The sequence below is a fragment of the Camelina sativa genome, chromosome 14 (genome assembly GCF_030686135.1).
Source record: "Camelina sativa cultivar CO46 ecotype springtype chromosome 14, ASM3068613v1".
In the NCBI taxonomy this organism is placed as follows: domain Eukaryota; kingdom Viridiplantae; phylum Streptophyta; class Magnoliopsida; order Brassicales; family Brassicaceae; genus Camelina; species Camelina sativa.
In genome coordinates, this window is record NC_141893.1 from 5,252,078 (window position 1) to 5,773,250 (window position 521,173).

Here is a 521,173-nt window from a genome sequence, read left to right on the forward strand (position 1 = left end):
TTACTTTTTGTAAATTGTTTGATAATATTCGGAAAATGGACCCAAGATTTTTAATGTAACCATCAAAGAAGTGATAGTGAAAAGAACAGTTTGCCATATCAAAAACACATGTTATATAATTTCTTCTTTTTAGCTCATACCAAAGAACAGTCTTATCTCAACTCGTAGGTTAAGCAATCTCAGTTTTGATATAGAAGTTTTGATTTCGTTTAAAAACTGTATTGGAAAATCAAATCTAGTTTATATAGTGAAATTTCAGATAAATTCAGCAGCCTGCAAAAACATTAATGAATTTTGATGGATAGTCCTTTAATAGAAAACAGATCGGAGACAACTATTGCACTTGATTGTAGATGGTGACATGTTCAATACACACCACTCAAGGATCTGCGTTGGGCCACTGGCTAATTCAACCAGCCGTTTTAACTGACCACCAGTTTCAACTACACACCGTGTAATCGTTTACAGCTTTGAATCCCTTTCTCCTATTAATCAAACCCTCTTCATAGAGTCTAAATATCCCCAAAGATATAAAGACCATACAAGCCAATAGGAAGAATCGTACGAGCATCACTGGATACTATCACCTAAACTTCAAGAAATCTCTTAATCTTCCATGATTTGATTCAGACAGACTACTTTAAATCCACCAAAGGGATATATACAAACTACACTTATTCCAAGTCCTACACCTATAAATGAATCAAACTTTCTCCAGGTAAGAAGAACACCATTTTCCATTTTCCCCAGCTAAGACAAAGTAGACAAAATCAATGACTCATTCAATCCAGGACACCAAAATTAAAGACATGCAACTGTTCCATGGTTCAATGTAGAAACCCTACACGACATCTTCAGTTTCAGAACTATCAAGTTACAAACTTCAGCCACCATAAGCTATATATACAAACCCCAGTTTTTCATAACTCCCCTATAAAAAAACAGAGGTATCTTCCACGGTTCGATACAGATAAACTCCCTAGACGATATCTTAAGTTTCAGAACTAAAGCTACACACTTTATCCACCATCAGCTACATACAAACCCAAACTTGTTCATAAGTCCTCTTTGAACAAACCAAGAGAATCCTACAACTTCAAACATTCAACTTCCTTCAGATAAGAAGTAAGACGCATCAACAAGAACACTGATAGTCTGATATAAACTCTCTAGACGATACCTTCAGTTTCAGAACAATCAAGGTACGCAGTCTATCCACCATAAACTACATACACACCCCAACTTCTTCATAAGTCGCTATAAACAAACCAAGAGAATCCTACAACTTTAAACGATTTCAACTTCCTCCAGATATGAAGAAGTAAGATGCATAACATTCTGATATGAACTCCCTGGACGGTACCTTCAGTTTCAGAACTATCAAGCTACTCAATTTTATCCACCATAAGCTACATACAAATACAAGCCCAAACTTGTTCATGACTTCCCCTATAAACAAACCAAGAGAATCCAACAACTTCAAACGGATTCAACTTCCTCCAGGTAAGAAAAGAAGTAAGCTCTAACAATAAAGATTTCTGAGATAATATAACCAACACTTTTATTACAGAACAACAAATCCAGCGTTCCAAATCATGAAAATCACATAAATAGCATAACCTAAATTCCTAAGAAACCCTAGAGAGCAAATCAAACCATAACAAGAGCAAGCAGACGAAATTTAAAAAAAGAGCCAAAGCAACCAACATCACGAGACATATTAAAAACAAAGACAACAGACACCAGTTTCTTCTTTGGTTATTATTACCAAATCATATCCTCTCAACCTTATCAGCCTTGACGACAGGATTAGCCTTAGCAATAGCTTCTCTAGCCACTCCTTTGAAATCGAATTCACAGTCATGGCTCTCTGGATATCTATGAGCACCACAGAAAGTGCTCCCACACTTACACTTGAAACCCGTCACGCCCACTTTCTTGTTACAGCTCAAGCATCTCGTCGCCGTCGGTTTCGGCGGATCCACGGGAGCTGCTTCGCCGCTGCTCGTTGACGAACCGGATTCGACAACAACGCCGGGAGTGATCTGTTGCAGTTGGATTTTGGGTTTATTAGGGTTTAGAGATTTCTCGACGGCGGCTTTAGCAGAAGCGGCTTGCTCCTCCTTGGTTAGGATGTCTCTGTAGCATTTGGAACAGAGGTTCATGTTCGATGGACTTCCGAAGAAGCCACAGCCATTGACGCAGAGCTTTGGCTCTGAAGGACAGAAGCTGCTTGTGCCGTCGTTTTGCTCAGAACCCATAATTGAAAAATCTCCCAAATTCTAAAATCGAAATCTTACTGCAATTAAAAAAAAAAAAACACACACACACACACACAGATCGTGAATTGAAGAACAGATGCAGAATTTGGAATTAGGGTTAGGGTTTTTATTTTAATTATAATTGATAGAATCGCCGAGAAAATAAAGGAAGATTGACAAAATCGATAGAATTAGAAAAATGAGAGATTCTTGGCTTGTTACTCACGCGAGAAAAGACTGAAAATTATTTATGACGAAGATACCCATCGGACTCTTTAATAAAGTTGAAGTGCAAATCCGTCATTTTAACACACTCACGACCAGGTCAGCGTGAAAGTCAAAAAGACTATTTTACCCTCACGGCGCAAAAAGAGATAAGTCTTTTTTTAATCTTCACCATCAAAATACTTAAATCGAATGGTTCTAGATATATAGATTAAGGAATCAAACGAAGAACACACAAATCGGAACAGAACAAAACCAATAAAGATAAATTAATAATTACCTAATTCCGACACAAAACTCAGCTGGCGGAGAACAAAGTTTCCGATATCTCTCTAACTCTAATAGCTTTAGTTTCCGACGGCGACAAGTCTCTCTCGTAAAGAAAATATCTCACACAGTATTTTATCACTGAGAATTACCGACAAAGAAGTTTCGTGATATGATCGGAGACCGAGACCGTAACCGAAACCTCTTTAGCTTTTTCGCCAGAGAGAAATAATTTAGACAAAACAGAAACCAGACTTCTTTTGGTTCTTTTGCATTTTGTCTATGTGATCAAAATGATTTATTCCTATGCGGTAAGGCGCACGGGGATATTTTATGCATCGTCTGATAATATTCGTTCGATGAAACGAATCGGGGAGTGATGAAGTTGTTTTACAATCCAACGGTAGTGATTGGAACTTTTTTTTTTGTTTTTTGGTTTAGTGTGATATGATAGTATTAAAAAGTGGATATAAAATGGGTGGGGTTGTCAACTTTTTTTTTTTGGGTGTTTGTGGTTTACGACGATAAAGTTTGTTTTCAGTTCGTGAATATATGATAACCGGTTTATGTGTAACCGGGTTTGGTTTGTGGGGACAGGCTTAGCTCGTTGGACGGTGACGTAACTGTGGATAAAAGAAAGAAAGTGGCGCGTTTGTCCTGACGCGTTTTAGTCAGTCTGTCGCTCTTTTTTTTATTTTGATTGTGAATGTGTTGAGTTCCATGATATGATACTAGGCGCGTACGTACATGATAACGGTAGATTTTATACTACAAAAACACTCGCGTGGACAACAAACTGATTAGGTGATTCACGCAAAGGGTGTTTGCAGTTGCAGACAGTAAAAAACGACTCCAGCTGAGCCTAAACAAACTCGCATTCTTTTTTATTAAAAGCCAAAACTGAACGTGCATTTGGATTTGTAACTTCGGCAAACGACTCTTCTCGTTTTTTTTTCTTCAAACCGATTTTGTATTTTTCAACTCTAGCACACTAGTATAATATGACGGATACGATAATTATGATCTCCATCACCTTCGTTTGTTTTATTATGTTAATTTGTAATATATAGATTATCCATAAGACCATAACCAACCAAATATAGGTTAATCTGTCAATTTCTATATTTGAAATTGACTTATGTTAAGAAACGGCTAAAAAATAAAAAATATCTTACTATATATGATCGTCATTGGTGTTAATTAAGTATTATAATTTCAAAACGTAGCTATCTATATTATTATTACCATACAAAATGTCCACTTACACGAAAAAACTTATAGTTTTGTTATAAAAAGAAAGAAAGGAATCTTATAGTATATTTCAAGGGTTTTGTTCTACCTTTATATTATTTGCTTAGAAGTATCATCGATCTTTTGGTTGCTTTTCATTGTCTTGTTAATTTCCCTCTTTATCTCTCTTCTATGCTGTCGCTTTGAAGCAACTAAATATCAATGATTAGTCGTATAATTGTATAATTTCCTTAAGCATCTCTTATCCAAAACTAGTCATATTTTACATAACTGTAGAAAGTTAGAAAATGGAACATAAATACCCACCGTGTCGGCAAAGCGAATATAAAGCGAAGGGGGGGGGGGGGGGGGGGGGGGAACTCAAGCAACGCAACTCGCTTATACACACATATCGGTGCTTCGTGAGCAACAGCTATTAGCCAATCATATGTCTCCACTTGTCCGGTTTAATAATTTGAAACAAGCCACCACCTAATTATTGGGATATTATTCTTTTTTTTTTAAATATATATAAAAAAAGGTAAGATAATATAAAAAGGAATAATAATAAATGATTCAGATGCTTTCTTCTAAAACCCATTTCGCTTCGCTCTCTCTCCGATCACCACCACCACCACCACCATTTTGATCTAACAGTCTCATTCTCTTCATACTGTAACGAACGAAACCGAAGATATAAAAAACAGAGGCGCATAGCGAATCTGACGGAGAAGCTTTTGTTTTTTTGGGGAAAAAGGGTTCATTTTTTGTTTGTTTGGGAGGGGGCAATCTTCGCTCTCGATCTATATGACGTACAGCAATGGCGTCGATGCGACGGTGCCTGAGCTGAAATTGAGAGTAGAAGATAATGGTGATTATGTTAAATTGAGAGGAGGATCTGATGAAGAAGAAGGATCATCGTCGGAATCAGAATCATCATCTGGATGCTCGATTGGATCCGTTACTTCTGTTTGGTTCTGGGTGAAATTGATCTCCTTGGTCGCTTTTTTGGCTTCTTTGGCTTTTGTTATTATCAAATGGATTGGTCCCTTTTTAATCGAAAAGGTTTGTTTGTTTTTTTTTTTTTTTTTTTTTAATTCGAAGATCTGATTGCTTATATGGTTACATTTGTTTGGAATTAGGGTTTGCGTAAGGAGTCTAGTTTCTTCTGATTGAATTAGGGTTCTTGTGTGTTTTAGATTGAGCACATATATAAGTATAAAGCTTGAAACTTTCGTCCAGTTCTGTGTCTGTGGTTTGCCAATTTGATTATCGTTCATGAGCTCTGTCTGGTGTTTCTCAATCTTCTATGTTTGCTTGTTCCAGACTTAGTTTGACATGTTCTTATCTGTAACATCGTTTGTGATCCTAGAAACATTGTTTAATAATGGGTGGCCTATGGCATTGCAGCTCACCAGCCTTAAGTTCGAATGTAAATAATTTTTATATGGATTTGCAGTATTTTGTGTATGTGTTTCTAAAGGGATCCGTTTTGATGTTTTGTCAATCATGTAATTGTTGAAAATTGTGATGGTCTAATAGAGTTGGTCTCTTATGTTATGTAACGTGAAGTATATCCTCATATGTGTTTGATGTGTTTTGCGTTTTCAGGAACTGATTCCATTTATAAAATGGGTGAGAGGCACTTTCAGCATCCCGGTTCTCGGTCTTCTACTCTTTGCCTCGGTGGCCTTGTTCCCAAGCATTCTTCTTCCCTCTTCTCCTTCCATGTGGATGGCTGGTCTTACATTTGGTTATGGAAAGGGGTTTCTATTGATTTTATCAGCAGCATCAATTGGTGTTACCCTTCCTTTCTTAATCGGACATCTCTTTCTCCACAAGATGCAAGTAAGCATCATCTCAAACAATTGGATCTTGTGCACTCTTTGGCTTGCATACTTATTAAGCTTGTACCATTAGATGATCTGTTTGACCCTTTTCTTGGTCTTTTGTGCAGGAATGGTTGAAGCAATACCCGAAAAAAGCAGCCATACTTAGAGCTGCCGGTGAAGGAACATGGTTTCATCAGTTTCAAGCAGTCACTCTAATCCGTGTCTCTCCATTCCCTTACATGATCTACAACTACTGCGCATTAGCGACTGGAGTTCACTACGGTCCTTACATCTTAGGCTCTCTTGTTGGAATGGTTCCTGAGATCTTTGTCTCAATTTACACGTATGTGCCTCCCTCTCTCTGTCTCCTGTCTCTGTGTTCAGACATGTTTCTGCAGAATCTTAGATCGGTATTCTCTTTTGTTATTTGCAGGGGTATAATGCTAAGAACACTAGCAGTTGCATCGGATGAGAGACACATGCTTTCAGTTGTGGAGATAGTCGTGAATGTTCTCGGCTTCTGTGTAACTGCAAGCGCTACTATAGTCTGCACAATCTATGCAAAGAAGAAGCTAAGTGCAATGCAATCAGAGGAAGTGGAGACATTACAAAATCCAATACTCTAACTCTATTCACCCACTAAGCGCTTCGTTACCGCAACATATCATCTAACACGATCTTGAAATTGATAATATATATATATATATTTGAAAATGAATAATTTATGTTTCTTGTATATGTATATATCAACTGAATTTTGAAAAAAATTTCAATGTATATTTGTTAGATCATCTAATTTTTCTACCTTTCGTTGCATGTGATCCAACTCATGGAAGTAAAGTATGTATTGTTGGGCAGTTGGGCTTATGCAGTAGTACATAGGAGCTTTTTCCTACATAAAGTTGGAAGAAGAACAAAACAGTCAAATACTACTAGTAGGAGTTAATAACGTGAAGAGATTAATTAGATTTCCGACACAAAGCATGATTGGAAATTGAAATAAGACATATTAAAAATGGTTACAAAAAGGCAAAATAATTAACTCTGACAAGTGTACAACGGTAATGATTTTACAGTGCTATTCAATGTCTCATCTTGAAGATTGTGTGTCCTCTATGCATGATGAAATTATCTCTATCAATGAGCTCTCCCTTCAGAGAACTAAATCAAAATCTTCGAAATAATCATGGAGAAAATTGTGGGGGAGAAGGAACAAAAAGATTTAAACAAACAAACACAATAAACATAAAACAGAGAGAACAAAAAAGCCAGAAACAAACAAATGACAGAAAGACGTTTTTACTTTCTTTTTGGTCACTCACTCACGCACCCGTCTCTGTCTCTAATTCTCTTCCCTTTTTTTTTTTTTTTAAACCCATATGTTTCCAAAAGTTTGATTTGAAATTGGACCCTCAACTTATGCATTAGCACCAAACATAACACAAATGAATCCTACTCTAAACCATCAACAAAAGCTATGTAGATTCAGAAGTCATTTACTTTTACTATAACTAGAAAATATATTCATTCCCAATAGTTTCTGATCATTTGAATAGAATACTAAATGCACAATTCTCTGTTGTCTGTTCACGCATTTAATATGTTTGCAATGGGGACCATAACTACTTGTTTTTTCCTTTCTTCTTCTTCTTCTTAAAAAATCGATATTTCTAATAATTTATTTACACAATTCGTGAAAACAATTAGGTAAGGATTGTTTAATAATGGTTGGTGAAGGAGAGAATAAATGCTTTGGTAGAAGTACAGACAAGAAGACACTCTCTATACTCCATTACATACAGTATAAAACGTTTACATACACACATATGTATCGCTCAACATATAGACGATGAACAAAGCAAGGCACGTGCTTCTTCTTCGTTTGGTGGAAGCCAGAGAGTGAGAGAGTGAGATCATTTAATTCTTTCATTAACTTAGTAAGTTACTTTCCAGCCAAGGCACACACACACCCAATACTCTTCTCTATAATTGCAAAGATGAGCTGAGTTCTGAATCTGTGATTCTTTCTTCTTTCGTTTGGTTCACCAGCTGTTCTTGAATCTGTGATTCTTTCTTCTTTTGTCGTTTCTTGAAAGTGTTGACTTTGGTCGGTAGATTTTTTTTTCTAGCCGTTAAGGATGACTAAATTAAATGCAGGAGCAGCTCAAAAGTTCTAAGCTTTAATAGCTCAATCCCAAGAAAAGATCAACCGTATAGCTCAATCACATTTTGGGTTTCATAAATGCAGCTACTTGTTGTTCTTGATTGTGGTGTTATAAGAACGGATCCCAATTTGGAGCTCCTTGGAAGAAAAAGATTGTAAATTAACGAACCGGGTTCGGGTTCGGGTTCGGGTTCAGTTTAATCAAGTCCGATATGAGAAAGGTTAATCTTTTACTGGTTTTGGTAAGTTTCATCTACATTGCAACTTCTCGCTCTGATACAACAATCAGTGAGCGAGACATTTTGCTTCAGTTCAAAGACAGTGTCAGCGACGATCCGTACAACAGCTTGGCTTCTTGGGTCTCTGACGGCGACCTCTGCAATAGCTTCAATGGAGTCACTTGTAACTCAGAAGGTTTCGTGGACAAGATCGTTCTGTGGAACACAAGTCTCGCCGGAACCCTAGCTCCGGGATTGTCGAATCTTAAGTCTGTTCGAGTTCTGACCTTGTTTGGCAACAGGTTTACAGGTAATTTACCGTTGGATTACTCAAAGTTGGAAACTTTGTGGACGATTAATGTTAGTTCCAATGCCTTGTCTGGTCCGATCCCGGAGTTTATTGGTGATTTGTCTAGCTTAAGGTTTCTAGACTTGTCTAAAAATGGTTTCTCCGGAGAGATTCCGGTTTCTCTGTTTAAGTTGTGCGACAAGACCAGATTTGTTTCACTGTCTCATAACAATCTCTCTGGATCAATCCCTGCTTCAATCGTGAACTGTAACAGCCTTGAAGGTTTTGATTTTTCTTACAATCATCTGAAGGGAGTGTTGCCGCCTAGGATTTGTGAAATTCCGGTTCTTGAGTATATCTTAGTGAGAAACAATTTGTTGTCTGGTGATGTCTCTGAGGAGATACCTAAATGTCAGAGATTGCGTCTTGTCGATTTGGGAAGCAATTTGTTCCATGGATTAGCGCCTTTTGAGGTTCTTAGATTCGAGAACATAACTTATGTCAATGTCTCTTTGAATCGGTTTGGTGGGGAGGTTGGAGAGATAGCTGATTGCAGTGAAAGCTTGGAGTTTTTGGATGCTTCATCGAATGAGTTAGCCGGGAGGATACCTACTAGTGTAACAGGTTGCAAAAGTCTCAAACTTTTGGATTTGGAGTCTAACAAGCTGAATGGGAGTATCCCGGGAGGTATTGGGAAGATGGAGAGGCTCTCGGTGATCAGATTAGGTAATAATGTTATAGATGGGGATATACCTAGGGAGTTTGGAAGTTTGGAGTTTCTACAGGTTTTGAATCTGCATAATCTCAAACTCACTGGTGAAATCCCAGAGGATATATCCAATTGCAGAGTACTTCAGGAACTGTAAGTTCTAATTGTTGCTGCTCCATTCTTGTTACTGTGTTTGATATATTGAATCTCACATTGTTGTTGAATGTTTGTTTGTTTGTTGGTGGCAGAGATGTTTCAGGGAATGATTTAGAAGGAGATATCCCTAAGAAGCTATTAAACTTGACAAACTTAAAGATTCTTGATCTGCATCGAAATCATCTCAATGGAAGTATCCCATCTGATCTAGGGAAGCTCTCCAGAATCCAGTTTCTTGATCTTTCGCAGAATTCGCTTTCAGGGTCAATACCATCGTCACTCGGGAATTTGAATACTCTAACGCATTTCAATGTCTCTTATAACAATCTCTCCGGTGTTATCCCTCCTGTTCCAGTGATACAAGCTTTTGGATCTTCTGCTTTTTTGAACAACCCTTTCCTTTGCGGTGATCCACTTGTAACTCCCTGCAATTCACGTGGAGCTGCAGCAAAATCCAGAAATTCTAATGCTCTAAGCATTTCGGTTATCATTGTTATTGTTGCTGCTGCTGTTATCCTCGTTGGTGTCTGCATAGTGCTTGCTTTGAACCTAAGAACTCGTAAAAGGAGAAAAGACGAAGAAATACTTACAGTGGAAACCACTCCTCTGGCGTCTTCAATTGACTCTACAGGTGTGATAATTGGAAAACTTGTTCTTTTCAGCAAGAATTTGCCATCAAAGTATGAAGATTGGGAGGCGGGTACAAAAGCTTTGCTCGACAAGGAAAACATAGTTGGCGTGGGGTCGATTGGATCAGTCTATAGAGCATCTTTCGAAGGAGGGGTTTCCATTGCAGTGAAGAAGCTTGAGACTTTAGGAAGAATCAGAAACCAAGAAGAGTTTGAGCAGGAGATTGGACGGCTTGGAGGTTTGCAACATCCAAATCTGTCTTCTTTTCAAGGTTACTACTTTTCCTCAACAATGCAATTGATCTTCTCTGAATTTGTCCCTAATGGTAGCCTCTACGATAATCTACACGTAAGAATCTTCCCGGGAGCCAGCTCAAGCCATGGGAATACTGATTTAAATTGGCACAGAAGATTTCAGATTGCTTTAGGGACTGCAAAAGCGCTCTCTTTCCTTCACAATGACTGTAAACCAGCAATTCTTCATCTCAATGTTAAGTCCACCAACATTCTTCTAGACGAAAGATATGAAGCAAAGCTATCAGATTATGGATTAGAAAAATTTCTTCCGGTTATGGATAGTTTCGGCTTGACTAAGAAGTTTCACAACGCGGTGGGGTATATTGCTCCAGAACTAGCTCAGCAGAGTTTGAGAGCTAGTGAGAAATGCGATGTGTATAGTTACGGTGTGGTTCTTCTTGAGCTGGTTACAGGTAGAAAACCAGTGGAGTCTTCATCAGGAAACCAAGTCTTGATCTTGAGAGACTATGTGAGGGATTTATTGGAGACTGGTTCGGCTTCTGATTGTTTTGACAGAAGGTTGAGAGACTTTGAAGAGAATGAGCTTATTCAAGTCATGAAGTTAGGACTGATTTGCACGTCAGAGAATCCACTGAAGAGACCGAGTATGGCTGAGGTTGTGCAGGTTCTTGAGTCAATCCGAAATGGATTTGGATCATGATGAAGTTTTTTTTCCTTTTGAGTAAAGATTGCATAGAAAATGTGCAGTGTAGTGTTTAGAGGGGGGAATAATAAGTTCATTCTTTTTGATTTTGGTGATTTTTTGGGATGCACCGGTTTAGATTTATGTTTGTTCAATGAAATTGTTAGTCTGGTTTACTCAGTACCGAACCGAGTCTTGAGGAATGTAGATAAGCACTTTCAATCTTGAGATTTACAAACTTTTCTGATACGGTTCATAACGACAAGCACATCTTTGTCAGACAAATTACTGAAACAGAATCTAAACCATCCTGGTTCAATACAATGACAACAAGACCCTGGTGTTACATTGATCTTACCAATGTTCAAGAACTTGTTCCAAAGCTCAATCTCGCCTTTCTCGCTGTAAGAAGAGATCAATCCTCTCATATCTGCCCAACAAAACAACCCTCCATTGCTTCTCATGCACTCGATTCCTAAACCTTTCAATCCTTTTACAAACTCTGAGTAGATTCTCTGTAGTCTCTGCCTATTGGTTTTAATATACGTTTGAATGAACTCCGGTTTGGAGATTGCGGAAATGAGCAAATGCTGGGATGGTGATGACACGGGTGAGAACGCTGTGAGCTTTCTCGAAGCTGCTAGAACGTTCTCATTGAAGGAGTAAATGGCGCCAGCTCTGAGTCCTGGAAAAGACAAGTCTTTTGAAAGATCGTACACTATGTGAACTCTTTCCTTGTCAAGATTCTCTTCTGTGTCAGCTATTTCAGCTATGCTGACAAACTCTGCTTCTTCTTCATCTCCATGGACCGAACTAGCAAAGATCTCGTTGGAGATTATATGAATGTTTTTCTCCCGGGTGAAGTCTAGAAGAGCGTAGAGATTTTCTCTGGTCAAGAGACTTCCCATGGGATTGGAAGGGTTTGAGATTATGACTCCGCGGATTCTCACACCACGTTTCTTGGCTTGCGAGAAACTCCTATCAAGTGCAGTAACTGATATATTGAAATTGTCAGAACTTCTACAAGGAACGTGTATGATTTCAAGTCCGTTTCGCCATTTAACATCTACATCGAATCTGCAGAAACAGATCAGCTTTTTTAAGCTACAGACTAAGTAAGTATTCCTATACAGCCACAGAGTCTGAAATCGTTACCCGGGAGAACACGGCGTTGGAACAAGGAAAGCGTTTCCAGAATCAGCTAAGCAGAAGGAAAGAATCTCGATAGCTGAAGCTGCACCAGAAGTTAATACTAACTGCGTTGGATCAAAGGTAACAGCATTCTTGGTTGCTTCAGACATGAGCCTTGTCACACCCTGTCCCAATAAAAAAATGAGAAATCCACATTCAATCAATAACAAGAACACATAAGGATCCAAAAGCAGTAGACTTTAATGCAAAAACAAGAACACATTTTGAGCCTCTTCATTTGTATCATAGCTGGGTGTCAATGAAAAGTTGAAAAGAAAATAACCATTTTGAGCTCCATAAGTCCATCAGGAGGCTCATAAGAAGCAATCCCACTTGAACTCAATCCAACTGAAGTTTGAGAAACCCAATCTTTGATAACATCCAAGCTCAACTGTAAAAAGAAGAACACTAAGATTATAAAACATTCATAGAACCAAGCAAATAAAAATCGAAACTTTTGATTTTGTTGACCTTGTTCTGAACTAAACCAAGCTCGATGATGCCATCCGGGTTACCCGACTCATCATACGAATCCTCCTCGACCCGTCTCAGTCCCGGTGAATCCCCACCTTTGAGGATACAATTAGCCCGACCCGAAACGGAAACGTGAGCCCCGGAACTTCTCGGCGAGATAATGACCCGAGAGAGAGACCTAGCCAAGCCATTGAGCTCGGACTGAGACGGACTCGAGGAACCCGAGTTGTTGTTGGTAGAGGAGGCTGAGTTCTGAATAGCCGGGTCGGGTTCGGGTTCTGGATCGTCTGTACGGTTTCGTTTGAGGTAAAACTGGAGAAAGTAGAAGAAAGCACAAGGAATGACAGAGCCCAAGACTAAACCACCATGCCCTTGAACCACTCCTTGTAATGGTACAATCACTCTCATCACGGCTGTTCCTCCTCCTCCGGAAGATGTCTCTGAATCAGGTGTACCGCTCCTCCTGCTCCGGTAGATACCGGTAAGGGTCATTATACCCAATTACTCATGTGAAACGGAGCTTAGATTCAAACCGGGTCGGGGAAACGGATTGTTGTGGCGTTGATTCGTTGCTTGCTTCTAACTTCTAATAAGACTTACATTTTTGAGTCGTTGAGATTTTTTCTGGAGGGCGGAGTAATGTAAATTAGTAAATTACCATGTTACCCTCTTAGTCTTTGTCCTTTCTATTGTTATCCGCAACCACAAGTTACAGTGACCCAAATCGGATAAATACTTTTCTTTTGGAAGAGAAAATCAAATATAAATTATAACTGGGCTGGGCCTATTCTCAGCTCCAACACTTTTGTTATTAAAAAAGCCTCCAAGAACTCTTAAACGGTGCGTTTCTCTTTTAGTTTTTTAAAATCGATACAAATCCAATTTCAACAACACTGAACCGGTTTGATATTGAATCAGACTAACCAAGATAAAAACGCAGCCGTTTTGGCTGTTTTATTTGAGTCGGCCTTTGAATTTTGTTGGATTGAAAATAAGTCGGAATCCACTCGAAGACACGGTGTTGTTTCCTTGTCGTCGCCGCTCAGATTTCGTAAACCGGGACTGACTTATCCTGGCCGCCGATTAGATCTCCGGCGAAAGGTAACGATTCCGGTTGTCCCAATGTGTTCATTTCTGAGAATTCAGAATCTCTCTCTCTCATTATTGTGCAGTTGTTTAAATCAATCAAAAGAGGATGGATCAAGGGAGGCAAGTATTTTCAGTTGATCTCCTAGAGAGATATGCCACGAAGAATCGGGGAATGATTACATGTATGGCTGCTGGGAACGATGTAATTGTTCTGGGAACTAGTAAAGGATGGATTATACGCCATGACTTCGGACTTGGCAATTCCAATGGTATTATTTTTATTTATCTGTTGTTTGCTAATTTCACCGGAATAAGTTTGAGGTGTTGTGAGAGAAATCTGTTTCTTTTTGGATATTTAGATGTTGATCTTTCTGTTGGTCGAGCTGGGGAGCAATCGATTCATAAGGTTTTTGTTGATCCTGGTGGTAGCCATTGCATTGCTACTGTCACTGGTGTTGGTGGAGCTGAAACCTTTTATACTCATGCTAAGTGGCCTAAGCCTCGTGTGCTAAGCCGCTTGAAAGGTTTGGTTGTTAATGCCGTGGCTTGGAATAGACAACAGATTACTGAAGGTTATTATGATGCTTTTCGTGTTATATTATAATGATGAGTCTTTTTTCTCCTGACATGGATCAATATTGATTCTGTTTTTGTATTTCCCTGAATTCAGTTTCTACCAAGGAGATCATTCTGGGCACTCAGGATGGGCAGCTGTTTGAGATGGCCGTGGATGAGAAGGACAAGAGAGAGAAGTACATCAAGTTTTTGTTTGAACTTGAAGAACTTCCCGAGGCCTTCATGGCTTTGCAGGTACTAACATTTAACACTCGAGTTGAAATTATATGTGTTTCCTCCATTGGATTTATTAGTATTATTCCAGTCACTTCTCTTTTATTGAAACAAATGTCTAGATGGAAACGGCCAACATTAGCAGTGGGATGAGGTACTATGTGATGGCTGTAACTCCCACTCGACTCTACTCCTTCACCGGGATTGGAACATTAGAAGTAAGCTTAACTCTCTTCTGTTATGTGATGACTTCTGTGCCCATCTTATGATTTATTTAGGAACATCAATTATCATGATAGTTAGGAAAATCAACTTCTTATCATAATATGAAAATGGTAGCATTAAAAAATTAAGTGGAAGGTCACATTATATTATTGAACAGGATCCAATTTATTTGCCAATGGTTGGGCTTCAAATGTGTTGTTCCTTCTTTCAAATACGCATAAAAATGTTTTTATTCTGTTGATCGTTGTTGCTTTCAAATCTATGATCTCTTGCAAATGTGGCTTAGCTTTTTTTTGCGTGCAAAATTTCTAACTACTAAGTGTTTACTCCAGTCTGTTTTTGCTAGTTATAAAGAACGTGCTGTTCATTTTATGGAACTTCCTGGTGAAATACCAAACAGGCAAGTACTCGATTTTACCTTAGGCTCATTTTGCGTATGTAAGAAATCACAAATTGTAACACTGTTCTCTGAACATATGATATTTATCGTCTTTCAGTGAACTACATTTCTTTATAAAGCAACGAAGAGCAGTGCATTTTGCATGGCTTTCAGGAACAGGAATCTATCATGGTGGCCTAAACTTTGGAGCTCAGCACAGGTAGAAATAGAATGACTGTGCCAATGTCCTTTTGAAATTTTGGGGATTTTCTATTTGTTCCATATTTTTTTGTTAAGTCCTCCTGTAATATAATTGAAATTTGTTGGTAGTTATCCAAATGGTGATGAAAACTTTGTGGAGAACAAAGCACTCTTAGATTACTCAAAATTGAGTGATGGCACTGAAGTAGTCAAGCCTGGTTCGATGGCACTCTCTGAGTATCATTTCTTGCTTCTTATTGGGAATAAGGTTAAGGTGTGTTTGGACAGCATGAAGTTGATACATTCATCGTGCATGTATTTAGTTTGATCTGGCTACATATAAGTGTTTTGTTTCGTAAGTGTGCTTACTTTCTTGTTTCTGCATTGCTTACATGCGGGGGTAGGTTGTGAATCGGATAAGTGAACAAATCATTGAAGAGCTCCAGTTTGATACAACGGCAGATTCAGTTTCGAGGGGCATAATTGGACTTTGTAGTGATGCCTCTGCTGGCCTGTTCTATGCATATGATCAAAACTCGATATTCCAGGTCTGTTTTGTTGTTGGCTTACTCGTTTATAATGATAGTAAAACTGCTTGAGCAGATTTGTCTAATATATTCTGCTTTCATTTCTCATTTTTGGGTTTTGAATAAATACTCTAGGTTTCTGTGATTGACGAAGGCCGAGATATGTGGAAGGTTTACCTAGACTTGAAAGTCTATGCTGCAGCTTTAGCAAACTGTCGTGACCCTCTGCAGAGAGACCAAGTTTATTTAGTTCAGGTGATCCTTGACGTTAATAGGCATTGATATTTATGTCGTACGTGTCATATCTGCAAATTCTTTTATTATCGTATCCTTGCTGTCGCCTGCCTAAAGAAAATTAGCAGAAAGAATCTCTCTTTTGATTATTTGTGGATTGGGCATCTTCTGTTGTAGGCAGAAGCTGCATTCAGCAACAAGGAATATCTGCGAGCAGCATCATTCTACGCCAAAGTAATTTCTAGCTCCTCTCTTGTACTTGGTTCTTACATGATGTAATTCATCCTTGACGTGGTACAATGTTTTCTTCGCAGATCAATTACGTAATATCTTTTGAGGAGGTCACTTTGAAGTTTATTAGTATAAACGAACCGGTAAGCATTTAAGTTAATTATATAACATAAAGAATCTCTAATCATGTGCGTGATGCTCAGGAGAGATATTGTGTTTCACATGTGGGCTTGAAAATTCACTGCCTTCTGTTCCTTGTGTGATTACAGGAAGCTTTGAGAACATTCTTGTTGCGGAAGCTTGATAATCTTTCAAAGGATGATAAATGCCAAATAACCATGATATCAACATGGGCAACTGAGCTATATTTGGACAAGGTTTAGCTTTTGTTGTCTGTGTTCTCACTTCTCGTTAAACATACATTTGGAAAATTGGAAAATTCTTTATGTTTCTCATCTAGTATTCCCTATTCCTCTTCTTTATATCTCCTCTGGTTTGGTTTCTGAGTTTTTGTATCTTGTTTCTCGGTCCCATCTTTCTTGAATGTGAGATTAGATAAATCGGCTGCTTTTGGAAGATGACACTGCTATAGAAAATCGCGACTCAGAGTACCACTCAGTCATTCAAGAATTCCGTGCTTTCATGAGCGACTGCAAGGATGTATTGGATGAGGCAACCACTATGAAACTTCTGGAAAGGTAAATTCCCAAAGTGTCCCAGCCTCCCAGGTGATCTATTAAATTATATCCCTAAGACAGTGAACCCTTGGACCTTTATAGTGATGTGTATTATTTTCTGGAATAAGCTATTCTCTTAAAGACTGTTTTCAGCACATCTCCTAGGATCGCTTGTTTGCAGTATAAGACACCACCTTTCTTCTTCCTTTTTATCTCCTGTAGTTATGGTCGGGTTGAGGAGTTGGTATATTTTGCAAACTTGAAGGAGCAATATGAAATTGTAGTCCACCATTATATTCAGGTGAATGGCGTGATAAATTTTCTTTTCATACTTGATCCATATAGATACAACATCTTACTCAGGCTTGCTCAGTTGACATTATGAGTTTTGTGTTTTATCCATTAGCAAGGGGAAGCAAAGAAAGCATTGGAGGTGCTCCAAAAATCTTCAGTTTCAGATGAGCTTCAGGTCTGTATATATTAGCACTGGGATCTTATGAAATGATGTAGTCTCCCAATCTTTGTTTTGTCCTGTAAACCAGATTTTCCTCATTTTAGTATAAATTTGCGCCGGAGCTAATTATGCTTGACGCGTATGAAACCGTGGAAGCATGGATGGCCAACAAAAACCTTAATCCAAGGAGATTAATTACTGCAATGATGCGCTACTCAAGCGAACCTCATGCAAAGTAATCCCACTTCTCAACTATATGTTTCATTATTTATCTGGACAATAACTCCTCAAATCAAAATGCAGGAATGAGACACATGAAGTCATAAAATATCTTGAGTTTTGCGTCCACCGTTTGCATAACGAGGATCCAGGGATTCACAATTTACTTCTCTCGTTATATGCCAAGCAGGTTTGGTTGGTTTTCGTTGACAAATTTTCTTTCATTTCCTTATAACTTAGACTCATGTAATTAACCGGGAAGTAACATCTAGGGTTACTGTCTCTTTTTTCACTTGTATGACTGTGACAACTGACTCAGGTTTGGTTGGTTCTATTTTTCTTATACATTTAGGAAGATGACAGTGCCCTGCTTCGTTTCCTGCAATGCAAATTTGGGAAAGGACGAGAAAACGGTCCCGAATTTTTCTACGATCCCAAATATGCTTTGCGCCTGTGTCTCAAGGAAAAGAGAACCCGTGCCTGTGTCCATATCTACAGCATGATGTCTATGCATGAAGAGGCAGTAGCCCTTGCTCTTCAGGTAATAATTCCGTTAATATAAAAAATCAACTATCTTCCACTTCTTCCTTCTTCTACGCACGCGCGCGATCTTTAGCTTATGACATATTTTGAAAAAGATGGCTACTGAAAGATTATGAATTCTATAATGTCCATATGTCTCAGAAAGATTGGTTGACCGTTTTAGTCCGAACTTTCTTCTGGTAGTGGTTGAATACAATTTTTTTTTTACAGATTGATCCAGAACTTGCTATGGCTGAGGCTGATAAGGTTGAAGATGATGAAGACTTGAGAAAGAAGCTGTGGCTGATGGTTGCAAAGCATGTTGTCAAGCAGGAAAAGGGAGCTAAAAGGGAAAACATAAGGAAAGCTATTGCTTTTCTCAAGGAAACTGATGGTCTTCTAAAGATAGAAGATATTTTGCCTTTCTTTCCGGACTTTGCCTTAATTGATGACTTCAAGGTTAGTCAACTTTTCCTCTTTTCCAGACACACAAACACTAGTCTTGGACCTAACAAGTTGCTTCTACTCTCTTGTTATCTTCTTCAAAACCCTCTTGCAGGAAGCGATTTGCTCATCTCTTGAGGATTACAACAAGCAAATAGAACAACTGAAAGAGGAGATGAATGATGCCACACGTGGTGCCGATAACATTAGAAATGATATTAGTGCGCTAACTCAAAGATATGCTGTAATCGACCGTGACGAGGAATGTGGGGTAAGATCATCCTAAGAATGAATACCCTTTATCTAGTGTCTATCTATATAAGTTGGAATCAAGTTTCCTGAAGCACCAAAATTACCAGCAGAGCTTATGCTTTTCAATATATTACCAGGTTTGTAAACGTAAAATTTTGATGATGACCGGGGATTTCAGAATGGCCCAGGGATATTCTTCAGCTGGACCATTAGCTCCTTTTTATGTATTTCCTTGTGGGCACTCTTTCCATGCACAATGCCTGATCACACACGTCACAAGCTGTGCACACGAAGAGCAAGTAAGTTTCTAATCATGAGTTCCCTTTGCGTATTAGATACTGGAAATTTAGAGGTATTCAGTTGTTCTGGAGTGTATGCTATGATGAAAGTACCATTGGTACGATTTACTGTACCTGTAGCTTTTTTGGACAAAATTGTACCTGTAGCTTAGTTCTTAATTTTCCATGTTAAAAATTGTGATTCCATTTTTGGATTACTTATCCAAAAATCTGTCTAGGCCGAGCATATACTTGATCTGCAGAAGCAGCTGACATTGCTTGGTAGCGAAACCCGGAGGGATATAAATGGTAGCCGATCTGATGAACCCATAACAAATACAACTACTGCAGACAAGGTAGGGACATTTGTTTCATTTTTCTTTCCGTTTTTCAAAAATCTTTTCTCAACATTTTTCTATGGCTTGACATATTTTCTTTACCGTGAGGCAGCTTCGGTCAGAGCTAGATGATGCTATTGCCAGCGAATGCCCCTTCTGTGGAGAATTAATGATCAACGAGATCACTTTGCCTTTTATCAAACCTGAAGATTCACTACATTCTGCTTCATGGGACCTCCGACCACCGACCAACTTAGCAAACCAGAGGACCATTTCTTTGCCTGTTTGATTCATGTCACCCAGTGATTTCTTTTTTGTGTGATCTCTTCTTCAGCTAGCTTTGGACTGTGAATGTGATTTTGAGTGCTGTATTATTGATGTAATATTATTATTAAACATGCTTCTGGAGATATACATACATTAAGCTGTCACACCTACTTGTGTCTCTACTATCTAAAATGTTTTCATGACTATTTTTTCGATATGAAAGATACTATTGTATTCCATGATTTTGCATCAGTGACGCGATTCTTCCTCGGCTTCAAAATCTTTTTCTGCAGATATTTTCTTGGCCAGAGCCTGCTTGGTCCAGCGCTTCAAGTCATAAGCTCTCTTGAACGGTTTCTTCTCCCTTGTAAGTTTCCTCTTTGTAATGGCAATTGCAAGATCGTTTGGGAACAAAGTTTGCCAGACAAGGGCGTGGAGAAGCGTGGAGACAAACAACATGCAGACCATCGCCGTGGATATGAAGGAAAGAGTGAGTGCTAGAGCCCGGCTGGGGTAACCAGGTACTGCCTCTGCATACTTTATTGTTGCTACTGATGCTGTTGTCATAGGAAAAGTATATGACCACCACGCCACTGAGAACCTGCATACAACTCCTTAGCCACTTAATTGCATCAACACATCTTTGACTGAGAAAATATATAAACCCGAGATTGACTTACTTGAATCCGGTGAAGAAATTGATCCGCGCTACAAGGGAGATGTATAGGAAGAGTGCAATAAAGAAGCAAGTTCTTGAACATCCGTCGAATTGGCCATATATCGTGTTCCAAGCGATACTTGCTGCTGATGGGGCAGCTATGAACATTGAATAAACAGGATGAAGCTCTTTAGGCAGAGCTTCACTTGTGGGAAGTCTCTGATAAAGTGTTACAAACACAACCAAGTAATGTGCAAAACCTACTGCCCATAGAAACTTAGCTACTTCACTCCATCCAACTTTTGAAGCTAAGATGGCCCCGACGAAATTCCCTACAACAGAAAGGTGAGAAGACGGGTTTGCGACTTTGCATAGTCGTCTTTTCCCTCCTGAAAGCCATTGCCCGTAGATCTTTAGCTCGAGGAGGAAATAAGGACCCATGAAAACGCACCAAATTGCGGGATGGAGGTATTGTCGGTTTGATAAGAACACGGGAGGTACACTGATGGCTAGAAACATGCAAACCACCCAAGGAGCGAAGAAGAAGTTGACTCGAACCGGATGAAAGTACTCTCTTTTGACAGCTTCGAAGTAGAAGATGCATTTGAGTATGTAAGTGAAGGACACAGAGACTAAGGCTACCAGTGACAATAGCCATACAACTAAGTTAATCAATGGTGTGATGTGTAAAAAGTTTGTAGCCGGACTTTTCGCTAGGGCAAGCCACAAAACAGCTTGACTGCTAAGTCCCAAACAGATACCGTAGCATCCAATCGGGAACCTTAGAAGAAACGGCCATTGCTCTTCTTTTGGAAGCAGAATATCTTCATTTTCCTGAAAGATAATACAGTTGGAACTAGCTACTGTAGTAAGCTTTGCAGAGAGAAAGATAAAAGGAAGAAAAGTTGTTAGTTGTTACCTTGACTTCATCCAACTCGGGTCCTCTAAGAGCAGCAAAGTATCGTCCTGCAGAAACATTTTCATTTATAGAATAATCTTTGGTCTCACCATCTTCAGTTCTTAAAGAATTCTCAATGTCTCTCTCCCTTATGATAGAAGGCAATAGAGATTTTTGTTTGCTGAGCGTCGATTTGGTCCTAAACATACTGAAATCTGCTTTCCGACCATCTCCACCGTTGATGGTTCCGCCTATTTCAAACCCGCCAAAGCTACGACCACTCCTTGGTAAACTCTTTTTGTCATCTCTTTCTTTAGATTCTCTGTTGAGCACTGAGAAGCCTGTCTCTAGAGAAACCTGTCTGCTGAAACTTTTGTATGGTCTTTGTTTCCCTCGGTTTGGTCCTCTGTAACCAGAGAATCTCTTGTTGTTGTTGTTAATGTTATCTTGCTGTTGCGGTTCTTGCTCTGCTTCTTCTTCAACTTCATTGATGTCGGCGAAATTGGAATGAGCATTTGATTGTTTCATCTCCATTGATCAGGGCAATCTGATGCTTGAAACAGAGGAAAAGATAGTTTCTCTCGTATGCAGAGGAAACATGTTGATGTATATAGAAAGATGCAATGGACCAAGTTTAAAAAGCAACGTATGTGGTTAAGGAGAAGAAATCACGAGAGAGCTTGTTGAATGGTGTGATTTAATGTTTACGTGAGAGACCCAAGGCTTTCCTGGAAAGTTTCTTAGGTTTCTCGTGAAAGTGTTTCGATCCAAATAACTTGGAAAAAGAGAGACCCATGAAAAAACAGATAGGAAAGGTCGTTCCATTAGTCACGAGACTCAAATTGCATTTTGCTTATCTGTTCTTCCTTCTACGAAACAAAATTTGAGTCTTTAGTTGATTCGATTTCCTCTGTTTGCATTTTGTTTTTGAGCAATTCGTAGGATTTAAGTCTCACATCTTTAAAGAACAAAAAAATTTGTATCTTGATCGGATAGACCAAAATCTAAGCTAATCAAACGATTCACGACTACTATGTCAGTTTTGAAGTGGTTAAGTAGATTTTATTCAAACCCAATTCGTTGCCGTAACCAACCCAAAACAACACCTATACACAAGTAACACAACAATATAACATTAGATGTCAAAAAAGTAAATACCATTATCAACAAATAACCACGTTACGTATATGTGTATTTGTCTACAACTCGTACACACACATTTTTAAGTTTATATTCGAGTTATGATTTTTCAGTGGAAAATAAACAAATAAGTAGGCTATGTTTCACAATCGTAATGGTATATATAAATTGTATATGTTTGAAATTTTGGAAAAGGGATAGAAAGAGGGGAGCGCAACCAAACATATGTGAAGAAGCAAGAATAGCATATATTCTTCTTCTTCTTCTTTTTTTAGGAGATTTTTTCCATGAATTTGGTCCCTTGCTGACTTTACTTTTCCCTTAATCCAAACAAAAACCTATGAATCACTGCGACACAAAATAATACAAAAGTGATAATAAATCAAATAATAGCCTCGCATGAATTGGACCAAAAGACAAACTCACATAAGCTGTCATTATCTCTCTCTCTCTCTCTCTTCTTATTTTCTTTTTACACCTTTTTTGAAAAAACAAACTTAAACATAAATTCTTGAAGAAAATGTGGTTTTCCAACCAACACGTTAGATTTTTATACTAGTATATGCAAGCAATTATGAGAATGAGACCACAACAACTTGGATTTGTTTACATCGTATATGAAATGAAGCATGTAATATAACTATTCTATTAATTATATTACCTAAACCTATTAAGTAAGTATTATTGTGTTACCACCTTAAAATGTTAGCTATATTGAAACACACCTTGAAAAGTAAGTCAAATGATAAAACTAATTAACCTACATTAGCTAAAATATCAACATCTTATAAAACCTATTTAATAGTACTGATTACATTTTGGATGTCACGTTTGGTTCAGCTGAATAGAGAGTTTGATTACTCAATTATAGTATAAAATAAAATTTGTGTGTGTATCTAACGTGTTTTGTAACAATGCTAAACTAGTTTTTAGATCAAAATAGTAGGATTGCAAATCATTATAAGAATACAAAATTTATAAAAATAGGTCTCAAGTAAATAATGAGCAAGTTGGCATAAAAAAAGAGCAAGTTGACAAAAAAAGATGGCAAGTTGCTAAAAACAAATGAAAATGAAAAAAATGTGTAAATTTAACTAACGAGATGAAAATGCGATTTCGCCTAACAGAAGAACTCAAATCAGAAGTGGAAAGAAATTTATTATTTTAACTTTTTTTCCCTCACTATGTTTCGATAATTTTGGTAAGACAAACTATAGAACACAGCAGTACAAGAAAAAAAAATTAGAAAAGGAAAAAAAAAAAAAAAAAAGATACAATCTTATTTCCTTTACTTATGCTCCCTACTTTTTCACTTTTGTTATAAGTATATATATATTCCCTCTTTTCTTTTTCTTTTCCATTTCATAGGTTTCACACCCAATTTCAACCATTTACAATTAAATTGATTTTATCCCCCTCTCAAAACGAACCAAACCGGTTCAAAAACAATAGCAGAATTCCAAAGAATCAAGAAAGTAAACCGAAAAAATAAAAAGTAAAAAAATAAAAATTACTTCACCGGTTTAAAATCCAATAATTATCTTTCTGCACTTTTTTTACTTCTGGTTAAGCAATTTGGATCTCTTCCTAGCTTCGCTATAGAGAACCACTCCCATAATCGTGACACCAAATCCGGCAATCCCCATCACCGTCACCGGATTCCTAAATATCAGAACCGAAACTCCGGCAGCCACCGCGGCTTTTCCGTTCCCCAAAACCTGCAATGTGAGTGCACTTGTGTGCTTCGTCACCAAGAAATTCGTCAAATTCACCAAGTATGCAACTGTCGCATTCCCGGCTAGTAAGAAGATGATCAATGGATCCGTCCTGGCCTTTTCGATCAAGACTCTTAATACGTTTCCTTCAATGTATAGTGTAAATGGTAGTAAGATACAAGCCGCCATTGGAGCCATGTATAGCAAAAGATTCATCGAATGCAGCTTCTCTGATTCCGACGTCAGAATTATCCCCTACAAAAGAAACACACAAAAATCCGGCATGACCAAACCGCTAAATAACCGGATTCAAACTCAAATTAAATTCCTTCTAATCAAAGTGAGATCCAATCTAGATTCATACGCAATTCGATCATACCGATCAAAAAACCAGAATTTGAATCTGAATCATGTGTATATATATACGCTATAGATTCGAATTCAGACAGAGACTGAACTAAACCGGACTCAGTTCAGTTTCCAACTCCTTCCAAATTTATTATAATTAAACCTAATTCGGACATAATTAAGAGAGATGTGCTGTGTAATAAAACCGAAATCGGAACGCGGTTTCGGGTTCTAATGGTACTAAACCGGAACATTCACGAAACCAAACCGATTATTTCATTACATGGTTAAGAGTTATTTACCTGGACGACGGATTTGAGAGCTCTGCCGGCGGTGGAAGCAACACAGATGAGGAAACCAAAGAGATGAAAAGAAGGTTCAGAGTTAGAAGCAAGAACGATGCCGGAGACGACGGGGAGAAGAGCTAAGTAAACTTCAGTGGACTCTGTTTTACAGGTAATGAGAAAAGAGAACACGGCGGTGAAGAACGGCGTGGTGGCTCCGATAGCTTGATTGAAAGAAACAGGGATGTAACGCAGCGACGTATTACCGCAGACGACGGAGAGACAAAAGATGGCTGATAAAGATAAGATCTTCAAGAACTGACGGCGAGACAAGATGTGCTGACGTGGAACGATTCCGGCGATGTTGATCACGGCGGAGCTATAAGCGGCGCAGGAGAGCATGTGCGTCATGGTGAGGAAGATAGGGTAACGGAAACCGTAGTAGAAGAGGAGGTACTTGTTTAAGAGGAGGACCCCTATGTTTGAGCCGAACCAGGCGGCGATTATAGCCGCCGTGAGGATTGTCGGAGATACGGTGGGGGAAGAGAGGAAGAAAGGTTTGAGAGGTGATGAAGCTGAGGAGTGTGGAGGTGTTCCGGGGATGTCTACGATGGTTGGTGCGCCTGTTGCGGCGGCGTCGAATCTTGGATTGCTCATCCGCCGCGTTGTCCATGATTGTGCTTCAACCATATTTTTTTGGGTTTAAGGGTAAAATTGGAATAATGAGTTTGTTTTTTTTCTCTTTCTCTATAGAGAGAGAGAGAGAGAGAGAGAGAGAGAGTGAGTGAGTTTTTATCTTTTTCTGGTGAGGTTTGAGATCTGAGAGTGAGAGGAAAGGAGAAGGAAGGAAGAAGAGAGAGAGAGAGATGAATCGGACGGTGGAGATTTAGATTTAGCTGTAAAGGTATAGGGTGATATCAGCCGTTCGATCTTATAGTTGGAGGGAATTTTCTTGTTTTAAAAAAATAAAGAGAAGAAAAAAAAAAACAAATCTAAGGAAAAATTAATTTTAAGATTCGAAGTCTTGTGTTCGGAGTCTAAGCATGAGTCAGAAGTGTCGGTAGTAGGTCCACGTTTGAGATCCAATTCGGAAGCAATCCTCTATGACGCAGCCTAATTACGTAATTACAAAATACAAACCCCTATAGTCACTACTCACACTACTAATTATTAGCCTCTCTTTTCAAGTTTTGTGTATTTTAATAATTGTCTGTTTAATACAATCTTAGCAATTAATTATTGTTGAATATACAGTAGCCTAACGTGTACATTCTAGAACACGCCAAAAATATATTCAACATCAGTAACAAAGATGGAATAGGTCATATCTCACATATATGTATATGGTTCCATCAAAACAAATGGTGTAAAAATTTACTCCATATAGGATTTTCATTGTAACATGTAAAACAAATGCGTCGGTGTTGACAGAATGGGATAAGCATTAACAAAACAATGAAATGACTAAAGTTTCATACTAAGGATGATGTTTCATACAGTTTCTCTTAGATTATATCATTCATCTAAATTATAAGATTTTATATCGTTTTTTTGGTCAACATAGTTATATACTAATATTTGTGTTTAGATTATTTATTTTTCTAGTCGGGTATGTATGTTTAGATTTTTAAACATACATTTTAAATTATTTACATTGACCATAGTACATTTTTAATAAAGGTGATCACAAATACCAAAATCAAATCAGATCTGTCGAGTAATTACGAGATTTTTCTTTTGCATCAGCATTAATCACGCATTCAGTTTATAGTTATACTGTAACAGATATGGCATGTCATGTGCACATGATATCCTCTAAGTTTATCTAATTACTAATACCAGTTATGGTAAAAGAATAAATTATGAAAAAGGATATAATTCCAGAAAAGGGGAATTGGCCAATAGAATGCAATATTCTTCGCAAAATTAAATGCTACTTTCTGCAAATAAAATATTTTCTTTTATCGCATTCTCAAGGTTAAAATCATTATTTGTGATCATGCATGCGATTGCTAATATCCAAGGTAATAATAATTTTGTAAGATAGCTTTAATAATTACATAAATCACTTTTCCTTTTTTCTTAAAACATATGAAAAGGCAAATAACAACTTGCACACGGTGGACTTTACTAAAACATCCTTAATGCGAAAGGAATTATAACTTGGTGGAGAATAAATTTGTGAAGTGCCTTAATAAATTACAAACCGAGAAACTGTTCGTTGACAAAAACAGAAAGAAAAAGAAAAAAAAATTGTCCCACAATGAAAAGGAATCCAAAACCGAAAGATGCAACACATGAATCATGATTTGTTTTTCTTTTTGGTATTATACGATATGTTCTGAAGTTATATACTGTATGTCCAATTTTTAAAAGTGCATGTGCATCTATCATAAAATCATTTTATCGTTATCACATCGGTCCATACCCATTTTCATTTAGCACGTAACTACGTAAGTGTTAAGATCTCAAATTATATGGGTATATACATTACGTACATGTAATTCTAAATAACAATTATCTATAAATTATGTAGACACACATCTACTATATACAAATATCAACTAATTATTATGTAGACATAAATAATCAAGGTAATATAATATTAAATACGAATGTGTGGGATAGGTAAGAGAGCTATCTTTACTTAGAAGGGACCAGTAAACTTTTTCATTTTTCTGTCTGTTGCATTCCTAAAATAACAAAATGTCTTCTTTTTACGATTGCCTTAAGACAAAATCCAATGAATGATGATTACAGCTCGTCACTTTGTAAGAAACCTTAGAATGATGGATGTCTACGTATATTCTTATGATATCAAATCAACTAACTAGCTAATCCTTTTATTTATATAGTAAAAACATGGTAATTAAAAGTACTAAAATACTACAAGCAAGAAAAACTTAAAACTTTTTTAGGTTTTGTGAAAGGAAAAAAAAACATAGTACATGATGATTATCTCTGGCATGTAGGATTATATGATATAAGAGTATAATATTTTTTATAGCACAGCACATGTTCTTGGTTTTCAAAATGCTATGATATAATAATACTTCTTAAGCTTACAAGAATAAATTATGTGGGGCTGATTAATGTAGGAACCATTTGTTACCATGTGCGACCCAATTCTAGTGGGGACAAAAACAGTGGAACTAAAGCTAGTTGCATAGGGCTGTGACAACGAAACATTATCTAAAACATTTGGTCAATATTTTACAAAAGTTACAAAAACAAATCAAATGGCTTCGCCCGGGTTCGAACCGGAGACCTTCAGTGTGTTAGACTGACGTGATAACCAACTACACCACGAAACCTGTTGGGAATGTTTTGATTTACAAATTACTTCCACTTATCATTTCTGGACGAGCTTGACTTAGACTACTGCAATCACTCTCACTCTTTGCTTACATTTCATTACACACCACACAAAGAATTTGGTACGATACAAAAAGAAGATTGGGTTGTTTCAATACAAACCTCAAGTTTTGATACACTAACAAGTGCTCCATAGCTACAACAAAATGTAACTGTATGTCTTATCAATTTGTTAATTGTTATTATACCTTACTGGTCACGAAATCGCTGTTTGTAGCTTCCCATATGACAGTGCCATCACAAGTACAGAGCTTTTTGTAGTTTTCTCCAACTCCTGCACTTCTAGCGATCACTGCGGCGGTCAATCCCGGGCCTGACTTATTATCCTCGGTCTTGTACACCACTACAGCTCGACCAATAAGATCCACAACCTTGAGCTTCTCTTTCTTTCCCGAATAAAAAGCCTCTCCGTTTTTGTCTGCCTCTAGTGTTCCCAGGTCTCCCAATGCCTGACAGAGAAAAACATTTGAGTTTTTTGAGGATTGTGATGATCTTTTCGTGTTTTTAGAGTGAGCTTAACCGACCTCTGTGCCAGTATGATCTTGAAATGGATTGTACAAGTTCCCGGTGCTGGCTGCTCCCTTTGTGAGATCTCCATACTCATTGATAGTCCAGCTGTGGGTTCCGGGAGACAAACCAGTAAAGTTGGCTTCGATTCTTGCAAGTTCCATACTGACCTGAGCAAATCTGACCACCCCGAAAATGTCAGGGCCTTTGAATTCAGCTACTGCAGCTGAGACTAAGAAATCTGCCAAACACATCACCAAGTAAAAGTAACGAATGAGAAAAGATTCATGCATGAAAGACAGGACACATAATAATGGAATAGGTAAATACCCCACACCAGTACTTCTAATGAATCAGAATAGAACAAAGTAGCGGCAGTGTATCAAAGAGTGATTCAAAGGTCAAAACTTTGTCTCAATGTAGATATTCTTGTCTTGTTTAATTTATTTGTGTACTACTAACATCTTCATTATTCTGAGAAACGAGTCATCAATGAAAGACATGACAAGTAATCAAATAGGTAAATACCCCAAACCAATAGTTCTAATGAATCAGAATAGAACAAACTCGCGGCAGTGTATCAAAAAGTGATTCAAAGGTCAAGTCTATGTCCCAATGTAAATTTTCTTTTCTTGTTTACTCCTAACATGTTCAACGAGGTGAGAAAAGATGTCTTCATTATTCTGACAACCAAAAAAAAAGAAAAAAAGCAGAAGAAAGATATCTAACCTTGAGGAACACCTTGTCCAATTAACCGAGCTTTTCGACCTGTTTGCTCCAGAGCTTGTGCCATAGCCTTAACAGGGGAAGATCCAAGTATCCTCACAACTTGGTTGGGTAAATCCACCTCCACGTTTTCAACCCCTTTTTTAAGATCAAATTTCCATGATAAGCAGCAGCAGAGTAAATCACAAACAAACCAGAAGAAGATACATAAAAGCCCTATATATTTACTAACCTTCAATGATTTCTAATTTGTTCTTCACGGCATTAACACAACCATCACATTTCATATCCACCATAAACTCAGTCTGGGAACAACAACAACAACAACATATCAATTAAGACTCACACAACATAAAGCTATCAGTAGCTCAATCCAAAACTAGCTTTAGAAACTGATCAGATGATTTGTATAGGAAAGAGAAAGACTTACAAGGAGCTGAGGCATCATGACTCGATCCTCCTGCAAATCAAAGTCAGCTACTTTAAATACTAAAATCATAGAATTAGGAAAGCTAAAAAAAAATCTAAAATTGGAAAAAGGGTAACTCAAAAGTTTAAAGCTTTTTAACCGAAACCTGAGGGAGATTACGATCAGAAGAAGTGAGAGCAGTCGTCATGGGAGAGCTAAGGAAGCTTCGTGAAAGTCCTAAACAACGTGGAGACGATCGGGAGAGGAATGAGCAATTGAGATATTGAGATTTGGGGTTGGTAGATGAAGAAGAAGAAGATGAGAAAGCGATCGCGATAGGAATCGCAGACGCGGCGGCTACGACGGCTGAAGTCGTTGCCACTGACCTCAGAATTGATGCCATTTTCTTGCTTCTTCAGCTTTTGCGGCTTTTTATTTATTTCTGACCCTTCACTCCAATCTTCAAATTTTATTATAAAAAAAAATTAATCGGTTAATCTAGAACTAACTTTAATAAATAAGCAAGTTATTAATATAATCATTTATAATAAACTTTTATTAAACGTGATGGTAGGTTGGTATAACAAAATTTGTGAACAAGAACAAAAATCAATGTACAGTAATTGTTGTTATTACAAACAGTCAGTGTTAGTACCTTAAACGCAATAATTTTCAAGCGAGTTTTGTTGATACATAAATAAGTGAAGCAAAAAAAAGGCCAATTACATTTTTTAGCCAAAACCAGGAGGGAGTTCAGGATCTTCTTCTTCTTCATTACTACATGCTTCTCCTTTGTTGTTTACTTCTACAACTCCTTGAATCAGCTCTTGCTTTTGTTTACTCGCTGGACTGGTGTTGGGATCAGCTCTTGATTTTGGGACTGGTGTTGAAATCTTATGTTCCACTTCTCTAGAGGATGATCCACCTCCTGGGTTAGATAGTGTAGCGTAGACGGATTGCACTGTTTCTCTGATTTCATTCTTCATCCCATCTTCTGATCTTATTATACCCGATAACCCATCTGAGAGCTGGCTCAGCATCTTGCTCCTAGAAGCAAACAATCCAAATATTTTTGTTAATAATGCTTGTCATAAATATTTACAACAACAAGAATCAAGCTGAATAGCCTTCTTAACTAACCCGACTTCTTTGAATATCGCATCAGAGAATTGCCTAGTATTCATATTTTGAGCACCCGGTCGTTGTAAAGCAGTTGACTCCTTGACAATTGATATCATGTTGTTTCGTAATTCCTCCTGCAATCCAGCTCCCGGTTTTAATAGTCAGAAGTCAGAACACAATGTAAAAACACAGGCAGTCCAGAAGAGCAACGCTGGAGATGTTTATCAAACACTGTTGGCACACACTACCTTCTCTGGCTAAGAAGTAAACGTCACTCTTATCTAAAAGTTCTAACCAAGTTGTGGAATTGACAACGCATATTCGATGGATTAGTATAGAAAAGACTCCTCAAAGATAATGGAGAACACATCAGCTACGAGTAACTTGACAGACCAAATCCTAATAAGTAATACTGACAAAACTGCCGGGAGAATCAGCCGTAGCTGTGATCTAACACACTTATGAGAAAACTATCTCCTCTAGCATCGAATTCAGCTAAGAACTACTTAAAAAGGCATTTTGGAAAACCCTCTCCAAATCATCACTGGTTTGCTTACTTCCACGCCTCTAAAGCAACTTCAGATACACTTGTTACAAAATCAAGATAAATGACCAAACTTTACCTACCTTAAACGACTGTTATTGTAAGGAATCATCCCTACATTAACATAAATCTTCCCTGGGACGAAGCTCAGACATTAATTTGCACACAACTAACCATATCACCAGCAACATCATTACAAAAACAGTGAAAAAAAAAAAAACAAAACAAAAAATTTAATCTTTTGAATAGCTAACTGAGTTAGGTACCTAAAAAACCACTCATGGTCATGGAGGATTGGGCTCTCTCAGTCTATATGAACCAAAAGAGCAAACTTTGCATCGAACTCTTAATTTGAATTCGCTAATACTCAAACTCAAACTAACTCAAGATTCAACGGATAGCTAAAACTGAGGCAAATCGGATTCGAATTTGATGACATAACAGGGTCCTAAAGCCATAAACACTAATTAATTATTTATTATCCATAGATGCAATGCGAAGAAGGGCGGAAAAAAGAGAGAAATTAGGGTTTACGTTATCCTTAAGGCGGCGTATGATCTTGAGGCGGAGACGGTCAAAATCGCCGTCGTCCTTGAGCTTCTCTACAACCTCCTCTTTGGTTATCTTCATCGCCGTCTCTTCTTCCCCCTTCCTCTCGATTTCTTATTTTCCGTATCAACCCGCACATAAATCGATTTTAAAAAAATTATTATAAGTAAAATTATTTATATTTTAAAAACAATATTTGTTTATGTCAAACTCTAACTAAAGTTTTTTATTTATTTATTTAAAATTGCGTTTTTTCGTATAAAAAATATGTTTCATTTATGAAATCTTTAAATGTGTAAGAGAAAATATTAATAAAATATTACTATTTATTGCAACATGTCTTTTGTGTGGTTTAAAAATCAAATTCATATCTCTTATGTTTTATTTTGTAATCATAACAATTTTACATATTTCTTATATAAGCATAACAACATATATTAAATTACTTGATAGCTTAATTAATTAATTTTTTTATATGTTAGTAACAATCGGATTCTAAACTAAATTTCTGAAGATAATCTAATTTATTGATTTAATATTTGTGATTAGGCTATTTAAATCTTTTGAGTTAGTCGGTTTGTTAATATTTTCTATAAATAATGGATTATTACCAAAAAACCATTATGAAAAAATTAATGAAATTTCAAAATCAACGTATTCATGTAAGAATACATTTCACCCAGGAATTAAGTGAACACGGTAAAGAAAATATTTATAAAATATTACAATTTATGAAAATATATATTTTTTGTGTGCTTTAAAAATCAAATTTTTATATTTATGGTTAATCGACTAACTATAACAATTTTTCATAATCTAATAATCACTCATTTTAAATATATTATGATTTTTTTGTATTAAGTTTATTTATAATGATAAGGATTATTGTCTTATTCCTTTTTAATAGCACATAGATTAATGTACAATTAAAACGTATATTCCTATTCGGTTATCAATATTTCTATTTTTTAATGAATAATCACACTAAATATTGAGATTAATTAGTTTACATACTTAGATATATATAAATAATCACACATCATGATATCCCCTAATTTGTTGTCATTTTTATATTTATTTATGAATATATATAAATCTATATTTATTGGAAATTAAGTTTCTTTTAATGAGTTAGAGATGATTCAGGGGTAATATATTTCTTTTTATAATCAATTATAATAACTATTGAAAGCTTGTTATTTAAATTATTATGGTAATAATACTAACATAAAAAATAACATTTTTTATAAGATTTTGTTAATAAGTTATATATTTAATAAGTTATATGTTCTTTATTTTTATTAACTTTATATGTTTTTATAGCCTTCTTAGAATATTTTACTTATATTGATTTTAAGAAATCAATATTTTATATTGATTTCTTAAAAATAATATAACTTTGATTTGTATATTTGTAAGTAAATTTTAGTGAAGTTTTGACTTAAAATAGTATGTAATTATTGAATTAGTTTCAATATGTGATATTGAAATTTGTGTGAGAATTGATGACATATCTAATTATTATTCAGTTAATTTTTTTTTTGAAAATATAATGGCATGTTAATGTAATTAAATATAAAATTTAAGGGTTTTTTGCTAAATGTGTCTCGAGCTCTCTGGCGGCGACACATCAACTTTTTCAAGAGAGTGCTTCTCTATTAATATATAGGGAATATTGAAATTTGTGTGAGAATTGATGACATATCTAATTATTATTCAGTCAATTTTTTTTCTTGAAAATATAATGGCATGTTAATGTAACTAAATAGAAAATTTAAGGGTTTTTTGCTAAATGTGTCTCGAGCTCTCTAGCGGTGACACATCAGCTTTTTCAAGAGAGTGATTTTCTATTAATATATAGGGGATTAAAACGTATATTCCTATTTAGTTATCAATATTTCTATTTTTAATGAATAATCACACTAGATATTGAGATTAATTAGTTTACATACTTAGATATATATATATATATTTATATATATAAAATATATATATATATAAATAATCACACTTCATGATATCCCCTAATTTGTTGTCGTTTTTATATTTATTTATGAATATATATAAATCTATATTTATTGGAAATTAAGTTTCCTTTAATGAGTTAGAGATAATTCAGGGGTAATATATTTCTTTTTATAATCAATTATAATAACTATTGAAAGCTTGTTATTTAAATTATTATGGTAATAATACTAACATAAAAAAAAATAACAGTTTTTATAAGATTTTGTTAATAAGTTATCTATTTAATAAGTTATATTTTCTTTATTTTTATTAACTTTATATGTTTTTATAGCATTCTTAGAATATTTTACTTATATTGATTTTAAGAAATCAATATTTTTATATTGATTTCTTAAAAATTATATAACTTTGACTTTTTTTTGTAAGTAAATTTTAGTGAAGTTTTGACTTAAAATAATATGTAATTATTGAATTAGATTTAATATGTGATATTGAAATTTGTGTTAGAATTGATGACATATCTAATTATTATTCAGTTAATTTTTTTTTTGAAAATATAATGGCATGTTAATGTAATTAAATAGAAAATTTAAAGGTTTTTTTGCTAAATGTATCTCGAGCATTCTGGCGGCGACACATCAGTTTTTTCAAGAGAGTGTTTGTTTATTAATATATATGGGATATTCAGTTAATATATATCTTGGCCTAAATAAAATAAATAATTTTCTTTTTGGGTCAAAATATAATTCTAACCGGTTGAATCAACCAATCGCGTTTGAAATAATTAGCTACTTTACAATTTATATATATATATAATTAGCAATTTGTAGTAGGTACAACAACACTTAGCTTGTAGTAGTTTTTTCATACAAGAACCTGTAGTTTTTTAATTATGATAGTGTGTGTGTGTGTGTGTTAGCACTTGTGTCACCACCATCGTAATTGCCAACATACATGTTCATGGTTATGATGACCTTTTCCAAAATTGCATGCCAACATACATGTTCATCATAATTGCCATATATACATGTTCATGAATTATGATCATAGTAAATGACACACACGATTACGTAAAATATCAAATGGACCATTATCCCTATAAGATGGAAGTATCAGACGTAACCCTGACCCTAGTTACCCAGTATGTAGTCCCTTTATACAATTAAAAGTTTAAAACCCACCAATTATTGCAAAATAATTTCAAGTGTCCGCGTCATCATTCGCAATCAGACTCTATTTTGCCCACTATATGAATATTTTGGAATATAAATATCCTTCTTAATCTCCATTATCGTTGAGAAATTTGTGATTAGCGAATTTCTTAATATCAACCACTTACATTTTTTATACGTGACTTGAAAGCGATCGTTGATTAATGATCAGTTTATATATATATATATATATTTGAGCTAAAGTAACGGACTGTATATATATATTGATGACTCTCATGTAACTCAATATTCGGTGATATTTTCATGTAACGTAATCTTCATTTATCTCTTTGGTAACTCTTTTTGCTAATGCATTTGTATAAACTAGAATAGTGTTGGACATGTAAGACACAACGAAAGTCAAAGATAAGAAAACATAGTCGAAATTTGAGATGAGTTTTGAACGAGAAAATTTGTCTAACGAGTAAGAAAAAATTTGGAATCACGAGAAAATTTGTCTAACGAGTAAAACACTTAGAAGGACTTAATTTGAGTAGGTGATTGTTTTCTTCTATTTGCGATTTCACATTTATCCTTAATTTTGACCGATTATGACCAAAATCCATGTCTAAACCAGACCAGTATATATGCTGCTATAAGTTCCGGTGATTGAAGTATATGTTTTGATGATTAACCAACAACGATCAGTTTTGCTATGCGCTCATTAGACTTTTGGTATATAGTAGGGTCGCTGTCCCCCAAAAAAGAGTACGATCGGTGTTACGAAACTTTTATTTAGACGCCATGCAATCATGTCACAAAAACTAATAAAACATATTGAAATTTTTTTTAGTACTATTTAATTAAAATATTCATTTAACATCTTTTTCCTTTTTTGGACAAAATAAAAAATTAACATTTTTCGCATGAAATTGACACAAACTCTCAAAAAATCAACTGTTTCCTTGATGAAAACAGTAACGCAGTAATAGAAAATAGGAGTCTAGGACTAATATGTTTTCTTACTTTCTAGGCGGCCTAAGAATTAAATAATGTATTTCGGCATCGTTGGTAACCTAGAAAATGACATTGACTTAATAATGATGTAATTAACCATAAAATACTGACTTAATTCGATTACATAATTTTCATCTTGTTTTTCTTTAAGAGTATTTTCTAGATTTTTTATATAGTAAATATCAAAATTGTAAACTTTGATGTTTCTTGGATTTCTATAGGCCATAGTTACAAGAAAGTACTTATTGCAATAAAATAGTGTATGTATTGTTAGGAAGGAGTAACTGGTTGAGTATATATGAAAACTTTTAAATCAGTATTTACAGAACATAGGAGACTAGGAGTAGTACATAAGAAATTAATTGAACTTTTTTTCTTTTTTGACAACAGAAATTATTGAAACTATATTTGGCTCTTTTATTTTGAACATTTACATTTATTGTTAAGCTAAAATTCATTAAAACCATTTTTACTTTATCAGTTCAGGAACTTTTACTGTTGGATGAAACAAAAGATATGCAAGATGCAGCACATTTTAAATGTAAGTTTCCTTGCGTAACCATATTAATTAATAGCCACTAAATGTACAGCTTAAATCGTTTAAAATGATACCTTCCCAAATAAATATAATCTTTTATTAGTATCACTCACTCGATCGTATCTTTCGGAGATTTTAACGTTGTCTTTTTTTTTGGGTTAAAACGTTGTTTTCTTTTGATATCACAAACTTTCTTTTTTCTTCAAATAAGACTATATATATATATGATCATAAGGGATTTTTTTTTCAATAAAAAGAATGATATAAAATGACTAACAGCGCTGCTATGGAAATTCTACACCAACAAACAGCATAGCACCTAAAGTTTCTCTTCTTACCAAAACAAAAAAAAAACTCCCACAACCACCGAAAAAAGGCACCATCGTATGGATTTTGCAAATTCTTCATTGTTCACACTAAATTTTCCTCATGAAAAAGATCTTGATTTCTCTAGTTTGGTCACTTCTTCAAGGCTTATATCATTCCAAGAACCTAATCCGATCATTCATTGTGCTGGGATTCAGAAAGATGGAAGACAAAAGGTCTGTGAGACGACCATAACAAGTGAAATCAGGAAAGGGGTCGATGAGCCGAAGCACAAGATAGCTAAACATAAAGACATTGAGAGACAAAGAAGGCAAGAGGCCGCGTCTCTTTACAAGAGTCTAAGATATTTATTGCCATCTCAATACATCAAGGTAAGCCATTTTCCTAGTCTTACTTATCTTGTTAATTAGATTCCTATACAAACTTTTCTTTAATTTGTTTGAAAGTTTTAAAGATTATATTGCGTGAATAGGGTAAACGTTCTTCCTCAGATCACGTCGAAGAAGCTGTGAATTACATCAAAGACTTACAGAAGAAGATCAAAGAGATCAGTGAGAAAAGAGACCGAACTATTACTCATCGTTCTTCAACAAGCAAATGTTCTATAAGATCATTAGCATCATCCCCATCGTCAACTTGTTCTTGTGTTGGAGACACACACATGGCTGTTGTGGTTAGCCCCTGTTTGATCGGATTAGAGATCGTAGTAAGTAGTTGTTACAGACACGAATTTTTTCTTTCAAGTGTTCTTAAACTTCTGGCTCAAGAGCAATGTCTTAATGTTGTTAGTTGCATCTCAACTAGACAGCCGCAAAGATTCATACACACCATTATTTCTGAGGTAATTTATTTATAATATTCTTTCAGTACTGAATTATGAGGAAAGAGGGTGCAACTATTATTATTAGTAAAATATCTATTTTTAAATATATATATTTAATATTTTAGGGAAATTCTTAAAATTGTGCAGGTGGAGGAAGGAATAGAGGTTTATTTTCCAGAGATTCACGAAAAGATAATGGAGATGGGAAGAAGTTCATATGTATATTTATATTAATTTTTCCTGGATTTTTCGTTTTATAATATATGTATATATAATATGTTTCAATAAAAGAAATTAATAATGTATTGTTAACGAAAATAAAATATATTTTTGCGCATAATTAAACTTATCTTGTCACGTCTTCCTAGAGGTAGTGTATATAGATCATGATTTTTTGCTGAATGTGATACTCATCATGACTACCAACATGCATGGTCACGAATTAAATAGAGATTATGTAACTCCAACTTGATGGTTTTCATGTAACGTAATCTCTATTTAATTTGTTGGCCTTTTCTTTTCTCGTAATTTAGAGAATGCTAAACTTGTAAGTTAACAGTAAAAATCAATTTGAAGAACATAGCCAGAATTTGAGAGAAGTCTAAAAAGATTTTTTTTTTTAAAAGTTAATTCTAGCTAGAGACGAACAAAAACAGAAAAAAAATCCGAAAAATCATTTGGAAAACAAATGAACAATGAGAAATCATTGATTTAATTAGTGATTTCACAGATGTATGTAGATTTTTTCGACCAATTTTTGACTAAATTCCATCCTTTAACCGGATTTGCTTCCTTGACTAATTAATACCAGCCATAATCAGTTTTGCTATGAGCTCATTAATTAGAAATTTGATAAATTTGTTCTCTGTCCCCGGCCAGAAAAGTATGACTGATGTTACGAGTACTTTAGATTCCCATGCCATCATGACTAAAAGAATAACTATTTTTGTCCCACTCTTTGATATATTATTATTAACCATTTAACTTTTCGCATGAAATTGACATAAATCTTAAAACGTCAACTTTTTCCTTGGTGAAAACATTGAATATAGGTCTATGATTAAGTTTTTGTTCGCCGGCCTAAGAATTAAAAATGACAATAGAGGAGCTTTCCATCTCAAAGACACGGACATGGCCGTGTGCCCGTGTCCGTGTGGGTGGTCAAAGAACGCATCATGCAATCTTCTGTAGCTCAAGGTCCTCCGACTTGGCTAAAGGATATCTATTATCAGATGACAGCATGCTACTTCCTGAAGTGGACAAATGCTTCTTGTAGTTAGGGTCAATATATACAGCGTAACATGAGCACAATCATTCAAAAACCATTACCTATGCAATGAGGATGCTATCCGTACAAGCGTTTAAACTCTCCCAGGCACGTTAACCGAACGAAGGATGAGTCCTTTTATCCAGATCTCACCCACCCTTATCCACCAATGAGAACTGGACCTAGGCTTTATCCACCGGGTCTTCCCCCAAGATCAACTGTTTCTTCACTTTTCCATGGCTGATCTCCAAACACCATAAACCAAAATTCAATGCTCTGCTATCTGATATTACCATAATCCCTCTGTTGCATTTACTCATACTTCTGTGCGGCATAGAATCGTTTTCTGCTATTTGAACCCTTTACGTTTAAACCTATTTCCCGCTGTTTTTCTTTCCTCCACACCGTACGGTCTCTACCTTAAACCCTGCATTTTGAACTACCTCTTGTCACCATGGCAAACCGCATATGATATCACTTGAAAGGTAAAGGGCTAGAGGAGAGTTACTCACCTCCTCCACAGAAGAGAATCAAGGCACCAGAGTTAGATACTTCAGATCTAATCCAAGAGAACTCGCTTACCCTGATAGGCCGTCTCACTAACCCGACGGATCAACGAATGTGGGCCATTTTCCCTTTCCTCCTCAACTGCTGGAACCTGAAAGGCAAAGCAGATGGAGCAGATCTGGGTCAGGGTGTTTTCCAGTTCAAATTTGAACTCGAAACTGACCTCCAACAAGATCTGGCCAACAGACCTTACCACTTTGATCAATGGATGGTCATAATACAACGTTGGGAACCCGTGATTTCACCCTATTTCCCCTCAATGATCCCCTTTTGGCTCGAAATCCAAGGCCTTCCAAAGCACTACTGGAAAAAAGAAATGGTTCACTCCATTGGAGAAGCTCTTAGAGAGATTTTGGACTGGGACATCTCCAACTCATCCATCCAACTAAAAGTGCTTGTCAACGGGTTGGAACCTATAACAAAGGAAACGGTCATCGAGTTCCGAGAAGGTAGTGAAGCCATTATCTGCCTAAAGTACAAGAATCTAAACTTACGCCTATCCCATGACAAATTTCAATGTCCGGGACTGAAGGAGACAAGAAAAGAAGTCTCTCTGAAACCAACTCAAAGTCATTCTAGTGACACCCACATCTCAGTCTAAAGGAATTACTACACGCCTCAAGATAATTTCCTGCCACCAAAACAACTTTTCAGAACCCAAAATGTTGATAGAAGTTATCAACCACAACAAAGACGGCCTTCTAGAAAACGACCTTTTGAGTCCGTGGATCACCATAACCAGTTTCACAAAGATGCAAGATTTGGCACACGAGACCAAAGGTTAAACTCCAATAGGCGATCCTCTCCCCGAGCACCCTCGAGATCCCTCTCCAAAATGGGTGGCTCCTCCCTTCACCGTAATAGGAGCCCCAGTTACCATCCCATCTCAAACCGCAACCTACAATAGAGAGAAAAAACACACTCATCAGCTGAACCCCATGGAGAACCCTCTGTCTCATCTAGATCACGAAGACCAACACTAGAAAGAAATATCTCAAGCCCTAATCCACAAACCCCACCTCCGTTGGGAAACTGCTTGAATGAAACCCAACCACTGGCACACACAAACCTGATACCATATGGGATTCTCCCCTCTAGGGAACATGATTTAAACGAACTAAGGGAAGTCAAAATCCAGTATATGGCCTGTCCTGATCCAACAGAGAGTGCTGTTAGACGTATGCGAGTGCTACAAGGAGAATCTGAAAACTTAATGGAGAATACATCAAACTCGATAATGGAAGCAAACCTGGCTAATGCTTCTCTGGTGAGCCATCGGCATGCAAACAGTTCACCACCTCACTCCCCACCTGAGATATCAATGACTATTCCCTCCAACCGCAGCCAAAATCTGGGAGATCCAAGCGAGAGAAGCAGAGGTAGACCACCCACCCAAAAACAACCTGCAAAAGGAAACCAATTGCTTTTGGGAGTTAAAACTCAAAAACGAAACTTCACCCGAGGATCTCCTAGGAAAACCATGGAGCAAAAAGGAGGATCAAAATCAGGTACCCTAAAACCAAATCAGAAAAAACCTACCAGAACCATTTCGGGTCCCTCTTCACCAAAACCGACCTCTCAAATACCAAATCCTGAGAGTAACCCAGGAACCTCACAACCCCATGGAAGTAACACCTCCCACCAACAACCTCAATTAACATCACCACGAGTATCCCTCTTCCCAACGAGTAGGAAGAAGAAGACGGATTTTCAGAATCCGCCGACTCCTCTTCCTTAAGGTTCGTAAGTTGGAACTGTTGTGGGTTGGGGAATCCCACAACAGTCCAGAGACTGAAGGACATCAAAAAACATATTTGTCCTGACCTCATCTTCCTCATGGAGACCAAAAACCAATCTGATATGGTCTTACAAACTCTCCAATGGCTTGATCACCCATCACACCACTTGGTTCCCCCCCCCCCTCTCTCCAGGGGCAGGTGGTTTGGCACTATTCTGGAAACAAAGTTTGGAAGTGGAAATCCTAAGCTCTTGTAATAACCTAATTGATATCAGAATAAAATCAAAAGGAAGGTATTTCTTTGCTACCTTTGTGTATGGAGAGCCGGACAGAACTAAGAGAATTGAAATATGGGAGAAGTTAAAACTACAAACTGCCTCTCGGTCGGAGCCCGGGTTCTTAACGAGAGAGTTCAAAGATATCATTGGTTGTAATGAGAAAGTTGCGGGGCCACCAAGATCAGAACGGTCTTTCTCTGACCTTAGGTCCCTTATGTCTACTTGTGATCTTTATGACCTACAATATACATGCAACTTTTTCTCCTGGAGAGGAAAAAGACACACACACATTGTTAGATGTAGACTTGACAGGGCCATGACAAATAGTGAATGGACTATTGCCTACCCTTCTGGTAGAAGTGAATACCTTCGTTTTGAAGGTTCTGATCACCGGCCGCTGGTTTCATCTTTCGACCCTGTTTGCAAAAGAAGAAAAAGTCTGTTTCGCTATGATAGAAGACTAAGGCACATACCAGAAGTTAGAAGACTTATTTTCAATGCTTGGAATACTTGCCCTGAAGCTTCAGTAGACAAACGTCTCGATCTTTGTAGAGCTGCAATAATAACCTGGTCAAAAGAACAACAAGTAAACAACCAAAAGGTAATCAATGAACTCAGGGAACAACTCGAGGAAGCTATGACTACTGATTCAAGCCCCCAAACCCTCTTGGATGATCTAAACAGACAACTAGCTGACGCTTACCATAAAGAAGAGGAGTTTTGGAAACAACGTAGTCGCAAACTCTGGCTAGCACTCGGAGATAAGAATACCGGTTTTTTTCATGCTGCAACAAAGAGCCGAAACTCTATTAACAGTATTTCTGTCCTCGAGTCAGCATAGGGCAATACAGTCTACGAAGAACATGAAATTGTTAATACCATCTCTTCCTACTACCAGGATCTCTTTACCTCTACTGAAAGACCACGATCTTCTACAGTGAGAGTTGCTTTAACATCGTGTGTGACAGAAGAGATGAATGAAACACTCCTTAAACTGCCCTCCCGTAATGAAATCAAGAATGCGTGTTTTGACATTCACCAGACAAAGCTCTTGGGTCTGATGGCTTCTCAACAAGCTTTTACCAAACAAATTGGGAAACACTCAGTGAAAAGGTAATATCAAAATTCCAAGAATTCTTCATCTCTGGTTCCCTCCCTGCACAGTCAAACCACACACATGTGAGACTAATCCCAAAGATCACTAGCCCGAAGCGAGTAGCAGACTATCGTCCAATAGCCCTATGATCAATACTCTATAAGATCATTGCAAAACTTATCTCCAAACACCTATAACCCATCTTACAAACTTGCATTTCTCAGAATCAATCTGCCTTTGTCCCAGGTAAAGCAATCACAGACAATGTTCTAATCAGACATGAAGCTCTTCACTACCTGAAACAATCTGCTGCACAAGAGAGAGTTTATATGGCAGTTAAAAGTGATATGAGTAAGACTTATGATAGATTAGAGTGGAGTTTCGTAGAGGATGTACTTACCAGAATGGGTTTCCACCCTCATTGGACAAACTTGGTCATGCAGTGTATCACCTCAGTATCCTAATCCTACCTCCTAAATGGACAGGCAGCTGGCATGTTAAAACCAAGTCGTGGAATCAGACAAGGTGACCCGTTATCTCCCTAAATCTTCATTCTCTGTAGTGAAGTCCTCTCTGGTTTGTGTAGCAAAGCCCAAGAACAGGGTAAACTCCCTGGGATCCGTGTTTCAAAAGGAAGTCCACGAGTCAATCAACTTCTGTTCGCTGATGACATTATGTTTTTCTGTAAATCAGACAAAACTAGTGTTAGACATCTGAAAGATATATTGCATAAGTATGAGGAAGCTTCAGGACAAAAGATCAATCACGATAAATCTTCTATTACTTTCTCTTGTAAAACAAAACACGATGTCAAAGTTCGGATGCAACATGAGCTTGGCATCATCAAAATAGGAGGACAAGGAAAGTATCTAGGGCTACAAGAGTTGTTTGGAAGGAAAAAGATGGATTTGTTCAGCATGATTGTAGACATGATAAAGCAACGAGCACTGAGTTGGTCTTCCAGGTTTCTGTCCTCGGTTGGGAAGCTGACCCTGCTCAAATCAGTACTTGGTGCAATGCCCTCTTACACAATGTCGTGCTTTAAACTCCCAACCTCCCTTTGCAGTCGCATCCAATCCGCTCTAACTCGCTTCTGGTGGGATGAGAAGCCTGATAAGAAAAAAGATGTGTTGGATTGCCTGGGACAAAATGACAAAATCCTTTAAAGATGGAGGATTAGGCTTCAGAGACTTACAAAGCTTCAACGATGCCCTCTTGGAAAAGATTAGCTGGCGTATTCTCACTCAACCTTCTTGCCTCCTTGCTGGAGAAGTCCTGTTCCAAACCATGCATCACACGGCTGGAGAAGCATATGCATAGGCAGAGATCTATTGAAGACAAATTTGGGTAAAATAATTGGAACTGGTGAGTCAATACCTGTTTGGGGAACTCCATGGCTCTCCCTAGAACACGCTTTATCCCCTGTTGGTCCACCATCAAAAGAGGATCAACACCTTCGAGTTGTAGATCTACTCTTACCTCAATCGAAGAAATGGAATATCCCACTGATAAATAAAACTCTCCCGCTGTATGAGGACACCATAATCAAACTGAAACCTAGTAAGCGAGGAGGTCCAGACTCTTGGGCATGGCTCCCAACCTTTGATGGAGTTTATTCTGCAAAGTCCGGTTACTATGAAGCCCTGCAAAATAAAAAAAATATCAAACCTCAACACCGCTACCAACAAATCAAGCCCCTAAGAATAACTTCCTGTGGAAAAAGGAGATTTGGAATCTTAAGAGCTCACCAAAATTAAAACTTCTCCTCTGGAAGGCTTCCCAAAACGCCCTCCTTGTTGTCCATAATCTCCAAATTAGACAGATCGACACTGACTCACTTTGCCCACACTGTGGGAGATCAGAAACCGAAGTTCACCTCTTCTTCCAATGCCCTTTTGCTGTAGATGTCTGGAAGCGGGGCCCTTTTAAAGATAAGTTTAACCCTGAATCCACCCTATGCTTCAAAGCTGGTTTAACCGCATCAACAAAGCTCCATTTCCTCCCACCCACGGACTCGTGTTAGGACCTCTCGCACCCTGGCTAATCTGGACACTTTGGACAGCCTGAAACCGCCAAATTTTTGATAAACTCCAACCCCAATCCGAAGAGGTTGTATCTCTAGCTATCCTCCGAGCAAAGGAATGGCAGGAAGCACAACAAGCACAAGCCTCCCGAACCCCACTACAAGACAGATCCCAGCTCTCCCTTCCAAGACCAGTACAACCCCCTCCAAACCAGCTTATCTGTTACACGGATGCCGCCTGGAGAGACAACGGGTTCACGGGATGCGGATGGATCTTCAAAGTCACCACTGGCGCTACCCTCTTACAAGGAGCGTCCACGGCAACCCATATCCGCTCACCCCTGATGGCCGAAGCACTTGCAACTCTCACAGCGCTGGGAGTTGCTGTTGAATCGGGCTTCAATCAAGTTAATTTTGCTTCAGACTCACAGATGCTAGTCAAAGCACTCAACCGGAAGACCTCTCCAAAGGAACTCTGAGGGTTTCTATATGATACCCTTTCTCTATCTTCTCAATTAGATCTTTGTTGTTTCTCCCACATTCTTAGACTAGAAAATCAGCAAGCTGATGAAATCGCGAAAAATGCCTTTAGAAGCCTCTGTATTGTAAACGCTTAATATTCTTATTGAAGTAGTTTTGTTTGCCAAAAAAAAAAAACATGAGCACAATTAAAGATTGTGGAGATTCTAACATCCAAATTTGGTTTGAAACAGGATTTTATTAAATGAGATTTCGTTCTTTAAACTAGTTTTGTAAAACATTTTGTTAAACATAAATTAACATTAGTTTAAAAAAAAAAAAGCCTTAACCTGCACCCTTTACAGATGTAAGGAAAGTGGTAAGAAAAAACTAGACGATGGAGGAGACGATGAATTAAAACCAAACAAGGAAAAAATGCCTAGTAAAATGCTGAAAAAGACATCAAAAGAAACACTGTCGATAGATACAAGAGGAGATGAATATTATTAAAAATAAAGAAAAAGTGGTGGCAAAAACAATGAATAGAAGAAATTGGAAATAATTGTTCGAAAGGTATGTCTTATTTCATTACATTAATATCGTTAACTATTACATTATCATTGAATCTTATTTCATTACAAATGATGAATTTTATTTTTCATGACAAGTGAATCTAACTTCTGGCAACAATGGATGCACGATTCCACAAAAAAAAACATTTTTATGGATAAATTTAGTTTTTTTCTTAAATTTCATCTTACCAACTTAATTAATTTGCTTAATCTTTTTTTTTTTATTGTTATATCTTATACTCCATCTGTCTCACATAAATTGATGTTTTAGATCTGTCTCACATAGATTGATGTTTTAGAGAATATTTTTTTATCTCTAAAATATTGATTTTCTAGATTAAAAACCTAAAATAATCTTTTTACTTTATATTTTATTCCAAGTGGCATAATATTTAGTGGGTTATGTTTTATCTTTCTATCATAAAATATTTATAAAATAGTTTAAAAATAAAAAGCTTAACATTTTCTTAATATGTGTGAAACTATTGAAACATCAATCTATGAGACAGAGGGAGTACATAACACCTTTTAAACATAGGGTTTCTGGTCATTAGCCACCAAATCAGTTATACTAGTATATTTCAATATATAGCATCTTTTAAACATAGGTTCCTACTCTAATTAATAGCCATTAGCCACTAAATGAACAGCTCAGGTTAAAATCTTTTTAAAATAAATTAAATGTTTTATTTCGTAAATAATTGTCGGAGATTTTTTTTTCTTATTATTAATAAGACAAATTCGTCTTGTAATTACATGATAAAAACCATAGCAGAGATTATAAGAAAATCATATACTCCATCTGTTTCACAAAGAGTGTCATTCTATACAGATTTTTTTGTTTCACAAAGAATGTCACTTTATATTTCCAATATAATTTTTTACATCAAATTTCTTATTCTAGACTTAACCCAAAGCTCTTTTTATTAAATTTGAATGATTAATTACTCATTAAATAAGGGCAAATATGTATAATTCAAATTTTTCTTAATTCGTGTGCAATGTGTCAAAATGACACTCTTTGTGAAACAGAGTGAGCATAAATTAAAATTCAGAAAACCCAAATACTCTCTTATCACCAACAAAATTCCCACCACAACTACAAAAGACATCACAATCCTATGGATTTTTCATCTTCTCCATTGTTCACACCTGACGTTGTCTATGTAGAGTATATAAGGAAAGGCTAGATTAGTAATTCTTTAATCCCTAATTACCTCTGTTGTACACACTATATATATTGTAAACATTCTCAATAATATCATTTAAGCCTTCTATTCTATATGGTATCAGAGCTTAAGCGATACCTAAAAACCTAAACCTAAATTTTATTTTTTCACGCGGTTTTTGTTTTCTAGTCTTCTTCTTCTTTCTTATCTTCTTCATTTTTCTCTATTTTCATGGCTTCCGAGACTGTTGCTGTTGTTGCTAACAACAACACTCTCCTTAGTGTCAACATGTCGAATGTCACTAAACTCACGGCGTCTAATTTTCTCATGTGGAGCTGACAAGTTCATGCTCTGCTTAATGGTTATGCTCTTGCGGGATACCTTGATGGATCCAAAGAGGTCCCGTCTCCAACAATTACAAACCATGGTGCTACTGCTGAAAATCCTGACTACTCAATACGGCAAAGACAAGATCAACTTATTTACAATGCGATCTTAGGTGCCATTTCTGTCTCGGTGCAACCCATGCTCTCCACGACGTCAACCTCTGCTGAGATCTTGACGAAACTCTCCGAGACATACGCTAATCCTGGTCGTGGGCACATCCAACAGCTGCGAACTCAGGTCAAGAACTGGAAGAAAGGTACTAAGTCTGTTGATGACTATGTTCAGGGTTTCATCACTCGGTTTGATCAGTTGTCACTTCTTGGCAAACCTTTTGACCATGAGGATCAGATCGACTTCATTGTCGATGGCCTGCCTGAAGAGTACAAACATGCAGTTGATCAGATTCAAGCCCGCAACTCCACTCCCTTCATCTCTGAGGTACATGAAAAGCTTCTGAATTTTGAAATCAAACTTCAGACTTTGGCATCTCACTCCTCCGTTGCACCTCTGGGTTTCAATCTTATAAATGATTTATGGACAAGAAAGGATTCTAGATTATGTTATATTATGAAATGTTTATGTGTTTTTAAAATTCTCTTATCAATTCGTAAATTTTTGGCTCAAATTTTAAATTTTGGGTTTGCATTCCTTCTTAGTTTATGGCCTTTAGTCTTATATAATCTAATGGTGGGATGTTTTTTGTAAGTAATTTGATACTTTCTTACTCATTTATTCTTCATTAGATCTAACCAATTCTTTTTCTATAAAAGTAGAATTCATTCCGTTTTCCATAAAATTAAAATTCTATCCCTAATTACTCTTCTTTTAACACAAATTCTCAGTCATTATTATTTAATTTCAGTCATTAGGTTCCTATGAAGAATTATATTATTTTTATATATCTTTCCAAATTTCAATAGGTATTCTTGAATATTTTTTTTTTTTTGCATGTTATCATGTTTGTTGTTCACATTAATACTAAGAAGAAAAAAATTATGTGAAAATGTTTGACAAATTTATTTATTCATTAGAGTGTTTATATATGTCTTTCCTACTCTCCATGGGCCGGTCCAGCAATCTTGGATGTCATACGACAATGTTTTTTTAAAAACCCTTTGAAAATAAAATTATAAAATAGTAATATAAAAAATTATTTCCATATTGTAGTTCGCTTTGCTTGCTCACATTTTTCTTTGTCTTTTTAATGTTTTCACGTTGATTTAAAAATTTCTACAAAAATAAATATCATATTGCCTAATAACTCATTATTGTTTTAGAACTTTTCGAATATGAAATTTTTTTTATAAGACTTACATATTTGTTTTCCTAAATTGAACTTTACTTTAAATCTCAGTAACAACAAGTTTAATTAACATTAATCTAATGCTCATTCACCAACAATTCAAAATATGAAATAGGTTTTTACATAAACCTAACAAAATTTCATCCGTAAATTGGATATATCTACATGAATAATATACTGTTTTCTTATATAAAACTTGAACTTCTAAATTTTTAATAATAACTGAACTTATAATTTTTTCCCTATATAAAAGACCTAAAAATTTTGGTCTAGAATATGCCCGAGAAAAATTGATGTCCTAATCTTTGGCTTCACTTGCTTGGCCTATGGGTCGGGCCTTGAACCATGTTTTATTTTTACTTCAGATTGTCATGTTTGTTGGTTATGTTAATATTACTACATCATGAAAAAAATGAACTATCATGATTTAATAAGTTGAACATGTTAGGTTTAGTTTTTTTTTTATATTTTAGAATCTCTATTTTTTTTTTCTTTTAGGCATTCATGTGGTTTTCTTTTAGACATTCATGTGGTAAAGCAACTTCTTCTTATTGGATGATGCATATGAGTCTTTCCATTGTAAATTTTGTTTCTTATTAGTCTTCATCTTTAAGAAAAAAAAAATGTATTTTAAACTATTATAAAAAAGGAATATTGTATGTTACTATCATATGCTTAAAAGACCATGTTGTTAAGCTTGTGATGTCTTTTTATCTCATGGTACGATATGAGTTGCAAATTTCTATATTATATCTGATTAATTTGACTTCTATAGTGAGTAGTATATGCTAATTATATATTGGTATCATATATTTTTAGGAATCTTAGTATCGAATAGCGTATTTTCAAAAATACTCATTTTCCTATGTCACTTTTCAATAATATCCTTTCTTGTTGTTCATTTCAAAAATACTCAGTTTCTATGTATAAAATGACTAAATTCTAAATTCTAAACTCCAAATACTAAACCATATCTCATCAAAACTATATTCTAAATGTAAAATAGAGAACCCAGACCTTTAAAAAAATTTTAAAATTAATTTAGCATATTGTAATTTGTGTAAAAGAGGGCAAAAATAAAAATGTTGAAAAAGAGGTTATTTTTGAAAAGGGGTATCTCAAAAAAGTTATTTATAACAATTTCTAATATTATAAGATGTTCCAAAAAAATTTTACATTAAAAAAATAATATTATATGATGAGAAACTCAATCGGTTTCTCACCGGTGCACATGCTCTAATATGTATGAAAAATCTAAAGGAAAAAAACCATAAACATTCTACTATGTAATCAAAAGTTTCTCCATGTGTTGAAATACTCAAATACTATATATAAAAAATGAAAACTCAAGTAACATCAAACAAATGAACCCAAAAAAAATTAATATGATCAGTATCTTTTTAAAATTGCAAAAATAACCATTAGTGAGTAAACAAATAAAAACTAATAATCTCTAAATTATTAAAATTGAACAACAATGTAAGCTAAATCCGTGCGTAGCACGAGATGACTTCTAGTATATATATATGTATAGTGTGGTATTTAATATTTGTTCCAAATGTATGATGCAATCAAAATCTGTCTCACATCTTTTTCCTTTCTATTCTCACATTCATATATATATATATGGCAGCTCTAAAACGTCGTCTAAAATTGATGAATTATCTCAACATACGGGTAAAAACTCAAAAGGATTGATAAATTTTAACGTTTTAATCATAACGTTAAAAGTATTTAAAAGCCAGTGAGATAGCGAAATTGAAACTTTTTTCTATTTGATCACCCAAAGAAAATGAAAGGTCAATATGTAAACTCATAGCTTCGTAGAGACAAACAGTCTATTAGCAAACAGTACGGACGGCGAGAGGGGTTATATAAAGTATATAACTAAATTTATCTATATTTTAATAGATAAAGTTGAATTAACTAAAAGGCAGGAGAAGAATTTCCCACAATACACATACTGTATGAGTAATTAGGGTTATTGGATTTGAAAATCCAAACAAAAATCATGTGTTATTCAATCATTGATTTTAAAATACTTATCAAAATTATGTGTTATTGGTTATATGATTTACAAATACTTTTTAAAATCTCATGTTATTCATTTAATGAATTGTTTTTTTATTTCAAAATCCACATTATGTTTTAAATGGATTTGAAAGTGTAAAATAGAAGAATTCAAATCCAAGAATAAAACATGTTATTTCAAAATCCATGTGTTTTGATTTCTATAATTTACAATTTCACATGGATTTAGAAATCACCTCTCTAATAACAGCTCTAGTCAAATATATTATTCAAAACATTACAATTGGCTAGAAAACCAGAATGTATACAATAATAACTTTGGCTAATATATAAAAATATAAAAAACAAATTTTCACATATTATGTTTGAAACTTCTGTACCCAAAAATTTCAAACTAATTCATGATAACTTGATACATGTATATATTAGATTGTAGAATTTAAACTCAAAACCAATTAGCAATGAGTATAATATAGAAAATTCTATCCGTAAAATTATAGAAAAGTTGGATATATTGTCAATCTAAACATTCAACATCGACCAACCATAATCGAAATTTCCAATACAATCTACCGAATAAATCATTCAAGTAGCTGACCAAATAAATAAAAAATCATTCAAGTATTAAAACATCATAAATGCATATATCTTACACATTTTCTGTTTGCCCATTTCTATTTAATTACGTAAATCGTTGACAAACGACAATACAAAAATGAATGTCTGCTGTTCACTTTAACGTTTTCATTCAAAATACATAGACGCACGTATAAAGATTGGATAGAGTCGGTACACGAACCGCTTATTATAGAACTTGCTCGCACGTCAACTTGTCCTATATAATAAAATTTTGCTCGCTTAAACAACAATTGACTTGTTTTTCTATATTTTATTTAGTATTTTCTATGGCAAAAATTCAATGAAATTAAACAAATCCCAACCAGTACGGACAAAAAGTCTCCAATATAAACGGACAAAAAAGGATAGTGACCCTCACGTAGCCACCACCACTGTCGTTGAAAAATCCCCTCTATATAAGATAGTCTCAAATTCGATTACTTCATCAACAAACAAACAAAACACAAACCCTAATTAAGCAAACCCATCGAACAAATAAAAACCTAAAGATGGGTCCAATCAAAAGTTCTTGGAGTTTGAACAAATTCTTTGCGATAGTTTTTGTCGTTTTCGCCATCTCCGGTGAGTTCGTCGCTGGATACTATCGACCAGGCCCATGGAGATATGCTCACGCCACTTTCTACGGCGACGAGACCGGTAGTGAAACTATGGGTACGTTAACAATTTCACTGCACTTCTCTTGCATATACCATGCATGAAGATGAAGTCTGCCCACCATTTTTGGATATCAACTAATAATTTTATGTATATATGCAGGTGGTGCATGTGGGTACGGAAACCTTTTTAACAGCGGTTACGGTGTGGCCACAGCAGCGCTAAGCACAACGTTGTTCAAAGACGGTTACGGATGCGGCCAATGTTTTCAAATAACGTGTATGAAGTCACCGCATTGTTATTATGGAAACCCATCAACGGTGGTCACAGCCACCAACCTTTGCCCTCCTAATTGGTACCAAGACTCCAACAATGGTGGTTGGTGCAATCCTCCTAGAACCCATTTCGATATGGCTAAACCGGCTTTCATGAAACTCGCTAATTGGAGGGCCGGTATCATCCCAGTTGCATACCGAAGGTATTTATAGTTACGACACTTAGTTAATTAACCTTCGTTATATGTATACTCCAAAACGTTATAACTAATATATGTGATTAATGATGTATACAGAGTGGCATGCCAAAGGAGTGGAGGTATGAGGTTTCAATTCCAAGGCAATGCATATTGGCTTCTCATATTCGTGATGAACGTCGGTGGCGCGGGAGATATCAAGAGCATGGCCGTGAAAGGTAGCCGGACGAATTGGATCAGCATGAGCCACAATTGGGGAGCGTCTTACCAAGCATTTTCGTCTCTCTATGGTCAATCTCTATCTTTCAGGGTCACTTCTTACACCACAGGTCAAACCATCTATGCTTGGAACGTTGCTCCGGCTAACTGGAGCGCCGGTAAGACTTACAAGGCCACCGCCAATTTCCGTTGACGTTGAAAATTACGCTTTTGCTCTTACTAACCCAAACGGGGTTTCTCTCTTATTTTTCTTTTCTTTTTCTTATTGTTATTCCCTTTTTTTTGGGTGGGGTTTTGAGAAGTTCGGTGGCCTTTTGACTTTTGTTGTGAAATTTGTATTGGCCCGGCTTTATGTTATATACATCTGCATGTATATGTATAATGTATCTAATTGTGACATAAATCTTCCTATAAAAAATCGTAAGGAATTGTTGGTCAAAACTTTCATGATCTAGTCATCTAGAGAATTTCGTTATTTGAAAGTTTTATACCAATAAATCGTTTTTCTGTTTTCTTTTTCCCTATTTAACACATAAAAAACGTTGTTTCTTAATATTGGTAATTTCCGTCACCAATCTAATTTAAAGGAATCGTTCTCAAGCCACGTATTGGTTCGAGGTTGTACCAGACAACAATTTAAACCTATGGGGCCAGCTTGTGAACATAAATTAGATAGGGTGGTGAAATCGGATTGAAAATAAGCTATAGCCTAGAGAGATGTACAGATAGTTTTTCCACTTTTGATCCGAACTTCACTTCGAAGAACATGCGAAAGTGATTGTAGCTCCGAGGAGTAATAATGCGCTTGATGCGACCAAGTTGAAAGCAGAGTTCCCGAAGTTGATGTCTATAAAGGAATCTCTAGTCAAGTTGTTGTCTATAAAGGAACAATCACTTCGCCTGTTCTTACCTAACAGGAAGATAGAGATTCAAAAAAAAAAAAAAAGAAGATAGAGATCAAAGTCTAAAAATGAAGAAAGGTTGGGGTCTTGAAACCAGAATTTGGAACAGAGGAGTTTGAAAACTGAGAAATAGGTGTTAATATATTAAATTTTAGGGTTTGAGAGCTTAAAAAATGTTGTGTTTATTTATCGTGAGTTATTGCCTATGATCTCTGCTTGGCTTGTATATATTTGTGTCATTGTGCTCCGTTTTGTACTAATGTTAGTTTTTCTTTTTGCAAATACAGGTGTGATTTAAAAAAAATAAAAAAACTCTTCGATGGCGACGATGGATCTAGGGTTTTAAACCTCCCATGATCTTGTTTCTGTGGCTGGTGGATGTTTGGGGTTTTCTCGGGAATACAAGGGATACGGTTCTATGGTGTGGGCGAAGTTTTGGGTTTGTTTGGGTGATAGAAGCTCAAATCTCTCAGTTGGGGTGACGATATGGATGGTTTGGGAGATTTCGAAAAGGATATGGGTTTCAATCCTGTCATTTGGTTTCCTTTTCGGAGTTTATCCCTGTGTTGGGGATTGCAAATTTGCGGATGTGGGGACAGTGCTGGTGTTTTGAGCAAATCGGCCAAAGATACGGTTTTCAATCGCTTGATTTGTTTTCCTTTCAGGGGTGGACCTTTGCGGATTCTCTCAGATTTTGGTATTTGGGGAAGCGATTTGAGAGGGCTTTGATGGGATTTGGGATCAGTTCTCGCTGGTTATTTGGTTAATTGTTGAGGATACGGATTGGAAAATCGTATCTTATTGGTTAGGGATGGATCCTCTTTCCTTCCTTGGAGGTTTCTTGCAGATTCGGGAGATTGGGCAGATGTTTTTTCCTAATTTAGTTGATCTGGTTTGCTGGCTTTACTGGTATGGCAACTTATATAAAACGGGTTTGGGTGTTGTGGTGGAGAGACATCTTTTGCTTATCTCTCTTTGTTGGCATTTAAATTTGGGTTACTATCTTTGTCTACGATTCGTTGCTGTGCTTTCATTTGGGTAACGATGTCACAAGCGGGGCTTTTGGGGAAGGGTTTGTCTGGTCAGAAGGAGAATGAAGCAAGACCGATGCGCAGAGTTAAGATCTCTTATTTTGACAACTCTGCGCTTATTGCTGGCTATTCGAAGACGATTGTTGGGAGGCGTTTCAAGCCACATATGCAAGACATGAAAGCGTTGTTGATCATGTTTCCGCGCATTTGGCAGGTAGAAGGGAAAGTGGCTGGTGCTGATCTAGGTTATGGTAAATTCCAGTTCGACTTTGATGAGGAAGCGGACATCAATGAGGTTTTGTCAATGGAGCCGTTTCACTTTGATTCCTGGATGGTGTCTATGGTGCGGTGGACTCCAGTGGTGGATCCTTTTTATCCATCATCGCTGAAGTTTTGGGTCAGGGTGTCTGACGTTCCTATCCAGTTTTGGGCAAAGCCCACTTTCCGCGACATTGGATCAGACTTGGGGGTGGTTGAAGCGGTTGATATTGACCATGGTCGGGTGCAGGTTACGATTGATGGTCGTAAGCCTATCTGTTTTGAACTTGATATTGAGTTTTTTGATGGAGAAGTTACAATTGTCAAGCTTGACTATGAGAAACTCAATGGGTGGTGTAAGAAATGTTTTAGTCTGTGTCATGATGAAACTGTCTGCCCAGTAGCTAAAGGTGTGGTTCAAGGTGGTTCGATGGTTAGGGTGGATCAGCCTGACAAAGCTCAATTTATGAGTTATAAGGGTGCGGTCATGGCTGAGGGGAGGAGAAATACGGGTCAGGCTGGGTCGTCTAGAGGCAATAATGGACACCAGTTTGGTGGTTCATGGTCTCAGTCTGAGCATGGCAGGAGAGACTCGTCGCGGCAGAAGGGTTTCTCCAAAGGAGCCTCCAGTTCGGGTACGCAAGACCAGAGAGGGAGGAACGGGGTAGTTCGGGGTCAGCCTCGTCAACGACAGGGTTCTATGTTGCCATTGATTTCGGAGGAGGTAAGGGGGACAGCTTTTTGAGCAAAGAAAGCATCGACAGGTCAGGAAATCACTCTTCCAGGAGTCGGCAATGGCGGCGGTAGCCATGGATCAGGATGCTCAGGTTTCTGGTTCTTTTGAGGAGGGTCAAGTTCTCGTGGAGGAGGGTCAGATTCTTGATGACACAGAAGTTTGTGACAGGTCTGCTGGACCCACTCTTGGGACGGGTGAAGTTGCTGAGGTAATGGGGGGGACCTCCTTTGGCCTCATTTGAAGCGGAGATGGATCAGGATGATCACTCTGTTCTTGGCTCGCAAGATGGAATGGGGGAGGGAACTTTGGTGGAGGAGGATGTTTCCCAGTCTTCAGCAGTTTCGGCACAAGTAGGATTGATTGGAAACTCGGTGGCATCGGACACTTATGGTGCGGTTATGCAGGATCCAGATATTGTTAGTGTGGATAGTAAGGTCGACGAGATTGTTGAAGATGCTGATGGGGAGAAGTTTGGTGAGCCAGGGGATGGTTCTGGTTTGGTGGAGGCATCAAGTGATCAGTCTCTTGAAGAGAACGATGGTGCAAAGACGACAGGTGACAAAGTGTAGGGTGATCAGCAGGCTGCATTGGAACTTCCAAACAATGTGGAGTTAGGAGACAAAGGGAAGAAGGGAAATGGGGCTTTGATGCTTAGAGGGATTTCAACTAAAAAGAGGAACGCTAATATGCTTCTGTCTCCATGAAGACGTCCCCCGCCAAATGGACAGGAGTCTGGCGCAAGCGGTGTTACTCTAAGGACCCAGGAAGGGGTGAAAGGCGGTCATGGTGGAGTTAAGCCACCAAAACCAAATATTAGTAAATGAATATTCTAAGTTGGAATTGTCAACGTCTAGGTAATAAGGCCACCATTGGACATCTCAGAGATTTATGGAAGAATCATAGGCCAAATTTTTTATTTCTTATGGAAACTAAACAATCTTTTTCTTATTTTGAACAATTTGTAGGCCATTTTGGCTATAAAAATTTAAAAACAGTGGAATATGTTGGTTGTAATGGAGGTTTGACTTTATTTTATAATAAATATGATTTTAATGTTTCAATTTTATTGGCAACCAACAGAATAATTGATATAGAAGCGGTACTCAATGGCAAAGTTTTTAATATCACCTTTGTCTATTGAGACCCAGTTCCTAAAAATCGTGATATGGTCTGGGAAAGGTTATTACGGATAAGCACTTTAATATCAACATCTTGGCTTGTTGTCGGAAATTTTAATGAGTTAACAGGAAATCATGAAAAACGAGGGGGTAAACTTAGGCATGCAGCATCTTTCCGTTATTTTAATGGAATGATTCAGGATTGTGGTTTTTTGGAGTTTCCATATCTTGGGGACTACTTGTCATGGAGGGGCTGGCGGGATAAGAAACCGATTCGGTGTCGGTTGGATCGGGCTCTAGGTAATGAAGAGTGGCACGATCAGTTCTCGGATACGGTGACAGAATATTTTCCTATGATCGCCTCGGATCATAAACCTCTGGTGGTTAGTATTGGGGCTAAACGACCGCGTGGGCGTCGGTGTTTTATGTTTGATAGGAGTTGGGTTGGTAAACCGGGTTTAATGGGGGCTATTTCCGCGGGCTGGGGGGCTGATTGCGTTCAGGATTCCCATGGTTTGGTCACCAAAATAGGGAACAGCAGACGCACAATCTCTCAGTGGCGGAAGGCACAAGTTCCTTATGGGAGGGAGACGATAGAGGATCTTAAACGACAGCTGGAGGTGGCTCAGGCGGATGATTTGGTTGGTTCGGAGGTGCTTGCGGACTTAACCTCCAGATTGCGCGAGGTGTACATGGATGAAGAGATTTATTGGTACCTAAAAAGTCGGAAACGGTGGATGCGGGTGGGGGACAAAAATACAAAGTATTTTAATGTGCAAACAAAGCAGCGGAGAGCTCTGAATCGAATCGTTGGTCTGTATGACAGAAATAATGTTTGGTCTACAAAGGATGATGATATTTGCAACACTGTTGTATCTTATTTTGAGGACCTGTTTACTTCGATCTCTCCAGATTCTTTTGAGGAGGCGTTAAGTGAGGTCGATGGGGTAATAACGGAAGAGATCAATGAGCGTTTAACAGCTCCGGTGACGGAGGCGGAGGTTCATAAGGTCTTGTTTATGATGCATCCGGATAAGGCTCCGGGACCGGATGGTATGACCGCTTTGTTTTTTCAGAAGGCTTGGGGGTTATCAAAGCCGACCTTGTATCCATGGTTAATCATTTTTTTGAGTAGGAGTTTTTGATAGGAGTTTAAATCAAACTCACATCTATCTTATTCCAAAGGTGGCAAAGCCGACCCGGATGGCGGAATTACGCCCGATTAGTCTATGTAATGTGGGGTATAAGATCATTTCCAAGATCCTGTGCCAACAGGTTAAAATTGGTGCTACCAAATCTTGTCTCGGAGACTCAGTCTGCTTTTGTGCCAGGTCGACTGATCTCGGATAACATTTTCATTGCTCAAGATATGTTTCATGACCTAAGGACAAACCCGTCTTGTAAGGGGAAGTTTATGGCAATTAAAACAGACATGAGTAAGGCATATGATAGGGTCGAGTGGGGTTTCGTTGATGTTTTGCTACGTAAAATGGGTTTTTCGGACAAATGGGTTTCCTGGATTTTGTTTTGTGTTTCTTTGGTTGAGTACAAGGTCCTGCTGAATTGTCAACCTAATGGTTTGATTGTTCCTAAGCGAGGATTGCGTCAGGGTGATCATTTATCTCCCTATTTGTTTATTCTATGTACAAAAGTCCTCATTATCAATATTCGGAAGGCGGAGAGGGAAAAAAGGATAACAGGGATCAAGGTGGCTACTAAATGTCCGGCAATCACGCATTTATTGTTTGCGGATGATAGTATTTTTTTCTGTAGGGTTAATAAGGATCAATGTGGGGTTATTTTGGACATCTTAAAGCAATATGAGGCGGTCTCAGGGCAACAAATAAATTTTGATAAGTCTTCCATTCAATTTGGACACAAGGTAGATGAGGTCGTTAAGCGTGAGGTGCAGGAGGTGCTGGGTATATCGAAGTTGGGCGGGATTGGTTCGTATTTAGGGATACCGGAGAGTTTGAGAGGGTCTAAGACGAAAGTTTTCTCCTTTGTTCGGGATCGTTTACAGAGCCGTACAAAAGGTTGGACAGCAAAGCAACTGTCCAGAGGAGGGAAAGAGGTTATGATAAAGTCTGTCGCCACTGCGGTACCGACCTTTGTCATGTCCTGTTTCCGACTACCAAAAACAGTCACATCCAAACTAACTAGTGCGGTGGCAAATTTTTGGTGGAGTTCGGGTAGTCTGGGGGGATGCATCGGTTAGCCTGGGAGAAATTATGTGGGAGCAAGCAGTTGGGGGGTTTGAGTTTTAGGAATGTGGATGATTTTAACACTGCCTCATTGGCAAAGCAGTTGTGGCGACTGATCGAGGCACATGAGTCCCTTTTTGCACGGGTTTTTAAGGGCAGGTATTATAGGAACTCAAATCCTATGGATCCTATTCGTTCTTATTCTCCATCCTATGGGTGGCGGAATATTGTTTCAGCTAGATCTTTGGTAAACAAAGGACTTATTATACGGGTTGGCTCTGGTGATTCCATCTCTATATGGACCCATGGATACCAGCTCAATCCCCAAGACCAGCTGTGAGTAAGGGACCTTTTCAGGATCCTTCTTTGAAAATTTCACATCTTATCGATCGCCAAACTAATTCTTGGCGGTTAGATATGCTCCTTGAGCAGTTTCCCCCGGAGGAGGCTGTTTTAATCAGGGCTTTACCTTTCGGTTGTCCTCAGATGGTTGACTCATTGGGTTGGCACTTTACAAAATCTGAAAAGTATTCGGTTAAATCAGGGTATGATACAGAACGTTTGGCAAAATAGAGGTCTCTCGTGCCTCGCTTTGGGCCGGACATTACTCCGCTTCTAGCGGGTTTTTGGCGGGTGGCGTGTCCACCAAAGATAAAGCATTTCATGTGGCAAGTCTTATCCGGGTGTATCTCGGTTTCAGCGAACTTGAGGAGGCAAGGCATTGCTTGTGATTCAGGTTGTGCCCGTTGTGGGGAAGATGAGGAAACGGTAAATCATGCTATTTTCCAGTGTCCGCCAGCTCGACAGGTTTGGGCGTTAGCTCAGGTGCTGGTCGGTCAGGTTTCTTTCCCTACAGCTTTTCTGTATGCAAATGTGGATCATTTTTTGAGTTCTGCTAATCCGGGTGCTCAGGTTGCGGCTTTCCCTTGGATTATGTGGTATATTTGGAAGGCGCGAAATGCTCGTGTATTTGAGAATGTTATAGATAAGCTTGAGGATGTTGTTAGGATAGCGGTAGGAGAGTCTTCCACATGGTTACAGGCTCAGACAGAGGATGAGGTGGAGGAAGTATCGCCGTTTCCTTGCGCCAATAATGATAGAGGGATAGGGCGAGTAGGGTCTCTGCCTACTGTTTTTTCGGATTATAGGTGTTTTGTTGATGGATCGTGGAATATGGGGAACGCTTTCGCGGGTGCAGGTTGGGTGTGTTCAGCCGCTACGGATGGTTTGACTATAAAGGGAGCCACCAATTTCCGTCAGATTCTTTCCTCATTGCATGCAGAAGTAGAAACTTTTGTTTGGGCTTTGCGTTGCATGATTGGACATGATTATCGAGAAGTGGCTTTCTATACAGACTGCTCAGACTTGGTGAAGATGGTGTCTTCCCCTCAAGACTGGCCGGCTTTCAAAACCTATCTCGACGATATAGAGATGGATTTGGAGGGGTTTTCTTCTTTCTCCTTATCTTTTATTCTCAAAAATGCTAATGTCAGTGCGGATTCTTTAGCACGCCAAGCGCGTACATCACTGCAGCATGTTTTGTTTGTAAATTTTTTTCCTTCGCATTGGCTCATATGAGCTGATCTTTTTGTTGATAAAAAAAAATAAAAAAAAAGGTGTGATTTTAATTACACTGAACTGTACCTTTATAATACAGGTGTCAGTATCATAAATAAAAAATATGAACAACGAAGAGGGTACTGGAAAATATATTCGTATGCACGTCAAGTTGGTCCAATAATGAGTATCAAACAGAAAAATTACTAAGAATAACATGTATTATCCATAAAACCATTTATAAGATCTTGGTATTGATGTCCAAAAAAAAGATCTTCAATGCATCTCATTTTTATTTTTAATACAACGTTTCTAACGTTTCCATAAATCCTGATCCGATTCAAAACTCTACTTTTTGGTGAATCTCTCTTTCAAGATCTTCACACCCATATACCTGCATGCGAATAGTCATGGAAAAATCGTTAGCCTTTAGCCAAAAATACAAACATCAACATAATACATATGTGATAGTTTTACCTGCCAAGCATCATAACGGTGGCTTGAGGGTTTGTCCCGGGACAATAACCAACGGTCGACATATCAATGACTCTGAGTCGGTCGATACCAATAACTTTATAATCCCCATCGACTACTTTACCCACAACACATCCTCCATGGTAATGCCAAATAGTTGTAACTGTATGCTGACAAAATTCCTCAGCTGATGGAGGCAACGAGGCTCCAGGACCACTTCTCGGCGGCCTTAGATTGACTGGAGTACTCGCCGTGAGGTTAAGCAAATACTCAAACGGCATATCCGCATACTTATACCTAGAAAATGCCTTAGATTGTACGACCCTCTCTATAGTTTGGATCCCTCGAATGCAACGTTTAAGGTCGTCCGGATGTTGGAAATAGTTGAAAGTTACGACCGGATTATCTTTCGGATTTCGTGTCTTGAGTTCTAAATGACCCGTTGATAGTGGGCCCATTACTTTCTCCAAAAGGAAGCCTCCTTGAAAAGGTTGGGCTGATGATAATTTGGTCATTGAATTTGACTCTAGTAGTGTTGCCCTTGGTGAAAACATTGCGTAGTAGTCTCTAGTAGATGATCCACTAGAACCACCGCCACCTCCGCCAAAATTCTCACCACCGGCGGCTTCCACATATGTTCCTTCGCCGGTAATCCCGACAACCTCGATGAGTGAGACCTCGACCGGGACCGGAGAGGGGATGAACACGGCGTTCATAGGGTTATCGTGCATGCCTTGGCCCACTTGAGGCTGGTCCATCACCACCGTGATATTTTGTGCCTGTAGTTGAGCTGATGGACCAACACCACTTAGCATCAGAAGTTGTGGGCTCCCTAGGGTTCCGGCCGATAGGATGATCTCGTTCAATGCGCCTTCCTTTAGGTAAGCTCGGTGGGCCTGACCGGTCTGGTCTCGGTAAACAACTCCGTTAGCTATTGGCTTGGTGGTACCTTAAACGTGAATAATTGGGAATTGATTGTTAGTTAATCATATGATATAATGTTTTAACAGAATTATGCATTAGAATAAAGTGATAAGAAAGACTTGATTTATGAACAAAAGTAATGGACTAAGAGAATTTACATGAAATATATAGTGAAAAAGAAATAAAGACATTGATTTTGCACAAATGTCAATCAAACCACATCAATTTATTAAGAGAAAAAGTTAGGATGACTTATAAACTTAAACCCATGAAAATGCATTTAGTAGTGTATAATATATCCAACTTCTAACATTGTATGTATTTATTTATTCGGTGATTTTATACTAGAAAAGTAGAAATGTTACATTAAGTACCTCGAGTTCGAAACAAGATCCGGTGGACAGTAGCATGCAAAAGAACGGTAATACCCTTGGGATCGGCGTACTCTAACAAATCGGCGGCGGTGTGTCTATGGCCATTGTGGTCAAAAATAGTACCGCCAAATTTGGTGCCATTGATGTGATCATAAGTGAAACCATTGTTAGGGACAATCCCAGCCTCCAATAAGCCGTCTCTCACGGCGGTTTGCCACGGCCCCATCGGAGGCTGAAAGGCCACTTTAGCTTCTACCCACTGGTACGACTCGTTCGCTAGCGCTCCGTCCCAACCCATGTTCCTAACAACATTTCAATTCGTATTAATTATGTTATACCATCGACGGACCAAAGGCAACAACAATAATAACTAATTTTCCAACAAAAAACAAAAAAAGGAAAAAAAAATAACTACAATCATAAATACTATGTTAAATGAATACAGTTGTATATATCATCTGTTGTCCTACATATATTAATGTATGTCCATATGGATTGATCAAATATTTATTTCCATGATGGAAACTTTTTATATATAGAAAGTGGAAAAACTCGGATACTTTTTTGTTATTCAAAGCACTCGAACTATGATTTTAAATTTCAGTGTGAATCCTTCAATCTCTCTACAGCGAGAGTTGGTAGGGACGATAATTTTATTTTTTTACTATGCATCACAAACTAATTACGCCATTTTTTCAAGAATAATTTAAACTAGACTGTAGACATTCTAACCTATGGTGTAGTGAAAACGGTCGCAAGATATTATGCATTATTTACTTATAATTAACTTATACTAATACTTATAGATAAAGTAGACGAAAAGACTTTCTGAATTAAAAAATTCATCGTAGGTGAAATGTATATTTGTAAATATACGCATGCACGCGTATTAGTATTTCAGATGCACTAACCTAACGTATTTGGTGCCGGCACGTGTGTAGAAGCCGGCGTTGAGAGCGCTTCCGCCACCGAGAACTCGAGCACGTGCGTTAATGACGCCGTCCTCCGATACAAAACGCTGAGATGGTGAGGCCTCAGACAAGTCAGAGAGAGCGGCTCCGAAAGACGAGAGCCTCGTGATATTGGGGTTGTCGTACGGTGCGCCACCGCGTTCGAGCAGTAAAACGCTAGCGTTTTGAGACAGCGTTGCGGCTAGAGGGCACCCGGCGGTCCCACCACCGATGATAATGTAGTCGTAGTACGACGTCTTCGGACTTCCTGTGGCGTTCCGCATGAAGGAGTAGTTTGGAGCTGCGACCAAAAAGGTAAAGCTGTAACACAGTACTATAATATGAATACACAGATACATAAGAAATCTATTTGTAGTATATGAATATGATTACCTTTGTCAGAAGAACAAATTGGAGAATGGATGAAAAGTGAGAGAGCAACAAACAATCTCCATGACCAAAATCTATCCAACATTATTACAAAATTGAAGTTAAACAAAATCTAGAGTATAATTTTCTCACTTTGTATGCGTATATATATGTATATGATAATATATGAGACTTGTGTTTTTTCTAATAAAGGTTTGTGATAAGCTATGGTTGAAATTAATGGTTTCGACCTTTCCACTATTTATATAGCTAGAGGCAATTAAGAGTCCATCTAATTCTGAGGAAATGCAACACCAAGATTCTCTGTTTATTTTCATGGACACGTGTCAAATTGAGAAGCAGATAATAGACCCCCAAAATATGAATAAATAAATGTCATTTAAAGAAAATGCAAATTAGATGCCTGGGAGTATCATGAGAGAAAAAAAAAAAAAACTAAATGGACCGATAAAACTTATAGGGAATGCAATATAGAAATTGGTACACTCAACCTGTCTCTCTTGGACACATGAATAAAGAAATCCGAAAATGGAAATAAAATTAAATTTATGATTATATTTTTAGTGGCCAACGTCCATCAATATTATGTTAAAGACCATGACGTCCATTAATAGACAGTTTGGTTACAGTTAAAATGCACCTACTCTTTCTCTTTGTCATTTGATCGTAATAACTAATAACTAACTAAGCCGAATATGTAGGTGGAAATAATGGACAACAATAGTTTCTCTAATGATTTAAGTATGATAATAGAATGTTATAATCCATACATGATATATAGATTAAAAAAACAATTTTTGAACATAACAACATATTCAAATTCGGATTAGGTAGTAGAACCCGAAACTGATTTAGGTTTAACAATATTCTAGATGAGAAAATTTTATTGAAATATGTTGAAGAAACAATTGTTGCTTAAGAGGATTGCTTGATCAGCGTGTGTTATTAACCCTACTATTTTTTTTTTTTTTGGGGAAAATAACTCTACTATTTATTAGTAGAAATTCTATACATCTTCCGTGTGTTCAATTCAAGATACGATAATTATATGGGCCAAGCTCGATTCAATTATCAAACGAAACGGACTCAAAGCCCATCATACATTATACGATAATTTTCTTATACTCGAACTTCGATTACGTGACATCCAAAAAAATTATAATTTGGAAAATAAAAGAGAAAAAAGAAAAGAAAATGGAGTACAATATGCTTGTACAGCTCATTAACATGAAATACAGATAGAGATCTCTCTGGTTCTCAAAAGCATAGACAAATCGAACTGACTGACTCTAATGATTAAGTTAAGTTACCTAATATAATATTAGTGTTAGGCTCAATAAAAAAATTATACTAGTAAATTAAGTTAGTTTACTCAATCAATTAGTCTTCTATGGTCTCAGACAGCGAAGCAACCAGAAAAGAAAAAAGAAAAAAAAAAAAAAGACAGAAAGAAGTGGAAGACATCTAGGTCCCGCTCCATACGTACAACGTGGCATACTTGAAATGGGTATTGGCTAATATTATTATCGTCACGAGCTATAAAAAGCTTTGTTCGTGTGGCTCTTTCATCTTTTTCGCCGCTGGATAACTTTCCAATAGTTAGGTTTTTTACTTTACATTTTATCTTTACAAATCTTTTCTTGTCCAATCCCGTACTAGGATCATAGCATACCGTTCTGTATTTATATTATTCCCTTATCCGAAACATGGAATAGCATGTTATTATTTGATAGATTTTTTTTTATATATACTAGGTTTGAATTGACGCTAAGCGTGGATTTATTTGATATATTTTGATAAAAATTATATATGATTGATTACGATAATAAAATATTATTTTATAAAAAATTAAAATTAATACTAAAGAAAAAAATTAAATTTCAGATACACAATTTTTTAAAATATAAAAATCAGTTGTGTTATAAAATCAAATCTGATAAAAAAACATAAATTTAACTTGACGTCCAGACTAGGCAAATCAAACTGATGACCTCATATATCCTAAACCATTTTCTTTGATCACCAGAAAAACGAAACAATTTTATAATCATAAATTTAACTCGTTTTCATATTTAATTGATCGCTACCACCTATGTTTTCGTGTTTTTTATTCAATGTTTTCATATTTAATTGATCGCTACCACATATTTAATTTATATTCTTCATATTTTTTCTTGTCATTTTCATTGTCAAATTTTGTGTTAATTGTCATCGTAACTTTTACTGTTTGGTTCTTCGTTATACTCTTTTTCTTCTTCTTCCTCGTCAACTTCTTCACATTCTTCCACTGAAAAACCTTTTTTTAGACTACCACGCAACTTGTTAACCCATCAAACTCCAAGAACAAAATCATTTCTTTTCTCATAAAATTTGTGAAATTCATGATTACCAGCATAGTCAACACATGCACCCAATTATTGACAATTTTATCCATATACTTATTTGGTTTTAGATCCACGCGTTTAGAAACTTCTCAAACCAAAATCTTTACTTGGTTTATAATATTTTAAAAACATAATAAAATATACTAATAATTATTTATTTTATATGAATCATATGATATATAGAAATATGAGTACACTATAAGAACATATTAATTATAAATAAATAATATCAATTATATTATATTATCAAATAATATCAACCATATCATATTATCAAATAACCGTAACCGTATATAACAGTAACCGCTTGAACCGTAACCGTATTTAAACGTAACCGTTTAACCGTTTGTTAAACGGTTCTGGTTAAGGTTACAAAAATTTCTAACTATAACCGATGGTTAATAAACCTTAATCGTGACAACCGTAATGCTGGTCATGCCTATGTATAGCTAATAAAACATGTGTGTTTGTCATCCATCTTTCTTTTTTAAACCTCAAAATTTGACTCAAACATCAAATTAAGGTCTTGCGATGTCAATCCTTCTTCTTTAACCCAAAAATAAAAAATTAATGAAAGAATATCAACTCATCTCTAAAATCATACACAAAAATATGTTTTACAGCTCATAAGAAATAAAAACACAAATGTAGATAAATAAGATAATTTATGTTTTGCATCAATATTTATAATATTTTAATCTTTTAAAAGGTTTCGAAATATAAAATTTGAAGCTTTTAAAAATTTTCAATATTTATAATATTTTAAACTTTTAAAATTTAAAACTTATAATATTAAAAAAACTTTTTAAAAGCTAAGAACTTTTAAACGTTTCAATATTTATAATATTTAAACTTTTAAAATTTTTAAATATTATAATATTTTTTTGAAACTGTTTAAAGTTTTAATTTGATCAAATAAAAAACTAGATCAAACCAAATAAAACTTTTAAACTTGGACGCCTGATAAATCAAGCTTTCCTACTCATTCGTTGTTGGAAGCATATTAATCTTATTTATACTGGTTCTGAACCATTGTCTAAAAAATTTCTAGCGGATGTGAGATATTGTGCTTAGTTCTTTGATTTCCAGAAATTTAAAATTTTCATTTTTCTAAAAAATTCTGTAAATTTTGAAAAATATTAATGAATGACATGTCAAATCATTATAGGTTGTTTAAAATAATTTTTAATATTAAAAATTCTGGAAATTATATAAAATGTTAATAAGTGATATGTCAAATTTCTATTGGTTGTTTAAAATCTTATGTGGATGACGTTAAGAGCTTATAGCTCCAACTTTTTATTAGTATTGATGCTACAAAGTAGAAAGCCACAAAAACAATGGTATAGTGGTAAATGTAATATGCAATATTCTGTTTACAAAATTTAGTTATAACATGTGAATACGTCATCAAAAATGAATATTATAAAAATAGAACTGGATATTTTAAATTCAATATTCGTGGATAAACATGTGGCCGGCCTCTCGCGTCGCGAATGGTCTAACCTTAGAATCGAAAAAGTATGAGGTAATAAGTAGGAATTAGACGAAAAAGCAGTGGTCTGAATTGTAAATTAGAAAAAACTTGTCGTGAAGTAAGTAAACGTGAAACTGGTTCTCCCGGTAACAAGTTGACACGACATTTTAATTTGAAAGAGAAGAGAGAGAGAGAGAGCAAGTAGAGAGAGAGAGAGGAGAGGACTGGGTTTGGTCTCTTCGCTGCAACCTATAGCTGTTCGTTTGCTCTTCGACGTGATTCGATTCTCACTACTCTTTGCCCAAAACCAAAAAGAGGTAAAATTTCCAGAAATTTTCAATCTCTTTATGAGTTTCAGAAAATTAAAAAACTCATCTTTTTGAAGCAGTTGGATTGATTACCTTACAAGTTGAAGCAGTTGGGGGATGAACTTTTATGCTCTTGTTCTTATCTAGATTCCTGCAAGTTTCTTCTTTTACTCTTTTTGTGGCTTAATTTAAGGCTGTCTAGTTGATTAATTCGAGATCCAGATGCATTTCAATAACCTCAATTCGAGGTTTTTGCCTATTTTAGTTGGACTTTTTTTTTGAGCTAGAAATGGAGTTTTGTGCTGTGAGTTAGTCCTTTGCCCTCTGGAAGGTACTTTGATCTATGGGTTTTTTGTTTGAGTTGTTCTCTCAATCTAAACTGGGTGAAAGCAATTGGGTTTCATTTGTGGGAATTCAAAAGCTAGACTTTTTTATTCTTTCAATTTCAGTTGGTGTTACTTTGTAGATCAGTGCTTAAATCTGAGGTTTATGTCTTTTGAAACTTTACAGATCGGAGGATACGAAGGTGAATGCAGCTAACGGTTTCGTCGAAGAGTAGCTTCCCTTGCCAGATTAGGCCTAATTGGGTATTATTATAAGGCGGTAAATTTAGTAAACTGAGATTTTATTGCTAGGTGGAGATTTGGATATATATGGGTATGGACATAGCTGATAAGGAGAATACGAGCCCGCTTTTATTTGAATTCTGCAACTGCTTTAAAGTTGCAAGCCTTACTGAAACCATTCTAAACCCTGTAAACGTTTCCAACTTAAAAGATCGATATGTGCTTGGGGAACAGTTAGGCTGGGGTCAGTTTGGTGTCATAAGAGTATGTTCTGATAAGTTAACTGGAGAGAGGCTTGCTTGCAAGTCTATCTCTAAAGACAGATTGGTTACACAAGACGACATGAAGAGTATCAAACTCGAGATTGCTATAATGGCTAAGTTAGCTGGGCACCCGAACGTGGTGAATCTCAAAGCGGTTTATGAGGAGGAAGATTCTGTGCATCTTGTGATGGAACTATGCGCAGGTGGTGAGCTTTTTCATAAGCTTGAGAAATATGGAAGGTATTCGGAGTTCCGTGCTAGGGTGCTCTTCAAGCATTTGATGCAAGTGGTTAAGTTTTGTCACGATAGCGGTATTGTCCACAGAGATTTGAAACCTGAGAACATTCTTATGGCCACAATGTCTTCTTCATCTCCTATCAAATTGGCTGATTTTGGGCTGGCAACTTATATAAAGCCTGGTAAGATAGAGGAAACACTGTCTTTTTGTAAGTTATCAAATCCAGAAATGGAGATTGTGTATTCTAAGAATATGTTTTTGTATAAGCAGGGGAAAAGTTGAGCGGGACAGTTGGTAGTCCGTTTTACATAGCCCCAGAAGTATTGTCAGGGGGATATAACCAAGCTGCTGATGTATGGAGTGCAGGGGTTATTTTGTACATTCTTCTCAGTGGAGTACCTCCCTTTTGGGGAAAGACTAAGTCAAAGATTTTTGATGCTGTCAGGGCTGCAGATTTGAGATTTTCTGCAGAGCCATGGGATCATATAACTTCATACGCTAAGGATTTGATCCGGGGGATGCTTTGTGTTGATCCTTCCCAAAGGTTATCAGCTGATGAAGTTCTAGGTATGTCATCTTGTCCATCGTTTCTTATAAACTTGAAATGATAATTAATTTCCTTGAATGGTAGTAGTCATGAGAAAGTTATCCATGTTCCTAAACTGGCAAAGACACCAAGATCTTACTTTTTAGTGTTGCCTATACATTTCTGAACTACAGCAGAGTGATAATTTTTGTGCATTTATTTGTAGCTCACTCGTGGATGGAGCAAGTATCTGAATCAGGTCAAGAAAAATATGATCAGGATGTGTTTGGCTGTGAAGGATTGGAGAATGGTGGATGCTCTTTCTCCACACAATGTGTTTCCCGAGAACAAGATTATAGCTTTAGCATGGCACAATTAGAGCAGTCAACAGATAACGACTGTAAATCATCATTCTCGTCTTTCTTACCTGCGGATAACAACACACTGCCAAATTCCGGTTTTGGTGGGTTTTCTTTTGATGGCATACAACCGGAATCAACCTCAGCTGGCTTCTCGTCAACTGGAATCCCCTCCATGCCAAGCTTTAGCTTTTTTAGCTCAGGGCCAGTGACGACACAGAACAATGACATCACTGAAACAGTTGGAAAACTTCGAGGTACATACTTCACTCTTCCTTGCTTAGAAACTAGAATGTTGGGTTTGATGATTGCTATAAGTCATATACTTTCTAAAAATGGCAAAGACATTAACTTCAAACTCACGAATCAATATCTCAGCATTCTCTGTTTCCAAACCAAATCTTTTTCTGTTGACTGTAGTTGAGTTTGTGTTAATATAATCTAATCTTCTTCCTTGGCATTGTTACCGGAAGTCTGGTATTTGAAAGAGCTGATTAAAGAATCTGTGTCCCATTTTTACAGACTCAAGCCCAAAGAGGTCACTGCCGTCACCTGATTCTTCTTCACAACTTGAGAGGCGTGAGGAAGCAGGGGAGAATCAGACGGAAGCAGCAGGAAAGTCAGAGACAAGAAGGGAAAGAGGAAACTGGTCAAGAATGTCAGGACTGCACAGCAAAAGGAACCGGACCATAGGACTAGGAGAGCTAGATCAGTTGGTGGTGGATGTTGCAGTCACAGAGTCTATAATCAGATGGGCATCTTGCACGCATATTCCCACCGCTCCATCCCTCAGATTGTCGCTCGTTTGCTAGAGCAAGAAGAAGAAGAAAGAAGATAACTGTTATCAGTAAAATATTGTACACATCTGATTTTGTTCCTGCAATCTCTTGGTTTTGTAGTAAAACATTTTCATGGAAACTGACCTCAACTGTATAAACCAATTGGAAAATAGAGTGTGATTTTGATTTTTTTAGAAAAGATATGGTCCAATTATATGTCTAATTCGAAAAAAATAAAGGATAAAAGCTGCGTCTGCCGGGAGTCGAACCCGGGTCTATTGCTTGGAAGGCAATTATCCTAACCGTTGGACTACAGACGCTTAACGAACCGTATATTGATATCTAATATGATAAACCTACGTTCTTGCTAATTCGTTTAGTTCCATCATGATCACATCAAAATAAATTGTAGTGAAAAACCCAAACATTTTCTTTGCAATTGTATTTATTGATCAAGTTTCAAATTGAATTTCCGAGTAAGTTTCGAGTTAAAGATTCTAAACTACAAAGAAGTAAAACAAAATCTACTTTCTAATAACACAAAACATATTGAAGATAAAAAATGTGAAACGAACTAAGAAATTAAGTTTTTTAAACATTTCTCTCGTCGTTTATTAGACCAAAGACCGACTCTCTTCATCGTCTTCCTTCTCAAACTTAACCTGTTCCAACTTCTTGGGTGTCTGACTTGAACCCGAAGATTTAGAGTTTGGATTTGGATCTGGAACCATCTTGAGGATAATGCCCATAGAGATGAGTAACAATCCCGAGCCGTGCTGTTCCGTTAAAGGCTTTGTGAATATCAAGTACGAGAGCAACAACGTAACTGCTTTTCTCGCTGTTGTTATCTACTCCCAAGACAAAAAAAAATAAAATAAAATAAAAAAAAAAAATAAAATAATATGGCTTAAGTTTTGTACGATTCAAGATATTGTAGATTTCTTCTTTCAGATCGAATAAAGTTGCACCAATATCTACAAATCAAATAAATTATAGTCCTAAATGCTTTATCGGTTATATACTAAACTGAAATGCAATAGTTAAAATGGTTAAAATAGTTTTACCATAGCAGTTGTGGCTGCGCCAAAGAGCGCAATGAGGCATAAAACAGAGACTTGTCCGATAAATGTTGCCATGGCTTCGAACACCAACACTCCATATATATATGGATGCTATAAAATGTCAATTACAGAAATTAAATATAATTAAAATTTACATTAGTCAGTGGTCAAATAAGAATTAGAGTAAATGGTATCTTAATAATATATAAAGCTTACTTGAGCGCATGAAGTCCAAGCTGTGAAGAGCTCTCCGGTAAGAATCATTGGTGCCAGTAAGAACGGTAAACCAACTACCGTCGAGCAGAACAACATCTCCATCTACCATCAAAGAGAAAGAAAACCCCATTACACGTTATTCCAGAGAGAGGGATATTATACCATAGAAGAAACTGTAAAAAAAAATGAATTACTTGTGTTGTCTCGGGATTCATCGTGAAGATAGCTTCTTGCAAGTTACCAAGAAAGGCGTCCATGATGAGAGCGCCCGAGATCATCATAACCCCAATTATGCTAAAGTCTGGGGATGAATGGGCATCAGCTAATGTGAATAAGATCAAACCAATTACAAGTAGCAAAGCGGATATGTACTCGTGGACTGGGTACTTTCTTCTCAAACCAGGTATAAATGCTCCCATTACCATAACCGGCAAAACCTAGAGAAAGAGGCAAAAATCAAGGTTAGAGAAGTACAATAGGATCCTTTCATTAAGAAAAATGCACATTTCTTGCTAAGTCATACTCCAGAAGAATTAGGAGAGGTTTTTCATATTATTATACACCTTATATGTATTGATACAAATTCAATACCGTTACTAACAATATAATTTGGAGTCTAGGACCACAAATAGAGCTAAGACGAGATTATCATTAACCTATGCAACCAAATTTTTACGTTACCTACTAAACCAGCAATTACCACAACAATGCTCTACATTGAACAAAAATTGATCCCAAAGATTACGTACCAAACCATAATTCCTCGGCTGGACTCTACTAGTGACAGTATTGGACTACACCACTACTTGGTTGAAGTTAATTAATCTTATTTATATAAGATATACCTTAGTGGATTTGAACATGATTTGAGCAGGGTAATTAAGATAAGCCAAGGAGCCTTTGGTGAGGCCATGAGATCCCATAAGAACACCAGATAGTTTCACGTAAGTCTTCCATGGATTTACCATTTGCTTCGTCCTGAAGCCATGCATGTAAATCAGAGCAATATACACCAATCCTTGCGCAAATGTGAAATACCATCCATAACTGCAACGTACAAACAAACGTATAATATATAATTCAATACTTGTATATAATTCAAATATTATATTATTAATATGTTTCAAATAAAATTTGATATATAAAATTACCTGAATTTAAGCCGGTTGTACACATATTCCTGCAAATTTAAGAAAAGCAAAAAAAAAATAAACAGAGCGTATGAAATAAAAGATCCGAAATCTTAGTCAAATAAAAATGTTAACAAATTAGCATCTAATTACTGTTTACAAATATATTAAGCAAAAAACTACAGAATCTCAAGAGGAGGAACAAAAAAGAAGCAGAATCTCGAGAAATTAAATTTTATAGTATATATTTGTATTAATTGTATACAAATCTCAGATTTAATAATAATAATAAAAAAATATTTGCATTCCTAATCTTCACCTTTGTTTTCGGTAAAAGTCTTTTGTTCTAAAGAAATTATTTTTAGAAGAAGAAGACCGGATTCATCTCTTAACCTTGGAATTTTCTCGGCCATAAAAAAAAAACAGAGAAACACACCGCATGCAAAACCGGAATTTCACACAGACTTAATCAAATCAAAGAACAAATACAAAAATTCATGAAAAATCGAAAAAAAATGTTTATGATCCGATCCTAGTACTGATTTGGTATTATCAGAATTATATATAAAAAGATTTAAAATAAAATAAAATAAAAATAAAAAACGAACCTCACAGATGCCATTAACGAGGTAACCAAAGAAAAAACCGGAAGAACAGATGAGAAATTGTTGCCATCTCGGTTTATCAGAAAGAGGAATTCCAAAGAGTGACATCATTTGTTCTTCGCTGTTCTTCATGATCTCGATCTCTCGAACAAAGAGAGAGAGAGAAAGAGAAAAAATCAAAAATCAAACCAAGGAGGAGGAATGTTACATATAGAAAAATTTGATCTCTTTTTGAATATGTAGGATTAGTAAAAAAGTGGAAGAAGAGTCAGTGGATATTGACAAGTAGATGAAGAAAGGTATAAATATCAAACTGAAGAAAGAACAAAACAATTCTCCTTTTGGATATCTATATTTTGTTTTCTCTCTTACTCTCTCTCTATCTAACTTAACGCTCACGATCACTTTTTATCAAAGTACTTCGTATTTAAATATATCACTACTTGGAATTGGAGAGATTAAGGGTCTAATTTGTCTACGCTAAAAAGGGTCTAATTGTCTTTTATTGTTCTATAGCTTATATTTTTGTATTTATCTTATTACTTAGATAACATCATAACAATGTTTACTTATTAGACCCAAAAAAAAAAACTCAATCAAAGTTGTTGGTGAACTGATTAAACAAACTTAGAGAATATTCGAATTTGAGAGTTTGAAAAATAAATCCGTGAAAGTAATTTGGATTTTAGATGATTATTGATGAAACACGCACTTACTTGCGTAAACTTGTTTGAGTTAGAGCGAATGATGAACTGGCAAAATCAGTTCCAAACAGCCACGTGTTTCACGCTTTAGTTCCGCGCCATGCCACGTCAGACTCAGAAATTTTTAATTCTCTACCAATTTATTTTGGCATTTTGACAAATAAATATAAATCTGAAGACCTCGATCAAAAATTCCGTAAAAGCGACCTACCATGAATTATGTTTCAAGATATCGAATTTATTATTTGCAATCGTGACATGCAGAGTATTTCGGGAATTGCAATTCCACAGTAAAAAACTTATTATTGACATTGATAAGTCGTCGAAATTCATAAATACTTCTTTATAGATGATTTTTTAGAATTTTCACCAAAATTAAAAAAAATAACAAATATTGTATTATTATTAACTACTTTTGTTTTATAATCTTTTTAATACTCATTTACTCATATTTTTTTTATATTTGTCATTTAACTGCATATCTATTTTTAATTGTTTATTATAAAAATAAAAACATTAATTAGTTATTTGATTTCAACAATAAAAATGCATTAAATACATTTAAAAAATCATATTTTGTGATATAAGAAAAAATCCTAGAACATTAACCTTTATGATACGGAAAAAATATAATATTTTTAAGTCGTGAAGTATGGATATAATATTCTCAAGTCAAAAACTGTATATAGTAGTATATACCAATGGTGTCAAACTGTCAATCTCTAATAGTCAAAGATTTTTATCTGCTAGTTTAGTAGTTAGTATCCTTGTAAGATTTGATTCCAAGTAGATGATCCTTTTTTTTCTTTGGAAGTTTGCATATCTACTACAACTGTCTATCAAGTTGAATTGCAAATTGGGCTTAGGCTATATGTATACACAGGTTCGTGAAAGCCCAATCGTTTTATAAAATTTATAATGAAGAAAGATCCAAGAATATTACAAAATTAATACCATCAAGGAACCTTCTAAGTTCTAAACTCGACCAAAGGACACTAACGCAAAACCCTTGAACTCTTTACTTACATACACTCTTTTAACTTTAAATGTAACTTGAATTCAGTAGTTGTAACTCCATAGTGACATATCTTCATAACACGTCTCTTCTTCCATGTAAACGTTAGGAGTCATGTCTTCCATATATGACCGTGGTGGTGACATTAACGGCTCCTCCGCGAGCCTCATCATCGTCGTCGACACTTCTTCGCAGTCCCCATATCCATACGAAGAAGAATTCAACTCCTCCGAACCCGAACCAGATCCTGAACCAGAACCCAAATCCACTTCATCTCCTGAAAAGGGTAAAACCGTAATTCCACCGCCGAAGTCCGCCGGCCTAAACATCTCGGCTGCTTCGGCCGCGGCTCTTCTTATGACATCTGGGTGGTTGGACTCAGGCACAGGGAGCCGCCAAGCGGAGTCGGCGAAATTCAAACACACGGATCTCCCGCGCAGGGCCAGAACCGCCACGTCGTGTGCACGAGCAGCCATATCAGCAGTGGGATAAGTACCGAGCCAAATGCGGCGTTGGTGGATAGGCTCTCGGACTTCGCAGACCCATTTGTCGCCGTTCCTCCGACGTATACCTCTGTAAACAGGGTGACGTGTCTCCTTGAACACTCTCCTTCCCGCTCGTTTCTTAGGCCTCATCTCCGCCAGAATAATCTCGTCGTTGTTCATCATAACTCCTAAAAAGTACGAAACAAATTCGCCGGAAAAATGAAACAAAAGAAAAGGAACACTCCGGTTAACTTCAATTACTGTTTTAAAGAAGGGTTAAAAAAAGAAGAAGATATGGATTCGATTTTCTTGTGAGGATTTGGTTACAAAATATTGAAGTTTTGTTCGAGTGAGAAGAGTCTGTTTTTGTTTGTTTTGTTTCTGACTTAGAGCTCTGTTCTTTTTTTGCTGGGAGTGAAGGAAGCAGAGAAGTGTAATATATATAGGATACGGTAGGACATGAGGGGACCTACAAAACTATGCGAAATGAACGCGCGTAACACACACTTTTATGATTTTATTATTATCTTATCCCACGTATGCCACTTATATTAGCTGTTAGCCGTTATTTACCCAAAAGGTTCGTTCTAGATTTATTTATTCTTATTTGTGTTTGTGTGTTTGAGCTTGAACCCATAAAAAAAAAAGTGTTTCTTCTTTTAAACATTGGAAGATCTAATTCGGCACATTTATATTTAACTCTAGCTAGTATTCATCAGTGCTTACGTTGAGGTTTCTTTACCAAATTATGGGAATGGGATTGGTCTGTAATTATTATGATTTCACAAGTAAGAGGGCATGGCTATTATTACTCTATTAGTAGTGAGTGTTAGTTACTAAAATAAACAACGGACAACTTTCCTCTTTCAACATGACACATGTTTTTTTTACCAATAGAGAAAGAAGAAAATATATCATAGTATTGAAAAATGTATCAATCTATATACACTGACTAAGAAATCTCTCACGAGGAAGTCATTTACCATAAAATTGATAAAGTAAATTTAATCACTCATCGCTTAATTTTGTTGGTTATTTTTTTTAAATACAAATCAATAGTATTATCTTTAATATTATTATATATGAATTTATGAGTGGTGGTGAAATACGTTATCGAGATAATCCATTCAACTCAAAATACTACTACGATATAATGCACATTAAACCACGGCTATCCTTTTATTTAACACTTAAAGTGGTTTTAAAAAATACAGACAAAGAACATTCCTGGAATCTTTTGGTCAAACATAATTTTTTGGCTTTGTTGTTTAACTCAAGTATATAGTTAATATTAAATTCGGATAGTTGGGTCCAGCTGAGCTCTCCCATGCTGAGCTTTCGTCTTTCAGGACCAAAATATCCATTTTTAATTAAAAAGATATAAGTATATCTAAGAATTTTATTTCTATATTTGTTTTCGTGGATAAAGAACACGTGACTCATTTCCATATTAAGGATATTAGTTGTGACTAACACGTGGGATTTCCGTGGGAACTGAGTATTTTTGTACTACTATACTAGGAGTAGATTATAGCACATTTAATCCCTTTCTTTTATTTTAACCAACACTTTAAAAGGGATATTAAACTTGTATTTTAGAAAGTTTTAGAGGATTTTTAAAATTATTTGTTATTTAATTAATAATTTTTAATAATTTTTTAAAATTATATGTTATTTAACTTGGAATTTATATAAAATCATTTAAAATAACGTATAATTTCTTGTTATTCAATTAATGATTTACAAAACTTATTTAAAATCTATTGTTATTCAAAATATTACAACTTTTTTAAAAATTGCTACTTAGAATGATTCTATAAAATTTTTGTTTATTTTTTAGTTGAAAAATATGAGTACCAAAATCATATATTATGAGATGGAATTTGTGAGAATTTCTGGTAAAAAAAAAACAATCAACAGCAACCCAACTCAACGCAACCCAACCGACATAATCATATGACCCCGGTGAAGCATCGTCTCTTTCTCTCTCTCAAAACCTTTAACTTCTCCTCTCCGATCCTATGTACAATCCTCCGAATCCTCTCTCTCTCTAGATTAACAGCTGGAGCAAGACCAGATATTGGCAGATCGCCCAAGCTTGTCATAGCAAATCATACACTGAATAGAAGATAGCGACTCTGAGAACACAGCCTCCGTAGCGAGATTAAGAAGAAGGTTCTCTCTCTCTTCCTCCTTAAATTATTATCGATTTTGATTCTCTTGGAAAATGTCACGACGTGAAACCCATTAATTCTCTTTCAATTAATCAATTTTTTACAACATTCCTTGTTTTAGTCAATTCTTCCTAAGATTTTCGGATCAAGACGATTTTGTAAAGAAGAAGAAGAGGAACTAATGATGATCAAGACGACAACAACAACAACAACAACAACAATGGTAAATAATCTCTTCTTTAACCGAATTACGAACATAACAAGAAAACAAAAATCATTCGATTGTTTTTTTTTTTAAATCGAATAATGGAATTTGGATCATTATTCATGCCTTTTGATAGATTTGGAGCGACGAGATGGAATCTCGGAAGAAATCGGTCCTTGACAACACTTCTCCAATGATTTGGAAGACTGCTTCTGGTATAATTTTGATCATCTTTTTTCAATGTGTGGTTAGGAATTATTTGATTTTTTTTACTTATTGGTTATACTTCTGCATTTTTTTCAGATTATACTTCTGCATTTTTTTCAGATTATACTTCTGTGTATAACCACATTTTAGTTTCGAATATGTTGAATTTGATGTGGTATTGAGTGTTCTATTGTCGTTCTTAGTGTGATTTTAGCAACATTGTTCCGGTGTTTAGCAATTAGCATAAGACTAGTGTGATTTAGCAACATTTGAATTTGTCTAGGGTCTTGGTATAGGCATTGGTCGAGTGTTAGAGACTTTGCTCATTGGTCAAGTGTCTTCTATGGTGTAGTTATTTGTGAATTGAGTTAAGAAATAGACAACTGGTTTGAATACTGGTATTGTGTCTATGGATGTTTCTGCAGTATAGTGGAGAGCATAGGGGAAGGCGTAATGAGTTTGAGAAAGGAGATCACACGTGAGAAAGGAGATCATTTTGTTTTTGTACTGCAATTTGACGGTGGATCATGGTTTATGGGCTGTTCTTTTTGAGTATATGGGCTTTTTATGTTGTTTTCTTATTAGGGTTAAATTATTGGTGCATATATATATCTCGATCTGTAGGTTTTCTTCTGCCCTGCACAATTACTATCATCATACTTGAAGTTCATCTCCGTTTCTGTCAAGGTGAGTTTTTCCTACTGAATTACTTTAATTGTTGTATTTCCACGTTTTGCATCATGAAAGATATAAGAGAACATGGTGATAGCTAGTAGATACCATTGAAAGCAATTTGAAAGCTAGTTTAGCTTAGAAACGTATTGACAGCCATTTAATAATAATACTTGTTAAGATCTGGGGTGTAGCATAACTAATATAAATGTCTTTGGTTTTTTTTGTATTGTGTGGCCATAGTACCATGGAAAATTCACAGGTAGTGGAAAAAAATAAAAATCCATATAATTATTGGTTAGAACCTGAAAGCAATATGTTAGTGCAGCTGCTAGTTGATGCAATCAACGATGGTTATGGTGATGCTAGTGGCAAGTTCAGCAAATTAACTGTGGAGACAAGAGTATTAGCAACTCTAAACAAAAATCTTGGTATTAAAAAAACTTATAAGGAGTATACAAATAGGATGAAGGTTTTGAGGGGTAGGTACAACGGCTTGGCAGAACTTTTCCGTTTCAGCTCTGGTTTTGGATGGGATCCTGAAACAAAGAAATTCACAGCTAGAGATAGAAGTATGGGATGACTATTTGAAGGTAAGAAACTTTATAGTATACAGTTTGTGAATATAGTAGTGTTTCTTATGTACCAAAATTACTAAAATGGTTTTTATGTTTTGAATAGGCTCATACAAATAAAAATCATCTGCGTGATGAAACATTTGAAGATTTCGGAGATTTACACCTGATATTTTCAACAAATGTTGCAACTGGCAAAAATGCCATGGGATTAGGTGATGCCATTGATGAAGATACATATCAAGAAGATACATCTGTTCAAGTTGAGGAGAGCCTACGAAGATACATCTGTTCAAGAAGTTTTCGTTCATTAGAGAAAAGAAGAGGAGAAAAGCTACCTCATAGAAAGAAAGCTAGAACTGCTGCACTTAATTCAACCAATGCTTCTAATGAAGTGAACACAGAAATTAGTCACCAGATTTTTGACATGATAAAGAAAAGGTGGGAAAAAGAATCTGAAGAAAAAGAAGCTGAGGATAAGGCTAATAATGTGTGGGAAGCTATCAAAGAAATTCCTGATTTGGAGAAAGATTTGTGTTACGAATCCATGACACTCATTCACAGCTTAGGGATGAAATATGGGTTCGTTAATATGTCGATAGCAGATCGCAAGGGATGGATCATACAAAACCTTCGTAAACCATGAAAAATGGACTGAAAATGGTTTTCTTTTTCGATAATATACTTGTTCGTTTTCATTTTAGTAATACATGATGAGTTTTTCTTTATTCTTTTTATTTATTTAACCCTGGTCTTGGTTATTTCTTTCATTTTACATATAAATCAGATTATAAATCATGTTTTGTGCTACGTACTAGTACTAAAAAATGTATACACGTTTATGCTATGTCAAAATAAGATTATACATGTTTTGTGTATACATGTTGCATATTTTCATGTTAGTTATAAGATTTGTTTTTGCCGGGTAAAATATAGATTTTTAGGACATAGTGGCGGGCAAAAAACATTAGAGGTAGGGTTAATATATATTTGCTGCTCACCCTCATTTGTTTTATTTCCACACACCAGCCGTCAGTTTCTTCTTGTAAGTTCCAAATTTTCTCATTGTTCTATGCTTTTGTATCGTTTTGTTTACGATTATGTGATTATATTATGCTTATCGTTCAGTTATCTCTATATTATGCTTATCGTTCATTTTTTTTTCTCTCTTGATGATTAGGAGCTGTTTGTTATGATTTATAGCTATGTTATTTTTTTGTGTGTAGGATTTTAACAATGGATCGCATTGTTCAGGAAAGTGAAGAGATAGAATCTAGAAGAAAAAGAAAAAGAATGAGAAATTTCAAATTAGATGTTGATATTATGTTATTGGTTTTGTCAGCGAGAACTCGATATTTCGTACCGCAAATACCACGCCAGATTAGAAAATCAGCAACAACACTTGGACATGAGTATATACTGAAGGCGTTGGCTGAAACAAAAGAGCGTGAGCATTTTCGAGAGCTATATCGTATGTACCCAGAAGCATTTCTGAAACTATGCTCTATTCTTAGATTGAAGATGGATTTAACCGACATAACATATGTTTCTGTTGAAGAAATGCTTGCCACATTTTTGTTCATCGTTAGTCAAAATGCGAGGTACGTTGTAGCTGAAGATAGATTCCAGAGATCAAAATTCTCAATAAGTAAGAGCTTTAACACAATTCTAAAGGCATTAAAAGCACTTGCTCCAAGTTTTATGGCTAAGCCTGGATTTGCAATTCCTACAAAAATAATAGACAGCACTCGATTTTATCTTTATTTTAAGGTATGATAATTTTTTTTCTTCTGCTCGTTTCCAAGTATTTCAAAAAATTATATGACTGATATTTTGTTTATATTATTTTTAGGATTGTGTGGGGGCGATTGATAGAACTCATATCCTTGCAATGATACTAGGACAAGACACGGCTAGCTATCGTAATCGAAAAGGACAAATATCACAAAATGTCTTAGCTGCATGTAATTTTGATTTAGAATTTACGTATGTTCTTAGCGGTGGAAAGGTTCAGCTCACGATGCAAAGGTATTACATGATGTTTTAACAAGAAACACAAACAAATTAGTAGTTCCTGAAGGTATGTCTCACTTATATTTGTATAAAACTAAATTGTTATGTTATTTATCTGCAATTTATCTCACCTATAATTTTAAACTCCAGGAAAATTTTACTTAGTTGATTGTGGATTCGCCAATCGACGCATTTTTTTAGCTCCATTCCGAAGTACTCGCTATCATCTGCAAGACTTTAGAGGACAAGGAAAAGACCCTGTAAATCCAAATGAGTTGTTCAACAATCGTCACTCTAGCTTGCGAAATGTAATAGAGAGGATTTTTGGCATCTTCAAGTCAAGATTTCACATCTTCAAATATGCACCATCCTTTCCATATAAGACGCACGTAGAGTTAGTAATTGCTTGTGTTGGTTTACATAATTATCTCCGTAAAGAATGTCGTTCCGATTTGTTTCCTCCAGAAGAAGATGATGTCGAAGAAACTAACGTTGATCAAAGAAATGATGAAGAAGAAGAACAGCTTCATGGTACTCAAGAATAACAAAGAGTGCTCGCTAATACATGGAGAGCAAATATAGCTGCAAGCATGTAGATTGATGCTATGAATATGGGGTCACTATGACTATGCTTTATTTTTAGATTATTTCATTTCCTTTGTTGGGTAATTCTTTTTTCTTTTCTCTGTTTTGGTTCTTGTCTAGAAACGTAAAAGTTTATTTTCTTTTCTTTTCTCTGTTTTGAAAACGACTTGCAACCTAGTGACTCGACAATTGTCTTCCTTGCAGACCAAACAACCATTTCATCGTAGCAGTTCTCCACTGCACATAGACTTCCTTTTCAATCACGTGGCCAACAAACCACCAATATAAATAATGTATTTGGGGCAAATTCTGCTTTATGTAATAGTTATGTTATGGTATAGAGTTTTCTTTTTTTGGTGTTATAAAATATTTTTAAAATCATTCAAAGTTTACTAAAATCTCATAGAATCTAATAGAATCTCATAAAATCACATTTTATTTTCCTTTTTTTTGATAGAACAACTCTAAAACACTATCAAATCTCTTAAAATCTTTCAGAATTCTACAATTTTAAAATCCTACCAAATCCTAAGAATATCAAGTTTAATACCCCCTCTAAGACTACTCTACGGAGGAAAATCAGCTTGTAAATCTATGTATACTTAATCATCTCACTACAAAACATATATATATATATAATTTTATTATATTTTTTTTTTGATAAATAAAATTATGAAAGAAGAAAAAGAAAAAAAATCAAAATTTAGTACTAAACAGAAGATAATAAATTACCACATTGAACGTTCAGTTTAAACAAACAAAAAACATCGACAATGATGTGATGTATATATGGAAATTTATTAAAATCCCTTATATATTAATAGAAAAGCACACTTTTGAAAAAGCTGATGTGTCGTCGCCAGAGAGGTCGAGACATATTTAGCTATTTAGTCTTATTTAGATTTATTATTTACAACTATGTCATTGTGTTTTGAAAAAAAACAAATGTGTCATTTTTAAAAACTTTATCACATAACTTTATTAGTATTAATTAAGTTTAAGCTTTAAATATACTTTATATATTAGAAAAAATAATTTACTGAAATGCATGTGTAACCCACGCGGATCTCACAAATTCAAGCGGGACGAATGCAAAGACATTTTGCGGCTCAATATATTTAAATCCGTTACAGGATGGCTTACCGGACGGGTTTGATCGGGTTAACAATTTTATTTAAACTATCCGGTTCATGTAATTTTAGTTTTCTGTGATTTTTTATCTGATTTGATAGTTCATGATTTTGATAAAAATCTAACGATAACGAACACTAATTCAGTTCACATTCTATCCAGATTTGTCATCATGTCAATCTAAAATTTTTGGTGAAACGATTACTTTTTAAATTTTCATTAACTTGATGAATTCAAACCAATATAAATTTAAATAATATAATAAATAAATATATTTATAAATGTAATAAGTCAAACAAAAATTTCACTCTCCGTGCAACAACACGGGTTATTATCTAGTAATTTATTAACATCCAAGTTTATCACAATTTCGATAATTTTTAAATGAATTCATTTGAGTTGTAAAAGCGTTGATAAGTGACGATGATGTTGACATTTTGAAGGAAAAAAGCGTTGAAATAAAATGTAAGAATTAGAGACAAAGAGACATGTTGGTTGCCCAATAGTTAAGGCTTCATGCTGTCTCGTGAGTGTCAGTTGCGTGTGTTCTTCTTTCATCTTTTATTTTTCTCTTTCGGAACTTAAGAATATGTGAACACATTTAATTAATGTACATTGTACTATTATAGGCAAATTATATGTATATTCCGTGTATTAATAATTTGCCGGAGCTTACTAATTAAACCTCTTTTTTTTTGGACTATAAACCTAGTCTCTATAAAACGATAAACTTTATTTCAGCGACACTAAATTACTACGTCAAGAAATAAGAAACCAATGTGTAAATTTATAGTTCTTATGTTATTCTAAAGTAATCCTTGCCAAAACACCTCTAGTAATTTGAAAGTGAAAAGAAAAAATGTAACTAATGAAATTAACCATTTCACCATTCGTCTCATATAAAGCATTAATTAATCTCTCACTAAGCACTATTAATACGAAAAACTTACCTTCACAAATGTACATTTGCTTCTTTGATTTTCAGTTACTAATACTGCGAAGCAAAAAGAAACAATCTGGATTCCGATCTTCAAGTTTTGAAGAGGAAGCAAGAGAGCACTATCGAGTTTTCAAATATAAAGAAGAAGCTATTAGAGAGTAGTTGGTACATAAGATTGGTTAACTTAAATACAATTGATTTCCGGTTTAGTTTAGATCCGGTTTAGTTTATTTCAACGGATATATCACAGTTTTGTAAAGTTTGTTACGATTGAGAAAATAAGAAAATTATTTCACAAAACTCTCTTTGTTCTGTGATTCTATTATGGTATCAGAGCTTAGTTTCCGCAAAATCTGGTGATTTCACCTTCGATTTCTTTCGATTCCTTCAACTTACACCGATCAATCATCTTCATCTTCTTCGATTGACCTACCGAAGCTTTGATTTGAAGAAAATGGTGCGAAAAGGGGGAAAATTGAAGAGTAGAAGTGTTACGCCAGAATTCGATGGATCCGCAGCCAAGATTACTCGTGAATCGGCGATCTATGAAGAACCTGAGCTTGGATTTGGGAAATCGCAACGTTCTCAGCGATCGGAGGGATACGGAACTCAAGGATCGATGTCGCGCCTATCGGAACCGTCGGATAATCCTTTCAATCTCCAATCCTCCGATCACCCAGGTTTAACGATCGTTGCTCATGTCTTAGATGGATCAAATTACAATAGCTGGTCTATAGCGATGAAGATAAGTTTAGAGGCTAAGAATAAGCTTTGCTTTATCGATGGATCTATGTTGAGACCAAGTGAAAGTGATTTTGATTTCAAGATATGGAGTAGATGTAACAGTATGGTGAAGTCGTGGATCCTAAATGTCGTCAATAAGGAGATTTATGATAACATTCTTTACTATCAAGATGCTGTTGAAATGTGGAATGACTTGTTTACTAGGTTTCGAGTGAACAATCTACCAAGGAAATACCAACTGGAGCAGGCTATGATTACGCTTAAGCAAGGAGACCTTGATCTGTCCACTTACTTTACTAAGAAGAAGACATTGTGGGAACAACTTTGCAACACTAGGTCTCGAACAGTTAAGAAGTGTGATTGTGATCAGGTGAAAGAATTACTTGCAGAAGTGGAGGTCAGTCGAGTGATTCAGTTTCTTATGGGGTTGAATGATAATTTCAACAATATTCGAGGTCAGATCTTAAACATGAAGCCATTGCCGGGGTTGAGTGAAATATATAATATCTTGGATCAGGATGAGAGTCAACGTGTTGTTGGAAACAGAAAACCATTGGTGACTCCTTCTGCTTTTCAGACTCAAACAGTTCAATCAGAACCGAATCAGATCTTGATGGCTCAAGGGAACTTTCAGAAACCGAAATGTTCACATTGCTCTCGTTTGGGACACACAGTGGATAAGTGCTACAAAGTCCATGGTTATCCACCTGGTCATCCAAGGGCTAAGAAGAACACGTTTATGGGAAGTACCAACTTGACAAATGCTGATCAATTTTATGGTGAAAAGGAGAATTGCCATGAAGAGAAAGAAGAAGATATGTCCAAAGATCAGATTCAACACATGATTTCTTATTTGAGCTCTAAACTCCAATCCACTAGTGTCACTGCCTGCCCGGACAAAGCCATAGCTTCAACTTCAAATTCTGTACCAACCATCTCCCAGATGACTGGTACTTTCCTTTCTCTTTATGATCTCACCTATTATGACATGTTAACTTCATCTATACCTCATGAAACTGAGTTGTCTTTTAGAGCTTGGGTCATAGATTCAGGTGCTAGTCATCATGTTACTCATGAGAGGGAGATGTATGTAGAATACCAAGCCTTAGAAAGAACTTATGTTAGACTTCCTAATGGCCAAACAGTTAAAATAGAAGGGACTGGTTACATTCAACTCACAGATGCTTTAGGTCTTTATAATGTGTTATACATTCCTGAATTCAAATTTAATCTGTTGAGTGTAAGTGTTGTTACTAAAACATTGAAGTCTAAAGTGGTTTTTACTTCTGATGATTGTTGCATTCAGGCTCTTACTCAGGAGGTAATGATTGGAAGAGGTAGTCAAGTTGCAAATCTATATGTTTTGAGTCTTGATAAAAAGCTTGTTAATCTGTCGTCTTCAACTTTTCCTGGTAAGTCTGTCTGTTCTATTCAAAAAGTAGATTCTAATATTTGGCATCAAAGATTAGGACATCCTTCTGTTTCTAAAATAGAGTCTCTTTCTGATATTTTGTTGTTACCAAAGAAAACTATAAATAAGAATTCTCATCATTGTCGTATATGTCATCTTTCAAAACAGAAACATTTACCTTTCAAATCTATGAATCACATGCGTAATAAACCTTTTGAATTGCTTCACATAGATACTTGGGGTCCTTTTTCTGTCCCTACAGTAGATGGCTATAGATATTTCCTGACAATTGTTGATGATTATAGTAGAGCTACCTGGTTATATATGCTTAAACAAAAATCTGATGTCTTACATGTTTTTCCTGATTTTATAACAATGGTTGAGACTCAATATAACACTAAGGTTTGTTCTGTTAGATCTGATAATGCTAATGAATTGAAATTTACTGAATTGTATTTGCAAAAAGGAATTAAGTCTTTTCATTCATGTCCTGAAACCCCTGAACAAAATTCAGTTGTAGAACAGAAACATCAGCATCTGTTGAATGTAGCTAGGGCTCTTATGTTTCAGTCTGGTATACCTTTAGAATATTGGGGGGATTGTGTGTTAACTGCAGTTTTCTTAATAAATAGATTACCTTCCCCTGTTATAGACAATAAGACTCCTCTAGAACGCTTAACATCAGAAATTCCAAATTATCATTCTCTTAAGAGCTTTGGTTGTTTATGTTATTGTTCTACTTCTCCTAAGTCTAGAACTAAGTTTGATCCTAGGGCTAGAGCTTGTGTTTTTCTAGGTTATCCTTCAGGTTTTAAGGGCTACAAGCTACTAGACATAGAGACATACTCAGTTTCTGTTTCTCGACATGTCATATTCTATGAGGATATTTTTCCTTTTGCATCATCTACAATCTCAGATGATGCAAAGACTTTCTTTCCTCATTTTTCTCTTCCTGTGCAAATCAATGATGGACAATCGCCTTTAGTGCAACCATCTTCTGATGCTCCTCACAATTCTGATGAGTCATCTTCCATGGTTTCTGTTCCTTCTGAACTTAAACCAACTCGGCAGAGAAAACTGCCTTCCCACTTACAGGACTTTCATTGTTATAATAACAATACTCTTACTAATAGTAATCACAAAAATACTTTCCCTTATCCATTAGCAAATTATATCTCTTATTCTTATCTATCTGAGCCTTTCTATGCCTTCACTAATATCGTCACTAAAGCGAAGATACCGCAAAGATATTCAGAAGCTAGGCTTGATAAGGTGTGGGTTGATGCTTGTGGAAAAGAGATTGGAGCTTTTATAAGGACTGGAACTTGGAGTGTGAGTGATTTACCACATGGTAAAGTTGCTGTAGGTTGAAAATGGATTTTCACAATAAAATACCATGCAAATGGCAGTATTGAAAGATATAAAGCAAGATTGGTGGCTAAAGGGTATACTCAGCAAGAGGGAATTGATTTTAGTGACACTTTTTCACCGGTTGCTAAACTGACAACAGTCAAGATGATTATTTCTCTCGCACCCAAGATGCAATGGTCCTTACACCAATTGGACATTTCAAATGCATTCTTGAATGGTGACCTTGATGAGGAAATTTACATGAAGTTGCCACCAGGTTATGAAGAGATACTAGGAGAAACAGTACCAGCAAATGCAGTGTGTCGATTACATAAGTCAATTTATGGGCTTAAACAGGCATCTCGGCAGTGGTTTCTCAAGTTTAAATCAACTCTAAAGAGTTTTGGTTTTGAAACATGCCATGGAGAACACACTTTGTTTGTGAAAGAAACAGGTGATCAGTTTCTGGTAGTTGTAGTGTATGTGGATGACATATTGATTGCTAGTACTAATGCTGATGCAGCTTGTGCTTTACGGGATCAATTGGGTTCCGTTTTTCAACTGAGAGATCTTGGTACTCCAAAGTTCTTTCTCGGTATTGAAATCGCAAGGAATGATGAAGGGATTACTCTTAGTCAAAGGAAGTATGTGCTCGATTTTCTGGAAGCTACAGGTTTTTCTGATTGTAAACCTTCTCCTATTCCTATGAAACCTGATTTGCAGATGTCTTCAACTGGTTTATCGGAACGGAAAGCTGAAGCTAACCTTGCAAAGTCTACTGTGCAAGCTGATGAAGAAATTTTGGATACAGAGTGTATTGATGCAGTGAAGGTTGTCAATAAACCATTTAAGAAGTTATCTGCAGCTGAGACTGCACTTATTCCAGATAGCAAACAATACAGGAGGCTCATTGGGAAGTTGCAGTATCTGACTATTACTAGACCAGACATCTCTTATGCTGTATCAAAACTGGCTCAATACTCTGCAGCTCCAAGGAAATTTCATCTCACAGCAGTACATAAGATCTTGAGGTATTTGAAGGGTACGATTGGCCAGGGTCTGTTCTATGGGAAAGATCATGATTTTTCTCTTCGAGGTTTCTCAGATGCAGACTGGGGCGGTTGTCCTGATAATGGACGATCTCATACTGGCTATGCTATATTCATTGGTCAATCTTTGGTCTCGTGGAAATCTAAGAAGCAGCAGGTGGTCTCGATGAGTTCTGCTGAGTCAGAGTGCCGTGCGATGAGTATGATCACCAAGGAGTTGTTATGGTTCACATATATATTGAAGGCTTTGAGGGTTCCCTTTCCACTTCCGGCTTATCTATATTGTGATAACACAGCAGCTCTTTACATCGCCAGCAACTCTGTTTACCACGAACGAACAAAACATATTGAGTTCGACTGCCACAAGGTCCGTGAAGCTATTGAAGATGGAATTCTTAAAACAATGTTTGTTCGGACCAACCATCAACTAGCTGATGTTTTGACAAAGGCTCTCCATCCGATTCCTTTTCAAGAGATTATGCGCAAGATGGGAGTCATCAACATCTACTCCTCGCCATCTTGAGGGGGGGTATTAGAGAGTAGTTGGTACATAAGATTGGTTAACTTAAATACAATTGATTTCCAGTTTAGTTTAGATCCGGTTTAGTTTATTTCAACGGATATATCACAGTTTTGTAAAGTTTGTTACGATTGAGAAAATAAGAAAATCATTTCACAAAACTCTCTTTGTTCTGCGATTCTATTAGAAGCAAGAGAACTCTTAACTGTTTCGAACTTCACTGCAAACTAAAGAAACAAAGATAACGAACAACCCTATGAGTTGTCCTTCTTTGGATCTGAAACATGTCCAGGAGGAGGAACTATTCATTATAAACATCAATCAGTTACATTAGAACAGAAACTAAATTGTTCATAGCTAATTACTACTACTCTGTTATGGGTTTAGATGAAACAGAACAAACCAGGGCTTTCTCGTAGGCATTCACGATAGCCTATCCAAAAAGCTTTTGTTCAATCTACCATCCGATAACATATCCATAACCATCTTTATAGTGGACGCATCAGCAGCGAACCCTCCCCTTTTCAAGTCTTCAATGAGTTCAGATAGTATGTTGTATGTCTTAACATCGGCCTTCACTCCTCTAAGAGGTAGACTACTGAATAAATCCCAAGCATCATCTACCTTACTATCATTGCACATCCCGTGAATGATGATGTTATAGATACCAATATCAAGTTCCATCTTACTCTTCTGCATTTTTTCAAAAATTTCCATTGCTTTTTCTAGTTCCCCATTGTCACACAACCCATCCAGCAAAATAGAATAAGTCACGATATTAGGAGGAACACGACGAGAAACCATCGCTTGGAAGAGTTCTTTAGCAACCTCAACTTTTCCCGATTGACAAAACCCTTGGATTAGAGTGCTATAAGTAACTGTATTAGCAACCACTCCTCTCAGGGACATTTTGCGGAACAATTCAAAACCATCATCGACCCGCTCAGCCTTACAATATCCATTTATGAGAATACCGTAAGTCACAATATCAGGATCACACTCTTTGCTAATCATCAGATCCAGCATCTGGTTTGCCTCGTCTAGGCGGTTCTCCTTGCAAAACCCATCTATCAAAGAAGTATATGTAATAGTAGTAGGAGATATACCTCGTCGAATCATCTCCTTGTACAGTTCTTCGGCCTCTAGAAGTTTTCCCTCTTTCACAAAACTATCAATCAAAGAGTTGAATGTGACAACGTTGGGGGCGATTCTCCTTGTGATCATATCCCTGAGCAACTGCGCACCATCATCCCATCTACCATCATTACAAAAGCCTCTAATGAGAGTGGTGTAGGTAATAACATCTGCTTTAAAACCTTTCACTTCCATTTCGTTGAAAAGGTTGAGTGCATCGTCGAGGTTTTCGTCTTTACAAAGACCATCGATGATGATACTGTAATGGACTACATTAAGCTTGATCTTTCTTTCTTCCATCTTTCTGAGCAACTCCATTGCCAAGGCAGTTTTCCCGGACTTGCACATTACATTTAAAACCGGTCCATATGTAACTTCATCGGGTTGACAGCCATTTTCAATCATTCGATCTATCAAAACCACAGCTTCAGACACTTTACCTTTGAGACAAAGTCCATTAACCAGAGTGTTAATGGTAATGAGATCGGGTGTATGTCTCATTTCTACCATTCGATCAACTAACCCCACCGCTTCGGAAACTCGGCCCTCGAGACATAATCCGTTAATCAGAGTTGAAAAAGTGACTGTGTCAGGCTCATACCCAAGTTTCAGGATCTTCCCCAAAACAGAATAAGCGAAACAAACTCTACCACGCCGACAGAAACAATTGATGACAATATTGAGAGAGTACAAGTCATACGCAATCCCAATCAGCTCCATCTGCTTGGAGAGAGCTAGAACGAGATCATACTGCTTTGTTCTGGCAACGGCACTAGACAATCTATTGAAATCAGTGACAGTGGGAAGAGGACGAGACCTAATCATGGATTGAAAGAGATCAACAGCATCCTCTGCCTTGATATCAGCAAGCCCACTTCTCAATCTCTCTTTATAAGAAAGATTCCTATCGCTGAAACCAGAATAGTCTCGTCCGCAACAAGACGAGAAAACATGAGTTCTTGGAGTACCTGCTCTCTCTAGAAGAAGAAGACGACGTGTCTGAACCAATCCCTTCATGACCCAAAACTATAGAATTTGAAAGCTCTTAATAAAAATAAAAATGAGTGTATGTATCAGCTTCTAATTTCATGGAGGAAGCAATGGAATTGGTAAACCTAAAATCTCTCAAAATCAGATGACTGTGTTCGTCGATATGCTTCTATAACCGGCTTAAAGAGACGGTTTATATCAAACCGGTTATCTTTATCCTCCTCTGCTTCCATTCCATTATTTAGTTGTTGACGAAATAAACAATTTGTTTGTTTCGGTACCGGTTGTCTTGTACCGGTACTACTATTTCATGATTAAATCAACATTTGTTTGTTTAATGACCGTTTAATAGTGTTATTATTCTAATTAACGTATCTTATATAATTATATTAATCAGTTCTCTAGACTGTGTCTGCGTTTTGATCACTTCATTGAATTTTAAAAAATAATTGTGGTGAATACTGAAATCTGAAATGGACTCCAACATTATTCGCTAAATGCACAGCTTCTTCTATAATTGTGAGTGCTAAATAAGTAATCAAATTTCTATAATATAACATAATCACTCGTACGCATGATCTACTTATATTAGTCTAGTTAAAAAATATAAATATATACAACTAAAGCAAAGAGTTGACAAATAAATATTCCTTAGAAAGAGTTAGTAACTATTTCACGAAGAGAGTGGTGACTGGTGAGCCATATGCTAAGCTCAAACCAAGCTTGTAATCCTTCTTGTTCTTATGATCCAAATTTGCAGAAAGAAGACACTCGAGTCCCACATATAATTCCTTTCCAAGAAGTGCAGATACAACACCGTTAGAATCAATTTTTCCCTGGACACGAGACTGAAACAAAAGCTCACTATTATTAGAATTTAAACGGATTTACAGAAGACATTGTTTTCCATTCCATTAAAATCTATAAAAATAAATAGCAATATTTACCTGTTTAGAATTGCAGTCATATCCAACACCAGCTTTAACATCTCTTGAAAAGCAATTGTACGCAAAATCAGTGGCGAGTGAAACCTGATTATGAGCAGAAAGATACATATTATTATCTGTCATGATTATTATTATCACATCGAGCGAGCTTAAAGAGAAAATTAAATGCGAACGTCCAATTACCTTCTTTGAAATCTTATGAACATAGGTCATAAATACATTACCAGTGTTAAGAACTGCCCAGATGCAACCTATTAGTAAAGAAAAGTTCTTAATATGATACTTTCTACGTATTGGGGTTGTAAGCTGTCTAATAGAGTGACTTAGAAGAAACATTACCATCTTATCAGTCTCGTACCTACACCGGACTTTTGAGGCACATTGGTGCAAAAGACCTCACCACCCAAAGATAGACAGGGTGTCACACGCCGTATTGAAAACTACTATCAGTAATCAAAAGAACAACTTTTACAGTAAAATATGAACAGTCATTTCTTTTTCTTTTGTACTAATTGTGAGCTAATTGTTATTGACTTGACGTATTATTGGCTGTTGCCATAATCTTTTTATAGACCAAGTACTTAATTTTTTCAGTATTTGTGTATACAAAGAATTTGCAAATACTAATTAAACAATACAGAAACAATTAATAATAGTGGCATTAAATCAAATGAGAAAGAGTTGAGAAAACTTAGAACAGAACTAAGTGTAGCAAATTTATCTGGATATATGTTGCTGCAGTTAGACCATTGTTCCCGAGTTGAAATTGAGCTCTGCAGTTTAGAGCCTATAGAAATGTGAGACAAAAGAAATTAAGTTAAAGAAACTATTCATCAAAACGTTAAATCACAAAGATAGCCAAATCTTCAAACAGAGATAATAAGATTGTAAGAAAACACATTTTGGACAAACGTGACTCATTTCTTAGCTGGAAAAAAGAAGATTGTAAGAAAACACATTTTGTGAAGCGAATATACACCATAGAACGATTAACAGTATCTCTAGTTGCAACTAATGCTCAAGAAGTGATCTGCTGCAACAGTTACCTTTGTACCTGCCCTCACAGTCAACTTATCAGTTACAACCGCTTTCACTCTCGCAGTTAGTGTACCATCAGTAGCAACATCTCCAGTAAGCGACAGCTGAAACAAAAACACTCAGAACAAAAAAAAAAAAAAGAGTTCAATTTAAAACAATCCAATAACACAGTCATTCTTTTGATATCCAAATAGTTTACTACCTTTGTGTTCAAGTAGTAGGCACCAAGTCCATAATATGCTCCTGGCGCCATCGTTGAACTGTTTGACACAAGAATAAACGGGTTTAACGAGAAACACCAAATAAAAAACAAGGAAATATTGTTTGCAAAATATGACTATAAACTTTTCATCAAAAAACGCTGGGGAGTAGTAATGTAAACCACTGAAATTTAAAGACTCTGCACAAAAATAAAAACTGGTTACAAGAAATTGACAAATGACTTTTGTTGACTACCAAGACAAGACAGACTTTGAATCAAATCCGGATTACTAGATAGTTTCTACTTTACCTTGAAACGAAACGGTACAATGCTGCTAATTAAATCTCTAAGACGACAATACAATTTACTCATAAGCCGGACTACTCATTGGATATCTCCAATTTTTCGATTCCAACACACTAATCAAGAAACACATAGATTGAATGAGATATCAGGGGAATTCAATAAGTTACCGTACGTGGAAGCAAAAGAATTAGAATATTTAGTTATTAGAAAGATGAGAAAATCTCGATCGGCAAAAGCCATCTATGATAATGATACACTTAACTGTAAGCTTCGCTAGTGGCCTCGTCATATCCAACAGGACAAGTGGTGAGGTTCGAGTTATCAACTTCTTCATTGGCTTGTTCCGTCGTAGACGGTGGTAAGTGATCAGCAGCCATCGCTTCGCTGCCGTTATTGTCTCGAGTCCGCGTCTTCGAATTTTGTGCTGATTTGCTTTGTTCGGCTTTCACAGGCACCAACCAATCTCTGCTGCACATTACAACCAATTTCACACACCCAAAAAACAAAAAACCAAAAAAGATTTAAGCTTTAATAACTTCCGATTAGGAAATTTCAACAAGGAGTGAAGCAATGGGACCAAAAACCCTGAAATCTTCAGATACGAGAATGCTTGAAGAACCGGTTTAATCCACCCGACCGGATAAAATAAAACTGGATTTCTTTTTTTGTCTTTTTTAATGTTTTTCTTTTCTATCTAATAATAATCTTTGTGTCTATTAAATTATTAAACCGCTTATTCATTAATTATCTTTATTAGTGGTTGGTACAAAAAATAATTTGTTCAGAGTTTTAGGGGGGGAAATGGGTAAATTAAGATTACGTTTCAACAGGTTTAATTATCGACTTTCCTACAATTTAGTTTGGACATTGCTGAACCTAAAAAAGGAAAATTTGTTGTTTACTAGGTTTACTAGGTCCAAACTAAATTAATGTTTGGACATTGCTGAACCTAAAAGAGGAAAATTTTTTGGTTTGACTAGAGTTTACATAGTTAACGAATTTGAATTTTTTGGTAATTCGATCCTTGAAAAGATCGAGGTAAACAATTTACCATAAAATTACATTAAAAACAGAAAAAACAAATTATGATCCTGTATATAAGGGAAGCAAACTAAACTTGGGTTCAGATGTGGGAGAGAAAGTCAGAAAACACTAAACAAGGATATATTGGAAAGTTGACCAATACAGTACTCGTATACTACATATTATCTAAGTTCCTCATAATGATCTATCTTGAAAAGGCATACATGTGGCTAAATCTAGTTATCGACTTTATGTATGTATGAGCATAAAGTAAATAATACAAGCTTTGTTAACGGGATTCGGTTTTTCCTACATTTTCATAACCTAGTCCAAAACAAATTCACTATAACAAGATAGTAATTACGACTGCATATGATACGGGCACTACTATGCCTATCATTCTTTTCTAGATGAATAAACCATCAAAATATCTCTATATCTTATTGATGGGGCAACACCACACATCTTGTGTGCATCTCTTGAGAATACCTTGAAGCGCGCAAGTCTTCATGAAGCGCCCTCTTAGTATTTATATCTATTCTCAACCCCTAAGGTTGGCAACTTTCCTATTATACAACAAATAGGAATTGGGAGATTAACAATTGCACAATCCATATGATTGACAATTTTCCTATTATACAACAAATAGGAATTTCCTATTCTACAACAAATAGGAAAGTTTCTCTCCATGATCCCATCTTGAATCTTCCATTCAAGATGTTCATCCAGCTCAACAACCGCCACTTGGCTTGTCCAAGTCGGCCTTAAGCTTCTGTACTCAAACTCTTCCATTCAGCTTCTTGTACTACTTCCTGTATTAACGTCGGACTAGTACAAGAACTGCTTCAGACGTTTGATACATCCTCAGATATATCTAACTGCAAGGTTCTTGATTCAATACCTTATCTTTTCTGCTTTGTGTTAATCACTGTGTCAGCACGATCACCAAGTACTGCTTAAGCTCTGCTCTACTTAATCATTGTGTCTGCTCTACTTTATCCCCTGTGTTAGTTTTGTCAACTCTCTTTTTCTGAACTATTGCACCACCACTATGGCATCTATAATATATCTCTGTATCTATGTCTCATCCATTACAGCCACTTAGTAAAGATTTCACCACATGTTCTAAACCTTATAAAACTTCATTCAACACAACATGTTCATTCTCTCCCTTGGTGATTGAGTTTTATAATCCATGCACCTATTAGAACTAGTCTGCTCTGCATCTTCAATCTCTCCTCAATCTCTCCCTAGATGATTGACTTTTCAATTCCATGCATCATATAAAACCACTCATCATAATATCTTCAATCTCTCCCTTGATGACTGCATTTTAGAATCCAAGCACACACTCAATGCTTCGTGTTACATCATGTAATAGTCTTGTATGATCAAACATCTTCATTCTCCCCCTTTTTAACTTAATTTGATACTCAAGCACATCCTTTAATCACTAGTAGAACTCCCCCATAATCTTTGCTCTTAGTTCACATCAGACTTTACATTCTCTTCTGCCCCAGCTTGAGTGCAAACTAAGATAAAAACAAACAACATATCATATTCACTCCCATCTGGACTACCTTAGCTCTGCAACTATCCTCTGTTTTAATGATATTTGTGAGCTGATCGTTACATCTTATATCCAAACCAACAACTCTGTTTTTCTCCCCCTTGCTTGAGTGCATCAATGTGTTCGAAACTCCAAACAAATGATATTTGGTTTTGACATCTTGAGAGTTTCTGAGTTTTAAGCTTGACCTTTGTCTATGAATTCTCTGACTTTAACAACTTCATGGTGATTTCCACAAGCTTATAATTGTATCTTCAAAATCTTCAAACATTCAATTTAGAGAATAACACTATTCCTCACCTATGACAAGAGCCATCTTTTCTCAAACAAATCATCTTAATAGCAACCACCACAAAATTGTATTGCCTTTGTACTTCAAATTAATCAGCATCTCCCCCAAAACCTGCAGAAAATATGCTTCATGGAATCCTTTTACTTTACCCAAAAAGTGAGTCAGATCCTTTACCAAAAAACACAACTGAAATTTGTGTTTTTCAGAAGCATCATCAGGAATTAATCCACTCTTTGTCTCCAACTGCAGCTTGTGCCAATATTCACACCACCAAATGAAGGCTTCACACATTCTCTGATTTGACACTTAGAAACATAACCTTCTTCTTGACAGTCCATAAGCTTCATTCCACTTGGTATTCATACCCACCTTTTAAAACTAAAAGTCATAATCTTCAAAGACTGAAGATCCCTGAAACTTCTTTCACATTCACCATACAAAACTTTGCAAAGAAAAACACAATTATAGAAGTCTTCGAATTAACTTCTTTGAACCGCCATTCTTTGACTATGTTTACAAACTCCACATACAATATCAGAAACTAGCTCCACACTTCTAGAATGTCTATGCAAAATTTTCTTTCATTCTGAGTTCATTTGATCGCTCATTTGATGTCTCCACAGAAACTGGTCAAATCTGAAACTTCTAATAGACTGATTCCGGAACAGACTGAAGATCCTTGAATAAAATGCAATTCAACCGTCAAAACTTCAATCCAACCGTTGAATCTCAAGTCCGTACTATCACAAAGCTCCTCACAAAATTTCAGCTTGATCAGATTACTAGACATCCATCAAACGTTGTCTTCAAACAAACATCACGAAACTGTTTTCTTCTTTCTTCTCTAATCTGGGTTGATGATGCAGTTCATATCTCCTCTTCTCTTTCTTCTCCCACATTGCTGCAGCTCTCTCTTTTTATCTCTTCAATCACACAACCTTCCTTATGATCTTTGTTAATAACATATACATTTTTACATGACCAATCGAGATCATCTCTAAAAATATGATCTGCAGACTAGCCTTCAAGAATTTATTCCACAACTTCTTGTCTTGAAGCAACTAATATTCTGCCTGGGAGACATTCTCTAAGAGACCAGTAATCTTCGTAACCTTAATCCCGTAATTTGCAACAGAAACTCCGACATTTGCAGTTAACCTTTTAGAACTGAAGTCATATGCTTGTAATTATCCAATCTACAGCTTGTGGTAACTCAGAAACGACATCACCAGTCACTTGTAGTATGCAGAGTCTCGATTTTTCATTCTCACAAAACTTTTCTCTAACAAGCCCCTGACCAGAACATCCAAATATATTTATGTCGATTTTATTTACTTCCATACCATACCACTTCGATTATGAATCTGGAGAGCCACTATAGCAACACAAGATAACTCCACAAGACTACATATCACCTTTTCCAGCCATAGAACCTTTTATTCGCTAAAACCTCTAGAGCAACATATATCGAAGAACCACAAAAAAAACATGAGAGAGTCCATTTTAAGGAAAACCTTATCTTATTCTTCGGGCTTGCAGGAACGCCATAGAATTGTACTGAAACTTTTTATCATCTGTCTTGATGCAGTCTTGACGCAGACCATAAACGGAGCAGCAAAACAACCCAGAAAATTATCAAACTTGGTGAAAACATCCAAACCAGTCATATGAAGTCACAGGAAGAAACAGATCACGATTTGGGTTTTCGGTTAGCGAGTTATGATCAAATTCGTAAGACAGCTCCGAAACAAAACAGACCTGCGAGTAGCCAACTTTGAGAGCGATTTACCATCAAACCACAAGGAATCAGAAGGTGATCTTTATATCCATGGAAAGATCTTGCTTTAAAGTTTCTAAAACATCTTTCAAAACTCGAATCCGAGGTCTGTAGCCAAGGAAACTGATCTCAGAAAGTAGCAACCCGATATAGAAACTGTTTTTGAAACATGAAATTTTCTCTCTTTTTAACATTCTTCAGTTTCTTCACAACTACCAATGATATCCTTAAGACTATATTCTATAGGCTGTCTTTCTCAATGTCATGAACCATTGTTACCCATATCAAGAACAAAAACTCCCTTTCCCTTTGCTTTGAACAAGAATACGAACAAGCTCTTTATTTTCTTCTCACGAAGCTCTTTCTATGAAGCTCAACTTTCTTCTCCATCCTGGACAAAAGAGAGCACTCTAAGCTTTCCACTTGAATATTCTTCCTCAAAAATAAACCAACTGAAATCTCCGCAACAAGAAACACAAGTTACTCTTCTTTTCCTATTATTCTTAGATCTGAACCCCTGTATTTTCTAAAGCTTCTTTCATGATAATAGAACCACCTTTCTTAAGAGTTTGATGCAATTTTCAACGTCATCTCTGCAGCTCTGCTGAAATCTCCATCATGATGAATGGACGATTGAACCTTCTTTGCGTACTCAGAACCAAAATTGTTCTTGTGCTAACAATTTTCACTTTTGACCTAGCAGCTTTTTCAATTCGAAACCTAATCTGTAAGGAAAAATCTCAATTTGACAACCGAAACAGTCAATACTTTTGATTTCATAAGCTCTTGTGCACAACTTCTCTTCTTTGTGAGCAATCAGTCAATCACGATTCACAAACATACGTTCTCTAGTGACGTCTTTATCCAATACTCTTTCGAATCAGAAACCAAACCATGCTTAGTTACTATTGTAATTTGTAATCAACCCAACGAAAATTTGCCCAGCTTCTAATCTCAAAGCTTAACCAAGTTTTGGAACAGACCCATCACACAGCTTCAACACGAGACCGACAAAGCTCATCTCTTCACCAAGACTAGATTCGCCTCTTTCATCTGACATAGATACTGACCTTCCTAGCTCCTCCTTAGTTTCAAATTTGTACCCAATAATTCCACTAAGGCTTGAGACGGATTCCCGAATTGCTTACTCTATTTCACGAGCAAATTTTCACCTCACAAAATAAAACCTATTCACGTTCTATGCTTGTGCTTCAAAATCGACATCTTGCTTCTTCCTTCAGGGTTTGTGAATTCTTTGAGAGTTAAGACCTTATCCTTATCTTCGTGTCACTAGAATCAGTTGTAACTCCAGCTATTGTTAGTTGCATCAAAGCATATATATCCCATGGTCAAATTAAAAATCAAATCTGAATCAAGCACCCTCTGACTGTATGAGCTTCTCTATTCAACTTCTGATTTCTTCCTCTAACTCATGATGAAATCTTGCTTTACAATTCTGATTGACCACTATTTATCCGGTCCGGTGACATCACTTTGCAAACCCAAGATATATGTCGAAGCTTTGTTCCCAATTGATTCCGATTCTTGGGCTTTGAAACAAACACCAACCAAAAAGATTTCTTTTTCTAACATCTGACATCTCTCGTACTGGAGCTTCTTCACGCATCTTGCTTCATACTTAACGCCTTCGTTCCTCTCTCGTGGTAGCAAGATCGTGCTGTCAATGTTAGTCCCTTGTTTTTAAAAAAAAAATTCACACATGACTTAAATATCACGATTCATAAAACCATACGAAATCCTCTTCATTCAAACTCCTCCTTCTTTTGACTGCAAAAGAAGCGATGATTCTCAATCTTCTTTTGAACTTGATATTTCGTCAACTTTCATCATAGCCCTAAGACACAGTATCTCTCTTTTGCTTCGTTTCTTCAAATTTCACAAAGCATACGCATAAACACGATCTCACTTCTCATTCTTCTTGTCTAGCCACAAATCCAGAATCACACCCAAAACAAGAACATATCTCTATCGAGCACCGCTCTGATACCAATTGAAAACGCATACTTGTGGCTAAATCTAGTTCCAATCGACTTTCTGTATGTATGAGCATAAAGTAAATAACGCAAGCGTTGTTAACGGGGTTCGGTTTTTTCTTACATCCCCGGACCTAGTCCAGAACAAATTCACTAGAACAAGATAGTAATTACAATTGCATATGATACGAGCACTACTATGCCTATCATTCTTTTCTAGATGAATAAACCATCAAAAGATCTCTCTATCTTATTGATGGGGCAACACCACACATCTTGTGTGCATCTCTTGGGAATACCTTGAAGCGCGCAAGTCTTCATGAAGCGCCCTCTTGGTATTTATATCTATTGCCCAACCCCTAAGGTTGGCAAATTTCCTATTATACAATAAATAGGAATTGGGAGATTAACAATTGCACAATCCATATGATTGACAATTTTCCTATTATACAACAAATAGGAATTTCCTATTCTACAACAAATAGGAAAGTTTCTCTCCATGATCCCATCTTGAATCTTCCATTCAAGATGTTCATCCAGCTCAACAACCGCCACTTGGCTTGTCCAAGTCGGCCTTAAGCTTCTGTACTCAAACTCTTCCATTCAGCTTCTTGTACTACTTCCTGTATTAACGTCAGACTAGTACAAGAACTGCTTCAGACGTTTGATACATCCTCAGATATATCTAACTGCAAGGTTCTTGATTCAATACCTTATCTTTTCTGCTTTGTGTTAATCACTGTGTCAGCACGATCACCAAGTACTGCTTAAGCTCTGCTCTACTTAATCATTGTGTCTGCTCTACTTTATCCCCTGTGTTAGTTTTGTCAACTCTCTTTTTCTGAACTATTGCACCACCACTATGGCATCTATAATATATCTCTGTATCTATGTCTCATCCATTACAGCCATAGTAAAGATTTCACCACATGTTCTAAACCTTATAAAACTTCATTCAACACAACATGTTCATATCTCTCGTGACAAAAACTTCGATGATAGTTCATATCAATGCGTCTTTGACATTTGGTTCCAAGAAGCATATCATACTATCGATCATCCACTAGCAAGAAGATCCACCATAACCTCATATGTTGGATCTGAACTATTCCAAGTTCCACCATCTATTTGACATTTTATTTTATGAATGTTTCTCTTTCTCACCAGGATGGCATTTACTACTCGATCTGGGTTTTTAACTTCCTTCCAAGCCAATATTCGTCTAAGCTCACCCTAATTTTTTATTCTCGTTCCGGTGGTTTCGCATTTATAATGTGGCTATATATAGGTTTTGGGGTTTATCTTCTAACTATTTTATGTTTAATCCAATATTTATTATTTTTGTTTCACTGTGATGTTTATAGTTGATTCTTATATAAGAACAATACTGTATATGGAGTTTTCTAAATTTATGTACGCCTTAGTTCAGTAAGTTTCCTCTTACAGTATATCGGAATCGGATATGAGTCTATGTCATCAACTTTGTTTTTGGCGTTCATCGATAAAGTTTTCTTAGTGAATTAATATGAAAACTAACACCAAAAAAAATGAACCTGCTTCGATATGCATTTTCAAGTAATATATGCGTATGCTTCATCTTAAGTATATATGTATGTGTCAATGCTTATGCTTCATATATAGCTTAAATATTAAAGTATATATGTTTAATAGTTTTCAAAAAATATATATATTCTTCACATTGATTATATAGTAACTAAACTAGCTAGTAAAAACAAGATAAATTATCCCCCAAAAAAAAAAAAAAGAGACTAAATATATCTTCTTAAACCCAGCAAAAATTATAAACTAGAGTTTTTATTCTTTCTCACCTATTATTACAAGAATAACCCCAACAAAAGCCAACACACTTTCGACAACCCCAAGTGAGAAAGTGAAAGAGAATAACAACTGTGCCTTAAGAAATTATTAGTGAAATAACCCTTTCATGATTCATCTCATATTTAAACATTAGTCTCTCACTAAGTTTAAACCCTAACTAATTCAATTTATAATCCATCTTTATGTATATACATATATAACACACACAGTCACACACACACACACACACATATATATATATATATGTAAACTGTTTACTTTTCAATTCTATATATATATGGCTGATGGTCACGACTCACGATACAAATCCTACCAAATGGCCCTCCTAACCAAAAACTTCTTCATCTTCTTTGATTAATTTGCCACCTCGCATGTGTGAAAAGTCAAATCCTCTTCGCTACGTGTGAAAACTCTCTTCCCCAATTTAAAACTTACCACACTAGGAATAGTACGAACAATTCAATGTCTGCTTCCGGCTTAGCTAGCCGGAAAAAGGATCCGGTGTACAGAGGAATCCGTTGCCGAAGTGGGAAATGGGTTTCTGAGATTCGTGAGCCGAAGAAAACCACTAGAATCTGGCTTGGGACTTACCCCACGGCAGAGATGGCAGCCGCGGCCTACGATGTAGCTGCTATGGCTCTTAAGGGAAGAGAAGCCGTCTTGAACTTCCCCGAATCCGCCCGGTCATACCCGGTTCCCGTATCAACATCTGCAGCGGATATACGAACCGCTGCGGCCGCTGCAGCGTCAGTGAAGGGATGCACTGAGGAAGGGGAGGTGGAGAAAGAGGCAAAGAAGAAGAAGAGTAGTAGTAATAGTTCGAAGTCGAGGGCGCGTGAATGCCACGTAGACAATGATGCGGGGTCTTCGTCGTGGTGTGGAACAGAGTTTATGGACGAAGACGAAGTCTTGAATATGCCTAATTTGCTGGCTAATATGGCGGAAGGGATGATGCTTGCACCACCGTCGTGGATGGATTCTCGACCGTCCGATGACTCTCCGGAGAATTCAAATGATGAGGACTTGTGGGGCTATTGATCGATCGGTTTGTGTTGTCCACGTATATGTATGTTATCATATTGTTCTTTTGTTGGTTTGTGTTCATTATATTATATATATATATCACTTATATGATATATCAAATCATATGTTTTTAATTAAGGGTGTTTCTTGTATTGTTGAATTAGGGTTTGGTTTATTTTTTTCCTGGAGTTTTAGGGTTATCAATTAGGGCTTGATCAGCCTTCTAGTGATTTTACCCTTAAATTCGCGACTTCATGTGTTGATTTATATCATTACTCTTGTATTATTTACATTTGCAGCATCTGAGTTAAATAGTTCATGTTCTCAAGTTTTTTTTTTGTAATTCTATATATATCTAAGATGCGACTATGATCTAAGAGCCACTCGTTTATACATGAACTACAAAAGTCTTTGACACATATATATATATATCTCTCTCTTCAGTAGAACATTAAAACGGAGTATAAAATTAACGCCGCATTTAAATTTGGCAAAGCTTTCATATTCGTCAATTAAAGATCCAATAATATGAAGAGCAAATATAATGATGATCTTTGTGGAAATTTCTCTTCTTTGATGAGATAGATCAATCATTTTTCATAAACCATATATAATCAATGGTTTTGACTTTCTATATATATTATTCTTTATAAATTAAAGCATTCTTTAATTCTACATATACCACAACATATCTATCTATATTTTTCGTTTCGGCACATGTTCGTTGCTAAGATATATATTCGGAAATCCATCCAGCGATCTATATTCCACTTAGTTCGTCTTGTAGTGAAATTTCATATGAATCAATCGATTGATTGATGCTTATTTACACAGCGATATATGTATTATATTCATCTAGTGTTCCTTTTAAAAAGTTTTGATGTCCTGAGTTTCCTTTTTTGGTTATGTTTTTTGTTATAAAGGTTGTGCCATATATGTATGGACATGAGTGGATTTTTCTTACTTGGTCCCTTTTTTGTCGTTTTCTTTCTTTGTTTCCTTTAGTAAAATAAAGTTCTGTTTATCTCTTTATTTTGTGACACTATCTTGGTAATAAGTGATTATTTTGTATTAAAATCTTTAACTATACTAGACGGTTTACAAAGTGTTAATTTGATTAAAAAAAATATACAAATTAAAAACATATTTGATTATACTTTTATAAAACAACATAACTCTTGGTCAAATTTCTTATCGTAAAATGTTTTTACTTAAACCTATGTTGTTCCTTAACATGAATTAGTGATATTGTTTTGAATTAAAATTCTGATTCAAGATTTAACGTACGCCAAAAGTTGGTGCAAAAGGTTTTAACACATAGTAATTAAAAACGAAAAATTTACCAAATTTTTTACCTGAAACGGACAAAGAGAGGTTAATTAGGAGAGGTGACCATGTGGCTTTTCTTTAATCATATCCGTCACTAAGTTCAATAGAGCTTTAGCTTTACAACTTTTTAATATTCTATCTAAAAATCATAAAATATAGTAGTATTATTATGGAAAATTTAATGGGTTTCTAGTCTTCAGAAATGGTAAAGGTATGGGTCAGACCAAAGAAATTTGCCTTTTGGTTTTGAAACAATCATCAACAATAAATCATTTTCCTCTTTATATTTTTAAAAAGAAATTCAGGAATTAATTATTAAAATCAACTCGGCTTGTCTCTTCCGACTAAACATTTTCACTGTAATTTTTCATACTTTTCATTTCGACATCTCTTTGCCACGTGTCGCTATATCCTCGTAGCTCTTTGACCTAAATCCTTTTTTGGTTTGTTTATAACAAATCCTAAGCTGTCTTTACTACATAAAATATCTGCGATCGTTGTCTTAAGTATGCCATATACAAACTAAAACTTGTATTAAGAAAGAAACAAAAAAAAAAACCAGAAACATTTCTTCAGATGTACCTACAAATTTCATATACGAGATATGGAGATACCTGAAAACAAATAAAGAGTTAAGTTGTGGTTCTCTGTCACCTAGTAATTTTTGTTTTTTGGCGAGTAGACCATGGATTCAGAGATTCACGTGGCTCGATCGTGTTAGTAATATTGGAATGGTGTATAGAAGATGACATTTCAGGACGTAACATTCCACCGCTCGTGTTAGTGCGTTTTCTACATCTATTAATTCACTACCAAATCGTGGATTCCCTATTTGTCCGATAATTGGTTAGTTATATCGGAAAGCTTCAAAGATTTGTAGTACAATTACTATGTTTTTTTTTTACATATTACATATTATTTCTCAATTCGTATGATAGTGAAAGTTATGTCATAAAAGAAATTTAGGTTATCTCTTCGAGTATATGTAATCTAAGTTTTCTTTCGCTATGAGCTCTTCTTGAGTTCTTGTGTATTTTTTTCTTTTGTGTTTCAAAATGCTACACAAAAATGCTGTGTCACTCTAAAGTAAGTAGAGAATATTTGATATCATATAATCGTGAAAATTTGCAGTTAATATTTCCCTAAACTCAAATGTATTTTGATAGTAATAGCAATTACTTCGCATACATATTACGAGTTTACGACATGCACCACTGTTCTCTCTCTCTCTCTCTCTATATATATATATATATAAAGGAGATATTGCTTGGCATTTACATATATTAATTAGTTTGCTTAGCAATTATTTTGTATGTTTTTTTTTTCTTGAACAAATTATTTTGTATGTCTATGAGATCTTCCGTTTACATATAAAAGTTTCTTTCATAAATAAATGAGATCTCCGTTTACATATAATAGTTTTTTAATTTCATACTAAACTATTATTATGCTATCTCGTAACCTAATTACCTAAATGAGATCTTAACATATATGAGATCTTACGTTTAATTATACATAATAGTTTCTTTCATACATGTTAAGATATCACCGTAAAATCAATTAATAGAAACTACTATTATGCTATCTCGTAACGTAATATAAAATATGTATTTTCTATCATTTAGGTAATTATGTCTTTCTCGAGAGGCTGTTTGACAATATATTGTATCAATCAGATAATTTGATCCTGTTATTTATCAAACTGCGCGCATGCATGATATTTTTGGATTCGATCTCAAGACAAAATAATTATTTGAACAATGAATATATCATATATAATATATATATATATATACACGTAATGTTGCAAAACAACTTAGTATTACTATTAATTACGTTATTTGGCAAATTACACTTTTTTGGATCCTTATCAAAACTATTCCAGTATTCATTAACAAAAGAAGACTTAGCCATCAATTTGAATCTTCACTGCAGCCTCTATTACAATTTGAAACTGATTCTACAAATTACTATTAATTAGTATATATAGTAAATTAATGGTTGTGTAATTGGTTTTTGAAATTTTATTTGTTAATGTTTGTTTTCCTTTTACAACCAGCTGTTGATTCATATTGAACAATATAAAGATTGGTTTCGGACAAATCTTTATACTTGATTTGATGAGATAGTGGTCCACTGCAGATTTGTCTCCCTACGTGTTTTGAATGATACCCCTTCCCTCTTTGGTATGTTTACTCACACTCATAATCATTAATCATTATTTTAATCTTACTTAATTCCCATTAATGGCTGTTTGTTATGATCATTATACAATAAGTATAATACTCTCTCTCTTTAGTAGAAATACTTTTTTTTATATAGAAATTTGATATTACACTCTCTTTAGCAGAAATATTCTTTTATATAGAAATTTGATAATTGGAGTTAGTTAATAATTAAATGTGTTTATAGCTTTATTTACAAAAAATATTATATAAATGTGAACTTTTTATAAAATCATGTCAATCGTCTATTGATAGAGATTTTATGAAAAGTTCTAACACCGAGTGGTTTAGAAAATCCGGTTTATTAATGTTGTAATTTGCTTTCGCTTTCTAATTTAGATACAGTATATGCATTGGATAGCGAAATCATAATGAAAATATCAAAATTTGATAATTGTTATAACCACATCGCAAGTCACAATTATTTTTGTTTTTCAAAGCTTGTTCTATAGTACTATTATCCACACTTTGTTCTGTTATAGGTTTATAACAAATCATGTGTTCCTTTTTATGTGTGCAACATCATGTGTTCTAATGTCATCATTCGAAATTTCGAATCATAGCTAGTAAAGGCTAGCTAGTGGTTGATGGGAGAGAAGCACATCAACGTTTGTTGGGGACTTGGTGTGATTTTGTTTCGTCAAGATGCCATCTTTGTACATTTCCTATTTTTTTTTTGTAAAAAAGAAACTATATAATAGTAGTTTCCTTCGTCATTGGGTAAACCCTGAATCGAATCTAAGAGAGTGACTGGACAGCTATCCATGTGGAGAACACTGGACTATAAAGTCCCCACTGTTTTAGAATTGTAGTTAAGCAGTTTATATATTAAAAACATAATCAAGGAAAGTGCATTATACTTGCTGTAGCCTGTAGTTTTGATCAATCATGGCCTTCTACATCATATTCTCAGTTTTCATTTTTTTCGCATCTGTATTCTTCATTATTTCATTTTTTGGCATCAGTTTTCATTTTTTTCGCATATATATATATATATATATATATATATTAATATAGACCAAAGTACGAATTGTTATGAAAGATATTACTAATTACAATATTTTGCAATCCATCATGAATTTTCAGATGTTTACCTGAAGTATTTGTTTAATAATCCTGGTTGGCAACTTGTTAAAAACAACAACTGAAAATACATTTTTGCCGACAAAGTAGAAATATAACGACATTAGTAACATGGAGTTTGGATATAAACACAGTTTCTTTTCCTTTTTCGGGTCAAAAAACACAGTTTCTTTCATGCACTAATTTTAAATCAAATGTTTTGATACTAAATTGTAAAAATATAGATAGAGTTTGCTATTGGAACTTTGGAAGGTCAAAACGATAGTCGATAGATATTGCTCTTACATTCGAATTTCTATTTTCTTATGAGAAAATAAGTATATTTGCTTTGAAGTGTGTGTGTATTTAAACGTTTCAGTCATCCATTATCTATCAACAAGCTAGGAAGCAAAATTAGAGACTAATCTTATCTGTAAATGTGAAAAATAATAATAATATCATATATTCATATGTACATTCAACGATGTGTATTGGAACAAAAAAGTTGGTAGATTAACTTATTGACAACAAAAACTGATTCGAGTAAATCTTTCAACTTTTATAGATTTACATTTTCGAGAAAAAAGAAAAACATCAAACATATTTAAAATGTGTAGTGTAGCCTTTTTTAGATTTTCTTTTAACCGTCTTGTGCTTTTTTCTTTGGGTATCTTTTTGGGGGGAAAAAGCTGCCGTCAATTGAGAAAAAAATTGCGATTTGTTTTGTGGGGTACTTTGATGGAGATACATTAAGTAGTAAACTAGTAATATTCCTAACGTAAAAGAAAAAAAAAACATCAAAACGTAAACAATACTACTTTTTCACATTTGCAATTTACGTTTACATAGTTATGAAGTTATCCTTACTGTATATCCACCAATATCATTAAAAAAAAAAATCGATGATAAAAATAAGAGATAAACAAGAGAACCGGATCGGTTTGTTTCCACTGCTACAGAAGAAGCAGCTGAGAAGCGCGGGAAACATAATTACCGTTAAGAGAAACCGTTTATTCTTCTTTGCGTGGTTTTGGTCTGGAGGGTTTAGCAGGAACAACGTAACTGAGGAGAATCAATACAACAGGTAAGATTGTTCCAATGTAGTATACGCTCCCATAGGCGGTGACTGTTTCGTGCAAGCTTAACACCTGAGAGGAGAGATTGCAATTAACAAACAATAAAGGCGTTTAGAGTGATCCATCAATGGTGACGGGAAGAAATGAATTGGTTAATTACCATGAAACCGACGGCTGAGTAGTTGAGAACCAAAACGGTGTAAAGGAAGTTTATGAACACCATGCCTTTTCTCAGCATTGCCATTTGTGGACTGATGGCTTGTTGCCACCGGTAAATAACTGCAACGAAGAAAAACAGAGTTAGATCATCAAGAAGATAGACGCAATTAGCAAAAGAGAGAAACTGGGAAAACTGTATTTCACCCCGTGAGCCAGCAATCATCAGAGCTGACTGAACAAAGAACATCATATAACCAGGATAGAGTCCCTGCAAATTGCATTGGATTCGCTTAGTTAGTTTCCAGCTTAAGAATTGGAAATATCACGACGAGAATAGATGATGAATAAAGAACTCACATGCCAAACCGCACTGACAGTTTGTGTAGCTAGTAACTGGAAGAAACCTGCTTTCTTCCCATTCTGCACAAGTCTCTCATACACATCTGCATTGTAAACAACATGAATAAGTCGATTGGATATGGATAAGTCACTTACAATGACTTAGTTTCACAGGCCAACCGAAATTGTCTGCCTTTTTATGAATCTTCAAGCATCAGAAAACTACTTACAGTGACGGAGCCAAGTGCTGACTTGTATGTTCCATACAAGTGGAATCTGAACCGCACTCTTAGCTAGTTCAACACCGAGAATGTCTACGTTCTTGGCACGGTCCCATTTAGGCTTTGGTGAAGCATCATTAGTCCAACCACTGAAACCCAAACCAGAGATGATAATTGAAGCCTCTGAAATTGACCAGATGAAGTAATACTTCCAACGGGCAGTGAATCCAGCCATGTATTGGTAACTAAACTTTCTCAAGAATCCCCATTCTTGGTACGCGGGTTCAGTGAACCGAGTTAAGGGGTATTGAGGTACTAAATAGAGATACAGAGCCATGCAGATCGCAGCTTGAAAAATAGCTCTGACTGTAGCTCCGAAAGGAGATGGCTGCTTTCTTTTATCTGAAGTATCCCAAATCTGGAAAACACCACCAATGTTTTACATATTTACAGTCTAGTCTATAAAAATTCACTGTTTTCTTGATAAACACAAAAAGATCACAAGAAGAAGAAGAAGAAGCTTACCCCTTTCCCTTCGGTCCATTCGAGATAATCTTTTGTTTCATAAACGGGACCAGCAAAATGGCTACCGCAACAGAGGCAGTAACCAAAGTACTCAATCAAAGACGGCATCTGAATCAATCTGTTTTTCTTCTGAGCTTCACGAAGACCTTCCTCCTTCAACATCCCATCATTGTAATTCATTGCACACGAGATCACTTTCAGCGTTAACACCATTAACGCTCCTAATACATCCCAAACAAAAAAAAAAGCCAGTTTAAGAAGCTACTAACAATTACTACTCAAGACCAAATTCATCACCTAACTCGTAAAAACAAGAGCATCCAAAGCATAAAGTAAGAAACTTTTATTCAATTTGTTTCAGATACATAAACCCAATTCAAAATTCATCAACAACTTCATCAGATGAGGGGATTAAGAGTTACCAGTAGAGTCGATTCCTCCTTCTTTCCAAGCATCTCCACTCATGTAAAACACATGACTATCACACACAAATCACCAAACTGAATCAGGCTTTTGTTCCAAAATCAAGCATTGTATCATAGCAAATAAGAAAAAGTTGAGATTTTTGAGTAGTACCAGCCAATAAGATAAGCGAAACCGAGGAAGAAAGTGATGATTCCACACTTGGGTCTATAAACCGCCATTGAAGCATAACCGATCGTCATCAGAACAAGGAAGTGGAGGTTGGAGGAGAATCCAAACGAAAGGTAAGAGAGTAAAGCACCTGAAGCTGCAGCGTACAAGTGTTTACCGATTCCACTCGGAACGATTCGCCAAGCGAATGAAACAGGGATCGTGGCCACGAAACAGAGTAGGAAACGGAGTACGGCCACCGATACTCCGATCGAAGCAGCCATGGAACTCATATCCACCAAACCCATGGCTTTTTTTTTATAACTCGAACCGAGTTTCTCCGGGAAGGGGAAGAGAAAGCTCTGATCTCTCTCGCCGCCGAGGCTATATGGATCCGGCCGTGTCGTGTCGTGTGGTTGTTCGCTTCTTTATTAACGAAAGGTATCAAATTCACCAATAATAAACCGGTCGGTACAATTTTAAACCATCGGTTTAATATAAAACCCTAATTTCCTTTTTTTCATCATCTTACAATCTCTCATTAACAGTTCTGTCATCGTCCTCCTTCTTTAGCCGTCGTTGCTTGATTCTACAAGTTCCTCTGTTCAAGTAAGTTTTTTTTTTACTCTGTTTCGGTTTGAAGGCACTAGGAGTATGTTTCTGTGTTATGGGTTGAGTTTGTTTCTTAGGGAATGCTAAAAAAAAGCTGTGTTCTTTATTGATTAGGTTCAGGTTTTGATATGACGGGAGCTGGTAAGTTTGAAGGGAGCTCGAGTAGGATAGTGTTTGAGGACAGTGATGAAGACCTTTCGTGTTCATCTGTGTCTTCTTCAGATGAGGAGGTTAGTAACTTAATAATAAGAGTATTTGTTGATGAAACTTTAGACATTCTTGTTTGTTGATTTTGAATTTTGAATGATGTCTTTGTTTGGTGTTAGGAAGAAGAAACAGAGAAAGAGTTGACATTTGAGGAAATACATAAGTTGCGAGCTGATGGGTCTAAGCCAGTTACCTGGAAACCAAATCAAGTGAAGAAAACGGGTCGTGCTAACAAAAACAGGTACACACATTGTTTCCCTTTGCTCTTGTTTACCTTCTTTGTTGGTTATGTTTTTGTTAATCTTGGGGTTTTTCATTTGTGATTGAAATAGACCAGTGGAGTTGAGTTCTAAAAAACCTGTGAGTCGTTATAGAGAAGTTATTCATGTTCCAAAGAAGGTAATTGTGAAACTTTTGAATCTCTATTTCTCTTTATTTGTTCTCTCTCTCTCAAGTGTTTGATTCTTGTGGGTGTAGAATTGTTGAGTTTTTTTTTTGTTAAAAGAGTTTCTTTGTTTGCATTCAGGAACCTCGTGATCCTCGCTTTGTTTCATTGGGTGGAAGACTTGACCTTGACGGGTATGTTTTCTCTTGTCAACATGAAATTTGTTATAACTTATAATATGCTTCTTGTTCTTGTTTGAGTGAACATATAAGTTCTGTATCTTTTGTAGTTTCAAGAAGCGATACAATTTCTTCTTTGAAGATAAACTTCCTGTAGAAAGAGAGGTATTTTGATTGATTGACTTTCTTAATGCTGAGAGAAGTTCTTGCAATTTCCTACGAAGTTTGGATTTGTCACGAAGGCTTTTTGTTTGATATTTCGGGGGTTCTTAAAACAGGAATTGAAAAAGAAGCTAAAGAAAACAAAGAATCCAGAAGAGGCCAACAAATTGAAGAACGAGTTAACTTATGTTGTGAGTGATCCTTTCTTTGGCTCTCCTGTTATTTAAAAAACTCTCTGATCATTACTTTGTTTCCTCACTTTTTTTTTTGTCTGTTATATATACCTCAGGAGAAAATGTTGAAATATGAACCATCAACAAAGAACAAGGGAGCTGCGATACTAACAGAACACAAAAAGAGAGAACGAGAAGCCGCGAAAGAAGGGAAAAAGCCTTACTATCTCAAGAAATGTATGTCCGGAGTCTTTTTACTCAAAAATGTCCCACGTTTGTGGGTTGAAACATAACAGTTTTGAGTTTATTTATTTATTTTGCCAACAGTTTACTGAATTGTTTTCTCCCTTCTTATACAGCGGAAATCCGAAAGCAAACACTCGTCGAAAAGTACAACAGTCTCAAGGTATGTAAATCAGTTCTTGACTTCACAAAGATTTTTAAGTGTTTGTATAAAAACGGAATCACTGAATCAGTTTTTTTTGTTTTGGGCATAATCCAGGAATCTGGGAAGCTTTCATCGTATCTTGACAAACGGAGGAAGAAGAATGCAACTAAGGATCATAGGTACATTCCCTACCGTCGATCAGAGGAATAGAGAGAGGCAGATTTGCTTTCAGACCGATCACTTACATCAATTCATGACACTTTTGTGGTGGTCTTTGTGATGATTTTATGCTTGAGAATTGAAAGACAAATGCAGTATAACCTTTTGTTTTTTTGAATTGAAAGCCATAATCCAGTACAAAAGGCTACTTAGTTTGCCGAGAGACTCTAGAGCCATCAGAGGGTTCATATACTTTACTCTTCTTACTTATTTTATCAATTGTTTATTTTATTTTTTTCTTTATTTCTTTTTAGTACTACTTTTAAGCATGAACGAACATAACATCCGAGATAAGATAGATTATATATTTGATGGAATCTGTAGATATATTACTATTTTAACATCTATATTAACATTTTTGCTGCAGTTTTGTCAAAGTAGTCTTGAAGTTTGAAAATATTTACAACTAATGTTATTATTATTAAAACATTTTTTAAAAAAGTTGAAAGATAAAATCGAAATATGCATAAATAAGGTATGTGAATTAAATATCCTTCTATCAATCAAGTAAAATGTTCCTAAATTATCTCCACCATCAAGCCTAATTTTCTGCAAAACTAAACAAAATTTTTGTCATTCCAATACAGGAAGATCTATATTCGCTCCAATCAATTATATTCAATTACTTCAATTTTTTTTAGTTTTGTCTAAAATTTTAATGTTATTATCTATATAGCTAATTGATTTTTATAAAAGGTTTAAAATATATTAGTTAATAAACTTTACTAAATTTAATTATTATGGGACGGGTTATGATCAATATTCTTATAAATTTAAAATGTCAATAATCCATCACTACGACAATCGGTTTTATATACTAAAATGTAATAAATTTCTATAGATATTATTTATATAGAAAATATAGGCCTACAGTGTACTGTTAAAAGACGGTCCTCACAATTAAGTCTATCGGGATTATGAATTTTAGCAAGGTACGTCTGCGGTTGGCGGGTTATCCCGAAAACTACAAATATATGATTAAAATATATATATTATATATAAGTAATATTTTTACATAGTTATGTATATATAATACGTGAAATATGTGATAATGTGAGGAAATTTCATGTATACCAATTAAGATATTTACAAAATATCAATATTATAAGTTATTTTAAAATTTCGTTTTTTTCTTTGCCACTAAATTTTTAAAGAGTAATTAATATAAAATTTAGGTCAGGGACATGCTTAGGCATAACTTTAACGACCGCGATCTTAGCGGGTTGACCCGCTGCAGTCCAAGAAAAAAGAAATGTGAACCAACTTGTTTGACACCTCTATATACATGATTACTATAAACAAACAGGTACAACTTAATAATATAAAAGGATATTAATAATATAAATTAATTTATAACAAAAATCAATTATTGTATTGTAAACCGCAGATTAAATCGTAGAATTAACAATCAAAATACAACTATACAATCTTAAACATCAAATAAAACGTATAAAATTAATTAACAATTACAACTTGAAATTTAATGATTTTAGTAAAAGAAATAATCCCGCGGTGTACCGCGGGTTAAAATCTAGTACTGTAATATAATGTTTATGTTTACGCACATACGACATATTGATTCATGTATGTAAAATGAAGAAGTATAAACAAATACGTATGTACTTTTTCAATGTCTAAGATTCTCTAGATTCTAAAATGAAGCTCATATTCAACTTTACATTTTAATTGATTTGTATAAAATTTGTATGTTATTTAATTATGAATTTTAAATTTATTTTATTGAAATTCACTATTATTAAACTGAAAATTTAAAAATCCTTTATATATTAATAGAGATTTTTGGCAAAAAAAGCTGAGGTGTCAGCATTACAGAGCTTATGACACTTTTTCCTTTATTTGTCATCAGCTTTTAAAAATATTTACATTTATTTACTATTGTATTTTTCCAAAAATACAATTTACACCCAAAATTAAATTTTTATATTATCTTTCTAACTCAATTATATCCTTTAGTTATATTTTCATAAAATCTTTAAAATGAATTTAAAAAACCCTTTGTTCATATGATATAATAATATAAGATGATATTATAATAACTCTCACGGGTTAAATTTTAATTATTATACAAAATTTTTAATATATACTACACAGTCGAATTTTAAATATTTCAATTACCCATAAATATAATAGATTTTGTAGTCCCTTATATATTAATAGAGGAACATTTTGGCAAAAAAAACTGAGGTGTCAGCATTATAGATTTCATGACACTCTTTCCTTTATTTGTCATCCGTTTTTAAAAATATTTACATTTATTTAACATTGTATATTTCCAAAAATACAATTTACACCCAATATAATTTTTTTATATTATCTTTCTAACTTATCCTTTAATTATATTTTCATAAAATCTTTAAAATGAATTTTAAGAACCCTTTGTTCATATGATATAATAATATAAGATGATATTATAGTAACTCTCACGGGTTAAATTTTAATTATTATACAAAATTTTTAATATATACTACACAGTCGAATTTTAAATATTTCAATTATCCATAAATATAATAGATTTTTTAAATCCCTTATATATTAATAGAGGAACATTTTGGCAAAAAAAACTGAGGTGTTAGCATTACAGATTTCATGACACTCTTTCCTTTATTTGTCATCCGTTTTTAAAAATATTTACATTTATTTACAATTGTATTGTTCCAAAAATACAATTAACACCCAAAATTAAATGTTTATATTATCTTTCTAACTTAATTATATCCTTTAATTATATTTTCATAAAATCTTTAAAATGAATTTTAAGAACCCTTTGTTCATATGATATAATAATATAAGATTGATATTATAATAACTCTCACGGGTTAAATTTTAATTATTATACAATTTTTTTTATAAATATATACTACATAATCAAATTTTAAATATTTTAATTACCCATAAATATATTAGATTTTGTAAATTACAGTAAAAACATTAAATAATTATTTTATACCGCACATAATGCGGGTTGTTACCTAGTATACTTTAAAATCTACTGTTATTTAAAACAGTTTTTGAATTTGGATTTTAATAAATTTTAAAGATTCTGGAGGCTTTAAAAGAATTTTTTTTAGTTAAAAATACATAAATCCAAATTTCATGGTTTTAGATTGGATTTGAAAGAATTTTACAGAATATTATATTAATTTCTTTAAAATCTATCAAATTTCCTAAATCTCATCAAATTCTCCAAAATCATGGTTTCAAACTTTCAATATACTCCCATTTGTTTCTTAATTTATTTAAACATAACCTTTGATTATTTCAACTAAGAAAAAAAAAATCAATATTCCTTTTTTTTTAATAGTTAATCTATATTATATCTATATGTCAATTACATTAAAGTAGCTAGATTATTTCAGTTTTACATTAATTGCTACAACTATATTATGTCTTATCTTGGTAAAGGTAAATCTAGCTTAATTTGTAAGATGTAAGATTATACTTTTTAATTAAAAATCTTTTTTTTCCCTAGTTAATTTTCTTTCTTTAGAATTAATATATTGCATATTATGTTGTTAGGTTCATGGTTACAGCGAAAACCAAATGATGCATGTACAACTTCCATGAGAATTGGTAGAAGAAATACTCTATCTTGTTCCGTTTCTATATGTAATCCGATTCAGGTGATTTAGGAGGTGTATTCCATCCAACATTTCAAGTGATTTGTCTAATTTAAAATAATAAATCCTATGACAGTCATGGATTAAAGAAGGTCTAATGAAATCAAAGTGATTTGAAAATCCAATGATAATGACAACATTTTAGGATTGAAATATATATTTTCAGTTAAAAATACAGAAATATCATGATTTTAAGTAGATTTTTTTTTTTTTTGGACAAATCATGATTTTAAGTAGAATGGGGAGACTATTACAAGAAATCATAATTTTTTTTCTAAAATCATCAAAATCATATTAAAACTCAACTCATTTAATATATATGATTGAATATGCTTCCTCTAATTACCAACTTATAATTGTCACATAAAATCACAAATATTTTTTTTTCTGATTATGAAAATATTAACTAAAACACATTTACACATTTCCCTATAAATAAACCTTAATTACACAACAAACAATCACAATTAATAAACACTTTCCATCAGCAATATTTCTAATATTTCTGCCCAAAAAAAAAAACACTCTTTGTACTTTCAAAGAAAATGGAGAACAAAAGAATGGCCATGTTAGTGGTGATGATGTTGGTGATGGGAACATGTTGATTGAGACAGAGGCTGTTATGTCTTTTAAAGTATGTTACGGAGGTTGTCTTCTGGCGTGTGGTATTTTAGCACCCAATATCAAAAAACTTTTCTGTCCTTTCATGTGTATCAAGGATTGTAAACGTCGTGCACTCTCTGTTGAGGCGAATCTAAAAGAGATTAACCAGACTGATTATTTCTGCAACATTGGATGTGCTACCGATCGTTGTGGTTCATCCTCCTCAATCGAAGATAAGGGTAAGTTTTTTTATTTTTTTTATTTTTTTCTTTTCTCTCAGTTCTTGTGTAATTTAGGTCTACTTAGTTTTTACGTTATGAGATAAGAAACTCTCGCCTACGATATCATATTTTGTGGAAACTTTAGGAGGCTATATATATGTTGATAATAGTTATTACATATATGTATTATATTATTATATTGAATTAGCTAGTTAAGTTAGAGAGAGACTAATACAAAGTAAATAGTATAACGTGTAATACAGAAAATTTCTAAGTATGTCAAGAAAATCTGAAACCATTATATACTACTAATCCGTCTTTCTTTCTTCACCTTCATCAAACTTTCTTAATTTTTTTTATATATTAGATAAAACATTTTGTATATCACTATAACTATATTAAATGATATATCAACCTAATATTTATATTTCATTTGTTTTCATACTTTTTTCTTATTCGTTGATAATTGCTTTTGTTTATGGAACTGTAAACTTCTACTTAAAATTTTATATATTTATTATAATATTTAAACGCTAATATATATATATATATATATAATAGTAATATTTGTTATATATATTATTGATATATTAAACTATTTTTTTTTGCCTACATCAAAATACATTGGCACGGCAGATCATGTGGAGAAAGTTTCCGTATGCGTGGATTCATGTTCAGAGACTTGCTCCCACAAGAACTAAAAACCGCTTTTGATGTTTCTTCCAATAGTGTCTAAATTAGACCACTAGTATGTATCGAGCAGGCCAATTAATAAAATAAAACCATTCATATCCAAAATAAAGATACTTAAATATTAAAGAAAAGGATGTTTTTAATAATAATAGTAATATTATGTACACTATAACCATATTATTATTAGGCCTCGGAAAAATAACTGGAACCAAAGAAGCAAATCAAACTGACCCGAAAAAATAAAACCAAAACCGACAAAATATCTTAACGGAATCTTAATTTATTTATCCAAAAATTAAAACCAAACCAAATCGAGAATTGAATGAGTATCCTAAATACCCGAAATATAACTATATGTCCATAAAATTAATTATATTAAGATTTATATAAGCTAATTACCTAAAATTACAATTCTGAATTCGAAAATATTAGTTAATTTTAGACCAAAATAAACATAATACTGAAAATAATTAAAATATCCAAAAAAAAAAAGGTTTTGGTCAAAATTTAATCTCTTTTTATTTTATTTATTTTCCAAAATATTCTGAACAGCACCGAACAGATATGTTAAAATATCCACATGAATATTAAATTTATTTACCCAAATTAACCATAAACTTAAAAAATCGACCTGAACCAAACCGAAGAACTGATCGCCCAAAGCTAATTTCATGTATGTATCTCCCATTTTTTTGATATAGAATGCGTGAAATACACGCATCAGAAAAGAAAGTAAAACACATTCGTGTACGTGCAAGTATATGTACACTGTACATACATTGATACATAAACGTATATGTTGATGTATTATACTCAAGTAACTCAACCATCATTATTAGTTGGATCCCCAAATTAACGAGAGGAATTTGGAAATGATATATTTCCACTATGTAGTCATCACAAAGAAATTACAGCCTTATTTGTGGCTCACTGCATATGTATATGTTGACCAATCCACAGAATTACACAACTATATAAACAGGCCATGTTAACACAACAGCATTCACAACTTACAACACAACACTTTCATTAAAAAAAAAAAAATTGTATCATCTAGCTATAGAGACTAAAGAAATGGAGGGCAAACGAGTGACAATGTTGGTGGTAGTGATGGTCATAGGGAACCTTCTGGCTCAAACAGAGGCTATAAAAATCCCATTTCAGGAATGTTATCCAGCTTGTCTTATAGAGTTATAGGGTGCAAAAATGCGTCAAAGTTTCCACAGTATTTAAAGTGTCCATTCACCGATTCACGCGTCTTAAAAACTGTTTTCATAAACCTTCTCCACCGTCTTTCTTCAAAAAATATTGATGATTCTGATTATTTCTGCAAACTCGATTGTGCGCATCTCATCATTGTGTTTTCCTTTCTTCCCTCCAAAATCCGAGTAAGGTTTTTCTTTACGTCGTGTATACCTTTTTTGTATACTCTCTAAGCCATAATGGTGTTCACGAATATTTGTTACATAAGCATAAGCATAATACAATTTTCTGTTTTCTTTTCTTTTCATTTGTCTTATTCTTCAAACCAGTGACCATATATATAGTTGAGATTTGATTTTTTGTTTTGTAATTGACGTTATCTTTAATGGTTTTGGTTGGTGTTTGTGTTATGAACAGATGTGGAAAGAGTATCAGCTTGTGTGTAATCATGCTCAAACCATTTGTTTGTTTCAATTCAGTACTTAAATCTAATTAATGAAGTGTTGTTCAATTCAAGCACTACAATAAAAACGTGCTAGGATACGTTGATTACTCTACGTCACAATCTAAACCGACCTAGAGTAATCAACTGAAATTTTATTAGGCATACTCATTTTTTATGTTTTCTTTTTTGGTGATTTCTTTTTTCATTTATTTATTTATTTGCAATCTTTTTTATTATAACAGCTGGAAAGTTAATTAAAAGTGAAATATGGGATTTTGGAGGGAAAGTTAATTTAAGTTTGGTGTCACATAAAAACAGTTGCCAAACTTACTTAACTGACTCAAATATTTGACAATATAAGTAAATATTAATTGTTAAAATGATGCTAAAATACTTAACGTCATACATTTTTACGACGGTTTTTAAACTGATGTTATTTGGTTTAAATCGGTTTAGTATTAATGTTCAAGCTCAATAACAACAAACATGTTTTTGTAATTGGAAGAGATATTGTTTAGTATTCACAATTGAGGAAATAGAAATAATGTTTTACATATCAAATCTAGTGATATAGAGAAGGAATCGTACTTTTGCCCAAAAAAAAAAAAAAAAAAAAAAGAGAAGCAATCGTACTCAATTAATCTCTGTAGAATATTTGACCAAAATAAAATAAAACTTTAGAATGAAAGAATAATAAATTAGATAAACAAATATAATGTTTTATATATATTTTTTTTAAACAAATATTTTTATAACAGTGAATGTATTGTATATCTTAAAACAAATTTATTTATTGAATTAAGGGAACTAAAAAATCAAAATTATAATCAAATAATAGGAAAAATAGAAAATTAGATAAAAGAACATAATTACCCACAATGTTTTTTTTTATATAGATAATAACCTACCACTGTTTTATAACACTAAAGTTATAGTCTTAATCAGTTGTTGATTGTGATTAATTTTCTTATGGTTTGTTTGGGGTTTTATATATGGGGAAGATCATGTTGAGAAAGTATCATCAGTATAATATGCGTAGATTTACGTTCATAGATCATGTGCTCCCACAACAATTAAACCCCAAACTCGTTTGATATAACTTTAACTTAATGTCTAAATAAAAGATATAATAAACGAGCGATATATAAAAGACTCATTTTCCAAATGAGAAGTTGAGAACTTATTTCTAGCTATAGATGATATATGCTTCGTGTTACGACTTACGAGCAAGCCAATTGATAAAATAGAACTATCTGTTAAAAATAAAGAGACATTAATAATAATAATAATAATAATAATAATAATAATAATAATAATAATAATAATAATAATAATAATAATAATAATAATAATAATAATAATAATAATAATAATAATAATAATATACATTTCCGGATAGCAAATACTTAGAGATGAATCACATTTCCCCAATTCCCCTCCATGACAAAAAATTGAATAAATTTTTATCATTCAAAAATAAGAATGTCTGAAGGTTTTAACCAAAATATGTGTTACGTTAAAAGTTAAAACACAGCATGCATACATGTTTAGCAAACTCGTTACTAAGTCATATTCGTTTCTATCGTGTGTGTAAACACAAACACTCTACATGGGTAAACAATATTTCAGTCCGGACGCCTTTATCCGTATCATCGAGTTTTTGTGGAAAACAATATTTCATGGGACATTTGTAGGCCCATAATTAGTACGCTTTGGTGAAACTTCGATACGTTTAATCTTTTTGTTTTTAACGAATAATATCCGTGTCGGAAAGGGAATGGAAAAAAATATATAGATTTATCCATCAATTGTCGTATCATCAAAATAATTACACCTTGATTTGTTGTTGACTGTAAAAGTGTTTACTTATACGGAAGATTACGTAATCCCTATATATATATATATATATATATATATAAACAGTACCACATAAAAGTAAAAGTAATAAATAAACAATAGCATCAACGTTTTATAACACTCTTGAGAAAAATGGAGAGCAAAAGAGTTGCGACGTTGATGATGAACAACATTATGATAGTGATGGTACTAATGGGATACCTTCTGGTTCAGACGTCAGAGGCTAAGTCTACTAGCCATTTTAAAGTTTGTTACTCAAATTGTCATATGGTGTGTAAATCTCATACGACGTTTCCAAAATCTCTTTTTTGTCCATTCACATGTCTTCTGACTTGTCTTGTTCCTACTCCACCATCACCTTCTCCTTCTTATTATACTACGGGTTTAACAAACAAAATCGATCGTACTGATTACTTCTGCAAACTCGGTTGTGCTACTCACCATTGTGTTTCTCTTTCTTCCCTCCAAAATCCGAGTAAGTTTTCACTTTTTGCATTCACAATTTTTGGTATAAATATAAACATTCTACATTAATCTCATGCATGTAGTCGTTGCTCACTACAAACTTTATATGATGGTTGTATTTATGGTTGTGTTTGTTGTTTGTGATGCGGACAGATGCGGAGAAAGTTGCAACCTGTGTGGATTCATGTTCGGAAAAATGCTCCAAGGAGAATAAAAACTGATATATGTTTTACTTTAATAAAAAGCAAATCATATTATGTATTGATTTTGTATTGACGCGATATTCAAGCCGAATGAGTGTTTTTTATTTTTGCCAGTCAAATAAATATTATTTCTTTCTTTTATTAATTTTTGGGACTTGATAAATAAATCGATAAAACTGTACGTGAACCGAACACAACTATTCACCAGCTGTAATATTTGATCTGAAACTACGACAATTTTTTTGTTTATTTAAATGTTAAGTCTTGATCTATGAACATGTACTACATTAAACCGTGGTCTAAACCTCACAATAGACCCAATAAGTATACAGTTTTAAACCTTTAATAACTACTCTTTAACTGTATATATAATACGGTAATTCACCTATACATGATTAACTTATAGGGAGGTAATTATATGAGAAATGTCAGAAATAATTCTACACAACTTTTAATTTTAAACAAGACGAAAGCGTCAAAAAATATACATAATATTTTCATAACATGCATAGTTATCAACTAATATTATTTTCTACAAGTTTTATCGTTATGCCACCAAACAAGATATGAAATATAACCAAACATGTGTGACTAACAAAAAAGATTTTGAGTACACATGATTTATATAGTTTTTTTTCTGTCAACATTTTTAAATACAATCCGGCCCTGACAATTTAGAGGCACATATAAGATTAGTCTTTGTTCTCTTATTTTGTTTTGAATTTTGGCTGTTTATTCAGAAAATAAAAATAAATCGTTTATAGACAATATTTGGGTTCATCCCGTACCCAGCTGTGTTCAGATTCATGTATTAAGTAAGTATCTACATTAAAAGGCTGTAAGTTTTACGTTAATGCATATTTTTATGCCATTAACGGAACAGTATCAGCTTCAAATGAGAAATGAATTGTGAAAAATATATATTACCCATTATAAATATATATTAATCAAGAGTCTATCTATATAAACAAACAATACCACCACCACAATCACAAGTAACACACTACTTCCTCATCAACTTTTATAATACATTCTCTATATACTAGAAAAAAAAAATGGAGAGCCAAAGAATGGTGATGTTTGTGACAATGATGATAGTGATGGTAATGGGAAACCTTCTGATTGAGGCAGAAGCTCAAGCTCCACCTCCATCTTCTCATCCTTTCAAAACTTGTTACCGTGGTTGTGTTGTGGGTTGTCTCTACCAGAAGACGTTTCCAAATTTTTTGGGGTGTCCATTAACGTGTGTGGGGACCTGTCTTTTCCCCCAAATGCCTTCTCCTCTTTCACATATGGTTTCAACAAACGAAATTGATCATACTGATTACTAGTGCAAACTCGGTTGTGCTGCTCATCACTGTGTTTCCCTTTCTTCCATCCAAAATCCGAGTAAGTTTTTTTTTTTGGTGTATTATCGTAAGATTATGGGTTATTTTTTTTCTTTTTCTTTTTGTTTATTGAAATTTTATAACATAAGATTTATTGTTTTGTTTGTTGTTGTTTATGGCATGAGCAGATGTAGAAAAAGTTGCAGACTGTGTGGATTCATGCTCGAACAAGTGCTCCACCAAGAACTAATAATCCTAGTTTTTTTTATTGTAATAAAGTAACGATCTAAAAAATTGATTTGTATCGTTTAAGTTTGTTGTTTGTATCAATCACGATGAATATTTATGTCACATTAATGCAAGCAAATCGGTTATGATTACATATTAAAAAAAAAAAAAACTCTTTCTTCGTACTGCTTTCTGTTTCTTTTGTGGGCAGAGCCTAAGTTCATAACAACAATCACAACAACAAGAACAAGAACAGCAACAAGTTTTTTTTCCTCAAAACATTCTCTTTCTCCGGCTTTAATTTCTCTCTTTACTGCATCATCATCATCTTTATTATCCCGATCCCAATTTCCACAAGACTGTTTATGGCTTTGCATCCCTCCCCGACGTTTTAACTAAGCATGGAATCGCCTGCATGTGCCTAAGCTCATCTGCTTCATGATATTTCAATGTGTAAAAGATTCAGACTATGTTTATTTATTTAAATGTTAAGTCTTTATCTATGAACATATACTACATCAAACCGTGGTCTAAACCTCACAACAGACCCCAATAAGTATATAGTTTTAAACCTTTAATAACTACTCTTTAACTGTATATATAATACGGTAATGCACCTATACATGATTACTTATAGGGAGGTAACTATATGAGAAATGTCAGAAAATAATTCTACACAATTTTTAATTTTAAACGAGACGATTATATCATATAAATTTATATGTACAAAATGGTTTTTAAAAAAAAAATCGTCAAAAATATACATAAATTTTTCAGAGCATGCATAGAATATTATTTTCAACTAGTTTTATTGCTATGCCACCAAACAAGATATAAAATATAACCAAACATGTGTGACTAACGGAAAATTTTTTTACTACACATGATTTATATAGTTTTTTCTGTCAAATTTTTAAACACAGCCCGGCCCTGACAATTTAGAGGCACATATAAGAATAGTCTTTGTTCTCATATTTGGTTTGAAATTTGGCTGTTTATTAGAAAATAAGAAGAAATTGTTTAGTTGGTTCCAAATAAAACAATTGTGGATCATTACCAAAATAAAATTTGTTTTCTCTATTTGTTCTCGGCTCACAGCTGTACAGATTCATGTAAGTAAAATATCTGCATTAAAAAGGCTGTCAGTTTCATGTTAATGCATATTTTTATGCCATTAACGGAACAATATACTGTATATATCATCTTCAAATCAGAAATGAATTGTAAAAAATATATATTACCCATTATAACTAAGTAAAGCAAATCAAGAGTCCATCTATATAAACAAACAACAACAACACATATTACCACCACCAAGTAACACACTACTTCCTCATCAACTTTTATAATACATGCTCTATATACTAGAAAAGAAAGAAGAAGAAAAACATGGAGAGCCAAAGAATGGTGATGTTTGTGACAATGATGATAGTGATGGTAATGGGAAACCTTCTGATTGAGGCAGAAGCTCAAGCTCCGCCTCCACCTTCTCCTTTCAAAACTTGTTACCGTGGTTGTGTTGTGGGTTGTCTCTACCAGAAGACGTTTCCAAGTTTCTTGGGGTGTCCATTAACGTGTGTGGGGACCTGTATGTTTCCCCAAATGCCTTCTCCTCCTTCACAGATGGTTTCAACAAACGAAATCGATCATACTGATTACTACTGCAGACTCGGTTGTGCTGCTCATCACTGTGTTTCCCCTTCTTCTTTCCAAAATCCGAGTAAGTTTTTTCTTTTTGTATTATCGTAAGATTTTGGGTTTTTTTTTTTCTTTTTTTTTTGTTTATTGACATTTTATCAACATAAGATTTATTATTGTTTGGTTTGTGTTGTTTGTGGCATGAGCAGATGTAGACAAAGTTGCGGACTGTGTGGATTCATGCTCGGACAAGTGCTCCACCAAGAACTAATAATCCTAGTTTTTTATTTTATTTATTGTAATAAAGTAACGAACTAAAAAAATAATATGAACCGTTTAAGTTTGTTGTTTGTATCAATCAAGATGAATATTTATGTCACATTAATGCAAGAAAATCGGTTATGATTATATATATTAAAAAAAAGCTCTTTCTTCCTACTGCTCTCTGTTTCTTTTATGGGCAGAGCCTATGTTTATAATTAAAATACGTTAATCAGAAAACAATATACATATAGGGCACAACAACAACAACAAGAACAAGAACAGCAACATGTTTATTTATTTAAATGTTAAGTCTTTATCTATGAACATGTACTACATCAAACTGTGGTCTAAACCTCACAACAGACCCCAATAAGTATACAATTTTAAACCTTTAATAACTACTCTTTAACTGTATGTATAATACGGTAATGCACCTATACATGATTAACTTATAGGGAGGTATATGAGAAATGTCAGAAAATAATTCTACACAATTTTTAATTTTAAACGAGACGAAATCGTCAAAAATTATACATAAATTTTTCAGAGCATGCATAGTTTATCAACAAATATTATTTTCAACTAGTTTTATCGTTATGCCACCAAACAAGATATGAATTATAACCAAACATGTGTGACTAACAAAAAATATTTTTATTACAAAAAAATTATTAGGGGTTATTGGTTTGAGATTTGAATAGATTTTTAAAGAATTTAAATATTATGTAGAATCTGCTGTTATTAGATCAAGATTTTGTTAAACTCTGTTAAAGTTTAGTGTTATTAGTTTGTGATTTGTAAAAAATTATTTAAAATCTTAACAAATTTGGGTAATTGGATTCAAAATTTTATAAAGACATTAAAAGTTTTGTGTTATTCAATTAAAACGAAAGAATTTAGGATTGTTAATGACTTCAATTACTATGTTATTGGTTCATGATTTTAGACACTTTTTTTACAAAATTAAGCTATGGAAACTATCACAAAAATACATGAATTGTTTAGAGAACTTTACAAGAATTTAGAAAACTAATCAACAAAACTCTCTAGCAATTTTTAACAATCTTTCACTTATGCACTTTTAATGATTTTGTTGAACTCTTCAAAAATCTTCATAAATTAGAATCCAATACCATCCCCTTATATAGTTTTTTTTCTGTCAAATTTTTAAACACAGCCCGAAAATAAGAAGAAATTGTTTATTTGGTTTCAAATAAAACAATTGTGGATCATAACCAAAATAAATACTGTTTACTCTATTTGTTCTCGGCTCACAACAGTACAGATTCATATATGTAAGTAAATATCTGCATTAAAAAGGTTGTAAGTTTCATGTTAATGCATATTTTTATGCCATTAACGGAACAATATATATATCATCTTCAAATCAGAAATAAATTGTAAAAAAATATATATTACCCATTATAACTAAGTAAAGCAAATCAAGAGTCCATCTATATAAACAACCAACAACAACACAGATTACCACCACCAACTTTTATAATACATTCTCTATATACTTGAAAAGAAAGAAGAAGAAAAAGATGGAGTGCCAAAGAATGGTGATGTTTGTGACAATGATGATAGTGATGGTAATGGGAAACCTTCTGACTGAGGCAGAAGCTCAAGCTCCACCTCCACCTTCTCCTTTCAAAACTTGTTACCGTGGTTGTGTTGTGGGTTGTCTCTACCAGAAGACGTTTCCAAGTTTCTTGGGGTGTCCATTAACGTGTGTGGGGACCTGTATTTTTCCCCAAATGCCTTCTCCTCCTTCACAGATGGTTTCAAAAAACGAAATCGATCATATTGATTACTACTGCAAACTCGGTTGTGCTGCTCATCACTGTGTTTCCCTTTCTTCTATCCAAAATCCAAGTAAGTTTTTTTCTTTTTGTATTATCGTAAGATTTTGGGTTTTTTTTTATTATTTTATTGACATTTTATCAACATAAGATTTATTATTGTTTGGTTTGTTGTTGTTTTGGCATGATCAGATGTAGAAAAAGTTGCGGACTGTGTGGATTCATGCTCGGACAAGTGCTCCACCAAGAACTAATAATCCTAGTTTTTTTATTGTAATAAAGTAACGATCTAAAAAATGATATGAACCGTTTAAGTTTTGTTGTTTGTATCAATCACGATGAATATTGGTGGGATCTAAAAAATGATATTTATGTCACATTAACGCATGCAAATCGGTTATGATTACAAAAAAATAAAATAAAAAACTCTTGCTTCGTACTGCTCTCTGTTTCGTTTATGGGCAGAGCCTAAGTTTTAATTAAAATACGTTAATCATACAACAATATACATATATTGTACGTGTTATCAGAATTAATCTTAAAAAATTTCCATCTTGTCTCATATAATCCATGAGTCGATAATGACATTGTACAAGACAACACTGACCTCTTCGTCGTTGTCTTCCTCCAGTATTCTAAGAAACCTTATAGTAGTTCAATAAGACCACTCTTGCAGAATCCGCTGACAATTGTAGATTTAGTAACTGCATTTGGTTGACAACCCACTTCAATCATTTTTTCCAGTAGAAAGTTCACTTGAGGAATCATATTATTGTCAAACAGACCACTAAAGGCAGTTTTATATGCCACTTGACTCTTGTGCTTTGACTTAATACACATTGTCTTGAGTGTCCGGTCTCTGTAAAAGAGTATCCATGGATGTCCTGAAACAAAAGTTGGAATATTAATTCAGTTCACCCTCACAACTAATGGATTCCAGAATAAAGTCAAGATTAAAGTATCAAACATAGACGAACAAAAGATCCAGCAACACCAAACATTAAATGGATTTGATTTTGATCAATTAGTTGTACAGATTCATGGATTTAAGTAAATATATGCATTAAAAAGGCTGAAAGTTTTATTTTAATGCATATTTTTATGCCATTAACGGAACAATATATATATCATCTCAAATGAGAAATGAATTGTAAAAAATATATATTACCCATTATAACTAAGTAAAGCAAATCAAGAGTCCATCTATATAAACAAACAACAACAACACAGATTACCACCACCAAGTAACACACTACTTCCTCATAAACTTTTATAATACATTCTCTATATACTAGAAAAAAAAGATGGAGTGCCAAAGAATGGTGATGTTTGTGACAATGATGATAGTGATGGCAATGGGAAACCTTCTGATTGAGGCAGAAGCTCAAGCTCCACCTCCACCTTCTCATCCTTTCAAAACTTGTTACGGTGGTTGTGTTGTGGGTTGTCTCTACCAGAAGACGTTTCCAAAAATTTTGTGGTGTCCATTAACATGTGTGGGGACCTGTCTTTTTCCCCAAATGTCTTCTCCTCCTTCACAGATGGTTTCAACAAACGAAATCGATCATACTGATTACTACTGCAAACTCGGTTGTGCTGCTCATCACTGTGTTTCCCTTTCTTCTATCCAAAATCCGAGTAAATTTTTCTTTTCTTTTTGTATTATCGTAAAATTTTGGTTTTTTTTTTCTTTTCTTTTTGTTTATTGACATTTTATCAGCATAAGATTTATTCTTGTTTGGTTTGTTGTTGTTTGTGGCATGAGCAGATGTAGAAAAAGTTTCGGACTGTGTGGATTCATGCTCGGACAAATGCTCCACCAAGAACTAATAGTCATTTTTTTTTTAATTGTAATAAAGTAACGATCTAAAAAATGATATGAACCGTTTAAGTTTGTTGTTTGTTTCAATCACGATGAATATTTATGTCACATAAATGCAAGCAAATCGGTTATGATTATATATATTAAAAAAAAACTCTTTCTTCCTACTCCTCTCTGTTTCTTTTATGGGCAGAGCCTAAGTTTATAATTAAAATACGTTAATCAGAAAAAAAATATACATATAGGGCACAACAACAAGAACAAGAACAGCCACAAGTTTGTTTTCCTCAAAACACTCACTTTCTCCGGCTTTAATTTCCCTCTTCACTGAATCATTATCATCTTGATCATCCCGATCTCAATTTCCACAAGACTGTGTATGGCTTTGCATCCCTCCTCGACGTTTTAACTAAGCATGGAATTGCCTGCGATGTGCTTAAGTTCATCTGCTTCATGATACTTCAATGTGTAAAAGATTCAGACTATGTTTATTTATTTAAATGTTAAGTCTTTATCTATGAACATGTACTACATCAAACCGTGGTCTAAACCTCACAACAGACCCCAATAAGTATACAGTTTTAAACCTTTAATAACTACTCTTTAACTGTATATATATAATACGGTATGCACCTATACATGATTAACTTATAGGGAGGTAACTATATGAGAAATGTCAGAAAATAAATTCTACACGATTTTTAATTTTAAACGGGACGATTATATCATATAATTTATATGTACAAAAATGTGTTTTTTAAAAAAATCGTCAAAAAATATACATAAAATTTTCAGTGCATGCATAGTTTATCAACTAATATTATTTTCAACTAGTTTTATCGTTATGCCACCAAACAAGATATGAAATACAACGGAAAAGATTTTTATTACACATGATTTATATAGTTTTTTCTGTCAACATTTTTAAACACAGCCCGGCCCTGAAAATTTAGAGGCACGCACATATAAGATTAGTCTTTGTTCTCATATTTTGTTTTGAATTTTGGCTGTTTATTCAGAAAATAAGAATAAATTGTTTATTTGGTTTCAAAGAAAACAGCTAGGATTTAACCTGCGGTGTACCGCGTGACAATATTTTTAATTTAAACATTTTAAAATTTATATTGTATTTATTTGTTATTTTATTATTGTTTTATTAATTTTAAAAATATAAAATTTTACAGGTATTTGATAAAAGTATTCAAAGTATAGGATTTTTGTAGTGTTTTCAATGTTTTAACCCGTGTGGTATATGTATAGTCTAGTAATACATTTATCTCCTGGTACAAATCTAAAAGTGTTTTAAAAAAAAAACAATTCCACTTAACTCCCTATATCGGATTAATGCCAACCCGTCTCACCAAAATCAAAATAAGTTTTTGCGAAAAAAATAATAATCAAAATAAGTTTTTTCATACAAAAAATAATCAAAAAAATAATCAAAATAATCAAACATACCGTGTAACCATGTCTTTTTTTTTACTGATATGTGGATTTTCATTTCCTGAAATGATAAAAGCAGCAGAGTAAGATTCATTTGAATAATAAAAGAAAATAATAGAAATTATGTTTTTGTGTGATTCTTACAGTGCCAAGATCAGCTCTATAGTTTCCACGGTGCTGCTTGTGTATTGACGCCACAAGTGAAGGACTTTCACTTGCACCCTCCACGTCGTCTTGTAAGGGCGGACATCTCTAAAAAAAACAAATGTTGCAGCCATTTCTCTTTTAGATATGATGTTGTAGGTTTTGGTCGTAGATGTTTTGTTTAGTTTTTGAAGTTGATATTTATATATCTAAATATGTTTGATGAGGAAGGAGTCTTTTATCTATACCAATAAAAGTGAAATTTAATTGTACAGTAAAACCTCTATAAATTAATAAGGTCGGTACTATGAAATTTTATTAATTTATGAAGAGATTTTTTCATTTTCATATTAAAAAATTTCTATTACAAAATAAGATACTTTTGTTATCATTCCCAATTTAAAGAATTTTCTTAATTTATAATCTTAGTTATCGTAATAGGATGAATGTCAATTGTTTAATAGACTATCTAGGTAAAAATGAGAAATGTTAGAAGTTTAGAGTTTAGAAAAAATTGCTACTACTATCTTTCATGGTAATGATGAAGTTGCAGAAGATATTGCGGTACCTTTAAAACCAATTAATAAAGAAGCAATTATCGCATCTATGACTCTTCACAATTTATGGATATGATTTGAAAATACAACAATGAAAAACTTAGAGATGAGCTCCAACAAGAATGCAAATTCAAGAATAGGCAAACAACAATAAAATCATATTTCACTAGATTTTCTTAGATATATATATATATATATATATCAGTTTATATGATTATTAATTTATGATATTGATGAGACCATATTTTTACATAGCATTTCCAAAAAAAATTATTATCTTATCATTTTGTCAAAATGTCTCATTTTTTATACCGGCCAAACTCATGACCGGAAAAATTTATTAATTTATAGCGAGTATTAATTTATGGAGGTTCTACTGTATTCCGTTTTAAGTTGTTTATATTATTACCAAACAATATTCAGTTTCTAAATAAAATATAAACTGAATTAAATGTATGTCTTCTTGCTAAAGTTATATATTTGTGAATATTGGTTTTCAAATCATTCTAAAATTGGGTTTTCGGTTTAGGAAATTTATTAATGTTAATATAATTATGAAGATTGTAAAATTTTATTATGAAAAATCTGTTGTATGTCATTTAAATTTGAGAGATTCTAACATCCATAAAAATAGTTTTGGAGATTTAACGGGTTAAAACTTTAATGGGTAGAGTTGTTTTTGGAAAAATCGAAATGTATAGATTTTGTTAAGATTTTATGGCAATAAATATAACAAATGTTGGTCAATTTAAGAAAATTTAGTATTTGAGTTTCTCTGCAATGTTCTTTATGGAATGTTTTTAGGGGTTAATGTTGTAAATAAACCAAATTAAATAACCAAAACTTCAAGGGCATAACACAAAATGTAGTTCAAAAATAATAATATAGACTAGGATTTAACCCGCGGTACACCGTGAGACAATATTTTTAATTTTAAAATTTTAAAATTTATATTGTATTATTTGTTATTTTATTAATTTTAAAAATATAAAATTTTACACGTATTTGATATAAGTATTCAAAGTATAGATTTTTGTAGTGTTTTCAAGGTTTTAACCCGTGTGGTATATGTATAGTCTAGTAATACATTTATTTCCTGGTACACATCTAAAAGTGTCACCAATCCCACTTTTATTTAACCCGCAATACATCGCAGGACAATATTTGGTTATTTAACCCGCAATACACCGCGGGTTAAATTTGTTACTCAAATGATGTTGTGTCATTAAAACGGAATAGGTCCTACAATCACCAAACATTTATTTAAATGGATTTTGAGATTTTCATGGGATTAATCGTTTAATGCATAGAGTTGTTTTAGGAACAAACAGAATGTATATATATTTTTAACTTTTGTATGGCAATAAACGTTTAAAATTAGGTTGGTTTAAATAGATCCATTAATTGACTTTCTACAAATATTATTTTATGAAAATTTGTAGGGGTTAATAGATGTTGTGAAGATATTTATGACAATGAACGTATCAAATTAGGTCGTTTTAAATAGTTCTATTAATTGAGATTCTACGAAATGTTATTTTACGAAATTGATAGCGGTTAATGTTATAAATAAAACAAACTAATTAAGAAAAACTAAAAGGGTATAACACCAAATGTACTTCAGAAATGTTAATACAGATTGTTGATCATTACCAAAAAAAATAAAAATAAAAATTGTTTTCTCTATTTGTTCTCGGCTCCCAGCTGTATTCAAATTCATGTATTTAAGTAAGTATCTGCATTAAAAAAAGGCTGTAAGTTTTACGTTAATGCATATTTTTATGCCATTAACGGAACAATATCATTTTCAAATGAGAAATGAATAGTAAAAATATATATTACCATTATAACTAAGTAAAGCAAATCAAGAGTGAGAGTCCATCTATATAAACAAACAATAACAACACAGATTACCACCACCACATTCACAAGTAACACACAACTTCCTCATCAACTTTTATAATACATTCTCTATATACTAGAAAAGAAAAAGAAAAAAAAGATGGAGAGCCAAAGAATGGTGATGTTTGTGACAATGATGATAGTGATGGTAATGGGAAACCTTCTGGTTGAGGCAGAAGCTCAAGCTCCACCTCCATCTTCTCATCCTTTTAAAACTTGTTACCGTGGTTGTGTTGTGGGTTGTCTTTACCAGAAGACGTTTCCAAAAATTTTGGAGTGTCCATTAACGTGTGTGGGGACCTGTCTTTTTCCCCAATGGCCTTAACAGATGATTTCAACAAACGAAATCGGTTATACTGATTACTACTGCAAACTCGGTTGTGCTGCTCATCACTGTGTTTCCCTTTCCTCTATCCAAAATCCGAGTAAGATTTCTTTTTCTATTATCGTAAGATTATGTGGAGTTTTTTTGCTCATTTTGTTTAATATCAATATAAGATTTATTGTTTGGTTTTGTTGTTGTTTGGGAATGAGCAGATGTAGACAAAGTTGCAGACTGTGTGGATTCATGCTCGGACAAGTGCTCCACCAAGAACTAATTATCCTAGTTTTTTTTTGTTTTTTATTGTAATAAAGTAACGATCTAAAAAATTGATTTGTATCGTTTAAGTTTGTTGTTTGTAGTCGTGGGCGTTCGGGTATTCGGTTCGGTTCTGGATATATCCATTCGGTTCCGGGTATTTCGGATATATGAGTTTAGGATCCATTCGGTTAATTTACTATTTCGATTCGGGTTCGGTTCGGTATCGGTTATTTTCGGTTCGGTTTCGGATATCCATAATAATATAAATTTTTCTAAAGTTATTAAATTTGAATAAAAATGTGAAAAATTTTTGTCAAAAATATCTAAAAATTTTCTGGTTATTTGAAATATTTTAATTTTTTGGTCTAAATTTATATGATATCGGTTCAGTTCTGGTTTCAGTTTTTTTAGTTTAAATGTTATTGCCTTATTAATTCAAAATGCATTGACTTGTTATGGTTCGACTCGGTGGTGTAGTGGTTGCAACATTCCTTGAATCCCCACAGATATTTGGTTCGAGTCCCTACAATAGCAGTTTTAACATAAATTTAATTTTATTCGGATCTATTCGGATAACCGAATGGATATCGGTTCGATATCCATGGATACTTTAAACTCTACCCATTCGGTTATTTCCCTCTAACCGAACCCGAACCAGAACCGAAATTTCGGTTCGGTTTCGGTTCGGTCCATTCGGTTCGGTTAAACTGCCCAGGACTAGTTGTTTGTATCAATCACGATGAATATTTATGTCACAATGCAAGCAAATTGAAATTAATACAGGAACGCTCAGTTTCTTTAATGGGCCGGGCCTAGATTCTAATTAAAATATCTAATTTATTTTCTCGTTAATGAGAAAAAAAGAACATATATATAAATAATTTTAAATATACGTTGTGAGACAGATAGGGTTTGCAGAGTTCGTCGATTAAGTACACAAAGAAATCAGACACCGATCGGAGTTTGGTGAGGAAGGACTAAGGAGACCCTTAGATCGCCGAGGAAATGGCCCTGCGTAGGAGGCTGTTATCGTGCGCATCTCCGGTTGCACAAGAGAACCATCCCTCTCGCACACTCTGCTCTGCCTTTGGACAACCCCCAAAACAGAACAATCCCTCCAACTTATCTAAATGTACTTTCCTCAAGCTAGACATGGAACCTGAATCCCCCAAACAACCTCAAGGGCACAACAGCAACATCAACAGAAGCAACAAGTTTGGTTTCCTCAAAATATTCACTTTCTCCGGCTTTCCCTCTTCACTGCATCATCATCTTGATCATCCCGATCCCAATTTCCACAAGACTGTGTATGGCTGTGCATCCCTCCTCGAATTTTTAACTAAGCATGGAATCGCCTGCGACGTGCCTAAGCTCATCTGCTTCATGACACTTCAATGTGTAAAAAATTCTGACTTTTTGTTTGTTATTGACTTCTCTGTCAAATTCAAATCATTGCTCACTCCCAATTGCTACAAGGCTTTGTTCGATTCATTGGCTACTACTAGTTTGCTCCCTGGGATGAAACATCTCTACACGGAGATGTTGGATGTGGTTTCACCAGGCGTTCACACTTTTAACACAATGGTTCATGCGTATTCTAGTCATGGGTATATGGTGGAGTCCAATCAGTTTGTGTGTAAGATGATTCAGTCTGGTTTTGCTCCTAATCTTTCCACATTTACGTCTTTGATTATGGGTTACTCTGTCACCAAAGATTTGGAGGCTGCTCTTAGGGTTTTTCATAAGAATATGGTGGAACATGGGTGTGTTCCTGATTCCAAATGCTATGAACACCTCATTTTGGGGCTTTGTTTTACCAAGAAACTAGGATTAGCACAGAGGTTGTTGGATCAGATGCAAAGACAAGGATTAACTCCAACTTGGGCGGTTTTTGATGAGATTGTTATTTGTTGCTGTAAGCTGAAAAAGTATGGGGAAGCTGCACAAGTTGTGGATCATATGATTAGCAGTGGCGGCTACACACCGGAATTGATACATTGCAGAACGTTAATATGCGGGCTTTACGAACAAGGACAGAGAGAGAGAGCGGATGCAGTTTTCCATAAGCTGCTTCAGTGTGGCGAGTACAGCGATGATGACATAGCTTGGACAATCCTCATTGGTGGTTTGCGTTGGAAAAAGGGTCTTGCACAGGAATTTTCTCCACTGTTCCAAGCAATGCTATTAAGTGAGTGTTACTTGAGCCCTCAGACACATTTTATGCTTAATCAGGTGCTTCACAGGAAGGCTCGATGCGCTTGAGTTTTTATATACATCTGCTCTCTGCTTTGGTTTTCTTTTAACTTTAGCAGACATAAGGCCACTTGTGTGCAATAAATTACTCAAGATGGCCAAGAATGGTGTTGTTGCAACTTATGTTTTCAGAAATTTAGGAGTTATGATCGCTATTCCAACCTTGTTGAATGAAAGTTCTGTAGTGGACTTTTCTAAATGTAACCATATTCTTTTCCAAATGAGTGAGGAACTGAAAGAGATTAAAAACTTCAGGTGCAACATAGCCAGTACTTCATACGAGATACAACCAATACTTAGAGCATGTCAAACCTGTAAAAAGCTATGAAACAAGAAACATATGTCAACCAATGAAATCGTGAAGGCATCTGATGATTCAATCCCATTTGCTTTTGCCAAATGAATCCAGAAAACTTTGGCCCAACTTCCCCTGTTTAAACATATTCAAAACCAATCTAAATGTGTTGATTTGTGGGTTAAATCCATCTGCTTTCATGAGCTTGACGAGGGCAGGTACTTCAGCTTCAAATTTAGACTTAAGGCATCCCCGAATCTGTATATTGTATGTATCCTCATTAGGCGCAGGCCCATCCTCCTTCATCTTTTCAGCCAATTTCTTTGCTTCAGACAGGTCTTTATGATTCAACAACCAGTGGATGATGCAATTATACACCTTAACGTCGAGCTTCACTCCTTTTCGCAAGAGGCTACAAAAAAAATCCCATGCTTCATCCTTTCTACTAGCCTTGTACAACCCGTTGATAACCGTGGTATATATGATATCGTTACTCATTTTCATTTTTTCCACAAGCTCAAACATCTCCAAGGCCTGGTCGATTTTGCCAGCAGTGAAAAGACAACCTAACGATACATTGTAGAAAAAAGGATCTCCAGTAATCTCCCTACTCATCTCAATAAATTCGAGGGCTTTATCTGCATCGCCTGCTTTGCAACAACCTTGAATTAAAATAGTGTAAGTGACTAAGTTGGGAGCAAAGTCTCTCTGATGCGACATCTCATGAAACAGTTGCATTGCATCAACTAGTCTTCCTGCCTTGCAATATCCATTTAACAGAGTATTCTAAGTCACCTCAGTTGGGAAACACCCTTTCTTCTCCATCAAATCAAAGAAACTCCTCGCTTTACCTAGGCGTCTTTTCTTACAGTAATAACTGATCAAAGAGGTATAGGTAGAAGCATCCGGAGCTATACCTTTTTCGATCATTTATTTGTAGAGAGCATCAGCTGACAGAAATTGTCCATCTTGTCTCATACAATCCATCAGAATATTATACGTGGTGGCTGTTGGTGTGATCTTCATCTCAAACATTCCCCTCAGCACTATTAAGGCTTCATCCCATCTGCTATGCTGACAATGGCAGCTTATTACAGAGTTGCAAGTAAAAACGTTTGGTTTTATCCCCTTTGTTTCCATTTCATCGAGAAGCTCCCGTGCTTCCTCTAGTTGTTTGTTTTGGCAGAGAGAGTCGATAATGAGACTGTACAAGACAACACTGACCTCTTCGTCGTTGTCTTCGTCTTCCTCCAGTATTCTAAGAAACCTTATAGCAGTTTCAGTAAGACCACTCTTGCAGAATCCGCTGACAATTGCAGATTTAGTAACTGCATTTGGTTGACAACCCTCTTCATCCATTTGATCCAGTAGAACGTCCACTTGAGGAATCATTTTATTGTCAAACAGACCACTAAAGGCAGTGTTATATGCCACAACATTTGGTTTGCAACCCATAGCCTTCATATTCTCAAGAAAAGCTAATGCATCAGAAGATTTTTTCTGAAGAAAAAAAGCCCTGAGCAACGGGGTAAACGTGAACATATCAGGCTTATGGCCAGCTTTCACCATTCTGGCCAATGTAGACAAAGCAAAACGCAAGTGCGAACTCTGGCAGAAACTATTTATCAGAATATTCAGGATGTAGGTATCTTGTTCAATTCCAGCTATTTCCATCTTCTTGCATAGACGGATCACATGATCATACCGCTTCATTCCGGAGACAGCACTCACTAATTGAGTAAAATCCTCCAGTGGAGGGAGCGGACGAAGATCAATCATGCGATCGAACAAACCTAGAGCTTCGCCTAACTGGTGAGGATCAAATCCTCTTCACATCGAACGTCGTACGTCGAACGTCGAACGTCGTACGCAGAAACAAACCGTCGAACGTCGCCGATGAAGCAATTTCAACGCCGTCCTCAACCTCCACATCGCGTGGGCTTGCATCTGTGCAAGAGAAACGACGATCAACGAACGCAAGAATGAAAGATGATGTATCAAGAAACAAGAGACGACGCGCTACTAAGAAAGAAACTGTTTCTATTTCAAAATGTTTTCCAATCGCGTCTTCAGTTGTGTGCATTATATAACAACCGTCTTTTGTTTCCTAATTTAAATCGTAATAAATAATATTTATTTATTTTTCCTACACAATTGTATTGTTAAGTTTTGTTACTCTTTGTTGTAACAATTGGTATTATTTGAGTTGATGTTGTATTCTTCCAAATTTTATGGAAGTACCCAAAATAACACATGATATATTTTTTTATAACAACTCCGATCCAAAACCGGATCAATCATTTGTTTAGCATATATTCACAGGATCTGTACATAGTCATCGTCAGAAATGCAGACGAGGGAAAAAAACGCAGAATCATATGAAATCCAACTACTAGAGAGATATTATGACGTAAGACTCACTAAGATCGTGGAGAACCCGTAGCTTGTGGTGGCTTAGACAAATGGCCATGTACATGTGTGGGTTAAAAAGTTTGAAGCTGTTTTTTTTCTTTCAGAAAGCTCGGCAGAGTGTATTAGTCGTGGTCAAGTTAGAAGAGTGTTGCTGCTCAATGGGGTTATTGGTGGGACTACAGACTCTGCTTCTCTTTGGTTCTGAGATCCTTACGTTGGAGATTGCAACAACAAGCACATCGACCACACCGCTCTCATCTTCTTCCTCCTCTGTGTTGGAGAATGAATCAGTTGGTGAATCAGATGTTGTCTCCTTTTCTCTGTTAGTTCTGTTTACGTCAGTTTTCTTTGTGGGACTGCGATTCTTGAGGCACTGAGGAGATCCTGCTTGACTCTTGTGCTTTGACTTAATACACATGGTCTTGAGTGTCCGGTCTGTGTAAAAGAGTATCCATGGATGCCCTGAAACAAAAGTGGAATATTAAGTCAGTTTACCCTCACTACTAACACATTCCAGAATAAAATCAAGGTTCAAGTATCAAACATAGACGAACATTAAATGGATATTTACGATTAAAGAAGCTGGAATAGGTTAAAAGGCTTACTTAGTATTTCATCCGCTGTGATTCTGGCAGATTCTTCCCTTGTTAGCATTCTCGCCAAGAGATCACGGGCAGGTTTGGATACAGACTCCCACACTCCCGAGTTGAAATCAAGCTTCACGTTTTTTATTGCTTCGAAAATGGCATCCAATGAGTCTCCCTTAAAAGGGAGTACACCAGACAAGAGAGCATATAAGAGGACACCTGCACTCCAAATATCGACCTTCTCTGAATAATTTTCAGAAAGAACTTCAGGTGCAACATAAGCAGGACTTCCTGCCAATCCTGACAGTGTTTGACCTGTACAAACCAATGAACAAACATGTAAGCAAAAATTTGACAGCTCAACTAAGCTACAGAGAAAAGGTCAAACTCTTATCACAAGTACAATATGTCAAACGCTAAGCCATAGAGAAGAGAAGAGGAACCATAACTTGCCAGTAATAACGACATAACGAATAGTTGACTCAAAGTGATAGTAAAGCATGTACAGCTGCTATCAACCTTTGTCATAGACGACTAGCTCTCATCATCTAGTGTATAGTCAAGAAAAGTATACTCATTACCCAGACAATTGCAACTTAACCTACTAGAGAAAAAGACAAACACAGGACAGTCAAGTTAAATTTCATACCGACATATCGGATTTTAGGGATCAATAGATTTTTTTACCACACCAGTATTGTTAGACACTGATGCCATGCGAACTTTATAGCTTAACAGACACTACAAGTCACTAAAACAATGTATAGAAGCATTTAAAATGCATACACAAATTACTAGGGAAACAGTAACGTCTGAGTATAATTTACCTTTAGCAATTCTCATGGCGAGGCCGAAATCAGCCAGCTGTATCTTCCCTGCAGCAGTTAGGAGAATATTCTCTGGTTTGATATCTCTGTGCACAACTCCCATCTCGTGGCAATAACTGATGACTAGCATGAGGTCTTTGAATATATTAGCTGCTCGCTGCTCAGAATACCTGCCCACCTTAACCATCTGATCAATCAAACGTCCCCCTGAACACAGCTCCATGACAAGATGAAAACAGTCCGACTCTTCATAAACAGCATGCAATGTGACAACACGGGGATGACCAGATAAGTGTTGCATAATCTCAACTTCCCGGTGAACAGTCTCCTCCCCCTTCTTGAGAGTCTTACAAGCAAACTCGGTCCCATTCTTCCTAGACTTACAGATCCTGACAGAGCCGAATTTGCCTTTGCCAATATTCCGACCAAAAACATAGTCGTCGTCAATTTTATTCTTCCTACCAGTCTGAGTGGAAACATCAATGCACCCAATCTTCCTCTTCAAACCTCTTCCTGACGAAACCAAAGAAGAGGCACCACAAGGAGGTGCAGTAGCGACACCAGCAATCCGTCTCTTAAAAGAACCAACAACAGACTCGACAGCTTCATCATCATTCTCCTTGCAACGCTTCTTGAGTCTAGCGTAACCCTCTAATGAGAAATGCGACCTGAAGTTGGATGATCGTGAAGCAGTTGAACATAACAGATCCTCTGGTAAATTCTCCCAACCCTCAGTTTCACTACCTTTCCGCTTCTTCCTCATCAAAACCAGCCACAGATATTATAACCAGTATCAAAAATCACTTACATAAGAAAAAAAATAACAGGTCTCCTCCTCCTCCTGCAAAATCAGAACAAGTACAATCAAAACCAAACAACTACAACGCCACAAAGCAACACAAATGTATACATTTACAAAATGTTTACCCCATCCATTGCACATAACTTTACAAGTACAATCTAGAAAGCAACAAAAGAACACAAAAAAAAAAACGCAACTTCAATGACTCAGAAGCCATTACCCGGAATAAAGAAGAAGAAGAAGAATGCTAGATCGAAACAGCAAAACCCAAAACTCAATCCCTTTAATCAAAGGTACAGAAATAGGATCAAACTCAGCTAAATTAGGGTAAGATGACGAAGCCGATCAGAACAGATGGAGAACCTAATGAAGCGAAACGATTGCGAAATTACCGGCGAACAATTGAATCAGAGAGGAGGAATATACTAAGCTTTACAGAGAATCGAAGAATCAAAGATTGTTATAACAGCTTAGCCAAGATCGAAGCGGAGAAACCCTAGAGCAATCTCGATGAAGCCGATATTTGGGGAAACAAAACAACACAAAAAGCTATAAATCCCAAATCAAATAAAATCATGCAGATCTTCGTTTAGAGATGATATAAGTATATAACCAACATACAATTAGAGAGAGATTTGTGTGATATACAACAGTGGTGCTAATATAATCTCCCTAAACCGGTACAATGTCGGTCGTGTGATATAACCGGTTTATCATTAACCTTCTTCTCCTTCTCGATTTTGACCTGTCTCTGTTATTTTGACAAATTATTTTATTTCAGTTTGTTACTTCTATCGGCTTGTTTTTGATATACTATTACAACAAAATAAAGAGGATACATTAGGATCGGATCTGGTTTGATGTGAAGAAAGGATTCGATTTAATAACATAATTTCTCATAATCTTGATTGGCCTTATAGGGCAAGCTTAGCTGACGATTATACTTTCAATACGAGCAGTTTTCAAACATCCACTATATAAAGCATAATTTTATCGGGACCATAAATTTAAAGTAAAATTAAAAGTCCTATCAACTAAGCATCATAGGATTTGATGGTTGCTGGTTTATTCGGGGTGTTGTTTGGGGTCGCGATTCACGGAGGGGATTATTGCTTGGTTGATTCTCTTTGTTGAGTATACGCGATTTTGGAGGCTCCCGTTTTCTTCTTGCGACGGCTCTTCCCTCTTCCTTCTTCAGCAAATTTTTGCATCATTGGATCTCGACTCTTCATTTTTCTCGGTACCTTGTTCGTTTCTACTGTCTTCCACCTTGGATCCCCTGGTTACTCTGATCAGATTGTAGCCGCTTAAGATCTAGTATCATCAGTTGCTTAGGTTATGTAGATTCCTTTTATAGGCTGTAGTTTCCCTTCTTTGGGCTAAGTTTCTCATCTTCGACTATATTTCTTTGTTAGTTAGGGGATTGAGCTTTGGTTAGTGTTTGGTTTAGAACATTTAGAATTAAGGCTTGTCCTAGTTTAATTACTTGTTCTCTGTGGCGTTGAAAGATTCAAGTGGGTGGGTCTAGTTTTTCTTACAGTTACATCCAGGGAAACCCTTGACAAAGCACTTATAGAGAAAGATGCATCTTATGCGGAGAAAGCCAAGTTTCATTCTCTTGTATGGCCATTTGTGTTGAAGACCGTGAATACCAATTGGTATGCGGGAAGTCCCTATGGTCCTTCGAAAGTTCAATCAGTCTCGAGACAAAATGTTTTTGGTTTAAACAATGTATCGGTAAAATCCTTTCCTCTTCTAGTTGTAGGTTATGGAAAGATCATTATGTCTCTGTAATTTTATTCTCATTTTTTATCTTGTAATTTGTAACTTTTCGGAACTCTAATTTCAATTAATATAATCCTTTCAGTGAAAAAAAAAAAATCAACTAAGCATCATAATGTTTTTATCGAAAAAGAGGATCATAATATGAAAATTAACAAAAAAAAAAAAAAAAAAAAAAAACTCCAGCACACCATTCCATAATCGATATTAATCTAGTACCGATACAATCGATATTATTACTCTAACACAAAGGCTGCCGTTAAGACGAGGACAATAGCTACATTTACACCTGTAGTAAATCCAAAGAAAAAATATTCAGTCTTGATCTTCCTAGTCATTTGACCATATTGGTCGCTATCTTGTTGTACGATCATCTCTTGAATTGTTGCCGTCAGATTTTGAACTCTTAACTCCAATTCTGTAATAGATTTTCTTATCTCCACGTTCTCATTGATTCGAACAGCATCATCTTTCGATAAAGCCATGATTCCTGAGCGTAGTTACTCCTCCTGTCTTGAATTATAAGCTTTAAAACTTAGTCTTCAAAAACTGTTAGAAACAAAAGAAATCTAATTCAAACGTATTTATAAAGTACCGAGTAAAACCCTAATAAATTTAAGGACTAATGATCTTGGTGAACAAGCCTATATATATTGATTGAGAAGATACGTAAGAAACTTGAATTTATGTAGAGATAACTAAATGGAAATTTGAATTTATTTGTAGAGAATAACTTCAATAACAAAAACAAAATGTTATTTTATATATATATATATATATATATATTAAAATGAATAGAAATTGGATATATATAGAATAAAATAAATGTCTTAACATATAATGTGTAAATATATGTTAATGACTAGAAATTGGAAAATACAAAACATCTTATTATAGAAAGCAAGCTTGGGGTTTTCAATAAAACATACAATAAAATTAATTCTTATTTTAAGTTACCAGTTCTACAAGAAAAAATAGATAAAGGAAACTATATTAATTCATATAGAGACGGCAATGGGACACGGAGCTTAGAGACCAAAAGAACTTATCGATTAATACCTAATATTCTATATAATTAAATTTATATTAATATTTAGTTAATTTTATTAGAAACGTTAAAATAAAGTAAAATAGAAACCAAATGCAAGTGATAATAGATAAGATCACATATTTATAATTTTAACAATATTATTAATTAATTTAAGAAATACATTGGTTATTGGTTCGGTTCGATATTAAACCGAATCGAAACAAATCATTTGGATTGAGAAGAAACATAACTAAATGGTTGGAGAGTAAGATTGAGTCGGTTTGAGTTTGGAAGATTATGTTTGGTTTGGTTCGATTTGATTTAAATGTCCATCCCTAGACAAGTCAAATACTCATCGTTAGAGCAAGTATAAATTGTAAACATATATCTGATTTTAAAATAATTTTATTAGAAATAAACTATGCAATCCAACTAAGATATATATGCTTTAAATAATTTTTCAAATTGGATGCCACAAGGGAATGATTCTTTTTCTCTCGTTATGGCACGGCTCTGGTTATGAGAGTTTACAACTCTAGTAGAAATATGTTTTTGATAATTTGAGAGTTGAGACATTAAAACTTTTGTCCTTTCTTTCTTTAACAGTGATGAATATCCACGCTCTGCGCGCGGACTTATGGTTTACTGGTTTTTAAACAATTTTGCTACTAATTTATTTTTTTGGTATAGAATTTATCTTTGTTTTTTAAAAATTTGAGAAATCTTGAAAAATATAATTTGACATTGATTTTTTCAATACTTCACATAGGTTTTCTCGTTTTGTAATTGAATTATTAGATACATGCATAAACTATTTTTTGAAAGATTTAAACATTCTACAATTCTTGTTTAAAACTTCAAAAAATACATTTCAAATGAAAAGTTTGATCTAAGGATACATATTTTGTAACAAAAAGTTTTTTGGTTGGAGAAATTTTACATTCAATAAAAAAAACCTAAGTATTTAGATATATTCATACTTAAGCTTCTCAATTAAACGGAACACTAACATTTATTTTTATCAAGAATTGCAGTTTGGCTAACTTTTTGATAGATATAATTAAAATAGACATCTTCTTCATGTTAGCTTTTCAGTTTCTTAAATATAACTCCAGAATTTAGTTTTAAATAAAATTTTCATTTAATTTGTTAGATATATATATATATATATATATATATATATATAACCAACATACAATTAGAGAGATTGTATCACACAAAAAGCTAAATCCCAAATCATGCAGATCTTCGTTAGAGATGATATATATAAGTTAACCAACATACAATTAGAGAGAGATTATGTGATATACAACACTGCTATATATCTGCCTTAACCGGTACATTGTCGGACAAAATATTTCCATCACGTATAATATATGGTTTAAAATTTCACAATTTAGTTGTGATCACTGGACAAGAAGTATCATAAAACCTTCTAATCTAACTAAGGTAGACGGATTGCTCATAGATACCCTTCTGATGTTGGCTTTCAATGAAAGAGAAACTTCTATTGTTGACATGCTTTTATATTATGGACTTGACTTACTTGATGTCCTAAAACAGAACAAATCATAGCAACACAAGAAGATTGATATTTCAATGCTCTCTCATTCCAGTCCAACATGGATTTAAAAAAAAGAAACAAACCACCGATACATTCCCTAATTGGACAAAAATACGAACCTAACAAGAAACAAGACAATCAGGCGGTGAAAACAAAAAAAAATAAAGCTGGCTTGAATTAAAAAAAAAAAACCAAAAAAGCCACATAAAACACTATTTCGGGACTTTTAACACTCATATATAATATCAAACATTCACGAAAGCCTATCCAAAAAGCTTTTGTTCAATCTACCGTCTCAATCAAAGCTATACCGGAATTGGTTTAGCTGAGTTTTAAAGACAAGTCAAATGCTCCTCGTTAGAGAGAAAGGTTGCTCTTGTGAATTTGATTTTCTTGTATCTTAACTGCAAGTGCTCGACTAAAAGAAGAAGATAGAAAACACAATGGACTCCTATGGCTCCTCAACGCAGCCTACAAGAAGGCAAGAAACGGTGTCGCGTGGCATCTTTCTCCCATTCAACTCTTTCTATCCATTCTTCCTCAAGAGTATTCTATGACCAACTCTTTCTAAGATGAAAACATTCTAAGAAAGCATATCCAAAAAGCTTTTCTTTAATCTACCATCCGATAACATGTCGATAACCATCTTTATAGTGGACGCATCAGCAGCGAACCCTCCCCTTTTCATTTCTTCGATGAATTCAGCTGATGTATTTATGTCACTACCTCGGAGATGTGCTCGGATTAGTGTGTTGTATGTACAACCATCTGGCTCATGCTCATCCTCTTCTTCCATTTTTCTAAACAACAGGTCCGCTTCAGACAGTGAGCCTTTCTTACACAGTCCTCCAATCATTATGTTGTATGTCTTAACATCGGGCTTCACTCCTCTAACTGGTAGACTACAGAATAAATCCCAAGCATCATCCACCTTACTAGCATTGCACATCCCGTGAATAATGATGTTATAGATACCTATATCAAGCTTCATCTCACTCTTCTGCATTTTTTCAAAAATTTCCAATGCTTTTTCTATTTCCCCATTGTCACACAATCCATCCAGCAAAATTTTGTAAGTCACAATATTAGGAGGAACACGACGAGAAACCATCGTTTGGAAGAGTTCTTTAGCAACCTCAAGTTTTCCCGATTGACAAAACCCTTGGATTAGAGTGCTATACGTAACTGTATTAGCAACCACCCCTCTCATAGACATTGTGCGGAAAAGTTCAAAACCATCATCGACCCGCTTAGCCTTACAATATCCATTTATTCCTTGTGATCATATCCCTGAGCAACTGCGCACCATCATCCCATCTACCATCATTACAAAAGCCTCTAATGAGAGTGGTGTAGGTAATAACATCTGCTTTAAAACCTTTCACTTCCATTTCGTTGAAAAGGTTGAGTGCATCGTCGAGGTTTTCGTCTTTACAAAGACCATCGATGATGATACTGTAATGGACTACATTAAGCTTGATCTTTCTTTCTTCCATCTTTCTGAGCAACTCCATTGCCAAGGCAGTTTTCCCGGACTTGCACATTACATTTAAAACCGGTCCAAAGGTAACTTCATTGGGTTGACAGCCATTTTCAATCATTCGATCTATCAAAACCACAGTTTCAGACACTTTACCTTTGAGACAAAGTCCATTAACCAGAGTGTTAATGGTAATGAGATCGGGTGTCTGTCTCATTTCCACCATTCGATCAACTAATCCCACGGCTTGGGAGACTCGGCCCTCGAGACATAACCCATTAAGTAGAGTGTTAAACGTGATAGTGCTAGGCTCATACCCAAGTTTCAGGATCTTCCCCAAAACAGAATAAGCGAAACAAACTCTACCACGCCGACAGAAACAATTGATGACAATATTGAGAGAGTACAAGTCATACGCAATCCCAATCAGCTCCATCTGCTTGGAGAGAGCTAGAACGAGATCATACTGCTTTGTTCTGGCAACGGCACTAAACAATCTATTGAAATCAATGACAGTGGGAAGAGGACGAGACCTAATCATGGGTTGAAAGAGATCAACAGCATCCTCTGCCTTGATATCAGCAAGCCCACTTCTCAATCTCTCTCTGTAAGACAGATTCCTATCGCTGAAACCAGAATAGTCTCGTTCGGAGCAATGGTGAAGTGAAGCATTTCTCAGCGTACCTGTCTCCAGGAAGCGAGGCTGAACAAATTTCGAAGCTTTTTTAGAACTCCATCTCCATATCATCATCTCAAGATGAATCGTTGGTTCCTTTTTAAAACTCACTCTGTCTATGAGTGTTGGTTGAATTGGTTGCAAAGCCAAACCCTATAGAGAGAGACGGCAATGGGGACACGGAGCTTAGAGAACCAAAAAAAACTTATCGATTAAACCGGCTCAATCAAAGCTATACCGGAATTGGTTTAGCTGAGTTTTGCGGTCACGGTAAATGAAATGGGTCTTAATGTACTATTGACTTGACACAACGACAAGTCGAATACTCCTCGTTAGAGCAAGGTTGCTTGCTCTTGTGAATTTGATTTTCTTGTATCTTATTGCAAGTGTTCTGAGAATTGTTTAGTGGTTTGAGTGTTGTTTTACCCAAGGTATTGCAAATGTTACCTTGGGTTCCACTCAGATTAATGGCATACTGTGTAAATTAATTGTTGATTTCAAATGTTGCGACTGTAGACTGTAGTACAAATATGTTTTTGATAACTTACTTGAGAGTTGAGACATTAAAACTGAAAGACAATAGAAACACACAATTTTGAGTTTTACTAAATTTTACTAAATCATTACGTCAACCAACAATCAAAAAGAGGAAGATAAGAAACGGTGTCATGTGGCATCTTCCTCCCATTCAACTCTTTCTGTCCATTCTTCCTCAGAGTATTCTATGACCAATTCTTCAGTCTTACTGACGCTTTTAGAATCCAGACATCCAGTGGAAGCTTTCTCAGCTTCGGACAACTGTCTATGAGTATCAGACGTTGAAAACTGGCTCCATATAGCTCGCAGCTTTCTCTTTGAATTAAGAACGCCAAGATAAACTAGGTTTGGAGCGAGCAGGAGCCACGTCAATTCCTTTACACTATCTCACCCGTCTATTACCACACTAGCTAGAGAGGTTTAAGAAACATGATGTCTTCTCTATTTTTATCTCCATCATTCCGCAATTCTCTATCCACATGCTACAGACATTACTTACTTGTAGCTGCCAAAACTAATACTCTTACCGATTCTCCAGGATGCTCCCTAATAGAAATGTGTTGAATACATCTCCCTACTCTGGGATCGTATACCAATTGATGCTCCCCAACCAAACTTGACGAGAAAGTTATGCTTATGAACTCTAAATTATCTAAGAGCTGCAGCTCTTTCATTAGGTTCTTCTTATCTAGCCACACTTGTAGTCTCAAACGCTTAACTCCTGGAGATCTCGTCGGCTCTATGAACCTGCCAACACAATGACACAGAAGAATGTTTCTGAGTTTTAGTGATCAATCAGTTTAAGAACCTGTTTAGTAGATAAAATATTGGCACATATAATAACTAACCTTTGCTAAGCAAAAATATTTTGGTGTTAACCAAGCCAAAAAAAAAAGGCAAATGGAAAAACACCAAACCACTAAGAAAGCATATCTAGAAAGCTTTTGTCCAATTCACCACTCGTTAACATATCAATAACCATCTTAACAGTGGAAGTATCTGCTGCAAACCCACAACTCTTCATTTCTTCAATAAGTTTAGCTGATGCACCTAAGTCACCATCTCGGAGATGTGCCCGGATCAGTGTGTTGTATGTACAATCATCTGGCGCATTCCCATCTTCCTCCATTTTTCTAAGCAAGATGTTTGCTTCAGGCAGTGACCCTTTCTTACATAATCCTGAAATCATCACGGTGTATGTCCTAACATTAGGCTTCAACCCTTTACAAGGTAGGCTACAGAATAAATGCCATGCATCTTCCACTTTTCCACCCTTGCACATCCCCTCAATGATGATTGTATACATAACAATATCAAGATCCATCTTACTCTTTTGCAAATCCTCAAAAATTTCCAACGCCTGTTTAAGCTTCCCATTGTCACACAAACCATCAAGCAAAATACCATATGTCATAACATCAGGACGAACACCGCGTGAAACCATTTCTTGGAAAAGTTCCTCTGCGATCTTTAGTTTCCCGGATTGACAAAACCCTTGGACAAGAATGCTGTAAGTAACCGTATTGGCAACCAAGCCTCTCTTAGAAATCTTGCGGAAGAGTTTCATACCATCTTCAACCCTTTTCACCTTGCAATATCCTTTTATGAGACTTGTAAAAGTCACGATATCAGGACTGCAATTATTCCGAACCATAAGATCCAACATATGCTTAGCCTCGCTAAGGCGGTTCTGCATGCAAAACCCATCTACCAAGGAGTTATAAGTAATAGTATTAGGAGATATGCCTCTTGCGATCATCTCCTTGTGCAATTCGTTAGCCTCCTGAAGCCTCCCTTCTTTGACAAAAACATCAATCAACACATTGAAAGTGATGACATTAGGAGTGATTTTCCTACTCAACATATCCTTCAGCAACTGTGTACCTTCTTTCCATTTACCAGCTTTACAAAGACCACCAACAAGAGAATTATACGTAACAACACTAGATCTGATACCTTTCAGTTCCATTTCATTGAAAAGGTTAATGGCAGCTTCCATGGAACCATCTCTACAAAGACTATCAATGATTGTACTATAAGTAAACACATCAGCCTTAACATTTCTTTCTCCCATCTTTCTGAGCAAATCCAAGGCCAAAGAAGTATCTCCTGATTTACATATTCCATTCACAATTGAATTATAAGTAATCACATCGGGTTGACATCCGTTCTCCACCATCTTATCAACTAAACCCACAGCTTCAGACACTTTACCCTCGAGACAGAGTCCATTGACAAGAGTGTTAAACGTGGTAGTGTCAGGCACATACCCAAGCTTCATAACTTTCCCCAACACAGAATAAGCAAAACAAGATTCACAACACCGGCAGAAGCAATTGATCATAATGTTCAAAGTGTAGATGTTATGTGCAATCCCACTCAATTCCATCTGCTTGCAGAAATCTAAAACGAGACTGAACTGTTTTGTTCTTGCAACGGCGCTAAACAACCTACTGAAATCAACTAGAGTAGGACGAGGACGAGACCCAACCATTTCTTGAAACAGATCAACAGCATCATCTTCCTTAATATCAACAATCCCACTTCTCAATCTCTCTCTGAAACAGACTTTCCTATTGCTAACATCAGAAAAGTCTCGGTCGAAGCTAGATAAGAAGAACCCAGAAAGGCTATAGAGCAAATCAGTTCTAAGAGTACCTGTCTCCAAGAGATGAGGCTGAACCAATCTCAAAGCTTTCAAATTTAAAGCAATCGATCTCCTTCTCATCATCGTTTCTTCAGCTGAGTTTGTTCGTGTTTTTGCTCTGTAGACCTCCACGGAGACGAACGAGCGAGCTTTGGGAGAAGAAAGAAAACCCGGTTCAATAATAATCCTTTATCAATAATCGGTTTTATTTCACACGGTATAAATCAAATACCGGAAGTGCTCTGGTTTTTTGTTTTACTATGTTTTGACTTTTGAGTCCCCTCTTCTGTCACTTCTCTAACAACTAATTTTGATACTTTTAGCTTCCACGTACCTCCTAAATCAAAAATGTTATTTAAGTAAATAAGATCTGACTTTGTTAGCTTTGTAAGAAATTAATCATTCTTAACGTAACTAAACAAAATAAGTTGTAAATACCGTATCATTAGTTAATTTTCATTGCATATTTACATTAATTAATTGCCCTCTCGTGTTAACGACATGTATGTTTCGATTACACATATATATTAACGTCATGGATATTTTCATCCCTTCTATAAGATATTTTACGTTTTTTTTTGGAAATTTAAATTTTATATGCGCTTTTTAGTGTATATTTAAAATTTATCTTGTATATAGAGTACATTTCCTTTCCTCTCTTTGGTCTTCTTGCTTTGCAAGCAAAAAGCTCAAACAAACTTGAAGAAAACCTTCTTTTTAGTTCTTCGTCTCTGCCCCCATGACGATAACGGCGGCGATGGCTGATCTCTTACCATCGCCTACGACGGAACAAGCCGATGAGAAAACTGATCACTCGAGCCGCTTTTGTCCTATAGTATATGACAATGTCGATAAAGAAGCTGACGGTTAAGTATCATAAATAGCTTTTAACGATAGATATTTTTTTTTGTCCCTTGTAATATTATTCTCTTTCTTTAGCTTTCCACTGTACATAACTTATTCAATTACCGAATATGTCAGTCTAATGGTATCTTGATCAGTGAGTTGGAAAACGAAAAATTGATGGAGATATATATATATATAGATATCCGATGAGAGTCTGGCTTCATACATGAGTGCATTGTATTGTCGTGTTAGAGATTTAATTAGCTGTCTTGTGTTGTTTGTATTGGCCAAGTTCGAGCACTTCAGGCTATACTTTTTTGTTTCTAATTGTTTTCCATGAATCGTTTCAAGGTGGTCTAACGAGATTTACTCATACAGTTGAAACTATCTAGTATGATTTAAATTGTTCAGTTAATGTGGATTTGATTCAAAGTCTGTCTGTCTTGGTAGTCAAAAGTCATTTTGTCAATTTGTTGTAACCAGTTCTTTTTTTTGTTTTTCTGTGCAGTTTCTTTAAACCCAAATTATTTCAAGGGTTTTAATTGGAACTACTCCCCAGCCTTTTCTTATAAAAACTTTGATATCAGGTGAGATTATGTTTGTGTTTATACAGTCAGATTTGCAAACAATTATTTTCCATTTCTTTTGGTGTTTATTCTTGTGTCAAACAGTTCATCGATGGGGCCAGAACATTATGCGTTTGATGCTTCCTACAATTTCCAAAAGGTTTTATTTGGGTCGTGTTATTGGATTATTTAATTAACATTACCTTTTTTATTTTTCCTTTCTTTGTGGAAATCAAAAGATAAAATGTATTGATGCAGGTCGTCTTCTTTAAAGGAATTGTTACTCATGATAGTCTAACTGCGAGTGTGATAGCCCCTGTCATGAGCAGTAAGTTGTTAATGGCTTCATTTATTGAGGTAAGTGTTGCAATTAAATTGCAACTAGGGATATTGTGATTATTCGATGGTGTATCTTCTCTTGACAAAATGTGTACGTTTCTTACATTCTTTTCCAGCTGAGAAAGGGACGTTTGTACGAGACACTACACGGCTTTGATTACTTGGTGAGGAACTTATCTCTATTTGAATCTTTGTGATGAATGTTTGATGAACAATTTCTTTTAACTTTTTTCTTGTAATTTGGCTCACATTTCTGTAGGCTCCAAACTATAGAGCTCAAGTTCAACTCTGGAGCACGGGTTTAATTCGAGCAACATATATCAAGGTAAATTTGCTACTCTCAGTTTGTGTTCTAATTAATAAGCTTTTTAATACTTGAATAAAAATTAGCTCACATATACAAAAGAAAAGAAAAAAAATAAGTCATCATATGTTACTAATTTTACTGCAAAATTTGTTTTTTTTTAAATTGTTGTACAGCGTGTGACACCCCGTCTATATTTGGGTGGTCATTTCTCATCTTCGGGTGGTCATTTCTTCTGGACCAGGGTGCCTCAAGAGACGGCTGTAGGCTATGCTGCAAGATACGAGACCGATAAGATGGTAATGCTTGATTGATAGAAATTATTTGGATCATTTTTTATATAATTGAGAACTTTTCTTTATGAACAGGTCGCCTGTGCTAAAGTTGAAAGCAGTGGTGATGTACTTATGACCTACGTTCATAAGATTTCAAAGAAGGTAATGTGACATTCTCATTTAATTATATCTTTAAAGCTAGCTCGATGAGATAATAAGAATCATGACACAAAATGTATCTTTTTGCTCATAATCAGGTTTCACTCGCCACTGATTTTGTGTACAATTGCCTTTCAAGAGATGTTAAAGCTAGTGTTGGCTATGACTGCAATTCTAGAGTGGTAATATTGCTATTTTTTTTTTAGATTTGAAGGGAATTGAAAACAATGTCTTTACTTTATAAATCCGTTTTAATAATTCTAATATTATGAGTTTTTTTTTTTTTTTTTTTTCAGTCTCATGTCCAGGGAAAGATTGACTCTAACGGTGTTGTATCTGCACATCTTCAAAGACAATTAAATGAGGGACTCAGGTGTATTCTATCTGCAACTTTGGATCTTAAGAACATGGCTCACAGGCTTGGTTTGCGCTTAACATATGGTTAAGAACTGCGGAAAAGATGTCACTATACGTGATATGAACGCACGTGTAAATGACTGGAGAAAAGAATTAACTACTATAAATTATTGAATTCACAAGTTATTGAAATTTTGATGTATGTGAGACTTGTGAGAAAGATACATATGAATATGAATGTTATTCGTTTTGACCTCGTATGATTAGTTTGCATTTATTAGAGATTCATGATGAAGTTGCTAATATTGGCGATTTTGAGAGATTTTTTTTTTTTTTAAGAAAACCCCTTTCAAGAATCTAAAAACAAAACGTGGAATCATTATGCATTCATTCATTAGTCAATACTCTCATTCTACTCTGTTGGTGCAAGACATGCTTCTAAATTTCATCTCTTCTTTGCTCAATGATGCATCAACAATAAGCTGCAATTAACAAACAGTCCAAAAAAGACTGAAACATGCAAAATTACACCTTTGAATTAATCATGCAAGATTACACCTTTCTCATTAACCTCTTGTACTTTGTTTCCAGCTCGAGAGAAGGTTAATAAACTTTACCTCTACCAAACAGTGATTGGGACTAGAAAAAATATGATGCAAACATGACTGTGATGCAAACTAAAGTTGTAACAGATTATTTAGTTTCATAACCAGTACACATTTCATTTACAAATAATATAGTTTCGATTACACATATAATAACGTCGTGGATATTTTATTTTCTTCTTACATATTTGACGTTTTTTGAATATTTACCTTTTCTATGCGCTTTTTAGTATAATTTCTCTTCGTACATTTCCTTTTCTCTCTTTGGTAATTAAAAGTCTTGCTTTGCATGCAAAAGCTTAAACAAACTTGAAGAAAACCCTTTAGTTATTCGTTTATACATCGGGACAATAACGGCGGCGGCGATGGCTGATCTCTTACCACCGCCTACGACCGAACAAGCCGATGAGAAAGTTGATAACTCGAACCTCACTTGTTTTGATGGATATGAAGATGACCATATAGAAGCTTTCAGTTAATTTTATAAATAGCTTTGCCGATCGAGATATTTTAAATTTTTCCTTCTAACAATATTACCTTTCTTTAGCTTTCCACTGTACATAACTTATTGAATTCCCCGGATATCTCATCAATCTATGGGTTTCTTGATCAGTATGTGTTGGAAACGAAAAATTGTTGGAGATATCCGATGAGAGTTTGGCTTCATACATGAGTGCATTGTATTGTCGTGTTAGAGATTTAATTAGCTGTCTGGTGTTTTTTTGTATTGGCCAAGTTCGAGCACTTTAGGCTATACTGTTTCGTTTCTAATTGTTTTCCACGAATCATTTCAAGGCGGTCTTACAAGCTTTACATATAGTAGTTGAAACTATCTAGTACTATGATTTAACTTGTTCAATTTGATCCGGAATTTGATTCAAAGTCTGCCTTACTTCTTGGTAGTCAACAAACGTCATTTTGTCGAACTTGTTGTAACCAGATTTTTTTTTTTTTTTTTTTTTAATTCTGTGCAGCTTTACCTTGTTATTTCAAGGGTTTTTATTTGAAATACTCCGCAGCCTTTTTTGATAAGAAGTTGAATATCAGGTGATTGATTAGTTATGTGTAACTTTTACAGTCATTTTTGCTAACAATTATTTTTCCATTTCTTTTGGTGTTTGTTTCTCGTTAACCCTATTTATTCTTGTGTCAAACAGTTCATGGATGGGTCCAGAACATTACATGTTTGATGCTTCCTACTTTGGCCCAAAGGTTTTTATTTGAAATTAAAGAAAACAAAAAAACGTGTTATTGGATTACTTTAATAAAGAAATACCTTTTTCTTTCTTTGTGGGAAATCAAAAGATAAAATGTATTGTTGCAGTTGGCGTTTGTTGGAAATGTTACTACTAGTGGTAGCCTAAGTGCGGGTGTCAAAGCCTTTATAACTGATAAGTTGATTGTGAAGGCAAAGACTGAGGTAAATTAATTAAGTGTTGCAACTAGAGAAAATGCTGTGATTATTCTATGGTGTATCTCTTCTCTTGACAAAATGTGTGTTTTACATTCTATTCAGCTGGAAAATGCACGTTTGTCCATGTCACTAGTCACATTTGAATACCAGGTGAGGAATTTATCTCTATATCTGAAGATTTGTTATCTTTGTGGTGAACATTTGATGAATAATTTTTTTTGTTTGGCTCACATTTCTGTAGGCTCTATACTATAGAGCTCAATTGGAACTTGGGAATTTTGGCCTACTTGCAACATATTTCCAGGTATTTTTTTTTATTTTTTTGTTTAGCAACATATTTCTAGGTAAATTTGCTACTCTCAGTTTGTGTTCTAATAAGCTTTTTAATACGTCAATAACAATTAGCTTACAAATACAAAAAATATACTGTTTGCATTATTTTTACTGAAAAAGTGGTTTTTTTTAATTGTTGCAACTAATTTTTTTCTGTACAGCGTGTGACACCCCGTCTATCTTTGGGTGGTCATGTCTATAATTTCGGTGTGCCTAAACAGTGGGGGTGTGGGTTATACTGCAAGATACGAGACCGATGATAAGATGGTAATGCTTCTACTCAGTCAGCTTATTAGAGATCGCTCATCGATTGAAAATTTGGATCATATTTTATATTGGCGAATTCTTCTTCTACTGTTTATTTTATTGATCATGTTGACAACTTTTCTTTATTAACTAACAGATCGCCTCTGCTTTCGTTGATATCTCGGGTCTTGTATGTATGAACTATGTTCATAACATCTCAAAGAAGGTAATGGCCCATTCGCAGTTAGTTATATCCTTAAGCTCGATGAGATAATAATAATCATGACACATAATATGTATCTTTTTTCTCATAATCAGGTTTCACTCGTTACTGATTTTGAATACGACTGCTTTTCAAGATATGTTGAAGCTAGTGTTGGGTGTGACTGCAATTATGGACAGGTAAATAATATTGCTATTTTTTTTTTTAGATTTGAAGGGAACTGATGAAAACAGTGTCTTTACTTTATAAATCCGTTCTAATATTATGAGCTTTTTGTTTCAGTCTCGAGTCCAGGGAAAGATTGATTCAAACGGTGTTGTATATGCCCATCTTACAAAAAATTAAATATGGGACTCGAGTATCAACTATCTGCCAGTTTGGATCATATTAAAAAGGATTACAAGCTTGGTTTGTGCTTAAATTATGGTTAAGAACTGCAGAAAATATGCGGTTACTAAAGAGGAGGACTACTAGAAACTCTTTTTCTTTCTTTGTGTGTGTTGGATCATTGTTTCCGTTAGATTCAGATATTGAATTGTAACCCAAGATTATTTAGTTTCATAACCAGTATACATATCATTACAGTCTTGCAACTTCAAAACTCAATTAAGTTAACAAAACAAAAGCTCTCTAAAAAAAGAAGCTCTAAAACTACATCTATAGAAAGGCTTAAAGAACTGCATTAAAAACCTGCTTTAACCCTCTCACTAAACCGGATCCGGTTGAAGCATTAAAACCGCTTCAACTGGCTTTTACACGAGCTTGGGTATACGACTACAGAGTCTAGAGATAACCCGCCTTTGGTATGTGTACAATCGATCTGAGTCATCGAAAACTTAATCTTTGTCGATGACTTATTCGATTCCCGGACAACAAAGTCTCCGGCGTGGTAGTGAGTCCAGTTTCCTCGCTCGGTTAACATGCATTGAGATGAGGAATGTTGACCATCTTCTGTCCAGAGTTGAAACCGAACCGGTTTAATGTCCCAACCATGGACTTGTTCGGTGTTACAGACCCGTCGACCAAACCATTTTCCCGACCGGCCTAGTTGAAGCTTAAAGAAGATGCTGTAGGTTCCAACCGGGAATGGGAAATCGATTTCCCCATCAACTTCAAACCACCAGATTTGTTGAAGATAAGCCACAGATGAAAACCTACAAAGAAGCAATAAAAGATGGTTTACTTTAACAATCGCAGAAACACACAGATCACAGCAACAACTCTGACCATAACATCATCTATCATACCAAATCCAATCAAGTTTTGTATTAAGAAACCACATGGCCAACACACAACTTCAAAGGAAAAGGCATACTTTTAAAGAGCTTGTGTTAGGCAATCGAACCAGCATAGTGAGAAAACTAACCGAGATTCATCAGTGGGGATATGACTCCAATATCTACGATCATCAATGCCTGTGATGGACAATCCTTTAGCTGAAATGGATAGACAAACACCACTGGTTCGTTTGTCTATCCACACCTTCTGCAGAATCAATAGAGGTTTCATAAGTACATAGCTTCTGGATCAAACAAGCTGAGCAAATTTGATTTGAGATTATACTACACAAGTGATGCAAATTCAACTAAAAAAACTCGTTTTATGGGAATCCCCAAATGAAAAAGTTTCCATTTTAGGAAAAAAAATCCCAAAAATTATTTGCTTCTGAAAGCCCTAATTTGTAAGAGAAGGTACCTTGGTGCCGTCATCAAATGAGTTAATCCTGGAGAGACAAGTATAAAGGTGTCTCTTTTGCAAATTTTCCGGGAAACCACCAAGGATTTTCTCGAGAAGAACTCTGTAATTCGGAGGAAGCTTCGATTCCCAGACGCAATCAGCCCAAGAAGCGCCGCGGAATGCTCTGTTGAGCTTCGAGAATCTACAGATCTCAACGGGATCCAAATTCTCAACAATCATAGCCACGCAACCCTCTGGCAAATCACCTAAACCAATCTTCAATAGATCCCCATCCCCAAAACAAGACGACGACGACGAAGACGAAGAAGAAGACGAATCCTTGTGAAGACCAGACTGAGCCACACCCATCTAAAACCCTTTCGACGAGATCTAAAAAATAAATCTCAAGTGGGTTTTGTGGAGATGGGGTCTTCTTGAATCTTCAGAAAAAGGAGACTTCGAAATTTCAAGACTTTTCGTCTTTTTCGCACGCGAAAAAGGAAAGGAATCAAAAGTTTTTTTTTTTTTTTACTCTCAAGAACAGAGCAATAATAAAAGATTAAAGAAGAAAGGTTTTGGTTGGTGACAGAGAGAAGACAATATTGGACGGGTGACGCAAAAGACATGTGGATCGTGTAATAAATAAACAAACGATTTTGAGATACTGTTCAATTTTAATTTAAAAGCTGTTTGGATTGGTTTGTTCAAATATACAGTTGGATTGGATGTTTGAATATTGTTTTCTTGTCCGTTACACCTTATTTATTTTTCTTTATTTCATGAGTTGTGTAACTTGTAATAAGAACCATATGAGTTGTAAACTTGTAAGAACCAATTATAATATCCAAATCCTTACCCATTTGAGTTTTTCAGTTATAATTTTCAGTTATACCTAATCCAAAATGTCAACGAGAATCTGTTTTATCCTTTTTGTATAAACATATAGATTGCATTGTCATTTTAATACTAACGTATACACGATCGTTGTGGATATTATTTTTTGTGTACTAAAGGTATTATATTATGATGTATGATACGTAAAACATGTTTGGAATTGTAATTTGATCAGTCGTACCTTATGATTCAAGAGATCCGACCACTTTAATTATATCTTTGTCTCTAACAGTATTTAGTTTCTCTGCATCATTTTGTATTCGACCATCCCATTGGCCATCGTATGATAAAACTTAAAATTTCACAATTGATGTTTACGTTGCAAGTTGAGATATCCAGTTGCTGATAGTGAATATGAGTTGTCAACATGAGTCTTGTGACACAAACAAAAAAAAAGGAAGTGCCCATTATGCTGAGATATTTTGAAGATATTATTTCTTCAACGCTTTGTAAGATTACCTCTCCTAATGCATATACGAAGACTGAAAATATCTAAACATCATTGCGGTACTCTTTTTGTTTGATAAGAAGAACCTTAGATATTTTGTTCCTCCTATCAGATTAATGTCAGATTCAAAAAAATAAAATAAAAATAAATAAATAAATAAACATTTGCTTCTGTCGGTGATGGACGGGGTTACACTCTGCATAACTACAAAACACACCTAATTAGATTCTTGACAGCATTTGGAGAGTTCTAGAAACATTTTGACATACTCACATACATATATTACTCACTTATCAGAGAGAGCATGCTATGATAGGGTCAGAAGAAATTACTTATATGATGATGCAAATATACCTCGAATAATTTTCCCTGTTTATGGGCTGACCTGAAGTTAAGGCCCACTCTTATGGAAAGCGGGCCCAATACTCTATTTTGCCAACATGGAAAACTAGTATCGAACAAAACCAACGAAGACGTTGTTTAAAAGTTTAATCCCAAGTCCCAACAGTATTAAACGGCACCGTCGTCGTATGTTACGACTAGCTCGCCGCCGGAGAATGAAGCGGGAGGGATAGAGAAACGGTTGATGAAAGAAGCAAAGATTACACCATTAATTATTCATTGAGTGACAGACAATAATAAAAACAAGACTTATATGAAAAAAGATATCAAACGGTGGAAACAAGAAAGATTTAAGAAATAGAGATTAAACTCTGAAAATAACAAACAGGATCACCGATGGAGAAATCATGAAAAACAACATCATATGTGTTGGATTGGAGATCAAGTTCCACCAGTGCTTCTCTTCGCTCACGACAGTAAAACAACAACTTCTTCTTCCCATCGAAAAGTGCTAGTGGCAAGAGCACGTGTGTGCATCTACCAAACCATTGAGAAGTTGTAGCCAGATCAATGGAACACATTTTCTGCCATGTCTTATTGGCTGAATCGAATGACCATATCACTTGGTTGGGCCACTTCTTCTCCCAAACGCACAAGCGGTTGTCGAGGTCGCAGATAGCGATATCTAAATCATCAACATTGGCAAAGGGAGCTTTACAGACGACTTGAAAGGCTTCGGTGTGAAGATCAAAGGACAGAATTTTGGGTTCCTCCTCGCACTCGGTGAACCAATGAAGCGAGCCATCTACATAGACAGGGTCGGGGCAACCAAAAATCCGATAAGGAGAAGCGGGAGAAACATACCTCCAAGAGTTGGTGCTAAAGTCGAAAACCTCGCAGGTAGTAGCGTTGTCTCGGCCGATCTCTGAAGAGTTGTACAGCCAAACGGGCTTGTATGTGCCCGTGATTTTGTCTTTACCGAAACCAAGACTAGGGACCACGTAATGAAGGTCGTAGAAACTACGTCCTAAGTCGAACATGAGTTGTTGTAGCTTACAGAGAGGGAGAGGGCGATACCATCTAGTGGTTGGGATGACCACGGGCGATACCATCTAGTGGTTGGGATGACCACAAAACCGGATTCTGTGTGATGGTAGAGACTGATAAAGGTTGATGAGAGAAGAACACCTTAGTGTTTAGGAAATAGTATATTGACTCTCGTAATCATAAGCTTTATGTTACATAGAATTATATAGTACAAGAGTTTCCTAAACTATAATGATTGCAAATATATAATATCTAAATAATAAATATCACAATATCTCATATTAACTAGAGGATCTTCTAGATCCTTCTACACGCCCCCTCAATCTCAAAGTAGTAATGGAGCAAATGTGGAATTAATGGCTTGAGATTGATCTTAGTAGAATGGTAGAGCTCGTGCTTGAGCAACATTATCGAAGCTTGCTTTCCGACGTCTTGGTGGTGACTAAGTCATATCTTAGATAGATCCGGTGAACATAGATATGGTGATGGCTGTAAGCAGATGTGATGTTTTTTTTTTTCAACTGGATTGAAACATAACAAATAAAATTTTGAAGAAGCATCGATGGCTTGAAAACTGGAAAATAAGATGGTTTTTTTTTAAAAAACAAAATTAAAGAAGCACTATGGCTTTGATTCAGAAGCTCATAAAAAGCTTGAATGTTAGAAGCATTTTTGGCTTGAAAATAAAAATTATAAAAGAGAAGCACTTGGCTTAGATTCAGAGGTTTAAGATAATAGATTTGAATAAGAGAAGCTCGATAGCTTAGATTCAGAGGTTCATGATGAACTTGAATGTGGAAGCATTTGGCTTAACAAGAAAATAAAATAAAACGAGTCTGATGGTTAGATCTAAACTCGGGAGCAAACCTGCTCTGATACCATGATAAAGGTTGATGAGAGAAGAACAGCTTAGTGTTTAAGAAATAGTATATTGACTCTCATAATCATAAACTTTATGTTACATAGAAGTACAAGAATTTCCTAAACTATAATGATTACAAATATATAATATCTAAATAATAAATATTACAATATCTCATATTAACTATAGGATCTTCTAGATCCTTCTACAGAGACAAACGAGACCGTCACAGCTATTATAGGGAACCAAGAATTGGGTGTTATCGGCATCCCAAGGAGTAGGGATACTGACCGATGATGATGAACCCAACACCAGTCTACTTAGAGATTCTACAACCGGGTCACGAATATCATCAGGATATAAAGAGACCATGACAACATCTGGATTACCTCTTGATTGCTGTCCATGTGTCAACTGTCTTCGTTGGAAGAATGGAGATTCGATCGTTGATTTCCATTGTTTCGATACAGCCTTGAATCTCATCAGAGAATCCACATCAAGTCTCTCTAGGATAAGCTCTACGCAATCGTGGGGAAGCGATTCCCTCCTCAAGCAGCGTTGCTTTTTCCTTGACATTCTTGTGATTGTTGTTGAGCAGACCGACCCTTGATGATGATAGATGAAAAGGTTTATTTATATAAAAAAAAAACAGGAAAACAGGAAAAAGCAAAACTTTGGAATTTCCTTTTCCTCAAGGAAACAGAGGATCTCTTTATAATTTCCTTTTCCTCAAAGAAACAGAGGATCTCTTTCTCTCCTAGACCTAAACTCTCATATGGCCGACGTCGGAGGAGATATGGCAGAGAAGGAGCTTGAGAAGCCGACTTACGGGTTCTGGATTTGGGCTATGGCTTCCGTGATTCTCCGATTATTCTTCATCTTTTACTTCCCGGAAAACTTCAAATTATCTTCCCGTCCGGAGGTCTCCACCCCTCTCACAAGCGTTCGCCGCCGTATCTCACTCTCTCTCTCTCTCTCATTCAGTCATTCTCTCTCCACGACTCCACCATCTCGAGTTTCGCTTAACAGTTCTCTCTGTTCGGTTTTTTTAATATGTGCAGTTGCTGAAGGTTACTGGTTGAAGCAGTCATCGATGTCACCATACGCAGGTTTTGTGATTGTCTCCTACATATGGGATTTGAAATTCCAACGATTTATGGAAGTTGAATTCGTACTCGTTTTTTTCCTCTGTGCAGGATCAATGTATCATGGCTCTCCATTGCTGCTCTCTGTTCTGGGTCCGCTCACTAGTCAATGGTAGTAACTTTAATCGATTCAAAGTTTAGATTCTTGAGCTGAGTTTCCGAGGGTTCCTGCATTGTATCATTTGTTTTGAGCCAACTTAAAAGTGGTTTTGATTTGGATGATGCAGGATTGAAGGGCAATCGAGTCACCATTTGTGCAGGTAATAATGTTACTACATTGTAGAAGATGTAGATTACGAAATTGTAGAAGTGATCAAGAATTGTAAATTTTGTGTTCTTGATGGAATTAGAGACATTATCCGTTTTTATTCTTGTCTTGATACCAACCAACCAGCTTGGTTTTTGTTTTTGCAGATATACTTAGTGCATTGCTTCTTCGAGCTATTGGTCAGAAGCTTCAAAAGACTTACAGCATGAATTTGAAGCGACTTGGCGTTCTCAGGTCATCAGGGGACAGAGGTAACTAAGTTATTCAGTTATTCAACAAAGTCAGAGTTGTTGTATCTCTTGCTTATTCAAAGTTAAAACAAGATATGAACTACAATGTTTTTGGGAGCCAATGCTCATCTACAGGTCTTATTCCCGGTGTATATTTATATATGGTGTTGAAGTTTGTTAATGTATACAAAAGCATAGTTCTCTTTCATTCTTTCTGATCTCTCACTTTCCTGTTTCTCTCAGGGATCCTCCCTTGTGGAGATATTGCTGCCCTTGTGTACCTGTGGAATCCTTACACAATTCTTTCTTGTGTTGGGTTATCAACTTCTCCAATAGAAAATTTGGCTGTCATTGTATCTCTTTACGGAGCAGTTACTCGTAAGCTATTGTTGGAAACTTGTCTTTATATCTATATCTTGGATAAAGAAACCTGCTTTGATTTATACTAATTTCATCTCTTTGGTTCTTCTTCTCAACAATTGTCTTTTACATTTGTCAGGAAGAGTTCCCCTGGCTGCATTTGGGTTAATCACGGCCACGCATTTGTCTCTTTATCCAGCAAGTTTGGCGATTCCAGTACGCATAACTCTCATTTCCCTTGTCATTTAATTCTGTATCTCAAGTTTTTCCAGGGTACCAGATTCTCATCTCTTGTCTTTCCTTCAGTTGATCTTACTGTTGGGATATGGTTTAGATGCCCATCCTTTAAAAAATTTCCTTCATACAAGAGATCGAGGAGTTGAGACTGGATCAACCTCTGATGTTTCTAAACAAGACAAATTGACTAGAACTACACAACTTCCTTTTTTATGGAGAACAGTCTTGCATTTCGTATTCTGGGTATTAGTGTTGTCGATCTGTGTCTTGGTTTTATGTAGCTTATCACTAAAACAATATGGTGGGCTTGAGGAGATGTTCAAAAGGTACCACCAATTATCTGTGAAATCTCAATTTATGGATCGTAACCTGATTCTACAGGAGCAGAGCTCGATTTCTCTATATGTTAGGTTCTAAGTTATATCATTATTACTATTTCAGTATAAGGATGCTGTAACGTGTTTGTGCCTTGTGTTTCCTGTTGTAGAACATATAGTTTCATTCTGAATATCGAAGATTTGTCACCAAACATTGGTGTCTTTTGGTAAGTCTAAGGTCAAATCTTTGTGGAGCAATTCTTCTAGTTTCTGGTATATCTTCACATATTTATCCACCTTCTATCTCCTTTCTCAGGTACTTCTTCGCAGAAGCCTTTGAGTCTTCTAGAAATTATCTCCTGATAGTTTTCAACTTATATATTTTGCTTACGTCGCTACCACCGTTAGCCTTCCGATTCAAACATCGGCCCTGCTTCCTTGCTTTCGCTTATTTAGTCATGTCCTCGATTATTAAATCTTATCCTTCAGTAAGTATTTTTAGCTAGCTTCACCATGAAACAATATTTGTACCTTTCTTGAAAAGCTTTTCTGTTCATATAATCTTGAATCTTGAATCTTGAATCTATACCTTAATCTCATTACTAGGGTGGAGATGCAGCTTTATACTTGAGTTTATGGGCATTGTTTGTCAATGAATTATCAGGTAATAAAACAAAATCGTCTCTTTTCTTTCAATACGATCTTGAAACACTCGTGAGCTATTCACTTCTAACTAGGCATCTGTCTAAATGTTAGACATGAACAACTTGTTCTTTATATTATGTGGACATATTGGAGTTTCGCTTCTCAGCCCTGTGGTGCACAACATCTGGATATGGAGGGTAAAGCTTTAAACCTCAACTCAATTCAATGACAACAAAAACTTTCTAAGAAAACATTCGGAACCCATTTGATTTTTTGTCTTTACAGGGAACTGGAAATGCAAACTTCTACTACGGGAATGCTATGGGCTACGTGTGCTTTCAGGTTAGAAAAGCCTAAAACTTTGGATTCATCTTTGGATGCAAACTTGTTATTTTTTTGCATTGAAGGGTCTTATACTCTCATCTTAATAGAGTTTGGTTTGTTGTTTACGGGGTCTGGCTGTGTTTTTATTCTTCTTCAGTTTATGTTTGTGGAAGAAAGTGTAAACGCAATGCTCGACCATGACAAGGCGCTGGAAAAAGCTACTGGAAAAATGACTAAGAACTGAGCCATTCTTTTTTCTAATCAGTCTTGTAGCCTCTAACCATAAACTTGTGAAGAAAGTACACTGTGTGTTTCTCTTTGACCATTGTAAATGTTTGGGCTGCCTGTATGTGGCCCCCTGTAAAATGCCCCCCTGTAAAATAGGATTTCAACTCGTGTACCCCTGTACTTTAAACTCGTGTATCTCTGTACTTTAAGGCTCTACCTATTTTTCCCTAGACAACATATATTCTTCCCAAGTCCACTTATATTAATTTATTTCTATCTAATTAACCAAAATTAATTAAGTTGTAATAAATCAACGTTTTGCATTTTTAAATTGATAATTCGCGATTACTGTACTGCGATTGGCTTAATCCGACCAAAAATATTAGACCCGAAAATTGTTTTCTTTACCCATAAAACCAAATCGATTTGGGGAAAAATTGAAATTAGGGTTTATTTTTCTTCTCTTCTCTTCTTCTTCTTCCTCGAGACCAAGAAAATCGAGTTCTTTTTTCTCGATTCAATTTCTTCTTCTTCTTTCTCCGTTTGTTTATTTCACTTTAACTGGAAGTATGAGCCAGTTTTCTTCTTCTAATTCGTCTCATCTGACTTCGGGAACTACTCACAGGGGAGTTCCGAGTAGGTGTTGGTGTGGTAACGAAAGAACAATGTTCACTTTGAAAACAGATGAGAATCCGTATCGGAGATTCTACAGATGCGTGCAGGGCGTGAAGGTAATGTGATTTATGTGTTGGTTTGTTGAATTTATCAAATATTTTGCCAATGGGTTGATGATTGATTCTCCGATCCGGACATGATGTTAGGATAAAAAGGAGAAACACATGTTCTGTTGGGTTGATGATGCTCTTTTAGAGGAGATAAGAATGATTGAAAGCAAACATAAGCAGCTTTTAGAAGATGTCAATGTTCTAAGAAAGATGGTGGTGGACAATGTCGAGGTCCAAAACAAGTTGATGCAGGAGATGAAACAACAGATGAACAAGGAGATGAATGAGATCATTCAGCAAGAGCTAACGGATACAAAGGAGAGTTTGGAAAAGTCGAACATGAAGACAGTTTGCATACTTGTTGTTGTGGCAGCTTCAATCGTATGGTTGTGTGGAAATGTTGTATGATGTCTTTGAGATTTCTGTATTTCTATTGTTATGTTAAGACAATGTCGAGGGTTTGTGTTGTTCGTAATGAAAAGAGAAGCAAAACATGTGTTGTCAATAATGAACCAAAACATAAATCCGAATCGGCTATATTGTTGTTATCATAAGCATGCTCAAAAGAAGACAACACATTCAATTTTTCTCCAAATCGATTTGGTTTTATGGGTAAAGAAAACAATTTTCGGGTTTAATATTTTTGGTCGGGTTAAACCAATCGCGAATTATCAATTTTAAAATGCAAAACATTGATTTATTACAACTTAATTAATTTTGGTTAATTATATAGAAATAAATTAATATAGATGGAATTGAGAAAATATATGTTGTCGAGGGAGAAATAGGTAGAACCTTAAAGTACAGGTACAAGAGTTGAAACCCTATTTTACATGGGGCCTCGTACATGCTGCCCTAAATGTTTCCGATTAGTATGGGTTTAAATTTCATTATATTTTTGTTTTATTGAAAGAGATGAGAGGGCCAAAAAAAAGAACTTTCATTTTGCATATTTTATTTTCACAAGAAAAAAAAATACTCCGTTAGATGCAATGTAATCGGGTAATAAAAGCTGGGTGGACCTTATGACAAGTGCAAAATCACGTGGTTTTGAAGTGCGAACAAAACAAATCAGCACTTTTGGAGTAATGAGAGCATCCATTTTTAATTTAAAAGTTTAAACCAATCTCATAATTATACGGAAATTAACTTCTATTCAAATGAAGATCAAATCGATGTCATGCAACTACATACTACTATACGTATTCGTTAGGTATACGTATGTATGCATAATAATCAATTGATATTGATACCAAAACAAAAGAAGTCAAATGATCCCATTCATGTTTCCCTAGGCCCCTGATTTATGACGAAGTTCTTTGGTCATTGCTTACCGCAATGCCAATTATTTTACTTCGCCCATAATTTTCTTCTCGAGTTGCTAATATTTTTATTCATCAAGAAACACTAACTGATATCGTGAGACTATATTATTATTAAGTGAAATTGTTTTAAAACTCTTACCGTTTGAATATAGGAATCCTTGAATATATGGAATTATCTATACTTTAACAAAATTTGAATAATAGCTAAGCTAAGCTGTTGTGTTCTTTTGAAGTGTATAATACTCATATATATATAGACACATTCCGCGGTAAAGTTTTTCCTTTTTGCTTATAATTTTAATGGAGTTATCTATATGCTAAATATTATAAGAATATCATAGAATCTTCGTTGACTTGTAATTAAGTAACAGCGAAATTGCTTACGAATACAGTACAACCAAATTCACGTTGTATCATTAAACAACTCTCGATTGTCGTTTTTTCGTATTGTTGTTTATCTGAATAACTAATGGAGTAATTAATTAATTTATACAGTAAATTTTATGGTTAGATTATTAAATATAACCGTTTGGCTCGTAGTGCTGCTATGTTTAGAAGTTTAGTTGAGTTGTTTATAAATTATTTTCTCCTAGTTTGGACCATCAGATCAGATCAGACCTGTTGTTGATTTTTTTTAATATAGTAATTAAGTTTTATATATAAGTTAATTAATTGGGCATGCATCGTAAGTATAAAATAACTTTATAATTGTATGGCTTAAAATTTAACCCTAATAAAAATTTGCGGAAACCTGACAAATTCCACTAGACCACTCGTGTTAACGTGGCTTGAAATAAATAAATACAAACGAAGGATTAATATTACGGTGTCTATGTAGTCAAAACAAACTAAAAATGAGAAGTAGAGACCCAATGGTTCGATATGTGGCTCCCCCCACGACACGAATGGCTTTTTACTTTTGTGAAAGGTCAAACCCTACGGGGACAAGCAGACACGTACGACCGAATCTGTCTTTTTTTTTTTTTTTTTGTATTTTCTTTTAACCTAACATGAACTATTTGATTTTAATATTAACAAACATAACATATTTTGCCTTTCTCATTTATTCTACCTTGTTAATTAAATTAACCACATTTACCTGCCATGTATTTGATCAGGACAAGCCTACGAAAATCATCACCGGCAAATCATCACATTTACTTGTCGTAGCCAAGAGCGACGTCTATAATGTTGTGCGCTAAGACCGTTAAGATCTTTTTCCTTGGCATCATGAGAGGTTCAAATATGGTCTACTGAGTCAGCTACGTTCATAATAAAGAAGGTGATAAAATGATTTCTAGTTGAAAAAAAAATGATTTATACACATTCAACTATATCCGAGTGAAAGTAATCATTTTTACTCTTTGTTCGTTCGTTCCTTTGTTTTATATGTTGTGTAGTACGTCTGAAATTAGAACACACTATTGTAGAATATAAAAGGCTTCCCCCATTCATACGGCATAGACAACATTAACGAACTTTCTCCACAATTCTCTCAAATCCTCGTGTAGCTTCAATCATCTTCCATCTTTAAGTCTTTACTTCTATTTATTAAAACGTAACTCTTTATTTCTTGTATATATATGTGGATAGATTTTGTATTTGCTAGATAAGAGTAAGACATGGTATCTAAATGTTAACTAAGTAACTAAGCCTAGCTAGAAAGATTTAAACTCGGTTAGATGTTACCACTCTTCAACAATGGTCTACTTTGTAAACTGTTGATTTGTTGCTTGATTAATCTAAATTAGTGACTAAATGGATAGACAAGCAAAAATATTCAATGAAAATAAAATGTTTCAGTAATGGGAAAGATAACTAGATAAGTAATGACTAATATATATATACTCTTTACGTTTACAAATCCTTTTGGAAGTTATAAAAGTAATTTCATAACAAAATAAATCTGTAAGAAAACTCCTAAATAACAGCAAAAATTACAATTAGAAGGATCATATTTATATTTTCAATACGAAGATATGTATCACGTGGCCAACTTTTTGTGTTCAAAAGCAGCCAATAAGTTCACGCCACGTTATAGAGCAGAACATGTATATGACTCAAGTACGCACTCTGAAGCAAATACAGTCTTACCAAAGAACAGCTCCGACCAATAGAAAATTTCTAGCTCTTTACTTAAATTATTATTATTGGAATTCTTTTATAAAATTCAATCATCAAAATTTTCTTGCCATCAAGTTAAAATATTCTAAATCCCCATACCGTAATCACAAAAACAAAATATACAAAAAGATTGCAAAACGAGCCAATTCGATCGAATCAATTTGCGCGACTAGAGATAATATAATTAATATTATTTCTAATGTGAATATTTTAAATGATGATTGATTTATCTATACAAAAACGAAACGAAGATATTTCCAAACAAAATTAATATTAGGTGTGATGAATTTGTAACTTTTGATAAATTCAAGCACATAATAAAAAAAAAATAGTAGGTGTGATGAATTTGTTATTCAAGCACATAATAAGAAAATTTAAAACAAAACACAATTAATAGCTTATTGAGTTGTCCTTTATCTTGGTACATCCCCCTAGCGAGCACATCTCAATACTATAATGATTCTATTATTTATGTTTACAGTTTTTAATTAGTTTCACTAAAACCCTAACGAGGTTATACTAACTTACAAATTTGGATTTTTTTCCACCCAGTAATTAAGAGACCTGATTATTTCACACAAACACATCAATCCAACCCTAATCCTAAAATGTAATGTTGGATTTTGCTAGCAATGACAATAATGTAATACTCCTGTTTCATTTTGTTTTGTTTTCCCTATAAAAGCAGTTCTATAAGAACGTAGGCTTTGTCTTAATCACCCTAGCCTGTGTATACACAGTAGTTTCTAGCTAGGTCCAAACTTTAAAGTTGTCTTTTTTGACCCAGGATTACTGATGAAGGAACCACTTTTTGTTACCAATTATGTAACACTCAAACTGCTTTTTATCTAATAGAAGGTGAATAATAATAATGGTGAGGTATTTCACAGTAACCTACCTAGTAATTTTGAGTTTTTGTGGGTAGGAAAGTAGAATTGCATGGTTTTGTTGCATAAATCCTGAGCCCGTGGCTCAAAGGCTAAAACACATATTGTCCTGTGTTATTGGTTTAACCTGATGGGTCCCAAGAGCCGTCTGGGGTTATATATGTCTCACACACCTAAAGCCAAAAAAAAGAAGAAGATAATATGATACTATGATTAAACTCTCAGGTTAAAATTCATAATCTGGACAGAGAATTTGCATATGCAGTGGTTACTAAACAAGATCTAAAAGCTGATGTATGTATTATTTTGCAAGATCTTGAGTTTGACCAGTGGAAGATAATAATGATAATGATTAAAAACACATGACAAGCAGATCTAAAGAGGAGATCCTGAGCATGAATGAGAACAAACTGAAATGTACTTTATCTGTTAGTTTATTTGGGCTTCCCTGGTGTCAAAGATTGTATTAGATACTAGAATTTTAGCATAGATATGGGAATGATAGAAGAAGAAACAATTATGAAACTAATAATGCAGAAGCTGTAAACTTATTATTTTTCCCTCACTTTAATAGCAATATGAGTCTCAAATCTTAAGTTACATCAGTTTGTTATATATTATCACTGTTTTTTTTTTTTTTTTAAAGTGACAATGTTATTATTATCATCAGTGGTTACTTTAATCAAAATCTAATGGAGCTGCAAAGAGGAAGAGCTCTCACAAATGATCTCTCCTAAAATGAAGCTGAAAACTTGCCTAATGTTCAGACTTAGTGTTTTAATGCCATATGAGAGATGCAATAAACTAGGAGGTTCGAGGAACCTTCATATTATATTTCCTAAGATTTTTATTTTAATACTTTAAATAAAAAAAGCTGCCCTTTCACACGGATAATGGTTTCTAATTCTAGAAACAGGTTTTGAGTATTTTTTATTTGCTTAAAGCTTTTTAAAATTTTTATTTACATTCTGCAACTACTTTTTGAGAACATGTTATATTATTATCTAATCAGAGTTATGTCTAGAGACTTGCCTTGCCTATTTAAGCACTCATCATAATGGTTGACAAAGATGGGCCAGCACTCAACTTCTCTTTCTCTCTTTCCTCTGCACGTTTTCAGTTTCTGTCTAAAGAACACAAACCCAATAAAGAAGTCAGAGGGAGAAAAAAAAAAGTTTGATTTGTAGTTCCATCAGAGCAGTTTCATCATATATACTCTTCTTTAAATTTGTCTTACTGTGATGTGGGCATTGTTCATTTGGGTTTCTCTGCTTCTCATAAGTATCACACATTGGATATATAGTTGGAAGAACCCTAAATGCAAAGGAAAGCTTCCACCTGGCTCCATGGGTTTCCCATTACTCGGGGAGACTATCCAGTTCTTCAAGCCAAACTCAACTTCAGACATCCCTCCCTTTGTCAAAGAAAGGGTAAAGAAGTAAGTGTCTCTCTTATTCTCTCATTCAAAGCAATGTGATTAATAACTAATGCTTCTAGTGTGTACGCAAAGGTTTTAAAACTCTTGTTCTAATACGTGTAGGTATGGTCCTATTTTCAAGACCAATCTCGTGGGCAGACCAGTTATTGTATCAACAGATGCTGATCTGAGTTATTTTGTGTTTCAACAAGAGGGTCGTTGTTTCCAGAGTTGGTATCCAGACACTTTTACCAACATCTTTGGGAGAAATAATGTTGGTTCACTACATGGGTTCATGTACAAGTACCTTAAAAGCATGGTCTTGACTCTCTTTGGCCATGATGGTCTCAAGAAGATGCTTCCTCAAGTCGAAATAACTGCAAGTAAGAGGTTAGAGCTTTGGTCAAATCAAGATTCAGTAGAACTCAAAGATGCAACCGCAAGCGTAAGTTTAACAAGCACACCTTTTCTGTTTCAGTTATAATCCTTGTTGCTAACATGTTGGTATCACACATTTTATCAGATGATCTTTGATCTCACCGCAAAGAAGTTGATCAGCCATGAACCAGACAAGTCATCAGAGAATCTAAGAGCAAACTTTGTTGCTTTCATTCAAGGATTGATCTCCTTCCCTTTTGACATCCCAGGCACAGCTTATCACAAATGTCTTCAGGTGAATCCATCATTCTCTTCAGTCTTCAACAATTTCTTGCCTCATCACATATTGGTACTAATGTTTTGAAACTGTCTTGTCTTGCAGGGTAGGGAAAAGGCAATGAAAATGTTGAAGAGTATGCTTCAAGAGAGGCGTAAGAACCCGCGGAAGATCCCAAGGGACTTCTTTGATTACGTTATTGAAGAGATTCAGAAAGAAGGGACAATTCTGACTGAGGATATTGCACTGGACTTGATGTTTGTCTTACTATTTGCCAGCTTCGAAACAACATCTCTCGCTTTAACTTTAGCTATCAAGTTTCTTACAGATGACCCTGCAGTCCTAAAGCGTTTAACGGTTAGTCAGAGGATCAACACAGTATATAGATATCTTTACCAAGAAGTGACAAATTTCTGGTTTATAATCAAAAAGCTAAACTGTGTTCATCTTCATGATCAGGAAGAACATGAGACAATTCTGAGAAACCGGAAAGATGCAGACTCAGGACTTACATGGGAAGAATACAAGTCAATGACTTACACATTTCAGGTTGCTTAAGATTTTGATTAAAAGTATGATAATTTCTAAAGTTTCAATACAAAGTTCAGCTGACTAAGTCTTAAGTAAACTCTGTATGCAGTTTATTAACGAAACAGCGAGACTAGCAAATATAGTTCCTGCAATCTTCAGAAAGACGTTGAGAGATATAAAATTCAAAGGTATGATAAAATAAAGTAAAATAACATTCTCAATGATTTAAGTGCCTCTTTTTTTCTTAAATTATTTATCATTAAGACTTTTGTCAATGGTTACAGATTATACCATTCCAGCCGGCTGGGCGGTGATGGTCTGTCCACCAGCTGTACATTTGAATCCAGAAAAGTATAAAGATCCTTTAGTCTTCAATCCATCAAGATGGGAGGTGAGGTCAAACCTTCTAAGTAACTTCTACTCCAAGTAAAACTGGGAAAAAAATAAAAATAATAACAGAACTAATCGAATTTGGATGTGATGCAGGGATCAAAAGCTACCAATGCATCAAAGCACTTCATGGCGTTTGGTGGCGGTATGAGGTTCTGTGTTGGAACCGACTTCACCAAATTGCAGATGGCTGCGTTTCTTCATACCTTGGTAACAAAATACAGGTTTGTAAAAGCTAATCATCTTAATTACACTCTTCTATTGTGTTAGATTCCAATAAGGCTGATTTGATTCTGGCCCCTTGAATTTATCAGGTGGGAAGAGATTAAAGGAGGAGACATACTTCGAACTCCTGGATTACAGTTTCCAAATGGTTACCATGTCAGACTCCATAAAAAAGAGACTTAGAGAATGTTTTTTAAGTAAAACAGAAGTGTTAGGATTTCTAATACGTCGTTATACATTTTCTAAGACTACAAATCATAAGTTAAGATGTGTCTTAGGTTTTAAAAGGCTGAGAATCAGCTACAAAGGTGAATACAACAATTTTGTTACTAGCTTTTGTGTCTTGCTCAGAAACTGTAATGTATAGTTATTGACCACAAAGGCATGTAAAAGAAAACAAGTACTACTGAGATTTATTATTCTCCTTAAGTTCTTGATCAAATCGTATATGTAAATTTCCTAAAGAAGTATTTATAATGAATATTGATACTCTATCCAAACTATAAAAGCTTGCAGAATCTCCTAAGCCTATAAATCTTCAATAGGAAATACACACATCAAAACATTAGGATGAAGATGAAAGTACTAATGTTTGGGATTGTTTCTGTAAAAGTTACCTTGGAACTTTTCTTCGATTGATCGATGAACGACAACACTGTAGTTTCAAGATGAAGATCGCCGCCAGAGGAAGCCCACCAACCCAAAAAACCATATGTTCCCTCTCGGTGATCTGCTGACGTGTCGGCTACTTTTCACCGGTTTATACATGATGATGTCACTAATTTTTATAAACGGGCTAATAAGTTTCGTTCCAAGCCCAACATCTTTCAATTTGAGGAATCAATAAAAACAATCCTTTTCAATTTGTAGTTACACAACCAAATAGGACAATGAATATAGTTAGAAACAGAGTTTGTAACAGTAATGATGAATGAAAGAAATATCATCAACAAGACCATTTGGAAGTAGGATAACAGTCTAGGCGATGGCACCATTTGCAATGTTTGTTCCCATTCTCTCCTTTGAAAAGCATCACAATCCCAACTGTCAAACCCGCTACGACAACTACACCGGCAATAAAGAACAACATGTACTGGCACGGGTTATACTTTGATCTGGCACGGCCACCATACTGCGAAGAGTTGCGTGACTCTTCCCATCCTAACTGAGGCCGGATCAGTAGTACAAACCCAAGTAAAAATCCGGTTAAGAAACCACCAATGTGAGCAAAGTTGTCAACCCAAGGAAGCAATCCTATTGCCAAATTGATTGCTATGATGAACAAGATTGTGAACAAAGCCGCCAGCTGGAAATTTATCAGAAACTCGTCAAGTCAATGCAACAATGATTCATTACAGTTAATGTTTGTATCTTGAAAAAGAACAGGCACATCATATGGTACCTTGTTGGCGTAGATAGTCCAGTTGATGAGAAGCTCTGATAACATTGCTCCCATGAGTCCAAGAAGAGCGCCCGAGGCACCAACTGAGATGCTATTTTGAAGGAAGAGAGCTGAGAGAATGTTTCCGCCAAATCCCGATATCAAGTAGACGAGTCCAATTCTTACTGCAGAGTCATTTTACAAGACATTATGAATATATGAAAAGAACGGAAGAATGAGAGAATCGCGGGTAATAATAGGAAAGACTTACTGAAGCCAAACTGCTGCTCAAGGCGGATACCGAAGAAGATTACATTGAACATATTAGTAAAAAGGTGAAAGACACCAGCGTGGAGCCACATAGATGTGATGAGCCTCCATTTTTCATTGCCTTGCACGACTTTCCTCCATTCCAAAGCTCCCATTTTCTCCAATCTGAAATCATCATATGGTTAGAATCATCACGGATAGGATAAAACATGGAATCACAACAATACCAAAAGTTACAGACCCCATTGCTAAGGCAGCTCATAATCTTAAATCCAACCATGCCCTCAAAGATACTAGGTCGTTTGACCAAAAATCGTGTAGTTTAGACAACAGAGCACAATGCTGTGATGAACTTTATCTTAAGAACAGAGTTTGTTTTGAGCAAAACATGGCATCAACAGAGTAAATGAAGCAATCGTAGATGATACCAATGAGGTTTGTGCATCAGTAAACTCTAATGGGGCAACGAGATCAGTATTCTTTCATAACATTTTGGAAAAAATAGGGATAATATTGAGACCCACAAGTTTGAAATTGAATTTTAAGGTGTCAAATTTGAATATAATGATCAAACAAAAGATAACTATCAAAATACCCACAAGCAAGAACTTGATTTGTAAGGCAGTACAGGATCAGACTGTCAAAACCTTGAAACTTAAGGGACAAACACTGAGACTTCTGGGGCTTTTGTGATTTAAAAAGACCAAAAAGTTCACCAAAATTAGGATTACGAGTTCTTAAAGAAGCTTACGTGGAAGAAGATGGGCCTAAAAGAGGGTTTTCTCTGAGTGGCTGGAACGAGAACCTACGGAGAAACTTGGCCACGCAATCTCCATTTGCACCATTGGTCGTCTTGGGGCAGTCGTTGATGAACATGACAACGATGAAGACGGCGACATTAGCCACGACAATAGTCGGAGTCAGCCAGGACGTCCACTGGGTGTCCCCTCTGTGTTTCCTACCTCTCTCCATATCTCTACTGGACATTCTCTCTCTCTTCTCTCGTCGTATAAAGAACAGCACAACTGGTGTTTACTATAAATAGTAAACACAAAAAATGAAATCAACGGATGAAAGACGATGAATAAATGGAAGAAGAATAGATTGAGACAGGACACATGAAACAGAGCAATCTATTATCAGAGATTCAGGCAGAGAGTTTTTTTAACCTTCAGTTTTCCTCTGTACCTATTGCTGGATTTTGGAGAAACTCAACCGTTGAATCGGTGGGTTTTCCCAACATATGGTGTCAATGGCAGCTCCTTGAAGATATTTTCTTTCCTTTTAACTTTCTGATAAAAATCTCAGACCTGAGAGAGGAAATAAATCAGACGTGAAATCACTTATATTGATTCTGTTATCATCGTAATTTTGTGGGGTATGATTTGTTAATAAATTGATGATGTGATAGACAAAGTCAATAAGGAATACTAATAAACTTACTATAAGTATATAAATTCCTACATATAATGTGCCTGCACTATCCATTTTATTTACCTGACAAAAATAGACAAATCAACAGGAGGAGGAGCATTGACCAATCCAATATATATATATATATATATATATATGTCTCTCACCACAATCAATGGTCAAACTAAAAACTGAATCTTTGATTATATGATGTAAACACCAAAATTCTAAGAAAGCATATCCAAAAAGCTTTTGTTCAATCTACCATCCGATAACATATCGATAACCATCTTTGTAGTGAAAGCATCAGCAGCGTACCCTCCCCTTTTCATTTCTTCAATGAATTCAGCTGATGTATTTATGTCACTACCTCGGAGATGTGCTCGGATTAGTATGTTGTATGTACAACCATCTGGCTCATGCTCATCCTCTTCCATTTTTTTAAACAACAGGTCCGCTTCAGATAGTGAGCCTTTCTTACACAGTCCTCCAATCATTATGTTGTATGTCTTAACATCGGGCTTCACTCCTCTAAGAGGTAGAATACAGAATAAATCCCAAGCATCATCTACCTTACCATCATTGCACATCCCGTGAATGATGATGTTATAGATACCAATATCGAGTTCCATCTTACTCTTCTGGATTTTTTCAAATATTTCCAATGCTTTTTTTACTTCTCCACTGTCCCACAAACCATCCAGCAAAATTTTGTAAGTCACAATATTAGGAGGAACACGACGAGAAACCATCTCCTGGAAGAGTTCTTTGGCGACCTCAAGTTTCCCCGATTGACAAAACCCTTGGATTAGAGTGTTATAAGTAACTGTATCTGCAACCACTCCTCTCAAGGACATTGCACGGAAGAGTTCCAAACCATCATCAACCCGCTCAGCCTTACAATATCCATTTATGAGGATATTAAACGTCACAGTATTAGTATCACACTCTTTGCTAACCATCACGTCCAGCATCTGGTTTGCCTCATCTAGGCGGTTCTCCTTGCAAAACCCATCTATCAAAGAATTGTATGTAATCGTATTAGGAGATATACCTCGTCGAATCATCTCCTTGTGCAGTTCTTGGGCCTCTAGAAGTTTTCCCTCTTTCACAAAACTATCAATCAATACGTTGAATGTGACAACGTTGGGGGTGATTCTCCTTGTGATCATATCCCTCAGCAACTGTGCACCATCATCCCATCTACCATCATTACAGAAGCCTCTGATGAGAGTGTTGTAGGTAATAATATCTGATTTGATCCCTTTCACTTCCATTTCACTAAATAGGTTGAATGCATCGTCGAGGCTCCCGTCTTTGCAGAGGCCATCAATGATGATATTGTATTTGAATGCATCGAGCTTGATATTTCTTCCTTCCATCTTTCTGAGCAACTCAATGGCCAAGGCAGTTTTGCCGGACTTGCACATTACATTTAGAACCGGTCCATAGGTAACTCCATCGGGTTGACAGCCATTTGCAACCATTCGATCTATCAAAACCACAGCTTCAGAGACTTTACCATTGAGACAAAGTCCATTGACCAAAGTGTTAATCGTAATGAGATTGGGTGTATGTCCCATTTCAACCATTCGATCAACTAACCCCACCGCTTGGGAAACTCGGCCCTCGAGACATAATCCGTTTATCAAAGTTGTAAAAGTGATGGTGTTAGGCTCATACCCAAGTTTCAGGATCTTCCCCAAAACAGAATAAGCAAAACCTAGTTTTCGGCGTCGGCAGAAGCAATTGATCATAATACTCAAAGTGTAGATGCTATGTGCAACCCCACTCAACTCCATTTGCTTGCATAGATCTAACACAAGATCATACTGTTTTGTCCTGGCAACAGCACCAAACAATCTACTGAAATCAAAAAGACTAGGACGAGGACGAGACCGAAGCATGTCTTGGAAGAGATTGGCAGCATCATCTGGCTTAATATCTACAAGCCCACTCCTCAGTCTCTCTCTATAAGAGAGATTTCTATCACTGAAACTAGAGAAGTCTCGTTCGCAGCAAAAGAACAGCTCATTCGGGCTATAGAGGAGTAAATCATTTCTCAGAGTACCTGTCTCCGGGAGGCGAGCCTGCAAAAATTTCAAAGCTTTTTTAGAACTCCATCTCCGTATCATCAACATCATCTCAATTCTCAAGCTGATTCGTTCCTTCTCAAGCTTTTAGCACTCTGTGTAATTTACAAAACAAGCGCTCCGCTCAGAGACAACAAAAAAAAAAGTGAAAAAAAAAGAGAGAAGAAGATAGAGAGACTAAACCGGTTCAGTGACCAAACCCTCGTGGGCCGTGGCCCATATATAATACAGTACTCCGCTTAAATTAAAATTTGTCCGATAGTTGACTGGTGACTAGAAGAAGGGACCACATGAAAACTATTAAATGACTTGAGTTTCAAAATTAATAAAAAAAAATATTTTTACCAATCTCTCGTCAAAAAAAGGGAGAGAGAGAGAGACAGATATTATTTCTGTTAATTTCCATAATCTAATCATCCATCATCTTCTTCATCTCTCTCTCTCTCTCTCTCTCTCTCTCATCTCATCTCGTTCTCTCGAAACCCTAACAATCTCAATTTCGTCTTCTCAGATTGATTCCTTCCCTTTTTATGACGTAACGCTACACCAATTTCAACGATTTAGTTTTTTTTTTTTAATCACACAAAAAAAAAAAAAAAAAAAGAGAGAGAGACAATGTCAACGGAGAATAACAGGGGGAATTCGTCATCCCTGCCACCATCATCATCATCCTCCGACGCAATCGATCCAGCACCGTTGCTTTTAAACGGAGAAGATAATGAAGGAAGCAACGGAGGAGGAGGAAGTGGGGGGGAACGGAGATCTGTGAGGAGACAAGGTTTGAGAGAAGCCGCTAGGTTTCTAAGTCGTGCGAGTAGCGGACGTGTTATGAGGGAACCTTCTATGCTCGTGAGGGAGGCTGCGGCTGAGCAGCTAGAGGAGAGACAAAGCGATTGGGCTTATTCGAAGCCTGTGGTGGTTCTTGACATCGTTTGGAACCTGGCTTTTGTTTCCGTTGCCACGGCTGTTTTGGTTATGAGCAGGGACGAGCATCCGATTATGCCGCTTAGGGTTTGGCTTTTGGGTTATGCTTTGCAATGCGTGTTGCATATGGTTTGTGTTTGTTTTGAGTATCGGAGGAGGAATAGGAGGAGAACGATTAGGAATACTCCACGCTCACGCTCTTCTTCTTCTTCTTCTTCCTCCTCTTCGTCTTCTTCTTCCTTGGAGGAAGATGCTTTGGTTTCCAGGAGGAATTCGAATGAGCACGACTTGTCTCTCGGGCACTTGGACAGCGAAAGCAGCAGGTTTGTGCCTAGATCACATGTTTGTTTCCGGCATTTTGATGTGTATTTTGCCTCGAGCTTGTTTAGATTTCAATAACTTGTGAGCTTTGCTGTGGTAGCGTCTTAAAAGCTTAGGCTGTTTGCACTTAAGTTACATATTTGAGCTAGGCAGGTACATATTATAGTGTGGATTCTTATCTAAATGCTTTGCTCTGCACCTTTTATACAAAGCGTCTACCTTTATGATCCTTGATGCGTTACAATCTAACTGAGATTATATGCAACTTGTGATGAAATTGTGATGTTACATACATATAGGACAATGGATTCACTCCTTTCTTATAACACAAATTTAGGAAATCAGACATTGACTCTTGTCCTTGCTACCAGATTTTTTTATTATTCTTTATTTTTTACAACAAAATTAGTAATACCATGTTTTGAGATTCTTATTTCACTTACTGTTTTCCAATGCAGTGTTGCAAAACATCTGGAATCTGCCAATACAATGTTTTCCTTTATATGGTGGATCATTGGATTCTACTGGGTATCTGCTGGTGGCCAAGAGTTGGCACAAGAATCCCCTCGGATTTACTGGTTTGTTCTTTCCTCCCATCTCTATTATTCTTAAGTGTTAGCCTGTTCCGCCACTGAATAGCATTGCTTATGCCAGGTTGTCTATCGTCTTTCTTGGTTTCGATGTGTTCTTTGTTGTCTTCTGTGTTGCGTTGGCTTGCGTTATTGGAATTGCTGTCTGCTGTTGCCTTCCATGCATCATTGCAGTTCTATACGCCGTTGCAGATCAGGTACTTCTCATAACCAATTCATCTTATATCCTAAGCCGCCATGTTGTGCTACTTGTTTTATAACACAACATGATTAATAAATGCAGGAAGGTGCTTCAAAAGAAGACATTGAGCAGCTCACCAAATTCAAGTTTCGCAAAGTAGGTGATGCCAACAAACATACTGGTGATGAAGCCCAAGGAACTACTGAGGGGATAATGACCGAGTGTGGTACAGATTCACCCATTGAACATACTCTTTTGCAAGAGGATGCGGTAAGTATACACTATAACACATTCAACCCTCCTCCTCGAAGAACAAATCCTAACTTAGATAATTATTATGCTTTATGACTCTTATGATTCTGCATTATAGGAATGTTGCATCTGTCTCTCTGCATATGAAGACGGAACAGAACTAAGGGAACTTCCATGTGGCCACCATTTCCACTGCTCCTGCGTAGACAAATGGCTATACATAAACGCGACTTGCCCACTCTGCAAATACAACATCCTCAAGAGTAGCAACTTGGATCGAGAGGAAGTCTAGACGAATACAGCATTACTTGTTCATGACCCACAACATATTTGATCAGGAGACTTGGGGTTAAGGTAGAAAACAAAACCGGTTTGTTTTATAGATATGATGCATTGTTTGTGATATGATATCTATACAAAATTATTATACTTATTTGTTTGTTTTTGTTTTTCGTTTTTTTGATTTGGAAACTAATCAGGTCTGTACATCTGTATCTATCGTGGTTCTCTTGAAACCAATGTTTTGTACTACCTCTTTCTCACTCTACCTCGAATTTGTTAGAGATTTTCTTCATCTTAGATCTTTTTTAGTTATGTATCAATGAAGATTTTGATTGTTAATTTAATGTTTTTCCAGTTTGTTTTTCAACCTTCAAGCTGAAGTTGTATAGCCAGTGAATAACTCTGATACTACCATAGTACCATCACTTCTAGCTCAAACACACCATCCGATTAACTCTTGAAAACTGAAGTTAAACTGTAATAGTAAGCACAATTACATAACAAACCAAATCCGATTAGATTTTAATTTGTGTTTATGTATATTTAAGACAAAATTTGAACAAAGCAAATCAAAATTTTAGCCAGGACCTGAATCTTATAAGGAAACCGAGATTGTTGTACCGGTTTTATCTTCAGACCCGGTTTGTTTTGTCCGGTTTGGTCAAATTAGAGCAGAACCTTTTTATCCAGAAACTGAAGAAGACGCAAGTGTTGTAGTTCAGTTCTCTTCGTATCGTCGTCTCGTCTCATGGAGAGTATTATCAGGTGCCTTTCTTTTTTATCTCCTCATCTATGGCTTTGAGGCGACTATTTGCTTTCCTATTCTCCTATTGCTTTGTCAGCCCTTACTATCTTATCTCTCGTGTTGATATCTATGTTAGCCATTTAGATTCTGGGTTAGAAATTGTGAGTCTCGGTCTTATTTTTAAGAATCTTTTGGACGGAGTGGAGTGGTTTTTTTGTTGTGTAAACTGTCACATGCTGCTAATTTCGCTTGTTAGGTGATGATGCTTTTCATGCCCGCCAAGTGTTCGACGAATTGCCTCATTATTGTATATTTGTATTGTCTGTTGATATCGTTTGGCGTTATGTAAGCTGATTCCTGTTAGATATATATTTCATTTGGTATTCGTATTACTAGATTTGAGAAAATTTCAGTAGTTTTGTCTACTAATTCAACAAAGCTGATGTCTTTTTTACTTCAGCCTTCTCGGTGTATCTGTGAATAGTATGCATGTCTTATTGCTGTCTCATCTGTATTTCACGAATAACTTCATCTGTCTGATGTGAATTCCATGTACTACTTTGCAGGCTGTTCTGAGTAAACCCTGTGATAAAGAGGCTTTCTTTCTTGTTAACAAGGACACACTAGTGACATGGCTGCATCAGCTTCAACCCGTTTCCTTGTTCTGCTCAAAGAGTTTTCAGCCTTCAGAAAGATATCATGGACTTCTGGTGCAACTAATTTCCACCGTCAATCTCGTTTGCTATGCCATGTTGCGAAAGAAGACGGGTCTCTCACTCTTGCAAGCCTTGATTTGGGTAAAAAGCCACGGAAATTTGGGAGAAGTAAGGCGACAAAGCTTGAGGGAAGTTATGTTACTGATATGGGCCAAGGTAAGGTAAGAGCGGTAAAGAACGATAAAATGAAAGTAGTGAGGGAAAAGAAACCAGCTGAGATAGTGTCGCCTTTGTTTTCTGCAAAATCCTTTGAGGAGCTTGGCCTCCCAGATTCATTGTTAGACAGCTTGGAAAGAGAAGGTTTCTCTGTCCCAACAGATGTCCAATCAGCAGCTGTCCCAGCAATTATCAAAGGTCACGATGCAGTGATTCAGTCTTACACAGGATCTGGCAAAACCCTGGCTTATCTACTTCCAATATTATCCGAAATTGGTCCACTAGCAGAAACATCTAGAAGCTCCCAGAGTGAAAGCGAGAAGAGGGCTGAGATTCAGGCGATGATTGTTGCTCCATCAAGAGAACTCGGTATGCAGATAGTTAGAGAGGTGGAGAAACTGCTTGGACCTGTTCACCGAAGAATGGTTCAGCAGTTGGTAGGAGGTGCCAACCGAATGAGGCAAGAAGAGGCCCTTAAGAAAAATAAACCTGCAATTGTTGTTGGCACTCCTGGGAGAATTGCAGAGATAAGCAAATGTGGGAAATTGCACACTCATGGGTGTAGATTCTTGGTGCTAGACGAAGTCGATGAGCTTTTATCGTTTAATTTCCGAGAAGATATCCATCGAATACTAGAACATGTAGGAAAGAGATCTGGGGCTGGTCCTAAAGGGGAAGTCGATGAACGTGCTAACCGGCAGACAATTCTAGTCTCGGCAACAGTGCCATTCTCGGTTATCCGAGCAGCTAAGAGCTGGAGTCACGAGCCGGTTCTTGTCCAAGCCAACAAAGTCACTCCTCTTGATACCGTTCAACCATCTGCACCGGCGATTAGCTTAACTCCCACGACTTCTGAGGCTAATGGCCAGATTCAGACTACTATCCAGAGCTTACCTCCAGCTTTAAAACACTATTACTGCATCTCAAAACATCAACACAAAGTCGACACGTTAAGGAGATGCGTTCACGCTCTTGACGCCCAATCGGTTATAGCCTTCATGAACCACTCGAGGCAGCTCAAAGACGTGGTCTACAAACTAGAAGCTCGTGGTATGAATTCAGCTGAGATGCACGGAGATCTCGGGAAGCTAGGGAGATCAACAGTTCTAAAGAAGTTCAAGAACGGGGAAATTAAGGTACTAGTGACAAATGAGCTCTCTGCTAGGGGTCTTGATGTTGCTGAATGTGACCTGGTGGTGAATCTAGAGCTTCCAACGGATGCGGTTCACTATGCTCATAGAGCTGGGAGAACAGAGAGGCTGGGAAGGAAAGGGACGGTGGTAACAGTGTGTGAGGAATCACAAGTGTTTATAGTGAAGAAGATGGAGAAGCAGCTTGGTTTGCCTTTCTTGTATTGTGAGTTTGTTGATGGAGAGCTTGTTGTCACTGAGGAAGACAAAGCTATTATAAGGTAAAAGATGTAATTCTGCTTTTGTATTATGTAGTTTTCAGATACTTTTATAACTAGTTACAAGTTCAGAATTTTGTCTCTCTCTCTCTTTTTATTTTTAATATCCTATATATATTTGTATCAGTAAGAACATAACGAGTGTTGAAATTTACATTGTGACATAAAAATCTGTTAGGATCCAAGAAAACGTTTGCAACTGTGAGTATGTATCAGCAAATACAGACAGACTTACGTATCAATTGGATTCGGCGAAACAGTTTGATTGAACAATTCTCAGTCCTGCGTTCATTAGTTTCCATTTGATGTCCAAAAAAAATAGTTTCCATATGTTGAAGACTTACTTCTTCAAGTAAACAAATCTTTACACGAATACGATCTCAAACAATACTGTAATATTTCTTTTTTTTTCTTCTGTCGACGATATATAATTTGACAAATTATATTTGCGTGACAGTAAGTAAAATCTCTTCTAAACCAATTCCGGTATAGCTTTGATTGAACCGGGTTTAATCCTTTGTCAACAGATCGTGCGCATTGTCTGTTTGTAGGGTTAGCAAATTACACACAGTGAAAAAGGAACGATTCAGCTTTGGATGATGAAGTTGATGATGATACAGAGATGGAGCTCTACAAAAGCTTCGAAATTTGTTCAGCCTCGCTTCCTGGAGACAGGTACGCTGAGAAATGCTTCACTCCTCCATTGCTCCGAACGAGACTATTCTGGTTTCAGCGATAGGAATCTGTCTTACAGAGAGAGATTGAGAAGTGGGCTTTTAGATATTAAGGAAGAGGATGCTGTTGATCTCTTCCAATCCATGATTAGGTCTCGTCCTCTTCCCACTGTCATTGATTTCAATAGATTGTTTAGTGCCGTTGCCAGAACAAAGCAGTATGATCTCGTTCTAGCTCTCTCCAAGCAGATGGAGCTGATTGGGATTGCGTATGACTTGTACTCTCTCAATATTCTCATCAATTGTTTCTGTCGGCTTGGTAGAGTTTGTTTCGCTTATTCTGTTTTGGGGAAGATCCTGAAACTTGGGTATGAGCCTAGCACTATCACGTTTAACACTCTACTTAATGGGTTATGTCTCGAGGGCCGAGTCTCCCAAGCCGTGGGATTAGTTGATCGAATGGTAGAAATGAGACATACACCCGATCTCATTACCATTAACACTCTGGTTAATGGACTTTGTCTCAATGGTAAAGTGTCTGAAGCTGTGGTTTTGATAGATCGAATGATTGAAAATGGCTGTCAACCCAATGAAGTTACCTTTGGACCGGTTTTAAATGTAATGTGCAAGTCCGGCAAAACTGCCTTGGCCATGGAGTTGCTCAGAAAGATGGAAGAAAGAAAGATCAAGCTCGATGTAGTCCATTACAGTATCATCATCGATGGTCTTTGCAAAGACGAAAACCTCGACGATGCACTCAACCTTTTCAACGAAATGGAAGTGAAAGGTTTTAAAGCAGATGTTATTACCTACACCACTCTCATTAGAGGCTTTTGTAATGATGGTAGATGGGATGATGGTGCGCAGTTGCTCAGGGATATGATCACAAGGAGAATCACCCCCAACGTTGTCACATTCAACTCTTTGATTGATAGTTTTGTGAAAGAGGGAAAACTTCTAGAGGCCGAAGAACTGTACAAGGAGATGATTCGACGAGGTATATCTCCTACTACTATTACATATACTTCTTTGATAGATGGGTTTTGCAAGGAGAACCGCCTAGACGAGGCAAACCAGATGCTGGATCTGATGGTTAGCAAAGAGTGTGATCCTGATATTGTGACTTATAGTAGTCTCATAAATGGATATTGTAAGGCTGAGCGGGTCGATGATGGTTTTGAATTGTTCCGCAAAATGTCCCTGAGAGGAGTGGTTGCAGATACAATTACTTATAGCACTCTAATCCAAGGGTTTTGTCAATCGGGAAAACTTGAGGTTGCTAAAGAACTCTTCCAAACGATGGTTTCTCGTCGTGTTCCTCCTGATATCGTGACTTATTCTATTTTGCTGGATGGGTTGTGTGACAATGGGGAACTAGAAAAAGCAATGGAAATTTTTGAAAAAATGCAGAAAAGTGAGATGAAGCTTGATATTAGTACGTATAGTATCATTATTCACGGGATGTGCAATGCTAGTAAAGTGGATGATGCTTGGGATTTATTCTGTAGACTCCCTCTCAAAGGAATGCAGCTTGATAATAGGGCATACACCATAATGATTTCAGGATTATGTAAGAAAGGGTCACTCTCTGAAGCAAATAAATTGTTTAGAAAAATGGTAGAGGATGGGCATGCGCCAGACGGTTGTACATACAACACTCTAATCCGAGCACATCTCCTAGTTAGTGATGTAATCAAATCAGCTCAACTAATCGAAGAAATGAAGAGGTGCGGGTTCGCTGCTGATGCTTCGACTATAAAGATGGTTATCGATATGTTATCGGATGGTAGATTGGACAAAAAGTTTTTGGATATGCTTTCTTAGAATTTTAGGTGTTCACATCATATAACTGTCTTGGAGCATTGAAAGATTAAGTTGAGGTAGTCTTTTCTAACAATCCAAGAGTTACATATGACAACATTTGATCAGGTTTGTTTGTTTAGGTTATTTGTGAATGATACTTTTGTTTGTTTTGGAAATTCACAAAGGTGCATTCCGGTGTGTGCTTTCAGGTTTTCCCCTATTATTGAACACATTAAATCCAATGATCGGAAATTGGTTTTGAGAAAAATTGAAAATTCATTAGAATCAACTAATGAACCATTTATATCAACTAATGATACATGTGGAAAATAAAGCACAAGTATATCATATGCATGGTAACTTAAAACAAAGAACGAAGTAACCCCATGGATTGTTGTTTGCCAATTCCACTGATCTCTGCACATCTCATCCACTACATACATCCCCCTTTAAAACCAAATTAAATTGTTTACTAACAATCTAACCCCTAAACCAATCATGTTAACGGTGAAAGCGTTGAACTTACTTCCATCCAAGTTCTTTCTCAGCCTTCTCTGTTGAAGCATAAACTGCTGTTGCATCTCCTGACCTTGTCGGACACAGCTTGATCGGAATTTTCTGCAAACGTTTTGGTTTTACCATTTTATTAAAACAAACCATTACAAAAAAAAAAAAAGTTTACCCTTCTGATTTCCATTTAGCTGTTCTTTTTACCTTGCCCGAAGCTTTTTCAAAAGCTGATACCATTTCTAAACGTTCCTTGTCCAGTCCCTAGATTGTAAGCGGTACAGCCTGATATTACAATAACACATCTCTGAGAAGAATTTATCATACCAAACTAAACTCTATTAACAGTTAACTGTGTGAGAGACTTACCAATCTTTGGATCAGCAAATAGCTTCCTGAGTGCAGCGATATGGCCATCTGCCAAATCCATCACATGGATGTAGTCTCTTACCTGTTTCAACTTTCTAAAATGATAATCCATATCTCATCTTGTTTTTAAAGGCATCCAAAACTTCCTTTTCAATATATCATAAGAAAACTGAACAAGAGATTTGGGGTCTGATTTGTAATTACCGCACTACCATCCTTGGTGGGATAGTCATGTCCGTAGACATTGAGTTCAGGTAGACGTCCAACAGCCACTTGTTGAATGTAAGGCATGAGGTTATTGGGGATGCCCTTTGGATCCTCACCAATTCTGCCACTCTCATGTGCTCCCACAGGATTGAAGTACCTCAGCAGAACAATTCTCCATTCTGGTTCCGCCATGTGAATATCTCTAGCTATTTCTTCAAGAAAGAGCTGCACAAAAGAAAGGTTGAACGTTTAACAATTGAGCACTGTTATCTTTGAAAGGCTTAAGAAAGGATACTTGGCTCAGACAAGTTTTGGAAACATTTCAAGGTATCAATCACAATTGAGCCAACTTTTATAAAGAGTTTCCAAAGGTAGTTTGAGGTTAAAAGCTCGATATACCTTAGTACGACCATAAGGATTCATAGCCTTTAATTCAAAGTCTTCCATGCAAGGAATCTTTTCAGGTTGTCCATAAACAGTGGCAGATGAAGAAAACACCATCTGTATATTCCAACGACACATCAATTTGCATCCCCACCAATTTAAAATCCAACAAGAAAGAACTTGAAAACATTTCTGAAGTTTAAGAATCCTGTCTAACCATTTTGCAGTTGTACTTAGCCATGGTCTCATATAGATTGATTGTTCCGAGCAAGTTATTGTCAAAGTAGCGGCGAGGGTTTCCAACACTCTCACCCACAGCTTTAAGACCCGCAAAATGAATCACAGCATCGAATCTGTTACCTCACAAGAAAACGAAATCAAGCCAAGGGTCAGAGATCCAGAGAAGCTATGAACTCTACTATGCACTTGATATTACTTGTAAACTTTGAAGGTAAGAATCAAACATACCTCTGCTTGGAGAAGAGTTTCTCAATGTCCCCTTTGTTTCTTAGATCACCCTGCAACCAACCAACACCAAAATGTTCAGGCTATAGAGATAAGTTAAAGTTCTTCAAGTTTTATTGTGAACCAAACAGAGATGAAAACACGAGAAACTCAGATTCTTTCTTGTTTACGAATTTGGAAAAGAGAAACGAATCCTCTGTTTCAAAACAGAGAAGACAATCTTATAAAGAAACCAATTTCCATATCCAGAGAGCCGAAAAAAACTGGAAGAACAGACCAAGTTATAAACAAAAACAATCACAGAGCAACAATTTCACTTCACGAAACAAACACCTTCATAGCAAACAGAGTAGACGAAGAAACAGTACATACCAGATTGAACTCGAGCTTCTTGGAGAGATCAGGACCAACAAGCTCCCTAACCCTATCGACAGCTTCGATAACAGAATTATCAAGATTATCGATGATAGAAACCTTAAACCCGTCTTTCAAAAGCTGAACAACGGTATGTGTTCCGATGAATCCAGCACCACCGGTAACAAGAATGTTCTGCTCCACAGAAGAACCCATTTCAAAGACTTCCAAAGATTATCAAAGAAACCCACTTGGCAAAATCGATAAAGGACGAAGCGAAAAGAGTTGGGTAAACCCTTTTGGATAAAGGAAGAAAAGAAAAGAGAAGAGAACACCGAACAGAGCAGAGCAAATGAAGATGAAAAGAGAGAGAGAGAGTTGGGTCCTTATTTAATGATATTTTTGTAGCTTTCTTTACAAGTTGATAAGAACGCACGCAAAGCTAAAAAATAGGAAAAGAAAGATGTTTTTGTTGGTTTTCTATAAAAAGGGCAGTGATGATGATGACAACGATGATGATCCTTCTAAGTTTGTGTGTGTAGACGAGAGATATGATAGCTTTTGTATTCCTCGATTTTCAGTTACGCATTGATCGTGAACCTTTTTTTTTGTTTTTGTCTCTTTTCACAGCGGATTTTTTTAATTATTTAAAAAGGAAATAGTAATAAAGATAAGTCCTTTTTTGTTGTAAAATGAATTAACTACCAAATCTACCTATAGGATTATGGCAAAACAGGGAGTAAATTAGTAATTTAGGATAATTTTCTACTGTTTAAGATAAGATAATCTAATTATTCTGTCCTTCTTCGTTAACAATTGTCTAACTAATTACTGATCGATAATGATATAACACGCTAAAAATTGGATAGTAACGTTGTCCAATCAACATTTTTGGTTATTTTTCCTTTGTTAAAGTTGTCCACAACATTTATCTTTAACCATAAATAAGAATGTGACAGAGACAGCAGAGATCTACAGGTAACTTTACGATCAAATTGATGACAGGGATATCTACAACTTAATTATTTTAGGTAACCAATTGGCAATATGGCCATTTGGGTACAGTTGAAGTGTTTCGGTGTTAAGAGTTACCAAATCTACATTTTTTTTAACAAAATATATCTTAATATAGATACTTTTTAGAAAGAAATTCGTAACACGTTAATGCATCAATTTGCAAGTAGGAATGGTAAATTCCTCAAAATTCAAAACACACCATGTAATTTATTTTACAATGATTGACACAAATTGCGGGAAAAATCTCTCTTACGTGAGAAAACATGTGTTGTGTAGATGAGATTTTCGATCCGGATAACATAAGTGAGAACACAAAAACCCCACCTAAGATATGCAAAGCTATTCCACATGGGTTTTGTTAGCATGTCGTTTTTGCTTAAGATCAACGAAACCCGGAACCCATAAGCCTAAACATCAACATAAAGTATACAAGTGTGGTCATTTATTGTGTGCTTAACTGTCAAATTTATCAATCAATCTACCAAACGTTTTCATAATTGAATTTGGTGTGTTACTTCGAGTAATTACTGCAAACATCAAAATTCAAAAGTATTGGTGCCCATCTTTACTGATTAAGTTCAGATACTAAACATCATCTAAACACTTTAACCGGAACAAATGTAAGTAAAGTACTGTTATTCAGATACAGCTAGCAAAAGTAAACAAGTGAGTCGTTATACTTACCTGGTACTGACTCCTATAGCTGTGTTTATTATATAGCCATAGCAAAGGACTACGAAGAGAGTCTTTGAGTGGTACCTTTCGAAACTGTTACAGCCAAGAATAAGATGGATAAGTCTTGAGACGTTATGAAGTTTATATGCAGCCAAGAGTTGTAATCTTACAACTGTTTCTGCAGTCATCATCAGTTGAATTTGGGGGTGAGATAGAACTGGGGATCTTGGAAAAACCTGGTGAGTGTCTCGGCCTTTTCAGAGGAGAGATCTTTGTTTGCTAAAATGTCTTCTTTGGATGCTTTAGCGATTGCTTCGATTGAACCTATAGCTTGGTATAGCTGTAACCAATGGGAACATATGTAAGCACGCAGAATTCATAGTGAAGCGACATGAATCACAAACAAGTTTTAAGTTTGAAATGTATTAATAGTATCAAAACTGCAAGTTTATCACTTGAGCAGCTCATAAGTAAAGACATTACCGTGTTTGCATCATGTTTGTTAATGTTGGGTATTGATGTTACAACTCTGATGAAAATGTCTGTATCCTGCACTGTTCGCTTTCTCTTCACATGAAAGACAAAAGAAAGAAGGAACCTTTTGAGAAGGCCAAACGAAACATTGAAACCGATCTTTAGAGGGAATGATCTTTGACAACCTACCTCAACCTTGAGTTTAGACGCCACCTTCTGCTGCTTACACACTGCAGCTCAAATTTCAATATAATCAAAAAAAAAAACATAGGAGGTTATCCTAACTAACAGTAAACGAAATGAGTCTTACCCCCACGAGAGTGAGCAATCTTAACAATCTTCTCGAATCCCATCTCAGCATCAGTGACTTGTATAAATGCAGGTTTCCCAAACTCCATCTCATATCTATGAAAAGATTTATCGAGCTAAGCAAAATGGAGCGAAGTGAATTAGATGGGTAGAGACCACTCACTCGAAGTAAGATCGCATGAAAGAATCACTCTGCTCTGTAGTTGAAAGTGTGGCAACAACATAAAGTTGCGAAAACTGTCCTTTCAGCCTCTTTACTCTACAAACGGTTTAAGCCAAAGAAATCAGAAGAAAACAAACAGAGAGACATATAGGAGGCAGTAACAGAGAGAGAGCTCATGGACCTGCCGAAGATGGTGGCAACATTGGAACAATCCCACTTTGTCACAAAAACAAAAGCAACAGAAACACCCCCACAGTTGAAGATCAGATCCTATCAATCACAGCAAACAAGAGAATTCTTTAAGCTAATTTTTAGATCCAACACTCCAAAAAAAAAAAATCTAAGCAGAGCGGGGGAGGCACATTACAGGGGAAATGGAGACAAAGTTAAGACGGAAAGAGTTAGAGCGAAGAAACGAAGATACGAAACTGATGAGTGAAGGTTCTTGTTCATCTTTCCACGCCTTGCTCATCATACAAACACCAGCACCATTCCCTGTCATTTTTATAAATCAGAACACCAGAATTGGCAGATATCGTGAATCAAAAATCACGGTAGTAACATGAATTTACGAAACATTAAGACTCATCTATCACCCAAACATGAGGGGATACCTCGCAGTAATCAAAACACACATCACCTACACTAGCGCACTTATCGTATATTAGAAATTCAAGCAGATACAGAGTCTAATCAAAGTTTGATTAAAGTTGATCTGATCCGAATTCGCAAATATTGAAGGAGGCGAGGAGTACTCGTGTTTCTTCTCTCACAAATCAGAACACCATCCATATATTCTATTATACACCAGAATTGGCAGATCTCGTGAATCAATCCAAAAAAATCAAAAATCATAGTAGTAGTAACATGAATTTACGAAACATTAAGACTCATCATCTATCACCCAAACATCAGGGGAAACTGAGCAGATAAAGAGACGAATCAAAGTTTGATTCAAGTTGGATCTGAGCCGAATCGCAAATTTAGAAGGCGATGAGTACTCGTGTCTCCTCTGACACAAATTGACACCTAACAAACCCTAGACTTGGAGAGTCCGGCTCAGGGGAAAGAGTGTACCTAGATTCGCGAGAGATGAAGGAACTTGATGATCTGTTGAGACACTGTAGCTTGATGATCCCGCCGTCGCCATTGACGAAGAACAACCTCAGAGTCAGTCAGAGAGAGAGAGAGAGAGTTTTTGAAAGACGAAAATATTTTTGGCGGACGACCCAAAAAACAAATCGAAAATTTTGAATGTAATTAGAAAAGGGGAAACAATGTAATACCGGGTTTTGTTTTTGTGTCCCACATCGCTCTGACTTTGGTTTATCCTAAACCGGTTCTGAGTTTATATCTAAATTGATGGTTCACAAGTGTGGTATCTGACTTGAGGTTGAAGAAGAGAAAGAGGAAGAAGACACATAGAGGAGAGGTGATTCTAGCTTTTGTGGGGGTAATTGAGTGTTCACGTCATAAAGCTAAGGAATTGTATTACATTAGATAATCAAATAGTATATTGTTGTACACTTAGCAGCAGTAAGCATTTGAGACAAAAAAAAAAAACAAAAAAAAATGGTGGAATCGTTCATTCCATCCTTAATATTTTCTCATTCTACTCTGTTGGTGCAAGACATGATTGTAGATTTCATCTCTTCTTTGCTCAACGATGCTTCAACAATAATCTGCAATTAAACAAAACAGTCCAAAAAAAAAGACTTTTTAATCATCCAACATTCATAAACAACAAACCATTATTGATTATAATCTTTCTTTGTTTGTTTTTACCTCTTGTACTCTATTTCCAGCTCGAGCAAGCAATTTGTATTGGTTCTCAAACATTGGAGCCATGTACACCTACAAAGAGACACAAACGAAAACATAACCATCAGAGATCTTTGATTCCGGACCAAAACATAGAAACTTTACATTTTTACGCTAAGGAAGTCACAACAGTGCTAAAATCTTGTTTTCGTGTTTAGTATATGCATTTAGGCGATTAAACTGTGTACCTGAAACGTTGGAGCAAGACCTGGGCTCAAAAAGAAACGGCTTTTTGAAACTGATTGGATTCCTTCAACCGCTTCCAGCTCTTTGATCAGAGATTCCACATCAGGCCACTGTAGAAGAAAGTTTTCAAAAACCTCATAATAATGGTTTGATCACAAAAGTCACAAAATTTCTTTAATACCTCAGCGTCGAGCTCAGCTGCTTGTAATCTCCCCCCCAACTGATCATTATCACCAACAACTACAGATTCTAAGGCTTCAGTTAGAGGATCAGGCTGCATAAAGATACATCAAACGGGTTTAGATTATATCAAATGAGTTACCAATTGCTACAAGATCAATTTTTGAGAGTCTCACCGTGATTTCTTTTAACGACAAGAAGATACGTTCAAGAGCAAAATCTAGCTGGTGCACTTTCGCTTCCACAATCTGATAACACCAAAAAGGAAACGTTTTGTCAAACAGTTTTATTACCTTAGCAGTATTTATGATAGTTAGCGATATTACCTGACCAATCTTGAAATACGAAGCAGGGTCTAAAGTTGCATCCCACGAAACTTCGGATTGGTGAACCAATGCAGGTACACCTTCTAGCTGTTTCAACCAGACTTTTTAGTTTTACACAACAAACTGTTTTCTGTTCTTGCAGTTCAATTAGCAAGAAGCTACTACAAAGATTTAATAAACTCTGATATATAGTACCTCACAGAAAATACCAAAATAGGTAATTTTCTTGATGCAGCATTTCACAACATCCCCAACACCAAGCTTAGCCATAAGATTTCGTTTTTTCTCAACTTCCTCTTCATTTTCTCTCGGCCTCATCGAAAATATAAGCTTCCTTGTGTTTCGATTAGCCATAACAACATTCACTTTGATTTTCTGCATTGAGTTAAAAATGTTTAGGGAGGAATAACAAGCATTCCCATGTATGATAATAAAAGTTACAAGACTTTTTTTGTCAAACCTGGCCAACAAAAGATGACAGGAACTTCTGCTTTTCTCTGTCGTATACCATAAGAAGATCCTCCAGCTTCATATCAGGAGAAACTTCTCCATTGATCGTTGTAGCGACTTCAGAATCTAAGCTTGAATTAGGAGATGGAGCTTTACTCGTGACATCTTGACCTCCAATTACTCCAAGGTTTTGTCGATACAATGATGGATCTACACCTTTTCTTCTTAACCATGATTCAAATGCGAGAAATTTCCATTTTGCTGCTAGGTTCCGGTAGGGTAAAAATCCGATCAACGATCCATATGAAACCTGTAAAAAGGGTTTGAAGAGAAAAGAATACAAATTAACAAACAAACAAACAAAAAGGAAATGAAACCAGAAATGAGTACAGATCTTACTTACAGCAAAGCCTCTTGTGCTCGAGCTTATTAGCTCAACATCCGCGCGTAATTCTGTCTTAACTAGAGACTCTGCCTTATTCCAATCATTTTCCTATTAAAATCACACAAAACGAGTTGATGATAGGCCTCTTATCTTATGAACGAATAAATAGTAAAAAAGTGTTAGTTCTGAACCTCCAAGGAAGATCTGGTAGGAGGGCCCTTGAGCTCAACAGAAACTTGACGACCTTCATGGTTCACAATTAACGGTTGTCCACTGTTTGAAACTGATGGCTCCGCAGAAGACGGATCTAATCTATAACAAAAGTAACCAGTCAGTCAAAACTGAAAGAAAGGATAATAAAAGCACGATTCCTCAAAAATCAAGATACAAAACCAAAATTAACCTTTGTGGTTTCCCTTGTAAAGAAGCTTCTACGATGGTTTGAGACATTGGTTTCGAAGGAATTCTCACGAGTAGATCACTGTTAATGGTTTTCTCCTCAGAGGATTCCGAGGACATCTCGCTGTTAAGCTGCATTTCTTGATAAAACAACAAACATATGAATCAGCTCCATGTTAGCCTATTTGTAAAAGGTCTTAGTTGATCTATGTACCAGTTGGAATTAAGTTTTTTTCTGTCTCTGATGATTCCAGAGCTCCGCCTCCACTATCTCCAACTTCCTCTTCTACGTTCTCAGGTGCTTCTGGCTCCTGAATTGAGTTGTTTTCAATCTCTGATGATTCAGCAGCTCCGCTACCTCCAACTTCCTCTTCTAAGTTCACAGGCACGGGCCTCGCTTCAGGCTTCTCCAAAAGAGTATAATCTGAATATGTTCCAGCTTCTTGGTCTCCTTCCTTCATAGTTAACCCATCAGAGAGAAGCTTATCTTCAGCATTTTCGTCTCCCATATCCACGCTCACTGGTTCAGGTTTTCTCAACAGAGTCATGTCACTAAACCTCTCATTCTCCCTCTCATTCCTCATTTTGAGAGTCAGATTCGGTTTCAACCGCAACTTAGACTCCTCATCATCATCATCATTATTAACATAAAAGGAACTCGGTTTTCTCAATATAACATTAGGCAACCTCTGCACCTTAGGAGCAGCAACAGCCTGCAGTGGCTTCTTCAGAACAGGGTTTGGCTTCTTCACCAAAGGCTTTTCGAACTTGACTCCGTCTTTAAGAACAGGCTTTACCAATTTCAATCCATCCAGGGAACTAGATTTCTTCTTCTTCTTATCTTTTGACCAATCCAATGGAATCTCTTCAACTTCAGCAATTTTACCCTTGTTCTTGTAGAAAGACTTCTCAACTTCATTGAAAGTAGCCTCTGGATTCACTTTTCTAGCCACTATCTGTATTAAAATTTCACAATTAACACCAAAATAGAAATCCAAAGCCATAAAAATTTTGAATTTCTCATTTCAAATATACTCAAAGAACCGGTTTTTTTTTTTTTTTAATAAAGAATCTCACCTTAGCCAAAGTCAATTTGGGGTCTTCTCCGAGTAAACGTCCGAATTTGAGCTCCATTTGATCCCATTCGTTGAGCTTAGGCTCTTCCCTTTTCGAAGCCGAAACTAAAAACCTCTTCTGTTCAGCTAATAGAGTATCCCGGTCTCTTCTCACTCTAACCCTAGAAGGAAACAAAGGGAAGTTTCCGGCGAAAGAAGAAACAGTTGCGGCGGAAGCGGAAGCGGAAGAGGATAAGGCGAGAACGTCCATTTCCCGATTAAGCCGAAAGATAATAACTTATCTGAGTGAGAATCATGGGTTCGAACAAAAAATCTCGAATTTTCTCGAGTGAGACAGTGGCTCAAGACTCTGGCTTCTCCACTAACGCTCTGTGTGGAGTAATTAATGGTTACAGACAGAGGAGAAGAAATGGCTATGGCGGATGACGAAGATGGAGCTTCGTTTATCAGTTTAGCTTTGCAATTATATTTCGCTTCCTCGTTAAACCAGTGAGGTTATGACACGTGGTTGATGATGGAGCAACTAGAGAAAAATAGCGATTGCGTTTTTACGTTTTCCCGTTCTTTTGTTTTAAAGACGAACTTCACGTCGTTTTTACTCTCCTTGAACGTCAAACCATTTTCTCACACAGAAGGCGTAAATTCCTTTGAAAACTTAGGGCAAAAGCGTTATTTAACTGACACGTGAAAAAATGAAGAAGGACAAGAAAGAAGTAAAAGAGAGGCGTTACGTTCGGCTCGAACAGCGGTTTTACACTATACACTTGTCGCTCTCTATATGATCATCTTGTGGGTGGGTGTGGCATCTATGGACCATGGTTTTTAAGGCTCGTCGGACAGGTTTTGGATTTTTGACGAATATAAAATTCTGATAACGTTTCTAGTTTCACATGTTTTAGTAAGATTCTCAAGAATCCCAATCACATGTAATATCAAAACGGTGTAATTTTTTTTTTTTTGTATTTTGTTTGAAGAGAAACGTCATTTTATCGCTTCGCTTTAGCCGTTTTCTTATAATGGGACCTATTGTGATATACTATATGGATTTCTCTTGCTATCAATTATATAGTTTCGTTATTTGTATATATATTTATATTTTATTCGACTCAATATAAGTAGATCATGCGTACACGTGATGTAGTAAAATTTGATTAGTGTATGTATTGAGCCGAAAAAAGATCATCGAAGAATTGGTTTTATCATGTCACACCTTTGAAAAAGGAATCCATGGAATCCATAAAAACTAGGTTCTACTAATTAGTTATCTATTTATATTATTTCACAAAAAGAAAAAAAAAAGAAAAAAAGAAAAAAAAAACAAAATTAACCAACATTCAACACGAGTACACATCTAGAAAATATCTTTTACGGAAAACATTTAAAATAAATCTGTCTAAAGTTAGTTAATAATATATGTGCCAAAACATGTAACGTAAACGCCCACAGTTTTACCCCCATTTATAAATGTTATAATTTCAACCTCTTCTTCACTTCAACTTACACCTCAACAAACTCCGGATCAAAACACTTGTTTCATAATCATTATAATTAATCCCCTAAAAAACACCCCGCAAAGGTTTTCTTCTACTTCTTCTTGGATCCTTTTATACAAACCAATGGATGTCTTTATATCGGAAGAGTATGTCAACCGCCGGAGAATGGAGAAAAAAGCTGCCTCCGCTTCCGGCAAAAACATGATGTTAGGCTCTGGTTCAAGCAAGAGACCGGATAAGAGAAATAGTAGTAATCCTCGGATGTCGACATCTCGGCCGGATAATGAGTTTCTCGTCACCGGTGGTGCAGGTGTTTATGAGAGTTTTGTGTTCCACTGCTTCTCGCCGTGAAAACCACCAAAGCGTTCGAGATTAAGTGTTCAAAAGCGCATATGCATGGTCAGTTATTAGTTGTAGCTCTTGTATGTCTGGCTTCGGTTTAACAATCTACTTAAATTTAGTATGTTGTTAATTTATAAATTCACAAATCACAACTCTTCGGTAAACATGAAATCTGAATGATGGTGTGATTCACAACTATAGAATAGACAAATTAAAAAAAGGTCAAAGAAAAATTCAAATATTTTTTTATCGACATGATTACTTAAATCATCGTATAAAATAGCAGTATGATAATAATAATAATATAAATTGGTACAAACAAACGTTTAGAACTACAAAATTGTACAATTGCTTGCGCAATGAAAAAAAGTTCAAACCAATAAATAGTAATTATGGAATTAAGGAAAAAGGTTAAAAGGAAAAAACTCTGACCCAGTCGAACAAGCTAATGATGACTGTGGCTATTTCGAATAGAACACTCGGTTGTGTTTGGTCTTACTGGTTTGCATTTATTAAACTGATAAGAACAGATACTACACTTGATCTTAGCCAAAAGGCCGAGAAAGGTATGATTAGAACGATCCCTCGTGAGCTGCTTCTATATCCCTCGTGTGAGAGCGAGCGAATCCAGAACTATCGATGTGGGACTTTGGAAAACAACTCAAATTAAGTGTAATCGAGTATTTAAATTTCCGGCCCAAATTTAATTATTGAGAATTAGCCCAGTTACTGAAGCTAAATATAATCAATCACTCAATACTTGAATACGATATAACTAGGTAACAATTCGCACTATGTGCAGGATAAATCAATTTAAAGAAAATTATTATAAGTAAATTTATCATTCGAAAACTAATATTTGTTTGTGTCAAATGTAACTAAAGTTTTTCATTTATTTATTTAAATCTGCGTTTTTGTGTGTAAAAAATACGTTTCACCCGTGAAATATTTAAATGTGAAAAAAAAATATTGATAAAATGTTACTATTTATTGCAACATGTCTTTTGTGTGGTTTAAAAATCAAATTCATATCTCTTATATTTTATTTTGTAATCATAACAATTTTGCATGTTTCTTATGTAACCATAACAACATATACTAAATTACTCGGTAGTTTAATTAATTAATTCTATTATATGTTAGTAACAATCGGATTCTAAACTAATTTTTTTTGAAGATAATCTAATTTATTGATTACATATTTGTGATTAGACTATTTAAATATTTTGAGTTAGTTGGTTTGTTAATATTTTCTATAAATAACGGATTATTACCAAAAAATCATTATGAAAAAATTAATGAAATTTCAAAATCAATGTATTCGTGTAAGAATACATTTCACCCGTGAATTATGTGAACGTGTTAAAGAAAATATTTATAAAATGTTACAATTTATGGAAATATATATTTTTTGTGTGCATTAAAAATCAAATTTTTATATTTTTGGTTAATCGAATAACTATAACAATTTTTCATAATTTAATAATCACTCATTTTAAATATATTATGATTTTTTCGGTACTAAGTTTATTTATAATGATAAGGTTATTGTCACATTCTTTTTTTATAACACATAGATTAATGTACAATTAAAAAGTATATTCCTATTCTGTTATCAATATTTCTATTTTTTAATGAATAATCACACTAAATGTTGAGATTAATTAGTTTACATACTTAGATATATATATAAATAATTACACATCATGATATCCCCTAATTTATTGTCATTTTTAGATTTATTTATGAATATCTATAAATCTATATTTATTGGGAATTAAGTTTCCTTTAATAAGTTGGAGATAATTCAGGAGTAATATATTTCTTTTTATAATCAATTATAATAACTATTGAAAGCTTGTTATTTAAATTATTATGGTAATAATACTAACATAAAAATAAAAAAATTTATATGATTTTGTTAATAATTTATATGCTTAATAAGTTATATGTTCTTTATTTTTATTAACTTTATATATTTTTATAGCCTTTTTAGAATATTTTACTTATATTGATTTTAAGAAATCAATATTTTATAAAAATATTGATTTTTTAAAAATAATATAACTTTGACTTGTATATTTGTAAGTAAATTTTAGTGAAATTCTGACTTAAAATAGTATGTAATTATTTAATTAGTTTTAATATGTGATATTTAAAATTGTGTGAGAATTGATGACATATCTAATTATTATTCAGTTAATTGTTTTTTTAAATATAATGGTATGTTAATGTAATTAAGTAGAAAATTTAAGGGTTTTTTGTTAAATGTGTCTCGAGCTTTCTGGCGGCGACACATCAGCTTTTTCAAGAGAATACTTCTCTTTTAATATATAAGAGATTGTATAGTTAGATATTCATAACAAAATACAGTACGTGTTAGCTATTGATCTCTATAGAGAAGGGAAGTGTAACAGAGGTTAAATATGTAATAAGGAATGTATAAAACCCTTATGTACATCACTATATATATTGTAATATCTCCTATCAATAGAATCATCCATTTCCTTACATGGTAGCAGAGCAGTAAAATCCTAGACCTAAATTTTTTTTTTTCTCTCTACTCTCTTCCTCTCGCCGCTTTTCTCCTTCTTAGTGTTCTTCTTTGTTTCTCCTTCTCACCATGGCTGAAACTACCTCTGCTACTATCACCACTGCTTCTGCGGATCAACTTCACCATGTTAACATGGCGAACGTTACCAAACTCACTGCATCAAACTTCTTGATGTGGAGTCGCCAGATCCGTGCCTTGCTCGCCGGATACGGTCTTGCCGGTTACCTTGATGGAACGACAGTGGCTCCTGCTCCCACTGTTCTTCGTGAAGGTCACACCATTCCTAATCCTGCGTATGTTCTTTGGCAACGACAGGATCAACTCATTGTTGCGAGTCTCCTTGGTACAATCTTGGTTGAGATTCAGCCCATCCTCTCTAAGGCGTCAACCACCACACAGATCTGGATTCTTCTTACCTCTACCTATGCGAAACCTACATGGGGACACATCAAACAACTCTAGGAACAGATCAAGCAATGGCGTAAAGGTACTCGATCTGTTGATGAGTATGTTCAAGGTCTTGTCTCTCGTTTTGATCAGCTCGCTACGTTGGGAAAACCGTACGAGCATGAGGAACAAATTGAATACTTACTTGCTGGTCTCCCAGAGGACTATAAGCCCATCGTTGATCAAATAGAGGGACGTGACTCCACCCACAATGCCGGCGCCCCATGAGAAGCTCATTAATTTTGAACTGAAGCTTCAGTCACAAGCATCTAATATATCCGTTGCTCCTGTTACTGCTAATGTTGCTTTCAACAAGTCGTATGGCCACTCCAACAATAACAACAACTACCAGTCCCGCAATCCTCGTAACTCCTCTCGTGGCTCTTCATCCTCTTCGTCCCGTGGTGGTCACGGCAAAGGATATCAGGGGCGGTGTCAGTTGTGTGGCGTTTTTGGTCATAGCGCTCGCCGGTGTTCTCAGCTGTCCACGCCTGCTCGTGGTTTTCAGCCTTCGGGTGGTAACTACTCTTCCTTTCCTGGTTCTTACGGTCAGCCTCAAGCCAATGCTGCTAGCATTCCGTCCTACAACCCGGCTAACTGGGTGATGGATAGTGGGGCTACTCATCACCTCACGTCTGACCTCTCTAATCTATCACTCCATCAGCCATACTCCGGTGGGGAAGAGGTCCAAATTGCGGATGGCTCCGGTTTAAAGATCACTCACACGGGTTCAGCTTTACTCCCTACACCATCTCGTTCTCTTGCTTTAAAAGATGTTCTATATGTTCCTGATCTTTGCAAGAATCTAATTTCGGTGTATCGTTTATGTAATGCTCATAAGGTTTTTGTGGAATTCTATCCTGCATATTTTCAGGTGAGGGATCTAAACACGGGGGTCCGATTACTCCAAGGCCGAACTAGGAACAGATTGTATGAGTGGTCGGTTCATCAAGATACCATCAATATCTTCTCCGCCACTATCTCTCCGAAAACTGATCTCTCTTCATGGCATCTTCGACTTGGGCATCCCTCTTTACAAGTTCTCAAAAATCTTGTTTCTAAGTTTTCATTACCTCTTTCTTCTTCCACTCAAAAACAATTATCTTGTTCAGATTGTCTTCTTAATAAGAGTCACAAGCTCCCTTTCTCAATAAACACAATCGTTTCTACACAACCTCTTGAATATGTTTACACCGACGTTTGGTCCTCACCCATTACTTCTACAGAAAATTTCAAATATTACCTTGTCTTAGTCGATCACTTTACAAGATACACATGGCTATACCCTTTAAAACTCAAATCCCAAGTCAAAGATGTCTTCATTGCCTTTAAGGCTTTGGTCGAGAATCGTTTTCAAACGCGGATACGCACCTTATATTCTGATAATGGTGGAGAATTCATTGCATGCGGTCGTTCCTGGCCTTACATGGTATCTCTCATTTCACAACGCCACCTCATACCCCTGAGCTCAATGGTCTCTCGGAGAAGAAACATAGACATATTGTCGAAACCGGCTTATCCATGCTCAGTCATGCCTCTGTTCCTCCAAGTTATTGGCCTTATGCGTTTGCCACGGCCGTGTACTTGATTAACCGTATACCGACGGACGTGCTTGGTGGTGAGTCACCGTATCATAAGCTCTTTCGCACACAACCGAATTATCTCAAACTGAAGGTGTTTGGCTGTCTCTGCTATCCCTGGTTACGCCCGTATCGTCACAACAAACTCAAACCTCGCTCAACTCCATATGTCTTGTTAGGTTACTCTCTAACACAGAGTGCCTATTTATGCTTCGATCTTGTCAATGGCAGAATGTATACGTCTCGTCATGTTCAGTTTGTTGAAACGAGGTTCCCGTTTGCTGAGCTTCGTGTGCAGAACATCGTCACTCAGCCACCGGTTCAGTCCGTTTCTCATCCATATTCGACATCGATACCGGTCGTGCGTCCATCCTCTCCACCACCGTCGGCCTCATCCCCGGGCCTACATAGCATTCTCCATCCTCCGATCCGTCGTCACCGTCAATGGAGGTATCTCCGGCTTCGTCGTCATCACCTTCCTCTGTTTCTTCGGCTCACGAAAATAGAACGAAGCGGGCTCAAGATAGCTTTTTCTCACAGGCCTCACCAGGCCCATCTACCCAATCTGATTCCACAGGCCTGACTCCAAGCCCATCACATTCAGCCGCTCCACAATCGAGTCCATCACGTAACTCGGGGTTCACATCCTCTGACAGCTCATCCTCCGCAGACTCATCCCCGATAATTGCTCCGACTGTGGCTCCGCCACCTTTACTGCCTGCGCAACCGCCACCACATCAAATGCAGACACGGTCACGCAACAATATACGCAAGCCAAATCCCAAATATGGTCTTAGGTGATAACCACGCCGTGTATTCCAACTACGGTGGCCGAAGCTCTTCGTGATCCGAACTGGAGAGCGGCTATGGTTGAGGAAATTAATGCACAGCTCCGGGAGCACTCGTGGGATCTTACTCCTCCATCCTCGTCTCAGAATGTAATAACCTGTAAGTGGATATTTACGCTTAAATATCATCCGGATGGCTCAATTGCTCGGTATAAAGCTAGATTGGTAGCTCGCGGTTTTAATCAGCAATATGGGGTTGATTACTCCGAAACCTTTAGTCCAGTGATTAAATCGACCACAATTCGACTTGTTCTTGAAATTGCTGTGAAGAAAAACTGGGCGATTCATCAAGTCGATGTCAATAATGCGTTTTTACAGGGTAATCTACAGGAGGAGGTTTATGTCTCTCAACCTCCGGGGTTTGTTGATCGTGACCGTCCTCACCATGTTTGTCGGTTACGCAAGGCTCTCTATGGCTTGAGACAAGCGCCGCGAGCTTGGTATCAAGAGTTGCGTAAATTTTTGCTTGAATCTGGGTACAAGACCTCGGTTGGGGATCACAGCTTGTTTGTTTATAGACAAGGTACTTCGTATGTATATGTACTTGTATATGTTGATGATATCATCATCACGGGTCCTCCTCCACTTGTTCGTGCTTTCAACTCTTCTCTTGCTCGTCGTTTCTCCCTCAAAGACCTCGGTCCCTTGAGTTACTTTCTGGGCATTGAAGCCACACGCACTTCGAATGGTCTTCATCTGATGCAACGAAAATACATTACCGATCTGTTACTCAAGACAAAGATGCAAGATGCAAAACCTGTTCCAACGCCTATGTCCTCGTCTTCTCAACTCACTGTTCTCTCTGGTACGCCTCTTGTCGATGCTAAAGAGTATAGAATGGTTGTGGGGAGTTTGCAGTATCTTGCTTTTACACGTCCCGATATTGCCTTCTCTGTTAATCGCATATCCCAATTTATGCACAAACCTACTAATTTGCATTGGCAAGCGGTCAAGAGGGTTCTACGTTATCTAGCTGGTACTAGGTCTCATGGTATATTTCTGCGCCGGGATGCTTCTCTCACAGTTCATGCGTTCTCAGATGCTGATTGGGGGCGTGATAGAGCTACTTATGTATCTACCCACGCTTATATTGTTTACTTTGGTGGAAGCCCTGTCTCGTGGTCATCCAAGAAACAGAGAAGTGTCTCTCGCTCCTCCACTGAAGCCGAGTACAGAGCGGTGGCAAATACTGCGTCTGAACTCAAATGGATTTGCTCACTTCTGACAGAACTGGGAATCGCTCTACCTGTTGCCCCAGTGATATATTGTGATAATATTGGGGCCACCTATCTTTGTGCAAATCCAGTCTTCCATTCTAAGATGAAGCATGTGGGGATCGACTACCATTTTGTTCGAGAAAACATCCAATCCGGTACTCTCAGGGTCGCTCATATCTCCGGCGATGATCAGCTGGCTGATGCACTCACAAAACCACTGCCTCCACCTCGTTTTGTCGACTTGAATTTCAAGATTGGAGTCAAGGAATTGCCTCCATCTTGAGGGGGCGTATAGAGAAGGGAAGTGTAACAGAGGTTAAATATGTAATAAGGAATGTATAAAACCCTTATGTACATCACTATATATATTGTAATATCTCCTATCAATAGAATCATCCATTTCCTTACAATCTCCATGCAGAATTTTAGTTATTTTATAGTTTGAGTAGAAGTAGTTTTGGTATTTCAAAGTCAACTCAAGAGTTAGATTATAGTTTGAGTAGACTGTAGAACGATGACTCCATCCTCGAAACACGAAAATCTTATTATTGAAACCAGTAAAACATATTGCTAAAAGATAGCAAAACACTTTTTATCTCAAAAATATTGGGATAAAATCTAAATTTGGTTGTGTTATTGCAACATGTGTTACCCCAAATTGTATCTTCAATAATGAATTTATCTATAACTTTAAACAACATCGTTTTGATGTGTGTACACTCTCAACATTACGAGTTTAAGTGTTATAAAAAATAACTTACCAAAAAAGTTGAACTGGATTGAATCGAGAAAATCTTACCAATCTAAACTGGATAATTAAACATATCCAGATGGAATTTTTTGTATACATATTTATACCAAACCGATACTAAACCGAAGACTAAAGTAGTATATTCGTAATATCCAAAAACTCAATGAATAACTTGAAACATCCAAAAAATAATAATCATAATATGTAAACATAAGTTCAAAAATATTGGTTTGTTTATATGCGAAATAACCAAAATAATCAAATATTGTTAGTTATATTTATTGAGCCTAAACAATCTGTTTGCCAAAAACTGAACCAAAATTCATTAAAACTAAAAAAATAATTTTAACTTTTGATGGATAATTCGGGGAAATATATTCTATATGAATTAAAAACCCTATAAAAAATTTTGGTTATCAATTTCAATGATCCCAACTGATTTGGACCAAAAAGAAATCCTTTAACGAACAGAACATCCCAAACCGAGTAAAAAACGCGGAATTCCCACACCTTACTAAGACCGAACCGGGGAAAACAAACATTGGTAAGACCGAACCGGAGAAAACCAACATTGGCACAATTACAAAATGTCAAAACCTTTGCAAGACCAAAAGCACAGTTAGGGTCGTCAACTCGTCACCAAAAAACAAAAACCCCTTTATTGAGACAATAACGGCAGCGATGGCTGCTGATCTCTTACCACCGTCTACAACGGCTCATACCCAAGCTTCATGACTTTTCCCTAAACAACTATACTGTATTTGTTAGCCTGCTTTCAACCTAGTATTTCCATCATTCTCTATTAGAGCAATTCCATTGATCAGAGTGTTAAACGTGGTTGTGTCGTCAGGCTCATACCCAAGCTTCATGACTTTTCCCTAAACAACCATACTGTATTTGCACCATTCTTCTATTAGATATTTTACGATTTTTGCTTTTTTTTTTTTTGGATATTTACCTTTTCACTGCGCCTTTTAGTGTATATTTAAACTTTCTCTTCAACATTTCCTTTTCTATCTTTGGTAAAAGCCTTGCGTTGCAAGCAAAAAGCTCAAACAAACTTGAAGAAAACCTTTTAGTTCTCCGTCTCTACCCCCATCACAATAACGGCGGTGATGACGGATCTCTTACCACTTTTGTACTGTAATTAGTATTTGCAAATTCTTTGTATACACAAAAACTGAAAAAATTAAGTACCTGGTCTATAAAAAGATTATGGCAACAGCCAACAATACGTCAAATCAATAACAATTAGCTCACAAATACAAAAGAAAAAGAATAGACTACTGTATTCATAGTTTACTGTAAAAAGTTGTTCTTTTAATTATTGATCGTTATTTTGTAAAAGTTGTTTAGTTATTGATAGTAATTTTTCAATACAGCGTGTGACACCCTGTCTATCTTTGGGTGGTGAGGTCTTTTGCACCAATGTGCCTCAAGAGTCGGGTGTAGGTTATGCTGCAAGATACGAGACTGATAAGATGGTAATGTTTCTTGTAAGTCACTTTATTAGACAGCTTACAAACCCGATACGTAGAAAGTGTCATATTTTATAGGATTTTTTGCCATTTATACAACGTTATTCTTTGTATATAAAAGAAATATATACATGTCGTAGAATTTTGTAATACGTTTTACAATCAAGTTTGTAAAATTTTAATGAATAATATATTAAATCAAAGAGTCCAAACCTAACTATAAAAATTTAAAAGTAATGTTGTATATGAGTGTGAAAATGTTTAGAAGATACGTATAAGTTAAATAGCGTTTTTTTTTAATTACTTAATATGATTGGTTTATATTTTAGAGATTGAGGGTAAAATTACAAAAAATTGGTGAGTTTAAGAGATTATGTTTGGCTGAAAACCTGATGAATTTATTTATCAATCATATTAAGAACTTTTCTTTATTGACAGGTTGCAAAGAAGGTAATGGGCAGATTTCAAAGAAGGTAATGGGACATTCGCATTTAATTTTCTCTTTAAGCTCGATTTGATGTGATAATAATCATGACAGATAATAATATGTATCTTTCTGCTCATAATCAGGTTTCAGTCGCCACTGATTTTGTGTACAATTGCTTTTCAAGAGATGTTGAAGCTAGTATTGGGTATGACTGGAATTCTAAACAGGTAAATATTGCTATTTTCATAGATTTGAAGGGAATTGAAAACAAATGTCTTTGTAAATCCGTTTTAATTATAATGTTATGAGCTTTTGTTTCAGTCTCGTGTCCAGGGAAAGATTGATTCTAACGGTGTTGTATCTGCACTTCTTGGAAAGGAATTATATATGGGACTCGAGTGTCTTCTATCTGCATATTTGGATCATAAGAACAAGGATTACAAGCTTGGTTTGTTGTTAACATATGGTTAAGAACTCGAGTGTCTTATATCCGTTTTTTCCCCTATGTATTCTCTTCTAAAGCAACATTTTTTAATAAAGTTAAGACTACGAATTAGCTCTGCAATAAAGACTTAACAATTATAAAATCTAAATTATTCTTATTCGTAGTAGCTTACACTTACATACCTAAATTAAAGGTTATTAAAAAGGGTTATTTATAATTCTAGCCACTAACAAAAAAAAAACAAAGATAACGCCAAAAATGTTAATTTAGAAAGAAGAGAGAAGAATAATTTCCTAATCACATCAAGATGTTGTGGAGAGAGAAGAGTTGAGGAAACGCTCTCAGGCACTCTTCCCCGTGTAACCTTAAAACTGCATGGAGTTTTCAAAAAACTGGATCTCACCTACCAGACCTAACTAAAAAAGGCAATATCCAATGGATCTTTCGATACACAAGAAATACCCAACGGTTCCTGCCTTCCCTCTGGTCTGAAAGTCCCATTTCCCTTCTCCCCAATCTATGCTCCGACGAACCACTACTCTTACCAGACTGATACTCCCCCAAGCGCTGGTATGGTTCATCGTACTCCCTCTTAGTTTTTTGTATTTGTAACCCTGTCTACTATTTGTAACCCTGTTCAACTCTTCGAAAAATCTCACCCCTGAGTGAGTAACCCTTAAACCCTAACCTGTTTAAATCTATCTTGATTTTATCCCCCTGTAAGCCATGAATAACAAAACCCCTCAGTACCTAAAAGGCAAATCTGTTGCTAGTGGCTATTCCCCTCCACCCTGTAAAAGAATCAGAGCCCCAGAGCTAGACACGAGTAGCCTCATTGAAGATAATGCTCTTACCCTCATAGGAAGACTGACAAACCCCTCGGTTCAAAGACTTTGGTCTCTCTTTTCTTTTCTCTCGAACCGTTGGAACCTGAAAGGTAAAGCTATAGGGTCAGATCTTAGAAAAGGTTGTTTTCAGTTCAGATTTGACTTTGAAGAAGATCTACAAAAGGTACTGGATAACAGACCCTATCACTTTGACCAGTGGATGGTCATTCTCCAAAAGTGGGAACCAATCATCTCCGAAACTTTTCATTCTATGATTCCCTTCTGGGTGGAGATCCAAGGTCTCCCTAAACATTTCTGGCATCCTGCGATGGTAACCACTATTGGTGAGGAACTTGGCGAAATCCAAGAAATAGAAATAACCAACATGACAGCAAGGATGAAGGTCCTCATTGACGGTCTACAACCACTAGTCAAAGAAACCATCATTGAGTTCCCGGAAGGGGGTGAAGCAAGAATCCAACTATCGTACAAAAACCTCAAATCCCACTGTCTATATTGCAACCGTTTAACGCACGAAAAGAAAAATTGTCCTGGCTATATCGCAGAAAAGGAAAGACAAGAAAGGAGCTCAACAGCTCCAGTTGCGATACCTGAAGTGCGAAGAAACTATTCTACACCGAGTGATAATTTCCGTGCTCCCTCTACAAAGGAGAACATATCTGAGAATCGTGGTTTCTCGAGTGCTGCCCCCTCTGACCACAGGAAAACACTCAGCCCGACGAGAAGTAGGAGATCCTCCCAAACATCTCCTAGTGACTACCATTATGGTCACAAGAAACAGGGTGAAAGCTATTCCAGACGATCCTTCTCTTCAAAAGACCATGTTATGGGAAGCAGGAACCCGAGAGAAAGGATACCATCAAACTCTACCTACTCTTCAAGAGACAGATATGCCAAAGTCAATGGAAACCGCCCAAAGGATAACTATCAATGGAGAGAGGTTTCTACACCTAGAAATAATCACATACCTGAGGCGTCTGAGAACTCAAGAACACGACGACCACCCTTGGAAAGAACCATGTCAACCACTGAAGTCACACCACCACCCCCTCCTCCAATCCCTACTACAGATGAGGTCCTGGGCGAGCTTAGAGACGTAACAGTGCAGTATATTAGCTGTGCAGATCCAGTAGAGAGTGCAGCCAGGAAAAGTAGAGTGATCCAAGGGGAAGCCAGGGGTCTAACGGCTGAAACAGCCTCAAAAATCATCGAAGCAGCTCAGCTGGCTAATCATCTCGCTCTGGACCCCCCCCCCACCTCAAACCAAGAAACCCCACTGGAACTGGAAAAAGATTTGCCTCCCCACCCTTCGCTGAAGGCTCCGGAGGCTAACTCTGGGAAAAAGAGAAGAGGTCGACCTCCCCTGCATAAACCACAGAACAAAAGCCCTTTACGTCTCTCAGGTGCGAAGTCCAGTAAAACGAAACAAATGCAATATACAGAACTCACCAAAACGAAGAGGGACAAAATCTTCAGCAAAGCAGACAACCTTCCCTAAGGCTCCTAGTGACTTACCCTCATCAAGTAATGTTGCACCAAAAGGGACCCTAATTCCAGCTATGGTCAGGAAAAGGGTGGATTTTCACAATCCACCTGCTCCTCTTCCTTAAAGATCTTGAGCTAGAACTGTTGTGGGTTGGGGAACCTCATAACAGTCCAGCGCTTAAAGGAGATGTCCTCCAACATCTCTCCTGAAGTCATGTTCCTCATGGAAACAAAGAACCCTGATGAGATAGTGATCAAGTCACTAAAGAGTCTGAATTATCCGAATCATTACCTGGTATCCCCCCATAGCCCTGGTGGAGGTGGTCTAACGTTACTCTGGAAGAAGGAAGTAGAACTTTCAATCATCTCAAGCTGCCAAAACTTCATTGATACACAAATCAAAGCAGAAGGAAAAACTTTCTTCGCTACCTTCCTGTACGGAGAACCTGAAAGGACAAAAAGGAAGATGATATGGGAAAAACTAACGGAGATTGGTATAAGCAGAGAAGAACCTTGGTATCTGACTGGAGATTTTAATGATATTATTGATACCTTGGAAAAGCAAGGAGGCCCAGCTAGACACAAAGGAACTTTCACTGATATCCGAAGTTTCATGTCAACTTGCGACTTATTCGACCTTTGACACTCTGGTAACTTTCTGTCCTGGAGAGGCAAAAGAAATGATCATTTGGTACACTGTCGTTTGGATAGGGCAATGTCCAACAGTTTATGGGCAGAAACGTACCCCTTTAGCCGATGTGAGTATATGAAGTTTGAAGGTTCAGATCACAGGCCCCTCCTCACTCATTTGGATCTCTCAAAGAAAAAGAAGAAGGGTATTTTTAGATACGATAGACGCCTTAAAGAGAATGAGGAAGTAACATCAATAGTTAAAAGAGCTTGGACCTTTGATGAGACTGAGGATGTGGAGGAAAGGATCACCCGGTGTCGTGGGGAGATCATTGCTTGGACAAGAGCAAAACACCTAAGCAGTAAAGAGCAAATAGAACAACTCAAACATCAGCTCGACGAAGCAATGACAAGTCAGAACCATGATCAAACAGTCATATCTTCCATAAACAACAAGCTGTTGAAAGCCTACAAGGAGGAAGAAGATTTCTGGAGACAGCGAAGTCGACAACTCTGGCTGGTCCTGGGAGATAAAAACACGGGTTATTTTCACGCCATCACAAGAGGAAGAACAGTCCAAAACAAATTTTCTGTAATTGAGGATCCAGAGGGAAAACCCATTTATGAAGAAGAAGGCATCCTCAAGGTCATCTCTGAGTATTTCTCGGAGCTATTTTCTTCCCAACAGAGGGAACGTTTGGAGGTAATTAAGGAAGTAATCGTTCCCTGCATCACAGATGAGATTAATCAGAAACTGATAGCAACTCCTTCTCCTGAGGAGATTAAGAAAGCATGTTTCTCCATTCACGCGGATAAGGCACCGGGCCTCGATGGCTTCTCAGCTAGTTTCTTTCAGTCAAATTGGGAAACAGTGGGTCCGAATATAGTTATTGAAGTACAAGCTTTCTTCTCCTCAGCCAACCTGCACCAAAGCATCAATGCAACACATGTACGATTGATACCAAAAATCCAGAGTCCCCAAAAAATGGTTGATTACAGACCTATTGCGCTGTGTACTGTGTTTTACAAGATCATTTCCAAGCTTCTTTCTCGACGCCTCCAACCTGTTCTTCAAGAAGTAGTTTCCGAGAATCAATCAGCCTTCGTCCCCAAGAGAGCAATCACTGACAATGTACTCATCACTCACGAAACACTGCATTACCTTAAAACATCAAAAGCCAAGAAATGTTGCTACATGGCGGTTAAAACTGATATGAGTAAAGCATATGACAAAATAAAATGGGACTTTTTTAAAGGAGTTTTAGAGAGGATGGGTTTTCATGAAAAGTGGGTACAATGGATAATGCAATGCATCACCACCGTTACTTACTCTTTCCTGCTGAATGGGGCAGCTCAAGGATCGGTGACCCCTCAGAGAGGCATCCGCCAGGGTGACCCTCTGTCTCCGTATATCTTCATACTCTGCAGTGAGGTGCTCTCTGGTCTCTGTACAAGAGCACAGGGTGATGGTAGTCTCCTGGGAATAAGAGTGGCTAAGAATAGCCCTAGAGTGAATCACCTTTTGTTCGCAGATGATACAATATTCTTCTGGAGATCGGATAGACAGAGCTGTGAAACACTCCTAAACATCCTCAAGAGATATGAAGCTGCATCCGGACAAAAGATAAACAAAACCAAATCAGCAATCACTTTCTCATCCAAAACCGCAGAATTTATAAAGAAGGAGGCTCAACAAATCCTTGGAATCCAGAGAATAGGAGGGTTGAGAAAATATTTAGGCCTACCTGAGATGTTTGGCAAGAAGAAAAAAGATATGTTTAATCAAATCATCGACAGAATCCGTCAACGCTCACTGAGCTATTCCTCACGGTTTCTTTCCCCAGCAGGAAAAACTGTGATGCTCCAGTCAGTTCTCTCAGCTATGCCTACCTACACGATGTCCTGTTTTTAAATCCCAGTTTCACTGTGTAAAAGAATCCAGTCTGCCCTCACTCGCTTTTGGTGGGACTCATCAACAGAGAAAAAGAGCATGTCATGGATTGCGTGGTCAAAAATGACAAACTCTAAAAGAGATGGAGGTCTGGGTTTTCGGGACATTACCAGTTACAACGTTGCGCTTCTAGCCAAGATAGGCTGGAGAATTCTTAAGAAACCTTTGTGTCTGCTTGCTAGAGTCTTATTGGGAAAATACTGCTCAGACTCCTCATTTCTAGACAGCTCAGTACCTAATTCTGCTTCACACGGATGGCGAGGCATCTGTGCGGGCAGAGATTTACTGAAGACTCAGCTGGGTAAGATAATTGGCTCAGGGACTGATACTATGGTCTGGTCAGACCCATGGATATCTCTCTCCTCACCATTAACACCTATGGGACCACCTACAGAACACACACAGAATATGAAAGTCTCAGAGCTCTTTTGCCCGATCTCCAAAGAGTGGAATTCAGAAAAGATACGTCAAGTATTACCTCTCTATGAGAACGATATCCTGGCTATACGCCCTAGTGTGTTGGAAGCTGAGGATTCCTTGGCCTGGCTTCCCACTAGAGATGGAGAATATAGTGCAAAATCTAGGTACCACGAAGCCTACAAGATGACAAACCATTGTAAACCTGTTAATCAAATCCAAGGCGACTTCAACTGGCAGAAAAACATCTGGAACATTGACTGTCCGCCCAAGATCAAGTTTTTCCTGTGGAAAGTAATGAGGAATGCCTTACCGGTGGGTGCAAATCTACAGGCAAGAGGTATAAATCCGACAGCGGTGTGTCCACATTGCCAGGAGGCTGAGTCGTGTCTTCACCTACTTTTCCACTGCCCTTTTGCACAACAAGTTTGGGAGCAAGCACCCTTTAAGACCACGCTGATGACAGAGCAAATCACAGATATCCGAACAGGTATAGAACTTTTGAATAAAGTTACCTGCCTACCGCCTATTGGAATCGGGAAAGGTTCTCTCTTCCCCTGGATTCTATGGACACTATGGACCTGCAGAAACAAGAGGATATTTGATCAGAAACATGCAACTCCGATGGAGGTCTTAGGTCAAGCTATCGTATCGGCCAAAGAATGGATCTCGGCTCAGAAACCAATCGAAAAGGTGGTTAGCAAACCTACCAGACCAGATCCAACCATCGATACAAGTACAATAAGGTGTTTTTCGGATGCAGCCTGGCATGAAGAGTCAAGACTTGCGGGATTAGGATGGGTTTTCTCCAAACAATTCCCCAGATCCGACATCTCAAGCCGATCAGTGGCTTACAACGTCCACTCACCGTTACTCGCAGAGGCCCTCGCCCTCTTCCAGGCCGTTAAACACGCCATCGATCTGGGATACCAAAACCTTTCTTTTGCTTCAGATTCGCAGCATCTAATCAAAGCACTCAATTCGGAGCCCTACTCCAAGGAACTCCACAGGATTCTCCATGATATCCTAGTTTTATCACTCAATTTCAATGTTTGTGAGTTTAGATTTGTTAACAGAGAGATGAACAAAAAGGCGGATGAGGTAGCTAAATCAGCTTTAATTATCTCAACCGTTGATGTATCAAACGTTATTTAATGAAAAAGCAATTGTTTTTTGACAAAAAAAAAAAAAAGAAAAAAGAGACATCGGTTTGATAAATAAATGAGAAGACTAAAAAAGTATAGTATATTGGCTAGAAAAACATGTCATTAGACATTGGTTTGGTTTAGAAAGAAGTTACCAAATTTGATTACTTAATGTACTTTGGGTGTGATTCGTCATTGTTGGTCGGTTAGACTCGGGTAAAACCATTTTGGCAACAAGTAAAAGTAATATTAGTGGAACCAAAGGATAAATGATAACCGTTTTTAACTGAACCGTCCCATTAAACCGGTTATAGAAGCATATCAAACCGGTTATCAATCATCTGAAGATTTTAGGTTTCCCCAATTCCATTGATTCCTTCTTCCGTTCTTCGTATCGTCTTCGTAGCTTTTGGTGCCATTTATATTTTCCCCTCTTTCAAATTCTTTAATTTGGGTCATGAATGGATTGGTTCAGACACGTCTACTCCGAAGGACAGCAAGTACTTTGAGAACTGCTTTACTCTTGTCTTGTTGCGGACGAGACTATTCTGGTTTCAGCGATAGGAATCTGTCTTATAAAGAGAGATTGAGAAGTGGGCTTGCTGATATCAAGGCAGAGGATGCTGTTGATCTGTTCCAAGACATGATTAGGTCTCGTCCTCTTCCCACTGTCATTGATTTCAGTAGATTGTTTAGTGCCGTTGCCAGAACAAAGCAGTATGATCTCGTTCTAGCTCTCTCCAAGCAGATGGAGCTGATTGGGATTGCGTATGACTTGTACTCTCTCAATATTGTCATCAATTGTTTCTGTCGGCGTGGTAAAGTTTGTTACGCTTATTCTGTTTTGGGGAAGATCGTGAAACTTGGTTATGAGCCTGACACAGTCACTTTTTCAACTCTGATTAACGGATTATGTCTCGAGGGCAGAGTCTCCGAAGCCGTGGGATTAGTTGATCGAATGGTGGAAATGAGACATACACCCGATGTCATTACAATCAGCACTTTGGTCAATGGACTTTGTCTCAATGGTAAAGTGTCTGAGGCTGTGGTTTTGATAGATCGAATGATTGAAAATGGCTGTCAACCCAATGAAGTTACCTTTGGACCGGTTCTAAATGTAATGTGCAAGTCCCGGAAAACTGCCTTGGCCATGGAGTTGCTCAAAAAGATGGAAGAAAGAAAGATCAAGCTTAATGTAGTCCATTACAGTATCATCATCGATGGTCTTTGTAAAGACGAAAACCTTGACGATGCACTCAACCTTTTCAATGAAATGGAGATGAAAGGGATTAAAGCAAATGTTATTACCTACAACACTCTCATTAGAGGCTTCTGTAATGATGGTAGATGGGATGATGGTGCACAGTTGCTGAGGGATATGATCACAAGGAGAATCACCCCCAACGTTGTCACATTCAGTGTTTTGATTGATAGTTTTGTGAAAGAGGGAAAGCTTCTAGAGGCCGAAGAACTGTACGAGGAGATGATTCGACGAGGTATATCTCCTACTACTGTTACATATAGTTCTTTGATAGATGGGTTTTGCAAGGAGAACCGCCTAGACAAGGCAAACCAGATGCTGGACCTGATGGTTAGCAAAGGTTGTGATCCTAATATCGTGACTTATAGTAGTCTCATAAATGGATATTGTAAGGCTGAGCGGGTCGATGATGGTTTTGAATTGTTCCGCAAAATGTCCCTGAGAGGAGTGGTTGCTAATACAGTTACTTATAGCACTCTAATCCATGGGTTTTGTCAATCGGGAAAACTTGAGGTTGCTAAAGAACTCTTCCAAGCGATGGTTTCTCGTCGTGTTCCTCCTGATATCGTGACTTACAAAATTTTGCTGGATGGGTTGTGTGACAATGGGGAACTAGAAAAAGCAATGGAAATTTTTGAAAAAATGCAGAAGAGTAAGATGGAACTTGATATAGGTATCTATAACATCATCATTCACGGGATGTGCAATGATGGTAAGGTAGATGATGCTTGGGATTTATTCTGTAGTTTACCTGTTAGAGGAGTGAAGCCCGATGTTAAGACATACAACATAATGATTGGAGGACTGTGTAAGAAAGGCTCACTGTCTGGAGCGGACATTTTGTTTAGAAAAATGGAAGAGGATGAGCATGCGCCTGATGGTTGTACATACAACACACTAATACGAGCACATCTCCGAGGTAGTGACATAAATACATCAGCTGAACTCATCGAAGAAATGAAGAGGTGCAGGTTCGCTGCTGATGCGTCCACTATAAAGATGGTTATCGACATGTTATCGGATGGTAGATTGGACAAAAAGTTTTTGGATATGCTTTCTTCGAATTTTAGGTGTTAACACCACTACTCTCTCTCTGTCTCTCAGAACATTGAAAGATAAAAGTCCTCCAAGTGGTCTTTTCTAACATAATCCTGGAGTTACATTACATATAGCAGCATTTGATATATACAGTATACACAACATGTTTTCCTCCTTTAAGAAAAGCTGATCGTCCCACACCAAAATACAGAACCATTCTTCTTCTTCTCGTTAAATCTCCGGATATGAGAGGTCTTTTAAAGTCAAAAGGGCTTTTAGTACAAACATTTTCGGCCCAAAGTCCAATAAGAACGTGAGTAGCATGATTTACACGTGACTTTTACTTAATTGAAAAGGTCCCCTCCTTCCTCAAAATATCTCATTTCTTTGGTGTTGTTCCGATAATCCCAAAACTCTCTGAATCGAATTGAGAGAGAAAGAGAAAGAAGAAAAAAAAAACGAAATGAGCTACGAGAAAGTCCCACCGGAATCGTATCCTCCTCCAGGTTTGTTCGATTCGATTCCCTTAGCTTTTTTTTTTTTTTCTTTTCTTCTGATTGTCTGATTTTGATTCGATTCTCAATTCTATTTTTGTGATCGGACGAATTTAGGATACCAATCTCACTATCCACCTCCGGGTTATCCATCGGCACCACCGCCGCCGGGATATCCTTCTCCTCCGTCGCATCACGAAGGATATCCTCCTCCACCTCAGTCTCACGGAGGATATCCGTATCCACCACCGTCTTCGCGTCCTTACGAAGGCGGTTATCAAGGTTACTTCGCCGGAGGTGGTTATCCTCATCATCATCAGGGACCTCTGCCGCCGCAGAACTACGATCACTGCCATCACGATCATCACCATTACCAAGATTCTGACTCTGGTTGCTCCTCTTTCCTCCGTGGCTGGTTCGTTTCTCTCCACTACTAACCTATATTAACTCTCCCCGCCTTTTTAATTACTTTCCAGTATCATTGTTTCCGTTTATACTCGATTCTTTTGTTTGTTTACTCGATTCTTGTTAACTCATTGTGTTGGTTCAAAGCTGTGATTGAGCTTTATGTTGGCTTTGTTTTTTGGATTCATTGATCTGTGTGACACTTTAGGAGCAACGTGTGGGGGTTTAAAGGATCACTGGTTAATGTTGAACCAAGTGTTTTTTTTTTGGTTTCTGGAATTTGGGAATATGTTTTGATCAGAACCAGATTCCCTTTGAGTTGATTTGTGTATGTTAGTTGAATTTTGGACTAACTCTACTAGGAAACTCTCAGACTTTGACTTCCTTTTCATTTTGTTTGGTGGCCATCGATCGGAATTAGTTCCTTAGATTTAGTTCTTCTAAGGAAGGTTCTGATGAGTTTAGAGCTATTCATTCATCACCATTATCTTCTGCAGCTTTTCTTATGCTCACTCTTTTATAAATAGTTACAGAGTTGTGATTCATTTCTCAAGCAGCCTAAATCATGTTGTTACCACTTGCGATTAACTTTTTTTTTGTTTTATTTTTGGCCGGGTTGCAAATTTTAGTCTCGCTGCTCTCTGCTGTTGCTGTGTGTTGGAGGAATGCTGCTTCTGAGAATGCCCGTCTCTGCGGATTGCTCGTCATTTTATATCTCCAATCGAAGACCTATGCCATAACTCTCTATGTCTTCTTATGTACACTACTACTATGTCATGTTTCATTGTCTGTTAATGTTTGACCTCTTTGTTTGAGAGAGTGCGCTCCGATGGATTAGACAAAGTAGAGGTTTCTTGTGAATGTTCTTTGTATTTTTAATGTGATATTTTGGAAAACATAGTTTGCTATTTTACCCAGATTTCACTTCTTTCAAAGGACTGAATTATATGGTATGCAAAATAAAATGCATATCATTATTAGTTATTCCCTCTTTGTTCGTTCAATTCACAAGTAGTTTTATAAAGGCAACCTTACATTGAAGGCAGATCAGAACAACCAAGTAGCAAACTATCAAGTTTTCACAGAAATCAGTTTTTGTCTGAAGAACCTAAAATTGAAGAAAGAGCTAACGAACGATATCAAATGCATGCCCTAAAACAAATACAAACATGTACCATTGAGAAGTCCACGATGGTCCCAGTTGGATGGATTGGAACATGAGAGAGACTAAAAAATTCCTAACATATGGCGGTGCATCTTTTCTCGTCCCAACCACTGTTCGGTAGAGGTAAAGTTTATCAACCTTGTCTCTTTCGTCTTCTTCATTCAGCTCCATCCGATTACTCTCATTCTCATTGAGGTCAAAGTAAGAATGAGAAAGGTGTAATTTATAACGTCTGTTACTATATCTTGCATGATTCAGTCTTTTTTGGACTGTCTGTTAATTGCAGCTTATTGTTGATGCATCATTGAGCAAAGAAGAGATGAAATTTAGAAGCATGTCTTGCACCAACAGAGTAGAATGAGAGTATTGAATAATGAACTGAATGATTCCACGTTTTGTTTTTAGATTCTTGAAAGGGGTTTTCTATTAAAAAAAATCTCTCAAAATCGTCAATTTTTGCAACTTCATCATGAATCTCTAATAAATGCAAACTAATCATACGAAGTCAAAAAGAATTATAACATTCATATTCATATGTATCTTCTCAAAAGTCACACATACGTAAAATTTTCAACAACTTGTGAATTCAATATGTTCTAGTAGTAGTGGTTGATTCTTTTCTCCAGTCATTTACACGTACGTTCATATCACGTATAGTGACATCTTTTCCGCAGTTCTTAACCATATGTTAAGCGCAAACCAAGCCTGTGAGCCATGTTCTTAAGATCCAAACTTGCAGTTAGAAGACACTCGAGTCCCACATTCAATTTTCTTTTAAGATGTGCATATACAACACCGTTAGAATCAATCTTTCCCTGGACACGAGACTGAAACAAAACAAAACCTCATATTACTAATGGAAAATAATTGTTTGCAAATATGACTGTAAAACTTAAACATAATTAATCACCTGATATCAAAGTTTTTATTATAAAAGGCTGTGATAAGGTCCCAATCAGAGTTTACAAGAACATAAGACTTTAACTATTTTTCTTCATATCCATTATCATAATATTGTAGAAGTATTTATACATGTGAAGGGTGGCTATAAATTAGGAGATATACATGAACCAAATATTTAACATAATCTACCCAAAACCTAATAACAATAAGATCACATATGATATTCTCATTGTTTCTACCCTTATCCTAATCGACACCGATTTACTTCGGTTATGTTCTCATCAGGCTAGGGAGTAGTTCAAATTAAAACCCTTAAAATAACCTGGATTTAATATATCTGCACAGAAATAAAAACTGGTTACAACAATAGTTGACAAAATGACGTTTGTTGACTACCAAGAATTAAGACAGACTTTTGAATCAAATCCGGATCAAATTGAACAATTTAAATCATACTAGATAGTTTCTATTGTATGAGTAAATCTCGTGAGCCCACCTTAAAACGATTCATGGAAAAACAATTAGAAACGAAACAGAAACGAAACAGTGTAGCCTAAAGTGCTCGAGCTTGGCCAACCCAAACAACACAAGACAGCTAATTAAATCTCTAACACGACAATAACTCATAAAGCCAGACTCACTGAACAAGTTATGTACAGTGGAAAGCTAAAGAAAGAGAATAATATTACAAGGAACAAAAAAAGAATATCGATCGTTAAAAGCTATTTATAATACTTAACCGTGAGCTTCTTTATCGATATTGTCATATAGTATAGGACAAAAGCGGCTCGAGTAACCATCTTTCTCATCGGCTTGTTTCATCGTAGACGGTGGTAAGAGATCCGCCATCGCCGCCGTTATCGTCATGGGGGTAGAGACGAAGAACTAAAAGGAAGGTTTTCTTCAAGTTTGTTTGAGCTTTTTGCTTGCATTGCAAAGCAAGGCTTTTACCAAAGAGAGAAAAAGGAAATGTAGAAGAGAGTTTAAATATTGTATACACTAAAAGGCGCAGAGAAAAGGTAAAATATCCATGACGTTATTATATGTGTAATCGAAACTTACATGTCATCAATACGAGAGGGCTACAATTAATTAATGTAATGTATGTCGTATTTACAACTTATTTTTTTTTAGTTACACGAAGAGAATGGTACGTTATATAGGTTAATATATTATACAAAGCTAACAAAGTCAGATCTAATAACAATTTGAACTTTATTTAAAAACCCATGAAGCGTTCATAGAAAACAGTTATTGTCTGAAGCAAAGTACACCTAAAATTGGAGAATATGCTAACTAACCAAACATCAAAAGCCTAAACCAAAAAACCATGTCCGGGGTAGGATGGAGTCGGACTAAAGAATCCTAACATATGGCGGTGCATCTTTTCTCGTCCCAACCACTGTTCGGTAGAGGTAAAGTTTATCAACCTTGTCTCTTTCGTCTTCTTCATTCCCCTCCATCCGATTACTCTCATTCTCATTGATGATCTCTACATTGAGCCGTGGCGAATTCTTAGCCACCCTCTTGCAGCCACCGAGTGTTACTTCACAAGACGACATCCAAAGGGATCGCATTGTTTCGTATTTATGCACGTCACCAAGAAGAGCCGCGTTCCCAAATGGACTGTCTCTTATCTCCAGCTTCCTCAGCTTTTTGCATCCGTTCAACACATAAAGCATTCCTTTGTCAGTCTCCCCTGCAAAAGCTATCGAAAGCATCTCGAGCTCTTCTGCATACATACCGATGTAGAGGAAGACTTGGTCGTTTAAAAGACCGGAGACAGAGAGCCGTCTTAGACCCTTGCAAGCTTGTACGATCGCACCAAAGCCTTCGTCTAGTGACTGAGATGTGATGTGGTCAGGTTTGTGTGGCTCGAGAATGCATAGCCTGAACCGGATGAAGTTTGGGCAGTTCTTGGCCACGGTAATGAGCGCTGCGTTTGTCATTTGTTTGCAGAAGTATAGAATCGAATGAAGTTGGGGACAACCTGCGGAGATGGCGACTAGTCCGACTTCAGTCACAGCTGCGTTGTTGTTATCTTCTTCACCATGTAAATCGGAGGGAAAAACTCTCAGCTCTTGCAACTCTTTACATGTGGCAGCCACAACCACAAGTCCTTTGTCGCCAATACTATCCAATATCTGTAGGTACCATAAACCCCATTTGTTGTCAGGTAAGTAAGAGGACAGGGAAAAAAAGAAAGTGAGATCAAAACGTACCCATAACCGTTGAAGTCTTTTGCAAAGCTGAATAAGCTTGATGAGGTGGTTGCCTCGAATCTCAGCTGCATAGCTGAGGTTCAAGGAGATAAGGTTCTGACAAATCGGGTAGAACGCTGGGAGACAGAGTGGAGCAGCCTCTAAAAAGCCCGACAAGCTCCTTAACGAGGAGCACTTCTGAATAGCAGCCATGAGTTTCCTAAAAGATTCTGGATCAGGCTCATTCTCATAAGACCCTACTCCTAAATCCACAAGCTGCGGCGCACAGCTCATTAACCTTGCGAGTGCGTCAAGCGGTACAGCACGGTTTAGCTTCAAGGTCTTGAGGTTTGGTGACCTCGCGACAAGCCTCTCAAGAGCAGCCACATTGGTTTCTCCTTTAAGACAGGCGAAATTCAAAGAGGTAAGAGTAGTGCAGCTGTCTGGAAAACAGTTCAGCCATTGACCTCTATGATCATCGATTTCATTCTCTTGCAAGTCCAGCTCACGAAGATGCCTAACACAAGAAAGACAACACATTTATTATAAACGACTCAAGAAACGCTTGAAATCAAAAAAGGAAGGAGACAAATATTTACCTGCAATTAGAGGCAATGGAAGCTAAGCCGTCAGTAGTAAAACCTTCACAGCTGACAAGAACCAAAGACTTGAAATTTGGAAAAGAACGTGAAAGAAGCTCTAAGCTTTCATCAGTCACAACCATCCGCTTCAACCTAAGCTCCTCAAGTCCAACACGGCTACTAGACAAAGCTTCAATCCAAGGATGCACGAAACCTCCCCATTCATAAGGAACCAAGTTGAAGTCAGCGAAATGAGGCTTCCCTTTGAGAGTCAAAGACTTGAGACACGGGAACCTCCCGATTAATCTCTCCGGGTTGATGGCGTAGCAGTTCCCGATGAACACTTTCTTCCTACAGAACCTCTCGATCTTGTGCCACGATTTGCATACAAGAGATATCGAGTTCCTGTCTCTGTGAGAAGCTATGAAGTTAAAAACATGCTCTATGACCTCTTCCGGGAAATAATTCATTCTTTTCCTCTCTAATTAAACTTCAAGATCAGCTCAGTGAAGCTTCTTCTTTGGTATCAAGAACCTGAGAGATTCAAAATTATTATACAAAACCCAATTTTAAATGAGTACAGAACAGACATCAGATCCTGAAACTAAAATAGAACAGAGAGATTAAAAGATTCAGATCTACGAGAAGAATAAAATGAGAGATAGATCTACGAAAGAAATGGAGCTTACTACTAAGATCGTCGTCGTGACTAAACTCGCCGATGATGATGATTCGATGGAACAAGAAGAAGAAGAAGGAAAAAGAAACTGAAAACGAGGAAAACGTTGAAAAAATAATGAATCTGGATAAAACTGTGTGTGTGGAGTTAGGCTTCAAGTCCAATGATGATGAGATGATCAAAGATTTGGATGAGAGAGAGTAAGAGAGAGAGAGCAAGCAAAAAAAACAGTACAAAACTCTTATGGTAATAAAAAAAAAAACAAAACATAATAAAGCAGAGGAGAAGCTAAACCTAGCTGACCAAAAGAGAAGCTAAACCATGGTTAAGTTTGAGATTTTTGGTGTGCGATGAGGATGATCCGACGGTGGAGAATGGTTCAATGCGACAAAAATGAATCTGAACCGTTGAAGATGTTGTTGTTGTTGCTCACACTCACTCACACCACTGGGTTGGTTGGTTGGTTAATTAATTTATATAACGAGAGCCGAGAGGGCCTTTCGCCAAAGGGAAAGGGTGAACTGTGAAGTGATGTGTCAAGAGCAAAAGAGACTTTATACAATTGCCCCTACTTTTTTCATTCTATTTACCATTACTGCCACGTTGATTTTAATCCTTTTTGATTTATCTTATTATTGTAATTCTCTTTCACGGTTGTTAGAAAGTCTAACGACTAATTTTAAATATATTCGTGAAATTGATATTTGACGTTGATTAATTAGTTAAAGATACATTGTTCCTTTTGGATTCGTTAGAAAGTGTACGACAAATCATCGAATAAATAAGATCCCTAACGTATACAAGTCGTATTTGTACTGCACCAAATAGCAAATACATACGTTTTACTTAATTCCCATTTTAGACTCGTCATTTAGTTAATGTGTGTGATACTACTAGTAATAAACAAAAAAGAAGAGAAAGTAAGGGCTGTCTGAATTTTTGTCGTGGGACGAGCAGGACACCTTTTTGTGGATTTATACGGAATTAGAAGGTCATGAAATTTTACTCTCTTTTTTTTTTTTTTTCTCTTCCATTTTTTTATATCTTTATTCAATATTTTTTTTATACCAAACAAATCCAAAAGCTAATTTGAACTCTTTATCTTTTTCAAAAGAAGATGGTTATGACTTATGACTTATATGAGGTAGGGTTCAATCTCGATAATTTCGTTACTCTGTCTGTTGCAAAAAAAAAACACCAATTATAAAAAGGATAAAACTTTTCTTTCAATTTCAACTGAAACTGAATTTGATTCTAACTTTACTTACATGGTTCATTTAAGACAAAATGCTAACAATCATAAGTTTATTAATTTGTATGTAAATCTATTATCAACAAGGTGAATTAGACAAAAAAAAAAAAAAAAGGGGAAAAGATAGTATTATAAAAGGAGCAAAAAAAGATGGCGTAGGCTTCATAATCAAACTCAATAATAGACCCACTTGCAGATTATTTACATCGAGAGAGGGGAAGAAATGAGAATGAAAGAGAGAGTACACAAACAAAATCATTGTTACTAGTTTAAAGATTTGAGTCATTTCTCTTGCAAAACACTACTAATTTTGAAGAACTTTTTTTATTTATTTATAAAGTTAGTGGTATTAATTATTGGTGAGTACTTAGGAGCATATACAAATCACATACTATCAACTGATTATCTTTTCGAATTTTCCCAATGGCCGACTAAAACTTATGTGGAAACAAGTTTTGCTTTTGTGTCATTCAAATATCTTATCTTAATTTGTTTCTAACTTATCACATGAGGAGTTCTATACAGTACTATAATTATTCGACTTATAGAATCGTGTTTACAATAAGTTAAGATATAGACCATAATCATCTTTCATCTTATGATCTTTGTTAAGAAAATGAAAAAAATTCTTATAATTCAAAATGTTAAGAATCTTGTGTAAAAAAAGGGGATGAGTGATGATTTCACATCTCTTGACCCATCATATGCTACAATGGCTGCCATGTGAAGGCCACCTTTTAGTAATCATCTCTGTTTACACCATCGATACATAATCTTGTTTTCTTACCATTATCTTGATTTTAGTTGACTCGGCCGATAATGCCTGTATTATTGGATTTTACTGTGCAACCAACCACACATCTCATCTCTAAGTTAATGCGGGTAAATTATCTTGGTAAATTATCTTAAAAATTCCAAGAGTTTATTATAATCCCGGAGAATGAATTATATAGAGAGAAGAAAAGTATTTCGAATATGCAAATACATGATTATCTAGTCTCTATCCTTGGTAAAAAGTTTTATGTATTCATCTTCTAGAACTCTTTATCTTCTTTTGTTTTTTCCCAGCTTTTTTTGTTGGTTCATGAGATTCCTTTTCCTTTTATCTTATGAATCCAAAGGCCCAAAAAGCAGAGAGACTCATAATGACGCATGTCTCACTTATTCATAATCTCTCTACATACCAATACCACCATTACACATATCAACCACACACATCCATATCACATCATAATTATCATTACACATATCGATCGATATACATACACATTTCAAGTATATGTATGTATTGTGGATCTCCCAATGTTGAGAGATTCGGAAAGGAACCCTTTTTCAGTTCTCATTGTCACTCCCTGGTGGTCCAGTTTTTCATTTTGCATTAAGAACATAAGAGTTATGATGATATTCTCCTGACAAAAATCTGTTACTCCTATTATTGAACTATAAGAATCTATGCGTCGAATATAAAAGTGGGTAAATACTACTTACGGTTAAACGATAAAAAACCATGTGTGTGATTCCACACTTCAATATAGATTGCTGCCGAGTCAAGCAAACGACTTTGCAAAAATGTTTTCAAAATACACCTCAGAGAAAGGGATCACAAAAACAAGACACTTGACATTATAAGGGTCACAACTCACTATATTTTCTACCCCAAACAGGCAAGCAGCACAGAAGCACATCAAAGAACGACCTCATGAACATAACAATCGAACAATCGTTTCATCCAATAGTTCTATCAGTCTCCTAAATAGAAGTTGAAGACAGAACAATGGGGATGCGAACTGTAAGTTTCCACCTTTACAATCCTCGAGATGAAAAACAACGAACATAGCCAGTAGTGATCTTGATTCTAGTACTCTCATTATCTCTTAAACTAGATTAGCTTAACCCAACTCGGTCTCGTTAACCTTCTAGGAATCTTGATTCTAGTGCTCTCATTATCTCTTAAACTAGTTTAGCTTAACCCAACCCTGTCTCGTTAACCTTCTAGGAATCTTGATTCTAGTACTCTCATTATCTCTTAAACTAGTTTAGCTTAACCCAACCCTGTCTCGTTAACCTTCTAGGACTTAGGTTGCCTTTGCCAAATGAACACAAGAAAATGAACTAGTTGATTCAAACACTTACTCTAAGCTGCATCATTATCTACATCAAGAATGTTCACTGCAATGCATGATGTAACAGATCCTAGAGTCTATCTACAGAGCTTAAACAGGACCTTTACGGATCATCCATGGCCGGCCATTAGTGTAAACCCTTGTTACAGTATCACACATCTCAAAACCCCTTTTGTTGAAACTGACCAAATCAATACCAGTTTTCTCTAATGCCAAGTCACAAGCAGCAATCTTTAAATCTCACACAGAGTCGAGAAAAGATGATAAATTTACACATCAAACGACCAAAGAGGCACAGTGGATGAGATTGCAAGAACACCATAAGATATTACTATATAATAAGCGACATAGGTCCAAGCGTTTGAAAGATTAGATTATAACCAAGAAGAATCACTGAACAGAGACAAACCCCTCTTTAGAATCAAAAGGAACTAAATTTTTGATTTTTCCTTAAAAGACTAACCTTGTTATAAACTAAGGTTTTTTTTAAGCATCACTATCATCACTGCTATCATCATCATCCTCGCCACGGTTAGTGACATCATTGGAGATGTAAACTCCAGGCTGGCTCGATCGTCTCCTAGTCCTGGACGGAAGGATGTTATCCAAATCAACCTCAGCCAAAGGATCATCTGAGAAATCACTTTCGTCATCTTCACCAAATTCTTGGTCATCATCATCACTGTCATCTTCTTCGTCATCACTTGAATCCACTTCAATCAATTTGCCTTTCCCCTTGTCTTCTCTCGAAATCCCTTTACCTTTCCTATCAACCACCTCTTCAACTTCTTCTTCATCTTCTTCCTCGTCGTCTTCCTCTTCATCTCCAACTTGTTGCTCCTCTTCAGCTTCAAGAAGATCGCCGATTACGCCATTCTCAACCTTTTCAGCTGGTTTCTCCGGACAAACCGATGATTCTGCACCAATCGAATCAAGATCCTCGATGCCGCTTCCATTGTTTTCTCCTCCGTCTTTGGACTCAGGGTTAAGCTTTTGAGACTTGTTTGACAAATTATCCTGGTCTTGGCAAAAGAGATCCGATTTCCGCTTCACAGGAAACGAAGAATCCTGCTGGTTCTCAACATCCGCCATAGATGAATTGAAAACTTCTTACTTGAGAGTGTAGGAATCGCGGTTGGTTTGAAGAAGAAGACGACGACGATTCAGAGTTAGGGCTTTTGAGCTTTCCTTATTATATCTACTACAGTCAATTTTGGTGGTAACCCTAGAAAGGAGTTTTTGATAGGGTTCTTTTTTTCTCAATCAACCCCTGATTTTCACTTTTTCTTCTCTCTCTCTCTCTACTTTATTATTTGGACCTCAATACAGTTCGTGGCCCGTTAGCCCATTTGGCCTGTCTTCTCAACAATTTTACCATTATGCTAAAATAACCGCTTAAACAGTCAAAACAATTAAAATTAATCGCAACATGTAATGGTAAATCTGATGATTGATCATAAACTGACTAATAGGATATTGAGCTCGACGGCTACCTGTTATGAGGATGACGACTAGTACTGATGAGTTATATTGCATCACCAATTCACCCATATGGAAGTTCAGCCAGATTAAATCAAATCCGGATCAATTGAACAAATTAAATCATACTATATACACTAGTATTTTATACACTGTATGTAATAAATTTCGTAAGACTACCTTGAAACAATTTCATGGAAAACAATTAGAAGAAACGAAACGAAAATGTTCCCAAAGTTTGCCCAAACTTGGCCAGTACACAATAGTACATACTTTAAGGCTTGTATAGAATAACAACAAAGCTTCTTCATTGATTGATTCGTCCTGTTTTACATAAACCACTGAGCATTACATTACTCTGCAGCGGATGATACTGTTAAACTCAAATTCCTTCGACAACGTGGATTTATAAAATAAATAAATAAATGATTATTAGACGTTGTGCATAAAAATTTAGGACAAAAAAAGCCCGAGTGTGTGTGTGTGGCAGCAGGAGAACGTGCCGGGGGATATTAAACCGACTCAATGCAACAGTCTACCGGTTTGGTTATCTTAGTCAATTGTTTTATAAGAAGGACCGGTTGGTTATATCCAATTTTGACAGGCAGAGAGGATTTGATTGAAGAAGAAGATACAGATCCATCGGAGAAGAAGACAGAGAGGGAGAGAGAGATTGAAGATCAATGACATCGAGGTACTGGGTTGTGTCTCTTCCAGTGAAAGACTCTGCTTCTTCGTTATGGCAACGATTACAGGATCAGATCTCAAAGCATTCCTTTGATACTCCAGTTTATCGGGTACTCTGATTTTGCTCGATTTGGGTCTCTTCGAAATTGATTCATAATTTATATGGCTGTGAGAGAGAGAGAGAGAGAGAGATCTTGTACTATCTTCTCTCGTAGTATTACTTAAGTATTCATCTGATTTCGTATGGGTTTTGTTTTTTGATTTCAATTTCTCGCAGTTTAACATTCCTAATCTTCGTGTTGGAACCTTAGATTCTCTACTCGCCCTTGGCGATGATCTGCTTAAGGTAAAATTCGTCGATTGCATTTTTCTCTGTTGAGAAATTTTTGTGGGTGGTAATGATTATGATCTCTTGTTGTGGTGGTTGTGGTAGTCGAACAGTTTTGTGGAAGGAGTTTCACAAAAGATCAGGAGACAGATCGAAGAATTGGAGAGGATTTCTGGTGTGGAGAGCAACGCTCTTACTGTTGATGGCGTTCCTGTTGATTCTTATCTCACCAGGTTTATTTTGTTTGTTTTTACATTTTACAAACTAGTTTAATTTGCTACTTATTGGTTAGCCTGTGATCGGATTCGGTAAAGAAGGTAACTTTATTTTTATTTTTGTTGATTGGTTTTAAGGTTTGTGTGGGATGAAGCTAAGTACCCAACAATGTCACCCCTGAAGGAGGTTGTCGACAATATTCAGTCTCAGGTTGCAAAGATTGAGGATGATCTCAAGGTATTATTGAAGCTTCAACCTTTAAGAAGAAAGATTAGTCAAATGAGAGTATATTGTTAGAGTTTCCTTACTATCATTGTTGCTTTGCTTTGGTTCAAATCGTGGTCGTGTTAATGAACTCTGATTGCACGTATTACTCAGGTTCGTGTTGCTGAATATAACAATATCCGCGGTCAACTCAATGCTATTAACCGCAAGCAAAGTGGAAGGTAACTTTTTTTGTTTTCCCCTCATACTTATTCTTATAACAAGTTAGAAATTGTGGGTAGTTTTGCGAAAAGAAAAAAAATGGAAATTTGTTTTCTCATCTATCTAAACTTTGCTTGAAACATGTTCTACCACGTGAAAGTGTTAGAATAATACTTAGTAATTTTCAGAATAATGCTATTGATATTTATCGTTATCTCAGCACTTTCAGTATCTTTGTGGCATTGTGGTTGATCTTCCTCCGTCTTGTTTCAGCTTAGCTGTTCGTGACCTCTCAAACTTGGTTAAGCCAGAAGATATTGTTGCCTCAGAACATCTCGTGACTCTCCTTGCAGTTGTTCCAAAGTATTCCCAAAAAGAATGGAAAGACAATTATGAGAAATTTACCGAATATGTGGTAAACTGTTGACTTGTTGGTTTATGGAATAGACCAATGGTAACGCTATTTATTAGTTTGTGGCACAGTGATTTTAATCGATTTATCCTAACTGTTTTCAGGTTCCTAGGTCCTCCAAGTTATTGTTTGAGGATAATGAGTATGCTCTTTACACCGTCGTTCTCTTTACGCGTGTCGCAGATAATTTCAGGACAACTGCTCGTGAGAGAGGATTCCAAGTGAGTATTCTGTTCAAGTTCCTGATCTTACCTCTCGAGTTTTCGTAGAATTGCTAGTAGTAGTGATTTTTCCTACGAACTGATATTATGCATTGTGCAAGTTAAGACATTTGGTTGATTCTCAAAGCTTTTTATTCATAGTATACTGTACACCATCCTCTTTTAGGTCCGTGATTTTGAACATAGCGTTGAAGCACAAGAGACTCGTAAACAAGAGCTAGAAAAGTTGGTGGAGGATCAGGAAAGTCTGAGAAGCTCTCTTTTGCAGTGGTGCTACACCAGTTATGGAGAGGTAACTACACATTTCTCTACATAGCTATAATCTTGTAATATCGATACCCGAATCTGTTTTGATCATCGGTCTATATATGTAGGTTTTCAGCTCCTGGATGCATTTCTGTGCTGTGCGTGTATTCGCTGAGAGTATTATGAGATATGGTTTACCTCCAGCATTCTTGGTAAATTAAGACTCCAAGCTATACTATTCTCGAGAATCCCTAAACCCTTTTAACTCACTGACCAAATTACTTTCTCTTGTGATGAGTTATTTTCCAGGCATGTGTCTTATCTCCGGCTGTGAAAAGTGAAAAGAAAGTACGCCCCATTCTTGAACGCTTGTGTGATTCGACCAACAGGTATGTGAAAAGTCTACCTCTAGCTGTCTTAGGATACATGGAAGCTGTTTAACATTCAACTTTATATTTATCCTGGAAAGAAAATTGTAGCAATAGTTATGACCTTAATGATGAAAGAACTTGCAGAATTTTGTGGAGAAAACCAAGAACCAAAGTAAAATCAAACTTGAATTTGGTTGATGTGAAATCGAAACCTTACTGATTCCGCCCTGCTTACTGCAATCTTGAGGCCAAATGTAGTAATCAGATATAAGTCGCTTAAGTTGGAAAAAGACCAATTGCCTACAAAATCTTTGGGTGGATTCATCTATATTAAGTAGTGTAGTTCGATTTGAGGTTTTTGAGTCTAATAGCATGAAAACATTGCAGTTTATACTGGAAAAGCGAGGAGGATGGAGGAGCCATGGCTGGTTTAGCCGGTGACTCAGAGACACATCCTTATGTCTCCTTCACTATCAACCTTGCATAAAGTTGATGGGAGATGCTTTTGATGCTTCTCCTCGTCTCTGTCTTCATCTGTTATATTTGTTTGTGCTCTATAGATTTCACATTTATTTTTCGTAATATATTTTGACTCTCAAAATAAAGTGGCACGCGTGAGAAGATGTTGCTGTAATTCTATTTGGCCGGAGTCTTTTAGATTCCCGTGAGTTCAGACACTTGTTGAAGACAAACGGCTATACAGTTGTTAAAAGCCTTTTTGTCATTTTGTGAACTGGTTGATTTATTTATTATATATATCACTCTGTTCCGTTTTGTCTTTTTGTTTTGGTCTGAAAGATATTAGTATCGGCTTTTATTGGTATTTTCCTCGAAACGATGTCCGAAGGTTCTCGAGATTACTAATCATATGGTAAAGTGGTAACATTTGTGGCTGAGTGATATGTAAAATGGGCCAACTTTTAGCACCAAACTTGAAAAAAACATTGGTATTTTGTTGTTAATTTAGTTTTTTAATCTCACTTAAAGCTCTTATATATCAATCAGAGTATTCAACAAATTTGCTATTTGTATTTTGGCTTAAACAACTGTGTAACGATTAAAATCGTTTTTGTTCAAAACTATTTATCAGAGTTTACGACGTACTGAGGAAAATTAAATTACACTCGTATAGTTAGAATACACGCTATACTGGGCCTTGGCCCAAATTATTTTTTGATCTATATATATGTAATTGTTTTTTCTTTCTAAAATTCTTAAGTAAATGCATAATTGTATTACTAAATTATCCAATGAAATACTTCTTTTTCTTGTTTTTTGGTCGGGAATAGTTCAGCTTAGATGTCTGGTTGTTTTCTTGGTACACTGAAATTGATCGAATTTGTTTACAATTACCTTTGGTTTTGTATTCAATAGTGTTTTAAACTATAATTCAGGACCAAAAAGGTTTCTATTTACATTTTTGATATATATGTTGCAGTACATTTCTCACTTAATATAATATTCTCTCTTATTGATGATGATCCAAATAATTTTAGTATTAGTTTTGTAGGTTAAATTTACGAATGTCAATAAACATATCATTTAGTGGCTTTCCAAACAATAGTTAAAATATACTAATATAATATTACTTTGTACAAAATCCGCTTTGGAGTTTGTGGTACTCGAATTTTTATTTAATGAAGATAAGGTCCTTATCAAGGATAATTTACCAAAACAGGCATGACATGTGGTTGATCAAAAGAGCAAAAACTATGTATAAATATTATATCACAATGTCCAAAGCTTTTCGATTTTGGATCGGTTTAGAAACCAAATTGCATTTCTAGATCAAATCAGATCTGTTCTGTTTTTTTATTAGGAATTTTTGTGTCTGTTATGAGGGTTTTTTTTTTCAAATTTCAAGTTTGGATTTTTATTTTTATTTTGGTTCGGTTTGGGATCTTTGGTCCATACCGGTTTGATATAACTAGGGTTTTTTCTCCAAAAACTATGTAATGCCCTCCTTTACATCTCCCACTATATTAAATAAGCCAAAACGTAGCGCTGTAAGGTTTGTTGATCGACTAATTTGTTGATCGACTAACAAGGTATGTTGTCTTAGGATATTTTTAAGCCACTTTTATATCAATCAGAGTATATTATTATTCAACACTTGTATATCAATCAGAGTATATTATTCACTTTACACTGATTCGTGAACACTTGTGTGATTCGACTAACAAGTATGTGAAAAGCCTCTGCCTCTAATCGTCTTAGGATATGTTTAAGCTACTTTTATATCAATCAGAGTATATTATTCAACACTTTTATATTAATCATAGTATATTATTCATTTTACTCTTGATACTTTACTCTGATTCTTGAACACTTGTGTGATTCCACTAACAAGTATGTGAAAAGTCTTTGCCTCTAGCCGTCTTAGGATATGTTTAAGCCACTTTCATATCAATAAGAGTATATTATTCAACACTTTGCTATTTGGGATTTTGGCTTTAAACAAACTGCTTTTTCTCTGACTATGCTTTCTTAATGAAAACTTTTTTTCTTCTGTTGTCTAATCGATTAAAGTCCTTTTCTTTACAAAACTATTAATCAGAGACTCTGATTCAGAGTCTGTAACCAGAGCCGGCCAAGAGGCCAAGCATTGGCTTGCGGCCATGCATAATAAATATAACATTTCGGCCGTTATCTACAAAAATTTTCTTTAGACCAGTGGTTTAGTTGTACTAATGTTGGCACCACTTCATAGGTTTGACCCTCATGAGTTGCATTTAGTTTTTTTTTTTTTTTTTTTTTGGCGCCGGCTCTGTCTGCTTAAGGAAAATTACACTCGCATACTTTTTCTCAAAACAAAGTTATGCGTACACATACGTATAACAGTAACGTATGTATTTTGAAGTTCATGAGATGAAGAACAAAAAAAACCAGAAGAAAGAACGATGATAACCAATAAAGATTACACGTAGATTAATAATGCTGAAACCTAGCGAGCATTGATAAGTCAAGGCATACGAAGCTACGGATCCCAACAATGAGCAGAACTAGATTTCTACAATGAATTTGTTTAGTGAGGAAAACAAATTCAAATAAGTAATCTCTTAAGGAATTCGATTTAAGCTTAAAATTAAAAGAGGAATTAGGGTTTTCTCTCAAGAACAAAAAAGAACTAGGTTATTGTATTAATTGCTGGATGATCACAATGATGGAGTTTCCTCCCCTTTTATACTTTCTCTAGTATTACAAAATAATATTCACTTTCCTTCCAGGTCGAACTGAAATAAGGAAAGTTGCTTCTTTACTTCATATTGGCCGCTTGACAAATCGGGAAGTCGGCTATTCTTTGGGCTGGACCGCCTCCTTCCGAACAGACCTGATGTAGCTACTAAAAGAATCCTAACCGGATTCCCGGTTAAGCAATTGAATTATCTTTCTGGTTTAGATCGGTATGTTGGGGGTGCTAAATCCCGCACCAACAAGAACCAATAAAAGATCAGGACGGAGCCTCATTGAGCTGCATGTAATCTTCCCATTAGGTAGGCCTGAGCTTGGACCAGGCGCGTCTGGCTCTGGAACAGGAGAGGTTGTTGTATCGACTAGCCATTCATTGGTCGGAGAAGGGAAAAACGAAGACATATCTGGTGCACTGATATATGGTAAAACAGCGGGAGAAGCTGAGACTGTGGATTCACTGCAAACCAGAGTCCATTGAAGGGACACAAGGATCATGAGAGACGCCGAAACTGCGAAGAAGCTAGAAAACAGAGCCATGGGTGTTTCTTTTTTTTCTTCTGTTCTGCACAAGAAAGATTTGTTGCCAAGTAAATATAAATAAGAGAACAGAGAAGAAGACAGATTCTTTTGTTCCCATGTGTGAGTGTGGGTGCGTGTCTTACTAAGAAACAAAGAATTGCAATGAATATGTTCACGGACCAAAGTATGTTTCACATGCCTATTTTTGGTTTCGTCCTCTTAAGTCATGTGGTTTCGTCCTCTTAAGTATGGGTTAATAAATAGAAAAGCTTTATGGGTTTGAGATTAATCTGAGAGGCACAGTTCTGAAGTAAATGACAATACATCATAGGTGGAGTCTTCAGCTTATGAGGTCGATGATAAGGCAATGTACTTTGCATACATCGAAGATACTAATGATCCAGAAATAAATCTTTCATTTTGAATTGGAAAGTAGATTGGAAGTTCTTGTTAAAAAAAAATATATAGTTGTAATTGATTATATATATGCAAGTAATTGTTTGAAATTTTAACTAAGAGTGGTTGAGAAAGGGATCATGGATTTGCTATTGGATAATTGTTAGGTTTTGTAATAAATTTAGTTAGGAGAAATTAAGCAGAAAACCATAAATGTTGGGTTCTTACTTATTAGATTAATATTGTTTTGTTGACAAAAAGAAAAAGAGATTAATATTGTTCTTTCAATAACAATTTAGTTTGGAGAAATAAATAATTAATAATTGATAAATTTAAAATGTTGACAAAAAAAAGATAAATTTAACATGTAATCGTTGATTTTTTTCAAAAAATATGGTGAAACATGTACGTAAAATTTTAAAATCAGGAGTTGTTAAATTGAGAGTGAATTTTAGGACTCTCTTATATTTTTATTTTTATTAGTTTTTAAACAATCTCATTACATAATCTTAACATTTTACATTTAACATGTCGTCCACTATAAAGATCAGAACTCATTTTATCATATAATTCATTACATTTAACTTGTGGTATGCTATAAAAATGTATATATAGATTTATTAAAAAAAAAGTATTTTTGGTCACTTTTTATATGTTAAATATTTATCATATTTAGTAAAACTATCAAGTTAAGCTTGAACACTAGAATTCATTAATAATCTGTTTTCCCTGATTGAACTTGAAATTACCACATTTTAACAAAAAACCACAAATCTTTGCTTTTTTGTAAGAGGATGGTGTGTTTTTTTTCTTGTCATCTGAAATTTTATTGATAAACTTGGTTTCACACTAAAGTAGATTACAACAGTTTAGAATACAAGACCCAAACAAGGGAAACATATGCCGACGAACTACAAAAATGTCCCAAAAAACATTAGCCCACAAGAGGGAAACATCGTCCCAAAGTAAATGGAACCACATTGCAAACAAAGGATAAAACAAGGAGAGAAAAGAGAAATAAGCTCTATAATGGAATAAAGGCATGAGAGATTCCCACCAAGCTTTCTATAAACCCAAAGTAAGAAGATGGTGTGTTATAAGTGTAGTTTGATTAATAATGGTTATAAACCCGAATTTTGCTAGAAAATGATAATTATGGTTTGCTTATGAAAAATCTTTTTTAATAACGGTATGTTAAATGATTTTTTGAAAAAAAAAATTCGGGATTGACCCATAACCCAAGTTATTATGAATGAGTTAAAGAATAATTGTTATCCTTATTTGGTTATTTGAATAATTACTACAATTAGTTATAAATCTGATTAGACATCATTCATAACATTAATTAGATTTTAACCCGCGGGACAATTTTTTTTAAAATAAGAACATTTTAATTCTTTTGTTTTTTATATTTAGTTTGTTTTGTTTAATTAAATAATAATTTTATTTGGATTGTCAATTATTAGAATAACAATAGGGGGAATAAATACATAAATATGTAATTTATAAGCTATTGTGAGATTAACTCACAATTTACCAATGATTTAATTGTTTTACAAAATTTTAGTTAAATTACCCTCATTTAATATGTCTAATATTTTTATATTAGTGGTATTTACCAAATAATCAAATGAAGATTTAACCCGTGTTTCAAAACCGAATTAATAATATTTAATATTTATACTAATGTTAATTTAAATCGTCATATTAATTCAAATCGTCGTGAAGTGACATTCGTGCAGTGGTAGGAGGTAAGTCCATTTGTAGAAGGCACCATCACACCCGAGATCAAGTCTCGGCTCCTACGATGTATAGTTCCATTAAATGAGTTTCCATAAATTGTTATTTTAGAAAAATAGTTAGGGGTTAATGTTATAAATAAAACAAATTAACTAACCAAAACTTCAAGGGCATAACACAAAATGTACTTCAAAAATAATAATATAGATGTTAGAAATAATTTTTTTAGCGATTTTAAGAATAATTTAGTTATTGCTATTTTGACAAAATTGTAAGGATTAACTATGCAAATATGGATAATTTTAAGAGTAAAACCCAAAATATAATTCAAAAATGTATATATAGATTCGGCTGTGTCATTTAAATTGAAGAGATCCTACAGTCTCTACAGATCTATTATAATAGATTTTAAAAATTTTATGGGATTAAAAATTGAATGCGTTGAGTTGTTTTTGGAACAATCGACATGTATAGATTTTGTCAAGCTTTGTATGACAATAAACATATCAAATAAGGTCAATTTTATTAGTTCCATTAAATGTGTTTCCATGAATTGTTATTTTAGGAAAATAATTAGGGGTTAATGTTATAAATAAAATAAATTAAATAACCAAAATTTCAAAGGTATAACACAAAATGTACTTCAAAAATAATAATGTAGATGAAAATATTAAATTTAGATTAATTTGTAATGGTATTATATTTTTGTAATGATATACGCTTAATGTTGTGTACTTCCGAATAAATATAGAAGTAGGAATCATTAGTTACTTCTCTCTCTCACTAATGTAATAATTAACAACAATATTTATTAGGCAGTTTTTGGTATAGTTTGATCGAGTTGTGTATTGCTTACGGGAAAGAAAACATGGTGGTTCCCTCCCCCCCCCCCCCCCCCCCCCCCCCCCCCCCCCCCAACGAAAAAACATTCCGAAACTGGAAAAAAGAAAAACATTTGGAAAATGGTCCCTCGGAGTCGGACCCCTCTCTCTCACCTCATTTAACAACGTTATTCGTTATCTGCCTTTCTTACCCTTTACTTTTTTTTAATCTCCCTTTTCATACTCTTTTACACATCTACTATATATTAGTACACACATCTACTATATATTAGTACTTTTTGGAATGTAAGCTTTTCTTACATTTTCATAAACCATAATGTAAAGTATCATATAATGTAAAAAAAAATTAAAATTATTGATGGTAATGATCACTAACTCAGTGTATTGTATGTTTTTTCTTTTTTAAAAATGTATATGTTAAAATAGAAAAAAAAAAACAAAAGTCCATTTTTTTTTTGTCATGTCAATGTGATAATAAAGTCTAGTTCTCTTCTACTTTTTTTTTTAATATCAAAAACGTATTATACCTGCAAAGGATTATAACTTTTTTCACATGGAAACATTGATGAGTCTAGTTCTCCTTGTGGGTCTCTCTCATACGCTACTACTACTATGATGTAGCTAATAATGATATATATAGCTAATCTTTACAAGGAAAGCACAATGTATATAGCCATGTTTTAAAATTGCCTTTGGTTTTGTATTCATTAGTGTTTTAAACTTTGATTCAGGTCAAAAAGGTTTTTCTTTACATATTTGATATATCTCTTGCAGTACATTTATCACTAAATCTAATATTCTCTCTTATTGATGATAATTAAATAATTGTGATATTTGTTTTGTAGGTTAAATCTTGATAAATAATACAAGATTAAATCATTACCACAAACCCAAATCCACAGATCCAATAAACCTAAGTGGAAAACTGACAAACCCTCCGACAGTTTATTTTAATTATGAAAAATGAACTAAATCAATAAACGAATAATATTGTCTGTAACATAAATTGTTATCTTGAAAGATATTTTAAAATTATTTTTCATCAAAAGATTTGCACAAAAGCCGTCCGCTTTGGAGTTTGTGGTACTAGAATATTTATATAATGAAGATAATAACATTACCAAAACAATAACATCTTTATTAAGGATAATTTACCAAAATAGGGTATGACATATGGTTGATCGGAGGAAAAACCTCATATATTTGTATAAATATTTTGGATATAGATAGTGAAGGAACTTGAAGAATGAAATGGTAACGTTGATATCGGTTGATATCTATATGTCAACGTGTAAAGAAACAAATTTTACAAATACAACGTCCTCTTCTTCCTTGGTGTTCTTTCTGAATCATATCCTTGTGAGTAATTTTTGAATTTAAAAAAAAAATAAAATCTCTCTCCAAAATATGTTAAAGTAGTCTAGTGATATAATGTTTTTTTTTTTTTTTTTTTTTTTTGTTAAAACGAAGAACAAAATAGATATCGTAAACGGCTCATACATTTTCTATTAAATCTATACTAAAATGACTAATTTGGCGCGTAGCAACCCCACTGCTCAGTCATTTTAAATTGAAAATTAAGGAAAAAATTTTAAAATAGCCAATTTATTTAAAATATACTATTTTCTAAAATACAATTTAGTTTTTCAAGTTTTCTTTGCTATATAACTTTAAATTTGGAGATTATCGAAGTATATCCATACTAATTTTTTTAATCGAATTAATTATTTGACTTTTTTTATATATAAAAAGTATATCCCTTTGAATTATGTATTTTAACTTATATAGTTTTTATTTACATAAATTTTTAAATTTGGTATGCGTTGCAACTTGCAAACATGCTGATTACTAATTTTAATAAACTAACTTTTTATTATAAGACATGTGTCATCTTTTCCTAATATTTTATGGATTAGAATTTACGCAAGCTTATTTTATAATTGGTAAAAACATAGCTTTATCGCCTTTGGTTTTTATCTTTTAGGTCTTTTTCGAAATTTATATTCCTCTTTACAGTTATTGTCTTGGAGATTTCAATATGTAATTTAATCCTTTTTCTAATATAATTTGGCACAATTGTAAAATTGGACCCCTAACTTGAGTCAATTGCAATTTTAGACTCCTCTTTTTTTCTCTCCAACATTTACCACTTTCTCCCTATTAAATTTTTGGGCATTCATTGTATTCACAAAAATGCCATTATTTCTGATTTATTTGAATTTCTTGCAAAAATGTTTAGTACATCCATATCCTCATCTTCTTTTTTATTTACGGTTGTGCCACCGCCATCAATTTTCCAACAACCATGAACAACCAAATTTGAAGCTCTTAAAGCTTCAACAACCTAAATTTGTAAGCTTAAATAACACCCAATGCTATGAGAACTTCATTTTCTTTCATCTCCTCTCCATTTTAATCCAAGAAAATTTGCAAGTGCATTTATCTTGTTATATGTCATGATTCTTGGATAGTGATTAAATTAGTGCTGGGTTTCTTCTGTGGTGACTAAAGACGACGTCCTCGGTGCTTGACAGCGAAACAACCACCGATAAGGTTATTTTCCGTTAGATTTCATGATTTTCCTTGATTTTTTTTGCGAAAGTAGACTTCATTTGTTAGTCTAACTGTCATAATATCATGTAAAGTCTACTCGGTGGTCAATTTTGCAATTAAAAATTTATCGAGTTTCGAGCTCGTAGACTGAAATATCAGTCTCCTTAATTTCATTCGAAAACAAAAAAATATGGTTCAGACTGCATTATAATCTTTCCGTCAGATACTTCATTTGCAGTCTACTAAGGTGTATTTTTGCAATTGACCAAATTCTTGACTTTTTAGTTATGACTGCCGGAGGAAGTCTACTTACGATAATAAACGAGTAGACTTCTATAGTGACTATTTTTGGCATTGGCCAAAATATTTAAGCATTGACCGTAATATTATTGATATTAAAATAATTAGTTGACTGCAAAAGAAGTCTACTAGTAAAAAAATAAGAATGTTGGTCAACCCCAAAAATGACCACGACAAACTGCAAACGAAGTCAACATTCGTGGAGACTTCGTATGTAGTCTACTTAGCAAAAGTCAAACTTGGTCAATTGCAAAACTAACCACAACGAAGTTTACTTTTTCTAGTTGACGGGTAAATGAAATCTACTTGTCAGCTAGAAGTTTACTACCAAGTCAATGGTTTGGTCAATTTCAAAAATAACCAGAGTTGACTGTAATCGAAGTTAACTTGTTGAAACTTCCTAAGAAGTCTACTCTATTCTATGTTTTTAATTGCAAAACTGACCAAAAAATTAACAAAGGAAGACAACAAAAGAAGTCAACTATCCTAGTAGACTTCATATGATGTCTGTTTTATTAAATTGTAATTGCAAAAATAGACCACACAAAATAGACTTCGAGTTAAAGTCTCTGCGTAGAGGCTGGTTGATGTCTACTCGTTTGACATCAACATGAAGTCGGCAAAATTTGTAAACTAATTTATTGCAAATTGGTGAATAATTTTAAGATTTTTTTGTTGTATTCTTTGATATATGTTATGTACTTGCTTCTATATGTTTTTGACATGATTATATATTATACATATGGAGAAATCAAGTTTTTGGTTTTCTTAGGCAGTTAGGTCATTAACTTTGACTTATTTTGGAAGTCAACGTGTTGGAGTTATGTGTGAAGTCTGTATTGATGACAAGAAAAATAATCTCGGTTTTAGAAAACCTATTCTGGTTTATTTGAAACAGTACCAGAAAAATATAAAGAAACCGACTTCTCTGGCAAACTTCTTTACCAACTAACGTCAAATCAATTAAATCATTTTAAACCTTGTAATGATTATGTCGACGATTTCTTTGGCAGATTTCTGCACGGGAAACTGAACCGTCTGCAAATCAATCAAATCAATTTAATATTTGTAATAATTATGCTGAAGACTTATTCGAAAGACTTCTTCAAAGAATGTAGAATTCTATAAGTATGAAATGAAGTGATATAGAAACTTTCTAAGAATTACCCAACCGTGAATGAGTTCAATCTCCAATACTACAATGAAGTGTATTCTTATTAATTGTTACACTAATTTTTATTAAAATTATAAATTTTTAAGATTTTTTTTTTCAATTTTTTTATATCAATCTTGGTTAGTATTTTTTACTAACTATTTTATTATAATGTATTATTATTGGTATGAAAGAATCAAATATTAGATAATAAAGACTTTTGCCGTGAAAGAATCAACCAAACTTTGTCCTTTTTATTACAGACTCTTAAATAACATGATCACCTCCCGTGCTGATATGTGTCTCTTTTAAACACAGATCACACACATGTTCTTTGCTCATTCGCAGACTTATGTTACATTTGTCGTTATGAAAGTTTTTGATTAAGGAAATTTTCTTTCTATATAATTTTTCTTTTTGCAAATATTTTCTTCCTATTATTAAGGCTTTGTCATACAAAATAAACAATACTTCCTTATGTATACGTTTTTTGTGGCCCATAAATACAGGTTTAAAAATATATATTGTTTTCAATTGAAAAATGAAAATAAACAAGCCACATGGTATACTTAAAAACCTAGTAGCTTCCTTCGTCTTCGTTTCTCTGCTTGCAGCCGTCTATGGCAGTTTTTATTCTTTTGGATAAAAGAATTTCTTTGTTTTCTTGGATATTTAGACTCAAAATTCTTTCATCTCATGGAATCAAAATTGAACAATCAACATACAAATATTCAATTCACTTCACAAGTGCTTCGGTCATATTGTTAGACGCTTCCATTTCATTTCTCAGACGTTTCCAGATCGGAATCTTGCGATTCTTTTGAGCTTCCAGATTAACCTTTTCCGGAATCGCGATTCCCCACGCTTCACAAAAGATTGATTATATATACCTATGGATAGATGTAAGGATTGCTGCAACATCATAAATAGGACTCCATTGGTTCTGTAAGATGTCAAGACAAATACTTCCATCTGCATAGACTGAACAAGACAGCCAGGGGAAACAATAAGATCAAGTAACATAGCCAAAGATTAAACCATTAAGCGCAAAGCATAATTACTACAAGGATTGGATCTATATAAGTTCATGTTTCTCTAGTCCTATATGTAAAAGGAATACACTCTAAAATTTTACAAATCATACCTCCATCCCAAGGTGTATCATCTGGACTGCAAAATCCATGAAGCAGATCAGAATCAAGACAAGAAGGGAAATAAAAAAAACAGTAATTAGCACAAAAGGCAAATGTTTAATACCCGAAGATAACAGCGTTCCAGAGCAAGGTGTTATTGTCTTGAGGTAACACAGCACCGGCGGCTACCTTGGTTTTCCCCGTTCTCGCATCAAGGAGCTTCACAAGCAAACTGGTGATGGATGAAGAATTCCTCACCGGGAAACATAGATCAGAACACAAATCAGAGGCAGTCAAATAGCCACACTTTTAACTCCTCTCTCAACTCTCTCGACCTTCAAACCCCAATAAAGAAAAAAAAAATACTCAGATCTGTATAAGAATTAAATCAGAAGAAAAAGATAGGTAAATACTTCGATTCAAGCTCTTGAAGAGCAATAGATTCATTAAAGCTTACTTACACGTTTAAAAGAGCCATCCACCATCGCCAATCACTAAGCAAGACACTAAGTCTAGCCAAATCCTCCGCCGCAAATAAGCCAAAGTCATCCTAGCACTCATCCTCTCTCTTAACCTCCGCCGCTGACCACAAATGTTCTCCGAATTCAAACGGGGATTAGCAGATCCACAACGCGTATTCTTAGGTGAATTGAATCGAGTAATTGAACCTCGGAAGCGAAACGATAAAGGAAAGAAGAACCAGAAACGAGGACCTAAAGAAGATGGAGGCTAGATTTTTTTTTTTCAGGATCGTGTTGTAATGAATTATATCTAGGGTTTTAAGTTTTTATATCATGTTTCTCTTAACAGAATAAACCGAATCCGGTTAGGTTAAAATGAAGAAATCGATACGCATTCGGTTAGGGTCAGCTATCGGTTTAGTTAAATTGTCAGTAAAATTAAAATAATATAATATTAATAGTTGATAGCATTACAAAGTCAACCACCAATAGTCTACAGAGAATTCTACTTAAGCAAACCCTAAATCAAATAATTTTAACCTAATCAACATTTTCTCTCTTAATTTGATTAGTTTATATGTAAATTTATTTTATTTCAATGCAGGAAGTCTATGTGGTTATTATTTGGTCAAACGGTTAACCAAATTATTTTTAAAATTAAAATTTAACCTATAATTAAGGAGTAGACTTACTTTGATATCTACCTTTTAACGTCAATTTGAAATCAACCATAAAGATATCTATTGCAGACTTCCTCGGGTTAAATCTGTCATTTCGGCTTCTGTTTTTTGTTTGGTCGTAAGGGAGTCAACTGTAATTTCAGTATCCTTAGTGGTTATATTTCTTCAAAAACGAATATAAGATCTACAAGCTCATTCAAATGCAAATAAAGATACTAAAAATGCAATTGTCCATATAACTTGGATGGAAAAAAATAAAAATTAGCGGCTATATATACGTGTATTAAAAAAAGGGATACAGAGTAAAGACAATTCATTCGTACGTATCAAAAGAGGAGGAATCAACTATGAAAAAGGAAAAACAAGCCATATTGCATCATCATCGCGAAGAAAGAGAAGAAGAATTTTAAGAAAAGGAATAAACGAGAAGCTAGTGTTTGCATCATCACTCCCAAACGATATTGTAGAGGAAATTTTCTTACGACTTCCGGTGAAAGCCCAAATCCGCCTAAAGTCTCTCTCGAAACAGTGGAGATGGACGATCGAGTCTCGCAGTTTTGAAGAGAGGCACTTGAAGATCGCCAAGCGATCACACTTGGATTACCCCAAGGTCATGGTCATCTCTGAAGAATATCCTTTGAAAGGGAGTAAAGGTAAGCTGCCTCGTCCAGACACAGACATTGGCTTTAGTACAATCTGTTTGGAATCGGCTTCTGTTCTGTCCTCCACTGTTATCACTTTCCCTCAAGGATATCTTCACTGGATATATGCTTCTGAAAGCTGTGATGGACTTTTTTGCATCCATTCCGTCAGAACACTAGCCATATATGTAGTTAATCCGGCCACACGGTGGCTCCGACAACTTCCTCCGGCTAGGTTTCAGATTTCGATGCTCAAATTGAACCCCACTCCAGAAACTTGGACTTTCGTAAAATCAGTCTGTTATATAGCTTTCGTTAAGGCCATTGATTACAAATTGGTGTGGATGTATAATTCAGATGCCTCGAGTCCAAACGAGGAACTTACCACATCCGAGGTTTTTGATTTTAGGGCAAACACTTGGCGGTACTTTACTTGCACTCCAAGATATCGGTTATTCTGTGACCAAGCGCCAACATCTGCAAACGGGTCTATTTATTGGTTCACGGAACCATACTATGGCGAAATCAAAGTAGTAGCTCTCGATATTCACACCGAAAAGTTTCGGGTGCTACCTAAGATTAACCCGGCTATTGCTAGTTCAGATCCTAACCATATCGACATGTGCACTTTGGATAACGATTTGTGCATGTCGAAAAGAGAAGGAGATACGATGATCCAACATATTTGGAGGTTGAAATCATCGGAAGACTCATGGGAGAAGATTTATACCATAGATTTGCTTTCTTGTTCTTCTTCTTTATCTGAGTTCCGCGATGGATTTAATTGGACGCAAAAGGATTTGGTTGAACCATCCACACCGGTGGCGATATGCAAAAACAAGAAGATCCTGCTCTCACATCGCTATGCCCGCAATCTAATCAAATACGATCCCCAAGCAAAATCTCTTTGTTTATTTTTCCAACGTCCTCTGTGTAGAAGATATGTTTCTTATTTTCAGAGTTTGATCACTCATGTGTAAAAACTAAAAAAGCTATGATGCATTTGGAAGCATGTAAAGAAACAAAAAAAACTGATGGAACAAAACGAGCGTTATATTCTGCCAAAATAATAACATTAACACACTATTTTTTACCATAAGTCATACTAATTTGTAATATCATACAATTTCTCAATTTGCAGAAAAGGTTTTCCTTAATCCACACAAATATCACTACTATATCTTTTATTATGATTTAATATTTTAAATAATGAAATGAAAGCTCTTTTTATTTTTATTTTAATAAGTACATATAGGTTTTCTTTTTAAATCCACATAATATAGTATATATTTATAAGTGTACAATGCATGCAGCATATAGCGATGCTTTTTAAATCCAAATAATAACACAATGTTCATTAATTATTCTTTCTATTATTTTCACTGCATAACAGTGTTCAACAAAAATTAAAAAGCTATACTTTTAAATATGAGTTTTTTTAACAAATCTATCAAGTTCAAAAATCTTTTTCATTCCATCTGCCACATTTCATAACTGTTTTTCACAAATACCACATTCACAACATTAAATAACTAAATTGATCTTGACTAACACTTTTCCCTATTTTTTTTAAACTTTAATAATAAATAAAAACCAACACTTCTTTTTTCTCTCTCTCCATCGTTTTACCCCATTTCTATTTCTTCAATTCTTCCATTGCTTATCTCTCCGTTTATCTAAAAACAACGAATCGACAAACACAACAAAACATTTTATCTCTTTTCGTTGTTTTCTAACTGTTTATCCAAAAATCCCAATAAAAAAACTTCAGTTTTCTTCTTTGGTAGCCAAGGATAACTAATGGAGGAAAGCCGATTTAATCTCTGAAAATTCTGTCCAACGTGAGAGCCACCACAATTTTTCTTTTTTTACATATGTAGTTCATCATATAGTGTAAGTATAACATTTTTCATTTTCCATTATCCCATCTTTGGCTCCTAATCGATAACATTTTCTATTTATCCTTGGTTTGTCCTCTTATGATAATCACAAAACCAGCAGTGGTGGCGTCGAGGAGATAAACCTCATCACTTCAATTTTTTTTTTTTTATGATGTCTAATTTTTTATGGACATATTTACGACTTATCCATTGATTTCATAATTGTCTACTAAGATCTTAGTTTGTTGTCCAGATTCAGTTTTTATAAACCTAAAAATTGAAAGATGTCAATAAACAACAAAACCAACTTGTCTACTAAAAAAAATATGTCTACAACCTTAACAAATTGAAACTTGTCCACAAACACCAAAACCAATTTGTCTATTATAAATCCGAAAAACAAAACCAATTTGTATATAAACAACAAAAATTAATATGTCTACAAAAAAATACCTTTTTATAAATTCACTTAAAATAACTTGTCCACAGCCCCAAAAATTAATATGTCTACCATGATCAACAAATAAAACTTGTCTACGGAATAACTTATCTACAGACTCATCTACAGCCCCAAAAATTAATAAGTTTGTCTGTTACCTATTTCTCTTTCTTCTTCAAAATATTTTACGGCTTATTTTTTGGGTCCACTGATTCTTACTTTTGTGCATATTAAATGTCAATTGTCAGTAGTAGACTGTCCCCTCATATTTATAAAAAAAGACAATTAGTTTAATTATTTTCTCATAAACAAGAGAGTATTTACGACTTTTAAATGTCTCTTATGGTACAATAAAAAGTAGTTTTCACTTATGGTAGAATAGAAAAGATTGTAAACAAATGTGGTAATTTTAACTAAAATCCCTTTAAATATACCCCATTCTCGAACAATGAGCCTTTCTTAAAATGCTTGTAACTCCACTAAAGCAGAGCAACATTTTGAGGCAATATATATATGGGAAGCTAAAGGCTGTTAGAAATAATAATAAAACCAAATCTACCTTGTTAGATCAATTCAATACATATGATATCTAAAATTTATATACAACTTACAAACTGGTAAAATATAATGTATCTAAACAAAAAAACAAAAAAAAAATCAATAAATTAATTAATACCAATTTTAAAAATATAAAAAGTTCTAAAACAGAGTAAATCAATGAGAGCATAGATGGAGAGTATAATGTTTGTTAGGGTGTTTACTCTGTTGCATCAAACACCGTTGATTTGTCGTTTACTGGTTAGAACAAAAAATGAAAGTTTAATTATGAAATCAAGTGAATTGAATAGAGAGTACTTTTGGATATGGGGTTAACATTAAAAAAAATTGTGAGAGTCTTTTCGATTTTGAAAAATAGCGTAAGAGCACCTCCATCGGTTAAAATGGTGGGCTGTTTTTAAATATAAAATTAATAAAATTTGCGTAAATATTTGTGTCTTTGAATAGTCAATATTTGTCACGGCAGAAACACTTTAGACATGATGTCTTCAACATTTATCATTAATTTATTTAAAAGAATAATAAATTTTTTAGTGATACTCCGGTTTCAGGATATGTGGCTAAATCAATTCTTTTAAATCTCTTCACATGTCTCTAAAATCGGAATACTGTGTCCACGTGACAATGACTATGTTGACTTTTCAACACTCTACACACATGTGGAATTAATGGTTGTAATTATACATATGATTGGTATAGGGGTTAAAATTTGGTTTTAAGGGCGAAGTATGGAGTGGATGAGAACTGTGGAATTGGGCAAATAACAACCCATTGAGTCACCAGAAGAAGCTTTGAATTTGACTCACTTTTTGGTTTTGAGTTACCATTTCTAATTACTCTCTATGAAAGCATATATATCCAGAAAAGATATGTGTTATCGTAATACCAAGCTAAAATCTAAGAACTGGACATGAAATATACTTATTTGTTAGAAATGGTGTCAGTTTATGAAAAACCTTCCGACATGGTAAAAAAACAGCTAATGTAGTCAAGAGAAGAAAATAAATTTGTAATGTATATAAGGAGGCCGCAAATTAAGACGACTCACAGAAAACAACATAGATAGTTAGATGTTTAGTAAAAAAAGGTCCATTAAAAACAACATTCGATCCATAAAAAAAAATCCAATAACAAACACTACCAAAAATATCCAAAATCTGACAAATCTGCCGGTAAAAACAAACTCTATGGTAGTGTTTAGGTTTTTGAAGCAACAGAGTGATAAAGCAGGAAAAAAACGTATGTTTGTGTTAGAAATGTCAGCCAAATCAACGAGTAAACCCACTCATTATCAAGCATTGAAAGATTTTAAAAGAGACTGAAGTGGCTGGTTTTGGTCTTGTGATTGAAAACATGTGTTAGACAATTTCAACTTTTTATTGCAAAAACGTCATTGTTTCTCAGTAATTCTGCTTTGCTTTTCATTTATGAGTTGATTAAGAACTGCAAATTCATAAGCAAAAACTCTGTTTCTAAAAAGAAGATGTATTCTTTTTATTTTCATTGTTACAACATGTCCAAATATGAGATGGTATGATGATAAAACAAAAGAGAATTCAGATCTCAAATTAAATATGTAACCAAGTTAAAGAGCATGAATTGGGATTGCTATGATCAGATTAGGGGATCATGACTGTTAAGTTGCATCAAAAGTTAACCTCTATAGCTTTGAACTATTGTCAAGGAGAATTCCATTCATTGCGCATATGAAGACTAGAAAGTGATGTTACCAAAATTAATTAAAATTTGTTGTTGTGTGATGTCGTGACTCTCAATAATATTGGGTTTGTACCGTGGGCGATTGAAGATGGGACTCTCGTTAAATACACATATAATGGAACCAAAAATAAAACTTGTCCAATCGGTAAAGATTACAATATATGCTGATTTCTGTGACATCCCGGTTTCAGAGACATGCATAGAGGTTAAAAAGAATTGTTTTGGCCACCTATGTCACCAAAATGCACTTATCTTTTCGGTTAAGGGTCCTGAGAGAACTCAAGAGTTAAGCGTGTTTGAGCTGAAGTAGTATTAGGATGAGTGACCTTCCGGGAAGTGACTATCAGAACTGTGCGAGTGAGGACAAAACACAGGGAAAAATCATGTGGTGATTTGTAGGGATGATAACAAGTCTTTAAAACTTTCCAGACGTAACAAACCGGTTTTCGGATATGGATGGGCTCACTGGCTTAGTGAGAGGACATGAAGTCCATTAAAACAAGATGTATTCTTTTTATTTTCATTGTTACAACATGTCCAAATATGAGATGGTATGATGATAAAACAAAAGAGAATTCAGATCTCAAATTAAATATGTAACCAAGTTAAAGAGCATGAATTGGGATTGCTATCATCAGATTAGGGGATCATGACTGTTAAGTTGCATCAAAAGTTAACCTCTACAGCTTTGAACTATTGTCAAGGAGAATTCCATCATTGCGCATATGAAGACTAGAAAGTGATGTTACCAAAATTAATTAAAATTTGTTGTTGTGTGATGTCGTGACTCTCAATAATATTGGGTTTGTACCGTGAGCGATTGAAGATGGGACTCTCGTTAAATACACATATAATGGAACCAAAAATAAAACTTGTCCAATCGGTAAAGATTACAATATATGCTGATTTCTGTGACATCCCGGTTTCAGAGACATGCATAGAAGTTAAAAAGAATTGTTTTGGCCACCTATGTCACCAAAATGCACTTATCTTTTCGGTTAAGGGTCCTGAGAGAACTCAAGAGTTAAGCGTGTTTGAGCTGAAGTAGTATTAGGATGAGTGACCTTCCGGGAAGTGACTATCAGAACTGTGCGAGTGAGGACAAAACACAGAGAAAAATCATGTGGTGATTTGTAGGGATGATAACAAGTTTTTAAAACTTTCCAGACGTAACAAACCGGTTGTCGGATATGGATGAGTTCACTGGCTTAGTGAGAGGACATGAAGTCCATTAAAAATAAGAGTGGACCCATAGACTAGGATTGGACATGGAACCGACTAAAAAGTGGAGGTCGCGACGTTACAGTTTCTTTCGTGCATGCTTCCAAGCACATCAACATGAGTGCATGAGTGGTTCTTTATTTAAATATGAGTTGCACTCTCCATTAGTCCATTATATTGTTTTTATTTGAAATCAATAACATTTGGAGATAATGATTAGTATAGTAGTAATCAGATGTGCATATAGCTCGTTTTAATTGACTCATGTCGAAAGGAGAAGGAGATATGATGATCCAACATATTTGGAGGTTGAAATCATCAGAAGACTCATGGGAAAATATTTACAGAATCAGATCTCAAAGGCATTCCTTTGATACTCCAATTTACCAAGTAATCTGATTTGGTGTATTCGAATGGATTCATAATTTATATGGCTATGGATTCATAATTTCCACTTTGCAATTAACCGAAAGCAAAGTGGAAAGGTAACTTTTTGTTCTACCACGTGAACGTTGTAGAATAATACTAAAAAGTAATTTCTAGAATAGTGTATTGATCATATTATTATTATCTCAGCATTTTTAGTACATATCTTTTTGTGGCATTGTGGTTGATTATCACCTGAAACCTGCTCTATTATGAACAACACAATAGAGTAGAGTCTCAAAGTTGTGATTGTGTTTGCGTATATATAGTGACTCCATTGAAACATCAAGCTGATTCTAGCTTACAAGATTAAAGAAAGATTCAGGTTACTCCATTTATTATTATTTTTTTTTAAATCAATCAGAGTTTATCATTCAACAATTTACAATTTGGTTTAAACAGATTGTTTCTTCTAACTTCGGTTTCTTAAACTCGTTTTCTTTTCAAAATTATTAGTCAGAGTCAATATGTTACATAAATGTAAAGATAGGCGTACAGATACGTATATAACAGTAACGACGTAATATACATTTTGGATTTCACGAGATTAAGAACAACAAATTAAAAAAGACTCAGAAGCACGAACTATGATACCACTAGGGAACCAAGAAAGATTAACACGTACATTAACTATGCAGAAACCTAACGAGCATTATTGATAAATCAACTCAAGGCATAGCAAAAAGGAAGCTACAGATTCCCACAATGACCAATCAAAAATGTATTACCTAAAGAATTGGAAAGTGATCATTCATTTGAGTTATTAAGATCGCTAATACATCTGATGTGTTGACAAAACCGAATAAGAACCGAGAGCCTAATAGAGACTAAGCTCGAACATGCTCAAGTTCCTAAATCATAATAGTAACAAGAAAGATTAACACGTACATTAACTATGTAGAAACCTAACGAGCATTATTGATAAATCAACTCAAGCCATAGCAAAAAGGAAGCTACAGATTCCCACAATGACAAATTAAAAACGTATTACTTAAAGAATCGGAAAGTGATCATTCATTTGAGTTATTAAGATCGCTAATACATCTGATGTGTTGACAAAACCGAGACCCTAAAAGAGAATAAGCTCGATCATGCTCGAGTTCCTAAATCATAATAGTAACAAGAAACGAAAGGAAGAAGTAGTAAATAGAGAGATAGAAAAGATAAGAGAAAGAACATTAGATGTCCAGTTTCTTGCGTCGCACGTTACTGGGTTTCTTCGTCTTCTCTTCGGATCTTCTTCTTTTCTTCTTATTTGGCTTGTCTCCTCCCTTCGTGCGCTTCCCATCAACATCTAACTCATGTAGTTTCCTCTGGACTTCTGATTCTGGGATACCCAACTGCTCTAAAATCTTCTTGATTTGCGTCGCTCCTCCACAAGTCACAGCCGCGGAAAGAAGCGCGTTAACTTTTGCCATATCCCATACAACCCTCTCCATCTTCACTATGAATAGAGAGTAAAAGCAGCAGAAAGATCGATAAAGATGAGTGATCAGCGAGGAGAGAAGAGAGAGGAAAACAGAGAAACGAAGACGATTAATGAAGGAACAGAGTAAAATTGTAAACGGCTTTTTCCTTTAAACAACAAAATACAATTACTAATTTGACCTTTTAACCCCACTGTTCGTGCCTTTAAAATCAAAATCAAGGAAAAAAAAAATTCAAAATGCCCCAATTTCAAGTTTTTCGAATACAATATAGTTTTTCAAGTTTTCTTTCCTTTTATATAACTTTAAATTTTGAGGTTATCAAAGTATATCCCTACTAATTTTATAATCGAATTATATAACTTATAGTTGTATATATATATATATATATATATAAAGCTTTTTAAATTATGTATTTTAACTTATAGTTATATATATAAATTATATAACTTATAGTTGTATATATATATATATAAAGCCTTTTAAATTATGTATTTTAACTTATAGTTGTATATATATATATTTTACATAAATCTTTAAATTTGGTATGCGTTGCAATCATGCTAATGATTATTAATTCTAATGAACTAACTTTATATAATAAGACAAATGTCATCTTTTCTTGATATATTTTAGATTAGAATTTATGAACTTTTCTAATTGGTAAAAACAAAGCTTTATCGGCTTTGGTTTTTATATTTTAGGTCTTTTTCTAAATTTATATTCCTATTTCCACTTATTGTCTTTGGAGATTTCAATATGTAGTTTAATCCTTTTTCTAATATAACTTGGATGAAAAAAATAGAAGAAGTTAGCGGCTATATATACGTGTATAAAAGGAGATATAGAGTAGAGACAATTCATTCGTATCAAAAGAGAAGGAATCAACTATGAAAAAGGAAAAACAAGCCATTGCATCATCATCGCAAAGAAAGAGAAGAAGAATATTAAGAAGAAACGAGAAGCTAGTGTTTGCATCATCATCTCAAAGAAAAAGTAGAAGAAGAAGAAGAAGAAGAAGAAGAAACGAGAAGGCAGTGTTTGCACCATCATCACTCCCAAACGATGTTGTAGAGGAAATTTTCTTACGACTTCCGGTGAAAGCCCTAATCCGCCTAAAGTCTCTCTCGAAACAGTGGAGATGGACGATCGAGTCTCGCAGTTTTGAAGAGAGACACTTGGAGATCGCCAAGCGTTCACACTTGGATTACCCCAAGGTCATGGTCATCTCTGAAGAATATCCTTTCAAAGGGAGTAAAGGTAAGCTGCCTCGTCCAGACACAGACATCGGCTTTAGTACAATCTGTTTGGAATCGGCTTCTGTTATGTCCTCCACTCTTATCACTTTCCCTCAAGGATTTCTTTACTGGACGTATGCTTCTGAAAGCTGTGATGGACTTTTTTGCATCCATTCCGTCAGAACACTAGCCATATATGTAGTTAATCCGGCCACACGGTGGCTCCGACAACTTCCTCCGGCTAGGTTTCAGACTTCGATGCTCAAATTGAACCCCACTCCAGAAACTTGGAGTGACGTAAAGTCAGTCTGTTATATAGCTTTCGTTAAGGCCATCGATTACAAATTGGTGTGGATGTATAATTCAGATGCTTCGAGTCCAAACGAGGAACTTACCAAATGCGAGGTTTTTGATTTTAGGGCAAACACTTGGCGGTACTTGACTTGCACTACAAGTTATCGGTTATTCTGTGACCAAGCGCCAACATCTGCAAACGGGTCTATTTATTGGTTCACGGAACCATACTATGGCGAAATCAAAGTAGTAGCTCTCGATATTCACACCGAAAAGTTTCGGGTGCTACCTAAGATTAACCCGGCTATTGCTAGTTCAGATCCTAACCATATCGACATGTGCACTTTGGATAACGATTTGTGCATGTCGAAAAGAGAAGGAGATACGATGATCCAACATATTTGGAGGTTGAAATCATCGGAAGACTCATGGGAGAAAATTTATACCATAGATTTGCTTTCTTGTTCTTCTTCTTTATCTGAGTTCCGCGATGGATTTAATTGGACGCAAAAGGATTTGGTTGAACCATCCACACCGGTGGCGATATGCAAAAACAAGAAGATCCTGCTCTCACATCGCTATGCCCGCAATCTAATCAAATACGATCCCCAAGCAAAATCTCTTTGTTTATTTTTCCAACGTCCTCTATGTAGAAGATATGTTTCTTATTTTCAGAGTTTGATCACTCATGTGTAAAATGCTTTGACGTATTTGGAAGCATGTAAAGAAACAAAGCATTAGTGGAACCAAAGGAAAAAAAAAATGGTTATATTATCCGATAGGCATGTTGTTTATTCATAACAAACGATCGCTATTTTGCCAAATTACACACTATTTTGTTACGCATAAGTCATATAAATTTATAAATATTATACAACTTCTCAAATTGCATATAAGTATTTTCGTTAATCACAAAACTCACTATCTCTCTTATTATGATATTCTGTCGTAACTCGTAGTTACATCATTATGATATAAATTTTGCTAATATAAATAAATCTAACCTTTAATTCAATAAAATGATGCTTACTCTAGATGGAAAACTGTATTGACATGCTTAATATAAAAAAAAAGGTATTAAGCATGGGAAACAGCGAGCGTTACAGTTACAGCAGTGTAAAAAATTTGCGGTTATAGGAAAGTCTGTATTTTTTTTAATAATGTGTCGATGTGAAGAAAGATGAGGATTTGGTTGAGCCATCCACACCGGCGGCTTAATATGCAAGATCGAACAAGAAGATCTTGCTCTCACATAGCTATTCCCGCAATCTGATCAAATAAAATCTCTTTGTTTATTTCTAACGTCCTCGATCGCTCCTCTGTGTAGAAGATATATTTCTTATTTTCAGAGTTTGATTTCTTATATATAAAATGCTTTGATGTAGAGAAACAAAAAGAACTGATGGAACAAAACGATCGTTATATTTTGCCAAAATAAGAACATTAACACACTATTTTTTACCATAAGTCATATTAATTTGTAATATATTGTACAATTTCTCAAATTTGCAGAAAAGTATTTTCGTTAATCCACACAAATATTCTGTCGTAACTCGTAAGTAGTTAACTATGATATAAATTTTTAAATAATGAAAACTGTCTTTATTTTTATTTTAATAAGTATGCTGTTTAAATCCAAATAATAACACAATGTTCATTGATTATTCTTTCTATTATTTTCACTGCATAACAGTGTTCAACAAAACTAAAAAAGCTATACTTTTAAAAATAAAAATGCTTGTAACTCCACTAAAGCAGAGCAACATTTTGAGGCAATATATATATATATATATATGGGAAGCTAAAGGCTGTTAGAAATAATAATAAAACCAAATCTACCTTGTTAGATCAATTCAATACATCCGATATCTAAACTTTATATGCAACTTACAAAATAGTAAAATATAATGTATCTAAAAAAAATCAATAAATTAATAGCAATTTTTAAAATATAAAAAGATCTAAAACAAAGTGAATCAATAGAGCTAGATAGAGAGTATAATGGTTGTTTGGGTGTATACTCCGTTGCATCAAACACCGTTGATTTATCGTTTACTGGTTAGACCGAAAAAGAAAGTTTAATTATGAAAGCTAGTGAATTGAAATGAATAGAGACTATTTTTGGGATATGGGGTTAACATTAACAAAATTGTTAGTCTTTTTGATTTTGGAGAATACGTAAGAAATGGCAATGCGAGAGGATGTGATGATACTCTGTGTCCACGTGACACTGACTATGTTGACTTTCAACACTCTATACACACGTGGAATTATGGTTGTAATTATACATATGATTGGTATAGGGGTTAAAATTTGGTTTTAAGGGCGAAGTATGGAGGGTTGTTCAAAAAAAAAAAAAAAAAAAAAAAAAAGAGGGCGAAGTATGGAGTTGATCAGATCAGTGGAATTGGGCAAATAACAACCCATGGGTTACCAGAAGAAGCTTTGAATTTGACTCACATTTTTTTTTTTGAGTTACCATTTCTAATTACTCTCTATGAAAGCATATATATCCAGAAATGACATGTGTTCTCGTAATATCAAGCTAAAATCTAAGGACCGGACAAGAAATGTACTTATGTGTTAGAAATGTTGTCAGCTTATTATGAAAAAGCTTCCGGCATGGTCAAAAAACAGCTAATGAAGTCAAAAGAGTAAAAAAAGTTTGTAATATATATAAGCAGGCGGCAGATAAACGAGATTGATAATATATGGAAGCAGGCCGCAGACGCAAATCCACGTACTCATAAAAAACAAAGGACATAGATGCTCCAGTTAAAACAAGATTAAAACAAAATCCAATAACAAACCCTCCGATAGTATTTAAACAACAGGGTGATAAAGCAGAAAAAAACGTATGTCTATGTTAGAAATGACGCCAGCTTATGAAAAGGCTTCCGACAAAGTAAAAAAATAGCTAATGAAGTCAAAAGGGTAAAAGTTCTTGTAATGGTAAAAAAAACAGCTAATGAATGGTAACTAATGTCAGCCAAATCAACGAGTAAACCCATTCATTATCAAGCACTGAAAGATTTTAAAAGAGTCTAAAGTGGCTGGTTTTGGGCTTGTGATTAAAAACATGTGTTAGACACTTTTGAGTACATAATTTCAACTTTTTTTTTGCAAAAACGTCATTGTTTCTCAATAATTCTGCTTAGCTTTTCATTTATGAGTTGATTTAGAACTGCAAATTCATAAGCAAAAGCTCTGTTTCTAAAAAGAAGATGTGCTTTTTTCATTTTCATTGTTACAACATGTCCAAATATGAGATGGTATGATGATAAAAACAAAAGAGAATCCAGATCTCAAATTAAATATGTAACCAACCTAATATGTAACCAAGTTAAAGAGCATGAATTGGGATCTCTATATCAGATTAGGGGATCATGACTGTTAAGTGGCATCAAAAGTTAACCTCTACAACTTTGAACTATTGTCAAGGAGAATTCCATTCATTGCGCATATAAAGACTAGAGAAACGATGTTACCAAAATCAAAATTTGTTGTGTGTGATGTCAAGGCTCACAGTAATATTTGGTTTGTACCGTGGGCGACTGAAGATGGGACTCTCGTTGAATACAAACATAATGAAACCAAAAATAAAACTTGTCCAATCGGTAAAGATTGCAATATATGCTCTGTTTCTTTCGTGCATGCTACCAAGCACATCAACACGAGTGCATGAGTGGTTCTTTATTTATATATTATTTGCAGTCTCGATTAGTCCATTATATTTTATTTGTTTGAAATCAATAACATTTAGAGAGAATGATTACTTGGGAGGAGACCATATAAAATGCTTTGGTCCTTAGCCTGAAGGGATGTATGGGCCTAGGTCCGGAACCTTTTAATAATTCAAAAGAAAAAAAAAATGATTACTATAGTAGTAATCAAATGTTTTGTGTTTCTAAATAGCCATGCCAATAAGGGCACGACGTGTTATCTGAACAAATCAAAGCAATGCTTTTAGACACGGCAACTTTAATTTATTGCGATACAGAAGGAAGCATCTGTGTGGACAAGGTTCAATGTTGTCAAAGAGTTGAACTATGAAAATAGATGTCGAGTGTTTGATCCAATTGATCAGGTCATGTAGGAACAAGGTTCAAGTCTATTAAAGGATCACTGTTTTTTAATTTATATAGCTTTGAAACATGTGTGTTGGGTACATATTTTCAACCTGTTAGCAAAATGTCTTGAGTTTGGTCTAATATATTTTTATGTCTAAATTAAAATATTTATAAGTAATGTAACCTCATCCTAGTTACATCAAGAAATGCTCTGTTTCTTACATGCTTCCAGAATACATCAAAAGATGTGAGTATGCATTTTATATATTAGAGATCAAACTTTGAATATAAGGAACATGTCTTAACATTTTGCACTGATCAGAATGATTGAAAACTGAACAGACGGATTTTGTTTGTGGATCGTATTCTACTAGATTTTTGGCGTGAAGACATGAGAACAATATCTTCTTGTTATCGCATATCATCACCGGTTTCCAATGAATATAGTTTTGGAATAGAGACTCGGAAGAAGAAGAAGAAAACAAATCTATTGTATAAACCTTCTCCCACATGTCTTCTGATGTTTTCAATCTCCAAATCTCGTTGAGTTTCGTATTGCGCACCTTTGTCATGATGCACAACCTCTTATCCAGAGTGCACATGTAAATTTCCTTAGGACTTGAAGTGGCGATAACCGGATGAATCTTAGGCAACAACCGAAATGTTTCATTATGTATATCAAGAGCTATTACTTTGATTTCGCCATTATATGGTTCTGTGAACCAATAATTCGAACCGTTTACATATTCCGGACCTTGTTGATTACATATCAGATAACTTGGGGTACAAGTCAAGTACCTCGACGAGTTTACCCTAAAATCAAAAACTTCGCACTTGGTAAGTCCCTCGTTTGGACTCGATGCATCCGAATTATACTCATCAGAATTATATAGCCACACTAATTTGTAATCAGTATCCTTCACAATTGCTAGAGTTGGGACTGCTGTCATGAAAGAGAATAGATCGGGATCATACATATCTAGATTGGGTATCAACTTGTGCATTAAAATCTGAATCCTAGCCGGAGGAAGTTGTCTAAACCACCGTGTGGCCGGATTAACTACATGTATAAACTCTGATTTCGAGGAATAGATGCAGAAAAGGCCGTCACAACTTTTAGAAACGTAGAAATGGAAGTAGATAGGATGGGATTTGGGAAGAGTAAACGATAGAAGTGGAGTCGACTCTAAGGAGATGATTGTCCTAAAACAAATCAAACGACGCGCATCTTCTGATAAGCGGTCGGACATGGCGATGACTTTTGAGTGTTCCATGTGGGATCGTTGGGCAACCTTCAAGTGTCTCTCTGCAAAACCGCGAGACTGGATCGTCGATCTCCATTGTTTTGAGAGAGACTTGAGTCGAATTATTGATTTCACAGGAAGTTTCAACAAGATTTCCTCTATGACGTCGTCCATTAGTGATGTTGTTGATAATGCAATTGCTGCCATCGTTGCCTTCTTATAATTCTTCTTTTGATATGAACGAATGTGTGTTATATAGTTAACAAGGAAAGCCATAATTTTAAAAATATATATATAAAAATTAGGCTTTAAATTTGGTTAATTTCAATGTTTTAATGTTATTTCAAAATTTGACATCAAAGATAATGATTTTAAGTTCAAAAAGGACACAAAGTTATATGAATTATGAAATACAAAACTAGACCAGATTTTCTAGTATTAATTACCAGCTTTGGCAGAAAATCTTAGATACCACTTAATGAAAAAGTTAGAAAATATCAGTTAGATAAGCTATAATAATCTAATCAGATCACTATATGTCACGTATATAAAACCTATTATTATCTTCTTCTTGTTCTTTTTTCAGCATCTGTAATGATTAATTAATTATTCTATTTTTATATATCTTTAATATTAATAATCAAATATTAAGGTATTAAATGTTACAATAATCAAGTTGTAGTACGATTCTATATATGTATTTTTCATTATGTTTTACAAAAAGGAACTAAAAATATTATTTGTTTCTAAAACTACTGGAATAAAACTTTTTTTAATGTAAAGACACATACATGTCTACGTACGTTTAATCTCTGTTCAGCTTAGGTACGCGGAGTAAACGAAAAGAATAGTGAAAAATCATAATTCATGAGCAAGGCTCTTCTTAATGTGTTTCCAAGATCTAGAAATATCTGATGGAGGATAATACATTCATGCATGATAATGTTGATGATCCAACAAAAGAGACTCAAATATGTAACCAATTCCATTCTAATTAAATTCAAAATAAATCACAAATCTAGTCAGTAAAGCATAAAATGAGTACTTTCTTTCATGCTTCAAAACGCAAAAAAAGAAGTAGATAGTATTTTGGTTTAAATATGAGAGATCAAACTTGGAGAATAAGGAACCGATCTTAAAATACACAAAAAATGTTTGAAAAATGAGCAGAGACGTTCTGTTTGGGGATTTACCAAATTGCGGGTATATGGATGTGAGAGCAGGATCTTCTTGTTCTTGTATATCGCCACAGGTATGGATGGCTTAACCAAATCCTTTTGGGTCCAATTAAAACCATCGGTTGAACTAAATCCGTCGAGAAAATCGAAATGAGAATAATAAGAAGAAAGCAAATTTATGGTATAAATCTTCTCCCATACGTCTTCCAATGATTTCAACTTCCAAATCTCTTGGATTCTCTTATTCCCTTCTGTTTCATACATGCACAACCTATTATCCAAAGTGCAGATGTCAATATAGCTAGGATCTGAACTAGTAATAAGGCTAGGCTTAGGCAGCAACCGGAATATTTCGGTACGAATATCTAGAGCTATCACTTTGATTTCGGTATTATATGGTTCTGTAAACCAATAAAGTGACCCGTTCACAGATACTGGCTTTTGGTCATGATATATCCGATAACTTGGTGTGCAAGTCAAATATCTCCAAGTATTTGCCTTAAAATCAAAAACCTCGCACTTGGTAACTCTCTCGTCCGGACTCGAAGCATCAGAGTTATACATGTCGGAATTATACAACCACACTAATTTGTAATCATTGACCTTCACGAATGCTAGATGAGAGATTGATTGCACTTGCACGTCTCCAAAAGTATCTAGAGTGGGGTTTAGCTTGTCCATTGAAATCTGAAACCTAGCCGGAGGAAGTTGTCGGAACCAACGTGTTGCCGGATTAACGACATATATCTCTTGTGTGATTGGGGAATGAACGCAGAAAAGTCCATCACAGCTTTCAGAAGCGTATATCGCATCATGGAATCGGAATGCGTGAGGGAAGTTGAAAAGATTAGAGGGTAAGAACCTAACCGCTTCCAAAGAGATGCTCCTAAAACTAATATTCTTTAAGTCTGGATTAGAAGTAATTATCATGACTTTTGCATGATCTACGTGTGATCGCTGAGCGATCTTCAAGTGCATATGTGAGAAAAAGTGAGACTCGATCGTTGATCTCCATTGCTTCGAGAGGGATTTAAGTCTCATTAGGGATTTTACCGGAAGCTTTAAGAAGATTTCCTCAACGACATTGTCTGGTAGTGACGATGGTGATGCAATACAATATTCACTAGCTTCTTGTTTCTTCTCTTTCTTTGTGATGATGATGATACAATCGCTTGCGTTTCTTTTCCCATGACCACAATTTGATACGAAGTGAATGGTTCCGGGCTATATGCTTCTCTTTTTATACACACTTAGACGCAAGTTCTAATCTATAAAGGATTACCCAATTAGGAAAAAGGAAATGTTCATTAATCCCACAATTTTTTAAAATCAAAACAATAATTAAAAAGAAAAAGGAAATTAAAGAAGAAAAGCTACGTACTTCAATTTCGACTAGGAGAGTATACATATTCGATTTTTTATTTATATTATTTTTAATAATGTTTATTTTGATTTCTAAAACAAATTATTTTTATAAAATTTGGATAAACTGAGACTAATTTCACTATTTCAGCAAAAATACAATAAAATAAACCTTGGATATATACCAATTCCTATTAGTTATTCTCACTAGCTAGCCACACACACACAGAACTATACCAATTCGGTTTTCAACTGGCTTCTTCACAAAACACGTCTCAAGATAAGTTTTATAGAATCAATCATGGAATAGTTCTCTTAAGTGGAGAATATAAACTCAATGAGATAAACAGTAATAAGTCAAATACGGAATCAGATCCTTTAGTGTGACTTGCTTGGAAATTGTGTGTGTGGTTCTTCTGCTTTTTTTTAGCACAAAAATGTTAACACAAAAAAATAACATATATAATATTTATATTATTAATATCGGAATTGATTAAATAGAGAGAGATAGGTGATGGTTACAACTTACAACAAAACAATGAATGCTCTCGTTGGTCCAACTCCTCTTTCTTCTCCGCAAAAATAGCAAGAAATTAAACAAACAAAAACGTTTTTTTTTTTTTTTTTTGTGAGCTTGAGATTATCTCTCTCTCTCTTTCTCGTGGATTCGTTAATTCTTGAAACGAAGAAGAAGAAGATGGATTCTTCATGAAAGCTATGATCATCATGTTTCTTCTTAGTAACCACAATTTACAAGAAGAACAGGGTTTTTCAAGAACGTAGCAGACGCATTTCTTTCTCTCTGTTTCTTTCTCAATCCCTTCGTGTCCCTCAGAGATTCATCAATGTCGGTTCTTTCTTCTCGAACCGGACGAGATCGTCAACGTTACGACGACAACAACTTCCGTCTCGTTTCTGGGTACCAAACCAACCGAACCCCAAACATAATAACAAAAAGATCAGTTTTTATTTTTACTATATAATTTGTAAATCTTGAAAATATTCAAGAAACCCTTAGATCACAAAAATCAAAATTATTGTTTGATTATCTAATTCTTCTTCTTACACATTTGTGAACAGATGCATTCCGTATAGGCTGATTAAAGCTGACGAAATTGAACAAGACTCAACTAGTGTTGTTGACTTTGTAAACAAGCTTGAAGTTCTTATGGTTTCATCTCCTAACCGTCATGATCTTGTCTTCCCAAAGGTTCCTTTTCATCTATTTAGTATCTCTCTCTTTACTACTGTCATTTTGCAATTGCCCATATTTGTGTGTATTATTATTATCAGGGAGGATGGGAAGATGATGAGACTGTTCTTGAAGCTGCTTCTCGTGAAGCCATGGAAGAAGCAGGAGTTAAAGGAATACTTCGAGTAAGTTTTCCCCAACTTTCTAAAACAAGACATTGAGAAAGCTACGTTACAGTTGTTTTTTCATTAGATGTAAGCTTTTTGTGTTATATATATATAGGAAGATCCTTTAGGAGTTTGGGAATTTAGAAGCAAAAGTAGCACGGTGGAGGATGAATGTTTAGGTGGTTGCAAAGGATATATGTTTGCATTAGAGGTTATCGAAGAACTCGAGGATTGGCCAGAGCGAGAGAATCGCCAGAGGAAATGGGTACAAAGCTCTATACTCAAATCTCAAATGTACATGTAGTTACTTATTCATGTAAGGAAGTTGAATGTTTTAATGACCTATATGATCTCTTAACTTTGAGATTACTCGAAAATATGCAGTTGAATGTTAAAGAAGCGTTGGAGCTGTGTCGGTATGAGTGGATGCAGAGAGCACTTGAAGAGTTTCTAAGAGTTATGGGAGAAGAAGGAAGATTGAGAACAGAGGAAGACACAGTGCAAGATTCTTCAAAGTTAGACGAGTGTCAAATAGATCCTTGCTACTGTTTTGTAGTTAATTAGTTTCTTTAGCTATTTGGATTCATTGAATTGCTTCTTCTACTACTAATGTAAACAAAATTGAAACATGAGAGAGGCAAAATTGATTTCAGACGCATCTGATATATTTTAAACCTGTCTTGAACTTTGATATCTTTGTCTGTTTTAAGTGATCAAGATAGAAATTGTCTTTATATGAAACTTGGACACCAAATGCAAGAAGACAAAAAGAACACAGAATAGAAATTAACTAATCTCACACAGATCAATGCTTAAGGATTGACTTCAAATCAAATGAATCACCCTTTAATTCCAAATCCCTAAGCTTATATCACATGTTCTCCCATTGAAAGTTTTAGTTAGGCTTCTTGACATTTGTACAGTTTTTTGTCTGAGACTAAAATGGCAATGTCCTTGTCACCACTTGGCTTGGCTCCATACATTATAAAGGCTTGCCTGTTTTCTTTGCTTGGATGTAATGTAATGTAATGACACAAGATGACTAAACCATATAGCTAAAGTGTGGAAAATATAAAGCAAAAGGACAAAAATGGAGAAAATATGAGACACTTTCTTGTTTCTACATGACACGGTTTACGAAGGACAAGACAGACTTTGGAGTTAAAATTTTTAACTCCCAACTAATTCCTTTTAATTTAATGCCCAAAACCAAAAAGGCATCAACCAAGTTCACACACTCTTTTGCTCTTCTTTCTCCGTTTATAGTTTATATAGAGCAGCCTAAAGGACCCTTAAAGAGACTTAGATAGAGAGAAGCATTGATCTCTGAATATTGTGAACATGTTGAAATCAAGAAACAAGAGCAAAAGCAAACAAGAGAAGAAGTCACAAGAAGGGAAGTACCTTGGAGTGAGGAGACGTCCATGGGGAAGGTATGCAGCTGAAATCAGAAACCCTACTACAAAAGAAAGACATTGGCTTGGAACATTTGATACAGCCGAAGAAGCTGCTTTAGCATATGATGTTGCTGCTCGATCCATCAGTGGCTCTTTAGCTAAAACCAACTTCTTCTACACTGAAAACAGCTCTTCACAAACACAACCACAGCAGTTGTCACAGTCATCATCAGACAAAGGTTCTGTTAATCCCACCATTGTGTCTTTGGAACCTGATATGAGTTTGGAATCTTCTAATCTCAGTTTTCTTCAAGATCAGCCACCAGAAAACCACCGTTTTTGTGCTGCTCCTATCACTTCTTGTTTGCAAGAACAACAGTTTTTGGCTAATCTCACTAACAGTTTCCCACATTGTTATGATGATGATCATGTTGGTCAAAGCAAAGAGGTTTCCTTACCTTCTTTTCCCAGTGATATGTCAAGCAGTTTGTTTGGTTACCAGGACAACACCGGTGAACAGGGCGATGCAGAACAGATGAAGATTGGTTCGGTTCTCAGCAATGATTCACATTGCTTTAAGTATGACTACACCGCAACTTATGTTCAGAGTTTTCTCAAAGATGTCAATGAAGATCCTCATCAGATGTTTGGAACCTCTTCTCCTTCTTTTATCTGATTCGAATCGGCTATACCACCGTTCAACCTTTTGCACTGTTGACTCTTTTGCTTGTCTTGTGAGCTGTATAAGCAGTTTCAATACCACAATCCTCCTGTTATGTAACATAACAAGTATTGTATCTTTCTTTATTGTCAAATGCATTCCCAGACCAGAGTTATGAATTAAGCAGAGGATGTAACAAGTTTGAATCAAGTTTATTACTATAAATTCTCAGCTGCGTCTCTGAAAGCAGCATTGACTTCTTCAGCAAAAGTCTTCTTGGAGACCTGCACGACTAAGTCAACCACTGAGACATTTGGAGTTGGCACACGCAATGCGATTCCGTTGAGCTTTCCTTTGAGGTTAGGGAGCACAAGAGCCACGGCTTTGGCTGCTCCTGTTGATGTTGGAACAATGTTCAAAGCTGCTGCTCTTGCTCTCCTTAGATCACGGTGGCTCGCATCTAACAACCTTTGGTCACCAGTGTATGAGTGAGTAGTAGTCATTGTACCCTTTATGATCCCTACCAAGTTTAACACAACACAAAATTGCTCAGCATTTTACAAGACTGCAACATAACAGTTCAACCTTTTACAAGATGCTTACCGAACTTCTGGTCAAGAACCTTGACGAATGGAGCGAGACAGTTTGTAGTACAAGACGCATTGCTGATGATTGTATCTTCATGGCTGTAAAGTTCAGCATTGACATCAACGACATAAGTTGGGATATCACCTTTTCCAGGTGCAGTAATTAGAACCTTCTTGGCTCCAGCCTGAATGTGCTTTCCAGCACCTTCTCTGTCAACAAACACTCCGGTTCCTTCGATGACCAAGTCAATGCCTAGTTCCCTAACAATCATCACCAAATTTTCGATTTAACATTCAATATAGATCTAGCCGTGTTGATGAATTTAAAAGATATGGGAATTGGTTTTATTAACTTACCCCCAGGGGAGATTAGATGGGTTACGATCAGATACAATCTGAATGATCTTTTCATCAACAGAGAGAGCAGCATCTCCAGAAGGTTTGACATCAGCGTCAAAGATTCCAAGAGTTGAGTCGTATTTGAGGAGATGCGATGCTTGTTTGACACCACCAGTGTCGTTAATGACAACAACATCAAGAGGAGAGTCCTTACGACCATGCCAACACCTCAAGAAGTTCCTACCAATCCTACCGAAACCATTGATGGCTACCTTTATCTTGGCCTCGGTCACCCCTTTCCTGTATCCACCATTGCTTCCCATCTACAATACATAAACAAAACAAGACGTACATGATTCACAAAACCACAAAGAAAGACGCAGTCATGGCTGATCATTGCTTGCAGGCTTCTTCAAAGATAGACAGATCTACAATGGTGAAGGCTTTAAACACAAGAAACAGCTCTCGAGTTTACAAGGTATTGCACCATCAGGTATATTACAGAGAAGAGAAGCAGTAGAGAGGAATGGAGAAAGAAAGGAACTCACTGCAGAAGTCTGGAAACTGACGAAAGAAACAAACTCATCGGAAGAAGATTTCTTGGCAAAGGGAAGAGCAGAGGAGTTTCGAAGTCCTGAAAACTCAGAGAAACCCTGAAATGCAAAACATGAGAGTATTAGACGATGATTAAACTTGTCAAGGGCAGAATGCAGATAATGAGGAAGGGAAATGAAATAAAACCTGAAGGGATGTTTGGACACAGAGAAAGTAGCCGAAGCCATAGCTACCGTAGAGAAGCTGCGTATAATGTAGGCATGTAGCAGAAGAGTCAGAAAGTAATGTTGAAGCAGTGAGTGGTAGGTAATATAGAAAAATATAATTGCTGAGTTGGAGGCAAAGAAGATGAGATTCTGGATAGCTTTGTCATACACTTGTATGGTTGTGGTTCGTTCACACGTCTTTGCCTCTCACTTGGGCTTCACAAGTGGATGGGCTTCTCCATCATGTGGTCACATTTGCACAGCATTTGATCAGTGACTCGACATTCCTTCTTAGGACCATTGAAAAGTCAAACGAGATTCTCTGACATCTCTTTGCTGCAGATGAAAATCACAGACACGTTAAGAACGAGTGAATATAAAAATAAAATAAAAAAATTCTTTATATAGTCTGAAGCCTTTTACAAGATTATATACCTTCTTCGTAATCTCAAAGAAAGGTGTGTCACCATTTATATAGTAATACCAGAAACGGATCATTATAACATAATACATAAACTCGGTTTAAGTCACTGCTAATGGATACTCCGAATTATCAGGAGAAAGAAACCAGCCTTGCATCCCTCTCTCCCAAATTTAAGCATTGCGTCGACCGATCACCACTGGATCATATAGTTGAAATGTATAGACTTGACGATCACAACACTGGAACTGAGGTTAATGTTTTTATACTTAACAAAGTACCAAATCTTTAGAAGAACAAACCTTAGTTGAACTTAAGTACTGACGGGTTGTCAACTAAGACCATCTTTGCACAGCTGAGCCATATCATCCAAAATTCTGTTGAGGATTTACCTTCATGAATTTGCCTGAAAGGCTTAGACTTAACAAGTTCTTAAAGGACTGAGAAAAAATACGAGCCTACTTGCAGGTCTATTTTGCGACTTGTTCCCCATTGCGCATTGACTTTATAGAAAGCTAGTCGAAGAGGTGCAATAGGAACTGAGATGTGTCATTAACTCTAGCTGTCCATTACTCTAATCAAATACAAAACTATACCTAGTTAACCTGAATACACACTTCTCAGGGATCAGGCTGTAAAGATTGTGCTAAGAAAGAAAAAGCGATGAAGCAAAGTTCAAGATCAAAGAATCATTCTTACTTATCAATCATACATCAACAAGAGTCCGTTCAAGCTTTGCAATTTGAGGATACCAGCAAGATCAAGCAGATTCATTAATACCATTGATAACAGTCTTTACATCTTGAGGATAGTAAGAAGGGTAACCAGACCCTTATATGATAGAAAATGGGTAACCTAATCTGATAAGAGATGAGAAATTCTTTTAAAAGATCAAACCCTGAGAATTTGCAGCTTGGTGGAGAAAGCAATTGCGACCCAATCAGGTTGAGAAGACGATCACTGCAGCTGCTCAATCTCAGCACCAGCTGTGTAAGCAAGAATAGGGTCAAGACCACCTTCAACAACATGCTGTCCCATGGATGAAATATCCCAAATCAAAGCTTGAAAAATCATCTCCTGCGGTACAAATGTGACAAGAGCTATGAGGCGTCCAAGCAATGGCATTGACACTAGATTGATGTCGTTGAAGCTCCACCACAGGAAGAGCCGGGAAACGAATGTCCAACACCACAACCTTAGCACTGTCCATAATAATAGTAGCCATGTACCTAGGATCCTGCTTGTTCCAACCAAGACGCACCAAAGGAGTATCTGGCTCAGAGCTCTCATAGATAATAGTCGAATGTTCCTTATCACGAAGATCAAACACCCTAACAGAGCCATCAGCTGAGACAGAGGCAAAAACACCAACACCACCCCAAGCAATATCAGACACTTCTTTATCATGTGCAATAAGCTGAGTGTCAACAGCTTCACGCTCAATGTCCCAAATAGTGCAAGTCGTATCAGTACTAGAAGTCCCAATTCGACGCGGCTCAGCCTCGTTCCAGTCAAAGGAAGTAAGAGGACCACAAAACTCACTGTTCTTGTTGCTATTGAGACAAGATTTGAGCTCAACGCGAGAATGATCATCAGCGATTCGCCAAAGACGAAGGAAGTCACTAGAAGTAGCGAGAAGATCAGGTCTTTGACATTCCTTGTCAGGGATGAAGATGGTCTTGGTCGGTGGGTAAGGATGCTCGAAGGAGAGATTAAGATCGGAACGGATCTCGCCATTGGATTCATCGAGCTGCACAATCTCGACTCGGTTCGGGTACTGCTCGAGCAAGCTGGTGATAGCGAGACGATACTTCTTGTCGCGACGAACGCTCCAATTCATTGCGTAGATGTGCCATGGCGCTTCGTATGTGTAGATCTCTGAACGTTTTTGCTGCTCATCGGAACCATCTTGAATCGGATCGCTGCTCTTTCCCATCGTCAAAATCGAGATTCCGACCAGAAACCCTAGAAATCTCCTCCGCTACTTCCGCCTCTATCACTAACACTGATAGAGACAAAAAATGGATAATTCCAATTTTTTTTATTTAATTCATATATTTTGTTAAAAAAACGACACCGTTTTAGGAAGCAGAGTAAATATATAGGAATTATCTCTTTTCTTCACGATCAAGGTTTAGGACAAAAAGAAAACAGAAGCTAACAACAACAAAGACATGTTTAGAATCCTCAAAAATTACAACACAAAAATTGTCTAACGAAGAACAGAACAAAAGATTCAACTGTCGGAGAAGAAAAAAGCTTAAGAAAGAGACAAGATTCTCAATGTTCTATAGAAGAAAACTTAAATTTCTTTTCTTGATAAAAGACCATCTTTATGCCACATTTTTTCCCTCCCTGTATTGATAACGAGACCATCACCAAAAGCTGTCCCACTTTAATCAGAATCTTCATAAACTTCAGTATCCGATAACTCATCAAATGTCCTCATGTCAAGCTGGTAACGCAACAAACCACCAATCCCACCAAATCCTCTGCAAAACTGTGACCCTTCTTGGGATTTGTTTGTCACAAACTCAAGAGTGCAGCCGAAACGTTTGTACTCGTTTGCAAACCATTCGAGCAGAGGCATCTTCTCCTGGACTTCTAGCTCTGCGTTGGTCTCTGAATCATGGAAGTTGCTTGTATCAGACTCTTGATCTTTCCCCAAGTGTTTCACCACCATTTCTCCTGTCGTGCTGTTCTTAAGCTCGTATCTGTTTATGTCCAGATTCTCCCAAACGATCAGGGTTTCGATAGCACCCATTTCTAGAGCCTTTAGAGTATCCTCCACACCGAAAACATACTTCCCGGTATCTTGGCTTATCTCCTCAAAGTACTTTCCAATCAGTTTCTTCTCCTGTATGAACTTCACGTTGGATAGAATCTCAGCAGACAGCTCAATGGCTTGGTTGAAACCGTTCTCACCTCCGTAAGAAACATCGACAACATTCAATATCTTAGCTTGAAGACGAGGATCAAACAGCTCTGACTGACTGAGCTCGGTTTTGAAATCAGCTGAACCAGCAAGGATCAAACCAGAGACATTAGGCTGACTTGTAGCTGGATTGATGTAAAACTGTGTAGCAAGCTCAGCGGTTTTCCTAACATAGTTGTGTCTCTTCTCCATCCTAAGCCTAGCAAAACGAAGCGCAGATTGTCCTCCTCTTCCGTGCTTCTTCGGGAGATCAACAGTAAACTTGTGAAGAACCTCTCTAGTATTCCCACTCAACGTACCAAACAGTGTCCCATTTCCATCCATAACGATGAAGCCAAACTTGTCATCAGACTCAAGAAGCTCGTTCAATGCCTCGGTATGGAACTTATTGTCACAAAGGTACAAGGAAGCGTTAATTGGCCTAAAGGGCTCGAAATCAAAAGTCACTTTCTTCTCTTTACCATCATCATTAACAATGGTTCCGGTGTAGAGAACAAGACCATTAGTAGGAACCCTGTTGTAAAGCTTCAACCTTTGTTGAGCAGAAGTGATGGCAGACAAAACAGACTGACGATTCACACGACTCTTAATGTTTGAAGCAGTTCCGTATTCATCACCAAGCATCTTGGTAACACGAGATACCTGATCACGAGGAGGCATGATAAGAGAGATCATACTCGTTCCATTACCTCTAGCTGACTCAAGTCCCTTGATTAGTTTCTTAATCTTCCAGATCTCAATGTTCGTATCCGATTCTTCTGCCATTTTTTTTGCTTTCTCGAGGTCGAAGATGGAGAAGGAGAAATCAAAAGCAAACCCCAAACTGCACAGAAGAACAAAATTAAAGCAAGTTTGATAAAAAAAAAAAAATGAGTACTTTGAACAACGTGAATATCGGATACAACACTAAGAAATCGAATTGGGGTTTTAACTGAAGTAAAGATCAAAACTTTTCTCAAAACGATTACGACGAACAGATTGAATCGATTAACCAGAGAGATCGGGATCGCAGCAAACGCAAGCAAGCACGTACCTTTTTCTCTCTCCTCCGGCGGCCTCTCTCCTCCCAGAATTATTGATTCGAGTTCGACTAGGGTTTTCCCAGATTCTAACCCCCCAAAACCAATCACGTGAAGCTCACGTGCTAACATTAAGCTAACCGGTTTAAATTTCCGTTTTAAAACCGAGATGAGCTGATGGGCTTTTATCTCAGCTAAAAAAGGCCCAGTTACGTGAAAGGTAAAACCGACGCGCTAGTCTCCTCCATTACTAAGACTGCGTGCCGTTTTCGGTTTGCATCATAAGTTCAATGTAAATGAGTAAAAAATGTTAACCATGGGAATTGGGATATTGGGATGTATATATTAATTATTATTCTTCTCATCAGATGAATCTAAACGAGATGGCTAACGATTCTTTATGAGGTTTTCTTGCCCTCCTGTACATTAGAATCAGAGCATTGCCAGAGAAATGAAGAAGAAGAAGATGCATTGCCCTCATTATTAAGGCAACACAAAATAAAATGAACAAGAAAGAAGAAGATTATAGATTCAAATGATGTTTAGATTCGGATCGTTTCGATGAGAATCAGCAAAATCTCTCACTAATCGCTTCAATGCTCGACCATGTTTCCCTTGCATATGTCCTCCTACTTGACTGTTATTATTTCCAAAATTGCAGCTTTTGTTCTCAAGGTAATCAATCCCTGCGCCCCCAAGAGCTTCTGACCATTCCCTCACTATGCTCTCTGCTTCTCCTTGCTTTAGATACTCACACGGGAGTGCCCAAACCTGAATACAGAAAGAAAAAAAAGTTACCAGACCAAACAAAACAGAGGTGGTGTTCGGTCTTAATGTGGTCACAAGAGAGGTAGAGAAAGAGAGAAACCGCAGAGTTTAGCCATCCTTGAAGAGATTTCCAACACAGCACTCCTTTCCATGAAGTCCTCTCACATAAACTGCAGATTGCAGCTAACTGTTGCAGTATCGTCGAACACTTTTGGACCTATAACAAAAACAGAACCGAAAAGGTGAATCAAAGATCCCAATCCATCAGTGCTTTTGCTTGAACGATTATACTCGAAATATTTACCCTTGACATAGCTGCAACTCCAAGTAGAGCATAGACCAAATTAGACAAAAGTCCCTCTCCGCAGTGAGATACAACCTGGACAGAGACCACGCTGAATGATCCTTCCGATATGCAATTCACAGTTTCGATCATGGATGAAAGCGAAACCTCCAAGAAACCTATCAAATTCAAAAACCATAGTGTAAGCAGTATGCTTACGACCCAAAAGTTCATGCCAATAGTAAACAACTGCAAACTTACCTGACAAGTATGACATTGCAGCTAAAGCAGCGCCTCGGTGCATAGCTGTACAACAAATAGCCGCTTTGTGGAAAGAAATTTCAAGTAGTGTTCCAGAAGTACCCAACAATTCCTGTGTCATCAAAAGAAATAAAATCAAACCTTCACCCCCAAGACTCCTTTTAAAAAGATATGAATTGAAAGTTATATACTTCAATGAGCAAAGAGTGATTGCAAAACCTTATGACAACCGCGGATCAATGCCGATGCGAAATTCACATATGCTTCCACCAAATCGGGTTCTTGGTCGCATATATATGATGAATTGATGCCCATCAATGATGATGCTTGTGTAAATCTCTCAAACGTAGTGATAAACAAGGACCCATATTCCTCCTTATGACAAAATTCTTCGGCGATTACACATGCTGATAAAAAGTTTAGGAAAAGGCATACTTTAGAGAACTGGCTGATCAACTAATTTACCTAGGGTATAGTTTATTTAAGCTAGCCAATAACAGCCATTATTAAAGATTAAAGCTAAGAGATTTTTCTCCTTCACGAAACCCTCACCTGTTCTTATGTAACATTCTTGGCTTTGAAATGACAGAAAGTTTCTCGATAGACAATCCAGTACACTAGGTAGTAGCAGCATAAAGTGCTCACCTGTAAATAATGCAAATATTAAGGTGTTAAAACGTCAGTGAAACCAGCAAATGCAAATGAAATGATTGAAATGGCTTGATTTGGAGCCATAATGGTCCCAAAATCATATGCATAGTGAGACTCTTAGGGTATGAAAGCAAAAAACAATTGGTAGATATTCTGAGAAGTACTAGTATGAAGGACGCCATGGAATAACGAATTGTTCCAGGCTATAAAGGAATGCCAAGATGAATGTAGCGTCATAGAATAGAGAGATGAGAAGTTTGAAACCTGATGACTGGACTGCAACTGAAAGAGCACGACATGCTGCTGCAGCTAAACTACCACTCTCCATGTGTTCAGACCTAAATAGCTTCTCCAAAATGGGCCAGAAAACGGTCAACAAAGAAAGGATTGGACCATCTGCCACTGGGACAGAGGATAGGGACGTCGCAAGGTGACTGAATACAGTTCCAATCCTGAATCATGAAACAAGTGAAGAGCAAATTAATCAATATAATATACTTGCCAAAGTTTTGTACACCATATAAGAAAACTACCAGAGAGTGCAAGCTACTAAAAATCATGGATAATTTGTTCAGAGTTACCAAATCTATCTAACGCAGATGATCAGGAAAATCTATGTAACGTAAAATTGTGACAATCTTTTCATAGATGACTTGAAGTCCCGACACCGCAAACAGGTCACCAAAAACTTCTAGACTACGCCACAAGTAAGCTAGATCGTAAATATAGCAGTCACAGAAGCAGACCTGTAAAGACCTCTTGTCACAGAGCTCAGCATTCGCGTGTAAGTGGCTGGACTCTGTCTACCAGAAGACTCAACGTCTTCATCTACCTAAAACCACAAAGGTATTAGTCCAAATTCTATCTCAGAAGAGCCTCATCTGTCATATCACTGGGGAAGGCATTTGATTACAAAAGCCAGGAAACAATAGAAAATGAAAGAGAAAAGAAAATATAATTTCCCAGAAGCACTTCTATCTACTTCTAGTCACAGTTAAGGTAAAATGTTGAATAGTGGCCTCAGAGATGTGGACAATTAGCTGATTCTTTTTCCATTAATAGAGAGCAAAAACAACGAGCTACTTGTTCAGGAACAAGAAAGATAAGAAGAGCCTTCAAGTATAACTCTTTCTAACTAAACAATATAAACACTTACTAGTTGTGAAAGAACTTCATAACTTGACGAAAGCAATTGAGTTAATAATTTATTTTGTAGTTCTTTGTTAGAAACAGAGCCAAGGATGACAGTGATAGCGGTAATGACTTCTTCCTCATCTTCCAAGGCCAAATTCCACTGCTCCAAACACTAAGAAAAGTAAAAATAAAACAATTCAGGAGACGCAATATAATATCAGTGCAATTTCAGTTTGTTTTAACAGTTAACGGAAGGGTCAGATGATGCTAATACCTCCCCTATCCTCATTAAGATATCCAAATTTGATGTTTCCTGGATTACAGCTGGAGCATCTTCACAAATTTTACGCAGAGCAGAAGCACAAGCATGTGAACAAATAGGTTCAGAAATTCCTCCTGCAAGAAATAATCTAAAAGTAGAAAGACCATTAGGTTATCAGACATATTGATGTTATAAGATAACATACACCTTCTACAAGACTGTAAAAATACCAATCAGAAAACAAAGAAAAAAGAAATAAACAATTTCAAGCTCATCTGACAAATATGTTATTTCACGGTCATTAAAGAAAGTATACTTACAGCAAGGGTCTGGCGTTACTTGGAAAAACAGAGATCCATCTTGAATAAGAGCCAACAACATCTGCTAGTGATCTGTATACCTAAAAGATGATTATTGTCAAATGTTGATTGCATTAACATTACCAGTAAATTGTTAGTAAGCAAGGGTATGAACTGACATACAACACATATAAACCCCTTGAGCTCACTAGATGGCCTAGCGGAGAATGCAGAAACCAATTGCATGATCAGTGAAAAATCAAAAGCCTCTCCCTCTTGCAAGATAATTTCAGAAACCTGAAACAATAGAATCCTTTAGTAAAAGATAGGGATTGACAATAGAAAATGCAACTCCTGAAAACTGCGAAGATTAAAGCTAACATCACCAATCTTTCAAAAAAAAAAAAATAATAACGGATGGATAAATAACAGAGAGACGGGACAATTCACAGTAGAGAACCCATACAATGTGATCCCAACATTCTCTGGGTTGTTCTAAAAACCAGAAACTTAAAATGAAACAATTTGATTTAAAGAAAAGAGGTCAAGGTTGCTCACCGCATTAAGAGCAAACAATTTCGCCTCAACCTCCCTCAAGGGCATCGAAACATTTGAAGAAGGCAGACCACCAAAAAATAACTACAGGTATATTAGCAGGAAAAGGTTAAAAATAATAGAACAAAGAAGCCGTTTCAAAGTGACACAGTCCAAAAAAAAAATTAAAATTTAAGGTAAGATTCCTCTTACACAAACCCACAGCATAATACAAATTAGTTGTGTAGCGAATACTGACTTATATACTGAATTTGAATTGTCAATTGGCACACCTTACTCACAAATGTTGTAGGATGGAGTAGCTGACAAATATCAACCAAGAGCTCAAGCAAATTATTTCTAAAATGCAAAAGGCCATCGGGAAGATCAAGTCCTGGACCCTCATCACTGGAGGTAAACTCATCAACCTGAAGATAGATCGCTAAGGAAGTTTAGAAGCACAAAAAAACGAGCACATGTGCAACAATTCATGGACTTATGAACATTTACGAAATGACAAAGCTAGAATAACAATATTAGGTTGATACAGTGAGTGGAATGTGGTACAAAGAAGAAAGGTAAGACAGAGATGCAAGAAACTGTGAATGACAAGCCTAAAAGTTTCAAAATTGTGAATTGGAATATAGTTTCCACCAAAACCTATTAGTTGACCAAACTTAACCATAAAGAATATAACATTAAGGACAGAATTCTAGGTTAACAGAATCGTACATTATAATTTGTTTTCTTTCAAGGTATTCTGGTTCTACAACTGATATGATAGTGCTTCTAGATATATGAAAACTGAACTAAAGAAAGTTGCCAAGATGTAACCTGAGCGCGGAGAACAAGAGCATCAACTAAAGCTGAGAAAACTGGTAGAAATATATCTTTCACACGATTTCTGTCATTCTGTCTGTTTCCACCTAGGCTAAGTATATATGTTGCAAAAGTTGACCTGCAAATAATAATAAAGTCTGAGAGCAAAGAACAGCCAGCAGAAATCCCTCTGATGAAGATGGCAAAAAAAATATTGTAAAGAAGCTTAATAAGACCAAAATAATACCAAAACTGTACAGTTGAGTCCGCAATCTCCCAGTCTTCACTTGGAAATGACACGCAGCTGGAAATATAATTGATCGACAGTAAACAAGAGTAATGTGGAAAAGATATTAATGCAACCCAAAAGAGAAGTCATGTTTGGAGAAAACATAAATCGAGGAAGAAAAATTTGGGAAACTATGTGAATACATAGACTGTCAAATGATTAAGGCCTTCAATTGTTTCTAACGCCGAATTTTAATGTCCGCGTTTGTATTTTCATGTGAGAAGAAAATTGAATACAAAATAATCAGTTTTATATAAATGCTTTTGAAAAGTGCAAACACAAACCAAGAAGAATCACCCGTTTACAATTAACATAAGGAATTTTGGTTAAAAGGCAAAAATGATGTGAGTTTATATGGAAAAATATACACTATATGTATAAGTAAACACGCACGCAAACAAGCAATGAAGACCTACTATTCACCTCAAAATCGCATCAGTCAGAATAAGCGCTTCAGAACTTGCTTCAACTATCAAACAGGGTGCCTGAAACATATTGCAAACTGACGTGAGCCTCGAGACAAAGCAAAAAAAATAAAGTTAAGTGAAGAGTAATAACGTCACAACAATATATAACACTCATGAGGAGATAAAATGGAACTCAAACTCACAGCTTGCCCGATTTCAGACATCAAGCATGCCAGGCCAGAGACAATTTTCAGATCAGCATTTATAAGAGCTGGTTTTAGAAGTGTATCTCTGAGAAACTGTACTTTGTACAATAAAACCTGAGGAAGATCCTGCAAGAAGAAAACAAGTCAAAGCTAAGAAAATCCAGACACATACACTTTTGCTATTGAACTATAAGATAATATGTAAGCTTTTGCTATTACACTATAAGACAATACATTGATACTAAACCCTATGCAGTATGCAAAGCATTTAACCATTATGTATAAACAAATCATAGCAGAATATACAAAGAAAAAGATGCCAATACAATGTAGTTCAAACATACCTCATGCCGAGTAACAAGTTCAACAAGCACTTCAATGGCGAGATCAAAAGTAGTACCCTATGGAACGCAGATTAATCAAAACACAAGATTGAATAGAAAAGCAGGTTGCAGAAAAGTGACAGTAATTTTAAACTACACCACAAAGAAAAGTCACCTGCAGGGCATTGAATACATAGTTAAGAAGGGGATGTGAAGGCGCTGCGCCTTGTGGAATCTCAGAGAAACATCCAGCACGGACCTAACATAAAGAGGAAAGACATCAACATGAAATCCAGTGAAAACTACAACGCGAGGTCTACATGAAAAAAAAAAAAAAACAACATACCCAACTCAGTAAGCAACGAAGTATTTTACGGTTGTTGTCATGCGGATAATGAGGGGAAGCGAATTGCTTCTCAGACTGCTGGAGTAAGAAATCAAGAACCATGGAAGTATGCGAGAGAAGCTGTTACATAGCGGTTCAAAAAGCGAGGTTGAGTAAAAACAAGGATAAAAAAAACACAAACTTTTGAGTTGAGAAAAGAAAGGGGAGGAAGAAGAAGAGAAGGGAACAACAAACCTCTTGACGAAGATCAGATTGATGAGAGAAATGGCGAGTGTCAGAAATCTCTTCAGGTAAGACGGTGAGAAGCTCAAGCAAGACGACATTACCATCATCCTGAGCCTGAAGAGTCTGGAGTGCGAACATCAACTTATCAAAGGGCTTTGAATAAGGATCCGCGTGAAGAAGAAGCGCCGAGAGAGCTAAACATATCTGCGTCAATAACTGCAATTCCCCCCCCCCCCCAACCACAATTCCAATCGTTTCATTCCCATCGCCGGAGCAAACTACACACAAACAAAAAGAAAGAAGGGTACAATAAATACCTGAGGAACACCGGAGCTGTATCTCTTAGCAGCAAGAAGAAGGGCATTGAGAAGAGCATCTTTAGCAGTTGATTGAAGATTCGACGCTTCGTTCTGAATCTGAAAACCCAAACACACACACATAAAAAGAGAGAGGGAGAGGTTAAAACAAAACAAAAACAAAAAGAAGGGGTTTTTTGAATCTGAGGGATGGAAAAATTTGACCTTTCGACGGAGAATTTGGGCGGCGAAGAATTGGAGGTCGAAAAGAGAAACAATCGGGGAAGTGAGGAGAGAAGTGGAGACATCCCAAGCAGCGGGAGTGAGCTGGAATTGAACAAGCCATTGATTAGCTGCAACTCTGTTGGAAGATTCTGGATCGTGATTCAATACATGAATTGCTTCTGCTACTTTCCTCTGTAACTCCATTCAATTCTTTCTTTTTTGCATTCCACTCTCTCTCTCTCTCGTCTCGTCTCCCTTCTTCCCCTCTTGAGATGACTCTTCGGAATAATTTTTTTTTTTTATGTTTTGAGAAAAAGAAAAATTTAAAAAAAAAAATAATAAAAAAAAAAAAGAAGAAACAATTTAATTCAATACTGCTCTTTTTCTCCCTCGGTTGGATTCGATTCGATATTTCAATTAAAACTAAAAAGAAAAAGCAAATATATATATATATATATTACATTAAATATTTGTTTAAAATTGCTAATCATGTTAATTAATATTTTTTCACAAAATGCAACATTCAGAATCGATGAGATTAATGCTTTCAAGATTAGTTGACTATTAAAGACATAAGTAGGATATTGTATTAGGATTGTAATCCGACAATCCAACCAAGTACTTGTGTACTACAATAGCCAATACTACAGGTATTATTAGAAAGAGTTAGTGTCACAAAACATTAATTAAGTCTAAACTAAACCCAAGCAACATCTACCGTGTTGACAAGTACTTTGCCAAAATTGCCCCATTATATTTTTGAGAACCCTATTGTAGGCTGTTAAAGGCCCATTAGGAACCATTGTATTCCCTAATGGCCCATTCAGTACCCGAACCAAGATTGCCGGTAAGCTAATAATAACAAACAAAAAGCCAATTAAATGCCAGAAGAGAGCAAGTACAAATACATATTGAGACGTGTTACTTACTTCGGAAACCATCATTTCACCAAGCCTATTGACATTATGTCATCCAATTATCATATGGACATGGTCAATTTCTCAGTATTATATGACGAGATTAATGATTATGATGGTATCGAGTTGGATGCATTACACTCTCACATTAATAGACAAACGAAGCTATAAAGGAGTGGGAGAAGGGTCGTCGAGACTCGAGACAAGGACAACTCTTTCTCCAACTAAGCCACTGCTACATTTTTGGAGCTTTCTTTTCTTCTATCAAAGTGTAGTTCAGTCCGCGTAATCTTAATTAAGTCAACGAGAACAATCTCTCGACCTCTTTCTGTGTCCATTCTTGTTTAATTTTCTATTTTTTCTGTTAATCAACGAAAATTTGATTCTGATTCTTTTCCACATAGATGTATTGTTACTATATTTGTTTCATCAAAAAACTTTATAAATTGAACCATGATCAACCTCATCAACATTCCATTAATACAAAAAAAATTGTATATTCAATTTTGTGTATTCCAAATTGTCTAGTACATTGAATTTAAAATATTATATACATACATAGTGTGAACTAAAAAAGTTAAGAAGATTGTATAGGTTATCCAATTCGAAAAGTCTCACAAGCTTCTTTCTGTAGTTATTATCTAACTGTGCAATAATTTTATAAACCAACGAGAATCGGTATTAAATTCTTCAAATGCATAACTAAACCGGCCTTGGGTTGGGGGCTCCATCCGTAGGACAAGGACGACATGTCGTGAAGAAAGTGTCTGAGACTAACGGTCAAGAATTATAAATTCATGTCGAATAAGAATAGTCCACATTCGACTTGGCCAATGGGGATCCATGGTTTGGTTCATGTCTATATCACTTCATTGTCAAGTGTAATACTACTACGAGCTTATAGAATTTTTATTTATTCATTCTTCTGATTCAATCGTGCAGCCAGGTTTTACTTATGATTTTAATAGTTATACAAACTACAATTTTATTGGATAACTTGTTTTTTATACCCTCGAGAGATTCAGATAGTTGATTTAAAAAATAATTTAGACGACTTTTGGAATATGCAGCTGAGAAAGAATAGTAATAATATAGTTGGTCGAAACATCATTAATCATGCAAGATGTAATACTTAAGTCATTTTGATAGAAGTAAACTCTTTTCACCATCGCCAAGTACCGTCCGTACATCCAGGTCAGGAGTTTTTTTTAAAATAAAGAATCCAACAATTTTAATTATAAGTATAGTGTGACATTGTAAACAAAAACCACTCTAATTTCAACAATACTTAATCACTGTAAATTTTTCAGATATTCAGTTTTATAATAGCTACAAAGTTCAAAGGAATTAGTATGTGATTCTGCTTGGTATTTTAGCGGAATACGCAATAAAAACATTAATGTTACAACTTATATGATAGGTTACTAAAAGCTTTTAAAGAAAACTCTTGTCTAAAGAAGAAAGTTAGAATTACAAAAGGTAAGATATAATTTGATTCTGCTTCAAATTTATTAATAATTTCTTACCTGCTTTAGAGAGAAAACAAGATTTTGATGAGGTTTCACTGATGTCATATTTTGTATACAAGGATAAAATGTTGAAATGTCAAAAGAAATTAGAAGGAGGGAATCTATCTCTAAAGTATAGTTTCATAGGATTCCAACGAGGTCCAGAGGTGAAGGAGATGCTAAACAAAAGTCTTCGATCCCAAGATTCCACACATTTGTATTACAAAAGTCCTCAATTTCAGGGACCTACAGAATATTCTTCAAAACTAAAATTAAATTAACGATTCCAAATTGAATTCTCTTAGTCCAAAAAAACGGCTTACTTCTAAAATGTTTTAAAATATTCTTATGGTTTGTGTTCGAACAAGTTTCTAAACTCAAGAAAATAAAACCCACTACTAAGCAAATAATATGTTAAGATCTATAAAAAGTAAAAACATTTTCAAGAGGTTGAGATATAAATATCACCTCCTCCAAAATAAATAAACAAAAACATTTAAGATAACTTGAAATTGAGTGATACGATGAACACTCCAAATCTATCCAAATGACTTAATAGTATTTATGACATATTACAATTGTATACAAACGTCATGTTCATCTGCAGTTGTACACTTAAAGATACTTAATTTGAAATCTGAAGGAATTTTTTTTGTAGACTTTGGGAATTACCTTTACAAAAAAAACTTGATGATAAAAACATAACATAATTTCAACAATTAGAAGACTAAAAGATATTTAAAAAAATTATGTATCCATCAAAATGAATACAATCATCACAAATCTAGTAATAATTTATGAAAATAATAATAAACATAGTATTCCAAAGATATTAACAATTATTATTAAGTTGAAGTGGTAATTGTAGTATATATGTATGTCATTGTTATAAAATTCAATATATCATCCTGAATTTATTTATTTTTCTCTATAATTTTCAAAAACTCACACAATTAATTGAATGTAAAAGAAGACAATCTAAGACGAAATCATATCTAAAATTTTCATTTTTCAAGAAACATTTAACATAAAATGACTATTTACTGATCTCATAAATTTTGTTTTTTCTCTATCAAAATGTCACTATCTACAATAGATAAAATCATAAAAAAACTTAATGTTTAAGTTGGATATTCATTCTTATTTTTGAATATGAAATCTCTTATTTTGAGTTTGATGACTATGCAACTTAAACATTATGTCTTTAACTAGTAGTACACATACTAACATTTTTGAAGAAAAAGTAAATTATGAAATCAATGAAGAGTCATTTTATGTTAAGTTACTCTATAAATAAATATTTTAAATATGATTTTGTCTTAAATTGTCTTTTTATATTCTATCATTTGTGTGAGTTTTAAAAAAAAAATATTAGAAAAAGGTAAAAAATATATATTTACAAGATTATGGTTTTGTAATCCTCCATTTTGGTTTTTTTTTTTGTTTTTTTTTTTAAAAATCATTTCATAGAAGAGATATATAGATAAACAAAGAGTTTAAAGAATCAACAAGTTGAGAAGTTTTGTTCCAAGAAACACACAAAAGAAAAAAGAAAAAAAAGAGTAAGACTTTGCCCAAGTTAATGCTTCGAAGACTTTACCTTTGCCATGGTTAAGGAGCCCAAAAGTTCCAACTGTTCCCCGAGTCTCAAGAATTGACTTCGAGAACTAATATTAATAACAAAAAGTACAGCAACTACTGTATTGAATTCTAATAGTTATTGTAAGATTTCAAGTAATTAGTATACCAAAAATTCTTTTGAAAACTTGAATTTACCACTACTTATGAGTTTTTGATAGTCATATGAACATATATTCAATGACAAAAATAAAATAACTACTACATTATAGTAATTAATTTATTGCATCTTATGCAAATGCAATATTGCATGCATTTGGGGATGCTATGTTTTTAGAAAATAAATGTTATTTAAATTTATTTACTTTTTTATTTTAGTATTTAAATGTAATTTCAGATATATCTAGTTTACCACTATATATATAATTACTTTTTCAGTCGTGTAAAATTTGTCAAAACGACATTGACATTAAAAAGATCATTGTCATTGATTATGAGTTTTTTTTTGTTAGATAGTTATTTATATCTATAAGAGCATCTCCAATGGTCCTCTATCTTTTCTTCTATAATAGAGATCCTCTATAATAGAGGTGAATTTTGCTCTAATCCACATCTATTTTCATCTCTAAAATAGAGATTGCTATTTTTTCCTCTATTTATAGAGGAATTCTATTTTTTTCTACAAAGGGTTCCTCTATAAATAGAGAAACTCTATTTTAAAGATGAGAATAGAAGTGGGTTGGAGTAAAACTCACCTTTATTATAAAAATCTCTATTAGAGGGAAAAAAAATAGAGAAAACAACTGGAGATAGTCGAAGGAGTTTGTAGTCGAACACATGCAAAGAATATTAATTGTCGCAAAATCGATTTGAAACTCTTTTTTGTCGTTTAATGAATTTCTTAACTAGATCTTAATGCCGTAGCTCCAACATTCACAACAACAAAAAAATGGAGTGTTTAACATAGATAAACCTCAAAAGAAAAAAGATCCAAATCTAAAAACCTAAATCCACAACCCAAATATCTAAATTCATAACCCAAAGACCAACTCGAACTTAATATCGTGGCAGTTCACCGTTCACAACCCAAAAACAAAAAATGGAGTGTTTACTGTCTTCTAATTGAAATTAGGGATGGGTCTTTACCAAATCATCCAAATCGATTTGATAATAAATGAGTATAACTCTCCATCTTAAAACTAAAATACACTTTTAACTTGGTTATAATAAAATTTCAACATATAAACAAAAGAAAAATTGGAGAACTAAAAAATTATACTAAATTAAAATTAAAATTAACTCAATACCATACCAAACCATATTTGAGTACTCTTTTGATCATTAGTCGTCCTAAACAATCAAAACCTAAAATTCATTGCATTTGCATAATAAAACCTTACTGATTTAAATATTTTTCTTATGATCAGAAGAATATATCATCCAAAAAATTGATTACATCACACTTCACAAGAACGAACACATCCATGATAAAGTCAGAGCCTTAACACTCTCCTCCTCTATATAAACTCATAACCCTCAAACCTGAGATTCCTCATTCCTTAAACCCTAAACCCAAAATTTTCCCAAAGCTTACGAAAAAATGGAGGTCGAAGGCAAAGGAGGAGAAGCTGGAACCACCACCACTGCAACTCGGAGGTTTGCACTTCCGGTGGACGCCGAGAACAAATCAACAACTTTCCGGCTCTTCTCAGTGGCTAAACCTCACATGAGAGCTTTCCATCTCTCATGGTTTCAGTTCTTCTGCTGCTTCGTCTCCACTTTCGCAGCTCCACCTCTCCTCCCTATCATCCGTGAAAACCTTAACCTCACCGCAACCGACATCGGTAACGCCGGGATAGCCTCTGTCTCCGGCTCTGTTTTCGCACGTATCGTCATGGGCACGGCTTGTGACCTATTCGGTCCACGTCTCGCCTCCGCCGCTTTAACACTCTCCACCGCTCCCGCCGTCTATTTCACCGCCGGGATAAAGTCTCCGATCGGGTTTATCATGGTGAGGTTCTTTGCCGGATTCTCTTTGGCCACTTTCGTCTCGACACAGTTCTGGATGAGCTCTATGTTCTCTGGACCCGTCGTGGGATCGGCTAACGGAATCGCCGCCGGGTGGGGAAACCTCGGAGGTGGAGCGACGCAGCTGATCATGCCTATCGTGTTCTCGTTGATTCGGAGAATGGGAGCCACCAAGTTCACGGCGTGGAGGATCGCTTTCTTCATCCCTGGTCTGTTTCAGACTCTCTCTGCTTTCGCCGTTCTCTTGTTCGGTCAGGTACAAACAAACACACTCTCACCGGTTCGGTTATTTTGCTATTATTCAATTTATCCGGTTTTGATAATTTATTACCGTTTTGTTTGGTATTGTTTAAATTTACTTGGTAGTAAATATTACTTTTGAAATAATATAATTGAAACTATTATAAAACTACCTTTATTATTATTATATGCAGTATGCATAAATGAAACCGTTTTGATTAAATATTTCTCTAAAAAACAATCGGTTTAAAGATACCGGTTTGAATTTATTTCGCTCATATAGTAGTAATGTATGATACGGACCATTACTATTAGTATTATAATATTCTTAATTGTGTACTTGAAATTTTTGAAAAGGATCTTCCTGATGGAGATTACTGGGCGATGCACAAATCTGGAGAGAGGGAGAAAGATGATGTGGGGAAAGTGATCAGTAATGGCATCAGCAACTATAGGGGATGGATAACAGCATTAGCATATGGCTATTGTTTTGGAGTGGAGCTTACGATTGACAACATCATCGCAGAATATTTCTTCGATAGGTTCCATTTAAATCTCCAGACAGCTGGGATTATAGCAGCAAGTTTTGGGCTGGCCAACTTTTTCGCTAGACCTGGAGGAGGAATTTTCTCTGACCTAATGGCGAGACGGTTCGGGATGAGAGGAAGGTTGTGGGCTTGGTGGATTGTGCAAACACTAGGAGGTGTGCTGTGCGCATTTCTTGGCCAAATTCATTCATTGACATGGTCTATAGTTGTTATGCTCATCTTCTCTGTATTCGTCCAAGCCGCTTGTGGACTTACCTTTGGAGTTGTTCCATTTATTTCCCGAAGGTAAAGTGCTCTCTCGTACATTTTTGATCATTTGTATACAGTTTTGGTATTAAATTGTTTGTTTTTTGGTTATGTAGATCTCTTGGGGTGATATCGGGAATGACTGGTGCGGGAGGCAATGTAGGCGCGGTCTTAACTCAGTTGATATTTTTCAAAGGATCAACATACTCGAGAGAAACGGGTATAACTCTAATGGGGATAATGTCAATTGCGTGTTCGTTACCAATATGCTTTATTTACTTTCCACAATGGGGAGGTATGTTTTGTGGACCTTCTTCCAAAAAAGTGACTGAAGAAGACTACTACCTCGCTGAATGGAGCTCTAAAGAGAAGGCTAAAAATTTACATCTCGCAAGCCAGAAATTCGCGGAAACCAGCGTTAGCGAAAGAGGTCGGGCCTCAACTCATCCCCAAACTTGATAAATTCATGGTCTTTTTTTGTTTTGTTTTAATTTATATGTATGCTTTTGTCTTCTTCTCTTTCGTTTTGCTACGTTTTGCCTAAAAGTTTTCAAGAACTACTCATTTTCTTTTATTTTATTTATAAATGTGTGTGTGTTGTGTAAAACACCTGCTGATTACTGCTTTCTTTGTATGGGAAACTTTTATATATGTTTGTTCATCATGAAATGAACCAACGTATTATCATTTGGTATACATAATTTTTCATTTAGTTTTCTTTTTCGCTGATCGTGATGAATAACGATATAAAGCAATACAAACCACTAAATATTTTAAATTATTGATTATGAGTGTTTTGTTAGATAGTTATTCATATAATCATATCTATTGGGATTTTGTAGTGGAAAACATACATAGAATAGTTATTGTCACAAAAATCAATTTCAGACCCTCTTTGTGTCGATTATTACATTTTCTAACTTGATCTTAATGTCGTGGTGTTCTACCGTTCACAACTCAAAAACAAACAAAAGGTGGAGTGTTTAATGTTCCGGAGTCCCAAAGACTCATTCTGACTAAACCTAAAGATGTGTCTTTACCAAATCATCCAATCATCCAATCGATTTGATATTAATTGAGAGAAACTCTCATTCTCAAAACTAGATTACAATTTTAACTTAGTTATTGTTATAACAGATGTGAGCAAGATGATAGAAAACGTAAAGAACACGACACAGATTTAACGTGGTTCACCAATACTTTTTGTTGGCTACCTCCACGGGCAAAGAGACAGATTTTATTATTGGAGAAAGTACAGAGATTTCAGAATACATGGAGGCTAGGTTAATAAAAATATATATAGGAAGATAAAACTCTAGTTAACCCTAATTTAATTGGGCCTAAATTCATGGGTCCAATCCAATTCAAGTCATATCCAACAAATCTCCACCTTGACTTGAATCCTCCAAAACAGACAGATGTAACAGACAGATGTACTAGAGTTCTCCTTTGCTTTATTAGATGTCTGATGCTTCGTCAAGCCGGAATGCTATATCAGATGTCTGATGCTTCGTCAAGCCACAACGCCCCATTGGGACCAGATGCTCCATCAGGAGCCTGATGCATGTTCAGAGGCCTGATGTCCCTCCAGGGACCTGATGCCTTGTCAGAGGTCTGATGTCCCTCCAGGGCCCTGATGCCCCATCAGGGGCCTGATGCCTCATCAGAGGCCTGATCGCCCTCCCGGGCGACTAACAGCTTGAGATATTCAGCAAGTTGAAACAATGTTTAAACTTGCTATGAGGTACCGGTTTAGTGAATATATCAGCAGGGTTGTCATATGTCCCTATTTTCTTCACTTAAATCTGCTTTTCATTTCTCAGGAAATGATATCTCACATCAATATGCTTGGTCCTTTCATGATGGACATGATCCTTGGCTAAACAGATCGCACTCAAACTGTCACAGTACACTGTAGCCTGATCATGATGCAAACCCAGATCGCTTATCAATCCTTTCAGCCATATGCCTTCTTTAGCAGATTCTGTCAACGCCATGTACTCTGTCTCAGTAGTCGATAACGTCACAGTTGGTTGCAGAGTTGCTTTCCAGCTGATCACAGAATTACCCAAGGTAAACACATAACCAGTCATCGATCTTCTGTTATCTACATCTCCTGCATAATCAGAATCAGAATAGCTTGCAACCAGGCTCGGAGCCTCACCTCCATATATGAGGCCAACATCAGTTGTACCCTTCAAGTACCTGAAAATCCTCTTCACAACTAGCCAATGCTCTTTTCCTGGTTGTCCCATGAACTTGCTCACAACGCTGACTGCATGTGCAAGATCTGGCCTTGTACAGACCATTGTATACATCAAACTTCCCACTGCACTAGCATAAGGAACTCGAGACATATACTCCTTTTCCTCTTCAGACTGATGAGCATACATGGTAAAATGAAGATTGACAGCACTCGGAGTGTCAACAGGCTTTGATGATGACATACCAAACTTGTTCAACACTTTCTGAATGTAGCTTTTCTGTGACAAGAAAAGCTTCTTCTGATTTCTGTCTCTGAGGATTTCCATTCCTAGAATCTTCTTTGCTGCGCCAAGATCCTTCATCTCAAACTCTGCACTTAGCAGATCTTTCAATTTCTGTATATCACTCATCTGTTTGGCAGCTATCAGCATGTCGTCTACATAAAATACCAAATAAATGTAAGATCTATCTCCCACCTTGCTGATGTAGACACAACAGTCATATGGATTCCTCATGCAACCCAACTCTATCATATAGCTGTCAAACCTCTTGTACCACTGTCTGGGAGACTGCTTGAGTCCATACAGAGACTTGTTCAACTTACAAACATGATTCTCCTTCCCAGGGACTTGAAAACCGTCTGGTTAGGTCATGTAAATTTCTTCCTCTAGCTCTCCATGAAGAAAAGCCGTCTTGACATCAAGTTGCTCAAGTTCCAAATCATGATGTGCTACAATTGCTAGCAGAGCTCTGACGGAAGTGTGTCTGACCACAGGTGAAAAAATCTCATTGTAGTCCACCCCTTCTCTTTGACTGAAACCCCTAGCAACAACTCGAGCCTTATATTTGACTCCTTCTACTGGTGATATCCCTTCCTTTATCTTGAAGATCCACTTACAAGTAACAATTTTTCTCCCAGGTGGTGGTGTCACAAGATCCCAGGTCTGATTTTTGCTGTGAGATTCCACCTCATCACCCATTGTAGCAAACCATTTCTCTGCCTCAGTCCCTGAAACAACTTCCTGATAAGTGGATGGCTCGTAAGTATCCACTTCTTCTGCAACATGTAAAGCATAACCCGCCATATCCTCAAAACAAGACCCTGTTGTATCCTCAACATGGTATCTTTGAGGTGGTCTAACTCCAACTCTTTTTGTTCGGTTCAGAGCGATACTATATGGTCTATCTTCTGATTCTACAGGTTCTTGCAAAACAGCTTCTGGTTGTATGTCTTGATTCTCTTCGTGTTTCTGCAAATCATCTGTTTGATCCTCTGTCAGCTCTACCTGTTTATCAAAACTACCATTCTCGACTGCAGCTGAAGACTCTGTTGAAATTCTGAGCATAAAACTTTCATCAAAGACCACATTCCTGCTCAAAATCACTCTGTTCTCTGATGGAGACCAAATCCTATATCCCTTGAATCCATCTCCGTAGCCTACAAAAACTCCCTTCCTTGCTCTTGGCTCCAATTTTCCTTCATTAACATGATAATAAACTGTGCAACCAAAAACCTTTAGATTAGAGTAATCAGCAGTTTTACCAGACCAGACCTCTGTAGGTGTCTTGCACTTGATGCCTGTGTGCGGTCCACGGTTGATCAAGTAGCAAGCTGTACTTACTGCTTCAGCCCAAAATCTCTTTTCCAAACCAGCGTTTGAAAGCATACATCTTGCTCTCTCCAACAATGTCTGATTCATCCGTTCGGCAACACCATTTTGTTGTGGTGTATTCCTGACTGTGTGATGTCGGGCAACCCCCTGATCCTTACACAACTGAATGAACTCTGATGAACAAAACTCCAGACCATTGTCCGTCCGCAGCCTCTTGATCTTCTTTCCTGTCTGATTTTCAACCAATGTTTTCCACTCCCTGAAATTCTTGAAAGCTTCACCTTTGTGTTTTAACATGATCACCCAGGTCTTCCTTGAATAATCATCAATCATTGACACAAAGTATCTATGACCTCCCAAGGACTCCACCCGAGCAGGACCCCAACAATCTGAGTGGATGTAATCCAAAGTGCCTTTAGTTATATGAACAGCTTTAGGGAACTTACTACGATGAAGCTTCCCAAGAACACAGTGTTCACAAAACCCTAGGCTCTTGATCTCATGGCCACATAGAAGATCTTCCTTTGATAGAATTTGCATTCCCCTTTCACCCATATGACCAAGCCTCATATGTCATAACTTTGCCATATCCTCCTTGTGAATCTTTGGAGATGCAACATTTGCTAAACCTGCAACTGTGGATCCTTGTAAGATATACAAAGTACCACGCATGTTACCCTTCAGAATCACATTAGAACCCTGATAGACTCTCAGAACTCCGTTCCCACCAGAATACTTGAAACCCTTGCTATCAAGCAAACTCACATATATCAAATTCTTCTCCATCGATGGAACATGTCTGACATCGTTCAATGTGCAGAATCTATCATCATGTGCCCTTATCTTGATTGAACCAATCCCAACAAACTGACTTGAAGAGCTGTTGGCCATCTTGATGCGGTCATTTTCTACCTGAGTTTATGTTGAGAACCATTCTCTCATTGGACACATATGATAGGATGCTCCAGTATCTAGAACCCACACATCAGAGTGATGAGCGTTTCCATCAACAACTAGAGCAAAATCCTGTTCGGACTTCGTATCATTTTCTGCTACAGCAGCAAACCCGAATCGCTTCTTTTTAGGGCAGTCTGTTTTCCAATGCCCTTTCTCCTTACAATAGTTACAAATATCATCTGGCTTAGGACCCCTTGAAAACAACTTTCTGTTTCTGTTATTCTTACTGTATCCATGCCCACTACTGCCACTGGCTAATAACCCAGAGGCTTGATCATCTGTAACTGTATCAGCCGCCTGATGACGCAACATCCTGCTGTGAAGAGCCGATCTGACTTGTTCCAAAGTAACTGTATCTTTGTTCACTATAAACGATTCCACAAAGTTCTCGTATGATAGTGGTAAAGATACCAACAGAAGTAAAGCAACATCTTCATCCTCCACCTTAACATCAATATTACGTAGGTCAAGTAATACTGAGTTCAACTGATCCAAATGATCTTTGAGTGGCGTACCTTCTTGCATCCTCAATGCAAACAGACAACGTTTCAGAAGCAATTTCTTATGCAAAGATTTTGTCATATACAAAATCTTTAACTTATCCCACAGATTGACAGCAGTGGTTTCACCTGAAACCTCAATGATGATCTCATCTTCAAGACACAACAGAATCGTGGAATGTGCCTTCTCTTCAATTTCGGCTACCTCAGCAACATCGCCTTTCTTTTCCTTCGACAAGGGTGCCCAGAGGCCTTGTTGCTTTAACAGAGCTTTCATCTTTATCTGCCAGAGACTGAAACTATTTCCCAGAAAACTTGTTAATCTTTACATTCACTGCACACATCTTCTCACCAGAATAAACACATAGAATTCCCAGAACCTAAATTTGCACAAACTTTCTTCTGCACGGATTTTGCACGATCCTTCTGCACGAATTTTTCACAGACCCAACTTCGGCACTAGATTTGCACGAAGCTTATTAAACCCGAAAAACGCACGAACGCAGAAAACGAAAACTTGTGCACTGACACGAATTTCGTACGGATCTGAAACTGCCCGAGATTTGCACGGATCTGAAACTACACGAAATTCGCACAAAGAACGCAGAAAGAAATAAAAAAAAACTTGTGCTCTGATACCAGTTTGTTATAACAGATGTGAGCAAGATGATAGAAAACGTAAAGAACACGACACAGATTTAACGTGGTTCACCAACACTTTCTGTTGGCTACCTCCACGAGCAAAAAGACAGATTTTATTATTGGAAAAAGTACAGAGATTTCAGAATACATGGAAGCTATGTTAATAAAAGTATATATAGGAAGATAAAACTCTAGTTAACCCTAATCTAATTGGGCCTAAATTCATGGGTCCAATCTAATTCAAGTCATATCCAACAGTTATAATAAAATATGAACATATACACAACAGTTTTGAGAACAACAAAAATATACTAAATTTGAACTAAAATTAACTCAGTTTTTTTATCATAAGTTGTCCTAACAATCAAAACCTAAATTCATTAATTAATTGCATTTACATCTTAAAAATAAAACATCAAAAATTCTTGATTTAAATAATTTGTTTAGGATCGCGTTAGAAAGAAGAATATATTATCCAAAAAAAAATGATTACATCACACTTCACAAGAACGAACACATCCATGATAAAGTCAGAGCCTTAATTACTGCTCTCCTGACCCTCAAACCTGAGATTCCTGTTTCCTTAAACCCTAAACCCAAAAAAATTTAAAGCTTAGGAAAAAAATGGAGGTCGAAGGCACAGGAGGAGAAGCTGGAACCACCACCACCGCAACTCGGAGGTTTGCGTTTCCATCTCTCATGGTGTCAATTCTTCTGCTGCTTCATTTCCACTTTCGCAGCTCCTCCTCAACCGACATCGGTAACGCCGGGATAGCCTCTGTCTCTCCGGTTCTGTTTTCGCATGTATCGTCATGGGCACGGCTTGTGACCTATTCGGTCCACGTCTCTCCTCCATCTCTTTAACACTATCCACCGTGTCTCCGATCGGGTTTATCATGGTGAGATTCTATGCCGGATTCTCTCGACCCGTCGAGGGCGTAGACAATTACATGGTTACTACTTTGGTGTTTTATCGCATTATTAGATATCAATTAAGTTGAAAAATAGATATAAGTTAAAATCAACTTTATATTAGTAATGCAGCATTAAGGACAAACAAAATTTAGCTGAACAAAACAAAAACATAATTACATCCTTCAGCAATTATTTGTTTTTCTAAAGATTTACCATGTAACCTTTCAATTTTTAATTGATCAATATCTTTGATATCTTTGAGATAGACAGAAAAGATAAACTTTGTTTCCAGGGTTACAAGTTTATATGGGCCTATTTCCCATGTCCTCCATCTCTCGTTGGCCTATTATTATTATTATTTTATTTTATTTTTGTAACGAGCCCAGCTTATCATTTACAGTATTTTATTTTTCTAGACTACGAGCTAACTAACTACATTAGAGTTAGAATACCGTCTGAGGAATACAAAGGTGGAATGTGTTTTTGATACACAAAGCCGGCTGGACTAAATCCTCCAGACACTAGCCAATGATAAAACAGAATAACCCTGGCTCAAGGAGAAGCAAGACAGATAAAGGATAGACAAAATCCACAAAAGATGAACCAAAGAACAAAGACGGCTAAATCAAAATTCTACCGATTAATAAAGTCCGAAAGCTCCTTGGAACCAAAATAATCAAAGCCAATCACTTACCAAAACAACTAGCGAAACCTCTGATAACGTCTTCCCATGATGAGTACGTGAACCTAGACTTCTATTCCGGCGAAAAAGAACCAAGACATATAGTATAATCCACCCAACTTACTACTATCTTAGACAATTAGAATAATTTTTTTATTATGTTTCCCAATCTACCACATTGATTGCTTTGCACGTAGAAGCCATATGGAGTTCACGAACCAAAGAATCTAAATGGATAAAGATACACAAATTAGAAGAAATCAACTTGTAATATATTCTTCTAACGATTTCTAAATTTGATTGCATTTGATTTAATTGTATTGGTTCTAGCATAGTCGTGCGATGAAATATCACAAAAGTCGTCCTTTGATTTTCTATGTCGACAGTTATACAATAATAGACACATACACACACTCACAAATAAAATTCGACTGTAAAACACTAAGTCAAAGGATTAACAACTGGTGTAAAGCTGTTTGATAAAAATAAAATTAAAAAAATTCAAGTGTGAAGTTGTCTTTTACCACTCTTCCAAAAACTCCTACATATCCAACCTAGGTCTATATTTTTTAAAATGTACAAATCTATTGACTAGGCTCTGGCGTGATTGATCCATGTGTGCAAAACGATTATGTAAGAAAATATAGACGAATCTAAATTAATATTTAGACCCATAGAGAACTAAAAAATATTAAAACTTTTCCTCGTGTCTATATATTTTAAGTAAAGAAAAAAAAAGAAATTATAAACTTCTATATAAGTCATGAATCATTGATATCTAAAGATCGCAAGATCCTCAATCTTCTCCTTAACTCTAAGCACTCTCTCTATCTCTATCTTTATCTCTCTTGTCGTCGGAGAATGGAGAAAGACAATGACTTAACGGATCCGATCCTGTCGTCAACTGAAGAACTCGACCCGGCAACCCAGAAAGCATTGATGGATTATCTTGGAGTCGGGAGCAGAGCATCTTCTCTTGTCTCCTTCTCCTCTACTGCCGTCGATATCCCTCCAATCTCCAACGTCGGAGACTTTGTCAGAGAGTTTAGAATTGAGTCTAAGAAGCTATGGAAACTAGCAGGCCCTGCCATTTTCACATCGATGAGCCAATACTCTCTCGGAGCTGTCACTCAAGTTTTCGCCGGACATATTAGCACCATCGCTCTAGCCGCCGTCTCCATCGAGAACAGCGTCATCGCTGGCTTCTCCTTCGGTATCATGGTACGCACTACGTTTTTACATTTACATGTCTTCCCTGATCACATTTTTCCCATTTTGTTTTGTATAAAGTATATAAAAAAATCTTTTGCATGTTGAAGAACCAAAAAAATATTGAATTTACTGCAAATATGCTGAAAAAACCTCCAAATATTGTGATATATATACATAGTTACTACAATAAGTTAAAGTTGCGTATTAGTATCCTTATAATTATGTAAAATTTTGTATCTCTTATATATAATTTCGAAGTTTTAAGAATCTACATGCGATATATAAACTTTACGATGAAAATGGTGTCAATCTATATAAAACCCTTAATATCATTTTGTTGTACGTTAGCCGTACTATAAAACTAGTTTAATACGAGAATGCTATATCAGTAATCTGTATGCAAATTTTAAAATTTTCTCACGGTTATTATTTCTAGCTTGGAATGGGAAGTGCGTTGGAAACGCTATGCGGACAAGCGTTTGGAGCAGGGAAAGTATCAATGCTCGGTGTTTACTTACAACGCTCGTGGGTTATTCTAGGTGTAACCGCCCTCTTCCTTTCGCTACTCTATATCTTTGCGGCTCCAATCTTAGCCTTCATAGGCCAAACCGCTGCAATCTCGGCCGCGGCTGGAATTTTCTCCATCTACATGATCCCACAAATCTTCGCCTACGCCGTCAACTTCCCAACCGCAAAGTTTTTGCAATCACAAAGCAAGATCATGGTCATGGCAGCAATCGCCGGTGTGGTTCTCGTTTTCCATAGTTTCTTCACGTGGCTAGTCATGTGTAGGCTCAACTGGGGACTTCCCGGTTTAGCTTTAGTGCTTAACACGTCGTGGTGGTTCATCGTTGTGGCACAACTTGTGTATATCTTTAATGGTACGTGTGGAGAGGCTTGGTCTGGATTTACGTGGGAGGCTTTTCATAATTTGTGGGGGTTTGTCAAACTGTCCTTGGCTTCTGCTGTCATGCTCTGGTGAGTGCAAACCCTTTTTTTTCCGGTTATTTTGGGCCGAGTTGATCCAACCCCATTAATTCATATTTTAATAAACATAAAAATTATTGTACCTTTGTAGTTTGGAGATTTGGTATTTTATGGCACTTGTATTGTTTGCTGGATATTTGAAGAATGCTGAAGTCTCCGTAGCTGCACTCTCCATATGGTAAAACTGGTTATATCTCTTAATTAAGATCTAAACTAATTAATTAAATAATATCTTCACGACATGTAAGGTTTACATGATTTGTTATTTGATTCATTTGTTTAAATTAACATCATAGAGATTCTCTGAATAAGCGTAGTCCTAACGTGCGTAGTAGTCTATATTTGTTGTGTCTCTGTGGCCAAATAGCCGATTTAAATATTTCACACGATTTATAATCGATCTAATGTTGCTAGCGCCTGCACTAATCAAATGATGCACTCACATACGCTAATCAATCACTAAATTAAAATATAGCTAGGAATTACAATAATGCATAAGTAAAATTCAAAATTTTAGTACTTTTCATTGCATATGTGGTCTAATTATTTGTTTGTTCTCTTGATGGTGTGTAAAAATTATGAAGCATGAACATTTTGGGATGGGCAGCTATGGTTTCAATTGGGACAAACGCAGCTGTAAGGTAAATTCTCACGTGCATGCGTCCCACACAACACGTGTGAAGACAAACTTTTTCCAACATCTACATATCTCACACCTGCCTAATAGTGCTTTTTTTTTTTGGTTGGCAGTGTGAGAGTGTCAAATGAGCTAGGAGCTAGCCACCCAAGAACGGCCAAGTTTTCTCTAGTTGTGGCGGTGATATTATCGACAGCGATTGGGATGTTAATAGCAGCCGTCCTACTATTCTTCCGCAACGAGTACCCGGTTTTGTTTGTGGAAGATGAAGTAGTTAGAAATGTAGTTAGAGAACTCACACCAATGCTTGCCTTTTGCATCGTCATCAACAATATTCAACCTGTTTTGTCTGGTAATATTTGTTTTAGTGGACTCCAAAATATTATATGGTTGTACATAAATTTCCAACTACAAAACCGATTAGATATGGGCCATATGGCCATACGTTGTAGTTTGTATCAAGTTTTATCTGACGTGGCATTATGATAAATTTTGATAACGCAGGAGTGGCTGTGGGAGCGGGATGGCAAGCGGTTGTAGCGTATGTGAACATAGCATGCTATTACTTGTTCGGAGTCCCATTTGGTCTATTGTTGGGATTTAAGCTTGAATATGGAGTAATGGTAATGGAAATTCACATCCTTTTTTATTAAAAAAATAAAACACTTTTTAGGGATAGACGAAAGACCGGAGTTTTTGATGTTGTGGAAACCTATATATATTGATCAGGGAATTTGGTGGGGGATGATGACGGGAACTTTTGTTCAATCCGTAGTCTTGACTTGGATGATCTGCAAAACCAATTGGGACAAAGAGGTAAGAAACCAAAACTTTATAAAAGTGAATAAACAGACTTGGATGATCTCGCTCACCAGAGTTGTTGTTCTAATCTATATTTTTACGTAGGCTGCAATGGCAGAGGAAAGGATAAGAGAATGGGGTGGAATACCAGAGAAAGAGAATCTTTTGAGCTAAACAGAATTGTTACTTCAAAATATGTTTAAGGAGATTTAATTGCAATTCACATTTTTGTATCCTAACCTTAAAAAGAAAATTTGGTTCTCTTTTACTAATAAATTGCTTTTAACTTGTTATGTCGTCAAAAAATGACAAATTATTTTGAGAGTTGGAGCCGAGTCTTAATAAAAAAAATCTTAATGAGAATTGTAATCTCTTTACATTCACACACCCCATGCCCAGTTGCCCACATCCAAATCAGTCTTTGTTCAAACCTTCAAACGATCGAAGAGCTAACTAAGAAAATGATCAACTAACTGATCATATAATGATAGCAGATTCAAGTTCAACATTGAGAAGTGAAATCAGATACTGTATTGAGAGCCACACAAACATTAAGGGACATTTATAAAATCATCAATTAGGTTAAAAATTTAAAATAAGAATAGCGTCAAGTAATCAATCTCTAGGGTTTTTTTACGCGGCAAGTAATAACGGGCTTACTATTGGGCCTGAAGAAAGCTCGGACCATTAAAGAGCGAGAAGAATCCGGTTCCCGTTTTTAACCGACCAAAGCCGAAATTAAATTCTACTGGATTTGGTTTATGGTCTGATATTTTAATAGAAATAAAAAGATAATAAAAAATAAAAATCTAGCACAATGAGTGAAATATAGAATAAATTAGCACCGCTAAAACGAACCGAAAAAGTTGAATTAATCGTATGGAAAAAATTTTACGAAGTTAAACTGGATAATTAAACATATCCGGATGGATTTTTTTTTGTATACATATTTAGACCAAACCGATACTAAACCGAAAACTAAAGTAATATAATCGAAATATTCAAAAACTCAATGAATACTTGAAACATCCAAAAATTAATAATCGTAATATGTAAACATAAATTCAAAAATATTAGTTTTGTTTATATGCGAAATAACAAAAAAAATCAAATATTGTTATAGATTTATATTTATTGAACCTAAACAATCTGTTTGCAAAAAGCTGAACCAAAATTCATTAAGACATTCAATGGTTGGTTGGTATGCTCCAGACCAAACTAAAACCGGACTAATCCGCTATTTTTTTACCATTCATACATTTGTTTAATATACTTTGGACCAAATTCAAACCAATAAAACATATGTTAGTATGAAGTAGACATGAAATGACCAATAACTTCATACTAAAATATAATTATCTATCCACATTTTTTTGTCTGCTTTAAAATTGCTCCATAATCTAGCATCGAGTTTAGTATACCAAATTATCAATACGCATTGTTTAGTATGGAGTGTATGGACTAACCATTCAAAACCTAAAACTAAAAATTCAATTTTAACTTTTAATAGATAGTTGAAGGAAAAGTATTCTATATAATTAAAAACTCTATAAATCAATTTCAATTATCCCAACTGATTTGGACCAAAAAGAAATAGAGACCTTTTCTAATACCGTTTTTCAAAAATACCTCCTCTTTCAAATTTTACAAAAAAGTTAAAAATTAACAAATTTTCAGAATTTGTGTGTAAACTTATAAATATATACACAAATTACCTTTATATATGTGTAATGTTTATTATATATTTTATAAATACAGTATAAATACTTTTTAAAAACTGTTTAAAAATCTTTTAAAAATCTTGTAATATATTTTAAAACTTCATAAATATTTAGATCAACTCTAGAGGTATAATCTAAAAGTATTTTGTGAACCATATAAAACTTTATAATTTTTAGATTAAAAAGGATATTTTAAAAAATAAATAAATAAAAAGAGTATTTTTAAAAAGGATACACCAAAAAAAGTATTTGTCGAAAATTCTGAAAAGAAATCCTTTAACGAACTATCTAAAATCGAACAGAACATCCCAAACCGAATAAAAAACGCGGAATTCCCACACCTAACTAAGACCGAACCGGAGTAAACCAACATTGGCACAACTACATAATGTCAAAACTTTGGCAAGACCGAAGCACAATTAAGAGGCTCGTCCCCCAAAAAAAAAAAAAAACCTTTAGTTCTTCGTCCTCCCTCGAGACAATAACGGCAGCGATGGCAAATTTCATACCACCGTCTATGAAGGAACAAGCCGATGAGAAAGTTGATAACATTATGAGAAGGTTGATAACGCGGAACCTCACTTGTCCTGTTGGATATGAATATATCGATATAGAAGCTTACAGTTAAGTATATATATTATCGATCTTTTATTTTCTTCTAATATTCTCTTTCTTTAGCTTTCCACTGTACGGTAACTTATTGAATTCCCCAGATATCTCATCAATCTATGGGTTTCTTGATCAGTAGTAATGTGTTGGAAAACGAAAAATTGTTGGAGATATCCGATGAGATCGTCTCTGGCTTCATACATGAGTGCATTGTATTGTCGTGTTAGAGATATTTAGCAGTCTTGTGTTGTTTTGTATTGGCCAAGTTCGAGCACTTTAGGCTACAAGATTTACTCATACAGTAGAAACTATCTAGTATGGTTAAAATTGTTCAATTTGATCCGGATTTGCATTCAAAAGTCTGTCTTAATTCTTGGTAGTCAACAAAAGTCATTTTGTCAACTATTGTTGTAACCAGTTTTATTTTTGTGCAGATATTTTAAACCGTGATTTCAGTAGTTTACATTTGAACTACTCCCCAGCCTTTTTTGATGGAAAGTTTAATATCAGGTGATTATGTTTTTTGTTTACAGTCATATTTGCAAACAGTTTTTTTCTTTTCCTTGTTTTTATTTGGTGCTTCTCGTTAGGCCCGTTTATTCTTGTGTCAAACAGTTCAACGATGGCGCCAGGAACATATTATGGACTTAGTGCCTACTACTTGAACACAAAGGTAGTAGTAAACTATTTGGATATCAAAAGAATATCTGTGTTATTGGATTAATGTTTAATTGAACTCTCTTTTTTTTGTTCTGAGTGTTTTTGTTGCAGCTGGCACTTACTGGAGGTGTTACTACTGATGGTAGACTAACTGCGACAGTGAAATACTAACTGCGCTATAACTGATAAGTTGACTGTGAGGGCATATACAAATGTAAGTGGTTCAACAGATTGCAGCGCTAGGCGCTCAGGCAACGTCTAAACAGCTGCCTCGACCGCCCATAGATCTCGTTTTAGTTTTCTTTTAACTTCATAAATTTAAAAATTTGTTAGTTTTATCTTCATATACATAGTTATAAACGTTCATATATTATTTGATATGAGTTAAAAAGTCCATTTTTTTTTACGATTTATTATTTTCATATTTCTAAAAGATATTTATATATGTAATTTTTATCTATCAAATAATGTTTTATATTGTAAACGTCTAGCATCTTCCGGACCCTGATTAGGTGTTGTAGGAGCTAGACATGCTTGCTTTAATACCTAGCACTTTCTTAAACATTAGTTGTAACTAGAGATAATGTAGTTATTCAATGGTGTATATTAGCTTGACAAAATGTGTTTTCTTACAATATTCTTTTCCAGCTAATAAATCAGTCACGTTTGTCCATGACAAAAGTCAGCTTAGAATACATGGTGAGGAAATTATCTCTGTTTTAAGATTTGCTATTTTTGTGATGAACAGTTCACATTCCTATCTGTAGGCTCTAAACTACAGAGCTCGATTTAAACTCGGGAGCAATGACCTAACTGCAGCTACATATATCCAGGTAAATTTGCTACTAACAGTTCTGTTCTAAGCTTTTTCAAATCTTTCTAATTTGATTTCTGACATTAGCCACTATTATTAATTGTTTTTGTACTGTAATTAGTATTTGCAAATTCTTTGTATACACAAAAACTGAAAAAATTAAGTACTTGGTCTATAAAAAGATTATGGCAACAGCCAATAATACGTCAAATCAATAACAATTAGCTCACAAATACAAAAGAAAAAGAATAGACTATTCATAGTTTACTGTAAAAAGTTGTTCTTTTAATTATTGATCGTTATTTTGTAAAAGTTGTTTAGTTATTGATAGTAATTTTTCAATACAGCGTGTGACACCCTGTCTATCTTTGGGTGGTGAGGTCTTTTGCACCAATGTGCCTCAAGAGTCGGGTGTAGGTTATGCTGCAAGATACGAGACTGATAAGATGGTAATGTTTCTTCTAAGTCACTTTATTGGACAGCTTACAAACCCGATACGTAGAAAGTGCCATATTTTATACAGTAGGATTTTTTGCCATTTATACAACGTTATTCTTTGTATATAAAAGAAATATATACATGTCGTAGAATTTTGTAATACGTTATACAATCCGTCTTTTTACACTCAAGTTTGTAAAATTTTAATGAATAATATATTAAATCAAAGAGTCCAAACCTAGCTATAAAAATTTAAAAGTAATGTATATGAGTGTGAAAATGTTTAGAAGATACGTATAAGAGTTAAATAGCGTTTTTTTTACAAAGTTTCAGTTCTCAGGATATTCTTAACCATAAGTTATCTCAGGATACGCATTGTATTGTCTACCCATTGTCTCAGGATACGCATTGTATTGTCTACCCATTGTGAATTTTGATCCAAGAAACTGAAACTTTGTTTTGAAAAAAAAACATTCATCTATATTCTGCAAAACTCAATTGAACATAAATGTCAAATACTCGCCGCCCTAAGCTACTATAGGTCTGGTCATTTGAGAACAATATATTATCTTTGCAAAATGGAGCTGCAATTTGTAACTTCCTCTTATCATGCAGAGTCCATAGTACTTGAGTGATTATGAAGCAAGACGGGCACTTTTGTAATACTCTGGAGTTGATTCATTGATCAAGTTAAATGTGTCTGTTGCAATTATATTTCGAGACATGGGTTGTTAAGTTAAAGACTAAAAAGAGAGAGCCTAGTTTATTTGTTTGCTTAAACAATCAACTCCATAGATGATGTCGGGGCCAATTCATACACAAACAAACATAATTTGGCTAAAACATACATTCAATTCCGGTCTATGACATACCGGGTGAAGGATTCTTGAACCAGGGTTGTCTTTTCTTCTCCCAAAGATCGATTTTGCTTTATTTTATTTCAAGTTGCTTTTGGAATATTAGTATCTTTAATTTTTCATAGAAGTGGAGTAGTGTGATCATATTAAATGGCATGACATCTTTAACAATGCATTGCATTGGCATTTAACTGAAATCAAAATGTGCACAAAATTTAAAATATGATGACAATTGGATAATCCATATGAAAAAGTGATTTTACTTAATTCCATTTTTGTACTGAAGCAACGATTTAAGTATAAATATTTCTGAAAATGTGGATGATTAAAAAATAAATAAAAATTTGGATGATTTATGTAGGATTAAAATAAAGGATGAGATATTGGAAGACATTGTGTAAGACAGTAGGAGTAATAATCTCAACATAAAATGCTTTGAGATGTCACAATTGCGTGTTAAATTTGTTAACTCAATTGAAAATTTATCCATAGAAATATCATGTGTATTGTGTAATGAGTTTTTAGCTATTAGTCTTGTTGGAAAAAAGAAACAATAAAAATTTATTAATAGCACTGTACAGTATTATTAAACTATGTAAAACAAAGATATAAATAAAGTGTCCACATGCTCAAACGCATATTGGAATATTAGTATCTTTAATTTTTCATAGAACTGGAGTAGTGTGATCATATTAAATGGCATGACATCTTTAACAATGCATCGGTATTTAACTGAAATCAAAAATTTATGGGCCAAAGCCGAAACCCACTTCGTCGGCTTTTTCCAGGCAGCAGCAGCAGGTTTCTCCACGGCGGCGGCAGCAGCAAGTTTCTCCACGGCGGCGACAGCAGCAGGTTTTTCTCCACGGCGGCGACATGTTTCTGCTCGGCGGCCGAAGGTTGTTTCTTTTCTTCCTTCTTCGGCTCGACAAAGTTGTTTACAAAGTTGTATACTTGTTTCCTAATTAAATTAACTATGTATGTAGCTAGTACGAGGAGAGTTTAGGGAATCTCTTATATATTTATATAATCTCTCTATATCATAATAGATGATTTTTTAGAAAAAAACATTTGTATCACAAAGATTGATTTTACGTAACTTTTTACTAATTAATGTTAAGAAATTGTAATTTTCAAAAATTATTAACTAAGAATTTAAATTTTGATGAATTACTATGGTTGATAATAATTACTATTGGTTGACATTAACTAAGAATTTTCCGTCTTATAAATAAAAAGTATATTTATAGCTAAACATTCAATACTTTTTTAATTTGTGTGAAACTCCTAGAAAATCATCTTTATGATACAGAGGGAATAGTTTGTAGGTGCATATTTGTTTCTAATTAAACTAACTATTGTATATAGTTTAGTAAGTATTAATCATTTTATTAATCAAATCAATCAGTAATATTATCTAAAAATATGCTACTATTACTAACACCTATATAGCCATTAATGATAGCTACATATATATATATATATAGGTTAAAATATAAATAGCGTCAAGTAAAAATCGCTAGGATTTTTTAAGCGAGGGCGCCTTAGGAAAGCTCGGACCTTTGTTAAAAAAAAAAAAAAAAAAAAAAAACTCGGACCATTAAGAATGAGAAGAATCCGAATCCAATTCCGGTTTTTAAACGACTAAACCAAAATTCAATTCTACTGGATTTGGTTTATGGTCTAATATTTTAATAGAAATAAAAAAATCTAATAAATAATAAAAATCTAGCACAATGAGTGAAATATAGAATAAATTAAACACATGGAAATTGTGTTATCCTAGGAAATATGTGTATTCAACAAAAAGAGTAAATCGTTATCTCTATCTGATTTTTTCAATCAACTTTTCTTTTATAAAAATAAATCATTGTGTAATAATCTTTTAAGGTTTTAATTAATTATAATAAATTATATCTTACCAATTTTAATGTTATTAATTCAATTCTTCCTTCACTCTGTTTCACTTATTCAAGTTTTTGTTTCTATCAGACCTTCGATCTCAATAAGCTCTCATCATCAATCTCGTAGAACCATGGATCATGATCTCGAGATCTTCCCTTTACTCTCCTACGTACTCCACCATTCCGATCCCGCTTCACACGCACCACCATCTCAAACGATTCAGCAATCTCTAGCGAATCGTTACCCTCTGCTCACCAATCCTCATGTAATCTCCACGCTGATTGATTCGATTCCCAGTACAATCACGCAGACCCTTTTCGTATTCGGCTCACTCGGTCCACGGCCTGATCCTTCAGCTGTCTCTGTTGCTCGGTCTAAGATCGTTGCGATCCGAGAGAACGATTCGTTGTCTCCGGAGGATGCGGCTAAGGAAGAAGAGGTTTACGCTACGGTTGTCAAGTTGGAGGAAGTTCACGAGGGATACGAGAAGCTTTTGAGGGATTTGGAGGAGGAGCTTAGTAGGGTTTATGGTTCGGCTGTTGAGTCGTTGAACGGTGGGGATGAAGTGAATGAGGAGGTTTTAGCTGTGATTAAGGGAGCTGAAGATGGTGGAGTCGTTGAAAGGATTGATCTTTCTGATCGTCAGCTTAAGCTTATTCCTGATGCTTTAGGGAAGATCGTTGGTTTGGTTTCCCTGGATCTCTCTCGCAATGATCTCAAGGTATTGTCCCCCGAGACTTTGATTCGTTTCTACATGAGTCTTGGTGTGTTTAGTTTCGAAAAAATTGGTCTTTTTGCCATAACTCATTAGAATGATATCGATTAGAGCTTCCATGGTCTCATGAATCTCAATGAATTCTCTGATTCATTGATGTTGTATTCTGTTAGGGGAAAAATCATGTAACTTTCGATGTCTTACGTTTTAGAATTTGGAATGTGACTGGCTTTAGCTTATGAAGCTTCATATATGTGTGAAGCTTAGAACTATTTGGTCGACGATCATATAAAGGATTGCAGATAACTCCTGATTCTGGTGATCCAATTGCTATCTTTAAGCGTTTAGATGTCTGTGAAGCTTTATATTTTTAAGTGATTGATAATCTGATGAAGAGATCTTGGTTGGAGTCATTTTGTTTGCGTTGTCTCTGGACTCTGGTAGTAGCTAAAGCAGTTTTTTTCTTTTTACAGAAAAATTTGGTCTTTTTGCCATAACTCATAAGAATACTCTCGATGAGAGCTTCAATGACTTCATGAATCTAAACTAGTTCTCTGATTGGTAGAGGTTGTGTTCTGTGAAGGGTGAAAATCATGAAACTTTGGAATGTGACTTGCTTTAGTTTATGAATCTTGATGTATCTGTGAAGCTTGATTAGTCATTGGAACTATTTGGTCGATGATCATATAAAGAATTGCAGATAACTCATGATTCTGGTGATCTAATTGCTATCTTTAAGGGCTTAGATGTATGTGAATCTTTTTCTTTAAGTGATTGATAATCTAATGAAGAGATCTTGGTTGGAGTCATTGTGTTTGCGTCGTCTCTGGTAGTAATTAAAGCTGTTTTTTTCTTTTTGCAGCTCCTACCTGATACAATCTCAGGACTCGAGAAGCTAGAGGAGCTAGATTTATCTTCAAACTCACTCAGGTCTCTTCCCGACTCTATCGGGCTATTACTTAACCTGAGGATCTTAAATGTGACGGGGAACAAGCTAACTTCACTCCCTGAAAGCATTGCGCAGTGCAGGTTTTTGTGCTCATACGTTTTGTTCATGTTTTAGCATATTATTATCCAATTCTGAGGAGAGATATGTTCTTGTGATTTTAGGTCATTAGTCGAGTTAGATGCAAGCTTCAACAACTTGACTTCTTTGCCTGCAAACATTGGATACGGATTACTCAATCTCGAGAGGCTATCGATCCAGCTGAACAAAATCCGTTTCTTCCCCAATTCCATATGCGAGATGCGTTCTCTAAGGTATCTAGATGCACACATGAACCAAATCCACGGCCTTCCAGTCGCTATAGGGAGACTCACAAACCTCGAAGTCATGAACTTGAGCAGCAACTTCAGCGACTTGACTGAACTTCCTGACACCATCTCTGATTTAGCTAACCTAAGGGAGCTAGATCTCAGCAACAACCAGATCAGAGTCTTGCCTGACTCGTTTTTCAGGCTAGAGAAGCTGGAGAAACTGAACTTGGACCAGAACCCACTGGAGTTTCCTCCACAAAAGATAGTTAACCAAAGCGTTGGATCGGTTCGAGGGTTCATGAGGAAGAGATGGGAAGAGATGGTCGAGGAAGAGCAACTGAGGAGTGTGATTGAAGCTGAGAAGCAACAAGGAGGAGCAACAGGTTGGCTCTCATGGGGAAGCTCCATTGTTACTAGCCTTTTTTCAGGAGGTACACCACATAGTGGTGCAGCTAAGAAAGACTCGTTTCTGGATCAACAACTCTAAATATTTTACTTTTGGTGTTGGCTTGAGGTTTCTTTGATGACTTCCTCTAGTTTTTGTTTTAACAGAGTCCGTAGAGTGTTGACTTTGGTTTGACTAAATGGGCTCCCCGTAACCCTTTTCAGGCCCAAGTTGAAGTCGTTATTTAATGTGCCTTTCTTATCTTGTGACCCATATATGGAAAAAAAAAAATCTTATAAATTCACTATACAAACTAAACATCTTATTTTCTATTCATTTTGATAAAATAGAATTATTCGTATGCACTGTACGTTTAAAATATTAAATACAGTATATTACAAAGACACTTGTGAGACAAAAGCTGTTGAAGAACATCTAGTTACAGAAAAAAGGAATGATGAATCTTGGGACTAGGGTTTCTACATTAATGAACCAATAATAATAAAGAGACAAATTAGGAGTGATAATTTGTATGTTCTCATTTAATATCTGCCAGTTTCTACTTTCTTGTTTGCTAATGGTTTAATGGGTGTACATTGTATATGCAATACATATGAATCTGACCCTATGATAATAGAGGTAGAGAGATTAGGAGACAAACTGATCAGAACCAAAAAAAAAGTACTGATCTTACTCTCTCTCTCTCTCTCTCACACACACACAGTTTGGCAGATCATTTGCTCCTCTCCTCTCTTTTTTTTTTATTCCTAAACAGCACATCAACTTAAAAACAACCTATCAAACGTAATAGTTGTGGTATAAATGAAGAAACCGTATATTTACATTCAAATTAAACAATTTTTTTTTAAATTAATTATAACAGAACACTTGTATAACAGTACATTTATATAACCAGTTTTACAAAGCCTTTAAAAGTTTACAAAGCCTTTAAAAGTTATTTTTAAAATAATGTGTTGTTTAAAAAGTAAGCTTAAAATTAGCTCCATAATCAATGCGTAAGTTTATATAGACTAGGACCCATCGCTAATGTAGTTACTCTTCAAACAGTTATAAGTTTGGTATATCTTCTCGATTGTCTAAACGAAACGTGCACTTACTATTTAATAACAATGATATTTATAATGTTAACACTAATTGACAAAATGAACTAGTGGTTAAGTTACTTTTCAGACTAAACATCAGTTACTTATCAAGTTCTCAGACGTTAAATAATTAAAAGTGAACCTCCGCCTAAGTTTACGTAAGCCAAATTATGTTGTGTTGTTATAAGTTTATAACTCGTTTTTTAAAGTATTTATTCGCATACTAAGAGAAAATCATGTCAAATCGGGATTGGTTACCCATTTTTTCAACAATTCGAAAGTTTCGTTTTCAATCGGAAATTATACATTTTACTCATCAGAGAGTGTGGATGCATTTAATGATATTTCGCCCAAATTTCTTTATACTAGTATATAATGAGAAGCAAAAAAATACTACTATTGATCAGTTGAGCAATAAAATAAATATAAAAGTTTAGAAAATGCAGATAGTCAAATCAAAGAGTAATAATTATGTAACGCATGGGTGCGCAGGGTCCACATCATAGGGGGCAAAATGATGAGAATGATCTTTTCTGATGTCCCAAAAGGTCACTCACTTTTAACGGGATTTGTTTTCTAACCTATTTTGTATCACATATTTTAAACTCGAAAAAAAAACTATGTAAAATATAGTAGAAGGTTATATAGATGGAACTCAGAATTTGAATTAGAATTCAATATAATGTCGCGAAACGATCGTTATTTTACGAAAAAAATAATTATATATAGTAAATTTAAACTCATTTTAGATATAGTAACATATTAGCATGGATTAATTATTTAATTGTTCTTGGAAGGATCAAGAAAGGTTGAAGATGTAAAGTCCGTTTCTCAAGGAGAAAAATTGATTGATTGAATTTTTGGAGTTTTGATATTTTTGACAATCTCTTTCTTTGTCGTTACAAAATCTCCTTTTTCTCGACCCACCATTTACTCCGCGTAGCTCCTTCAAAAATCTATCAAATCATACTTTTGTGATTAGTTACACTATACTCTTGTCATATTTATACCTAAGTACTTTATAGTTTATACTAATCAAAAAGAACAATTTTTCTTAGCAAATATGTTATGGTGTGCTGTGCCATGCGGTGTAAACATGCAGCAATTATATACTATACTGTATAGAGATTTTTATTTCTATTTCATGTTTACATATTAAATTTTGAATATAACACAATAAGAATACTAGTCCAAATAACAAAGATATATAAGTATTTTTGTTTTTTTTTTGTTTATATTTTAAAATAATTATATATTGATACTAGTAACATGTTTTGTCAAACTTAGTAAATCTAAATCCAAACAGAATAGAAAACCAATCATTTTCCTTAAGAAAACAAGTTTGGTGGAACTTAAGTCATGTGAGATATGTAGATTGAGAATGTTTGATTATAAACAACTGGTTAAGTACGTTTGACTCCAACTAATCTGATTAGGTTGGTATAAAATGATTTTACGTGCCCATCCCAAATTTGCAACTTGCAAAGTATTTTAAGTTGATCTGCTTAGGTATTGAAAGATAAATACATAGAAGAAATTAACTCAGAACACGAGCTATCGTAATAACTGACTTCTTGACATTGGAAATCACAGAGATATTTGCTAAAGGACTGAGCTGGAAACCCAAGGTCTTTAGTTCCCAAAATTTTGAAGAATCTCTCAGTGATCATTTATTTTCCAATTCCAACAAACTCTTTAGTTTTACCGTATACTAGTAGTTAATATGATAGTAATTGTTATGATATTTATTAACTCAACCTACCCCAGAAAAATTTTTATACTCCATCAAGCTTGGATTTTTTTTTTGTATGCAATAGTGCAGTACTGTTTAAGATCTTCCATAGGGGTTTAACATTTCAGCATAATGCAAAAGGTTACTAAATTAAGTTGACATTATGAGTTTATGACTATGCTATATACATTCAAATTTTAATAATATTTCAACGCCTAAATTTAGCAGAGGAAAGAAGAAATTAACATGTTTTTTTCTACGTCATTATTTAAAGATTATATGATTGTTTTCGATGGTGGTAACGTATTGGAAGATTGTATAAACATCGGAAGATTGTATGTAACGTTAAATAATGACAGAAGCAAAAAATAAAAAGCAATCTTCTGAATTCTGATACATGAAATACATATATGTCTCGTACATACGTTTAGACATACCTGTAATGTCCTCTTCGTACAATAATATACACACGTGTCAGATATATACTGAAGTGTTTCTACGCATATCTTGTGTTCCATAATTTATCTCTACCATTACAAAATCATTAATTTTGTTCTCGACATCAACGATAGTACTAAACATTAAACAAAAACACACTTACAAAAGGATTATTCTAATTGGTAGGCTAAGAAATGATGGGTTTTCCCTTTTACTAATCATACAATAATAATGTGAATATGTTTAGCATGTGTGAAAACTTTGTTGGTCGATTGCAAACGTTTTACAAGCAATAATAATGTGGTTTTTATTGCCACTAGCATCATCATACAAAACCACTAATGTTTAGATTCCTTAAAATTAATAGTTTCTGTAACACACATGAAAGAGATAACATATACTCAGATTTGAATGTGGTATCTAGGTTTATAACACAATCGAGTCAAACATCATGTGATCGAGTCAAACATCATGTGAAGGTTAAAAACTAATTAAAGGCAGTAGACCAATTTATCAGTAATTATTCAAATCAAGTTTTAAGTCTCAACTCCAAAGTTTTCATCAAGATATCTACTGGCATTTGTTTAACTTTTAGTTATATGTATATTATCGTCCTACATTGCTAACACTATATGAAAAAAAAAAATGAAAAAAAGAATAACAATTTTATGTACCTATAAATAGATAGAAGAAGCACAATCTCTTTCAAAGTGCCCAACCACCAAAGATTTCACATTTCTCCGCTTAACAAACCCTAGAGACCAAAAATGGAAGAAGCCCTAAGGAACTTCCACGGATCTAACGAAACCGACCCGATTAACCCTTTCACGAGAAACTTCACCAACGCCACATCTTCACCAGTTAACCGCAAGAAGTCTTCAAAGGATACGACAGTCACCGTAGCCGGAGCCGGTAGCAGCACGACGAGGTACCGCGGCGTTCGTCGGAGACCATGGGGAAGATACGCGGCGGAGATACGTGATCCGATTTCCAAGGAAAGACGATGGCTCGGAACATTCGACACGGCGGAACAAGCAGCTTGTGCTTACGACTCCGCGGCTCGTGCCTTTCGTGGAGCTAAGGCTCGTACTAACTTCATTTATCCGACAGCTGTTATTGTTCCTGAGCCAAGATTCTCTTTCTCTTCCAAGAAATCTATGCCGTCCGTCCGTTGTCCTCTTCCGTCTCTACCGTTAGATCACTCTATACATGAGTTTTACGGTGCACCGGCGCCACAACAGAACATAAACACTCAGTCAATCTTCTTACGCGACGCTTCGTGTTCCTCTCGTAAAACCTCGGCGTTTAATAACTCCTTCAACGGCTCATCTTCTTCTCACTCCACACCTAAAACGGCGTCCATTACGTCTTCCGAAAACGAAAACTACGATTCGTTTTTCCCGGAAGAGTCCTCTGATTCTGGTCTATTACAAGAGGTCGTTCAAGAGTTCATGAAGAAAAGCCCCGGCACTCCTCCGCCGCCGCCGCCAACACCACTTCCGGTGAGCAGCCATGACGAGAACTCCGGTGATTTCTCTGGTCTCTTTATCTACTCTGACAACATGTTTCAAGAGACGAAGGAGGCTCCAACGTCGAAACTAGATCTCTACGGGAATTTCCAAGGTAACGACTCCGGTTATTTCGACGGCGTGAGCGCCGCCGTAGACGGTGGCTTAACTTATGGATCGAACGAGTGGGCGTATCAGGAAATGTTGATGTACGGAACTCAGTTAGGCTGTACTTGCCGGAGATCGTGGGGTTAGCTAGAAATATCCATATTCCATAATGATTATGTTTTGTTGAGTTTTGGTGCTTTCTAAATAGTTTAATGTTTCTATCTTTCCCAATGTTGGATATTAACTAAAAAAAAGGTCTTGTACTATTCCGTCTATTCGCTAGTATTATAAATTATGTTATTGCAAAATTATAATCAAGTTTTAGAATTGAACTTTACCTTTATGGGTTTAATTTATTTCCATAAATTATGTTATTGAAAAATTATAATCAAGTTTTAGAATTGAACTTTACCTTTAAGGGTTTAATTTATTTCCATGGCTTTTAAAAGCTTATATCAGCGCCTTCGAATATTTTGATCTTTCAAGTTTATTCTTCTGGTCTTCGTGTGTGTGGAAAAAGTTACTGAGAATACAAGTTTGAAAAGGTCATTTAGTATAAATAATTTTATGTACTCATCAAAAGGAAAATATAGTTAATGTACGTGTAATGATTTAACTACTATCATAACTCATAATCATATGGTAGAATTTTGTTAAGAAGTAATCGTTTGCTTAACCTAAGCGATCTAGCTTATTACTAATTAATAGAACTATGATTCAGAAGGATAGACAAATTCCTATGTTAAGCAATGTTGGCATCGACCCATTTAAAGTGTGAATCTGCAGATGAAAAAGTGATATCCTTACATTTATATGTTTGTAGTCTGAAAAGTGAACTCTCGTTCGTACGAAAGGCAGTGTTTGTCTCTGTCTTCTCCAACTTTTTCGTGCTCTCTTCATTCTATCACCAAAGAAAAAACTAAACACAAGATAATAATAATAAGGGCCCCTAATAATAAAGGTCAAGAACTTTAATACTGACTGACGCCAAAATAATTCAAATGATTTAATTATTACATAATTTTCCCACACGTTTATTAATAAATAATTAAATACTTTAGAATAAACTGTCAATATACTCGATGCAGAAAAAAAAAACTTGAAATATATACAAAATGAGTTTGGTTTATTGTGAATATATGATGAAATGCAATACTTTTTTTGCGGTGTTTTTTTGTGTATTGCGTCGGTGACTCGATCTACGCCACATTTTTATATATGGATGAAAATTAGTAGTATACAACTAAAACAACAAAATGGTACCAAACTAAATGAAGGTACGTTACAAGAATGGTCTCAATATCTTGATTTTGGACACACACACTAACATATGTTACAATTTAATTTTAATGTCTCATATAACTAGACAACTTAGATATTCTTGTTAGGTGCTAACTTTATATATCTCAACGAATTAGAGTGAACTTATACTAGGGCATAGATCATTAAAGGGTGATGGTGAAATTGTCTCAAGATAAAGGCGCAAGGCTAGGGTTAAGACTTAAGATGTATTTGTAGAACACTTAAAGCTAATATTCGGTAGGTGATTGTACATAGATATCATGTATCAGCTATCAAAGTAGGATTGGGAAAATATCCGACATTCGAAATCCAAATCGTTCACGTACCGTAATGATTCTACATTGATTAAAAGCAAGTATGTATGAATCCACCTATTGTATCAGGCTATCAGCTCCACAGCGATAGCATAGAACTATAATAGTTAAACCGCAAAATTTCTCTCCACAACAATTGAAACATGGGTCGCAAAAGACTAGGCCAACTTTGAACTCAGATTTTAGACCCATTATGAGATTCACATCCGAAAACTGGCATTCTTGGACACTTGATTGCTCATTGCTGAATTTACGTCGGCTAATTGCTGTGATATAAATCATTATGTTAATCTTATATAATCTATATGATCCTGGAATACTTAACGGTTGTTTACTAGTAGTTTACTATATACTGTAGTTTGTAAACTCGATGTATGAAAGTGTAGTAACATTTCTTAGCAAAATTAAAATTTACCCTGTTTTCCTTCCTCTTCTTAATTCATACTTAATTTCCCCGACTATACTTAATTATGTGTCATTGAGCGGTGTAAAAAGCCTTTAGATGATCATCATCATTCACATAAGTGGGCTTTGTGAGTTTGTGACTCGTGACGTACCAGCCATTGAAAACCTCTAAATTTATTAGTGGGAGACCTTAAAAAATCAAGTCAACGACGACTAATCAAACACAACGTAACACGTTAACGTATGCAATGCAACTTTAGGGGTCTTATCAACGCATCACTGTTTCCTTTATGTTGAGAAGAAAACGTTAAAAACAAAATCAAATTGCGAAACATGTGAATTATCTCTTCTCTAAAAGCGCCTCAACATTCGTTTTCATATTCCACTCTGTCGAATATTAATACTCATACGTAATATATCAACAACTTGTCACTACAGAAACTGAGGAATCATATTTTTTCTAAACCTTTCATTTTTTTGGGGGGGTCCAAGTAAAAAGAGTTAGATAAGAGATATGAATAAGAGAAGTCAGAAACGATTTCTCAAAATGATCCTATAAGTGAACGACTTTATATAATTGTATAAGTCAATGTATCGCCGACCTATATCACACACAAGTGACGATGATCGACTGGCTTTTGTTTTACAGATTTTATACACAATCATTGAATCATATTGTCTTCATTAACATATTAATAATTCTTCGTTAAAAAGAATTGTTGTTACTACTACACATGAAATGATACCCTCTGTCTACCGGAAAAAGAAAAGATAATTAAATTACATCTAAATCATTAACGAAAGAATCTTTTTTCATTTAACTTTTTTTTAAGGATGTCTAAATGGGCCAAGTAAGCCCAGTTACAAAAAGTGTGAGGAAGAGAGATATTTTTAGAGAGACACGTGTTAAAAGCGTAGTAAATGAAGTTAATTACACGACATACTAATAAACAGAAGAGAAGAGAAGAGAGAGGCGTTGAGTCAGATGTCCGAAGAGGCCTCGTGGTGGGGCCCGAGCAAACCGTTATGCTGCTTTTGTTAAATGACAAAATTAACCTCCAGACAGTCGCGTTTGAAACGGTCATGTTAGAGAAGGGGTTAAATAGGTAAATTCGCGGAATTAAGAATAATTATGAAAGAGGCCCCTCCATTCTCTTTCTTAATCGCGTCGTGCCACCCCATTTCCAGAGAGGACACAGCCTTTTTCATCCCTTCCCTCCTCCCTCCTTCCCCCCCTTTCTCTCTTACTCATTCCTCTTCATCCATTGCCTTCTTTTGCTTTTGAGTTCCTTCTCTGTTTTTTTTTTTTTTTTTGGGAAAGTTTCTATTTTTGTTTTGTTTAACTGTGTCGTCTTCAAGCTGAGATTGGAGAGAGAGACTGAGTGATTTGAATTTGTGATTTTTTTTTTTTTTCTGGGGGGAGAGAGAGAGAAGTGTACAGTTCGTTTTTTTGGTGGTTGGCATTTTGGTGGATCTGAGTTTTGTGGGGGGGGGGGGGATGTGGTGGATGATGGGAGAAGCTGGTGGACATTACTGTTCTAAGAAGACTGATGATATCTGCGGCGGTGTTTGTAGTCAGGTTTGTTTCATTCAATCTCGGATCTGCTTTTCTTGTTTTGTTCTGTTTTCTGTGAGATAACGAAAGAAACTACATTGATGTTTTCAGAAAACGAGATCTTTCACTTCCTTTTTCCTTAGAAAGTTTCAAAATTTGATCTTTTTGAGATCTTAATAAGTCGACCCACTTCTTTGCATTTGATGGTGATGATGGCATCACTCACCAATTCTGTATTTTGAGGAATTTACTTGGATCTGACTATCTGAGTTTAGATTTATATTCGTTCTTGATTATAAATAATTTTTAATTCAGATTTAAACATTTCTTTACTCGTCTATGTGCTCTGCATATTGTTGTTGTTGTGGAATTAATTATGGTTTCTAATGTTTATTATTATCTATCTGGCAGGAACCTGGAAGATTCTTCAGCTTTTCTAGACTTTGTTGTGCTCTTCGTGGTGTTGATATGAGGACATATATCTTTCTTTTAGTGATTGTTCCTACATGTGTACTAGCTGGTTATGTCCACGGTCAGAAGATTTCTTACTTTCTCCGGCCATTGTGGGAATCCCCACCTAAACCTTTTCATGACATTCCTCATTACTACCACGAGAACGCTTCTATGGAGACTCTTTGTAAGCTCCATGGCTGGGGTGTAAGAGAGTACCCTAGACGAGTTTATGATGCGGTTTTGTTCAGTAACGAGCTTGACATCCTCGCTGTTCGTTGGAGAGAGTTGTTTCCTTACATCACTCAGTTTGTTCTCCTCGAGTCAAACACAACATTCACTGGCTTGCCGAAGCCTCTTGTATTTGCTGCACACCGAGACGAGTTCAAGTTCATCGAGTCACGTTTGACTTATGGTACTGTTGGTGGAAGATTCGTCAAAGGGCAGAATCCGTTTTACGAAGAGGCGTATCAGCGTGTAGCTTTAGACCAGCTTCTGAGAATCGCTGGGATTACTGATGATGACTTGTTGTTGATGTCTGATGTTGATGAGATTCCAAGTAGACACACCATAAACCTTTTGAGATGGTGTGATGAGGTCCCTAAGATACTTCATCTGCGGCTCAAGAACTATCTTTATTCTTTTGAGTTCTTAGTTGATAACAAGAGCTGGAGAGCTTCTGTCCATAGATATGAAACGGGTAAAACACGGTATGCTCATTATCGACAGTCTGATGAGATCTTGGCGGATGCAGGATGGCATTGTAGCTTTTGCTTTCGGCGGATCAGTGAGTTTATATTCAAGATGAAAGCTTATAGCCATAATGATAGAGTGAGGTTTGGTCATTTCTTGAATCCTAAGAGAGTTCAAAGAGTTATATGCAAAGGAGCTGATCTTTTCGATATGCTCCCTGAAGAGTATACCTTTAAGGAGATTATAGGGAAAATGGGTCCAATTCCGCATTCTTTCTCAGCTGTTCATCTTCCTTCGTATCTCCTGGAAAATGCAGACAAGTACAGATTCCTCTTGCCAGGAAATTGCATAAGAGAAAGCGAATGATAGATTGAATCTTCACCACATGGAGTCTTACTTCTCGTTCATCTTAAGACCTCTACATTGAGAGAAAACAAAGGCTGGCTTGAATCCTCCTCCGAGGACTAATAACACTTACACAACTGATATATAATCTCTGCAATTTTGTCTGAGGCGTATTGCTGTTGGTGAATGCTGCAGAGTTTTTCATCTGGCACTATGAGAGGATTATTACAAAAGGAAGATTGTTGTATATAGATAGATCTCTTTGTTTCTTCGGGATTCTGATTTCGCATCAGACATGAAAACCTTCATTCTCTGTGACTGTGCATCATCAAACATGAGTTTGTGTTCTTCTGAGTTTCCCTTTTGGGAAGTTTTGCGTCAAGACATTCTTTACTTACCCTTTATGTACATCTCTTTCTCCTTCTCTTGATTTCATTGGGTTTGTTATGTAGACGAGGATTGGTGTTTTGCATGATTTTGTTATTAATAGACTTGTTCTCATGAGTAATGAGTAAAGCTTCTGATGCTTGGATCGAATTCAGATTATTGTTTATAAGGAAGAAGCTTCCAATACATAAACTTAGATAAGGAACATGATCTAGTAATTGTTTTCCAGATTCTGAAACAAATATATGACCCATCACCTATATCATAATTTGAGAAATGGAATAACAACGGTCAAGAACACACAAAAGAAAGAAAAAAAAAAGGAAGGATGAGCTCTAATTGTTCTTTCAAAATTGTTTCCTGTGTATATAGTTGCTTAATCATCATATGAACATTATAGTATGGATTAATCATCATATGAACACTCAAGAACATTTCTAGACTCTACCATGTTGTTTGTTCAATTCTTCACTTGTCTCTCTGTTTGTTTAGTATCTGCTAATGAATCGTTGAGTTTGCTAATTCCTTGAGATACTTCTTCTCGGAACTCGCCATTCGGCTTTGGAACATTGTCCATTCCCGTTTACATCTGTCTCTCACCTTCGCAACAAAACCATATAACCATCATCATCAATTAGTTAAAAAGAAACCGCTAATTCTCTGTTACAAGCTGATGTTTCAAAGTTCTTACCCCTTGCCACCCTGCTTTACCGTCTTGTGCCTCTCCCTGGTAAAAAGAAAACCAAAAAAATATATATGAATCAGTATACGAACTAAACAGAAAACTTGTAATGAACTTGAGAAGGTATTATCTACAACCTGGCTGCCTAAAGAAGGAAGCGATTGATGAATGATCCATTGAGAATCCACAACTCCTATCTTCTCATGTGCAGGCTATTTGTTATATTAGGAAAGTTTTTAGTAGATAACCAAAACACATGTCCAATGTTTTTCACAATGAAGGATGTAAGGAAAATGATAAACCTCAACACATTTACGGAGTGCGAAATCAAGACCCCAACCGTGAACCAAGTCGTTCTGGATCAAATGCCATACGCAACGCCAGGCATCTCTTGAAAAAACTGGAGCCATTATCTCTATAAACCTGTGAAAGTATCAAGTGGAATCAAGATTATTGTATTGACTGAGATGAGATCTATGTTATTGTGATGAACAGTTGAGACTACGTACGCGGCACAGGGAGGCAAGTGAGGATCATTGCATCGACCTGGTTTCTCCTTGGCATCTCTAGTGATTAGATTTTTCAGAAAGAAACGATTAGTTACTTAAAGTTTCCGCCTTCTGCAGTTTGAAATTTGTAAAGTTTCTTACTTGTGAACTTCTCCTTTGGTTTTTCTCTTTGTTATCTCCCATGTAATCTTTTTTTTAGACTCCACTGCAGGCTGCGATATCTCTAGACCGTGTTTCTTTATAAGCCTGATGTACCTGCAGAAGAGAATGAAACACATATTCACATTTGCTGGACTAGGTTCGTGTGGCGATTTAAAAATCTTCCATTAGAAATGAGCAAGAAGACGCACTCTTGTACATCGAAGTTTTCAAGGCCGAGGTCTTCATCCCAGATGAATACATAGTCATAAGGTGCCACGATGTCAGGATGCAGAAACCTTTTAGCATACCACCTTGTGATGATATTCATAACCAGAGAGATTCAATGGTTAAACAAGCTAGCCTCACGAAGATTCCAGTAGTTATAGCAAAGTATAGTTATGTTTACCATTTGGTTTGCTTTGGCACGCTCACGTGTATTGCGCGTGTGGACCATTCGAATTCATCCCATTCTGTGGTTCGTCCATCGTAGTGGAACAGAACAATTGTGAAATCTTCTTCTGAAAACTGCGGAAAAAAAGAAGAAAGACTCTAAGCTTTTTGCAGAAAGATAAGAGAGCGTGCATCAGTTTTTACCTTCTTAACACAAGCATCAACGTTTACTTTCTGACCAAAACCGACAGTAAATGCAATGAGATACTTTGGCTTCACAGGAACATCCTAAAGAAGCAAGACACAAGAACAAACCCACAATCAGACAGTTCAATGCTGTTGAAAAGATGAAAGATTCCCAAGATCAAACAATAAAGGATCAAACCATTATATTACCTCCTCAGGTAATCCCCAAAGTCTGCGTAAGTAGTAATCTGATTCAGATGCAATGATACCAGGAGTCAGCATCTCTGCACCTCGGGGATTAGATGGAACCCAAATCTGCATAGTCCTCATTAAGATTAGTTTACAAGATCTTGTCACTACCGCTAAAATATAAAAGAGAAGGAATTATGCCTTCCACTGCGGTGCATCACTGGAATTATCCCCATGTAACGGACTCCTAGATGACCATGTATGCAAAAGTGTTTCACTTGGTGTTTCTGGTGTCTCATCTTCTACGTAAGCAATATCAACAGAGGGAAGAATGCTAGAGGGAAAATTCAGCTGAAACCACATGAAACAAGATATCAAGCATAGTCTTGAGAGAAAAAATATGAACAAAAAGCTAAAGATAAGAAGCTAGCTCACTTTTGTTAGTGATAATGTAGGGAACGATATCCCCACGAAGAAACCGATAACTATTCCTACGAATGTAGCTATAACGAGTCTCATTCCATCATTAGTCTTTTTACCATTCGAACTGCAAACAAAGGACATGACATACAAATTCATTTGGTTAGTGTGATCAGCTTAAAACATGAATCAAGCAATGAGCTCAGGATATGGGTGAAAACTAACCAGCGACTCGAGTTGTCTGTTCGATTAGCCATGTCCTAAATCCCGTTAAGCTCACCAGAAACAAAAATCATTCAATGGATTCTTCAATCTCTAGAAAATTCTTATCTGCATCACAATAAAAAAGTAAACTTTAGATTCAGATCCAGTCCACAAAACTGAATTCAAGTAGAGAGATTTACAAGTTATGGAGAAGAAGTTATAAAACTAGTGAGCTAGTAATACTAAGCTTGAAGCTAATAAAAAAGAGCAAACAACCTCAAAGACGGAAAATTTTGAGAAAACTCTATGATAATTGCTTCCTAATCAAGACATAAATATCGTTTACACTCCTCAGATCGAAATCTGATGCGATTTTCATTAGCAAATTGTAATCTGTTTCATGGAACGAGACCCAAAAAATCCAAAAGATTGACAACTTAAAAGCAAGATCCATGTCATGAATTGGAGAATTACTTACTAGCAAGTAAACAAAGTAACGAACTTTGAGCTAATTTAAGGGACAAGACACAACCTAAAAGACGACGAATCAGATTCGAACATAAGAAGGGTAATCTCTCCTCGAGTAACAGAAGTAGTAAAATCACGTTACAAACAATAAATGAAGCGAGAGAGAAGCAACAACAACGGAGATAGAAAAAAAAAAAAAAAAGGGTCGAAGTAACGGAGCAAAGATCGTTGGATAACGTAAAAGGATGTAAATTTAAGCAATAAAAGCAATACCCAGAAGAGTGGAACGAATCAAATCTCAATAGAAGCCGAAGCCGTCGTCTTTGAATTTATTTTTTGTTTCTGATGAACTTAACTGAGATATATATATTTTTTTTTGAGGCTGGCGGGTTAAAGAATTGAGTTAATTAAAAGGGGAAAACAAAGCAGAGAGGATGAATCAATAAAAAGAGAAAGTCTTTTTGGATTCAAAAGAACAGCGTAGTTGTGTTTTTGAATTGATCCCCATGTGACGCGACTTAAGGGTAATGTAGGTCAATAGAAAAGTTGACTTTTTTGACTTGGCTTGCGATGACACTAAAGGCATTTTTTTTGGCTTGTGAAGACGCTAAAGCTTTTCCTTGTAAGTCGGTGATTCTTCCACTCCACGTGTGTGAGTGATCAATGAGAGTCTCAGAGATTAGAGTCATGATCTGATAAAAGACTGCGATTCTAATTCTAGGGCTCATGATCCAAAGATGATGATATTGTAACTTTTGTGTTTTCTTTTACAAGTTAGAAAACACAGATGATGAAAAGAAAAACACATTTTGGTTAACATTGACCAACAAATGATACAGTGGTTATCGTCAGTATGCTTCTTATAACTTATAAGTTGAGGGTGAAAAGATCTCGTCGAGGCTCCTTTATGAGAGAGATGTCATTAGCTTTTTACTGGCCGGAAACAAAAACAAATACGCAATTCTATTCATCTAAATGAACTAGTACAACTTCTTGTGATTGAACTTTAAAGTGATATCTAAATAACGGTGAATATAAAATGGCTATGTTCATCAGTAACTAATTCCAAAGGCCTTTCGATTGTATATTATATTGATAAATGACCATTTAAACAAATGGAACAAAAGGACTTCATGGCCCAATGGATAAGGCGCTGGTCTACGAAACCAGAGATTCTGGGTTCGATCCCCAGTGAAGTCGTTCTCTTTTTTTGTTTTTTTTGTTTTTCTCTGTTTATTTCCTCATAATTGATTTCAAACGGATTCTGAAACGATAAGAAAAATATTCTTCTGTAAATCATCAAATGCAATCTTTGCAATAGAACATAATGAATAAGGCAAGACGATAGCCTTATAAGCTGTAATTGGAAGAATCTATGCTTTCTTCGTTTCTGCAATGTTTTTTTAAAAAATTCCGAGTCTTCTTTATAATTCAACATGATCTATGCGCAAAGAAGCCAAAAATGTGAAATATCACTTCAACCAAAATGACACAAATCTCCACAACTTTGAAAAAGAAGATAACAACCAGAAAGTGTTTGTAAATCGAATTTTTAAACAGAGAAGAAGAACAGAACAGAGTCTCTGTCTCCAAAATTGTGAAGACACATCAATTGTCACAAGTCTTGCGCCATGCCGTTTCACGAGCAAAAGACCAAAAGAACAACAAGAACGAGAAACCATTAGGCTTCAATTCCGAAGATGAACCAATGAAAAACAAAAAAACAAAAAAAAACCTCCTAAATTAGGTTTTTTTTCAAAGGAGATGAATGTTTCTTATTAATATTATTGCAGCTTCTCTCTTATCCGTCTTCTTCAAAATCTGGGAATGGTGTGTCAACCAAACTCCAATCTCATCATTCCACGTTCATCTTTCGCTTCCTTCTTTACCATCCTTGCCTTGGTGATGACGATGACCTGCGAAGCCAGAAATCCGAATTGTCAGTTTACTCGCATCTCAAGATCGTGATGCAAGATGCAAAAAGAATCAGTAGGAATGACTCAAGTTTGGATCTTTATACTAAAGTCAGCATCCATACTAGGTTTCTAGACTTTCGGGTGCAATAACAAATCCAGATAAAGTAGTAGGCTTTTGAATGTGGAATACATATTGTAAGTTCGTTGTTTGTAATGGGATTGAAGCAGAGGTTAATAACCTGTCAAAGTTTCTGTTGCTGAAGAATCCACGTTCCTTGCTTCCTTGGAAGTTTCTTCGATCATCTACTTGTCTTGGCCAATTATCACCTGTGCCACGTGATCGAGGTCTTTCCATGGAATCGACATTCCTAGACTCATCAATTGATCCAGCCCGTGAATGAGGTCTATCTGAATAGGAATTTCTGCTTGCACTGGATCCAGGTCTCTCGACTGCTCTTGGCCTGAACCTGACTTTGTCGTCCAACTCACGGATCAGTAAGTCCAGGTCCTTCTCTTTCTCACGTATAAGATCCGGTAGATTATCGTTGTGATTTTCGGCTTCTGGTTGAGATTCCTTGCTCTCAGGTGCGATGGCTGCTTCCTTCTCGGGTTTCTTCCTTAATTCTTCGATCTCTTCCTTCAACATTCTCTCTTCTTCTGTTTCAGGCCTGGAATTATTTGTTTCATAAGACAGATATGAAAGTGAGACAAATAGCTACTTGGCAGATGATGTAGAAAGTCATCAACATTATCAGAGAGACCATGCGTTAAATCAACTGAACTAGACACAAAACTCAGTTGAATGTGAGACCATGCGTTAACAAAACAAAAACTCAAGCTAAGATATGAGATGTCCCAAAAAAAGGCAAGATTTAGCTTACAAGTTACACGCATACAATTCTATAAATTCCCAGAGAGGCTGTACAAACTGAGAGAACAAACACGTGTGAATTGGTCAAAGCAATGGAATGGGTACTACTACACATTCCGTACTTCGCATGAAGTGACTAGGTAATGAATCAAACTTTCGAGAAGAGTCTATCCTGTGTTTAAGAGTGCTTAAAAGGACATATATATTTAACATGCCAATCAGAAGAAAACCTATAGGCTACAACTTAAGAAGTCAAGTCAATTATCTTCCATTTTGAATTTGAAACACTAAGCAGAATTGGCAAAACTATCTATAGTTATTAGTTTGCATACACATTCCCACCCTCTAATGATTCACTAGTTAATATCACTTCAAAAATCAAACTTTCCGGTTCAGTATGCAGAAAAAACGGATTATTTGAGAATTCATATTCAAACCACCGCGGCAACATAGAATTAAAGCAAATCCACATTTCTCAGAAAAAATAAAGAAAATCCAGATGAATAAGGACCTGTCAACCCTGCGATGCTCGAGTTCAGAATCCATCTTGCGCCAATCTTTCCCTTGTTCTTCGAGCAATACTTCCCTAGGCTTTGCATCGCCAAAAGGATTCACCTTTGGTCTCGGTTTCACCACATTCTCCACATTGTTCAGTGCTGTACTCTCAGACCTGTTAGATTGAGCACTTGATGGTCGACTAGATTGTGCGCTAGATGGTCTGCTCGTTTGTCCCTTCTTGGCCTCAATATCTGAGTCAATTTTCTTCCAGTCCAATCCTTTCTCCGCCAAAACTTGCTCTCTTGGTCTAGCTGCGCCAAATGGACTCGGCTTACTAGTCTTCACAGCTGTTTCCGTTTCAGTTTCAGTTTCAGTTTCAGTTTCAGTCACTCCTGTATCAACTTTACGTGGCTCCAAAACAAGACGACGACGCTCCTCCTGAACACCTCCGGAAGGGAGAACTCCTCGTGCCCATCGATCAGGCTCCGGTCCAGAGTCACGGTAACCCGACCCAAATGTAGATGCTTTTGCTTTACCTGCTCCCCAATTATCAACCTCGTCAGCTTTAGAGAAGCCACCTCCTCCACCACCATAACTGCCACCGCTACCACCTCCGCCACCATAACTGCCGCCGCTACCGCCAGCACCAGCGCCACCGAGACCACCATAACGACCACCTTGACGTCCTTGATCAAAGGAAGGAAGCGATTTCTTTCCTTTTCCCCAATCATCATCCTCATCAGCCCTAGACACTTGTGGGAAATCAGAAACCCTAGAATTAGATCCCCTCTGATCATCGTCAAATCCGCCATAAGATCTCCTACCACCACCACCACCACCGCCCCAAGACCCATCAGAATCATCTCGATCTCGTGACATTCTTCCCGGAGGTCCACTAGACCTTCCTCCACCGTAACTAGAGAATCCACCACCGAGACGACCAGGTTGCATTTCATCCTCAGAGCGTTGTCTTGGACCAGTGGGAAGCTGAAGCATCTGTTCCCTCGTCAATCCAGCAGAGCTCGGTGCAGCGTATGGTCCGTTTGTAAACTCCGATAGAGTCATCTTCTTCTTCTTCTTAGAAGACTTAGCAGTGGCAGCCTCTTTCAGACTCGGGAAACTCTGTGAATCCGCCGCCGTAGCTGTAGCTTCAGCAGCTTGCTCTTCATCGGCACGCTCAGCCTCATCGGCCCACGCACCGATTCCACCCCAAGGTTTCGACATCTGTGAATTCAAATCCAAAATCGGAGATAACCACTCAGATCTGGAAAAAGAAACCAAATTGAATCTGTAAACGAGTCCAATTAAAAGTATTCCGAAGCTCCGAGTGAGTAAATCCAAATCACTGCCCAAGAAATCGAATCCAATCTCAGATTCTCTCGCCGTCGCCTAAAAGATGAAATTTTGTATGATAAAAATCGGATTTTTTATTCCTTTTTGAAGGTTTGTTTTTGTTTGTAGGTTTCAGAACGGAGGAGCAATGGACGGAGAAAGAGATATCATTACGCGCATGATTGGAGCGTGTGAATCACGTAGCAATCAGTTTATGAGGAAGTTACTGGCTTGAACGTTGTGCCGTTGTGGTTCACGCGACGTGTAGGCAAGTGACGGTTGACTTGAAGAGGAAACGAACGGTCATGGAGTCATTGTTTTTAGATGAATATTATCAAACGTATCTTTTTTTTTTGCCCCACCAGCTGTGTTTTATGTGGCCATCTTTACAAACATAAGAAAATCTTCTCGCGTTGTTGTCAAATGTGAATCCAATGGCCAACACATTCATGTTTCAGATTTTTGAATTGATTCAAAACATAAACTTAGAAAAGATCTTAAGAGTAATACACATTCGTTGTTTTGCTCTATACATAAAACCTTATAACCCTTGGAAAGCTCAGCAGTGCCCATTCACAGTCTCAAAACAAAATGGCTTTCTCTATTCTTGTCTGAGTTTTCATATCCAAAATGAAGAAAAAAGCATCCAAGTTTCTTCTAGAGAGATGTGTCCTAGTCTTTCTCAAATCTCATTCTGAGATCTTAGATAATTCATTACCGGACCCATAGCACTGCCTCGCAGTGCCTTGTAAGACCATGAGCCTCCACTTGAACTCCCTTTCTTGTTCCAGCCATTATTGGCCTCAGACAATTCTGCTTTCTTTGCACTTAAAGCTTCACTTAATTCCTCCCAGGGATTCACTTTTCCATTTTCTGCAATAGACATAGGTCCAATGAAGTAAAATAAAACGCCTTTCCAGTACCATATAATCCAAGTTTGTTGGAATACTTACCTTTTATAGGGGTCTGCAAATCTTTGCTTGCGCTTAGCTTTTGCTTTGTAGCTGACTGGTCAGGCTCGGGCGGTGCTGACTTGGTGACTTCTGCGGAATCTGATCCCCTTGTTTTGACACTGCGGACATCGAGCAGAGCAGAAAATTCTATCTGCAGAAGTCAAGTCTTTCTTATATTAGAATTGTGATGCTTAGCAAGCAAACTAGATCTGTGTTCTTGTTCATAAGATATGACATGATATAAACCATGAAGCATACCTCCAAGGATCCGTCTTCTTTATAAAGAGATGTATCAGGTTGCATTGAGAAATCATCGTCCTCTTCTGTCTTTTTCTCGATTGGAAATTCTTGAACAGGCATCAACGTCACCTTCTTCGAGTCTGGATCATAATAGCTTATCTTCCCAACCTACCAAGAGAAGTATATTGTAAAGGGAATAGGTTCCTCAAAAAAGAGTTGTTTGACCAATTTGGCTTAAAAGAAAGAGAGTCAGATACTTTACCCGAAAAGAGGAAACCTCAGGCGTCCAAGATGATGTTAGCTCAAGGAGACGGTATGCAATAATATCTCCTTTCTGTAATGTTAACAAACCAAGAGTTGATGAGTTAAAAAATGCTGAATTTATAAATAGCATGCTGGGGGGTAGTAAATGATATAATCAAACCTCTACTGAGCCAGTGTAAGCCACAAGTTGGTCATAATCGATCGGACCCTTTGCAAATGTTTCAGCTTCCGCGGGTTGTGTCTGATAAGGCGTTTCTTCATTGAAATCCTGAGCATATCGTTTGGAAAATCTTGTCTTCTCTGTGCCCCATTTTTGTCCTTTCTTCTTCGCCATGTTTCCATTCCACAAGAAGTTTTCCTAACATCATTTAGTCATGATCATTAAAGATTCACATTTGGGAAAGCTTTAAGGATACAAAGATAAGGGTAAGTCATACCGCAGGAGGTTCATTTTCAACGGGAGCTTCATCTGTTCCAGCTGAAAATTAAGCATATACGGGAAACTGTGAGAAGACTTACAAACGCAAAAAAGATACGCAGAGACAAATTCACATAATAATATTACCGAGCGGCTTGAAGCGAATGTGGCCTGGTCTCACTTCCACAGGAACCACTTCATCCCCAACACCATCACCAAGCTCATCTTGTTGTTGATGTTCAAGAGCTTCAAAGTGATTTTCCTCAGCCACGTGGTGATCTATAGTGATGACTGGTTTTTGGCTAGGTGCTACAACCAACTGCTTCTGTTGAAGCTGCAAATCATGAAACATATAAGAAGATATCAGGGATGAAGAACATGCCGTACATCACTAAAACACATGATAGATACATAAGTCTTATCATTTTAAGTTTTGTAAGTATTTGATGAAGAACCTCTTCCTTTTCTAGTTTTGTCTTCTCTCTCAACCATTGCCGTTTAGCCTTTTTACGCCGAGCACTTCTGCTAGGTGTCTAAAATAAATATAAAGAAGAGTTACATTCCTTATTGCAAAAAAGGACCCATAGGAAGCTAACGGAGTAAGTGACACAAAACCCCAATCCATGCATCGACAAACATCAAGAAGTTTTACATAATACACATTGCTCATTCTAGTTCTTTACGACAATGAAGTCAACTCAAACCTTTTTAGTGTCAGCAGATGGTTGGCACAGATCGTTAGGCTCTTTGCCATCTTCTTGTTGCGATGACCTGCACTCAAAAGTAAGGCAATGGAAATATGACTAGTTAGAGAAAAGTCAGGATGATTAGAGATTCACAATGAGTTTTAACAACGTAAAAGTCAACCTACCTCTTTGAACTGGTAATAGGCTTGGTTTTACTGACATTCTGTTCATCATTTTCAGCTGTCTGTACATCCAATGACCTCTTCTTCTTCGTCTTCTTCACAACATTGCTTACAATAGCTGCGTCTTCTCTTTTCTTGGGAGATTCTTCAGTAGTAGCTAACTTACATTTTTTCCTCCTACATCATCATCAAACATGAATTACAAAAAAAACACATTTAGGTGATTAAGAATCGTTCTAGTAGAGATCCTACTTGGAGCTTAGGCTTTTGCTTGAAGCTTTACGCTTCTTGGAAGTCTTCTTCTCTGGCACAAACTCCTCCGCTATCTCTTCAAGCTCATCTTCCTCAGACTCACTTTCATATCCTCCAGTTTCCTTTTCGAATTCCTCATTAGCAAGAAGCATTTCACCAGGACGAATCTGAGGCCTCTCCACAACCTCAATCGCCTTGTAATCATTCTCCTCACTGTCTTCCCCAACAATCTCCAACAACGATTTTTTCTTCTTCTTAACACTACCAAAAAAATCGAAAATTTTAACACTAACGATACTTGATAGAGCTCTAATGTAAGTAAATGCTTCACAAGGAAAAAAAATCTGAAAAAGAAGAGATTGATGAAACTTACCAAACGATATCTTTATCCTTCAATACACAGCTCGACTCGAACGGTGGCAAAACGAACCCTTCCATCTGAAAGACCAGAAAAAATAAGTGAATGTAAGCATTAATGGCGTCAACATTGACAAATTTGATTTCACTGAAATTAGGGCAAAAAGAAGTAACCGTACAGATAGAGTGAGGCCATGAGGACAAGCTTCAAAGAGGTTGAATGTATGAAAGATATGATCAGAAAACTCTGAAACAGTACGCTGACATTTACGATTCAGAACAACCCAGCTCCGTGTTAGACCTTGTTTCTTCTGATACTTACTCAGAATCCGTCGGTCCTCAAAAACCAGACGAACCCTCAACTTCTCTTCCTCCATCGTAGACGAACTTCAGAGAAAGTAAAAATGTGAAATTTCCCTAAAAGTTTTGAGCTTTCTGAATCCTGCTTAAAGGCTTAAACCCTGTAATGAGCTCGTAAACGGAGAAAGAGGAGAGAAAGAGAAGAAAGAACAAGCCAAAACCTAACTCTCTCGTTCGCAGAGAGGTTTTGTCAAGAGATTATTGGGCCTTCTTTTAAGCCCACTTTAAGAAAGCCTCAGATTAATAATGTTGGAGCCTAAGTCTTCTCGTTGTTTTCCCTCTAGCTTAAAGCTCAGCACCAGCCGTCGTCGCCGATCTGATGTCGCCGCGTTGAAACAAGAAGGGGCGAGCTCTGATATGATCATATGCGTCGAGCTCTGATATGCATCAGACGCTGGGCGCAGTACGCCTTGCATACCGCTCGCGTATCGCCAACCTCGTGAAGTCAGGTATGATCGACAACGCTGTTCAGGTGTTCGATGAAATGCGTCAGTCAAGCTACCGTGTTTTCTCTTCCGATTACAACCGTTTCATCGGGGTTTTGGTCAAAGAGTCTAGATTTGAGCTTGCTGAGGCTATATATTGGGATATGAAGCCAATGGGTTTCTCCCTCATCCCCTTCACTTACTCGAGGTTTATCTCGGGTTTATGTAAAGTTAAAAAATTTGGTCTCATTGACGCCCTTCTGAGGGATATGGAAACCCTTGGATTCATACCAGATATCTGGGCGTTCAACATTTACTTGGATCTGTTGTGTCGAGAGAATAAAGTAGGTTTTGCTGTTCAAACGTTCTTTTGTATGGTTCAGAGAGGTAGGGAACCGGATGTTGTATCTTATACTATACTTATTAATGGGTTATTTAGAGCTGGTAAGGTCACTGATGCTGTTGAGATTTGGAATGAAATGATTCGTAGCGGAGTTAGGCCAGATAATAAAGCATGTGCATCACTTGTTGTTGGGTTATGTCACGCTCGGAAAGTTGATTTGGCTTATGAGATGGTGGCGGAGGAGATCAAGAGTGCAAGAGTTAAGCTTAGTACAGTGGTTTATAATGCGTTGATTAGTGGGTTTTGTAAAGCGGGTAGAATAGAAAAGGCAGAAGCTTTAAAAGCATTTATGAGCAAGATTGAGTGTGAACCGGATCTTGTTACATACAATGTTTTGTTGAATTATTATTATGATAACAATATGTTGAAGAAAGCGGAAGGGGTGATGACTGAGATGGTAAGAAGCGGGATAGAGCTTGATGCTTATAGTTATAACCAGTTGCTTAAGCGGCATTGCAGGGTTAGTCATCCTGATAAATGCTATACCTTCATGGTAAAAGAGATGGAGCCTAGAGGTTTCTGTGATATTGTCTCCTACAGTACTCTGATTGAAACATTCTGTAGGGCGTCAAACACTAGGAAGGCTTACAAGCTCTTTGAGGAGATGAGACAGAAAGGGATAGTAATGAATGTGGTCACGTACACAATTCTTATCAAGGCTTGTCTTAGGGAAGGTAAATCTAGTGTTGCAAAGAAGCTACTGGATCAGATGACAGAGTTAGGTCTGTCGCCAGATCGCATTTTCTACACAACAATCCTGGACCATTTGTGTAAATCCGGAAATATTGACAAGGCTTATGGTGTTTTCAATGACATGGTAAAGCACGGAATTACACCAGATGCGGTTTCATACAACTCCCTTATAAGTGGCCTCTGCAGGTCATGTAGGGTAACGGAAGCTATAAAATTGTTTGAGGATATGGAGAGTAAAGAATGTTGTCCTGACGAGTTAACTTTCAAGTTCATTATTGGAGGACTCATACGGGAAAATAAATTATCTGCAGCCTATAAGGTTTGGGATCAGATGATGGATAAAGGATTCACCCTAGATAGAGATGTGTCCGATACACTCATCAAGGCCAGCTGTTCAATGAGTGCTGATGTTTAGGCATAAAAAAGGGTATACACTTTTGTAATTTTCAACATTATCTTCTCCTGTGCAAAAATGCCATCTTAGTCAACATTAGGCGGAAAGGAGATGCTGATACAGAGCCATTTCAACTCTACTGATGCCTGCGACTGCTTGGAGAGCAATAACCAACTTATCAGGTTTGAACTAATTTTATTCGTTTTACATAAGCAAATGCGTAGTTGAGCTTGCATAGACTAACTAAAGTATTTCTCTTGTATTTTTTTTTATTGGAACCAACTCTTCTCTGCCTTTCCCTGATGCAGCTGACACGCATTAATACTCCAGAAGGATAGATTGTGGAACAAGACTGCCAGCTCTCTTGCAGAAGAGATTAAACAATTTTCTCTTAACTCAGTTTAAACCCATTCCTCAGAAATATTAGACTGAGGACTGAGCATATTGGACTGATAAAAGGATTTACCTATGCTATGCATCAGCACATCAATCTTGCTATTGCTTGGTATGATTTTTGTTTTTGTTTGTTCACCTCTGTTGCTTAGTATGAAAAGCATGAAATTCCTCCTTAAATTGTACCCTTGTAGAACGTTTTTTTTTAAGCAAGCTTGTAGAATTTCACTTCCACTGTCAGGTGCAGGCTCGATTAGTTTCCATGATGAATATATTACAACCAATGAGGTTTTCGATCTTGATATATCAGGAGCATAAGGCACAATCGATGTATTCTGCCTCAACAAGCTGCATCTTAAAGGCTGAAAGCCAAAAGGTTAGCTCAGGCCTCATAATTTATCTCACTAGTTTACTTTAGTTTCGAAATACTTTGTTTTAACACGTGCCAACCTTTCCTTTTTCTTGTGCCTGCATATATTTTTCATAGACTGACTTATTCTATAACAAGATCAAGCTATGTCGGGCCCAATGATGGCAAATTGGCAATTTTATTGTATTTGTGACAGCTTTATTACCCTTTGCTATAATCATCTCATTTACTAAATTTTATGATGTGTACTGATGCAGACAGAACTAAGCCTTTATAGATGCGAGACAAGAAGAGGAAGAAAGACACTCATTACTGAACAGAGCGTCTATTAATCTTTACCATAATTGGGAACCTGTAAGTGTTACCTTGCTTTCTCTCTCTCTCTTTCCAAGAACCCTATTAAATTTCTTGGTACTGTTACAAAAATAAAAGAGGATGAGAAAGAAGAAATGATGTATCTAGTTTTGTTTGCTTGAGTATGAAAAAGATTACTTGCTTCCTTATGTCAGTTTCCTTTAACACAAGAATCCTACTTAAACTTCTCATCAAGTAATCATCTCTTTCACTTAGAAAAGCACTCAAAAATTTCTCTCTTTATTGCTTTCACGGTTACACCTAGCTCTTTTCTTCTTTAGTTGCTACATCAATGTCTCACCACCACTATGAAACCAACCCTCATTTCGCTCAGTTTCCCTTTCAGGATCAACATCCTGGTGGTCCCTCTAGCTCATGGACCGCTCCACACCACGACCAGATCCCACAGACTCACTCAACTGCTCCACCTAGGGTGAAAATAAAGACTCGAGGACGCCACCAGACTGAGCCCCCTGACATAATCCATGAATTGCCATCTTCAAGACCTTTGCCACTGAGACAAGAGGAACCGTTACCACCACGCCATACTCCAAACTCTGCCAGGCCATTGCTATTGAGCCCTGAAGAGCAGCGACCTCAACACCGTGGCTACGGATCTGAACCAAGTCCATGGGGAACAGCTCCAAGAGAACCAAGTCCATGGAGAACAGCTCCAACACGACCAGTGCATCAACCAGGTCCAAAGAGGACCAAACCCATGACATTGCCGGCCACAATATGCTGTGCAATTCTCCTGGTCATCCTGGTTTTCGCCGGTCTCATCCTCCTCATAGTCTACCTGGCCAACCGTCCACGCTCACCGTACTTCGACATCTCAGCAGCAACCCTAAACGCTGCCAATCTCAACATGGGCTACGTTCTGAATGGAGATCTCGCCATTGTGGTAAACTTCACAAACCCGAGTAAGAAAAGCAGTGTGGACTTCAGCTACGTGATGTTCGAGCTCTACTTCTACAACACACTCATAGCGAGAGAACACATCGAGCCATTCATTGTACCAAAGGGGATGTCAATGTTCACGAGCTTCCATCTCGTCAGCAGTCAGGTGTCGATCCAGCAAATTCAGAGCCAGGAGTTGCAGCTGCAGCTCGAAACTGGACCAGTGTTGTTGAACCTGAGAGGAACATTTCACGCTCGCTCGAACCATGGGGCGTTAATGAGATACTCTTATTGGTTGCACACACAATGCAGCATCTCGTTAAATACCCCTCCTACAGGGACTATGCGAGCAAGAAGATGCAATACAAATCGTTAGCGAGTTGCAGCATTCTGAGTTTCTGACAAACTATATTTGCTTCTTTTGTTGATACATTTGATTATACATATAATATACTCAAATAGATAGTTTATTGTATTTTTGTTGTATGTTTTTTCATATTTCCCTGAAACTTTTAGAAATAAACAAAATGGCAAAGAGGGAAAAAGCATTTGATTTTGTATTTTGAATAATAGAATTGACATTTCTGAATTGTATGTAATTTGATTTAATGTTCCAGAGATGAAAATAGGTTAATTAGAAGAAATCCATAACCAATCGTTGTGATTATAATGTTGTAGCTAGCGCTTTAATTATGTAGACATGATCTAATGATCTTATATCACTTTCGTAAAAGTGAATATGTTGGAATAAAGTCTTCAACTTTGTGCATGTTACACGAAAAGAAAAAGGATATGACCCCCTAAAACATCCATTACTGAGAAATATCATAAGAACAAAATTGCAATACTAAATCAACATATGTCAACATTTAACCAAAAACCAAACTATGAATTAAAAACATTGCACCACATGAAACAATTTTCCGAAAAAAGAAAAAAATATATGATAGATTAAATTCGTAATTAAATAATTCTAGTATGATTGTGATGGGCCCATTAACTTGATAGCCCAATATGATTGACAGAGTTATGGCCCATATTTGAGGTTTGCCCGGAGCTCAAGAAACGATCTCTTCTTCCTTTTTAACTCGTCGTCGTCGTCGTTGGTCACTTTAGAGCATTCTTCTTCTTCTCCTCCGTTAACCCTTTGCCTCGATTTGAATACTTTTCTTCAGTAAGGTACGTTTCCGATCCTAATCGAGCTCTAGTATAGTTGATTTGGCTTTGTAAATGAAGATAATGAGGGTTTTGGGTTTTTTTTTACCGACGCGAATATATCTAGTGCTAGATCTGATTTGAAAGTTTTGAGAGAAAAGCTCTTTGATCCACATCTGATTTCGTGTTTATCTCATTCTAGGTTTAGCTTATCTTTTATGAGAACTTGATTTTGTTTTTTTTCAATAATTTTGTGGGTAGGGTTGCAAACATGAAGCTTGATACTAGTGGGTTCGAGACTTCCGTGCCTACGATTGGCTTTGGCTCGAGCAGCGATATGCTTGATGAGCTTTCTTCTGTGCCGTCGTTTGATCTACCCCACACCAAAGAGGTGAGTTTTTTTTTTGTGTGTGTGTGTGATTTGAAGCAGTATGAGTCAATGAATTATTTGATTACGAAACTGGTTTTTGTGTTGGTTTCAGTTTGATGGATTCCAGAAAAAAGCTGTAGATATGTTGAAGCATGCAAAAGGAACAACTACACTCGCTTTTATCTTCAAAGGAGGTGTTATGGTTGCTGCTGATTCTCGGGCTAGCATGGGCGGATATATCTGTATGTTCTCTTCTTTTATCACTTTAGTTTTAGTTTTGTATGCACACACATCCATGCTTTTTAGCTGTGATATTGCCAAAGATTTCCTCAAAAGTATGCATTTTTTTCATTATAACTAACTGTGGTGGAAACACCATTACAATGAAGATTAATTTAGGTTATTGTCGATTTAGTTTTTTTTTTCTGTATTGGCAAACAATTTCTAGTCATCTCTCTATTGGTCAATGATAGTGAACCAATAGAGGAAAGGAAGCATTTGTGTGATTGCTGTTGATGCTCTTATATCGGTTTTCCCTTTTCAGCTTCACAATCTGTGAAGAAGATTATTGAAATCAATCCTTATATGCTCGGTACAATGGCTGGAGGAGCTGCTGACTGCCAATTCTGGCACAGAAATCTTGGAATTAAGGTAACTAGCTCGATATCTCTGCTTCTTCATCTTTTCTGTGTGGCTATCGGGAATCTTGTTACCTTGCTCTGATTGTGATGTATTGATTTCCAAAAGAGACAGATTCATCTGCCTTGTTGAACGTTTAGAATTATAGTTCTGTCTGTATTGAAGAATGATAAAGAGTTCACTTGTCATATGGTGACCCTATGATCATATGAACTTTTTGGATTCTAAGCATGCATTCTCTGTTGGGCATGTGGTGGTTTTAGAACCCTTGTTCTGTGTACTAAACAATTTCTTAACAATAATAAAGTTCAGCTTTCTGTTTTTGCTGTTCTTAGATATCAATTAAAATAGTACTTAAGATTGATGAACTATAAACGCTCTCTAATGTTAAATCCGGGGGGTAAGAGTTGTTGGATGTAAGTTGATATAGTTCCTCTTCATTTGAGTGGGTCTACCTAGTTCTTACTTAAATTTTGGCTTGTGAGTCTCATTGTGTATGTGGATTTTTATCTGTCGGAACTATGGCTGATCTCTTGATTTATTTATTCTATTCAAGTGTCGCCTACATGAGCTGGCAAACAAGAGAAGAATCTCTGTCTCCGGAGCTTCAAAACTTCTTGCAAACATGCTCTATTCATACCGTGGAATGGGACTCTCTGTCGGGACAATGATTGCTGGATGGGACGAAACTGTCAGTAAAGCCAACTTCATATCTTCAACACTGTTATTTTCTTCTCACTCAAACGAATGCTAAATCCTTTTCTTGTATATAGGGTCCTGGACTATACTATGTTGACAACGAAGGTGGACGACTCAAGGGAGACAGGTTTTCCGTCGGTTCTGGTTCACCATACGCTTACGGTGTACTCGACAGTGGGTAAGTCATCGCCCCAACGACATCTTCATAATTTTTGTCCAAATCCCAAAAGCTAAAATCCAATATCTAATTATGTTAAGCCAAGTTACCAGTTCATATTTGTGATTTTGCTTGTATCATTAGGTACAAATATGAAATGTCTGTTGAAGAAGCTTCTGAGTTAGCAAGGAGATCAATCTACCATGCGACATTCCGTGATGGAGCCAGTGGTGGAGTTGCTAGCGGTTAGTAGTCCCAATGCATTTTGTGGTCCAAATGTGATTTCAAACTTTAAAGATTCTGATTCTTATTTAGCTCATAATATTGGTCTCTTCTCATATGATCAGTGTACCACGTCGGTCCTGAAGGATGGACAAAATTATCTGGAGATGATGTTGGGGAGCTACACTATCACTACTATCCCGTGCCACCAGCCATTGCAGAACAAGTCATGGAGGAAGCAACCGCCGAGTAACAAACCTGTTTAGTTTTGTTATGTTCACCCTTTTTCTGTTCAGACGTTATGTGGTAGTATATACTGAGTTATCTCGAACTTAAGCCTTGGATTTCTATTTTAGTGATCTGAAATGTTGCTCGCAAATTATTCTCTATAAGATTCTCTTTTTCTGCAATAACTTGCTTCTCCCTTACTCGTTGTTTCAAACATCAATGTAGGGATTGTGATTGTTGTGCTCAATTTTTAGTGTTTGTTGTTATATTTACCTTAATCGAAAATCATGAGAAGGAGGTTCACTACCAGACTACAATTGTAAGAGGTTCGGATGAAAGGCTGTCATAGAAATGTTTCATTCTCGTGGCGTCAAGACTGAAGTGTTCTGTTTTGGTAGCATTGAGATTGATTGTTGCATGGTGGCTTTTAGAGAGTTCTAAAGGGACAGCTGAGCTTGGACCACATAAATTGCTTCCGCTCTGTCCATTTTTATCATCAACCTAAATTTCCAAATGAAGCTAGGATCCACAAAGATTGTATCTTTGCGCCGACTAAAAAGACAATACTACTCGCATCAATTTCCCAAAGAACAGAGCCACGCTATCAACAATCTTACTAAAACTCCTCCGGAAACTTGCGTATACGTGGAAGAGTCTCGATTGTGGACAATGACATAGTTCTGTACTTCTGTGGTAATGATTTGTGCAATCCTTCTTGGCAAAGAAAAGCCATCAGTTCCGGACTTGTCAATCAGTGGATCTTTGGACCACAAGACGATTATGCTTTTGTCACAATATGTAAGATTTCAAAGAAGAAATGGAAAAATGTTGCAACTTTTGTTAGCAATTCACAACCACTCAACACACGTTATCAACACCTTTCACCTATCTTATAAACAAACATAACTGTTCGACTAACAGATCCAAAGAAGAAAAAAACAGAGGAAGCAAAAAAATGGCGATCTTGCTCTGTTTCTTCTTGGTCACGCTTGTAACACTTGTGTCATCAATCTTTCTTAGAAAGATAAATGTCGCAAAATACAATCTTCCTCCGAGCCCTCCAAGTCTTCCGATCATTGGAAACTTGCACCATATTTCCCGATTGCCTCACAGATTTTACCATAAGCTCTCCATCAAATACGGTCCTGTGATACTTCTTCGTCTCGGGTTTGTCCCAGTTGTTGTGGTGTCTTCGAGTGAAGCAGCTGAAGCAGTTCTCAAAACCCATGACTTGGAATGTTGCAACAGACCAAAGACGCTCGGGACCGGAAGACTCTCCTATGGCTTTACAGACATCACTTTCTCACCGTATGGTGAGTATTGGCGGGAAATGCGAAAAACTCGCGGTTATCGAGCTTTTTAGCCTTAAGAAGGTTCAATCTTATAGGTATATAAGAGAGGAAGAGGTCGATCTCGTGGTGAAGAAAGTGTCGGAATCGGCTTTGAAGCAATCTCCTGTGGATCTAAGCAAAACCTTTTTCTCCCTTACAGCAGCCATAACTTGTAGAGTAGCCTTAGGACAGAACTTCCACGATAGCGGCTTTATCATCAATCAGGACAGGATCGAAGATCTTGTTACCGAGAGTACGACAACGCTAGGAAGCTTTACTTTCTCAGACTTCTTCCCCGGTGGACCTGGAAGATTCTTAGATTCCTTGTTTCGAACGCAAAAGAGGATAAACAAAGTCTCTGAAGAGCTTGATGCTTTTTACCAGCATGTGATTGATGATCACTTGAAGCGACGCAAAAGTTTGGATGCCCCCGGAGACATTGTTGCCTCGTTGTTGGATATGATCGATAAAAATTATTATTTCAAGCTCAGTGTGGGTAATATCAAGGCAGTCCTCATGGTAATGCTCATTTCTTTGGTTCATTCATATATTCAAACGGTGGTTTATATAACTTCTAAGTGTGTATAAATGATTTATGTGATGCACAGAATGTATTTCTCGCGGGGGTAGACACAGGCGCCATAACAATGATTTGGGCGATGACCGAGCTCGTTAGGAACCCTAAAGCGATGAAGAGAGTTCAAGAAAATATCCGAGCCACCCTCGGGGTCAAAAGGGAAAGAATCACTGAAGAAGACGTAGGAAAGGTTGATTACTTGAAGCATGTTATCAAGGAAACATTCAGATTGCACCCACCTGTTCCGTTTTTGGTACCAAGGGAAACAATGTCTCACATCAAGATTCAAGGCTACGACATTCCCCCGAAAACACAAATCCATATCAACGCATGGACGATTGGACGTGACCCCAAGCGTTGGACAGACCCTGAGGATTTCATCCCTGAACGGTTTGAAAATAGTTCTGTAGATTTTAGAGGACAACACTTTGACCTATTACCGTTTGGTTCTGGCCGTAGGATTTGTCCAGCGATGTCATTGGCGATTGCCACCGTGGAGCTAGGACTGATGAAATTGCTTTATTATTTCGATTGGAGTATGCCTGATGGGATGAAAGGTGAAGATATTGATATGGAAGAAATTGGTACTCTCACGGTAGTCAAGAAACTACCTCTTCAACTTGTGCCCCTTCAACGCTATTGATGAGCAGAAGATCAATGCATGACATGGAAAGAGTACGAGCAGAAACCCTATAATTCCGTAGATATTATTTGCGAAATATATGAATTAATGAATGTTTGATGTACAAATATATCAAAAAACAGTAAAGTTTAATAAGGTTTTCTAATCAAAATCAATTGAAATATAGTAGTTCAATTCGTTGTAGGACAATATACAAACAGTAGTTCTGCAGTTATGACATATCTAAAGGCTTATGGCTACTATGGAAATTTCAAGCTACAGAGTAAAAGTCAAGTCTTACCAACATCTACTTTTTATTCTTTCCTAAGTCTACCTACTCGTCTACAACTATGCATACAATTACGTAAATGGCAGAAAATGAAGTAAATGACAATTGTCAGAGTTGTTACTAGAAATCTTATTTAAGTTCACATTAACGAATCATGACTCATAAATTTAACATACATAAAAAAAAAAAAAAAATTAACATACGTTACCGACACGTATATTACTGTGTAGTTTGTATAAATCCGTGAGGTGGATCAAGCACGTAACGTGATTTTGGGGTTAATTTGTTTTATCTTCAGAAATCAGGCGATGACTTGGTCAAATATTTAGTCTCAGCTATTTTTTAATGAAATCTTTTTTTTTTTTGGTTAATGGTTATATCTAATTCTAGTGCAAAACATAAGACTTTAATAGAGAAAAGTTAAATTTGATCTTCTTTTCTACAAAAAGTGAGAACTTACTAAATAAGAGTTATAATCAAAGGAGATAAGAAGATTAAAAATGTGGAAACAAATGATGTCTTAATCTTAAGGCATGTAGAGGTTGGAAAGTAATCAGTGAACCTAGTGGTGAGATGTGTGTGTGGTCCTGATACTGTTGCTGTTGCAGTTCATTTTCACAATGATTATTTTTTTGGCATCATGTTTATTTGAACTTTTGCATTTCTAATTTTCCCTTTCAGTTGTACACTTATACTGATGGTGATGGTCATTATATTGATCACAAATTCACAACACATCATCCACAAATGTCACTTTCAAACAACACTAAGAGACGATTCTCATATCATCGAAACAAACTTGCACGAAATCCTATTCTTGTTATTAATGTTTATGTCTGTTTCTGGATAGTTATAAATAGTATTTTATCCTGCCGACCAAAATACAAAAATATTATTTTAGTTATACTATTTTTACTTTGTAATATCTAATTTGATACATTGTTGAAATATTCAAATTATCTATGGATGTCAGTAATGGTATTATCTTCAACACTCAAAGTCAAAGAATTACCGAAACAAACTTGCACGAAATCCAATTTCAATTTAATTAAAAAAATGTCTGTTTTTTTTAATTGGAGTCAATTTAATGGCCTATTTATAGTACTGTACGTATTACTAGTAATATAGAAACTCAATAATGCAAGGAAATTTGGATCTATGGTATATAACTTTGATTGATACATGGTAGTTGAAATATTTGAATTAAAGATGAATGCCATAATGGTAATATGAAGGTCAACAAACATGTTGCACCATCATCATCAATACCTCTCAAGGAGAAAAATAATTGGATTCGAACAAAATCTACAGTTCCCAAACGACATCAGCCATTGACATTGTTGATTAGTTTATTTAGAAACACTCAAAGACGATTGACAAAAAAAAAAAGAAACACTCAAAGACAAGAAAAAAATGAAATAACGGAATATGCATAAATTTTGACAATCTTTACCAAAACGTCTACTTAACTATGAGATTCGAAGAAAGTTTCTACATCTCAAAAAGAAGAGTTGTAATCACCATAAAATCTAATCAAAATCTATTAAATTTCCAATTTCACATCCTACCTTACAAATCTGAAATTCACATAACTAAAATAACCATATATACTATACACTCGTTGACAAGAAAAATAAAATAATTAAAAAATAAAAGTTATCAGACTGCTTATCCGCTGACAACAAATCGTATTACGACACGTGGGTTTGGGCCCACAAGACTTGATGGTACTTCTGTCAGATTGTTGATTTCAACGAAGATAATTTCCACAAATCTTGTAACTTCTGTTACACCTTCACAACCACTTGATTTGATGAGTTAACGTATCGATCTCTACGTCAATCAATCCATGTCACTCACCATATAAAGAAGAGTCTTCCATGTTCGAAACTTGTATCTCCAAGAAACAGAGCCAAAAATAGAAAGAATCAAAATAAAAAAAAAAACAGAGAAAAATGTCGATCTTGCTCTGTTTCTTCTTAGTTTCACTTCTTACTCTCGTGTCATTGCTCTTTCTGAAACAGACTAAAAACGCAAAATTCAATCTTCCACCGAGCCCTTCAAGTCTTCCCATCATTGGAAACATGCACCATCTCGCAGGATTGCCTCACAGATGTTTTCATAAGCTCTCGCTCAAGTACGGACCCGTGGTACTTCTTCGTCTCGGGTTCGTTCCTGTTGTGGTGATCTCATCGAGCGAAGCAGCTGAAGCAGTTCTCAAAACCCATGACTTGGAATGTTGCAGCCGACCAAAGTCGGTTGGGACCGGAAAACTCTCTTACGGTTTCAAAGACATCACTTTCGCACCATACGGTGAGTATTGGCGAGAAGTGCGAAAACTCGCGGTCATCGAGCTTTTTAGCTCTAAAAAGGTTCAGTCTTTTAGGTACATCAGAGAGGAAGAGGTCGATCTAGTGGTGAAGAAAGTGTCGGAATCGGCTTTGAACCATTCTCCTGTGGATCTAAGCAAAACCTTTTTCTCCCTCACCGCAAGCATCATATGCAGAGTTGCTCTAGGACAGAACTTTCACGAGAGTGGCTTTGTTATCGATCAAGACAGGATCGAAGAACTTGTTAACGAATCAACAGAAGCTCTAGGGACTTTCACGTTCTCTGACTTCTTCCCTGGTGGAGTTGGAAGGTTCGTAGATTGGCTGTTTCAACGACACAAGAGGATCAACAAAGTCTTTAAAGAACTTGATGCTTTTTATCAGCATGTGATTGATGATCACTTGAAGCCAGAAGGGAGGAGGAACAATCAAGATATTGTCACCTTGATCTTGGATATGATGGATAAACAAGAACCCTCAGATTCTTCCAAACTCAATATGGATAATCTCAAGGCAATCCTCATGGTAATAAATCTCAAAATCTTGGTTCTCTTCATATCTCCCATGTTGAAGTACATGTTGATTAATTCAAACTCTGTATCTTCTTTATTATGTAATCTTCAGGATGTATTTCTCGCGGGGATAGACACAAGCGCCGTGACGTTGATTTGGGCGATGGCAGAACTTATTAGAAACCCTAGTGTGATGAAGAAAGCTCAAGAAAATATTCGAACCACCCTTGGTCTCAAAAGGGAAAGAATCACTGAAGAAGATCTAGGCAAAGTTGAGTACCTGAACAACATAATCAAGGAAACATTCAGATTACACCCAGCACTTCCATTTGTGATTCCAAGGGAAACAATGTCTCACATCAAGATCCAAGGCTACGATATTCCCACGAAAACGCAAATCCAGCTTAACGTGTGGACGATTGGACGTGACCCCAAGCGTTGGACCGACCCTGAAGATTTCAACCCTGAAAGGTTTGCAAATAGCTCCGTTGATTTTAGAGGACAGCACTTTGACCTATTACCGTTTGGTTCTGGTCGAAGGATCTGTCCCGGGATGCCAATGGGAATTGCTACCGTGGAACTAGCGCTGATGAATTTGCTTTATTATTTCGATTGGAGTATGCCTGATGGGATGAAAGGTGAAGACATTGATATGGAAGAAGCTGGTAATATCTCCATTGTCAAGAAAATACCTCTTCAACTTGTACCCGTTCAACGTTACTGATGAGCAGCAATGGAAGCTTTGATGACAAAGAAATTGTATGAAGCAGAAGATGTAACATTATTCTTTTTAGATTTTGTTGTGAATTAATATATAAGAAAAAATGTTTGAATAATACATAAATCAAGAATAATATGAAGTTTGTTCATGTGCTTAAACATGTTACGGTCAGTTGAATGTTATAAAATTTGTTAATGAAGTAGCAGATCTGGACCCAATATTTTCGAGTTTTACCAAATTAAACTTTTTAACAGTATTTTGTTAGTTATGTATATCAAGACATTTCATTGATGAATTCTACTAGAGGAACCGGGCACCCTCAGGTATCATCCTCTGTACTATGGTGGAGGTGGCAACTGGCAAGTGATATTGATGACGTGGCGAAAGTGTTTTGACTTTTTGACTCAGTGTGAGCGAAACAAAACTAATCCATACGTGCGCGCGTGTGTCCTAGTCCATATTCTATACTATACGATCTTCATCCATGCATACGTGAAAAATTGAAGCAAATTAAAAGAAAGATTCATGTTTGTAAAATGTCAATCTTCTTCAATGTCCTCCAATCTTCACGAAGAGTATTTGTATGTATTCATGGTTTAGATAATATAAGTAATAAAATAACAAAACATAAACGTAACTCAATTAATCACAAATAAATCATCAACTCATGTTTTGACATAAAATTATAAACTTAACATGTTAAATCAAAACAATATTACCGAGATGATTGTGAAGCATCGTACGTGTTGCACGAAAAGGGTTTCAAGAGAAATAAATGATTCAATGATCTGATCAAATAAAATTACTATGGTTCGAAACAAAGTTAAATTCCAGGACGGGCTATCTCTCAATGTATTCACGTATCTCGAAATAGTGAAAATATCTACTCGGACAGTACAGTGGAAAGTGGATCTCACCTGAATCGCCCCATCTATCCTCCTGAGGAGAAGTTTGGTTTCATACGGCAATTGTCATTACGGACCTATACGAATATACATACTAGTCAATAAAATTATAAACTAATCAATTAAACCATGTGGTGTTCAAAGAAATAAACAATAATAAGCCATGATATCATTTAATAAATTTTATCAAAGCGTCGGTCATGTGGACAATATATTATACAATATATATATATATATATATGTACTAATCAATTAAACTGATGTTCGAAGAAATAAACAATAATAATAACTTAACTAAGCCATGGGATAAATTTATAATCTTAAATCTATATTAATAAAAAGTAGGAGTTATAAGCTCCTAAGACCGTCCACATAGAATTTTAAACAACCAATAAAAATTTGACATATCACTTATTAACATTTTATACAATTTTCAGAATTTTCTATATTAAGAATTGTTTTAAACAACCTATCATGATTTGATATGTCATTCATTAACATTTTTTGAATTTATAAAATTTTTTAGAAAAAAAAAATTTTAAATTTATGGAAATCAAAGAACTAAGCACAATATTTCACATCGGCTATAATTTTTTTAGACAATGGTTCAGAACCAGTATAAATAAGATTAATATGTTTCCAACAACGAATGAGCAGGAAAGCTTGATTTATCAGGCGTCCAAGTTTAAAAGTTTTATTTGGTTTGATCTGGTTTTTTATTTGATCAAACTAAAACTTTAAACAGTTTCAAAAAAATATTATAATATTTAAAATTTTAAAAAGTTTAAATATTATAAATATTAAAACTTTTAAAAGTTCTTAGCTTTTAAAAAGTTTTTAAATATTATAAGTTTTAAATTCTAAAAGTTTCAAATATTATAAATATTGAAAATTTTTAAAAGGTTCAAATTTTATATTTCGAAACCTTTTAAAAGTTTAAAATATTATAAATATTGATGTAAAACATAAATTATCTTATTTATCTATATTTGTGCTTTTTATTTCTTATGAGCTGTAAAACATATTTTTGTGTATGATTTTAGAGATGAGTTGATATTCTTTCATTAACTTTTTTATTTTTGGGTCTAAGGAAGAAGGATTGACATCGCAAAACCTTAATTTGATGTTTGAGTCAAATTTTGAGGTTTAAAGAAGAAAGATGGACGACAAACACACATGTTTTATTAGCTATACATAGACATGATCAGGGTTACGGTTGTCACGGTTAAGGTTTATTAATCATCGGTTATGGTTAGAAATTTTTGTACCTTAACCAGAACCGTTTAACAAACGGTTACGTTTAAATACGGTTACGGTTCAAGCGGTTACTGTTATATACGGTTATTTGATAATATGATACGATTGATATTATTTGATGATATAATTAATTGATATTATTTATTTATAATTAATATGTTCTTATAGTGTACTCATATTTCTATATATCATATGATTTATATTAAATAAATAATTATTAATATATTTTATTATGTTTTTAAAATATTATAAACCAAGTAAGGATTTTGGTTTGAGAAGTTTCTAAACGCGTGGATCTAAAACCTAATAAGTATATGAATAAAATTGTCAATAATTGGGTGCATGTATTGACTATGCTGGTAATCATGAATTTCACAAATTTTATGAGAAAAGAAATGATTTTGTTCTTGGAGTTTGATGGGTTAACAAGTTGTGTGGTAGTCTAAAAAAAGGTTTTTCAGTGGAAGAATGTGAAGAAGTTGACGAGGAAGAAGAAGAAAAAGAGTATAACGAAGAACCAAATGGTAAAAGTTACAATGACAATTAACACAAAATTTGATAATGAAAATGACAAGAAAGAATATGAAAAATAAGAAAACATTGAATAAAAGACACGAAAACATAGGTGGTAGCGATCAATTAAATATGAAAACGAGTTAAATTCATGATTATAAAATTGTTTCGTTTTTCTGGTGGTCAAAGAAAATGGTTTAAGATATGTGAGGTCATCAGTTTGATTTGCCTCACGTGGACGTCAAGTTAAATTTATGATTTTTTTTTCAGATTTGATTTTATAACACAAGTGATTTTTATATTTTAAAAAATTATGTATCTGAAATTTAGTTTTTTTTCCTTAGTACTAATTTTAATTTTTTTTATGAGATAATATTTTATTACCGTAATCAATTATATATAATTTTTATCAAAATATATTAAATAGACCACACGTAGCGTATATTCAAAACCTAGTATTAATAATAATTATAATTTATACTTTAATCTTTATCAAACCCACCGATTTGCTAAACCAACTTAAATCCTTAATCTACCAAACCAAACAAATAAAGCAACAATCAGTGGCAGATCGAGAACTAATTATTATTAACACGGAGCACATATATCTTTTTTTTAACTAATGAGTTATGATTTCTTTTTTATTTTTTTATAAATTTTTTAAAGACCCTAAAAATTCGAAAATATGAAGAATATTTCACTGATTTTATAATATTTGATATATAAATTGAAACAAAAACTGTAATCTACTGAATTCACAAAATGCTTTTATTAATATTTTAGAATATAGACAATCAAATAAAGAAATAAACAACATGCATTTTGATAAATAAGTACAAGAAAGGAAAAAAACGAAATGTAATTGACAACCAATTAAAAAAATGAAATAAGAGTATAAGTATAAGACACACACAAGAAAGAAAAATAAATTATGTGTATACAAAACAAAAAAATAAAACGTGGCAACTATAGAAATAATTAAAAGCAAAATGAATTGAAAATATTGAACACCTCATCCCTAACATGTTCTAGACACCAATAATTATTGATTTTAATAAGCTATATAACAAACAATAGTTATACTAGTAATTTTATTTTATACTAATGAGTATGGAGCACGTGCTCCCACCAACCCTGGATCCGTCCCATGCATGATAAATCTCAATGATAGAGGCATATAGAGTATTTTCCTATTTTTTTTTTTTATAATAGAGAAATTCTATAATAGATGTGAGTTTTACTCCAATGGTTCTTTATTCTCATCTCTAAAATAGAGGACTATTGGAGTAAAACTCACGTCTATTATAAAGTTCCTCTATTATAAAGGTAAAAATAGAGGACTATTGAAGATGCTCTTAGATGATTGAGATTCGTGATGATAATAAAAAAACTAATATTGTATTCGTTTCATATAGTAGAGAATTTTTAAAAAATACTTTTTTTGAGATAATTTTTTTTTAAATATTTTCTATTTTGAATAGTTTCATTTTTAGCCTTTTTTATATAATTATAATATGTTTAATTAATTTTTTAAAAAATTTAGGTTTAGATTTTTTATTTTACATTTAAAATATAGTTTTGAGGAGTTAAAGTTTAATATTTGGAGTTTAGGGCTTATTTTGTTTTAGAGAAATTATAGGATATTTTAGAGAAATTATTTTGTATCATAATAGGATGTTTTAGAGAATTTATTTTAGATTAGTTTAATATTTTATATTATACTGTTTTGTTTATGATTGGTTAAACTTTTTGAAAGTAATATACATATTTAAATTCAAAACATTTTAGAGCATGTACAGTGGGAGTTCTCATCAAGTCTCAACAATAAAAAAAAAAAAAAAGTGGAAGAAAAAAATGAAAATCGATTCTGTTTTGAAAACTTTTGAGAACCGCGTGAGACACTTATTACACACATGTTAATATATGATTGATTTTAAGTTTATTTTTTATTTAAAATTTAAATAATTAACTAAATTAAATTATATTCCTTCTATTCCTGATAGTTTGATGTTTTAATAAATTTTATTTATTCCTAAAAAATTGATGTTTTATTAAAATATTAAATATAAGAGACTATGAAAGTCTTTGTTCATTGTACATGCTCTAATATTTTGAAAGAGAGGAAATACTAGTACTTATCTCAATTAGTGATGGGGAATCAAAAATTAACTATTGGAAACGACATCAGGTAGAGATTTTGGTGTAGATCTCTCTTAGCATTATCCTAACTAACAAACATGTTGTTTCTCTTTCATGATAATTTTCTCGATAGGAACGTCATCGGAAATTGTCGACTAAATTAAATAATGATTATACTATAAATTTGGTTTTATTTTGTTTAATCTTTATGATCGACAATTATAAAAATCATAAAGCAGCAAATAAGATACTACGAAGAAATATATATTGATACATGATATTCTTGTTTAATATCGTGTAAATTTGACCATGTAAACTCTGACCAAACAAACAAAACAATGATTATACTATAAATTTGTTTTGTTTAGTTTAATCTATATATGGTCGACAATTAGAAAAATCATAAAGCTGCAAGTAAATACGACGAAGAGATATGATGGAGATGGACTGATACATGATACTCTAGTTTAATCTGAAATCTGAATCTGAATCGTCATCAACGAAGACCAAATATATATATATATATATAAAAACATTAAATTAATTCAAAACTGTAAGTAAAAATCAACATAGATAATCTAAAAATACTATATTTAAATTTATAAATATAATAACTCATATATATTATAGTATTTTTTTTGTCAACGTATATTAAATTAGTTCAAACGAGCTAATTCAAAAAAAAATTGTTTACAAATTTAGAAGTATGCGATAAAATACATATCGTGCATACTATATACATATTATATTAATTATTTAAAAACAAGTTTTATATTTTTTAAATAATTTTTCTTGTTTTAATTGAAGTATATTTTTCAATTATATACTTACAAAAATACATAATTTATTTTTATGTTTAGTGTAGAATATTTGTAACTTTTTTTTTATGTAAGCATATATCAAAATCTAATTAGAAAAATTATTTATACATGTATTAAAATTAAAATTTCATCGAATAATTGATACATGTTGCGATTATATTAATTAAAAATTTTGATACTTTAAATTTATATAATATTATTATATAATTTAATTATTTTCATATATTGTAAAAATATGATTCTTTTTGTTTTACAATTAGTAATTTGCTATATTAGTTTAGTTTTTAATATAAATTACGAAAAATAATATGTTTTTACTTTTGTTATGTTTATTTTATTGTATGATTTGGTTTCTAATTTATAAATTAAAAAGGAATAATTGTAATTATTTTAATTTTAGTATTTGTATTTATTATATAATTAGGTTTTTTGTATCTGTGGAAATTTGATTGAGCCATACATATATATTTTTATATTTCAAGTTTTCAACACAGCCGGTCAAAGATTCAGTACGTTGAAAAGATCGAGGATTATTATACAACGGGAACCCCCAAACGTTAATTATATATACGCGTTTTGCTGTCACAAATTAAATAAACAAAAATTATTATTGAGGCGCATGTGACATTTTATAGAATAATCTTCAGAGGTTCTATAAAGAACGACTTCAAGGGCCAGCTACAAATCATCACCCATCAGCATCACTTCCAAGTCCAAGAAAAAAAAAAGAAAGTAGAAACATACAAAACCAAGATCATCCAAGAAAAAGAAAAAAATGGAGATCTTGATCTATTTGTCCTGGGCTTTGTTGCTTGCCCTCTTCTCCTTTGTTTTTCTAAAGAAGAAGAATCAACGACTTCCTCCGGGCCCTAGAGGTCTTCCGATCATCGGAATCTTGCACCAATTCACAGGAATCCCTCACAAGTGGTTTCATCAGCTGTCACTCAAACACGGACCCGTGATGTCTCTTCCTCTAGGGTTTACGACAGCTGTTGTGATCTCCTCAAGCGAAGCGGCTGAAGAAGTTCTCAAAACCAAAGATGTCGAGACATGTACTCGGCCACAGATGTTGGGGGCGAGGAGACTCTCGTATAACTTTAAAGACATCACTTTTGCACAGTTCACTGATACTTGGAAAGAGAACCGTAAAGTCTCGATGGTGGAGCTTTTGAACTTCAAGAAGCTTCAAACTTTTAAGTCTTTGAAGGAGGAAGAGATGGATTTCATGGTGAAGAAGATATCCAATTCGGCTTTGGAACAATCTCCCGTGGATATAAACAACATTTCTATGGGCCTCGTCTCCCACATCTTATGTAGATCATCGTTAGGACAGAACTTGCACACGAACAAGTTTTTCGACGAGGAGAAAATCATACAGCTTGTCATGGAAGGCTCCCTAGCCACAGGTGAATTTGGTGTCGCTGATTTCTATCCTGGCAAACTAGGAAACTTTGCAGATTGGTTGCTCCAAAGAAAAAGAGTGATACTAGAGAAAATGTTTAAGGAGCTTGATGATTTTTACCAACATGTGATTGATGATCACTTGAAGTCATTAGATGGACCCAAAGGTACAGATCCTTCTGCCGATATCGTTTCCGGGATGCTGAAATTGGTTGATAAAAATGGAACTCCTGGTTCCAAAAGCAATTTGGATCAAGTCAAAGGAGTACTCATGGTACGTCAAAACTTATACTATATTTCATGCATATCATTCAATAATATTTCTTTTCTCTCTTTTATATATACTATATGTGGGTAAAAAGATGATGTATCCATCTGCAACATTCTTTTTTTGGTGGACTAACCGCATATTTTTTTCTTACAAGTTATATATAATTATATGTGAATCTACTCTAGTATACATGAGTTTAATCTGTGTGTTGATCATATGCATTGCAGAATCTTTTCCTAGGAGGGATAGATACAGTTGCCATAATTCTGATATGGGCAATGACAGAACTCATTAGAAACCCAAGGGCGATGAAGAAAGCACAAGAAGAGATTCGGTCTGTCCTCGGAGAGAAAAGAGAGAAGCTCACGGAAGAAGACCTAGAGAAAGTTGAATACTTGAAGCTCATAGTCAAGGAAACATTCAGATTGCATCCATCAGTTCCAACTATACCTAGAGAATCAATGTCTCCAATAACGATCCAAGGCTATGATATCCCTGCAAAGACGCGGATGTACATCAACGTATGGGCGATTGGACGAGAGGCCAAGGTTTGGAAAAACCCTGATGAATTCATTCCTGAGCGGTTCATGGATAGTGATGTCCATTTCAAGGGACAACACTATGAGTTGTTACCCTTTGGTTCTGGTCGGAGACTCTGTCCCGCGGTTTCATTTGCCAGCAGTACAATAGAATTTGGGCTCTTGAATATGCTTTACTTCTTTGACTGGAGCTTACCCGATGGTGTGGTCGCCGAAGACATTGATATGGGAGATATTGGAAATATCTCCTTTTACAAGAAAGTACCTCTCGTCCTTGTTCCCGTTAAACACCATTAACGAGATCGTCACAAAAATAATTTCAAACAATTTGTCATTTTGTTTGAAATCTTTAATTAAGTATACCGTTGAAGATATTAATGTTTGTTGTATCTTTCACGATTTTTATCAATAATAAAAGTGTTTTTATTTCTTACTATATGAAAGACTCACTTCCTATACAATGTTACAAACAACTCAATCCTCAGTATTTTTATTTATATAAACTGTATATTTCACCCAATAATAAAGAAGAATAATATACTCCTTCTGTTTTATAATATAGGATGGTTAGAGAAGTATTTTTGTTTCATATTATAGGATGTTTCCAACTTTCTATGCAACTTTTAAATTAAATTTATATTTTATATTTTATGTTATGCAGACTTGTTTATGATTGGTTAAATTTTTAAAAAGTAACTATTTCTTAATATACGTGTTTTCACTAAAACATCCTATATTTTGAAACAAGAGAATATATATTTTGTTTTTTGTAGTTTTCTTATTTCTTTATATAGATTGATTGATCATCCGTCTCTTCCACATATGAAGCGACAGCGACATACTGTAAGGCGGACGTTCACGTTCACGTTCACGTTCATCATATTATTCATATGATGATAAACCCAAAAAAATCGCAACCCTATTAATCTTCGTTAGTACGTATTCAATTATTGAAACTCAGTCACAACTTACAATTTGGACCCTTCATAACTCTCAAGTCTCCGCCTTGATAATTACGTAAAATATAAAAATATCATTGTTAAACCCGTGAGCGACAAGACTACAACAACAACACGTAAGAGTTTGGATTATCGACTAACAAACGACCCGTGAGCGCTGAATCAAGGAGTTGGCCATAATGAATATTAAAAGGTGGGCGATTTCGTTTTTGCTTTTTAGAGCATGGGCATTGGTGTAGGACAAATTTTGGTCCCTCAAATATATTAATTTTATTTTCAGAGTTTCTTAAGTTTGGTATAAGCATTGGTGTCCTTAAGTAAAAACATATTAAAGTTTTAATTTAAATAAAAAATATAACATTGACATTAAAAACATAAGAAAATTACAAAGTTACAAAAACTTGAAGAAGAAAAACAAATATCTTGGATTACAAGGACAATCCTCATACAACATTTTCTTGTGTTTCAAGATAGCTTATGAACCAATGAAAGAAAAAAGCTAAACATCAGAGCTTAAACGCCATATGAGGCAACCGTATAAATAAGAATGGACATAACTAAGCAATTTTGTTCAACCTCTGACTAGAATATTTTAAAAATGTTTTAGATGGTCGGATGAGGGTTGAACTTCACTGATTCGAGCCATACTAGCTCCTTAATCTCTTCTTCAGTGGAAACCGGGTCCTCAAAATCGAAACTGAACTGCTTGGAACAAACAGGCTCATGTTAAGGTCGTGAAGAGCTGACAAGTAAGGATGACACAATGCTTCCTCAACTACAAGATAAAGAGCGTGATCAAGCATTAATTAATAATAAGAAATCATCACTCATATGCCAATCTCGGTATGTAACAGATGAACTTATACCAGATCTTTCCTGAAACAGAACATACCTCAGTTATAAGTTTAAACTGATGAACGTAGTCTTTCCCCGGGAATAGAGGCTCCCCTGTCATAATCTCAGCAAATATGCAACCAACAGACCAAACATCAATCGCATATCATTTCCAGAGTTCCTATAGATATAACAGAAGTAACCAATAGCCATATTAACACAAATGATGTCAATAGCTTAGTAAAATAAGTGGGAGCGTCGATGTTTGGAACATACATGAGTTCAGAGAGACCGCATTTCATATCCTTCTCTGCTAAAGTCGCCCTCTCAAGCAATTTCTTGCTCTCCTTTTTCATTAAGTCTGCAGACATGTTCAAATCCTGAACATGCTTCTCAGCTCTCAAGAACTGTGCCTGAAGAAATGATTTTGAAGTTGATCTAAAAACAAGAGAAGGGACACAAACCAGGGCAAGTATAACAACGAACAAATTGGAATAGTAGATACCTCTTCGCTTTGAAATCGGCCTAATGTTTGACGTATGTCAATTCTTCTGCAAAGAAAACAAAACCAGTAGAGGATACAATCGATACATAAAACTTAGCACCATGTCAACACATAAAAACGTCTAATTCGGAGCAAAACCTGTTTTGAATCGAACTCATTTCAAGTAATTAAAGCTTATGAGATATTGAATTCCAAATCCATGCTTTTGTTGCTAATAAGAATCTCGATTCATAAGAAACGTCATGGTGAACAAAAGAGAGAGAGATTTAACAAACCTGTATAGAGCGGAAATGAGAGGTCGAGTTTTCACGGAAGGAACGAGCAGAGCGCATGGCGGAATCCGTCGATTCCTTCACCGTCTGTTGGAGATCACCCACCCATTTCTCCGCTTCTCCCATGGCTTCCCCCACCGAATCAACCACTCCGATCGCTTTATGCTCAATCGCAGCAGAAACAGTTTCATTCGTGATCGCTGGAGCCGAATCTTCGGTAACGCTGGTTGCTTTGGTAACGACGGAGAGAAAAAAAATGACTCGAGACCACGATTTTTTGGGTTCACCCTACCCAAACGACAGCAACCAATAACACGCCGCCACATGTTATGAAGGACAGACGAAAATACGTCCCCTTTAAAGATACGTTTCTTCGTTAATGGGTCATTTTCCATTTATTTTTAAAACAAAAATCGTGGGAGACAGCCCAAAAAGACGCCAATGCACATGGTCTTAGATCTTGTCTCTGACATGGAAACTTAAAACATCTTTACTCCAGAACGTGTAAATGTTGCTCAGAAAAAAAAAAATTTATTACACATTTTTTTTTTGTTTATTTTTAAAAATATGTGCCAATAAATGAACGCCACGTGTCGAGGAACGTTTCTCACAACGTTCTCAAAATACTCTAGCAAGGAGCCTTACTCTTCTTTTTACTTTTATCTCTCATTTTTTTCTTATTTTTTTAATAAGAGTAACTACATGAGTAACACCAGTAATCATGCTCTTATAATAATATTTTGTTAATAAAGTAGCTGATCTGGACCCAACATTTTAGAGTTTTATAAAAACTTTTAAAATTATTTGGTTAGTTACATAATAACAACAGTATAAACAATATATGAACTGTATATATCAAGACGTTTTGTTTCTTCATTGATTATTATATTCAAAAATTTCTTCTCATATTACTAAACTGGCAGTTCGATGAATTTATTAGTGGCGGTGGTAAGTGTTTTGGCTTCTTGAGTCGGTGTGAACGGAACAAGAGAATGTGTGTAAAACTTGGTTTTGAATACTAAAGATCGAAAGGTTCTTTTTGGATTTTTTTTTAACACAACAACTTTCATTAAAAACTTAAAACCTCAAATGAAAAATGTTCTTATAACTTAGAATCAAACGGTTACAAAAAAGGGAAAGATAAAGACTACATGAGTTTTCCAAAGAGATGCACAACTTTGAGGAGTTTGTAAAAGGTGGAAAATCTTTTGGTGTCTTGTAAGATTCAGGAAATTCCTGACCAAAAGGTTCTTTTTGGATTCTTAAAATATCGAATTCACTAAACTTATAGCCATAAAATTATCCAAAAGTAAAATAATGAATTTGATCTTAGCAGTAGTAGTAGTGTATAAACCTGAGATTTTAAAGAGTTGGGTACAAAACCCATTAGGGAATGCCACGTAGAGAGGGATGGGAGGACATAAGACTACTCCTCCATCCCATCCACGTAGAGAACGATGGGACTAATGCTTTGACGTGAAACCAAGCTTACTATATTTTTCTCTCTTTCTTCTTTTCCAAGCTTACTACTTTGGATTATTATCGTCCTAACATTTGCATATAAATGGCAGGAAATGAACTGACAAATGTCAAAGTTTGTTACAAGAAATTTTTGAAAATTCATTCCATATTCTTTTTTACACGTGTATATTAAAATTTAACATGCTAAACAATTAATGATATAAAAGTTTAAATAAAATTGTACTTATATGAAAGCATATAAACAATCCGATAACTAGATGATCTATCTACATGAAAATAGTAGGATACAAAATAAAAACATACGTTATGTAATAGTTAAACTACTTACTATATAGTTATATAGAAATGTAATAATGCAAGGAAATTAGGATCTAATGGTTGACATATTTGAAATATGAATGTCATAATGGTAAGTTGGTAACGTTCCATGACTTGGAATATTGCAGCCGACAAAAGCCGGTTGGACCGAAAAACTCTCTTACGGTTTCAAAGACATCACTTTTCTCACCATACGGTGAGTATTAGCTCTAAAAAGGTTGTCTTTTAGGTACATCAGAGAGGAAGAAAGTGTGGGAGCTTTGGAGCATTCTCCTATCGAATAGCTTAACATATCATACTACAAAAAAACAGGTATGTGGTATCATTTATTTTGTATTTTTGCATTACTTATAAATGATACAAAGGAATTTTACATCACTTATAGAAATGATACTCACATTGTTGATGCAAATAATTAACATCAATTTATTATCAACTGATGCAATTTTTTTTTTTTTTTTTTTTTTTTTGTATCGGTTGTTATAATTGATAGTAATAATGTGTCAATTACCAATAAATTCACCCAAGTTAGATTTTATCATGTGTTTGCATAATAAGAACTTTAAAATTAAGAACAGCAAAGAACGTTTGGGTTTTACTTTGCAAAAAAAATTACATAAAATAAACCTAGAAAAAGTTAAGAAGATTAATAAACATACCAAAAGCATAAGGGAGCATAATCATAGAATCAAAGTCGGAAAAACACTTACTTATGATTAAGGATCTAATTTGTGTTGAAAACTCTAAGAAGAAAAGAGATGGTAGCTCGGATCGATTAGGTTTCATTTTAGATTGATTTGTCGATGGTGGTACAAATTAATATTGATTTTTTTTTTTTTATGTTCACACAGATTTATTAATTCTATAAATATAATATAATTTAGCATCAGTATTTTATTGATGTAAATTTTATATCATTTTAAAAAGTGATTTAACCAAAAATAAATAATTACATCAATTATCTAAATGATATAAAAATATATTTTATATCATTTTTAATAAAGTGATACAATTTAAAAGAAACTGAATCAATTTTAAATAACTGATGTATAATAAGATAATTATAACGTCAATTGACATAATTGTTGTTAATCATATATATTTGCATCACTTGAAAATAAGTAATTTAAAATTACTTCAATTAGTTTTGTGATACAAAATAAATGATACAACATACCTGTTTTTTTGTAGTGATCATACTAAGCCGTGAGATTTTCAAATATATATGTACTATACAATAATACAAGTAACAAAATAACAAAACATAACTCAATATATCACAAATAAATCATCAACTCATGTTTTGACACAAAATTCTAAACTAACGTAATAAATCAAACAATATTACCGAGATGATTGTGAAGTCATCAGTCATGTACGAGTAATTATACGAATATATATATATATATATATAGTACTAATCAATAAAACAATATACTAATCAATTAAACCATGTGGTGTTCAAAGAAATAAACAATAATTAATAAGCCATGCGATGAATTTATAAACTTTATGTTATATATATATATATATATCAAAAATAAATAAATTAATCAATTAAAACCATGTGATGTTCAAAGAAATAAACAATAATAAGCCATGGGATTAGTTTATAAATTTTATCAAAGCATCAGTTATGGTGCGAGTATATATTATACAAAAAATATATATACCGACAGAAAAATATACGATAAGAAATAAACGATAAGCTATGAGATGAATTTATAATCTTTTCAACTTAAACCATTGAACTACCAAGCAGAACTTACAAGGCAACATAAATAATGAAACGATTCTAGCTACCATGCATGATAGATCTCAATGATATAGCATTAGATGATCTTGATTGGTAAAGATAATAATAAAAAAAAGTTAATAATACTTATCTCAATAGACTTTATAGACTATCACTATAGTAATGAGTGATCGGAAATCAAAAACGTAGATTTCTCTTAGCATGTTTTTGCTAACAAACATGTTTCTCGTTCGTGATAATTAGGTAATATCCCGTATAGAGAAGTTATGGTAAAACTAGCTTCTCTTTTTAGTACAATCATCATTATATTTAGTTTCATATGATCCAACAAATAATTATGTATAAAGATCATTGTAATATTTATTTAATTCCAATTTTGTCTTCGCCTCCTCACATACAAAGCTTCCATCAGGTTTTGTACGAGACTCAATAAAAAACTCTGCTCGACTTGGTGTTTTTCCAGTTTTGATTTTCTTCATTAAAGATACATGCATAAATAATATAGAATATCAGTATAAGAAACTAATGTTTTGTCAAAACTAAATTACTCACAATCTCATTTCTTCTCCTTGGAAAGCTCTTCCTTCCACATAAGTGAGGCATGGTATTGTGTTTTTGGCTCTTTGTATTCCTCTCTTGCATTTTCTGAAAGCTCACATATTAGAAGAAAAATAGTTGCATTGGATGTAAAGACATCCAACTACATGTAGATATTTAACATACAAAAACCTATACCTTCCACTTTTCATAAAATCTCGTCCGAACAAATTGACCCCACTGAAGTTCAGGAATATTTTCGGGTCGATTCAGCAATGTTTCATTCAAAGTATCTTTTTGTGTTCTTTCCAAAGCCGACTTTTGACATCCTTGCATCTGCTACCTAGTGCACCCATCACATATTCTTTTCTAATCACAGGATCATCAAATCTGAATTTGGACTGCAACGACAAACCATAAAACTTGCTATCAAACCAATATTTTGGGTTTTCAGTTCAACATCTCTATCTGTTGCTCGGAATTTGAAACCATTGACATTGTAAGCTGTATACTTCACAACCTTTTCAGATGGACCCAAAGTTAAGCATCGTAAATCTGCAGTTATCCCATCTAACTCATCAAGCTCTACTTTCTGTTTGAACCATTTTGCAAAATTAAGATGCATTTCTCGATCAATGTCAATAACACGACTCCTCTTGCTATGGTGAGATGGGTTCCTTAACAACTCATTTTTATACTTCCTGAAATGATAATAATTAGTAAAAATTAGAGAACGTCAATCAGGCATAATGAAAATGAGTTATTATTAAGTGATAGAAACTTACTCGCGTAAGTGATCAAGTAGATGACAATTAACCAATATATGTCGATGTGCTTGCTGTCTTTCCACATGGTTGAGAGTATAAACTTGACCCGCTCCAACAAACCTTCCAAGGCTTGGAAAAATAACTGGAAGTTCTGAATTTGGTCTTATGCTAGTCTCAACTACAGGTCGATCATCAACACGTCCAATCCTTGTAAATCGTGTCTCTATATCATTGAGATACATTGAACAAAATGTTACACATTCATCGGCTAAATATTGTTCACATATAGAACCTTCAGGCTTAGCGCGATTCCGAACATATGATTTGAAGTGTCCTAGAGTCCTGTAGATAGATTAATTAAGTAAATTTCCAGTTGTGTATATAGATACAAACGTATAATGTACATATATATATTACCTCTCAACCGGATACATCCAACGAAATGGAACTGGTCCACCTAATTTTGCTTCTTCTGTGAGATGTACTATTAAATGTACCATCACTGTGAAAAAAGATGGAGGAAAAATCCTCTCCAGACGACATAGAGTCACTACAATACGGTCTTGAAGTTTGTCAAGCTCCTCAATATCAAGGACCTTTGCAGATATATCTCTAGAAAAATGACAAACCTCAATAATGGCTGATGTCACATCTGTTGGCAGTAGTTTCCGGATGGCGACTGACAATAAATCTCTCATTATCACATGACATTTATGGCATTTTAAGCCTACTAGCTTTCGACTTTTAACATCAACACAACTCGATAAGTTAGACGCATAACCATCAGGGAACTTTACATTCTGTAAGACACTTAAAAAGGTGTGTTTTCCATCATTGTCCAGAGTAAAACATGTTGCTTGATACTTCCCATTATCATCAGGCCACAAGTCAGAACGTATACCTAACTCGCGAAGATCTTTTCTAGCACTCAAATTATCCTTTGATTTTTCTTTGTCGTCCAATAATGTATAGCATAAATTATCAAACACATTTTTCTCTATATGTATGACATCCAAATTATGCCTCAACATAATAAATTCCCAATAAGGCAACAAAAAAAAATAAACTCCTCTTCTTCCATTGTTGAGTACTAGATCGTCCAACATGACTTCGATCTTTTTTTCCTCCAACTCCATCTAAACCATGCTTCTTACCAAGAGTAACATTAACTTGTTCTAGTTGAGGAACAATTGTAGAACCTGATAACGTCACTGGTGGTGATCTGGTTTCAATATATCCGTCAAAATTAGTTACATTTTGACGAAAATCATGATCTTGAGGAAGAAAGCGACGATGACCCTGAAAAATTTTTTTTTTGCCATGGCGTAAACGTTGGCCGGTGCCATCAAAATTGCAGCTTGGACAAGCTGATTTCGTATATATATTCCAACCCGACAAATTTCCAAGACCAGAAAAATCACTAATTGTCCACATGATGGCTGCTCGCATGTCAAATTTTTGTTTTGTGGAAGCATCTACTGTTTTAACCCCATCAAACCATAATTCCTTCAATTCTTTGATAAGTGGCTGCAAATAGACATCAATATCATTACCAGGCATTTGCTTTCCAGGGATAACCATAGAGAGGATCATTGATGTCTGCTTCATTGACATCCACGATAGTAAATTATAAGGAAATAATATCATTGTCCATATGTTATAATTATTACTCATTGTACCAAATGGATTAAAACCGTCAGTCGCCAAGCCTAGTCTGACATTTCTTGGATCAGATGCAAATTCTGGATATTTTTGATCAAATGATTTCCAAGCCTCTCCGTCTCTTGGATGTCGAAGCTTGTCATCATTGTTAGATGCAGTTGCGTGCCATCTCATGTGGGTAGCAGTTTTTGATGACATGTATAAGCGTTGTAGTTTCGGCTTTAGAGGAAAATAACGCAAAATTTTTGCAGGAGTTTTTTTTGTTTTCTTCTCTGATCCAGATACTGTACCTTTTGCTGGAGTTTTCTTCTTTTTTTTTCTCTGATCCAGATACCGTACTTAGCCTAACCTTACTCTTGGCAGAAATATTTTGTTTCCAACGAGAAGCTTCACAAACTTTACAAGTCTCCCTTTTTGCATCTGCCTCCCAAAATAACATGCATGAATTTTCTCATAACTCAATCCTAATTTGCAAATAACTCTCTTCATGTCATTAAATGACTTTGGCAACTTAGCATGTGTAAATGCTTCTTTCAGCAAATCAAGCACCAAAGATATGCCCTTGTTACTCATCCCACACATACACTTGATATGGTAAAACTTCAATATAAAAGACAACTTCGTGAATTTTGTGCATTCATCATATAGCTCTTGGGTAAAATCAGCAAGCAACTCATCAAAACTTTCTTCTTTTCCAAAATTTCCACTTGAAGTTGATGGTCTATCAGTGTCCATAGGTTGCTCACAAGATCCAAATGCATTTTCGCCATACATATTAGTATCAATACCAGGAAAAATATCATCCAAGAGATTCAAAGTTGAATCCATTTCAACTTGAGCTAAATCATCAGTAGGTACTCTTGCATTTTCTGTGACAAATATTCCCTCTCCGTGAAACATCCAACTTGTGTAAGAACTTAAAAAACCATAACACATCAAATCACCTTCAATATCTTCTCTTGACTTGAATTTGGCTAGAGAACACCGGTTACATGGACATTTCATCGTGGCTGCAGTTGATTTACTAAATGTAAAATTCAAGAAATTTTTAACCCCTGATATGTAATCTTGAGATAAAGATGGTTTCTTTATCCATGACTTATTCATCAAAACCTGAAAGAACGATTTGAATTATTTGTAAGTTTTAGAAAAATCACAAAACTAACAAACCTTCAAAACCTTTAGAATCTAGAAATAAATCTATGCATGTACATGACACATCCTAAACAAAACCAAATCGATGTATTAACAAAGAAGTAGTATTAGAGTGTTTCACTAAATTTAGAAATCAAGGAATGTGGTCGTGAAGCCGATGACCCATACAGTGCCGGTTATATATATAATCCTTTGCAATCAGCAGATGTATCTTGCAAATTTTTTTAATTAAGTGTTCATCACCCACGTGATTAGGAGGCAAATTCACCCAAGTTAGATTTTATCATGTGTTTGCATAATAAGAACTTTAAAATTAAGAACAGCAAAGAACGTTTGGGTTTTACTTTGCAAAAAAAATTACATAAAATAAACCTAGAAAAAGTTAAGAAGATTAATAAACATACCAAAAGCATAAGGGAGCATAATCATAGAATCAAAGTCGGAAAAACACTTACTTATGATTAAGGATTAATTTGTGTTGAAAACTCTAAGAAGAAAAGAGATGGTAGCTCGGATCGATTAGGTTTCATTTTAGATTGATTTGTCGATGGTGGTACAAATTAATATTGATTTTTTTTTTTTATGTTCACACAGATTTATTAATTCTATAAATATAATATAATTTAGCATCAGTATTTTATTGATGTAAATTTTATATCATTTTAAAAAGTGATTTAACCAAAAATAAATAATTACATCAATTATCTAAATGATATAAAAATATATTTTATATCACTTTTAATAAAGTGATACAATTTAAAAGAAACTGAATCAATTTTAAATAACTGATGTATAATAAGATAATTATAACGTCAATTGACATAATTGTTGTTAATCATATATATTTGCATCACTTGAAAATAAGTAATTTAAAATTACTTCAATTAGTTTTGTGATACAAAATAAATGATACAACATACCTGTTTTTTTGTAGTGATCATACTAAGCCGTGAGATTTTCAAATATATATGTACTATACAATAATACAAGTAACAAAATAACAAAACATAACTCAATATATCACAAATAAATCATCAACTCATGTTTTGACACAAAATTCTAAACTAACGTAATAAATCAAACAATATTACCGAGATGATTGTGAAGTCATCAGTCATGTACGAGTAATTATACGAATATATATATATATATAGTACTAATCAATAAAACAATATACTAATCAATTAAACCATGTGGTGTTCAAAGAAATAAACAATAATTAATAAGCCATGCGATGAATTTATAAACTTTATGTTATATATATATATATATATATATCAAAAATAAATAAATTAATCAATTAAAACCATGTGATGTTCAAAGAAATAAACAATAATAAGCCATGGGATTAGTTTATAAATTTTATCAAAGCATCAGTTATGGTGCGAGTATATATTATACAAAAAATATATATACCGACAGAAAAATATACGATAAGAAATAAACGATAAGCTATGAGATGAATTTATAATCTTTTCAACTTAAACCATTGAACTACCAAGCAGAACTTACAAGGCAACATAAATAATGAAACGATTCTAGCTACCATGCATGATAGATCTCAATGATATAGCATTAGATGATCTTGATTGGTAAAGATAATAATAAAAAAAAGTTAATAATACTTATCTCAATAGACTTTATAGACTATCACTATAGTAATGAGTGATCGGAAATCAAAAACGTAGATTTCTCTTAGCATGTTTTTGCTAACAAACATGTTTCTCGTTCGTGATAATTAGGTAATATCCCGTATAGAGAAGTTATGGTAAAACTAGCTTCTCTTTTTAGTACAATCATCATTATATTTAGTTCCTATGATCCAACAAATAATTATGTATAAAGATCATTGTAATATTTATTTAATTCCAATTTTGTAGTTTAAGAATTTTTGTACATACAGTAGTTATATGTTGGACACCCAGTTTGGAACGACAATCCATAGGCTGCCAATAAGCCAATAATCTTTTAAACAAAATATACAGTATGTTTTATTAAATTATAAAAAATATCATTATAAATTTACCAATAAATTATGTTTTGGGTCCCGACATACTTTTTATATTTCAACACAGCAGGTCAAAAAAGTTGGATTAATTATATGTCGATTGTATTTATAAGCATCTTGTGATATAATCATATAGGTATATCGTATAAATGTTCTAATTATTATATACGCGCGCGTTTTGCAGTCAGAAATTTTAAAAACAAAAAGTATCATTGACGCACATGTCACATTTTATTGGATAATCTTCAAATTCATTCTATAAAGAGCGTCTTCAAGGGCAGCTACTAATCATCAATATCACTTCCAAGTCCAAGAAAAAAAAGTAAGTAGAAGCAAAACTAAGATCCAAAAAAAAGAAAAATGGAGATCTTGATATATTTGTCCTGGGTTTTGTTGCTTACCCTCTTCTCCATTAATCTTTTTATAAAGAAGAAGAAAAACCCTAGTTCTAATCTTCGACTTCCTCCGGGCCCTCGGGGTCTTCCGATCCTCGGAATCTTGCACCGTTCCACAGGAGTGTAGGACCGCGAAAATCCAAATATATTAGATAACGAATATGATGCCTATGTAAAACGATAAAGAAAGAATAGATTCTCGGAAGCGAGATATGATCTCTTTCCTTAACCCAAAGTAGCTCCCGCAGTGTGGCGGATTAGTGAGTACATGGATCCCAGGATACAACCGAGACGAGCCCGAATCACAGCACTTGATTTCGGACTCAAACGAACGTTGGCTCAACGATACACTCTTGATAACACTTACGTTTCTTAGAGAGAGAAAGAGGAGTGAGAGAGAGTTGGACTTTTGCTGTTTTGAGTTTTGTTTCTTCGCAAGTGTATCAAACAATGAACGAGAGAGCTCTGTATTTATATGGAGAGAACGACGAGATGCTCTCCACAAAATCTGGGCTCGTGGACTGAGATATCGGGGAGTTGAGGTGAGCTGAAGACGCGCCCGAGTATCACACGTTAGCGAGATTTCCGGAACGACTAACTCTTCCGTTTGGAGTTGATAAGATTTCAACTCTCGACTTCATTATGCAAAACGACATATCTTGTTGGACCTAAAGGCCCATTAACCAAGACCCAAACTCTAGCTCAGTTTGATATGACACAAAGGCATGTGTGGTTTGCGTAACGGTCACTCATCTCAAGCTAACCACTTCTCATTCATTATAACAACAATTTTGACAAGTAACTACACTATGTTATAATGCTCATTACAACGAATCCAAAGAGTCCTTAAACCGGTCATTCCGATGATGGACATCACCGGAAAATTCACCGGAAAGATGGCTAAAGCTATGTTGTCAAAATTGTAGTTCCAACAATCCCCCACATGAATAGAATTGACTCTAGACATATGAAGACTTAACTAAACTTAATAGACTAAAAGACTAGACGGACTAGACTGACTCGACTTTCAAGAGTGTATGCGAAAAATAATTGTGTCTGAGATAGTAGCATTTTTCAGCTTTGAACTACTCATTGTTAATATTTGTCGGATTTACTGGCCAGGAGGTGAACATGATGTCTTGAACCACCCGGATATTTATGTAAACCGAGACAACAGGTATAACCCAGCTTCTTTTTCTCGAAGAACCAAGTTCTCTATTGTGTTCGTTTTGGCCATGAACATGCTTGGATTTCATGAGTGAAGTTGGAGAATATAGCCTTACATTTTATTCTCCTAGAAACGGCCTGATTTCACACTCACTAGGTGATTCGCCATTAGCGTTTGTTTTAAGAAGTTTTCCTTTAGGAAATGCTCCACTGATATATCAAAGCTTATGGACTTGATCATTAAAAGCATTGCTTAACCTCTAAAGACACAAGAAGTACTGTTTTTCATCTTAGGAACTGGGATATGACTATTAGTCATACAGTACTCCAGATTGATTTTGTTTGATTTAGTTTTCCCTTTGAACCTAATTCTTGGGATCTCCAGTCATTTAGGTGGGGTTTCCATCAAACATCCTCTTAGATTGTAGGCTTTAGACCCATTCCTCTTGATGATTTTACAACTTGATCTCTAGCTAGCCCTTTAGTAAAGGGGTCCGCAAGATTAAAAACTGTATTTATGTAATCTACTGTAATTACACCAGTAGTGATCAAGTTTCTAATGGTCTTATGACGTCTTCTAATATGACGGTTCTTGCCATTGTAGTGAGTATTGTGTGCTCAGGCAATAGCCGATTGGCTATCGCAGTGTACACATAATGCCGGCACAGGTTTTTCCCACATCGGAATATCTTCCAAAAAATTACGAAGCCAGTTTGCTTCTTCTGCGGCTTTATCTAAAGCTATAAACTCCGACTCCATGGTTGATCCAGCCGTTAGAGTCTGTTTCGCAGATTTCCATGATACTGCTGCACCTCCTAGAGTAAAGACATATCCACTTGTGGATTTTGAGTTTTTGGAATCAGCTATCCAATTGGCATCACTGTATCCTTCTAAAACTGCTGGTTCTTTACCATAGTGCAGCCCATAAGTTTTTGTGTATCTTATGTAATTTAATACTCTTCTTATGGCTTGCCAGTGTTTATGACCTGGATTACTGGTGTAGCGACTTAGTACGTTGACTGCATGCGCGAGATCGGGTCGTGTACAATTGGTTAAGTACATAAGACTTCCGATCACCCTAGCATACTCTATCTGTGACACCGCTTCACTCGAGTTTTTGGTCAAGTGAAGTTCATGATCTACAGGAGTTTTTGCTTTTCCTTTTGAGTAGTTTTTAAACCGCTCAAGTATCTTTTCAGCATAATGTGCCTGTGACAGAATAATTCTGTCAGCGGTTCTAGTGATTTTAATCCCTAGAATGACATCCGCTAAACCCATATCTTTTATGTCAAATTGACCATGAAGCATATTTTTTGTTTGTTGGATTATGTTTTTATTGCTACCAATGATGAGCATGTCATCAACGTACAAACATAACAAAACATACCCACTAGGAGTAGTTTTAATGTATATGCACTTATCACATTCATTTATCTTGAAACCATTTGACATCATTACATTGTCAAATTTTTCATGCCATTGTTTTGGAGCTTGTTTAAGTCCATACAACGACTTCACCAGTCTACAGACTTTATTTTCTTGTCCTGGAGCAACAAACCCTTCGGGTTGTTTCATATAAATTTCCTCTTCTAAATCACCATTTAGAAAGGCGGTTTTTACATCCATTTGATGGATTTCCAGGTCTCTTAATGCTGCAATCCCGATTAGCATTCTAATTGATGTTATTCTCGTTACAGGAGAATAGGTGTCAAAGAAATCAAGACCTTCTTTTTGTCAGAATCCTTGCACCACAAGTCTAGCTTTGTACTTATCAATAGAGCCATCAGTTTTTAATTTTGTTCTGAAGATCCATTTACACCCTAGTGGTTTAAACCCTTCAGGTAGGTCAACTATCTCCCATGTATGATTTTGCATAATGGAGTTGATCTCACTATTAACGGCTTCCTTCCATAAAGGAGCGTCGGGTGTAGTCATGGCTTCATTATATGTTCTTGGTTCGTTCTCTGCAAGAAGAACCATCAAGAAATCTTCACCGTAAGTTTTTCCCTGGCGAGCTCGTTTGCTACGTCTTGGTTCTTTTTCTACTTGTTTTACCGAGGCACTGGCCTCATTAGTAGTGGTGATTGCATCTCTCTCTTCCCAAGTACGTTTCAGATTTTGTTTATCCTTACAAGGGAAAATATTTTCAAAGAAAGACGCATTTCTTGATTCCATTATTTTATTAACATGAATATTCGGAATATCTGATTTGTGAACCAGAAACCGATAAGCACTACTGTTGTGTGCATATCCAATAAAAATACAATCAACGGTTTTAGGTCCGATAGTAACCTTCTTTGGAGGTGGCACTGCGACTTTAGCGAGGCACCCCCACACTTTTAGGTATTTGTATGATGGTACATTTCCTTTCCAAAGTTGATAAGGCGTATCGCCGGTTGTTTTGTGCGGTATTTTATTTAGGATGAGGTTTGTGGTAAGTAAAGCTTCCCCCCACAGGTTTTGTGGTAACCCCGATTCCTGCAACATTGCATTCATCATTTCTTTCAGAGTTCGGTTTTTGCGTTATGCAACTCCGTTAGATTCCGGTGAATAGGGAGCAGTAGTTTGATGTATAATACCATTTTCTTGACAAAAGTCATTAAAAGGTCCATCATACTCGCCTCCTCTATCACTTCTTACTACCTTGATAGTATTTGAGAGTTGATTTTCAACTTCGGTTTTATATTCTTTGAATTTCTCCAAGACTTCGTTTTTACTACGTAACAAATAAACGTAGCAATATTTTGTACAATCATCTATGAAAGTAACAAAATACTTTTTACCGCCTCTAGATTGTACGTATTTTAAATCGCACAAATCTGTGTGTATTAATTCTAGAGGTTTGGTTGCTCTTTCAACACGAGGTGATGGTGTTTTTGTGAGTTTCGCTTGAACGCATACTTAACATTTTTCTTTGGTTATTTTGCATTTTGGGATTAGGTTCAAATTAATAAATCTTTGCAAAGATTTATAATTCACATGTCCTAATCGTTCATGCCATAAATTAGAAGACTCAACCAAATAAGCAACTGAATTTTTATTCATGGAATTGTTTGAAACAGAAGTAGAAGCTACATCATTTTTCTTAAGGATTGTTGCAACACACAGCTTAACAAGTCCTCCCTTAACAAAACCTTTGCCAATAAAGACACCATTCTTCCTCAGAGTCATCTGATCGGACGCAAGGTTAGCAGCAAAGCCATGCTTGCTCAATAGGGTCCCAGAGACCAGATTCTTCCTCATGTCTGGAACATGCTTCACGTTGTGGAGCGTGACGGCCATTCCGGAAGTCATCTTCAAGACCACCTTTCCGGTTCCAACGATCTTGGAGTGAGACACATTGCCCATCATCAGATTCTCACCAGACTTGGATTTCTGATAAGTGCTGAACATGTCTCTGTGAATGCAGATGTGGGTAGTGGCTCCAGTGTCGTACCACCACTCCCTTGGGTTCTCATTGTTCATCACCACATTTTCTTCCGTGACGACCGCACACAAGTCTTTTTCAGTCAAATTGGCTTGATTTTTACCCTTGTCTTTGCTGCGATATTCAGCGGTTTTGTGACTTTTCTTGCCACAGTAGCTGCACTTTCCAGCAATTTTAAAAACAAAAAGTATCATTGACGCACATGTCACATTTTATTGGATAATCTTCAAATTCATTCTATAAAGAGCGTCTTCAAGGGCAGCTACTAATCATCAATATCACTTCCAAGTCCAAGAAAAAAAAGTAAGTAGAAACAAAACTAAGATCCAAAAAAAAGAAAAATGGAGATCTTGATATATTTGTCCTGGGTTTTGTTGCTTACCCCCTTCTCCATTAATCTTTTTATAAAGAAGAAGAAAAACCCTAGTTCTAATCTTCGACTTCCTCCGGGCCCTCGGGGTCTTCCGATCCTTGGAATCTTGCACCGTTCCACAGGAGTGTAGGACCGCGAAAATCCAAATATTTTAGATAACGAATATGATGCATATGTAAAACGATAAAGAAAGAATAGATTCTCGGAGGCGAGATATGATCTCTTTCCTTAACCCAAAGTAGCTCCCGCAGTGTGGCGGATTAGTGAGTACATGGATCCCAGGATACAACCGAGACGAGCCCGAATCACAGCACTTGATTTCGGACTCAAACGAACGTTGGCTCAACGATACACTCTTTATAACACTTACGTTTCTTAGAGAGAGAAAGAGGAGTGAGAGAGAGTTGGACTTTTGCTGTTTTGAGTTTTGTTTCTTCGCAAGTGTATCAAACAATGAACGAGAGAGCTCTGTATTTATATGGAGAGAACGACGAGATGCTCTCCACAAAATCTGGGCTCGTGGACTGAGATATCGGGGAGTTGAGGTGAGCTGAAGACGCGCCCGAGTATCACACGTTAGCGAGATTTCCGGAACGACTAACTCTTCCGTTTGGAGTTGATAAGATTTCAACTCTCGACTTCATTATGCAAAACGACATATCTTGTTGGACCTAAAGGCCCATTAACCAAGACCCAAACTCGAGCTCAGTTTGATATGACACAAAGGCATGTGTGGTTTGCGTAACGGTCACTCATCTCAAGCTAACCACTTCTCATTCATTATAACAACGATTTTGACAAGTAACTACACTATGTTATAGTGCTCATTACAAGGAATCCAAAGAATCCTTAAACCGGTTATTCCGATGATGGACATCACCGGAAAATTCACCGGAAAGATGGCTAAAGCTATGTTGTCAAAATTGTAGTTCCAACAAGGAGTCCCTCACAGGTGGTGGTATCAGCTGTCAGCCAAATACGGACCCGTGATGGCTCTTCCTCTAGGGTTTGCGTCAGCTGTTGTGATCTCCTCAAGAGAAGCAGCTGAAGAAGTTCTCAAAACCAATGATCTTGAGACATGTAGTCGACCAAAGGTGATGGCGGCACGTAAACTCTCGTATAACTTGAAAGACATCACTTTTGCACATTACAGTGACTCTTGGAGAGAGAATCGTAAAGTTTCGATGGTGGAGCTTTTGAACTTCAAAAAGCTTCAATCTTTTAAGTTCATAAGAGAGGAAGAGATGGATTTCGTGGTGAAGAAGATATCCAATTCGGCTTTGGAACAATCTCTCGTGGCCGTGGATCTAAGCCAGATTTTTATGTGTCTCGTCGCCAACATCTTATGTAGATCAGCGTTAGGACAGAACTTGCACACGAACAAGTTTTTTGACGAGAAGAAAATCGCAAAGCTTGTTGTACAAGGCTCCCTAGCCACATGTCATTTTGGTTTCTCTGATTTCTTTCCTGGCAAATTAGAAAACTTTGCAGATTGGTTGTTCCAAAGGAAAAAAGGACAACTAAAGAGAACGTTTAAGGAGCTTGATGACTTTTACCAACATGTGATTGATGATCACTTGAAGTCATTAGATGGACCGAAAAGTACAGATCCTTCTGCCGATATCGTTACCGGGATGCTGGATTTGGTTGATAAAAATGGAACTACTGATATGGATCAAGTCAAAGGAGTACTCATGGTACGTAAAACCTTCTATCATGCATCACTCGATAATCTTTATTTTCTCCTTTTTTTGTTTTCGAGTCCTATAAGTCTATAACACTCATGTGAATTATATATATACTGGCTAAAAAGATGATGTATCCATCTCCAACATTAACTGCTTAATTAACTACAACCACATATTTTTTCTTCTAACTATATGTGAATCTACTTTACATGCATGCAGAATATTTTTCTAGGAGGGATAGATACAATTGCCATAATTCTGATATGGGCAATGACAGAACTCATTAGAAACCCAAGAGTGATGAAGAAAGCACAAGAAGAGATTCGAGCTGTCCTCGGAGGGAAAAGAGAAAAGATCACTGAAGAAGACCTAGAGAAAGTTGAATACTTGAAGCTCATAGTCAAGGAAACATTAAGATTGCATCCATCAGTTCCATCTATACCTAGAGAATCAATGTCTCAATTAACGATCCAAGGCTATGATATCCCTGCAAAGACGTGGATGTACATCAACGTATGGGCGATTGGACGAGACCCCAAGATTTGGGAAAACCCTGAAGATTTCATTCCTGAGCGGTTCATTAATAGTGCTTTTAATTTCAAGGGACAAAACTTTGAGTTCTTACCCTTTGGTTCTGGTCGGAGAGCCTGTCCCGCGGTTTCAATGGCCAGCACTACATTAGAATTGTGTCTCTTGAATATGCTTTACTTCTTTGATTGGAATTTACCTAATGGGATGGTCGGCGAAGACATTGATATGGGAGATGTTGGTAATATCTCCTTTTACAAGAAAGAACCTCTCCTCCTTGTTCCCGTTAAACACCACTAACGAGATCGTCAAAAAAATAATTTCAATTAAACATTTGTCATTTTGTTTGAAAGCTTTAATTAAGTACACCTTTGAAGATTGTTTGTTGTATCTTTATCGCTTTTATCAATTAAAAAGTGTTTTAATTTCTTATATAAAAAAAAAGTATTTTACTCATTGTAGAGATAAAAAAGTGTTTCTATTACTTCTTTATTATTGCTATATTACTTTTTATATGAAATAAAACGTGTTTTTATTTCTTCTTTATCATTGCTAGATATCCATTAAGTATGTTTAATATCTTACTGAAAGAGTTTATTATCGGTCCAAGTGAGATCCGTTCGAGATAGAGTTATTATCACCAGGAGGCGTGTTAAAATCTCATATGTGGTCCTTGGTTTGAAGGAGAGATTGTTGGGATACAAACCAAATCACACATCTGATATTTAAATCATTAATATATAAAGAATTAGAGTCAATCTACTAATTGCCAATTGGTTTTTAGTTAGAAGTCCAAAATAAGCTCAAATTTAACACTTACTTTATTAAATTTATTTAAATTTGTAATTATAAAAGAAAATTTTATAAAACCAATGATATAAATGCATGTGTCAAATGGATATCCAAACAAAAATGAGAAACGTTTCTCAAAGAAGGGTTTTCCTAAAGTACTCTCTTAAATTTGTTAATATATTTATTATTTAATTGGGTGAGAACCTCATCACCATCCACTTGATTTTTAGAAACAACTTCAATCCTCAGTATTTTCAAAAAATATAAACTGGATATTCACCCAATAATAAAGAAGAACATATATTAGTTTTTTTGTAGAATTGTAGTGATGGAGGGACGTTCTTAGAAATATCAAAACCCTATTACTCTATTAGAAGAGCCACGTAGAGAATGATCGGGGGGACACAAACTTCTACTTCCCATCCACGTAGAGAACGATGAGGCTAATGCTTTGACGCGAAACCAAGCTTACTATATTTGACCAAAGCTACTACTTTGGATTATTATCATATCTATCATCTTTTTATAAGAGTACATTATACGTGATAGAAATTGTATAAAAAGTGTAACATTGAAATACGAAACCCAGAAAAGAAACAGAGCCACCAAAAATGTCCATCTTCTTAATTTTCCTCTCCCTCTCCCTCGTACTACCCCTTATCTTAATCTTCTTGAAACCTTCGAAATGGAAGCTTCCTCCTGGCCCAAGGAAGCTCCCGATCATCGGAAACTTACACCAACGCCGAGAATTAAACCCCAGGAATCGTCGTGATCTCTACGATAAGTACGGACCAGTGGTGCTCCTCCGATACGGATTCGTCCCCGTGGTGGTGATCTCGTCCAAGGAAGCAGCAGAGGAAGTTGTAAAGATCCACGATCTTGAGTGTTGTAGCCGACCGGAGACAGCCGGGACCAGAAGGATCTCTTACAACTTCAAAGACGTCGGATTCGCACCTTACGGTGAAGACTGGAGAGCGATGAGGAAGCTCTTGGTGATCGAGCTTTTCAGCTCGAAGAAACTTCAATCTTGTAGGTATATCAGAGAGGAAGAGAACGACTTGTGTGTCAAGAAACTCTCTGGTCTTGCTACGACACGATCTCCTGTGAAACTTGACAAAACCCTTTTCACTCTTGTCGGGAATATAGTGTGTAGGATCGGGTTCGGGCTAAATCTCCGTGGGTGTGAGTTCGTCCATGAAGATAGCATAGTTGATCTTGTGGACAAGTCTGAAGCGGTCATAAGGGAGTCTATGTTCTCTGATCTCTTTCGCGGAAGATTCGGTAGGCTCATCGAGTGGATCTCTGGTCAGAACAAGAGATTGAACAATCTTTTCTCGGAACTAGACACTTTCTTTCAAAATATTCTCGATGATCATCTTAATAAGCTTCGAAGAGAGAGCTCTGATATTATTGACGTGATGATCGATATGATGAAGAAGCAAGAAAGAAATGGAGATTCTTTCAAGCTCACCATTGATCATCTCAAAGGGATGATCTCGGTAAATATATAATGTTTCAAGTTCTTATTTAATCTTGCAACATACCATTCGTGACTTAAGTGTTTTGTTTCTATATATGTCAGGATATATTCCTAGCAGGGGTTAGTACAAGTGCTACCACATTGGTATGGGCAATGACTGAGCTGATCAGGAGCCCGAGAGTGATGAAGAAAGTGCAAGACGAGATTCGGACAACGCTTGGGGACAAGAAGGAGAGAATCACAGAAGAAGATCTAAGCCAACTTGACTACTTTAAGCTCATGGTCAAGGAGATATACAGGTTACATCCAGCAGCTCCGTTATTGCTCCCAAGAGAGGCATTGTCTCATATCAAGATCCAAGGATACGATATCCCTCCAAAAACACACATCATTATCAACGCTTATGCGATTGCACGTGATCCAAAACTATGGGAAAATCCAGATGAGTTCAACCCTGATAGGTTTCTCAACTGTTCCATAGATTACAGGGGACTCAACTTTGAGCTTATACCGTTTGGATCTGGTAGGAGAATGTGTCCAGGGATGACGATGGGAAACACACTAGTTGAACTGGGATTGTTGAACTTGCTTTACTTCTTTGATTGGGGATTGCTGGAGAAGGAAGAAGCCATGGAGATCATCACCGGAAATGAAGTTGCTCTTGACCTCGTTCAAGTTCTTCACCATTAAATATATGGTTTAATTTGGCTATGTAATGTTTGTAATACAGTAAGAGTAGTTATGAAATATGTCCATTAGTATACTTTCTCTTGCTTCTCGACAGTTCCGTAGATTACAGAGGACTTAACTTTGAGCTTTTACCGTTTGGCTCTGGTAGAAATGCTTTTAAAATAGAACTGATCATAAGTACCCTTTGACAGTGAAAGAAGAAGAAAATTTCTTGTATTTTGATTTTTCAAAGATTGGTTTGAACAAATGTGATCAGAGACGTTACAACAGTGTAATAAAAATGGAGAAAGGTACAGTATTTCATCTAACCAAATGATACATCAAATCAATAGTAGTTGTCTCTGTAATTATTCCTCTGGTAATATTGATTGTTATTCTGCGGACGATCTAACCCAGCAGTAAACTCCGTCGACAGGAGACTCGCCTTCATAGTTCTTCCTTCTGGTTCCTTGAGATACATTTTGTCATCCAAGTACGCCATTATATCGGCTATGATCAGTTGAAGATCCTTCGTGTCCTTTTTCGCCCTCAATCTCTGCAAGAAATGCTCTCTCACAACATTCACAACTTTCACAAACTGCGATTTGTACCGCTGATGAAGACCAAACCCTGCCGTCTACACACACACACACGAAAACAGATATCATCAGTTATGATTTGAAAACGTTTTTTTCTATTTACAATTGTCAATTGAAATCGGTGCTTTCTAAGGACCTGGAGAAAGGCGTTTAAGGCTGTTGCAGTAACTCTGTTGTTGGCTGAGATTTTGTTAAGGAACCTGGCTAACCAAGCCCATCCATGTTCTATCCCATGAATGTTAGTAGCATTGCCACCTCGAATATCGGTCTGTAATTTATCAGACAAATAAGGAAACTTACATTACAGGACTACAGAAATGGCAATGCATAAGAGATAATTCATAAAAGAGGCAAAAAACCTGGACTAGTGCACCGTAGAGCCTCATTATGGAACTTAGGCGTTCATATGCTTCTGAATCCCAAGCTGTCTGAATTTATTAGAAATGATTATTAAGAAAAGCAAAGGTCACTAACAATTTTTGTCAAAATAATTTTTAAAGAAGGTCAGGTACCTGTGAGTTTACAATATGCTTAGGGACAGTGTAAATGCAAGCTTTGTGGAATTCAGCAAGAAGAATATCCATAGCTTGTGGAAACTGTGGGCATTAATGGTAGATGATATTCAATAACAGTAACAGGAACAAGAATCCACCGTAAAATATTGAAAATCAAAAGCAGATTTTGTACCTGCGACGTGACGTAAACAATGACGTAGCTGCATGCAAATGGGTTTCGGTCAGTGGTGGAGACCATCTGAAAGAATCAGCAAAACAATAATGGCATCCATCTCAGTCAGAAGATAATCCAACATATGAACATATCAAAGAGTTCTTTACCAATTAGACCCAAGCACAACAATTTTTGTCATTTTCAACATGCAACAGTACAATATGTATTTATGAATAGGTGAATGCTTAACTGAGCAGACATAAAAAGTTACCTTCTTCGCAAAAGTTGCAATACTGATGGATACCGGACAACTAGGGTCTTTAAATATTTTGACAATTTCATTGATTTTCGCACTGCAAAAAGCCCAAGCCAGAAATAGTTAAACACAAGGAAGAATTAACCAAACTCCATGAGGGACGCCTAAGCAAGGTTATACCAAATGCTTTAAAGTTGACATTTCACAAGTAAAACAAGATTCCCAGTATAAAATGCTAAAAAAAGATAGGCATATACCACTAGAGGAGAAAAGCAAAGCTGCAATGGAATGTAAAAGATGTTCTTAACCTTGTCAAGGGGAAAAACTGACAGATTACAGGCAGAAACCATGAACCATACCTTACATTATCTTTTACCCCAGTTATTTGCTTTATCACCCTTGCAATATGTTTTTCAAAACTGCTAAAGTCCTACAAATAGTAAAAACACTCATAACTTGTGAGCAAATATGGATGATAATACAGATTAAAACGTAAGAAATGGATAGGTACCTGATTTGAACTTGATTTTAGCGATTGGTTAATTGCTCCTAACTCTTCAAGCTTCTTCAATCTGTGCTTCTCCAATGTCAAAGCACTTTCTGCAGCTTGGATTGATTTACCTTCCACAATTAATAAAAAAGAACAGTACAAGAAATGAGATCACAAATTCACAATCGTCAATATGAGAAAGAGAGAAAAACCACAGAAACGCAGAAGAAATATATGTACTAAAATAGAAGATAACTAACCCCCAGCTTGAGCATTCGATGAAGCTGAACTACCAGCAACACTAAGTCTCTCTATCACAGCCTTCTCTTCTGCAAGTTTTTGTTCGGCAGCTTTGCGATCTGCTTCTTCCTTTTCAGCTACTTCTTTGGCTGCCTTTCTCTCAACTTCTTTCTTTGCTTCTTCAGCTCTGCTTTTTGCTAACACCTAAATATAAACAAAAGAGAAAGAGTTTAAACAAACTGAGTAGCCGAAGGATAACAAACAAATTGTTCAATCAACAAACACATACCTCAGCCTCTACACGAGCTTTTTCTTGACGTGTTCTCTCTTCTTGATGAGCCCTTTCTCTCCTCCTGGCTTCCTCCTCGCTCCTTATTTTTCTTTCTTCTATTTGCGATTTAATTTTATGTTCACGTTGGATTGCAGTCAGATGGGTATCAAGTGCTTCAGCACTAGAAAACAATAACAAGAAAAACTCATTACTTCCCAAAATTTTGAGACATTAGAATAAAGTAAATCACAGCATATGAACTAAATTGACAAGAAAATGTATTCCTGAAACTAGAATGCCAGTATCTTACACTTTACGCTGATATTGAAGATCAAGTTTCCGTTCTACTTCTTTTCGAGTTTCACTGTACTTTTCAACCCGGGCTAATGCAGAGCGAGACGTTTCAACCTCATTCATTATTTCCATTTCAACAACAGTTACTTGATTCCTAATGTCGTCCTGGTATCAAGAGATCCACAATCAATTAGTTAAGTACACCAATCGAAATAAAACATTCAACAATATGTACCTCGTTATCAACAAAAAAACAATTCTACCCACCTTAATTTCGGTTTGGTGGTTGTTATTCACATCATATAGGGCACTCTCAGCCAGACCCATCTTATTCATCATATAGTCAGGTTCATGGTCAAACTCATCATCAGATTCATCACTGTATGAGCAACAAAAAACAACAAATAAAATACATCAAACAACACTGAATACGACTTTCTTAATTTTGAAACAAGCTACCAAGGACGAGTTGGTGGTAGGTGATCACCTCAAGTATATTTCATCACAGGCAAAACGTCTCCCCACTGTACATATTTGACTATAATCTTTGTCTTCTTCTTCTTCTTCTTCTTCTTCTTCACTCTCTTCATCTTCATCATCACTCTCCATCTCATCTTCTGATACATGCATTACAAATCCTCCACCACTCCTTCCCATCCTATTAACACGCCAACGAACATCAGAAACAATCTATACTTCTAAATTATAGCTAAATCAATGAAGACAGATATTTCTAAGTACGTTGTTATCAATCCCAAATCAATGTAGAACTCTAGAATGAACTTAAACATAGATCAAAAGAGAGATAGATATATACCGTGAGGTTGAGTTAGTAATTGGCTGGGGAAACTTTGAAAAGGCATTGAGCTTTTTTTCAACAGACTCAATCTCAGATACTAAGCTATGGAAATTCCAGTTAGGCTCAGGATCAATACTAATCCCATCAACGTTTCTTGGACAACGAGGTTCCACAACAATTCCCCTGCAAAATTGAAAAAAAAATTAAGCAAAAATTCGAAATCAAAATCTCAGTAAAATCACAAAAACTTTGCGAATAATGGGAAATTCGAATGAGCCTAGTAAAGAAGAGAGCTTACATTATTCAAATCTGCGATGCCCTGATTTAAAAACAAAAACAATTACACAATCCGTGAGATTCCTAGATAAACCCTAAACCCCTCTTTCAATACAATACAATACAACAACAAAAGAAGTTGGTTCACTCATAGGATCGCTTGAATTATTATATTCATTGCTTCCACAAGAGATCGTCTCTGGCTTCTTTCTCTCTCTCTCTCTCTCGGAGGAGCGATAAAACCAAACTCATGCCTTACCTTAACTAAACTAAACTATCTGAATTGACGAATCCTCTGCATCGACCGTTCTAAACTTTAACTCGAATGCGAGTTTTTTTATACGCAATTGGGAACGAAGCGTAAAACGAACGCTCCTATGTTTTAGGATTCGATTTTAACCCAAAATTAAAAAAAAAAAAAAAAAACGGAAACTTTAGGATCGGTGAATTGGAAATAACGAACCAAACCCAGACAAGAGAGGATCGCGTCGTTTCTTTCTACTGAACCCCTAGACTTGAAACGACGTCGTCTGGATAATAAGAAGAAAACCGACCGGTTATCTTTAACCGTCGGTTTAAATCAGATCGCTTCAAGAAGTCTGCAATCGTATTAAAAAAATAAAATCGTGTGTTAAGGACAAACACCAAAAAAGGAGTAATTTTTTTTTTTTTTTTTTTTTTTTTTTTGGATGTGTAGGTTAAACACCAAAAAAGGAGTAATTTACTTTTGGATGTGTAGGTTAAACTTGAGCGGGTCGTTTGAGTTGAGTCCAACGCTTTTAAGTCTCTCTTAACTTGTGATTTTGTGAAAAAGTGTAGTGGAATTCTTAATTACGAGGGAGTAATTGTTGTATCTTGGAAACAAAACTTTACATTCAAAGTTATAGTATAAATTTCGACTTTTTTATTTGTACATTTTTTCCCATGACTCTTTTACCTTTTTTTTTTTTTTTGGGTCACATGTTATAAATTATGAATAATAGCTGCAAATAATCTTTTTTTCTTTTCTAGTAGTATTTTATAGTGAAATTAAATACGGTTTATAATTTTTCCTGTAAAGTGAAAAAAAAAACTGAAAAAGATAATATTCGATTATTTGAATTTATAATGAATCGTTGATCTCGTAACTAGAATGGAAGGATTTTAATTACAAACTAGTAGCTAAGTACAATGCTTTTTTGGGTTTTTTTTTGGTTTTACATGAAACAGCTCAGGTGAAATAGTTGTAATACAGCTCAGGTAAATAAATGACATTAAATTATTTATATAAATAAGTAAAGAGATTCAGATAGTTGGTAAAGCATTTGGTTTTTGGGTACGTACACATTAAACGCATATATCAACTACATTAGTTGACAATATAACAAACACTGTTGAAAAAAATGGAAAGTTATCGACTCTCGACAAAGCATTCTAGATTCTAATTGACAAACTTCATACTATAATTCATTATTACATTTTAATCCTGATTTAGTTGTTACACTAATGGTGATCAGTTGACAAAAAATATGTGTAGGCTCATTCGAATTATAGAATCAGAGGAAACTTTAATAGGATAAAATCACAAAAACTTTGCGAATAATGGGAAATTCGAATGAGCCTAGTAAAGAAGAGAGCTTACATTCAAATATAATTTGTCATAAAATTGTTCTTCCTTCATAATTAATGATGAAAATTGATAGAAATCAGAGGAAACTTTAATAGGATAATAGTTTCTTTTATTGTCTTTAGACTTCTATTTATACAATGTCATAACTTGTCTAGCAAATTCGTTACATATTCAATAATGGTAAATTTACTGATTTGACAATAGGAGAATATTACACAAATATTAACTCTCCATTTAATTTGATCTCGTAATCTTCAAGATTTCCTAAAAATCATGCTCATTAAGTGGATGCTAATTTGGCATTATGATCCCGCCTCTTTGGTGCGGTGGTTACCGGTGTCCCCTCAGCCTCTCCTCCCCATCACGCCTGCTTACCAAGTTCTCTAACCTGCATCTTACCAACTTGTTGAAGTCCTTCCATAAAAGCTTGATGAATTGTGGCATTATGACCTCAACTCCAAGGAGTTGTGGTTACCTCAATCTCTTCAAGCAACGCCTACCCTATCTTAAAACTGCAACCATCGATCCAGTTGCTGATAATCAGAGCTTTGCTCGACCCTTTATCAAAGCCCTACTTCGTGTAGACTGTCTCATTCCGGTGAGCTCTCCAGCTTTGGCCATTTCAACGCCGCTTCGTCTTCGACTCAAGACAGTGGTCATCCTTTATTTCAGTGACTTGCTCATTGATGACGCATCGATACTTCTTGATCTCACAGGTTCCGAGTTGCTTTCTAGCTTCTGGTTCATAACTCTCAAACCCCGTTTTATTGACTGCCCTTATCTATCTTTGTATCCTTGTTGTTTTAAGCTATTAGGTTCCCCCTTTTATGCTGCTGTCTAACTCTATCTTTTGTTTGTACTCCCGTTTTTCTTCTAATGGAATGAAAACACACATTTGATCAAAAAAAAAAAGTGGATGCCAATTCGAGTCGAGATATATATTTTTGCAGGCGTGAAAAAGGCTTTTTATGATATATGAGAATATCAGATACGTTAGAGGGGAACTAATATTAAAGTGAGAATAAAAAACATACCTTATTGTTAATGATATATAAATAGTAAAGGAAGAACAATTTTATGACAGAGACATTAATTTACTCCTCAACCCTCTCTCTATCTCTCTATAAATAAGACTATTGTCAATATGATTCTCCAACACACAAACAACTTCATAAAAGAAATGACTACAAAAGAGCCAAAACGCATGTTCTACATTTTCCCATTCTTCTGTTTCTTCTTTTCATTCATTGCACAACAGACCGTCCCAAACATGGCTTATCCCCTCTCCACGAGCTCCCGTTGGATCGTCGACGAGAAAGGTCAACGGATAAAGCTCGTGTGTGCGAACTGGCCATCCCACCTCCAGCCTGTTGTAGCGGAAGGGCTGAGCAAACAACCCGTGGATGCAGTGGCCAAGAAGATAGTGGAAATGGGTTTCAATTGTGTTAGGTTAACTTGGCCGTTGGATTTGATGACTAATGAGACATTGGCTAATAATATCACAGTGAGACAATCTTTTCAAAGCCTTGGTCTTTATGATGATATTGTTGGCTTCCAAACTAACAACCCCTCCATTATTGATCTCTCCCTCATTGAAGCTTACAAGGTACACTCTCTTTTTATAATATCTCTAGTTTCTTGAATCTAAATATTACTAGTACGTTTCATTTATGATTTCTCTTTTGGCCATTATCATTTTGAGGTTTATATTCTTCGTCTTTCTTTTTTTCTAGTTACATTGCCATTTGAATTAGACCAGCAAGAAATTTAGCGGGCTAGAGATTGAATTCTCTCATGCAAATATTGAAAAGACGTTTTCTGAATATATATATTTTTAGGAAGATTATTTTAATATTTAGAACACCTGCAAGATATATCGTACGTATGTATAGACATAGATATTTCAAAAAAAAGAAGTCATATGCATAGACATACACGTGCACGTCAGTACATCCTTTACATGTGTCATGTGAATATATAACAACTTTTCTAATTACACATAAACAAAATTTAATAGTAGTTGTTTAATATATATTAGTATATTTGATCAGTATATATCTAAAGTAGTTATATTTCCATGATATATCGTTCGACTTTACATCTTTCATATGAAACTAAATGAGATGACTACAATATCCTCCACCCAATAGACTAAACATTTATCGTCTGCAAGAAATTACGAAAAATTGGTCTTTCATGTACCTTACGCATGTGAATTATATCTTTATGCGAATAATTATGATTTTAAAAATTTATAATTATTCGTATAAAGTTTTAAACTAGCAAGGCATATAGGTGGTAGGTGGACTTATGTATAAAACTTTTAGGGAAAGATATCTTTGCATTAAAAATGTATCTGTTCAACTAATTTTTAAAGTCCAAAACAATTATTCATTTTTAAAAGAATTGATAGAAAGAACAATGTTTCAAGTTTCGATGTTGCTTATCAAACAACTACACGTATTGAAAATGTAGAAGAACCAATCTGGCTAAAGAACACGTCAACTCTTGAAGGAAAATTTTACATGTACAAAATCCATAATCAATTTTCAGTTGGGGTTTGGTTGGGACTTGTTATAATTTAAATTTTTTTAGTTAAAACAAAATTTCTGAAAAGAGAAAAACATAATATTCCGGTACGGTCTATGCTTGAGATATGTCATTAATCAATTTCTTAATTAAAAATTGTTTGGTAGTGGGTAAATGTGAAGTTAATGTTTAACTCCACAACACATAACACTCGTGGCGTTTGTTTGGCATTTTTCCTTTTCTGCGCAAATAAACTAAGTCTATTTCTCGAGGACTTGTTCTGTCCGTAGTGGTATATATTTTGCATCTGTATAATCGATAATTATTGCATACATGATTGTTTTTGTTTTGCAAATGAACAAGAGTACCACTTGTGAACGATGTCGATATGATTAGACTTTGTTCCTGATTTTCAAGGGATAGATCACATGTCATGAAACTGTTAATAAATCCACGTCATAAACCTAAAACCAGCAATCTTAACCCAAACCGCAATCTTGTAAACGAAAGAAGTGAAATTCAAATGCCAATGATGATATAATCTTTCTTTTCCTTTTTTTGTTCTGCAGATGGTAGTTACTACATTAGGAAACAATAATGTGATGGTGATATTGGACAACCACCTAACCAAACCAGGGTGGTGCTGCGCCAACAATGACGGTAACGGTTTCTTCGGTGACCAGTTCTTCGATCCCACCGTATGGGTTACCGCTTTGAAGAAAATGGCGGGGACATTCGACGGTGTCTCTAATGTCGTTGGCATGAGTCTAAGGAATGAACTTAGAGGGCCTAAACAAAACGTTAACGATTGGTTCAAGTACGGTAACATTTTATTATTTAGTCTATGCGCGTACGTACTATTCTGATTATAAGCTGATTTAATTTTGTATTTAATGCACGTAAGGTATATGCAACAAGGAGCAGAAGCAGTTCATTCAGCAAACAAGAATGTACTTGTGATTCTTTCCGGTCTCAGCTTCGACTCCGATCTCTCCTTTGTTAGGTCTCGACCCGTAAAACTATCATTCACGGGTAAACTCGTCTTCGAGCTCCATTGGTATTCTTTCAGTGATGGAAACTCGTGGGCGACCAATAACCCTAACGATATGTGCGGTCGGGTCCTAAACCGGATAGGAAATGGTGGCGGTTATCTCCTAAACCAAGGCTTTCCGTTGTTCCTCAGTGAATTTGGTATAGATGAAAGAGGAGGAAACACTAATGATGATCGCTATATTGGGTGTTTAACCGGTTGGGCGGCTGAAAATGACCTCGATTGGTCGCTTTGGGCTCTTACTGGAAGCTATTACTTAAGACAAGGTGTGGTTGGGATGATTGAGTATTATGGTGTGTTGGATTCGGATTGGATTAGTGTTCGGAACTCAAGTTTCTTGCAAAAAATATCTCTTCTTCAGTCTCCGCTTCAAGGTGCATGCATATACCACAAAAACTTGTTAAAAGTTCAGTTTTTATATAACATTTATGTTTAATTATTAAATTGATTTGGTTTACTAGGACCGGGCCCTCAAACCGATGCTTACAATCTGGTTTTCCATCCTTTAACCGGACTATGCATGGTACAATCTCTCAATGACAAGGCAATGCTTACTCTTGGACCGTGCAACAGTTCCGAACCATGGAGCTACACTAAACAAGCACTAAGAATCAAAGACCAGCCTTTGTGTTTACAGAGCAACGGACCAAATAACCCGGTTACGATGACTCGAACGAGCTGCTCTACATCCAGTTCGAAATGGCAGAACGTCTCAGCCTCTAGGCTGCACCTATCTTCAACAGCAAGTAACAATACTTCTCTTTGCCTTGACGTAGATGCAACCAACAATAACGTGGTGGCTAATGCTTGCAAGTGTCTGAGCAAAGACAGCTCGTGTGAGCCAATGAGCCAGTGGTTTAAAATCATTAAAGCCACAAGGCCATTAGAGGGATCGAGTTTGCATAAAGAGATGTTGTAAAGCACTTGCCTTACTATAACTAATTAGAAATTTAATTTAGTGAACAAATATTACTTTTAAATTACAATTTTTTTTTACATTATAAAATTGCTTGATTTATCATTTGTTTTAAGTAAGACTAGGTATGGGTATTATGTTAATTAAATTTAATTAATTTAATAATGATAAAGTATGAGAATATTTTTAGAAATATGCCCCTTTCACCTATTCATTTTCAAAAATATCGATTTTTAAATATGCAAAATTATAAAGTTTTATAATCCCAAGATATTTCTAGATAGTAACTACCACTTAGAGACTCGATCCAAATATTTATAAGGTTTTGAAATGTTTTTAAATAGGTATTTATAAATTATATATAAAATTTTACACACACACATATATAGGAAGGTTATGTATATTTTTACATTCTTCCCCAACTTGAGCAGTTCCTTGTCCATGTCGTCGATAGTGTTCCAATTGTCGTATGTAGTCTTGCCGCAATTCATAAGTTGTTTCTCGCTCATACCTTTGACATGTCCGATGACAAACCTAGAATTTTTTTTAGGTTTGGATTCTCTATTTTATATTTAGGATATAGTTTTGAGGGAGTAGTGTTTAGTATTTGGAGTTTTGGGTTTAAAATTTAGTTATATTATATACTAAAAAATGTATTATTGAAAATAGACAAAAAAGAGTATTTTTGCAAAAAGATATAGTAAAAAGGGTATTTGTGCAAATGTCCCTAGTTTTATTTGGTACTTTTGACCATTCGAGCAAAACAAATATATTGTAAATAATTAAAATGAATATTTACTATGATATTCAAAAATTCAGTTGAACAATATCTTTCTTTTTTGGGATCAGATCTATAAGTTTATGGTACAAGTCAATGATACTTTTGTTTGTTTTGGAAATTAACAAAGTGTGCATTCAGTTCTTTGTGTTTATGATAATATTTTGTACACTTTCTTCATGATAATTTCGATGTACAAGGCTCAATATGTGCTTTCAGGTTTTCCCCTATTATCGAACACATTAAATCCATTGATCTGAAATTGGTTTTGAGAAAAAACTGAAAATTCATTAGAATCAACTATATCATGAACCATTTATTCATTGAAGTAAGAGAGACATGTTTGGATACATGTGGAAAATAAAGCACAATTGTATGTTGGATCATAAGAACGAAATATAATGATTAGTATACTATAAAAATGTATTACAATTTTTTTTTGATGTAAGAGAGAATTATGGAAAATTAATTTAATAATTGTATTACAATAGTTTATTTCATTAAAACATTGCATACTTTTATAAATAAAGTAAATATATAAGAAATAATCAAACATCTAGATAAAAATAAAGATGATTTCTTTAGATTGATTATTTTATTGTGCAATGATCAAAATTAATATTTTTTGAATCGGATAATTTTTTTTTTGTATAGTCATCATATGTTTATTATACATTTATAATTTAAAATTTAAAATGATAAGAAAACAAAGAAAGAAAGAAGCAATACAAAAAAACAAATAATTTTTTTATGTATCTGATTCTGTGATTTTTTTTATCTTCACTAAATAATAAATCTTCAGTTAATCTATAGAAAACTACTTGAGGAGTAAATTACGTAACTAAAGAAACGGGGTAAATCCGTAAATAATAAAACTCATGAGGAGTAAAAAACAATTGAACAAAAATTCGTCTTCCAGATCACCACCACCGTCGATGCGGCCGTGGCATAACTTCAATCCAACGCCGATAAAAAGCCAGATCGATCGATGGGTCAACACGCGGCTCGTGAATAGCGTTGTGCTACCGGAAGCAATCGTCGAAAAGACTCTGATGAGTCATTCGCTGTGGTACACACTCTCTCTCAATCCTATCCTTAGAAGTTTTTGTTAATCAGTTGGATTGAATTATCTGAGTTTAGGATTTGTTCTTACATGATCTTGACCAATGCATCTTTCTGTGACAATGCAATGTGTTGTGCTGTTGTGTTAGATATGAGTTTATGGAATGATCTTAAACTCCATTAAGGCTTAGGTGGTAGAAAATGTGAAGATTGTTACATTGTGGTTTTGGATACTAAACATGAAAAAGTCTTTATCTTTTTGCAAACCCTTCTACAGGGGAACATGACTTGAGTACCTTAGTCTTGACTCTTGAATGTGTATCTTCTTCTATTCCAGGGACTTTGGCGAGATGGTTACCTTGAGACCATGCTTCATGTACAAGGTGGTTGTAACTCTGGGGACAACGATATGATCTTTAACAACTTTGATTGAGTATCTCAACAAGACTGAAGCAGCCACTGTCTTCATCTGTAGGTAAGCAAATGTTTTCCCTAAACACAGCCTTGGTCCAGCGTTAAACACAACGTATTTGAATTGGTCATCGCTCACAAAGTTCCCTACTTGGATCCATCTCTCTGGTTTGAATGATTCACAGTCTTTTCCCCAAATGGATTCTGTCCTTCCCATGGCGTAAGTTGCAAAGTAAACCCGTGAACCTTTACGTATGAAAGTCCCATCCGGGAAAACATCGTCTTCAGTGGCTTGTTTCATTTCCATTGGTATTGGAGGGTAAAGTCTCATGGTCTCTGAAAGTGCTGCTTGTAGATATACCATGTCGTTTAGTTCTTTGACCGTGAAGAGACTCTCGTTTTTGCTTGTTTCTTGATGATCCCCTCGTTTTTTCAATATTTCTCTGATCTCACGGATGATTTTGTTTTCAACTTCTGGGTGTTTCTGTATCACCCAGAAGAACCATGTAAGTGCAACTGAACTCGTGTCTCTTCCTGCTAAGATGAAACTTGTGCAGAACTGTCTAAAGAATTTGATAGTGGAAGGATCTTTTTCATCAGTCTTCTTGTGACTTTCTACCTCAATAATCCTTGAGAGGACATCGGATCTGTTACCTAACGTTTTTTCCTCCTTGAGCTTGCAGATACGATCCACAACTATCTTGTCTACAAACTCATGAACAACCTCAACAGCTTTCCTGAGACTTTTCTCATACCCGATGTCGAGGAACCTCAGGGACTTCCATATAAAAGGAGGAATCATGAATCTAAACAGTGTAGATTCCGTTGCTTCTTCAAAAGCTTGAGCGAATGGAACAAGGGGAAGATCAGAATCCAGAGTTCCAGGGTCATCACCTAGACCCGCGATGCAGATGTTGTCAAATGTCAAGCGCAAGAGCACATCTTGGAGGTCGAAAGCCTCTTGTGACTTTGCGAAACTCTCCATCACCTTCAACAGCTTCTCCCTTACCAAGTCTTGTGTTGTCTTAAAGGAATGCTCCACGAACCGGGTTGAATGCATTTCGGTTATGATGATCCGTCGTTGCTCCTTCCAAGACTCAGCATCAGCATTAAAGATACCATCCTCGAGCAGATCAGTGAACCGGTCTTTAAAGAAGGTGCCTTTGGGGAAGTTCTTGAAATTAGTCTTGAGCATGTACTCGACATTCGCAGGGACACAAGTCACAGCTCCAGAAGAGCCACTAAGCCACATTCCGTTATAGAGAAATGTACCTTGGCATTTTGTTAAACACCTTGTGACCCAACTATAGACTTCATTCCTGTGAAAGAAGAACTCTGGAGTGATTCCAAACACTGGCCATATCGTTGGCCCCTCCTTTTTGGTTATCTTCTCACGGAGGCAACAGAAAACAAAGAGTCCCAACAACGCGAGAGAAGCATCGGAAAGACAAAGATGATTATAAACCCTCTCTGTTAAAGACATGGAAGACGTTTGAGACATTGATAGTTAATCTCAGTGAAATATCTCTGTTTTTGTACTTGGGGTCAGATGGAAAGTTATTGTTTGATGTGAAAGTGTAATAAGTAACCTGAAGAGTCAAATAGTATTTGAATAAATATTTATTATCATGCGTTTTCTGTTTTGGCTTAAGAACTCCACTTTTTGTTGCAATCTTCAGGGAGAGACAGTTTAGCTCTGAGGAATTTAGTCAATTTTAATAAAAGATGAAGTTTCTTGTGGGACACGAAATGTTAATGTTCGTACTAACGCAAATTGTATGTTTGGCAAAATGCGCGCAAAGAATGCTATCAAAAATGCAAAACTTGCGTTCATGTCTTTGGTGACACCACCTTATAAATTGTATCAAACTCTGGAAATTGGGACTTATTGCTCTTATACTACAAAATGGGCATGGGCCTCAAATATCTAAATCCAAGTTCTGTTTTTTTTTTGGCAGTTTGGATTTGTATGGAATATGTTGGTGAGATTGTATATACACTGAGTTCTCACTTCCTATGTTAATAATGCTTGGTTTAGCAATTAGCATCATCATCGTTGTGATCAAGAAGTTCCATTTTGTATGTACAGTAGTATATTTCATTATTTTGGATGTTCATAACTGGAAATGGACCGTAACAAGACAGAAATTAATATAAAGAGGCCCAATATTTTGGTTTGTTGAGTTAGAGCTTGTTGAATTGAATCTGTCCATTAGGTTGGAATGATACCTTTTGATAATCATTTAGAGCTGTTCTTATAGGAATGAGACGTCACGTAAGACCTTGGAAGCCAGTGGTTTAAGCCTGAGCACAAGAAGCTGATGTAAAGCAATCTTTCATGTTACTCCATGGATGAATACATTTCTTCAGTCTTGAAATATATCAAATGAGTTATTTGACAGAACATGCAACACACATTGTACAATGTATTGAGATGATTAGTAGTTAACTCCAAAACTGGTATATACTTTTTCATTGAGATTTGTAAAATGTCAAAAAATATTAAACTGTGGTTTTAAGCAATAGAATTGAGTTCCTGTAAGGTATTTTAGTTTACAACTCTTCTACATGGAACATGACTCAAGTCTCGTTTCTTCCAGCGACCTTGGTGTGATTGTCACTTTGAGGCCGTACTTCATGTACAAGTTAGTCGTGACTCTAGGAACAATGGCGTGATCTTGAGAAACCTTGATTGAATACCTCAACAAAACTGAAGCAGCTATCATCTTCATCTGCAGGTAGGCAAATGTTTTCCCTATACAAAGCCTTGGCCCTGCGTTGAACACAACATATTTGAACTGGTCGCCACTGACAAACTTCCCTGCTTGGATCCATCTCTCTGGTCTGAAACTTTCACAATCTTTTCCCCAAATTGATTCCATCCTTCCCATGGCATAGATTGAGAAGTAAACCCTTGAACCTTTTCTTACGAACGTCCCATCAGGTAACACATCATCTTCAATGGCTTGTTTCATTTCCATTGGAATTGGAGGGTAAAGTCTCAGTGTTTCTGAAAGTGCTGCTTGTAGATATACCATGTTGTTTAGTTCTCTGACCGTGAAGAGGCTCTCAGTTTTGCTATTTGGAGAATCCCCTCGCTGTCTCAATATATCTCTGATCTCACTGATGATTTTGTTTTCAACGTCTGGATGTTTCTGTATCACCCAGCAGAACCATGAAAGTGCAACAGAACTTGTATCTCGTCCAGCTAAAATAAAACTTGTACAAAATTGTCTGAAAAATCTGATGGTGGAAGGATCAATCTTGTTTCCCTTTCTATGACTCTCTGTCTGAATGATCCTTGAGAGAACATCAAATCTACTATCTAACGTTTCTTCCTCCTTGAGCTCGCAGATACGATCCACGATCATCTTGTCGACGAACCCATGCACGACCCCAACAGCTTTCCTTAGACTTTTCTCATACCCGATGTCGAGGAACCTCATGGGTTTCCATATAAATGGAGGGATCATTAATCTAAACAGAGTAGACTCTGTTGCTTCTTCAAACGCTTTAGCGAATGGGACTTGAGGGAGATCAGGAGCTAGAGTTTCGGGGTCATCACCTAGACCCGCTATGCAGATGATGTCAAACGTCAAGCGTAGGAACACATCTTGGAGATCGAAAGCTTCTTGTGACTTTGCGAAACTCTCCATCACCTTTAACAGCTTCTTCCTTACTAAATGTTGTGTTGTTTGAAAGGAATACTCCACAAACCGGGTTGAATGCATCTCGGTTATGATGATCCGTCGTTGCTCTTTCCAAGATTCATCGTCAGCATTGAAAATACCATCCTCGAGCAGATCACTGAACCGGTCTTTAAAGAAGGCACCTTTGGGGAAGTTCTTGAAGTTAGTTTTGAGCATGTACTCGACATTTGCAGGGATACAAGTCACAGCTCCGTAAGACCCATCAAACCAAATTCCTCGGTAAAGAAACGTACCTCGGCAGTTTGTCAAACTTTTTGTGACCCAACCGTAGACATCATTCATATGAAAGAAAAACTCTAAAGTAATTCCGAGCACTGGCCATAGCATTGGTCCACGCTTGTTGGTTAACTTCTCACGCAAGCAGCAGAAAATAAAGAGCCCTAACAAGGCAAGAAATAGATCGAAGAGAGAAAGATGATTATAAAGTCGCTCTGTTATAGACATTGTAATTTTTCTCTCAGTGAACTCTCTGTTTTGTTGTTTGTGGTGATGTCATTGTTTCAAGAGTATTTGAGGAAAGATTTGTGATACATAACATGTTTTGATTTTGGAATTACATTTGCTGTCTTCGTGTATAATTGGTGTATTTGAAGAAGATGAAGGTTTCTTGTTTGAGACGGAAACGGAACGTAGTTAGGCTATTGCAAATTGTGTGTTTATTGAGAAAAAAACGTGAAAGAATGAATGATTCCAGAAAAAATGCAAATGTGCCTGTCATGTCTTACGTGAGTATGTCTGACATAAGTGTGTATTATCTTTTTGGCTATTCAGTATTATACTGAAGATACAATGAAACTCTTTAGAATTAGCAAACAAAAGAAATAATTACAACGAATAATTCTGAAAGAGGATTATAGAAGTTTGACAGTAAGCAGAGGTCCAAAAACAGAGAACAAGAGATGTTTAGTTTTAGATATGTTAAAAGAGTAATAAAGAGTCCTATATATATATATTCACTTGTCTGCCTCTTATTAGAATCCCTAGTTGTGAAATAACATCCCACTGATTCAACACAGTCAAAAAGACTAGAGCAAGTGTCAGATATCAACATTTACCACTCTTACAAGTGAAAGACCTATAGATTCAAGTGACAAACATCAAGACCGTAAAAATACATATCTCTTGTAGTGAGTATTAGTGACAAATTCTTGTTATCTTTTAAGTTTTCATGATTTTGTAGGTTTGATACGTTATGTATAACCAAAACTTGTAGCACTCTGCAAACACAATTTATTATCGATTTACATAACCTGACCACAGTGAGCAAGACTCTACTTCACTCCCACATGAAGCCTTAAAAAACAAATCCGTTGACTTTTTTTGTAAATTGACTAAATTCTGTGCTGCATCTCAAATTCAAAACTTGGTCAATAACCGCACAGAACCAAAGAGTATCAAAACCTGAACCGGCCTGGTTCAATAAAAATCTAAACCTAAAGTATAAAATCAAAAGTCTCAATTTTTTTTTTAGGGTTTCATTCTCTCTCCCAAAACCTCCGACAATGGTCGGATCTCTAGGTTTAACGCCGGAATCCTTAAAGGCATCTGGCCGGAGCTCCGAGAATGTCAGCCTTCTTATCCTTCAAGGTAAAATCAAACGTGACCCAGAAGGTTACGAAACGGAGCTCCAGTTGATTTACAAACAGTTCTTAACCTCCGTCGATCTCTTCAAGCAACAAGGAGCTCTCAGTTTCTCCTCTGTTGTTGGCATTGGCTCTGACCCTTCTGTTGCCAAAGAACTCGGCGACCGTGCCATGTTTCTAGCTCACGTTACTCCCTTTTACCCGAAGCAACTCGCGGCGTTTCCAGCTCAGTTGACTGATTTGCTCCGTACTTCGTGCTTGGCAATGCCCTCGGGACTTCGGAACCATGTTGCACAAGCTCTGATTCTTCTAATGAATCGAAAGGTTTGTGCTTTTTAATGTGTAATTTGATTGGAGAGAAGTGTCATTTCTGAGTTTGTTGTGATTGAGTTTCATTTTTGGGTTTTGCTTAAAGTTTAAAACTTTTGAATGGTTTCTTCTCTGTGGGGTGATTAGAGTCTTGTCATCGAGGATTTGCTGGCTTTATTTCTGGATATTCAGACTCTTGGTGACAAAAACCTTCGGACTCTTGCTTTTTCTCATATTGTTCAAACCATTCGTAAAATGAGTGCCACTGATCCCAAGCACAAATCACTTCAGAAGATTGTAATCTCTATGCTTGAGGTAAATAGTTTCTCATTCTCTCTGTTTCATGGCATTGCGTAATGACTTATAGTGCGGTATTTACTAGATGATAGTTAAGCTTGGTGTGTTTTCGTTTGTAGCTAGAAGATGAAGCAAAGGCTAAGAGAGCACTTGCTACTCTTTGTGCGTTACACAAGAAAAAGATCTGGCTTGGTGATAGAAATGAAAGAGTTGCAATTGCAATCTGTGAAGCCTGCTTTCATACTTCACCTAGGTATATCCCTTTTGTCCTAACTCTGGAGCATGTTGATATGGTTTTTTCGTTAGTGGTGGAGTTACTAACTTCTTTTTGTATTTTTCAGGATAATGATTTCCGCCCTTAGATTTCTTCTCGACTATGAGAACATTGACGATGATGACGATAGTGATGCTGAAAGCGATGATGACGAAGAGACAAAGAAAATATCTCAAGTTGTGATTAATCGACAGGCTGTTTACAAGGTAAAACAACATTTCATACTCATGGATATTTTTATCGGAGAATATGAAAGAAGACGCTTACTAGTTGTTGATGAAAGTTTCCACCTTTATTGTTGTCTATATCATCTCAGTTTTCAAACTAAATGAAATTAGGTGATGTTTATATGATATCATGGAGCTTTAGTATTTAGGGAAACTGTTTTGGGTTAGTTTATCTAATATTTTTCCCGTTTGAATGCAAGGCAAACAACAAAGGTACATCCTCTAGCAAGAAGAAAAAGCAAGCAAAACTGCAGCGTGCAGTGAAAAGTATAAAAAGAAAGCAGCGTTCGTCGTCTGAGAACACCACTTCAGCATTTTCACCTCTTAATCATTTAAACGATGCTCAGGTTCACTTCTTAGCTTTTTGTAGTGCAATCACAATGGTATGGAAGTAGCTATGATTGAATGTTTACTTCTTTTACAGAAATTCGCGGAGAAATTGTTTTCCCGTCTTCAGACCATAAAGGGCACTGGTGAACGTGCTGAGGTAATTCTCACTGTTTTCATTATCAAAAATGAAAATCTTATATTTTAAACCGCTTCATCTATTCTAATAGAAACATATATGAGCTAACCAACTTTTGATTAGGTTTCCCGTTCTCTGATAATCTCATTAGATTATTTTTCCCCTATTGAATAATTTGCAGACCAGGTTGATGATGATTAAAGTTATTGCTCGCACAATTGGTCTTCACAAGTTGCATTTACTAAGTTTCTATTCTTTTCTTCAGAACTATGCTATGGTATGATCTGCTTCCTTACCCTCTTCATAATTTCTTCTGCTAACTCAAATTTGATCAATATCAGTTTTCTAAATGCAGCCGCATGTAAAGGACATTACACAAATACTTGCAGCAGCAGTTCAGTCTTGCCACGATGGGGTATAGAAACATTTCCACGTTAAACACATGATTATTTTTCTCATTCTTCAATCCTTCTTCTAATTATATTATTTCGAGCAGGTTCCTTCTAATGCCGTGGAGCCACTGTTCAAGCAAATAGTGAATCAGTTTGTACACGATCGTTCACGTCCTGAGGTGCGATTTCAAGCTTTCTCACATCAAGGAATATAACTAGAAATCTTACTTTATCATTGAAATTTTTCCTTTCCAATTCATTGTTTCACTTTTTTTAACCAGGCTATTGCTGTTGGACTCAATGTGGTACGAGAAATGTGCCTGAGGATTCACGATGTAACTAGTTCTTGGCTCTGTTTCTTGGTCCAATATAAATGTAGTTATCAAGCATCAAACCTGTTTCGTCTGAAGTCTGAACTGTGTTTTTGCTTTTCTTTGTTTTCCTCTTGATCTTCAGTTGATGACGGAAGAATTGCTGCAAGATCTTGCTCTGTATAAAAAGTCCCATGAAAAAGCCATCTCAGCAGCAGCTCGTTCCCTCATAGCATTGTTCAGAGAGGTAGCACAAGCATTTAATTTGCTGGTTTGAACAAAATTATAGGTGTATCCGGTTAATTGAGAATTGCGTTCTGTAATTTCAGATCAATCCTTCGCTTCTGGTTAAAAAAGATCGTGGCCGTCCTGGAGCTACTGTTGTCAAACCTAAACAATATGGAGAGGCTAATGTCTTCAGCAATGTTCCCAATGTTGAATTATTGCAAGAAAGTGATCATGAGAGTGGCTCTGACGATGATCAAGATGATGATGGTGACACGGAGTTGCTAAGCGGCGATGATGTTGAGCAGGAGCTGATACCTGAAGATTGTGGAAGCGAGGACGAAGCTGAAGAAGATGATAGTGATATTGATACCTCAATAGGAGGTGATGAAGACGAAGAGATGAATGATAGTGATGGAGCTGAGACTGATTCGGAAAATGAGGAGATGGAAAGTGAAGACGACGATGGAGACGCTTCTGATTCTTCTGGAGAAGATAGTGGAAACGAAGAGAAAGCAAAGGGGACGAAGAGGAAGATTGTTGATTTTGATGCGAATCTTCTTTCTGCTGATACAAGCCTACGAGCACTCAAGAGATTCGCAGAAGCAAAGAACGAGAAACCATCTTTTGATGAAAGTGATGGCATACTTTCGAATGAAGACTTCCGAAAAATCAAAGAACTTCAGGTATATATGCTCAAAGATATTAGAACCCTTTCCCTTTTTGTATGTTCTCTTTTTGTATGTTCTACATTCTGGTACATACCAAATGTTGTTACTGATGTTGTATGTCGCATACAGGCAAAGAAGGAAGCAAAAATTGCATTGGCTCGAAAAGGATTCAAGGTTCCGGACTCGGATCAGCTAAGTAAGAAGCGAGTTGATCCAGCCAAGCTTGAAGTAAGTTGTTGCTGATAAGAGGCTCCATTTTAGTCACAAAAAATGTTTGGCATACTCGGGTGAGATATTTGATGCTAACTGATTTTTAACTCTTTCAACAGGCTCACATAAGGCATAAGCTAACAAAAGAGCAAAGACTGGAACTAGTTAAAGCTGGAAGGGAGGACCGAGGGAAATACCAAGCCAGGGCTGCCATCAAACAGAAGAAGACTGGAGGATCAAGCAATAAACAGAAGGAACACAGGAAGAATATGCCTCTTGCTGCAATAAGATCAAAGGCTGGGAAATCAAAGCGAACCAAGAAGATGAAGAATAGCCTCAGTGGAAGCCAGTTTAGAGGAAGGAAAGCTTGGAAGTGATCAAATGTACCAAAACTCTTGATTCTTCTGTCTCAATACTGATCACAGTTTTGTTTGGTTCTTTTTGTTGTTGCATAAATTATGTTATGTCCTATGTCTGCAGTTTTGATCTTAAGGTCTCGCCATAAACCGCTGTCGTCTCCTGTCACCGTACGCTTTATATACAGTGGAAGTAACTGTTTCATACATTCCTATTTTTGTTCCTTTTTTACCATGACTTGATTGGTTACTTCTTGGTTTTTACCACTGTTATTCAAATTATCCGTTTTCCAAACATGAAAATCGGAATTCTGAAGGAAAAATTCATTCATTTCCAATAAAAAGTCTCTTTCACATCTACAGACACACACCAACAAAGGTTCCGGCCAAATTTTCACAGAAGCACAATGAGGGAATGGTGAAGATCTTTCATATGTATTAAATTATCAAAACAAAAATAAAATAAAAGACATGGGAGGAATGATGATTAAAGAAAGGTAGATGAAGATGACAGCGTGTTGCGCTGTTGCTGCTTCTTGAAAATGTCAGTGATTCTATCCCATTCTTTCTTCTCTCTTGCTTCCCAGTAACCTCCTAGATACCGATAATTCCCTTCTTCATCCTTTTCAAACCATCTTGGCTTCCATCCTTTCTCCTGCAGCCTCCTTGCCTGCAACACACAAACGGTACACTCTTCTACATTCAGTCCTATGCTACTTACCATGCTCATGCACAATTATGTAATGTATTCAAGATTAACAAATTTTCCTATAAATTTTGTACCTGTCTCTGTAACTGTTCAAGTCTCAGTTTCTCGGCATTTGCTGACTCATATTCACCGTTTTCTAAGTGTCTTTGGTCTGGTCTCAGTCTTGAATCTGTTGGAGGCAACTTGTCTATCATCCCAGGAGTTATCTCATTGAGAGAGATTGCAAAAGGGGAGAGATTGTATCTTGTTTTTGTTGGAGATTTGTCTCTTTCCCACAGTAACACTGCTTCTGTCATTGGGTCATATCCCTTTGGTTTTGTTGTCGGATCTCCCAATACATAGTACATTGCTTCATCCCATTTGCCTATCAGTATAGCTACTTTCTCCCCAGTTCTGTTGTCTTGCACAAACCCATGAACCTGCATTACTAAATTCCATTAAAGGCCGGTTTCATACGGCAGAAAGAGAAAATAAAAAACCATTCTATTCTACTACCTGACGAGGGTTTCGATCTATGACTGACTGCTCCTTGAACTTCAACCGGCAGGAATAATTGCCACCGCCTTTGATCCGCATGGTTCCATAATGATCGCAGTAAAGTTTACCAAGGATGATGTTGTATATGGAAGTCGTAACCTTGCTCCATTGATATATCTCACCATCATCAAATCTTAATGTCAAGACACCCACTGGGTCAAGCTGGATTGACCGCCCCCAAAATTTTCCTTTGATATTTGAGTCTCCCCAGAAATTCCAACCTTGTCCCTCACAATGGCAAGCGACAATCATAGGATGATGACTCACCTGAACAAGAGAATTATATATGTTCAATAGATTAGAAAGATAATCTAATGTAACGTTATTTTTACATTTCATGCATGATATCCCAATACAACTCTTGTAGTAAAAAGAGGCAAATGCGTTGACTTGCCTTCTCAGAGAAGAAACGAAGTCCTTTATCTGGATAATCAGCTTCATAGGTCTCACCAAGTAGAGGATTAAAAGGTTTGCATTGCCTGCCTTCCGTGGATGCATAGCCAGATACAGCAAACGCTGCAATGTTTAGAAGCCTCATCAACTCATTACCCTGAAATAAGTAAAGACTGTTAGCCCCGCAATATAGTGTTATGTGCATTTTGAAATAGGCTAATTGACCTGACCTGCTTCCCCCACTCAAGTGCTCTGTCTATCAAGTATGAGTACTCCAAATCCTCGAAGCACTTTTGCAGAGAAGAGAGTGGTTCATTAAAATATACGGGTAGACAAACTCCAGACAAGTCTTTGCCAATGTTCTCTTTGATGATTGACCATAATCCAACTGGCTTTTCCTTCTCTTTTGGCTCCGGTAAGTTATCCCTTCTTCTGACATATGGATACTGAGGAATCCTAACTGGAACTTGCAAGCGATCAGAAAAGAAGGGGTCTTTATCGTAGATAGATCCATTTCCTTCAGCTTCTCTGCTACGATAAGAAGCACTTCTCAGTGCGTCGGCTGATAGGATATCATTTGTATCAAAGAAAGGTACATCATCTTCATCAGATTCAACATCTGCTCCATCCTGACTTTCATTGTCTGCCTCAGAATCACTAGCAGATACCTCTGACATGACTGAATAGAAATCTGTTGGACAACAATTATGTTAGAACTTAAAATCTGTCTCAACTGAGTCAAGGAAGAACTTAACATCACTGAGAATTCTGATCGTTCAATATATAAATTAAAACATTCAGTTGCACAAATGATATAATGTAACTAACCACTATATCGTCTTCCCTGTCCACAGCAAGAGTCATGCTCTTTTGTTTCATCAACAACCGTAGTTTCTAGCTCTATTTTCTCAGTCTGCAAAATGATTATAAAAAAAAAACGAAATCAATTATTTTACCTGAAGCTGAAAATCTATATACCAAGTGAAGCAGACGACAAACAAGAGGCTGGTAGTGTAATATGATCACAATGTGAAATTGCAGTGATATGATTAAATTAAACCAGACTCTCATCCAAAGAATTGTACAAGTTCGAGATAAATAGGTCCATGTAAAAATGTGTGCATAGGGAAGAACGAAAACATACCTCTAACTGTCTGAGTGTATCCAGTAGTATAATGTGTTTATGTGAGAGAACCTTCAACCGGTTCTGCAACACAGAAACTTCTGAAAGCATAATGGCTTCACAATCTTTTACTATTGCCTCACCAATACCTTCCTGCAGTAACTTTTCACGCAACTTCTCGGTAGAAACAACCGCATCTTCCGAAGGTAGGATGTCACCACTGGGAACTCTAGGAAAAAGATCCTTGGCAACCTGTAAAGCTTCTACCCAAGCTGCTCTATTATCTCTCGATACACATCGTAAATGAAGAGTCTTAGTACCAGTAAATATAGCAAGCCTTTTATCATCAGACTTGCTTGCACGAATTGAAGAAACCTACAAAAAAAAAAGCACTACAAAACTCAACTGCCAGTTTAAGATAATGCAGAGTAATAAAAACTGAAGAAAGGTATGGTGGGGTTATATAAGACCTTCAAATGTACTTCTCCAAATGGTTTACAAGGCCTTGAAGCAGCAGCAGAAGAAGAAGATCCAAGCTTGTTGCTACTGCCACTGCCACAGCTAGCTTTCCTAATGTACCTAACAGATTCCTCACCGATCACCCTAACACCTTTCTCTCTAGAAGGATTCATGACAATCTTATCAGGTCCATGGATCTTATAATAAGACAAAACACCATCCTCTAACTCAAACCATCTAGCTCTCCACCCTTTCCCATAGTTAACCCACTTATACATAATCCCAGCGACTCCAGCTCCAACACCGACGCCATTCCCAAAAAAGAAACCTCCTTTAGAAGTAGAAGAAGAAGCATCTTTGGCCTCGTCGTCTGCTGTTTCAGAAGAGAGTCTCTCAAGCTGATCTTGGCTGATCCAAGAAGCCTGAGTCGAAAACGACGGCTTAGAAGCATGGTTTGTACCCGATTTCGTCGATTCAAACCCTAACTGAGACGACTGATGATGATTCGCGGATGATTTGGCAACCACAGGGTTAGTCCGGTCATCAATCGAAACCGGAGCAATGCAGCAAAGAGGATTCATAGTCTCACAATAATCAAATCAAAAACAACATTGATCTCAACCAAAAAAAAAAAAACAAAAAAATCAGAGATCGAGCTCTACAGTTGAAGAATCGAGATCCGGTGATGCGGATCGATGAATCAATCTAAAGAGTTTCCAACGAGAAAAGAGAGAGAGAGAGAGCAATGAAGAAGGTGAAGACGACGAAGAGAGAGAGAGGTATAACGGAGGTTGTCAGAGAGGGAGGGGGGAGGGGGCTCACAGATCCAATTTAAGGCTGTGGTCAGTAAATATTTTTGTGTTTGTGCAGAGTGTTTTGCAGAGAGTGCAAAGTAGAAGAGAGAAGAGGGAGCATCTCTCTGACTCGTTTAAAAATCATATGAAATTAAAAAAAAAATTAAAATTATTATTAAATTACTATTAATGCTCTGAGTCAACATAATTGGTGTTGTTATCTTTGGACCAATCCTAGTTAAGAGGATAGATTATCTATGCATCAAAAAATTACTATTTGAAACAGCAACAAAATAATAAATTACCAAATGGTACTGTGTTTTTTTCTTTTCTTTTAATATGTTGGTTGGTCTCAGTTACCAAAATATTCGTACTAATGAATGAATATTCAGTGATGTATTTTATAGGAGATGAAAATTGGACAAAAGGAAAAAAAAAGTATTATTTAAGTGTTGTGAAAAATATCTGATATAATTTTTTTTAGATGAATATAGAGAACTGTATCTCTCTCTGTATGCGGGGTTTATCTTAAGTACAATAAAAATAATTCTGATTTTTCTACAGGCATTTAATTGATTTAGAAAGGTTGCTAACGATTCTATAATGTATGGATAAAAAAAATCATATAGAGATCATTAATGAGTTTTTTTTTTAATTGATTGAAATTATTTTATAGAAGAGTTTTTTTCATACCATATAAATCTTTTTGATTTTTCATACCGTAATAAAAGTGGTTTCCAAATTTAGGAAATTTAGATTTTGAGTGTGTTTTATTAATTTTTAACGAAATCCACAAAATCTATTTTCATTAACTTTTTTTGGAGTGTGTATGAGTGTAACCACAATGTAAGTGACAAATGCAGAGCGTACTTAAGTGATTTGGATGTGTGCGCAGTTTGTTGTGGGGGGATAGAAACAATCATTCATGTACTTCGAAACTGTCCAACAATGGTGGGACTTTGGGCACGTATTATCCCGCCTAGCAAACAACGGGGTTTTTTCACTACCTCTTTGTTTGAATGGGTGGCGGAGAATCTGAAACATGGAATTGCGACCAAGGAAGGGGATTGGTCCACGCCCTTTGCCATTGTCGTATGGTGGAGCTGGAAATGACGGTGTTGTGATGTGTTTGGGGATAATATGACGTGTCGAGATCAGGTTCAATTCATTAAGGACCTTGATGTGGAAGTTACTTTGGCAAACTCACGTAATTTTGCTTCGAGGATGCAAGGACGGGGCTTTGAGCTACAAGTTGGTTGGGTGGTTCCAGAGCAAGGTTGGTATAAATTGAATACAGATGGAGCCTCTAAGGGTAATTCGGGCTATGCAGTTGCAGGCGGTGTGTTACGGAATGCTGCGGGCGGGTTCGCAGTTAGCATCGGGTGCTGTACAGCGCAGTTGGCAGAACTATGAGGGGTATACTATGGCTTGTACACGGCCTGGGAAAAGCGCGTCACGTGTTTGGAGGTGGAGGTGGACTCGGAAGTGGTGGTCAAATTTTTATCGACAGGAATAGATGAGTCTCATCCTCTGTCGTTCCTGGTACGTATGTGCCATAGCTTTCTCACAAGGGACTGGATAGTCCGTTTTCATCATGTGTATAGGAAGACTAACCGTTTGGCTGACGGGTTAGCCAACTATGCGCTTACTTTATCGCTTGGTTTTCATGATTTTCCTTTAGTTCTACAGTTTGTTGCTACTTTGTTGAATGAGGATGTTGATGGTCATACATGGCCGAGACTAATCAGGGTGTAATTTGTACTTGTTAAGTTTTAATGGCGATAACCACTCAAGAACTCAACACAAATTAGCTCAACCAACTCACAATCTCAGAATCAAAGAAAAGTCTAAACAGAAATAAGAATGCAAGGACACAAGGAATTGTTTACCCAGTTCGATTCACCGATGTGATGAATCTACGTCTGGAGCTGGATTCAACCCAGCAATTCACTATAATGATTCAAGTGTTTCTCTCAAGCTCAAGAACAGAACTTCTGAGAGATTACAAGATAGAGATAAATCGAGATACGATAGGAGAGAGTAAGAAGGTGTATATATATCAACACAAAAAGATAAGTCCTAATCTTTCTGCAATTCTGATTTCTTCGACACTAAAACCTTTTCTTTCTTGGACTTCCAAAACCGATGCCAAAGAATAACGAACCATCATTTAACCAGCTAACCAAGTCGACATCAAGCTAACCGGTTAAATTGGATCACACCATAACATTCTCCACCTTGATACAATTCTTCTCCTTCATAGTGAACTGCCATACTTGGGTTTAACCTCCATCATTGTAAGCTTTAACACTTACTCCCATTTGATCAGCTTCAGAACATCCAAAGCTGAATTAACTTGTTAATGGGGATACCTTTTGTTAGCATATCCGCAGGATTCACTAAAGTGTGAATCTTGGACACTTCTATTTCACCTTTCTCAATAACGTCACTGAGAAAAGATCTCTTGATTGCCATATGCTTGGTCCTCTCGTGATAAATACTGTTCTTGGACAAGCAAATTGCAGACTGAGAATCACACCAAACTTGTGCCTTTTCCTGCTTCAAACCAAGATCCTCCAACAGATTTTTGATCCATATAGCTTCTTCCTTCACTGCTTCAGTCAAAGCCATATACTCTGCTTCAGTAGATGATTATGCCACAATTTGTTGTAAACTCGATTTCCAACTCACTATATTCCCACCTACCGTGAAAACATATCCACTAGTTGATCGTTTTCTATCCAAATCCCCTCCATGATCTGAATCGCAGTATCCAATCACACTAAAATTCTTCTCTTTAGTGTATACCAAACTTAAATCTTGAGAACCCTTAATGTATATCAATAGCCATTTAACAGCTTCCCAATGCACCGCTCCAGGCATAGGCAAGATCAGGTCGTGTACTAATCATTGAGTACATTACACTCCCAACAACACTCGAGTATGGGGTCTTCTCTATGCCAATACACTCTGTATCATTCCGAACTGCAGACAACTTGAAGTGTGTTCCAATAGGAGTATCTGCAGCCCTGCAATCACTCATATTGAACCTTTTCAAAACCTTCTTCAAATATCCCGACTGAGACAAACACAAAACTCCTTGATCTCTGTCTCTTGTGATTTCTATTCCAAGAATCTTACTAGCAGCTCCCATGTTTTTCATCTCAAACTCTTCACTAAGTCTTTGTTTTAATTTGTTAATCTCTGACATGTTCTTTGCTGCAATCAACATATCATCCACATATAATATAAGATAAACGAAAACATTTTCATTGATCATCTTCACATATACGCATTGATCATATTCACTCCTTATAAACTTCTCTTCCGTCATAAACCTGTCAAATCTTTTGTTCCATTGACGTGGAGCCTGCTTTAAGCCATAGAAAGATTTCTTAAGTAGACAAACCTTGTCTTTTCCATCAGTTGATTCAAAACCCTGTGGTTGCTCCATGTACAACTCTTCCTCCAAATATTCATGTAAGAAAGCTGTTTTAACATCCATTTGTTCTAACTCCAGATCTTGATAACCACCACTGACATTAGTATCCTGATTGAAACATGCTTCACCACAGGAGCAAAGATCTCTTGGTAGTCTATTCCTTCTCTTTGTGGGAATCCTCTTGCAACAAGTCTAGCTTTGTGTCTTTTGGATTCAACACCAGGTATTCCAGGCTTCAGCTTGTATATCCACCTACACCCTATTACCTTCTTGTCTGTGGATCTATCTACTAAAATCCAGGTTCCATTCTTGAGTAATGAATTCATCTCTTCTCCCATAGCACCATTCCACATAATCCAGTCTTTATCCTTTTGAGCATCATGGAGACACTGAGGTTCTTCTTCAGCATTCAAAACCTCATATGCCATCAATGCAAAAGCAAATTGAGTATAATCCTTCAGTTTGACCGGAGCCACTATCTGCCTGCGAGGTCTGTCTCTCGCTAATTGATAGTTTGTCAACCCACTTCTTTCTGGTGACTGATCTTTCTCAGTTTCTTCACCACATTATTCATCAGATTCTTCTCTTACAACTTCAGGTTCAGAGATAACTCCACCTTGCTTAGAACTTCCTTGTTCTTGGATCAATTCTGTAACAACATCAGAATTTGTAGTTGAAGCTTTTGTAACTTCTTGAGCTTTGTCATCTGATTTTCCCTTGAAATCTTTGAACACTATTTCCTCTTGAAACACCATGTTCCTACTAATCACACACTTTTCTTCATCCAACAGCCAAATCTTGTAACCCTTGGTGCATGTAGGATAACCTAAGAAAACGCCTTTTAAAGCTCTTGGCTTCAGTTTTCCTTGATCATGATGAACGTATGCTATCGATCCAAATTTTCTTAAGTGTTTGTAACCCGGTTTTCTGTTCAACCATAGTTCTTCTGGGATATTGTGATCAATAGCCGAGGATGGAGATCTATTGATGATATACACAGTTGTAGCCGCTGCTTCAGCCCAGAAAATTTCATCTAGACCAGACTCATTCAACAAGCATCTAACCTTCTCCATAATGGTCATATTCATCCTTTCTGCTACACCATTTTGTTGTGGTGTATAAGTACATGTCCTATACCTTTCTATCCCGTGAGTTTTGCAATAAGAATCAAACCTTGTATTACAAAACTCTAAACCATTATCTGTCCTCAAACACTTAACTTTCTTATCAACCTAATTCTCTACTAGCTCTTTCCATTCACAAAACTTCCCGAAAGTTTCATCCTTAGTCCTAAGAAAATATATTCATACTTTCCTAGTCTTGTCATCTATGATAGAAAGGAAATATTGTTTACTAGACGTAGATGGAGACACGTTTGATGATCCCCATAAATCCGCATGAACATAGCTCAATGCTTCGGTTGTTCCATGCCTTGCCACATTGAAACTCAGCCTTATTATTCAGTAAACCCTTTCCAGCTAGCACCTTCATATTGTTAATGCTCATGTGTCCCAAACGGCTATGCCACAAAGCTGTTATCTGCTTTGTCTCTACTATATTGTAATTCTCAGACATAACTATTTCACCATCAAGAATGTATAATCCATTCACCAGATTTCCACACAATGCAGTAGTATTATCCTTGAAATACCTAACCTTGCCAGCTCCACCTTCATGTTGATATCCCAACTTATCTAAAGTTCCTGTGTAGATGAGATTCCTTCTCAGATTGGGCACATACTTGAAATTATTTAGAACTTTAATCGATCCTCCATGAGTGTTAACTCTAATGGAACCTTGCCCCTGTGATTCCACTGAATGATCATCACCAAGAAGGATTGTTGTTGATTCTCCTTCTTGAAAACTGCAGAACCAGTCCCTTATGGTCGTCATGTGAGACGTGCACTCAGAATCAAGCACCCACATATCTTTAACCATCTGATCATTGACACTTAATGCTTCAGAAAACACTAGTTTCTCTGTGATGACACCAGCTTCACCCTGATTTTCACTCTCTATCTTCTTCTTTCTAGCAAAACAGTCCTTTTTCAAGTGACCTTCCTTCTTGCAGAACCAGCAGGTAAGTCTTGTTTTAGAATTAGACCTGCTTCTTCCCCTGCCTTGTCCGCCTTGCTGATTATTCCTGATAATTGGTCTTCCTCTTTCATTTCCATACTTTAAGGTATGTTTCAGCTGAGTATAGCTACCAGGTAGACCATTCAAGAACATAATTGACTGTACTTCCTCTGCTACAGAAATCTCCAGACTACCTAGCTCAGCAACAATCTTCAAGAAATCATTCACATTCTCATTAATGGTCTTAGATTCACTCATCCTGAATGAATAAAACTTAAGTTGCACATAGATCCGATTTGGTAAGGACGTCTCCATGTACAACTTGTTCAAGGTCTCCCACATCTCTGCAACACTGGTACAATGATTAATTTTCCTCAGAACAGCATCACCAACATGAGCAATTATAAGATTCATAGCCTGTTCTGACTTCATAACTTTGTCAGGATCAGAAACTTCCTTTGTTAGAGAAGATTTTGTACCTTCTTCACCTTCTACAACTTTCGTTCCTTCACTTTTAGTAAGTGAAACCGTCTTCGTCAGAGAGAAGTCTTTTGTGATTCCTTTTAGCCCAGCTAAACCCAGATGAGCTTGCATCCTAATCTTCCATAACGAGAAATCTGAATTCTCGTTAAAGACTTGGAACGAGGCCTTCGTATTCGAGTTCGTGTTCGCGTCGCTCGCCATCACCAATAGAACCTTTGCTTTGATACCAATCTGTTAAGTTTTAATGGTGATAACCACTCAAGAACTCAACACAAATTAGCTCAACCAACTCACAATCTCAGAATCAAAGAAAAGTCTAAACAGAAATAAGAATGCAAGGACACAAGGAATTGTTTACCCAGTTCGATTCACCGATGTGATGAATCTACGTCTGGAGCTGGATTCAACCCAACAATTCACTATAATGATTCAAGTGTTTCTCTCAAGCTCAAGAACATAACTTCTGAGAGATTAGAAGATAGAGATAAATCGAGATACGATAGGAGAGAGTAAGAAGGTGTATATATATCAACACAAAAAGATAAGTCCTAATCTTTCTGCAATTCCGATTTCTTCGACACTAAAACTTTTTCTTTCTTGGACTTCCAAAACCGATGCCAAAGAATAACGAACCATCATTTAACCAGCTAATTAAGTCGACATCAAGCTAACCGGTTAAATTGGATCACTCTATAACAGTACTTTTCCTTTCTAATAAAGTTGGGGACTTTGCCCCCCTCATTCACCAAAAAAAAATGTAAGCCTATACCTAACTAATCAGAGTTTCCGGATGTTGGAGTGTAACCACATGTGTTTTCTGATGACGAGGAACCATTTTTTTTAAGATCTTGAAGTGAGATTAACAACAACACTTTTTTTTTTTTTTGGCAAACAACAACAACACTTTCAATCTCAAGTTCTCATGGGTTTTGCCGGTCGTTCAAACGTCGTTATCACTTGAGATCTAAGTTTGTTTTCGTCTTTTCTTTGACTACACATCCCTATAAACCAATAGGATTAATGGCACTTTTATTTTATATCGATAACATATGTGTATTAGTATTACCATTACCTCTCATATTTTTCAAGTTCCCAATGAATTCACCTATGAGTAAACCAACCAAAATTTGTAATGAAACAAAATTAGTCCAGATTTACTTTCATCTATGTTTATAACTTATTTGGATCCAAACTACATATATATAGTTCGCTTACATATATACATGTATCAATTTCAATTTCTAGCGTAATTTGTCACCAGCATGGTTAAATTTTATTGAAACTTGTTTGGTTTTTGGATCAAATTTGGTTATTTAGTCGGTTTGGTTCAGTTAAACCAAAAAAATTTAAACAGTGGACCATTTTTGTTTTTATCTATCTGAAAAAAAATCTCAAGACGATTATAATAATTGAAGTACAAATCGACGACGGCGACTTTTTCAATGATCCTGAGGTTCCCCTGAATTTCACAAAGATTCTCTCTTATTTTCCGGGAAAAAAATCAAATTTTTTATTCTTCTCTCCCCCATACTTACATTGCCCTGCCTACGAGAGTGACAATATTACGTGTTAAGCTTGTCGGAAACTCAACTTCCGTTGACGGAAGGAGCCAGAAGCAAGCAAGCTTAGGTTCGATCGGGAAAATAAAAAATCCTAGGGTTTATATTGTTTTTTTTTAAGGGTAGCGATCCCTAATCGATCTTTAATTGGATCCCTGGTCACACACACAGATCCTTCACCGTCTAGTGATAGCTGGTTTAGAGATCGACGGCGTCCTTTCTATCTAATGGATCCGACTTCTCGACCTGCTGTTGTCATCGATAATGGAACTGGGTACGTGTGATTGGTGGTTTTATGCGCTTAACGTGTTTGATGAAATGCTGCATCCAGATCTTCTTCTCTTTCCTAGATTCATTTGTCTGTGTGTGTGTGTGTGTGTGTGTGTATGTTGCAGGTATACTAAAATGGGATTTGCTGGTAATGTAGAGCCATGTTTCATTCTACCAACAGTAGTTGCAGTTAACGAGTCTTTTTTGAATCAATCAAAGAGTTCTTCAAAGGCAACTTGGCAAACACAGCACAACGCTGGTGTTGCTGCGGATCTTGATTTCTATATCGGAGATGAAGCCCTTGCGAAATCGCGGTCTAGTAGTACTCATAACCTTCATTATCCTATTGAGCATGGTCAAGTTGAGGATTGGGATGCTATGGAAAGATATTGGCAGCAGTGTATTTTCAATTATTTGAGATGTGATCCAGAGGATCATTATTTTCTTCTTACTGAGAGTCCTCTTACTCCTCCTGAAAGTAGAGAATACACTGGAGAGATTTTGTTTGAGACTTTTAATGTTCCTGGACTTTACATTGCTGTTAATTCAGTTCTTGCTCTTGCTGCTGGGTACACTACATCAAAGGTATGTCGCACCTTTCTTTTTCTCCCTGAATTTAAGTTGTTTGCTGTGATAAGATGATATGTATTATACTCTATATCGGTTGAGTTACAAAAGTCTGTTGGTGTAACTCCTCTAATATTTAGGCAATTTCTTAGCTTTACGGGATTAAGCAAATATCAAACATGTTCTCTTGTATTTTATTCTCTCTTGTTATGCTCGCCTCTTAATTTGACTTACAGTTCTTCTTAGTGTGAGATGACAGGGGTTGTAGTAGATGTTGGTGATGGGGCAACTCATGTTGTACCTGTTGCAGAAGGTTATGTTATCGGAAGCTGTATCAAGTCAATTCCAATTGCTGGCAAAGATGTCACCCTATTTATTCAGCAACTCATGCGGGTATGCACTCATATCTTAATATAGTCTTGGTCTTCTTTTGTAGCTGATTTTCAATCTTTCTCTGTAATTTTGAAGTACTCAAAGGTACATAAGTGGTTATATGAGTACAAAACAAGTTATGTGATGTATGATAGCTCGTCATCTTTCTTTTTTTTGTGTTAGATGTTGTGGTCATATACTTGGAGAGGCTGTTTATTGGTTTTAAGTAAATGTTTAACGTTCATGGAACTTCGCATTTTAATGTTTACTGTAGGAAAGAGGTGAGAATATACCGCCAGAAGATTCATTCAATGTAGCCCGTAAAGTGAAGGAAATGTACTGCTACACTTGCTCAGACATTGTAAAGGTAATGCTTAGTGGTGTATGTTTAAGTCAGATTTTATATACTCTTTTTAATAATTAATTACTGGCCTGTATGCTGAAAAATTGTTTGACACTGAATTCAGGCAGGAAAAATGATAAAGATCTCTGAACATTCATTTGGTTGCAGGAGTTTAATAAACATGACAAAGAACCAGCAAAGTATATCAAACAATGGAAAGGTGTTAAGCCAAAGACTGGTGCACCATACACTTGTGATGTGGGATATGAACGATTCCTTGGACCCGAGGTTTGTTACCATTTCTCTGTTATAAAACATTGTAAGTTGATAACATGGCCAGAATCAGCGTCCGAAATCCGTTATTGGTGCACTAGAATTTAAGAAATTCTCAGTAAGATGAGTTTGTTGTATGTCAGTGAGCTGTGCATAATTTGTTATATATCAGATATTTTCAGCACTTTGTTCTGATTATTGAACTGTGCTGATATAAGTTATGTTCTCTCAGAAACTAAAATTAGGTAATTACTCTGTCAGATTATGCTAAAAGGAAGTTGACTAGAACTGAATCTTATCTAGTTAGTGTTCAGCCTTCTCCACTGGACCGATTGGAAGCTGATGTCCTCTGTATGAACGAACCATGAAAGAAATTGGAATCAGTGGAACATAATTTCTGTTACGCTTTTGCTATGCTATACTACTCATGAGTAATGTTGTGATATTGTGTTACAGGTATTCTTTAATCCAGAGATATACAGCAATGACTTCACAACTGCGTTACCAGCTGTTATAGACAAATGTATTCAGTCTGCACCAATTGACACACGAAGAGCTCTATATAAGGTCTGAAACACAAGACTGGTCAGAGTTTTAAGATAATTTCCAATCTGCAGTACTGATGAATTTGTGAAATCATTTTCAGAATATAGTGTTGTCCGGAGGCTCAACCATGTTCAAAGATTTCGGAAGAAGGTTACAAAGGGATCTTAAGAAGATTGTTGATGCTCGTGTTCTTGCCAACAATGCTCGTACTGGTGGTGAACTTACGGTAAAGTTTCTTTTGTAAGATGTTCCGGAAAATAGATTTCACTGATATTAAAACCAGTTTACATTTTATAACCGCAGTCTCAACCCGTGGAGGTTAATGTGGTGAGCCATCCTGTCCAGAGGTTTGCAGTTTGGTTTGGAGGTTCAGTGCTTTCATCAACTCCAGAGTTCTTCGCGGTATGTAAACAGCTTCTTCCGATTTAAAATTCCAGAAACGAGCTGTTTTGTTGCCGTTATTGTTGAATTGAAATTGGTTAAAAGAGTAGAAACCACAGGTTTAGAGACCCGCTAGATTCAAGAAAAAGGAAAAAAACTCAGGGCATGAACGATTTGAAACATTCTGTTTTACTTTGTTTTGTTTGGGTGTTGTTGTTGCAGAGTTGCAGAACGAAAGAGGAGTATGAGGAATATGGAGCAAGCATATGCCGTACAAATCCGGTGTTCAAGGGAATGTATTGAAAGCAGCAGATCCTTTGTGAATGTTTTTGGTTGTCTGAAATATTCCATCTTTTCAGTTACTTTAGGATTCATGTGTTCGTACGTACACACAGTGTAAGCTAGAAGTCAATATTTTTCAGACAAATAAAAGAAGAAAGTATTTGGAAGTCGGTTCTGTTTTTTCTTTGTTCTGTTAATGTGAACAAATTTTGTTGACAACAAAAAAAAAGATAATTAAGATTTTTATCCTTTTTATTGTGTGTATTATTTGACAAACAAATCATTTTTCATATGGAAAATATCCAAAATTAAACATTAAAATCACTTTTTTTTTTTGAAATTAACACTCAAAGAAAATCTATTTTAGTTTTTAAATACTAGTACTACTTTTTAACATATTACATCATTACACATTTATTAACCAACCTATAAAAAAAAACACATGTAAAATTAAAAGTTTGTTACGACATACTGTTGACAATTCACGGTGAAGGTTTTCTTCTTCTCATTTGTTTCATCTTCTTCTTCTTCTTCTATCGGATAAGAAAGACAGAACACGAAGGGCGACTCTTCCTCCTCCGATCTCTTTCGTTTAAGCTCTGTTTCTTGACGGTAATACAATTCCGGAGCTCTTCGCAATCTCAACTTCCGTAGACGAAGCAACAAGGAGTCCAAAGTAAGCAAGCGTAGGTTCTTTTTTTCTTCTTCTTTACCTTTCGATCCTCGATTTCACGAGGGCAATTCGATTTCGAGGCTTTCTATGGCTTAATCCATGTTCTTACTATCTCGTTGAACTGTAACTCTCTTCGTAGATCTGTTTATCTCCTTTTTCGATTTTTGTAAGAACCCTAATTGTTATTTTTAGATTTATAAATTTTCCGAAAGGGTTAAAATTTGTGTATCCCCTTCATTGTAAGTCACTCTATGTATGTAACACTTGATCTCTTCTATATATGAAATCTTGTAACATCCAAATTGAGCTAGATCCCAAATTTCAGATCTGTAAGCTAAAGTTTCTGTTTTTTTTTTTTGTTTCTTTTAATTCGGACTTAGACGTAATTGTACACAGACACAAATCTACTTTGATGTTCATCAATTGCTTTGTAAAGAGCCTCTCAGCCGAATTGAATTGGCAGAGTTGTAATTTCTGTGAAAGCATGTATTTTTTTTTATTAAGTTCTTCATGTAAACAAAGCAAGCAAGGGGGGGTGCTATTTAGTAGGATGATGTTTATTTGTAATTTATGTGGAAAGGATGTATTGTTTAAGTTTGTTAATCTTCTTGTATTTTCTGGCCAGTTTGTATTAAATCCAATGACTGAAGACAACGTTGACTATGGAGGTAACCAGAAGATACTACATCAAGGAAGCGGAACTATACCTGCTCTAGCGGATGAAGAACTTATGGGAGACGATGATGAGTACGATGATCTGTATAGCGATGTTAATGTTGGTGAGAGTTTCTACCAAGCTCATAATCCGCCTCAACCACCACCAGCTCAAGTCGGTGGTACAGGTAATGCAAGTCTTCAAGCTCAGAATACTACTAGTGTTGCTGCTGAACCGAGAATGGGGATTTTATCTGGAGGAGGTACTGTTGAAGGGAAGTATCGAAATGATGGAGGGCATAATGGAATAATCAGTGGACCAGACACAAGGTCTGATGTTTATCCACAAGCATCTTCTTTTGGAGCTAAAGGGTTGAATATTGATATGCAATCCAACAACAAAATCGTTCAACAAGGATCAACATCTATTGTGTTAAACAACCATGGATTTTCAGGTAACGCTGTGAATGTGCCTGAGCTGCCTGTGCATAACTCTTATGGTGCTGTTCCTCAAGGTGCTCAGCAGATTCCTGTTAGCCAGATGAGTGTGATTCCGAATGTAATGGTGAACAAAAGCCCTACGCAGTCATTTGTTGTGGACAATGGAAACACCATGCTTTTTGTTGGAGAGTTACACTGGTGGACGACGGATGCAGAGATTGAGAGTATTCTTTCACAGTATGGAAGAGTCAAAGAGATCAAGTTTTTCGATGAGAGAGTTAGTGGCAAATCTAAAGGGTATTGTCAGGTTGAGTTTTATGATTCAGCTGCTGCAGCCGCTTGCAAAGAAGGAATGAATGGTTATATTTTCAACGGTAAAGCATGTGTTGTTGCCTTTGCTTCTCCTGAGACACTGAAGCAGATGGGAGCTAATTTCACTGGGAGGAACCAGGGACAAAACCAAATTCAAAACAGAAGGCCTATGAATGAAGGAATGGGAAGAGGTAATAACAACAACAACAACAACAACATGAATACGCAAAATGGAGATGGTGGAAGAAATTACGGGAGAGGTGGATTTGCGCGTGGTGGCCAAGGAATGGGCAACCGTGGAGGTCCCTGGGGTGGTGCAATGAGAGGTAGAGGGGTGAACAACATGACTAGTGGTTCTAATGCTGGACCGTATGGGCCTGGACTAGCTGGTCCTGCGTTTGGTGGTATGATGCATCCACAGGGTATGATGGGAGCTGGTGGGTTTGATCCAACATTCATGGGTCGGGGTGGTGCTTATGGAGGGTATTCAGGTCTTGCTTACCCTGGGATGCCTCATTCTTATCCTGGTGTTAATGCAATGGGAATGGTTGGGATTGCTCCTCATGTCAATCCCGCCTTCTTTGGCACGGGAATGGGAACAATGGGTAGCTCAGGGATGAATGGAGTTCATGCAGCAGCTATGTGGAGCGAGGCTAATGGAGGTGGTGGTGAAGAGGGTGGTTCTGAATATGGTGGGTATGAAGATGAAACCCAAGAGAAAGAAGAAAAGCCATCACGAGATAAAGAACGGGCCACCACGGAACGTGAGTGGTCTGAGAGCAGTGGTGATAGAAGACACAAGAGCCATCGTGATGAGAAAGATAGTCACCGTGAGTATAAGCAGCAGAGAGACCGTGATTCTGATGAGTTCGATAGAGGACAATCTAGTATGAAATCTCGAAGCAGATCAAGAATGGCAGAAGATGATCATAGGTCCAGGTCAAGAGATGCAGACTATGGGAAGAGGAGACGAGGCGACTGAGAAAGAACCTCATGTTCTCTGTCTCTCTCTTGCTGCATCACCTAACGATGCCATTTTTAAGTTACTCTGCCTACTAAATCTATCTCTTTATATCATCAAATACTCTGATACAATTCTCTACACTTTCTTTACTAATAGTCAGTCTTTGGAGACGAGCATATATTTGTAAGCTATGTTCTGTTTTATTGATGGTTCTTCATTTGTTTATTGTGAATCATTGTTGCTTCAAGCTTGTCGTTTGGTTAAGAGGAAGAAGATGAAAATAGATTCGTTGATTCCCCAAAAAAGGATCTTTATTCTCTTCTGCATTCAAGCTTTCAAGCTTTTTTGTCACAATTCACAATAACAAAGCATGTAAAAGCTGAGTGCTTTTGGCATTTGCATCAAATCATCCAAAAGCCTTAACACAGTTTTACTCTATACAATACATTTAATTTCTAAAAATCTGTACAAAGTTTGTTTGTCCAGACTCTAAAGCAGATTTGAGTACTCGTAATAAACCAAGAAGAGAGCTTCAGGGTAATCCTTGGGAAGGCTATTGATGTAAAGATAGAATCTGAACAAATCTTCCCTTGAAACCGTCCTTGCATCCACCACGTCGTTATCACTAGCAAGCACCCACAAGTCCTCTGAGTTCACTCTCTTCATGCTGCCTCGACAAAACGGGCATGACTGAGACTTCAAGTTCCTGCAGATTTGAGGATCAATAGAGATTTAGTAAATGAAAGTTCCTTCAATGGGGTCAAAAAGGTATTAAAACTAAAAGTGTGTGTGTGTACCAATTGCGGTAGCATTTGATGCACATAGAATGGCAGCAATTGGGCAACACCATCTTGGTACAAGTTTCTAAACAGATGCCGCATTCTTCTTCACGCTCTAACCCGGCACTGCTGAATCGACTACTGCGAGCCTCTTTTGTTATCTTCTTGCTGAGTCTTTTAAGGTCAAACCCAATGTCCGCGGATTGCAACTCATCTAAGTTGCTGTGCAATAGCTGAAGTGATGGTAGTATCACACCTTCAAAAGACAAGGGATTATTAGGTCCAAAGGATGAAGACACAAAAGACTTATTATAGAAACAAACATTCAGTAGCAATTCCATTCTATATGCCTTCAATGTTTCAAAATTGATCTATTTTAAGTAACTGTAAATGAGAAACCTTTTAAAAGACGAGAGCTTATTAGGCCCAAGGATGACGACACAAAAAGACTAATTATATAAACAAACATTCCGCATTCTATATGAATGTCTCAAATTGATCTATTTTAAGTAACTGAAACTGAGAAACCTTTTAAAAGGAACGGCCATCTCCACCAAAAGCTTAAGTCAAAAACATGATCATAAGTGATCAATGGTTAAAGGTTTGCTTACCGTAGAACTCACTAATAGTTGCTTTCCTGCCATGCGTGGTAAGCTTAGGTTGTCCATCAGACTGGACCTATACAAGCAAAAAGATGGCAACAAAATGAAAAACTTTCAAGAGCTTATACTCAGAACATTAAAAAGCCCTAATAAAAGAAGTCAATATGAGATCAAAAAGAAGAGTTTAAAGAACCAACCTTGTAGACAAGAACATGGAAGAGGTTTAAGTAGCGAGGAATAAGACAGGAGGAAGAAAGATCAATCCACCGAAGCAAGATGAGTAATAAAGAAGCAAAGTTACTATGAACCAGTTTCATCTGAAGCCGAACATTGTTCTTCCCCATTGGAATAGCTTCTGCCCTGAAGAGATAATAATAAATAAGCTCAAAGTTTGTCATCAGACACAATTCATCGAACACAACATGTGCAATAACTAGTTTAGGCACCTTGATCCCCAAAAGAAAAGAAAAAAAAGCTTGTAAATTTGCTTAAACTAAACCAACACAACAAGTTCCCATATGTGAAAACTACAAATCTTCCAACATAGCTATTTCAAAAAAAGTCATCGAAGTTTCCTAAAATAAACCCAATTTTGATATAGAAGAGAAGAGATTATACAACACACAAAATTCTGAGCTTAGGGTTTTTTCAAAAGATTTCACCTAACTTTACTCTTACAGCTCTCTCAACTAATCAAACAAATAAAAACAGAAAAAAAAAAAAAAAAGTCTTAAACTTTAGGAGAAACCCAGAAAAAGAGAGACTTACAAAGTATTAGCGTGTTGAACATCAGCTTCCAAAATCTTCAAAGATTCGTAGTACGAAGAAGAAGAAGAAGATGACGACGATGATGAAGCTATTGCCAACTGATTATACATATCTCTCTCTATATCTTTGAAATTACAACAAAAGAGGAATCGATTGAATTCTAATATGAAAATATAAAGGAGAGAAGAAGGAAGAAGAAGATGCTAAAAGTGAGGAGGGATTGGTCTGATTGATCGGAAAAAGGCAAGAACCTAAAAGACAAAGACAGAAGCTTTAATAATAAAAGAGAAACACCGTAAGGAAAAATAAAAAAGAACACAAGTCTCACTTCTTCTTCTTTCTTTCTTTTTGTTTTGTTTGCCTTTTTGATTCTTTGTTTCACGGTTGCTGCTTTATTTATTTATTTATATATTAATCATATGAGTTTTGAAGAAGGAATCATTCGTATTCTTTCTTAATTACATAACTAATTTATGTACTTTATTAAAATTAAAAACTTTGAGTTGAGATGTTTTTTTTTGTATGTGAATGAATTAAAAAAAATAAATAGTCGCTTTCATTAAATTTGTAAAACAGCTTTAGGAATAAATACCTTAAGTGAATATAGACAAATTTTACAAAATCACCAAAGTGGAAGAACGCGTGTGTGTGTGTGTGGTGCTTTGCCTCACTAATAAAACATGTTTTCCCTAAACCAAGAATAAAAAAGTTAAAAACCCAATTGGCTCAATAACAGATCATTAATAAAAAAAGCCTTCCTTAATCTTTTGGAAAAACAAATTAAACTAAAACTAAAAATTGAAGTATTTGTGTAGTACATTTAATTTCACTTTAAATTTTAAAATAATTTGTTTTCATTTTATAATAAGATTTCATTATTAACTTACATTTTGAGATTCACTTTTTTACCGATAAAACTAATTTGATAGAAAAAAAATATTCTCTATATGATGAAGTTATGAACAAATGCAAAAATAAATAAATCGATATTATAGGAAATTAGAAACATAGAGCTGTGTTTTTTTCCGGTAGCTAAAAGAAAGCCAACTAACATATGACAAGTGGACACAAACATAACGAAACTACTCTCGGTGGGACCAGCTTACAACGCTGGTCTATTTCAGATGTATCTACGTTAATCCTTTTTATCAACAACACCACATTAGAGGTTACTGGTTACATTCCATATTTCCATGACCAAGAGACATGTATTAACCATCATCTTGCCTCTCAGGAACGAAGTCGAGAGATAGATAGTATAAAATCTATCGAAACAAAGAAGCCACCAGATGAAAATGTCTTTTTGAGATCGAACTTGAGAAATATCTTAGTTTTAAAAGCTACTGATCCGACGTCAAAAGCCATGCTGTTGGGAGAAATATTTGCCAAACATACATAATTTATCTTGACACTAATCATTATGCAAAGCGGTGGAACCAAATTTTAAACAGAAAACACACACACACACACACAAAAAGCTTGAATGAAACTACTACAAATCAACTAATTAAGAGAAGAGATATCAAATTTTATTGCGTGTCTGATCTTTTGTTTCCTAAAATTTCTCATTTTTCCACAATCTTCAAAGGCGGTGGAGATTGTGTATTTTTTATGAATAATATCAAAAAGTGAATATTGAGGTTGAAGTTTGGTCGAGATCATATATATGAGTCAAGACAATGGTATGCACGAGTCAAGACAATGATATAATTAACCAAACTTAGGAAAATATATATGAGTCAAGACAATGGATCTTGATATAAGTTTCTTACAAATGAAAAATCATACAAATATTATTATTTAATTTGATGAGTTTCTTAAATAGTGTAATAACTCTCTCCAAAGTTTCTAAAACCTCTTATCTAAGAAACTTTAAAACATATTTAAGAAACTCAAACAATTTTTTATTAATAATTTTATTCTCTCTACTCTAAGAAATTTAGATTAAGAAACCTCAATGGAGATGACCCTTATGGAAAAGTGGATTTGATTATTCTTGAGGGATCAAGATATATAAATGATTTATTTAGTTCCATTTATGAATTGTTATTTATTTCCAAGTGTGACGCGATCTTGAGAATTAATTTTAAGAGATTTTTATATATTGTTTGGCTATATTTATTCGATGAACAAGATTTCTGTTTTGAGTTTTGACATACAAAAGACTTTTAGTATTATTCCATTAGAGATTAACAATCCAGAGAAGCGAGTGGAGATGGCTCCATCGTCACAAAGAAAGAGAAGATGAATAATAAGGTTTCCCGTGAAAGCTAATAATCCAACTCAAGTCTCTCTCAAAACAATGGAGATCGACGATCGAGTCTCACAGTTTTGAAGAGCGACACTTGAAGATCGCTAAGCAAGCCTGCGTTGATCATCCCAAGGTCATGATCGTCACCGTAGAAGACCCCATAAGAGGAGTTACCAAGTGCGAGGTTTTTGACTTTAGGGCAAATACTTGGAGGTACTTGGCTTGCATTCCAAGTCATCGGATATATTATATATTACCAAAAGCCAGCATATGCAAACGGGTCGGTTTATTAATTCACTGAACCATATAATGCAAGAATCGAAGTAGTGGCTTTGGATATTCATACCGAAACATTTCGGTTGTTGTCTAAGATTAATCCGACCATATCATCAATTAACGAACATGTGCAGTCTGGATAATCGTCTATGCATGTCAACAAGAAAGCGCCACAAGATGGGACATTAATAGATTTGAATCTTGCAGTCATCATCAACAAATGCATGGGGAAAGACTTATATTATATATAATTGCGATCTTGCTTGTTGTTCATGGTAAGAAAATGGCATTAAATTGAGTTGGACTCTATCGGCAGGGTGTGGCTAGGTGTGGTTCGGCCAGCCACACCGGTTGTAATATACAAGAACAAAAAGCTCCTTTTTTCGCAGCGTTAGTCCGAGGGTCTAGTGGAGTATATATGACCCCCAAACAAAATCTTACTCGTCGTTTCATGAACATTTTGATTTGTTTGATATCTCATGCATATCTAGAAATTTACATACTTCCTTTGAATTTGTTTGGATCAGTTCATCTCTTTTGCGATTCCATATATAGTAATAACAATAAAACAGAAGTAACAATGCAACAGACGATCAATACTTGCTAGCTACCTTAATTGTTTTTGACATCAGAGAATTCCAAACAGAGGCGGCGGCGAGAGATAGGTTTCAGGTCTCACCAGCGGTGACGTAGGAAGTCGGCCCTCTAGACCTCCCCCAAAGCCTCTCAATATTTGTTTTATATTATTTTCGCTCGCAAGTATATATATGTTCTTTTACCAAAAAAAAAAAAAAGAAGTATATATATGTTTGACATGCTTGGCTCAAGGGCTGGCTTTGGGCGGGATGATAAAATTGATCCTCAAATACCTCAAAGCTTATGAAATATGGGGAGAATATGATGTTCAAATACCTCAATGCTTAATGAAATATGGGGAGAATATGTGTTCAAGTTGATTGTTGAGGACCTTAATAAAGCTAATAAACATTACTTTGCTTTAACGTCTCAAATTTCAAGTCTATAATTTGTATATAAAGAAAAAGTGTTTACGTTTTGCTTATATATGGCTCATGTTTTGCTTTTTGACCAAGTTGAATTCCTTTTATCTAATTTTAAAATTTAGAACAAATATAATGTATAGATGGAGATGTAGATCTTTTACTTAATCTTTCACAATTACACAATTCATTAATTATTAAATTTTAACTTGATCTTTCACAATATATATTTTTTTGCGGCAGATCTGTAGTAGTCCAAGATCATCTGATCGTTCCATGTTGATGACATTTTTTTCCTTCTTGTGTTTTCCAAGAAAAAAAGTGTGTGAGGAAGCTAGGGAGAAGAGAGAACGATACGAAATGAAGAAGAAAATGCAATAAATTATGTGATATGAAGACCAACTTCTTAAAAGTTTCACTTTTTCATTTTTTTCATTTTTTTCATTTTTTTCATTTTTGTGAATTTTGTTTGAGTTAAATCTTTTACTTAATCTTTCACAATTACACAATTCATTAATTATTAAATTTTAACTTGATCTTTCACAATATATATTTTTAAGATCAAATGTATCATAAGATATTTGACCTTTGTTGTTATTAGTTTACTTATTGATAATATTAATAGAAATCTAAAAGTATAACGCAAATTTTCTTTATTTGCACCTATGTACCTTTGGACCAAACCTATAATTAAAGAAAATGATAAACCATAAAGTATGCGAGTAATTAAAAATATCAAACGGAACCCCCAAGGCATATACAATCATAAAGTACCAGTCTTCTTCATTCATAAACCATAAACCATATTACAATCCATAATAATTAAGTACCGGTATTCAAATCAAACCATAAAGCCTTCATATACAAACCTTATATATATAATATCATGATCAGTCTAAACTTTTTTTGCCATAAATTAAAGCCTTAATTAAGCAGTAGTTTCTTACCAGGCTTAATGTACGTAGATCATGGAAAGTCGATCGTTCTTCTTAGTCTTCTTATCTTCAATCTACTTTCTTTTGCCCTTAATTCTTCTTCCCCTTTCCGTTTTCATACTTCTCTGGATTGTTGATCTTGTGGGCTTCTCTTTGTACTTCACTTTCGGAAACCTTCATATATTCAGCTATGAGTTTGATTGTTGAGGACCTTAATAAAGCTAATAAACATTACTTTGGTTTAACGTCTCAAATTTCAAGTCTATAATTTGTATATAAAGAAAAAGTGCTTATGTTTTGCTTATATATGGCTCATGTTTTGTTTATATATGGCTCATATTTTGCTTATGTTTTGCTTATATATGGTTCATGTTTTGCTTATATATGGCTCATGTTTTGCTTATGTATGGTTCATGTTTTGCTTTTTGACAAGTTGAATTCATTTATCTAATTTTAAACAGATATAATGTATATAGATAGAGATGTAGATCTTTTACTTAATCTTTCACAATTACACAATTCATTAATTATTAAATTTTAACTTGATCTTTCACAATATATATTTGTTGCCGCTGATCTGTAGTAGTCCAAGATCATCTGATCGTTCCACGTTGACGACATTTTTTTCCTTCTTGTGTAAAGTTTCACCCACACTGATCAAGTTTGGATATTTTTCTGATTACTCAACTTGGGTTCTGCAAGTGATGACACAGAGAATACAACAAGAACAAAAATTAGTAATGATACATGGGTTTTACAGGTCTTCTTCTTCTATTCTCTCTTTTTTTCCATTCTCTTTTTGTTACTCTAATAAAGTTACCACTACGAATAATTAATGTCTCTTGACTTTTATAAAATATTCACACAAAACAATTGAACATGATGTCATGAGACTATGAGAGCAAAACACATTATTACGTTGCGAAAATAATATAACGATAATAGTAACTAATCGTGTAAAAATTATAAAGAGGGACAATACCGACTATCTAACTAAGAGATATTACGATAACTACTACTAATTAGCCCACCATCTCACTGAATATATCATTTCCTAATATAGTGATCAGACCGATCTCCATAAGAGTTCAACTCAACAAGACAAACGTTACTCCCTCTAGAATGACAAGTAAATAAAATCGGAGGGAGTATTTTATTCAAGTAATGAATCAATGTGAACCAATAATGCATATCTGTTGTAAAACATGAATGGTGGATTTCCATAACCGGCTCATACACGGCTCATACACAGCTCATGTACGTCCAAGTCCATAAGGCCCATCGGCCACCTCCTCTTAGTCTAAGTCGGTTTAGTAGTCCTAATGTATTTGGGCTTTGTCCCTTTCTATATATATGTAACATTCGATTGGATTAATAAGAATAAGAAGAGAAAATCTCCTTCGAGTTTCTCTAAGTTTACAACACGTTATCAGCACGAGTTTGCCCTAAACTCCAACTGAGAAAAATCCCTAAACCCTAAAGCCGCCGCCGCACAAAACCCTTGTCCGTTCAAGCTCGGCGATTGGTTCCTGTCCGTGATTAGTTCCTGTTCGGAGATCTGTTCGCGTTCGTGAGCAACCTGTGTTCGTGATTGGTTCTTCTTCTTACCTAGGCCAAGGTTCGTGATCAAGCTAAAAGTAAAACCGAGGTCTTTAGCTCCCGGTTCAATTCCAGTTAATCTCCAAACGGTGGAAGGTAAATAAATCAAACCCCCTTAGAACTTATGAACCGAACCTGATCTATTAAAACTATTGGAACAATAAAATCTGCAATTATACAATCAACAAACCAAAACCTTAAAACCCTAAAACTTTAAATTCGATTCCTATAGGGTTGTATTAGATTGTTTGCAATTAAGCCAATTATGCCATGTTTAAAATCCTGTTGATTGTTTGTATAAAATCGATTGCATGAAACCTTAGATCTAAAACCTAAAAATCGAAAACATTAAACTGTTTGTTCTAGGTTTGAATCCGATTATTAGTAATTGTTTGCTAGAAATCAAAACATTAAAATCAAAGCTTCAAATCGGATTAGTTCTATGTTTTACATAAGACCCTTAAAAAAAAACAAAGCCTAAAATCGGAACACAAATATTAGCATAATTCCCAAATTAATTCGTTGGCCTTATCTAGTATATTTAAGAAATATATTAGACATTATCCTAAAAGACTAGAAAAATTTCCTAAAACCTTTGTCCTAATCCTAAACTAGAAAAAAAAAAGGAAAACTTATATAGGAAAAGAAAAACCTTAGTAAAAGGAAAAACTTAATAAAAGGAAATTCTTGCATGCTAGATCTTATGTTTATCTAAGACTATTTTCAAGCATAATATAGGCCACAAAATTATGTAATAAAACAAGACATTATCCACAGAAATAATCGGCATGTTTCGGTCTTAAATACCGCATGTCCCAAACGAAAATAAATCCATGGTTCGGTCTTAAATACCGCATGGCCTAGATTATAACAAACGGCATGGTTCGGTCTTAAATACTGCATGACCCAAGAATATAACAATCGGCATGGTTCGGTCTCAAATACCGTATAGCCTAAAGATAAAACAATTGGATGTTTCGGTCTCAAATACCGCATGATAATAATCGGGTGCCTGTTTTCTATTTTATAGATGGCAAAGATCAACAATCTCCAATATGCTGCACTTAATGTTTCTGGAGACAACTATCTCCAACGGGCATTGGACACTAAGATCAACCTGAAATCAAAGGACCTATGCGAATGCATGAGGATGATAACGATTGCACTGAAAAGAGTAGGTATAAGGCGATTTTGCTAATCCGCCACCACCTTGCTGAGAGCCTCGGGAACCAGTACCTTACCATAGAAAATCCTCTTGAGCTTTGGACAGAGTTGAAAAACAGATATGGACACAAAAAGACGGTGCTCCTACCAAAGGCTCAATTTGATTGGAAAAACCTAAGGATCCAAGATTTTAAATCAGTGGATGAATATAATTCTGAGCTATTTAAGATAGTCTCAATCTTGAAGTTATGTGGTAAGGAGGTTACTGAGGAAGACTTGCTAGAGAAAACATTCTCAACCTTTCACACCAATAACATACTGCTTCAGCAACAGTATCGTGAAAAGGGTTTCAAAACTTATGCAAGTCTCATCTCTTGTTTGCTGCTTGCTGAGCAAAACAATGAGTTGTTGCTAATGAACAGTGCAATGAGACCTCCTGGTTTGGCCCATTACCTGAAGCCCACAAAGTCAATTTGACTAAGAAAGAGCCCAAAGAACCCACAGAGCCCAAAGAGACTAACTACGTCCATAAAAGCAAGTATCATGGTCGTGGTCGTGGTGGTAGAGGACGTGGTGGTCGTGGCAATTACCAAGGGAACCACTATGATGGTTACGGCCGTGGGAACCGGTCCGACTTCGGTCGTGGCCGTGGTAGAGGCCGCGTAATTTTCAAACCGCAACACAAGCCTAAATTGGTTTGCCACAAGATGTGGTATGGGGAATCATTGGGATAAGACGTGCATGTCACCTAAGCATCTTATTGATCTCTATCAAGAAAGTTTGAAAAGAATCCATAAGCCAATTTGGTTCATCTCGATGGTGAAGGAGATTTCGACCATGAGAATGATGACCAATTGGATTATGACACTTTGGATTGTCTAGGAGAGAATAATTAAAGATTGTTTTGATTTAATTTTTATGTTTTATGACTTTGAATTTTATTGAATTATAATTTTGGTTTAGATTCAATTATTTTATTTTCTTCAATATAAAATTATTTGTTTATGTTTAAAACATAAATTCTTGTCCATTATAGAAATGGCTGAAGATCTCATTTTGAAAAATGTCAATATTAGCACAATTGCGGGTACCATATTTTATTACCTAATGGCACACATCTTGAAATAAGTGATGCATTATATTCACCCAGCTCAAAGAGAAGCTTATTGAGTTTTAAAGACATTCGTTTGAATGGTCTACATGTTGAAACTAAGGGTGAAGGAAACTAAGAGTTCCTACATATTACTGAAATCACCCAAGGATCTAAGAAAATCCTAGAGTCTATATCCGCAGTAGCCACTGGTTTATACCATGCTAAGATTAATATGATAGAGGCTAATTTGGCAATGCATAAAATGTTCAATGAACAATTCACTTTATGGCATAACCGGCTTGGCCATCCGGGTTCTAACATGATGCGTAAGCTGATAATAAACTCTAAAGGGCACACTCTAAAAGAGAGAAGAGTTATTCCTAAGAATCTCACGTGTGTACCATGTGCACAAGGGAAACTCATTATAAGGCCATCACCAGTAAGGGGGAGGTATTGGTTTAGGATTTAGAAAGAATTTTAATGACTTTATGTTCTTGCTGATTGTTAGAATCATAGAAAATTGAAAGTTAAAAATGAAGGATTCTAAGAGATTGTTTAGGAAGATTTTTAAAATCTTGATGATTTGTTTTTTCTAATCTTGTAAAATCTTTCTATTTGATGAAAGAGTTTTCATGACTTTTGTTATGAAGGAAATGATATAAAATCCTAAACCAATAACAGAAAATTTGAATTCATTAACAATCCAAGATTCTTTTGTTTTACTTGAATAACATAAAACTTTTAATGACTTTATAAAACTCTTAATCCAATAACACTAGATTTATCAAGATTTTAGATAACTTTTTACAAATCCACAACCAATAACACCAAATTTTTAAAGAGTTTTTAAAAGTCTTGATTGAATAACAACATATTTTACCTAACTTTTAAAGTCATTAAAATTCTTTCTAAATCCTAAACCAATACCTCCCCCTAAAAGTCACTAAAGAGACTTTAAATTTTCTGCAAAGAATACAAGGAGATATATGTGGACCAATACACCCACCTTGTGGGACGTTTAGATATTTTATGGTTCTTATCGACGCATCGACTAGATGGTCGCATGTTTGTCTATTGTCAACTAGAAACCTTGCGTTTGCTAGATTGCTGGCCCAGATTATACGTCTGCGAGCCCACTTTCCAGATTTTCCACTTAAGACTATATGTCTAGGCAATGATGGTGAATTTACATCCCAAGCGTTTAATGAATATTGTATGTCCATGGGGGTGAGTGTGGAACATCCTGTAGCAAATGTCCATACACAAAATGGATTAGCTGAATCCTTCATTAAACATATCCAATTAATTGCTCGACCATTACTCATGAGGTCGCAGCTTCCTGTGTCGGCTTGGGGACACGCAGTATTACATGCAGCAGAGCTTATACGCATCAGGCCATCTAGTGAGCATAAATATTCACCAACCCAATTATTAACGGGTCATGAGTCAGACATATCCCATCTAAAAACATACGGGTGTGCCGTTTATGTACCGATTGCTCCACCACAGAGAACTAAGATGGGACCTCAAAGGAGGATGGGAATATTTGTTGGATATAATTCTCCCACCATTATTAACTATCTAGAGCCAACTACGGGTGATTTATTTAAGGCTAAATACGCGGATTATCAGTTTGATGAAACCGCCTTTCCTAAATTAGGTGGAGAGACAAACAAGATGGTTAAAGAAATTTCATGGAATCAAACATCTTTAAATTGGCAAGATCCTCGGACTCTAGCATGTGATGCAGAGGTCCTAAAGATTAGACATTTGCAAAAGCTAGCTAATCAATTGCCAGATTCCTTTGCTGACCCTATAAGAGTAATAAAATCGTACATACCAGCTTGTAATGCACCAGTACGTATTGATGTTCAAAAGGAACACAATAATCAAGTTGCTACAGAGTCTAAGGCCCGTTTGAAACGTGGTAGACCAATAGGTTCCAAAGATAAGAACCCTCGGAAATCTAAGAAATGTGCAAATCAAACCGAGGTTAAAGAAATTATAGACATGGCCGCAGCAAATCCTAAGGCACCGAATGAGGTTTGGGACGCCGAACCTCAAGGTCCTGAAGGTATTGATAATAATGAGATCTCAATCAATTATATCATGTCTGGAATTCAATGGAACCAAAAAGATGTTGACATCGATGAAATATTTGCATACAAGGTAGCACTTGAAATAAATGAGGATCATGAACCCACGTCCATATTAGAGTGCACTCAAAGACCAGAATGGTTAAAATGGAAAGAAGCTATCGACGTGGAGTTAAGTTCATTAAATAAAAGGAATGTGTTTGGTCCGATCTTAAGGACACCATTCGATATAAAGCCAGTTGGACATAAGTGGGTCTTTGTAAGAAAGAGAAATGAGAATAATGAAATCGTGAGATATAAGGCACGACTTGTAGCACAATGATTCTCTCAAAGACCCGGAATAGATTATGAGGAGACATACTCCCATGTGATGGATGCAACGACTTTTAGATATTTACTAAGTCTGGCTATAAGAGAAAAACTGGATTTGCGGTTAATGGATGTTGTGACTGCATATCTATATGGTCCACTGGATAATGAAATATATATGAGATTACTAGAGGGTATTGAGCTCAAAGATAAGAGCGGTTCTCGAGAACAATACTGCATAAGACTAAACAAATCCCTTTATGGACTGAAATAAAGTGGGCGTATGTGGTACAATAGATTGAGTGAGTACCTAGCTAAAGAAGGCTATAAGAATGATCCCATCAGTCCATGTATTTTTATAAAGAAGTTTGCAAACAAAGGGTTTGTAATCATAGTAGTATATGTGGATGATTTAAATATCCTAGGAACATCTGGAGAAATCGCCCAAACAGTCGAATATCTGAAGAAAGAATTCGAGATGAAAGACCTAGGCAAGACTAAATTCTGTTTGGGATTGCAGCTTGAGTACATAAATAATGGAATCCTTGTGCATCAAATGGCATATACTGAAAAGGTACTCAAGAGGTTTAATATGGACCAAGCTTATCCATTACCTAGCCCAATGGTTGTGAGAAGTTTAAATTTGGATAATGATCCATTTTTTCCAAGGAAGGACGATGAAGAAATTCTCGGTCCTGAAGTGTCATACCTCAGTGCGATAGGAGCATTAAGCTAGCCACACTAGACCAGACATGTGTTTTGCCGTGAACCTCCTAGCTAGATTTAGCTCTTGTCCAACCCAAAGGCACTGGAACGGTATCAAACATGTATTACGTTACCTACAAGGAACGTTGGATTTTGGTTTATATTATACTAACTATTACAAAGAAGGTTTAGTTGGTTTTGCTGATGCAGGTTATCTATCGGATCCACATAATGCAAGGTTCCAAACTGGTTATGTATTTACACATGGTGGTACAGATATTTTGTGGCGTTCTATGAAGCAAACCATTGCAGCCACATCATCTAATCATGCAAAGATTTTTGGCAATGCATGAAGCCAGTCGTGAATGTGTGTGGTTGAGATCGATGACTCAACATATCAGGACAGATTGTGGCATGGCCGACGATAAGGAACCTACGGTTATATATAAAGACAATACAACCTGCATCGCACAGCTCAAAGAAGGATATATCAAGGGAGATCGGACGAAGCACATTTTACCGAAATTCTTCTTCACACATGAACTACAAAAGGCCGAAGAAGTTCAAGTGGTACAAGTTCCGTCTTGCGACAATTCAGCCGATCTCTTCACCAAGTCATTACCGACATCGACATTCAAGAAGCTCACGCACCAGATTGGGATGCGGAGACTTAAGGACTTTTAGTGATGCTTGGAACAGGGGGAGTAATGCGTGTTGTACTCTTTTTCCTTCACCATGGTTTTGTCCCAATGAGTTTTCCTGGTAAGGTTTTAATGAGGCAGCACCCCCAAGCGCATTACGGAGATCCCTTAGCATTTGCACGATTATGTCATCCAAGGGAGAGTGTTGTAACACACGGATGGTAGATTTCCATAACCGGCCCATACACAGCCCATGTACGTCCAAGCCCATAAGACCCATCGGCCACCTCCTCTTAGTCTAAGTCGGTTTAGCAGTCCTATTGTATTTGGATTTTGTCCCTTCCTATATATATAACATTCGATTGGATTAATAAGAATATGAAGATAAAATCTACTTCGAGTTTGTTTAAGTTTACAACAATGTCCTAAATTTTAACCAATGATTGAAACATCCATGATCCTATATATATTCCACTATGTTAAAAAAATTAACTTTAATAAAATCAAAAGCGAAACTTCCTCTGATTTTCTTATAATAACACATGATGACATGTTGACAACGACGTGCAAAGAGTTCAGGTTTGCAAATAAAAACCCCATACATGTCAATTTCATATTTTTTATTATCTTTTGGAATTTACCTCAAGTCCCCGTAAGCAAAGCAAATTGCAATTACCGTTATATTATTTTTGTTTGCATTTGTTTTGTAAACATTGTGGCGTGCGTAATTATCTATTTTCCCAAAAAATTACAACCCAAGAGTACTGTGTACAACCCGAAGTGTAAATAACAAGTGCTTACCAAAAAAACCCAAGTGTACATGACATGTTAAACTACAACCCTGCCCGTCTTTGGAGCCTCTACTTATTTTAATTATGTTTTTGAAGAAGGAGACCCTCTAATTGGAATGACAAGTTCACCTTGATCGAGAATAAATTTGAAGTCCAGGTCCAGATCGAGAATAGGTGCTCTTGAAAGTTGAAACCTAGACACTCATCCAAACACATTATATATACTATACCACTTCTTATATAACAATTGCTTACAAAACCCAAGTGACATGACATGTTAAACTGATTGCGTGGAATTAAGCATCACTTGTTAGTGTGTATTGACTAATGTCCACTACACATCCAGGATGGTAATTAAACTAAGGAAATTAGTATATATTGTCATTGATTTTGTTTGGAAACAAACTTAAGCTTTTTTACCTGAACTCTTTTTATCCAAAATGCAAATTTTACCCAAAAAGTGATATGGGATTATACTAATTCCGTTCTGACTCGAGTACCATCATTCCTCTGAGTCCCTATCTATTCTCACGCATCTTAGAGCGACTTCTTTCCACATGTGTCTTTCTTTCTTGTAGCCAAGGAGTTAATTAGACTCAAGTAATTGGATTTTTTTCGTGAACGAGGTTATCCTTGATAGTTCCAATACATTTAACAATGATACTTAAGATCACGCTATCAAAAACAATATTGACTCAATCTATCTAACATGTCATCTACTTAATTAGGATTTTTATTGCACTTGTTATTTTTATTTTTTTGTTAAAGTTTTATTGGACTTGTTATAAGACATGTTTGGGGTATATTCATGTCTATGATTTACAAGCACTCACAAAGTTGGGCTTATCTAAACTACAACTTTTACTCTCCATCGAGGTGATTTTGTCAATTCCAACAAGTTGAGGGACTAAAGATGGAGCTAGGGCTTGTAATTTGGGAAAATCACAATTTTGATTAAATTTTTGCATAATGAGTCCTTAAGAAAATGGACAAAAATTAGCCTACTGACAATCATGAGAATTAATGTCCAACTTAATTTTTGCATGTTGATACGATCGAGAGTGACGTGGTAGCCAGACTGCCAGAGAATAAGTATTTCGAAAACTGATGATCCTATTTTGCTCTTTCTCTCTCGTATTTTGTTTTCTTTCTGACTGTCTCTCCAAAAAAACGAACTCAATAGCACTTTTCTCTCCCCATGTCTTACTTAATTCAGGTGGTTAGTACTTATAGTACACTATAATTTTATACACACAAGATATAAAATACCTAAGACGAAAAGAATAGCGCTGATCAATACTTGCCTACTTGCAAATTTGCAATATTCTAATCTATAACTATACATCGAATTTGTTATTTTATTTTGTTGTGTATTGTAAACAAGCATCTCAGTAGTGATCGGCAGTGTAAAATATTACTTTCCTTTTGTTTAGCATGTATATGTAGTATTAGCAAAAGGTGTAGTATCATTTATAGATACAATGAACTTATAAATAGAATAACAAATCGTAATCGACATTTAAAATAACATGTTACGTACAAATAAATATGAGTGTAGCGAACCCTTTAATCTGCCTTTTTTGGCAAGCAATTACAACATGTAAAAAAGAACCCTAACTTTCCCGTGATATTTATATACAAGTACTGAAGTACATATGCACAAACACTGAGAAACTTCTATTTTACCTCTCTTCAGAAAGCGATAAAATTCTTGTTTAGCTGTTCATGAAACCTACCGGACCGCCGTACACTTGCGGCTCTTCTCGCCGTGAAACCAACAGTCGTGGGCCGAATCGATCTCTGTCTAACCATTTCCACAAACTCGGGATCATTAGAATGACCTTCGTACCGAATCCACTGAATCATCTGATGGTATCCCGGGAAGAATCTCATTTGAACTGACTTGAAGACGAAGTAAGGGATCAAAGCGAAGAACATCACGAAGAGAGTGGTGAGCCAGTATGATGGAGCTGGAGCTAGGGCTTCGATGAAGACTTTATAAGCATCTGTGGAGAAGCTAGGAGCCATGGCTCCATAGATCATGAGGAAGATGTACCACAAAGCAACTGAGCCCCATATTACAATGTGTTGGACCCAAGTGAAGTAGCTTATGGCTAAAGCCATTTGGAGATTGACGATCCAGACTAGGCAAGTGTACATTGTCCCGCCGAGGATTTCTCTGCCGACAGTTTTGCCATTAGGGTTGTAGAGTTGGTGCTTTAGAGATTCCTTGCAGAGGAAGAAAATGGCTAGCGCAGTAAAGACTCCGTTGAACATCCATCCGATGATTCTCTTCCAGCTGAAAAGAAGATTATTTACTCCTTCTTGGTATAGCAATGGGAACTGCAAATAAAACGGAAAACGAACTTCACTCAGTGATGTGTATCAGAGGAATTTTTGATTCTGTGTAGGGTTTATGGAGGGTAATGCTTGGATACCTTGTAACAATAGCGAGCTGAGACATCTTGATCGAAAACTCCGAGAGCAATGACTGGGAGAGAAGAGAAGAAGACGTTGAAAAGCGATAAAAACCAGTCGTTATATGCGGGTTGAGCAGAGAAGGATGTGTAGGCTTCGTATAAGAACACTGTGACACCAAAAGTTATATTCTTGTAAAAGAAGTAACAAATCTGCAAGAGCCAAAACAGAACCTAGTTAGAGAAAAATCCAGAGTTTATTTGGAGAATGTTTCTGAGAGAGAAAACTTGTATATATACCATTGATGAGATTCTGCTGTAACACCAGTGACCATGGACGAGCAAGAGTCGCTCTAAGTAACGGAACTGAGCAATGGCTATATCGCTAGACATAACCGCTTGCATTCCTTCAACACCGCTGATTCCAACACCAATATCCGCTTCTTGAAGCATTCCAACATCATTTGCTCCATCTCCAATAGCTAAAGTTGTCTTGCCGGTTCCAGATTTGACCAACCGCGTAACCTGAAAACAAATATCTTCTGTTAATAAATCCTGCAACCGCAATACTAGAGCCAGTAAAAAAAAAACATTTCCGCGGGAAAAGACATTACCAATGCCTTTTGTTTAGGTGATGATCTGCAGCAAATAACGGAGGCACATCCTGTGGCTAAATCAAGAAACTTCTTCTTGAAATCATCTTCAAGGGCATAAGTTAGTGACTTCCCATCAATGATCAACGCAAAGGCCTCTTGAGAGCTCGAGCTGCTTGATGCTGTGAGTAGAGCTTTTCCTTCTTCCATTTGCCTCACCACGCTTTCTCTCGATGCCTACAAACATAGTCGGTGCATATATTAATCTCCTAAGTCCTAAAGTAAAAGATAGTGAAAACATATTACTGTTTGAATTACAAATATAAAAAGTACCTGTTCAATTGCATCTTTCTCTCCAGCTTTCTCCAATGCTTTGATATGTGGTGTCTCAAGATTTATGATGATCTGCTTCATCTCTTGTCTTAGTAAACTACAAGCAAATCTGCAGAGATTCCGGAAAAACATGTAAGAGAAACTATGTAACAAACACACTAAGAACAATGTATAGATTCAGACATAAGAACAAAAAAACAAATCTCTTTATCCCTTCTGTTACTTGTCTTACCCGATATTGATTGCAGTCTCCATTTTGTCTCCGGTTAGAACCCAAATCTTTATCCCTGCTTGAGCTAGCTTGTCGATACAATCCGGAACCTAAAACCACAATCAAGTTAAACCTGTTATAGTCCTCCTACTCGATCCAAATACCAAAACATTTTTAGTCTTAAAAGAGCCATACCCCATTTTGAAGTTTGTCCTCAACAGCAGTAGCACCGAGGAGAATTAAATCACGCTCCATCCGTTCTGTGATTTCATCAATCAAACTCTCACGATCCGCTGTCACAGAGTTCTTAGCTTCATTGAAGTTCTTGCTGAATTCTATATACTCATTCTCATCAACCTCGCGGTATGCAAGTATCAATGTCCTTAGCCCTGCATCTGCATATTCATTCACATGTTCTCGAGTTTTCTCTTCGAAATTACGCCCGTTCTTTGCAAGTCTTTCAAACATTACACTGCACACAAAAACACAAGATTCCACAAAAGTCAACAAAAAAGCCTAAAAATGTATAATAATCTCTCAAGATCATCAGTTAAACAAGCATACTTGTCAGCTCCTTTGGACAGTAACAGAAGCTTCCCATCTTCATCGCGCACAATAACAGACATTCTCTTCCTCGCACTGTTAAACTCAAGAACGTTTAATAACCGATACACCCTGTAAAAAAAACAGAAGAATGTTAGTTTTTTTAACCTCTAGAAACTGTCAAGAAGTCACATTATAAGAAAACAAACCTTTCAACTGTTTTCCCTGATGCAAGATCCAATTCACGGAAAGAAATCCCGTTTTGCGTCCTGCTAAAGAACTCAAACCCGAACTCTCTAGCCGCAACAACAAACGCAGCTTCATCAGGAGACTCAGCTTCGTAAGAGACAGCCCCAGTGGCTTCATCAGTTTCAGGTATAGCCGTGTGACAAACAGCTAACAACCTGAAAAACTTCTGCAAAACCACTGCATCTCGCTGCTTAACCCAATTCCCTTTCATAACCCTCTCATCCTCGAAATTAAACCCTTTGATCTTAGGACCAGACCGGTCCACCACAACATCCAACTCATCACCAACCAAAGTCGAACCATTACTTCTCATAGCCATGGATCTTTCAACTTCAGTTATACCTCGTCCATACGCAGTTCCCGCTATAGAACATTTGATAAACTCCATGGAATTACAAGTCAATGTACCGGTTTTATCAGATAGAATCGTATCAACCATCCCAAGCTCTTCGTTGAGATTAGATGTTCTAGCGTGTGCAGGTTTATCATTCTCCTCGTAGTACATAAGAATGTCATTATTGATGAAAACGCTCTGGAGAACTTTAACGATTTCGATAGAGACGTAAAGCGAAATGGGAATGAAGTTACTGTAGAGCATAACCGCGGTGAAGAAATGGTAAACCGAAGCCATAAAAGCTCTGTCTGGATCAAAGAAGATATCAGCATCGTCTGGTCTTAAGTACCATCTCTCTGTTCTTCCTCCAGACTTGACTCTATCTTCTCTTGTCTCAACACCAAAAACAATCGAACCAACAAAAGACATCAAAAACACAACACCGAACATCACGTAGATGATTTTGTCCATCTTCCTCTCGATCCTGCTTCTCTTCGATGGTGGATCAGTTGAATTCTGAATCACCTGTTTCCAAATTTCCAAACTCAACACAACTCTTAACTGAAAAAATAAAAGTAAAGCAGAGATCTTTAAAGTTTATACCTTTGTGTCATGTCCAGTGAAGACAACAGCACCATAAACATACTCAGTGTTTCTAAGCTTAGAATCACGAAGAAGAAGCTGTTGAATCGACAATGGTAATCTCTGTTGTTCCGAATGTAAAGTTCCAACAAAGGTATAGAGATCTGCATTTGGATCTTCACATCTCACAACACTTTTTAACTCTTTGAAATCTGAATCTTCATGTAAAACAGATGAAGTCGCTTCTAAGCCTTGTTTCACTTTCAGATTGGTTTCTCCGTCAAGGTTCATCGTCTCAACGTAACAAATAGAATCTTCGTAGCTCGACGATAAAAGCAAAAGATCCGCCGGAAAAAACTCGTCTTTATCAACTCTCACTATGTCTCCGACTTTAAGATTCCTCCACTCTTCTTGCCGGAATATTCCATTCCCGTCGTGAACCTTCACTTTCCGGTTATTCACTTCCATATCCTAAAACAGTAAGAAAATCAAAACTTTTAATCAAAAATCAAAACTTTATTATTTGACAAATTTGAAGATTTTGATTACAGACCTGTTTCTTACGACCCCAATCTTCAATAGCTTCTTTAACCATACTAACGGCGATGACGAAGGCGAGAGGTAAGAGAGAACTAACGGGGCTGTAAGGAGAGATAGAAGTCAAGGATAAGGCTCCGATGACAAGGAAGTAGAAATTAGCGACGCGACGGAACTGTTCGAAGAGTGATTTGGGTATGAACGAAGCCGCGGTGTATTTAGTAGACCGGACATAGTTTCCGGCGTAGTTGCGTCGTTCAGCCGCCGGAGAGTTAGGTTCGTTACAGTAAACGACGCGTGAGAAACCAGGTCCTCCAATCTGAGAATGGTCTTCTTGAAAACTAGATTTACGACCTTTGAATGCGTATATATTGCTTAGATGTAATCTTCTTCTCCCACGGCACTTTGTCATACCTTTGGTTTGTTGTTCGTTTCTTCTCAGCTGTGTCTGAAAATTAAAAAAATTTTGGAGAGTGGAGAAAGGAAAAAAGAATGAAAGAATTAAGATTTTTTTTTTTTTGGTAAGAAGAATTTGAAAGAGAAATGTCGAATAATATTTTGATGTGTGATTTTTTTATACATTGGATTTTAGTTTATGGAAAGGAAGAGGAACGAGTGTATTTTTGTTTTTTTGTTTTGTTTATGGAAATAAAAATATATTAAAAACCCAACTTTGAACGACGACTTTCAACGTATTATTTTATTTTATTTGATGGAGTTTTTTATTGTTGAATTTTTTAAAAAATTATATGTTCTTGGTACTTGGTAGAAGGAATTGAGTAATTTTATATTTCAATGGAAAAGGAACTAACAAAAAAAATTAGGTTTGTAAACAATGTATAGTTGGCAAAAATGAAAAAAAGTAAATCAATAACGATTTCAAACTGTAAAAGTCTTGAGAAGAATCAATAATGAATTCAAACTATAGTTGTCGATTTGCTATTTTTGTTTCCTTGTTCAAGAAATTTAGGAACGAATGTGTGTGTGTGAATGAGCCGTCGACGAAGTCGTTAGTCGTTGATGGTTACTAATAAATATTTCTTTTGAAAACTTCTTGGAAAAGAGAAGAGTCAAGAAGAGAGGAAGTGTATACGAAGACTTCCTCGTAATGTTTAATGTTCTAAAGAAGATTAGTGAATTAAATTTTGATGTTTTAATTGATTGATTCTAAATCTTAAACGTAAGAATTAGACTAGTATTAGTATATTGTTGTTTACTAGTATTATCAATCAAACTAAAATAATTGATCTCCAGTGATCCTCGCCAGATAAGAAGCTCGATCTCCTGATTATAAAATATATCTTCTGACACTCTTTCTTTAGCAACACATGTGAAAATTGGCATCCACCTCATAAATCTATTGCCAGTTTGGTATAACGCGGATTAATTTTAACATTTAATCTCAATGAATGATTAAAGTTTGGCTATACAATTTTGTAATCTAGCTCCAGTGTGCCGAACTTGTTAAGCTGCACAACAAATAATATTAGGTTATTTTGCATGTTTTAGATGGTGGTATTTTATGAAACAAATAATATACTATTATCTCCATAGTCTCTCACTTTAATTCTAACTCAAGTAACCGATCATGAACTTAATCATAGTTTAAAAAGAGCTGCTTAATTAACCATAGTTTAACATCATATTATTACGCTATACACAGTTCTTGATTTACATACATGTGATCAGATCTGATACTGTTTTAAAATAATTAATTACATATTACCACGATATGTTCATGCGATTAATATAGTCACACACATCTGCACGGCAAATACGTCTCACCTACTTCTCTCATTATCATATGGCTGCGCGACTATTCAAACACATCATCTCATGAGTGTGAGCAACGGAACATTTAACTAATTTGTAATTTAATAGTAATAATTTGACAATAATGATGCATATAAAGGGACAAAGGGTTTTAATCCTTTTTACATAAAAGATATTTAATTTCAGATAACCTGACAAAGACAAGACAAACAAAATTTCACTTTCACATCAGCCGTCCGTTGCGGTCTAGTGGCCATCTTTTTTAATTATCTTTCAACTCTAACGTGCTAGACTGGTAGTAAATAATTATATTGACCTTCTATGGGCTAGTAATTATATTGGGCTCTAGCTTAGATTTACATAAAACTATTTTTAGGCCCAATAACAACATCGCGGCTGTATTTACCATTTTACCCATTCGATTTTTACTTTTATTACAATTATTTTTGTTTTTTAATCGGGCATAAAGCCGTTGTGTTGTCAGACAGAAGAAAAGAGAGATTTTTGTTTTTTTCAATTTGGGAAATTAGGGTTCCAAATTGTTGTTGTTGTTAGTTTCAATTTCAAACTATGTTCACGCCACAGAAGAAACAGTGGATGTCACCGGCGATGACGACGCCGAGAAGCGAGAAGCACAAAATCGGCGGTGTTACTAACCCAAGGACCGATGATGACCTTGTAATTTCGACTCTTCCGCCGCTTCCGATTGGATCACTCACCGGAGAAGTCGTTTCTCGAGTTCAGGTTGATGATACGACGGATATGGGTGATTGGAGAAGGTTTAGGAAGGTGGGTTTGTTGAATGAGGCTTCGATGGAGGAGAAAGATAGAGAAGCTCTTCTTGAAAAGGTCTCGACGCTCGAAAAAGAGGTAACCTTTTTTTTATGAATCCTTTATTTTGTATGATTTGATATTATTCTGTTGCTGGGTTTGCTTTATTTCTTTTGAGAATCCATAGGACCATAGCTGCAAGTAGAACATTTGGGTTAAAACTGATAATGTAGGTATGTAAATTAGGTTGATATGCTGCTCTCGTGGGGTTTATGAGGCAATTGGTAACCTTTAGCTGTCCGAGAGTTGTAATGAGTGTTTTTTCTCTTTTTTTTTTTTTTTTTTTTATCACTTCTTTATAAATACACAACTATAAAGGCTTCAATCTTTTAGCATTGTTTCTTCTGTGCAGTTATATGGCTACCAGCACAATATGGGGCTTCTTCTCATGGAGAACAAAGAGTGGGCTTCGAAGCATGAACAGCTTAATCAGGCATTCCAAGAAGCTCAAGAAATCCTTAAAAGGGAACAGTCGTCACATCTCTATGCGTTGACGACTGTCGAACAACGTGAAGAAAACTTGAGAAAAGCCTTGAGTCTTGAAAAGCAATGTGTGGAAGAGGTATGATACTTTGGATTTCACATTATGGATTTTTTTTTTTTTTAATGTTTGTTCTTTGTCACATTGATGTCTGGGCGTCCTCTTTTCTGCTTAGCTTCCTTAAAACATTAGACTCTTTGTTCTGAGGTAGTGTGTTACTACATTTGTGTTCTGGATTTCTTAGAGATATATCTATTTTTTTCTGTATTTTTTTTTTTTTTTTTTTTTTTGCAGCTTGAAAAGGCTCTTCGTGAAGTTCAAGAAGAGAATAGCAAGACAAGGCTCACTTCTGAAGCTAAATTAGCTGAAGCAAACGCTCTGGTTGCTAGTGTTAACGGGAGATCTTCAGACGTGGAAAACAAGATTTACTCTGCCGAAAGCAAACTCGCAGAGGCAACTAGAAAGAGCTCCGAGCTGGAAATGAGATTGAAGGAAGTGGAGACTCGTGAAAGTGTTCTGCAACAAGAGCGTGTTTCATTTGCTAAAGAGTAAATAAAAATATTAGATATACTTCTGAAAGGTTCAATTATTTTTGTGAGTCTTACGTTTATGTTATTGTTATTGCACCACAGGCGAGAATCATATGAAGGGACTTTCCACAAGCAAAGAGAGTACCTTCATGAATGGGAGAAAAAGCTTCAACAAAAGGAAGAATCAATGTCTGAGCAAAAAAGAAGCCTGAATCAAAGAGAGGAAAAGATTAATGAAAAAGAAAACAAACTGAAGCTGAAAGAAAAGGAACTTGAAGAATCCAATAAAAAAGTTCATTTGTCTATGTCTAAGTGTAAGGAAAGCGAAGAGGACATAGCTAAACGATTAGAAGAATTGACTACAAAAGAGAATGTGAGTTTATTATAGCTATGTGAAAATGGCTTCTTTAATCTTATGTATTATTCTTTTATGACTTGCTTATGGTTGTGTTTACCCTAGGAAGCTCACATACGCCACAGTGTGCTAGTGAAAAAGGAAAAGGAGTTACAAGCATTTGATGAGAAGCTCATTGCTAGAGAAGGGGTAAGTCTAAGGGTATGCTTTTTATTTTTGTTGAACACTGTTTATGTAGTGGAAATATAAAAGAATAATGAACACAATAATGTGATATCAAGCCTTCTTTCTCTATTTAGTCCATATTTGTAGGAACACTGCATATCTGGTGATGAACAAGTTTGAGTGACGGCTTGTATATAATCTTCTATTAACAATGCACCTATTAAGTTCATGGCTTTGAATAAGAATCATGTAAATAGATTTCATTGTTTCGGAATTTATAATTATTAAAGCTTTGGTTTGGTTTCTTTGAACAGACAGAAATTCAAAAGCTTATTGATGATCAGAAAGAGGCATTGGCTGCTAAGATGCTGGAATTTGAAGTGGAATGTGCGGAAAGAAGAAAATCTCTCGACAAGGAACTCCAAAGGAAGATAGAAGAACTTGAACGAAAGAAAGTTGAAATTGATCACAGTGAGGAGAAGCTCCAGAAAAGGAGTCAAGCAATGAATAAGAAGTTTGACCGAGTCAATGAAAAGGAGATGGACCTCGAAGCAAAGTCAAAAACTATTAAAGAAAAAGAAAAAATCATACAAGCTGAGGAGAAAAAGTTAAGTTTGGAAAAGCAACAGTTGCTTTCTGATAAGGATAGTCTGGAAGACTTACAGAAAGAAACTGAAAAAATCCGATCTGAGATGATGAAAAAGGAGGAATGGATCCAAGAAGAATGCAAAAGTCTTGAAATCAAGAAAGAAGAGAGGGAAGAATACATGAGACTGCAGTCTGAACTCAAGTCCCAGATAGAGAAATGTAGACTCCATGAGGAGTTTCTTTCTAAGGAAGTTGAAAATCGGAAGCAAGAGAAAGAGAGATTTGAAAAGGAGTGGGAAATATTGGATGAAAAGCAAGCAGAATACAGTAAAGAGCAACTAAGAATGTCTGAAGAAAAAGCAAAGTTTGAGAGGTTTCAACAGCTGGAAGGAGAAAGATTGGAAAAAGAAGAGAGTGCTTTGAGGGTACAGATAATGCAGGAATTGGATGATATTAGACTGCAGAGGGAATCATTTGAAGCCAATATGGAATATGAACGCTCAACTTTACATGAAAAAGCCAAACTTGAGCAATCTAAGGTGATTGAGGATCTTGAAATGATGAGAAGGAATCTTGAAATTGAACTTCAGAAAAGGAAAGAACAAGACGAGGAAGATCTACAAACCAGACTGACTGAGTTCGAGGACAAAAGAATGAAAGAGCTTAGTGATATCAATCACCAGAAGCAGGCTTTGAATAGGGAGATGGAAGAAATGGTGTCCAAAAGAAGTGCTCTCCAAAAGGATAGTAAAGAGATTGCAAAGCACGAAAAGAAACTGAAAGAGCAGCAATTAGAGATGCATAATGACATCACTGAACTTAGTACACTCAGCATCAACCTCAAGAAACGTAGGGAAGTGTTTGCCCGTGAAAGATCTCGCTTTCTAGCATTTGTTCAAAAGCTCAAGGTATGTGGGAATTGTGGGCAACTGGCGAATGAGTTTGTACTCTCTGATCTCCAACTACCATATAATGAAGAAGAAGCTATACTACCACCTAATAGAGTCCTGAGTGATCTTCCAGGGAGCTCTGATGCGTCTGACTCTTGTAATATTAAGAAATCTCAAGACGGAGATGCCTCTGGAAGTGGGGGATCTAGAAGGCCCAACATGTCGATACTGCAGAAATGCACTTCAATAATTTTCTCACCAAGTAAAAGAGCTGAACATGGGATTAACACAAGCAAGTCTGACCAGCGTCCATCTTCCTCAGTGGCAGTTAATATGAAAACAAAATGTGAAAAGCCTCCGCCAATTGATCTTCAACCACTTCCATCTAGTAGCTCAATTCCGGAGGAGGATGAGGAATATTCAGACAGTAGAGTACAAGAAATTTCTGAGGGTTCTCAGCTGTCTGAGCTTCAAAGTGCGAGGCACGGACGTGGCAGACCTAGAAAAACCAAAGCTCCTTGGAATCATAAAAGTTCGGTCAAGCATGCAGGCCCTGAAGAATCATTTAAAGATGAATTGAGTGGTCGTGTGTCTGTTACTAGCGAGAAGACAGCAGGTGGAGGTGGAAGGAAAAGACAGCATATTGAGGATACTGCTACGGGTGGACAACGCAAGAGACAACAGACAGTTGGTGTCTTACCACAAACCCCTGGCCAAAGACGCTACAATCTGAGGCGGAACAGGACGTAAGTGTCCTAACATTATGACATTGAGTTTTAAGGCTTTAATATAGCTTCACATGATTTTAATTAGGATATGTCGAGATAGAGAGTAAAGGACCCTTGCATTAGTTTAGCTCGGTAGGTAAAAAAGTATAGTCCAACATCACTATTATATAATATACATGTAGTATAGCCTTTATTATTCACATTGTTGTGTCTTAATTTTCTTCATTGATTGCCTAAAATCTTATGAGTGAACAGTGTAGACCAAGATCCAGCAGATGTTGAAGATAAGGCATTTGGTGGTGAAGATGATGAAGACATTGTTCCCTCTGCGCCATCAAAGGACAATGTGGAAGAAACTTGTGAATCGGTGGTGGAGTCACTTCGAGCTAGAAGATTACAAACTTCAGAAGTTAAGGTGGAGAGAGTTGTGATGGTAAGAAAGACTTCCCTTTTTAAGAGTTTTACAACGTGTGTCTTGCCAAAACTGTTTTGGATGATCAAAACCTTGCCGATAAATTTAGCACAAGAAAAAACAAGTATATGTGCTTAATAATTTGGTTATATCTATGGTAGGTTGAAACATTGGCAGATGTTATTACTGCTGATAACAATGGGGGTGTTTCAGTTGCAAATGCGGAACCAATAGCTAATATCACGATGAGCCATGAAGATGATCAGAACCGGAGAACAGCAAATGAGGAACATGAAGATGGAGATGAAGAAGAAGATGAAGTGCAAGATGATGATGATGAATCACCAAGACCCGGTGAAGGATCCATAAGAAAGAAGCTTTGGACTTTTCTCACTACATAACCATGTCACGTGGATGATCTAGGAGATGTTACTTTCACATTTATTTTTTAAAACCATTTGTAGCTTCGTGGATCCAAAGAAAACCTTTTGGTAGGGGGTGAAGTACTAAAGTTAGAGAATTTAGAAGCAGAGGCGTGTGTTTAAATGATGTACTTCGTATTGACAGAACATAAAAGCCAGAATCCAGAAGGATATTATTGATTACGAATAAATAAATGTCAAAGGATTAGTTTCAGAAAAGCAGAACATTAAAAGAAAAATCTTTGTCAACATTAAATTCAATAACGCTTTGATATGTGTGCTTCTCTGCATGCTCTATTACATATACATACTGTATGTTATATGTATTGAAAGTTCCATATGTGCATGTTATGGGAACAAATGAAACCTTTACTTTATGTGACAAAAGAGGAACATGTAACCAAATTTCTCTTCTTTTACCTTTTAACCATTTGAATTGTAACGAGAAAAGCTATTGATTCCCAACGACCTCTCGCTCTCCTTTCAATAAATAATACTTTCTCCGTTTCATAATATAGGATATTTTAGAGGTTTTTCTTTGTTTCATAATATAAAATTTAAATTACTTTTATATTTTCTTATTATTTATTTTATGCAGTCTTATTTATGATTGGTTTAATTTTTTTAAAATAGTTATTTCTTAATCTGCGTGCTTTCACTCAAAACATCTTATATGTTGAAACGGATGTAGTAACAAGAACCAACTCAAAACCCAAAACCCAAAATCCAAATAGAAAGAGGACAAAATACATCACACGCTCTGTTTCTCATGTTCTTGTTCTCTGTGGGAACAAACAATGTTGTGGCAAACGTTCTTTTACTCTGTTCTCTTACTATCTCTGCTATTCAGGTGTACCGGAGATGAATCATTACCTGAAGTAACTGGCTCTGAAGAAGCTCCAATGGACAAAAGAGAACGAGAAGCCTTGTACTCTGCGATTCAAGGATTTGTTGGTGATTCTTGGAACGGATCTGCTCTCTATCCTGATCCTTGTGGTTGGACTCCAATTCAGGTTTTTTTTTACAATACTATCTTTCCTAAAACCTTTTGTTTAGTTTCTTTACATTCATGTTTTGTAAGGTTAAGTCCTTAATTGTCATAGACTCTTGAAGATAGTGAAGAGCTTGAGCTTATGATGGTGTAGAAATTTTTGAGCTTATGATGTTGTAGAAACTTTTGAGCTTTAGATGTTGTTGAATCAATCAAACTTAACTTCAAAAAAGATTATGAAATGATGTGTAAAGATTTTGTTTTCTAGCTGTCTCAAATAACTCTTCAAAATGCTTTGTCCCCTTTGAAAAATTTCCATAATCGGATAGTGAAGTTTAAAGCTTCAAAGCAACAAAGTGAATCCTATTTTCATGTAACATCTCTTTTTTGGGGTTTCTTTAAATGTTTCAATGGTTGTTACAATTATATGTTCATTGGCCCACCAATCATTCCTTTAATTTGCAGCTAAGTGCTCTTACGAAAATCCAAACATTGACAAAAAAAACAATAAACATTTTTGTTTTGGTTTCAGGGTGTTTCGTGTGACATCTACAATGACTTGTGGTATGTCACAGGTTTAAGTTTAGGGCTTGTTTATGATAACTCACTTGCTTGCTCCTCAAGTCTTCAGATAAGGCCAGAGTTATTTGAGCTCAAGCACTTAAGATCTCTCTCCTTCTTCAACTGCTTTATCTCTCCCATGGTGATAGCTAAAATGGGCTGGATAAACTTTGCATCCAACTTAGAATCACTCGAGTTTCGATCCAATCCCGGTCTCATTGGGAAGTTTCCTGATACAATTGGCAATCTCACAAAGCTGAAGTCTTTGGTGGTTCTCGAAAATAGGTTCAATGGAGAACTACCGGCGAGTCTCTGCAACTTAAAGAGTCTAAAGCGGCTTGTCTTCGCAGGGAACTCATTTGCGGGAATGATACCAAATTGTTTCAGTGGGTTACAAGACCTCTTGATCATGGATTTGAGCCGCAACTCTTTCTCAGGGACATTGCCTTCGTCTGTTGGAGATTTGGTTTCATTGCTCAAGCTTGACCTAAGCAATAACCTCATAGAAGGGAAGTTACCACAAGAACTAGAGCTATTGAAGAATTTGACACTTTTGGATCTGAGGAAGAACAGAATCTCTGGTGGGCTGTCCAATAACATTGAAAATATTCAATCTCTAACGGAGTTGGTTTTATCAAACAATCCAATGGGTGAAGAGGATATGATGGAAACAAAGTGGGAAAAGATGAAAAATTTGGTAGTTTTGGATTTATCAAAAATGGGTTTGAGAGGTGAGATTCCATCTGGTCTTACCAACCTGAAAAGCTTGAGGTTTCTTGGTCTGAACAACAACAATCTAACCGGTTATGTTCCATCAAAGAAGCTTGAGGCTTTATCTTGTCTTGGTGCTTTATACATCGATGGAAACAACTTAACAGGTGAGCTTAGTTTCTCTAGAAAGTTCTATGAGAAGATGGGAACAAGATTCAAAGCTTCAAAGAATCCAAATCTTTGCCAACCATTTGAGATGGTGATCTTAGAATCTCATAAACGTGTACTTCCTCTTGGGGTGAAGCCATGCACTTAGAATAGTAAGGAAGAAGACAACTTTGGCGATTCAACAAATGTGAAACTAGAAAGAGGAGTTGAAGTCATGATTCCTCAAGCTATCTACATTTTTATGTTTATTTTCATTTTGGTAAATATGTAAGAATACTATTTAATCTCATCGAAATTTCTATTATTGTAATGGTATAACGTTATGAATGACGACTTCCCAAAAAAAGTCTTATTGGTAAAAATGGAAAAATTGGCCCATGGAGGTTTCGAACCTGCGACCTTCGCATTATTAGCAGCTCTAACCAACTGAGCTAATGGGCCTTGACGATGAATTAATAAATTTGAAGTTTCATATTTGTGTATGTATTTTTAGAGAAGAAGGATGATGAAACACTATGAAGCTCGTAAACAAAAAAAAGTTTGTAGGAAACTATTTAATACAGTGCTACGGAGTAAAGTACGAGCAAGATGCCAACATATAGACTTAGACTTGACACGAATAATTGCTCTCGCCATGTCTCATAAAGAGACGATCGATCATATATTATATATATAAATAAACGTGAGATAAGATAATCATATGCAGTGTTATGTGAAAGAAGAACACATAATGTGAAGGCACCTGGAAAGAAGCCCAAAATGTTCTAGAATTGTGGACAAAAACAAAGGAACACAACTAAATATGGAAATTTACTAACTAGTTGGTTTGATGGGACGAATAGTGTCTGAATGTTTTTCTTCCAAAGAGATAATGTCAACAAATAAATAAAAAATTCACAGAAACACTTCTCAAACGTTACAAAGAGTCCAATGAAATCAAATAGTTGATTTGTTGTTTGAGACATCGTAGGCCATCTCTTGTTCATTTTTCAATACACCGAACTTTAATAACAGTTTTGATCAACTTGGTGGTGTTTTGGAATTCCATGGAACTATGGATCGGACCAGTCCACTTAATATATTGGTTATAAATCGAAAATACATAAATCCTTGTGTGTGGTAGAGAAAGAGATAGATAACAAATGATCTCGGAAAAAGTTAGAAATCTTTGTTTGTGGATGTAGCAAGGTAGGGAAGAAGTGAGATTTTCACATTTATATCTGAGATAATAGTTTTAAAGAAAATAAATTGAAGTATTAGTATATTACATATGAATAAATACATGCATAATTAAAACACGATATTATTTTAATGTCCTCCTTTTTGGTCTTTAGTTGAATCCGGAAGATCTCAAACATGACTTTTGGTTTTTTTATATATCTTGTCGTATCTCATTTGTCATTTCCATCACAAATGTTTTTTGATAATTATCTATCACAAATTTAATCAAGGAAAAAACGAAACGAGATATTTTGTGTGTGTGTGTGTAACTCATGTTTGACCACCCTAAACCAATCGATGACGATTTAAACCAATTAAAAGGGAATGTTAGGCATAGTGTTAAAAGATACGATTAGCATCGAGTGAGAAGTACAAAAGAAGATAAGTTCCAGAAAAAAAAACAAGTACAAAAGGAAACCATAAGGCTGAAAGGTGAGTGGCTCAATTATTATTACAACTTTATTTATTAGGGCAAAACACACAAAATTCGTAGCCCGAGAAGAAGTGAAAGAGACAAGAGAGAAGAGACCGGTGGTGATGATAGTCACGACGGCGACGATGGTAGGACCGCCGCACGTGGTCTGCCTTAGCCATGTCTCCATTTGACCAGTCAACGTACTTAACTTACTTCTTTAATTATTGGAGTTCTTCAGTACGTTACATATGTAAAGGACTATATTAAATGGTTTACGAAACTGAATAATAATTTTCAAATTGTTCACATGACTCGTTTTCATCTAAATATATATACTTAGGGATGCTAATCAATACTCATGCTACGATGAATCAATATTCCACTTCTGACCGATGGTTTATGAAGTTAACAAATAATTACTTTACATTTCCATGTTACAAATGAAATTTTTGTTTCACTAAGTTAAGGGCTGATTATATTGAAAATTAAGAATTAGACGTGACAGGTCGTCCATCATAATTATTTTAGCACCTAATGATGATATTGATAACGTCAGATTAATAAGAGAGACTAACCAAACTAATAATTTATGAATATTATGTCCCTTGGTTTATATATATAGTTGCTCACAAATTAAATATTACTCCATCGCTCTCGTTACAGGCGTATTTTAAGTAGTTATCTGCTATATTTAGCTAATTAATCTACTATATATATTGTTTATAGATAATTATAACATTTGTATCCATTATGCATAATAGATTTTTTTAATAAACTAAACAGCAATGCATAATAGATCTAAACTGATTACCCTTTATAAGAGATGACAGCATCATTTTAGAATCAATAATCAACACAAATCATAAAAGTTTGAGCCAAATCATGGGACATGTCGAAAATTGTGAGAGTTCCCCCACGAACTAAACGAAAAAGTGGAGTTTTTGTTGTGTCGGAATTAAAATGAATTAAAATTAGCTCATCCCCATGCGTGGGGGCAGCAATAACCAACAATAAACTAACCAAACCTTAATTGTGATTTTGGATATTAAGAAAAAGGGGAAAATGCAAAAAAAATATACGGCTCCATATGTTTTAATTATCATTACGAAAGTATACAAAATAAAATTGTGTGATTCGTGTACCGTAAGATAAAAAAAAAGTAGTATAGTATTGAGGTTGAAAATATAAGGTAACGATTATTTTTACATTAACCGCAAATCATTGAACAAAGCCAAAAGCCATTACAAAATTTTTGTCAACTCTCTCTATATATTATCCAGTCAATATTTACAATCTTGCCCTCTCCTCCACTAATTCATCGAATTCCCCATATTTGCTCCAAAGAACAAGAAGAATTTGCTAAAAGATGGAGAGGGGTCTAATCAGAACCAAGTCAAACTCTCTTAACCGATTCATCCACAATCTCGCGTGGAATCAAACCCGATCCGCCCGGTTAAGCTCCATACATCACAATTCGTCTCTCTCCAACACACGAAAGCTAGCCTGGCCTTTATACATAATGATTGAGGATGAATCTCAAAAAAAATCAATCGTGCCAACAAAGAAGCATGACGACACATCTTCGAATGATGTAAAGCTTAGCTCTTTGTTCTTTAAGAACAGCTCCAAGTCCTTTACTCGACACCCTTCTCTTTGAACCTCCCATGCTTTGACTTGATCCCATCTTCATCTTCAATATATATCGATCGACTTTGGCAAAACAAAAACAAACTTTTTTCTTAGGGCCTGAGAGATATGTTTATGTATAAGGAGAGTTTATAAAAATGAGAATACAAAGAAGAAAAGAGTCTGTTTTTATAGAAGAAGAGAAAGATTGAAATATGACCCTACACACTGCTTTCTCACTACCCAGTTGTGTGTGTTTTTGCGTTATTGCAATTTATTATCATTGAATATATGAATGATTTTTATATGGTCACAATTTCACAAAACGCCCAAACATCGATGCCCTATTTGTCCCCGTTGTTGGTATGTGTCATGGCACACCTGCATATCACGTGGCGGTTTGGATTTCATTTTTTTGGTTGTAATCTCTAATCAATAATTACTTTGCGGATATTTCAAACAGACGAAAATGGCTAGCTAAGTCTCCTTCCATGATTCCATCTTTAGATGTTCAATTGCTTCTAGACTTTTTTTTCCGTTGGGAAAGGTTTTATATTGCTTCTAGATTAGGGTGGTAATTCGAAGATTCAAGAATAGTTTAAAGCAATCTCAAACGAAACAAGGTTTAATTAACAAAGGCTCACAACATATCTGTGTACGTAGTGGGTTTATTAGTGTTGTTATCTTAATCTTTCGGCATCTGATTTCTTATTTATATTCAGAAAATTTTGTCGCTAATTTGTTCTTTTTTTTTTTTTTTTTGAAGTTACACAAGTTAATTAGTAGTACATGACATAAGCAATGCACATATTTGTCGTTATAGAAAATAGATTTTTCTTTTTCTCCGTGCAGATAAAAATGGAGTGGCCGGCTAACCATTCTCTCCTTTTTAATAATGTTAATATTTTCTTTACAAAATGAATGAAATTAAACCCTTCAAGAAAAAAAAAAAAAAAGAATGAAAATTTGGAAAGATTAGAAAAAAATGAATAATAAACTAAAAGAGAAATAAATGAGAATTTTTTATTGTTTTACGATAACAATAATGATAGGAAACAAGTTAACTTTTATCCTGTTACAAAATATTTTCTAACTTATTTTTCGGTGGAATTATAAATGGTTTATTTCGGAACAGAGAAGCTTCTAAAAAGTTACGATAGGTTTGTGCAGCGTGGCTGAGAAGAGTTTACATGAACTGTGGATTTCGTATACTAAAAAATAAAAATCAGTCATGATAGTTTCTAAGAAGCATACTCGTCAAAATACTAAATTATGCCCTCGACTGATCACATCTCATACGATCGATAAATCAAAACTATCAACGAATGAAAAGATAATAATTAGTTGTGACCACAGTCAAATTTTGTGGATGATATGAATAGTTGGGTTTATCAATTCTTTATGTACTTTTTTTTTTGTAAACGTGTTGGATCCACGTCATTGTACTAATCTATTAGACCTTCCACGCACAACTTCAAATTCTGTGGTGTGCTGTGAGGTAAGAATTTATAATTTCTTTAACTTTCTAAATTAAAATATTAACTTTATTACACAAGATATAATTCATGAAAGACTTGTATTATTTGTTTAATATCATGTACATTGCACTACTAAGTTAGTATTATAGTCAAGAATGTTATATTTAAAATTGGATGCATGTAGGTATTTGACTATAATAGGGATCATTAATTAGGTTCTAGAAGACTAGAACTATTCGCAATGCAATTCAGTTTCGTAAACTTGTTATCAAAACAAACTGTCCAACGTTAATGAATTGTGACCTCAACATATTTGTCTTTTCATTTATTTTGACTCTTGTAAAGTGTCCATGCATCGGTTGAGATTCGTTTAGTGAGAAATGTGTCATTAATCAAAGAATGCGTTAGGTGACGATTACTATAATAACTTCCAACTAATTTGGTTTTCGGATGGTGCACGAATTATGAATTAGTATACCAAATTAATGATAGAGCGTATATATACTTTTCTAGCATAATAGTAATATTTTAATTTTCTTTTGTCTCCTAATGAAATAATGATATTTTTGAGTTTTGATGCATTATTAGCTAACTTAAGTAAACTATAACTAAAAAAATGTTGATGGAGGATTATCTTAAGAAAATAATGGTATTGAGAATCGCACACGTACAATTAATAAAACTATATTAACTAAAATTATTCGTTAAACCTGTGTAAGAATCGTAAGAGTATATAAAATGCAAGCGTTATTAATTCCACATGGTAGTACTTAATTAGTAGTAGTGCTAAGAAACTAAGAATAATTAATTTTTTTAGTTCAGGTGGATTTGATTGGAGTGCAAGGCCATGTATGTGTGTAGAGGACTTACTACTACTGAACAAAAATTGAGACAAAGGCTCAAAGATATGATATGCAAGTTTCACAAAATGATGATTATAAGGCATGCAACAGCACAAACAAAATTAAAAAAAACTTGTGGACTTCGTAAGCAAAATAGAAATTAGTCCTGGGCAAATAAACCAAACCGAAATTTCGGTTCCGGTTCGGGTATGGATAGTGGACAATAACCGATTAGATAGTGTTTTAATTATCCATGGATATCGGTTATTAACCGAACCGAACCGATATCCATTCGGTTATCCGAATCAAACCGAACACATACTAAAATTATGTTTTAGCCGAGAATCGAATCTGAGACCTCTACAAACTAGAATGTGCAACATGGCCACTGCGCCACGTTGAAGTTTTAGCTTTGTATTACGTGTTAATTTATATAAGGTAATAAAAAGTAAACTAAAAAACCATATATATTTAAACAAAAATACCAAAATATTTGAAATAAATCAAATATCAGGAAGTTTTTAGATATATTTGTTAAAATATAATCAAATTTTATTTAAATAATATTTTAAAAATTTATATTACCCTATTTCGGATATCCGGAACCGAACCGAAAATAACCAAAACCGAACCGAACCCGAACCGAAATAGTAAATTAATCGAATGGATACTAAACCTCTATATCCAAACTAACCGAAACCGAATGGATATATCCAAAACCGAACCGAATACCCAAACGCCCAGGACTAGATATCACCATTAATGCATTTATTTATCTCAGCAGCTTTATATATATGTCACAAATGATAGTGAATCCAGTTTGGTTATTACATAATGGTAAAAGCCATTTTTTCACAAGACCCTACTACATTGGTTCATGATGAATAATGGATATGATTCAAAGATAAAGAAGATGAAAGTTGTAAACACAAATGTTTGGATGTTTTCTCTTTGTTAAAGGAATATTATCCGTCATAGATTCTATTTTTTCCCTCTTCCCAATTTTCATATCCACTTAAATTTGTCTTAAACTGTAATGTCATCATGATTTTGGTTTGGATATCACATGTCTACAGTATAACGATACAAATTCTTTGGTTTTTCAAGACAATGGATCTTGAAAACGTGTTCAACATTTCATTAACGCACAGTTTTGTTCCCCTTGACAAGAAATTTGTATCAATTAAGCTCAAGCATGTAAGTACAAATTAAAACTCTGTAGGCCTCCTCATCATCCTAACAACATAATTATTGAAATCGCATTGCGCCAATACTGCCATTATTATATTTAAAATTCAAATTCGCCCGACTACTGTAGAGAAGTCAGATCCCACCGACACAAAAAAACACAAATTATTTTTCATATAAAAAAACCCTATAGGGAAAGTGGATGATGCCCTATCAATTTTCTGTCTCATTAGCTTTTACACCATGACCAAATTCGATATTCATATTTCTATTTGGCTTATTAACACAAACTTAACAATGGGTTCATTCAAGTACTGCGTATTTAGACTGACAAGAGAGTAGAAAGGAAAATCATACTTATAAAAAATATGGTGAAAGAAAATCTTTTTAATGTGTAATGGTGCTTATTTAGATAGATTTAAATAGGAGAAAATTATATCATTATTTTAATGTTAAATACTAGAATCAAAATAAGGTAAAACCGTACCTTTAATATTGAATCTATTATATGACATGAATATTGAATCTATTATACTTCTGTTCAATAATTTATAAAATAATTAATCACTGTTTATTTGGACGACAGTATTTGAACTTACACACACAAAATTAACGAACGTAGAAACTTGGGTTTGATTTCATACAATTGGAGAAGCATTGTGTTTTAGACATACAATTGGAGAAGCATTGTGTTTTAGACATACTTGGGTTTCATTTCATGTAATGAATGAATGCCTTAAAAATATTTTCTTCATGATTCGTTTGTGTTTATGTGATTATATGTGTGTTGTCCGACCCAAAGCTAAATTAAGGCCTAATTTTGTAATGTCTGTTAAGCCCATTTATTTAGTAGACACAAGCCCGTTATTATATAATTTCGAATACTTCTGATGTTTGAAACTGACTTTTAAACGAAGATGTTTGACTTGGAAAAAACAAAAAAAACGAAGATGAATCCTTAAAACGAGAATACAAATATTTCTTAATGTAGAGGAAAAAACTTAGTGAACTGTTGAACGCGGACGAAACCATGCGAATCGAGCTTCATATAACATGATATAAGTGTGTTTTTTGAGTATTTTGATTTATTTTCTATCTTGTTTTTGTGTCATTATAAATTTTCTAGGATTTTGGCACGGATGGAGTAAAATAGAGCAATTTGGACATTTTGGAACATTTAACTCGGAGGAAATGAACTTGGAGTCGAAACAGAGTGATGGTGTCGAACGACACTACCTTGGTGTCAGGCGACACTCTGTTTTATCTGACGAGAGAGCAAGAATTGGAAGTTTTACAATTTTGCCCGAAGTTTTCTACAATTGCAACACAAGTCCCTGACGTATTTTAGGACATATAAATAGTATTTTTAGGTTTTGAAAACCCTGAAGTTATTTTCTAGCAAGTTTTATTTTCCTACAACCCTGTGAGATTTTGAGAGTTTTTGGGAGAGAGAGATCTGAATTGCTTTGAGAGAAGAATTCATAAACTCCTTCTTTACTCTTTTAATTTCAATTGCTTATTATTTATAATTATGTTTTGTTCTTCATTGAATATGTCTTAGTAGTTTGCTTGTTAGGTTCAGAGTTTTTTACAGAGATTTTATGAATTATTAGATCTGTTTATTTAGGATTCATTATCTTTCTAGATCTTCATCATAGATTGTTCTTCATATTAATCTTTGATTGACCATCTAGAATTAATAACTTAGGAAAATAAATTGATATGAGAATATAATTGATTTTCCTGATAAAACTTTTTGATGAGCAAAATTACTTCTTGCAAAGAGATTTGATTTAGTAATTTTGTGAACAATCTAAACTTGTTTTTAAACCTAATTTTTAACCTAGAATTTTACAAAGAGATTTGGATTTCTGGTTTTAAATTTAGATAATATTTGCAGTGAGAATTGATTTATTTTACAGAAGAGTTTAGAGTTAGCAATATATTCTTAATTGCTTGAATCCTAATTTATTGATATTTAATATTTTGTAATTTACCGAGAAATTCCCTAGACCTAACTTTTTGATCCATTGAATTTTCACAGCTTTTATTTAATATTTTGTATTGTTTATTTTAATTCAAATTAATTTGTTAAACTTAATTATAAAACTTTATAGACTTGAGTCCTTGTGTAATTCGACTCCTAAATATTATAGTGGCCTCTTAATTTGAAAGAGTAACTCTAGAATTTAGTTTGAGCATATGAGAGCTCTACGTATTAATATTTTTTCTTTGACTTAAGGAAGAAGAAACATGAAGGAACGTAACGTAGTCTTATCGAGAATTGTAGTCTCGTTTAAAAGTAGTTGAATATTTCCATGTATGATACGAGGAATTATCGTCCATGTGAAGATTCTTAAATGCAAGAAGAAAACGAAAAGAAAAACAAAATAAATTTGACGAAATTTGAAATGTTAAAATGGAGTGTACAACTGTACAAGTGGCATATGCAGAAAGGACTTAGCTAGAGAATTAAAAAGAACTCAGATTTTATTTTAATTGGCTCGACCGTGAAGTTCCCGGTACGTACTAGTCGGTACAACTCATTCTTGCGTGTATTTAGGGGTTTATTTATTTATATATATTTTCTTTTCAGTCGAACTACAAGATCTAGTGTGCGTTACAACCGGTACAGTTATTCAAGTCCATATTTATTTTTATTCTTATTTATTTACAGGAAATTGATTTATTATTTATACTGATATGGTAGACTCCTATAAGTCATTACAATCTCTTACAGCATTTAAATTGCTTATATGCAAGGAGTTTTGAACATCGAATCCATAATATTTGATGAAGACCATAATTTTTTTCAAAACACTTATATCGTAGTATGTGGATAGTAAGTTTAAATCCGCAATTGATTACATAATACGTTCTAATTAACAACTGTTATATATCAACAACTTTATTCTTTTTTCTTCTCAATAAGAATTGATTATCTAACTTTTTGTTGGAACTTTACACATGTTAAAAAGCAGATAAACCTATGAGAATTTTCCACCATCTATACACGTATTTATATTTATCCTTACGGACATGCTAAACGTTGCATACATACTTGTATATTAGTGAACTATGATTAAGAATTGATGGAATGGGCATAAAAAGTCAAGAAAAAAATATATATATATATATATATGCAAAGCTGGCAGATAGACTTTGTTGGATTAGAAGGAGAAGACTTTTATAGAGATTGGTGTTATGTGAAAATTAAAGAAGAGCAAGTGGGTACTTTCTTTTTAAGACCCAATGACCCATCCTCTTAATAAGTTGTAGCTAGTTATAAACAAATTAAAATCACATATAAAACATAGCATTTATATTATCTCTATCCAACGTCTGTGCCTTAATCGTACTGATATTTGGTACAAAATAATTAAATAGTTTCAATATGATATGTTATTTAATGAGTGATCCTGAATTCCGAGTGTAATTTGTACATTGATTTTAGTTACATGTACGTACGTACCATTATTAATGTATAGACTGTAAGTTTGTTGTATATGGACTCGTTGAAAGCTTCCACGGATAGAGCAGAGATCCTATGAGAATACTCAAAACTAATCACGATATAAACTCTTACTCCGATTTGTTAAGATTCATGTTAATCCTAGTTGAAACTTAAAACAGTATATATAGAACCAAATTTTTTTTTTTTTAAAGGTAGTATATTAGAATAACGGAATAAAAAACAAATACAAATATATCTAAAATCTACATTGCATAGAGATGTCAATTGGTTTAAAGACCATGAACTGTCTCCATATTCAAATTATATTTACACTTACAATATCTCGGAAACGTTGAAGAGTTTATATATGCATCAAAATTTATAAACTTTCAGCGTAGCAGAGATATTGTAAGTGTAAGTATCGAACCTTTCTTTAAGTTTTTTTTTTTTTGTTTTGAACCTTCTTTGAGTTATTGACTCGTCGTGTTTTGGATGAATTTGTCAACTATTTGTTATATCTATTTATTTCATTACATCTTATAATATTTTCTGATTTATTTATCGTTACTTTTCATGGGTGTATACTGTATACCATACCGCATATAAATACAAAAAACCGCGACTTTGCTTTTGACGTCTCCGACCTCTTCTCTAAGTTTGACTATTCGAAGATTATAAAGGTTAAATTAGCTTGAGGCAGAAAAACAAGGAAAAGTTTGTTTCTTTACTTTGCTCACGACTACTTCCACTGCATATAGTGAATTGCATGCTTAACTTTGCATTAATCAGTTTAAAATCTTTCAGTTACAAACTATTATTAATATACTCAAAAACTCACGTGTACTTCAGTATTAGTTTATTTCAATAATGAGTAGACTAATATAAGGTTTTGGCTCCGACTTATACAATTACGTAACTTATCGAACTGTCATTTATGGAGAAAAACAAATGTCATTTTAACAGCGATTTGTGATGTTGGACTCCGTCAAAGTCACCGGCGGGATCTGTAAACATCATATGGTGTCTTTAAATTGTCGGTCCGTGAATACGTATATAGATGTGTCTAAGCCTATTAGGAAATTATATGCATTATTATATTTGAATAAATCAACATTTGTGTTATGCGTCAACAAGTGATACTGAAAATATAATTGTTGACTTTCCATAATATCCATGCAATAATTAGTTGTGTTGCAAAAAAAAATATATATGAACCTAATTTGACGGTGAAATAGAGTAAAAGTTACTTAATTATTGTACTCCAACTCAAAGTTGAACTTAACTAGTTTTTTTTTTTTTAAGTTGAGCTTAACTATATGCGACAGACAAAAATCTACCAAATAAACCTACAAATTTTTACGTATATTAAGCAACAAATTATAGGATCTAATAATAATAATAATAATTAATATGTTGAGTCGCTGAGCCATTTGACGACCCTTTTTTTTTGGTAATAGTCAACATATTTTTATTTTCTCCTTCGCTTTTGTTGACTTGGTCGCATTTTTTCATGGCTAGCTTTCATGGTTAGTGATTAAGCCACTTTATAAAATATACAATACATTTAACAAAAGAATAATAACTTACCGAATTATGGTTTTGAGAATATTTTTTTTATTGTTACTTTAATAAAATGTATGCTGTGTTGTTATAAAATTATAAGATCTGGCTCAGCGGGTTTATATTGGATAATCTCGCAATCAGAGAGACATGTCCAGTTTAGCTCCTAAGGACAATAATGTATTTCATTGTCTAATTATATCGTCCCAGTTGATATCACCTTCTCAACCAATGGGACGAGTTATGAGCACACAAAGTTTGTAAAACCCCCACAAGTTAGTCAACAAAAGCAACTTCAAGTTAACATGAGAACGAAACTAGCCCGTGAACTTAACTATAGTTATTATTTAAAGGTTAATAAGTGTTCATGTTACTAATAGATTATTGTTTGTTTTCATTGACGTGATTTGGTTTTTGTTGAGTCAATGATTTATATGTTTTTTGTCTTTAACATTTTTAAAAAAAAATTCATCTATTGAAATTAGGGATCAATGCGTGGAAATATATATTATCCAATAATGAAGATTAAAAGTTGCATGTGAACATCATAGATATTGTTATTTGCTGATAACGAACTTTCTTCTACCGTTCTACGCCAATGGTTTTCAACTCCCGCATAATTAAAGCCCAATCACCGTCAGTTGATGTATTAAAATTAGTGGTAGGAGATTGCATTATATGTATAACTTGGTCTTGTTTGGCTCTAATTGACGTGGTTTACGTGTGAACTGAAACAGACAACTTGACCAATCAAAATGCATTATACGCGTTACATCTACGTGGCAAATCCAAGTTTCTATTGCTCAAAAAAAAAAAAAACTTATATATTCTCCTAAAATAAATAAAAATTCGATTGTTCCTTTTTTACTTTAGTATCGTGAAACCAAAAAGACGATAAATTTTTTATCTTTTTCTCCAGACAAAAATAATAAAAAGAATTTCAAAATCTAATTACTATTATAATGATTACATACAATACACCAGGCGCTGCCACGCCTTTTTATTCGATAAGAGAGATCTTTTTCAACTATCCCAAATATCTAATAATTCTAAAATTTTATTTTCTGCATCAACAAAAAATATCTAAATATAATGCGTTTTAGGCCGCCACTTGTGCCCGAGACGTTGAAAAATGAAATTACGGAAAATTACTTGTGGTGCAGCTAAATTCCAAAACCGAATTTATGGGTTTATTTGTCTTAGTTCTATATTGAACGTATTATCGTGGTCATTTTCAGAGTTTTGTTTTTATACTAATGTTGTAAAAAAAAATTGGGCATATCTTTTTTTTATTTTGGTTTTCGTTAAATATTATTCTCGATTAATAAGGCAAAACTAAACCAACTACAATCGTAAGTACAAAATCTACTAATCTTTTTACTTGTAGAGGTGTATATATCTACTAGAGTGGAAATGAATAAGAAAAAAGTTTCTTCAACATACAATTTATCGGGTTTGAATTGGAGGTAGTGTTTTGAGGATAATACTAGCATATATATATGCCACTAAATAACATGTATTGATTTGTTTTGGCAAAATTCACTTATAAACTCCTTTTTTTCCTTTTTGAAAGTATAATGGTCGTCGCTTTGACAATAATCATCATTATCGGTATCTGATTTGCATAACATAGCATAACTTTAATCCATTCTCTAACCGGAGAACTTATCGAGTTATCTCACACGTCAGGAAAGTAAAAAGACAATGAACATAACACACATATTATATTGTATATTTTCCATATGTGTATATTTATACATATACTTACTTCATAAATTATTATCCGTTCATATGACGAGATCGACCCTTATAACTTTATAAGAACGAGAGATTCGATTTTGTCACGAATCATTATCTGTCTGCAATTGTTTTCTTCGCAATATGCGATTATCTTAATAATTTCCATTTTTTATATTTTACTTGTTTAAAAAATATAATTTTAATCCGTGTGTGTGTGGAACTGATGATGACATGAAACTCAGGCCAAAAATTGTAAATGCAACGAAGTTGATGTTTTATAATCAACAAACTTTGGTACCTTCGGTTGTTAGAAATGGAAATGAATCACAATATTATTCACGCACATGTATAATACAATTTCCCTACACAACATCTCTCTAATCTATAACTAACCACGGTTGAGACTTGAGAGTAACGAAAAATTCTTGTAATGTATCACAAGGTCTTGCATATATCGATATGTCCACACAAATATATTGAAACACTGGAATGTCTATATGTGTATCAATAGATTCAATATTGTTATGACATGTCAATTTTGTTCAGTTCCTTATTTCAACGGTGTCGGCCAAATAGTACCTGAACCGGCTGGTTTGAAAACAATGAATTGAACTGAATTATGTGATATATTACGTGGCATGTCGTTGGTAGATAGGTGGATTAAGATGGCGCAGCCATGGCCCATGAGCAATCTTAAGTCATTCTAATTAAAGTATAATTTATTATATTAGTTAATCTCCAACCGAAAGCTCGAGTTCTCTGTGGCACCAAACATAGATTATTATTTAAAAATATTATCAATGCTATCTCCTAACGATAAACGCGATGGCTGTAAACTAATCTCAAAAGATTTCTATGTAGATCGATAAAACACTTGCTTTTCGAATTTATCCACTTAAAATTTTAAAAATAACGTTTTAATGATTCGTTGATTTACTTTTCTATAATATTAACCAGAAAGAATGTTCCTAAACACATCACCAACGGAAAGTTACATACTTAGTTGACTACTCTCGTCAGATTATGATGTGGAAATCTTAATAAAGAGCCATAATTGTTAAACCTGATAACCACTTGACATCATCGAAAGTTCGGTTAGTGGAGTAATAAAAGATTAGATTGTAGCAATCGGATTTTCACGTTTTCTCTACTATTGTCATCACTGCTGTAATTCATGACAAGACGAAATATTTTATTGTAAAACTTATCACCTACATTGACGATCAATTGATGATGCATTTTAACTTACTTGTAAACGACAATCTATACATAAACGTAACGATCCATTCATATGGATAATAAAACGGAATTAGAACAACATAAATACATATCCAAATGTTGACGGACTGGATATAAATGGAGCTTTTCATTTATTCAGTTGTATATATGGTAGACTATTGTCAAGATTTTGGTCAACATTTAAAAATAATTAAAAAAATTAGATATTCTTTTTAAATATACAGTATATGTTAACAATAAGGTTCATTTTATTGAAAAAACATCCCATCGCTTCTCTTATTTCTTAGATCATGTGGTTGTGATAAATAATTACGTAATCGTCAACTAACTACTAATCCAAGAACGTAATCCAAATAAAACCATCAGCAGCTAATCCAAATGCGGAAAGACAAATGATGTAAGCTAATATTCAAATCAAGTTGACGAGCTAGTCTTGTGGACATTAGTTTGTTTATTGCATCCGAAGAGAGAAAAGTTTGACAATATTTGACAATTATCAGCCATCTTCCATTATAAATATAAAATTATACGTATGTTAGGTTTTTTTTTTTTTTTTAACGCATTTTGCCCAAGCCTGCTCGTCAACTTGATTTGAATAACTAAACTATTTAGGTAACGTTTTGTATATTTTATATTTTCAAATTGACCTACACAAAAAACGGTGGCACAAGTTCAATCTGAAATTATCAGCTTAAAGAGTGTTCATGAGTTTTCAAAGGGTCTTTACTATAAGGGATTGGTGAAAATATGCAGATGTATATACTGTTTAAGAGAATACTCAGTACGTAACAAAAGCATTAAACTAATTTCAAAAACACGTTTTTCTCGAGGCTCAGTGTAATAATACTAAAGCAGGACTCTTGTCTTGTCTTTTGAGTTAGATGAATATAGTATGGGCAAAACAAGATAATATAAAATTATTTAAGGCAGCATAAGAAATGGAATCGTTGAGTTGGATACAGGTAGGAATCCGAAATTCCGAATAAAATAATTAGGTTTGAGATGCATGAGCAAGATGGAGAAAATTAGTATTATTTAATAATAGTAAAGTTACTCTTACAGCAAAAATTAAATAAAAAAGAGCTACTTATTACCCTTCAGTTAGGGTAATTTAAAACACTACATATACTAAATTAAATAAACGTAAGAGCCTATAATATGTTGCTTTCGTATCAGGAATAATCAAATATCATGTATAATGTGTATTTTCTAATGCAATTTATACTTTATTTCTCAAACTAACAAAAATAGTAAGTTGGATTTTTTAGATCGAAAATATTCGTAACAAAATACGAATGTTTTCCATTTCGTGTGAAAGCTATGAAGTTAAGAATATCCCAACGCATTATAATTTAATAAGACAAGTCGAGCTTTTTTCGTGGAAGAAAACAAAACAAACATTTCTCAAAATTCCGTTTCTTTTTTTTTTCTATTAATCGAAATATCGTGTGTTACGTTGACAAAATAGGGCTCATATGGAAAATTATTTTACCGATAAAAAATGATAAAAATATAATAACGAATTGACAAGCTAAATAAAGGACCAAGTTGAGGAAATATTGGGTCCACCAGCGGGACCAATAACAACTCGTCCGTACTAAATAATATCTATTTATACCTATGTTGGTTGTTTCAACTTTTTATTTTATTTTTATTAGCATCATAATAAATCAGATACTTTTCCTTTTAGCCCTGTTATCTATTTTGTTTCTCTATAAATCACACATATCCAGGTGTTTTTCTATATTTTTTGAAAAATATATATAGTTAAAGTTTTGCCACTCACACACCCCTTTGTAAATAATATCTAAGCATATGCAGTCATATAAATTCCAACACAAAAACATATTAACATATATATATATATATAGAAGAAACTTACTCACTGTATTATGATATGATAGCACAGGTTAAAACTTTTTTTAATAAACCATTATCACTTTAAGAAAAAAAACCAAATCCATTTTTTCACAATCAATTTGCAGCTCAAGTGCTTAGAAACAGAACATAGATGAACCCAATCTCTCTTATGGAGACAATTTCCATGAGGTAAGAAAGCTAAGTGAGCAACAAATGCCACGTGACAGCAGCATACTCAAAATTTCCTATGAAAGATTCAACCACTCGTATGTTTTTTTTTTTCGGTCGCATACCTATATAGAACCAATTTTAATTTTTTTTAAACAACTAATTAGTGCCTAGACGATATAGCCACCGATATAAATTTTGAGCCATATCTCTTTAACAAAAAAAAAAACAAACAAAAAAAGTAATTGTCCTGCTGTCAACAAATGCCCATATTATTATTCATCCACACAAGACACGTACGACCATGCCTCCTAGTGATTTGTCATTGGCCCACTTCCCATCCTAGTGGATCAAATTGATATCATAATAATAACAAGAATTCAAATAGAAACCGGCAAATCAATTAATATATATATATATAATAACAAGAATTCAAATAGAAACCGGCAAATCAATTAATATATATATATATATATATATATATATATATCGTCAACATTTTCTACTGGAGCAGGGAGAGCCAATAAAAATTCGGATGTTACGATATTTTGCAGTGGTCTAATTGGTTCTTCGCATAAAAAAATGAAAACCTAACTAATGGTAGAAGAATACTTTCGCAAAGCAACAAATATATAGGATAAGATCGTAAGCTATCCACATCGCTTGTTAATTGTTTTCATACCATATTCTATAATGCATACGATATTTATGGTGTTAAATCAACTGCTTATGCATATATTTTGTCAAAAAGGGTAAAAAACACGATGAAAGCAGCGAATTCAATAGGGATTTCTATTTACCAGTACAAATATTTGTGATGTTGTCGGTGGCTGGGTAAACAGTATAGATTATCTATATATACGGACGAAATATTTGCAATTTAAAATCGATTTATATTACATTAAATTAAACATACACTGACTTATAAGAAGAAAAAGGGATAATTACAATTACAAAACAAACAAAAGAGAGAGAGAGAGAAGAAACTCGATAGTTGTATGATTTTGGAATCTATCGAGTTCATATATCATACGGGACAATAAACATAGGTAATACATGTTTTTTTCTATAAAAGAAACGTAGGACGTAGGATAAGATTGAAGAAAGAACTAAAAAGAAGAATAAAAACGTCTGCAAATGAGAAATAAATCCCAACACAGAATTATAAAATATACTATATATACTTATATCATGACTAAAAAAGCTATTTGTATTAGCATCATTTAAATGTTCACATGGTTATCAAATCTAATATTTTTGTTTAACCTACTATGCTTATATCATGGCTAACAAACTATTTAATTATATATATATATATGTTTGAATCATATCATTGAAGATTGAAGAATAACAATCAGATTTGGAGTGGGGAAAAAAAAAAAAAAAGTAAAAGAGACACCACATTAAGAATCGGTAGTATCTGAACATGGTAATCAAATCTATTATCTTGTTATTATATTTATTTTAAAGATATAGTTATATCGTTACAGTAATAAAATAATGATTTCATCATATAAGCATCAAAAACAAAACTCAGGGGGGGGATGAACTTCACTACAACGGTGTCAATATCTCACGTGGACCCTTTTTTATCCCAATCCTGACCCACACAATTGGTCCCACTTCCCCATGCACACTGCCCACAGCATATTCATTTCCTTATTTGTTTGTAAGGGGTTTTTTAGAATTTTCCTTAGACCAAAATAATAATAAAATAAGTAACATTCTTCAACAAATCAAAAGAACATTTCTAATATAAGAAATATTGGAAACGTTTTTTACTTGATACCTTCCTTTATATTATTAAAAAATGATTTAAGAAACAAAACCAACAAGTACAGTCTTATACTCATATACTTTTTTAATTTCTTTTTCTTTTACACAAATTTAAGAAAATATTGCTCGATTGACACCTTTCCATTAGGGAAAGTTAAATTAACACAATTTTCGGTTTAAATTACCAAAAGTCCAGTTTGGTGCCTTAAAAAAAATGTAAAAGGAAATAAAAATTAAAAGAGAAAAAATCGAGTTTATCAAACCAAACAAACCCAACATGCGTTTGGTTTTATTTATCTAACACAGACATAAACACAACCGCCAGCGACAGAGAGGTTTTACGGTATACCAAAAGAAACTCGATATGTTGGGTTTTTGCGCCGGCGAATAGAGCATTCACTGGCCTCCTTTTGTTACACCCACATACAGACGGTTGTAGTTGGCTCTCATCTTCCGCCGGCGAAATAAGAACCATAGTGGATTTGGGGGTGGTCGATTTTGTCCGCCGGTGAGTGTTGTTATTTTCCCTTATTAGAAACGATTACTGAATTGTTTGCAATTGTAGATTAACCCTGTTTTTGTTTTGAGTCTTGCTGTTCAATAGTTTTTGTGAAACTTCAAGCTCGATTTTGTCTCGATTTGGTGGAACAAATAGCTTTGGTCAGTGGTTCTTCATAAATCCGGTAAGGCTTTTTGTCTATATGATAAGATTTTGTCTCGATTTGATATGGGTCTTGAGGTATTGCATTATTTGGTCTCGAATTGATATATTTTTTGTTTGTAGATTTGTTCAATCTTGAGTTAAGATCATGGTCTCAAATTTATATTTTTTTGTGTGTGTCGATTTGTTCAATAGTACTCTCGAATGCTTATCTGTTTCTCTTTGAAGCCTTTATTTTAACTCTCTAGACTTCTTTCATGGCAGCCCTTACGACACACTTATAAGTATTGTGTGTGTGTCTTTTTAAAACTGCCAACTTGTGAATGATTTAGCTTTATCTTAACTGTTGTTTTTTTGTTTTTGGATTAGAAGTATCTAACAATTTTGTGTTTCCTAAATGAGAGATTTGTTTCATCAATGGGGTCAAATTTAGTATTTATCATATTGTTTGCAACCTTATCCTATCATTTGATGCTTTTTTTTGTATGTTTAGGAATGACATCATCAAGCAATAGCATCAAATATCCTCCTCTATTTTATGAAGAAGGGAAATCGCCTCTCCAACATAGGATCATGAACCACAATTGTTTTGTGTGAAAAATTGGAATTTTGAGAGAAGGATTAGGTGTGGACGTGTGGGATAATCTGAAGAAATCATCTCTTGGAGTGTTTATAAAGTTTGCTGAATTGGAATACACATGGGCTGCGCAGAGAGTTCATTTTCTACTCACACATCAGCTGAAAATCAACAACATTCATGAGGTTTGGTCTTTGATCGATGATAGGCCTATTAGATTTTCTTTAAATGAGTTTGCAGAGATAACAAGCTTAAGTTGTGATGCATTTGACTCTTTAGACAACTTTGATGTTGATCACCATGATTTCTGGAAAAAAATGAAAATACCAACAACCCTTGATGGTCCTATGTGGAGTGAGTTGGTAAAAGTGATTAATTCTAGCAAATCATGGCATCTTGATAAGAGGATGATGGTTGGTAGGTTATGTTTGTTGTCAGTATGCATACATGGAATTCATCATACATCTAGAATCCCGTTGGCGACCGCTAAGAGAGTTTTAGACCTAGTTGCTTTTGAAAAACATCCATGGGGTCGGGTTGCTTTTAGTAGTCTAGTGAATTCTGTTAAGATGGTTGACTATGACAGAGATTCATACACCATACACGGGTGTGTTCATGCTATGTTAATTTGGCTGTATGAGAGTGTTTCTAGAATAGGAGAAAGTTATGGGTTTAGAAGAACATAAACCACTGGTTTTCCACTTCTTGATTGGCGGTTATCTCGAAAACGTATCAACTTCACAAACTTCATCCAAAACGAGAAGGAGTTGCATGGACAGGTTAATAGTGGTGCTAGTTTGTTACTATCTGTTTTTAAAAAAATACTTTTGACATCAACAAATAATTTGTGTGAATTTAAAGTTATTACCAGTGTTAATCACTTTATTCATGGCTTGTAGGTTCGTGTTAGGCATATGATTCATGTTTTAGAGGAAAACATGTATCCTCTATGGTCTGAAGCAGATGAACATACGAATCCACACCTAGACGAGCTAATTAAAGATCTTATTCATAACCGTTTGTCTCTAGATGCTTGGAGTTGTGTCAAAAAAGTTGGTATAAGTTCAAAAAAGAAGAAAAGAAGTGTTGAAGCTGATAAGGTGAATGACGACAGAGGGTGCAATCTTAAGAAAAAGAGATTGACAGATAATGATCCTAAATGTGAACAAGGAGAAAATGTAACCAACATGGAGGTAAGGTTTTGTTATCCTTCACTGAACATGATTACCATTTTTTTGTCTTTTCTATTATGATATTAAGGAACATGTTATTGCAGGATGGTAAGGATGACAAGTCAATTTCTTTGGATATTTGGAGGGCGATTGAGAAAATGAATGAGACTATTTTTGACTTGGGCAAAACACTCAACAGTCGATTAGATGCTTTGGAGAGCAAATTTGAAACATTTGTTGAAAAAAAAATGAATGTGTTAGAAGAGAAGATGAGTGAGAGGATTAAAGCAGTGGAGAAAGAATGAAAAGAGCCAAAAGACGCTGATGGACCAAATGATGCCACTTCGCACACTATTGAAGATGATGAGGGAACAAGTAAAGCACTTGTAAGTTACATTTTCTCTTATCATGTTCTGATTTCTTTTTTCACTTATCACGTTTTGATTTTTTCTAAAACTTATCATGCTCTGTTTTTTTTTTCACTTATCACGTTACGTTTTTTTTTTAAACTTCTCATGTTCTTTTTTTTTTTAACTTCTCATGTTCCGTTTTTTTTTAAACTTCTCATGTTATGTTTTTTTGTTTAAAACTTATCACGTTCTCATGTTATTTTCACTTCTCATGATCTATTTTTTTTAATAAACTTATCACGTTATAGTTTTCTTACCTTTTTGTGGAATGTTCTGTTTCGTTGCAGTTATGGATAGTTGAGATGAAGCAGACATCACATGATGAATTTCCCACTCAAAGGGCCGTGTGGAAGGTATACACTGTCAACAATAAGAAGAAGGAAGAAGATGAGATATCAGAGAATCTTCCTCTCTTTGAGAAGAAGGTATCTGTTAAGGTTGAGAAGAAGAACACTTCCAAGAAAAAGAAGAAAAATGTTCATCATTCTGACGATTTTGAAGATATTACTACTCAAGTTCAGAAGGTTCAGTTGAAAATAGCTTCCAGTTCTGAAGAGACATGGTCCAACCAGGAGGATCAGTTAGCTAGTAAGAAACTCGAGGTGACACTAAAAAGCATTGGAGATGCTTTAACGAAGTTGGATGGACCTGGACCTTCGAAGCAGCCAAGACGCGTCCCACAATTGGCAGAATCGCAGAAATATCCTTACCTTGGTAACTCGACGGTCAAGAGGATCATTACAGAGGGTGAAACTCAGCTCAACGATCATCTTAAGCCTGTAGATGATGAGAAACATCAGAGACTTATGGATTTTCTCAGTCTTGATAAGTATACTTCAACAACTCTTAATAGTTTAATAAAAGTTACATCATTATCTATATTTGTACTAACTCATTTTAACCAATAACAGGGAAGAACCACTTAGCACCAGCAATGCAGCTGTGAGATTCTATTGGAAAATTATGACTCCAAGGAAACATTGGCCAAGCGATGACAATGGATGGTTGACATATCATGTAAGTAAATTTTTGCTTATTTTTGTACAACTGATTTAATGACCACTGTTATTTTCCTTATTCTAGTTATGTTTTTTTGAATGTAGCACATGAGTTGTGCAATGGCTATGTTCCGGAGAAGATATATGTGTGAGCCTTGTCTGTATCCTAAACAACGCATTGCCTTCTTAGATCAAGATCTGATCACAACATTGTGGAATGACTACAAACAGTTTGATATGGGGCCTAAGAATTTCGTGTTTAGGGATTCCTATGTGAAACACGCTTATGATGAATTTCCGGAGGAGTCAGCTAAACACAAAAAATGGTGGATTGATGTGGATAACTTATACGCTTGTCTCTTTGTCAATGAAAACCATTGGGTGGCTTTGGATATTGACTTGCAGGGTAATAAGATTTACATCTATGATAGCATCCCAAGCATGGTGAGTGATGATGAAATGGCTCTTGAATGTTTGTCTTTAAGGCGAATGATCCCAGCGATGTTATGTGACATTATTCCTGAGACGATCCGTAAGAAGAGTAAACGTATGTTGGAATTGAGAAGGGTGAAGAAGAATGTCCCTCGAAATGAAAATCCAGGTGATTGTGGTATGTACGCTCTGAAGTATATAGAATGTTTAGCTCTTGGGAAAGCATTTGATGGGCTTTGCGATGAGAACATGTTGGCTCTTCGGATTAAGCTTGCAGCGGAGTTATATGACGAAGTTGGATAACTAGCCATACCACCGAACATGTCTGATTCATATCCTCGAGCTAAAGATATTAAAATCTCTTCCCTCATGGATGAGTCCTTGTAGACTATTTTGTTTCATTGTCTTACGGTTTTTAATAACGTTATCATTGTAGACTATTCTTCTTTGCATGTGAATTACTACGTTCTCGTCTTTTTTACATGAATTATTATCTAGTGCTTTTACGATTAGTGGACAAACGTAAATATAATATGAACTCACTACATTATGCAAGTTCATAATATATCACGAGTATGCATAATGATTATAATTTTAAATTTAAATGCATAATGATTAAATAATTTTCAGAATTATTATCTAATGTTTTTAGGATTACTTGTAGTACACTTGTAATCATATATGAACGTACTACATTGTAATGGTTGTTTTAAAAAAAAAAAAGTTCTATATCAATATAATACATGTCTTACGAATTAAAAAGAACAAGAGAATATAAAAGAATTTGGCAACTAAAAAGAGTTCTATGTCAATGAAAGCAGCGTCAATCTCAACATGAATTTAAATAACTTGGATTTTATAGAGTACATGTTTTACGATTGTATCCTACTTGGTTGTAATTACCGCATGTGTATAGCTTTCTTGGCTTCTTCTTTTCCATTGCAATCTCCAATGCGGATTTAATTCTTGAATTTTTTGGCCTTCCTGGTTGTTGTTTAGGTATTGGTGTTGAACATACCTTTGTTATCACATGTCCAGGAACAGATTTATCAAACTCCCTTGGCATGATGACATTCGCGTAGGAAGTGTACACGTAGGTTTTCCGATAATAAGGATGACTCATTGAAATGCGAGAGATGTTTCTGTATTCACCGGCCGCAATTGCGTGTACACAAGGGCGTTTCTCCAAGTCAAACCTGCGACACGTACACTTTTTATCTCTCAAATTGACAACATGCAGAGATGTCCCACTTGTTACTTGTACTTGGTGTTAGTCGATATCTTGGACGGTAAGTGACTTAGCGTAATCCACACGACCCTATAAAATATAAAATACGATGCCACATTATACATTATATTTGAAACATAAATAACCAACATCAACATTTTCTAAGAAAGGATAAAAGAATAAACCTGAAGAATTTTCTCTACACCACGTGTCAAAACTGTTGTCATCTTCAATGCATCACTCCTTCTATCTGAAAACCACCTAGTCATCATGGACCTTATTTCTTCCATTAGTTGTACAATAGGATAACTCCTAGCATGTGACATGACCTTATTCATTGATTCTGCAATGTTGCTTGTAAGCAAGTTGTACCTATCACCTGGGAAATATACACGAGTCCACATACGCACATCAGCCCTTACGAGGTACTCATGTAGTGCTGGATTCATGGCTTCTATCTGATCAAATGTGGTTTGAAAGTCGATAAGTCTACAAGTATTTGTTGCCTTTTTAACCAAAGCAAATTCTGCTCGACATTTAAACCGGACCAAAATATTCTTGTACATATTCCCCTGCTAGATTTCGGATAAACCTTTTTAATAGCATTCCCAATTAAATTGTGCCTAACAGAAATAATGGAAAGGTTTTCATCATCTGGTATCACACAGCTGAGTTGCTTGAAAAACCATTCCCATGATTCATCATTCTCTGTATCAACCACAGCGAAAGCAATTGGAAAAATCTGAAAATTGCCATCTTGAGTTGTTGCTGTCAGAAGTGTCCCTAAGGATTTTTCTTGTAAAAAAGTACCATCAACAACAACCACTTTCCTCAAGAATGGAAATCCCTGAATGCTTGCACCAAATGCTAGAAAACAGTACTTAAATCTTTGAGATTCATCAACTTCAAGCTGTGTAAAAGTTCCAGGATTTCCTCTTTTTATCATATACAAATATGTAGGAATCTGCTCATAACCACTCTCTGGACTACCCCTCACCAACTCGCGAGCATGCCTTAGCGTTCGATATGCCTTCCAATAATCCATCTATCAAGAACAATATTATTTTAGATTGTTATGAAACTAAATAAACGGTATAATGCTAAATAGAACTAGAAGGAATAATTTTACCTTGATTTGATAACGTTTATTCAACGCTTCAGCAACATGCATTGGCAGTACCTTGGGACCAACTCCACCAACAAAATCTTTCTACAACTCTCCTAAAATATGATGGTCTCCTTGTCGGACACACATAGAGCGCTCTGTTACTGAACATGTATGTGCTGAAATAAACACACGCACCTCAAACTTGGGAAAGTGACTTAATGTTGCAGCTCTTACCCTCCACTTGCATCCTTAACCCAACATTTGACAATCAATAGTGTTGGTCTCGATTTGTAAACATAAAAATCAAACCTTTGTACCAAGGTTAGTATCTTCAACCGTGTTTCTAGGTGCTCCTTTGTATCATACATTTGCCCAACAGCCAAATTCACGGAAGACAAGTCTACCTTTGAGACGTCAACTGGTTCTTTATTTTCTTCAATAAAAAACGATGAACTCCTTTTCTTCATTGGCAATTTATGATCCTCTTCTTCTGGTGGAATTCCATACAAGGTAAAATTCTCATCATCAGAATCTGTTCCATCAGAATCATCACAATAATCAAATATACTATCATCTTCATCGATCTCTTCATGTTTTGCTTCGCTGGTCAAATCAAGATACTCTTCTCCAACCAAATCGTTTTCATCTCTTCCTCGTTTCATACCTTTGTGATTCGAATCAGTCCGTATTTTCTTCTTCACTTCAACACAAAGACGACCTGTATCCCTTTTCAATTGTCCCAGAAAAGTGTGCAACTGACGAGAATTATCAATAATAATTGGTGGTGTATCAGCGGGTAAATCCTGCAATAACCTCGTCGAGATCTTGTAACTCAACACAACATCAAATACCTTGTTATCCAGTCTGTAATCCTCATATACCATTCCAATGCAATCATCAAAACTGTTTAGATCATTACATTCTAGAATTCGTGAACCCCTTTCATTATCGACAACAAACAACCATTTATTGTTGTCGAAGATCCAATTACCACAAACGAGAATCACCTGCTTCATATTCTCTTTATTGTGTAACGATGCACTCTAACGTGAAGGAAGCGATGAAAAAAAAAGAACCTAAAAGGAAAATAACAGAGAAGTCGATTATGAACCCCAAAAGGAAAGAAAGCATGATTAAATCCACATTGGGAGGGAAGGAAGAAGGAATCTATGGAGAAATAAGATGAATTCAAAAGAGAAAAAAAAAGTTAGAGTCGATATTGGGGGAGGCACGAGACAAACAAGAAAGAATAAGGAAAACCCTAGATTCTTGTCATATATGTCACCTACTTAAAAAGTCTGTCGCTTAACCATAAAGAATCTGTCGTAAAACACACTAATAAATCTGTCATTACGTTGAAAAAAAATCTGTTATCAAGGAATAATATAAGAAAAAATGTGAGTAACCTCTAAAATAATTAATCTGTCATTACAGAAAACAAATCTGCTGTCACTATATTAACAAAAAAAAATTTGTTATCATTGTATTCATATATAATAAATCTGTTATTAAGCAGCAGATTTTATAGTAAAAAAAACAAAAATGTCATAACATAAGAAAATCTGCCACAACATATAATGTGAATGTAGGTCAATATAGCAATTTTAAAAAGACTTTCGAAAATCTGTTATCAAACAACAGATTTTTCCTCAATAAAAAAATCAGTCATAACTAAAAAAAAATCTGCCACAAAATTCCTAAAAAATTGACTAAAATAATGAAAATCTGTCATGACTTTATAAATAAGTCTGTCGCGTTAAAAAAATCTGGTGTTCAAGAAAAATCTGTCGTTACATACGTCAAATAAATTTGCCTTGAAAAACAAATCTGCCGTCAAACTTTTCAAATTAATCTGCCATCCAAAATAAGTCTGCCAACAAAAATTTTCCATGGACAAAAAATCTGCCACTTACAAAATAATCTGCCATTACATGTTTGGGAGACTTTTAAAAAAAAAAAAAAAAAAAAAAAAAAAAAAAAAAGGAAATTGCAGGAATTTTAATCAAGGGTAATATTGACTTTTTCCTAACAAAGCAAAAAAAGTATTTTAGGTTTGAAAATAATCTAACTAACCCTCAAATTTTATGAGCTAATCTAGCAATTAACTGATCAATTTGGGTCAAACTAGTAATTTTCTCCTGAATAACGTATAAACATTCCAAAATATTATTGTTTCGTGAGTTTTTTCTACAAGGAAACAGTTCATGAAATTGACCTTATATAGTAACCTAAATTAAATGCGTATTCCTTTCTTATATTTTCATTTCAAATAAACTTATATGTTTCGACGAAGCTTCCCTTTAGGTTTTTCTTGAGTTGACCCATACACACACCATCACACAAACCCATATTACTTCCTATACACCTACCCATATACTATAATTACTCCCCTGAAACACGCATTCTTCAAATACACACACACACATATTTTTATTTATTTTGTTATTAGTACCAAATAAAAGTGAAAAATAAAATAATATCATTAGAAGTGACACTTGCTGTTTCTTATTTCCCTCCCCAGTACTCTCTCCTTCTTTCTATATATATAAATATACACACACATACGTTATACATATACACAACAACACATCACAAACACAACACAAACACATTTCTGATTTCTCCATTGTTCTCACTTCTCAAAACATTAACCAAAAAAAAACAAAAAAAAAACTCAGATTAAATGGAAGTGAGTAGCGTAGACGAGAGTACTACGAGTACAGGCTCAATCTGTGAAACCCCGGCGATATCTCCGGCGAAAAAGTCGTCGGTAGGTAATAATAATTTATACAGGATGGGAAGCGGATCAAGCGTGGTGTTAGATTCAGAGAACGGCGTCGAAGCTGAGTCTAGGAAGCTTCCGTCGTCAAAGTACAAGGGAGTGGTGCCGCAACCAAACGGAAGATGGGGAGCTCAGATTTACGAGAAGCACCAGCGCGTGTGGCTCGGTACTTTCAACGAAGAAGACGAAGCCGCTCGTGCCTACGACGTGGCGGTCCACCGGTTCCGCGGCCGTGACGCCGTCACGAATTTTAAAGACGTGACGTTGGACGAGGAAGAGGTCGAGTTCTTGAATTCACATTCGAAATCTGAGATCGTTGATATGTTGAGGAAACATACTTACAACGAAGAGCTAGAGCAGAGCAAACGGCGCCGTAGCGGTAACGGAAACACGGTTAGGACGATGCTAACGTCGGGGTTGAGCAATGATGGTGTTTCGACGACGGAGTTTAGATCGGCGGAGCCACTGTTTGAGAAAGCGGTTACGCCAAGCGACGTCGGGAAGCTAAACCGTTTGGTTATACCTAAACACCACGCCGAGAAACATTTCCCGTTACCGTCAAGCAGCGTTTCCATGAAAGGAGTGCTGTTGAACTTTGAGGATGTTAACGGGAAAGTGTGGAGGTTTCGTTACTCGTATTGGAACAGTAGTCAGAGTTATGTCTTGACCAAAGGTTGGAGCAGGTTCGTTAAGGAGAAGAACCTACGTGCTGGTGATGTGGTTAGTTTCAGTAGATCTAACGGTCAGGATCAACAGTTGTACATTGGGTGGAAATCGAGATCCAGTTCGGAGTTAGAGGCGGGTCGGGTTTTGAGGTTGTTCGGAGTTAACATTTCACCGGCGGGGAGTTCGAGAAACGACGTCGTAGGGAACAAGAGAGTGAACGATACTGAGATGTTATCGTTGGTGTGTAGTAAGAAGCAACGCATCTTTCACGCCTCGTAACAACTCTTCTTCCTTTTTTTTTTCTCTCTTTTCTTTTTTTTTTCTTAATAAAAAAAATTAGTTCAACTTTCGTATATTTTTTTTTTCTTATTGCATCGATTTCTTCTTGTTTACCAAAGGTTCATGAGTTTGTTGTATTGATGAACTGTAAATTTTATTTATAGGATTACAAAGAGTTACTTATTAGATGACTCAAGAGTTTTATTAGCATGAGATGATGAGAATGTTTTCACCAAATCTTTACCTTGTTTCTTTCATTTTATGTTGTATGGGAACGAGTGTTGGTTTATAATATATATGAATGCATTAGCTACTGCCTATATATGCTATTTGCTGATTTTTTATTTATGGAGAATACTATGAAGTATGAACACTAAATAACAAATGTTCTAACTATGAGTCGAGTAGTAAGTAATTAAGAAAGTGTTGTTCTCTATTGCCTATTGGTATATTTCAAAATCTGAGGCGATTCTTAAAACGTAATTTTTCCAACAAATGTTATTTTTCTTATATATTACTGCAAAATAAAAACAGTTTGCAGGGTCTGCAGAAGTATATCGGTATATGTATAGATAACAAAGAAAAATATATTTTTATAATCGATGCACAGTACATCTAGTAGAGATCAATACACAGACGTTTGTAAGATATTATTTCGAGCTTCAGAAATTAATTGTTGTTAGAGATCCATGTCTAAATAGTTCTCTCATTAAAGATATCTGTTGATAAAGTACTCAGTTACAACTATAATTTCGAACAAAGATGAATGGATTAACATTTCAACTTTTTTTTTTTTAAATGTTTCTTACAAAATGGTATATACGATATGAGTTAAAAGCTTAAACATATATATGATGATGATAATACACTTGTTGCATAACTAATATAGAATGTATGTACATAAAGGAATATATTGACTACTGATCTTATCAATGTTCCATTCATATGCACTTTTTTTTCAATACAATTCGGTGGGCTAAAACATTATTCCATATTATATAGCAAAAAAATCCTATTATACAATTAAAAATTCCCATGCAATTCTCTTATATGGTTTTGTCTAAAAGACACGACCCACACGTAATTCAAGTTGCATTTGTATAGCAATACAGCAGTATCATTAGTGAAAAGGACTAGACTAGAATCCCTTTAACCAACATCGTAATCCTTACTATTTCATCCTTAATTATTGCTTGTGATATTTTGTAAATCCGTTTATATATATATATATATATATATATATTAACCAAAAGTTAATCATAACTAATTTAATCGTTTATCTAAATACATAATTTCGTTTAATTACAAGAACCATACATAATTTGATAATTCTAATAAAATAGATGAAAACATAAAAAATGCCTTAAGAAAGAGGATATACATACACATATAATTTCACAAAAATATTTGTTTACATGTTTTTCATGAGCCCATGTTTGATCGATCATATACGGGCCAAATGGGCTTAGTCCAGTAAATTGTATCAAATAAAAATATCAAGGGACAATTATTTTTATCTATTTTTTAATATCATCAAGAAATGTTAAAATTTATCGATACGCTGCAAATTTTGATATTTTGGGTTTAGCAGTGAAGTTGCGAAAATGGCGTCTTCGGTATCTCTATCCAGTTTCTCGTCATCGGCGTCTTTGAAACTCTGTTCTTCCTTTTCCGGCGAATACTTAGCGCCGTCGAGATGCTTTGTCGGAGCTCCGGTCACTTCCTCTTCTTTATCACTCTCCGGTTTGTCATTTTACTTGTCACTGTTGTTTCTTCGTTTGCTCTGTTCGTTTTATTCAAAGCTTTCTGGGAACTATATATATAGCTTCGTGTTTTATTGGAAGATAACGGAAATTTTTTGGTTATCTGATTGGAAAAATTGAAACTTTCTCAGTGTGTTCCAATTTTGAATGGTGTATGAAGCTTACCTTCACTCATATCTTTGCAGGTAAGAATAATTCATATTCTCAGAGAAATTTCTATGTTTCTGCCAAGAAAGTTTCTGGTTTGGAAGAAGCCATTAGAATCAGAAGGTATCAAGTAAAAAAAAAAATGCAATCTTGATTGGATTCAAGATTTTTCATTTCTAGGTCATAGAGCTAACAATACAATTTATTTGATTTACATTTTTGTAGAATGAGAGAGCTTGAAACCAAAACAAAGGTTAGGAGAAATCCACCTCTAAGACGTGGAAGAGTATCACCTCGTCTTCTTGTACCTGATCACATTCCAAGGCCTCCATATGTTGAGTCTGGTATGTTACCTGATATATCAAGTGAGTTTCAGATTCCTGGTCCTGAAGACATTGCGCAAATGAGAGCTGCTTGCGAGCTTGCTGCTCGGGTTTTAAACTATGCTGGAACTTTGGTTAAAGTAAGATTTTTTTTATGTTCCTTGTGGATGTCCTGTTTCTTCTATATTATGCATATATGTATATGGTCTGAGTTGTTTGTTTATATTGGTTCTGCAGCCATCTGTTACGACTAACGAAATCGACAAAGCTGTGCATGATATGATTATTGAAGCTGGTGCTTATCCTTCACCTCTTGGATATGGTGGATTTCCTAAAAGTGTGTGTACTTCAGTTAATGAGTGTATGTGTCATGGAATACCGGATTCTCGCCAGCTACAGGTCTTCAAGTGTGCTTTTTTACTGCTTTAAGCCGAGTAGCTTTTGAAGGAATTCATATGTTTTATCACTAACTATTACCTTTTAATGCAGAGTGGGGATATCATAAACATCGATGTCACGGTTTACTTGGATGTAAGTTCATTTAGGCTTGTTTCGTTGATCTGTAGACATTTTTACTTTCATTTTTGTTGATCTTTAACATAGAAGTTGAAACATCATGTATGTAACACTTTTTGTGGGGTTTGAAACTTTAACAGGGTTACCATGGAGACACATCGAAAACTTTCTTCTGTGGAGAAGTCGATGAAGCTTTCAAACGACTTGTGAAGGTACTATTCTTCTTCTTCTTCTTCACTGTATTATCTCTTCAAGTTCAAAATAAATGGATTCTGTTTTAATATGCTAATTGTTGTTGGTTTATTGTTCTGTAAGGTTACGGAAGAATGCTTGGAGAAAGGTATTGCCGTTTGTAAAGATGGAGCAAGCTTTAAGAAAATCGGGAAAAGAATCAGGTAGCAACCAAAACCTATTCTTGATTCAATAGAAACATGCAGAAATGTATTAACAATGCTGCTAGACAACCAAACAATCTCACTGGTATCAATTTCCAACAGTGAGCATGCAGAAAAGTACGGCTACAATGTCGTGGAGCGTTTTGTTGGGCATGGTGTTGGACCAGTATTCCACTCTGAACCCCTTATATATCATTACCGTAAGTAATCACTTCCATAGAAAAATCGCTTATGGTATTAGGAAAACGCCTCAGCTTTTATCTATAATGTAACCTGGAAACATCAATCAAAAACAATGCTTGACTGTACATTTCTTTGGTGACTCATTTTCTATCCAATTTGCAGGAAATGATGAGCCTGGAGTTATGGTAGAGGGCCAAACTTTTACCATTGGTTAGCCTTCTTATCTATTCAATGTCATGGCTTTCATTTGCTTATGATAACTAAGTTAACTATATAATAAAAAAAACGGATGGATGTTTTCTGTTGCAGAACCGATTCTCACGATTGGAACCACGGAATGTGTAACATGGCCAGACAACTGGACTACTCTGACAGCAGATGGTGGCGTCGCTGCGCAGTTTGAGCATACCATTCTGATTACTAGAACTGGTTCAGAGATTCTTACCAAATGCTGAAACTATTATCAATTGATCATTTCCATTTCACCTTAATTTCAATTGCTGCTCCTTTAAGGTCCACAGTTAAAGCATCCAAAAGGTGACTTTACCTTCCTTCTGGGAATTTCCAGGTTTTTTGTGTGTTTTACACAGAGACCAGTTGACTAAACTGATGCACTTAATCCTCTCCTGATCACAGCTCAAGAGAGGTATGAACCAGACAAAGGCTGATATTTCATTTAGTTGCTCTCAACATATAAAAAAGGGGGGAAAACTCACAATTTATCCTCGTTAGCAAGAAAGAAAACATAAAAATGAATTTTAATTGCATTTCCCTCATGGTGCACTACCTTTTAAAACCTTACAAAAGATTATATTATTGTCGACAGTGCAAACTTTTGTAATGCATAATCCCCTTAATTCAGATCTCAAGATTTTAGTTTGATATATGAAGTTCCCCACATGTTCCGTCAAGTCCTTTTTTTATCCCATATATCTCACAATGTGACTGAATTAATTATAAATCCATTACAAAGCTGAGACCCACTTTCCCATATTAACGCACATGCCTCTTCATCATTCATCATCATCACCAATCACCATGATAAAATGCATAGTACAAAAAGCATCCATTAGTAAAAAGAAGCTCATCACTTCATAACGCAAAAAAAAAAAAAAAAATCAGTTTCTCTTTGAACAAGTGCTTTTATTACAATCAACCAACACAGGCAAGTCTATGATCATGGCTTCCTCTGCTGCTGCATCGATCTCTATGTTAACTCTAAGGAACCTCTCCCGCAATCATCAATCTCACCAAACCTCTCTTCTTGGTTTCTCCAGATCCTTTCATAACCTAAGGATCTCATCTAGCGGTCCAGTTTCCTCCCCACCATCAAGATCCACCACTTCCGCCACCAGAGGTTTCTTCAGAACCACTTGCAGTAGCAGCAGCAGCACCGAGAACTCCAGACCAAGTAAGTACAACTTATGATCCAATCGAATTTTAACTTTATGTTCACAATTAAAGTACTCATTTCATGTAGTATCAAATTCAATTACCTCACATTTTAGTACCCACATGAACTGAGCTCTTATGGAATTGGAAACTTAAATTTTTGACCTTTATGCTCAAAATCAAGAACCCTTTTCACAAAAAAAAAAACTGATTTTTACTTATCTTTTGGTCAGCTAAAATTCAAGAACTGAACGTGTACGAGTTCAACGAAGGAGATAGAAACAGCCCAGCGCTTATAAAACTCGGGAAAAAGCCAGATCAGCTTTGTCTCGGCGATCTTGTCCCCTTCACAAACAAACTCTACACAGGAGATCTCACGAAACGCATTGGAATCACCGCAGGTCTCTGCGTTTTGATCCAACACGTTCCAGAGAAGAAAGGTGATCGCTTTGAAGCTTCCTACAGCTTCTACTTCGGAGACTACGGTCACATCTCTGTACAAGGTCCTTATCTCACTTACGAGGACACGTTTCTAGCCATCACTGGTGGCTCCGGCGTCTTTGAAGGAGCTTATGGACAGGTCAAACTTCGTCAGCTTGTGTATCCGACGAAGCTGTTTTACACTTTTTACTTGAAAGGTGTTGTCGCTGATTTGCCGGTGGAGCTTACCGGAAAACATGTTGAGCCGTCGAAGGATGTGAAACCGGCCGCTGAAGCTCAGGCGACTCAGCCCGGTGCCACCATCTCTAACTTTACTGATTGAAATCGATCAAATCATTGTGGGCGTCTTTGTAATAATGGGCCTTTGTATTGGGCTTTTTCACTGTGTTAAAAGTTTTAATAATGGGCCTTTGTATTGGGCTTTTATGGTATTAATGTATTCTATAGTTGCTACTTCTCGTGCGTGAACTCCACCTTCCAAGATTTTTATTAACTTTCTATATTTGGAAAGTTTGGCCTTTCCTAGGCCACGTAGCCTATATTTGAGCTCAAACAGTCAAACTCATAAACGAATCTTTTCTACGTTTTTTCACACCGAATGCAATATTTTGTACTTTTCACAATTTGAATTGGTTTTTAAACATATTAATATACTGATGCACACTTTATTAAATATAATAATCGATTTCGTATTAGTATGAAAAACTTATTTGTGTCAGTTAAGGACTTTGCAAGACGAGTATAGTACTATTATACTTGTTTGAACATATCTATAGACTTTGGACATAAACTTGTACTTTAGTGAAATCATATTGAATGAAGTATCAGTCCAACACTCCTTCAATATTTATCTGTTTGCAATTTCCAAAACGACATTTATTACTACTCCCGTACCTTTGAGGACCAAACTATTCAAAGTTTCAAACGAAACATTTACTCAGATAATTTATTTGTATTCGAATAGAACATTTGAAATATGGCAAGTAGTCTGACAGTATATCAAACTATTTGGCTATCTTAGCTCACGTAGAATTCAAAGTTTATACACTCCTTAATTCTAAATTATAATAAACGCTAGCTGTTACAAGATTTTGCTTTTCATATACTGATATACAATATGTCATTTTGTATTTTTAATGCAAAAATAAAATTTCAATGATTAATCATCTTTGTTTTGGTTTAAAATTTAGTGCGATATTTTGACAAAACATTTTCAGAGTTAATGCTACTTTTTTTTTACAGCATTAGTGCTACACTGCTACTTGAATATAAGTGTGTATTTTCTTAAATTTTAACGTATATATTATAACTAAAAAGAATAATAAGTAAAATGGAGAAGAGAGATAGAGAGAGTGGCAGAGAAACTGAAGTAACCTAAGAGTCGTGAAATTTCTCTCTCCAAGTGTAAGATAGACAAATGTGTGTAACGTTAGACATCACTACATAAAGTGACAACAGACAGTTTCTGTCTTTGATAAATCGAACTGCCACTTTCGACAATTTAATTACCATTATATTTTACCTCCATTATTTATCACCAGAGATGCGCTCTTTAGTTCACTACATCATTTTTCCCCTAATTTTTACCTCCCTAATTTGTCATTTTGTGAATTCCACAATTCTTGACACTAAATGTGTGTGAATGTGTTAATAATGATCTTTGGTCTCCATCGATGATGCTAAATTCAAGACTAGACACCATTGATCTTCAGTTCATTAAAAGCATATTGTCGGACCTTGATTTTAGATCTCCGGTTACAATGAAAAAATGCATTAAATTACACAACCAATTGACTAATTTAGTTTTTTTTTTGGGGTGAGAATAATTACTAAAAATGCAGGAATTGTTTGTTGGAGACAAGTTTAGAAAGGGTACTTTAAAATTCATAGACCACTACATATATTTTCCGAACTCATAATAGAAATGGTACTTTAAAATTCACTAGCTAACGTGAGTACGTGACTAAGAGGTAAATATCAAACACAAGTACACAACCCACGTAGATAAACCCTAATAACACCCATCAATCATTAAAACGGGCCATTTTATTAGTAATTTTCATCAGAAATCTGACCATAACGACGAAACTCATATCTAATCCCATAGCTCTTCTCTCCACGAACATTTTCTTCATGAGCATCTTCTTCTTCATCATCATCTTCTTCCTCTTCTTCCTCCTCCTCATCGTCTTCCTCTGCGTCTCCAATAGATACAACACGGTCACCTATAGTGTGAGCCGCATGACCATCACCGAAAGCCTTGACGTGATCCTTAAGTGACCTCTTATGCTTAAAATCTGACCCACAAACGCAAAACCACAACTTCCCACAATTCTTCTCATGCGTTCTCCAGTCGCCTCTCACAGCAAACGTTTTCTCACACTTCTTGCGGCAACGAAAAGGTTTTGCTCCGTGCTTCCGCTTGTAATGCGTTTGAAGCGTTCTAAAGTCTTTGAGAGGCTTCGATCTTGGATGGTCTATGTTGTTCTTACAACCTTCTGCACAACAGTAACATGGCAGCCTTAGTATCGAAGATGACGACTTCGTCCCTCGCAGCGACTCTGGACCCTTTCGATATTGCGAACCATGACCCCACATATGCATCTACATATTAAAAAAAAAACCATTATACAAAGGACTTGAGTTTAATATAACTTGGTTATCTCATTTTTCACGTTAAATTTACATATCATGAACATTTTTACTTAGTTTTAAACGTGATTGCAAATATTATTTACTGTATTTTCTTGGCGATGATTTTTTTATAACACGAAAGCGACATAGATATGATTTTCAAAATATTAATGCAGATACTATGAGAGTTCTTTCGATTGATACCCATGAAACGCAGAGGGTTATTGTAGATTGGAAGTTTATTCAACGATATTTTACTGACAATTTAATTAAATACAAATATAATTTTTTACAAAAAGATATACTAAATCAGCTAGCAACATAATCATATTATTTATGTAGATTATAATTAACGTGGAAGTAAAGGGAAAGTTAAATCAAGAAAACTTCCTGTGATGATAAGTTAATCATTTCAAACCTGCATGTTGTTGAAGCGGTTGAAAGTTTTGTTACAGACAGAACAAGAGAACTGAGTGGGACCGACAAGTATCTGAGAAAGCGAAGGGATCCAATACTGTCCCTGCCTCGCCGTGCCGTCTTGATTGTTCCCACCGGTAAGGATGTCTTTGTCGGAATTTGGAGGACCGATATGAAGAGCAACGGTGACGCCACTTGGGTTTGTTGATGGGAGATCAGACTCATGGTTAAAAGAAGGTTTAGTGCTGGTGGGTTTGTTATGGTTAGGGTACTGTTGGCCAGGAGGTCCAAGGCTGAGGATGACGGAGTCTTCGTCGCCGGAGATGCAATATTGATTATTGTTATACATTGAGGAGAGAGAGAGAGAGAGAGAGAGAGAGAGAGAGAGAGAGAGAGAGAGATGCGAGAGAGATATGGGGTTTTGAGGAAATGGAGGAGAAAGACAATGGAGGCTGGACGAACTGGTAACTAATAAATGATTCTTTTATTTTGTACTTGCTTCAGCTTTTTTTTCCTCGTAAATTTACGTGTTACAAGTGACAAACCCATGTTTGGTTCCAAATATCTATATATCTATTCACTATTTAGTTGCAGTACGTTTGGATGCTACTTTATATTTCTACATTTTTTTACCTTTGAATTCGATATAATATTCTGATAGTCTTCATTACTCTTTTTTTTTCTTTTTCTTTTCTTTCGTTTTCTTTGTTTCCTATTCTTTTTCTTAACACACAGAAAAACTTATTATAAGTTATAATAGATGATTCCAGGCTAATTCTCGACGAGAACGAAAACTTATTTACAAACCTTTCCATGAATATGATATGAAATCTTATGCATGTATATATTTTTTCTATTAAATTTTTCTTTGATGCTTTATCATCATACACTAGATAGAATCAGTTTTTGACATAAATGATTTTGATAAAACCAAATAAGAATGACATATAAAGTTGACGTGGGCATCTGTCATTATTAGCAAAGAATGTACTATTCACTTGGAACTCGCTCTCCTTTCTAGGATCTCAAAACCATTCTTTGTTTCACGACTTCTCTCTTTCAATTTCTTGTAATATAATTTTATAATATTGGAATTTGTAATATATCTGAGTGATCATTTACTCTCCTCACAAACCATAAGAAAAGGTGAGAGTACACTCTGATACAAAAGAAAAGCAATAGACATGGAGAAACGTGGCGTTAACTGTAGATGCGAAACCTTCTCTCTCTCTCCACTTTCATCATCAGAATTCTGCACAACTTACTGAGATAGTGATAGTCTCAGTGATGATGATATTATTAAAGTTCCCATTTTTTTTTTTTAATAAATCTTTGCTGCCAAAAGTTATCCATATCTATTTTCAGACTTTTTACTTTAGTTTAAAATCTTAGAAGAGTGGGGGAGTTTGCTTATTTGGTTGTTAATGGAATTGGAATGTAAAAGTTGGACGAAAGTGTACATTTTGCTTTGCTTCAATTGATCAATTCTATAATTAATTAATGCTAAAGGCATACGGTTTTAGGTTTTTCTCTTTGAAAGAGGTTTCCGGTTTTTTTTGGATATCTAGACTAGTCTTGCTCGTAAAACTAATATATAGAAATCGTATGCTTCAATCAAAGATACGTTTCTGAAAATATCCGACCGGCTTTCCTATATCATTAATAATTTGAATGTTTTAGGTCAAGTTAGTTCCTATTTTGGAATTCAGAAAACGTATAGGTTTCTTCTCTCTTCTAATTTCAGTTTTGAATCTCCAGTTACACTGTCAAAATCTACATAGAAATATTAATTCTATAAAATCTAAAAATAACCAGGATTACTCATATATATTCATATGGGAACATTGCATTTTTTTGGAAAGAAATTCAAACCTAAATTTTTAAACGGTCTCTCCTATATAAAGTTGTTCACAAAAATGGAGAGTTAGGTCGTATGCAACTAGTTTTTGGATTTTAGACTATTCATTAGACACGTACGGTATTTTCTTAGAGTTAAAGGCTAAATCAACCGGACAATTGCATCAACATTTGAGTTTGGAAAATTATGGATTGGATCGAAAAACTTATGGACCCGTTCTAATATGTTCCTTTTGCCTTCTATAAATCTTCCTATGATAGTGGGATTCTCAAATGCGAGTGTTTTTTTGTGTGTTAATTATCGAATTATGCTACTAGATCGAAACAACTGGATTCGCAACCACTTATGCGGTTTTTAAAATTTTGCCACATGAATGAATAGAACTAGATTATAAATAATATGATCGTTAACTGTAGGTGACTGTTTAAACAGAATCTTTGAGCCTCAAGTAGTGCTTTATATTAGTCCACGAGGCTTTGAACCGAGGTACTTTCTATTTTGATTAGACATATCGAAAGAAACCTTAAAACAATGTCGTAGAGGGAGAAAAAGAAGTTAGCAAAGAAACTCACAAACACATATTATATGAAATCTTGGTCCGATCAAAGTTTTTCATTGTTTTGATTGAAGCAGTTAGATTCTGAAGCTTTAAAGGGTCCGAAGAAGAAGAGCACAAAATAGTACGACTGAACCAAAACTGTAGCTCCCTCATCTCCTATGTCTCTCTGCTCTGTCACATTATATTTATTTTTATCTATTTATTCTATTGTTTTTTATACGAGTATTTATTTATTCTATTGTTCTATCAGTATCTTACTATATATATATGTATATATATATATATATATATTTTGTATTTAAATGCAATTTCGTGGATGAACACATGAAAGCAATTTGTCAAAGTTTCCTTTTCATTCGTCTTGTAAGTACTCACATAGTCACATAACTCACAACTCTTCTTTCCCTAATCCCGACATTTTCTTACTCTTTTCACTCCTTTTTTTGGGTCTAAAACAATTTCATGTGTCATAAGAAAATGAGTATCTATCTATCTATATAATAGTGTAATTTGGTCGGATACTCGAGTGAGAAAATAAATTGTAAATTTGGTGTGTGTCTGAAAATATTCACGTCCCGACAATTTATTTGATTTTTTTCTTTGTCACATTCGAAACTTTAAAGAAGCTAAAGTGTATACGTACAATCGCAGAAGTCTTAGATATTGTGAAAAGGCCGAAAATAAACTGGCAGGTCCTTAGTTCACAATAAATAAACTATGGGCCTATAGGTACAGGGCTTGAAAATGATAAGCATCCGGTAGTGGTGTAAAGACGGATTGAGTCGTTTTTATGATTTTATCGATGTGGTCGAACGTGGTTTGATGTGAGCTTTTAGAGCATCATTAGTGGAGTACCTCTCCTAAGTTACTTTCAAATTAATTAATCATATAATTAATATTAATTTAAGTAAAGCAACCCTAAGAGTATTTTTGCAAAATCATTCCTTTACTAGAGAACTCAAATAAGGTTACTCAATCTTTTAAAAAATAATTTTTTAACATAACAACCAAAATGGTTTTTTTTTGTTCTTTACCAAAAATACCAAACTTAAACTAACATAATCAGCAACATTTTCATATTGGGGACCCAATTTGCTGTTTCATATTGGAACAAGATTTGAGTTTTCTTATACACATTGTGGATTCTGCAAATAAATTAGAAACTAAACTTGAAATGAAAGCTTGGCCCAAGCACAACTATTTACAAGACAGAGGAGAATGCAACAAAGGAAGAAGATGGATACCCGATGTAGAGACTTCTCTAGCTGCACTATCCTCTGGTTGTTGTTCCCATTGACGAGTCGAGAGTTACGGTAAGGATGAGCCAAAGTGTTTGTAAACGTTCCAAATAGCATCTTGAATCCTCAAAGGTCTCAGAGCCTCGGTTTCTTGGCTTGTGGTCACAACCGCTGTTCTGTCTGAAACTTCGACCTTGATCTGTCTGCTAGGAAGATCCTTGTATAGCTCAGTCCATTTCTGTATTGACCATCCTATGTGTTGCAGAATCACTTCAACTAATATCAAACTCTGCTGCTTTCTCATGTAAATGCTTTACCCAAGTTTTAGCAAAAACAACATCTAAACCCAACTGCTTCAAGTAATCCGTGGATGCACCATTAGCGTAAGCTGTCTGCACAACACCAAGACGAGACTGCTTCCTTCTTTACCATCATCAAGAATGTTTAGTTGCTCTTTGATGAAGAGAGCAAACAAAGATAAAATCTTATCACCATCAAGTAGCTCAACCTTTACATCAGAAGTAGAAGGAACATAAAAGTAAACCAATCGATCTGAATCACCATCCAAACTCGCACACCTCATCCCTACATCTTTTAACCCAAATCCTAAAGGCACAACCTTTTCTTTCTGAACAAAATCAGCACCTACACCTTCATTAAGCACACCTCCATCTCTACCTGTGTTAACTTACGAATCTCAAGATCAAGATTACTCAAAGACCCTCTAAGCTCCTCAATCTTCTGTCCACCAAAACATTAGCACCATCTACAACCAATTTGCTAATCTCAAACTTATTGTAAAGTGTTATTGTTTGTTCTACTAGGAGAGTTAAAGGCTTAAAGCATGATTACCTATACAATCTAAAACACAAAGACAGTTCATCCCTTTACAATCTAAAACACAAAGACAACACCTCACACAACACAAGAAAATCTGTCGTAAATCAGACAAACAATCGATTTAAGCCCCAACCCATAAACCCTCCATACAAATCACAAACCAATTAAACATCAAACATTACCCACTCTCACAATCAAATTGAATTTTACCTAAACCCTAACATTAACAACGAGATCAATAATTAAGTGATGAGGAGACAAACCTTCTCTGTCTGATTTGTCTCCCGGTGGACTTCGCCGCCGCCGTCGATGTCGCAGAAGGAGGTAGGTCATCGTTTGATGTTTGGTGTATCAATCGGAGTGTTTCCGGTTTGGTGTATCAATCGGTGGCGATTCGCTGTGTGGGATGAGAAGAGAGAGACAGACTCGGGGAAGAAAGAAGAAAAATGAGGAGAAAAAAAAAATTGCTTTTATATTTTTTGATCAACCAATCACAATGAACTACGTCGCGGTTCTCAAGGGTTACTCAAAGTGCTCCCTAAAGAATCGATTCTCATGTAAATGGATTTTAAATGGATTGTTTATTCATGAATTGGGGCCCAAACCCAAGAGAAATCAGGAGAGTACCCCTTAGTAAAGATGGTCTTAGCTATAACTGTTATCTGTGAATATGAATGACCTCTCGAGTGTCTGAGGAGACAATCAGAAGCCAATTAGGGACGACTGGAAGGCAATTAAAGGGTAGATTAGATACATATTCAGTGTGCCAACTCATTCAAATTTCCGATCTAATCAACGACCAATTGACTCAATAATCACCGAATTATATCATTCAAAGTCACATCTAGCTAGATTATTCTCAATATTTTCCTTATCTGTTTTAATTATTTTAATTTTCTAAACAGTAAAAATGCTAATATATAAAGTTACTAAGTTCAAATCAATGAGAATCACGTTTTCGAAATGTCACACAATAACATAGTACTCACATGAATATATTTTTCAATGATAAATTCATATATGCATATAATATGTACATCTGAAGAATATATATTATTGTTATTATTAAAAACAAAGATTATTATTGATGATAATCAATTTCTAAAGTCCATTTGTTTAACCCAGTGTTCAAGAAACCGCTAGGCGGTATCTGGGCCGTGATCCAACGCCTAGCGCCTAGAATGCCTGATCGGGGTTTAATCTTTTTAGGCGGTTTAAACGTTTACAATATGAAACATTATATATATGATATTATATATAAAATTATGTAAAAATATATGTTAGAAGAAATAAATAATAATAAATCATAAACTAAACTTAGAACAAATATATTTCTTTAATTTATATTAATAATATATGAACATTTATAAATATGTATATGAATATAATACTAAAAATTTAAAATATATACAGTTAAAAATAAAATATATATATTAAAATAATATTATGTGATTTGAGGCAGTCTAAGCGGTCCGTCTAGATGTCAGCAGAACGCCTAGCGTCTAGACGGCACCTAGGCGGCCGCCTAGACCGCTTTTTTAAACACTGGTTTAACCAAATGGTATTCCTATATAATTTGGAGTTCGATTATTTTAATAAATACCAGAACATGCATACACATTAGTATTTTTTTTTTGTTTGGGTCGAGAAGAAACCATTCCTAGATATTGAGTAGAAAGTCATAGCTCGCATATTATTTAACATTTCATGCATCCAAAAAAATCCATGCATCAAGGTCAAACCGAATTAGATTTTAATTTCCATCCTTCTTCATATCAATGACGATAAAAACAACATTTATTAGTACCGTCCAATTTGCGTTAAGATCTGACTAATTGAACAGTCCAAAATGCATTAGAAGTATTTTTAAATTAAAAATTGTACTTATAATATACGGATATTTAATTTGTGATCACCACTCGGTTTAGAAGCGCACCGTTCTTCAACGACAACTTCTATTCTATCAGACATAGAAATTTTAAAACAGTTTACGCATCATTTTATTTGTTTTTTTTATTTGTTTTTTTTTTTTTTTTCATTTTATTTGTTTTGGGTATCAATTAGCAAGCTTGCGCTGATTAATATACAGTCTTTACTCTTTAGACAGTTTTGTTTTAAAGCGTTTTTGTCCATGAAAAGAAACATAAAACTCTTCCCATAATTGCAGCATCTCCAGCTTTATCTCCGTGATTATTTTCTAATATTGGAGAGAATCTTAAATTTAATTTTTAAAAAATCTTTTCATCAAGTTCAAGCTAGTCATATTTAATGATCAGGATTAAGAAGCTAAGTCATATTTACGGAATCAAGTACTTGTTTTATCTTTTTTTGTTCTTTTCCTATCTATGATTTTATTATTTTTCCTGTTATTATCCTATTTTAATACAGTATTTGAAAAAAGTGGAGTACTGTATGTATAAAAGTGGAGTACTATTTAACATAATCATTGAACGTCTAATGTATTTTTTGAAAACGACGACCGCTCTTTACTTTTCATTTGAAGAAAAATACAATTTTTTCTGGCGACAAGATAGTAAATTAGATCGGTTTAGAAAATACTTAAGTATTTATTAATTGTGAAAGGCATTGGCAAACCATTATCTTGGAAAGTTGGAATGAGGCACGAGGATCTTTGATAGTACAGTCCAACACGTTATGTTTTTCATGTTTTACTTGGCAATAATTAGAATACAAGTAATGTTACCGGCCAAAACTTGAAGATATTGAAACATACTATAAGATATCTACAATTATACACACTAAGTAATTATTATATACGGGTGCGGATAATTCAATAGAACTTAATCAACAAAGTCAAGATTCTGTGACATTTGAATTCTTTGAGAAAAAAGATGTGAATCCTAATGGATAAAGGGCTAAAGAAAGTGAGGATAGAAAAGAAAGAAAAAAATGAAATGAAGGTGTTATCTTAGTATGGCTTTTTTCTTCTTCTCCCTTGTTTTGGCTTCTTCATTAGGAGACATTTGGCTTTTGAGTTTAACATCATTTAGTACGGATCACTTTTCCTTTAACATAATTTAAATCTCATCATTTTTTTTTTTTTGGGCAACCAATCTCATCATATTTATGATGATATTGTAATAAGGGCAAACGTGAAATTATTAACTAATATATAGCTCATTCATGCTTGTCTAACTAGGAATATACTATAAGCCAGATCATATTCAGAATTATAGTTACCATTAGCGATGAAATATATATTTAGATTTTAGAAAACAAATATCATTTACATGGGAAGATTTTAGTCAATCTTTTAAAAGTTTACTTTTGCAGTCTTTTTCACCGAAATTTGATTTTAGGTACTCGTACTAGTATTATCCGATATTCTTAAATTTAATTGATTTTTTTTTCTTGGGCAAACAAATTTAATTGATTATGGATGGAGTCTTATCGATCTGAATGATGCAATCAAAATAAAAATGCAAATCTCACTACCACCAAATGGATGAAGTGTAAGGACAATTAATTAAGAAAGAAATATTCTCAAACGGTTTATGTAAATTTTACTCTCACGTTTAAAAAACTAAGCCTTCTAATAAAACCGTTCACTAATCTAACCCGAAGTTAATGTAACATTAAGAAGTTCATAACCCACCAATCACATAGCAAATGGATTAGATATATGCATAAAACTAATTAATAAGTATCTATCTTTTTTTTTTGTCTTATACTAAGTAGTATCCTGTTGATACATGATTAATAAATTACCTAACAAAGAATCACATTGGCGAATATTCACCACTCCTTATCTACTACTAGCCACAACAAGACATATAATCAAATTGGTTACGTTTCTCTATAAACACTAAAACACACATATGTATATATGAACATATATATATATATATATTCATATATATATATAACACAAATCAAGGTGTATAAATATAAAATTTTGAAACGCAAGATTCGTCTTGTAACGCGACGGGCCGACTTATGCATTTTTTAATCTCTCAAAATACTGATCCTAGCTAGAGGCCTCATATATATAGAGAGAGAGCCATATATATGTATTGATCCATCTCTCTAAGCAAACCAAATCTCAAATAAAAAGGTGGATTAATTAGTCCATCATGATAAAGAATTTAAGCAATATGGATTACAATCAGAAACGGGAGAGATGTGGGCAATACATCGAAGCCCTTGAAGAAGAACGTCGCAAGATTCATGTTTTCCAACGTGAACTTCCTCTTTGCTTAGACCTTGTTACTCAAGGTATGTACAAATATATAAATGTATTTATCTATCTATAAAACATATATTTACTACATGGAATCCAAAATTTGTGATCTTTATGAATTAGATGAAGATTACAATATACATGTAAAAATCCTAGTATCTATTAATAACATTTTAATATTTACTTACCACTTCTTTAGCGATCGAGGCATGTAAGAGGGAGATGCCGGAGATGACGACGGAGAATGTGTATGGACAACCAGAGTGCTCGGAGCAGACGACCGGAGAATGTGGCCCCGTCTTGGAGCAGTTTTTAACCATTAAAGACTCATCTACATCCAACGAAGAAGAAGAAGAATTGGACGATGAGCACGGGAATCACGATCCGGACAATGATTCGGAGGACAAGAACACGAAATCTGATTGGCTTAAGTCTGTTCAACTTTGGAATCAACCCGACCCTCTTCTTCCAAAAGAGGTAATATAATAATCTTAATTATGTCTTATGAGTATGCAATGCCATCGTAGCTAAATTAACATGCAAGGCACATAAATTTCTTGGTTCATATCTCAAAGAGTAAACGTTCTAATATTTGCGATCTGCGTTTCAGGAACGGTTGCAACAAGAGATGATGGAGACAGTGAAAAGTGATCATGAGAATATGAGAAAAGACCCGATGGTGAACGGTGCCGAAGGAAGGAAGAGAGAGGCGGAGAAAGACGTAGGAGGAGGGAGAAAGCAAAGAAGGTGTTGGTCGTCGCAATTGCATAGACGCTTCTTGAACGCTCTTCAACACTTAGGTGGACCTCATGGTGCGTTTTTGATATATTTTATATGAGTTAATTTTGATTTTCTTACCATTTGAATAAAAAAAAAAATTATGTTACCTAGCTAGGGTTTATGAGATTTTAATTAGTATATTGATTTTGGTAAATGAATTTTGCAGTAGCCACGCCAAAGCAAATCAGAGAGTTAATGAAAATTGATGGATTAACCAATGATGAAGTTAAAAGCCATTTACAGGTAACTACAATAAGCACATGCGATTTACAAAAAAAAAAATAAGCACATGCATTTTTTTCGTTCTATATAATTGATGTATATATATAGGAAAAAGAACAGAAAATGGTTAGTTTTACAATTGTCAATTGTTATTCTATACAAAATATAATATTAATCTTATTCTTTTACTTTTTTGGGATATATAATAGAAATATAGACTGCATACAAGAAGGCCACGCCAAACAGTCCCTAATAACGAAAACTCTCAAACGCAACATTTCGTAGTCGTTGGAGGTTTATGGGTACCACAACCGGACTACTCTACGGGCAAGAACACCGGAGGAGTCACTACCAGCAGTACCACCACCACCACCACCACCGGGATCTTTGGAGCCATGGCCGCACCGCCACCACCACAGTGGCCTAGCCATTCAAATTTTAGGCCGTCTATTATTGCGGAAGAAGGATCCGGAAGTCATAGTGAAGAGGTGGTGGTGGTCAGGTGTAGCTCCCCGGCGATGTCTTCTTCTACCCGTAATCATTACGTCAAGAATAATTAATTTGTTTTTACTGTCTCTAATGTTTTTGGGTCATTTAATACTATTATTATTTTGTTTTGTTCACTCCATGTTAGAATTTGATACCGAAAGTGTATATAGTTTTGCACCGAACCAATCTTTAGGATTCATTCCAGATTTATTTTGCAGTTAGTTTACATCTTACCGTTGTTATATCCGATCATTGTTGACTTCTTGTAATAATGAATTTCTTTATACTACGTTCATATGTGAAGTAAAAATAAGAGGGTTTGTTTTATCACATTAGGTTATGATATTTAACACTAATTAATTGATAAATTTCCATTTTACAAACAACGGATCTAACTATTTCAAGTTTTCAACAATAGTGAAGTAATATATTTTATTATGGCTGCTGTTTTCGCTCTAAGAATAATTTATAGAGATGATACAGAATATATGCTGATATTAGATCACATTTGATATATGTCTATATACATATGAAAAATAATGTATGTATACAGCTAGTATGAACATGGCGGCCAGAGTCGAGCAAAAAGGATCTTCTTCACCACATAGTATATACTAAATATTTGTCGGCCATATAGTTATAAAAAGATGCACACAACCACATGATAACAAAAATGATTTGATTATATTACAATAAGACCCGGAGTAGAAGTTATTGGAATTGGTTGCATTCATGGGACGAATATGCTCGAATCCAAAAAAGCATAACTTGCCATAAGTATAATTTTACGATTTTTTTTATTGTCGTCTCTTAATATTTCATTTTGATTCTCACTAATACAAAAATTGCACGTTAGCTGCAAGGTCCTTGTCGTAGAGTATATTCTCTGCCTTTGGTTGAGAGAGGACTTTTTATTCATTATGTAGATAGGGTTAGGTCACTTAATATATTTGCAAATTTGGACAGTATCTCTAAGAATCTTGAATTAATCTAAAGATTCTTTGAATCAAATTGTTTAGCAGCCGTACAGGTCCTACCATTAGGTTCGCCATTCCAGGTGGCTCTATATGCTCTGTGGCCTTTTTAAGAAACTGGTGTCTCTATCAGATTATTGGTGTGGGCAATATAATAGCTCCTCTACGATGTCTACTAAATCTAGTTTTAAGAAAAATACTTAGTTCACCCTTAGGGTGAATTTTTGTATTCACAATTTCCTCTCTCAACCAATCAGAATGTTTTATCTAATATTTTATTAAAAAAATAAATCAAAATTAAATTAAAAAGTAAAACAAAATAAGGAAACAAATTCTGTATACTTTTATTTATAGAAAGGTAAATCTTGATTTGATTTAGATTTTACAATTAAACGAGGTTATATATCGGTTTGGGTTTATAAATGAGAATTAGGGTTTAGATTTTATAATTAAAACGAAAGTATATGTTAGTTTGGGTTTACAAATGAGGTGGTTAGGATTTAGATTTTACAATTAGAACAAAATTATAGGTCGGTTTGGGTTTACAAATGAGATTGTTAGGGTTTAGATTTTACAATTAGAACAAAATTATATGTCGGTTTGGGTTTACAAATGAGATGATTAGGGCTTAGATTTTCCAATTAGAACAAAATTATATATCGGTTTGGATTTACAAATAAGATGGTTAGAATTTAAATTTTACAATTAGAACAAAATTATATATCGGTTTGGGTTTATAAAAAATGATTTAAATTTTTAATTTTATAATAATGTATAAATATTTTATTTCCTAACGAAGAAGGTTCAACCAAATATCGCTCTTTTTTTCAATTACCACATTTTTCAAACCCACTTATACGTTGGTTTCGTTTTCAAGATCGGATCAACCTGGCTAGTCATTCCATGTGCAGAATAAACAAACAAAGTAATATAATTATTTAAGTATTTTATTTTGAAAGATAATATGATATATAAACAGAGTGTTTTGACGATAGATCCAAATGACCAGGAACAGGATTAGGATTCATTAGGTATAAGTTTTAAAATAATTAGGGATATGCTAAGCTTTAAGCATGAGTTAAGGTGGCCTTTCACACAAGTTAAAGGACATAATGGCTCCTGATTATATAAAAGAACAGTAATTATATGACTAAAACAAGGGAAAAAATAAATAATAAAATTCATTAACAGAGTTGAATACTTTTATTGGTCTATCTCTAACACTTAAAAAATTCAGATACATGGGATATTCGAATTGACCTAATTAAGTCGTTCTATTAAACTAGTAAGAAGAGTATAAATTTGAATACGGCCTTACCTTTATCAATTATATTACCTTCTGTACTACACATACATGTCTTAAGTACGTGCTAATCTTGTTTTAATCCTTCGCAAAATAATGTTTGACATTGTGAAAATAGTTATAATCCTCAGCCAAATGGTTGACATTGTGAAATTAATCTTTGACTTTATAATAAGCTTTGGAAGATTATTTGTGACTAGTAGTATAACTAGATAGAAACACCGAAAATATATTTTTGAGAATGTTTGAAAATAGTGAGATAATTATAAATTAAACGATATGCACTGTCATCACATCTTCAAACAATCTACAATATCTGTTTAATATTTGAAGGTCATATTCATTACCTTAAGATATCAAAATTAGTTACTATATATTATCTTAGTTCTGACTTCTATAACTTCTGATGACTTAATTTACATATTGAGATTCAGGCAACGAGAATGATCTTTCAACAGTTGTCTAAGTTTTTGGGCTTAATGAGCCAATCTGAGTTTGGGCTAATAAAACAGAGTATTATTGCACTATCAGATATAACTTTAATCCAATGGCAAAGAGTATCAACCTATATCACAACACCTTTTTAATCTCTTCTCCAAACTCAAACGTTAACCAAAAAAAAAAAAACACTATCGTACAGTTGGGTGTGAATCTTCTTCTACGGCTTGAATCGAAGTTCTTGTTCCAATCTAGTGGGAGTGTAAGCAATGAGATCAACAATCTTTCTACCTTCTGGATAAGGTATCTCTCTATTAATTGGAATCTTCTGTAACATCATGGAATCGTTTAACTTCTCATACTTGGTCATGGTTTTAGTTACTTCCTCTCTCTCTTTCTTGAATATGGATATCCACGTGTCGTCTTTCGACGGCGTACTCTTCTTCGCGGCTGTTAAGGCACGCCTGAGCACCCCAATCGCGTCGCCTATCCGATCTTCGGATTCCAGCACTTCCGCCAAGTGTTTTTGGCTCTTTAGCTCGTGGAAAGCTCCCAGAGTTGATACATATTCCTACACGATCAATCCAACCAATCATCAAGTAGTATAGATTTGTTGCTTCATCTAGCTTCTACGTAAAATCTAAAGCAAAGTTATCGTTTTACATTCAAGAACCAGAGGATTAAGGCATTTGACTGAACCAAGAACACCAACTAGATGCGCTTCAGACCAAGATACATAAGTGTTTACGGATACGTGACTTACAAGAAAGCGGGTGGATAGGTCTTTAAAGTCTCCGTTAGCTCTAGATGACAAATGAGCATAGGCTTCAGAAAGCAATTGAGAAACTCCAAAATGCAGTTTCGACAATAGGCTTGCGCTTGTGCCGCTCTCTTCAGCGTTCTTTATAGTTACAGTCTATTTAAAAACAATATGTCTCACTATTAGCATCAAGAAAACATATATGAAGCCACCAGGAGTGGTAAAAGCCACTAACCTGACCTTCAGCTAAACAGAGGAGACTAAAAGAAGAGCAAAGGGGAGGAGTTAGTTCTGGAAGCTTCCCTGGAGGAACACAATTTTTTAAAGAAGGAAGAATCTCTTGAGACAGATGATGGAATACTCCAGATGCTTCTCGGTACACTGTTACCGAATCCTTGTAATCTGTTTGTAATCAGGAGCAAGATTATGATGGAGTTAATGAAAAGTAAGTATATAGAAGCAACTACAAAAAGAAAAAAAAAAAGGGACTAAACCTGTAGTGGATCCTAGTTCCATTGCTCTCTCGCGGAGCTTAACTGCGTAAACGAAAGTAACCGTTGCGAGCTCGAGCATGATGTTATCGACTTGGAAGAATTTAGGACATGTACGCTGAATCAAAGTCTGAGAGATCAATCCACTACTCCATCTTATCTTAAGATTCGATACCCTTTTAAGGTTATCGGCGTAACGCACCAAGTTAAGGAGTACAGGAAGGTATTTTCGAAGTTTTTGAAGATCCTGAATAATCCAAAAACAATCCCTAAGCAACAAACGAAAAGTTTAAAAAGCTTACAAAATAAATTGGTTTATAAGTTACCTGGTCGCAATGAGAAGCTCCTCCGTAGATGACTCTAGAAGCTGCAGAAGTGGTTTTGTTTACAAATTCTTCGACTGCTTTACGCCTACCACTTAACTCTCTAAGTTCTCCTAGTGTAATCGCAGCAGTTTGTAACGTCTTCTGGAACAAAATCTGTAAGGTATATAAACAATATCGCAAAAGTAATGAAGAAACGCTACAAAACTATTCAAAATCACAAATTATACTAAAACCCTAACATCAGAATGTGGAATCCGAATCGTTTAAAGAGATATCGACAAACAGAATCAAAAGGTTACCTCTTTAGTTTTTGGTTCTGGAATTAGGTACTTCATCGTCGTCATCCTTCTTCTCTCCCAAACACTTGATTACGTAACGATTACGCCAGAACGATAAACAACATAAATAAACATAACCGAGAGAAACAAGAGAAATTAAACTCTAATTTTGTTGTTGTTTATATAACCTCAGAAAACGCAATTCCTATGATTTTTAGGATTATATTATTTTTTATAAAGATATTCAGATATATTTATATTTTGTAGTTTCCTAATCCTATTGCAGGTCAAAAAAAATCAGATAGAAATATTTATTAGTGTTATGAAAGTCAAAAATAGGAGAAACTCACCAAGTCATAAAAATATGCGTGCATGTGATAAATGTTAAGTAAATTTTGTGGAGCTCACTGTCACTATGCAAACACTGTAACTTCTCTTTTTACCTCTATAAATTGAGCGATGAATCGTTCATTGTAACACACGAATATATTTTACAAAACTTCAATTATAGAAAAAGTAAAATCTCTTTCTCAACTCTCTTTTATTCATTATCCCGAACCTTCTGCGGGTATAAATTTCTCTCTATTTATTATTTATATTCACCATAAAATCAAACACTTATTTATAACACGCTATCAGCACGATCACTATACGGTGGGTTATAATTATATATTTATAATATATATGTTATTATATTTTATATGTTATTCTACTAGGCGGTATGTCGCCTCATTAAAAAAAAATATATTTTTTTCAATGGTTGTTCAAAACACCATTATTTATTTATTACTATAGTGGGAGGTATTCCGCCCCTATAAGTAATTATTGTAGTGGCTGCTTCACGCACCATAACAATGGACGGCTCAGCCGCCGATAATATGGATAACTACGTCACCATAATTTATTTACTGTTATCACGTGGATGATTCTGTCACCATAATATTGCCGTTAAATTATATTTACATTATGGTTAATATATAAGGAGGCTCAGCCACCTGTATATTAACATATATATGAAATTGCTAAATTTTAATTGATTGATTGTTTAATTTATGATTTATTTTACGCTTAATACTTTTCACCAACGATCACAAAGAAAATTTTTCAAAAATCTTACACTTTTCAAACGGCTATGAACAGTAATTTTCAATCTATAAATACACTCATATTTTCAGTCTTTCATTCATCTAAAACCGCATCACTCCTCATAAATTTTTCTGAAGAAAGTTGTTTAGTTTATTTTTAATTGTTTGTTTAATTGCAATTATTACTTGTATTTATGGTCTCTTCGTTGGAGAATTTACTCACGAAGAGTTTACCATTAACATTGGTTTACTGTTCTATGCATTAGTGTTCTTTGTAATCGCTTGCATTATTAATATAAATGGTGCATTCTAAAATAAATAAAATTATCTTGCTAATAATACTTATTCGGCTTTGTGTTTAGATAACTAATGGCAAACATTGAGAAGCTTAAATTTCCGGCTCTCAAAATTACTGGAGCAAACTACATAGCATGGACGACAGATGTGGAACTCTATTTAGAGTCGCAAGAATTGTCGGAGACCATAAAATTGGAAAATATGTCGTCTTCCAAAGATAAGGCCAAGGCAATAATATTCCTGAGAAAACATCTCGATGAAAATGTGACGCATGACTATGCGCACATAAAAGACCCAGCAGAGCTGTGGCAAGCTTTAAAAGCACGGTTTGACAACCAAAGAGAAATAACTCTCCCTCATGCATTAGAGGACTGGAAAAACTTGCGATTGCAGGACTTTGAGAAAGTGGACGATTATAATTCCGCTATGCTGAGGATTTTATCGCAATTAAAATATTGTGGTAAGCCAATTACCGAAGCTGAAATGCTCGAGAAGACTTACCTCACTTTTCATAAAGAACATCGAGTTCTCCAAGAGATGTAGAGAAATTGCGGATACAAGAGATTTTCTGAGTTAATTGTGACTCTTATATTGGCGGAGAAGAATAATGAACTTCTCCTCAAAAACCACAACTCCCGTCCTACGGGAACAAAGGCATTTCCAGAAATAAATGCAACGGATGTAAAAAATACGGAGAGAGGAAATCAAACCTATCGAGGTCGTGGTCGTCGATTTAATCGCGGACGTGGAAGATCTTTTCAACCACAAAACAAGAGGTCTTATAAATGGGTTCGATCTGAACAAGGTCCTAAGGGAAAAGAATCCCAAGGAAGTAACACACAGAAGCGTGAGAACATCTGTTATATATGTGGATCGAAAGGGCATTGGGCCCATGTGTGTCGAACCCCTGAACATCTTTGCAAATTGTTCAAAGAGTCCCAAAAGGGAAAAGGGAAAGAAGTGAACCTCACAGCGCATTTTGATGGTATATCGTACCTCGATGCATCTGACTTCGTGAACGAGTTCGACGAGACCGCTCATGCGGATAACTGAAATGCTTGTAGTGAGACTAGTAGTCTCCAGTAATGCCATTAATAAGTATTATGTATTTCAGTTGTTTTTAAAATAATGTTGTTTCTTAAAATAAGATAATGTATAATCATTATATGTTTATCTATAAATGAAATTTACTTATATTATTAATTTTTATGCTTATTACGGAAATGGATGAAGATTCAAACAAACAATTACAAGGAAAAATATCAAAGAAATTTGTATACCAGATAGTGGAACAACACACACTATTCTGAGACATAAGAGATTTTTGTCTGAGTTAAAACTAACAAAAATTATTGTCAATACAATATCAGGTCCTACACACTTGATTGAAGGAAGTGCAAAGCTAACTTTGTATTGCCTAATGGAACAAAGTTTTCCATAAAGAATGCCTTATATTCTCCGAATTCTAAAAGGAATTTGTTGAGTTTCAAAGACATATACCTTCAAGGATATGAAACTCAGTCTGCCACTGAAAATGGAATGAAGTGTATGTATATAACTTATAATAAATCTGGAAAAAGGCATGTGTTGGAAAAATTTCCAGAACTTCCTTCTGGTTTGCATCATACTTATATAGATGTAATAGAATCGCATCTTGTGATCAAAATAAATCCAGAAGATCTCACATTATGGCATGATCGCCTTGGTCACCCAGACACTACAATGATACGAAAAAATTATAGAGAGCTCACATGGTCATTCACTAAAAGTTAATTAGATATATCAGGGAAATAAAATGACATGTGAAGCGTGTTCTCTTGGAAAATTGATCATAAGGCCATCGCCAACCAAAATTGATAAAGAATCACCAAAGTTCATTGAACGAATTCAAGGTGATATATGTGGACCGATGCATCCACCATGTGGACCATTCCACTATTATATGGTGTTGATTGATGCATCTAGCAGATGGTCACATGTTTGCCTATTGTCATCTCGAAATTTGGCATTTGCGAGATTTCTAACTCAGATTATCAAATTAAGAGCTCAGTTCTCTGATTATCCTATTAAGAGAGTTAGACTAGACAACGTTGGTGAATTCACATCCCAAGCATTTAATGATTATTGCATGGTAACAGGAATTGAAGTTGAACATCTTGTAGCTCATGTTTATACACAAAATGGTTTGGCAGAATCATTAATTAAACATTTGCAATTGATTGCAAGACCATTGATCATGAGATCAAAACTTCCAACCTATGTATGGGGACATGCCATCTTGCATGCAGAAGCGCTTATTCGGATAAGACCAAGTGCATATCATAAGTATTCCCCTGTTAGCATTTGGTCGAGAACCAAATATAGCCCATCTAAGGATTTTTGGTTGTGCGGTATATGTGCCTATAGAACCTCCACAACGTACAAAGATGGGACCACAAAAAAGTTGGGTATATATATTGGTTGTGATTCTCCATCAATTATAAGATACCTAGAACCACATACTGGTGATGTCTTTACGACACGTTTTGCCGATTGTCATTTTGATGAGAAAGTTTTCCCGGTTCTACGGGAAGAAAATAAGCAAGTAGGAAAAGATATCAAATGGTGTGTACCATCTTTGCTACACCTTGACCCTCCTACCAAGCAGTCTGAAATAGAAGTTCGACGAATCATGCATATGCAGATTATTGCAAATCAACTTACTGATGCATTTGCTGATACCAGAACGGTAACTAAATCATATATACCAGCTGCAAATGTTCCTGCTAGAATTGAAATACCACAAGAATGTGGAAAAGCAGATGATACACGAGAGTCTAGAATACGCTTGAAGCGTGGTAGGCCAGTTGGTTCTAAGGATAAAAATCCTAGAAAGCGAAAGGAAGCTGAAAAGCATGATATGCCCAAAATAGCAGAAAGCACTTTGGAAGAAACAAATCATGAGTCTAATGAAAGTATTGAGCATCATGAGCCTGAAGAAAATCATGAGATTTCTATCAACTATATCCATACTGGAAAGATATGGAATCAAAATAAAATCGATGATGTTGATGACACTTTCTCTTACCTTGTTTTAAGGGAAATATATGAGGAAAGTAAGGATCCAGAACCAAAGTCTGTATATGAATGTCAAAAGAGACATGACTGGACAAAATGGAAAGATGCAATACAATTCGAACTTGACTCGCTTAATAAACGAAATGTATTCGGACCTCTTGTACACACGCCTGAAAATGTGAGACTAGTTGGATACAAGTGGGTATTCGTTAGAAAACGAAATGAGAAAAATGAAATTACAAGATATAAGGCTCGTCTTGTAGCTCAAGGATTTTCTCAAAGACCCGGGATTGATTATGAGGAAACATATTCCCCTGTTATGGATGCAATAACGTTTAGATTTCTAATGAGTCTAGCAGCTGGCGAAAATCTAGAGATGCGTCTCATGGATGTCGTTACAGCATACTTATACGGATCATTAGACAATGATATCTATATGAGAGTTCCTGATGTATTTAATATGCCAGAAGCATTAAAAGCTAAATCCAAAGATTTATGTGCAATAAAGTTACAAAGATCATTATATGGGTTAAAGCAGTCTGGACGTATGTGGTATAATCGTCTCAGTGAGCATTTAACAAAAGAAGGATATGTGAATGATCCTATATGCCCATGTGTTTTCATCAAGAAAACAAACATCGGATTTGTGATAATTGCGGTATATGTTGATGATCTTAATATAATCGGGACTTAACAGGAAATACAGAAAGCAACAAACTATTTAAAAGGAGAATTTGAGATGAAAGATCTCGGACATACAAAGTTTTGTTTTGGTCTACAAATTGAGCATACTCAAAAGGGTATATTTGTGCATCAATCCACATACACTAAAAGAGTGTTAAAACATTTTAATATGGATAAGGCAACTCCTCTTAGTACTCCAATGGTTGTTAGATTATTAAATGTTGAGAGTGATCCTTTCCGACCACCTGATGAAAATGAAGAGATACTTGGTCCTGAAGTACCGTATCTAAGTGCAATTGGAGCCCTTATGTATCTTGCAAATTGCACTCGACCTGATATTTCATTTTCAATTAATCTTTTGGCTAGATTTAGTTCGTCTCCTACACGAAGACATTGGAATGGGATTAAACATGTCTTTCGTTATCTTCAAGGGACTATTGATTTAGGATTATTTTATCCTAACAATTTAAATGGTCAAATGATTGGTTTTGCAGATGCAGGATATCTATCAGATCCACACAAAGCTCGTTCACAAACAGGATACGTGTTCACGATTGGAGGCACTGCTATATCATGGCGTTCTCAAAAGCAGACACTCGTAGCTACTTCTTCGAATCATGCTGAAATTATCGCACTTCATGAAACAAGTAGAGAATGTGTGTGGCTAAGATCGATAAGTCGACACATTAAATCAAGTAGCGGAATTCATCAGAATACAGAGCCAACTATCTTATATGAAGACAATGCTGCATGTGTTGCTCAAACAAAGGAAGGGTACATCAAAAGGATAGAACCAAACATATCCCTCCAAAGTTTTTTTTCATACACCCAAGAACTCGTGAAGAATAAAGACATTGAAGTAAGATATGTTCGATCATCCAAGAATTCTGCATATCTCTTCACAAAGTCATTACCTACAACTATGTTCAGGAAACATGTCCATAACATTGGAATGCGTCGTCAACAAGACTTGTAAGATGCGATCCTGATCGGTCGAGGGGGAGCTTGTGAGGTTGTACTCTTTTTACTTTACTAAGGTTTTTCCCATTGGGGTTTCCTAGAAAGGTTTTTAACGAGGCAACAAAAGATATTACGCAAGAGACATAGTGACACTGGTCTCCAAGGGGGAGTGTTACGAAAGTCAAAAATAGGAGAAACTCACAAAGTCACAAAAGGATGCGTGCATGTGATAAATGTTACGTAAATTTTGTGGAGCCCATCGTCACTATGCAAACACTGTAACTTCTCTTTTTATCTTTATAAATTGAGCGATGAATCGTTCATTGTAACACACAAATACATTTTACAAAACTTCAATTATAGAAGAAGTAAAATCTCTCTCTCATCTCTCTTTTATTCAGTATCCCGATCCTTCTGCGTGTATAAATTTCTCTATATTTATTATTTATATTCATTATAAAATCAAACACTTATTTATAACAATTAGGAAATTTCTTGAGAAATCATAAAAGAAAAATGCAATAAAATCGAAGTGAAAACGTCAATAAGAAAACCTTTGATTCAAACACATAAATATATGTATAATATATATTTTTGCACTTTTCGAGGGAGTTTCAGATCGCTTCCTAGGTCAATTAAGTGATTGTGTTTCCTTGTACGACAAGGTTTTGACTTTTGATGAAGTCTTCTGAGCTAAACCAACAACGAGCTGAATCTGATGATGCTATGTGGAGTATAAAAAGCCCATGGAATTTTCACCAGAAGACTCAATAAAGTTGACCAATTAAAATATCCTAAAGTTACTAATTAAATTAATCAACTAATTGTTTGGACTATTACGAATTTACGTACTACAATTTCTAAATTTCCTTTATGCACAAACCTCTACCCAAGCCATCATAAATTCTCAACTGCACAGTGGATATTTTAAACTAACCAAAATAACATGAAGCCAACATTACAAAAGTGTAGCAGAGAGACACAATTGACAAACTTCGTACGGTCAGTTGCTTGTCAAAAGTAAACAGAAACACACAAGAAAATATCGTTTACAAAACCTCATTAATACCAAACACGTTGTGTTTTTGTTTTCCTCATTTTTAGCTAGACATCATCACATTGTCAATAGACTGGAGAGCTTGATTTGCGAAGAACCGTACATCAACGTCCGGGTCTTCACTTAGCTCCACCAAGCATGGCCGTATCATGTTCTCCACAACCTTTCACAACCAAAAAAAAAAACAACATTTGAATATATGGACGTTTTGATTCTCCCTAATGAGTTTAATGTGGAATCATAAGCTCTTTCTCTACTTGTGAGAACCAAAAAAAAAAGACAATGCGGTGTGAATGGATACTAACCGATTGGTCAACTATCGGAATGAGAGATTGCATCATTTTGGCGACGTTAAATTTGATGTTTGGCACTCTGATAAGAGAAAAGAGTAGTTTTCTTACTTAGCTATTTAGGAGCAATGAATTGAATCAATGAGATTTTATGTTTCAAGAGAGAGAGAGAGTGAAAGACTTGCCTGTCTTTAGATGCAGTTATTACCGCAGGCAAGAGTTTGGAACAAGTGATCTCGGATCCCATTACTGGTGCGAGAAGCGATACTGCACGAAGAATTGTCATCCGGTATAGATAGTGTGGGTTGTTAATCATCTCTAGAACCTGCACAATAACAAAATGATCGTTTTGAATCAAAGTGAAGAAAAAAATATACAATACGCTTAAGCTTACTACACAAACCTGAGGAACTATATGCTGCATTGCCCATTCAGGACCAAACTCTTCAGCAAGACGCTTAAGATTGTTCGCAGCAGCTTCGCGGATTGAGTGAACCTGACAATAGAAAGTATACAAAAATTTCAAATGGTAGAAAATATAGATTTAACTATCTGATGATTTAATGGAGGTAAAGGATGAGGGACCTTGTCTTGCAACCATTGCATGCAGAGAGCACCAAGCTTGTCGTCAAAGAAGCCTACACCTAATTGGCTGGCCAACAAGGGAATATACTCAATTATAGCCAGACGTACCCTCCAGTGCCTGTCTTCAGCAAGTTCTACAATGGCTGGCAATAAAGATTGTGATAGTAGATCAATCCCAATAACCTGCCAATATTATAAATAAAAAAAACCGCATCATCATCTGAAAATGGATGGACAAAGAAGTTGCAGTCAAGTAATCTTTGACTTGACCAAAACATGGTAACTTGAATTCAATCTTGTGCAAAGAGATAAGTAATTTGATTATAACAAACCTGGTTCACTTGGTCAAGTTTGCTGATAATGTTTAAGCGTACATCAGGAAATTCGTCCTTCAATAGAGAAAGAAAGATTGGAAGAAGATGCTCAATTGTTGCATCCTGCAATGAATGTCAAAGCCAAGTTAAAATATGCAACTAAAATATCTTCTTATACAGAAAAATATAGTCAACTGGTTGCAGGCTACTTCCCAACACAGTAAAGATGACAGTGACCGGGAAAAGAAGATAGATACATGGTTTCAAACAAAAGAAATTATCATTATCTTAAGCAGCATATAACATTACGAGCATTTTGACTCACATGAATTTTTGTATAGATGACAATATTCATGGTAAGAGGGGCACATTGTATTGATTCGCTTACCTTACCCAAGACTGGAGCCATCCCCATTATAACTGAGGCCAATGCAGATCGGACGTGCTGAGAAGAGTCTGATGATAATTCCTACGGGTAAATTTAACGATAAGCTAATAGCTAACAGTAATAAGCAAACGCCAACGGTAAATCGATTGGGCTATATGAGATCAATGAAATACTCCTAAGCGTGTACCTTTACACAGGGAAGGATGTGCTGGATCGCGAGTTCAGGGTTTAATATGCGACAAAACTTGGTAACTTTTCCGGCAGCTGCTATCCGAACTTCAGCCTCATTATCACGTAGTAGACGAACATATGCAGGCACCAAATCCGTCCTTCAATATAAACAAGAATTAAGAAAACTATCAAGATGACTCAACAAACATATATTTCCAAGTACCATACCTCTGAAGCCAGTAACATAAAGTTTGATATAGAATTGTAAAAATAGAGGTCAACAAAGACATCAATAAACCATTAAACCATAGCAAAGTTCAACCATCATTGCTTACCTAGTTGGCTCTGGTCCTACAGCTTCACAAAGTTCATAGAGCTGATTTGCAACCATATAACGCACACGCCATGACTTATCCTGCTTAGAGACAAAATATTCAAGACAAAGCAGCACATACATATCTGCCTTACAGCTTTCCAAAGCTCATCAGCCAAAAATCTTATCACATTCACACATATACTCACCTGCGAGAAATTGACAATTACAGGAAGAATGTGTGTGACACAGTCCTGGGGCTCCAACAATTTCCCAAGAGCAGCACAACCCTCAACAGCCAATAATCTAACTGAATCTTGATCTGATATTAATGTCAATAAGATAGTCATAAGCTATATGATCACCATACAAGTAAGACACTGAAACTGATATGTGGACAAAGCAAGTGCTGCTCAACTTCAACTAATGCTCAGTGTTCAATGCAGTAGCCCTATAAATTTCCTTTATTTATATTAGACACCGCCATAAAGAGACTTGATGAAAGTTTTTAAGAGGTATATGCTGGCAAAAGGAAACCATATAAAATCGGAAAACATACCATCTTGCGTAAGATCCTCAAACATGGACATAATGTCAGTCTTCAAATGAGCTGATTCAATTGTAGCAGCAAACTTCCCCAAATTCGTTGCTGCAGCTCTGCGCACCATTGGCATGTCATCTTGACACAGCTGACTGTATAATGATCTTAGCTCCGCCTTTAGCGGATCTGGAGCACTTGGGTATGCAATATGGAAAATCCCACATGCTGATACCCTAGCTGTGAACCACTCACCAGCTGAAAGTCGCTGTTAAACAATAACGGTGTTCAGTAAGCTTAAGTTGGTTGCACAGTATGAGCATAGCAATCATTTGGGTTCCTATACAGGTGTATGGTCACAAACAAAACCACAACCACAACCCCAAATGAAGGCTAACGAAGTCAGATATATATGACTGGATGTTGCCTTAGATCAACCAAAATAGATGAAAACGACTTCAACTTACTGATTCCTCTACATAACTAAAAAGGAGAATACTGAAACAAGAGGACCCAAAAGCTTATTTCCAAACTAACGGACCCAAAAAATCTATGTTCTTTAGCTTTTCGAGTAGCTCAATTTCACAAGGCTGACTAAGTTAGACAGGGCATGGAAAGATAAAATTAAACTGACCAAAGAGATTTGATAAGAGGAGTAATAAATATCCTTTATCTAACCTTAGCGAGAGGAAAGAAATGCTCAACCAAGTCATTCTCCCTCATCTGAGAACCAATTCTGCAAAGTGACTCTACAGCCTTTTCCCTCACGCAAGTTTCCTCAACAGTCGAGAGAGTCTCCAGCGGTGGAAGCAAAACATGTGCATGCTCAACGCCTCCAACATAAGGAATAAAAACACCCAACTCTTCGGCCATGGCGAGAAGCACCTCATCGTCATCGTCATTGTTTTCACTAAGAAATGGGATCAACTCTTTTCTAGTCCTCTCCTCTCCAAGAGCACGAGCAATGATAGAAAGCCGTCTAATAGAGTTCAGTCTAAGCTGAATATCATCGTTCTTAAGCTCGTCTATAAGCACGGCAATCGGGTATAGAGGCTCATCAACCATAGACATCCTGACCAAATACTCAAATCACTCCCTACCTTTCTTCAACTAGTCCCTATATCAAGAACGATGTCCACAAAAGTCAGAATAAAACAATGCATATATATACACCATCGATACAAAGGGTGATAAAGTTACAAAACTTTAAACTCAATTCTGCCTATGAGATCAATTCAAAGCTTAGCCATTTATTCTAAAAAAAAAAAAAAGATGCATCAGAATCAAACACGAAAGGAAGACCTAGAGAACGATACTACAATTTATTGACGATCTAAGTAAATAAAATGGGATTCTGAGATTCTCATATACATTTGAAATTGTTTCTAATTGAAGAAAATTGAAATGATCGAGATTTTACCGATTATGCTGTTTTCACTTTTCCCAGTTCGGAGCGATCTATATCAATCAATCAATCAATCAATCAGAGAGAAGAAGGAGAATGAGGGAACCGGAGTTCTTCTTTCACAGCATCTAAACCATCTCAAGCTCTTTGTACATAAAATTGGGCCTGTTAAATATATGTACTAAATGGGCTTACGTATAATTTATAAAAGGTCCATATATCTTATACTACGGCGTCGTTTTAAAAAATATCTGTCTCTCGTATGAAGGAAGCATTTCACAATGATGACTTCTTCTTCTTCCTCATTAATTTTTTTTTTGGAAAAGGAATAAAAAAAGGTTGACTTTTGATGAACCTTACCTGTATGATATGTGGAGAGTCCCATGGGCTTGAAACCAGACGACTTAACAATTTGACCAATTAAAATTTTCTAAAAGTATTAGCTATTAATCTACAAATTAATCAGTTAAATTTGTTTGGACTATTACAAATGTACTCAATGCAATTTCTAAATTTCCTTTAAGCACACCTACAACAAGTCATCATAAATTCTCAATTGCACATTTGTGAACATTAGTTACTACCTAACATACCAGATATATATTTTCCCAATCTTCAATTTCAATAGCAAATATTTTCACTTCTCAGTCCCCTCAAACTAGAATGGATATTTTAAGCTAACCAATATTAGGGACACGAGAGACAACAAAAAAAAAAAAAACAGAAAAACATGAAGCCAACATTACATTAGTAGCAGAGGGACACAATTGACAAAGTTCGTACGGTTACTTTACGTCTAAAAAGTGACAACACACAAGCAAGGAAGTATCGTTTACAAAACCTCATGAACACACTGTGTTGCTGTTTTCATCATTTTTTAGCTAGACATCATCACATTGTCAATAGACTGGAGAGCTTGATTTGCGAAGAACCGTACATCAACGTCTGGGTCTTCACTTAGCTCCACCAAGCATGGCCGTATCATGTTCTCCACAACCTTCCGAAACCAAAAAAAAAATCAACAACATTTAAGTCTAGATCCCCTAATGAGGACGATGTGGAATCATAAGCTCTTTCTCTACTTGTGAGAACCAAAAAGGCAATGCGGTGTGAATGTTTACTAACCGATTGGTCAACTATCGGAATGAGAGACTGCATCATTTTGGCGACGTTAAATTTGATGTTTGGAACTCTGTTAAGAGGAAAGAGTAGTTTTCTTACTTAGCTATTTAGGAGCAATGAATTGAATCAATGAGATTTTATGTTTCAAGAGAGAGAGAGAGTGAAAGACTTGCCTGTCTTTAGATGCAGTTATCACCGCAGGCAAGAGTTTGGAACATGTGATCTCGGATCCCATTACTGGCGCGAGGAGCGATACTGCACGAAGAATCGTCATCCGGTATAGATAGTGTGGGTTGTTAATCATCTCTAGAACCTGCACAAGTAAATATAATTTAGTTATATAAGATAGCAAAAATGATCGATTTAAAATAAAATGAAGAAAAAATATAACACACGCTTCAGATTTCTAGACAAACCTGAGGAACTATATGCTGCATTGCCCACTCAGGACCAAAATCTTCAGCAAGACGCTTAAGATTGTTCGCAGCAGCTTCGCGGATTGAGTGAACCTGACAATAGAAAGTATACAAAAATTTCAAATGGTAGAAAATATAGATTTAAATATCTGATGATTTAATGGAGGTAAAGGATGAGGGACCTTGTCTTGCAACCATTGCATGCAGAGAGCACCAAGCTTGTCGTCAAAGAAGCCTACACCTAATTGGCTGGCCAACAAGGGAATATACTCAATTATAGCCAGACGTACCCTCCAGTGCCTGTCTTCAGCAAGTTCTACAATGGCTGGCAATAAAGATTGTGATAGTAGATCAATCCCAATAACCTGCCAATATTATAAATAAAAAAAACCGCATCATCATCTGAAAATGGATGGACAAAGAAGTTGCAGTCAAGTAATCTTTGACTTGACCAAAACATGGTAACTTGAATTCAATCTTGTGCAAAGAGATAAGTAATTTGATTATAACAAACCTGGTTCACTTGGTCAAGTTTGCTGATAATGTTTAAGCGTACATCAGGAAATTCGTCCTTCAATAGAGAAAGAAAGATTGGAAGAAGATGCTCAATTGTTGCATCCTGCAATGAATGTCACAGCCAAGTCAAAATATGCAACTAAAATATCTTATATAGAAAACTAAGGTCAAGTGGTTGCGGGCTAATTCCAATCACAGTAAAGATGACAGTGACCGGGAAAAGAAGATAGATACATAGTTTTCAAACAAAAGAAATTATCATTATCTTAAAGATGCTAAACCTGCATATAATATTACGAGCATTTTGACTCCAAACTATAGAGCGACATGAATTTTTGTATAGATGACAATATTCATGGTAGGAGGGGCACATTGTATTGATTCGCTTACCTTACCCAAGACTGGAGCCATCCCCATTATAACTGAGGCCAATGCAGATCTGACGTGCTGAGAAGAGTCTGATGATAATTCCTACAGGCAAGTTTAACAATAAGCTAATAGTAGTAATAAGCAAACACTGGTCCTTTGGGAAATATGAGATCAGTGAAATACTCCTACGCGTGTACCTTTACACAGGGAAGAATGTGCTGGATCGCGAGTTCAAGGTTTAATATGCGACAAAACTTGGTAACTTTTCCAGCAGCTGCTATCCGAACTTCAGCCTCATTATCACGAAGTAGGCGAACATATGCAGGTACCAAATCAGTCCTTCAATATAAACAAAAGGAAATCTGTCAAGATGACTCAACAAACATAAATTTCCAAGTACCATACCTCTGAAGCCAGTAATATAAAGTTTGATATACAATTCATAGAGGTCAACAAAGACATCAATAAAACATTAAACCATAGCTAAGTTCAACCATCATTGCTTACCTAGTTGGCTCTGGTCCTACAGCTTCACAAAGTTCATAGAGCTGATTTGCAACCATATAACGTACACGCCAGGACTTATCCTGCTCAGAGACAAAATATCAAGATAAAGGAGCACATACATCTCTGCGTTACAGCTATCCAATAAAGCTCATCAGCAAAGAATCTTATCACATTCACTGATTCACACATTTACTCACCTGCGAGAAATTGACAATTACAGGAAGAATGTGTGTGACACAGTCCTGGGGCTCCAACAATTTCCCAAGAGCAGCACAACCCTCAACAGCCAATAATCTAACTGAATCTTGATCTGATATTAATGTCAATAAGATAGTCAAAATCTATATGATCATCATAAAAGTAAGACACTGAAACTGATATTTGGACAAAGCTAGTGCTGCTTAACTTCAACTAATGCTCAGTGTTCAATGCAGTATATGAACAGACTTGGTGAAGTTTTTTTATGAGGTATATGCTGGCAAAACGAAACCATATAAAATCGAAAAACATACCATCTTGGGTAAGATCCTCAAACATGGACATAATGTCAGTCTTCAAATGAGCTGATTCAATCGTAGCAGCAAACTTCCCCAAATTCGTTGCTGCAGCTCTGCGCACCATTGGCATGTCATCTTGGCACAGCTGACTGTATATTGATCTTAGCTCCGCCTTAAGCTGATCTGGAGCACTTGGGTATGCAATATGAAAAATCCCGCATGCTGATACCCTGGCTGTGAACCACTCACCACCTGAAAGTCGCTGTTAAACAATGACGGTGTTCAGTAAGCTTAAGTTGGTTGCACAGTACACGCATAGCAATCATTTAAGTTTGATAAGAGGAGTAATAATTATCCTTATCTAACCTTAGCCAGAGGGAAGAAATGCTCAACCAAGTCATTCTCCCTCATCTGAGAACCAATTCTGCAAAGTGACTCTACAGCTTTTTCCCTGACGCAAGTTTCCTCAACGGTGGAGAGAGTCTCCAGCGGTGGAAGCAAAACATGTGCATGTTCAACGCCTCCTACGTAAGGAATAAAAACACCCAACTCTTCGGCCATGGCGAGAAGCACCTCATCGTCATCGTCATTGTTTTCACTAAGAAATGGGATCAACTCTTTTCTTGTCCTCTCTTCTCCAAGAGCACGAGCAATGATAGAAAGCCGTCTAATAGAGTTCAATCTAAGCTGAATATCATCGTTTTTCAGCTCGTCTATAAGCACGGCAATCGGGTATAAAGGCTCATCAGCCATAGACATCCTGACCAATACTCAAATCACTCCCTATCTTCCTCGACTTATAATCCTAAATCAAACACGATGTACACAAAAGTCAGAATAAAACACAATGCTTAGACACCATCAATACAAAAGAAGATAAAGTTACAAACCTTAAACTCAATTCTGCCTCTGAGATCAATTCAAAGGTTAGCCATATAACCTCAGAAAAAATTGAGCATCAGAATCAAACACAAAAAAAGAGGACCTAGAGAGACTATACTACACCATCAATACAAAAGACGATAAAGTTACAAACTTTGAACTCAATTCTGGCTCTGAGTTCAATTCAAAGGTAAGCCATTTAACCTCATAAAAAAATGAGCATCAGAATCAAACACGAAAAGAAGACCTAGAGAGAGAGACGACAACAATTCATTGACGATCTAAACATATAACTAGATTATGAGATTCCCCTATACATTCGAAATTGTTTCTATATGAAGAAATGATCAAGACTTTTACCGATTACGCTGTTTTCCCAGTTCCGAGCGATCTATCAGTCGAGAAGAAGGAGAATGAGAGAACCGGAGCTCTTCTTTCTAAGCAGCTAGCCATCTCTGGCTGTTTACATAGAATTGGGCCTGTCTAGGATATCAAATTAATGGGCTTACATATAATATATAAAAGGCCCATCTATCTTATAAAACGGCACCGTTTTAATTTCTCTCTCTCGTGTATTAAGCTTCTCAGTGAGGATGATGTTGTCTTCTTCCTCATAAAAATATCGGTAAAGGGAAGAAAAAAAAAAAGTAGCTTTCTCGCTCTCAAGGGTTTTATTTTCCCGCGCATTACTTCAGGCAAAAATGGCTCCTAAATCGGATAATACAGAAGGTATAATCTATCTTCTAATTCTCTTTGATCTTGATTCGATTCATCATCGTTACCCGATCTGGTTTTTTTTTTTTTTTTTTGTAGTTTCTTCTTCGTCAATTTGATTTCTCACTTATTTACTTGTTTTTCTCTGCAGCTATCGTACTCAACTTTGTAAACGAGGTGAGCACCTTCCTCTTCGCTTCTAATTTTTTCTTATCGGAAACCCAATTTTTTAAAACGGACCAAGGAACATATAATACGACTTTTGAATTTTGAAATTTCGAAATTCGAAATTGAAATTGTGGTTAGGTTAAGGTACTCAGTGATGGGTTTTGTTGTTTGTTATCTTAATTAGAGATTTGGATGAAATGTGTTGTTTTGTTGTGTTACATTTGTGGTGCAGCAAAACCGACCTCTGAACACACAAAACGCAGCTGATGCTTTGCAAAAGTTTAACCTTAAGAAGACTGCAGTACAGAAGGCACTTGATAGCCTTGCTGATTCCGGGAAAATCACGTTCAAAGAGTATGGTAAGCAGAAGATTTACATTGCTAGACAAGACCAGTTCGAGATCCCAAACAATGAAGAGCTTGCTCAGATGAAAGAAGACAATGCCAATCTTCAAGAACAGCTCCAAGAGAAGAAGAAAACTATCACTGAAGTTGAGTCAGGTGTGAAACTTCTTACTAGCTTTTTTGCTCACTTCATACTTCATAGTCTTTAGATGTTGTGATATAGCTGCTTGTTCGGATCATGTTGTATCTTATGTGTGACATTATCGCAGAAATCAAGAGCTTGCAGTCTAACTTGACACTAGAAGAGATACAAGAGAAAGATACCAAACTGAGGAAAGAGGTATGTGTTTGGCTTTTATCGTTCAGTAAGCTTGTAACAGGAAATAGCCTAGAAAAGTGATTCCAACTGTGTACCACAGGTTAAGGAAATGGAAGATAAACTGATCAAACTACGTGAAGGGATTACATTGGTGAGGCCAGAAGACAAAAAGGCTGTTGAAGATATGTACGCGGATAAGATTAATCAGTGGCGTAAGCGTAAGAGGATGTTCAGAGATATTTGGGATACTGTAACAGAGAATTTTCCCAGAGATATTAAGGAATTTAAGGTGCTGAATCGTACATCTTTCACATGTTTCTTCGTACAAATTACTTCAGCTTGGCCGTAATTTTTTTAACTACTGTTACTTGGCAGGAGGAGCTTGGAATTGAATATGATGAAGATGTGGGTCTAAGTTTCCAGGCATATTCTGACCTAATTCAGCATGGTAAAAAGAGGGGCAGAGGACAGTAGTTTTGCAGGTAGGTTCTTTGAACTTGCTTCAGTTCTTAAACAAAACACATGCATATGCATACTGCTCAACATATTTAAAGCTTATATCCATAAAGAATATCGTAATCTTACATCATTACCCAAAAAAACAGAGAACATAGAAAGATTGTACAAAACTCAGCCACTAAACCATATGATTGCACCTGAAAAAAATATATATATATTTATACTTCTTAGTATCCACGAACTCCTCTGGTCCTGACTGAAATCGGACTCTTCAAACCCGCTTTACGCAGAATAGGATCGTCAATTGAATGAACCATGTGATCCACATGTCCTGTAACCGCTCTATTTGTACCATCCATAAGACTTGGCTCATCTTTAACCTTAGTAATAGTATTACTCTTAACACTATATTGGGTTTCTTCTTCACTATCGTAGATAACAGTATCCTTCTCCAATAGCTTCACAGGGTCTTCTCTAAATGACATCACTGGGACTTCATCAATAATTTCTTCTGAATCCGACATCGAACTCTTAGATTCTGACCTCACATACCCTTTACCTTCTGAATATTCATCATTACCTTTATGTTCTTGTTCTGATTCCTTGTTTTCAGAACCATTAAATGAATTTTCCCCTCTTGGTCCACGAGGAGTGTCTGGTCCACGAGGAGAAAACTGAGAAAGCTCCACAGCCGCTCGTGCAGCCTCTGCTGCATGAGCCGCTGACTCAAATGCTGCTTGTGCAGCATCAGCCACATCTCTATACTTCTTCCTTCCTCTCTTGACCGAGTCAGATAAACCATAGCCTTCTCCTATCTCATCTTCTCCATCTTCACTTGCAAGCTTAGCCTTAGAAACATCTGATATTCCCTGCATATTTGTTGTTACCTGCATATATCATACATTTGACTTGATTTGTTAACATGATTTGTCACTTTCTGTTTACTTTGTGGTTAATTGCAGATTTCCATACCTCAGTGGACGTAGAAGCTTCTTCTAGTTTCAGAACAATGTTATTCTCTGCAGCAATCTCCTTCAAAGCCTTCATTCTAACTTCTCTCGGTGGATGTCTTGTCGACAACTTTTGAATTATCTATAGTAACACCAAAAGAAACATGAAACTCAGTAAGTATTTTGTTCTATTAAGAGAGAGAGAGATATATGATATAACGTATGGAATATATAGTATGGATTGAATCAAAGCTTACTTTGGGATCGACCCCACTATTACTGCGCAACTCAATAGACCGAGCCGCGAGGTCTTTGCCAAAACGCGAAATCAAAACATTACGAATCTCTTGAAGCTCAGGAAATTCTCCGATTCTAGACGCTGCAAAGAGCAAACCAGAAACAGCTTCTAAAAGCTCTTCAGGGCAATCCCTGTTGTGTTCGAAAAGGTGAATACGGTCTTGACAGAGAGTGAAGTAGCCATGGATGAAGAAAAGAACGTCGAGTGTGTTTTGCTCTTTGACAAGTTGGTCGACTCTATGGCAAGCGTGCTCGTGGTGGCCGAGCTTAAGAAGCTCTGTGACATCAGAAATGGCTTGAGAGAGCCTGACTTGACGTTGGTTCTTGAGGATAGAGAGCCGTGTGAGAGCTAAGTTGAGAAGAGACTTGAACTTGTTGGTCTTGAAACTCCGACCAAGCAAAGCATCAAGCTTCTTTCCCATGGCCGAGTTGCAGAGGGACAGAGAGAGAGAGAGAGAGGATAGTGTATGTTGTCTTTCTTTGAATGGAAGAGTTATAAGAGGAAAGAAGAAGAAGAAGACGCGTTACGACATGCGAAGACTTCTTAGCAACGAAGTTTTCAGAAGTTGGAAAAAACGACTTTAAGAAGAAAATGTGGTACGAATTACCAAATAATAAAACCAAAATGGACCGCTCTTGAAGATCACGCGCGAGGATTGAATTAATCATAAGAGATAAGACCAAATGGTAAACCAAATTTAAAATTGTTTGTTGAAAAAAACTGATGAATCAAAATGGGTAGCATATCCAAATACGCGATCCTATATAAAAATATTTTGGACAATTAAAAGGGATCTTACTAGAAATTCTTATGAATACAACTCTTTATTATTTTCGAATTTTCTTTTATGTCTACAAGAAGTTAGTAGAAAATCGTGTGATAATTACTCTTGCTTTTAATATTACCTACAAAAAGTTACTTGAACCAGTCTCAAAACATACAACACCTGATTTTAAAAAATAGTCACCGGTACAAAGTACATCCATTACCTGTATGAAACATGCAAATGCATGGAAGATGCTCAGGTTTCCCGTATAATGTGAAGTGTGAACTATAGACTCCATAATTATTGTTTCATAACAAGGAACGTTCGTGTTGTTTGTACTACTTTACAAGAGAAAAAAATAACGTCTTCGTCAAAACTATAAACGGAACACTCATAACAAAGTCGTGAAATTGATATAAGAGAACTGCCAATGTCACGGCTCTTAAATATTTGCAGTTAGTGTAAGAATGACAGGTTTAGAGGAATTATTAAAGCGTGGGATCAGCCATTAGAAAAAAACACCATTTCCTCTTTATTAGGTGTGACTATAATTTCAACAGCAGAGAATCAAAAGACTACTACAACTAATCTGCACGCAACTTACCAAGTCGTCAAAAGCATAGTAACAATAATGTTGTTGTTATTATGATAAAGAGAGAGCTTTTATTTATGTTAGGTACGAAAAATTGCAAAGAGCTGTTGTTTTTATTTACTAATACGGAGCAATCTTTCTTCTAGACATCATTCTCCCACTCATCACAATATCATCTTCTTTTGTAATTATAGAAATTGCAAGACAAACTTCTAAAGCTACCTAATCTTTTGACACAAGTACTCTCAAACTCTGATATACATATATGGAAATGGCATTATGTGAAATCCACCAACCAAACAATGGTCCAAGACTAAATTTTTGGATCTGAAAACAAGATGATCAATTCACACACTTTCTTCAGAATCTTAATCAAAATCAAATTGTGTTATATACAATATAATGACGTTCACTTGCCCGTGATGAATGGGTGAGCTAACGCCTGTGACATGAAATGAACTAACACCTTGGGATCTTTATCCTTATAGCGTCGTCTAATTAAGGAACGACCAGAAGTTATAAATAAGTGCATCAAGCAGGAGAAAAACACAGACAAGTATAACCTACCAGCATGTTGTCAGTTTCTGAGATGTTTGCATATACTCTAACATCAGATAGTTTTGACCAATGTTTGACATCACACTTCTTCAATACTTCACGTAAATTCAGATGAAGAGACTCAAACACCAAGCAAAAGGTGGTTCCTATACTAAAAAAAAAGTTGAAAGAAAACGAACGCAGTGCCGCTTATTGTCTGGGTCAGAGCCAGCTAGCTATCTCAGTCCGGCCGGCCTTATGCCTGAACAAAACGTGATATGATAGTGAGTCATGAACAGGTTTTACGAAGATAATTCAGACATCATCACTTGATAAGATTGTTTAAAAAATTAGCCCGAGCCTCGAGAAGACCACTTACATCGTCTCATACTCTCATTGATCCGAATAATTTTTGTAGCCACCTCCTCAGGTTCACCTAGTTCAGGTTTAATATCTTTTGCGAATGTATTGTACAAATTAACGAATTCCCGGTTTCTCATATTTTTAACTCGACCGGTTATCGGATTTGGTAATGGTTAAGAACCTTTTGAAATATAGTCAATTTGACTTGATCAATCCTTTTTCATCTTGATCAATCCGATGTATGGCTTGATTTTTCGTGATGATGGGTTTAGACAAATAGATTATCTGTTTTGACTCTAAACCAGAATCAGTACCATGATGACATAGTGATGATGAATATGTGTAACAGTAGTTTGTTATGGGCCTTTGGGGCTATCACAACATGCTTTATGGGCCGTCATATTCGCCTCTGTCTGAAAATGAAATCAGACTCTTACGGACGTTTCGTATTATAGAGATTGACAAAGTGGTTTTTTCATATTAAAATTTCACATTAAAAAAAAGCTATGCAACAAAAAGAAAAAAAGACGAGAGATCTGAGAAGAACAAACAAACGAATTCGTTTTATAAACTAATCTAGCAAAGTACTTCCCAGCTAACAAAATATTTAACTTTTCCTCCTAAATCCTAATAATTTTTAATTAATATAGAGATATTAACCATCTACCATAAACTGATACGGTAAAAAAAAAAAAAAAAAAAAACGGTAGGGAGAGAGCCAAAACGCTTTACAAAACGGCATCGTTTTCATTTCCCACCTAATTAAAATATAAAAAAAACTCCGACAAGTTTGTTGTTAATTCATTCCGCCGGTAACGACTCCGACCGCCACGAAAATAGATCGCCGGAATCAAAACAATCGTCGGAAAACTCGAAAAGTCCTTCAACAGCAACGTAATCTCCAGCGCCGGGACAAAAATCTAAATCAGCATAATCCGAAACGTGGTCTTCGAATCCCCAAATCTCATCGATCCCAGACGAATCAGACGAAGCTCGCACCAAATCCGTCGTTTCTTCCTCCTTCGCTACGGGAACCGGAGAAACAACCGACGGAAGAGGAGGAGGAGGAGGTGGTAAACCGAGCTCGTCATCAGAAGCCTCGAGAAGATAACCGAGATCCGGCTGAGTATCTCCTCCGGTCGCGGTGGTTGATAGCTCGTGTTCGAAACTTTTCATAACCGAGTCGAGATCTTGACTCACCGGTTCAGGATCCGAGTCATCGAGAACATCGAATAGATCATCTCTCAACCTCTTCACCTCCGGCGAGTCGAGAACGACGTCGTCTTCGTCTTCTCTGACTCGTTTTTTCTCGACGGAGTCAGTCCGAGTTAGATTGTCAGAATTAGCCAACGACAACAACTCTTCTTCCACCATAGCTTAAACCGATTTACGTTTGGTTCGGGTTTTTTTGGTATTCAGTGGCAATATCGAAATTAGTGAGAGATAGAGGTGCAGAATGGGAAGAAGGGAACACGAGATTTATATAGTAGGGAGGGAGGGGAGAGAAGTAACGCGTGAGATGTGACGGATACTGAGGCGCGTGGTGAGAGCGAATCCTTTGGTATCACGGATCCCTTGCCTTTTTTTTCTTTTTTCTGGTTTGTAGGAAAATAAATAAATTTAAAATTTGAAAAAGAAGGAAAAAAAAAAAAGGTGTCGCTTTCTAAATATAAAAGCTCATCCCAAAAATATAAATCGGTTTGAATTCGGAGTTGAAGTCCGGTCACGTTGCAGATGGGATGCACATGCCCCAGTCAATTACGCCCCTCTCTAGATTTTTTTTTTTTTTTTTTTAAAAGATGATTATTATTATTTCCTAAACCTTTTTTTAGGAAATTGGATTTTTCTAGAACAAAAAAAAAATATCTCATGTAATAACAAACATAGTATATTAATTTTAGTATGGCGACAAAAAAAAACTCTATTTTTCCGTGGAATTTTAAACAAATTATGGATACGATATTTTTGTTTATTTTTGTATTTACTTTGTCTGAAGAAATCTTCGATAGTTAAGTTTATTTATTTTCCAACTACTCTCACGCACTCTGCTGTATTTGCTTGTTCTGCGAGCTATGTCCATTATGCGCAACCACATTTTTTTTTCGCAAATCCATATATTAATTTTATAGCTTTAGCTTTATATATATATTGAACTCGTATTTCACCAAAATAAAATAATACTGTAAACACGTAAGAAATGTTTTTAGTGATTGATTAGTATTTGTCCCAGTGTCATAGACTTTTGGTGTGGTCCTTTAGCACCCTACATTCAACTTCATCGACCCATGGTACAGTTTAAACCGACGGCAAAAAAAAAAAGCATATATAGATATATATATATGTATAGCTAGTTTAATACACATAACTTTTTGTATCTCCCTTTAATTGTTTAGAAAATCTCATAGGAAAAATTTGCTAACTTTTTGTCTATTATTTTATGTTATACCATTGGTCCATGTCGAGCTATGTGAATGAATTTTTTTTTTATATATGTAGATTTCATTTCGATTTCATTTGTGTATGCTTTTGATAATTTACACTTACATGTAAAAGTTTTATGGGCATAAAATCAAAACTACTTTTTCCATGTTCATATTTAGATATGATGATAGGACGCAAACAACATCTCCTCTACCAGTTTTGCCATTGTCTCATAATTTCATTGGTTAAGTTTGAAGACAATACATAGTATATGCCCATAAAACTATTCATCAATCAAAATAATTTTTGCGTGATAATAGTTTAGCTTGTTAAACTTTGATGTTCTTTGCAATCGAGTTTAAATAACCTTAATCTAATGATTTTGCTTAATTTATATGTATATATCATAATGTGATATGAGTATATTACTATAGGGAACCTCTTTTAAAAAAAGTAAGTGATGTTGAGAAATTTTGAGTTTTGGAATAAGGTGTGGATTTGGACAAAAGGTGATTGTTTTAATTGGTGGACAATAGGCATCTTAGTGTTGCCAACATACGTGGTTTAAGCAAAGTTGTGATTCTTGGGTTAATACATATATTTGTCTATCTATTACTTTCTTCTTCTTTTTTAATCGAACCATTACTTTTCTTAAAGAACATGATTTGTATTATCAAAGATACACGTTTCTCCTCTTTATTTATTTTTTGGTATGACATTTCGAGTAGTCCATATCAAACATAATGGTACGATTTTTGGTGGCGAGTGACCTAAAATTATTATTTGCTAGATATACAAGTAATAAAATATAGTATTCTATTAAAAAGTTTTTCTTTTTCTCTCTCTTTTAAAGAATAGCACAAATTTATAAATTAATAAATATTATAAATTAATAAATTTTGTTCGTCTCAAATTTAAATAATATAAAAAATATTAAAATTTGATAAAATAATAAAATAGTTATTTTTTTTGAAATTTTCATGTAAAATATAGTTTTAATAATATTATAAATTAATAATTATATAAATATATATATATATATATATATATTGATATATGTATATTATTAAGTTCTGGAATTTTATAGCTTAGGCCCTGAATGGAAGCATATAATTTGCGGTATTGGCAAAAAAAAATTATGAATAACACACATAGTCACCATTCACCATTATTATTCAGTTGTTTGCATTTTTCCATAAAGTAAAAAATGATTCATTTGCGTTTTTCCAACGAGTGTAATAACTTATAGACCGCGTTTGGTTTTTGATCCTTCCGGGTTATTTTAAAAAACACACCTGAATAAACTAAATATTTATTTATGTTTATTTTAACTTATGATTTGAAAATAACTAATCAACATTCTATATATCAACAAATTTCTCTGTGTTAAATTTGTTTTAATTTAAAATTTTGTTGAATGATTTCATAAATTTTTTGTTTAAGTAAATTTGGATATTTAAGATTCAAAATAATTTTTTATTAATGCAAAAAATATTATAATTTACAATTATTTTAATTATCTATATTTTTATTAGTTTATTCATATAACTATTTTAATAACTTTATTCATATAATTATTTTAATAACAACAAAATCTATACATATATATAATTTTATTGTGAACCGCAGTTATTTTTTTCACCAATCAAACATTATTTTGTACCATTTATTTTGGAATAACCGCACTTGTCCCGCAAATACATTTGTCCCGCATGTACCGTAGTTGAACTGTACCGCACTAACAAATTTTTTGTTCCGCACTATTAAAACCACGGTTACTATTCGGATCTATAGAATTTAATCAATGTGTCGGTTATATATGCATTTCACAGTTTACTATATTCTCCTTAATTTTACAGTTTTATATATATAAAATTTGGCAAACTCTTTTTGGCAGTAGTTAATACTTAATAGATGAGATGTTTCTTGAGTGTGTGTGTTGCTTTGTATGGAAAACGATCGTGTCAATCACTCTAAATGCTAAAAAGGAAAAGTTAATTTGAATCAATGATGAATCGTGTAAGTTTAACAATAACAACAAAACTAAATTACTAATCAATCTAATTTTACCTCTAACTTTTCTTTAATTTTCACTGTAGAATGACCGCACTCATTAATTATATAATTTATATTTATAAAAAGACTATTAACGAGCTTATATATTCGAGTACGACAGCAAAGGCATTTTATTGTTCTTTCAATATAGATCTATATATCCTAATGTTGCATTTGGTTGTTCTTTCAATATATCATACACACTTAGACGCGTAAATTTTGTTTTGAAGGAAACGTACTTATTATATTAATAGGCTCAAGAAATTGAATTCTAGTATCGAGAAAAAGAAAATAAAAAAAAAGTTAGATGACAACAAAAGTAGGTAGAAAAGACAAAATGTACCTCTTGGGATATTTGGATGGTTTTAGTTATTTTAATTCATCTATATCACTTAAGTATGCGTATACGTAGGCCTACACATGATGTTCACCTCATCGTGCAAATCATACACGTATCAAGAAATATATATCATGATATACACCAAAGGCCTTTCTTTTTTCCAAAAAAAAAAAGATAATATCAAAAGGTCCACTACACGTATTTATTTACGTATCTCTCTCACACTTAAAAAAAAAAACCCTTTGATTTGTCAACTAAAAACCACCATTAATTAAGGGTTATTTATAATTTTATTACAATTGACATGTAAAAATGAAACAATTATTGGAAACGAATTAGGCCGATCTGATCTTCTTTGTGCTTAACTCCTAGTCTATCATTATTTGTTCGGTTGCGTAGACGTACGGATGGATACACGTGAATGCGGGCAGAGTATATAAAAAATACAAGACACTGTTATTACGTATAGGAACTTGAAATATTCATAAATTGTCACTTTAAAAGAAAAATACCAATAAAGATGTTATAATTATCTTAAAGTTTGGTAATCCAGTTTATTTTCATTAAAGTGTTGTTTCTTGAAATATATTAGTGTTGTAACAAGACAAATCGATTATGAATAGTAGAAGTTTTAAAATACGTACCCAACTAACTAATGTCAACGCTTAACTAAAACTATTTCGTGTCTTTGACAAACCAGAAATGAAAACTATGTGAACTACATGATGGCTTAGATAGAACTTAGAAGATTATATAAATCAATGGATTATAATAATTACTTTTGTCAACAATTAAAATTCTCTAATACAGCATAGATCCCCCCCCCCCACACACAAGACTTCTTCTATTTAAAAAGAGTGCATACATAAATTGAAAAATACTAAGTAAATTAAAGTAGAGAGAAGGAGCATAATTGAGTTTTGTGAGTGGGAGTAATGCGCATGTTGGATATGAAGATAACAAACTGGGGACAGTTTCAATCTATCGTATGTTTTTGAATATCAATATACCAAAAGCATATACTAAGGTTTTATCTTTTCTAGTTTTAAATAAACAAAAAAAGCAGGCGAATAACATAGATGGATACTTGAATTGAATTATTAAAAAATTTATGATCATTTTAAGTTCCCATTAACAACGCATCACGTGAGTACAAAGCAATCAAGTACACAAACCGCACAAAAGTAACTTACGTGGTCCCCCACCAATCTATTCTCTTTTATTTTTCTGGAATGTGACATTATTTTTTAGTTTCATCCAAAAAAAAAATTGTAAACCTATT

At 35.5% G+C, this 521,173-nt stretch overlaps 99 protein-coding genes, 2 long non-coding RNA genes, 3 other non-coding genes and 20 pseudogenes across 165 annotated transcripts; 66 read left to right on the forward strand and 58 right to left on the reverse strand.

Annotated features, from left to right (window-relative positions):
* Positions 1–1,544: 1,544 nt before the first annotated feature.
* Positions 1,545–3,276, reverse strand: LOC104739893 (zinc finger A20 and AN1 domain-containing stress-associated protein 1). The gene is made up of 2 exons (XM_010460370.3): positions 2,767–3,276; positions 1,545–2,299 (listed from the first exon to the last, which is right to left on the reverse strand). The coding sequence occupies exon 2, from the start codon at positions 2,259–2,261 to the stop codon at positions 1,773–1,775; it is 489 nt and encodes a 162-aa protein (XP_010458672.1). The 5' UTR covers positions 2,262–2,299; positions 2,767–3,276; the 3' UTR covers positions 1,545–1,772.
* A 1,069-nt stretch (positions 3,277–4,345) lies between these two features.
* On the forward strand, positions 4,346–6,610 carry LOC104739894 (uncharacterized). The gene is made up of 4 exons (XM_087484451.1): positions 4,346–5,048; positions 5,595–5,831; positions 5,941–6,158; positions 6,249–6,610. Exons 1-4 carry the CDS (start codon positions 4,791–4,793, stop codon positions 6,439–6,441), a joined length of 906 nt encoding a protein of 301 aa, XP_087340577.1. The 5' UTR covers positions 4,346–4,790; the 3' UTR covers positions 6,442–6,610.
* Positions 6,611–7,499: 889 nt separating this feature from the next.
* On the forward strand, positions 7,500–11,144 carry LOC104771381 (putative LRR receptor-like serine/threonine-protein kinase At1g12460). Of its 2 annotated transcripts, XM_087485400.1 has the most exons (3): positions 7,500–9,348; positions 9,444–10,219; positions 10,311–11,144. In XM_087485400.1, exons 1-3 carry the CDS (start codon positions 8,192–8,194, stop codon positions 10,331–10,333), a joined length of 1,956 nt encoding a protein of 651 aa, XP_087341526.1. In that variant the 5' UTR covers positions 7,500–8,191; the 3' UTR covers positions 10,334–11,144. The 2 variants fall into 2 exon arrangements, with proteins under 2 accessions (XP_087341526.1, XP_087341525.1); XM_087485399.1 differs by having other exon boundaries at positions 9,444–11,144.
* On the reverse strand, positions 11,116–13,289 carry LOC104739895 (putative aminotransferase ACS10). The gene is made up of 4 exons (XM_087485401.1): positions 12,583–13,289; positions 12,395–12,502; positions 12,076–12,236; positions 11,116–11,997 (listed from the first exon to the last, which is right to left on the reverse strand). The coding sequence occupies exons 1-4, from the start codon at positions 13,075–13,077 to the stop codon at positions 11,139–11,141; spliced, it is 1,623 nt and encodes a 540-aa protein (XP_087341527.1). The 5' UTR covers positions 13,078–13,289; the 3' UTR covers positions 11,116–11,138.
* A 176-nt stretch (positions 13,290–13,465) lies between these two features.
* On the forward strand, positions 13,466–19,948 carry LOC104739897 (vacuolar sorting protein 18). 6 transcript variants are annotated; one of them, XM_010460374.3, is made up of 24 exons: positions 13,466–13,686; positions 13,758–13,943; positions 14,034–14,246; positions 14,345–14,484; positions 14,586–14,681; positions 15,021–15,088; positions 15,186–15,287; positions 15,398–15,542; positions 15,673–15,816; positions 15,931–16,050; positions 16,207–16,263; positions 16,344–16,403; positions 16,530–16,637; positions 16,816–16,958; positions 17,160–17,238; positions 17,344–17,406; positions 17,496–17,626; positions 17,695–17,800; positions 17,963–18,151; positions 18,364–18,591; positions 18,692–18,847; positions 18,966–19,127; positions 19,346–19,462; positions 19,557–19,948. In XM_010460374.3, exons 2-24 carry the CDS (start codon positions 13,781–13,783, stop codon positions 19,731–19,733), a joined length of 2,967 nt encoding a protein of 988 aa, XP_010458676.1. In that variant the 5' UTR covers positions 13,466–13,686; positions 13,758–13,780; the 3' UTR covers positions 19,734–19,948. The 6 variants fall into 6 exon arrangements, 5 of the variants coding, with proteins under 5 accessions (XP_010458676.1, XP_087340580.1, XP_087340578.1 ...); XR_015580022.1 differs by having other exon boundaries at positions 13,475–13,686; positions 17,480–17,626; XM_087484454.1 differs by having other exon boundaries at positions 13,481–13,686; positions 16,211–16,263.
* On the reverse strand, positions 19,799–23,677 carry LOC104771404 (guard cell S-type anion channel SLAC1). The gene is made up of 3 exons (XM_010495919.3): positions 21,289–23,677; positions 20,392–21,203; positions 19,799–20,312 (listed from the first exon to the last, which is right to left on the reverse strand). Exons 1-3 carry the CDS (start codon positions 21,799–21,801, stop codon positions 19,961–19,963), a joined length of 1,677 nt encoding a protein of 558 aa, XP_010494221.2. The 5' UTR covers positions 21,802–23,677; the 3' UTR covers positions 19,799–19,960.
* Positions 23,678–23,720: 43 nt separating this feature from the next.
* LOC104771421 (putative sugar phosphate/phosphate translocator At1g12500) lies at positions 23,721–25,813 on the reverse strand. The gene is made up of 2 exons (XM_010495941.3): positions 24,773–25,813; positions 23,721–24,377 (listed from the first exon to the last, which is right to left on the reverse strand). The coding sequence occupies exons 1-2, from the start codon at positions 25,442–25,444 to the stop codon at positions 23,964–23,966; spliced, it is 1,086 nt and encodes a 361-aa protein (XP_010494243.2). The 5' UTR covers positions 25,445–25,813; the 3' UTR covers positions 23,721–23,963.
* A 2,181-nt stretch (positions 25,814–27,994) lies between these two features.
* On the reverse strand, positions 27,995–28,068 carry TRNAV-AAC (transfer RNA valine (anticodon AAC)). Its single transcript has one exon. It is a non-coding gene; the product is annotated as a tRNA-Val (tRNA).
* Positions 28,069–28,127: 59 nt separating this feature from the next.
* LOC104739899 (copper chaperone for superoxide dismutase, chloroplastic/cytosolic) lies at positions 28,128–30,335 on the reverse strand. The gene is made up of 6 exons (XM_010460376.2): positions 29,938–30,335; positions 29,793–29,822; positions 29,595–29,667; positions 29,366–29,500; positions 28,654–28,877; positions 28,128–28,578 (listed from the first exon to the last, which is right to left on the reverse strand). The coding sequence occupies exons 1-6, from the start codon at positions 30,172–30,174 to the stop codon at positions 28,312–28,314; spliced, it is 966 nt and encodes a 321-aa protein (XP_010458678.1). The 5' UTR covers positions 30,175–30,335; the 3' UTR covers positions 28,128–28,311.
* A 25-nt stretch (positions 30,336–30,360) lies between these two features.
* Positions 30,361–32,136, reverse strand: LOC104739900 (uncharacterized). Its single transcript, XM_010460377.2, has 3 exons — positions 31,972–32,136; positions 30,912–31,027; positions 30,361–30,818 (listed from the first exon to the last, which is right to left on the reverse strand). The coding sequence occupies exons 1-3, from the start codon at positions 32,065–32,067 to the stop codon at positions 30,503–30,505; spliced, it is 528 nt and encodes a 175-aa protein (XP_010458679.1). The 5' UTR covers positions 32,068–32,136; the 3' UTR covers positions 30,361–30,502.
* A 4,652-nt stretch (positions 32,137–36,788) lies between these two features.
* LOC104739901 (transcription factor bHLH55-like) lies at positions 36,789–38,163 on the forward strand. 2 transcript variants are annotated; one of them, XM_087484456.1, is made up of 4 exons: positions 36,909–37,358; positions 37,460–37,693; positions 37,777–37,828; positions 37,958–38,163. In XM_087484456.1, exons 1-3 carry the CDS (start codon positions 37,047–37,049, stop codon positions 37,789–37,791), a joined length of 561 nt encoding a protein of 186 aa, XP_087340582.1. In that variant the 5' UTR covers positions 36,909–37,046; the 3' UTR covers positions 37,792–37,828; positions 37,958–38,163. The 2 variants fall into 2 exon arrangements, with proteins under 2 accessions (XP_010458680.1, XP_087340582.1); XM_010460378.3 differs by having other exon boundaries at positions 36,789–37,358; positions 37,460–37,828.
* A 3,813-nt stretch (positions 38,164–41,976) lies between these two features.
* Positions 41,977–42,501, forward strand: LOC147927857 (uncharacterized). The gene has a single exon (XM_087485912.1). The coding sequence runs from the start codon at positions 41,977–41,979 to the stop codon at positions 42,499–42,501; it is 525 nt and encodes a 174-aa protein (XP_087342038.1).
* A 9,267-nt stretch (positions 42,502–51,768) lies between these two features.
* On the forward strand, positions 51,769–53,065 carry LOC104739902 (expansin-A7-like). Its single transcript, XM_010460380.2, has 3 exons — positions 51,769–51,990; positions 52,096–52,411; positions 52,505–53,065. Exons 1-3 carry the CDS (start codon positions 51,828–51,830, stop codon positions 52,815–52,817), a joined length of 792 nt encoding a protein of 263 aa, XP_010458682.1. The 5' UTR covers positions 51,769–51,827; the 3' UTR covers positions 52,818–53,065.
* A 7,568-nt stretch (positions 53,066–60,633) lies between these two features.
* LOC104739903 (protein HOTHEAD-like) lies at positions 60,634–64,121 on the reverse strand. Its single transcript, XM_010460381.2, has 5 exons — positions 63,546–64,121; positions 63,114–63,453; positions 62,203–62,504; positions 60,908–61,853; positions 60,634–60,824 (listed from the first exon to the last, which is right to left on the reverse strand). Exons 1-5 carry the CDS (start codon positions 63,625–63,627, stop codon positions 60,779–60,781), a joined length of 1,716 nt encoding a protein of 571 aa, XP_010458683.1. The 5' UTR covers positions 63,628–64,121; the 3' UTR covers positions 60,634–60,778.
* A 3,369-nt stretch (positions 64,122–67,490) lies between these two features.
* Positions 67,491–70,641, forward strand: LOC104739904 (calcium-dependent protein kinase 26). Of its 2 annotated transcripts, XM_010460383.3 has the most exons (6): positions 67,549–67,720; positions 67,792–68,042; positions 68,222–68,959; positions 69,049–69,345; positions 69,531–69,920; positions 70,186–70,641. In XM_010460383.3, the coding sequence occupies exons 3-6, from the start codon at positions 68,365–68,367 to the stop codon at positions 70,473–70,475; spliced, it is 1,572 nt and encodes a 523-aa protein (XP_010458685.1). In that variant the 5' UTR covers positions 67,549–67,720; positions 67,792–68,042; positions 68,222–68,364; the 3' UTR covers positions 70,476–70,641. The 2 variants fall into 2 exon arrangements, with proteins under 2 accessions (XP_010458684.1, XP_010458685.1); XM_010460382.3 differs by lacking the exon at positions 67,792–68,042 and having other exon boundaries at positions 67,491–67,720.
* A 49-nt stretch (positions 70,642–70,690) lies between these two features.
* Positions 70,691–70,762, reverse strand: TRNAG-UCC (transfer RNA glycine (anticodon UCC)). Its single transcript has one exon. It is a non-coding gene; the product is annotated as a tRNA-Gly (tRNA).
* Positions 70,763–70,869: 107 nt separating this feature from the next.
* LOC104739905 (UDP-galactose/UDP-glucose transporter 4-like) lies at positions 70,870–74,100 on the reverse strand. 2 transcript variants are annotated; one of them, XM_010460384.3, is made up of 7 exons: positions 73,458–74,100; positions 72,871–72,899; positions 72,565–72,766; positions 71,914–72,156; positions 71,720–71,821; positions 71,507–71,614; positions 70,870–71,290 (listed from the first exon to the last, which is right to left on the reverse strand). In XM_010460384.3, exons 1-7 carry the CDS (start codon positions 73,584–73,586, stop codon positions 71,057–71,059), a joined length of 1,047 nt encoding a protein of 348 aa, XP_010458686.1. In that variant the 5' UTR covers positions 73,587–74,100; the 3' UTR covers positions 70,870–71,056. The 2 variants fall into 2 exon arrangements, with proteins under 2 accessions (XP_010458686.1, XP_010458687.1); XM_010460385.3 differs by having other exon boundaries at positions 70,870–71,416; positions 73,458–73,853.
* A 942-nt stretch (positions 74,101–75,042) lies between these two features.
* LOC104739906 (dehydration-responsive element-binding protein 1F pseudogene) lies at positions 75,043–76,065 on the reverse strand (annotated as a pseudogene). The gene has a single exon (XR_015580023.1). The product of XR_015580023.1 is annotated as a dehydration-responsive element-binding protein 1F pseudogene (transcript).
* Positions 76,066–79,163: 3,098 nt separating this feature from the next.
* Positions 79,164–80,137, forward strand: LOC104743262 (uncharacterized protein At2g29880 pseudogene; annotated as a pseudogene).
* A 590-nt stretch (positions 80,138–80,727) lies between these two features.
* On the forward strand, positions 80,728–82,049 carry LOC147927858 (uncharacterized). Its single transcript, XM_087485914.1, has 4 exons — positions 80,728–81,261; positions 81,344–81,403; positions 81,490–81,571; positions 81,655–82,049. Exons 1-4 carry the CDS (start codon positions 80,728–80,730, stop codon positions 82,047–82,049), a joined length of 1,071 nt encoding a protein of 356 aa, XP_087342040.1.
* A 2,565-nt stretch (positions 82,050–84,614) lies between these two features.
* On the forward strand, positions 84,615–86,245 carry LOC147927859 (uncharacterized). The gene is made up of 2 exons (XM_087483435.1): positions 84,615–85,854; positions 86,211–86,245. Exons 1-2 carry the CDS (start codon positions 84,615–84,617, stop codon positions 86,243–86,245), a joined length of 1,275 nt encoding a protein of 424 aa, XP_087339561.1.
* A 3,184-nt stretch (positions 86,246–89,429) lies between these two features.
* Positions 89,430–91,495, reverse strand: LOC147927860 (uncharacterized). The gene has a single exon (XM_087484457.1). It carries the CDS (start codon positions 91,383–91,385, stop codon positions 89,658–89,660), a length of 1,728 nt encoding a protein of 575 aa, XP_087340583.1. The 5' UTR covers positions 91,386–91,495; the 3' UTR covers positions 89,430–89,657.
* A 460-nt stretch (positions 91,496–91,955) lies between these two features.
* Positions 91,956–92,784, reverse strand: LOC104739908 (mitochondrial import receptor subunit TOM40-1-like). The gene is made up of 4 exons (XM_010460388.3): positions 92,645–92,784; positions 92,489–92,556; positions 92,306–92,389; positions 91,956–92,206 (listed from the first exon to the last, which is right to left on the reverse strand). Exons 2-4 carry the CDS (start codon positions 92,516–92,518, stop codon positions 92,027–92,029), a joined length of 294 nt encoding a protein of 97 aa, XP_010458690.1. The 5' UTR covers positions 92,519–92,556; positions 92,645–92,784; the 3' UTR covers positions 91,956–92,026.
* Positions 92,785–92,834: 50 nt separating this feature from the next.
* LOC104739911 (mitochondrial import receptor subunit TOM40-1) lies at positions 92,835–94,543 on the reverse strand. Of its 2 annotated transcripts, XM_019235992.2 has the most exons (5): positions 94,114–94,463; positions 93,855–93,964; positions 93,546–93,603; positions 93,352–93,447; positions 92,835–93,092 (listed from the first exon to the last, which is right to left on the reverse strand). In XM_019235992.2, the coding sequence occupies exons 3-5, from the start codon at positions 93,594–93,596 to the stop codon at positions 92,997–92,999; spliced, it is 243 nt and encodes an 80-aa protein (XP_019091537.1). In that variant the 5' UTR covers positions 93,597–93,603; positions 93,855–93,964; positions 94,114–94,463; the 3' UTR covers positions 92,835–92,996. The 2 variants fall into 2 exon arrangements, with proteins under 2 accessions (XP_019091537.1, XP_019091536.1); XM_019235991.2 differs by lacking the exon at positions 93,855–93,964 and having other exon boundaries at positions 94,114–94,543.
* Positions 94,544–102,433: 7,890 nt separating this feature from the next.
* LOC104739912 (ethylene-responsive transcription factor ERF027 pseudogene) lies at positions 102,434–103,738 on the forward strand (annotated as a pseudogene). The gene has a single exon (XR_015579523.1). The product of XR_015579523.1 is annotated as an ethylene-responsive transcription factor ERF027 pseudogene (transcript).
* Positions 103,739–108,790: 5,052 nt separating this feature from the next.
* LOC104739913 (lysophospholipid acyltransferase 1) lies at positions 108,791–111,440 on the reverse strand. Its single transcript, XM_010460391.3, has 8 exons — positions 110,882–111,440; positions 110,728–110,783; positions 110,306–110,526; positions 109,790–110,198; positions 109,578–109,663; positions 109,425–109,488; positions 109,222–109,340; positions 108,791–109,133 (listed from the first exon to the last, which is right to left on the reverse strand). Exons 1-8 carry the CDS (start codon positions 111,184–111,186, stop codon positions 108,996–108,998), a joined length of 1,398 nt encoding a protein of 465 aa, XP_010458693.1. The 5' UTR covers positions 111,187–111,440; the 3' UTR covers positions 108,791–108,995.
* Positions 111,353–113,446, forward strand: LOC104739915 (rRNA biogenesis RRP36-like protein). The gene is made up of 10 exons (XM_010460392.3): positions 111,353–111,487; positions 111,605–111,720; positions 111,817–111,938; positions 112,030–112,096; positions 112,224–112,276; positions 112,372–112,426; positions 112,540–112,614; positions 112,713–112,833; positions 112,956–113,002; positions 113,099–113,446. Exons 2-10 carry the CDS (start codon positions 111,619–111,621, stop codon positions 113,192–113,194), a joined length of 738 nt encoding a protein of 245 aa, XP_010458694.1. The 5' UTR covers positions 111,353–111,487; positions 111,605–111,618; the 3' UTR covers positions 113,195–113,446.
* Positions 113,447–117,225: 3,779 nt separating this feature from the next.
* Positions 117,226–118,435, forward strand: LOC104743265 (thionin-like protein). Its single transcript, XM_019236012.2, is given in 3 exon segments — positions 117,226–117,429; positions 117,432–117,683; positions 118,302–118,435. Coding segments are annotated over 3 exon segments (360 nt in total). The 5' UTR covers positions 117,226–117,386; the 3' UTR covers positions 118,367–118,435.
* Positions 118,436–121,967: 3,532 nt separating this feature from the next.
* On the forward strand, positions 121,968–122,676 carry LOC104739916 (thionin-like protein 2). The gene is made up of 2 exons (XM_010460393.2): positions 121,968–122,338; positions 122,482–122,676. Exons 1-2 carry the CDS (start codon positions 121,996–121,998, stop codon positions 122,547–122,549), a joined length of 411 nt encoding a protein of 136 aa, XP_010458695.1. The 5' UTR covers positions 121,968–121,995; the 3' UTR covers positions 122,550–122,676.
* An 866-nt stretch (positions 122,677–123,542) lies between these two features.
* On the forward strand, positions 123,543–124,226 carry LOC104743266 (thionin-like protein 2; annotated as a pseudogene). Its single transcript, XR_015579191.1, has 2 exons — positions 123,543–123,920; positions 124,048–124,226. The product of XR_015579191.1 is annotated as a thionin-like protein 2 (transcript).
* A 1,084-nt stretch (positions 124,227–125,310) lies between these two features.
* Positions 125,311–126,083, forward strand: LOC104739917 (thionin-like protein 2). Its single transcript, XM_010460394.3, has 2 exons — positions 125,311–125,807; positions 125,935–126,083. Exons 1-2 carry the CDS (start codon positions 125,477–125,479, stop codon positions 125,994–125,996), a joined length of 393 nt encoding a protein of 130 aa, XP_010458696.2. The 5' UTR covers positions 125,311–125,476; the 3' UTR covers positions 125,997–126,083.
* A 1,393-nt stretch (positions 126,084–127,476) lies between these two features.
* LOC104739918 (thionin-like protein 2) lies at positions 127,477–128,230 on the forward strand. Its single transcript, XM_010460395.2, has 2 exons — positions 127,477–127,864; positions 127,984–128,230. The coding sequence occupies exons 1-2, from the start codon at positions 127,534–127,536 to the stop codon at positions 128,043–128,045; spliced, it is 393 nt and encodes a 130-aa protein (XP_010458697.1). The 5' UTR covers positions 127,477–127,533; the 3' UTR covers positions 128,046–128,230.
* Positions 128,231–129,052: 822 nt separating this feature from the next.
* On the forward strand, positions 129,053–129,777 carry LOC104743267 (thionin-like protein 2). The gene is made up of 2 exons (XM_010464370.3): positions 129,053–129,429; positions 129,560–129,777. Exons 1-2 carry the CDS (start codon positions 129,096–129,098, stop codon positions 129,619–129,621), a joined length of 396 nt encoding a protein of 131 aa, XP_010462672.1. The 5' UTR covers positions 129,053–129,095; the 3' UTR covers positions 129,622–129,777.
* Positions 129,778–133,700: 3,923 nt separating this feature from the next.
* On the forward strand, positions 133,701–134,519 carry LOC104743269 (thionin-like protein 2). The gene is made up of 2 exons (XM_019235988.2): positions 133,701–134,084; positions 134,197–134,519. Exons 1-2 carry the CDS (start codon positions 133,988–133,990, stop codon positions 134,256–134,258), a joined length of 159 nt encoding a protein of 52 aa, XP_019091533.1. The 5' UTR covers positions 133,701–133,987; the 3' UTR covers positions 134,259–134,519.
* Positions 134,520–136,882: 2,363 nt separating this feature from the next.
* LOC104743271 (pentatricopeptide (PPR) repeat protein) lies at positions 136,883–138,680 on the reverse strand. Its single transcript, XM_087484458.1, has one exon. The coding sequence runs from the start codon at positions 138,567–138,569 to the stop codon at positions 137,721–137,723; it is 849 nt and encodes a 282-aa protein (XP_087340584.1). The 5' UTR covers positions 138,570–138,680; the 3' UTR covers positions 136,883–137,720.
* Positions 138,681–138,952: 272 nt separating this feature from the next.
* On the reverse strand, positions 138,953–142,055 carry LOC104739919 (serine/threonine-protein kinase PEPKR2). 4 transcript variants are annotated; one of them, XM_019235231.2, is made up of 5 exons: positions 141,811–142,039; positions 141,639–141,699; positions 140,617–141,457; positions 139,808–140,104; positions 138,953–139,664 (listed from the first exon to the last, which is right to left on the reverse strand). In XM_019235231.2, exons 3-5 carry the CDS (start codon positions 141,377–141,379, stop codon positions 139,303–139,305), a joined length of 1,422 nt encoding a protein of 473 aa, XP_019090776.1. In that variant the 5' UTR covers positions 141,380–141,457; positions 141,639–141,699; positions 141,811–142,039; the 3' UTR covers positions 138,953–139,302. The 4 variants fall into 4 exon arrangements, with proteins under 4 accessions (XP_019090776.1, XP_010458699.1, XP_010458698.1 ...); XM_010460397.3 differs by lacking the exon at positions 141,639–141,699 and having other exon boundaries at positions 141,811–142,055; XM_010460396.3 differs by having other exon boundaries at positions 141,639–142,055.
* A 4,178-nt stretch (positions 142,056–146,233) lies between these two features.
* LOC109128642 (uncharacterized) lies at positions 146,234–148,094 on the reverse strand (annotated as a pseudogene).
* A 332-nt stretch (positions 148,095–148,426) lies between these two features.
* RPF1 (RNA processing FACTOR) lies at positions 148,427–151,335 on the reverse strand. The gene is made up of 2 exons (XM_010460398.3): positions 149,336–151,335; positions 148,427–149,234 (listed from the first exon to the last, which is right to left on the reverse strand). The coding sequence occupies exon 1, from the start codon at positions 151,216–151,218 to the stop codon at positions 149,407–149,409; it is 1,812 nt and encodes a 603-aa protein (XP_010458700.1). The 5' UTR covers positions 151,219–151,335; the 3' UTR covers positions 148,427–149,234; positions 149,336–149,406.
* A 538-nt stretch (positions 151,336–151,873) lies between these two features.
* Positions 151,874–154,069, forward strand: LOC147927861 (mitochondrial import receptor subunit TOM40-1-like). Its single transcript, XM_087485915.1, has 10 exons — positions 151,874–152,000; positions 152,489–152,567; positions 152,652–152,706; positions 152,805–152,903; positions 153,002–153,049; positions 153,145–153,210; positions 153,366–153,488; positions 153,558–153,626; positions 153,722–153,805; positions 153,920–154,069. Exons 1-10 carry the CDS (start codon positions 151,874–151,876, stop codon positions 154,067–154,069), a joined length of 900 nt encoding a protein of 299 aa, XP_087342041.1.
* Positions 154,070–154,950: 881 nt separating this feature from the next.
* Positions 154,951–157,232, forward strand: LOC147927862 (mitochondrial import receptor subunit TOM40-1-like; annotated as a pseudogene).
* Positions 157,233–157,331: 99 nt separating this feature from the next.
* On the reverse strand, positions 157,332–159,623 carry LOC104739922 (F-box protein PP2-A12). Its single transcript, XM_010460399.3, has 3 exons — positions 158,497–159,623; positions 158,168–158,286; positions 157,332–157,955 (listed from the first exon to the last, which is right to left on the reverse strand). Exons 1-3 carry the CDS (start codon positions 158,845–158,847, stop codon positions 157,532–157,534), a joined length of 894 nt encoding a protein of 297 aa, XP_010458701.1. The 5' UTR covers positions 158,848–159,623; the 3' UTR covers positions 157,332–157,531.
* A 792-nt stretch (positions 159,624–160,415) lies between these two features.
* Positions 160,416–162,647, reverse strand: LOC104743272 (F-box/LRR-repeat/kelch-repeat protein At1g09650 pseudogene; annotated as a pseudogene). Its single transcript, XR_015580768.1, has 2 exons — positions 162,270–162,647; positions 160,416–161,274 (listed from the first exon to the last, which is right to left on the reverse strand). The product of XR_015580768.1 is annotated as an F-box/LRR-repeat/kelch-repeat protein At1g09650 pseudogene (transcript).
* A 130-nt stretch (positions 162,648–162,777) lies between these two features.
* LOC104739923 (uncharacterized) lies at positions 162,778–166,060 on the forward strand. Of its 3 annotated transcripts, none has more exons than XM_010460402.3 (14): positions 162,778–163,024; positions 163,133–163,180; positions 163,268–163,328; positions 163,444–163,476; positions 163,611–163,735; positions 163,958–164,092; positions 164,214–164,290; positions 164,381–164,637; positions 164,799–164,855; positions 164,945–165,116; positions 165,235–165,292; positions 165,385–165,470; positions 165,559–165,615; positions 165,755–166,060. In XM_010460402.3, exons 1-14 carry the CDS (start codon positions 162,847–162,849, stop codon positions 165,839–165,841), a joined length of 1,431 nt encoding a protein of 476 aa, XP_010458704.1. In that variant the 5' UTR covers positions 162,778–162,846; the 3' UTR covers positions 165,842–166,060. The 3 variants fall into 3 exon arrangements, with proteins under 3 accessions (XP_010458704.1, XP_010458703.1, XP_087339126.1); XM_010460401.3 differs by having other exon boundaries at positions 163,631–163,735; XM_087483000.1 differs by lacking the exon at positions 163,611–163,735 and having other exon boundaries at positions 163,958–164,085.
* A 334-nt stretch (positions 166,061–166,394) lies between these two features.
* On the forward strand, positions 166,395–166,958 carry LOC104743273 (uncharacterized protein At4g04775 pseudogene; annotated as a pseudogene).
* Positions 166,959–170,825: 3,867 nt separating this feature from the next.
* LOC104739926 (uncharacterized) lies at positions 170,826–174,858 on the reverse strand. Of its 2 annotated transcripts, none has more exons than XR_002035114.2 (8): positions 174,722–174,858; positions 173,990–174,231; positions 173,781–173,921; positions 172,768–173,292; positions 172,611–172,680; positions 172,124–172,300; positions 171,919–172,013; positions 170,826–171,059 (listed from the first exon to the last, which is right to left on the reverse strand). It is a non-coding gene; the product is annotated as an uncharacterized LOC104739926 (long non-coding RNA). The 2 variants fall into 2 exon arrangements; XR_015580030.1 differs by having other exon boundaries at positions 172,768–173,300.
* On the forward strand, positions 172,007–174,604 carry LOC104739925 (cytochrome P450 87A3-like). 2 transcript variants are annotated; one of them, XR_015580027.1, is made up of 9 exons: positions 172,007–172,324; positions 172,427–172,748; positions 172,827–172,976; positions 173,064–173,315; positions 173,422–173,507; positions 173,599–173,677; positions 173,774–173,880; positions 173,976–174,103; positions 174,194–174,604. XR_015580027.1 is itself a non-coding variant. In XM_087484460.1 (9 exons), the coding sequence occupies exons 1-9, from the start codon at positions 172,128–172,130 to the stop codon at positions 174,285–174,287; spliced, it is 1,419 nt and encodes a 472-aa protein (XP_087340586.1). In that variant the 5' UTR covers positions 172,007–172,127; the 3' UTR covers positions 174,288–174,604. The 2 variants fall into 2 exon arrangements, 1 of the variants encoding a protein (XP_087340586.1); XM_087484460.1 differs by having other exon boundaries at positions 173,418–173,507.
* A 50-nt stretch (positions 174,859–174,908) lies between the features above and the next one.
* On the reverse strand, positions 174,909–177,065 carry LOC104739924 (RHOMBOID-like protein 6, mitochondrial). Of its 2 annotated transcripts, none has more exons than XM_010460404.3 (5): positions 176,944–177,065; positions 176,507–176,790; positions 175,757–175,920; positions 175,507–175,670; positions 174,909–175,410 (listed from the first exon to the last, which is right to left on the reverse strand). In XM_010460404.3, exons 2-5 carry the CDS (start codon positions 176,740–176,742, stop codon positions 175,051–175,053), a joined length of 924 nt encoding a protein of 307 aa, XP_010458706.1. In that variant the 5' UTR covers positions 176,743–176,790; positions 176,944–177,065; the 3' UTR covers positions 174,909–175,050. The 2 variants fall into 2 exon arrangements, with proteins under 2 accessions (XP_010458706.1, XP_010458705.1); XM_010460403.3 differs by having other exon boundaries at positions 176,925–177,065.
* LOC104739927 (uncharacterized) lies at positions 177,028–179,444 on the reverse strand. Of its 2 annotated transcripts, XR_015580026.1 has the most exons (3): positions 177,487–179,415; positions 177,199–177,252; positions 177,028–177,065 (listed from the first exon to the last, which is right to left on the reverse strand). XR_015580026.1 is itself a non-coding variant. In XM_019235836.2 (1 exon), the coding sequence occupies exon 1, from the start codon at positions 179,310–179,312 to the stop codon at positions 177,396–177,398; it is 1,917 nt and encodes a 638-aa protein (XP_019091381.2). In that variant the 5' UTR covers positions 179,313–179,444; the 3' UTR covers positions 177,345–177,395. The 2 variants fall into 2 exon arrangements, 1 of the variants encoding a protein (XP_019091381.2); XM_019235836.2 differs by lacking the exons at positions 177,028–177,065; positions 177,199–177,252 and having other exon boundaries at positions 177,345–179,444.
* Positions 179,445–179,567: 123 nt separating this feature from the next.
* LOC104739928 (E3 ubiquitin-protein ligase At1g12760) lies at positions 179,568–182,155 on the forward strand. 2 transcript variants are annotated; one of them, XR_760108.3, is made up of 6 exons: positions 179,592–180,508; positions 180,965–181,084; positions 181,161–181,293; positions 181,380–181,547; positions 181,648–181,883; positions 182,009–182,155. XR_760108.3 is itself a non-coding variant. In XM_010460408.3 (5 exons), exons 1-5 carry the CDS (start codon positions 179,877–179,879, stop codon positions 181,819–181,821), a joined length of 1,227 nt encoding a protein of 408 aa, XP_010458710.2. In that variant the 5' UTR covers positions 179,568–179,876; the 3' UTR covers positions 181,822–182,155. The 2 variants fall into 2 exon arrangements, 1 of the variants encoding a protein (XP_010458710.2); XM_010460408.3 differs by having other exon boundaries at positions 179,568–180,508; positions 181,648–182,155.
* LOC104739929 (DEAD-box ATP-dependent RNA helicase 47, mitochondrial) lies at positions 182,081–185,026 on the forward strand. Its single transcript, XM_010460409.3, has 2 exons — positions 182,081–182,576; positions 183,123–185,026. The coding sequence occupies exon 2, from the start codon at positions 183,188–183,190 to the stop codon at positions 184,841–184,843; it is 1,656 nt and encodes a 551-aa protein (XP_010458711.1). The 5' UTR covers positions 182,081–182,576; positions 183,123–183,187; the 3' UTR covers positions 184,844–185,026.
* Positions 185,027–185,361: 335 nt separating this feature from the next.
* On the forward strand, positions 185,362–187,489 carry LOC104739930 (uncharacterized). Its single transcript, XM_010460410.3, has one exon. It carries the CDS (start codon positions 185,433–185,435, stop codon positions 187,332–187,334), a length of 1,902 nt encoding a protein of 633 aa, XP_010458712.2. The 5' UTR covers positions 185,362–185,432; the 3' UTR covers positions 187,335–187,489.
* An 80-nt stretch (positions 187,490–187,569) lies between these two features.
* LOC104739931 (bifunctional UDP-glucose 4-epimerase and UDP-xylose 4-epimerase 1-like) lies at positions 187,570–190,135 on the reverse strand (annotated as a pseudogene). Its single transcript, XR_015580028.1, has 9 exons — positions 189,618–190,135; positions 189,249–189,298; positions 188,998–189,133; positions 188,796–188,897; positions 188,394–188,621; positions 188,190–188,271; positions 188,028–188,105; positions 187,840–187,931; positions 187,570–187,760 (listed from the first exon to the last, which is right to left on the reverse strand). The product of XR_015580028.1 is annotated as a bifunctional UDP-glucose 4-epimerase and UDP-xylose 4-epimerase 1-like (transcript).
* A 600-nt stretch (positions 190,136–190,735) lies between these two features.
* LOC104739932 (protein PARTING DANCERS-like) lies at positions 190,736–193,506 on the reverse strand. Of its 4 annotated transcripts, none has more exons than XR_015580029.1 (10): positions 193,315–193,499; positions 192,605–192,732; positions 192,419–192,507; positions 192,238–192,333; positions 192,076–192,170; positions 191,955–191,995; positions 191,775–191,858; positions 191,462–191,631; positions 191,301–191,384; positions 190,736–191,023 (listed from the first exon to the last, which is right to left on the reverse strand). XR_015580029.1 is itself a non-coding variant. In XM_010460411.3 (10 exons), exons 1-10 carry the CDS (start codon positions 193,385–193,387, stop codon positions 190,999–191,001), a joined length of 819 nt encoding a protein of 272 aa, XP_010458713.1. In that variant the 5' UTR covers positions 193,388–193,484; the 3' UTR covers positions 190,736–190,998. The 4 variants fall into 4 exon arrangements, 3 of the variants coding, with proteins under 3 accessions (XP_010458713.1, XP_010458714.1, XP_087340587.1); XM_010460411.3 differs by having other exon boundaries at positions 191,528–191,631; positions 193,315–193,484; XM_010460412.3 differs by lacking the exon at positions 190,736–191,023 and having other exon boundaries at positions 191,159–191,384; positions 193,315–193,506.
* A 206-nt stretch (positions 193,507–193,712) lies between these two features.
* Positions 193,713–198,095, reverse strand: LOC104739933 (uncharacterized). 3 transcript variants are annotated; one of them, XR_015580025.1, is made up of 13 exons: positions 197,062–197,557; positions 196,199–196,940; positions 195,989–196,124; positions 195,777–195,892; positions 195,604–195,693; positions 195,211–195,510; positions 194,946–195,125; positions 194,751–194,837; positions 194,601–194,672; positions 194,426–194,518; positions 194,247–194,354; positions 194,023–194,091; positions 193,713–193,919 (listed from the first exon to the last, which is right to left on the reverse strand). XR_015580025.1 is itself a non-coding variant. In XM_010460413.3 (13 exons), the coding sequence occupies exons 1-13, from the start codon at positions 197,308–197,310 to the stop codon at positions 193,845–193,847; spliced, it is 2,322 nt and encodes a 773-aa protein (XP_010458715.1). In that variant the 5' UTR covers positions 197,311–198,095; the 3' UTR covers positions 193,713–193,844. The 3 variants fall into 3 exon arrangements, 2 of the variants coding, with proteins under 2 accessions (XP_010458715.1, XP_087340585.1); XM_010460413.3 differs by having other exon boundaries at positions 195,777–195,897; positions 197,062–198,095; XM_087484459.1 differs by lacking the exons at positions 193,713–193,919; positions 194,023–194,091; positions 194,247–194,354; ... (4 more) ...; positions 195,211–195,510; positions 195,604–195,693 and having other exon boundaries at positions 195,776–195,892.
* A 443-nt stretch (positions 198,096–198,538) lies between these two features.
* On the forward strand, positions 198,539–199,059 carry LOC104739934 (uncharacterized). Its single transcript, XM_010460414.3, has one exon. It carries the CDS (start codon positions 198,677–198,679, stop codon positions 198,902–198,904), a length of 228 nt encoding a protein of 75 aa, XP_010458716.1. The 5' UTR covers positions 198,539–198,676; the 3' UTR covers positions 198,905–199,059.
* Positions 199,060–199,287: 228 nt separating this feature from the next.
* On the reverse strand, positions 199,288–199,465 carry LOC147927863 (U2 spliceosomal RNA; annotated as a pseudogene).
* A 9,903-nt stretch (positions 199,466–209,368) lies between these two features.
* LOC147927864 (uncharacterized) lies at positions 209,369–210,219 on the forward strand. Its single transcript, XM_087485917.1, has 2 exons — positions 209,369–210,085; positions 210,193–210,219. Exons 1-2 carry the CDS (start codon positions 209,369–209,371, stop codon positions 210,217–210,219), a joined length of 744 nt encoding a protein of 247 aa, XP_087342043.1.
* Positions 210,220–215,486: 5,267 nt separating this feature from the next.
* LOC147927865 (uncharacterized) lies at positions 215,487–217,602 on the forward strand. The gene has a single exon (XM_087485703.1). It carries the CDS (start codon positions 215,576–215,578, stop codon positions 217,454–217,456), a length of 1,881 nt encoding a protein of 626 aa, XP_087341829.1. The 5' UTR covers positions 215,487–215,575; the 3' UTR covers positions 217,457–217,602.
* A 162-nt stretch (positions 217,603–217,764) lies between these two features.
* LOC104739936 (uncharacterized) lies at positions 217,765–219,251 on the forward strand. The gene is made up of 3 exons (XM_010460416.3): positions 217,765–217,923; positions 218,029–218,326; positions 218,946–219,251. Exons 1-3 carry the CDS (start codon positions 217,881–217,883, stop codon positions 218,992–218,994), a joined length of 390 nt encoding a protein of 129 aa, XP_010458718.2. The 5' UTR covers positions 217,765–217,880; the 3' UTR covers positions 218,995–219,251.
* Positions 219,252–221,582: 2,331 nt separating this feature from the next.
* On the reverse strand, positions 221,583–224,370 carry LOC104739939 (protein AUXIN SIGNALING F-BOX 3). The gene is made up of 4 exons (XM_010460417.2): positions 223,856–224,370; positions 223,185–223,700; positions 222,607–223,102; positions 221,583–222,528 (listed from the first exon to the last, which is right to left on the reverse strand). Exons 2-4 carry the CDS (start codon positions 223,634–223,636, stop codon positions 221,740–221,742), a joined length of 1,737 nt encoding a protein of 578 aa, XP_010458719.1. The 5' UTR covers positions 223,637–223,700; positions 223,856–224,370; the 3' UTR covers positions 221,583–221,739.
* A 3,152-nt stretch (positions 224,371–227,522) lies between these two features.
* Positions 227,523–228,583, reverse strand: LOC104739940 (uncharacterized). The gene has a single exon (XM_010460418.3). The coding sequence runs from the start codon at positions 228,310–228,312 to the stop codon at positions 227,707–227,709; it is 606 nt and encodes a 201-aa protein (XP_010458720.1). The 5' UTR covers positions 228,313–228,583; the 3' UTR covers positions 227,523–227,706.
* A 557-nt stretch (positions 228,584–229,140) lies between these two features.
* On the forward strand, positions 229,141–232,380 carry LOC104739941 (V-type proton ATPase subunit C). Its single transcript, XM_010460420.3, has 11 exons — positions 229,141–229,496; positions 229,664–229,732; positions 229,820–229,947; positions 230,068–230,167; positions 230,309–230,376; positions 230,630–230,771; positions 230,873–230,989; positions 231,156–231,281; positions 231,364–231,447; positions 231,545–231,624; positions 231,994–232,380. Exons 1-11 carry the CDS (start codon positions 229,383–229,385, stop codon positions 232,091–232,093), a joined length of 1,128 nt encoding a protein of 375 aa, XP_010458722.1. The 5' UTR covers positions 229,141–229,382; the 3' UTR covers positions 232,094–232,380.
* A 2,622-nt stretch (positions 232,381–235,002) lies between these two features.
* On the reverse strand, positions 235,003–235,335 carry LOC147927866 (uncharacterized). Its single transcript, XM_087485918.1, has one exon. It carries the CDS (start codon positions 235,333–235,335, stop codon positions 235,003–235,005), a length of 333 nt encoding a protein of 110 aa, XP_087342044.1.
* A 7,374-nt stretch (positions 235,336–242,709) lies between these two features.
* Positions 242,710–244,197, reverse strand: LOC104739942 (uncharacterized). The gene is made up of 4 exons (XR_760115.3): positions 243,896–244,197; positions 243,559–243,769; positions 243,446–243,471; positions 242,710–243,282 (listed from the first exon to the last, which is right to left on the reverse strand). It is a non-coding gene; the product is annotated as an uncharacterized LOC104739942 (long non-coding RNA).
* Positions 244,198–244,270: 73 nt separating this feature from the next.
* LOC104743278 (putative F-box protein At1g12855 pseudogene) lies at positions 244,271–246,196 on the forward strand (annotated as a pseudogene).
* A 7,538-nt stretch (positions 246,197–253,734) lies between these two features.
* Positions 253,735–255,114, forward strand: LOC104739944 (putative F-box protein At1g12855 pseudogene; annotated as a pseudogene).
* Positions 255,115–258,528: 3,414 nt separating this feature from the next.
* LOC104743279 (putative F-box protein At1g12855 pseudogene) lies at positions 258,529–259,990 on the reverse strand (annotated as a pseudogene). Its single transcript, XR_015580952.1, has one exon. The product of XR_015580952.1 is annotated as a putative F-box protein At1g12855 pseudogene (transcript).
* A 716-nt stretch (positions 259,991–260,706) lies between these two features.
* On the reverse strand, positions 260,707–262,100 carry LOC104743280 (putative F-box/kelch-repeat protein At1g12870 pseudogene; annotated as a pseudogene).
* Positions 262,101–262,757: 657 nt separating this feature from the next.
* Positions 262,758–264,322, forward strand: LOC104739947 (nudix hydrolase 12, mitochondrial-like). Its single transcript, XM_010460427.3, has 5 exons — positions 262,758–263,191; positions 263,353–263,482; positions 263,566–263,649; positions 263,747–263,896; positions 264,016–264,322. Exons 1-5 carry the CDS (start codon positions 263,118–263,120, stop codon positions 264,193–264,195), a joined length of 618 nt encoding a protein of 205 aa, XP_010458729.1. The 5' UTR covers positions 262,758–263,117; the 3' UTR covers positions 264,196–264,322.
* On the reverse strand, positions 262,851–269,813 carry LOC104739945 (glyceraldehyde-3-phosphate dehydrogenase GAPA2, chloroplastic-like). 4 transcript variants are annotated; one of them, XR_015580589.1, is made up of 7 exons: positions 267,357–267,712; positions 267,164–267,268; positions 266,634–266,938; positions 266,293–266,537; positions 265,909–266,209; positions 265,036–265,798; positions 262,851–263,187 (listed from the first exon to the last, which is right to left on the reverse strand). XR_015580589.1 is itself a non-coding variant. In XM_087485705.1 (7 exons), exons 5-7 carry the CDS (start codon positions 266,936–266,938, stop codon positions 265,908–265,910), a joined length of 852 nt encoding a protein of 283 aa, XP_087341831.1. In that variant the 5' UTR covers positions 267,164–267,268; positions 267,357–267,712; positions 267,812–267,996; positions 268,100–269,813; the 3' UTR covers positions 265,802–265,907. The 4 variants fall into 4 exon arrangements, 2 of the variants coding, with proteins under 2 accessions (XP_010458726.2, XP_087341831.1); XR_015580590.1 differs by lacking the exon at positions 262,851–263,187 and having other exon boundaries at positions 264,335–265,384; positions 265,487–265,798; XM_087485705.1 differs by lacking the exons at positions 262,851–263,187; positions 265,036–265,798 and adding exons at positions 267,812–267,996; positions 268,100–269,813 and having other exon boundaries at positions 265,802–266,209.
* Positions 264,973–265,843, forward strand: LOC104739946 (ethylene-responsive transcription factor ERF088). Its single transcript, XM_010460426.3, has one exon. It carries the CDS (start codon positions 264,973–264,975, stop codon positions 265,702–265,704), a length of 732 nt encoding a protein of 243 aa, XP_010458728.1. The 3' UTR covers positions 265,705–265,843.
* Positions 268,547–269,733, reverse strand: LOC147927867 (WD repeat-containing protein LWD1 pseudogene; annotated as a pseudogene).
* A 142-nt stretch (positions 269,814–269,955) lies between the features above and the next one.
* Positions 269,956–271,901, reverse strand: LOC104739949 (eukaryotic peptide chain release factor subunit 1-2). 2 transcript variants are annotated; one of them, XM_010460429.3, is made up of 2 exons: positions 271,766–271,901; positions 269,956–271,555 (listed from the first exon to the last, which is right to left on the reverse strand). In XM_010460429.3, the coding sequence occupies exon 2, from the start codon at positions 271,495–271,497 to the stop codon at positions 270,193–270,195; it is 1,305 nt and encodes a 434-aa protein (XP_010458731.2). In that variant the 5' UTR covers positions 271,498–271,555; positions 271,766–271,901; the 3' UTR covers positions 269,956–270,192. The 2 variants fall into 2 exon arrangements, with proteins under 2 accessions (XP_010458731.2, XP_087341830.1); XM_087485704.1 differs by having other exon boundaries at positions 271,665–271,802.
* Positions 271,902–272,074: 173 nt separating this feature from the next.
* On the reverse strand, positions 272,075–279,475 carry LOC104739950 (transportin MOS14). Of its 11 annotated transcripts, none has more exons than XR_015580593.1 (24): positions 279,080–279,438; positions 278,876–278,974; positions 278,568–278,774; positions 278,334–278,453; positions 278,163–278,246; positions 278,009–278,065; positions 277,662–277,790; positions 277,475–277,536; positions 277,010–277,066; positions 276,778–276,901; positions 276,237–276,371; positions 275,968–276,048; positions 275,593–275,706; positions 275,431–275,502; positions 275,123–275,258; positions 274,871–275,020; positions 274,461–274,546; positions 273,979–274,166; positions 273,616–273,708; positions 273,283–273,470; positions 273,064–273,175; positions 272,824–272,981; positions 272,620–272,736; positions 272,075–272,522 (listed from the first exon to the last, which is right to left on the reverse strand). XR_015580593.1 is itself a non-coding variant. In XM_010460431.2 (24 exons), the coding sequence occupies exons 1-24, from the start codon at positions 279,281–279,283 to the stop codon at positions 272,283–272,285; spliced, it is 3,012 nt and encodes a 1,003-aa protein (XP_010458733.2). In that variant the 5' UTR covers positions 279,284–279,475; the 3' UTR covers positions 272,075–272,282. The 11 variants fall into 11 exon arrangements, 7 of the variants coding, with proteins under 7 accessions (XP_010458733.2, XP_010458732.2, XP_087341834.1 ...); XR_015580594.1 differs by having other exon boundaries at positions 276,246–276,371; positions 279,080–279,431; XR_015580592.1 differs by having other exon boundaries at positions 275,431–275,510; positions 275,589–275,706; positions 276,246–276,371; positions 279,080–279,431.
* Positions 279,476–284,434: 4,959 nt separating this feature from the next.
* LOC104739951 (high affinity nitrate transporter 2.5) lies at positions 284,435–286,856 on the forward strand. Its single transcript, XM_010460432.3, has 3 exons — positions 284,435–285,366; positions 285,708–286,183; positions 286,261–286,856. Exons 1-3 carry the CDS (start codon positions 284,683–284,685, stop codon positions 286,601–286,603), a joined length of 1,503 nt encoding a protein of 500 aa, XP_010458734.1. The 5' UTR covers positions 284,435–284,682; the 3' UTR covers positions 286,604–286,856.
* Positions 286,857–294,440: 7,584 nt separating this feature from the next.
* On the forward strand, positions 294,441–297,583 carry LOC104739952 (protein DETOXIFICATION 31). Its single transcript, XM_010460433.2, has 8 exons — positions 294,441–294,879; positions 295,307–295,848; positions 295,949–296,035; positions 296,442–296,498; positions 296,608–296,846; positions 296,999–297,117; positions 297,224–297,310; positions 297,401–297,583. Exons 1-8 carry the CDS (start codon positions 294,520–294,522, stop codon positions 297,467–297,469), a joined length of 1,560 nt encoding a protein of 519 aa, XP_010458735.1. The 5' UTR covers positions 294,441–294,519; the 3' UTR covers positions 297,470–297,583.
* A 1,854-nt stretch (positions 297,584–299,437) lies between these two features.
* LOC104739953 (mitochondrial import receptor subunit TOM40-1-like) lies at positions 299,438–301,762 on the forward strand. Of its 2 annotated transcripts, XR_015580595.1 has the most exons (6): positions 299,438–299,639; positions 300,060–300,135; positions 300,241–300,298; positions 300,397–300,499; positions 301,034–301,118; positions 301,447–301,762. XR_015580595.1 is itself a non-coding variant. In XM_087485711.1 (4 exons), exons 1-4 carry the CDS (start codon positions 299,510–299,512, stop codon positions 300,454–300,456), a joined length of 324 nt encoding a protein of 107 aa, XP_087341837.1. In that variant the 5' UTR covers positions 299,438–299,509; the 3' UTR covers positions 300,457–300,695. The 2 variants fall into 2 exon arrangements, 1 of the variants encoding a protein (XP_087341837.1); XM_087485711.1 differs by lacking the exons at positions 301,034–301,118; positions 301,447–301,762 and having other exon boundaries at positions 300,397–300,695.
* A 2,567-nt stretch (positions 301,763–304,329) lies between these two features.
* LOC104739954 (plant intracellular Ras-group-related LRR protein 3) lies at positions 304,330–306,969 on the forward strand. Its single transcript, XM_010460436.3, has 3 exons — positions 304,330–305,020; positions 305,877–306,043; positions 306,125–306,969. The coding sequence occupies exons 1-3, from the start codon at positions 304,430–304,432 to the stop codon at positions 306,756–306,758; spliced, it is 1,392 nt and encodes a 463-aa protein (XP_010458738.2). The 5' UTR covers positions 304,330–304,429; the 3' UTR covers positions 306,759–306,969.
* Positions 306,970–310,658: 3,689 nt separating this feature from the next.
* LOC104739955 (ethylene-responsive transcription factor ESR1-like) lies at positions 310,659–311,801 on the forward strand. Its single transcript, XM_010460437.3, has one exon. It carries the CDS (start codon positions 310,697–310,699, stop codon positions 311,690–311,692), a length of 996 nt encoding a protein of 331 aa, XP_010458739.1. The 5' UTR covers positions 310,659–310,696; the 3' UTR covers positions 311,693–311,801.
* A 2,740-nt stretch (positions 311,802–314,541) lies between these two features.
* LOC104771942 (uncharacterized) lies at positions 314,542–317,117 on the forward strand. Its single transcript, XM_010496566.3, has 2 exons — positions 314,542–315,145; positions 315,533–317,117. The coding sequence occupies exons 1-2, from the start codon at positions 315,065–315,067 to the stop codon at positions 316,628–316,630; spliced, it is 1,179 nt and encodes a 392-aa protein (XP_010494868.2). The 5' UTR covers positions 314,542–315,064; the 3' UTR covers positions 316,631–317,117.
* Positions 317,118–317,229: 112 nt separating this feature from the next.
* LOC104739957 (uncharacterized) lies at positions 317,230–320,711 on the reverse strand. 2 transcript variants are annotated; one of them, XM_010460439.2, is made up of 14 exons: positions 320,459–320,711; positions 319,739–319,843; positions 319,529–319,640; positions 319,295–319,444; positions 319,115–319,219; positions 318,923–319,006; positions 318,735–318,853; positions 318,538–318,639; positions 318,329–318,442; positions 318,188–318,244; positions 317,981–318,101; positions 317,816–317,890; positions 317,688–317,723; positions 317,230–317,596 (listed from the first exon to the last, which is right to left on the reverse strand). In XM_010460439.2, the coding sequence occupies exons 2-14, from the start codon at positions 319,768–319,770 to the stop codon at positions 317,495–317,497; spliced, it is 1,209 nt and encodes a 402-aa protein (XP_010458741.2). In that variant the 5' UTR covers positions 319,771–319,843; positions 320,459–320,711; the 3' UTR covers positions 317,230–317,494. The 2 variants fall into 2 exon arrangements, with proteins under 2 accessions (XP_010458741.2, XP_010458742.2); XM_010460440.3 differs by having other exon boundaries at positions 320,196–320,468.
* Positions 320,712–321,312: 601 nt separating this feature from the next.
* On the forward strand, positions 321,313–321,385 carry TRNAR-ACG (transfer RNA arginine (anticodon ACG)). Its single transcript has one exon. It is a non-coding gene; the product is annotated as a tRNA-Arg (tRNA).
* A 334-nt stretch (positions 321,386–321,719) lies between these two features.
* LOC104739959 (eukaryotic translation initiation factor 4B2) lies at positions 321,720–325,198 on the reverse strand. Its single transcript, XM_087484444.1, has 3 exons — positions 323,484–325,198; positions 322,341–322,769; positions 321,720–322,101 (listed from the first exon to the last, which is right to left on the reverse strand). Exons 1-3 carry the CDS (start codon positions 324,692–324,694, stop codon positions 322,071–322,073), a joined length of 1,671 nt encoding a protein of 556 aa, XP_087340570.1. The 5' UTR covers positions 324,695–325,198; the 3' UTR covers positions 321,720–322,070.
* A 54-nt stretch (positions 325,199–325,252) lies between these two features.
* On the reverse strand, positions 325,253–329,061 carry LOC147927868 (coilin-like). The gene is made up of 13 exons (XM_087484443.1): positions 328,334–329,061; positions 328,171–328,235; positions 327,798–328,058; positions 327,549–327,722; positions 327,382–327,448; positions 327,133–327,210; positions 326,825–327,011; positions 326,697–326,737; positions 326,420–326,617; positions 326,258–326,329; positions 326,014–326,163; positions 325,756–325,906; positions 325,253–325,675 (listed from the first exon to the last, which is right to left on the reverse strand). Exons 1-13 carry the CDS (start codon positions 328,529–328,531, stop codon positions 325,485–325,487), a joined length of 1,833 nt encoding a protein of 610 aa, XP_087340569.1. The 5' UTR covers positions 328,532–329,061; the 3' UTR covers positions 325,253–325,484.
* LOC104771961 (uncharacterized) lies at positions 328,786–331,050 on the forward strand. Its single transcript, XM_087484445.1, has 2 exons — positions 328,786–330,611; positions 330,738–331,050. Exon 1 carries the CDS (start codon positions 328,897–328,899, stop codon positions 330,448–330,450), a length of 1,554 nt encoding a protein of 517 aa, XP_087340571.1. The 5' UTR covers positions 328,786–328,896; the 3' UTR covers positions 330,451–330,611; positions 330,738–331,050.
* LOC104739961 (uncharacterized) lies at positions 330,795–333,035 on the forward strand. Of its 4 annotated transcripts, XM_087484446.1 has the most exons (3): positions 330,795–330,934; positions 331,064–331,198; positions 331,893–333,035. In XM_087484446.1, exons 2-3 carry the CDS (start codon positions 331,085–331,087, stop codon positions 332,820–332,822), a joined length of 1,044 nt encoding a protein of 347 aa, XP_087340572.1. In that variant the 5' UTR covers positions 330,795–330,934; positions 331,064–331,084; the 3' UTR covers positions 332,823–333,035. The 4 variants fall into 4 exon arrangements, 3 of the variants coding, with proteins under 3 accessions (XP_087340572.1, XP_019090753.1, XP_010458746.1); XR_002034984.2 differs by lacking the exons at positions 330,795–330,934; positions 331,893–333,035 and adding an exon at positions 331,450–331,533 and having other exon boundaries at positions 331,059–331,198; XM_019235208.1 differs by lacking the exons at positions 330,795–330,934; positions 331,064–331,198 and adding an exon at positions 331,460–331,546.
* A 268-nt stretch (positions 333,036–333,303) lies between these two features.
* LOC104739963 (proteasome subunit beta type-5-A-like) lies at positions 333,304–336,098 on the forward strand. Its single transcript, XM_010460446.3, has 8 exons — positions 333,304–333,625; positions 333,863–333,992; positions 334,084–334,213; positions 334,516–334,622; positions 335,167–335,301; positions 335,384–335,487; positions 335,611–335,711; positions 335,814–336,098. The coding sequence occupies exons 2-8, from the start codon at positions 333,873–333,875 to the stop codon at positions 335,939–335,941; spliced, it is 825 nt and encodes a 274-aa protein (XP_010458748.1). The 5' UTR covers positions 333,304–333,625; positions 333,863–333,872; the 3' UTR covers positions 335,942–336,098.
* Positions 336,099–336,743: 645 nt separating this feature from the next.
* Positions 336,744–338,628, forward strand: LOC104739964 (cytochrome P450 71B2-like). Of its 2 annotated transcripts, XM_087483095.1 has the most exons (3): positions 337,017–337,229; positions 337,304–337,766; positions 337,856–338,618. In XM_087483095.1, exons 1-3 carry the CDS (start codon positions 337,153–337,155, stop codon positions 338,465–338,467), a joined length of 1,152 nt encoding a protein of 383 aa, XP_087339221.1. In that variant the 5' UTR covers positions 337,017–337,152; the 3' UTR covers positions 338,468–338,618. The 2 variants fall into 2 exon arrangements, with proteins under 2 accessions (XP_087339219.1, XP_087339221.1); XM_087483093.1 differs by having other exon boundaries at positions 336,744–337,766; positions 337,856–338,628.
* Positions 338,629–340,514: 1,886 nt separating this feature from the next.
* LOC104739965 (cytochrome P450 71B2) lies at positions 340,515–342,456 on the forward strand. 2 transcript variants are annotated; one of them, XM_010460449.2, is made up of 3 exons: positions 340,823–341,048; positions 341,122–341,590; positions 341,690–342,456. In XM_010460449.2, the coding sequence occupies exons 1-3, from the start codon at positions 340,972–340,974 to the stop codon at positions 342,299–342,301; spliced, it is 1,158 nt and encodes a 385-aa protein (XP_010458751.1). In that variant the 5' UTR covers positions 340,823–340,971; the 3' UTR covers positions 342,302–342,456. The 2 variants fall into 2 exon arrangements, with proteins under 2 accessions (XP_010458750.1, XP_010458751.1); XM_010460448.3 differs by having other exon boundaries at positions 340,515–341,590.
* Positions 342,457–348,528: 6,072 nt separating this feature from the next.
* LOC104743283 (cytochrome P450 71B2-like) lies at positions 348,529–350,580 on the forward strand. Its single transcript, XM_010464384.2, has 2 exons — positions 348,529–349,608; positions 349,833–350,580. The coding sequence occupies exons 1-2, from the start codon at positions 348,709–348,711 to the stop codon at positions 350,439–350,441; spliced, it is 1,509 nt and encodes a 502-aa protein (XP_010462686.2). The 5' UTR covers positions 348,529–348,708; the 3' UTR covers positions 350,442–350,580.
* A 1,474-nt stretch (positions 350,581–352,054) lies between these two features.
* Positions 352,055–353,109, reverse strand: LOC147927869 (RGS1-HXK1-interacting protein 1-like). Its single transcript, XM_087485919.1, has 4 exons — positions 353,065–353,109; positions 352,718–353,002; positions 352,214–352,350; positions 352,055–352,118 (listed from the first exon to the last, which is right to left on the reverse strand). Exons 1-4 carry the CDS (start codon positions 353,107–353,109, stop codon positions 352,055–352,057), a joined length of 531 nt encoding a protein of 176 aa, XP_087342045.1.
* A 3,978-nt stretch (positions 353,110–357,087) lies between these two features.
* On the reverse strand, positions 357,088–360,343 carry LOC147927870 (uncharacterized). The gene is made up of 5 exons (XM_087485920.1): positions 359,576–360,343; positions 357,992–359,532; positions 357,593–357,916; positions 357,223–357,508; positions 357,088–357,150 (listed from the first exon to the last, which is right to left on the reverse strand). Exons 2-5 carry the CDS (start codon positions 358,708–358,710, stop codon positions 357,088–357,090), a joined length of 1,392 nt encoding a protein of 463 aa, XP_087342046.1. The 5' UTR covers positions 358,711–359,532; positions 359,576–360,343.
* A 2,416-nt stretch (positions 360,344–362,759) lies between these two features.
* LOC104743284 (cytochrome P450 71B2-like) lies at positions 362,760–370,277 on the forward strand. Of its 2 annotated transcripts, XM_087483096.1 has the most exons (4): positions 362,760–362,904; positions 367,263–367,274; positions 368,701–369,458; positions 369,669–370,277. In XM_087483096.1, the coding sequence occupies exons 1-4, from the start codon at positions 362,760–362,762 to the stop codon at positions 370,275–370,277; spliced, it is 1,524 nt and encodes a 507-aa protein (XP_087339222.1). The 2 variants fall into 2 exon arrangements, with proteins under 2 accessions (XP_087339222.1, XP_010462687.2); XM_010464385.2 differs by lacking the exon at positions 367,263–367,274 and having other exon boundaries at positions 362,760–362,915; positions 368,691–369,458.
* A 1,000-nt stretch (positions 370,278–371,277) lies between these two features.
* Positions 371,278–373,012, forward strand: LOC104739966 (cytochrome P450 71B28-like). Its single transcript, XM_010460450.3, has 2 exons — positions 371,278–372,268; positions 372,352–373,012. Exons 1-2 carry the CDS (start codon positions 371,381–371,383, stop codon positions 372,937–372,939), a joined length of 1,476 nt encoding a protein of 491 aa, XP_010458752.2. The 5' UTR covers positions 371,278–371,380; the 3' UTR covers positions 372,940–373,012.
* Positions 373,013–373,136: 124 nt separating this feature from the next.
* GLE1 (nucleoporin GLE1-like protein) lies at positions 373,137–377,419 on the reverse strand. Of its 2 annotated transcripts, XM_010460452.3 has the most exons (16): positions 377,072–377,282; positions 376,835–376,855; positions 376,555–376,719; positions 376,225–376,395; positions 376,005–376,116; positions 375,754–375,902; positions 375,462–375,624; positions 375,193–375,376; positions 374,954–375,063; positions 374,802–374,872; positions 374,458–374,539; positions 374,205–374,270; positions 374,030–374,113; positions 373,877–373,945; positions 373,654–373,785; positions 373,137–373,555 (listed from the first exon to the last, which is right to left on the reverse strand). In XM_010460452.3, coding segments are annotated over exons 2-16 (1,851 nt in total). In that variant the 5' UTR covers positions 376,837–376,855; positions 377,072–377,282; the 3' UTR covers positions 373,137–373,264. The 2 variants fall into 2 exon arrangements, with proteins under 2 accessions (XP_010458754.2, XP_010458753.2); XM_010460451.3 differs by having other exon boundaries at positions 376,835–377,419.
* A 2,150-nt stretch (positions 377,420–379,569) lies between these two features.
* LOC104739968 (Cellulase (glycosyl hydrolase family 5) protein) lies at positions 379,570–383,007 on the forward strand. Its single transcript, XM_010460453.3, has 4 exons — positions 379,570–380,027; positions 381,520–381,767; positions 381,855–382,375; positions 382,463–383,007. The coding sequence occupies exons 1-4, from the start codon at positions 379,602–379,604 to the stop codon at positions 382,918–382,920; spliced, it is 1,653 nt and encodes a 550-aa protein (XP_010458755.1). The 5' UTR covers positions 379,570–379,601; the 3' UTR covers positions 382,921–383,007.
* Positions 383,008–385,085: 2,078 nt separating this feature from the next.
* On the reverse strand, positions 385,086–385,499 carry LOC147927871 (cytochrome P450 86B1 pseudogene; annotated as a pseudogene).
* Positions 385,361–386,789, forward strand: LOC147927872 (uncharacterized). The gene is given in 2 exon segments (XM_087483072.1): positions 385,361–385,674; positions 385,852–386,789. Coding segments are annotated over 2 exon segments (339 nt in total). The 5' UTR covers positions 385,361–385,497; the 3' UTR covers positions 386,014–386,789.
* Positions 386,790–387,613: 824 nt separating this feature from the next.
* LOC104772067 (cytochrome P450 86B1-like) lies at positions 387,614–389,439 on the reverse strand. 2 transcript variants are annotated; one of them, XM_087483419.1, is made up of 2 exons: positions 389,112–389,439; positions 387,614–389,000 (listed from the first exon to the last, which is right to left on the reverse strand). In XM_087483419.1, the coding sequence occupies exons 1-2, from the start codon at positions 389,320–389,322 to the stop codon at positions 387,733–387,735; spliced, it is 1,479 nt and encodes a 492-aa protein (XP_087339545.1). In that variant the 5' UTR covers positions 389,323–389,439; the 3' UTR covers positions 387,614–387,732. The 2 variants fall into 2 exon arrangements, with proteins under 2 accessions (XP_087339545.1, XP_087339544.1); XM_087483418.1 differs by having other exon boundaries at positions 387,614–389,433.
* An 874-nt stretch (positions 389,440–390,313) lies between these two features.
* LOC104739971 (ARM repeat superfamily protein) lies at positions 390,314–394,408 on the forward strand. Its single transcript, XM_010460458.3, has 14 exons — positions 390,314–390,785; positions 390,918–391,085; positions 391,187–391,320; positions 391,409–391,547; positions 391,769–391,915; positions 391,993–392,055; positions 392,216–392,311; positions 392,390–392,449; positions 392,531–392,605; positions 392,708–392,761; positions 392,883–392,984; positions 393,067–393,648; positions 393,763–393,861; positions 393,963–394,408. Exons 1-14 carry the CDS (start codon positions 390,381–390,383, stop codon positions 394,218–394,220), a joined length of 2,382 nt encoding a protein of 793 aa, XP_010458760.2. The 5' UTR covers positions 390,314–390,380; the 3' UTR covers positions 394,221–394,408.
* Positions 394,409–394,508: 100 nt separating this feature from the next.
* ORP1D (OSBP(oxysterol binding protein)-related protein 1D) lies at positions 394,509–398,473 on the reverse strand. The gene is made up of 8 exons (XM_010460460.3): positions 397,432–398,473; positions 396,983–397,336; positions 396,667–396,751; positions 396,069–396,529; positions 395,840–395,995; positions 395,404–395,712; positions 394,983–395,327; positions 394,509–394,869 (listed from the first exon to the last, which is right to left on the reverse strand). Exons 1-8 carry the CDS (start codon positions 397,999–398,001, stop codon positions 394,687–394,689), a joined length of 2,463 nt encoding a protein of 820 aa, XP_010458762.1. The 5' UTR covers positions 398,002–398,473; the 3' UTR covers positions 394,509–394,686.
* A 7,118-nt stretch (positions 398,474–405,591) lies between these two features.
* Positions 405,592–409,059, forward strand: LOC104739973 (actin-related protein 3). Of its 3 annotated transcripts, none has more exons than XM_010460462.3 (10): positions 405,592–405,844; positions 405,946–406,048; positions 406,170–406,629; positions 406,858–407,004; positions 407,258–407,350; positions 407,495–407,614; positions 408,056–408,166; positions 408,246–408,371; positions 408,449–408,547; positions 408,749–409,059. In XM_010460462.3, the coding sequence occupies exons 2-10, from the start codon at positions 406,002–406,004 to the stop codon at positions 408,827–408,829; spliced, it is 1,284 nt and encodes a 427-aa protein (XP_010458764.1). In that variant the 5' UTR covers positions 405,592–405,844; positions 405,946–406,001; the 3' UTR covers positions 408,830–409,059. The 3 variants fall into 3 exon arrangements, with proteins under 3 accessions (XP_010458764.1, XP_087339772.1, XP_010458763.1); XM_087483646.1 differs by having other exon boundaries at positions 405,648–405,844; positions 406,871–407,004; XM_010460461.3 differs by lacking the exon at positions 405,592–405,844 and having other exon boundaries at positions 405,860–406,048.
* A 49-nt stretch (positions 409,060–409,108) lies between these two features.
* LOC104739975 (uncharacterized) lies at positions 409,109–412,314 on the forward strand. 2 transcript variants are annotated; one of them, XM_087483645.1, is made up of 2 exons: positions 409,109–409,484; positions 410,107–412,314. In XM_087483645.1, the coding sequence occupies exon 2, from the start codon at positions 410,122–410,124 to the stop codon at positions 411,868–411,870; it is 1,749 nt and encodes a 582-aa protein (XP_087339771.1). In that variant the 5' UTR covers positions 409,109–409,484; positions 410,107–410,121; the 3' UTR covers positions 411,871–412,314. The 2 variants fall into 2 exon arrangements, with proteins under 2 accessions (XP_087339771.1, XP_087339770.1); XM_087483644.1 differs by having other exon boundaries at positions 409,209–409,494.
* Positions 412,146–414,381, reverse strand: LOC104739976 (RING/U-box superfamily protein). Its single transcript, XM_010460466.3, has 5 exons — positions 414,002–414,381; positions 413,431–413,593; positions 413,243–413,309; positions 412,650–412,887; positions 412,146–412,558 (listed from the first exon to the last, which is right to left on the reverse strand). Exons 1-5 carry the CDS (start codon positions 414,109–414,111, stop codon positions 412,342–412,344), a joined length of 795 nt encoding a protein of 264 aa, XP_010458768.1. The 5' UTR covers positions 414,112–414,381; the 3' UTR covers positions 412,146–412,341.
* A 13,972-nt stretch (positions 414,382–428,353) lies between these two features.
* Positions 428,354–433,599, reverse strand: ACA.L (autoinhibited Ca2+/ATPase II). Its single transcript, XM_087483647.1, has 11 exons — positions 432,675–433,599; positions 432,143–432,592; positions 431,166–432,064; positions 430,978–431,088; positions 430,609–430,885; positions 430,435–430,523; positions 430,203–430,311; positions 429,891–430,106; positions 429,577–429,801; positions 429,298–429,489; positions 428,354–429,202 (listed from the first exon to the last, which is right to left on the reverse strand). The coding sequence occupies exons 1-11, from the start codon at positions 433,068–433,070 to the stop codon at positions 428,552–428,554; spliced, it is 3,615 nt and encodes a 1,204-aa protein (XP_087339773.1). The 5' UTR covers positions 433,071–433,599; the 3' UTR covers positions 428,354–428,551.
* Positions 433,600–434,864: 1,265 nt separating this feature from the next.
* Positions 434,865–440,052, forward strand: LINC2 (nuclear matrix constituent protein-like protein). Its single transcript, XM_010460471.3, has 8 exons — positions 434,865–435,301; positions 435,615–435,824; positions 436,038–436,291; positions 436,376–436,646; positions 436,734–436,817; positions 437,108–439,017; positions 439,255–439,432; positions 439,573–440,052. The coding sequence occupies exons 1-8, from the start codon at positions 435,002–435,004 to the stop codon at positions 439,810–439,812; spliced, it is 3,447 nt and encodes a 1,148-aa protein (XP_010458773.2). The 5' UTR covers positions 434,865–435,001; the 3' UTR covers positions 439,813–440,052.
* A 483-nt stretch (positions 440,053–440,535) lies between these two features.
* LOC104739979 (piriformospora indica-insensitive protein 2-like) lies at positions 440,536–442,667 on the forward strand. Its single transcript, XM_010460473.2, has 2 exons — positions 440,536–440,846; positions 441,357–442,667. Exons 1-2 carry the CDS (start codon positions 440,631–440,633, stop codon positions 442,410–442,412), a joined length of 1,272 nt encoding a protein of 423 aa, XP_010458775.2. The 5' UTR covers positions 440,536–440,630; the 3' UTR covers positions 442,413–442,667.
* A 2,418-nt stretch (positions 442,668–445,085) lies between these two features.
* On the reverse strand, positions 445,086–445,798 carry LOC104739980 (small polypeptide DEVIL 4). The gene has a single exon (XM_010460474.3). The coding sequence runs from the start codon at positions 445,588–445,590 to the stop codon at positions 445,447–445,449; it is 144 nt and encodes a 47-aa protein (XP_010458776.2). The 5' UTR covers positions 445,591–445,798; the 3' UTR covers positions 445,086–445,446.
* Positions 445,799–461,130: 15,332 nt separating this feature from the next.
* Positions 461,131–465,560, forward strand: LOC104753845 (uncharacterized). The gene is made up of 8 exons (XM_087483056.1): positions 461,131–461,339; positions 461,436–461,514; positions 461,986–462,254; positions 462,969–463,262; positions 463,346–463,627; positions 463,939–464,480; positions 464,563–464,668; positions 464,755–465,560. The coding sequence occupies exons 6-8, from the start codon at positions 463,954–463,956 to the stop codon at positions 465,382–465,384; spliced, it is 1,263 nt and encodes a 420-aa protein (XP_087339182.1). The 5' UTR covers positions 461,131–461,339; positions 461,436–461,514; positions 461,986–462,254; positions 462,969–463,262; positions 463,346–463,627; positions 463,939–463,953; the 3' UTR covers positions 465,385–465,560.
* A 377-nt stretch (positions 465,561–465,937) lies between these two features.
* On the reverse strand, positions 465,938–467,354 carry LOC147927873 (uncharacterized). Its single transcript, XM_087485921.1, has 4 exons — positions 466,902–467,354; positions 466,495–466,767; positions 466,380–466,399; positions 465,938–466,277 (listed from the first exon to the last, which is right to left on the reverse strand). The coding sequence occupies exons 1-4, from the start codon at positions 467,352–467,354 to the stop codon at positions 465,938–465,940; spliced, it is 1,086 nt and encodes a 361-aa protein (XP_087342047.1).
* Positions 467,355–467,458: 104 nt separating this feature from the next.
* Positions 467,459–468,433, reverse strand: LOC147927874 (uncharacterized; annotated as a pseudogene).
* A 1,426-nt stretch (positions 468,434–469,859) lies between these two features.
* Positions 469,860–471,457, forward strand: LOC104739981 (AP2/ERF and B3 domain-containing transcription factor RAV1 pseudogene; annotated as a pseudogene). The gene has a single exon (XR_015580616.1). The product of XR_015580616.1 is annotated as an AP2/ERF and B3 domain-containing transcription factor RAV1 pseudogene (transcript).
* Positions 471,458–472,553: 1,096 nt separating this feature from the next.
* On the forward strand, positions 472,554–474,962 carry LOC104739982 (methionine aminopeptidase 1B, chloroplastic). The gene is made up of 10 exons (XM_010460476.3): positions 472,554–472,887; positions 473,093–473,177; positions 473,280–473,517; positions 473,615–473,776; positions 473,867–473,908; positions 474,034–474,105; positions 474,209–474,288; positions 474,391–474,488; positions 474,634–474,681; positions 474,781–474,962. Exons 1-10 carry the CDS (start codon positions 472,749–472,751, stop codon positions 474,924–474,926), a joined length of 1,110 nt encoding a protein of 369 aa, XP_010458778.1. The 5' UTR covers positions 472,554–472,748; the 3' UTR covers positions 474,927–474,962.
* Positions 474,963–475,315: 353 nt separating this feature from the next.
* On the forward strand, positions 475,316–476,757 carry LOC104739983 (allene oxide cyclase 4, chloroplastic). The gene is made up of 2 exons (XM_010460477.3): positions 475,316–475,882; positions 476,097–476,757. The coding sequence occupies exons 1-2, from the start codon at positions 475,645–475,647 to the stop codon at positions 476,624–476,626; spliced, it is 768 nt and encodes a 255-aa protein (XP_010458779.1). The 5' UTR covers positions 475,316–475,644; the 3' UTR covers positions 476,627–476,757.
* A 1,419-nt stretch (positions 476,758–478,176) lies between these two features.
* LOC104739984 (zinc finger protein WIP6-like) lies at positions 478,177–479,819 on the reverse strand. The gene is made up of 2 exons (XM_010460478.2): positions 479,357–479,819; positions 478,177–478,908 (listed from the first exon to the last, which is right to left on the reverse strand). Exons 1-2 carry the CDS (start codon positions 479,702–479,704, stop codon positions 478,354–478,356), a joined length of 903 nt encoding a protein of 300 aa, XP_010458780.1. The 5' UTR covers positions 479,705–479,819; the 3' UTR covers positions 478,177–478,353.
* A 7,856-nt stretch (positions 479,820–487,675) lies between these two features.
* LOC104739985 (transcription factor HRS1-like) lies at positions 487,676–489,831 on the forward strand. The gene is made up of 5 exons (XM_010460479.3): positions 487,676–488,086; positions 488,251–488,528; positions 488,662–488,863; positions 488,998–489,074; positions 489,263–489,831. Exons 1-5 carry the CDS (start codon positions 487,945–487,947, stop codon positions 489,611–489,613), a joined length of 1,050 nt encoding a protein of 349 aa, XP_010458781.1. The 5' UTR covers positions 487,676–487,944; the 3' UTR covers positions 489,614–489,831.
* Positions 489,832–492,313: 2,482 nt separating this feature from the next.
* On the reverse strand, positions 492,314–494,260 carry LOC104739986 (uncharacterized). The gene is made up of 6 exons (XM_087483005.1): positions 494,134–494,260; positions 493,835–493,987; positions 493,512–493,755; positions 493,253–493,419; positions 493,021–493,173; positions 492,314–492,828 (listed from the first exon to the last, which is right to left on the reverse strand). The coding sequence occupies exons 1-6, from the start codon at positions 494,176–494,178 to the stop codon at positions 492,478–492,480; spliced, it is 1,113 nt and encodes a 370-aa protein (XP_087339131.1). The 5' UTR covers positions 494,179–494,260; the 3' UTR covers positions 492,314–492,477.
* Positions 494,261–495,566: 1,306 nt separating this feature from the next.
* Positions 495,567–496,547, forward strand: LOC147927875 (uncharacterized; annotated as a pseudogene).
* Positions 496,548–499,404: 2,857 nt separating this feature from the next.
* Positions 499,405–500,211, forward strand: LOC147927876 (secreted RxLR effector protein 161 pseudogene; annotated as a pseudogene).
* A 909-nt stretch (positions 500,212–501,120) lies between these two features.
* On the reverse strand, positions 501,121–505,432 carry LOC104739987 (uncharacterized). The gene is made up of 13 exons (XM_010460482.3): positions 505,272–505,432; positions 504,530–504,968; positions 503,873–504,119; positions 503,523–503,635; positions 503,336–503,415; positions 503,017–503,158; positions 502,830–502,910; positions 502,460–502,564; positions 502,128–502,310; positions 501,946–502,038; positions 501,728–501,867; positions 501,558–501,624; positions 501,121–501,415 (listed from the first exon to the last, which is right to left on the reverse strand). The coding sequence occupies exons 2-13, from the start codon at positions 504,920–504,922 to the stop codon at positions 501,296–501,298; spliced, it is 1,764 nt and encodes a 587-aa protein (XP_010458784.2). The 5' UTR covers positions 504,923–504,968; positions 505,272–505,432; the 3' UTR covers positions 501,121–501,295.
* A 551-nt stretch (positions 505,433–505,983) lies between these two features.
* On the reverse strand, positions 505,984–510,055 carry LOC104739988 (uncharacterized). Of its 3 annotated transcripts, none has more exons than XM_010460484.3 (14): positions 509,926–510,013; positions 509,574–509,592; positions 509,050–509,488; positions 508,699–508,945; positions 508,384–508,496; positions 508,187–508,266; positions 507,877–508,018; positions 507,701–507,781; positions 507,309–507,413; positions 506,977–507,159; positions 506,795–506,887; positions 506,552–506,691; positions 506,382–506,448; positions 505,984–506,253 (listed from the first exon to the last, which is right to left on the reverse strand). In XM_010460484.3, exons 3-14 carry the CDS (start codon positions 509,440–509,442, stop codon positions 506,134–506,136), a joined length of 1,764 nt encoding a protein of 587 aa, XP_010458786.1. In that variant the 5' UTR covers positions 509,443–509,488; positions 509,574–509,592; positions 509,926–510,013; the 3' UTR covers positions 505,984–506,133. The 3 variants fall into 3 exon arrangements, with proteins under 3 accessions (XP_010458786.1, XP_087339774.1, XP_010458785.1); XM_087483648.1 differs by having other exon boundaries at positions 509,574–509,677; positions 509,926–510,004; XM_010460483.3 differs by lacking the exon at positions 509,574–509,592 and having other exon boundaries at positions 509,926–510,055.
* An 82-nt stretch (positions 510,056–510,137) lies between these two features.
* Positions 510,138–512,798, forward strand: LOC104739990 (homologous-pairing protein 2 homolog). The gene is made up of 7 exons (XM_010460486.3): positions 510,138–510,294; positions 510,431–510,456; positions 510,680–510,947; positions 511,061–511,131; positions 511,211–511,399; positions 511,486–511,592; positions 512,532–512,798. Exons 1-6 carry the CDS (start codon positions 510,267–510,269, stop codon positions 511,582–511,584), a joined length of 681 nt encoding a protein of 226 aa, XP_010458788.1. The 5' UTR covers positions 510,138–510,266; the 3' UTR covers positions 511,585–511,592; positions 512,532–512,798.
* Positions 511,656–514,041, reverse strand: LOC104739989 (uncharacterized). Its single transcript, XM_010460485.3, has 3 exons — positions 512,777–514,041; positions 512,542–512,661; positions 511,656–512,456 (listed from the first exon to the last, which is right to left on the reverse strand). Exons 1-3 carry the CDS (start codon positions 513,236–513,238, stop codon positions 511,797–511,799), a joined length of 1,242 nt encoding a protein of 413 aa, XP_010458787.1. The 5' UTR covers positions 513,239–514,041; the 3' UTR covers positions 511,656–511,796.
* A 1,492-nt stretch (positions 514,042–515,533) lies between these two features.
* LOC104739991 (uncharacterized) lies at positions 515,534–516,993 on the reverse strand. Its single transcript, XM_010460487.3, has one exon. It carries the CDS (start codon positions 516,447–516,449, stop codon positions 515,877–515,879), a length of 573 nt encoding a protein of 190 aa, XP_010458789.1. The 5' UTR covers positions 516,450–516,993; the 3' UTR covers positions 515,534–515,876.
* Positions 516,994–521,173: the final 4,180 nt, after the last annotated feature.

Bases quoted from the DNA above. Each gene is read 5' to 3' on its own strand.
- LOC104739905 (XM_010460384.3), bottom strand. From the start codon at position 73,586: ATGAAGAACAGCGAAGAACAAATGATGTCACTCTTTGGAATTCCTCTT. The intron at 71,615-71,719 runs GTAAGCTTTATA...GACATTTTATAG, and splicing joins CTTGGACTTCATGCGCTCAA to CATCCATATATATATGGAGT. The intron at 71,291-71,506 runs GTAAAACTATTT...TCTTGGGAGTAG, and splicing joins GCGCAGCCACAACTGCTATG to ATAACAACAGCGAGAAAAGC.
- LOC104739954 (XM_010460436.3), top strand. From the start codon at position 304,430: ATGGATCATGATCTCGAGATCTTCCCTTTACTCTCCTACGTACTCCAC. The intron at 305,021-305,876 runs GTATTGTCCCCC...TTCTTTTTGCAG, and splicing joins TCTCTCGCAATGATCTCAAG to CTCCTACCTGATACAATCTC. The intron at 306,044-306,124 runs GTTTTTGTGCTC...TTGTGATTTTAG, and splicing joins GAAAGCATTGCGCAGTGCAG to GTCATTAGTCGAGTTAGATG.
- LOC104739923 (XM_010460402.3), top strand. From the start codon at position 162,847: ATGGCCGACGTCGGAGGAGATATGGCAGAGAAGGAGCTTGAGAAGCCG. The intron at 165,471-165,558 runs GTAAAGCTTTAA...TTGTCTTTACAG, and splicing joins ACAACATCTGGATATGGAGG to GGAACTGGAAATGCAAACTT. The intron at 165,616-165,754 runs GTTAGAAAAGCC...ATTCTTCTTCAG, and splicing joins TGGGCTACGTGTGCTTTCAG to TTTATGTTTGTGGAAGAAAG.
- LOC104739979 (XM_010460473.2), top strand. From the start codon at position 440,631: ATGTTGTGGCAAACGTTCTTTTACTCTGTTCTCTTACTATCTCTGCTA. The intron at 440,847-441,356 runs GTTTTTTTTTAC...TTTTGGTTTCAG, and splicing joins GTGGTTGGACTCCAATTCAG to GGTGTTTCGTGTGACATCTA.
- LOC104739983 (XM_010460477.3), top strand. From the start codon at position 475,645: ATGATCATGGCTTCCTCTGCTGCTGCATCGATCTCTATGTTAACTCTA. The intron at 475,883-476,096 runs GTAAGTACAACT...TCTTTTGGTCAG, and splicing joins CACCGAGAACTCCAGACCAA to CTAAAATTCAAGAACTGAAC.
- LOC104739929 (XM_010460409.3), top strand. From the start codon at position 183,188: ATGGCTGCATCAGCTTCAACCCGTTTCCTTGTTCTGCTCAAAGAGTTT.
- LOC104739903 (XM_010460381.2), bottom strand. From the start codon at position 63,627: ATGTTGGATAGATTTTGGTCATGGAGATTGTTTGTTGCTCTCTCACTT. The intron at 62,505-63,113 runs GTTAGTGCATCT...AAATGTTGTTAG, and splicing joins GCCGGCACCAAATACGTTAG to GAACATGGGTTGGGACGGAG. The intron at 60,825-60,907 runs GTAAAACTATCA...ATTCGCATGCAG, and splicing joins ACCGTTATGATGCTTGGCAG to GTATATGGGTGTGAAGATCT.
- LOC104739933 (XM_010460413.3), bottom strand. From the start codon at position 197,310: ATGGACGTTCTCGCCTTATCCTCTTCCGCTTCCGCTTCCGCCGCAACT. The intron at 195,898-195,988 runs GTTAATTTTGGT...CTTTTGTTATAG, and splicing joins TTACAAGGGAAACCACAAAG to ATTAGATCCGTCTTCTGCGG. The intron at 194,092-194,246 runs GTACACAGTTTA...GTCTCTTTGTAG, and splicing joins GTCTTGCTCCAACGTTTCAG to GTGTACATGGCTCCAATGTT.
- LOC104739990 (XM_010460486.3), top strand. From the start codon at position 510,267: ATGGCTCCTAAATCGGATAATACAGAAG. The intron at 511,132-511,210 runs GTATGTGTTTGG...TGTGTACCACAG, and splicing joins ATACCAAACTGAGGAAAGAG to GTTAAGGAAATGGAAGATAA. The intron at 511,400-511,485 runs GTGCTGAATCGT...GTTACTTGGCAG, and splicing joins GAGATATTAAGGAATTTAAG to GAGGAGCTTGGAATTGAATA.
- LOC104739986 (XM_087483005.1), bottom strand. From the start codon at position 494,178: ATGACGACGATGAAGTACCTAATTCCAGAACCAAAAACTAAAGAG. The intron at 493,420-493,511 runs GTTTAGTCCCTT...GATTACAAACAG, and splicing joins GGAACTAGGATCCACTACAG to ATTACAAGGATTCGGTAACA. The intron at 492,829-493,020 runs GTAAGTCACGTA...TTGATCGTGTAG, and splicing joins ACCTATCCACCCGCTTTCTT to GAATATGTATCAACTCTGGG.
- LOC104739894 (XM_087484451.1), top strand. From the start codon at position 4,791: ATGACGTACAGCAATGGCGTCGATGCGACGGTGCCTGAGCTGAAATTG. The intron at 5,049-5,594 runs GTTTGTTTGTTT...TTGCGTTTTCAG, and splicing joins GTCCCTTTTTAATCGAAAAG to GAACTGATTCCATTTATAAA. The intron at 6,159-6,248 runs GTATGTGCCTCC...TGTTATTTGCAG, and splicing joins ATCTTTGTCTCAATTTACAC to GGGTATAATGCTAAGAACAC.
- LOC104739928 (XM_010460408.3), top strand. From the start codon at position 179,877: ATGTCAACGGAGAATAACAGGGGGAATTCGTCATCCCTGCCACCATCA. The intron at 181,294-181,379 runs GTACTTCTCATA...TAATAAATGCAG, and splicing joins TATACGCCGTTGCAGATCAG to GAAGGTGCTTCAAAAGAAGA. The intron at 181,548-181,647 runs GTAAGTATACAC...TCTGCATTATAG, and splicing joins CTCTTTTGCAAGAGGATGCG to GAATGTTGCATCTGTCTCTC.
- LOC104739939 (XM_010460417.2), bottom strand. From the start codon at position 223,636: ATGAATTATTTCCCGGAAGAGGTCATAGAGCATGTTTTTAACTTCATA. The intron at 223,103-223,184 runs GTAAATATTTGT...TTCTTGTGTTAG, and splicing joins TCCATTGCCTCTAATTGCAG to GCATCTTCGTGAGCTGGACT. The intron at 222,529-222,606 runs GTACGTTTTGAT...TGGTACCTACAG, and splicing joins AAAGACTTCAACGGTTATGG to ATATTGGATAGTATTGGCGA.
- LOC104739930 (XM_010460410.3), top strand. From the start codon at position 185,433: ATGATGAAGTTGATGATGATACAGAGATGGAGCTCTACAAAAGCTTCG.
- RPF1 (XM_010460398.3), bottom strand. From the start codon at position 151,218: ATGATGAGAAGGAGATCGATTGCTTTAAATTTGAAAGCTTTGAGATTG.
- LOC104753845 (XM_087483056.1), top strand. From the start codon at position 463,954: ATGAAGCAGACATCACATGATGAATTTCCCACTCAAAGGGCCGTGTGG. The intron at 464,481-464,562 runs GTATACTTCAAC...AACCAATAACAG, and splicing joins GATTTTCTCAGTCTTGATAA to GGAAGAACCACTTAGCACCA. The intron at 464,669-464,754 runs GTAAGTAAATTT...TTTTGAATGTAG, and splicing joins ATGGATGGTTGACATATCAT to CACATGAGTTGTGCAATGGC.
- LOC104771421 (XM_010495941.3), bottom strand. From the start codon at position 25,444: ATGGTTGAAGCACAATCATGGACAACGCGGCGGATGAGCAATCCAAGA. The intron at 24,378-24,772 runs GTAAATAACTCT...TTTCTTTTGTAG, and splicing joins CTCTCAAATCCGTCGTCCAG to GGGATAATTCTGACGTCGGA.
- LOC104739915 (XM_010460392.3), top strand. From the start codon at position 111,619: ATGACGGGAGCTGGTAAGTTTGAAGGGAGCTCGAGTAGGATAGTGTTT. The intron at 111,721-111,816 runs GTTAGTAACTTA...GTTTGGTGTTAG, and splicing joins TGTCTTCTTCAGATGAGGAG to GAAGAAGAAACAGAGAAAGA. The intron at 112,097-112,223 runs GTAATTGTGAAA...GTTTGCATTCAG, and splicing joins TTATTCATGTTCCAAAGAAG to GAACCTCGTGATCCTCGCTT.
- LOC147927864 (XM_087485917.1), top strand. From the start codon at position 209,369: ATGAATAACAAAACCCCTCAGTACCTAAAAGGCAAATCTGTTGCTAGT. The intron at 210,086-210,192 runs GTGCGAAGAAAC...CTCTGACCACAG, and splicing joins CTCCAGTTGCGATACCTGAA to GAAAACACTCAGCCCGACGA.
- LOC104739963 (XM_010460446.3), top strand. From the start codon at position 333,873: ATGAAGCTTGATACTAGTGGGTTCGAGACTTCCGTGCCTACGATTGGC. The intron at 333,993-334,083 runs GTGAGTTTTTTT...TGTTGGTTTCAG, and splicing joins ATCTACCCCACACCAAAGAG to TTTGATGGATTCCAGAAAAA. The intron at 335,302-335,383 runs GTCAGTAAAGCC...TCTTGTATATAG, and splicing joins TTGCTGGATGGGACGAAACT to GGTCCTGGACTATACTATGT.
- LOC104739968 (XM_010460453.3), top strand. From the start codon at position 379,602: ATGACTACAAAAGAGCCAAAACGCATGTTCTACATTTTCCCATTCTTC. The intron at 380,028-381,519 runs GTACACTCTCTT...TTTGTTCTGCAG, and splicing joins CCCTCATTGAAGCTTACAAG to ATGGTAGTTACTACATTAGG. The intron at 382,376-382,462 runs GTGCATGCATAT...TTGGTTTACTAG, and splicing joins TCTTCAGTCTCCGCTTCAAG to GACCGGGCCCTCAAACCGAT.
- LOC104739985 (XM_010460479.3), top strand. From the start codon at position 487,945: ATGATAAAGAATTTAAGCAATATGGATTACAATCAGAAACGGGAGAGA. The intron at 488,087-488,250 runs GTATGTACAAAT...CCACTTCTTTAG, and splicing joins CTTAGACCTTGTTACTCAAG to CGATCGAGGCATGTAAGAGG. The intron at 488,529-488,661 runs GTAATATAATAA...TCTGCGTTTCAG, and splicing joins ACCCTCTTCTTCCAAAAGAG to GAACGGTTGCAACAAGAGAT.
- LOC104739949 (XM_010460429.3), bottom strand. From the start codon at position 271,497: ATGGCAGAAGAATCGGATACGAACATTGAGATCTGGAAGATTAAGAAA.
- LOC104739927 (XM_019235836.2), bottom strand. From the start codon at position 179,312: ATGATGTTGATGATACGGAGATGGAGTTCTAAAAAAGCTTTGAAATTT.
- LOC104739941 (XM_010460420.3), top strand. From the start codon at position 229,383: ATGACATCGAGGTACTGGGTTGTGTCTCTTCCAGTGAAAGACTCTGCT. The intron at 230,377-230,629 runs GTAACTTTTTTT...GTCTTGTTTCAG, and splicing joins AACCGCAAGCAAAGTGGAAG to CTTAGCTGTTCGTGACCTCT. The intron at 230,990-231,155 runs GTGAGTATTCTG...ATCCTCTTTTAG, and splicing joins CTCGTGAGAGAGGATTCCAA to GTCCGTGATTTTGAACATAG.
- LOC147927858 (XM_087485914.1), top strand. From the start codon at position 80,728: ATGGATCGCATTGTTCAGGAAAGTGAAGAGATAGAATCTAGAAGAAAA. The intron at 81,262-81,343 runs GTATGATAATTT...TATTATTTTTAG, and splicing joins GATTTTATCTTTATTTTAAG to GATTGTGTGGGGGCGATTGA. The intron at 81,572-81,654 runs GTATGTCTCACT...TTTAAACTCCAG, and splicing joins CAAATTAGTAGTTCCTGAAG to GAAAATTTTACTTAGTTGAT.
- LOC104772067 (XM_087483418.1), bottom strand. From the start codon at position 389,322: ATGTCTATAACAGAGCGACTTTATAATCATCTTTCTCTCTTCGATCTA.
- LOC104739904 (XM_010460382.3), top strand. From the start codon at position 68,365: ATGGGTATGGACATAGCTGATAAGGAGAATACGAGCCCGCTTTTATTT. The intron at 68,960-69,048 runs GTAAGATAGAGG...TTGTATAAGCAG, and splicing joins GGCAACTTATATAAAGCCTG to GGGAAAAGTTGAGCGGGACA. The intron at 69,921-70,185 runs GTACATACTTCA...CCATTTTTACAG, and splicing joins AACAGTTGGAAAACTTCGAG to ACTCAAGCCCAAAGAGGTCA.
- LOC104739932 (XM_010460411.3), bottom strand. From the start codon at position 193,387: ATGGCGACGGCGGGATCATCAAGCTACAGTGTCTCAACAGATCATCAA. The intron at 191,632-191,774 runs GTAATGTCTTTA...CATTGGTTACAG, and splicing joins ACAAACATGATGCAAACACG to CTATACCAAGCTATAGGTTC. The intron at 191,024-191,300 runs GTAAGTATAACG...GTTGATGTTTAG, and splicing joins GCTATAGGAGTCAGTACCAG to GCTTATGGGTTCCGGGTTTC.
- LOC104743269 (XM_019235988.2), top strand. From the start codon at position 133,988: ATGATTTCAACAAACGAAATCGGTTATACTGATTACTACTGCAAACTC. The intron at 134,085-134,196 runs GTAAGATTTCTT...GGGAATGAGCAG, and splicing joins TTCCTCTATCCAAAATCCGA to ATGTAGACAAAGTTGCAGAC.
- GLE1 (XM_010460451.3), bottom strand. The intron at 375,064-375,192 runs GTTAGTTATCTT...TAATTGTGGAAG, and splicing joins ATCGAATGCTCAAGCTGGGG to GTAAATCAATCCAAGCTGCA. The intron at 373,786-373,876 runs GTTTTTTGCCTC...GATAAATTACAG, and splicing joins TCTACGGTGCACTAGTCCAG to ACCGATATTCGAGGTGGCAA.
- LOC104739945 (XM_010460424.3), bottom strand. From the start codon at position 266,938: ATGGGAAGCAATGGTGGATACAGGAAAGGGGTGACCGAGGCCAAGATA. The intron at 266,538-266,633 runs GTAAGTTAATAA...GATGATTGTTAG, and splicing joins CCATCTAATCTCCCCTGGGG to GGAACTAGGCATTGACTTGG. The intron at 266,210-266,292 runs GTAAGCATCTTG...TAAACTTGGTAG, and splicing joins GGTTCTTGACCAGAAGTTCG to GGATCATAAAGGGTACAATG.
- LOC104739976 (XM_010460466.3), bottom strand. From the start codon at position 414,111: ATGTATAATCAGTTGGCAATAGCTTCATCATCGTCGTCATCTTCTTCT. The intron at 413,594-414,001 runs GTAAGTCTCTCT...TTATCTCTTCAG, and splicing joins GTTCAACACGCTAATACTTT to GGCAGAAGCTATTCCAATGG. The intron at 412,888-413,242 runs GTAAGCAAACCT...TGTCTTTTGAAG, and splicing joins AACTATTAGTGAGTTCTACG to GTGTGATACTACCATCACTT.
- LOC147927859 (XM_087483435.1), top strand. From the start codon at position 84,615: ATGGTGCGAAAAGGGGGAAAATTGAAGAGTAGAAGTGTTACGCCAGAA. The intron at 85,855-86,210 runs GTACTTTCCTTT...TGTTGCATTCAG, and splicing joins AACCATCTCCCAGATGACTG to GCTCTTACTCAGGAGGTAAT.
- LOC104739951 (XM_010460432.3), top strand. From the start codon at position 284,683: ATGGAGGTCGAAGGCAAAGGAGGAGAAGCTGGAACCACCACCACTGCA. The intron at 285,367-285,707 runs GTACAAACAAAC...ATTTTTGAAAAG, and splicing joins CCGTTCTCTTGTTCGGTCAG to GATCTTCCTGATGGAGATTA. The intron at 286,184-286,260 runs GTAAAGTGCTCT...TTGGTTATGTAG, and splicing joins GTTCCATTTATTTCCCGAAG to ATCTCTTGGGGTGATATCGG.
- LOC104739964 (XM_087483093.1), top strand. From the start codon at position 337,143: ATGACTTGGAATGTTGCAACAGACCAAAGACGCTCGGGACCGGAAGAC. The intron at 337,767-337,855 runs GTAATGCTCATT...TGTGATGCACAG, and splicing joins ATATCAAGGCAGTCCTCATG to AATGTATTTCTCGCGGGGGT.
- LOC104739893 (XM_010460370.3), bottom strand. From the start codon at position 2,261: ATGGGTTCTGAGCAAAACGACGGCACAAGCAGCTTCTGTCCTTCAGAG.
- LOC104743284 (XM_010464385.2), top strand. From the start codon at position 362,760: ATGGAGATCTTGATATATTTGTCCTGGGTTTTGTTGCTTACCCTCTTC. The intron at 362,916-368,690 runs GTGTAGGACCGC...TCAAAATTGTAG, and splicing joins TCTTGCACCGTTCCACAGGA to TTCCAACAAGGAGTCCCTCA. The intron at 369,459-369,668 runs GTACGTAAAACC...ACATGCATGCAG, and splicing joins AAGTCAAAGGAGTACTCATG to AATATTTTTCTAGGAGGGAT.
- LOC104739980 (XM_010460474.3), bottom strand. From the start codon at position 445,590: ATGAAGATGGGATCAAGTCAAAGCATGGGAGGTTCAAAGAGAAGGGTG.
- LOC104739895 (XM_087485401.1), bottom strand. From the start codon at position 13,077: ATGACCCTTACCGGTATCTACCGGAGCAGGAGGAGCGGTACACCTGAT. The intron at 12,503-12,582 runs GTCAACAAAATC...TTCTTTTTACAG, and splicing joins TTGGTTTAGTTCAGAACAAG to TTGAGCTTGGATGTTATCAA. The intron at 12,237-12,394 runs GTTATTTTCTTT...TTATTGGGACAG, and splicing joins GACTTATGGAGCTCAAAATG to GGTGTGACAAGGCTCATGTC.
- LOC104739961 (XM_087484446.1), top strand. From the start codon at position 331,085: ATGATGAATATATTACAACCAATGAGGTTTTCGATCTTGATATATCAG. The intron at 331,199-331,892 runs GTTAGCTCAGGC...TTTCCCTTTCAG, and splicing joins TAAAGGCTGAAAGCCAAAAG to GATCAACATCCTGGTGGTCC.
- LOC104739975 (XM_087483645.1), top strand. From the start codon at position 410,122: ATGACTGAAGACAACGTTGACTATGGAGGTAACCAGAAGATACTACAT.
- LOC104771961 (XM_087484445.1), top strand. From the start codon at position 328,897: ATGCATCAGACGCTGGGCGCAGTACGCCTTGCATACCGCTCGCGTATC.
- LOC147927865 (XM_087485703.1), top strand. From the start codon at position 215,576: ATGAATGGATTGGTTCAGACACGTCTACTCCGAAGGACAGCAAGTACT.
- LOC104771404 (XM_010495919.3), bottom strand. From the start codon at position 21,801: ATGGAGATGAAACAATCAAATGCTCATTCCAATTTCGCCGACATCAAT. The intron at 21,204-21,288 runs GTAACAACTAAC...ATTATCTTTCAG, and splicing joins CCGAGTTGGATGAAGTCAAG to GAAAATGAAGATATTCTGCT. The intron at 20,313-20,391 runs GTAAGTCAATCT...AGTTGTATGCAG, and splicing joins AATTTCTTCACCGGATTCAA to GTTCTCAGTGGCGTGGTGGT.
- LOC147927873 (XM_087485921.1), bottom strand. From the start codon at position 467,354: ATGGATTATTGGAAGGCATATCGAACGCTAAGGCATGCTCGCGAGTTG. The intron at 466,400-466,494 runs GTTTATTCTTTT...TATATTTTATAG, and splicing joins GTGTAGAGAAAATTCTTCAG to GGTCGTGTGGATTACGCTAA. The intron at 466,278-466,379 runs GTCACTTACCGT...TACGTGTCGCAG, and splicing joins GGTCGTGTGGATTACGCTAA to GTTTGACTTGGAGAAACGCC.
- LOC104739973 (XM_010460462.3), top strand. From the start codon at position 406,002: ATGGATCCGACTTCTCGACCTGCTGTTGTCATCGATAATGGAACTGG. The intron at 407,005-407,257 runs GTATGCACTCAT...TGTTTACTGTAG, and splicing joins TTATTCAGCAACTCATGCGG to GAAAGAGGTGAGAATATACC. The intron at 407,615-408,055 runs GTTTGTTACCAT...ATTGTGTTACAG, and splicing joins AACGATTCCTTGGACCCGAG to GTATTCTTTAATCCAGAGAT.
- LOC147927868 (XM_087484443.1), bottom strand. From the start codon at position 328,531: ATGGAGGAAGAGAAGTTGAGGGTTCGTCTGGTTTTTGAGGACCGACGG. The intron at 327,211-327,381 runs GTTTGAGTTGAC...TATTTATTTTAG, and splicing joins CATCTGCTGACACTAAAAAG to ACACCTAGCAGAAGTGCTCG. The intron at 326,618-326,696 runs GTATGACTTACC...AAATGATGTTAG, and splicing joins TTGAAAATGAACCTCCTGCG to GAAAACTTCTTGTGGAATGG.
- LOC147927857 (XM_087485912.1), top strand. From the start codon at position 41,977: ATGACAAATAGTGAATGGACTATTGCCTACCCTTCTGGTAGAAGTGAA.
- LOC147927869 (XM_087485919.1), bottom strand. From the start codon at position 353,109: ATGGAAAATGACCCATTAACGAAGAAACGTATCTTTAAAGGGGAC. The intron at 353,003-353,064 runs GTATTTTCGTCT...TCGTTTGGGTAG, and splicing joins AACGTATCTTTAAAGGGGAC to GGTGAACCCAAAAAATCGTG. The intron at 352,119-352,213 runs GTATGTTCCAAA...TTATATCTATAG, and splicing joins TGCGGTCTCTCTGAACTCAT to GAACTCTGGAAATGATATGC.
- LOC104739934 (XM_010460414.3), top strand. From the start codon at position 198,677: ATGGATGTCTTTATATCGGAAGAGTATGTCAACCGCCGGAGAATGGAG.
- LOC104739917 (XM_010460394.3), top strand. From the start codon at position 125,477: ATGGAGAGCCAAAGAATGGTGATGTTTGTGACAATGATGATAGTGATG. The intron at 125,808-125,934 runs GTAAGTTTTTTC...TGGCATGAGCAG, and splicing joins TTCTTCTTTCCAAAATCCGA to ATGTAGACAAAGTTGCGGAC.
- LOC104739947 (XM_010460427.3), top strand. From the start codon at position 263,118: ATGTCGGTTCTTTCTTCTCGAACCGGACGAGATCGTCAACGTTACGAC. The intron at 263,483-263,565 runs GTTCCTTTTCAT...TATTATTATCAG, and splicing joins ATGATCTTGTCTTCCCAAAG to GGAGGATGGGAAGATGATGA. The intron at 263,650-263,746 runs GTAAGTTTTCCC...ATATATATATAG, and splicing joins GAGTTAAAGGAATACTTCGA to GAAGATCCTTTAGGAGTTTG.
- LOC104739959 (XM_087484444.1), bottom strand. From the start codon at position 324,694: ATGTCGAAACCTTGGGGTGGAATCGGTGCGTGGGCCGATGAGGCTGAG. The intron at 322,770-323,483 runs GTCCTTATTCAT...AAATAATTCCAG, and splicing joins GAGCATCGCAGGGTTGACAG to GCCTGAAACAGAAGAAGAGA. The intron at 322,102-322,340 runs GTTATTAACCTC...CTGGCTTCGCAG, and splicing joins AGCAACAGAAACTTTGACAG to GTCATCGTCATCACCAAGGC.
- LOC104739925 (XM_087484460.1), top strand. From the start codon at position 172,128: ATGTGGGCATTGTTCATTTGGGTTTCTCTGCTTCTCATAAGTATCACA. The intron at 173,678-173,773 runs GTATGATAAAAT...CAATGGTTACAG, and splicing joins GAGAGATATAAAATTCAAAG to ATTATACCATTCCAGCCGGC. The intron at 174,104-174,193 runs GTTTGTAAAAGC...TGAATTTATCAG, and splicing joins ACCTTGGTAACAAAATACAG to GTGGGAAGAGATTAAAGGAG.
- LOC104739987 (XM_010460482.3), bottom strand. From the start codon at position 504,922: ATGTCTATGGTTGATGAGCCTCTATACCCGATTGCCGTGCTTATAGAC. The intron at 504,120-504,529 runs GTTAGATAAAGG...ATTGTTTAACAG, and splicing joins ATTTCTTTCCTCTCGCTAAG to CGACTTTCAGCTGGTGAGTG. The intron at 501,625-501,727 runs GCAAGTCTTTCA...TTCTCTTATCAG, and splicing joins ATAACTGCATCTAAAGACAG to AGTGCCAAACATCAAATTTA.
- LOC104739897 (XM_010460374.3), top strand. From the start codon at position 13,781: ATGGATCAAGGGAGGCAAGTATTTTCAGTTGATCTCCTAGAGAGATAT. The intron at 14,485-14,585 runs GTACTAACATTT...ACAAATGTCTAG, and splicing joins AGGCCTTCATGGCTTTGCAG to ATGGAAACGGCCAACATTAG. The intron at 17,627-17,694 runs GTAATCCCACTT...ATCAAAATGCAG, and splicing joins TCAAGCGAACCTCATGCAAA to GAATGAGACACATGAAGTCA.
- LOC104739991 (XM_010460487.3), bottom strand. From the start codon at position 516,449: ATGGTGGAAGAAGAGTTGTTGTCGTTGGCTAATTCTGACAATCTAACT.
- LOC104739908 (XM_010460388.3), bottom strand. From the start codon at position 92,518: ATGACCTATGTTCATAAGATTTCAAAGAAG. The intron at 92,390-92,488 runs GTAATTGGACGT...GCTCATAATCAG, and splicing joins TTCATAAGATTTCAAAGAAG to GTTTCACTCGCCACTGATTT. The intron at 92,207-92,305 runs GTAAATATTGCT...CTTTTGTTTCAG, and splicing joins ATGACTGCAATTCTAAACAG to TCTCGTGTCCAGGGAAAAAT.
- LOC104739989 (XM_010460485.3), bottom strand. From the start codon at position 513,238: ATGGGAAAGAAGCTTGATGCTTTGCTTGGTCGGAGTTTCAAGACCAAC. The intron at 512,662-512,776 runs GTAAGCTTTGAT...GTGTTACTATAG, and splicing joins ATAGTGGGGTCGATCCCAAA to ATAATTCAAAAGTTGTCGAC. The intron at 512,457-512,541 runs GTATGGAAATCT...TGATATATGCAG, and splicing joins AAGCTTCTACGTCCACTGAG to GTAACAACAAATATGCAGGG.
- ACA.L (XM_087483647.1), bottom strand. From the start codon at position 433,070: ATGACAAAGTGCCGTGGGAGAAGAAGATTACATCTAAGCAATATATAC. The intron at 431,089-431,165 runs GTTTGTTTTCTT...TTTTTTTTACAG, and splicing joins TCAGGGAAAACAGTTGAAAG to GGTGTATCGGTTATTAAACG. The intron at 429,490-429,576 runs GTATATATACAA...TGGCTCTTGCAG, and splicing joins ACAGCAGAATCTCATCAATG to ATTTGTTACTTCTTTTACAA.
- LOC104743283 (XM_010464384.2), top strand. From the start codon at position 348,709: ATGGAGATCTTGATCTATTTGTCCTGGGCTTTGTTGCTTGCCCTCTTC. The intron at 349,609-349,832 runs GTACGTCAAAAC...TATGCATTGCAG, and splicing joins AAGTCAAAGGAGTACTCATG to AATCTTTTCCTAGGAGGGAT.
- LOC104739955 (XM_010460437.3), top strand. From the start codon at position 310,697: ATGGAAGAAGCCCTAAGGAACTTCCACGGATCTAACGAAACCGACCCG.
- LOC104739911 (XM_019235991.2), bottom strand. From the start codon at position 93,596: ATGGCGCCAGGAGCATATTATGGACTTGGTGCCTACTACTTGAACACA. The intron at 93,448-93,545 runs GTAGTAAACTAT...TTTTTGTTTCAG, and splicing joins CCTACTACTTGAACACAAAG to CTGTCGCTTACTGGAGATGT. The intron at 93,093-93,351 runs GTAACTGTTGCA...ACATTTCTATAG, and splicing joins CTGTGAGGGCAGGTACAAAG to GCTCTAAACTGCAGAGCTCA.
- LOC104739900 (XM_010460377.2), bottom strand. From the start codon at position 32,067: ATGAAGATAACCAAAGAGGAGGTTGTAGAGAAGCTCAAGGACGACGGC. The intron at 31,028-31,971 runs GTAAACCCTAAT...GCTGGATTGCAG, and splicing joins TACGCCGCCTTAAGGATAAC to GAGGAATTACGAAACAACAT. The intron at 30,819-30,911 runs GTTAGTTAAGAA...GTTTGCTTCTAG, and splicing joins GCGATATTCAAAGAAGTCGG to GAGCAAGATGCTGAGCCAGC.
- LOC147927866 (XM_087485918.1), bottom strand. From the start codon at position 235,335: ATGGCTCTGTTTTCTAGCTTCTTCGCAGTTTCGGCGTCTCTCATGATC.
- LOC104739965 (XM_010460448.3), top strand. From the start codon at position 340,691: ATGTCGATCTTGCTCTGTTTCTTCTTAGTTTCACTTCTTACTCTCGTG. The intron at 341,591-341,689 runs GTAATAAATCTC...TGTAATCTTCAG, and splicing joins ATCTCAAGGCAATCCTCATG to GATGTATTTCTCGCGGGGAT.
- LOC104739913 (XM_010460391.3), bottom strand. From the start codon at position 111,186: ATGGGTTTGGTGGATATGAGTTCCATGGCTGCTTCGATCGGAGTATCG. The intron at 110,784-110,881 runs GTACTACTCAAA...TGTGTGTGATAG, and splicing joins TTCGCTTATCTTATTGGCTG to TCATGTGTTTTACATGAGTG. The intron at 109,664-109,789 runs GTAAGTAGTTTT...TTTACAATGCAG, and splicing joins CAGCACTTGGCTCCGTCACT to ATGTGTATGAGAGACTTGTG.
- LOC104739950 (XM_010460430.2), bottom strand. From the start codon at position 279,283: ATGGAGTTACAGAGGAAAGTAGCAGAAGCAATTCATGTATTGAATCAC. The intron at 276,902-277,009 runs GTATTATTTTGG...TATTATTTGCAG, and splicing joins GACTCAACTGTACAGTTTTG to GTCAACTTTTGCAACATATA. The intron at 275,021-275,122 runs GTATTAGCATCA...TACTTTTCTTAG, and splicing joins TCTTAATGAGGATAGGGGAG to TGTTTGGAGCAGTGGAATTT.
- LOC104739936 (XM_010460416.3), top strand. From the start codon at position 217,881: ATGAGCTACGAGAAAGTCCCACCGGAATCGTATCCTCCTCCAG. The intron at 217,924-218,028 runs GTTTGTTCGATT...GGACGAATTTAG, and splicing joins GGAATCGTATCCTCCTCCAG to GATACCAATCTCACTATCCA. The intron at 218,327-218,945 runs GTTCGTTTCTCT...TGCAAATTTTAG, and splicing joins TCCTCTTTCCTCCGTGGCTG to TCTCGCTGCTCTCTGCTGTT.
- LOC104739953 (XM_087485711.1), top strand. From the start codon at position 299,510: ATGGCAAATTTCATACCACCGTCTATGAAGGAACAAGCCGATGAGAAA. The intron at 299,640-300,059 runs GTTAAGTATATA...ATTTTTGTGCAG, and splicing joins TATCGATATAGAAGCTTACA to ATATTTTAAACCGTGATTTC. The intron at 300,136-300,240 runs GTGATTATGTTT...TGTGTCAAACAG, and splicing joins GATGGAAAGTTTAATATCAG to TTCAACGATGGCGCCAGGAA.
- LOC104743267 (XM_010464370.3), top strand. From the start codon at position 129,096: ATGGAGTGCCAAAGAATGGTGATGTTTGTGACAATGATGATAGTGATG. The intron at 129,430-129,559 runs GTAAATTTTTCT...TGGCATGAGCAG, and splicing joins TTCTTCTATCCAAAATCCGA to ATGTAGAAAAAGTTTCGGAC.
- LOC104739952 (XM_010460433.2), top strand. From the start codon at position 294,520: ATGGAGAAAGACAATGACTTAACGGATCCGATCCTGTCGTCAACTGAA. The intron at 294,880-295,306 runs GTACGCACTACG...TATTATTTCTAG, and splicing joins GCTTCTCCTTCGGTATCATG to CTTGGAATGGGAAGTGCGTT. The intron at 297,311-297,400 runs GTAAGAAACCAA...ATTTTTACGTAG, and splicing joins AAACCAATTGGGACAAAGAG to GCTGCAATGGCAGAGGAAAG.
- LOC104739971 (XM_010460458.3), top strand. From the start codon at position 390,381: ATGGTCGGATCTCTAGGTTTAACGCCGGAATCCTTAAAGGCATCTGGC. The intron at 392,450-392,530 runs GTATAGAAACAT...TATTTCGAGCAG, and splicing joins TTCAGTCTTGCCACGATGGG to GTTCCTTCTAATGCCGTGGA. The intron at 392,985-393,066 runs GTAGCACAAGCA...CTGTAATTTCAG, and splicing joins TCATAGCATTGTTCAGAGAG to ATCAATCCTTCGCTTCTGGT.
- LOC104739988 (XM_010460483.3), bottom strand. From the start codon at position 509,442: ATGTCTATGGCTGATGAGCCTTTATACCCGATTGCCGTGCTTATAGAC. The intron at 508,019-508,186 runs GTAAGCAATGAT...TTTATATTGAAG, and splicing joins GTAGGACCAGAGCCAACTAG to GACTGATTTGGTACCTGCAT. The intron at 507,160-507,308 runs GTTTGTTATAAT...TAATATTGGCAG, and splicing joins AACTTGACCAAGTGAACCAG to GTTATTGGGATTGATCTACT.
- LOC104739966 (XM_010460450.3), top strand. From the start codon at position 371,381: ATGTCCATCTTCTTAATTTTCCTCTCCCTCTCCCTCGTACTACCCCTT. The intron at 372,269-372,351 runs GTAAATATATAA...TATATATGTCAG, and splicing joins ATCTCAAAGGGATGATCTCG to GATATATTCCTAGCAGGGGT.
- LOC104771942 (XM_010496566.3), top strand. From the start codon at position 315,065: ATGTGGTGGATGATGGGAGAAGCTGGTGGACATTACTGTTCTAAGAAG. The intron at 315,146-315,532 runs GTTTGTTTCATT...TCTATCTGGCAG, and splicing joins GCGGCGGTGTTTGTAGTCAG to GAACCTGGAAGATTCTTCAG.
- LOC147927870 (XM_087485920.1), bottom strand. From the start codon at position 358,710: ATGGAGTTGGAGGAAAAAAAGATCGAAGTCATGTTGGACGATCTAGTA. The intron at 357,509-357,592 runs GTAAGTTTCTAT...TTATCATTTCAG, and splicing joins CTACTTGATCACTTACGCGA to GAAGTATAAAAATGAGTTGT. The intron at 357,151-357,222 runs GTTTGTCGTTGC...TGGGTGCACTAG, and splicing joins GTTTGATAGCAAGTTTTATG to GTAGCAGATGCAAGGATGTC.
- LOC147927861 (XM_087485915.1), top strand. From the start codon at position 151,874: ATGACGATAACGGCGGCGATGGCTGATCTCTTACCATCGCCTACGACG. The intron at 153,627-153,721 runs GTAATGTGACAT...GCTCATAATCAG, and splicing joins TTCATAAGATTTCAAAGAAG to GTTTCACTCGCCACTGATTT. The intron at 153,806-153,919 runs GTAATATTGCTA...TTTTTTTTTCAG, and splicing joins ATGACTGCAATTCTAGAGTG to TCTCATGTCCAGGGAAAGAT.
- LOC104743271 (XM_087484458.1), bottom strand. From the start codon at position 138,569: ATGATTGATCTTCGTCCGCTCCCTCCACTGGAGGATTTTACTCAATTA.
- LOC104739899 (XM_010460376.2), bottom strand. From the start codon at position 30,174: ATGGCATCAATTCTGAGGTCAGTGGCAACGACTTCAGCCGTCGTAGCC. The intron at 29,823-29,937 runs GTTTCGGTTAAA...TTTGATTTGCAG, and splicing joins CTGATCGTAATCTCCCTCAG to GAGGATCGAGTCATGATGCC. The intron at 28,878-29,365 runs GTTAGATATCTT...TGTGTTTGGCAG, and splicing joins TGGACAAGGTGTTCCTCAAG to ATTTCTTAGTCTCAGCTGCA.
- LOC104739916 (XM_010460393.2), top strand. From the start codon at position 121,996: ATGGAGAGCAAAAGAGTTGCGACGTTGATGATGAACAACATTATGATA. The intron at 122,339-122,481 runs GTAAGTTTTCAC...TGATGCGGACAG, and splicing joins TTCTTCCCTCCAAAATCCGA to ATGCGGAGAAAGTTGCAACC.
- LOC104739982 (XM_010460476.3), top strand. From the start codon at position 472,749: ATGGCGTCTTCGGTATCTCTATCCAGTTTCTCGTCATCGGCGTCTTTG. The intron at 473,178-473,279 runs GTATCAAGTAAA...ACATTTTTGTAG, and splicing joins GAAGCCATTAGAATCAGAAG to AATGAGAGAGCTTGAAACCA. The intron at 474,682-474,780 runs GTTAGCCTTCTT...TTTCTGTTGCAG, and splicing joins GGGCCAAACTTTTACCATTG to AACCGATTCTCACGATTGGA.
- LOC104739984 (XM_010460478.2), bottom strand. From the start codon at position 479,704: ATGTATAACAATAATCAATATTGCATCTCCGGCGACGAAGACTCCGTC. The intron at 478,909-479,356 runs GTTTGAAATGAT...TTTAATATGTAG, and splicing joins ACCGCTTCAACAACATGCAG to ATGCATATGTGGGGTCATGG.
- LOC104739902 (XM_010460380.2), top strand. From the start codon at position 51,828: ATGGGTCCAATCAAAAGTTCTTGGAGTTTGAACAAATTCTTTGCGATA. The intron at 51,991-52,095 runs GTACGTTAACAA...GTATATATGCAG, and splicing joins GACCGGTAGTGAAACTATGG to GTGGTGCATGTGGGTACGGA. The intron at 52,412-52,504 runs GTATTTATAGTT...TGATGTATACAG, and splicing joins ATCCCAGTTGCATACCGAAG to AGTGGCATGCCAAAGGAGTG.
- LINC2 (XM_010460471.3), top strand. From the start codon at position 435,002: ATGTTCACGCCACAGAAGAAACAGTGGATGTCACCGGCGATGACGACG. The intron at 435,825-436,037 runs GTATGATACTTT...TTTTTTTTGCAG, and splicing joins AAAAGCAATGTGTGGAAGAG to CTTGAAAAGGCTCTTCGTGA. The intron at 436,292-436,375 runs GTAAATAAAAAT...ATTGCACCACAG, and splicing joins CGTGTTTCATTTGCTAAAGA to GCGAGAATCATATGAAGGGA.
- LOC104771381 (XM_087485399.1), top strand. From the start codon at position 8,192: ATGAGAAAGGTTAATCTTTTACTGGTTTTGGTAAGTTTCATCTACATT. The intron at 9,349-9,443 runs GTAAGTTCTAAT...TGTTGGTGGCAG, and splicing joins TGCAGAGTACTTCAGGAACT to AGATGTTTCAGGGAATGATT.
- LOC147927860 (XM_087484457.1), bottom strand. From the start codon at position 91,385: ATGAAGGGATTGGTTCAGACACGTCGTCTTCTTCTTCTAGAGAGAGCA.
- LOC104739922 (XM_010460399.3), bottom strand. From the start codon at position 158,847: ATGGGTGTGGCTCAGTCTGGTCTTCACAAGGATTCGTCTTCTTCTTCG. The intron at 158,287-158,496 runs GTACCTTCTCTT...TTGATTCTGCAG, and splicing joins CATTTGATGACGGCACCAAG to AAGGTGTGGATAGACAAACG. The intron at 157,956-158,167 runs GTTAGTTTTCTC...GCTTCTTTGTAG, and splicing joins ATCCCCACTGATGAATCTCG to GTTTTCATCTGTGGCTTATC.
- LOC104739940 (XM_010460418.3), bottom strand. From the start codon at position 228,312: ATGGCGGATGTTGAGAACCAGCAGGATTCTTCGTTTCCTGTGAAGCGG.
- LOC104739919 (XM_010460397.3), bottom strand. From the start codon at position 141,379: ATGAGGAAGAAGCGGAAAGGTAGTGAAACTGAGGGTTGGGAGAATTTA. The intron at 140,105-140,616 runs GTAAATTATACT...TGGTTTGTACAG, and splicing joins CGCCATGAGAATTGCTAAAG to GTCAAACACTGTCAGGATTG. The intron at 139,665-139,807 runs GTAAGCCTTTTA...CTTTTGTTTCAG, and splicing joins CACAGCGGATGAAATACTAA to GGCATCCATGGATACTCTTT.
- LOC104739946 (XM_010460426.3), top strand. From the start codon at position 264,973: ATGTTGAAATCAAGAAACAAGAGCAAAAGCAAACAAGAGAAGAAGTCA.
- LOC104739957 (XM_010460439.2), bottom strand. From the start codon at position 319,770: ATGGCTAATCGAACAGACAACTCGAGTCGCTG. The intron at 319,445-319,528 runs GTGAGCTAGCTT...ATGTGGTTTCAG, and splicing joins CTACATTATCACTAACAAAA to CTGAATTTTCCCTCTAGCAT. The intron at 318,102-318,187 runs GTACGTAGTCTC...ATACTTTCACAG, and splicing joins CACTTGCCTCCCTGTGCCGC to GTTTATAGAGATAATGGCTC.
- ORP1D (XM_010460460.3), bottom strand. From the start codon at position 398,001: ATGAATCCTCTTTGCTGCATTGCTCCGGTTTCGATTGATGACCGGACT. The intron at 396,530-396,666 runs GTTAGTTACATT...GTTGTCCAACAG, and splicing joins ACAGGGAAGACGATATAGTG to ATTTCTATTCAGTCATGTCA. The intron at 395,996-396,068 runs GTCAGGTCAATT...TACTTATTTCAG, and splicing joins CACTTGAGTGGGGGAAGCAG to GGTAATGAGTTGATGAGGCT.
- LOC104739924 (XM_010460404.3), bottom strand. From the start codon at position 176,742: ATGTCCAGTAGAGATATGGAGAGAGGTAGGAAACACAGAGGGGACACC. The intron at 175,921-176,506 runs GTAAGCTTCTTT...TGATGATTTCAG, and splicing joins TTAGGCCCATCTTCTTCCAC to ATTGGAGAAAATGGGAGCTT. The intron at 175,411-175,506 runs GTACCATATGAT...ATAAATTTCCAG, and splicing joins GGACTATCTACGCCAACAAG to CTGGCGGCTTTGTTCACAAT.
- LOC104739918 (XM_010460395.2), top strand. From the start codon at position 127,534: ATGGAGTGCCAAAGAATGGTGATGTTTGTGACAATGATGATAGTGATG. The intron at 127,865-127,983 runs GTAAGTTTTTTT...TGGCATGATCAG, and splicing joins TTCTTCTATCCAAAATCCAA to ATGTAGAAAAAGTTGCGGAC.
- LOC104739901 (XM_010460378.3), top strand. From the start codon at position 37,047: ATGGATTTTGCAAATTCTTCATTGTTCACACTAAATTTTCCTCATGAA. The intron at 37,359-37,459 runs GTAAGCCATTTT...TTGCGTGAATAG, and splicing joins TGCCATCTCAATACATCAAG to GGTAAACGTTCTTCCTCAGA. The intron at 37,829-37,957 runs GTAATTTATTTA...AAAATTGTGCAG, and splicing joins TACACACCATTATTTCTGAG to GTGGAGGAAGGAATAGAGGT.